The sequence below is a fragment of the Aethina tumida genome, chromosome 1 (assembly GCF_024364675.1).
Source record: "Aethina tumida isolate Nest 87 chromosome 1, icAetTumi1.1, whole genome shotgun sequence".
In the NCBI taxonomy this organism is placed as follows: Eukaryota; Metazoa; Arthropoda; class Insecta; order Coleoptera; family Nitidulidae; genus Aethina; species Aethina tumida.
This window is the reverse complement of record NC_065435.1, coordinates 60,569,098-61,145,813: the sequence shown is the minus strand read 5'-3', so window position 1 is coordinate 61,145,813 and position 576,716 is coordinate 60,569,098. Positions and strand designations below refer to the sequence as shown.

Genomic DNA, 576,716 nt, shown 5'->3' with positions numbered 1-576,716 from the left:
TTCTTATCTGAATTGATTTTTACTGTGGTGACCCTCATGACATACCGAAAGGGAATATAGAAAACAGGGACGGGGGAGTCAATATAACGATTAGACCCGGTGTCCCATGAAGGATTTGGGTTTTGGGAATGGGCAATTGGTCGTCGTTGGTGCCGCCGTTGGGGCGTGGGCCGTGTGATTAAACCGGGGGATTTCCGTTCGACGTCCCAGCTCCGATCACGAATTTTACGCAACTCATCGGTGAAAATGATGTTCCGGACCATATAACGTGGATTTAATGATTACTCTAATGGACCGTAAAATACTCTTAACCCTGTTATCCAGATGAAAGTGTATATGGATGTGTTACATTCCGCCAGACCAGAGTAATTTGCTAATCCAGTTTGTCTTTTTTTATTGACGCTGTTGTTGTTGTTGTTGTTATTGTAGCCGGGGACGTATTTATTTGAAAGTAATGGTTTTAGCATACTTTTATGGACAAATTACGAATTTATTGCTGTATCACGCACAAAATATCAAAGTGGTTCACAATGTAATTGGTTTGTTGCTCATCCACTCTATTTAACAGTGTTTTGTTGTTTTAGTTAACCATAATTGTTTATAGATAAAATGAATGGATTATAAAATTGATACTAATAATCATTTAAATCGATGATTCTCCAATTTTGTGTTAACACGTCTCTCCGTGTGAAGTGCAAAAGTTAAAATTGAATTTAAAATATTTATTAAAATCCATAAAAGCTTTTTTCACTCTCTTTGAATATTGTTTTGGATTGGTTTCATGTGACGATTTCATAAGTTAATAAACGACCCTCATAAATTTACCCCCAGGAGGGCCTCGTAATTTAAGGACGGTGCTGCAATTTATTACAAAATTAAACTTTGTAGATGTGCCAAACTAGGCCAAGAATACATGGGCCGAACAGCGTTTATTCAATTTTCTTTATCCGGAGTAATAATCGGTTTTCAGTTGTACAGAATCTGTCTGGTAAGTAAGAACTCAGATACAATTATATAGACACTTTTTATTATTTCAATTCTTCAGGATCCTCCACGAAATGAACAAATTAAAATTATCCTTACTTTGATATGTTTCATGACACAAACGCTGTGCTATTCGTTACTTGGCACCCAAATCAAAGCTGAGGTGAAGAAATTGACATTGCAAAATTAAAAAATGTTCATTTAATTATTTTTTAGAGTGAACAAATCCACTTAGCAATTTACGAAACAAACTGGGTGTACGGATCCAAAAAAATTAAAAGCAACATCTTGTTTATGATGATGAGGGCGCAATATCCTATACAATTTACAGCTTTAAGTATGTTTGCCATATCTATGGATACTTTTGTTAATGTAAGTAATTGGCATATGGTTAATATTTTTCTTTACAAATACGTTTTAGATACTTAAAGGATCTTTCTCATGGATGACCCTACTTTCGGACCAAAAAACTCAAATTAATTAAAATCCCTAAAGCGAACAAGCTTTTCTTAAAGCAGTTTTTCGTTCATATATTACTGCAAATTTTCCTATTTTTACTATTTACTGTTTAAAACTTGTTACACTACCCGTAGTAGAATCTATTTTATATCCCTATTTTCCAGATGTTCTGTTCATCGTTTTATGTTAATTCTATTATGTATAATCTCTTCGTGTAAACGTTGTAGCGTTTATAAGTTTAGAGGGAGATTATGTTCGGCCCTACATAAGCCAAAACAACTTTTCAGTCTGAATAATAATACCTTATTCAAGGTAAATCCACCTTGTTAATAAATCATCCCTTCTAAGTCAAAAGTTCTATGTATGTACACAACATATGAAAGTTTAATAATAAATAAACTTTGTATTAGGATAATTTAATATAAACAATATTTATATAATTTAAAATATAATATTAGGGAAGGAGAGTTAATAATTCACACTTTTTATTAAATTATTGTATAAAGTACATAGCAAATTGATAAAGATGTTAATTTGTATTAAATTTTATATTGTAATTAAAGTTTTTATAGAATAGCTTAATATATTTATAAGAAAATAATAATTATAATGGAAAGCATAGTGGAAATTGTGAGATTTGAAAATAGTTTTTTTCTAGATAAACGGATATGTAAGACATTTAGCGTGTGATAATTAAACTACCACCTAATTTTTCGTTGGATTATTAGGCTCACAAGATATACATTTCGCATATTATAAAATATGATATTTGTTAATTAAGCACGTCTAAATTAAATATTGCATTTCTATATAAAATAATAGAATATGTATAATATTATAATAATAAATTATTATTAAATAAAAGTTAATATGTATGTTATAAAATTGTTCATAAATTTTTCTTTGTTAGTGAAAAATTACTCCTAAAAGTTTTATAATTCTGTTATTAGAAAAACAATAAAAAATTTTATATAAAAATATTCTAGAGAATATTTATGGATTAATTTACAAAAACATTCTAACAATTTTAATTTATAAAATTGAAAATATATTTTTCTTTAAATCAGCGGGGTCAAAAGTATTCAGACACTCTTTTTAAACCTTCGACATAATTAACCGAATGAATTAGTATTTTTTGCGTTTAATAATAATGTTCTAAACTTAGCCGTTGGACACAATTAACTGAAACCGGGAGGCAATAAGCGACCAACGAAATTATTTTTGAGGGTGTTGGTCCGACCGCTCAAACACGTCGCTTATAATTGCCCTTTTAAGTTGACCTCATATTTAAAACATCAAACAGGTTGTAATTATATTAGAAACACCCTCGAACATTACTTTATATCTTATAACTTAATTAAATTTTGCGTCGTTAATAACTTTTCTGAGGAAATTTAATAGCGATTCGGTAGACGCTCATGAAAATTATGAAAAATCTTCGGCTTTCAATGCTAATAGAAGCTAATTAATATATCTATCACATAGAGAGTGATATGCATGAAATTTAAAGCTCTAAGGTAATATAGTTCATTTTCTTTGACTTAATTTTTATTATATTTTTTTAGTTTAATAGTATGGCGTGACAAGCTAAATTTAAAACGTAAATAAATATGATATAGTTTAATAATTAATTTAAATCTTGTTCATTAGAATTATATGATTGAATAATTCAATATCCTCTTTAAAATTATGTAGTATAAGAGAAGGTCAAACCTTTGGCGCCGTTTCCGGACCTTTTTAATATAATTGGACTAATGAAGCAGCCAGGTTTTTTCACATTTTGCGATTCATAAAGTATTTTAAATTCATTCAGCGGACAGAGTTAGCCAAAAACGAAAGCAATAAAGAACCAAGGTAATTATATTTTAGGGTGTCAGATCAAATGGTAAAAAAAAAACGTATTTTAAAGATGTACTTTCAAAGTAATTTAATAAAATGAAACAGAATATGGAAAAAACAAGAGAATTTTTATTCATTTTAAGGCAATACAATTTTATATAGACAATAATAAATTTTTTTTCCAAGTACACATACATAACTCAACTTTTGAGGTTAGACAAACAAACACATTTCAAGTTGTAAATTTTCATGTGACGGAATGAATTAGCAATAGATTTCACAAAATTTAAAAATTAAGTGAAATAATGTTTTAAAATTTTTGAGAAAATTTCGTATGCACGGCAATATAAAAACACGAGTCGTGGGGTGTCGTCGAAAATCAAATCCAAATGTCTATAAACGCATCACATATAGTTAAACAATCCAACAAAATCATTAAGGCAAACTGCAGATATTTCTAATCGAACTGTGAGATGTCGGTTACGTGAAGCAAGGCTATTTCCGGTGCATAACTATGAAATAATCTTATATATTCAAACAAAACCGTAAAATGTGAATGGAGTTTGTCAAAAATCATATGGATTGAACCCAAAGCATGTGATTTAGTATTATGGAGCTATGAAACCAAGTATAAGATGTTTTTCTCAGATGATGTGGAATAAGAAACGATTTTAAGTACCAAAAACTAACAGTTAAACACGGTGGTCGAGACAGCATGGTATGGGGATGTTTTTCGGCATCTGATACTGGTTTTAAAAGCAATTGTAGTTTGAAAGTTTCAAAAAGATAATGATTCAAATCACACAGGGTTGTAAAAAATTGATTTTTGGATTAAATGGTGAATGTTCTTCCATGATGTCACACAGAGTTCGGACTCAAATCCAATTGAACATCTATGGTAGCATCCAATGAAATGAAAAATAAATGAAAGTTTATTGCGTACTCTCCACTTAGTGTTGGCCATACTTTACATACTCATAAGCAACCGGGGAGTCTTTTTTTCGTTAAAATTATCGGTTTATTCGCAAATTTTTGCGTATGCAAGTTGTTTTACCTCAGACAACAACGAACCGTAAGCAAAGAAATGTCAACAATTCTTACTTCCTCCTTAATAACTGCTGTTCTAAAGGTGTTCTGCACGGAGAGTTGTACAATATTTTTGTTGACATTGCTGATCCTTTTCCTAGGTCTATTTCCCTTAAGAATATTAACTACAGATCCTCTCTGTACAAAGAGTGATAGTTTTGGAAATAATGGACTTATTTAATTCCAATTACCTACAAATGTTAGCTTGCTTAACTTGAATCTTATACTTCTTGTAAACATTTATAATAATTAATAAAAGGTTGTGCTAGTCATTAACACGAGGAATTAAAACAAAAACAGAAAAGGACATAGATAAATGAAATTTTTAGTGGTCCCACATTCGAATGTATTCCAACCACGTCACTTAAAATTATAATTGGCTTTTAAAGTTTAGTCCATATTTAAAATATCATACAGGTGGTAATTATATTGGGTTGCAGGCGAAATTATTTTATATTTTATAGGTTATTTAATTTTTGTGCACGGTTAATAACTTTTCCGATAAGGGTGGTTTAATTGCTCAGCGATAGTTGGACTTTTAGATAATAAACGGTAACTTTTCAATTTTTGTTTTGTACCTGGTTGATGGGGAAAAGTTATGAAATTGCAAAATTCCAATACACTTACCGATAAATAGAATAATAAAATGCATGCATCTCTAAAACACTACAATAAATCAATACTAACCCGAATGAAAATAAACATTTTTTCCAGCTTTCAATTCAGAACGAGTGGCAGTTTTCTAGTGGTATAATTTAATAAACAAGCCTATTTACAATTCAATGTCTAATATGTTGTAAAGATATGACAGTTGGTTTATCAAAAGCATAATATTTAAGTCATACATAAACTATACTGAGCAGATAGGAAACGTGAAAAGGAGAAAACGAAGGGCGTAAAAACATTTCCATTTAAATTATGTAAATCGCGGTGAGAAAAAGAAGTGTCTGTGGGTAGAGAAGATCTTGAAACAATCACATAAAAATTCTGAATTAAATCGCTTCATATTCCAGTGGCATTGCTAGCAGTTATATAAATAATAGTCGTCGGTACATGTGGTGGCATTTGTTACTGTTTCCATTATATAAGATGACAAACCCCAAACATGCATTATAAATTTCCCCAGAGAAGCATTCTGGAATAAATTCACGAATAAAACGATCAAATGTAATATAGTGTAACGTGTTTATATAACAAAATCAACCCACATCTCTTTAGGACGACTCCATACACAAACACAATGTAAAATTATGCGCTTCACCGTGTTTACTCTTCTACATTCTATCCTCCACGCTTATTGTGCCCGATACGAAATTGAAAATTATTGCGCTACGTACGCGCGGACCCTGAATGACCGTCCATTTTATCGTTACGTGTTGCAACACACGTGAAAAATTGATTCTGTCACTACGCAATGAAAATTTTCAAATAAACGTAAACATAATAAATAAATGTGGGGGCGTACCTGTAGCTGACAGGCTTTCAATTAAAAGTTCCAGTTTATCTGAAACTTTTTTAAAATATGCCACTAACTACGGTATATCCTCATTATTTGACATATTTTTATATTTTACATTGAGAGATAACAAGCTGTTAAGGTATCACGTATCACGTTTTCATATTTCCTTTATTTCAATACTTTTCAGAAGAGCTAAATGTGTGTAAAAGAAATAATACACTATGGTCACTATTCTAAATGACCTTCACTTGTCACCAATAACGCCTAACTCTAGATTCAATGCAACAAATAAAAACTATTCGATTAAAAAATAAAAATAATTAGGTAGTGTATATAATAAAATTTGGGTTTTTAAACATCTTCCTATATCAAAAAATGTTAATATATTTAATGTGACTAAAAATATCATTTTTTGAATTGGGTGCTTCAAATCTCATTTTGATATTTCTGACACTTTCTGAAATATCTATAAAAACTGAAAGTTGGTAGATTTCGAATACCTTTATTATTATTATTATTATACAAAAAGGATTTTTTTCTAATATAAGATATTTACTTAACAAATAATAAAAAAATATCAATTTTCATTATTAATACATATATATTATTAAACTTTAAACATTCAAGAGACTTTTTTTATTTTACATATTGTCGACGACTTACTAATACTATATAAAAAGCTTCTTACTGCGCAATAAACATATTTAGTCATAAAATCGTTAAAGTTGAATATTTTTTCATGAAATTTTGTATAAGTCTATTTCAGAGGACGCCCATTCTGTTTTTTTTCAGCTTCTGAATATAATCTAGTAGGCATTGGCTTTTAAAAAATAGGATGACGCTATTTCCTTACTTCTACACATTTCAAAAAAAAAAAATCGTTAAAATCGCTCCATAATTATGGGGATGGCCCGCTTTTAAATGGGTCACTCTGCATAAATAAAAAAATGTTTTTCATAGGAAATTATTATATCTATCAATTATATTTGACAAACTAATTACTAACAGACCTTAACCAATGATAATTTATTTGAAAATTAGTAATTATATTAAAATTTATAAGAATGTGAATATAAAATTCTATTTGTAAAACTTATAAGCTATTTCCTCTGTTTCAAAGACGACAATATTATATTAAGGTGTAATAATTTAATATACTACAAATTACATATTTTTTAAAACAATATAGTTTCCCTAAATATTTCATAGAAAGTTCGTGACAATCAACGTTTAAAAAAAAATGGAGCTCTGGACACTTACGTTAGTTTTTCTCTATTTGGCTCGGAAATGCTCGTAACAGCTAAAGACAACCAATTTGGGACACCCTATACTAAATCTACATTTAAGCAATGTCGGTGTAATTTAACTATACCCTATTTAATGGTCCAAACATCACCCAGAGATTCCTACTGCTAAAATATTTCGTCTTAACCACATTAACCCTAATTTTATGTTTTTCTAAATTATTTTATACTAGCGTTAAATAATTTACAAGTAATTTTTTAATATACACTTTAATTACTTAGGACTACTAGAGTCTACGCTTTACCATGAAGGTAGCCAATTACATCGAAGATCTATTATTTGAACATCCAAGTTTTTACTGATCATTAATCATGGCATGGTTTTTTCAATGTTCATTATGGAATGAGATAGGGCATACACAGCTGCAGTGATCACATAGAAGAGGTTGTAAGAATATAATCATGGGTGAGTTTGATTGTTGCAATAGAAAACAACACGTAATAATGACAATTACTACTTGTTGTTTTCCATTATTATTTGAGATTTACATATCTTAATTTCATTAAACAGTATTTTTAAAATCTGCAGAAATAGCTTTTAGTTAAACTTTTGTTTAGGCTAACACTGTTTACATCTGAAACCGCATTACATTTCCAATGTTACCGAATGAGACCCATTTTAAAAGACAATTCTTTTATCATTTTATATAGAAAATAGTTCATTGACAATAATTAACAAGAAGTGATTAGTATGCTGTTTAATTTACCTATTTTAAAAGAGTTAAGGAAGTTGGATGTTATAAATACCAGTATTTTTTCTTGACTTCTATTATTGTATTTCTGTCAACAGATAATGTTCTACTTTGACTTGAGAAAGTGTTACAATATGACATAAGTATTTTACATGGCAAGTAAGTGTAGTTATTCTAAGTAATAAATATGGGAGGTGGCAAAAACTTAGGTTGTAGCCATTCACGTATACACTTCAACTTAAACAATACCTGTTTTAAACTTATAATTTAATTTATTTACATATTTTTTAATAAAAATAAAATTTTTGTAATATGATCTGTAGGAATTGATTTGGATGCCAGTATCAACCAACCAAGAAATGTTTATTATTTTATCTATTATTGTTATACAACTGATCAGTTTAGTTTTATTCTTTACAAAATTACATTATATTTTTAAAAGGACAAAATTATAGTAATTTTTTACTTTATGTTCTTTCATTGCACTCTGTGAATTTAAGTCGATTATTTACTGACAGTTTTCTCTTGATTATAATTATTTAATTATTGATAGAAGTGAAACTGTACGAAAAATTATGATTCAGCATTACCATGACCAAGTGAAAAAGGAAGAGATGAATAAGAGATTATAGTTAAATAATTCAAATGTTTCTTGTATTATTAAAAATTTAGAGAAATTGGCCAAGTGGTAGCTACAAAAAAAATTGGCTGAGTTTGTCAAAAAACAATCCAATCTTGGAGTCAACTGAAATTAAAGCCAACTTGGAAAAATAAGAATAGTTGAAATTATAAGAAAAAATATTGGTTCTGTTTATGTTAAACCTCCTACAGCGACAAAAGTAACTACAAAGTTTGTTACACAGTGAAACGAAATGGTGTTCAATTTAATTCATATATTGAAGAAATTATGCTATTAATAAAACAAATCAAAAATTGTGACGTATTGATTTAAAGACCAACCTCCAAATATCACACATTTTATAGAATAAGAATAGATGTATATATATATATATATATATATATATATTAATTTGTAAATAATATTTTAATCCCAGCGGCTGAAACAATCTCAAAGAAATAATAATAATAATTAACATTTTGTTTCAATCCAAACAAACAATTTAAACTCTTTTCAGCCAGTAAGAAAAGTCAAAAATTTTCTATTGTGTTATTAATTTTATTCATTCACAATATTCTCAAATTCGTGCTTTTATTCCATGATACAATCATGTACGTTTAACCTCTGGTTACAAAAGTTTGGCTTTCAACTACCAAAATCAAACTTCTTAATTCAGAATTTAAAACAAAGCGTTCATACATTTGCCCCAATTATTTTCGTGCTCAAAACTTTATAATGTAATGTAATGACGTTATACAATGAATCTCTGAAACGACAACAAACTTCTTTATATTTCGATATACTACATTTAAAAGTGGTTACGACAGAATAAAACTTTCCGCCGCAATGAAACAATATTATAATAAAGCGAGGTATTTTTTAATTAACAACCAAATTCCAAGTCCTTTATCCGTAATTATCAACAGAAAGTAACAAAATAAACTCTGAAACTAAAGTTAACTTATCCAACTTTTTGATTTTCATTATTATTTCATACGGGAAACAAAATTATTATTATGTGCTTTATACAATTTTCTTTATACATTTAACAATAATGGTTTGGCTTAATAATTAAAACCAAGTGCTTTGAATTACTTCAACTGTAAATAAATTTTAGAATTTAATTATAAAAAATAAATATATAAAACAATGTTTTATAACTTAATTTACAGAGTGTATAAAATTGTAAAATAAATATTTAAGGAGGATAGGAAAACTTAAGCTAAAACATGGATCAGTCTAGTCTAATTAATATAAACTTCATCAACTAGTGCCATTTCATAATCTGAGTGCTGAACTATCGACGGAACATGTTTTTGATATCCAATTACTTGAATGTCCCGCTTCATTCCCCCGTAGTACACTTATTTATAATTAGGAATTCAGTGGCAACGTTTTCGCTCGTCTTGAAATTTAAAACTGGTAATTAAAAACGCGGACTAAACGCGGAAAATCGCACAAAGCCATAATTTTAATTAAATGCAGAAAGTTTAACTTGTATGCCAGAAACCGCAGCCTGTCACAATGCAAGGTCGATTAATATTTTCGGCGGTAAAAACCAATTATCCTATCAATTTTTCAAGTTTGAAAATACCGACACAGTAAGTGGCCGCCGTTCCGCACATTTATAATAATTAGGTTTCGGTGGGACTCATCGTTCGGATCGGCGGTATAGTTTACAACCTCCTACATTTTTCATAAATGCTCACGGTAAAGTTTTCTGAAGAAAATATGGTAAAATATTCTTTTGTAAACCGTTTCTTTTACTCCGTACATCTGTTTACATATTTATATAAAAGTTTTGTGGCGAAACTTTACTACATATCTTATCAACTTTCAGCGTTATACGTTCATGATTTTATTACGTCGTGCACGCCCCAACGTCGGCCGCGAAATTTTCTGACCCTTGACACTATAAAATACGAAATGTTTCCTAGATAAAGTGAGAAAACTTCTCGCCACAGACTTTTATTTGATAACGCATGCCCCGATACTAAATAACGCTCAATCTCGGATTAAACCTACAACTTTCCTCTGTTTAATTTAAAACAAGTTAAAGACTTAAGCCGCTTAGTGGAGAACGATATATGAAACAAATACCACCATTTTTTTCCATTACACGCTCCTCCCCGTTTTTAATTTTTGATAATTCTATTTGCGACATTTTCTCGCTTGACTTATTTTTTTTTTTTGTAAATCATGATTTAATTACGGTCAAATGTTTAATGCCCGTTTCGAGGTTTTGAATATAATTCGCCTAATGAAACGGCCCGTTTTATACTTTTTGTGTTTTATAAAGTGTTTTAAACACATCCACTGGACATAATTAACTGAAACCGGTGTCACGAACGAAATTATATTTTGGGTTTTAGGTCCGACCGCTCAAACGCGTCTTTTAGGTTTACCTTATATTTTTAATATATTTAAAAGATTTATTAGATACACTACGAAATAACTAATTTTTATTAGGGATTAGATTAATTCCATAAATTCATACGTTCTAAAAATAAAATTCATCCAAAATATTTCAAATGTGAAAAGTTTTAGACGATTTACATTCGTATTAAATTAACTTCTTATACAGCATTTGCCTTTAGAGTAAGTTCTTGTAATTTTTAAAAAACAATGGTACTGTTTTTTGTTATATTATATTATCTACAATATACAATATTTAATATTATTGTTAGCTATGTATTTTGATGGAAAACGCAATTTTGTCTAAATAATCAAGGATTATAAACTAACAAATGATTTCGATTAGTTAAAATAATTAAGAAATAATTAAAATAGCCAGATAGTTTATAAACAACCCAACCCTGTATGTTTCTGTCTCTGTATATGAAAAGTATAATTTTTCATATTATAAAATAATATAATTATTTTTCCTTATGATCTATTTATTAATTTATTAATAATTAGAAGTTCAGGAAAAATATATAGAATCTTGTTACTAAATTAGCTAGAAATTATAATTTGTTAGTTTGTTTATAAACTTTCTATAGAAACTTTCGTATTAGCTACACTATAGTATCTAACCTGTAAAGTCATTTTAGATTTCGTAATTATTTTAACTACAATAGCCTTGATCCTTGACTAGTGTATAAACTAATAGTTTGGTTAATTCATAAACATTAATTAGCTAAACAGGTTTCTCACTAAGAGTATCTGCTATAAGAGGGTCTTCTTGACAAAAATTCTGTGTTCCGATTTTGGTTAAAGAAAGTTGTAAATAAAATTTTCAATATTATTAAAACTAAAAAATCGAAATATTTAGCATTTCTGAATATTTAAAATTCAACAAATTATTATTCTTTTTACATTATACTCCTCTCTGAGATGGTTATTTTTATAAATTTTAACATTTATAAATATTATTTTTAAAAATATTTCGTGTGTTATCTTTTTTGTTTTTAAGTTTAATTGATCAACATAATTCAATGTTTGATTTACTTTTAGTGAACTCTGTTTACTTTTCATATTTTTTGATATTTTTAAAATTACTAAATATGGGACAATTGTTAAAATTATATGACCTTTAACGAAAAACTAATTTAGAATTTTTGAAAAATAAGTCTTCGAATACAAACACTAAATATACTACCCGCAACACCCAGAACGTATTTTCATAAAATTCAGTAGGTACCTATTCAAATAAGAAATGATAAAAATTTGAAGTAGAAATGTGTGTATTCCAATACGATGTTAACAGTTATGGAGTGAAGAGTGCAGAAGAGGTAGAGAAAGAGGTTCCGGAAGACCCAGAGTCGTCTTAGATTATTGACCCTAAGGAACAGGATGAGTTCAACGCTGATGATTGCTGATGAATTTTTTGCCGATGAAGGTACTCCAATTCGTACTCGATCTGTTTACTTTCGTATAAGGTCTTTTGACCTAAAGATTTATCGCCCTTTCTTGGACTTACTTCTACCAACAAACCACCAGGCGCCAACGTAGTAACTGATGTATGGAACGTCAATACTGGAACTGGAATGGAATCATATTATGTTTTGTGATAAATCACGCTTTTGGTTGGGCATGCACGATGGTCATGTTAGTAAGACGGCGACGTGGAGAAAGACAATGACAATGACAGCAATGATCGCTTTGCTGTGAAGAGTCATATTTATAATACTATGGATTTAATGGTAAGGGGTGCTATTGTTTATGATAGCAGATCACCTTCAGTTTTCATTACTGGCAATATGTGGATGATGTTTTGGAGACATATTGTCATGCCCACATAAGAAATAATCTCGGACATTTTTCAGCTAAGGCCCATCCACATATTGCTAGGAATACATTAAACTTCCTAGAAGTCTCCCATGTGAATTTTGTTGCCTCGGATACCCAGATCTTCAGACCTTTCCCTAATCTAACATGTGTGGGATATGATGGGGCGACGCTTAAGACGTCAGATTCAATTCGTGTGAAATGAGGTATCACAAGAAAATGTCAATAAGCTCAGTAGATCGATGCCACGACAAGTCAATGATGCTTTAAGAATTTTGTTTAATTTTTGAATCAATTATTAGTCCGTAATAGATTAATATTTTTCTAAAAAAAATTCCGAATAAAACAATTAAATTTTTTACGAAATTCAAAGGCAAGTCGATTTGGTATGGAATGACCCAGACATAAAATAAAAGGCGAAGTCCTTCATTAAAATCTATATTATTTTAAATGTCAAATTTTCAAAACGTTTTTAATCTAACTTGATTAAAATTTTAATTAACATTCGATTCAAAACTAAATTTTATAAAAGTACGTAGTTCTGAATCAAACAAGCAAACAAATACCTTCACTGAAAAATGCATTACACGTACTACACAATTCCAATGCGATAATTTCATTTTAACAGAAATATATCACACAGACTCGTTATAAACTTTGAACTGTTAACAAATTGTCATAATAAATTAAACACATACTTGGTTAAATCTCATTATTGACAATAATAATTATTATGTTAAAATGTAATATTTATAATGCTTAAAGTGTTCGAAATTTTTAAATAAATAATTTATGGTAATTTCCATTTTAACACGATTATCTCAACAGCAATGACATTCTATACAGACTCACCCGAAACTTTGAACAGTTAATAAATTAAACTCGTAAAACGAGGCACGTATTTATCAGAATTAGCAAATTGGGAATTAGTTATCATTCGGCGCTCTCAGGTAAAACGAGGGCTCAAACTCAGGAGCGGTAATAGATTGAAGGTCCTTGGGAGGCGAATTCATAGCCAAAATAGTGATGAATGAGCGGAGTTTCAGATGGTAATTATTTATTGGAGATCGTTTATAGATTATAATAAAAAAATATAGTTGGTGTACTAACTAGTTAAAATAAATGGAGAATTTAAGTTTAATAAAAATAATAAATATTTACTTATTTCTATTTGCTTTGTATTTCTACAAATATATAATCGCCTATATGCTATGAAATGGTTTAAATCTTGTTCTAGTACACTGATCCAAAAAATTAACGCACGTTGACAATAATAATTAATTATTACTGTTATTTTTGAAAATGGAATATATAAAGGTATTAAAATTCTTCTTACAAATTATCATAATTAATTAATAATATTTATGTGAAAATTAATAAAAGTCGATTTTTATATAAATTAGTTTTGATAAAAACGCTTTTCATTTTCGTTCTTAGGACGATTTGATTCCTTAATCGTCTTCGAAGCATGTGCCAAAAATTTTTACTGGGGTATGGTCCAGAATGCGGGGTGGCTGAACATGAGCAATGTGTTTTCAAGCATTATCCTACATTAGTAAAAATTTTGGCCAGAATAAGAAAAATATGACAATTCATATTCTTCCAGAATGTTTATTTAAATCTTTGTTGACCTCCGCCAAGAATACCCGGGGAATTAAAGAAATTATATTTGAAACTAATATAATGAGCTAAAAGCCACGATTAACATTAATCAATGTGAATTGTTCAATGTGTAGAACAGGACACTTTCACTATCATTGTTTTTCAGAGAAGCTACACGCTCTATCGTTTTAGAACACACAGTATTTAGACTGCAACATTCCATAGACAAAAGTGGTTTATTTTTTTGGTCCAAATGACCAATTTAAAAATGAATGCATATCGCCCACATAACCTGCCTTCCTTTGTCCGCAGACCTCCCATATATGCTAGTCCGAATTGAAATTTAAACACACAAGACCTTAACAAACGTTATAAAGAGAATGTAATTCGAAAAAAGAAATCAAATATTACATTTCCCGATGTAGTAGAATAATATATCTACGTCAATTGTTCCCCAATGGTGTTGTACTTCATTCCGGATGAATTCGTTCGTTCCTTTCGTAAATGATTTGTAAAATTGCAAAGCTGGAAATGTTACAAAAGAACACGTTACTCTTTTTTCCACTGACTGCCGTACGAAACAACTTTATGAAACAAAGTTAAAACCGTGACGTATTACATTTAAACGCCCAATTGGATTTTATTTATATATGCACGTATTATAAATAATAATTTTTCAGATCAAGAACACTTTCAATCACACTGTTCAGCGCATTAGAAAATCAAATTATGTTTGCCGTCTCTGATGTGTAGGTGCTATTAATTAAACTGCTACTGAGTATGGGATTTCTTGTTTTGCTTCGTTTTCAATTTTGCACGTAATTAGTCGTGTAAACAGAAATAACATAACCGAGTAAACATAGTAACACAAAAACGGTGGGAGCACAAACAAATTTACGTATCCTGAAAATTACACATTATATTTACGTTTTACATATTAAAATATTAAAGAAAACATTTTAAAGAGCATTTAATCGTGATAATTTGTGTGTTGTGTGTGTGTGTTTGTTTTTTTTTCTTTTGTAAAGGAAAACCGTAAAAAATGAACATCACAAAACAGTAAAAGCCGTCAGTATCAGAAATTAAAATTAAAATATATGTATGGTGGCATGGTCCGTAGATAACAATACATATTTTAGGATTTTAGAATAAAGCACTCGATTTTTACTTTCCAAATTGCATAATTTGATCACAATTCTATACCTTCTTCTTTAATAACCTTGTAGTGGCAGCCACCCCTTTTTAAAACATTCAATGTGTGGGTGTGTGTGATGCGTTGTTTAAAAGGTTTTTAATTATCTGTACAACAATATAATTGTTTTTTAACTACAGGAAGAGTGTAACATTTATATTGTATTGTGGTAGGACAATTAGAAATTCTCTTAAGCGATGTGTTACAAATGTTACCAAAGAATTATTTTATGGTGGTCGAATGATGAACTAGAAATTTTATTTAAACGTTGCTATTTTGAAAATAAAACCGTTACTTATTTATTACGGAACAGACGGACTTTTCAATTTAAAAATAATTAAATTTATTCAACAAACAATAATTGTGAAATAATACTAACAACAATAAATATATAATAATCTGGAAGTAAGAAGAAATTAAACAATTATTTATTCTGAAAAATATTTTATTGTCGTTTTACTCTCATTTCTTGCTGTTTCCTTTGACAGTCTATTAATTTCCTGTTTAATTGATGTTTAAGCAAGACAAGCAAAACCATGGCTCAGATATGTACACGAACTGATTCCAAAACCAAAATATGTTTCATTACTCCTGAAATATATTGTTAAATATATAATAAAGTATATTAATAAGTTTAACAATAATTGCTTTCTTTAAAATAGTTTTTGTTGTTAATTAGTTGAGTTCTTAATTGAAAACATATAATTTAATTAGTTTAGAATTTTTGGAAAGAAAATAGAGTGTATTATCAGATTGTTAGAAAAGATCTACAATAATGATTATAGCTTTACATGAATATCAGAATGGTATGATATTTATTTTTAAACGAGAACGTTTTCTACTTGCTGAATTAGATACTGAAAGAAGCAATTTACTATTTTGGTTCACGGTTTATTTGAATAAAGTTTTATATTATATACATTTTTATTTAAACTGTATATATTATTTGAGATTAGATATTAGAGTTTTTATGATCTTCTTCAACTATGCTATTTATTTTTTTTTCTATGTTGTACACCTAATTCTCTTTTTACATGAATTTTATTTAATACGATATAAAAGAAAAAAATCTCTTTTCACACGAATTGTTTTGTTTTAACACGATTTTCAATATTCTATGATTTTTTTTGAATCTCATATTATTATATTAATTTTTTTAAGTATAATTTATTTTTTATAATGTATTTAATGAAATAAAATGTAAAAGCACGAAATAATTTTTTTTATTTTGGATGTAAAATATAGTTAGATGTATTTAAAACATTTTTTGTATTCAATTGCTATAATTCGTGCAAATTTGCGTTCAGTTGACAGTACATGTAACATTTTTAATGCAAGAAAGACCTAAGGTCTTTAAACTGCGCCGCATCAACCATTAAAAAGAAACTTCTTGCAATCATTTTCATCAAAAAGTTAAACAAAGAATTGATTATAATAATTATCACCGATCTGGACAAAGGATTGAAGCTGGTAAACCGGGTGGAACACTACTTTAAAAAGTCTTGACCAAGAACCTGTCTGGTAGACTGGAAATGGAATTTTATATACTGATTACTTACCAAAAGAGCAACCTATTAATGCAACTGTCTACTCATCACAATTCAATAATTAAAATCTTATACAAATACGAGCTTCTTTCAATTGAAAAGGCGATTTGTTTCTTCAAGACCACATTATAAAGCTTCAAAATATAAAATAATACATAAAATAGAGTTCAACATCATCCACCATATTATTCAGATACTTCTCAATGTGACTATTATTTATTTTTGTCATTGTTCAATCATTTACATTATCGACAGTTTAATTTTTGAAGAGAAGGTCAAAGTTAAAATTGACATTTTGTTCAATTCCAAGAACGTTTAAAAAGTGAAATATTTTTATTATAATAACATGAAAAATAAAGTGAGCACCTAATTAATATACATCATATCATATGATATCATTAAAAAAAATAATAAAATAGTAAAAATTAATAATTATTTAGATTAGTTTTATAGATTATTACACTCCAATTGTAACTAAGCTGAAGTTTTTTGTCAGTTAGTGGACGTAGTTTCATCTCAAAGGTGAAGCTGTCATTCGTTTGTACTTTTACTTGGAATAATTCAGAGGATGATTGTTGTAGTGCGCCCAAAAACGGATCCATAAATTGCTGGGTAATGCGGTGTTTCTCGTGCGATAATTATATGATAGTATATTCAGGGAGGGGGATTATATGGTTGTTAAATAGCATTATCGCACACCGTTCGCCGAATTTATATGTCTTAGGAGGCACATAGTCGAAAGGACGATAAGCGAAAGAAAATTGACTGTTATCTTAAGTGGGTTATATATGGCAAACAATAAGAAACTTACGTCCCTCGTCCTTTCCGCCCGCTGTCTGCCAATTCCACGGATGTCGCATTTCTTGATAAGGTTCTCTGGAAAATTAACGCATCACTTCCTTCACAGAACCTTTCGTTCTCACCTTTTCCTATCAAATACTTTTCTCAAAATTTAAAGCCGACAAAGATTAACCATTTCGTGATACAAAACATGTACAATCAGCAACAATAATTGAATTTTCGAAATAATTGTGATTAATAATAAATCTTTCCCCCCTTAGTTCAATACGAATATCATTAATATGTTAAAGGAAAATGATAAATTGTACCGCATCTATAAAAATAATAAAGAAAATTATAATGCCTTTAAGAAATTTCGAAAACACCAAATCAATTTATCGCACAAAAATTTTGTCAGGAGCACTGAATCCCTATTGAGGGAAAACCCCACTAAATTTTGGTCTTACTTTAATTCAAAAAAAGGAGCCACACCGCAGGAACTTTCTTCAGTGAGTGGTGAATTCTTTCTGTGAGTACTTTGGTTCGGTTTACAAGAAGTCACGGCCTTGCCATTTAGCTGTTAAAAATGACTTTCCTTACATATCTATATCCATACCAAGTGTCAACGAGGATGACATTGTTAAGGTTTTAAGACTTTGTATAAATACTTTTACTGCTGGAGTTGATGAAGTTTCGAGCTTATTTCTGAAGGATTGTCCAATTGTTTTAGCGTCCCCTTTTTGTACAATGTTTAATTTAATCATCAGAACTCATAACTTTCCCACATTATGGAAAAAAGCATACATATTTCCGGTCTATCGTCCAATTTCATTATTGTATATATATATATATATATATATATATATATATTCGTAAATGATGTTAGATTATATTATCATATTCGGTCCAGTGACTTGTCTTAAGCTACAAGAAGATAGCAGTCGGGTCAAACATGGTGTATTAACAATAGATTGTTATTAAACACGGAAAAATGTGTAGTTGTTCGCTATACCAGGTAACGGTCTGTTGAAGTGTTTCCGTATACTCTTTATGAAATCAATCTACTAAGTGTTACTGTTCGAAATCTAGGTGTGATGTTTGATTCTAAAATGTCTTTCATTCTATTGTTTCAAAAGCATATAGAACGTATGGCTTTATTTTTAAAAATTCTAAGGACTTTGCTAGCTTGAGCATTTTGAAGGTTTTGTTTAACTCTATTCGTTCTAGGCTAGAATATGGAGCTCTAATTTGGAACGCCATTTATTTAAATCAGGAGATCTGTTCAACGAAAGTTTTTGAAATACATTTATTTTTTACAATACACTAGTTATCCGCCTAGGGGCTTTGACAATGAGGTACTGCTCAAGGTCTGCGAAACTTAAGTGTATAGCCATATCTGATATAATTAAGTGTATTTTTGAAAATTTCCACATTTTATTTTAGTTTTCTTAATTATTATATTTTTTTATATGTATTTTGATATTTATGTCATTCTTATATTTCTGTTTCCTGTAAATGGTTTATAACTGTTGGAAATAAACATATTATTGTTATTACGAAGGTTATGCCAAAAATTAAATCTAAACACTGCTTTTTCTTATATATAAATTATTTTTGTATGTTTTTACCATTTACCACCTACAATATTATTACCTACATTAATGTTCCCCCATCCACAATTTTGGGTAAAACTTATAACCGGCATCCTTATTATTTATTGACACAAATCAGCGTGTAATTTATGTCGTAACCTAAAAAATTGGGGTTTGTAAACGATAATTCGTCTGGGAAATGACCCCCATATTTCTAAAAATCATGCCAAACAAATTCATAACATCATTACTTTTTCTTAACCCTTAATAATGACGTATATTTCCAGTGACACAACAATGGCAATTTTTCAGCTGAAATAATTCCGAGATGTTTTTTGCATGAAATTCATAAGCTGCTTAACTTTTCGTTTACGTAGTAATGTTTAGGTTGCGTTACGGGCAGGTCGTTTGCGGATGTTTATGCAACGCAAACATTTTACTGTTTTCGAACGTTTGTTAAATATATTTTTGTTCTCCACATCAACAAATATTTTCGGTAGCAATATAATAATTTGTAAAAGACGTCCCACCATTCCAATTATTACATAATTTCACTGCAAACGACACACTTAATCTTCCTTTTTCTTATTAAATTAATGGTTTTAGGATGAGTAACTTTTACTAACAATTTTATATCATTGACAATATAGATTACACCGTACTAGATGTACGTATGTCTGGACAAAAACTAAATTCAAAGCATGCAAATCCGGAAGAGGGATTATGTTTAACAAGAAAACGGCTTAATGTATGAATAATAAGTGCAATTAATCCTCCTCTTGTTGTCATTCTTCATCGTTTCAATGTAAAGATGGAACTAATTTGGAGTGCCACGTAACAGGGTAGGTGCTAACTGAGAACCACACCTCAGTAATACAAGGGGTAGAATTAAATTAAATCGGATACCAAAACTTCACCTAATTTATGTTTTGTACCTATAAGTTTATCTAATTTGTTAAAATATTTTGATTAGCCACAATATTTATATGAAATTTTGATTATATTGAGAAGAATATTTAATATTCTGATAATATATATATATATATATATATATATATATATATATATATATATATATATATATATATATATATATATATATATATATATATATATATATATATATATATATATATATATATATATATAAATTTCTTATAGGAAAAATATGCTTGCAACAATCAACTTACTAAATTTGGAGGAATTAAAATATGCTGATTCCTATGATGCTTTGTGATCTTCAATTTAAGTAGTAAATGAATTAATAGTAGTAATAAACAATTAATATATTTATATTAATTGTTTATATATTTGTTGAAGAACAAAATGTTTCTTGAATTTACAGATATTCATGTATGTATCAAAGTTCAAATTGACAAATTGTGTTATGTTCAACTTAAAAAGTGAAATATAAAAATGTTATACGTTTCTCCATTTATGTTTTTTATTATTTATATATTGAAGTGTTTTAAACAGAATTCAGTCATATAAAATTATGTTATAAAGCTTCGTGTAGCTTTATTGTTTTTAAGTGAGAAATAAAGTTATAAAACTTCGTATAACTTTATTATTTTTAAGTGAGAAATAAATATTTTATCCCGTTTCCAATTAGCGAATGATTCTGGACAAGAAATCCGAAACAGAATATATATTTCGATGTTGTATGAATCTTGTAGACAAAAATCTGCTGGAAATCGACTAAAAATCCTATATAATTTCAACCAAAATTAGACACTTTGTATGTATGAACGATCCGCGTGGAACAGTCGAGGCATCGACACGAATATTCGCTGGTTATTCGAATGTGCCCTTTGCTGAAAACGATTAAAAACGTAACACGGAACAGATTCGTTAGGATTTTTGTTGCCTTTCTTTTGAGCTACCTCATTTTCCGTTCCGAGTGGGGAAACCGGTTAGAAGGTGGAAGAAAACGTCGCTCCAATTTGTGCCCGTCAAATCTGTTATTCCTTTTATTTTTAATACCTGCGTGTTCCGCATTTTTCCCGCAGCCTTAAAGAACAAAGATTTAAGTAAGTAAATATGTACGAATAAAGCGAAGTCTTGTCGGTACGAATGGCCCAATCTAAATTAAAAGCAGTCAATGAAATTCAAGCGGATCGACGTTGGCAAAGACAGAGAGAAAAATCTTGCAAAATTAACCTTGATCCTTCGCCCAAACAAATACCATTATTTATTCCATTATCAGGGCAGGAAGAAAGTCACTTACCGCGGAATAATTCACTGTCCTTCAGTTATCCAACGGGATAACACCATTTGGAAACTCATGAATTAAACCGTCCCGACTTGATGGAACATCCGTTTCTTTCCGCAGAAGTTTCTCAACCGGTAATTTGAATTTTAAATCCGGTCCGTTTAAACGACTCCGACTGATGCTAATGTCAATTTAATAACGGCTTAAACTGATTCGGTGTACTTATTAACGTGGTTCGGAGATAAAATTACTCGAATGCCCGCAGGAATCAATTATTTAACTGTTCAATTGGATTTTATTAAAATAATTTTCAAACAATTGATTTTATTTGCATGACAACAAAATCTATCTTTTGTCTTATAACAATTATTCAATATATAAAATAACTTCATTTCTTTTTGTTTATATTATTTATTATATTTAAATTATAGAAACGTGGTTTAGGGTTCTATATCTTCTAAAGAAATTCTTATGTTATTTTTTTGCACATATACAAGTCGGAGAGATTTCTCGCATAATGTTATTCCCCATGTTACTGTTTTTTTTTTTGTGTTACTATTGTGTCTACTATGCTACTAGTCAGTAATTTTATTCTTTATTAAATTCGTGTACCAGATATTAAATCCTTTTGAATATTATACAAGATGTTTTTAAAGTAGGTGATTAGAATATTGGAGAGAGGTAGAGTATCTCCAATAATAAAGATAATTCAAATAAAATTCCTTCTGAAGAAAATAGAGGCACAATTTCAAAAATAGTTTTATTTTCATATTTCCCTAACTTTTTGTCCAATCATATTTAATTTTGGTATGCATTATCCTAAAATACATATCTACAATTTAATTTAATAAACTTTTCTCATAATGATACAACATGAGGGGTTCTCTTCTTTTTCTCGCTCTATTTTCCATCATTGAACGTACGTTTAAAACTATTAAGCCTTTCATATTCTTTGTACCATTTAGAAAAAAGCTACTCTTGATAAATTTGATTGTCACACATACAACACCAAATCAAGTAAGTATGGTAATGTACTATTGATTGGTTTACTATGTCTTTCAATGTAGTGCATAAATTTATTCTTTTTTGAGGCGAAAATACTATTCGATCCAGTTCTTGCTCTCCGCTAATTTCATTAAATGCATTTTCAATTATTTGATAATAGTAATTGTTTTATTTTATTGAATAGCAAAGTTCTTTAATTTGGTCCCACACTGTCAAATCTATGGAACAAGGTCTGGTAACATTGAAGGTTAATTTATATGAGTGCATTCCCACGGCCAAACCATTGTTTAGTCTAGGGTATTTTCAAGGAAATATATAATATTTTACTTTAAAATACATAGTGTAAAAAATTTATTATGAATAAATAAATTAATGTAAATATACATTTTCTGACAGTTTGACACAAAAAGTTTTTGTAGACAACAGCTCATTTTATCTATGACGAACAAAAGTACCTTTTTCTGAATTTACAGAGCAAGCCACTGATCTGCAACAAATACCTCCTCTAAATAAAAATTTGATAAACATAAGGATTTAAACATGCTGAATCCAGATTTGCCTCCCTTTTTCAATATCACGTACATTTTTTTATTACGTTTTTTTTATTGGTTCAAATTTTGTATTTTTTCTCGGTTTAATTAACAGTGCTCTATTTAATTCGAAAACATCCTTCAATTCCTTTCGCACATGCAACAAACATAAAGGAAAATTATTGAAATATGAAGTTTTTATTAGAAAAAATTCGATATTCACAGTATACGTGGAATATCTGTGCGGATTTAAAAGTTGTAGCTATGTTAACCGGATTACAAGGTTTTTTTAAGCAAGGGACAGCAATACGTATTAAAAAATTGACTAAGAAGAGAATGTTTGATGCCTGGAGATTCAAGAATATAAACGAAGAACCTTAGAATTCAATAGAAAAAAATTTCTACCAGCACTCTATATAGAGCTAGATTTTATAAAAAATTATGTAAAAGCCATGAAAAAAGATACCGAATGTTGGTCAATATCTTGAAACCAAATTTCCAAAAATCAACGACGCGAAATTGCAAGAGGGGAGGTCCTCAAATACGAAAGCTTATGAAGGATCCAAATTTTATAAGCATGTTGAATGAAGCTGAAAAGGTATATAGAAAATGAAATCTACCAGAAAACCATTTAAAAATTTATTTCTTCGTACAAAGCTTTGAAATGCAACACATCCTTTAAAATATTTTACACTCGTACTTAGATTTCTTCCCTGCAAATGTATTATCAGTATTAGACGAACATCAAGATATAGTACACAGGCACTACAATGGGAATGCTTGCTGATTTGTGTTGGTCGATGCGTCGTGAAACTCCAATAGAAAATATGAAAAAGAAGAAAACTACACAGTGAAATACTATTAATAACTAGTAAATAAATTATTTAATGATCTTTGATGTTTTATAACAGATTTTATATACCTAATATTAGTTATAAAATATATGATTTAAATTTGAATAATCACCGTTATATTTAAAAAAAATTATACTGAGTTTGTAATTTTATATATTATATTTATATTCAGAAATATCTAATTTATGATAAATTATGCATAAAATCAGAAGTAGGTAAGAAAAAAATTGAAATTTGCATACCAGTGTTATATAAGAAATATATTGTTGGTTTTGGTGGTGCTTTAGAATACACGGTGGGAAAAATAAGCATTATTGTGCTAAAATTTAACAAACCCTGCAAAACTAGATAAATATGTGTAAAGGATGTCATTTCAAGCATATCATGTCATTCATATTCGAATCCACCACATTATATAAATATTATATAATTTTTGCCAACGGACTTTAGGGGTGTACATTTCCTTGGGGGGAAATTTAGGAGAAATTTATTTTCACATGTCATTTTGATGAATTCTCTATGAATCCAAGAGACTGACTACATATTCTAGGACACCCTGAATAGTTGCTTATTTAGAAAATATGTAGATAAAAATTGAAAACCGGAGCAATATTCTCAAACAATTCTAAATAAGTATAAAGTATTAGAGAACAGTGTACCATATTCCATATTAGTTTAAAATAATTTCATTTTAGAATTTGATGTGATAATTAAAATCTGCCTATTATATTTTAGTATATTATGCAAATTAACTTACTTTATCCACTTACAGATATATATCGCATTATAATGGAATGGTTTTAATGGAAAACTTGCGAGATTAAATTCTATACGGTCTTGTTATGTCCCCCAAATGATTTACATTTCGCGGAACTTATTTTTCTCATCGGATCAGGATCCGAGTAAATTGAGACTCAATTTATATTCGGTTTCGTCGGATGACGGAAGAACCGTTATGCAAACTAATACGGGCACAATTTTGCGACACGGCTTGTTTACACGAGCCGCGTTGTTGAATTAAACACCTATTTAATGTAAATGCACGTTTGACACCCAAGAATTGCAGCCGAAATCCATTTTACTTTATGCGAAAGTTGCATTACTTCTGTACACAGTTTATCGGTTGTAATGTACACGAATTGAGCGATTTGGTGGCTTTTATTTGAATACAAACGCAACGAAAATTCGCAGTCAAATGATCTAGGTTTCTAATGAAGTATTTATTTATGAATGTAAATTGCATGCAATTCGTCTGCAATATTGTACAAATGTACCAATAAAAATTATTTCAAATAGTGTTTACATTCTAAATACAATGTTTAATTGTCAGTTGTATAATTATGTTGAAATCAAAGCACTATTTATCACATATAAATGCATATTAATTGAATCTGAAGTGTAATTTTTGTATCACGTCAAAAGTTTAAACCAGTACTAGTTATGACTCAATTCAAATCGACTGCTCGATTCTAGTTATGATTTTATATTTTGATAGAATTGAAATATTTGGTTCCGTGATCAATTTAATCAGACACGTTTTTTGTGACTGATTAAATTTTTTCTGGTGACTTTGGACATTTTCTTTTTTGTGTTATAAATCGATTTGATCTATTGTTTTTTTTTTGTTTTTATTTTAACTTATATAATAATTCGTTATAATTTGTTAACATTATTCAACAACGAACAAATGTCTCTAAATATGTCTCTAATTATTTTTTTTATAAATAGCAATGAAAGAGATAAAACTTTTTTTAGGAGACGCTAACATGATCACCACTCAATAAAAAAAGAAAGAAGAAAATTCTGTATCAACTAATAAATACAATTTTTGTTTTAGCAAATCTAAAACCAAGTAAATTTGTGAAAGTTGAATGAAAGAAAAAGATAATTTCTATTAAACTATAATATAAAAAACATATCTAACCACTGATAAAACACAAAATACAAAATTTTCGGATAATGTAAAAGGTGGAACAAAAAAAACTCTTTCTTTTGATATTAAATATATGAATATGATGAAAAATGTTCTCAAAACAAATAACCGATTGTCTTAAATGCACTTTTAAGTTAATAAGAGAATAAATTTTTGTAATTGATCTTAGACACCTTAATTTAAAACTAAAATATTCTCCACTTTACAAGGTTATATTTTTTCTATTCTCCATTATTTGGCCACCCAGTACAATTAAAAAAGTAAAAGTATACGGGATATCCCATTTCAAATAAAAATGTTACAATACACGCCTTGAAAGAAAGTATTATGATTTTAAAGAATCATATATCGAAAAAAAATGTTGCCACATGCAACTTTATTTCATTTGTTTGTGTTGTATTCCATACATTTTAAATAAAGTTGAATCCAATTTTGTTGTTGAATTTTGAAAGAAATCAATGGAAATTCGGTTTATTTTTAGATAATAAAAATTTCATTAGAACATATTTTTCAATAAAAAATGACTCGCGGAATAATATGTCAATAATTTCTCGAATATTTCGCTTCAATTCATAACCCTATTAATAGGTAAAATGTTCACAATACCAACAAACAATATTGCCGAAAAATAAGATAGTGCAAAAGGTCGTTGATACTGACACATACCAAAATATAAAGTTAATTTGGGATTTAATGGCCGTGCGGATTTATTGAGGCATCCTAAGCTAAATAAATTGCAAGATAATCATTTTTTATAGTGCTTTTTGCTCTCCTCACGGCCCCTAAAAAGAATATATGGCACTTGGACAGTGTGGCGTTTTATAATTCATTTAACTTTATTGTCCCCTGAAAGGATACTGGACACTATAAACATTTTAGTGAGATACTTTCATATTAAACTGTAGCAGGGAATATGAATAAAGTGTTTTTAGTCTCGGAATATGATCCCGAATTAATAATTTTATTCGTTAAATGTTAAATTAATTTATCTGATAGTCCTTGTTCACGTGTCATCTTACAAGACAAGATATATGTCATATAGTCTCTTGTATTCTGATAATTGAACACAAATATTGGGTTGGAATATATTAACTTGAATATTTTGAATGTGTAATACCGACGAAACTGTGCAAATAGATTTGCTCGGTGTCATGTTTACACATTTCTCCTATTCAAACATAACGATTCAATCCGTACTAGTTTCAGAAAACTGCAATCTAAGCCATGAGGTAAATTATAACCAATGATGTAAATTTTCTCAAACATCAAGAGTGAAGAGTGAAAAAGTATGTACTTTTTTTACTGACGTATTGTGCCTTTAAATGGCTAAATGAAACGTTAAATGGAAGAGTATAGGCTCCCTGTGGGGTTAAAAACCATCTAACAAGTGAAATGAAAATGATAATATTCCATTAATATTGCACAGTGGAAACAAACAGTCCCATATGAATTGAATATTATTAATGTAATTATTTCCAAGTCGATTCCATCGACGATTTGCCTCAAAGGTTTTAATGTTTATTACCAAAGGAAAAGCTTTTTAATTACTTGCATTAGAGCTTCAATTATGAGCCTCTTAAACGGAGCATCCCGCTCGGGTGCTACTCCAAATTGAAATCGATGAATCTTTTATTAAAAACTTTTTCGTGTCCGTTCCGAATATTTTTTTCTTGCATTCCTTAAGATTATTTTTTGCGTTTTCCATCCGTTTTTGTTTGTTGTCGAACTTCCGGATTAATTGATTTATGGCGGCAATCTTGAGCCGGGGCATGAAATTAACTAACCGCGTTTTTCACAAATGCCTTAATTAAGGAGTTTGAAGATGTTTGAGTTTTTGTCAGTACCTGACAGTGGCGCAAGTTTTGTGTTTAATTAAAAACCAATGTACAATGCAAATTTCGAAGTGATACCAATTTTAAATCAAAGGGAGGCAGTATTTGGAAATCTGTTCATGTTATTAGGAAAGTTTTGAATACGTCGAAGTCAGACGACCATAATTTGGCAAAGTACAAACTACTTCTGTCGTATATAGTTTTGTCTCAAAGGTAATCGGCTGATTCCTGTACAACAGAGCCACACCGCCAACGACTACAAAGCTACCGGAATCCCCTTTATCAATGGGTTAACTTTGCCAAACAGAACTACAACTAACACCACAACCCTGCCACTTTGTTTTTAACTTAAATCTCTGTTATTACGTATTTTATAAGTTAAATTGTTTAAAATTTATTGCCCATTAAATATATTTTTATGGGACTGTCTTTGAAAAAAAAAAATAAATATAGTGCACTTTCTTGTTCAACATATTTTTCTTAAATTAAAATGATAATTATTAATACTTATTGTTTTCAAATTTACTAAATTTAACAATAAAAATTAAATAAAATCAATATCAAAGTCAAATAAAAAATTACCAAAAACTACACTTAGAGATATTACTTTTAGTATGTTGTAGTGAATTTGATTTACATTTAATTTGTGGTCAATGGTCAATTTTTGCTCTAAATTTGGTAAAAATTATCATGATTTTATTTTATTTTTCATGTTAATTATAACAATAAATTTTTAATGTTTACATTTCACGTCTTAATAATTAGATATACAAATGAAAGTAATACTTTTAAATTTTTCTTAAAATTAAAACAGATACCCCAAAAAATTAATTAACTAATTAATTTCAAAGTTAAATAATTTATTAAAAAAATGTCAAATTAATTAGTTAATTATCAATCTCTTTTATTAATGGATTAACTTTGTCAAACATCACAATTCCGTCACTTTGTTTTTAACTTAAATCTCTGTTATCACATATTTTAAAATTGATTCACCATTGTATAAGATTTAAATATTGTGCTTTTTTTAAATCAAAATCATAATTATTAATAATTGTTGTTATCAAATTTATTAAAATTAACAATAAAAATAAAATAAAATCAATATACAAATCAAAAATCAAGAACTAAAAGATACTATTCTTAATGTGTTGTGGTGATTCTGATTATGGTTTTATTTCATTTTTAATGTTAATTTCAACAATAAATTTTTAATGTTTGCCATTGAAATTATTAATTTTTTTGTAGAAAAATCGATTGACAATTGAGTAACAGTTGAGTTTAAGTGAATTCAGGAAACTCAATTCTCTGAATTACTCAATTCTGTGTATCATTAATTATAATAGACCTCATCGAATAATGTAAAAAATAATTTTTTTGACATGACAACATGTTATCATTTTCTATCGTTTGAGATATTATTGACTAAAATCATAATGTAGAAATAAAAACTTAAACGTGTTTTTGAATTCAATATGTAATTCTTTTTGTGCTCTTTATTCCATAACAAAGCACATTATAAACTAAGTAATTTTAAGTTGGCAATGGAGTGTAGTGTAAACTAAAATGTTTAATCAGTTCCCGAATGAAGTTCTCAATACCCAAAATTGGAAACCGTCCCTCTGACTGAGATGCTAGTTTCGTAAATCAGCTTTCCCCCCATCAAAAGTTCAAAGCATCCCATCAAAGTGTCCTTGCCCCCCCAACACCGTTCACAAACTAAACACATTGCATTGTAGTTATTGCAAGTCGCAAAGAACATCCGAAGAGCCGGAGAAAACGACAAGAGATCGGCGCTCCGGTCGTCTCGGCGGCGGCGAGGGCGAACCGATGCAACCGTGTGAGGCGCGAAAGGATCGCGACCGGAGTCAGTAGACCCCGGAACCCGGACTCTGACACGTCCACGCCGTTCGCCGCTCCCGACGACGATCGGGATTTTAGAAAGGCACGCCCACTTAACGTCCCGTGTGTACGCGGATCAGTGAAAAATCGCATCCACGTCCCGTTTCGACGGACGGACAACGTAATTAGCGGTAGTTTGGCGGCCGGATTGCGATTGACACTTGACTAATTGCGACCGGAACGATTGCGGGTGGAATTTCGGAAATTGGGAATGCATGGTTTGATGTAATCGCCGGATTTGCTTATTGAAACGGTCGTGCATATTTTTTTTTATTATCATTTTTTGTGACTTTGTGTGGCCGCCGATTTGAACGGCAAAATGTTTCGCAGGCTTAATTTTAACTTTCTGGGACTGCTGCTTTTAGGTAGGTAAATATAAAATTAACGCGCCTATTTGCGCCGTCCTAAAAATTTAATAACATTTTCCAAATGTGTGTTCTTCATTTAAACACTAGTCCCGTTTAGATAATAACATATATTCCATTGAAATATTATTGTTTATTAAATATACATACATTAATTGAGTTGACTGGATTATTGTATCAACATATTTGTGCATAAATTTATACAAACAAATAAATGTGTTTAATATAATACTGAACCGCACGGAAAAAATTAATCTGGCGAATAAACAATTGTTTATTCTTTATTTTTAAAAAAGGTATGTCTAATATTGTATACAAAAGTTACACAAATATTAATAAACATATATAATGAACAATTAAATTTGAATAGAATCAATACTTGCCCAAAGCTATTAAAATATTTGGTCATTCACCTACATACACTTTTTGTATCAACATAGTAATGAATAAAATATAAATATAAATAAATTTTTGTGTATCTGAAATAATGTTTAACAATTTTGAGTTTTTTTTTTAATTTTTGCCATGTTATTTTAAAGTATTAAAAATAGAACAAAAGATCATTGATGCTTTAAATTTAATATTTAATTTGTCAGAGTACTAAATCATAAAAATATAGTATTAAATATTCATTCATACATGTTGCCTTCAAAATTAAAATAAACTTCCTTTAAAACTAATGTAACCAGTATAATTTCTTAGTAACAATGAATTAGTTTATGCATAAACAATAACAAAAAATATATATAAAAATATGAATTAAGAATGAAAATTAAAAAATCCTGTTACCTTGCAAAACTGTTTATAAATATTAAAAAAGCTTCTACGAAGTCTATTCGTTTTATACCTAATATAATAGAATAAATGACATATATTGTTATTAAAACATCATATAATATCCACTATTTAAATATTATTATTTTAAAATTTAAAAAACATTAAACGAGCTTTCCTATTGAAATATTCTTTCATTTCTTCAAATTGTACTATGCCTCAAGTGACATTTTAAACAATAAATATCAGCAAGTATTAGTAGAAAACCTAACGCACTCCTAACGTATATACATTAGAACAAGCAATAAGTGTCAATTTTGCACTGTATTAAAAATGTGTTCCTCAACTTCACACTGACTGTAGTACACTGATAATAACTCTTGACCTTTTAAATCTTGAGAGTTTTTAAGTGTGCTTCAAATCTTATTAAGATGAAATGGCGTATACTACACCAGGTACCGACCATATAAATTTCCCTATCTCATCAATCTGCTCTTGCCTCAGGCCTTATCCCGTTCTTTGATCTTACCAATACGTTCTAAATAAAGTGATTGATAATGAAATCTGATGAAGGAAAACGTATAACCTTATAAACTCAATTACAGCCTATCAACAAATTTATAATTGAATGCATATCGCAACATATATCGCCGCATATTTACTAATTATATAAACGGCATATAAACGACAAACATAAAGTGGAATTAAAAATGGAAAAATCCTAATAGATTCGCTTGGGATTTCAGTAAGTGTGCAAGAAACACGAGTAACAGCGTGGAAAATTGAGTCCATATTAATCAAGTTACAAAATAGCATCCATCAAATGAACGATGTAATGGATTTCGAAAGGGGAGCGCATCTGTTCTCCAGATAAATCTAATAATCGTGCCAGTTTAATAATAATATTTCTGCTAAGGGGAAATTCCGTACATAGTTTATCTTCTTTTGACAACAATAAATTTTGAATTGTTTATATTACAAGAAAATATTTAAATATTTTAATAATGAACTAAAATCTAAACACAATATGCTGAGTTACTTGACTGTAAATAACTATAACTCAAACACAATACAAGATGATAATGGATAAATTCAGAGCAGTCTAAAACCCAATGACCACAACTGTCCGCCGTTATTATTTTCTTAAAAAAAGATTTTTAATAACAGTATAAAGGCTATTATTGATAAAGTTAAACAAGGCTTTGAAAAAAGGGATTAAGCAAACGACAGACCTCAACGACACATTACAAAATTTATCAGTGTTTTAAACGACGGCAGAAAAAATTAAAAATTCCTTTATAAACAAAAGTAGAATCAGATAATTAAATATATTTTAAATCAAACTATCAAATACGTCAATTCATACATAAATCTGACTATAAAATGACTACGTGTTCAAAAAATGCTTTTAGATTAATACGCTTAAGAAACTTCAAGGTATTTCATAAGTTACATAACCACTGTAGGTTTATACGTAATAAGTGCAATCGATGTTATTGTGTGGCGTCTTATTTACCTTTTGTTATTTACCACAAGAAACAGTCTCATGTCGATCGTGCCACTTTGCAGTGAAACATTTCGGGTCAGGAAAATGTTCGACTCACTACTACATGTTATGTGTATATGTTTTTAGCAATGAAAGAAACGTGAGATCAGTATTACACAATTTCGGTTGGAAGTCAATTGTGGCTGTATAAAATTTTCATCAGGTGTGGTATAAATTGGATTGGTACATTCACTTGTAGGGACATTTAATAGGGTGGACAAAGCTTGCAGCATATTAATGAAAATAAGTAAAATAAGATAAATATGCTGGATATGTGTCATTGAATATATTGTATATCAACATTCATTCATTTCTTATGGAACGTGAATACAATCCACGCACCCCGAGTGTCAAGTATGTAGGAGTTGTTAAAGTCATTCTTGTGTCAAGAGTTCTCAATTATTCTCCCCAACAAGAGTTGTCATACGTCTACTTTACATCTTTAAATGTACCTATTACATTTCATAAATTCCAGTATTAAATAATGACATGATATAACTTACCATATCAGTAAATCTGGTCATAAAATTTAGATTTGTTAAATAAGCAAAAGCCTTAAAAAGTCAAGAAATTATCCTGTAATTCAGCGAATATTGTGAAATATTGTTTGTTACACGTTTATTGCAGCGTAAAAGTCATCGTTACACATTTACATACGTTATAAAACAGAAGTTACTCACGAGATGAAATTCACCTAACTCACGTTACGTTGGTTGTATAGTTCACCCAGCCATGCAAATAGCATATATTTTACAGCTTGTGTTAAAATGTTTCTGCAAACATTAAGGAACGTCCCACCTTTCGTAATCCTGTCAGCAAAGATCCCAAGTGTGAAGTACCTTTAAATTAATAGAGAAATAAACATTACGTACTTACCCCAGAACACAATACCTGACTATGGTCATTGTTTCAGAAAAACACTCTTCTATGACTCTGTTTTAGAGAGAAATTATTTTATAGCAAATACGTATTGCACCGTTGGAATAACTACGTATTAGCTTTCATGTGTGATTTTGACTTGTCTATTAATTTCGAATAAAAAACTTAAAAAAAGATCGTGTGGAATGGATCTCTTTGAATCAATTGCTCTAAATTTTCAAACGGCACATTTGTATGTTCAGTTTCGGAATGCATTATCATGAAGTGGTTATTTTGACATCCGTTGTAATGTTTGAAAGTTTGTCAATAAGTTTTGCATACATCCTGTAAGCTGCATTTACGTATATACAATTCACCGGTAAAGAAATGCTTAAAAAGTGCAATCGAAGTTATTTTGTAGCGTCTTATTTACTCTTTGTTATTTACTGTAAGAAGTAGTCTCATGTCGATCGTGCCACTTTGCAGTGAAACATTTCAGGTCAGGAAAATGCTCGAGTTACTTCTACTCGTATGTGTGTATCTTTTCAGCAATGAAAGAAACGGCAGATCAATATTATAAGACTTCAGTTTGGAGCCAATCTTGTGAGCACATAAAATTTTCATCAAACATTGAATAAATTGTAAAACACACACTAATCAGTTCTATAGAAAAACTAATAAAATATAACGTCATACGATTTTCTGTACGAACAATATAAAGATTTATAATAAAATGTAAACTAATTTTCAATCAATTTCTTGTATTTTCTAATTATTAAATAACCGAGAAAAACTTTTAATAATGAATTGAATGAAAATTAAATAAAAAGTAACTACTCAGGCTGTTAATATTTATTTAGTGACAAAAGTCTACAAATTTATATCGAATTTTCTACACAGATTTATCTGGCTTTACCCTGCAATTATGGGTAATATTAATTTATATTATTGCATTATTATTTATTTGACATATAAAACTGTTCTTTCATTCAACTATGATCATGTTCACTTTTTTGTTGGTTAATAGAAAGAAAATCTAGTTTAAGGGTTGTGAAATTAATTTTATATAAGCCCCCTTGTTAGTTCAGAATCCTGTTTAACAAGCTCAAAAATTCGTTTAGCTAGCTCGTTTAGTTAGTTCCTAAATTGCTCCAACTATTGTTTCATCATTTTAATATTCTGTGTTTCATAAGAAAATAGCAAAGGTTTAATTCTTATTTATAAAATTTGTTTACGAGCCCTTTAAAGTTTACTTTTCTGTGCATTGTTTAACAATGGAATAAATTGAAGGAAAATCTTCTCCTTCAAAAATAATGGTTCGTGACTGCACTGGTTTCTTTAAAAGTACTCGTATAAACGTTGAAAACGATCCACGTGAAGGACGTGATTTTAGAAGATTGTCTATTGATAGAGAGAAATTTTAGTAGACGCTCTAGGCATCTTATTAGACACAGTGAGCTATATTTTAAATAAACTTTTAGTTTTCAAAAATCTCGGTACAAAATGTGTTAACAAAGGAATAAAAACACTTTCAAATACGAATTTATCAGCAACCTACGGACCGAAAAGGTCTAAATCAAAACAATGGCCTAAGAAGTGGTGTGAGCTCCGAATTCAAGTTTTGAAATTGGCTAAGAAAGTATTTGTGTCAATTTTTGTGATGTAAAAGAAATTTTGTTCATGGATTACCTTATCCAAACTGGTAAACCTCTTCTAAAATACGCCGCCATTAACAATCTAAAAACTATAGTTAAAATCGCTAAACTGAGTTACCAATTGTTTGCCAGATTTAGCTCTCTTTGACTTCTTAATCTTCTTACTCTTTCACGGTTTTGAAGTTGAAAATAATAATTTTAATTTCTGATAAAAATTATTTTTAATGTGAGTATTTGGTAATATCCAAACAAATTGACCTGTTGATAATACCGTTATTTTAAATTTTATAAATCGGTTTAGTGTGATGTTTGATGTTCGATAAAATTTAAATTGTAAACAAAAAAAAAAAAAAAATAAAATATATTTACTTTTCAAATGAATGAAGTCGAACTATTTTTCGCTCGATGCAATTTACTGAATACAATTTTAGTTTGTCATTTAATTTCAGTTACAAACACAATTTTAATGCCATTATGGTTTAATCCGTTCGAATATATGAATATATTTCAATAATCTAACATTTGAAATGCCACTTCCAGTTTTATGCCAGCACTCCAAAATAATTTATTTTAACAAAAACCTAATCGAAATTTAACAAACATTAGCGTGTGCAGAAAAAATTACACGGTATGATATTTTAATATCAATTATTGTGACATCTTGCAATTTCGACACGAAGTTCTTTTATTTATTTATTTCAAAAATTAATTCTACAAATAAATACGTACCATCAATAATGGGTTCGCTGTTTTTTAGTCCGTGATATTTAAAAATTTCACACCCGAACAATTTGTCAATCCGGAATTGGTTACATCAAAAAGTATTTCAATTTATTTATTGACGTTTGCTCGATCACAATTTTTTTCTGGCAAATTTACTGGTACGTGTAAAATTGCGCATTCGCCGTTAAATATGCGTTCGAGTAAATTGCCGTCGATTTAGTGCAAAGCAAAATTTTAACCTTCCACGTAATTATGTTTTTAATCGGCGAAAATCATTTTTAGTCGATTAATTTTAATTGGTCCCGTAATCCATTAATTATTTATTTTTATTACGGTCATTTAAAGTAAAAAATTAAGTAACTTCAAAAACAATAAATGGCATGATAAAGGTGCAAACAAAGTTATCTAGGTTACAATACGATAATTTATGTCCATACAAAAGTTTTAAAAATAAATTAGCTTTCCTATTGTCTATTGTAAAATTATACAATGACGGACTTATTTTTGATAACAACTTCTCTTTTGAAACCACGTACTTATCTGTAAGTCTAACAATGTTGTCTAAAAGATTTACCAGTTGTAAGAAAGGGTGAAACTGTAATAACTCTTACCACGATTTCCATAGAACAGATATAAATGTTTGCCAAGCCGCTCACCTTTCGATGGATAAAAAGAGAAAATGGTGTATAAATTTTGTGATACGACACATATGTTTTTAAAGTTTCAAATTATTTTTGGTTTTCATATAAAATTTTACATTTTGAATAGTCCTTTTAATTATCCACTCTTGTCGGTATTTCAAAATTTAAACTAGTACAAAAAATTAAACCCAGGCTTGAAATACAACGACAATAAATTTAACGGCGACACAAAAAAATCCGGGATGAATTTTAAAAAAGTGGGATGAAGCTACATAACATTTTAAAGTGTTAATAAAGCTCCATGGTATTTACGAGCAAAATAACGGTTTCTGTTTTCCTTTGAATCAATTATTCAGTTTTTTTTATGAGAAACATAGTTATTATTTAACATTCAGTTTTTTTACCCTGCCTTATTTAAATTTAAGGATGGAATTACTACTAAAATTTTCATTTATTACTAAAAAATAATGTAAAATTTTTCAATTTAAATTTTCTTTTAAACAACACATAATATGCCAATAATTTAATACAAAATATATATATTTTATTCATTCGTATGTATATATGAATGACCAAATATTTTTGTGTTTTATAAAGTAATTAAATACGAAAGTGTTGTTGATTCAATAGGTTTTCACATACAAAAATTGCTGTGTTAATATTTCAGAAAGTATGGTGTGTTTTCATACAAAAGTTTCCAAACTCAATCAACGATATAACCGGCTACCCTGACCTCATTGTCCCTTATATTATTAGCTAAATAAACTTGTTTTAAATTGAGCCCCTTTTGTAAATTTGTATGGTGCCAAAGGTTATGTTCAGACTATAATCAATTAAATAGAGTTTTTAATTAAACAATTCTGATTTTCATATAAAAGATCCAATTTCAATGTCGTCCACCTTTTGGAATCTAACATTTTTCAAATAAAAAACGTGATTTATTAATTATTTTTTTAGTTAACCCAAATATTGTAGAGTACAGTATCAACATGTAAATTATTGCATAAATATAATTGTAGTTATGGTAAACCTACTATTTTCATAGAGTAATTTAGCAAAATACAGAATTTTAAACAGAAACAAAGGATCGTAAACACAACGTATCCAAGCAAGCATGAACACAGCAACAGTGAATTTAACAAAGATTTAAAAAATGTGACAATGCAAAATTAAAAAATAAAATTAGCTACTTGCTTGAGGAAAAATCTTTTATTTTTTTAATTAATTTGTTTTGTATGACAATTATTAAGTTATAATATAAAATATTTAAACGTTTTGAGCAGTTGTGTGAAGTGAATGCTTTTCAACAGACTAAAACGTTATGCGGAATGAGAGAAACGTTTATAAAGAGGCGGAAGACACACAATGAATGAGGGAAATATCTCAATATCTCAATTTTCCACAACTTAAATAAACTTTTAATGGTATACAAAAATACGGTTTAAATATCGTATTATAATTGATGTACTTAAATGCTCAATTGGCACATCAATGGTTCTTTAAAAATACTTTATACCTTTTAAATTGTAAATAATTCTTAATTTTACCGTAAAAACATCAAGTATTGGTTTATGTTTAATAGTGCATTATTGGTATAATATTTAATAAACTTGGACAAGCGCCACTTTGTTTCTCTCACATTTATTTTAAACCTTGTGAAATAGAAATTTTATTTAAAGTTATTACATTCTATACATATAACATACTGTATTTGTATGTTACGTAGTATACAAATATCAGTCAAGATATATCAAAATATATGTTCTGCAATAAGTGTCGTTTATATAAGTAATTTTAAACATTAAACAATAATTCTATGCATAAAGTTTGTTTAAAATTATTTGGTAATACTATTGGGATAAAAGTAGTGGGGCATAATAACTAATAAATTCGTCGCTTATGGATTTATCTTAAACATAATTTTAATATATTTTTTACTAAAAAATGTCAACTAACTTTTAGCAAAAAGGTTTTAAATTTAAAATAAAACAAATTAATTTTTGAATTTACGAACCGGCAGCGCACAAATAAATAAATTTCGTACCAAGGTATGTAATATATTTGATACCCAGATTAATCATGCAGTTTAAAGTATTTAACAGAATGCAAAACTAAAACGAGAACAAAAACTAATCCCCGACGAACACAACGTCCACAGACATGGAAAACAGCGTCAGTAAATTTAACGGCAATTCAAAAAAAAAAAAATAGGTCCAGGACGACGAGAATTAAAAGAAAGCCGAGATAAAGCAACATAACATTTTTTAAGTGTTAATAAACCCCCCGATATTATTCACGAGCGCGATGAGACTTTGTTTTCTCTAGGGCATCTATGATTCATTCGCGAAACATGCTTTCTGTTTCAGTATTTAACCAAGATTTATGTCCCTACTCTTTCAGCATTTCGAAAATTATATATGGGCGTATTTTAAATTCACTGTATGCAGATATGTGTGTATACGAGGGCTGTAGTCTCAGTGGATCAATTTTGTGTGGGATAAGGTAATTGATTTTTTTATTATTTTTCTTTTATATTCTTTATTTGATCTGATTCTGATTGAAGATATTTCGTATTGATGTTTTAAAACTGAAGATAATTATAGTATAAAAAAGTAAAAATTGTAGAAAATATATAACTAATCAAATCTTCTAAATGCATATTTAAATTAAATTACTAAGAAATACTGATTATTTATTAGTGATACCATCTTAAAATTATTATAGTTTTTTTTAAATTTGCGTTACTTTTACATTTTTAAGCACTATAATTTTAATAAAAAATATGACAATTTTTTTAGGAGTCAGTATTTTCTTAATAAAAATTCTATTTTTCTTTATTTTAAAAAATTCCGGAAAAACATTTGAATAAAATATATATATGGCAAATATTCCCAAGATGAATAATCATATTTCATATTCTCCTAAGAAGACAGTGGTGTTAGGTCTTATAAGTATAACATTATGTACTCGTATATATGATTATTCGTCTTGAGAATATTTACCATATTATTTATTCAAATCTTTTCCTGTATCTTTTAAAATAAGGCAAAGATAATGCATTAAACTGAAAAAGATAAAACTCGATAGCTTAAATATTAATTAAAAAAAGTTTATCTTTTTCAGTGTTTAACGCATTACCATCACTTTATATTAAGACGTAAGGAAAAAGATTTGAATAAAAGATGATAAATATTGTCAAGATAAATAAGTATATATCTTAAAAATATATCTTTTAACTAATAACTATATAATCTAGAATTTAATGAGTTTTATCTTTTTCCATGTTTAATATATCTGGTCAAGACAAATAATTATATATCTTAAACGTATATTTTTCTGTTTTATATTTTTTCAGTGTTTAACGCATTACTACCACTTTATTTTAAGAAATACAGGAAATATGATTTCAATAAAAGATATAGCAAAAATTCACATGATGAATGATCCTACATGTTAAAAATATTGATTGATTCTTTCAAACCAGCAAGTAATGTTAGGCCTTAAAACTTATTTTTTTAAATAAATATTATTTAAGTCATTGAGTTTTATCTTTTTCTATGTTAAATGTATTACTGACATTTTATTTTAAAAAATACCAGAAAAAAATTTATCATTTTATTTCATGGCCAGTTTTGTTAATTATATTTTTCATATATTCTCAATTAGTAGTTCCTAGAACATGGTCGATAACAGTCATCATTTGACCTGGAAAAAAATAATATACATAGATAGTAAACGTTATGAACAATAATAATTAAAAATATCAATTTCATGCGAGTATACGCATAAAAATCATTCCACACATTTGATTTTTCAGTGGTGAATATGACTGGTATGGAAAGCAGAGCAACACAAAAAAAACCTTAACAAAAACAAAAGTATGTGTGCTCGACACAACGAGTGGTATTTGGTTGAAACACTGATTCCGTCATTAAACCAACACGGTTAAATAATGCACAAATATTCCATAAATTCATTTATGGAAGAGTGACACATTTAAGCACCATTTGTACACGCATGGAAAAAGTATTTTACGCTGTTTCCAAATTAAAAATTTTTCAACGCGTTTGAATGGAAATCAATCTGTCATGCGGTTAGTGGTTAAACAGATAAACAAAAACAAAAACGGAAACAGAACAAAAAAAAATAGCGACGGTAATCGGGGGTTACACTTTTGCATGATGCTTGCCCCTTTTGTATGTGCGGTTGTCCGATTTGTCCACTGGAATTGTTTGTTTTCTCTTTCGAAAATTGTTTGCGGTGTAAGTCAAACACGGTCGGATTCAATTTGACGGCACTCGGGAAATGCATTTCGAGCGCGGCTCGAATTTACCTCGCTTTTAAGATGTTCGAGTTCGCTTCCCTTTGTTTTTTTCGTCTTTAGAATAAAATTGTCCAACCTTTCCCTCAATTAAACAAACTTAAGGATGTTTGATAAAGGTCGTAATTGTTGTTTTGCCAAGTCGAAAGTTAGTGGGAGAGTTTCCATAAATCTTGTAACAAGTTTCCCCAATATTAACATAAATTTACATAAAGTCTAATATAAAACTTGATATACAGAACTAAAAAGACCGTTATGATTCAGTTTTACGTTTAAAGTATGATCGTAAATTTTGTAAAGTCACTAAAATCGCCGAGCCGTCTAAATATTAATTTATTATAATATTTTTAATAAACTAGGTTGCGAGGGAGAATCTATATTTATCCAGTTTGATTAAACTTTTAACATTCAAATATTTAGAAAATGTGTAATTTCCATATTATTCGTCTTGTTGCGTTATTATTTTATAAATTGACGGATTTTATGAATTTATATATTTATATAATTTATAAAATTACAGTTCATAATAAAAATAAAAATTTATATTTTAATAAAATTATTTTAGTTGGATTAGAATAAGCTTTTTCACCTGTTATATAATTACAAATTTTGTAATGAAAATATTTCAAAGCCTTTCACAATGTAAAATTAGATTAAATCCGTTTTAACATATAAAACATAAAAAGCAATTATATAAATATTTTATTAACACAGTTTCTTAAGTTGATTGATTTTGACTATTACATTTGACATTTCCAGAGCAGATAGAGGAAAATTGAAAAGTGTTCAGGGGTATTTTTTTAAGACATTGACTGCAGCAAATCACATTTTAATATCTCTGACCGCTTCCGAATTATTGAAAGTGCAATAAGACATCCGTTTAACACTTGTGACAAAAAATATTTACTTAAAATTTCGAAATAATATTTTATGGAAACCATAGTTAAATTACCATCAAAATGTTAAGCAAATTCAATTATGTCTTTTGTTCGATTTGAAATAAAAAAACACATATTATATGGACACTTATTGACCATATTTGAAGTATATAAACTATCTGTCATATGTAAAATAATTTCCATCTATCTTGATAAAAGTGTATATTTAAATATCCACTTTTTTATCAGTTATGGTTGATAACAATAGTACAGCAATATAAATTGTTGATTAGTTAGTTTAGTTAGGTATTTATTAATATTTGAAAGAAATTCAAGGGTTAAAAATAGAGCAACAATAAAATAAAACAACATTATGTACATTTAGCCTTCCTTTATATAGAATCTGGAGTATCTAGAACTTTTTTCAATAATTTCAGTAGCTTTTCAATGTAATCATTCGATATATATTTCTACAGATTTTGAACTTCCGACATTCCGATCAATTTTATCCCAAAGATTTTCAATCGGATTGAGTTCTGGCCTTTATGCTGGCCAAAACATTACATGTACTTCTTGAGAAACAAATCATTTTTAGACGTGTATTTCTGGTTGTTATCGTACTAGAAAGACCACCGTGAACTCATGTTATCTTCGGCAAATGGAAGCATATGATTCGCTTAAATGTTACAATAAACGAAACGATCCATTATCTAGTCTATTTTAACCAGCGGGACCATGCCAAACCCAGAAAAACATCCCCAAACCATGGCGCCTCAGTACATAATCACGACATTAGGTTTAGTACTTGGGATTATATCTTTCACTAATTGGTCTTCTTACTCATGAAATCCCATCAGATTTCAATAATTGGAACCGACTCATCGGAAAACAAAATTGTTTTTCATTGCCCATCTGTCCAGTTCACATGTTCTTTTACAAAAAGAAGTCTCTCTGCTTTCTACTATAGGCACCAGCTTCTTCCTTCCAGGATATTCCTTCTTTTAAAATTGGAAATCGTCCCAGAAATGATGATGATGATAAAATATTGTTTAAATTTAAAACGACTGCTTATTCTGCTTTTCACCATTGCGGAACTTTTCTACAATTTGTTATTTAATTTGTATCGATAAATGGACACCTCTACACATTTTTAGTTTTAAGGAACGATGTCGGACACTAAAATAAATTATAAAATCAAATGTATGGAAACTGTATTGAATGGATATACGGTTTGGTTGTTTTACTTCTGAACTCTGTAAATAAAGATATCCATCCATATATAAATGGAGGTACGAAGTGACACTTAGTAATTATAAAATTAATTTAAATTATAAAGGATAGAAGGATAGTTCTTTTAATAAAATAATTATGCTTTTTAATTTGTTGTTCTACATATGAGCGGTAGTGTATCTTATACTATTTAAAAATATAGTTATATATAGAGAGTTTTCACCGTTTGTCAAAAAATATCACTTTTCCTATCTATCTAGTCTGGGAATACTCAGTAACAGCTAAAAACAAAAAAAAATGAGACGCCCTGAAAATTATTAATTAAAGTTTAATATAAAATCACAATATTATAGCAAGTAACGAACAATCACGAACAGAACTAATTATGTCGTGTTGACAAAGAGAATTAAATGATTTCGCAGCAATATTTAATGTCTCAATATAATGTCGAAGTAGATCAAACAATATAAAATAACGATCGTGATTTTAATTACTTAATTCATCTTGCGTATACATGAAATCCGTGTTTTTGATAGAACGCGTTTCGGGTTTTATTGAAGGTTTCCGTGCATTAATTAGATTTGAAATGATTCTGCAATGAATTCCGCCGGACAGAGCGTCCGAAACAATTATTATGCTCAGTCCAATGATCGTTCCATCAATTCAAAGTTTGCACAAAGCCCGGCCCACAACGACCGATGCATTACATAAAATTTATATTCCGAAAGTCCTTTGAGTGTTTTGATTACGTCGCACAGGTATTCGCCAACTTCTGGCCAATATTCGAATTCGAATTGTGAATTGTAGTTTGGACGTGCAAACCAATCAACAAATTATGCTACGCTGCATGTAAACAGAAAATTATCGAGGCCAATACATCTCAGTTTCTCTTAGATAATTAATAATAATTAAAATGTACTTTTAGTTATGATTATAAAATGTTTTCAGTAATACACACATATTTCAAATGTTAATAAATTTTTAAACAACCCTAATTTTTTTATAATTAAACTGGTAACAGGTTCACAAATTTTATTTCATAATTTATTGTGGCAAATTATCTATAATAATAAATAATCTCACGCATAATTATGTATTTATATTATGATATAATATATAATATTTAATACAAATTAGCTAAGAATAATTATTATATTCTTGTTAATTTGTCATCAACATTTGACCTTTAAATTAACTAATTAACTTATATTTTGAATAACTGCACATACTAATTATAAATTTTACTTTTTTTGTGAAAACGAAAATATTCAAATTTTTTTATGTAATAAAATCTTAAGAATATTAACACCAGATAAATATAATTACATTAACATTTACATCTAAATGGATGTTATTTATTATACGTATTAAACATTATATTAAATAGTTCACATTTTAATTTTGTGAAGAATTTAATAATCATGTGTATTTTTTAAGTTTATAAAAATAAATATTACTTGTTTCTAAAAGCAAGTCAAAATTGGACTTTTACATTTTTAGTTGAAACTAGAGTTTTTTGTAGTTTTTTGTGTTTAGTCGTAAAATCTTTTGATTATCTCGCTCTTGGTAACACTGAATTACAGTTTCTGATTAAATAATTATAATAAGCAAATGGCCGCTAACAAATAATCGATTTAAGTTCCAAGGAAACAATGAAATAGTATCAAGCAAAAATTTGCTACAATTTTGTCCATTGAAGAATAAAAGACTATGTATGTAATTTTTTAGAGAATAAAATCAGTTTTACCATTTGCATAGTAGACATAACAGTAACAGAAAAGTAAAAAAACATTATAGTTACTGGCATCCAATTGAAGTACTACAGCTCATTACTGTACTTACATATACAGATAATAATAACCGATGTTTTATTGCAATAAAAAATATATTTTTTTATAAAAATATGAATACAATATTTTAGATTTTTTTTTGATACAATAAAAACTATTTAAGTAGGTATAATATATATATTAATATAATATATATTATTAAAATTACTTAAATTTTATTATAAATTCTTATACTTTTTAAATTTCCTAATATAATGGAGTTACTAAAATAACATAGTTATCAAACTCATTACAAAATAATAGGTCTTGTTGAAACGGTAAAATAGTTATTTAATTAACCACCACTAAACCGTGGAAGAATTGAAAGTTCTCAAGTATCTAGGTAGTAAAAGATGTTGACATGTAGAGTTTTCTGATAACTTATTTATAACAACCTCCAAAGTATAAAAGTTGGTTTGACCTGCATCTTGTAGTTTATCAATTACGAGCTCGATCCGCTAGTTTATGTTGTTGGAAACTTTTAAGTATGTATGGCGCACTAATGGAAATTGATCTTGAGTTACTCGGCAAGTTCATGCATCCATATAGGACCGTTTTCGGATCGACAGAAAATATTTACAGAGTGTTTAAACATCTGCTAGTTCGTGCTTGTTTTTTTTTTTTTCATTTCACAAAACGGCAATTTTAGTTTGCAGTCCGAGTTCCAACCAATTAAAAAAGTAATTAAATACCACAAAGACACTAGAAAGTTTCGGTTGCGTTTTTTTTTTTTATTTTATTTTTTCCTGAAACATTTCCAGGTGAAGGGAGATTGAACACAAAAACAGGTTCATTACAGGCGGGCTCGACAAAAAAGTTTCCGCTAAAATCAAACTGAATTAAAAGTTCGTTAAAAACGTTTGGCGTTCGAAGTTATTAAACGACGTAATAAAATTAACACCACATTTATTTAAAACGGCGACGAAACTCCGCGCCGCGGCGCACATCAAAGATATAATTACGTTATAATGATGTTATTGTGTAATTTATTTTAATTATTTCCCCAAAATCATTGCAAAATTAAATTACGTCCCTTTTATTAAATTGTAGATTTATTGTTCACTGCTGTGGTTAGGACAAAGTTGCCTTTATAATTTTCAGTTTTGACAGGTTCTGATAAAATCACACCTTTGAGTTTCCGGTAATATTCAATTAAATATTATACAGATTACATGTTATATATTAGATGGCAAACTCAGATCTGTCTTCTTTTTGGCTTGCTTTATATTTATGACGGAACAACTGTAATTCCTAGTTAATTCAGTGACATAAGTAGGTTATTCAAATTACTTAATGATGTATTGTAGTCATACTATTCGAATTGGATGCCAGCACCTATAATGTTTATTCTTTTTTTCTGTTACTAGCGATTTTTTAATTTTTATAATTATTTAATCATTGGACGAAGTGTAACTGTATGAAAAATTATAATTCAGCATTACTAAGTCCTAGAAAAAGAAGAAGAGGTGGCTAAGAGTATACAGCTAAAAAAGTTAATCGTTTCCCGTATTATTAAAAAAAAAAAATTAGAAAAACCAGCCAAGTGTTAAGAATGAAAAAATTTATCTGAGCTCGAAAAACTCGATCGATAACTGAATAATTTGAATGTCAAAACACAATGCAACATTATCGTTAACTGAAATTAAAGCCACCCTAGAGGAAATGGAACTTGCTGAAATTAGTTCAAGAACTCTGAGAAGATGGTTAGTAGATGTAGTAAAAATGTAAAAGTCCATTTTTGCCTAGGGACAAATAGTTTCCAGTGACAAGTTTAAATTTAATTTATAAAAAATATGATGACCCAGTGAAATATGGTGGCAGTTCAATTGTGCTATGGAATGCTTTACTGTTTCTGGCACATAAAACTCATATGCTGATTTATATAACAGGGATATATTAAACAACAATTTCCCTCCGTATATTGAAGAAATAATGCTCTTAATAGATGTGATTCAACATGAAAATTACCCCAAACACAAATCCAATTGTGACGAATTGGTTAAAGGATAAAAGCATCGATGTTTTGTCTTGCCCATCCCAACTTCCAGGCAGCAATCCTATAGAAAATGTGGGGGTCACGGTTATAACCAAATTGAAAATGAAAATTTTACAAATTTAAATCAACTCTTCACAGAAATTCAAGAAGCTTGAAGCTGTCGTATATTCGGAAATTGATAAACAAGCCGGGATGGGCCAAAATTATAAAAGGAAAATTTAATCAAAAAATTAAAATCAAATCAGAAAAATATATGTAACATTTTATTGAATAAGCATATAGTAGTTTTTAATATACAGTATAAAACGAAAATATTGTTTTAACAGTTAAACATGAAATAACTCTTTTATTTAGCTAAAATATTTAACACTTTATCCAATCATCATCATATTTATTTATTTGTTTATTTATTCTATTTGATATTGTCAGTAACATTGCAACACCTAGAATATTTTTTACGTTCTGTGTTGTGTTGGTTAATAACAATAAAAAATAGCTAAATTATTGGTTATTTTACGATGTTGTTAAAAACTATTATTTTCAGATTAACCAAAGTGCCTTGTATAGTTTATAAACAATATGGTCAATTAAAAAAAATGCATTTTCTATCTAACTGATTTTGTTTTATCAAGAAAAGTGAAGGGTAAGCATTTTTCATAAAATTCTGGGCCAAATGTTGTAATTGCTCTCTATAACGTTATTGTTCCGACAATTCTTTGAGTGTTATAGTTGAGTATCAGCTAAATAAATTTTATAATTTCTCATTTTCCAAACCTTTTGAATTTCCTGTGTCCTCATTTCAATGAAAACTAATATCAAAAAAATAGTGACGAATAAATAAAATAAATATTGGAAATTATTGCAAATAAACTGTTTAATCTACCTAATATGTTAAGCGTTGGTTATCATCAAACATTTCATATAGAAAATATTTTTTACAGCTCTTGTATTGTCCATCTATTATTATATTATTCATTAAAATCGAGTTATAAATGAAAAAGATTGGAGATGTTTCCATTAATAAATTGGATCTTCATTAAAAAATGTATAATGACACAAAGTCTGTAGCAGCAATGCCAAAGTACCAAAAAGAAATAAATAAATAAATGAAAAAATATATTATCTAACCATCCATATTAAATTCTTTGTGTCATTATCACGCTTTGTACACGTGATACAAGGTTTCAAAATCATGTGTTCCAATTAGAGCGGTGCAGACGGGACCGTATATTTCAACATTGTCGCCTCGCATATCCGCAAGTGGAGATGCAATTCTCCAGATCCGCACCATCAAATGTATGTCGAATGTTTCACCGAAATTAGTTGTGTCGCCCAACCGTGAATATTTCGTTTTATTGTCCATATAAAATTTATATGTCCTACGTTACCGCTTACAATGCAATCCGGTTTTATTTAACGCCACGGAAAAATTACACATTCGATGTTTCCGATAAAAATCGTCATCAAAGAATGTCTACAGCCATATTCCCTTCAATCGGATGAGCTTGGAGCCAATTAAGATGCGCGTTTTGTGTTCAGAGGTTGTATGATGTAGGTCCTCCATTAGGAAATCGTGTTCTAGGTTGTTGACAACGAATGCGAGATATAATTGCTTTATTAAACCACATCACTGGATTTCCTCCAATTTCTAATTGCAAAATTCCCCAACCCTTTGATGCATCCGAATACAATTTACTGATGGAGAGTATAAAGATGACATTCGAGCCTTAATTATTCGTCGATTAATTTTGCCAAGTCTACAACGTTATAAATGGTTGTTTAAATATCATAAAAATATTTTATGAATTTTTATAATAGTTTATTTTAATTTTGGTTATACACAGTTAAATTTCGAATAGTGCGTTATATGATGAAATATATGATACTCTGAATATAAAAATAGTATTCATTTTTTTTCTGCTTAGAACGAAACTGAGGATAATATTCTGGTAGTTCTTCAACACTGTATGAGGTCACCGCTATCAATATTTTTCTGATTTTTTTAAGAATGTTTTAATTACTATAACTGTATTTTGTGGCATTTAAGAATTAAGGTACTATTTACTCTTCCTGGATGCAAAATATTTACCTTGAAAATTTTAAACTTACCCACGGATAAGTTGTACAAAAATTATTAGGAAAATGTTTGAGTTTTAAATATTTGCCGAGAATTATTGCGGCTTTTGTAAGGATACTTCAAAACTATAAAGTAGAATCACTGAATTTTAAAACAATAATATAATTATTACGTATTCGAGTAATTACAAGGCCAGTTTTAAGTCCGATTGAATTTAAAATTTGATTTAGACCTTATGGTAATTAAAAATTACAAAATTTTCATTTATGTTTTTTAATTAGGTTTTTCCAGTCACTAATAATTCGAATATCGAGTTTCTTATTTTTAAGGCTTAACAGTTCTCGATATGAGGTTAAAAGTAAAAATATCATGATAAGAAAAAAAGGTTGTAGTATTTAAATTTATTCGCCGTCTGTCTGCTGCATATAACCAATATCTGTGCTAGGGATGTTAATACTTGTCTCACAGAATTCGTCAACGGATGTGTCAACGCCGTCAAGTGGGATGCAGATCTGCGAATCCTACCCGATCGATGATCGGTGTAGCGGCCAGTTTGCATTATTTGTTTTCCATTTCATGGTTGAGACTGTGCGGATTATAGTGTTTGGGGTTGAGTTTAATATTATTGGATAGTGACACTATCATGTGGGCCGTTTAATGTGTCCCTGGTGAGATCAATCAGTAATTGATAAGTCAAACGCAGAGGTGTTTCCAATTATTAAAATGAAATGACTTGGTCTACCGTCATTCAAGATGATGAGATGAGATTGGACGAAAGTAGGAAATGGATCATAATGTTATTTCAAGTTGCTCATCTATAACTGTGTTTTATAACTTTACTATTAAAAAATTGATAAGAAAAGAGGTGCCTTTGATTTGACTTCAATGTGTGTAGAATGAACACAAATTAATATTTATGCATAAACTCATCAACACTTGATATACAGTGTGACAAGAACAAACTACAATGCATAGCACCAGGCAATAGGGGACCAAAAAATAATATATAATATAATAATAGTTCCTATAATGTAATGTCCGATCGTATTTTGTTTTCAAGTTACAGGATGTTGAAGTTTCTTATTTATAAATTGAACAGACTTTTATTAAGAAGCTGTTTAAATTGGTCACCTTATTCTTGAATACACGTCTCCAATCTTCGTGTTAATGAAACCTATCAGCAGACTCTACAGTTCTGTTCCATAATTGCTCTTCACTATTTATTTCTACGGCATATACTTCATATTTCAAAAATCCTTAAAATGAAAAATCGAGAGACTTAGGATCGGAACTATGAGCTGGCCATGTTGTAGGTCCTCCACGACCAATCCATCCATTTCCAGTATGACTGGCTGACTGACTATGATCAACTAAAGCATTTAGTTCTTTATCTCGTGGTGCTATGCATTGTAGTTTGTTCAGTATACAAGCATATTTTATTGTTTAACAATCGTTTTCTGCTTTTTCGATGAATTTATTTGTCTAAAATTAATATACTATCCTCCAATGTAAATATAATTGGTAAATTAAAAAAAAAAACTAGTTGATGGACGAGTTAATGATTTCATTGCCTTGGAATATGTTGTTGGGGTTGATTCACTAGATGTGTTTATTATGTTTGGTATTTTAGAGGTCTAAAGGAGTACGGTTCTGTCTCCCTTGACAGCCTGCTGAGGCGCGTGTCCGCCCTCTTTCTAGACGTTTGTCTCAAATGTGTATTTAAGGTGAGATGCAGTTAAGGTTTGTGTAATAAATGTTAGGTGATATTCTGTTTATTATTACTCACTCAAACACTTACTCAAACTTTATATTTTTTCTTTTAATTTTGGGGAAAAAATTATTATTTCAGTTAAAATATTTAAAAAAATGTTTAGAAAAGATGTTCATAACCATTATGATCATGATCTCTATTTAATTTTCTGAACTGCAAATAATTTAATTAGAATTTAATAATTATTTGAATTTGGCGAAGATAGCGTTTCAAAGACAAAGAGAAACAAGAAGAGATTTTACGGCTAAATAAATAAACCGTTTCATGTATTATTAAATTACAATTATATATAAAGGGTGTGATACAAAATGTTAATTTTGTATTAAATAACACAGATTTAATCACGTCCAGGTCATTTCAGAAAAATATATGTAAGACTTTATAGAATAAGAATATAGTAATTTTTATAATATTGTGTAAAACAACAATAGTAAATTAATATTATTTTAACGCTTCACATTAAATAAATGAGTTATGGATAAAATATTTAACATTTTAAAAAGTTGCTCTAATATCAATCACCACTGTAATTGAAACTAATTAGTAAACTACGACAGTATTAAAATTAGAAAAATACAACAGTTACTTAAATAAATCCAATTATTATATCTATAATACAAATTTGGAAATAAGCACATGAATGCTTTAAAGTATTTACAAAATATTTGTAAAATTTATGAATACTTTTTTTTTTAATTATTAAAGCATTAATAAAATTTAAAGTGAGTACTACATTGGTACGTACGTATAACAAGCAGAATGTAGTTTAATCCATAACGAAGCAAAATTATATTCAATAACAGATTAAATTTTATTATATTATAAATTATAATTAACACGTGTAATAAAATATAGTTTCCATAAAGTACGATCATAGAGGAAATAATATCATTATTTTGGCCTAATGCCGGTTTTAATCCCGGTGGATGGAACAGTCGTAAATTATTTCTGAAACAAGATATATTATGGCATCTATTTATTATGCGTCTGTTCATTAGTACGGCAAAACAGATTTATATCCGTTGTCCTGCCGCCATATTTTTAGCCACTGTCAATAGCAATATTAGCAACAACTTTATTAAATATATGCGACCGGCGCCATTGGTTTACCGTTTGTAATCGTAATCTCATGAAAGTTTCCACTGTTATGGAACTTAATTTCAACGGAAACTAAACTGAAAACATAAACGTCATAAAATTGCTGATGAATCGTCTGTTTACTGTACGGTGGCAAATATCCATGTCCAATCCATTCCAGTTATAACTTAATTTCATCTATTTCATTTCGCACTCTATTGACTGTCGTGTTGTTTTAATGTGTGTTGCTTTTGAATGGGTTATTGAAATATGATGACATATTTTAATATTTACGAGAATGGATATACCCACAAAAACTGAATAAAACCTTTAAACTAGCCAAACTATTAATATAATAAAATTAATGCAGATATTTTTATTGATTACCTGTAAATTACTTTTATAACATAATTGCAGTAATTTATTGTCTGAAAGCTTCGCAAAAAAACCCATTAATTCACCTGTTTCAATTTTTTTATTGTCTCGTAAATGACATCGGACGTAAAATTGAATCCACTAATGGATTTTCCTCTGAGTAATTCAATATCTGTATTTAATCCTCGTCTAATACTAAACGACACAAGTGCAAAATGTGCAGCAACATAATTCAAAGTTAACCGTTTTTTATTTCACTTAATTTTCCCTGTCGCAAGTTCTGGGGATTGTAAGTGGGAATTTTCAATATAATTTATCCAGATAAATGCTTTCAACTGGAAATCTTTATATCTATCTGTTATTCTCCGATTACGTGCAGTTGCGAACAGATAATTTAAATTAAAATTTAATAAAAAGTGAGAGATTCCATTGATTCATATATTAATGCCAACTTAAATTGGAATCCACTCGATCTATCAAAATGTTAGATAACTTTTTTAATTAAAAAAATCGTTGAAAAAACTCGAATTTATATTCATATTAAATAACTGAATAAACACTGCGAATGAGTGTTTCTAATTTCAGGTTTCAGTGAAGTTGCATAAAGGTGGTTGCTAAAGCAGGATCATCCCCTGTATGTACACACAGAAGCACGTTTATACAAGCAATTGAAATTAATCAATAAATGGACAGTTTGTTTTGATATAAAAATAATGTCATTTATACAATATTGGATTTTTTAATTAAAACACTTTAGTGGTGCTTGGTTGAATCCAAAAATATCAATTTAGTTTTTACGTAATCCTTCGGATAAACCTATTCAATTGATTTGTTTGTTTTAGTTATTCAAATGTTCAGTTAAATATTTACTATTTTCCTTAATAATGCCCACAAGTAACTTATTATAGCTGTTTCGATTTGCCAAATAATGCAATTAAAATTAAATAATTTTAAAAATACCAAAATTAAAAATAAATAATTTTCTCTCATAAAATATCAATGATAAAACTGAGGTAATCCAAAAAGCCAATTATTAATTTTAAATTTAACTTTTTAACTTGAACTTGTTCAAATATTGTCGTTTATTTTAATTATTTTTTAATAAAATGGACACTTTTTCGTTATTAATAATAATTACGGTGTTTCCTCCATTCTATATATTTATTTACGTAAAACAAAACATTTTGAATTATTTATTTGCTTATTTTAGCAAATATTTATTTATTTTAATATACATATGTTACTGAAACGCATTTATACATGTATCGAAGTTTTTTTTCTTATCAATATAATACATTAATAGTATTCCTAATCCATATTTATTATTTAAAAAACCAAATGAATCTAAAATGCAAATACCTTAATGAAAATGCGATAATAATTAATTTAAATTAAAACTTCGAATTAAATGCATTAATTATAATTTTTTTAGCACCTCATCTATTATTGTAACACCAACGTTTTGAGAGATAAAAATGACACTGCTAATGGATTTTCCACTGACAATGAGTCATTCAATATCTGCGCTTAATCCCTCTCTAATACCGATTGACGCAAATAGAAAAGGTGCAGCAACTTAATTCGTGTTAAATGATTTTCTTATTTTTATTTCGCTTAATTTCCCCTGTCGGAATATCGGGGTATTGTAAGTGGAAATTTTCAATATAATTTATCCAGATAATGCCTTTCAACTGGAAATCTTTATATCCATCCGACGTTCCCGATTTCGTGTAGTTACGAGCGGATAATTTAAATTAAATTTCAGTAAAAAAGGCGGCGATTTTATTGAAAGACGATTTATTTAAAAACGTCAATTTGATATTTATTACTTTCCTTGCATATTATTATTTCTTTTTTATTTATTAATATTGTCCAATCAACATTTATAGGATATTTATGACATATATGTTGTTATATTTAGTATTGATAGTATATTTAGTATTGATCGAACAAATGTCTTTATACAGAATTTTTCGGAGGATTGTCTAGGTATTTTATGTATGGAGGATGTATGGGGCGTAATATATTAATAGGTGTAACATTATGATTATTTGATCACAGATGTGACATGTTGGAGGTTTGGTTCTTTTCATCAGGCTATTGTATTCGTATATTTCGATGGATGAACAATGGCTGAATGTGTCACCTTTACATTTATCATTTGTTTGACTAACCGTGGTTTACTACTCGGTGTTCCCATTGGTGAAGACGTCTGTGATTGTTTGTAAAGTCAACATGTGGGATATTCTGTGGGTAGAAGATGGAAGGTTTGTTGGTTGATGTTATTGAGGCTAGTTGGTCTTATTTTTCATTGTCCATATAAAAAGGAACTGGCATGAAACTTATTAGGCAATTAAGGTTTTGAAGTATATTCATTTGAATGATTATTGGATGAATAATGAGAATTTAATGTTGAAAACAAGAACGAACAAGACCTCTTTAAACTTAGATGTTAAACCGTAAAACGGAGTAATTGTGGATAGGAGCGTCACTAAATTGAAACGTGTTGCACAAATGTCTCCGACTTTATTTATTAGCTTTAAAAATCCGTGTTTTTATATTAAATTCGCAAGTTTGTTCCAACTAAACGGTCCATTACCAGATTTATCAGATATCAAGTAACTGATAAATTAAAATACGCAACGTGTTTCCGACGTTGAACTGTAAAATTCCCGTTTTTTTCCTGAATGGATCGTTTGAATTCGTTGTCACAATGCAGTGCATTAACTTTGATAAACATCAAAGCAAGCGACTCATTTTCATTGATGGATCATTAATAAATGGTTGTTTTCTCTTCTTTTCAAAAAAAAAAAAAGTAGCATTTGACTTTAATCAGGCTCGGCTTTGCCAAAGCCAAGTTCGTTTGGTACCATATGTAGTATACTACAATATAGGCTATTAAACCGAAAAGCCAGTGTGGCCGAAAAATTTATAAGAGATTAATCTGAGCGTTGGTCTGGATAAAATATAATGCCGGCAATTTGCGGAGACGGGAACTGATCTTACGGGGAGCAAATCGTTCCTGGTGGAATAACATGAGTAAGCAATTTGTCTCCCGGTCAAACTTCAACAGTTACAATCCGCTTATCATATTATAAATGAGATGAACAAGGGAAATCGCCAATCACGTCTCCGTCTTCGCTCGTAAAACTAAAACCCTTGACCGCCGATCATTTTATATACCGGGTTCGTAAAATTGTTGCACGATAGCGTTTATTATCTCGTTAATTTATTGTAAACGTGTTTCCGGTTATGTTGTTGCAAAATATTGCGCATCCGCCATTTTTTAAACAACTTTTCGTTTATTTAGAGTGCTTTTTTTATTTGTTGATATTATCACATGTCGGTTTTTTCACAATTTATTTAATATAGAAATAACATCTATGACTTTTTTATTTGAACATATTTAATATTCCAGATTCCATATGCCTAATGACTGCCAAAAATATCACGAAAGTTTTCAGAGGTTACATTTTTTGAGGTTAGAAACATAATAGGCACGTTAAAACATAGCAATGCTCAGAATATATATGGATCAAATATATATATCATTCAATATATTAAAATTCAGATAGTTGCTCCTCTTACCAAGTTAATTAACTACTGCATTGGAGATAGTATATTTCCAGACCTTCGAAAAACTTTTGTTGTGATAAATTTTGAATTTCCTTGTTTTTTGCTCAAACAAAGGCTACTACTATGCTTCATTTTTGGACCTAAGTAAAGCCTTTAATTGCGTATCACGGGAGATTTTGTTGCGTAAATTATTTTACTCTGGTTTTGATCCCAAAAATACTAAGTGTCCAAAGTGTACGTTGCAATAATGAAACTTCTAATGGAATAAACAAATCCAATGGAGTTCCTCAGGGGTCGGTCCTTGGACTCCTACTATTTTTGATTTTTAACGACCTCCCTATGTTCTGTGAGATCGCTTAGAAATGTGGTAAGTTCTAGCCAGCAACGTTTAAATCACGCGAAAGTTTGGTTTAATATGAACAAACTGTATTTAAACGATAGAAAATCGGTCAATGTGCTGTTTATTCTGGATGTTACCTGTCTAAAGATGTTGGATACCTTTGTGAAAAGTTTATTACGACTCGAAACCTTCTTTTAGACATTAATTTAAACTAATAAAACTCATCAAAAATGCAAATCCATTTGTTTTTATTTATTATTTTATATAAGTTTGAAGTTTTATACAATATTCAATGTAAAAGCATTAAAGTATTAAAAACTTTTTATAGGAACGTATTAGTTTACGATATATTACATAAGCTGGCCATAAAATGCTTTTAAATGAGTAAATAAACATCGTTTAAGTACATTCTGTTTTTTCTGATTTTTGAGTATGTATTATTAAGTGTATAATGTTCATTAAAAAAAACGTTGAACTTTACATAATATGCACATCATAAACTTTTTAACATATAGCCCTCAATTGAGATCCAGTATATATTACCATTACCATATAATATCACCCATTTAAGACGAAAAATTTTTATTAAAAGACTAGCAAGATAATAAAAAACACTATACGTGCAATTTTTAGCGCCACTAAAATTGTTTAGATTGTGTTTTTAAAATCTCTATAATAAAATTGTTTATTGTGTGGATGCATTAACAATATTTGTGACTATATAACATTAAAGCAATAATTAATATAAATTTATTTTAGCCACTTAAATAGAAACTTTTTTAATGTACAAAATATTTACTCCGTAGACTAAGGTTAAAAGTACATTTTTAAAAGAGGTTTACTGAATTTTAGTAAGTAAAAGTAGTTGATTTAAAGTTTTCTATTCTATTTAAAAGTTACTATGTGTTTGTAACTTTTAAATAGAAAGGTTTCAAACAAGATATCACGATTTATTCTGCTCCGATATTCAGACAGAACACGTGAACATTTTTTTCGACATGCATATGTATTGTATTGTATTGCTCATAATTATTTTATGATTTTTCTACAGTTTAACAGTACAACTTAAACTTAATATTTAGATATAAATAATACTAAAAAAATCAGAGTAGAAATAAAGATTTAATATTTATTAGATGGATTATACAAAATAAACAATAATAACTGTATCTATAAAATAGTTGTATACATTAATATCCCATTCAAAATACATAATGTGAACACATACATATTCTTAATTTGTTAAATCATTTTATTGGACATGGAAATACTTCGATATCAGAAATTTATAACTAACCAAAATTATACTTAATTATGCAGTAAAAAATGCATTTTTAAAAGCAATTTTAAAAATTTTAGTCAACAGATAATTAAGTTTTCTATGTCGAAAAATTATCATCTGGTTATAATATTACTTTAATACAAATAGTTTGAAAATATATACACGTATCACGATTTATTCTACTTTGAACAATGTAGATACCGAACATAACAACACATTTTTGTTTAAATTTATTTTATTCACTTAATTTTCTCTGTGGACAGGCATAGATATATATGTGGCAATATTCAATTTAATTTATCAAAATAAAGCATTTCATCACTTTTATACAGTTGACAACTAATATTTTAAAGTAAAATTGTATAAAAAGACACAAAGAAATTTTATTGAAAATGTTAACAATTACCATTATAAATCAATAGGTATTTAAAATATTTAAACGTTTTAATATTCAAATATTAGTTGAAATGTTAAAACGATATTTTCATTTATATCAAATTTTGATTTTATAAACCTGTTACGCAAACATCGCCCTAACTAACTGCCATCCAATATTAATTTAAACAACCAATTAAAAATTTGTCTCATAAATATACAAAATAAAACTAGAATCACAAAATGGTGTAGGTAGAAACATCGTGATTCTATCACTAATTATAATTAGTTTACATACTAATTCGGTCGTGCTACTTCCATATTTTATTAAAAGCACACCTGTTAATTTAGTATTCCGGACCGTGGAACAATGGAGAAAACGACAAATATAATATTCTATTTGTAGAAAGATGCAAATATCGGGCCGGAAATTCGTCTAATTAATACTTGAAGCTCATTATCCCGACTACCGGGTCGGAATGTTCCATGAAAGAAACGCCGCAGTTATGTTGGTTGCATCGCTAAATTCAAACGTGTTGCACAAATGCCGGGGACGCTATTCATAAACTCGCCAAATACAATTAGTGCCGTTTGTTTTTTTGTGTCTATGACAAACTTACTTTTTAAAACCAAATTTGAATTTGTCGAGCATGTTCGACACATTCTCTTTAGTTGTGCGTATAGTCACATACCTTTTCCAATTAATTTCCCCTCCTTTCCAACGCAATAAACCGTTTCCGAGTCTTTTCCTAAGTGTAAGAATTTTTCGAAGATTTAACCATCCACCCCCCATCGACTGTATCTATAGATACGCCGGTATGCATGTGCGTAGAGGAATAACCCAGATAGGATCAGATGGGATTGAAAAGACAGAAAGGGTGCGCCCAGCCGCCGATGCGGGGGGTGGTGTTGCTCTCCGTTAAGGGGCTTAAAGAAAAGCGAAAGGTCTGGTACCGGTGCGAAATTGATTCCATCACGGCCTGTTCGCCATTCTGTCGGCACCTCCGCCGCTTCCGGTTAATTAACCTGCGATATTCCGGGAATCCTGCCGGGCTTAATGCATTAAATTCGCCCCGTATAAGTATGAAATAGTCGCGTCGTAAAGACTTAGTTTGTTAATTAAATTGTGAACTTGTGTCTTGTCTGGTCACTTAATTGGATGAAATACATGATAAACATTTCTGAACATTCCCGGTGTAATTTAATTAAATGCAATTTTTTTAGTTTATGATGTGGTGTTTGTTTAACTATTAGAGCTGTTTTTTCATTTACGCAAATGAATTAAAATAAACAAATGATGAAGTACAGTTCCTACCATAGATTAAATTATCTCTAAAAATATGTTTAAAGCTTATTGTGATTCAAGACCTTATTTAATTTTTTTACTTAATTAAAAATCACTATTTTGATTTAAAAATAAAACTAGAACGAATTTATTTTAGGAGATAGATAAACTAAATTAAAATAATTCCAAATCAATTTAATCATTCAAATTGTCATATCACCTATTTTAATAAACATTTAATCAGGACTATCAAATTAATATATAAACATAAGTAATAATTATTATTGTAGTTAAACTAATAGAAGTAAGTAGTAAATTTATTTATTATATTGTTCATTAAAAATCAAATTAAAATTGGGATGCATTTTATAATTAAATGAAAAATTAATTTTTATTCTACGTGTAATATTCAGTTTTTACTTCAAAATTTTCCTTATTTATTCAATTTAAAAAACTGATTTTTAAACATTTTTGAGAATATCAAAATTGTATTCAATTAATTATCATTTACCACTTAAATTTATAATTTAACTGATTAAAACTTTGCGTTTCCTCCAAGCATTACACAAATTTCATGATATTTGGTGTTCATCATGAGTTTATAAACAGTTTTGTGTCAGTGAAATTATAAAAAGTACTCTCCTCTCTGAAACAAAATATACCTGAACAAAACTTTCTAAGATGTCGTCAATCTTATTACATTTTTCCATAATGTTGACACGTGCCAAATTGCACGAATGGATAATCTTATACCTCATATATTTTTATTCCTAATTCAATGCTGGTTAAAAAGGGGTGAGTAGTTTTAGAGTTGCGATATGTACAAAACATCTCACGTATATACAGGGTATCCCAGAATATGTGGGATATTCCTATAATTGGATTTCCTATTGTTAGACCCTCCAGAATGCTCCATCATTAGTCCTTATTTCGTCACTATGAAAATGAGTTATTAGTTAAATAAATTTTCTAGATTGTGTATTGGACTGGCATAGACTAAAGTTTTTAAAAAGCCCTATAAATTCTGATCTAAATCTAATAGAAACACTATTTTGTGTTTGTTTTATTTGTACTTTTTGACTATTTTATTCATTTCTTTGTGAATTCACTTATTTCATTGACTACTCTAATCCCCACCTTAAAAAATATCGACTTAAGTTAACTACAGATTTATGAAAATTTATCGACCTTAACAACTTTCAATGTGACAAATTTTTGTTTTTAGTTATTATTCATTAAATAAACAAATAATCTTGAAAAAACAAATAATATTTTTAAAAATCGTATAAAGATTTGTTAAAAACTGTGCTGCTTATAAAAACTAATTTAGAGGATTCAAATCAAACAATATACTTTCATGCCAAATGTAAATCATCTACATCATTCCCCATTGTCTAAACATACAAATGTTTCTGTATTTATTTGATTTAATATACCATTTCATTAAATACAATGGGAAAATTTTCAATTAAATATCCAAATAGGTAAACAAAGCGAAATGATTTTTTTTTGTTCAAATCAAAGTTCTATAATATTAATTAAAAATATTTTGTTTGTTTTACAAATACAATAGTTAACTAAAGTTAACTTTTATATAAAAATAAAAGAAGCAATTATACAATATTGTATAACAAATAAACAGTTTTTTTTGTTTTAGTTGCAAATATATAAGCTAAAACAATAGAATTTTGATAATTCTGTTTTAAATGTTTTTTATGTCGAGATGTTAATTAACCCTAATTAAAACTAAAAGAAGTAAATTTATTTTTCAGTTAAAATGTCCGGATACCAATAAAATCATTAAGATTTTTAGCGATAAGACACAAAGCAAAGAAAATAAGGAAGAAACACAAAAGAGATAATTTTTATTATCCTTTATCCTCAAATAGTACACTACAACACACCTACACCATTAAAGTCCCAAGTTATTTGCTCTGGAGCCGCCGGAAAGAAATGTTTCGGGTGCAATTTTAATAAGTCCCGATTCAATTCGTTTCGGCTATTGTTGGTAGATTGGATGCACCGGTGTCCTGAAAAGCGTCGCCGTCACATTTATATATCCGGCCGCATTCCGGGGCGCTGCACCTAAACGATTGTCATTTGTCGCCGTGAGACCGAGCGATCCGATCCCGCGGGATTACGTAGTCCCGGTTAATTGGATTAGGAATATTATTCCCGTGGATGCGTCCTGCGAGCCACGCTCCATAAACCATCTCGTTTCCCAGTGCCGTTGCGGACCGCTTTTTGCCAACGTTGTTTTGTTGCTGGGTAGTCGCACAGAGTTGCGGACCCGATCTTGCACTAATTCGGTGCAGTTTCTTCGACCGTGCATCCCGCGTTATGCACTTTTACGGCACCGCATAAAATATATATGACCCTTAATTACCTTACAGGAGAAAAACTGCAACTTGGTTTATGTAACAAAAAGCTGAGCAAGTTGTTAACTTCTCATCTAAAATCCGGGGTTGTGTGAATCATCATAAATTATTTTGGCTTCCTGGTCATTTAAATCCATAACTATTTATTTATATTCATTTATCAAGATAGGGCTATTTACTTTTGATAAAATTAGAAATTATTAGAAAGAAAACTAGAATTTACAATATGTTGTACACAACATATTGTAAAATTCACCTATCTCTCTCAGGACTCAATATTATTGATTAATAGTTTGAGTTACGGATCTTCAGGGTCTAATTACGTTTGGCTTTGGTGCTCAAAAAGAGAAAAAAAGGCGACAAACAAATGTTAATAAGCGGCTGAAAGAGGTCTCCATTCTCACCTCTCTTTTTTATCTTCTGAAGTCAATTTCTTTTGTTTCCTTGCCTCATTTTTTGTACTTGCACCTGCACTTTTATCAGTGCCTATCACAAAATAAACGTAACAATATTAATGAACTGCAAATTTATTATTGCAATATACCAAGCACATATTAAAATAATATTAACGGTGTCTAAATATCATGTTAAATCTTCAATAAAAATCGAAACGTTATAATTTTCTTCAATATTTTTGTTCTCAGACGAGCAATATATTGATTAATTCCAATATTGTAAAAACAAACAAATACAATTAAATACAAATAATGAAATGACAAAGAAGTGAATTCACCAGATAAAAAAGAAGAGAAAAACTTTATTCAATTTTAATTGTAGAACTTGAAGATTTATTAATCGAAATTAATATTGCCAAATAGTTTTTGAAAATTTTAGATAATATGATTCCATATTAAAATAAATTTCCTTTATGAAAAAAAATTTCCTTTATCTACTTCAAAACACTATTAACATAGATTATGAACTGAAAAGTCAATATGGCAATACACCTCATACTGCCTCAATATATTAACGATCCTTCAGTATTATTTCCATCAAGATTATTGTTTCATTACATCACTCAGACGACCAATATATTTATCAATATCAATACCGAAGCAATAATATTGGCGATGTAAGTTTCCAGTTAAAATTCAGATGACAATGTACAAAACTATATCTTAAAATTAGGTTACAATCCAATCATTAAAATTATTACACAAGACAGACACCTAACTGAAGAAGGTAAACTATTATAAAATTTTATTTCAAAAAAATTGTGACTTGTTCGTGGCCGAGACAGTCTTAGTCTCTATTAGTCAAGATTTTCAGTTTACCTTCAAAAGTTTTTCGAAGATCTTTTCGAAAAAATGGGTAAAATTGAAATGCGTCTGTAATTATTAATATCATGGTGGTCACCTTTTTTGTGCAGGGGAATTAAGTAATGAGAAATGAGTTTTTGAAAATTTACATTAATGATTGAATTTTAAAATAAATTTCCTTTCTACTACTTACTTTTAAAAAGTCCACCAGAAAACACTCGTAACAAAGATTATGAACTGAAGATTTAATGAATTTACTCAATATGGCAATGCACCTCACGATGTCTCAATATATTGACGGACCTTAAATATTATATCCATCAAGATTATTGTTTCAATATACCACTCAGACGACCAATATATTTATCAATATCAATGTTACGAAAATATTTTCTCTTAAATGTTTAGGATAACCTGAGTGTACTGAACACGAAAACGTTTGAAACATTCGTAATTGAGTAATTATTGATTAAATTAAGAAACTTTGTCGATAAAAAAATTATTAGTATTTTTGTAAGTGAACAAAAGGTGTTAACCACTGGACAGAGTATCAAGGAAGTATCGATATGGCTATAAGAAGAGTCCACTGAAAATCACATGAACTTTCAATGACAGTTTCCCAGCTAATTTTACATCGAAACGAATTGAGTGCCACTGAATCTATAATTTAATCGTTTTACTAACAAAATATCATAATCTCTATCGGACTTCCATTCGCTGAAGTCGCCAGTTTAAGTTAAAATCATAAATGACAACCATAAAAACGCCGTTAACAAGATGAATGGCCCAAATAAGCGGGAAATTAATATGTTTTTCGTGTTTATTACATATAAATTACGTTAATAAACGTAAGAGAAAAATTCTACATTTTAAAAGTTTCTAAACTAGTGTTACGATTTGAAAGAACGTTAACTAAATAAATGGTTGTAACATTGTAAATGAAAATTTTTATTTTTTTTTTTTTTGGAATATTTATGCACAAATAAATAATATAAAAATTGACGTTTTTTTTTCGAAACTACGAGGATTGATAATTTTAGATATTTAAACGGAGAAGCCACAGACGTGCGAAGTATTCCATTAAATAGAGCGAAATTCTGGCATAAAATTCAGATGTATGCATATTAGGGTAATATATCGAAATGCCTACGGCGTTTGATAAGCCCAAGCGGCGTTTTTATGCGACATCGTAAATAAAATGACTATTGATATAGTTATGAGCCAGACAGGCGTTTTGTAAACATAAAATTTATTCATATTGGATGGTGATGCATTACTTTTGACGTTATTTCGAGCTATGCTAAACTCGGTAGTAAATAACTGCTACATAATCTAGTAATAAATTCAATTGCGTCCTAAGGATTGATGCTACTCCAGACACCGCATTACCAATGTGACTAATGTTCCTTAATATATAGGGCATTCCAAAGGAAACCTTTCGTTTATGATAAAAAATAATGTGGTAATATGTAGTACATATTATAGTAATGCCAGGGACGGATACGAAATATTAAAAATCCATATTTCAACAAAATTTTAGGCCGAATAAAAAACAACAAAAACAATGACAAAATAGATAATAGCAATTAAAAATTTAGAGGATATTTTTTTGAACGTATGCTGTGGCATTCCCCTTGTTTTAAAATTCAATACTGTGGTATTTGGACAAGGTGATGATTTTTTTCTTTTTTGTAAAGTACTAAGGAAATCAATAGTGTATCTTTAAATTCTTATTTCTCTAAATTGCCAAGATCAATTGACTTTTACTATTATTCTAAAACTCAGGAAAGGCTCTTTTATAACGTTCCGTCGTTTGTATACGTAATGTAATGTATTTAAACTAACATAATAAGGACGTAAAAAACTGAATGCAATTAATTTTTATATGTAAATTTTTTTGATTTGTCTCTGATTTCTATTCCAACTTAAGGTACGTCAACTGTAGTATTTGGGTATTTTTAATAGCGTCCTCTATTTACGTATGATAATTAGTGAATGAATAATTCATCAGTGGATTTATGAGAATCAGCATAAAAAAGGCAGCGAGCTCGCAAAACAATATGTAAATCAATCCGACGCTAAATTAAGATAAAAACAAATAAGACAAACATCGAATGAAATGCAAAATAAATTGAATTCCGGGGCGCGAAACAAAGGACAACACAAATGCCAAAATAAGTTTTGACCGTCTAATAAAACGCCGGCAACTTAACACCGCACATATCGAATTGAAGAGGATGGATAAAGAAAAAAAAACTCAAACAGTAAGATAGCACCGGGGAAAAGAACAAAAGGATAGATAAAACGGATCCACCAGATTTGGGGCGGGCGACAAAAAAATTACTACCAGAAACACTAAACGTAATCTCAAACCCAAAATCGGATTTCTTTAAAAGTAAAGCCTTTGTAAAAGCACATACTTTAAAAATTCCGGCACTCGGGCCCGCGCTGCCGCGCTGCAAAATATAATACTTTTTAAAGAGTCGTATCTCATGCCACGGCTTTACGACGCCGCTAAATTTTTTTATTGTCTATTTATTGCTCTAATGAATTTTTATCGCTCGACTTCACAACAATTTTAATGCGACGACGGATCAAAGATGCATTTACCTTCTAATTGAGGCATTTAACATAATTGTAGTACCATTATGTAAGCGATTCTGTGTACCCATTAAACACCATTATAAAAGAGATGAAAAGAGATGGAAACTTATTATTTTGTCAAAACAATAAAAATTTAAAATTTTAACTAAATACTCACTGTTATATAAGAAGTCAGTTTATCAAAAAAAAAATAATAATAATAAAAGTCAAACATGAAGCGAGATAACAATAATATTTGTTACTTATTATCTAACTAAACTATTAGTTAATAAAATTGTAATTTCATGCCATATTAATTAATATACATATGTAGTTTAGGTATTACTAAATTCTGTAACAAATATTTTTAATTTATATTTATTAACTACAAACGAGCAAAAAAAATCTACTAGATATACAGTGTGATCCATTTGAAAGCGGGACACCCTTATAAAATTTATATTTTTCGTCTGATTTTAATAAACTTTTTTTACAATTGTAAAGGATGAAAATATGTACTTGTGGACAAAATGTCACAGTTTTCTTGTGCTAAAATCAAAATCTACTGAATAATTTTTTTAGGTATGAAAATTGAAGAATTCAAGTGAAGCAATATTTTACAGCAAATCTAACTCCAACATTGGATTAAGAACCCTCTGATTTCATAAAAAACTATGATATGAATTCTTCTTATAAATTTATTTTTCATTTAAGTAATCTATAGAATAAATTGTCAAAAATAGCACAAATTATCCTATTTTCCAACAATATTAAAATATTATACTAATATCACTATACTACACTAATACTATTCAAATTTTATTTGCTTCCATCAACCTACCGTTAAATTCAATAATCGTTTTCGTAAGACCATGCTGAATTAACCCAGAACAATTGATCATTTTTTTAAGATTGAATCTATTGTTGAATTATAAAGCTTACTATTTTTGGTTATTTGTGATACAATTTTTTTCATATTAATCGCACACCCCGTATAGTATTTTACCTATCGACCAATAATTTCTGAATAATTTCAAATATATACATACATACATACATACATACATAATTCAATTTATTCCATAAATTACTTGATAGAAGTCGGATTGAAAAATGTTGTAAATTAATATGGGACTCCAATAACATCATTAAATCAAAAGAAATCATTGTCCAATTATTCATTATTTAGTTGCCGGAGGCAAATATACATTGCTTTATTGGAAAGCTACGTAAGTTTATATAAGTAAAATAGTAAAAATTATTATTTGTATTTTCAACCCAACATATTTTTAAAACTAGTTCATTAACATTTTTAACAGAAACTTTTTGTATTTAATTCACCTGAATAAGTTCTGGAAAAATGTTCAAGTATTAATTAATACATTGTGCTTTTGATATGCCCGAATCGAAATATCGAGAGGTGAACCTATATTCTGAAATTAAAAATCTGTATGTGATATTAAAATAAGCATAGCTTTTGTCTGGTTAATATAGTCTAACGTTACGTAAAATTATCGTTTATTATACTGAAGCTTTTACAAGAGGTTCATAAAACATATTCCTTATTGTAGTTACGTTAATGACTTCGATGTTGAAAAAAAGTCCCTTAATGATGTCACTATTATTTTATTTTAACTTCCTTTCTAACTGTGTTAAACATTAATATAAAAATGTTTGCAAATATGAATTCGGTTAATTAATTTTTTTGTCAGTAATAATGATAGGGGTATGGTTACACAACACGAGTTCTACTTACTTCGTTACTTTGTTTCTTCGACTAATTATATACTTATATTTATAAAAAGAGGTTAAGTTATACTATACAGTATGGCCCATTTGAAAGCGGTATACCCTCATAAAATTTGTATTTGTTGTCCAATTTTGACAAACTTTTTTTCAATTGTAGAGCATGAATGTATGTATTTATGGACAAAATCATATCTTTTAGCTTAAAAAACTTTTTAGACATGTAAATTGAAGAAATCACAATAACAAATTTTTTATAGAAAATCTAACTATAGCAATTAAACTACTATTAAAAAAAATATATGCTTATTCATAATTCTGTGGAACCACACCAATACACCGTTCAGTTACATGCATTTATCATATCTTTTTTACAAAAATCGTGGTAAAATTAATGAATTATGTGTGAAAATTACCCCAAACTAATTGGGAAAGGTAACCACATATTTACAACACATTATTTCATACTTTACAATTAAAACAAAAATCATCAAAATCGTACAAAAAATACACATATTATGAGAGTGTCCCGCTTTCAAATAGGCCCCACTGTATTTAGCATTTTGACAGCACCAACTGTATTTACAATATTGTCAGTAGTAACAATGAAATTTTTTCTGTAATATTTCATTTATTAAATTTTTTTCATATTTTTAGTAAAATTATTTTTTATGATTATCACTAAGTGTCGTATACCACAATTGTTTAAGTCGACTACTGCTACTCAGAAAATAACTTGTAGGTATTATTATTACTCAGAGTAAAGTTTAGAACAAGTAGCGATTACTCAATGAGGCGATACTTAGGAGAACGCTAGTCGAAAGCAAAGTTATACCATATATAAATATATTATGATATATTATATTATATGATATCATATTTTAAGTATTTTATTTTATAAAATAAATACAAAGCAGTATGACTTCTACTTAACAATCAAACACTAGGTTTTCTCTTAATTTTCCTTTTTTTAAATAAATAACATTACTTTAATTAATATTATTGGACAATACAAGAACCAAATTGGAAGTATCCAGCTACGGTTCTAAAATTAAAATGTAACGTGTAACACTTAATTAGGGAAGGTGCAATTACTTAATTTAGAACGGCATTCAATCAGAATATTATACAATATTCTCACATCTTAATGTTTGATTTTGTTCACAGCGAATCAGTCGATTTGCCTGCGCATCATCAATATGACGGCACCGACCATACACGACCCGCGCAACCAAATGCATCTCTACTGCAAATTCGACATGGGCGGCGAAGATTTGTACGCCGTTAAATGGTACAAAGACGACCACGAGTTCTTCCGATACGCTCCAACCGGACCACGCATCTACGTGGAATATCCGGTGCCGGGAGTTACGGTCGACACCAAGAAATCGCAATGTACGAGAGAGGCATGTGATTTGACGCTGACTGAACTACACAGGCCCTATAGTTCGGGGGCGTATCGCTGTGAGGTGTCCAGCGAGGCACCGGCTTTCAGACTTGCTTCACAAACGTACAACATCACAGTGGCCGGTCAGTATACAATCAGTACATGTATATTATATTGCGGTTAATTTGAACTTGACTGGCCAGTTCACGAACTAACTGGATAATTTATAAACTAAACAAGCCGTTAGATATTTTGATAGAAAACGTTATTCAAATTAATATTTGATTTTAATTAAAAGTTTAAAGGTTCTTGGTTAATAAAAAAATCTAAACTAACCAATAACTCTTTACGGAGATACGGATCCATAATGGACGCCTTCGGAAATCCTTTGTTTTTAAATAACTTGAAGTACTAGGTGGAATTAAATAATTTCATGGTAACCAAGTAAATCTCCTTAAAATGGGCCATTTAAATTACATTTGGTTTATTTAATTTGCGAGGGACTAGCTCTAACACATTAATGCTATTTTTTGTTGCACCCTGTATGATAAAGGCATAATAATAATAATAATAATATATTTGAATAGAATAAACCTTAAACTAAAAAAGATACTTAAACGAACCGTTCGAGAAAAAAAGGTTTTGGTACAAGATGGTTTTTATCGAATTATTTTGTACGTCATTACAACATGACTTCCCTCTACTCTTATACATTCCCTAGCTCTAAGAATTGAAGATTGCTGGACCCTCCAGAATATCCCAACGTTAATGATTATTTCGTCACAATGAAAATTAATCATTTTTAACAAGTCTTTCCGATTGTCTTTGGATTGGCATACACCAAAGTTTCTAAATAACCTTACAAAAAAAATCTAATGAATTTAGGTCATTTGATCGAGGATTTCCGGGGGCGTCCTTTATGGACCTGTATCTCCGTAAAGAAAGCCATAAGAAAAAAAAATAGGGTAGTTTATATACTATCTAAATATTTTAGACCTTTTTTCAACTACATTAACCGATATCTTTGATGTAATTAGTTTAATAATAAACTTTTCAACAAGTTTACGAACTATGTTCACTCGTTAGCCATAATACATAATACGTCTTCTCACTGGATTGTTTATAAACTAAGCAAATTCATATTCTGGAATTACCATACTTTTGGTAGTCTATAAACCAAGTTACTTTAGTTTAAGTAATCGGCTAGAATTTTGGGCAATTTAGTAGCTAGCGAAAGTATTAGCTGTTTTTTACACCGAGAAAATTGTATTTCCTATTAGCTTCGCTGTGTTTTGCAACTTACTTAATTTAGAAGTTAGTTTTCAGTATTGTTGTTGAGTATATTTATAAACGTTTGGTTAGTTTAGACATTTTGTATGAAGTAAACAAGTTTAGCATTATCTGTAATAAATGCAATATAAATTTTAAATATATGTAGCACTTAATTGTCATTTTTAAAATTATATTATATTATTACCTTTGACTTCTACACATTCCCTCCATCTGTAACCCTGCACTTTGACTACTCAACTGGCACGATATTTAGTCTGGAAACTGAACAGTGTCAATAACCAAATCGAATGATCAAATTGTTCGATTAAATTGAGTTTAATCTGGTCAAAAAAGATCAGATTCTTTTATAAATAGTGACTTTATTTCCCATTCAATTCAAAATTAAACATATACTTTATCTTTACAGAAAGTTTTTTTTTATGTTATTATTCTCAAGTTTGTGGAAAATTCTCATTTTTTAAATTTGAGTCACCTATTCAGTCACAACTAATTCTTTTCCATTTTAGATGTATCTTTTACACTTATTGTTAATTTGATTTTGCTTTTATTTATACATATAAATAAATTTATCATATCACGATAAAGCTCAATTTACTGACGATAAGGAAAATCTGGTGCAATAATTCACAGGACGTAACAAATGCGATAGAGCGGACATAAATAATTTACCACGTCACATTTACGTCAATTATTGGTAATAAATACGCACTACAGGATGCCTATCTGCCACACAGTAATCTGCAGGAATCTTGGAATTGCACAAATACCTATCCTGAGAGTAAATGCGTTATCCATCTGTCCAATGTCCGAGCGCCAATCTGTCATGTCAGTTATAATAAAATCCAGAGTTTCTAGTTTAAAATCCGTTGGAATATGATAAAACTCGCAATTAGATTTTCCGTGATTGAGAAAAGGAAGTGCAAAAGTGCGGAGAGCATATGACACAGATTGATATTACGGAGAGTAAATTACGGCGAATGAAGGAAAAAGGGCAAAAATTCGGTGTGATTAATTTAAGCGAAAAATTCCTCTCGCCGCATCGGTGACATAAGGAGAAAAACGCTTTCGCCTCATGCTAATTTACGATTTTCGGTTTTAATTTCGGTCTGGAGTGAATTTTTTCGGTGAATGCTTTTATGTTTAAAATACGATTATTGCAAACGTAATTTTATATGATCTTTTTAAACTTTGCTCATTCAAGATTAGTGTTTGTGGTGTGCTGAACCGATTCAGCAAATTCATATTTTATAATTTACGTAAATCGCGGTCGACAAAAACGGGAAGCATTTGTGGAGCGCCGCGGGGAATTTTTGTACCAAAACAATGAATCAGGTCCGACATTTCATTGTGACAATTAAACACCATACATGTTTAACGACAACATTTACTAATTAATTATATATAATGTGCAAATTAGAATGGTTAATCAGCTCGTACTCCCAGGATGATTGTTTTAAAACTGACAATTGTACAGATTAATAATGGACCGGAATTAATTGCAGAAAATCAGAGGTCGATGAAACGTGTGCAATCGTTCCCAAAATCTATTTTAATTAGTCAGTGCACTACTAATTTAATAATGGGACTATCCCGTTGGAACTCATCAACGATGGTTGCGATACAAGTTGGATTACATGCACACAAACAATTTTATATTTTTTTTATAATCAATTGATTGTTTGACTATCTTTGTTCTCTTCTTCTCTATTTATTCCACTGCAGTTGCAATCCATGTTGAACTTTTTATTTCAATTTGCGTTTCTAAATTAATTCGTCAGTTCATTTTTCTCATTTGATATATACAACTTCCCTTATTGTTCTATATTAAATATGAATTTAGATAATTATTAATTTCATTCAAACATTGCATATACAAAAAATATGTATCCATTCCTATATATTTGCAGCACTTCCGAAGGATCCACCGACGATCAGCGGCCTCTCAGACAATTACCAAGCCGGAGATTTGATCCAAGCCATCTGCACTTCGGGATTGGGAGATCCGCAGCCTCGTCTAACATGGTACGTCAACAAGCAGGCGGTTCCGTCCAAAACCGTTAAAAACCTCCCCGCAGAAACCGTAACAGATAAGCAAAACGACAAAATCAAGTTGAAGAACTCGGTTCTTCAGTTGCGATTGGCTTTGGACAAGAAACTCACCGGAAAGGAACCGTCATCTAATTTGGAAGTGAAATGTGTTGCCTCTACGGATGGTATTGGCCCAAGTTTAGCTGTTCCTTTGTCCACCGTGCGTAATATAATGGTTGTGGATGAGCATATGTTGGTCAACAATCAAAAACTCCACTGGCCCGACAGTTCATCTCAAAACAATGTAGCCATATGTTTATTTGTTTTTATTTTAGCGATATTTGCTTTATTGTGTTGATTACTCTAAGTGTTTTCTTTCAATTTGTGTGATAATAGAGACTGGGATTTGGTAAGTTAAAGAATAATTTAAGATATATTTAATTATACAGAATCATATCACCAAAGTCTTATATAAGTAGTCCCTTAACCTTAGACCAAAAATGTATATATGTGATAAGTTTGCTGGAAATCAAAAAAATTCCCTCTTGTTTTAAATTTCCTTAATTTGATTTCCAGTTTTTAATGATGACTAATCAGGCATTTTTTCCGAAAGTTTTACTTTCACATTGCACAAGTCCTCCATTACCTATTAATCTTAGATGTTAAGAGATTGGTTTGCTCAAGTTAGTATTTTAAAGCAATATTTTGAAGACGTTTTTACAACTAGACTGATCATCCTATTGTGAATCCTCGTATCACACCAAACGAATTTTTATTATATTCCTTTTAATATAAAAAAAATTACACAACCTAATCAATACAAATGCAATATTCATAAAGTTTTGAATCCCTCAATGCGAAATAAAGTTAATACATCTACATTGCTAATTTGAATGGCAATATATAAAAAATCTATTCAATATTCCTTGTGGTTTCAAAAGCCTGGGTTTATTTGCTCCAAAAGAAATATGGAAAAAACATATTGATATTCAATAATCTGGTTTAAAATCCGGAGTCAACATGGCGTAATAAAATTACGTTTGGTTACGTGAACTTGTGTTCGGCAAAACTAAATTGATGCACTTAAAAATCTAAACTAATTAAATTGTTTAAAATCTAAAATGCTTAATCTCTCTACGAGCGCCATGATGGAATAACAAGGCACGAATCGTACGTATGGCCAGGAAGTTTCTTACTTTTGATTCATAATTTATCCGAGTATGCAGCTACATGAAGAACGTTGTGAGGCTTTCATAAAATATTTACTGACAACTACAAGTAAATAATTTTAAGAATAACTTCTGAATAGCTCCAGCAATATGTATTTAGAATTATAAATACACTGGAGGCTTGGAAGTACACAACCCCTGGAAAAGCAAACTAATCTTTTCCTTTTTTAGTACTGAATAAAAGATATTATACTCGTATAAGTTTTATTGCTTCTGTTTTATGAAATTTATTAAAAATATACGTAAAAATAATGAAGCACTTCAATATTACATTGATCTTAGTGTAAGAACGACCTTACTAATGAATATTGTTTGTTCATTCAAGTTAATCTTAAATTTTAAAATACTTCTGGTTTTATATATTGGAATTTCACAGGAATTGGTAGTGAATTTTGAGCAGTAAATCGTTTTTCCACCTTGGATATTCCATTATCGCGGCTCGATCGATGCAATGTCTTATGTCATTTCACTATGTAAATATGCCGTCTAGAATGTGTACATACATACTTTAAAACCATATTTGGCAATATTCCTAGCCGCCACCAGTATTCTGCTAGTTATTTCATGTAAATGGTAACCGTATAAATCATCTTAATATGTACACATCGGCTTAATGGTCCAAAGTAAAATTAATGGACCCTTCCCGTGACACAGTTAGTAGCTGAGATGCCGGAATAATAAACTGCATCGAGGCTCTGACCGCCACGACGCCGTAATTTTCAGTTTCTTTGTCGTACCATCGTCTCCAAATCAGGAGTTTCAGCGATTTTTTTTGTCGGATTTATTTCGGTCTCTCGGAAAGTAACTCGTTATATATGCGTCAATTACATGGACAGAGAATCCAAAATAAACGTCCGCGTTGTGAACACGGTTTTACTTATTCTTTTGACCATTAATCCAACATATATGTAAGTTCATTATTTTTGCACATAAAGTTGTACAGCACATTTCGCGTCTAATGGAAAAGGTGTTTTTCAGCTCGCTTTCAGCACAAAACGCAATCGCTGATCGCATTAAATGTAATGCGTTCCAAAGACACCGCAGATATAAAATGCTGGAATGTTACATGTGCCAAAATGGATTCCAGAATGAGCTTTGAATTAATGTCAACCGGATCAAAAGACGAACAGAAATTGATTTGTTTTTTTGTGTTGAAGGCGGGTGATGATATTTAAATCGTATATCCATAAAATGTAACTTTAAAAGCGATATATTATGATAAAATCATATATTAGGTCTATATTTGAAGTTTTGTTAACGACGTTTTGGAGATTTATGTACTATTGCTGTGTTAATAAACATATAATTGTCCAGTAATGGTAGTTTAATTTATTAATTATTTATAATATACCATAAGACACTAAAGGTAAGTACCAAGTAATCTCATAATTTTAAAAATACAAAAAAATATATATACAAAAATCAATAATTTTAATTATTTTAATAAAATTAAAATTATGATATATCATAATTAATTTAAAATTATTTCATTATTTGATTCTAATTTATTAACGAATCAATTTTAAACTCCAACATTGTTACACTACAATTTATTACAATAAAAATTTTTAATTTCTTTAAAAATATTTGTTTATTTTCCTCAGCCTTTCTGACAAAATGAAATATTTCAGGAGTGCTCAGTATGATGGTAAAGTATTATGGCCTTTGTCTATAAATAGTATCTATTAATTACTTTAATTTTATCCAAGCAATAATTGAAATATGGTAGACTATACCGCTATTTAACAGTTTATTTATTCATTGTTGGTCATTATCCTCGTTTAATACTTTCGTTCAGGTATGAAAATTTGATGGCAGAAATCACCAAACATTGGATGCTGATAATGCTTATTCTGTAAAACGTAAAATTTTGGTTCCAGCGTTTCAAAATCTGTGATTTTGACCTTTCAAATAAAGAATGTTTATAAAAGTTAAAAAACTCAAAAAATTCTTGAAACAATAAACAGTAAATCTACGAGAGCACTTGGTTTTTGACTATAAAGCTAAAGCTGTTGGAGCTGGAATATGAAGCCCCATCTCATCCAGCATATTCTCCACACCTCGCACCTTTTGATTTCCATATTTCCGCACTCATTAAAAATCAGAAATATTATTTTAAGTCTAGAATAAATATAATGTGCTAAGAAAATCAATTTTGTATACATATACAAACAGGAACAATGAATCTAATCAATTTTAAGATACAGCACGGAGGATCAGAGTAACTACTATGTTGTCAAATTGCATTTTACTAGTTTATCATTAATTTTGTTGTGCCACTTCATGGCCTAGAGATTAAGGGATAAACGATATCCATAACCCTAAAATTGCAGATCACGTTCTTTTAAGCCTCAATAACCGTCCACTAAGACTCTCATTCAACCTACTATATGGTAAAATTTATATGACGCGTTTTGAGGTTTTTATACTCATTCCAAGCCTTAATTTATTGCCATATATCTGTAATAAATCTGAATTATTGTGTAATTAATAATGTGATAAATATTATAGTATTAAACATATTTTTTCCACAAAAAATCACAATTATTGCTACGGGTTTTGGATTCTATTTGAAATAAATTTAAACTACACATAAATATTTTTAATTGCATTTCCAATCGCAAAGTAATTTGTAATTAAAAACCATAAATTTAATTAGCCAAAAGGCTGCTTAAATTTACTTAAGCCTCACAGAGGGAGAAACTCCAAAAGTTTGACTCTAAAATTAAGCTTAATTACAAATATTTGGATAAAGACTGCAATAGAAACATCATTAAAACATGTTATTTGAACGCTTGCGGAAATATTATATTAACCAAAACTCAACAGATAAAAACGTCGCCACCCCTCAAATAAAAATAAAATATTATTTTGTGTACGTGAATATTTATAAATAAATTTTAAGAGGCTTTATATAACGGCAAAGCTTTTATCATGTCTCCTCCCATTTACTTCCGAATATTTTACCGTAAACCACATTTACACTTTTACATCATTACATTCCACGTTTATCCGACAAACAAGGTTTTAACACGTTTTTCGAATGCTCAAATTTTGTGCGTGGTCACGTCTGATACTGAAGCCTTGATTTCATCTAAATCTTATTCTCGACGATCGATATTACACACCATTTTTAAAAATTTAAATATTAACAAAAACTTGTTAGGTTATGTTATTAAATGTAGAATGTTATTTTGGTCAATTTGGTCAAATGAAAATAAATCGTTGACATTATTGCAAGACGTAAAGAGAATAATGTCAGACACACTGTGGTCGGCAAATAATACATTTTTACTTCGTAATCCCGGACGAGTTCTTATTTAATAGTTACAATTAATGTTAGGTTAATGTTGGAGCCTAATTTGAACCCCGTCAATCCGCCATTCCACCTTAAGTAATTTTTTTGTTCTATTTTACGGTACAGTAATTTATTATGTTTATTGGTCGTTGCAGTGACAAACTAAATTGGAAGTTGCTTGAATTCCCGGCGTACGGCATATTCGACAACAATAACGGCACAGAAATGTGGAACTTGTCTATAACATCACTTACCATATATAATGCACATTTTGGCGCTGCATTATACAAGAAAATTACTTTGAAGTTTCACTGAACTTCTCTGATCTGTTTATGTAAAACCATCTCTCGGTAGGTAAATAACTTCGCTACTAGATTGTAATTCGCTTCGAACCGCGGGCTATGAGAATGACTACATTTTTTTTTAGATTGAATAATAATTTTTTTAAATAATATTTATAAATATTATTTGAGAAGCTTCATACAACCGTGAAGTTTTATCAGTATTATTTGCGAATATTTTAGGTAAAACCACATTTATACTTTTACATCATTACATTCCACGTTTATCCGATAAACAAGGTTTTAACACGTTTTTCAGATGTTCAAACTTTGTGCGTGCTCACATACGATACTGAAACCTACATTTTATCTAATTCTCATTCTCATATTGAGAATCTCCGACCACGGATATTACCAATCATTTTTAAGAATGTAAATCACCATATATCAACATATATTAAATTTCGAATGCTTTTTGGTCCATTTAGTTAAATGAAAATGAATTGTTGACATTATTACAAAACATGATGGGGATGGAGAATAATGTCGGACACCGGTGGTCGGCAAATAATATATTTTTTCGTCACCATTCCAGACGAGTTCGTATTTATTAGTTACAATTAATGTCTGTTAGGAAAATTAGGCCTAATTTAAACCTCGTAAACCCACCGTCCTACCTAAAATAAATTTTTTCGTCCTGTTTATTTTATGGTACAGTAATTTATCATGTTTATTGGTCGTTACAGTGACAAATTAAATTGGAAATTGCTTGAATACCAGTGTATAGCATATTCGACAACAATAACGGCACAGACATGTGGAACTTGTCTGTAACATCACTTACCATTTATAATGCACGTTTTGGCGCTGCATTATACAAGAATATTACTTTGATGTTTTACTGAACTTCTCTGATCTGTTTATGTAAAATCATCTCTCGGTAGGTAAATAACTTCGCTGCTAGATTGTAATTCGCTTGAAACCTGGGGCTATGTGAATGTCTGTACGAGATTTTTTAATCGGAGGGTTCGTACATGTTTCATTTCGGGAGAAATTGAAAAAAAAAATATGTTAATTTAGGAAATATTAATATACAGTCAAACCGTTGTAGTTTAAAAAGGACTTGATATTTAAACAAATAAACTACATACAATGGTAGGCCATTTTGTGTAGGTATAGGTATTTTTTGTAAATGATATAGTTTCGATATAAATATGCAGTCGAAGCTAGGGAAATAACACAAAATTTAAAATTAAACGTTTTATAAAATATTTCATAATAAGATATATTTCTTTAAAGGCATTTATTAGCTCGAGTTCGGTTTTCCGGCACTATTTAACAATACACTTAATAGTAACGAAATTATTTTTAGTATGATTTATAGTATTAACTCACTTTCAGTGGGAAGAAAGAAACACATTGCACTCTACAGAAAAGGTAAATAATAATTAACATACAAAATCAAGGCTAAAATTTTAGTGACGTAGCTAAAAGCTTAAGATACATCCGAAAAATGGTTTATAATTTTTTAACAAACAACTAATTCATTTGAAAATAAAATAATAAAACCTTTTATAGACTGGAAGAATCTCTAGAAGAAATCCTTTGCTTTTACTATTCAAAAAAATGTATTAATTATACGACAGACGTCGAGTAAATGAACAAAACTGGTAAGAATATAGTAAAGAATACATTGAGAATAATAAAAAAACATCGATCAAAATCGAATAAGACTAAAGTTTGCATAAAATTATATCAATTAATCTCCAGAATTTTGGCTAAGAGAGCACACACAGTTCGTTTGTCATCTCCAAATAAAGTTTAGACCCTACACAACACTACAAATACTTTGGAACATGTTAGAGGAAATGGTTTCCATGGTACAGTATCATTAGAGAAATGTAATAGCATGTGTCCGAAGTTCCATGTATCCATGTTGAAGTCCTCGATTGGCTTGAGTAAAGTGCGGTCTAAATCCAATTGAAAACTTACAGAATGACATGAGGTCTCTATTTAAACAGCAAAAATTATCAAATTTAGATGAATTGCGGCATAAGTTTACATATTTAACAGAAAGTATTTTGGTTTAGGGGCAAAATTAATAATTATAGAAATAATACCGTGTAATTATTTTAATAAAATATAAAATAGTTCGAAATAGTGTGCATTTTTTCCAACTTGATTTTGTTTATGAAACACTACTTTGAATCGTAAATATGCAAAATATTCTTTTACACAATTTAGAGTAATTTGGTGTGTTGAATACGAAAATTTAATTTTTTCTAATTTAGACCATTCATCTAGTTAACGGTACATTTCTACTTTTAAAATTATGATTGTACTTAAACAACCGCCCAGAGTGAAGGGCAATCTACATCGTAACGAATGAAATTTCATTAGAAAGGTAATTCAATTACGCACAAAAAATAGCTGAGTTACAGTTGATGTAATTTCAAATCAATTTCCAAATTCAAATATGACAATTGAATTAAACGAAGGGTAAATTAGCATAAAAATTAATAACTTTTTTTAAAACAACTACAAATATTACAATTATTAATATTTATTAATATTCATCTATTTATTTTATTTATATTCCATAGGGCATCTTGTTTACTGAATTAAGGTTATTTATAAAGGTATAAGTTGCATATATTAACTAATAACCGGACTCATAACATTATAGAAAATTTAGAATAATATATCTGAAGACACCAACAAAAAAAAACAAATAAGTTAACTATGACAAATTAATTTACGTAATTTAGACTGATTTATATTCAATCATAAATTAGATCTAGTCCTATCACCGGAATATTTAAATAATTTATAATTAAATTGAGTTTATCTTAATGGGCATGGATAGTACCATTGCTATACATATACGTATATAAAATTAAAAGGTAACAAATAGTAAAATGGTTGATACCCTATACCACGAGTATAGTCAACTCATTTCAGGTACATATCCTTAATTGCCAACTCTATAATAAATATAATAATAATAATAGGGTGACTCAAAATTGCTGGTCCAAAGGGAAACGGTGAATTATTTTTGAAATTCCATAACGAATTGTCTGTTCACTGTTTATGCTGCATTGTGCAGGATGTGCCCGAATTTTTGGTGGGTGGGATAAATGATGGGCAAAAACACCTTAATATTCATACATCTGATACAAACATGTAGTGACAAAAATTTGCACTAGTCTGGCAGGAAGTAGAATTAATTAGAAACTCACATCATCTGTCAGTAAACATGTGAAATTTAAATAGCGCACAAAGCACGGAAGCGATCTTTCTTAGCTTAATGGCCGTTTCCCGAGCTTCGTTTTAAGTGGAGTGTTTTATAGTTAGGAGAAACTGTAAGGTTTTTAGAATAAATGAACAAGACTTCCTACTTACAATATACCTCTAAATTAGTTTAGTTTACAAACATGTGCCAAGAGTTAAATCCCCTTTTCCGGCCCCGGAGATTCCACTCGAAGCTATGATACTTCTTGTTGCGAATTACCCGCTACATTAACCCCCTTTTAATTGAAATGGACCAGGCACGTCATAAAAGAAAACGCCAGACTTTATAATTTACTTCACTCCTAAGTGCTTTTTTACTTATATAAATCCCTCAATCAATCGTTCATCAGTTCCAGAAGGAATCTACTGTTTTTTTTTTAATGTGACAGTTACGCTAAAAGAACAACAAAAAAGTTTTGAAATTTTTTCTATTAAACAGCATTTACAACAGTTTTGTATGCAACAAAGGTTCATAACAACGTGCGATGCATTATTTATACCTGCGCTTTAGAGTGTGCCAATATCGAATTGCAGTTCTATTGTGCACCGCACGTGGGTACCGATGTTGAATGGACAATAAAAACACTGTTCAACATATTTTTTTTGAAAATTAATATCGAATTCTTGCTGCATCTATATAGACTATAATCAAATACGCCAATTTCTCAATATTTTTCTTAAATAAACTTAATAACATAATATGTATAACAAATATTTTTTTATTATTATTTACTAGTTCAAATCATCTCTATCCAATATCTACTTAGATTTGTTATAAAATTATTGTTTAAATTGTGATTATAGATATTTCACACAATATATTAAATTCTCCGCAATAATTATTACAAAAAATTATTTAAATTTATTGTAATAATCTAAATAAATAAGTAATTTAAATTTTAAATATTGATGGAATTTCCAATACAGTGTCCAGAATCAGTATCGATCTGCAACATTTTCATGAAAATATTTAGTTTTCGTAAAGGAAAAGAGTTCGTTGCAAATCAGCAACAAAACCCGAGGAAGTTTATACATAAATAAGACCCGCATAGAGTACAAGGCTTGAAAAACTGTTGCAGGAGTATATGATGCAGTGTAGGCAAAATAGAAACTTGAAAATTCAATTGAAATGCAAAACTCCAGCAAAAAAAAAAAATACTTTGTATTTCTAAGATATCGATCGAGATAAGAGTCGGGGCATTATTACACGGAATATCTCTGGCGATGTAATCATACTTTCACAAGTCAATGTTCCTGAGTGAGGTACACATCTTCTTGTTTACAAATTCGCTGAATATAACACAATTCTAATAGAGATATTATTTTTCTTAAATAATTATATTTTAACAAAATACATTCTTATTTATTTATGTATACAGCTATGACCAAAAATGGGCACTCTACGGTACGATTCTTTCGAATTTAGTTTACTAATGGGACTTATTATTTATTTTACTATTAAAAATGTTCATCCGAATGAATCATATAGGACCAATACAGAAATAAACGGAGGTCTGGGAAAACTTTAAATTCTTATTATTTTATTTAAAACACATTAAACTGCTTTTGACTTTCCTCTGTATTAATTTGTACCTACAAAAAATCAAAAGAAATTACCAAATCTACGTCTCACTGGGTAGTGCAAACTATTATAAAACGTGATGATCGTATTTTAATCCATCATTAATTTTTTAAATCGTAGGAAAAGTTCTTCCAACTTAGCTGTTTCCTTGTCTGTTAAAGTTGGTTGATCAACCTCTGCCACAACTGTTAGAAGAAGACTTGGAGGTTTTAAGTCAGAGGGATTTCACAAAGAAATATTGTTGGGACATTACGTAATCTGTTCAGTATAATTTTCAGGAAATCTTAATTTGATATTTACTATATATACAGTTTTAATCAATAATATTTCCAAATGTTTAACTAAATTTTTATGTAATTCTCATAATAACTATAACAAAACATATATAAGATGCCGAATTGGTGAGGAATATCTTCCTGAATATGTTGTGACTACCTTGAAATAAGGAGAATGCAGTATTATGGTAAGAAGCTGGATATTTGCTGATTGATTAATTCAATTATACATTTGAGGAACGATTGAGTAAGCAGCAGTATGTCGATCGACCTTGTAAACCAACTTACATATCCCACTACAACACTACAACAAACACTTGTGCTGATACAAACCTGGAGAAAGCAAAATTCTAGCAAAATAATGCTCCATATCACCCATCAGCAAGAATGGTTTGTTTAATTGAGCATCTACTATGTTCAATATAGAAAAAGAATGGCAGCCAATAATTATTGACCAGGATCAGGCTTTCTAGAAGAATCACTACAGAAATAAAAACGAATAACTTATAAAACTCACAATATAAAAAAATAAATAAAAACAACAAACAAAGTCACTTTGAGACTCATTTCAACCCAAAACACATATTATTGTATTGTTATAATACGGAATTTATAAGATCGTCGTTGAAGCAATTATTTGATGCAATTTTAAAGATAAAAATTTGTAGCTAAGCTATATAAAATATAAAACTACAGTTTATGGCATATTTACCCACGCTAAGCGATGATGGGTAAACGTGTGTTGAATAAAAGTATATTGTGCGACTAGTGAAAGAGGAAGAATATTCAAGAGTCAAGCCGATTTAACCATTCAATAAAAGCAAATTTAAGGTATAACTTAAATAAATACGACAATAAAACTAATGTTTCCAAATTATCTAAACTATCTACCTATCTATATATCTATAGAAAATTATTCCTACTCTTCTAACTTATTTAACTATTTTAACTAGTAGTTCAAATTAAGGGATAGTCATAAAAAAAGTTGTGATAATCTTTTACACAAATAGTGACCTATTTCGTCGTAATCTTGCAATGTGGACATTATGATCATGCAAATTGACAACTTTGAAAATCTTCTATTATTATTATTATTATTATTATTATTATTATTATTATTATTATTATTATTATTATTATTATTGAAAAAAAGCTAAGAACAATTCTTGAATCGAAACACAATATTTGAAACGTCTTTGATAAATTTGAACCGGTACATATAATTCGTTAAAAGAGTCATAAGACCGCTTACGTATCGAATATTAAAATTCACACATAATATATATATTTCCCCTTACCCAGTATAGTGATGACGTCAGACTAGAATTTCACATATTCAGAAGCAGAGGCTTCGTCACACGATCATTTCAACAGATAGCCCCGTTTAAAGGGGGATTTCGGCAAAATCTATGCCGGGGCCGACATCACGATTTATACCGATTATATTTCGGGCTTTATGGGGTTTAAAAGAATTCACTGTAGACCGATAAGGAAAAAAAAGGGTTTTGTGCGACTGCCATGTGCGTAAACAAAAAAAGATACGTCGCACCGGTTACACACACCCTAATTTAATTTTCCGACCTGATAACAATAATGATTAAGCGCCTTCCCAAATCGTATGGCAATAAAAAATATGCATGTTAATTACAGGGATTGTAGTGCTGGGTCAGAGTTGGGATTTTTTTTAATATTTCCAACTTTTCTGATAGGAACAAAAAATTTTTTCTACACAAAATATTAATAATATTTTTGGTATTGTGCGTAAAAAATATTTGACATGAAAATTTGCACATGTCATAAAATAGATTTAACATTTATTCAATTAAAAATGAGTCAAAACTCGTGTTTTAAAACGGATGAAATTTTATATACAAATGTATATATGTTTTTCTGAAAAAAGATGAACTGAAAATAGTTTTAAATTTGTTTATAAAACTGTATATTATAATATGTGTCTCTTTTATAAAGAAAATATTTATTTCTCTACCAATCGTACGAAAATAGATGAACTTTTCAACTTTTTATAAAGAAATGTAGCATTGGCCAAACCATATTTTATAATACAAACAAATTTTATAAGAAAATAAATGAGTGAAAATATAGAATTATTACTCTAATATTGGTATAAAAATATATTTTCTTACATTCAACTGTAAAAATTACTTTCTAATTATAATGAATTATAAAATTTATATATACAAATTTTGACCCAAACACATATTTAGTATTTGATTATAAGATTATATAATTTTAAATAGTTTTAGTTTAACATATACATTATCTACTAAGTAAAAAAATGTAAGACGTAAATCACAATTTCTAAATTGTGCTTTAAATATTATTTAAATATCGTAATTAATAAGTTTTCATCGATTTTCTATGTAAATTGTTACATTCTAAAATACAATTCAAAAAAATATTGAATAAATTGATCAGTAACATTTTTTCAAACTAATAATAAGTTGAACACCGTGATTCATTTATTTAGTGACACACGTTAATCTAATAAGATAAGTTATTTTCTTCATAAAGTACATTATTCCTTATCACGGACGCTGAAGGTCCGTCAATGTCTGTGGAGGGAAACTTGAAGTTTCTTCCCTATAATGTTCCACACATGTTGATGTCCAGGGATATTGGTGGCCATAACAACAAATTTACATTACAGTGTTGGAAACACTCAAATATAACACTTGCTATATGAAGGAAACTGAATTTGAAGGGTCCTAAGGTAAAATAGCAAATAGGTTACACGTATTTCTAGGAGTCAAGTGACATTTATTGAAAATTATTAAATTAACTTCTTTGTTCCTACCACTCCAGAAAAAAACGTAGATTTCATCTTCCTCCACGGTGTCTATTGACACGTACCTATGTTTTGCAACAATTGCAGATAGGATTTCACTTAGATTCATTCGAATTTCCACAAACGAAAATCTTGCTTCTTTTAAGTAAATAATTTATTCTCTATAAAACTCATTTAGATGACTAAAATTTGGATAAATTCATGAAACACATAAAAAGTCAAATATGTACTGAACTGTAGATAGCGAAAAATGTAGCAAAGGAAATCTTCGACAATTAATCAACCAACAAAATCTAATCATTTTTGTTCTTTTGGATCACCAGATCCGTATACACTATTTTTTAAGTTATTGATTATATAATATAAATACGGAAAAATAAGAAATTATAAATGTTTTATGTTAATAAAATAATAGCATACTACTTGAATTAAAAATCGTAAAAAAAATGTTTGCAAAAAAATTCGATTGTAAATGAAAATGGTTATAAAGGCATATTAAAATTACAATATATTGAAAGTAAACGTCTTATCGAGGAATTGAATGAGTAACGCAGCGAATCTGTTAAGATGCGAAGCTGTAAAATTACCAATAACCTAGCAAAATAATTAAAAAACCATTTTAGTTACCAAAACGGTTAAGATACATCCAATTATTTATTAATCCTGTTCTAATTTACGTGCTACATAATTTATTATATACATAAAATAGAAACACATTGCCAGCAGTAATAAAAAGTCTCCCGGGTCACCCTGCGGTCGGTGCGATAAGGCCCGAAGAAAGAGGAGCACCAAACCCGAAAGCCCAGAAGTCGCATGAATAAAGTATGGAACGAGTTCGTTCGCAGGTAATTTTCGGGTGGCGTCCACCGCAGGAAACAGCATGAACGCCGGTAACGCCGGTTACGCCGGTAACTGAGAACACAACGCGGAGGGGGTCCTTTCCACCGTACCGCACGCTCACAACATCTGCCCCGGCTCTTAGGGCCCATAATTCGATTCTCCAATTTCTGTTTGCCATAAGCAGACTTGTGTACAGCCGCTAATTGTTTAATGGATTGGACTGAAGTTTAATACGGCGCTGGGCTATTACCGAAGAGGCGAAAGCACTTTATACATAAGCTAATGTGCCCGACTAATAAACCATTAGAGAACATGACAGCATAATGTCATATTTATGGCTATAATAGCAGACCGGAATTCTCTACAACATACAGTGGTATTTAACTTGGAATTGAATTATTAAAATCCGGCGCGACACTTGAATTCGAATGACGCGCGGGACGGGACCTTCCACCAAGCCGAGTTCGGTTAATTACGTCATATTAAACTTTCCAAGCGGCCAATTCAATTTGCATCTTCGTGTATCATGGAACAACTTGATTTTATTTTGATATAAAGTATTACATTTTTTTATTTTATGCCAATTTACAACAATTGTTAAATTATTTTTCATGGCTATTTTTGTTTGAATCATGTGAACATTATGATTGATTTTCTCATATTCTGCGGATTTATATTTTGTTAGAAAAAAATAGAATTATTCAAGAAATGCATATTTTGATTATTTAATTGTATTTTTTAGATTTTTTGTTATCATTATTTAACTAATTTAGAAATTGCCACATATTTTGATTTCTTTATATTTATTCACCTGAAACTTTTAAAACATTTGACTGGATAAAATCAGAAATTTTTTTGGTAATGATTAAATATAATAACACCTTGTACACTATAATTAGAATTATTAAAGTAAAAAGTATGTATTTATATATATATATATATATATATATATATATATATATATATATATATATATATATATATATATATATAAAAATACATATATATATATATATATATATATATATATAAATACATATATATATATATATATATATATTTTCACTTAAGGTCCTTTGAAATTGTTTAATTATATAATTTCTTCATATATTTTTCACTTGACGGTCCTTTGAAATTGTTAAAACATTTAAAAATAAATAATAAAATAAAATAAGAAAATTTTTGAATATTAAAATATTTATTATTTTTCGGATTATTTATTTTATTTAAATCATTTGGAAATTGTCACAAAAATTAATTTCTTCATATTTTTTTCACTTGAAGGTCGTTTGAAATTGTTAAAATGCTCCACTGTATAAAATCAGGAAACTTTAATTAAATAACATCCTGTAGACAATAAAATAGAGTTAGTATATAGCTATATATTTGCTGTTAATTGGCCACTAACAAAAAATTAATTTATTTTTAAAAATTCTTTTAATATTTTTAAGCTCACTGATGAGTGAGTATTACAGTATTTAAATTAAAAATCATTTTTGGTTTTCTCAGTTACCTCCATAATAAATTCAGAGCCACCAATAAAAATATGTACTTTCATGTTTGTCATTTTTATTTTATTTATTGCAGTTATAATTAGATAATCGGTTTAAGAAATAATAAAGTAAATGTAGTTTAGTAGAATATTATCTAACTTACCTTTTAAGATGTCTCAATTATATTGAATTTCCTCAAATTTTCATAAAATCTTTTCTTAAAATAACATAAATCAATCAAAGGATTTGTGGAATATCACATTACACATTTACAAAGTCAACATTATAAAAAAATAGTGAAAATTGTCGAACAACCGAATAAAAACAGCGAACGCGTTTGCCCTTATCAACATCTGTTAAAAATAAATTTGGTGACAGTCAACCAACAAAAATGCAAAAAAACGGTGGAGCTTATGAACAATTTCTTAAAAATTTTAATATATTTTACAATATAAAATAACAATTAGCTATATTGGTTAATTCAAATTAATTTAATATTGCATTTAAATATTTCAATATTCCAAATAAAATGCAGAATATCGGTTCTTGCTATTCCTGAAAATGATACATAGATTTGACCTATTTAATTTATTTGCACTTAATTGGTACCATATTATACAAACCTATTTTCCAATAGATAGTTATAATTAATTACATTAATTAGTCAAAATTAACTACAAATTATTATTACTTGTATTGTAGTCACATTTATAGAATCGGTTTAAAGGATTACAAGTGTAGTTTATTTCAAATACTACCTAATACTATCCGTATTTATTTAGTTTTCACAAATTCTTGCGTTATAATAATACAAGTCAGTCAAAGAAATCACAGAACATCACATCACACATTTACAAAGAAAATGCAATGAAAAATGACAAAAAATTAACGTGAAAGTCTGGAAACGTAGTATTCCCATTAATATGTTAAAATTTTTTATACTATATTTTCAAACATTAAAAAGGACATTCATTAGTAATTATTAATTATAATGGAAAGAATGAAAACAGAAGAGTGGTTTTGATTAATTTCTGTATATTGAAAATTAAAAATTGAATTATTTCTCATTTCCTGTTGCCCTATTAAAATTTTTTATTAATGGACTTATGTAACAGTGAGTATGTGGTTAAAATTTTTCTGATAAGTTGAAAACTAGAAACTATTTTTAGAGAAGGTGCTTCACTAAATTCATATAAAGATAACAAAGCACTCAATGTTTAAGAAATAATAAATAAACTAAATTAGACTTTTTCGGCTAGTGACTAATTAACGCAAATTATCTACGTAGTCTTGTTTTGTTTTGCGATAAATGCTTTGCTAACTGGATTTTTAATCGTATTTTGTAACTGTGTTTTGAAAACATTTAAATATTTTTATTAATAAAATTAAGAAATCTTTGCTAATGATTTATGATAACATGATGTAATTCTATAAAATTGAATAAATCGAGAAACAAAGGACATGTTTTTGTTCAAGAATTCTTTTTATTAAATCAATTCATTTAATTGAATTTTATAGTTTATCATATCTATAAAATTCATTTTTCATATTTTATGACTTATCTGTGTGTTGGGAATATTTATAATATTTTATATACACTGGGCATCAAAATTAATGCATAATTTCATAAATTAACTGTCGTGTTTTTTTAAGAAGACGAATTTGAATGAAAATATTGATTTTATTAAAATTATTAAAATTAATTTCTAAAAAGTTATAAAATTAAATATTTCTTAAAGGAAATAAAATTAATATAGTGTATTTCCACTTCATTCCAAATTTTACGATTAGTCGAAATTTGGAATGAAGTGGAAATGGTCTTTTAAATTGTTTGGAGCGTTTGTAAGATGTTTCAGTCGTGTACTTGCATCAACATGAAATTATTTCCAACAAATGGTGGAAACTGCCTTTTAGCTACTAGTGTTAACTCACTAACACACTGAGCGTACCCTTCTTCAAATACAATCTTCGTTATTCTCATTTCATGAGAAAATTTGAAAATTTTTTGCAATTATTTAATATAAATATACTTTGTATATCATAAAATCAAAATATTTGGTAAAACGTCTGTAAAAAGTCTTCCAATTCTGCGTATCTGTAAACAAACTCATTTACTAAATTAAAACTTAAAATAACAAAGTTTCTAAAAACAAATCTAACACATTAAACTACAGTTAAGTTGCAATACTGACCTACAAGCGATCATCGCCATGAAAACCAATAATAAAATGCCAGATAAACATCGGCGCCAATAAAATTTTTATGGGGCGACATTAATGATCAAGATATAGTGATTCGCAATTCCATAAATGAATACTTATAGTGGAGAATTCCGCAAATTTAATTACACGATAAAACCTCAATTGATACACTAACCAAGTTTATCACGACTTCTGTTGAACCTATAATCTGCATTTGACATTGATTATTGTGCATTATCAAGTTAACCAGTATTGACTAGCTTTGATTAATAATTAATTCCAATCCATTTTATACTTAGTAATCATTTATAAGGTTTTAGATAAAAGTATGTTTAGAGAAGAATCAAATTAAATAAAAGATTTGAAATATAACATGAGAACTAAATAACATCAAATATATATTTGAAATCTTTCTGCGCATCCACCATAATTTAATGCGCTGTACTGTTCTAATATTATTAACGGTGATATTACATATCACATTATAATAATTTTAAACGGGTGCATTAATAGCAAAAGAGACACGTAAAATTATGTGAATACTTATCCTTACGGTAAATTTAATTATGCAATAAAACATCGATTCACTAACCAAGTTTATCACATCTGTTGAACCCGCATTCGACGTTGATTAAGATGAGCAATTACATAAAAGTTAATACGGTACTGTTCTAGATCCTTATTATAGAAACAAGGGATGGGGGATTGTCTTATATAATTATTTCTTGGGGTTCTGAATTAAAAAAATATAAAGCTAATTAAACATTTTACATGTTATTTATGCATAAAAATACTTAAAAATGCTTTGAAGAAACGATGATTTTTGTTTAAAATAAAATATTTGTTTGAAGTAACGTATATTTTATCGAAAAATGATGATGAATGTTATTACCTTCACCTGAGGACAAAGGAAAAAAGAAACAATGACCTTAAAAAACAAATCCTATAAGTAGTTATAATGGTCATATTTGTTTTAATATTTATACTATAATGAGTCAAATATGAAGTAGATTTAACATCATTTATTTGCAAATACTTAATTTCTCTATGTTTTCTATAAAATTATAATTTATTTCTAATATAACCGCTTAAATAAAATAAAATTTCCAAGTATATTGTTAAAAATGTTTAAAAAAAGTAAACGTCGTTAATTTTGTATCAAAGTTAATTACAATTTGTATTTTAAATATTTTTTTAAAGGTTTTAACTCATCACACATATTATACAATGGATTGTATTGGATGATCTTATCATTATATATTATTATATTTTTGAGCGATGAACAAACTGTCTACCATCACCGAAAATATTAGTTTTTCCAAGTTCTTGGTGTCCAGTTCCGATGCATATGAGCGAAAAGAAGCTTCTAGATTCTTTTTTGAAAGGCAGGATTTTTTGCTGAACGTTATTCTGGCAGCCCTGTCTCCATTAATCGACGCTGAATTGTTCTCTAACTAATTGATTTATCTCCTAAACCTCTTAAAATTTGAGAGGCTGACATCCTTGGATTATTTCTAATAAGCATTTTTATGCGACGATCTAATGCTCTGAAGTTTTTCTGTTTCGCTAACCTCATTTTCGATTGATTGACCAATTACATATTAGACACAACAATAAAAAAAAAACAATAAATATTATAAGTACTGGCATCCAATTTAAGTAGTACAGCTCATATTTTTAATATATATAATTATAGTTACCACTTCAGTATATATTTATAAAATATTTAATTTATTTAAGATTTTTATTTATGTAATTTTCAGAGAATATTCCAATTTCATTTTTTATTTAATTTCATATACATATCAAATGTACCACACACATTAGATATTTTATTGCCTATCTATGAGAAATACATAAGATATTCATTATATATTATGGATATATATAAGATACATCCACTGGACATATATGTGGTGTGTGGATAATTGATCGTAATTTTGTCACAGCAAAAATCGTAAATTTTAATCTTTAGAAATATGTTGTTCAACTGAATTTACTATTGTGCCTGTTAGATAAAATTTAATCTATGAAATTTCATATTCGACGGTTATATGGTTTTTATTGCGTTTTTCTGAACATTACAACTAAAATTTTATTGGTAAATTAAGTTACATAAACGTGAATCAGTTGTATATTTTCGGCTGGCGGAAATAGAACACAGGAATGTAGAGATAACGTGATTTCGCGTAAAAAATTGTCATAAAAACGTGCTAGCATTTTTTACAATGAAATCTACGTGAAATGGCAACATTATTAGAATAAAATTAAACGTGTAACAAAAAGAATATTTCAAATGGAGGAAATAAATTAAATTAGATCGTTACCAACTTTATATCGCCTATATCCTCAATTCCGTCCAAGGGGAAATGTACATATTAACTCTAAAGTGCTCAATACATTTAGTAATGGAGCATTCCAATTAAACTTTCTGAATCGTAAATATGGTTTAAGTTGTTTTTGGAATATACTAAATTATTTAATTTATGTTCAAATACATAGATAATAAATGCTTAGAGGTACTACTATACAAAACTAAATAATGTACAGAATGTTGCATAATGTGATAAGACAGAGACAAACAAATCTTTTCTTATAAAATTTCATTCTTAAATATCATAAAAAAGTTCGTTGATGGAATCTACAGTTTTCTGAAAACTGTAATTTAATACTATGGTGTTCAAATTTTCTAGACTAAGTACTCAAATAACTTTACCCCACTTTTCTCAAAAAGTATCAGTCTATAATACAACGGTAGTTAAAAAGTTTCAATATTAAATTACAATTTTATGATCTTATATCTCGGCTATTATCCAATTGTTGTACTTGAAGTGTTTAAAACATAATATTTTGAAAAAATAATTATTGTGACACATTTATAGAGGCCTCCCTGTATAAATTTATATATTTACCAGAACTTGAAGAATGATAAAAAACATTTAGAAAATAAATTGTATGGAAACGCTTTTATCCGTTTTCATACAAAGTACGATTTCATCGATACCACGTATGTTTGTCTGTTCATTAACTAATGCTAGAAGTTATTATAATTAATGAATATTTTTGGTATCAAATACATTGCTACAAACAATACTGTTTGCTGAAGGTTTTCATTTAATGAATAAACGTTTTTTTACTTTGATTTTATAGATGTACTTGTTTTATAAATAAATGCTTCCATTGGTCCTATGAATATTTTTAGATAGATTAAAATCTGTATTATATAGATATCAATTAATTCAATTAACAAGTAATGAATGTTTTTATTTAAATTATGTCCATTATTTATTTAATCCAATATATTAGTTAATATTTTGTACTAGTCAAATACTAGAATACTTGAAATCACAAAAACTATTGAACTTTATTTATTTAAAATTAACACATAAACGAAATAATATCCTTTCCACCCCCAAATGTCTTAGAATCTTATTTTAATTATGATTTTATTTTATTTTCTTTATAATTTGTAGTGTATACCAAAAGAAGTTTTCTGTGAAAAATTTCTCAACTATTTCGTGTTCTAACCAATGGCTTGTGGCCAATTTTACAAATATGCCTTTGTAATCGAAATACTGACATACGATGTTACATACATTTTTCTACATTTGCTACAATTTCTTTTATATTTTCAGGTGTTGATGACCATAAATAGTAGGAAAGTGCCTGTAATAATGGCAGTAATAGAGCATCAGTATGACGTGACTATGATGCCACTCTTCAAAGTGATGCTCAAATAAAATTTAAATTCTCATCTCCAAGTTCTTGAACAAATTTTCTATATGAAGTCCCTTTATTACTTTAAGTATATTTATAAAAACTTTCTAATATGAAATTTAAAATTATTTTTACTGTAAATTCAAAATGCACTGTGTATAATTTATCTTTAAGATAACCTTAATTTAATAAAATAATCACATTTATAATCAAACCTCCTATAAAAAATGCAACACCCAAAACTTATTAAGATATTTTTATAAAATTTGGTTTACAAGTAGGTACCTATTGAAATAAGAAATTATTATAATTTGAAGTCTATCGGTTGATATTTACGTTTAACATGCCGAGGAAGAAATAATTTTAGCCAATTAAACGAGTTTGACGGAGGTAGAATGGCGAGTCTGCGTGAATCAGGAATTTCATTTCGAGAACGTTTGAACAGAAATGTGAGAATTGGATACGATGTTGGCAGTCATGGAGTGAAGAGGACAGAAGAGGTAGAACAGGAGGTTTCGGAAGACCCAGAGCTACCACGGAGACACAAGACCGTTGTCTTATATTATTGGCCCTAAGGGACGGGATGAATTCAGCTTGGATTATTGCTGATGAATTTTTTGCCGATGAAGGCAATTGGTGTTCGATCTGTTTATCTCCGTATGAGGTCATTTGGTCTACGGAGTTATCGCCCTTTTTTACCTTACCTCTAACAGCCAACCATAGTCGCCAAAGTAGTGACTTGGGTATGGAACGTCAAAGTGGGGATCAGGAATGGAATCACACTGTGTTTAGTCATGAATAACGCCACTGATTGGGTATGCTCGATGGTCATGCATTAGTAAGAGTCATATTCACAATACTATGGGTTTAATTGTATGGGTTGTATAGTTACCTTGATAAATATCTGGACAACATTGTACATGAAAAACTTCTCATATAACATTTTCAAGCTTCCAAATGTTAGAGGGTTAACTTATTTATAATCTAAAATGTAAGGTTGGGATGACATTTCAGAAAAGTGGGGTAAACGAAAATTGACCCATGTAAAACTAAAGTCTTTTAAAAGTTTTTATTTGAAAATATGAATATTTTATCTTAATTGGTCAAAGTCAAAGTTACGTTAACATAATCTGGGGTAACATTAAAATTTTAAATAAAATTCTAATATTTATAATATTTGTGAGGCTCTTATCTAATAATAAATATTTATGTTTGAATATAAATTTTACTGTTGCTCAATATCGAGAAGGAAGAAGCATAGCGGCACCATATAACCTAAATCAACTATATTTATGGTGAAGTAAAAGGATGTCTCTAGATTAAAATTTGAGGACAGGTAGTGTATTCGCGAGTGGTCGTTTGGTCCTGACATTGATTGGAATGGAGAACCGCAGAAACGGTAACACGGAGCGACGCTAAACCAATCATGGACGGGGATATGACCCGGAATATACTTTGGCTAACCCAATTACGCCATTATAAATTAACCCTTGTATAGTATTATCAGTTAAGATGGATAGTTTAGATAGCTGCTACTTGTGAAATAGGTTGCGTCGCTGTTTGTTTTGCCGTATCTCCGAGTGCCGTTGCCCACCGTTTATGACGTTCGTTATCGTCGAATGAAATCGGAAGAGTTGGGTATGTTTAATATGCGCGGTGCGCGGTTAAATAAAACAGTCATTTGTGCCCCCGAGTTCATCGTTCCGGCTTTTATGAAAATGCCATTGTTATACTCTTCTATTAAGTTTAAACAACTATATGCATTATTCACAATGTAACAACATTATAATGCCAAGACGTCATTCCTCACATTGATGGCGAAATGTTAAACCTACAAGTTACAGTTCCGTTTAAGGGTCTCAGCATCCACGTATAAAAGTAAAGTGCCAGCTTTAATTAGTAACCGCAGTATTTTGTTAGCTTTTATAATGAGACATTTCAATCAGTGTCAAATGCAGATTACAGATTTAACGTAAGTCGCAATAAACTCGGTTAGTATGTATGTATATCAATTGAGATTTTATTGCGTAATTAAATTTGCAGCACGCTCTACTCTAACAATAAGTATTCATTTATGAGATTACGAATCCCTAGTTTTAGACTATCAATGTGACTCTATAAAAATGTTATTATTTGTACATCTAGGTCATTCTAATCTTTTATATATTGTACATACTACTATGGGCGAAAAATATTTTTTACCCTGCTTTGAGACTATTATCTAAATTTTTAGTACGAAAAACGATAACTAAAATTCCGTAGTCCAGAAAAAAAAAACAATCCAATCTTATCGTCAACTTGAACGAAATGACTAAATTTAATTTATAAAAAATGATGATTCTGCATATAATAATCATCCTACAGGGACAAAACTACACAAAAGTGGTGCTCTTAATAAATGTGTTTCAAGATGAAAATGACGCAAACACAAATCCAAAATTGTGACGAATTGGCTAAAAAACAAAACATCGATGTTTTGTCTTGCCCGTCCTAATTTCCATACATCAACCCTATAGAAAACATGCGGGATAACGTTTATAACCAAATTCAACATAAACATTTTACTAATTTAAATACACTAATTAGAGCAATTTCACGAGCTTAGACTTGTTATGTATTCGAAAATTTGTCGAGTCTATACCACGGACATTAGCTAAAATTAAACAAAAAGGATAATATAGAAAATGTTAATGATAAATTAAATAAAACAGATTTAATCATTAAAAATCCCTTCCAAAATTAAAATTTATGCATTTTATAGAATAGGAATTTTTATAATGCTGTATAAAACTATAATAATAAATTAATATTATTTTAACATATCACATTAAATAAAAGAGTTATGGCTAGAATATTTAACATTTTAAAAAGTTGCTATAATAATGGCTATTACTTCATGTTATTTAATGCTATGGGAAAAAAATGATTTTTTTTAGATTATTAATTATTGATTTGTATGTTAACTTAGATGATACTTAAATAATATAATAGTATGTTATTTGCCATAATACTCGGAATTTTTGAAAATTTTATTTTAAAACGTACCTGATGAATATTGAAATACCAATCACACAATTTTTCAAATAAATCCACCTTGTTTCGTATATTGGTACTGATTTTGTGTTCAAGAATTTCCGCCCACCATTACTTTGACCTTTTCCGTTAAAAACCAATCCTTAACTAATTTAGAGGTGTGCTTTTAATCGTTGTCGTGTTCGATTGAACCAACGCCGTACGAAGAAAAATAATCACAGATTCTCTTCCAAGTTTAACAGATTAAACTTGGATTCTTCACTCTTTTCCAGTCGTTCACTGTCCACCTAATATGCTCTTGGGCAAATTTTGGTCTGACTGGGATGTTCTTCTTTCGTAGAAGTGGTTTCTTTGCTCGCTCAAAATATAGAATGTTAAGAAATTCCAAGTATTATGGCCAAAACTGTATTTGTCTAAAATGTATCAAATAACACACTGTTTCTTTGAAGTTCAAAATATAAGAAAAAAATTGAACGTATGATAAGAGTCATAACTTTTTCAAACTTACCCTTTTTTAATTCAATTAAAAAATTAAAATTAACTTTTGAATTTATTTACAAATATAAAGTTTCTATAAAAACAATTTAATTTCATAAAATACGAAGAGTATAATAATTTTGCTCTCATTTGGAACCATTCACGTAGTTATCTTTATATTTCAATTTTTCAAATTATGATTGTACTTAAAATAAGGGGTTAAAGAGTTTCCCGATTGATAATATTAGATTAAAAGATAATTCAATTCGGAGTCCAACGGTATTAATTTTGTTAAGACGAAATATTAGTTACAACTGAATTCAATTGTTATATTTTAATCGGAAAATTGATTTGAAATTTACTCAGCTACTTTACATGCGTTTGAAAATTTAGTCCAATCTATCGGGTTATTTCATATACTGATTAAAATCTAGGTATAATGTGTTTTTCCAAATTACCTTGGCACATTCTATATTGAGGAAGCATCTCAAATTAATAGTTCTTATACAAATTTTTTGAATGATCGAACACATAATTTTACTAACTGAAATAATGCATAATTTTTTACGTTTGCAAGAGTAAACAAATGTTAAATAATTGTAAATTATTGTTATTCAGTACCTTGATGATTGACTACTAATTGCGAAATAGGAAAGACAACTGAAAATTTGAAATTATTTTTTATTTGCAAAATTTTACTATAATTTGCTATAAATATATTTTTTCAAATAGAAGTGTATATTAAATATATTACGCATGTATCTTAAATTATACTTCCGTAATAAAAAATTTATTAGAATAAACCAGCCCAAGTTTTAACACATATACAAATAAACTATATATTTATATTAACTAATGCTTACTTTTAATTAACATTTATTTAATCAATATTAAATGCAAATTACGAACTTAGCGGAAGTCGTAATAAACTTTGTTACTGTGCCAATTGAGGTTTTATTGCATAGTTAAATGTGTAGCACACTCCACACTAATTGTAAGTATTCAATTTAAAATTGTTTTACATTTGAAACGATTCTTTAAATACTACAAAAATAAGTTTCCAATTCATTATTTTTCTGTACCTTACTTGAATACTTATTTAAATTCATAAAAATGCATAAAGGTATATGATATCGGCAATAAAAGCTTTGTAATGCTTATAATATTTATGTAAGTATATTGGTGTTGCAATTTTAATATACAAAAGTCTATACACAATGAATAAAGAAATGACTGAAATATAAAATAAAATCCCATATTATCTAATTATTGATAATGTGGGTATGGATGAAATAGTATTTCCCTACTAGCTACAAAGCAATGTTAAAATATAATATAAAAATGTACAAGAATAAAGAACAATAAACTATATATTTATTAAACTTTTTTTTTCAATATTGTTTCTCTTTTTCATCTTGTTTTTTATAATTGTGGATAACACCAAAATTAATATATAACAAAGGAGTTTTAATCCAAAAAGGTTAAATTATATTTCACATCAAAGTTGCAATTTTAAAGGTTAAGTAATATTAATTGACAATTTCACTTAATGGTTTGTTATCTGTATCCATATACACATTTTCAAACCTAATTTATATTATACAACGGAAGTTGTAATAAACTTGTTCATTGTATCAATTGACTAATGAAATTTGTAACATAGTCCGTCCTAATTTATAAGGAAGAGGATTCCGATATCCTGGATCATTAATGTGATTCCATTAAATTTTATCGCCACTGATGTTTATCTATTACAGAATTTTATTATTAGTGCATTTGGGTCAAGATTTCAATCTAAGGAATATTTAATATTTGTGCCATTGTTCTTCAGAAGTTAATACCGTCAATAAATTCAATTATTAAATCAAATTAAACAAAAAAAATAAGAAAAATAATTATTTAATTTAAATCCCACTCAAATTATGCAACAATTATTATGATATTATAACTTGGGGAAATATATACATGTATATATGAAATATCAATTTGAATCAATAACAAATGTAGATTTAATGGAAGTCCTAATAAACTTGTTTAGTGCATCTGTTGTCGACTTAATGAGTAATGAAATTTGTGTACCTACCACACTTAGCTCTCATTTATGAGGCTGAGAATCCCTTTTCCTGGAACTTAATTGAAATACAATAAAACTTTTATCTACTGAGTTTTATTTAACACTGGTTTTCAATGAAATTTTTAAAGTTAATTAATTACATTACAACATAAATTGAGGAAAACTCTGGTGGAGTAGTTAAGTTTGTAACATACAAAAATTTTACCAGTTCGGTGGTTATTTTGAATATTTTACTTCGCTTCAATGGATGTTTCAAAATACAAAAATGAGTCGATTTATCTAACTGATCCATTAGAAATTTATAGAGAACTAAAAGAGATGTGGTTGCAGCTAACATTAACTTTTTTTGAAAGAAATCCAACAAATATTATTACATTTTAAATTCTACGTAAAATTAGGGACCTATTTTATTTTTGAATCGTCTTTTATCTTCATTTACTTTTGAAACATTAATTTATTTATTTCATAAAATTTTCACACATTTAGTGACTAAATAAAATATCTGAATCATCAATAATTGTAATATTGAAAAATACGTTCTTGGTACATACATTAATAAAGCATTTCAAAATATTTGGTATTTCTGTTAATTTTTTTCCTCCAATTTAAATGTACTAACTTTCTTTTTTCAATGAAATATAAAACTTTCGACACATAATTTTATTTTAACATTCCCTATAGCTAAAATGAACATTTTCCGACATCAAAAATGTCAAAAATATGAAAAAACGGTTTATTTATTTATATTTATTTTTTTTATTGTTATTTTTTATTATTAATTTTTATTAATGATTCAGGTCATTCAGAATAGTCAATTTTCACATATAAATTATAAAATTCCATTTAACAAAATAAAATTAATGTCAATTTCATGTGGTAACATGCTACAGGAGCAACCAAAATATCAGGTTAATATATATCTAACAACGAATTAGTTAAGTAAATCACCCTGTATAAGGGAAAACATGATGTTTACAAATTGGAAACAAAAAATGCAACGTTTGTTTAAATGTAAAATTAAATTAAACCGTCTGGGATAAATGATAGCCCATCCAAGTTTGGTACTTGGAGAACTAAGTTTTTGCAGGATGCAAAACTACCCAAACGGGTTAAAATCTCCGACCTATATTTATTCTCCAGCTTCCACCGGTTCCGCATCAGTTCCAAGAACTATCCCGGACAAGAAATTCCAAACCAGCCACAACCAAATCTGTCACATCCGCGACACTGTAAACGATTTCATCGGACACTTCTACTACAATTAATAGGCAAACACAATAACAATTTGTCATTAACAGAAATACGAAAACGTCTAGATCGATTCTGTCCGATGCGCAGCATCATATGAAGATCATGAATTACCAATCTGTATGTATTTATGCAGAATATAATGTATTGCGTGCGTTCGAGTTACTGGAATAATGACGAGGCACTGAATACTAATTTGAAATCTATACAGACCTGTGGATAGATCACTTTGAATTAAGACTTTTACGTCAAGTGGTGCAGAAGACACGCACCATAATTATAATTGCTAAATACAGAATCAATAAATACAAAGGGCGCTCAAACAAGCAAAGCAAATGCTAGGAGACATTTGACGTCAAACAACAGGTACAAATATGTTTACACATCGATATTACACATAAAATGGCAACGATTACGTTATTTAATTTTAATTTAATAATTCCTATTATGAAACAAAAAGAGGAATGACTATATCCTGTCTTGCAGCCATTTGAAGTATCGTTAGATGTTCTCCTTTTACTTAACTTTTCTTTAATAGGTATGTCATTTTAAAGTTTACTTTAATCACTAAACTTCAACGGACATATATGGAACAAAATACCGATTGCTTTCTCTCATTCTGGCCGCTTTCAATCACATGAGCAACGAATTAGTGTCTTACTTATGCAAAAATTCAATCACTGAAGGATTTTTCATTAAAGCAGATGCAATGTCTGGAGGCGGTTATATTTCAAATTTTATTTGTCGAAATTGCATCGGGATTTTAAGTAATTTTTGGACTAAAAAGCGGCACTTTATCATGGCCCAATTGAATTTTTATTTAGTGAGCGCCGTAAATCAGATCGACGGCCGTACATTCTGCTGCTAACTTATAATCAATGACAAATTAAATCAGCTCGTGAAAAATTTACGAGCGCCCCGAAAAAGAATAATACGTCCGCTAATATTGTGCATGTTTCGAGTATCCGTTTATTTATGAACGATAGTTATTTTTCAATTAAGTGCGACACTTATTAACGATCCTAAAGTTTTTATTCATTGCCTCTTCTATTTGTTTTAATTCTCGCGAAATATTTTCCATTTGTTAAATATATTTCAACTGTGATCGAAATTAACTTCAATTTAAAACAAATAAAAGTTTCATTGTAAAAAGCAAAACACCATATGACATTCGATAATAAACCAAACAATTTTTTTAATTGTTTATTGGTGTTTGACACTTGGTGTGTTAGTTCGTTAGCGTAGAGTGGCCATATCGAAATAAAACTGCAAATTTTCAACGAAACACACATACACACACAAAATAACAGCATAAAACAAACAGCGAAACAAGAAACCAATGTGCATGTGCAAATTTATTTTGTCAATTTGTTACGTGTAACATAAATGTTGTTTTTTTTACTGTTCCCTTCTGCTCAAATAAAACTTTAGTTTAATTTACATATAGAATAGTGTTTTATTTAAATTTGTGTTAGGCAATTTGTTACTCGAACTCGTTTAATGAGGAAACGTATATTTTAGTTTCAATTAGTAATCCTAATGTCGCTGTTCTTCGAAGAAAATCTTGTTTCCCAGTTTAATGTATTTAAGACTTAAGCATTAAATATTTCTTACGATTGAAGTGAATTATTCACCACGTGTAAACTTCATAATCCTTGTAATGGTAATCTGTCGTACAGTAGATTTAACAACCTGTAAAAAGTGGAAATCATAGTGACAAAATTATTACCCGGAAAATTACCAAGTGTAATAGTTCACAATTCTTATTAAGTAAAAGTAAAAAGACGTCAATCGAGAAAGCTTAAACAAATATTTTATTCAAAGTATGCACTATCACATGTTACAAATTGTCGTCATCTCTCTGCCAATTTGTGAGTGCCATCAAAGAAAAAATTTTCATCTTTCGAGATAAACAATTGATGAAAATAGAAATAGTAATTGGATGGAGTCAGGTCCAGTGCGTATGGCAGGTATTCTAAGAATTCCCAGGCAAATGTAGAAATGGTGCCCTTTAAAGATTTCGTCGTTAACAAGTTTTCGTCTCCAGTCACGATCTAATGCGATAAACTTTTTCATTCATATCGAGGAAATAAACCTTGTGACATTGTTTCGCGTCTTTTCATCTGTCTCTCGTTCAGCTGATGAGGTACCTACTTTTCTGTCTTCTGAATCTTATCCATGGGATGCAGACGACCACATATTGTTCGACAACCAACGTTTAACCTCTCTGCCATTTGTTGCATACTTAAAATTCAGCATCCTTTTTTCTATTGACCTCGACGTCTTTCCAAGTCTAATATAAGTGATCTGTGTACGTTGCAATGAACACTAAATTACCAACAACACGACAAAAGAAAAATGACTGTAAACAAATTCTCAATTAAGAAATTTTAACCTAGCTAATTACCAGTAACTTTTTATGATTTTGGTTGACATCGGATTTTATCATATAAAAAACTGTCATCTTTATGTTACTACAGGCATACTACTAGTTAGTACTTGTGTAGTCTAACTTTTTCCTTATTAGAGTGATAATCATCTTATAAAAGTTATGATACTAACATTACCTTCGATTTAGCTTGGAATTTTCTAAAATAATTCTTTTGTTATTTTAATTTCATATATTATTCATATGATCGCGGAATTTGTATGACGGCCATATGTATATGCTTCTTGTGTTCTTTTAATCTTGTAAAAAATCTCTTGTTTCCTTCAATATAAATTGAACTGCATTCACATGGTACTTGGTAGTTCGTTGTAAGTACAATCCAACTTTACTCGACTTCACAATTCAACTTCAGAGTTGACTACTTGACCGTTAGACTTCTTTAAGTAAGGGAGTGTGGTGTTTACATTAATAAACACGATGGGTAGACGTGATCTGACATTATGTGGAGAAATGGAATCCCAAACAATTATAACACTTATTTACTTTGGAGAATACCTGACTATTAGGGGTGTTTTGGAAAGGAATCGATCACATTTGCAAATCGGATGAACCTTATGACAACACCAGTAAACAGGTTCTATTCCACTAATAGACGGGAGTGGCAAATGAAATCGTCTTCATAGTTTCCGTGAAACGTTTATAGAGGTGTTTACTGACAACAAATTTTTTCTGCCTTCGCAGAAGCCAATTTACAAGTGTAAAATCCTACAAATACAATTCAATTAAATGATATAGAGTTGAATGAGATATTTGAAGTTTCGCAAATATTGTTCCAATAACATGATGTGGGGATTCGTTTGTTCTCATATCAACCGATAATATGACAATAAAGCAACTTGATAATTGGTCGATGTGAAAGTATTTTCATAACCTGCGGGGGATACACTGAAAGATACGGTGAAATCAGTATTGAAAAGAAGAGGTAAATATTTGTTGTCATTGATCAACGTTTTAAACAACTCGTAAAAAGAGAGTCGTCCTATTATAACGCCGAAAAACTGAAAGTGAATTTGACGTTGATGATTTCAGGATAGGTAAATTGTTTATATTCCATAAATGAAATACTTTTCGATACAATATTTAAAAAATAGGTTTCTAATTACCTAGATTATCTTTTTCAAAATCTACACACTATTTAAAAAATTTATAATGGTCAGCGACTGTGAAGAAGTTAAAAAATAAAACAATTTTCTAAAATAATAACAAACATGTCTCTCTAGAACACGATTTGGTCGAAAAAGAGTATAGAGACAAATCCCTACCTGCTTTCAAAAAACCTGTGCCGATATTTATAATCAACATTATAAAGAAAAGCAAAATATTTATTAATATGCTGAAATCAATAAATTTAGTACAAAATAAATCACATTTTAGATCCTCCTGTAATTTGGAGCAAAAGTAAAATACTAGTGCTGTTAATTAAGTTAATTAATTAAGTAATGTAACATTCATTAAATTAAACAAATAATTTAAGTAATTAAATCATATTTATTTAAACACAAACACATTGAACATACCACTAGTCTTGAGTGATTCAAAATGGCACGATCCTTAGATCACTTGCACTTATAACAAAAATATACTCATTACATGTATGTGGGTCGAAAAATAGGTAAATTAGAAGAGAGAGAAGAAATATTTGTTCCCAATGTGGCCAGGTTGCAGTAGGTATACTATTTTTAAAAAATTGTCACAACACAACATTTTCTTCATCATTGAACATAAATTTATGCCATAGCATAAATTGTGGTCCAATTCTTGGCCTGTTCAGTTGCTTCGTCTGTCATTGATTTCCATAATCAGCTGCTAATATTTGGATGCGCTAAGAGAGCTTTTATGTACAAGAGCCCTGTCCTCAATTTGATGACGGGAAACCCTCTAGTTTTCTGCACATCCATATACTCGAAACCCTTCTTGTCAATGTTCGGGTGAAGAATTTTTGAGGGGAAACGTGTTCTTAGGGAAGTAACCGGATAACTTTCGGGTATGAAGAAGATCAGTTTAAATAATCCACCCTCGCGTTTTAGGGATTTAAGATACGTTCACATCCGGTTAATGCAACTAAAGTACGGTTTACATTCGCTTAACGTAACTTACGGCACACGATTATAACCATAATAAATAAATTAATAAAATTTTATACACGAGAAACAAAAACTTTATACCATTTGCGCAGAGTATACACTGTCTATAATCAATTTATGTATTGTATGTATTAGGAATAAGTTGATGATAAAAAATGTTGTTGTTTAGTTCATATTGTATGTAAAACACATAATGTGAAGAATATCACAATTATGGTAACTTCTAAATTTTATGTAAAACGTATTATTCCTGAATTCCTAAATGAAATCAATCAACGTGAAATAAACAGCAGATTTATTACCAGTGACACCAGGCCGTTCCTTCGCTGATTTCACAGACAACAAAATTAATTATTAAACAAACGAATTTATTAAAAATATTTATATGAATGATAAATTATATTAATAAATATACCTACAATAATGTGATATAATATTTTACAATATAGAATTAAATTTAAACAACATTTACTTCAGACTTCCAAAAGTCGAAGTTCTCAATAGCCCTGTTGATATTTGGATGTGCTAACAGAACTTTAATACATAAGAGCAAAGTTCTTAACTTTATATCTGGTGACCAACTAGATCTCAGAATATCTATGTGGACGAACCCCTGCTTGTCGATATTGGGATGAACAATTTTTGTTACGAATCGTGCTCTTAGAGGGAAAACCAGATAGTTTTCCGGAGTGAAGAAGACCAGTTTGAACAGTCCTCCGTCGTATGGAGAAATTAAGGCAAATTGTTCCTACATATAAAATGAAAAATACATCTTTTTTATTATCGGGTAATTCCGCCTCTGCTTCCTATTATAGCTTGTACCTTACATGGCATATTTCTTCTCAGGTCATCCATATGATTTTGATCCAAAGCGTCCCATGACTCAGCAAGAAGTGACCTCCCAAGCATATTACAGGCGTGTTCTATGCAATTTAGATTAGGCAACAAGGCTAGTAGGACAGACATTCAATTTGGGCATTTTATAAGTGGTTGAGGACGATCCTAGATCTGTACAATCTAGCGTTGTCGTCCAAAAATCGTTTTTCGGGGTACGGGCAGTGTGAAAATAAAACTGACACTAAATTAAACTAAAATTCTGTTAAATACGGTACTAAAATTTATTTTCAATCCTTGTGGCTATTTGTGCCGCTCATGGCTGACTCTTATCGGTCAAGCTCACATTTATATCCTCAGCCGGTACTTCTAGAATACTCAATCCCAGTTGAGTCTCAGTTTCGCACGCCGCACGCAGCGATCACCGGCAGATCAAACAATATCATAATTCTCTTTCCTAACACCAAGCTATTTTCGCTGCACGATAGGCAAGCTGGAGGGGTAGTCGCCTTATGGGTCTCCTGCAATAGAGACCTACATCATTTAAAAGTGACTTAAAACTGTCTTTGGGCTTATATGATGTCCAGTAGTCAAAATCAGGTCTTGCCTGAGAAGTGTGCTGTTCTCCTGATTACTAATCTGTCTTCACTGTCAAATGTAACTCTTTGCCGATATTTTCTAGGGCAATCTCTGACATGTCCAGTCCCCAAAAACCGTTGATAAGGTCTGCACACTATGGATTGGTCAACATTAAATGCTGCGGTCACATCAACTTGACTTGAGCCTCCTTGAAGAATTTCTATACCACGATGTCGGTCAGGTTCTGACAAATGACATCTTAGCACGATTTTAAGAACAGGCATTCTAAAAGTCTAGAGATTTATTGTTTTCCTATTTACATTTTTATTCACAAATAATCAACGTATACAGGACGTACAAAAATGACTTTTATATTTATATTTTAGTCGAAATATGTTAATATGCTAATACTTTTCCGATTACTTTAGTATGTAACAGTAATACATTAAATTTTTTAAATGACATTGATTACTTCCTACTGAATATAAAACATACAATGACGCCGAAGAATTTCGGTCATTGGACTACCACTAGTAAGTCGTAAAAATTGTGTAATGATTTGTAAATTGATTCCAATTCACCTTTAAACACAATTGATCGATTTTTTAAGTTATGTAATTACAATAACTTCTAAATTTAATGTGAAAAAGTATCACTCCTGAATTCCTAAATAAAACCAATCAATGTGAAATAAACAGCAGACATAGTACGAATGACACCATGCCATTCGTTCACTGAATTCACAGACAACAAAACAAAATTAATAATTAAACAAACGAATTTATTAAAAATATTTATATAAATGATAAATTTTATTAATAAACATACGTAAAATAATATGATATAATATTTTAAAATATAGAACTAAATATAAACAACAGTTACTTAAAATATTATACATAAATCTATGCCATAGCATAATTTGTCGTCCAATTCTTAGCCTGTTCGGTTGCTTCTTCTGTCATCGACTTCCAAAAGTCGACGTTCTCAATAGCGTTGTTGATATTTGGATGTGCTAACAGAGCTTTAATGCATAATAGCAAAGTTCTCAACTTTATAACGGAAGACCAACCAAATCTCAGAATGTTCATGTCAACAAACCCCTCCCTGTCTATATTGGGGTGAAAAATTTTTGTTAGGAAACGTGCTCTTGGAGGGGAAGCCGGATAATTATCCGGGATAAAGAAAACTAGTTTGAACAGTCCTCCCTCGTATGGAGATCCAACGGGTCCGGCCATGACTGCATGAAAATGACGACGATATGAATTTACTGGAGTTACGCTAAATCCCGGTGATGGATTATTGTAGAGATCTATGATTTCTTCGAAAATTTTGTGTCTTCCCTCCATTTCTCTGATTGTAGATTTTTAACACAGCACACGAAAATTACTATTAGTTTTAGAAAGCAGTCGACACAAGTTATTCTCAGTTGTCAATATTTGACAAATATTGTTCATTGTGATTTAAGTAACGTTTACATATGCTTAAATGTAACTTAAGGCACACCATTATAACCAGAAAAAGTAAATTAAAATTTTGTACAGATGAAGAGGAAACGTTATATCATTTGCGTACTCTTTTAAATTATACAAATCTCATTGATTAGGTCGTAATGTATGAAAAATACATAATACGATCGAAGAATTTAAGCAATTTGGCTTTCACTTGTAAATTGTAAAATGGTCCACCCACATTAATCAGATTACCGGTGTAATGATTTGCACATTAATTCCAATTCATCTTTAAACACAATTGATGTTCGATTTTTTAAGTTATGTTATTACAATAACTTCTAAATTTAATATGAAAAAGTATCACTCCTGAATTCCTAAATAAAACCAATCAATGTGAAATAAACAGCAGACATAGTACGAGTGACACCATGCCATTCGTTTACTGAATTCACAGACAACAAAACAAAATTAATTATTAAACAGACGAATTTATTAAAAATATTTATATAAATGATAAATTTTACTAATAAACATACGTAAAATAATATGGTATAATATTTTAAAATATAGAACTAAATATAAACAACAGTTACTTAAAATATTATACATAAATCTATGCCATAGCATAATTTGTCGTCCAATTCTTAGCCTGTTCGGTTGCTTCTTCTGTCATCGACTTCCAAAAGTCGACGTTCTCAATAGCGTTGTTGATATTTGGATGTGCTAACAGAGCTTTAATGCATAATAGCAAAGTTCTCAACTTTATAACGGAAGACCAACCAAATCTCAGAATGTTCATGTCAACAAACCCCTCCCTGTCGATATTGGGGTGAAAAATTTTTGTTAGGAAACGTGCTCTTGGAGGGGAAGCCGGATAATTATCCGGGATAAAGAAAACCAGTTTGAACAGTCCTCCCTCGTATGGAGATCCAACGGGTCCGGCCATGACTGCATGAAAATGACGACGATATGAATTTACTGGAGTTACGCTAAATCCCGGTGATGGATTATTGTAGAGATCTATGATTTCTTCGAAAATTTTGTGTCTTCCCTCCATTTCTCTGATTGTAGATTTTTAACACAGCACACGAAAATTACTATTAGTTTTAGAAAGCAGTCGACACAAGTTATTTTCAGTTGTCAATATTTGACAAATATTGTTCATAGTGATTTAAGTAACGTTTACATCTGCTTAAACGTAACTTAAGGCACTCGATTATAACCATAAAAAGTAAATTAAAATTTTGTACAGATGAAGAACAAAAGTTATACCATTTGCTTACTGTATTAAATTATACAAATCTCATTGATTAGGTCGTACTGTATGAAAAACACATAATATGATCGAAGAATTTAGGCAATTGGGCTTCCACTTATAAATTGTAAAATGGTCCACCCACATTAATCAGATTACCGGTGTAATGATTTGCACATTAATTCCAATTCATCTTTACCAACAATTGATGTTCGATTTTTAAGTTATGTAATTAAAATAACTTCTAAACTTTATGTGCAAAATATAATTTCCGAATTCCTAAATAAAGCCAATCAACGTGAAATAAACAGCAGACTTAGTACGAGTGACACCATGCCATACGTTCACTGAATTCACAGACAACGAAACAAAATGAATTGTTAAACAAACGAATTTATTAAAAATATTTATATTAATGATAAATTTTATTAATAAACATACGTAAAATAATGTGGTATAATATTTTAAAATGTAGAAGTAAATGTAAACAACAGTTACTTAAAATATTGTACATAAATCTATGCCATAGCATAATTTGTCGTCCAATTCTTAGCCTGTTCGGTTGCTTCTTCTGTCATCGACTTCCAAAAGTCGACGTTCTCAATAGCGTTGTTGATATTTGGATGTGCTAACAGACCTTTAATGCATAAAAGCAATGTTCTCAACTTTATAACAGACGACCAACTACAACTCAAAATATCCATGTGGACGTATCCCTCCCTGTCGATATTGGGGTGAAAAATTTTTGTTAGGAAACGTGCTCTTGGAGGGGAAACCGGATAATTCTCCGGCACAAAGAGTATCAGGTTGAACAGTCCTCCCTCGTATGGAGACCCAACGGGTCCGGCCATGACTGCATGAAAATGACGACCATATAAATTTACTGGAGATACGCTAAATCCCGGTGATGGATTATTATATAATTCTATGACTTCCTGAAATATTGTCGCCATTTCTCTCAGATTGTAGATTTTTTACACAGCACACGAAAATTACTATTAGTTTTAGAAAGCAGTCGACACAAGTTATTCTTAGTTGTCAATGTTTGACAAATGTTGTTTATAGTGATTTAGTTTACATCTGCTTAAACGTAACTTAAGGCACTCGATTATAACCATAAAAAGTAAATTAAAATTTTGTACAGATAAAGAACAGAAGTTATACCGTTTGCTTACTGTATTAAATTATACAAATCTCATTGATTAGGTCGTACTGTATGAGAAACACATAATATGATCGAAGAATTTAGGCAATTGGGCTTCCACTTATAAATTGTAAAATGGTCCATCCACATTAATCAGATTACCGGTGTAATGATTTGCACATTAATTCCAATTCATCTTCACCAACAATTGATGTTCGATTTTTAAGTTATGTAATCAAAATAATTTCTAAACTTTATGTGCAAAATATAATTTCCGAATTCCTAAATAAAGCCAATCAACGTGAAATAAACAGCAGACTTAGTACGAGTGACACCATGCCATACGTTCACTGAATTCACAGACAACGAAACAAAATGAATTGTTAGACAAACGAATTTATTAAAAATATTTATATAAATGATAAATTTTATTAATAAACATACGTAAAATAATGTGGTATAATATTTTAAAATGTAGAACTAAATGTAAACAACAGTTACTTAAAATATTGTTCATAAATCTATGCCATAGCATAATTTGTCGTCCAATTCTTAGCCTGTTCGGTTGCTTCTTCTGTCATCGACTTCCAAAAGTCGACGTTCTCAATAGCGTTGTTGATATTTGGATGTGCTAACAGACCTTTAATGCATAAAAGCAATGTTCTCAACTTTATAACAGACGACCAACTACAACTCAAAATATCCATGTGGACGTATCCCTCCCTGTCGATATTGGGGTGAAAAATTTTTGTTAGGAAACGTGCTCTTGGAGGGGAAACCGGATAATTCTCCGGCACAAAGAGTATCAGGTTGAACAGTCCTCCCTCGTATGGAGACCCAACGGGTCCGGCCATGACTGCATGAAAGTGACGACCATATAAACTTACTGGAGATACGCTAAATCCCGGTGATGGATTATTATATAATTCTATGACTTCCTGAAATATTGTCGCCATTTCTCTCAGATTGTAGATTTTTTACACAGTACACGAAAATTACTATTAGTTTTAGAAAGCAGTCGACACAAGTTATTCTTAGTTGTCAATGTTTGACAAATGTTGTTTATAGTGATTTAGTTTACATCTGCTTAAACGTAACTTAAGGCACTCGATTATAACCATAAAAAGTAAATTAAAATTTTGTACAGATGAAGAACAAAAGTTATACCATTTGCTTACTGTATTAAATTATACAAATCTCATTGATTAGGTCGTACTGTATGAAAAACACATAATACGATCGAAGAATTTAGGCAATTGGGCTTCCACTTATAAATTGTAAAATGGTCCACCCACATTAATCAGATTACCGGTGTAATGATTTGCACATTAATTCCAATTCATCTTTACCAACAATTGATGTTCGATTTTTAAGTTATGTAATTAAAATAACTTCTAAACTTTATGTGCAAAATATAATTTCCGAATTCCTAAATAAAGCCAATCAACGTGAAATAAACAGCAGACATAGTACGAGTACACCATGCCATTCGTTCACTGAATTCACAGACAACATAACAAAATGAATTGTTAAACAAACGAATTTATTAAAAATTCTTATATAAATGATAAATTTTATTAATAAACATACGTAAAATAATGTGGTATAATATTTTAAAATGTAGAACTAAATGTAAACAACAGTTACTTAAAATATTGTACATAAATCTATGCCATAGCATAATTTGTCGTCCAATTCTTAGCCTGTTCGGTTGCTTCTTCTGTCATCGACTTCCAAAAGTCGACGTTCTCAATAGCGTTGTTGATATTTGGATGTGCTAACAGACCTTTAATGCATAAAAGCAATGTTCTCAACTTTATAACAGACGACCAACTACAACTCAAAATATCCATGTGGACGTATCCCTCCCTGTCGATATTGGGGTGAAAAATTTTTGTTAGGAAACGTGCTCTTGGAGGGGAAACCGGATAATTCTCGGGCACAAAGAGTATCAGGTTGAACAGTCCTCCCTCGTATGGAGACCCAACGGGTCCGGCCATGACTGCATGAAAATGACGACCATATAAACTTACTGGAGATACGCTAAATCCCGGTGATGGATTATTATATAATTCTATGACTTCCTGAAATATTGTCGCCATTTCTCTCAGATTGTAGATTTTTTACACAGCACACGAAAATTACTATTAGTTTTAGAAAGCAGTCGACACAAGTTATTCTTAGTTGTCAATGTTTGACAAATGTTGTTTATAGTGATTTAGTTTACATCTGCTTAAAAGTAACTTAAGGCACTCAATTATAACCATAAAAAGTAAATTAAAATTTTGTACAGATGAAGAACAAAAGTTATACCATTTGCTTACTGTATTAAATTATACAAATCTCATTGATTAGGTCGTACTGTATAAAAAACACATAATACGATCGAAGAATTTAGGCAATTGGGCTTCCACTTATAAATTGTGAAATGGTCCATCCACATTAATCAGATTACCGGTGTAATGATTTGCACATTAATTCCAATTCATCTTTACCAACAATTGATGTTCGATTTTTAAGTTATGTAATCAAAATAATTTCTAAACTTTATGTGCAAAATATAATTTCCGAATTCCTAAATAAAGCCAATCAACGTGAAATAAACAGCAGACTTAGTACGAGTGACACCATGCCATACGTTCACTGAATTCACAGACAACGAAACAAAATGAATTGTTAAACAAACGAATTTATTAAAAATATTTATATTAATGATAAATTTTATTAATAAACATACGTAAAATAATGTGGTATAATATTTTAAAATGTAGAACTAAATGTAAACAACAGTTACTTAAAATATTGTACATAAATCTATGCCATAGCATAATTTGTCGTCCAATTCTTAGCCTGTTCGGTTGCTTCTTCTGTCATCGACTTCCAAAAGTCGACGTTCTCAATAGCGTTGTTGATATTTGGATGTGCTAACAGACCTTTAATGCATAAAAGCAATGTTCTCAACTTTATAACAGACGACCAACTACAACTCAGAATATCCATGTGGACGTATCCCTCCCTGTCGATATTGGGATGAAAAATTTTTGTTAGGAAACGTGCTCTTGGGGGGGAAACCGGATAATTCTCCGGCACAAAGAGTATCAGGTTGAACAGTCCTCCCTCGTATGGAGACCCAACGGGTCCGGCCATGACTGCATGAAAATGACGACCATATAAATTTACTGGAGATACGCTAAATCCCGGTGATGGATTATTATATAATTCTATGACTTCCTGAAATATTGTCGCCATTACTCTCAGATTGTAGATTTTTTACACAGCACACGAAAATTACTATTAGTTTCAGAAAGCAATCGACACAAGTTATTCTTAGTTGTCAATGTTTGACAAATGTTGTTTATAGTGATTTAGTTTACATCTGCTTAAACGTAACTTAAGGCACACGATTATAACCATAAAAAGTAAATTAAAATTTTGTACAGATGAAGAACAAAAGTTATACCATTTGCTTACTGTATTAAATTATACAAATCTCATTGATTAGGTCGTACTGTATGAAAAACACATAATACGATCGAAGAATTTAGGCAATTGGGCTTCCACTTATAAATTGTAAAATGGTCCACCCACATTAATCAGATTACCGGTGTAATGATTTGCACATTAATTCCAATTCATCTTTACAGACAATTGATGTTCAATTTTTAAGTTATGTAATTAAAATAACTTCTAAACTTTATGTGCAAAATATAATTTCCGAATTCCTAAATAAAGCCAATCAACGTGAAATAAACAGCAGACTTAGTACGAGTGACACCATGCCATACGTTCACTGAATTCACAGACAACAAAACAAAATTAATTATTAAACAAACGAATTTATTAAAAATATTTATGTACATGATAAATTTTATTAATAAACATACATAACCTGTCGATATTGAGGTGAAAATTTTTTGTTAGGAAACGTGCTCTTGATGGGGAAACCGGATAATTATCTGGGATAAAGAATACTAGTTTGAAGAATCCTCCCTCATATGGAAACCCAACGGGTCCGGCTATGACTGCATGAAAATGACGACGATATGAATTTACTGGAGTTACGCTAAATCTCAGTGATAGATTATTGTACATTTCTGTTATATCTTCAAATATCTTGTTTCTTCTCGCCATTTCTCTGAGATTGTAAATTTTTAACACAGCACACGAAAATTACTATTACTTTTAGAAAACAGTAGACGCAAGTTATTCTTAACTGTCAATATTTGACAAAGGTACTTATGGTGATTTAAGTAACGTTTACATGCACAATTTTTATTTAGTACGTACTAGTAATACAAGAAGTAATAAGCAATATTATAGTTTAGTTCGTACAAAATGTAAAACACATATGTTAATGTGGTTGAAGAAGTACTAACCCACCACTAGAATGCAAGTAGATACCAATTTATCCATCAAGATGTATTTCATCTATCATGATGGTTTTTTATGTTACGTAATTATAATTTCTAAATTTTGGACTTGGTACAAACGGCAGCTTGCCAACCTTTCGCTGAATTCACAGACAATAAAATTAATTATTAAACATACGAATTTATTTAGTATTATTAAGAATAATGAATTTTCACTAATTACTTATTAACAATTAGTAATATTTATAAATTTTTAGTTATCGAGATTTATCAAATGTATTTGTAGGAGTTGAAAGGCATTCAAAAATTATTTACAATCTGCGACAATTAATTATGTGTAAAAGACGGGTATTATCACAGTTCTACTGAACACATTATTAATTAATCTTCATTCAGAAAAGTTATCTCTTGCTTCAGAAACGATATATACTTATTGCTCTTCCGTGTGTCATAAATTTGACCAAATCAAATAATCACTCGTATTACAGTTTCGTCGCTGATTCCAATAGCATATTTTGGGTTGTTTGTAAATCTGCAATCCTTCAGGTTATTGTAACGTGTTTTTGAATAAGACTTTTATTTGTATCAAATTTTGAACATTGTTAGTCAAATTAATACTGGTAAATTCATTACAGTTTCATTCTGATAATGAGACAAATTTTTTAGTGGTCGAGGATAAATTCAATAATAAAAACCTATTTTTTTAGGTCACATCATATTTGACAAAGAACTCTCATCCTCTAACATTATTAATGGAACATATTTATATGAAAAAGAAAAGTAGTCCCTTAATTTTTACCAATGTCGATCATTACAAGGGAAATTTCGGGGCCAGACACAATAACGCTAAAGTTTCTCACCACATTCAATTTGTTTTTTTCCTCCCGGCACAGTTCATTCTTTAACTTTTATGGTCATTTAGAAAGAACAGACTTGTTCGGTTAGAAACTCCCGAGGCGCTGTTAACCTTTTTTATTAAATTACGAAAAATGAGCGAAGTAGTCAACTGAATATTTTTGATTTTATTATAATACACGTTAATTATAACACAGTAAGTGTTCATTAAACAAGAATTGTGGATAATATCTGAGTTAATTTTAAACTTTTATATTAAATTAAATATATTTATTAATAGGAAAAAATCAATAACGTTATATAAATATTGGGCAATATATAATCAATAATTGTGTTCAAATGTTTGAACATGAAATTATCATTTATAAATTATATGGTTATTGTTTTTATATTAATTAGTTTAATGTTCTGCATTTTCAAAGTATAATTTAAGTCAAATTGTCAAAACGTATTAATATAAATATATAATATCAATAGTTAATAAAACTTAGTAATGGTTAATTATCTTTAAAATATTTTCTATTCTATACGAAATTTATTTACCTACACCAAATGATTTATTTATATTAGTGAACAGTATTTCCAAAACTGAATCAAAGACTAAAAAAATGTAATAAAATAACACCGCAATTAGAAGATTTATTTTATTTCAAATATACAAATTCAAAGGATTTTAATCTTTCACCAGTTATACAAGGTATCACATCTAAAATGTACTGCGTGATATTACAGACTGGGAAAGAACTTTTCGACAAAATCCAACACGTCAAGTCTGCTTGTCAGGGGCAAAAAAACATAGCAAAACCGTCAACCCCCTAAGAGAGGAATGGGGGTCAAATGACCTTCAATAAAATGGGGTTAACCTTGCTACGTACTTTTTGAAAATCGATCCATTCGCTCAGAAAATTATAGGGCATTTTTGAGATAAAATAGAAAGTGCAAGTTGTACGCCATTGTGAGGTGTAGCATTCTCCAAATAATCTATCCAAATATGTAAATATATTGACCATAAACTAGGCTACACAGGAAACGATTTTTCCCACATCAGCATGTTCAAAGCGTGATACAATAAAACACAATAAATTTTATTGTTTACAGGTATAGGCGGACAATCGAAACAAATCCAAAGGAAGCGCGAGCTTTAATAAAAAGGAAACCATAAACTGGCGTGGCATGTTGAGCATTAAAATTTTATTACAAACGGATTCCTGGCCACTCGAAAGTTTACTAAACGCGGCAAAATATTAAGGGATCAAGTGTGTGGAGATGCGAATGGGTAGACGGCGCGGGAGGTTAAGGGGGCGATCTGGGAACAGCCCCGAGATGTTTATATTGCCTGTGTAATATTTTCCCAATTCGTTTCGGCTGATTGAGTGTGCGATCATCGCTTGATAGACGACCACCGACGTTCTTCGTTTGCTTTTTTCCCCGTTCAGCTCCGTCTTTTTCTGCGGACGATGTTAAACCGGACGCCAGCGCAATTTTAATTTTTAAATCAAATACTCCTTTTTTACACCTAATGTGGCAGGGCGATGATCCAATTATTTGCGGATTATGATTTTGTTGTTTGTAAATTTCTCATAAATAATATCAAATGCGCAATGCCTATGTTGATGTCGATCGAGATCTTTTAAAAATGAAATTTTTATAAATTATTAATCAACCCTCGAACTCGTGGAACCCAAAACCAACGAAAAATGAAAATAAAAAACTTTCGAACGTTATTAATATTAAATACTTACTACCATGCACTGAAACATTGAAAGTGGAGTATCGATCTCCGGTTATATTCTTTCAAATAAGAAAGCTATTTTTACGGTAAACTGATTTTCAATAATATTCATGTTTCCGTATTCTCGTGTTATAAATCTAGTCTGGCAAAATTGTTTCAGGCATTTCATAAAACAGAAAGGAAGGACTCATATTAAGTAATAACGCTGGATCACTGAACTGTGTGCAAACTTTGTATTGCAATGCAATATTGTTGTTCCATGCTTAATTCCCCAGATATGCTATTTTTAGTTTGCTTACCTTAAGATTTATTACGTTCACCGACACAAACAAAATTAACAAATAAAGTAAGAGTTTAATATAATATGCATAAGATACATTTATTATTATAAACAGTTACGTTTACATGGTAGATGGTTTGAAATAAATATATCTTATTACTTTCATCTCCTGTCATTTTTATGTACTTTTATCCAGAGAATTAACTTCTTAATGACCTACAAATCAGTTTATTCATGGTTAATGACACGAAATTTATGTGACTGGTAATCAGCCCATTTTTTTTGGTAATGCTTCCAACATAAAGCCAGAACGCAGCTATAAAAATATATGACGCAGAAAAATTAATTACATTTCGTTAAAACATTATAATATCATTAGTTGAAAATTGCTCTACAACCTCTAAGAAAAGATTTGTTAATTTCTATTTAATTATAGTATAATTTGTATAATTTAAAAGATGTTATTGTCTTTCGGATAACTACAGTTACTGTAGAAATAAAGGCAAGACAAAAAACAACTGGCTCAAGTGCCCAGGTCTCAGCGTTTTTCAAACTTTAGTTGCTTTGATATCTCTACTTTCTCTAGAGAATATATTACACTATGTAGTTAATTACCCATTTCACATAAATCCTCTCCCCATTTGGGATATTTCAGAAAGTCCACACACTTTATGAATATTAAGATTCGACTGCAATTGTTGCATCCAAAGCTATCAAAAACAAATATAACATATTTGTGGTTTCACCCGAATATAATCTTTTGTTGATAAAATTTCAATGACTTCTAAATTGCTTAATTATCTTTTTGCAGTCATTTAGTATGAAAATTTCAACCTGGATCTTCTATTTTATATAAAATCAGTCCCTTAGTTTGTCGTGCTAATAACATACATACAACATCTATTGAGCACCTCCTTGTCATTCTTGACATCGTACAACATAATCCTTAAAAAGTGTATATAATTTTTTTTTGAGTCTGTCAATCACTCTCGAAACAATTGATTGATTAATTAACATTCTGTATGAAATACACAACACAAGACTTATTTTATATTATATGTGGAACAAAAATTTGAGTTTAAATATTTTTTTAGGCGATTGGTTTATAAGTGTAATTAAATGTACACACACAGGAAAAGAGTATTTTTGTCAAACTTGAAAACAAATATATGAAATTTAAAAAGTTAATTCACATATTATTAGTTTTTAACATAACATGAAATATAATTTAAATTAACCAAAAATAATTTTAATAAATAGTATGGACTTCAGGACTGTTTAAGCTACTTTATCTCTTCTGGGAATAAGGAAAATCAGGTTAACAATATTATTTTGAGATATTTAAAGCCATTCTGTATGCAAGAGCTCTCTAAATCTAAAGACGGTGAGAATATTGTTCATTTGTGAAGAAATTCTTCTTTGAAGCATCTCAGATGCTCTATGATACCACCCTAAACCATATTGTAACTTCTGTATGTAAAAAGTTCCTGGACATGTCTAAGACGTTCTAAATTTTCAGATCCTGTCCACACTCAATACAGTTTTGAAAACCTTCACATCATTCCAATCTTGTTCCATGATTGCCTCTAGTAAGTGGTAGACATATTATTGTTCTTCTAGAATTCATGCAGTCTGTTTCTTACAGTTGACTAACAACTATATTAAGCTATAACTATCTTACCAATTCAGATGCTGTGAGGAAAGGTTATCTTCAAGGAGTTACTGTTGAATATCAATCCTGAATTGCTGTTGTACTGCGTCCATGACCTAGATGCTGTTCAACCAGATTACCAGTTTCTCTAAAGCTTCTCCATAACCGACTATTGACAATTTGGGTAATACTAAATATCAGAGTTACCTCAATTTGCCTTAACCCACAACTGCTTACTTCATTTCTTCCAAATTTAAATAAAAAAAAATAGTTTTGATACAATAACCACTTAACAGTACCATCAAATGAAATAAATCGAAATTAATAGTAAATGTTTTTTATAAAACGAGGAGTTTTTTACAACATATATTACAGTACAAATAATTTCTTCGTATATTCAAAATATGGCGAATGCGCAACTCTAATTTTATACTTTGATGAATGAGCAATTCGAAATTTTAATACTTTGTATAGTGTAATATTTCTTACATCATCAACCCACACATGTATATGACGCAGATTAATTACATAATCATGTATTGCAAAGTGTTACAACAGTAGTTCTCCAGCACTTCTCTTCACACAAACACCCACTCATCAGATTTATTAATCTCTGTTACAGATTGACTTTCGAACTTCCCCTATATAATATCCACATTCTTGTTATACCGAAAATTGAATCGACAAAACCCATGAATTATGGTTCCATGTGACAAATCGAAACTGTACCAAACATCGAATAATCGATCGTCGAGAAGAATTCGGGAACATGTCACTGCGTGGCAATCTGACAAAGCGGGTCTACCATTCGCATGGACAAATCCACATAAACACAATGGGAACACAGGACATTTAGCGGCAAATCTGTCGTATAAATAGCGGGCCACGAGAACCGTGGTCACGTTGAGCAAAAGGTATTTTGCGGTGAATCGTACATACGTTATGTTGTACGGGCACTGCCGATAATTCGCCCAGATACCGCCATCAAATATGTTCGATTAATTTGTTGATTTAGGACGGATCGGCTTTCTGCTGATCCACCTCTAAATCCCCATCATTCCGTGTAATCTACACTTTTTTTTCACTTCCGAACAGTTTTAGTAAAAATGTATATTTTACTTGTGCCACGTCCTGGAATCAATTAAGTACAACTATCATCAGTTTATTAAGAATATTTATTTATTCACTGAAAATTCAATACTTGTGTTTAATAAAATCGTCTGTAGTGAAATATGACGTGTCAATTTATACAATATAATATCTATCTCAATTTTCTGCATATCAGCTGAGGCTGACTTTTGATATAGAACAGTTTTTGAATGTGTCTGGTATTTGAGAAACGTGGCATCGTCTCCGTAGAGGTGACAGGGTGAATTATTGGCCGGCCAGGTCAAGCCTGATAGGGCGTGTCAGATGCAGACGTCTATTATCCGAAACCGTAACGGACCACCCATTCTCTCTGCCGTGATGCCGTGATGTGATCTAGTAATCCACTTACGTCGCTCTTTTTTTCCCCTCCGCTTTTCCCTTCCCGAAACTGACTAAGAGCATATGGAAACGGGAAACTACAAAGTTTTCCGATATATTGTAAAATCATTGAGTTTACATTGCCTATAAATTTATGTTTGGACCAAAGGATGCTTCAATACTTTTAAACCAATTATTATGTTATTACGCAGTTTAATATCCAACTTTAAAGTTACGCCGAGAGAATTAGTATTTCATCTTGCTTTATGCATATTTCCCAAAAGATATGATAATTACCAATATTGTCTACTCGAGTGTAATTTTAATGATATCCAGTTGCTGAGTATACAGTGATTCTTCATGTGTTTTTGATTAAAAGGTCTATATAACACATTTTTATACCACTTTTTTCCCTTATTATTTGGGCAAACACTGTATATCATTTCCCTGTTTTATTAAATTTTAGAATCAAGCTGTTTTCGAAGATTTATCGACGTCGGTAATATATATTACGACGTGTATAGCTTGTTTTTGGCACAGTATAACGATGGCATCCCTTAATAAGATCTTAAATTAATATCGTCTCTTTATAACTTAAATATAAAAAAAAAATGTATTAATATTCCTTAAACCGGAAAAAAAGCAACAAGGAAAACACAAGCATACTGTCTGCTTTATTCATTATGCTAATATTATAAATTCGCGTGCGAGCTCATGCATAGAACAAATAAAGACGTCGGGCGAGATTAAAACACTAGTATGTTTAAGCTTATTAAATACGCTTATCCGTATCAAGGAGTGTTATTAATAGTAGGAACGTTGTAAAGTGTAACGTTGCTGAAACGCGGGGGTTTATTGTTTACACACGAACGTAAACAAACACGCTTGGCAAAGCGAAAGACCCTAAATATACATTTACACGTATCTCGCGGCCCTCCATTAATTATGCCATCGATCCAAATTTTAATATTAAAAATCAATTTGCCTGTTTTGGAGGTAAATATTTTAAATAGAACCTCATGAACCCGTGAACTTAAATTATTTCTGACTTTGATTTTGATCGATAAAGTGTATTCAAATATAATTTGGTACAATGAGGGATGGTGTTTTGGTATGCTCTGAGTATTGAGCGAATACTTTCCACTCCTTGTCCAAAAATGCTAAAATATGAACATGGGGACCAAAGGATGGAGTTTTCTAAAAGCAAGATTCTTAACGATTGATAAAAAAGTAATAAAGGTTGAATATTGAAAGATCAGTGATGTGCACAGCAGGGTGACGAAACAAAGTAATAATTTATGTTTCTATGACAGCCTAGAAGTATTTGGAATCGTTGAAGACGATAGATCCAGGTACTATTAACAGGCAGGAACAGTGTGCCAATACCCAGAATTTACTGAACTTAAATCATAAATGAAGGAGCTAAGTGGACTGAAGTGGAAGTAAAGAAAATGACATTTATTTAATGAAGATAATTATGAAAAAGAAAAACAAGAGGAAACAAATGAGAAACAGATCTGCTTATAAGTAAGGAAGTAACTCATGGTGTTATAAAGTAATGACAAATAATGGTTTGACAGTATCTGAAATTACAGGAGGAGCCTTTGTTTGATAGAGGAACACTACTCAACAGTTCAAATCTTGATGTTAGTAGATTTCCTCTAGAAAATAAAAATATTATATTTTTTTGACTGATACAAAGAAGGTATGCAGGGTATATAGAATAATAACTACGAAACATCTTAACTATCTAAGAGCAACAGCTACAGTTTCTCAGTCAAAAAAAGGTTAAAATATGATAATGGGTAGAAAAGAATGTCATTCTGAAGATTGGCAAAACAGCAAAGGCTGATTATTGGTGATGTGACTACCATGACTACCTAGATGGATTTAGAATGGTCACTGATGACCTTAAAATTTACTAAACTCAAATCAGTAATGGAGGAAGAACTTGCTGAATTAACTGTCAGTAACTTGTCTAAGAAATTTTTTTAAAACCGCGACCAGTGAAAGATGAAACAAATGAGAAACAAATCTATTTATAAGAAAGGAAGTAACTCATTATGATATGAATTAATGATAAATACCGGTTCGACAGTATCTGAAGTAATTACAAGAGGAGCACGTGTTTGGTAGACGAACAACACTACTAGAAGCCCCTCTACTGGTTGAATAACAATTCGAATGAGTTTGGTAGACTTCAAAAATGAATAAATTTAACAAAATTTTAAAAAATTAACAAAATGAGAAGATGAAACACACTCTATATTATAAATGTAATCAGAATTGTTCAAATGCATACAAAGAAGGATGCTGACTATGGAGCAGCGTAACTATCTAAGAGTACTCCACCAATAGCGCTTTAGTCAAAAAAAGTTAAAATATGAATATGAGGAGCAAAAAAAGTAATATATAATATCTACCGAAACAATCCATCCGCGTATATAGCATCACTAGACCTTTTGACTAAAGGGAGAATGCTGTGAAAGGTGAAAAAGTAATGGAAGTTGTAAATAAGGAAATAACTCATGGTCCTGTTGTGTAATGACAAATAATGGTTCTATAGTATTCAAGGTTTTAGTCGGTAGACGAAAACTACTTGAATTCGACGTCCTCCCTATTACTTGGACAACTGGTAGAATTGGAATTTTCTTCTCACAAAATAGTAAAAAAATTAATCAATAAATAAATTAAGTTAATTGATTAACTTGATTAAAACAGATATCGTAACATGGATCTTAGTTGTATATATTGTTATGTACATTTCGTGCTTAAGAAAATCCAAGAATTAACAGGGCGTCCTGGTCCGCGCAATTAAATAAAAAATTCATTTAGAAACTGGAAGGAAGCAGTTTCCCGTTGCTGGTTTTAAGAGCAAAAAATGTTATATTAGAAACGTGTCATCTTTATACGGCGCTCCGACAAATAATTTAACATCCATTTCATTAAAATTTCAAGATCATTATTCTCATGGGCCCGGGGCTGTGTGGAGTGTCGCGCATCGAGGCCGTGGCGACCGGTAAACGGGTGAATTATTCAGCGACATGCTGCCACTTTTGAAAATTCCACACGCATTACATGGCAATCCCATTCTCTTACATTTTTATGGGCCCATGCAAATATGTCTGATGGCGGACGGCGACCGAACAGAACGGAACGGAGCGCCTGCACTTACTACATCCCAAGACAAATAATATCCACTCTGCACATTTGCCCCGGCTCGTTCTTCCATCGTTCCGTCGCGTTATGTAAAATTCATGGTCCGGCCCACTTCAGCCGCGGTTTTACAAATAATTCCGGTCCTGGCTCTCCGCCTACCACGGACGGGGAATTGGTTTACACTTTTCTGGATGCTTGTTTAAATTTCCATGCGCTAATGTTAAATTTACATTCCGCTATCACTATAACTATATTGGTCTGCTTTCAAAGTTAAGTGCCACTTTTGTTGCTTATAAATTTCATCGAATCCTAAAATGCTTCACAATAATTTTAAAATACTAAAGGCTGGAAGAAGAGAGAAACACGACAACGTTCATTCTAAAGAGGATGGTTAATATCTTATTGTTTCGTATGATTTCTAACGTTCAAACAGGAACATCTATTTCTCCGATTCCAAAGGAATTAAGCTGTGATAAGAATAATAATTCTCTACGTGAAAATAAATGATACAAAGACTTGATTTCTAGGAAGATAGTCATTTATTGCATTACATTCCGGGTAAGGCTTCTAAACTTAACCTGTCATCAAAAATATGTGTACATCAACAATATTTAATTTAAAATCGATAAGCTCGAGACAAAAATGATGTTCACGTAGGTTGGCCGCAGAATTTCCACCTTCGCCCCGCGTTCTCCCATTCTCGCCCACTTCTGTTGTACTTTCAATTACCGGACCCGGTGAATGGTGTCTGTTCTTGAAACAGGAACAGTTTGTTCCATCTGTAATTACTGGCGGAAACGTCATGTCGACTCAGCACTCGCCTTTCCGATACAACGTCCATTTCTTATCCGCCGGTTTATTTAACTTTCTCAGTTGATACGAGATTGGACTGATAAAAAAAATTGACATAACACACGATATAAAATGATTTTCTTCGAAACGGCCATTCAACGAACCGGTCGCAATTAAATGGAATTTTAGTTAAACTTCAGAATTACAGCACAAATGGTTGAACGTGATAAAAATTCGGTTGGGTCAGTGTTCCAGTTTCAATTGATCACCGGAACGTATAGAATTTCTCCGATAAATATGTAAAAGTTGACCGGCACATATAAAAGTCGTCTTTTCAGTTCGAGGCGCTCAAGCAAACTATTGACCTATTACCGGGACGGGACTCACAAAGAGCTCGTCCCAGCCCCGGACCCAGAAAGGTTCCAACAAGAAACGGAACATAAATATCAATAGATAATACTGTAAAATGTGGGGCGTACATATACACGACCCGCAGCCCCTTAAATCATTGCTTTCCGTGGATCTATTACAAATTGCACTTGCTTTTTGTACATCGAGGGAGATATTATTGAATAGTTATTTATGGGCGCTTTAAAACTGGATGTCTTTTACTGATACCGGATCCTGACGACTATGCCCAAATTACATTTTGGTAAATCTAACAAGGCTTTAAGTTCGGGTGGCGTTGTATTTAGGTGTAAAACCAATTTATTAATGTTGTAGTCTAAAAATAGTCATGTAATATTGGGAAAATTGTTAACCAATCTTTCAAAAAGCTAATAAATTATTTGTCCTTTCTATTTTAAACCATTTTACTTCTGACACATTAACAACATTAACAGAAGTTCGAGGTCTGAAATTTAAAAAGTGATCCTGTTGTAAATAAGTTTCTTAATTCTTTTCAAAAGATGGATTACAATGGAACCTCCAATCAAGGACAATTAAAGTTATACGCTTATAAATGTTCAGATTCCCTAAAACTCTTAAACATGGTTTGTGACTGTATACTTTCAACCAACTTTCAATCGTTGCTTCTAAAAGGTATATAATTATCTATTTCAACCTGTACGATTTATCTACATAATAATCTACCCTTTTAAATTTCTTCTCCTAATTATTTGTGTTTTGAAATCTGCTAATATAATTTTTCTATATTATTTTTTCAATTATTTAACACATTTCATTAACCAAATAATTCACTTTCAGAGATTTCTAGAAACGTTGTTAGATGCCAAAGAATAGTTAAATTTGCTTACTAAACTCATTAAACAATTACAAACCCATTTGCAGACTGTTTGCATTTGTGGGTTAGTGTTTGTAACTTAATTGTCGTCACGTGACGTTTACAATTTTTCTAGTAGTTCAACAGCTACAAATTTTGAAAAATAAAATAGCTTCACATTTGCCAGAATCCAATCGTTGAAGATTTATTTCATAGCCAATAGAATCCGTCAGTGATATTACGGTGTTTCCAGTGGAAACCTCTTTAAACACCCTTTTAGCAGTGTAACTTCAGAACATTAACACGGGACACGCCTCAAATGCGATGTTTCAAACCGCAACTAGATGCTGGGACTAATTATTTTAGCGATCCATTAATATAAATATAATTTAATGTTATTATTTTAAACTCTGTCCCACGTGGTTCTCGGAAAGATCTTATGGATTTGTTTTTACACCTGCAGTTATATTTATGCTTACCTTCTTTAGTGATTATTAAAACACTTCTTTTTTATGACCTTTCCTCAGACAACATATAGATCCAGTTAGTCCATTTTAACATAATTTGACTGATTTGAAAAGTTGCCGAAGATTTTCTGAGCTACGCTTTTTTGTACAATCTGTAAGTGTTAAGTGTGTATGTGTTAAATACAGACAAAATTCAGTGTTTACTTCACTTTTGTTGTGTAAAGGAATCTTCTAGGTTAGTTTCAAAGAGAACGAATTAGACTGGTCTACAAATTAAAAAAAAAATACTGAAAAAGGAGGATGATTTTTTAAGTAATTTGGGTGCGTAGAATTCAAATTTACAACTAAAATTGTGCTATCAGGTCTTTTAAACATTTGTTAGCTGTTCTTCCTAAAATTTCGTATGCTTAAATTTTTCAAAAACATCGTAGGTAGTTTTCTTGGAAACAAGAAAAGTCATAACTATATACAAATTGTTACTAAATTATTGAAAAATTATTGTGAATTAGGTGAAAGGATGTCACTCAAAATGCATTTTTTACGTTCACATTTGGACTTTTTCCCACCAAAACCTGGGTGCAATGAGCGATGAACAAGGAGAACGTTCTCATCAAGTTGAAAGTTGAAAGAAATTATCAATAATTTTAGGTAAAAAGTATGCTGGGATTATTGCTGGACATTTGAAATTTCCTTTATTTGTGAATAAGTTTACGATTTCTTATTAAAAACATACAAAAACAATAATATTTTATATTTCGCAAACCTGGCCAGATAAAGAAAAAACCGTTCGAAATTAGCATACCGAATTACCTTACACACAGATTGGTTGCTCCAGTCCAAAACCTTGTATACCAGTGTTATTGGCTTAAAAGAGACTTATTAATCGGAAAAACACTGTTTGGTATTATTGGAGAGAGAGTGATGATCCAAAAAAGTGTGAATTAGTCTGGAATGTTTCCAACATTATCACGGTCAGCAAGATGTCTGGATAATCGACTGAAAACATATGGGGAGCATAGGCAGAAGACTTCAAAATTTAACCCTTGAATTAAATTAAATTATTAAATTAAATCTATTAGTTAATAGACCATGGCTTGCAATAGATCGTGACATCAAAGTTAATTTCATCATCTGTTAAAAAATTATAAAAAATCAATAAATTCTTATCTCTAGATCTATGTGTTCTATTTTCTATGTCATTAAGTATATTTCACAAGGACTCTAGTTTATGTTAAGTTTAAGCAAGGAAGACAGACAGTACAGTAATTGAATAACAACTAAAATTAGTGTTTTTAATATACCTTTGCTTATACAGATTTGCTGATCAATCTGGCAACAGTCGATCATTGAAAAGCCTCAAATGAATAAATATTTTTTTATACGACAGTTGGACTTAAATTACCAGAAAAATGGAATAGAATCTGAAGTATATGAAAATATATAGTGTCATGACTAACCCTGTATAATGCTTGTTGAAAATTTTGTAGACAAAATGCTCTTATTTCATTTGGCACTTTTAAAATAATTGACCGTTGTCCCCGCATAAAAACAGAATTTGCACCTAAGGGTTGCAACTATGAAGAATGTTTAAAACATAAATTTACATATAGGTGTATGTCATTTTGTCCAGGGCATTAAACACACTTCACTTTGAATATACAAGTCAAATATGAAATATTAAGCGGGGGTTCAGCTCATACATTGTCTGTTTGTTACCTTACCTATTTTGTATACAGCTTATGTCTAACCAGATTTTAAAGTGAAAAAGCTCAATTATTTTTATTATGATTTGTTTATTTTAAATAATGAATGTTATTGTTTCTTTAATTATACTCATGTTTAATATAATATAATTTGCATGAGTAGTTCATATTTTAAATAATTTATTTACGCATAATTTTATATAAAAATATTTCTGGATCAAGATCAGGATCTTTTTGTAATCTACATTAATAAATTAGTCTTCACAAACATAGATTACAGTTATCAAATGATTTATTTCCGATAGAACACTCATGGATTATTAATTGAAGCCCCCGACGGCGAAAAAAAGATGTTTAGGCATAAATACCGTTTCTAACACATGTACGTCTGGAATCCGATTTGTTTTTTATGTTGCCGGAATGATTTATCGCGCATCTAGAATCCGGCACGCTCTCATTCAGTGAAAGGGAATAGAGAGCCTGGGCATTTATTGTTTACTATTTATCATAGCCGCAGAAAATGTCAAGATTACTTTGCGTATTTCCAGCCTGGAAACACCCGCTGAAAAATGTGCTATGCGCGACAGGAATAAAATGGGAGGAAAAAGAAGATAGGTGCGGTTCTACCTGCGGTGATTGATCAGCGTATTGGGTCAGCGTTTGAGAGATATAGGATACAGGATGTATTTTTATCAAATAATGATGCACCATTATTTATCTCTGTATGTTTGTTTTGTAATTAATAGTTCTTTCACTCTTTGGAATCGAATCGACTTTGTATAATACGATTTCATATCAGCAAACTTATTAAGCTTGTAAACGTCTATAATATTGATTCTATATCAAAAAAGTATGTAAATGACTGTAAATTTGAGAATAGGCATCACATTGAGAATCCAATATATATCGGTGACATCCACACAATGGGATCCAGGTTAGAAAACTTGTTTCTTATCGTAGAGGCCTCCTGCCGGCTTGCTGAGTCCTTCATCAACGTCGTTGGTTCGTGACGGCGGGGGGCAAAGCAGGGAAGAAAAACGTAAAAAAAGCAGCTGCCCCGGGATGAAGTTTCGTCCCGGTTATCCACGCCAATAAAAACAAAACGAAAAATGGGATATTCCGAGTTTACACCTATCTAAATAGACAGAACGAATCCATAAATCCGACAAGAATGCTGTGCCCCGTAAATTATTTATTAATTGTTTTTTATCTGATATGTTTCTTCACGAACACAAACCCATTAGTGCAAGAAAACAAAGAACTTATTTGAAACACGTGTCACGATTCTCTATCGATTCTATATCACCTCTAATCGACTCAAGCCAGGTTCGAATATCGGGCTGTCATTTACGTTTCTCTTGTTACAAAACGGTGTTCTCGCAATGTCAATAATGTTTTTATTAATTACGACGCACCGATGGACGTGTCTATTAGTATCAACATCGACAAACCAAATTAAAACCGGACTATTTGACAAACACTAACGGCGAAAATATCCAAACATGTCCGTTAAATTATACGGAATTAGTTTTTATAGCTACATCCAAACAAAAAATTGCAGTTGTAATTCATAGGGGATTTGCACGCGTTGACTGTTCTTTGACCAATAATTGTAGCGGTTCTATTTTCCGTGTTCAACTTAACAATTCGGCATTTTGTTTTTGTACAGCATTAAACATGAGTGACTTAAGAACATTTTAACGTGTACCAGGGAGTGAATCTCTGTCGAAACCCCAACATAGTTTATTTAATTAGATCAATAAATGTTCCGCGAAATAAATGCTGAATCGTCCGAGGATTTCGTTCCGTTGTCAATTAAAACAGCTACAAACTTAATAACGATATTATCTTTCGACTGCAAAACGGTCGTGTTTGTGATGCCATCATCGCCGTTGTTTAACTGCTGAGTCCTTATATAAAGCAATCAAAGGAGAAAACTTTGCGGAGTGTCGGTCCTCAGCAGGAAAACTAATTCTTTCTTTTTATTTGTCTTCGCTACTGTATTTTCTTTTTCATCAAACAAGCTTAATGCAAATAGAGGGAGAAAAATTGTGTCAAAGACGACGATTATTTATTAAGAAGTAAAACATTCGCTTCGGGGAAGTTTTCGCTCTTTGTACGACTGTTTTCTAGACAATAAGTAGAATGTGAATAAAATTCTGCTTGCTGTGTTTTACTTAATGCAATTTCTGAGATAGTGGAAAAATTTATTGTTCTATACTACATTTTGAAATTTTAAAATTGTCGCTTCAATTTTTGTTTTAAATATGAAGCTCATTTTGAGATTATATTATGCTATCAACTTAAATGACTACTCAAAATAAAATATTAAAATTATTTTTGGCACAGTTGCTAATTCTGGACATTATTAAAGATAGCAAATAAATCAAATAAAGTTTCAATATACAGTGCCGGTCTTTATTGTAGAAAATGTTTAAAATTAAATATCTTTTATTTAATGGGAACTTTTAAAATAATATTAATTTACTTTTATTATTTTACACAGTATTATAAAAACTACTATTCTTCTTCTATAAAATGTAACTTCTTTTCTGAATTGAACTAGATATAAATATAGCAACTTTAATTATGAAAGGGATTTTTAATGATTAAATATGTGTTATTTAATTTAACATTAACACTTCGTATAGTATCCTTTTTATTTTCTAATTTTGGCCCGCCTCTGAGGCAAACACTCGAGTTGTGTTTGAGGTCGCTTTCATTTATTTAATATACGACAAATTGTTATTTAATATATATCAGGATTTTTCTTGTAGGTTTGCGGACAAACAAACCGTCTTCACACTGCCCTTAAACTAATTTCATCAGATCTCATTTCCTCCAGGTTTGCTTTAATTTCAATTGACGATAAGACTTTATTTTATTTTTGACAATGAATTATCCAGTTTTTCGAACGCAGACAAACTGTTTCAAAGCTACCACTTGGCCAGAAACAATTGACTTACTTAACAGTAAACTATTATAAGCAAAAATCGGTTAGTAAATAATCGATTTAAATTCACAGAGAGTAGTGAAAGACATAAAATAAAAAGTTACTATAATTTTATCCATTAAAAATGTTTGATGTTAATAAAAATTATTTACCTTATATAAATTAACCAGTTGCAATTATTGTAATACGTGTACTCTTATTCGACTATTACTTCCGACTAGAGATGCAAAACAAAGATAGCCCGTAATGTGCTGCCACCACAAAATTAAATAAACCTTCAGTTCTAAAATGTTCGAGGGCAAATTTTTTTGCATGAAACAGGACTGCACTATAGAGATCATAATTATAGCAAATTTACTCGTTGTAAATACATTATGAAATTTATAATAGTAATAAATCCTTAATACATTTTTATTAAATAAAATTATACAAAATTAATTACAATAAAATAATATATATTAAAGATATAATAATGTATTCAGCTATTGGCTTTTTATTAATACTGTTATTAGAGTTTTGTGATTTATTGTCGTATTAATGTAAACCAATAAGATTTTATGATATAAACAAGTATAAATATGATATACGAATACGAATATCAATTTACAATCGATTAATAATTAAAAAAATGATCTCAATGGTAATCTTGTTTCGATTTTGATTGTGTACCATAGTGACCCTAGCTCTGAATTTGCATTTACTACATACTCTTGTCGCCACGAAAGATATCCCCAGAGTGACGAGTAATATAATTCAGTGCATATGACCTTTTTTGTGTAGAAATATAAGTGAAATAAGTGATCAAGGCAATGGGTACGATTCAGTATATATTTGGAATGAGAGATGTTAGTTCAGTTTTGGTGGTTGAAGAAACATCAATTTCAAGCAAAGAAACAAATTAGTCATATTTTAGACGTATGTCAAAGTGTAATTTGTTGTAAAATATTATAGGTAAGTTGTTTTATTAAATTTCTGTTTTTATGTTTCGTTAAAGATTAATTAATTTTTGCTTGTATTTGCCACAATTGATATTTTTTCATATTTTTGTGCCTTTGCATCGGTTTACTGCTTCTAATTTTGGCGCAGTTATAAAGTTAAAACAATGGACATCTTAAGACAATATAGTTAAAACAATTTTAAAAGAAATTATTTTTCTACAGAATCTACGTACGAGAAAAATTTTTATGAAGAATGCAATAAAATTGTAAAGCTTGCTCGTTTATTTTTAATGTTCTTCACGGATACGGAGATTCACCTGATGATATAAAATTTTTAAAAATTATATTGTGTATTTTTATAATTAAATTTTTATATTAAGTTAAGTGTTCTTACAAGATTTTCAAATCTCGATATTCATTAAAACAGGCGATTTTAAAAAAACCTGCTATTTTATTGTACATTCAGGGCCAAAAAAATAAATTTCGCTTTAAAGATGATGACTATATTATTATATTTAAATGATAATTTAATAAAATATAATTTTTTATAATATTTCATTACTTATACAAATTACCCATTCAAATTACCAAGTTTACGTAGTAAAAAGTATTTTGATTTTTATTTGTCAGATAATGAAAATTATATTATATTATACTTAATTGTATTGAATTCTACCGAATAATAAGCAAAAAAGTATCAGGATTTTCAGGTAAAAATGTTGTTATTTAAATAATTTGGAATGAGATAAAAATATATATTTACATCACATAAATTTGAATAATAGTGTTAGCCAATATCATGATAAAAAATGACCCAATTTTGACAACAATGTCATGTAAAAGATCAAACATTTATTAATCCACACCCAAAATTTGTAATAGATTGATTGCGTAGTTTTTGAGTTTTGTTCCAAGTCGTCGACAGCCTTTTTATTAGGAATTTAAAAGGGAGAAAGAAGTTACAGAGTAACCCAAACTGGTTGATTTTGGCAGTTGTTTCAAAACGTTAATTAGCGCATACGACATAAATAAATAATAATTTTAAATACAATGTTAATTTTTTGATGATAATAGAAATTATTTATTGATATAAACTAAATAATAAGTAATTATGCCCTATTGTAATCTTTTTATTGTTATTAATTTCATCTAATACCTTAATTTATTTTTAAATTTAAATATTAGAAAATACATTAAGATAATTTCTTAAAAAAATTAAATTAATAAAAATTATTATTGTTATCAAAATTTTTAGGCAATGATTTATGTTAAAATGGTAATTTTTGGGTTGGTTTTGCGTTTGGTTGTTATGAGTGTTTCGAGATTTTATGGAGAAAAACTGCAATTGGATATCTCAGACAATTTATGAAATATCCATAAAATAGTAATATTAAATATTATTTTTATTAATTTTATTAATAAATATATAAGAATATTAAAAGAATCTGATAATTTCGTAAAAATTATTCTTATCGTTAATATGCTGCTTATATTTTTAGGCAATTATTTATGCCAAATACCCAAATTGAATTATTCTGAAAAATTATAAAAAAAATAAAATTTCGACATTGAAAATAAAAGAATATAAATTATTTTAAAATAATCAACAATTTATACCTTCGCACATCCAAAACGATCAATATACAGATAAGAATCAAAAATATTTTATTTCATTTAAACGTAAAAGTAAATATCACTAATAACTAATAATATAACTGTAATTCAAAAAAAGGTTATTTTTGTTAATTAACATAATCTTTATACACATTATAATATTTTTATTTAATAGAAATTAAATTTATAAAAGTTTAAACATATCCAATTTTTTTTTATGATCAATGCATTAAAAACACCCCTATTTTTTATATAAAACTGTAATACTGTATTTTATTCACATGCAATACTCTCTAATTGTAGCAATTTCAGCTCTATACGCTCTAGTAATTATTGTTTTTAACTCAAAAAATTTTGCGAGTTCGCTTTTTTAAAAACTAGATTAATATAAATTTCACTGTTATTAGGATTACAATTTTCCATTTGAAACTCCATTTCAAATAATGATAAAATATACGGTTAATTTAGCATTGTAAATATTTTTTAGTTTGTCGTAAATAATATTTTGAGTCAGATCATTCTGAAAAGTGCCATGGAACAATGTATATTAAACTAGAGATAAAAATTTAAAATCAAAATTAAAAATGTGTTCGTATAATATGATTGATACTGTTTACGGAAGTGTTGCAATATTGGTAAGTGCTGATGTATAGTGCCGTTAATACCATCAATAAGTTCTGGAACATTGGGGATAATGTTGGTACAAGTTTGTATGCGGAAATATTGGGTTATAAACTAAATTTATCTGAAAGAAACTGCCGTTATTGTGAAACTAGTTTCCTGTTTATCCGGGAACTGGCTTTCCAAAATGGTAACATAAAGGCCCTTAATAAAATTGTAAAGCATTTTATACAAGCTTAATGGCATTAAACATACACTGCTACGCATAATAATTGAACATTTGTGTTTACTCCCTCTTAAATCATGGATAAGTGGATGATTGTACAATATTTTTATTGCCAGCCTGAAATTACGCAACATTTGATGTGTGTTCTTGTGCAACGAACGAAATTACGTTATAAACAAAATTGAAGAAATTTAAGTGAGAGGAAAACACTAACGTTTTATATCAAGCATAATAAATAACTGCAAGCAGTATATTCTTTGACTGCAAGAGAAAAGTTCCATATTCACGTAGTTCTCGGGAGAAAGAAAAAGGATCGCACAAAACATTGCATGAATTTGTATATTAAATTTTATGTTTTGTTTAGCGTAAGGAAAATATATTTAATAACGGTCCGTGGGAACAGATTCTGTAAATATTTGAAGGATCTACATATGAAATAAAAATGTAGTATTTTGCTTCGTCTGTCGGTTAAAACAAATACGCTGTAACATAATGAATCTGAATATGTCTTTAGAACTTTGTAAATATAATTTGTCTTGAGCATCGAATACATAACAAAGTTAAAGTTTTGCCCACTGTTCAGATTACATGAAATTTTCTTAACTTAATTACAACTATATTCTGTGTAATACATGACGATTCATACGATCCCTGTGGCTCCGAACGCGATTTTAATTTACATTTATTACTGTCTCGAGTTACAAATTTATGATTGAGACAAATTTAGTTTGACAAAGACAAAAAGTGGCTAGGAATTAACAAAAAGACTGCTTTAAATTTAATTTGCAATTTACAATAAAAAGGAATTAAAGCATTCCATCCGGCAATGTCGGATTTTAAGTGGTCCCTTGTTATAATGTATAATAAGATTAAACTAAACTGAGTTTATTTTCTTTATTATTTGTGATTGATCGTTTTCCCTTTTAAAAACTTTTGACATTGTACATGTGTTTCCAACTTATTTAATAAGAATTATTGAAGTAAAATTTTATAATTCACTTGACGTTAATATTGAATTTTATCTCGTTTCCTGTTGGATTTTTTTGATAAATCGACTTCTTATACTGCATACTGTGAGTATGTGGTTAAAATTTTTTAATTTTTATTACTTTACTTTATCAAGTAATCTCTAAAATTGAACTATTTCTTTATAATTTATTTGTTATCCTGCTTCATCGATAAATATTAACTTTCTTTATTTCTTTATAGTTTATAATAAGTACTTTTGCAATTTTTTATTATTGATTTTTACTTTAGACTAATTATTTCTAAACTCTAGTATTGAATTAATATTTAGGCCTAGAATACTCATGGAAGAATTTAAACGGCGCCGAATTAGTCTGGACTAAGTAGGTCTATTTTTAAATATAAATATAACAAATTTTATTATATTGATTACTTTATTATCAAAAACTATAACATAATAACTTAACAATTTAATTTAGTACGTCATATTTCCACTCCTTCTTTGTAATAAAGCATTTACTCGACTGTGCATGCCTACTATTAAGTTATCATTCAATTCTTGAAGGATATTATTCCATTCTTCTACTGCAGCCTGTAGTAAGCCTGGAATACTCAAGGAAGAATTTAAATGGCACCGAATTTATCTGGATAAGTAATCCAATATATACTCAATCGGATTTATATCTGGAGAAAGTGGTGGCCTCCCCATTTTTTCAATTTCATGAGTTGCTGGTATGTGACTAAAATGTTTAAATATCCAGAGGCACGAACTATAAAATAGAAATTACACGTAATTCCCACTTTTGACGCTGTTGCAAACCAGTATTATCCGAGTTATGAAAACTGAAATTTTATTACTTAAAATTGAAATTTCATCATTCAATCTAAATGAATTAAGTACCATTGAATACATAATTTAATCAGCATTCTACGGATCAGAACTACCCTTCAATATAAGCACTGGTAGAAACACAAATATGCCGTTGTTGAGATAAATATGTAGTAGTACAACTTATAAATATAAATGTAATAAATATTATTATATCGATTACTTTATTATCAACACTATAAGTTGACAATTTAATTTAGTACCTCGTATTTCCACTCTTTCTTTGTAATAAAGCATTTACACTGGAATACTCAAGGAAGGATTTAAATGGCGCCGAATTAATCTGGATACTAATCCTATATATGATCAATAGATTTTTATTTTAAATTACTCATTTCTTATTACATTTTTTAATTTTTATTACTTTACTTTATCAAAGAATGTTAGTTCATAAGTTTTTTTTTTATATTATAGTATGTGTGAAAAAGGTACAATAATTTACTCTCATATTAAATAAATAATTTATTATAGATTTTCATTTATATTAGTTATTCCTAATCATTTTTTATTATCCTACTTCATTAAGGAAGAAAGTTAATTCATAGGAGTTTTTTACAATTGGTATTACTATAATAATTTAGACTTCAGTATTGAGTTAATATTTTAAAATAGATTTTTATTTGAAACTAGTAACTCGTTAATTTTTTTTTCCTGTCCAATTTCATCAAAGGTCAATAGATAGGAATGGTTTTTGCGAAATAGGAATTACTAGACTTTTAATTGATTATATTTTAATATCCTATTGAATTAAAGAAAAGAAGAATAGAATAGTAATACAAATAAAACTCTTGTTCTTTCCCGATGTAAAATTATACGATATACATGTGTATTTTGAATATTTTTTATTGTTAACAACCGATGACAACCAGAATCGCGGTTATAAAATAAATTTATCTGACTGTTAGCAACTGACACATAACCGAATCCTTTCCATGCTTGCTGGGCGTCGCCACTAGTTTCCGAACCTCGGTATCTCCTCAAAATCATATTACTCGGACTTAACTGTTCCTCACTAAAGTTTTAGTTGTGACGGGGGTTCCCCTCTCTTAGTGGGAATTATTATTCGCATTAAATTAATAATATTCTACTTCAGAGAAGAGTCAAAAGATTAAATAGAGAAGTATTTTATTTTTTAATTTTCGATTTGTTTTTTATTGCTAATGTTCACTCAATGTCTTTATATTTATTTTACTACTCACACTTTCAGTTATTTACAATTGGGTATAGAAATTCCCCAAATTGTAACATATTTTATTGTTCACCGTTCCTATTGATAGCGTTTAAGATTCCAGTTCTATTAAAAACGTGACTAGTTAAATTGCATAGTACCAATTGCACAATTCCGTAAATAAAGTTAAGTGGCAATATAGCAATTCGGAAGGAAACACAAGAAAGAACCGCCGAATCGAAACGGGATCCCAGTTATAAAATAAATTTATCTGGATGTTTGCAAGTAGAAAAGTTAAAGTAACTGATAACATTAACCGAAACCAGTGAGTCGGATAAAAAACAGCGCCGTTCCGGAATTTTTGTTGGGCGATAGCCAGTTCGAGGGAGCAATCATTCTGATAGATAACCGGATCCTTGCCATCCTTGCGGGGCGTTGCCACCCGTTCTAGAGCCTCGATATCTCCTCAAAATCAACTTACTCGGACTTAAATGCCTTTCCTCTAAATGCATCGATTACTGAGACCAACTATGCCATTTCCAGCTTAATATTCACTATATGTTGATGTGTGTACGAATATTTGATCATATTGTAAACAACCACCAAAACTGTTTTAGCTACTTCCTTCAAGCTAAGAAATAAAAACTTGGATTACAACAATATCTCTATTATGTTAAGTTTTAATACTCGTAGTGGAAGACGTAGATGGCAGTAAAAAGTAAAGAAATACCATTTTCGCCACGTTTTAATAAACGTTGTCAAGTGCCACCTCTGTTCCCTGCTCCCTGTTCTGGCGCCACTGCTTTTAAATGATGCCTCAACTTTATAGACAAATAATGAATAATCATTCGTTCCATATAAAACAAATAGTCTCATATTTTTTGTCTTTGCATAATCATTTCCAACTCACTGATAACATTTGAAAGGAATTTTTTATATTGAAAAGAAAAGTACTTTTGCGAGTATAAAGAGTCCATGCCATTAAGAGCACATTGAGCATCTTTTCTAAATTCAATATTTACTTTGGGGTGGGCAAGTTCTCAATTTCGAGCAATTGCATTCGCTAATTTCTTGTTCCAGATTACGTTTCATATGTCTTTCACTGAGGAAATTGCGAAAGTTTAAATGAAAAGATTTCTGAATAAAATTTCCTATGAGACGGTTCTATTGACCTGAAAATTAAAACGTCTCGAGATTTTATAACGTTGATACATGAGGATGTTATTAGTTCCAAGCTTGTTGAAAAGACGAAATTGCACAGCGAATGGGATTATTTCATGTTGAATAAAAGAAAGATAGATATAAAAAAATCAAACTATCGGGTAGTTAGATCTTAAGCACTTTTATTGCAAAGTACATTTCAAATGCACAACATGCTATTAAAAATATTTTATTTTAAATAAATTCTAAATTTAAAATTTGCGAACGATTGTGTAAATTAAAGTCAACGTCGTTTTACTTCTCAGTTTTAACTATAAATAAATATGAAAACATTTTTATACGCAAAATAATTATGGGAGCGGAAATATTGGATAAATGGGTTTAAAAAGGGTGTCAAAGTAAAATATACAAAATCAAAAACCTTCATACAATGTACATTTCTAAACTTTCTGTAGTTTCACACCTAAAGATAAAATAATTCTAGAAACAGAGTTTTATTTAAAAATTTATACTTTATATTTATAACTTTATAATTATCAATCTTTTTTAATAATATACACTCTGTCTATAATAAAAATAGAGAGTTGGACACAATTTCAAAAGTCTCACACGACCCTATAAATGATGAATTTAATTGTTTAAATTTAATTCAAGTAGTATATGTATGACCTTTACCTCTTTTTCTGTAAAATAAATAAAATAAAGTCAGCAACAAAAGCAAACAATTTCATTCTTATCACAATTTAAATTAAACAGTTAAGTTTTTAGTTGCATATCATCAAACCTTTAATAAAGTTCAAAAACACTAAAAATGACAAAATGTCCTTTAACTAATTGAATTCGTCTACGAAAAATATTTCGTAAGGATGGTTGGTCTAGGCAAAGTACTTCAAAAACATTTATCCCAATACGGTTACAATGCCCGTTCAGTGGTGCAATGAAATTACTTTCGTAGAAATTATATACCGAAACAGACTTCCAAGAATAATAACTACCAGACAGGACATAGTCCAAATGGTTACGAGAAATAGGTGGTTAACAACCTCCATAGTCACTATCAGGCTACATATCAACTGATTTCGAATGCAACTATCAGAAGACGTTACTAGTCAATTACAATCTATAAAATCTTTAAGTATGCGTAAGTTATTACTTAGACACAAAACATTATAGTTGAAATGGGGCCATTTTCATCAAAATTGGCTTTTCCCTCAATGATCAAAAGTTCTTTTTTTTGCTCGAAAAAAGAATAAGTTAGAGGATTGTTGACCCTAGAATTATACTGAGGTGCAGACAAGTATGGAAGAAGAACTATTTTGGTATATGGTTGTATCTTCTAGACAAATTGCTCATAAATTTTATAATTCAACCATTGTAGAACCAATACGAAAGTATTCCAATTATGGTCGACAATACACATCAACATGAATCCCAAAAGTCCGATGCGCTCTTAGAAAAGATGAAACTAAAAGTATGAAGTGGCCACCACTTTCCGCGGATATGTTAATTGAGCATGTTTAAATCTGCTAATGAGTGTTCCAAACCTCTTACAGGCTACAGTTGAGGAATTGAGTTTATTGATAATCTAATAAAAGGCATACACAGCATGTAAGTCCTTTATCACAAAATAGGGGTGGAAATACGAAGAACTAAATTAAATTGCTAATTTATATTGTAATCATTTTGGACAATGGACAAAGTTCGTTATTAATGAAGATATTTTACTATTATTTCTTTTAACTTAATTATTCTCTAATTTGTAAATGTTAACACTTAGGAATCCTTTAGAAATTTGTAGTATATATATATATATATATATATATATATATATATATATATATATATATACCTACCAGATATATAAGATGGATTGGATATTTCTTCAGAATGTAGTACAGAATTTCTTGCTGAATCAAACAAGAATACTTACTAGTACTTGGTATGCCAAATTTTATTCGGTAAAAGTAGGAATAGGTTTTCTTATTTATTTCAGTTTTTCACCACACATGAAAGAATTCTGATTGGAATGATTTACAACAGCTACGTTTACTTTACAACTTTAGTACAAAAGCTCAATAACTTGCTGAGCAAAGAAAGGCAGAGATAAATAAATCATCGGCAATTTTAGATATAACTAATGGACTTTAATTTTAGGTACGAAATTTTGAATTTGACCCTAAAAGATATCTTTTCTCTTATTTCTTTACTTATAACTTCTGCAAAACTAAATACAAAAGCCTGTATCTCAAAAACTAGAGCTAGTAGGCGAAATCTGATAGCATTTTTGGAATCAGTACAGCTCATTGTTTTCAGACAATTAAAAAATCTTTTTATTGGTCTGCAATATCCAACGTTAACTTTTGTACGCTAGGAAATTTTTCCTACAAAAACCTCATTAGCAGTATAATTAATCTTATAGAAAAATTATCTTAAAGTCTTTTTTCATGCGTTGTCTGGTTTAATCAATAATAAATTGTGAAGATCGGCATGAATAGGTCAAACACTTTACATACATTTGAAACACTGACAAATACATAAAAGAATGTTTACAATTGCACTTAATAGTCTTTTTAAAAGGATGCTTAGAAAAAGGTATGATTGTTATCAATATCACGTTCCAATTGTTCTCAAATCAAACGTACTGTCCATTGTAGTAAAAGTTGTGGAGGATGTTTCCGAGTTGACTTTTTACCGATCAGTTCTTTGAAGCGTGTTCGATATCAATCAAAGCATCCGACGGGCCCTTATTATAAGCGCATACCTCTTTTGTCGGCCCGATTTTCATAATGATATTTTCGCGATGGAATTTACGAAGCCATTCCGTTTCGTCTATTTTTGAGTGTCATCGGTGCGACCGTTTGTCATACGTGGAGAGTGGATGCGAATTACGGGACCATTCCTTATCTGAATTGGTGCTCGAGGAAAAACGGTTAAGTCAGGACATTGGCGCAAAGATTTATCTGTCCAAAGAATCTCGTAGGCGATTGAAGTGGAGAGCGTCGTGGAGACAAAGATTTTATATGTCCAAATAAGGTTAATGTTCGACAATGTACGCGGCCCGGTTGTGAAGCATTTGACCCCGTGCATAAGCTCCACTTTTTAAATTTTCTTTATGTGACGGGACTCTTTGCAAGAGCGAAATTTACAATTATCCAACGTCCGCGGATGTGTTACAGTACAATCAATTTTATTTTTGCACTCGGAACAGAATTTATTATGAATGTGATATAATTCGGTCGATCAATCAAGTTTTTGCCGGAACGTTTCTAAACCAGACGGTCGTTTTGGAGTTGTCCAGGGAAATAAATTAACATCCCACATTAATATTAATCGCTAATCACGACATAATGTAGGCAATTTTTTATTTCGCAAATCCCCATTTCTACCTTTCGAACCAAATTAAAACAATACATCATACGCCGGCGTGTGCTTACATATTTACCAAATACAAACGATTCACCATCGATCACTCAAAACGGCGCCGTAATAATGAGAAATCTAAATAAAAAAAACGTTAACATGGAAACTTTGATTTATCTTTTCGCTGGTAACGACGCGTCCGCGCGAATTGAGTCGAAAACGGTGCTCTCTTAATTATTAAATCTGCATTCGCATTCGGTCAACCGATTATTATGTCGTTCTCGTAAAATGCCATAAATGTGGTTACAGTTAGCATTTCGAATTGTTATATTTTTCTCTGTAATTTTATGTGCATACCCCAGTAGATTTATCAGTGTTTTTAATTTAAATTTTTAAATACAAATCGATCGCAAATTTATTACCGAAAAAAAATCTTTCCGAGGTAGATGTATCACACTCCATTTTCTGTCATGGTCTAAAATCTTTTTGTAATGTATGAGTCAGCACTCACGGGTGTTTTTTGAGGAAAACTAACGTCACGTTATTTATGACGTTACAAACTGCAAATCGCTGTTTGTTTTCGTCCTATTTTTTCGTTTTAAAAGTATGGAAACTTTCTTTTACATATTTTTAAGGTAAAATTGGGGAGTGATGAACACATAAATCGTATTATTTATTTCTTTTTGTTTTTTCATTTTAACTAGATAATAATAAATTTGTGATTTCAAGTTTATCATGTTACTTGATCGTTTATCGTTGTCCAGAATAACCAAAGCAAATTCTATCTAAATAATATTTTGTCACAAAGGTGAGTTAATCACCTAACGGTGTTTAACACGTTTCTCTCGAAAATAATAACTATAATAATACAGTGGAACTTCGATAACTCGAGCCATGATTTGCCACAAAAAAAGACTTTGAGTTATTAAATAAAATACACACATAGAAAGTTATAAATGTATACATATCATGTAAATATGATTTAAGCTAGATAAATATGTAATACATAATATTATGTAATTTTTTTATTTTAATTCAAAAAAGTCAGTTATCTTTGTTTGACGAAAAGACATTTTCAAAAAAATTAATTTAATCATTTCAGAATAGTTTTGTCAACATTTTCATACTTAGTTCTTATATAAGCATTACCATTCTGGGGGTTGTCTTTAACATATTTAATTGAAAAAACTCTTAGTAAAATGTAGTTCCATTTAGAATTTAAGATGTTGTAATCATGTAAACACCATAAAGTAAATTGTAGGAGTTTCCGGCATTATTCTAGTCTATCGATAATTGGTTGCCGACAGGAAATGCCGACATAAAATAGGTATCATCAAAAAGAAAAAACTTCAAGGAGTTTACCTGAGGCAGGAGAAATTCGACTTATCAAAGGTTGTGCCAAATATTTGGTTCGAGTTATTAAGATATCGAAATCCGAGTTATGAATTATACCTAATTTTCAATATGAGAAGAAAAATGAGTAAATTATACGTCCAATATCGTTTCGATCGGAAGAAAATTATTTGAATATTAGTTATAGAAAATTAAAATTTTATGCATTTTTTGAGAACTTTCAGTCACATTCGTCATTTAACTAATTTAATTTTTTCAACAACAAATAATATCAATATACAAAGATTTATATTTGTATATTGCGTATAAATCGATATTGTATTCAGTTCAGATATTCCAGGATCTGGTAGATTAAGATCGGATACATAATAAAAAATGTTATGATGAAGCGAATATTTAGATTTACTGCTAGATTTCTATGTTTCACATATTTGAACTGTATGAAGAACTTCGATTTGAATTATTATATTTTCTTTAGATCGATATTTCGTCGTGTTAATTTCTAAAGCTTGATATATTCGTTTTATATCAGTATTTCATATGTCATAATCTTTCGTCTTAGAATAAATAAAGTATTAAGTTGTATTGAAAATTTTGGTTAACAACTTTCTATTATTAGTGCATTTATACATTCTAAAATATTCACTTCAAAATAACTTTTTAGTAATGTCAGACATTTCTTCTTCAGGAAAGATTTAAATATTTAATATGCAGACAATTAAAATTAGAGAATTTCCTCCGGGTTGGCTTTAATATCAGTTGACAATAAGATTGGAAACTCAAACTAGACCATTTTCTGTAATTTTTTAATAATACAGGAAACAATTAGTCAATTGTTGAATAATTTTTCTTACAGTTTCACTTCGACAAATTATTATAATTAGCAAGAGACCGCAAATAAATAATCAATTTAAATTTATAGAGAGCACTACTATATATATATATATATATGTCGGAGGGTTCATGTGAAACGCAAGTAGTAGGGGATGGTACTCGAACCGAGGGTGACGGTAGAGGAGACCTGCGAGGGCGGACAGTTAAGCTGTGTAGAAGTCTTGGCTTGGCTTGGCATAACCGTCGGGATCACCGCGTTTCATACGACTCCTAATTGTTTGACTATTAGTTGTAATCCTGTGCCTGTTAGTTCAATTACATTGTAAGGACTATTTGCGTGTTATTTAATATTCGAAATGGCCGATAATCCTGACCGCGCTGCGACATATATATATATATATATATATATATATATATATATACTTATTTAAAAACAAGACTCCCTTATAATACTATTTGTATTTTTTGTACAATTTTAACAAACTTTTTAGTAGGGGAAAATCTTATGGGTTCGCGTCACCGACATGCTTATAGCAGTATATCTGTAGCTATACAGCTGACGTATGGTACTGTGTATATCTTATAAGTGAAATTGAATGGATTTAGAGAAAAGTTCAATGTGTATATACTGTGCATTGTTGAAATAGTGTTTTTGTTTGATTATTATTTGAATGGCCAGTGACATTTTGAAAGCATATGACTCTTCAAAATGTCACGATAATCAAAAAGATCCATTATCCTGTCCATATTAACTAACAGGTCCATGCCAAGTCCAGAAAAACATCTTCAAACCTCCACTAGGCTTCACAGCAGGTCTAGTGTACTTAGGATTATAGCTTTCATTAATTGGTCTTCTCACCCATAAAATGCCTTCAGATTTGAATAATTGGAACCGACTTTCATTGGAAAACAAAATTGTTTTCCATTATTCTTCTGTCCAGTTCACATGTTCACTTGCAAAAAGGTGTCTCGCTGCTCTATTTTTTGCAAAAATGAAGGGCTTCTTTTCTATCACAGAGACCAGCTTCTTTTAGTCTTCGTTTTATAATATTTACCAACTTCGTTTATTTCTTGATTTAGAAGGGATGCGCTGATAAAAGGGTCGCGAACAGCATATATTTTTATGTTTCTATCTACGGCTCTGTTAGTCTTGCGTTTTCTACCACTTTCTACCACAACTCTTACTGGAAATCGTTCTCAAATTGATCGATTTGTTTAAATTTAAATCGACGGTAATTTTACCCTGTAAAGGCAGGACGTTGTAGAATAATACAATCAATTAGAGACACCGTTTTATTGGAAGCTACATGACATACAATGACAGCTTGACGTTTCTTCCCGGTTCCGGTAGGTAACTCTGGTTACATACTCCCCTTTTGGATTCTGAAAACGCCTCGTTCAGGATCCAACACTTAGGCGGTCGAACTCTGAAATTGATAAAGATAACCACAAAAAGTTAGTTATAATAAATATGAACACTGAACTAAACTACAGATTTCCCGAAAATGTGTCATTATTTCTTCACTTACGCACTTTTCTAAAAGCGATTCGATTATCCGGCCTCCCAAGGTAAGACAGAATAAAGGAGCCAAAACTATACAAAATTGCAGAAAAGTAAAAGTAATGTGTTAGTTTTATTGCCTCTCAAGCTACCATCTTACTCCTCTTATTATTTTTATTAGTTAACCAACGGGTTACATCCACATCGTTTTTCCTTTATACGCATTATGTAAATTTTAATTTGGTGGACTAATAAAAATCGGAGACAGTGTTCGTCAGCTGTGCATGATTTATTAAAATTCCTGATGAATATTCGTCTTAATCAATTTGAATGGGCCGATGCCAAAATTACATCCTGCCAGTGCATTACTTAACATCGTCGTCCTTCCCTTTAAGTAAAAATTTTTAATAGTGCCCAGAACGTACTAAATTCCAACTTTAATTTAATAAAGTGCTCATTCTTTCAAAGGTCCCGGCCTTATTACAAATTCCATTTGGAGCATAACTTAAAATAATAAACGTGGCCGCTTTACGGACAATCCTCCGTATATATTTACGGCGCTAGTTAATGTAAGCAATATTATTCATAATCATGTTTGCAAGCCGCTTCTTTCCTTCGCGCTTTGCATTAAGACCAATTATTGGATATATCGTTGGAGCTTGTGTTTCACCCGGCCATCGCTGAGAATGGCCTTTTATTATGTTAAAAGGAAAAAATTACTTCTTTTATTTGCCGCTTGAGAGAAATATGGTAATATCCCCTCGTTCTGTTATTACTTTGCTTCGGGCCCGTTTTTATTTGTGTTTATAGCTATGGGAAATCTGTGAGGACCTAAGCATAATGTTTAAATGAATGCATTAGATTGTCAACTCAATAAAAGGTGAAATAGTATGGATATCGAAAATTGCTTGTTCATGAAATTGTACACCAGGGAAAGGATCCAACTGAAAGAATTAATATAATGTTACTTTAAAACTGGATCAACACAGTAGTAGATGGTACATTGTATATATTGTTGAATAATTAAAAAGTCTAATTTAATTAAACTGTAGGCAGATTAGCACAGAAGGGAAACAGTTATTCATCCCAGTTTATAATATCTAAATACAGATTAGAAAAGGAGAATAAATTATTCATGCTATATTGACAACGAATTCAGTATTTTACAAGTTTACTATTAATGTCAGTTTACTTTGTGGGTCCCGATTAGACATTTATATTCTCAGATGAATAATTAAAAAGTATAATTAATTCAAAGAAACACCAGACAGTCTTCAGTCTTGTTAGAGGGAGGACATTTTTAATTTAATATTCAGTACTATTTATAAGAAATAAAATATTCAACTTGAATTAAGGCCCAGTTTAAAAGTTTCAGTCTAAAGGAGTGAAGTAAACTTAACATATTATATTTTAATGGCTTTAAATTTATAAATTGAGATAATGTTGGAAGACCAACTATATACTACTACGAGTTTTGCTTTCTAACATATTATACAATATACCATGTTATTATTATTATATATTTACCGTATTAGTAAATATTATAGCAGCTTTTTAAAATGTTATATATTTTAACCATAATTCTTTTACTACGCTGACCAATTGAAAATCTCATATTTTTTATCTTTTAACCAACTTTAAACAACTTTTATCATGCAGATACATGAATTTTGGGAAATTATCAGTGGAAAATAGTTCAATTTATCTCTCATGATATATCTACACAAGTTTGAACATAAAATTTTAAACGACCTGTATATTAAATTATTAACTTTGACACTTTAGCCATACGGTATCCTAAAATTTTCGTCATAATATTTATTTTCGTCCGTTAAACTGAAACAAAATACACATCGACATTTCTTGTAATTTTAAAACAATTAGTTTTGCACAGTTATAGTATTTTACCGTTTACGATTACTTTTTCAAATCTTTAAAATGAATCACAGAGCAAATAATAGCAACATTTCAAACGACAATTGTGCGGTGCCTTTTACGAAGAAGGAAAAAGTCAAAATGATATATCAAATTGACTAAATACGACACATTCGGCGAATTCAAAAGTGATTAAACGATTTTACATAACAGGTACCAACGAAGGAAAACCTGGACAAAGTCGAAAAAGAATAACTTCACCACAACTAGATCGATAATTAAGAATCCAATCTAAGAAAAAGCCATGAAACCGTAAGGATAAGAATAAAGGAAGGCAATATAATCTCTTACCTACATTAGAGAGAAGCTAAGTGGAATCATTTATTGTTTAATGATGAGTTTAGGTTTTCTTTAAATAGCGTTGATCGTCGTAGAAGAATATGGAGACAATCAGATACTTTTGGTGGAGGATCGCTAATGGTTTGGGAAGACATTATTTTGTAGGCACATACGGTTCTTGGTTGTCACTGCTGGTGAAAGTTTAAAGGCTTTGCTCCATTTTTTGGTGAAGAGTTTATTTTTATGCATGACAATACTCGACCTCACACTACGAGAATTGTCAGAGACTATTTTGACAAAGTAAATATTTCGTTGAAGAACTGACAGCTTTAAGTCCTGACTTAAATCCGATTGAACATCTATAGACCTTATGGGAAGACAAATAAGAGCACTTCAACCACCAGCAAACACTTTAAACCAAGTAAAGGAAAAGATCATAGAAATTTAGGAGGGCATACGAATATTAATTTTAAGTATGAGGCGACGTTGTCAAAAGATCATTAATACACAATTACTCCATATTAGTGTAAATAAACATAACTTGAAAAATGTTAAAATTTTGTTATATTTATTATTTCTCTAAAGTATTGTATTTTTTTCTTTTTCAATAAATATTCATAGATCTTCTTTAAAACTGAACCATTAATTTATTTTAAAAAAATAATATAAGTAAAGTAACATACTTCGTTTTTGTTAATTTTTAAAAGTATTCCATAATTTTGCGACACAGTGTATGTACGAATCGGTTCGTTTTTCTAATAATTTTTTGTAATCGTCCTATGCCAAAGAAAGGAACCCCAAACTTTTCCTCAACCGTATTTCAAAGTTTTTATAGTGTATCTAGAGTCCAAATTACGACGATTAATGCATTTTTTTTTAATGTACCTTAGAACAAAATTGACCACTACCACGGCCTACCAAGGCAAATCAATGAATGTTTGAATCATAAGTCCAAATCATTAAAACTTTCAGTCTCAAAAGTCTTGTATCACGCCATAATTTGATTTAAAATTAAAATTAATTAAAAATTAATTATTTATTATTATACTAACCTATTATAGTCACATCTCACATCTTTAAAGGGTCCTTAAATCTTTTTGACATTTGCCAAATAGAGAACAATTAAGTTAAAAATAAATAGTAGTACTATTTAAGTCAAAGTAATTTGACCACCAACAAATTTTATTATAAAAAACGACAACAATTCATACCGGGGAAAGTGGTGGCCTACCTTCTCTTATATTGATTTTAAAATAGGTTGAATTATAAGCTTACCAGTCATTGAAGGAGAAATATGTACCAAAGTAATATTCTTCTTCCATACATGATTCCCAATACATGGCACTTCTGCCCACTGCCATCACTTCACTGGCGACAGCGAGTGGTTGCTGTGCACCCTTTTCTCTCCAGGCTTGATTTCGACGGTCATCACTCCTCCTCACCTATCCTCTTTCGTTCAAAAAAAGAACAGTTGACTAATGAGGCATAAGCCAAATTCGATGTATGCGAAATATGAGATCATATTTTAACACTTATAAAATCAATTTTGAATATGTTTGAAAGCATTGCTAAAAGTTCAAAACAGTTGGAGTTATCTAACAATAAAACACGATGTTTGAAATTGAGGTGGACTAACTCGTGGATGATTTATTACAAAGGACTTTTCTAAAGTTAATTAAAGAATTTGCTTGCAACAAAACGAGGCTAAAACAAGTCGTTTAAATCACGTTATTTCACCGTTTTTAAATCACTTACTACTATTATTGTTATCAGCAGTATTTTGGCAGAACACAGGTTATGCCGGGCGCGTCGCTTTATATTAATAAAAAATGTACCTCGTTACGGCGGCTAAAATATTAAAGCGTCATAGCACCTAGCAAAACCGCGAACAAAAATCCTAGTCGGCGTTCTCAACACTTTATTACAGGCGCTTGCATATTTAATTTTGCTTTATTTGCGGCCTCTGTGCTGAGGCCGCCTGTTTAAAATTCCTAGTCTTGCCCACGCTTCGGGCGTTTTAATGGGAAAACGGTCCACACAACATTTATTTTGATGTACTTCAAAGATTTCCAAACTCCTCGCAAGCGGGCATTTTCATAAATACTTGTGCGGCAATTCGAGTGGATAAGTTACAAGAAACCGGCCGTATCTAATTAGGTCCGCTTTATGTGGTCTCGGTGCATTTTTTTTCTTTTGTCGCTCGTCGGTTGAAAAGAGCCAGGCGATCTGCACATTTTAATTTTCAGCGCGAAGAATGTCGACGGCGACGAAACTGAATTAAAACGATCAGCTGCAATGTAATCACATTGTAAACCACAGTTCCGAGTTAAGAAGCTGAGAGTGTCAGGAAACTATAAAATTAAGATGCTGTATTGAAACAAAGGCGGTGTGTGGAGTAGTAATGCAGGCAGACATTTTAAATCGATTGGTTCGTTCTGGTCATACTGATGATACTGTTCCATAAGCGAACAAAATATTTTTTTCTTCCGGCAACATAGGGGCATTTTTGTTTTTAGAGGATAAATCCATTACTTTATTTTATTTATTACCCTTTTTTTTTTGAACTAACTAATTTCATAAAAACAATATTGTTATCTTTTACTGCAACATACCAATAATTTATCATATATTGTTATATAATTTTTTACATAACAATAAATAAAAGAATTTCTAATTTAAATTTTTCAAATGTGATATATTTTTTAATAATTTTTCTTTTCATTAAATTATTGATTGAACACTATTTTGTTTAAATGGCAAGCAACGAAATTTTTTTGTTTCGCTAAGTTGATTCTTTAAAAAAATAATACAACACCCCTTATATTTTTCTATTGTACATAAGATTTTGAGTTTAATATTTTGAGTATATAGTTAAAGCATTATTAAGCTTTTTACTTTAATATTGTGAAAGTCCATAAAAATACTCTTCAACTTTATATTAGATTCGCTGCAATACGATTGGCAATTTGAAACATTGGTCAAACTCAAATTTTTAAATTTCTGAGCAAAATATTTGAGAAAAACAATTAAAAGCAAATAAATTACAAAATCTTTCACTATATACCGGGTAGCCAAATAATGAAGGACATCGCTCATACCTAAGAAACTGATAATTTTAGTTGTACCATATTCAGTATCAAAAGTTAAACAAAACGTAAAAATTTATCTGTGATAAATGTAACAAGTAAACCTTTCAACTGGACATTTTTTGGACTTGTTCTTATGATAACTGATATCTAGGTAATATGTTTCTTGAATTGTTCAACAGACATTAAAGTTTGTGTAACTGATCTTTATAAAAATGGTGTAAAGCTAATTGATATCACTCGCAGGTTGTCTCTTTCAAAGTCTTCTCTTTTCAAGAACCAGTAAATCCAAAAAAAAAAACCATAAAAGTTAAAATTCCAAAGGCGAATGTTTTAATAAGATCTTAAAAAGGTACAAAGAAAGATAACCGTTGTCTACAAACCCTTCATTGTTCATCGAAAAATTGGAATAGACATCTATTCAGTGATGAGTTTCTTATATTTAAAACTAATGGTAATATATTTGTAGGACGTCCTAAAAATGAGAGGCTAAAACTGAAGAACGTTAACATCACTTTAAAACATGATGTCTCCAAGCTTATATTATCTTTCGCCACTAAAATTTCTCTTTCACAACGCTCTAAAACACAATGCAAAATTAATTTAAGGAATGATTAAAAACAATAACAAGACAATGGAAAAGAAAATTCGAGGCAAGAAATTAAAAAATTATCGCACGAAATATTGGGTTTTTTTCATATGTTTAATTAATAAAATTGTTTAAGTTTCTTAATATATAGCTTCAATTAAAATTAAAATTAAATTTTTAAAAAGTAAATTATACAGATGACAAATAAATCCAGTTATGGGCTTTAAGTAACCAACACTTGGCTACAACCCTTTATATAAAAATAATTATTCTCGAGGAACGAATTTCGTCTATTTATATAGTCACTCCAATTAAGACTACAAGGTGTTTCTTAAATGGCGGATTAGCAGAATGTTTAATGAATAAATAAACTTTTGATAGGCCAATTTGTTACAAAATTAAATATAAAAAAGAACATCTTATTCAATATGTTACAAAATTTGTTTGCAAAAAAATTGAATTTGAATTTAAACGAAATTATAGACAATAGAAGTAGGAGTTTGTTTTATTTTCGCATATCAATTTTTGAAGTTGTCATATTACTTTTAAAGAGACCAAAAGGTTCAAGAAGGTGCTTTCAATTATTTTGGCAAAAATTTTAGTGACGCGGCTGAAACGAATCGAAGACGTCCCATCTACCTACCATTATGTTGCCTCGTCAATTCTTTTGCTTTTCTCGAAGTCGAGGAAGGTCCCATGTATTAACAGAAATGGTATATTGGAACAAAGAGGAGAAAATCTTCTCCTGGTAAAATTCTGGGACAGTGTCGGAATCTCACCGACTAAAAACCCCTCTCCGGGCACCGATCCGAAGATCATGACCAAATGGTAGACGTATGAGGAAATTCATATATGGATGAAAAAGGTATGGAAGACATATATGCGGGTCATATATTGGTATGCTGAACCAAAAGGCGAAAGACAGTCAAAGATGCCAGTCAACTGTCGACTGAGTTCGGGAAAACAAGACCAATAAAAGAAAGATTCAGAGAATCTTTCTGAGAGGAATTGGATGACATCGATGGCAAAAGAAGATGCAAAGTTCCCTCATCATGTTAAGAACACTTCGTATCCTGTGAGGTCATATGTTGTTGTCTAATAACTGGACCACACAATATTTCCTCTCTCGCGCCCACCACCATCAGTGAGAAGAACTCTTCTAAGCGGTCTTCTAGACACTAAATCGATTTCGAATGGTTCTAATAAATACTCTTAAACCAGTGGCGACATGGAATAGACGAAATATCAAGGTGACCCATATGTGATGTCCCTTCTTGCATTTTGGGTGATGTAACGGTTTTGCCTGACGATTGTGTACCTTAGTCTACCCTATCCGTACGTAACGCACAATGTACATTATGCGTTTCTCTTTGTCACCTTACAAGACTGTTTATCACACTTTGTTATGTTCCCATCGGTATTGCAACATCGACTTGACGCTTACCACCCTGAATTATACCATGTGCTCTGTTGGTTTGAACTTCACTTAATCGGATGACTCTAGAAAATAAGAAAAACAACTAAAATATTTAAATCACTTACAAATAATAAGAAATTGTTTTAAATTTTTCTATTTTGTGGTAAATACACAAAAAAAATAATTGCCTTGAAACGCTTGCCAAATAAATACGTTTTATATTAAACGAAAAAATTTTCAAAATTCAATATCAATTCAATATTTTAAAACGGACTATTTACTTACAAATTTGGACATTATAAAATTATATACAGTAAACAAAGAGTCACAAAAAGAAATTGGTAAAAGTTGTACCTTGATATCAGCACAGCTGATTTTAATCATAATTAGGAATAAAAAATCGGTGTTTGGTTATATAGTTTTTCAAAATCTTTGTACAGGAAAATAATTTACATTTAAAAAAATAATACAATTTGAGAATTAAAATATCGGTTAACTTTTGAAATATCACTGTAAATGTGTGACCTATTGCATATATTTAAAAAAAATCCTGTGAAAATTCGCTTTTAACGAAATTATGCGTGTTTGAAAAAAAGTGAATGAAAAAAACCGATTTATTCTCTAAAAACAAAATTGCCCCCAAGCTGTCAGAACTTTTTTTAACCGAAAATAATACGTGTCTAACGAACATATTTCGGTTCCATCAAAATATAAAATCAGCATCAATTTGAAATGGAATAGACCAACAACAAGTCTTGAAAATATTTTTTTCAATTGTTTAGTATCAAACATGTCTTCTATTGTAGTTTGTAGAGAATTTCTTACTTAAGTGTTTATTTAATTTTACTAGACTGGCGTCTAGAAAAAAAGAACTACAAACGCTTCACTTTTAACAATTGCTGCCATTTGTCAAGACGAAGTGATTCTTTGAACATCTCAATTCATTCTTCTTGATTATATCCAGCTTTTTTCAATTATCCCGGCTAAAAAACAACGAAAACAGCCATACATTAAAAAAAACCGCTTGTTTTTAGTGGAACTGGGCGAATGGGTTGGCATTTGCCCAAAAGAAAATCATTCTTCATAACATTAAATATGATAACAACTTTTTAATGGATTTTATAACGTTACCACAAAAATTATGGTCCGCTGTAATACGAACGTCCGCAAAAAAATATATAAAATATGACATTCACATTAACACATCATTAACTGCGGCCGGCAAATTATTCGTTCGCCGCGTGTAAACATCGCGGGGGAGAACCCCAATTTACACAAGTTTCCTATAAAAGAGGACCGAAGCCTTTCCACGGTAATTATAATCGCTGTTACATATAAAGTATACGTGAAAATATGCAAATCACGCGAACTTCTGGACCATTATTCTTTAAAGTACGAGTGGAATTTGAGTTTATTACCGAGCAAATTATGACACAAATTTCTGTTGGTTTTCAAAAGCATTTTCTTTATAATTTAATTGTTTGATTGTTTTGGCTTATTAAATTTTCATAAGGTGCAATAGAAACTATTTGAATGTACGCCCTACTATCTTACAGTTATATGAAAAAATATATGCAAAAATGAATGATTAAAACTTAATCAAACTTCTTTTCTCCTATATAATGATCAATTTTAATGCTTCAATATTGATACTAATCTGCTTATAAGAGTAGAAATTCTGTTCTTCTTCTTGTAAATTAATTAAATTTTACCTGTTTTCAAAATACTCTCAAATCTACAACTTCCAAAGTATAGGGTTAAATAACTGCTGATATTTTTTGTGGGGTATATTCTGTTGATATCTGCCCATTTTTTTCCTTAATTGTCTGGATTTTGTTATTATACGGCCATCCAAAGTCGATTGATTTTTCAAAAATCGATATTTTCATATAGCTGTAACTTTTTTCTCTGAACTTCAATTCGCTTCAAATTTTCAGCGAAATTAGTCTATTATGTTCCCAATAAGCTCTGAAAATTTCAACTATGATTTCGAGCTTGGGGATATATCATCATATTCCACAACACAACGTCATGAAATCATGATTGAGTTTGCAGTTCATTATTATTATTATTATGTTTTGAGATGAATATTGAGTAAAATGTAGGTACAGGTTTAATAATGAAAAAAAGGAAGCAAAAAAGGAAGAGGGAAATTTATTTCAAGGTGCAATCATTCAACTTCTTATTGTAGATAAATTATTATTAATTGTTTAAAAAGTGATATAAATTTTTATGTACGTTTAGTTTTATTTATTAACACTATTAAGTTGTATGGAGGAAGCCTTAAGAATATTTTGCGTCAATAGTATATTTGAAATTGATCAATATATTGTTCGTCTGAGTAGTATACTGAAATAATAATATTGGTGGAAATAATATGGAAGAAAATTAAAATGTTTTAGTTTTTATTAAAGAACCTACAGTATATTGAGACGCCGTCATTATTTCCACGTGTGTGAGATATATTGCCATCTTTTGTAATATAATCTCATTGATTCTCAAGAGGTGGAGTTTATTATTATTATTGCGAGTATTTTGAGATATAGAAGTACAAACAATGAAAACCCAAATAATAAGAAGAAAGTAAATTTATTTTAAGATAACAAAGAGAGCAATTAGATTCGACAGATTTATCGGTCTTTGTTTACAGCACCATTGTACCTGTCATGATTGTTGAATATTATTATGTTGTCAATAATATTGATTTAAGAATATTGATATTTAATAATATATTGTTCATCAAAATAATATATTGGAACAGTAATATTCATGGAAATATTATTGTAGAAAATTAAAATGTTTTAGTTTTTATTGAAGACTCTTCAGCATATTGGAACGCCGTCATTCCTTTCGCGTGTGTGGTGTATATTGCCATATTGTAAAATGTAATGTCATTGATTCTCAAGATGTGGTCAAGCTTTGCAATCCATTATTCTTATCACCAATATTTTGAGATGTACATTAATAAAAATACATGTAGAAGTACAAACAATGGAAACCCAAGAAAGAGATACAAACCGAATTCAACAGATAAAGAAGAAGAAACTCAATTTATTTTAAGATAGCAACGAAAACAATTAGATCCGACAGATTTATCGGTCTTTTGTTTACATCATGGTTATAACTGACGTGATTGTTGAATATTATTATGTCTTCAATAATATTGATTTAAGAATATTGATATTTATTAATATATTGTTCATCAAAGTAATATATTAGAACAGTAATATTGATGGAAATAATATTGTAGAAAATTAAAATGTTTTACTTTTTATTGAAGACTCTTCAGGATATTGGAACGCTATCATTACTTTCGCGTGTGTGGTGTATATTGCCATATTGTGAAATGTATATGTCATTAATTCTCAAGACGTGATAAAGTTTGGAGTTCATTATTATTATCACGAGTATTGTGACTTGGACATTAATAAAAATACATATAGAAGTCCAAACAATGGAAACCCAAAAAAGAGGTACAAACCGAATTCACCAGATAAAGAAGAAGAAACTAAATTTATTTTAAGATAGCAACGAGAACAATTAGATCCGACAGATTTATCGGTCTTTTGTTTACATCACGGTTATAACTGACGTGATTGTTGAATATTATTATGTCGTCAATAATATTGATTTAAGAATATTGATATTTATTAATATATTGTTCATCAAAGTAATATATTAGAACAGTAATATTGATGGAAATAATATTGTAGAAAATTAAAATGTTTTACTTTTTATTGAAGACTCTTCAGGATATTGGAACGCCATCATTACTTTCGCGTGTGTGGTGTATATTGCCATATTGTGAAATGTATATGTCATTAATTCTCAAGACGTGATAAAGTTTGGAGTTCATTATTATTATCACGAGTATTTTGAGATGGACATTAATAAAAATACATATGGAAGTCCAAACAATGGAAACCCAAAAAAGAGGTACAAACCGAATTCACCAGATAAAGAATAAGAAACTAAATTTATTTTAAGATAGCAACGAGAACAATTAGATCCGACAGATTTATCGGTCTTTTGTTTACATCACGGTTATAACTGACGTGATTGTTGAATATTATTATGTCTTCAATAATATTGATGTAAGAATATTGATATTTATTAATATATTGTTCATCAAAGTAATATATTAGAACAGTAATATTGATTGAAATAATATTGTAGAAAATTAAAATGTTTTACTTTTTATTGAAGACTCTTCAGGATATTGGAACGCCATCATTACTTTCGCGTGTGTGGTGTATATTGCCATATTATGGAATGTATATGTCATTAATTCTCAAGACGTGATAAAGTTTGGAGTTCATTATACATAAAATACATATAGAAGTCCAAACAATGGAAACCCAAAAAAGAGGTACAAACTGAATTCAGCAGATAAAGGATAAAAAAATAAATTTATTTTAAGTTAACAAAGTGATCAATTAGATCCGATATATGGATCTTTGTTTAATACTGTGTCGCCAATAATATTGCTTTAAGAATGTTGTTCATCTAAGTAATATATTAACAACAAATTAACAATTAACAATAATATAAATGAAAATAATATTGAAGAAAATTAAAACGTTTTAGTTTTTATTGAAGGCCCTTCAGGATATTGGTGGCGCCGTCATTATTTTCACGTGTGGGTTGATTTTCATGATGTGGTCAAGTTTATGCATAATGTTGCAGTTAATGAATTTGATTATTGATGTTTTAAATGTTATGACACTATTACTTTAATATACTAACCAGTATATTACTCGTCTGAATAGTTTATTGAAAGAATGATATTAAAGGAAATTAAAATATTTTGATTGTTATTAGCTGACACTATAGATAAACATTATTGAATCGTGTGTGAATATTAGAATTACACTCTATATTGTGTCAATAATATTGACCGGTCCACCTAGGACGCCTTTTTCGCACTGTTTTTATACTTAAGTATTTTCTATTATTCTCTAATAACAACGATTTATCCCATATATTCGTTTTATCCACATAATTAAAATGCATCATATAATAAAACCCAATAAACAATTTTTTAATTTAAATAATATCAGAATATCAAATAAATTCAGTTGAAATGAATGTCAGCAATTCAAACAAAACATGAACATTTCAAAAACAATTCGTAATTTACTGGAATACTCCTACAATGTATTTAAATGGCAAACCGACATTTTATTGTAATTTTATTGTCCCAAAATTTGATTTTCTCAAACCATTAAAATGACGAACCAAAAGGTGTAACTTTGGGCAGGTCGTCACACCTTAAATTGTCCGTATAATAAATTCGGTCCGTGGCTGGTATCACACATAAAATCAGTAGTATGGAAACTCCATTATTCCAGCTCATATTTCAGCGCTGATGAATGGCTGTTTCCCAGTTTCGGGGGCGATGCAACGTACGGAACGCGAATCGCAGATATGTAAATTGATAAAACCACACCGGGAAAACTACGTGTATGCATATTTAAGATGCATAACGGGGACAGAATCGCACCGGAGACTGATAAAACCGAATTATCTGGGACTTGGGTTTAATACGCTTCCCGTATCCGGCGTATTGATGTCTTCTGCAGCACCGATGAAATCTGCGGGAATAAACGCAATCTCGCTCTCCGGTGGTTGGTCCTCACTCACGGAAACGTCCCGATTTATGGCAGTTTCGCCGTACTTTAAACATGGCAAAATTGGTTGTCTTGCGGTAATTTAGGAGCCTTAAAACGTAGACACTTACTGATGTGCTGCTGCTACTGCCGCTGCCGTCGTTGCCGCCGCTGCTGCTGCTGTCTGCGAAACAGGCTGTGAATTTAAATTTCAAATTTGCGAACTTAAATACACTATATGCAATTAAAGACGTACAGTTTAATGGGTTTGAATAATTATCGAAGTATTTTGTTTTTGGTTGGTATTTTTTAAGACAAGTTTGTAGTAAATTTAATTAAATAAAAAAAAGTATAAATGCAAAGGAAGGAAGTGTGTTCATATCATGCATAAAAGAATATAACAATATTTATTTAGAAACTCTCCAAAACAAATTATGTACCTCAATGTCCTAATTATAAAGGATCTCAATAAATAAATGTAATAAGTTGTAGTCATGTATAGTTTAGATTGTTTTATAAATTTATTTTATATTAAATTAACCAAGGTGTTGTCTCCATTACTTCTTTACTTACATTCTTTAGTCACATTTTGAAAATGTTATATAAGACTTATACATCTTGTATTGAATGGCTAAAGAATGAGCGTCGCTAGTTAGCTCTCAAAAATTAAATATTGTTTTATTAACAATGTGATACTAAAAAAACATAAAATATTTTAGAGGTTTCTAATTTGTCAATTAAAAATGTAATTAAAATATGTAATTCTTTATCTTAATAATATTTATAATATTTTTTTATTAAAATACACATACAAGAAAAGTCTAAAGATATTTTATGAAAATGCAGATAATTATATTTCTTATTGTTATTTATTATTAAGTTGTAATGTATACAAAAACCCATAAACTATTCAAACATTTATTAATTATTTTATTCTACCGGACTGTTAAATGTCTATTGTAACAAAATTATTGCGTTTTAAGATAGAACGATGTCATATAAGCTTAGAAGAAATGAATCAAGCAGTTGATCAGCTTAAAGGCGGCTTAACTCAGTTGAGTTGACTAAGCCGGTTTAGTGTTTCCCAAAAAGTTATTGGTCAGTTGTGGAAATGCTTTAGAGAAACTGATAGTCCGGGTGAACAGCAATTCAAGATCAATTCCATTCAACTGCTCAAAGACAATCTTTCCTTGCAACAGAATTGGTTAGGGAGTTACAGCAAGCACATAATGTATTCGTTAGTCAAAATACTATAAGAAACAGATTTCATGAAACCAATCTACTTTTTAGAAAACCAGCCAGTGAGATGCCCACCTCTTACCAGAAGCAATCACGGAGTAAGATTAGAATTGTGTGAAAATTTTCAAATTGGGTTGAACACACGGCGACAGTTCTATTTACCGAACAATCCCGATTTGTTGTTCATATAAATTCCCGTCAAAGGAAAGTTTGAAGTAATTTAGAACGTCTAGGGACTGGCTTAATGATTTGAGGTGTATCATTATTGACGGTACAAGTGATTTTCTTTTATAAAATGCATTTTTAAAAGTAATATTTAAACATTCTTCAACTAACTGTCATTCCATTTGCTGATACTATTGGTGAAAACTTGGTGACAAATTGAATGACTAACGAAGGAATTGAAGTTTTACAATGCCCTGCTCAATCACCAGAATCTAATGGAACATATGTGGGATATACTTCACTTTAAAGAACTCAGAATGCACTCAAATACCTCAAAATGAAATTTTAAGTAATCATAAATAGTTGTGAGGGCTATACTCTCTAATAAATTATTTTTGGTTATTTTAAATTACTATTTCATGCCAAAAACTAATGATATGTCAATAATCATTTAATATTTCTACATTCAAATAAACAAAATATTTTTACTTTAATTTGGTTTAAATAAATACATATATTATTAAATTTCGTATTTTATTTACATAAAAGTCTGAAACAAAAATATCCTTAGACATTTCTTGTATGTGTAAATATTAAATATATAAGTGATGGTAATGTTAAATATTAAAAAAAATAAAACTGGATTGTTTGAACAGAAGTCGACGTACCAGTACGTTTTTTGCTATATTTATCATGTTTTTTCAAAAATTTAGTAAGTATTTTAACATCAATCGTTAACTATTTTTACCACTTGACTACCAAATTAATTGTTACGTTTTTCTCCTATATTCATTGCTATTCAATGTTTATTTCTAAAGAACTCAAAATTCCTAAAAAAATAAGTACAAGTCAATATTTTGTTCTAAATAAAATACTTTCATTTACCTTCTAGATGTGTTTATAAACAATAAATAAATAATAAAAAAATTATTAATAGTGGTATTGATAATTATTTCTAGATTTTTTGTATTTTCTTAAGGAACGTGTTGGTGAGCCCCATAATGCATTAGAAATTTCTAGTAACAACAAAATTTATCTTTATTATTACCTAAACATCAGTTAAATTTCAATTAAATAGACAAAAACATTTACGTTATTAAATAAACCTGGTTAATATTCATTTATTATGATTATTTAGTTACATTTTGAAAATATTAGACTATACATCTTGTATTGGATGGCCGTCGTTAGTTGGCTCTCAGAAATCAAATACTGTTAATAAATGTGGTACTGAAAAAACTCATAAGAAGTATTTTTGATTTTCCAATATGACTGCTGGAGGCCAGTAACTTATCAAAAAATATCTTTCTAATTTACCAATAAAAGGTGTATATAAAATATTTGTTTTTTTGCCTTAAGGATATTTACGATATTTTTTTATTAAAACACATATACAAAAAAAGTATCGTATTACTGTTTGTGCTTATAAACATTATCAGGGGGGTTTTGAAAATTAGTCAACAACCTACATTGGTATATGGCTACTCCCTACAACTTTTAACATATTTTGACTGGCAAAATTCAATACAAAAAACTATATTTTTAAAAAATTTTACATACTGTTAAATATAATATATGTTCATAATTAATTTTTCATATAATAATTTTCATTCACTTGAAGCTAGAAATCTATACATACACTCGATATTAAAGTCTCAAAATGTATTACCTTCATTACATTTAATAACTGACTCACTAAAACAATTTTAAATTCTTTTTACATGTAGTTATTCGGTTTTAATATAATTAATTATATCCATATTTCTTCACATTCTCATCGTTCATTTGCCAGATTAATATTAACCCCAAAAACGCGTTTGCTGTCAATTCGGTTTGAGATAAACACAGACAGGCATTTCATCCGCATTCGCGTAACCATAAGACGGGAAAAATAAATAACCAAAAACCTTAAATCGTGCGAGAGTGGCATTCAAACACAAATAACGAGCCCAAATCCAGACGATTTTTTCGCACGGCTCATAAAAACGAAATTAATGTTGTATCTGCGCGACACCTAGAGTAATCCCGTAACCGGATAACATTCCGAGTTTCAGTTTTCGGCACGAATCCGCAGCAATAACGGATTATTTTATGTGGAGCATTTTCTCTGGAGTGAATGCATCATCTCGTAAGATCGGCGGTAAACATTTGCCTGGCTCTGATACGACAGAAACGCGAGGTTTTAGCACCGTGCCGAAGATTATATTAAAATTTCGTTACAAGATGTGAGAGCGCGCGACCCCGTGGAAAGCCGGTTAATAATCTCTGTATTTATGCAAATATTTGGACAAATATGCAACCGACATTGCCTTTTAACGAACTTCGGCTTTATGTTTCGAAAACTGGGCAAAAAAGACACGACAATACGATGTGTTATACTACTTTTATAAAATTGTATTTGTGTTACCTCTTTTTATTTCTTGTGTCTTTTGCATTAATTAATTGAATTGGTCCTCTTTTATTTTACATTTAGATTTGTACAAAAAGAATTTATAAAATATATATTTTTACTAATAATTATAGTCAAATAGTGGAACATTAAGGGGGTGTTTATGGTCTAGAAATTTAAAAAAATCCATATTAGCAAAGCTTAACCATTTAAGAATATGTTCTCAAGAAAATTTTTCAAAATTCAATTTATTTTCGAAGATATAACTATTTTTGTGACGCAGCATCCAAACTGACTCGCCCGGAACGAATGTAACAAAAGACGTTAGGCATCGTCCCCGTCTACCTTCGATCAGGAAGGTCCCATATATGAAACAGGAATGACAGATTGAATGAATGTAAGTATAAAATATCACTTTGTGACTTAGACTGCGTCTAACTTTACACGAATCTTTAAACACGTTTTTCTCGAAACTATGTTTTTTTAAATTCTTGTCTTGATTTCTCAAGTTCTACTAAATCGATTTACTTGAAATTTGGTGTAAGTCTTCAAGTCAAGTTTAACACCAATTTTCAATTTTTACTATTTTTAAAAAATTCGAATAAGTAAAATAAATGGTACAAAAATTTTTCATTTTTTTTTTCCAACATATTTTCACTCCAACATAGCAGCATTAATAATTTTTTCATTTTTTCATTTTAGATTACTAGGAAGGTCGTCAGCCTATATCTTTTACAATGTTTAATTTGTTCACTTTAAATATTAATAAATAAATATCTTGTATCTTATTCCACTTGAAAAAGTAATAATGAAACACCACATTACTATATTAAATACAAAGATAATTAATATGATTTACAGTACAGAACGTAATATTTGTCTTGTATAAAAAACCATATATAGTCTCTCTACATTTTTAGATATTGATTTTTAATCGAAAATCCGAGTTTATCAAGTTATTAAAATAGCTCGCATTTGAACTACTGGACCAATCTATATATATATATATATATATATATATATATATATATATACTATCGCTCATATAGAGCAAATTTTCATTTGTCTTGGTAAAAGTGTTAAAAACGTTAAATATCCATATTATTGTCAGTTATGCAGTATGTTTGATAAAAACAATACATCAATATTCAAGGTTCAAAAGTAGATCAACTTTAAAATAAAGCAACCTTACGTACATTTAGCCTTCTTTTATTAGTATCTAGTAGCATATCCATCATTTTTAAAAACTATTCTTCATTGATTTTAGTAGCTTTTCAATATAATCGTTTGAAATTTCTTTCGAGTGATTTTGAACTTCGTATAGTTCTTTCATATTTGACAGTCTTTTTGCAGGGATTTTCCGATCAATTTCTTCTCAAAGGTTTTCTATTGGATTGAGGTCTGGGTTTCGTGCTGGCCAAGGCATGACACGTACACTTTAAGAAGCGAACCATTCTTTAACTAACTTAGACATATGTTTCGGATCATTGTAGTGCTGAAACGTTCACCTTAAACTGATGTTACCTTCGTCAAATGGAAGCATATGATTCTAGAGAATGTCACGATAGACAAAACGATCCATTATCCCTTCTAACTTAATCAGTGGGCCCATGCCAAACCCAGAAAAACATACCAAACCATAACGTCTCCTCCACCATGCTTCACAGTGGATTTAGAGTACTTGGAATTTTACTTTTCATTAATTGGTCCTCTCACCTATGAAATACCATCAGATTTGAATAATTGGAGCCGACCTTCATCGGAATACAAAATTGTTTTCCATTGCTCATCTGTCCAGTTCACATGTCCTTTTGCAAATAGTAGTTTCGCTGCTCTATAGTTTGCAGAAATGAAGGGCTTCTTTGTTGGTTTTCTGCCATAAAGACCAACTCTTTTTAGTCTTCGTTTTATGGTACTCACTAACATACTGAGTTCGTTTATTTTTCGATTTATGTGTCGCGAACAACAACCGTTTTTATTTTCCTGTCCACAGCTCTGTTAGTCTTGCGTTTACTACCACTTTTGGGAACTCCTTCCAGTGTATTCCTTCTGTTAAAATTGGAAATAGTCCTCGAAATGATCGATTTGTTTAAATTTAAATCTACTGCAATTTTACTCTGTTTTTCACCATTTCGGAACGTTCCTACAATTTGTTATTTAATTTGCACCGTTAAATGGACACTTCTAGGCATTTTTAGCTTTAATGAACGATGTCGGACACAAAAATAAATTATAAAATCAATTGTATTGAATATAGGGTTTGGTTGCTTTTCTCGTGCCCGAACTAAAATGTTTAAAAACTACGTAAATAAAGATATCCGTATATAAATTGAGTTACTAAATGTTTAGACACTTATTAATTATAAAATTAATTTAAATTAAAAAGAATTGTTCTTTTAACAAAATGATTATGTTTTTTTTAATTTGTTGCTCACAAATTACATACATACATATAGATATGTGTTGTAGAAGGTTTTTAAAAATGTAAACAAACAGTATACAAACTTGGTTAAATATGATATCCGAAAGATTATGCCCTCGAAGTAGTTTTCCAGTTACAGTTACTTTTGTTAATCCCCCGACGTCCCACAGGTACCATTTAGCAAAGCTGGGTGCCACACTAGGTATGTTGTATAAGCCAGTCAGTGGCGCAAAGCGAAGTCAATTTAGGGAAAAAATGATCGCAGCCGCCAGCGAATGGTTCGTCTTGGCTGGATATATCCGGCATGAGTGTGGAATACGCGATAACCCTATTAAAATAAACACCACGATATATTACTTTTAAAGCTTCGTTCTCATAAAAATATTACGTTGATGTCATAGATTTAAGGTGAGACTCGACGCTGTAAATTTGTCGCGGGGATCTATTTTAACGCCGCGATGCACAAGATCAGACTTTATTACCGCCATGTTAAATAAAATTCTAATGGCTGTTGAAGGATCATGGATCTATTCAATAAAGTTTTAATGAAACAATAAATATAGCGTTGGCTTTTAAATGTGTAATATAAAAGCAATTTTGGAACGGAACTTTAAACGATCACTTTAATAAATAAACCTTCGCTCGCCCAATCCACAAAATAAACCGCGATGTATTATTTAAGTAATATATTAAGAATGCATATAAAATGAACTTAGCAAATGGATAATTTACAAAGTGGCTGACCTACGATGGCCCAGTTTCGCAGTTCGAGTCGGCCACGGACCCTATATTGTATATATGACAACAATTACTGCAAAGAGAATGTTGGTCTGCGGTCCAACCGGAATACGAAGCTAAATAACTCTGAGCAATGTATCAAACTACTTATATGCACTCTCCCGTGCACCACTCGCCACTTTAATGCAACTTCACTTTGAACTTTCGCCGTAATATTCGCTGGATTAGACCGTGTGATTTAGGTACGTTGTTTCCAGTGACGCAATATTAATGACACTATAGGACAGGGGCTAGTTTATTTTAATTTTGTGTATATATTTTTTGTTCTTATTCATTTTTTTACACAATAAATTTTGATGATGTTTTTTTATAATAAACAGCCAAACAAGAATATCTTTTTTAGTTTATGGATATTTATAAGCATTATTTTATTAAATTTAGTCCATTCATTAACTACTTTAAATGTGCCTAAAGCAGTCCCAACTATATATCATACTAAAAAAACATTATTATTATTATTATTATTTATATAAAAAATACAAGAAACAATTTTTTTCAACGTACTAGTGCCCCCAATTTCTACTATTACATCGTGTATGGATACAATTTTAAACAAATTAAAGGTTATTTAACAAAATAATACTAAAAAATCATAGAAGCATATAATTTTTTATATATTTTGTGTATCGACTATTTTATTTTATTTTCTTTGTCAAAAACACATATGAGAATTCTACGCGTAGAAATACACAAATCCAAGATATTAACGCACCCCCTATTATTTATAAAATAAAATATAATCTCAAAGTAAACAGTATCTACTAATTTCAAAACACCCTCGTACATGATTTTTAAATCTGACCGCACCAGAAGAACAGGATAGGACTGTCACTGCTGCGACTCCTGCCCAAAAGGCTTTCAACTTTAAGACAACGGTTTATACCCAGAAGAATATTAGAAAACGTAGTAGGTGTTCAAATAAATATTGAATCACTTTGACAACATCTTAGGGAAGATAATTTATAACCTTGATGCCCGACGTTAACTGTGGGCGCCTAAATAATAGAAAACACGTCAATTGAGTAGAACCTTATTGCTAAGAGTTACATCCTGGAAGAATATGATGTTCTCCTTATATTTGTCCAATTTTTTTACTAATCCATGATGATGCTCGACCACAGACTGCTCAAAATTATCTTGTTTCCCTTAGAATTGGTATTATATATTTGCCAACCCTCAGTCCAGGCCTTAATCCCATCGAACATGCTTGGGAGACTATTAAAGGACCAAACTATTCGAAGAACTTTGAGGACGTGTAGCCTTTCTTTTAAAAATCTGGGATAATCGAACGAAATTCGAATGCTAATTTTGAGTCGGAATAGTCAGTGACACGCTATAGTACGAAATAATTTATTTACATTATTTTAAAGAAATATAGGTGGACAAAGTACTTCGTATATTTTATTATCATTTTTTAACAAATAAAAAACTTATTTTATTGTCATATCATATTAATATTTTGTACCTTTGGGGTTTTTTAACTGCTTCACTTCTCTTGAGCATGGATTCAATCAATTTATCAATTTGCCTCTGTTCTGTTGAATACCAATTTCTCACAAATTCTCAATAGAATTAATCTCAGGACTTTGGGTCGGCCACTTCATTACTTCGATCTTTTCCGTTAAAAACCAATTCTTAACCGATTTTAAGGTGTGTTTTGAATCATTGTTGTGTTGGAAGATATACCTTATAAGCATTTTTTCAAACAAACATGTATTGAACCAACGTTGTACGAAGAAAAACACCCTCATACAACCACAGATCCTCCTCCATGTTTAACAGTTGGCTTTATATGTTTTCTATTCAATCGTTCACCTTTCGGATGTTGAATATGAACAATACCATCACTATTAAATAGATTAAACTTGGATTCGTCACTCCAAGCAATTCTTTTCCAGTCGTTCATTGTCCACCCAATGTGCTCTTGGGTAAATTTTAGTCTGGCTCCGATGTTCTTCTTTCTTAGAAGTAGTTTCTTTGCCAACAACGTTTTGTGCCAGAGTCCAGAAGTCTCCGACGTATAGTAAAAATCCCAAATAGCCCAGATTGGTCCATAACAGCGATGATAAGAATTTGTCGGTCTCAGCAATACGCACATTTTTTTATGGATTATTTTTTGTAATCTGCTTGGAGATTTACCAAGTGCCACTGACTCCCTTGCTTTTTAAAAAAAATCCAGTTTTTTATCCAACCAAAAAATTTAAATATCATACAATTCTTGGTGCGCTATACAAAATATCTAATCATTATAGAATACAATATGTCCGTTATATTTAAAACATAAATAATATTGATATTATCATACAAATTTTCAAAACAGAGAAAATTAAGAAATTCTAGTTATACTGTGTCTAAATATTTCCCAGTTTCAGAAAAAATTAATAATGATCAATTATTATTGTTATGATGGGTTAATTACCCAGAGCTGTGCCTTTCTAATTAAATTAGAATTTAATTACGAAAATAATTTATGAAGCCTCTTAAATTATTGATTATACTTTTGCATTAAACCCTTTAGATTGTCTGATCTCAATTGATACATCACAACAAGTGGGTGGTCATTTGAAAACAAATGGGGTGACAGAAGATGAATGTGCTTAAACCTAAAAAATGTTAAATGCAGTATTTTCTTACAAAATGAAGAATTCAGGATATTTCGTCACGTTTCATTAACTTTTACTTGCATGTATAGAAAATTAAAATGTTATTACCACAGAACATTTTAATTATAGCTTAAAATTAAATGAATACTTAAAAAAAATTAGTTTCTTTTACGTTATTTTCATAACCAGAATGTAAATTAATTAACTCATTTCCGACTAGTGAAACTATAAAAGTAAAATCTTTACACATTCTTAAATATAATCATAAAGGAAAAAAAGTATAATGCTGAATGCATATAAATTGATTAAAACTACTGTCAGGAATCTAAATCTCTTTGCACATGGTAATATAGAAAACCTTTGATGTAATTCATCAAAGCACTATATTGAATTTATGACATAAAAGTGCTGAATCAAATAGCATATAAGTCCTGCTGATGCGTTTAATAGATTTGTAATTCCATCGGGAGAATAAATATGTGTATTTTATTACTAAAACAAAACTCGGTCGTATATTACATAAAATTCGAAGTACTCAGTCAAGTAGAATATTACTCACATTGAGGCGATTGAAATTTATATCAATTAAAGAAGCCGTGGATCAGAACATTAACACAAGCAAAAACAATTAAATACTTAAAAAATAAAAGTATATATGCTGAAAACATTAAAACAGATTAAAGCTGTCATTAGAAATCTGAAATTCTTGGCACGTAGAAATGACAATAAACCTTGGAAGTATCATCTTAAATTTATGACAGAAAAGTGCTGATTCTAATGGAAATTAAGGATTTCTGGGAATTGAGATAATAAATTTGTAATACGGTAATATATCGTTATTATTGAGACGTTATTGTTATACTCGTTTAAATTGGCTACAATTAATGCAAGGAATTTAAGAGGATAATCTAAAGTAATATTATATATATTAGAATCTGAAATGAAATTTAAAATATTATTACCTAATGTATTTTGTAAATAAATATTCTTCGTCAATAATTCACTGTTGTTATTTTAAACAGTTTCAATACATTTAAACATACGAGAGAATTAAAATAAAACATCTTAAAATTAATTATATTATTTAAACATAAAATTACACTGGTGTACAAGGTTTTGGACTGGAGCAACCAAATAGTATTTGTAAGGTAATTTGGTGCGTTGAATTCGTAACTGTTTTTTCTCTATCTGGTCAGGTTTGCGAAATATAAAATATCACTGTTTTCGTAAGGTTTAAATAAAAAAACGTAAACTTATTCACAAATAAAGGAAATTTCAAAAGTGAATGGCAGTATTTGAACATCGTTTGTATTTCTCTGGGTAAGTTCACGAATTAGAGTCCAGCAATAATCTCCTAGCATACTTTTCTCCCAAAATCCTTGATAATTTCTTTCAACTTTCATTAAATCTTGATGAGTACATTCTCCTTGTACGTAGCTCATCTCACACAGGTGAATACAAAAAATGCATTTTGAATGATATCCTAATTCACAATAATTTTTTAATAATTCAGTAACAATTTGTCTATAGTTATAACTTTTCCTGTTTTCAAGAAAAATTTCTACTGCAGATTTATTCTCCAATACACATTATAAAAAATAATCATCATTCAATAACTTCCTGATTTAATTTTAGCATACAAAATTTTAGGAAAAACTGCTAACAAAAATTTCAGAGCCTTGAGAAAGTGTTAGATAATACTCTGTTGTTTATTGCCACCGTGCAAATTTTACGCACCCAAATTACTGACAGTAGAAGTCATTATTATAGCAGTGAACTGTTAAAAAAATATTAATTTACTCTTATTATTTTATATACTAGTATTGTTTTATATGGTATTACACTATATAAAACTACTATATTCTTATTCTATAAAATGTTACATATATTTTTTTGAATTGAGTTAGTCATAAATATAGCAACTTTAATTTTGAACCATCGTATCATAACTACCATATTCCAAATATACGCCAAATCTGTATTTCTTAAAGCTTCTTGAATTTCTGTGATAAGTTCATTTAAGTTTCTAATTTAATCCCCCAGGTTTTCTATTTGGTTGATGTCTGAACATTGGGACGGACAAGACAAAACACCGATACTTTGGTCTTTTAACCAGTCCGTCACAATTTTAAATTTGTGTTTGGGATCATTTTCAAATTGAAACACGTTTTCTAATAGTATCTTTTGTTCAATATATGAAAGCAGGTTTAATATAACTCTATACATAAATCAGTCTAAGGGGTCTACGCCAGAAGAAAACCATCCCCATGACATAATTGAACCGCCACCACATTTTCCTGTGGATATAACAGACTTTTTGTGTTCCTTGATGAATGTTTAACATAAGCAGAACCATTATACTATTACATATATTAAATTTAAACTTGTCACTAAAAACTATTCGTCCCCACATGCGAATATGATCCTAACCAACTCTCAATTGCACATTCACATTTTTAGTAGAGACGAATAATTTTCTTGTAGGATCAAACGAACCCCCATCCACTATCTTCTTATAGTCCTCGAACTAGTTTCAGCAAGTCCTATTTCCTCCAAATTGGCTTTAATTTCAGTTGACAATAAGATTTAATAGTTTATTGACATTCGAATTATCCATTTATCGATTTTCTTTCAAGATTTTCGATCTCAGACAAATTTTTTCGTTGTTACCATTTGGACATTTCTGTAAATTTTTTTTGATAATACACGAAAAGATTGACTTATTTTGTTTTAAACTTTTAGCAATGTCTGCCTATTTCCCTAAGTTTTGGTAACGCTGAATTATAGTTTTTCTTAGCTTGATTAAATAATTATAATAAATAAAAAACCGCTAGTAAATAATCGATTTAAATTCACAGGGAGCAATAAAGTAATTTTGTCTATTGAAAAATAAAAAATCACATTATAGGTATTGGCTCTATTATCCCAAAATGTACATTTAAAATCAATGAAATCTGACCACAAAATCTATTCCTATTTTCTATGTCATTGAGTAAATAATAGAACTATTCTAATAAGATAAATAAAATCTACGACTAACAACCCGAATCTGAGTGAAAAATTGATATAAAAGCACTTTCATTAAATTTACACAACCATAAAAATATCTTAGTTGGAATACGTGACTAACCATCAGGACCATCAAGTGTGTACCGAATAAGTAAAAAATAAGTATGAGAAGGAAGAAACGAACAACCAGCATCCAGTGTACTTTTCGCACAATTAAAGCAATTGATTTAGGGTTTTTGTGCAGCCCGCATTCGAAGGATTCGCGCACCAAATTGCAAACCGATGATCGTTTATCATGTACCACGAAATAAAGGAAACATTCAAGTAATTGACAGCTATCAGCGGTTGAATCCAAGTAACTTTAAGTTGGCGTGATCGTTATTTCATGTTCCCCAAACAAGAAAAATTCGGTGAGTTTTCGTGGTATTCGGCTCATAAACGTATTAATATTATTGGATTAATTTAACAATGGGACAATGGTAAGAAAAAAAAAAAGAAACGGTGACGGCGGAATTCCACAACAATGTGTCAAGAATTAAGGGATATTCCCAGGCAAAATATAAAGTCCCAGCAAGAAAATTAGTGGGCGAGCGAGGAAGACAAAAATAAAGTGGGACCGGAGGACGGACGGAGAGCAGATAGCATGGAATTAAATTTGTCATAACTAGATTTTGTCTGAAAATTGTGCGGAGATGAAAATCTCTATCAACTTTTATTGTCGTAGAATACTGAATGAGTCTTCTGTGAGGCAGTGGATTGCTCCTCGGAGGGATAAAGCAAAATAGCCGAACGGGCACAAAGTACTTTTAGTGCGAGTGTCACTGGCTCAGACCTAACATTTACTTCCCCCTTTTGTTGCCTGCCTCCAACTTTCCACTTTTCAACTCTTATTTATATTTACCGAACTACTCACGCATACATAATGGCTCGCAACCTCATATATACAGGATGATCCAGCCACCATCTAAACTGCAACGCAAACAAAGCGTCGAAGAGCTGGTAGTGCACATTGGAATTGTAACGAAGACATCCGAAAACGTTTATATACCACAAGTATGTTTATCAGCTTTTTCCAGAAAATCTAACTACATTTACTTTCAAAATAGTGGAAGCAATTTTATAAAATATTTTAATATATTTTTGTTTATAATTTCCAATAATTAAGGATATAAATTGATTGCAAAAAGTTAAGCATATTGCCTTATTTTAGAACTAAATAATTATTTATTAAACATTAAAATAGTAATAGTAGAATTGTAATGAAAGAAATAAATATCAATAAGAAATTAAACCAAAGGCAACTTAAATTTTATTTTACAAAATAAATAAACGTCCCAGAATTCTGGAAGGAGTTGTCTTAATTCTCTGACAGTAGAGCACGGGGCTGGTGAGCAATTAATGATCTTTCAAGCATATCCCCGACATGTTCTATGCAATTAAGATCTGGCGATAAGGCTGGTAAGGGCAGACGATCAATTTGAGCATTTTCTAAGTAGCTCTGTACGGTGTAACTTTGTCGTCTAAAATTCGAAAATTTGGTTCCAAATTCTATCGATAATATTCAACAATATTGTCAATAATGTCTGTTGCATAAATTTCATCGGTCACGCTATGGTCGAAGATGTAGAACTCCGTTCTACTTCCTAGAAAAATATTACCCCACACCATTATGGTTCCACATTAGTATACATGAGCTTCCTGCACATAACGCGGATTGATACTTTGACTTGGAGGTCTTAAGACTCGCACTGATCTCTTCATGCCACAATTCTCTTTCCTGACACCAAACTAATCTCGCTGTATGATGGACAGGTTGGAGGGGTAGTCGCCTTATGGTTATCCTGTAACAGAGTTTTGCATCATTCAACCAATTTAAAATTATTTTTGGGATTATTTGACGCCCAGTAGCCAATATCAGATCTTGTCTGAGAAGTGTGCAGTTTCTTATTTGGTGCACTCGTGTTCCTCTGATTGATCATCTGATTTCCCCAACAAATGTAACGTCGTCGACCTTTTCTAGGCAAATCTCGTACATGTCCAGTCCCTAGAAACCGTTGATAGAGTCTGCACACTACGGATTGGTCAACATTAAATGCTGCGGCCCCATCAACTTGTCTTGAGCCTCCCTCCATTCCTACACCACGATGTCGGTCAGCTTCTGATAAATGATGTTTCTGCATGAAGAAAAGGCAGTAAAAACTAATTTTTAATTGTTGTTTTTTGTCTAATTATCAACGTATACAAATATATGGCTAAATTTATATTTTGGTCGAAATATGTCAATATGCTTAACTTTTTTCTATTTTTTATTTTTTTAAAACTCTTATTCAACAAAATAATTACCATTATAAGCAACATTTTTTTCCAACGTCCTACAAGCAAATTAATGTCTCGACAAAAAGATTTTGGAACTAAATGAACCTAAATTTTGACCTTCCTTTGGTAATTAAACCGTTTATTACCTAAAAAAATTACATCTGATTTCATCTATTTTTCTTTCCTTTAGTTCATAAATGGTATTTGGTCCTTGAAGGTTATCCTTACTTTTGAGATGTTCCATAAAAAATAATTCAGTGATTCAGTCCAGATATTGCCGAAAAATAAGAGCATAGTGTTCTGGAGCCATATCATGTCATAGCCTCTTATCGGTAAAATGGATTTGGAAATATCTGACACAGAATTTGAAGAAAAGATATCTTGCTTAATTAAGATTATCATCAAAGAAAGAGGTTTCCTTTGCCCAATAACGACAATTTGGCGATTTAGCTTTGCATTTAACACAGTATCCACTATAAATATTGACATAATGCATTTTATATAAATATTTTTTCTCATGATTATATATTTTTAAAGCTGACTCATGATTCAGAACACAGGCCAGCTGACGGGTTAAAGTAACTTGATTTTCTTCCAGAGCAAGTAACAAATTTCGTGTCATCATCATCAACGTGCCTCTATTTTACTGGTTTTAATGGTACCTTGATTTATTGGTGGCAAACCAAGATGTGTTTCTCCGACACAATCTCAACACACATCCAGGCTTCATCAAAGTTTCCATTTTGCCCTTTGTTTTGTCTAAAAATGCTTGTTTTTGAGTAAATTTTTCATAAACTTCAATGGTCAATTTTTTAACAGTAGACATATGCGTTAATCATATAACCTCTTGGTAGTCTCATCGTTCACATTTCCTTCTATTTTATTTTTGTGTTGTTTTCCCATTTTACATTACTTAATTTAATTCTTTTTCTTCTCTCTTAGATTTTTAGTCTAACGTATGTGCCCCGAACACGAACTTTCTACTCATCTTTCACGTTTAGGCCTAGTCACATGAGTAATGGTACATTTATTTGTATTCCGAATTATGGTTGTACTTAAACTAGAGTCCTGAGTGAATGCAAGTTTCATTCAAATAAGTGTCGATGATAAAAATTCAAATACCCTTTAATTTTTGACGATTTCCAACAATTTTCGGTTTTTGAGTAATCTTGTAACAACAAATAATACAAATATCCAAGCACATGCTATATGTAACATATTTATTTTAATTAACGGTTAACAGTTTTTTGTCACATTTGCCACAGCAGTGACAAATTCTCTATAAATTACAAATGATAAGGACAACTTCGCATAAAGTGCATTGCTTTAAGACAACAAATAACATGAAATATTATTTTCCGTAACCTTCACAATCCCAAAACAATAATAGCAAACAAAAGGCTTATCTCTTAATGCAACGTCATCGAGTGCCGAAGACATATATTCGAATTACGATTAGAATCAGTTTCGTATAACCGTCGGGGAATTTATTAGGCAGTCATCCATTGTGTATAATCTTTCAGCGAGAAACCTGATAGATATCCTAATTTCGGCTGAAATTCGTCGGAGGGCACAGGCACACACACACACACACACACACAACATGTTAAATCCAATGGCGTAGCAACAACACACTAATCCCTTGGGGGCGACTGGCTCGATCAGAGCCCCCAAGGCGGTGCTCAGCCACATAGTATGTACACTGTTCGACATTTCAGATCGAAAATATTATTGGGAATGGATTATTTCGACGGTTACTTCGAGCTTCTGTGAGGCGTTTAAGTTTCAACCGGCAAGTCCAGAGGGCAAATGTATAAATATTGGAAAGGAAAAACCCTTAAGTAAGTCGGTATGTTTGCCAAAACGTTTGGATCAAAAAAAAAAAAACTTACAATTTCATTTTTAATCGAATTGAACTAGATATATAACTTTTTTGGCGTGAATGTGATGATATTACAACATTTGAAATCAAATAGATAAATTTTGTGGTGCTATCTAAAATATTTGAGTAAAAAACTTTTCTCATATTTCGGTATTTATATTTTATTATATTATTTAAAAGTTACTTTAACGTTTCAACACCTAAAAGGAAGCATGGGAAAAACGGGGTAGACGTTGCTAAAATTGAGAGGCTATTAAAGAAATGAAACAAATTATTCCAAGAAATTAATGCATCACAACAATTATTATTTTTTATAAAGGTATAAACTATTTATATATTTAGAAAAAATGTGTTTTCTTTGGAATTAATATCGAAACCAGAAACAAGGATTAGCACACATTATTGACTTTACGAATATTTAAAATATAATATTAGGTCTTAATTATATATAGATACATATAATTTTATATTAGGCTCCATAAATGTCTAGGGATCCAACAAGGACTTGCAAGGACTCATCACTGAGTATTAGTTATGTGTATTAAAATCATATACATATATGTTACAATTATTCAAATTTAAATTTTAAAATATTATAGAAAGGAAGAATTTTAATGTTATAAATTAAGTAATGCGTTCCTAGGAATTAAAGCACCAGAACAATAAAAATTGATATTTTAGATATTTTCACATCTATTTCAAATTATATATTGTCTATACAATTTCGACAAGAAGCTTCACTTTTCACATTTCTTGAGGCGGTTTAGATTGTCTGGTAATCGTCTCCCAAGCATGTCCCAGGTATATTCGATGGGGTTAAGGCCTGAACTGCCGGCTGGAGAGTCCATAATACCAATTCTAACGAAAATAAAATTATTTTACTACAAAATGATTCACATGAATCTAATTAATTTTTCTTAATAATAAAATGGTATACAAAAAAATAATAATTAATATGAATTTAATGTTGTAATTTCTGTGGTTTTTTTTTTCAACTAAAAATTCTTTATAAAAAAAGGTATATAGTATAGATAGATAGATAAGGTATAAAGTATAGATATATATTATATCTTTAAAAGTCTCTTTAATATTATCGACATTTCTTAGAAGACACTTTTCCCACTGAAATAAATGTAACTATATAAAATCAAGCTGCATTTAAGGCTCACCTTTAAGACGGCAAGCTCCCAGTAAACGTTTCATTAATTCAACGACGTCGACTAAAATAAGTCTACATTTTCGAATCCATTAAAACAAATTGAATGGCCCGAAGACGCAAATTTATTCAGCAATAACAAGATAGAAGGTTGAACCGCCATTTCTCCACTCCCATCTCTCCATTTCCATTAATTGTTATAAACAAATACCGAACAATGCACTTAATGTTGATGTGTTTGCATCGCCTCGCCGGGATGAGTCCAATTAATGGAATTGGATGTAATCCGTCCAAGTTATGAGTTACATATAGGTGTATTGAAACTCAACTTACTCCCGTTTCGGAGCCCTTCATTTCATTACGAACTTTCTGCAACTAACACGAACATGCAAATTGGAGTTTCCTTTTCATCGAGTTCTCCACGGTTCAGTGTGTGTGTTTACGGGCCCGTTCATCTCGTTGCCAATTGCTAATCTATATTTCTGACAAATTACTGTTTCATAATGCTGACTCGTTCATTTATGACTATAGGTGTACACAAACCAGAATTTTGATTTAAAATATCTCTGTTAACACTGTTTCAGGTTTAGGAAACATAAATTTCAATAGAAATATTACTCGATAATATTTAGAACGTATTACTTATTTATACGTATTAACTTTAATACACATGAATTCCTTCGTTATTTAATTTAACTTGCTCTGCAAACTCTATTTTGATTAATACGTACTCAGGAAATAACTTAATATTCTTTTAAAACGAATCGATTTTTTTATATGATTTGCTCAACTAACACAATTATCACTACTATTATTATTAAATCAAATGTTCTCTGACTAAATTGCGTCAGAAATATTATAGAGCTGGTCATCGTTGATCCGATAGCCGATAAGCTAACTTCGTTAATCGTTAACACTTGTCCTCCTTAAAAGCCAGCATCTGGTACAAGGTCCTTTAATATAGTATCAGTTTTAATCTAAATCTGGATTATGCAATTGATCGACCTACGTCTGTTGATCTCTTGTGGCTACTTTACTTTTAACTATCTACTTATTAAATATTTTGCCTTTTAGTCATTTTTTCTTCTATTATCTAACTTTTGTCCATTTATTTTTGCCATATTTTAAAAAATTTTTATTTACGTCTGATTTTATTTATTTATTTACTAACAAGAATTATATTATTATATATATTTTTAATCCAAAATGTATGGAATATACAAGGCAGCACATCTAAAACGTACAGCGAGACATTACAAGCTAACAACCAACCACTTAAGCGACAATGTCATCCTTATGGTTACAAACATTTATGTTGAAATTAAAAATGTGAAAAAACGATATTGGCCAGGAGATGTAGCACTATTTCTGCCTTGTCCTAGTGTGGTCAACCTCCAAGTACCATTGTAACAACATTACTTTGATTTTCTTGAATCTGTGTAAGGTACTGGAAAAAGTAATTTACATTTTAAACAAAATGGGAGAAAGATAAATATAAATAATAGTTAAATAGAGAAATATGGTTATTCAACAAAATTAGAGAATAATAAATATAAATAATAGCGAAATATCTAGACCTAGCCTAATTGCTTCGTAGATACAGGACGATGTCATCCCTCTAATTTCTTCAAATGGTATTGATAATTTTTGAATATCAATATTATTGGTATAACTACTAAGTGGTCAATCTAATTCTTTAAAAAAATTACGTACTTTTTATTTTTTAATAAACAAAATTATAGTTACTTTTTACTTTTGGGTTTTTCATTACTCTCTGAGAATTTGAATCGATTATTTACTACCGCTGTTTTTGACCCCGGACCTACAAGAAAAATACTGGTTTCTACTTAAAATATGTCCAATTTTGACTTGCCTATAAATTTAATTTATAGGCAATTAAGCATTGATGTTGTTTTGTCCGTCTCCATCTCCAGACAACAACCCCATAGAGAACATGAAGAGTCAAGTTTATAACCAAATTTAACAAATTATAAACTCACAGCATCACAACAGTTCAAGAAGCTTGCATTTTTTTTGGGGGGGACAAAGAGAGGAAAGTTTAAAAACCCCTCTCCGGGCACCGATCCGAAGATCATGGCCATAGTGTTTACCATGTATGATAAATCATACATGGGGGAAAGGAACGTATATTTGCATATACGGGGTATGCTGAACCAGAAGACGTGGGACTGACAAAGATGTCAGCCCCCTGTTAACTAGGTTTGGAAGAACAAGTCCAATCTGAGGAAGATCTGAGATCTTCATGGGGATGGATTAGACTTGCAGGTGTTGGATCCGTTAGCTCCCCACTACCACTGGCTTGAGGGGCGGTACTGAGCCCCAGGACCACGACAAGGTGGATCCCTCCTGGGGAAGAAGCTTGCAGAAATATAGACTTGTATAGTCAGGAAATGGCTGAGTCTATGTCATGGAGATGGGCCGAAAATATGAAAGAAAAAGAATTATATACATATATTCCATGTTCCTATATTTATGTTCAGCACAAATCAGGAAAATATACGTAACATTTTATAGTAGTAATTTTTATTATTCTGTATAAAATAACAATAGTAAATTAATATTATATTTACAGTTCACATTAAATAAATATTTTTAAATTATTTGATTTTGAAAATGATTTTACATGCCTTCAAAAATTAAACTAATAACACTCACCAAATATCCAAATATATATTATTATGTTATTTATAATAATTATGCCATATTTATATTTTTTTATTAAAAACTAACATCTGGACGGATCTTCTTGGTTGTTTACGACCGCCCTACATCAATATCAGCCTATAGACTTGATCCAGATTTCACCACACCTCCTGTACCGCCAAAATTATCTGCTTCTGGTCTCCATAATGGTTTTAGCGATTCAAAAGTCTTATTTTCATAGCATCTCATACTTTTACTATTGTATTAAATTTTGAGAAGTTTGCTAGCCAAGGTAAAACGTCTATTTCATTCTCGTTGGAACGATCCTCGCAGTATGTGGCGTCTAGCGTGTTCCAACAATGAGTAAAACTATATTGTCGCAATATCAAACTGCGTTCAAAGTGGTTTCCATTAAAAAGTGCTCGATTCTTCCGCCAGTATTAATTCCTTCCCAAAACATCAATGAATCTCCTTACGAGCATGTTATAGTCGCACTTGATTTCCAGGTACTCTGCAGATACGTGTCCTTCCAGAATCTGGGTGATAGCAAAATCTTGACTCGTCAGAAAATACCCTTAAAGGTAATCTCTGAAATAGACCTGCGTCTCGGACACTGTTTCCGGCGGTTTAAGCTGACACAATCACTTAGTGGGTCTGTTATTTTCAGGTGCCTTCGAGCTTTCAAAAGCAAAAAGCGGCCTTGTACCGATGTAGTTATCCTGCTGCGGCCTAGATGTTTTTTTTCTATGTCATTATACTCATTGTAATGTCTGCGCAATCTGCTTATAACACTCACAGATGTGTCCATTTGACGAGCAACTCCACTCTCTATCATCCCAACTAGCTTTATTTGTCACTTATATGGTGCCTTTTCAAAATAATAAAAGTATTTTTATAAAAATTTTATGAATAACAAGATATCAAATTGCACCTTTTAAGGAGTACCGAGACATGCGATAAATAGTAAAAAAATATTATTTTCGCAAGTTTAATTATTTTTTAATTATTCTTTAATTCGATTTTTGTAAGTGATCCCCAGACACTTTGATTGTGTGTATAATAAATACGTAACGTTTCTGTTAATGTTTTCCCAATATATTAAAATATAAATTTGTATATATTTTTAAAAATGTTGATATCTGAGATACAAAATATTTTTAAAATACATATTTTAATAATACAACAAAATGTTTCATGTTAATATTGTTGATATTAACTTAAAAATTAAATAATTAATCAAAATATTAATTTCGTTAACAGCATGTTTCAAACATATTATGGCAAATCAGGTAAATTGTCCTCCAAAAAGAAAAGTTTATTGTATTATTTAACAGAAATTCCCTAAGCGAATGTTAAAAAAATAAAAAGTGACATCAAGTAAAACATCAAAAAATTGAAAATATAATATATTTGGTTCAGTTTAAAATGATGTAAACACAGAACTGCAAATGAAAATAATTTAAAGTCAAATAAAAAAGAAAACGAATGTGATTGAATTAAACGGTGGCGGTGGGGTTACTCCGAGGAGGTGTCGCCGTTTAGAAAGTTCAAAGGGCAATTCATTAGAATGCGGCATTAAGACAAGTGTGGAGAAGTCCCGGGCCGTCTCAATGAAAAAGGGGCGCATTTGTCGGCATCAAATTGCTCGTAAAGTTGCGGATATTACCGCGAAAGAAAGTTCAACAAAAATACGTATAGACATCCATTTTTATATCCGGAAAGAGGAAAGGGGGACGGGAACACGGGCCGCACAACTTCCGTTTCTTGTTTGGGGAGTTTTAGAACCGTGGCGGCGGTCCCCCCGGGAGACATTTTGAATAAGATGTCATTAGTGGAAGGACAACAAACTTAATATCGCAGAGCAATCTTTCCGAAAAGAGGATTTAGCGGCGACGCGCAATACCAAATTTTGCCACTTCTGTCGGGTAATTTTATATACGGGCGGAGTGGAAGGTTATTGCCTGTTTAAAGATTTTTATAAACAGTACAAGGATTCTGTTTACCTGAGTTATACAATGCGCACTACTCACATGGCACAGCAAATATTTGTTTCCTAGATGTTTCAGAGAGATCAAATTTGAGATGAAGTGTGTTTCAGTAACGTTACTTTTTACCTCGGATACGTAAATGAGACATAATAGAGATATCGTTCATACATCTCAATATTATAAATCAGATACAACAAACGTTAAGCATTTTTAAACGACGTTTAAATGCCTCAGAGATATCTCAAGGTTATATTTTATATATATATATATATATATATATATATATATATATATATATATATATATATATATACATACATGGTAATTAAAACACGAGGTTAATTAAGACAAAATTTAATCTTAAATTTAACAGTCAGGCCTAAACCACAAGTACATTTTAATTGGAGACCATAATAAAAATAAAACGTGTAATACAAAATATAAAATATAAAAATATTAAAAGCATTATTAAAATTACAAGTAATTAGCAAATCAGTTTTGTCTCAAATAAATGATATTTAAACAAATTCACTCAAAATATAAAAACTGCAGGTTTGTTTACATGTTTCTACTTTGAAATCTTAAATTATTAATTGTGAAACAGCTTTAATATGCTAATTGTAAGTGAAAATTTTTTACCTTAATGTAATACACACTTAAAACATTTAATAATGTACATGCTTCATATACTCAGTGGCCAAGAAGGAGGTGCTCAAATTTAATATTTATGGTAAAACATTATTAATTATAGCAAGAAGTAAACAATGAAACTTTGGAAATAAAATATCAAAGATTTTAGATTTTTTTTAATAATTTTGTTAAATGACAAATACAAGTCCATCGAGGTTATCTAAACACTCCCCAACACGTCTTGGAATTGATTCAATGAGGTGATCTATTTTCTCTTGAGGTGTAATATCCTAAGCTACCTTAATATGTTAGAACCTTCAATCATATCCCAAAAACATGTTCTATGGGTGAAAGGTCGGAAAATCTGGTTAGCAATAGCATCAGATTCACATGGATCTCTTCAAAAAATTTTAAACTAACCCTAACAACATAGGTCAGAATATTATCTTTCTAAAATATTCCTGAGCTTAATAAAGTAAGGAAAAACATACGGTTCCACTACTTCCTAAAGATAACGTTGCACTGTCATGTAGCAATAACACCCCATAATGCCTATTGTTCAGTGTACTCATCCCTCAACATCAAATTGAGGTTGAAGTGTTTCCCGACGTCGTCAGACTTTTTTTCGCCCGTCATGTCCACCCAAGCAGAATCAGGATTCATCAGAGAAGACGACTTGATGCCGATGTTCAGTGGTCAGAGATAGCACAAGATGTGGCCGATAATGCTGTAGTCCAAATGACCTTATACGGCGGTAAACTGTTCTGACACTTTCAACACGCCTTTGTTCTAACCATTCATCAGCCAAAGATCTAGTTGTCGAAAATCGGTCGTTGAAGGCCATTTTGAACTTCATTTGTGTCCTCTCGAGGTCCGGTGCATACTCTTCTTTGATTTTGGGTATTATCAAACCACTCTTAACAATATCTCATAACAGTAGTTGAATTTCTGTCAGTGCGACTACCGATTTCTCTAAATGAAAAATCCTCCTCCCGTAGGCCAATAATCCGGGCTCTTTCAAATTCACTTCAAAACGAATAACACAATTTATTTGAATTATGGTAACAAAAAAGTTTATATGAAAAAACACTCCCTTCTTGGTGTTGCAATTTCTTTGTCAGTGTGAAGAGTAGAAGTGAAAAAGAGAATAGTAGGTATGCGAAAAGTACATTACGGTCCGTGAAGTACAGCAATAGATGAATAGGAAAAGGTAAAAAATTAAGAACTCTTAAATAAGAGTATTCCAGCATTTAAAAAAAAATATTATTTTTGTTAATCTTGGTTTATTGAAAAATACCGCTTTGAGATATCGTAATAGAAATGACGTTTATAAGTTGGTCAATATTAGAATTTTCAAAAATTCTGAAAATATTTCTCATGCAAGACAATGTGAAAACACGTATAAAGATGGAGCGACTTCAAAAAACAAATCCAAATATCGATAAATGCATTAGACCATAATTGGTTAACAATCCAACAAAATCATAAAAGCAAATTAACTAGAAAATATCCCAAGATTTCAATGTCGATGTTTTGTATGAGCACATAGCTGTAAAAAAACCTTATATATCCAAACGAAACAGTAAAACCCAAATGGGGTTTGCCAGAAATCATATGGGCTGGACCCCACGCATGTGGATCTTTGGATCAGGCAGTAGGCAATATGTAAGGGGGCCAATTGGAACGAGACACGATTGTAAGTACGAACAGTTAAACATCATTGCATGGAGATGTTTTTCGGCATCTGGTACTGGTCCTATAATACAAATTGAAGACAAAGTAAATCGTTTAGTCTATAAAAATATCTTGTCAAATAATATACTGTCCTTTGCTGAAAATAATAATACTGTAGTTTTTTGTAGTTTCAACAAGATAACGATCAAAAAAACACATCAGACTTCTAATAAATTGGTTTTTGAATTAGATGATGAATGTTCTTCCATGACCTTAACAGAGTCCGGACTTAAATCCAATTGAACATCTATCTGGAATTAAAAAACATCATCAACAAAGAGCTTTTTTGGCAACATATATAAGACATTCCTAAGGAAGAGTGTCGCGACCTTGTCGATTCGATGACCAGGCAATGCCGAGAAATTATTAGACAAAATGGTTTTGCTATTAAATAGTAAATAGTATTCCAAATTTATTTCATATATATGATATTATTCCATACACAGGCCCATGACCATTTTTTTATTCGATTGTATTTTAATGGAATTTTAACAGAAAATTAATTTTTAATAAGAAAAAATATACAAATAAATTTAATGAAATGAAGAATTTATTGCATACTATATTTACTATATACGAATATTTTTATATTTAGATCCTCTTCATACTACATTTTGTATTTTATTACTAGATATTTTATAAGATGAAAATAAAATAAAATTCTGTGGACGTCTAATAAATATATTTTGGAACATCTATTATTGATATCTATGCGACATCCTGTGGGTATCAGAAGCTGATGTTATATGGATAATAACGTCATAGTCATGTGTTGTATGTACAAAGCACCATGTGTATACTCTAAGGTACAGGACAACAAAAGTTTAATCATGGAGAAAGTTCAAAATAAGATTTTAAGTATACATGAGATAAACTAAAACATCTTAGATGTGTATTAAAAATATCACATTTTTCTTAGAATCTCTGAAGAATCATACAAATGTCACTAATATGTCTGATACAATGTGATCAATTTGAGACACTTCCCAGATATATCCGAGACCCTCACAGTTGTGAGGATATACGTATAAAATAATTCTCCTGTGGATATGACATTTATTTATTTATAGTGAATTATTGTGCAACCATAAAATTAATCAGAACACGGACGTTATTGAGTTTATAATAATTATTTTGAAATAAAAATAGGGTCGGGTTGTGCTTTTTTGGGATATATATACGGTTATTTTGGGTGATATATCTTTTCCACATAATAAATCCATTTCACACGCTTTGAGTTTTGAAAAAAACAACAACTTTCTTTTTTGATAGATGGCAGTTGCCCACCATCGAAAGCTGTTTGTTTAATACATAAATATTCTGGAGTTTCGGGCACCTTCACTGATTCCACCGAGCCGGTAACGAGGAGAAGGCGTAGTAACAGATAAAAAACATCAAATCTATAAAATTTATTTTGCATATTCTGCACTAGTCTAATTATAGTGTATTATAAAAATAGTGTACAATAAATCAAAAATAAGAAGTAAAAACTATTTGTTATTTTTTTAATTAAAAAAACTTAATTAGTACAAATTTTCGTGTAAGTAGCTAAAATTTAATAAAACGTTAGTTACATTTAAGAAGTCCATCGAATAAATTGCAAAAGAAGTTGGAGCTAAGTCGCTTTATGAAACGGCGACATTATAGGCCATAAAAGCTAACAGGAAATTTGACTGTATAAGAAGAGGAAAATCGAAACATAACATGGAAGATAGTGTAGCATAATAAAACGTTAACATTATAATCTGCTTTACAGTGATTTTGCGACAGACTTTCTCTCTCGCACAAGTCCAGGATCACATTAAGGCCCGGGAACTATGAATTTTCTTTTAAGCAGTCTTACGAAGGGGTGACTCTGTATTGTTGTTCTCGGAATTTATGGCGCATTTGATAATAACGCTGCTTAAGAGACTGGCTAATGAATTGTGCGCTCCTTAATCCGATGCAAAGTTAAACAGCATTATCCCTACGCATGCATATTGACAAAATGTTGTCTATTAGGTTTATATTTATACATAAATTAGATTTACATTGTACCTCATGTAAAATCTAATTTATCTTACTTCCTTACCAAACCAAAATGAAGACATTTAATTGAAAAATAAATTACACAAGATATTAACGCATCATTTTTTAAATAAAAAGTGCTATCAAAGTCATTAGTAAACAGTTGCCATTTATTTCAAAACAAGACTTAAAGAGTGTATAAGTGTTTTTACAAACTGCAATGAATGTGTTCAAGCAGTTTTGTTAGTGGAAGAAAATTGGAGTTCCCGCAGGATAACTGAAAGGTTTGGTGTGTCTCGTACATCATCGAATGTTACAACGGCACTTGGAGACTGGTGACTACATCAGAAAACCACACTTCGTGCTACAACTCCTGTCCAATAACGTTTTTTGAAACTTTCAACTTAAGATAACGGTTTGTAACTACAAGAATGTTGCAGTCGCAGCTATAAAACATAGGTGTTCGAATAAATATTGAATCAATTCGACAACACCTTGGGGAAGATAATTTACAAATCCCTGTTCCCGCTCGAGGCCCGACATTAACTGTAGATCATCATAGAACACGAATTTTATTAATGGATGAGAATGCTTATCCACATGTTTCTCATGTGATTCAAAATTGTCTTGTTTTCGTTGGAAATGGTAGTATGACCTAGCCAACTGGTAGTCCAAGTCTTATCCCCATCGAACATATTTGGGACATGCTTAGAGACGATAACAGATAATACAAACCATCCCAAGGACTAGAAAATGGAGTAGACCTTATTGTCGAAATTTAGGATAATCCAGATCAAAGTGAAATTCAAAAGCTGATTTAAAATATGAAAAAACGGTGTGGCGCTGTAATTCGAAATTTGGATGAAAATATCTAATATACAATAAAATTCATTAATTTATATAAAAATTGACTTTAATTAAGTTTCCATTTTTTATAATTAAATTATATTTACGTTTTCTTATATATATTCCAATTTTGAAAAAAATATTAATGATCAATTATTTTTGTTTTGGAGTGATAATCTAATTTTGGTGCAGTCTATAATTATTAAAGCCAATACGCCAAAAGTCAAGTTTATGTAAAAATTTAAGATGGTTAAAAACACGAACAATTCTATAAACCAAACATTAATAATTTAAAACGAGATCATTCACTCTGTATATAAAACCATAATATAATAATCGATGAAAATCAGGCAATAAATTTAATCACTATTACGAATTCTATCAATATTTATACGAAAAACGCTATATTGTGACAACACAAAAGTTTATGAACAAATTCGAAATTTACATGTATGTTTATTATTTTATCGTTATATTTAATTTGCATACAAATGAGTCAGTTACGTTCGATCCCAAACTTTACATAAACGGAATAAATGCACTGGAATTAAATTGTCTTTCATATAAATATAATTGATTTTGCTTTTGGGTGATCAATAATTTTAATTTAATTATAATTAAATGTAAATATTAATGAAATTGGGTTTGAAACAAAAAAAATCAACCAGGGGCAAGGATTAGCACTTTACATTCTATGATGGAACCACCATCGCTACCAATGAAATTTTAATTCTAAAAATAATATGTAATATAACATTCTTGGCTTTAACGAATATTTAAAATATAAGCATTATTAATCAAATAGGTCTTCTTATGTAGATACATACATTTTTATATTAGGTTTCATATATGTCTGGGGATCCAACAAAGAATATATTAGCAAGGACTTATCATTGAATACTAGTTATGTGTATTAAAATCATATACGTATTTGTTATAATTATTCAAATTTAAATTTTATATCATAGAAAGGAAGAATTTTGATGTAATAAAAGAAATAATGTGATCCAAGAAATCCACGAATCACAACCATAACAATTGATCATTGTTAAAATAATAAAATTTTATTTAATATTGGGTATACCCTTGGAATACCTTTTTCATCTAGATTATTCCCAAGTTTGATAAGAAGATGCTCCACTTCCTATAAGTCCTTGGGATGGTTTGGATGGTCTAGTATTCATCTCCCAAGCACATCCCAGAAATGTTCGATGAGATTATGGCCTAGGCTGTGGGCTGGTCAGGCTATACCAATTCCAACGCAAACAAGGTAATTTTGAACCACACGGTCCAAAGGAGCATACAAATTATTTGTCCAAAAGGTGATGCTCTGCATTAAGGTTGCCTTTATTTCACATACTAAGCAAGATGGTTTTTAATATGTTACATTGGACATATCGACGATAGTGTAACCAGTTTTATTAATTTTCCAGAATTGATATATTCAACAAAATTACTTCTAACAAAGAAAAAACTGAACCTGAAAAAAAAAATTCATGTACAAAGGTGTATATAATAAGTCAAATATTTTTAACTTAATTTAAAAATTTTAAAACATTGATTTTCTAAAATTATTGGTGGTAATTTTTGATTATGAGTAACAGTTAAAATTATTGTTTTGCGCCCTAACTAATTTAAAATATTACAAAATATTCACATTAAATAAGAACATAATTAGTTATTAATTTGTTTATAAGAAGTACACATTATAAATTTTCCTTTATTCCGACCTGTATAAAATTCAAATTAAATTACATTTTTGTATTAAAATTATGGAGTCATTTTGGATAATATAAGAACAGGTAGATATTAGATATAAGCCTTGTGTATAGTAACGACTAGTTTCTGTATGCGGTCATAACACCGAAGAGATCGTAAAAATGTTTTATAATAAACTTGAACAAAAAAACTGATTAAACTCTTTCATTTTTACTAAATGGTTATTAAACTCTGCTGTGTGCACTTTTATTGCCATCCTGGAACGCACAATGAGGAAAATTTCGTTTAACCATCGCAGGCAATTCAATTAACGAAAATAAAATATATGTAGTGACAATTAATTTAAAAAAGCATATAATTATATGTGGTTTAAATTAAGCATTTTCAAATTAATATTTTTTATTTGATTTTTTAATTTATGTTTGATAAAATTTAATAAAATGAAAAAACACAAATATCATATCTTAAATTTTTTAATTGATAATAGTTTTTAATATTAATACAACTAACTATTTATTAATTTTTATTAGTCTAAACACTAAGAACTTCGGCTAAAAAATATAACCTAGTAAAATTCGGTATAAATTATCATCTCATGTACAAGATTATTATAAATATATACATATCAAAGTAAACAGCAAACTGTTTCATTTCATTTCGAAACAGATAGTGTATAATCGTTTTTACAAATGTTTATTTTTTGTCAAAAATATTTTATATCGAATATATTTTGATAATTTTGAATATTCTGCTAAAATTTGTCGTGCTCCTTATATTGATCTAATTTTTTACAAATTCTGTTGCAATTTGTATCATGGTCTGGCCAACCCCTAGTCCAGGCCTTAATCCCATCGAATATATCCGAGACTTGCTTGAAACACGGGGACCAGTGTCGTGGTGTCGAATTTTCAAATAATCTAGATCGAAATAGAAGAGTAAATATCCCATTTGAAATTTTTAATTTTCAATTTTTGGATTTTGGATTAAATTATAACGTATCTTTAGGGTAATTCGAAAGGAAAGATTACAAATAGTTTATTACTTTATATTTCCTATTTGGAGAAATAATTAATATTACTCACTTATTATTGTTGTGGACAAAATGTCAATTTTTTAAATTTAAAATACGGAATTTTGGTATCATTTTTGCAATATGTCTGCCATCTTCTAGTAAAGGGACAAACCTTTATTATTCAACGTAACGAAACCATTTTCTTTTATCAATGTATGCCCTGTCCTCTACGGGAATTCTTATGTATTAAATCAGTTTCCCCACCAATATTGGAAAGAGACAACTGTTTATTAAAGCGGTCAAAATAAAATGTTTACCTCGAATGCATGGTTGCCAGTTGTTTCATCTCTCAGATAACGATTAATCACAATTAATTTGACCCCGCTTATCATACAGCAAATTAATGTTTGGATTCTTAATAAACGTGTAAGTTTAATATTTACAAAGGTTGTACTAAATATGATAGGGCCATTTTCATAAAATCGGTAACACAATTCTGAGTAGTGACGGGACTTGACATTAAACACGACAACGCAGCGGTGTCTGTAGAATCTTGGGATGGCCTCCGGATGGTTCGGAAAACACAAAGCGGAAAGTCGCCAAGCAAAAAGTCTCGTAAAAGCGATCCCGATGCCGCCGCAAACAGTGATGTGATGTTCTCATCGTATCGTACCACATCTGTACACAAACGTAACCTCTGCATAGTTTCATTCCCGATCATATTCCTGTTCAACATTCTTCGTTCGTTGCTTTATCAGTTTTATGTTGTTCTCCGTTTCATTTACTGTAGATCGTCTAAGTATTTTGTGAAACAAAAACGCCTCGATTGTGAAGAGAATGGTGCTGCGCTTGTTCAAGAAGAAGTTGGTGTTGTAGCTGAAATGGCCCAGTCGCACAGAAGTTCAGGCCCCGGCCCAGGTGACCCGCTCCTGGCCAAACAAAAACATCATCACAGAAGAGCCTTCGAGTATATATCCAAGGCGTTGAAGATTGATGAAGAAAATGAAGGTATGAATGATCAAAATCTATTGTGAGATTTTTTTACATATTTGCATTTATTTATACCCAAATGTATTTTATAAACATTAATGTTGGGTACACAATGTGTATGTAAACAAATAAGAAACTTAAAACCTTGTCGAATGACAGTTTATTTTGAGATGAGAGATTCACATTATACTTCCCTTAATATTTTGTATAATGGGCAAATATTGTCACCATGACTTCTGTATAAATGTACATAATTATTGTAAATTAGTTATTATAGAGTATATATATTATGTGTATTTACTACAGAGAATCATGTAATCTAAAAAAGAAGCACAAAATATTAATATTGAAATTATTTTATTTGATACTTTTGAATGTTGTATCCTCATTTTTGAATCTAAATATAATGTTATTTACAAGTGAGAAAAACGTCTATTTATAATCTGTGTGCTCTATATGCAGTTGCTGATATTTGATTATGTAACACTAACTGCAAAATGTACTCTGCAATCCACAGATCTTTCGGTTGTTTTGTAGACAACTAATCATATCAAAGTAAACACAGTCTTGTAATTGTTACACATCAATCAGTTATAATTATGTGTCTGGTGCTACTAGTAAGTTTTATTAAAACAAATTTTACGAGTCAACAAGACACTTTCTGTAACATTAATGTGAAACCGTATTTATGTCAGCAAATAAACCAAAACATTCTAAGTATATCATAAGACTTGATAACTTAAGTAACTATTTGTTACACAGTAATTTAAGTAATGCTGCTTTTGTAATTCAAACAATGTAAATGATTGAATTTCATTTCGTTCGTTTTTGGATGGCAAAAATCCGGTTCAAGGTTAGCAATGACCCGGACTACAACGTCAAAAACAACCATTTGTCGACGGTCTGCTGAATTTAACATTGTCCTAGACACAAATGATGCAGAATGCTTATAAACGAGGCTGTTACAACAGAAAATATAAAGAAACTCTCAAAATTATGGGCAAACGAAAAGTGAGATTGTATAAGCTAGCTAAAGGGTCTCTACTGCAGAAGTGATTGTGGCATCCTTATAACAAATAGGTGTCGAATTTTGACCGAAATTTTTGGTCACTTTTTTTAAGCAATCGAAAAACTGAAGGGACATTGTCCAGAGAAACAAAAAACAATAAAAAAAAATACGCGATCGATGATTTTTCTTCGATTTACAACTGCAGCAAATTTGAAAAATGTAGTTTCAACAAAAACACATTTAAAGATAAAATGATTGATTTCATTGTTATAAATATATAAATATCATATTTAGAGCTTCTGCTGTTCCAGGTCCCTATAATTCACTTTCCTCTTCTTAAAAAAGCTGGGCTGTTGTAGCTCTTCCTCGAGATGATCCATCTTCTTTAGAGGCAGCTCATTGGCCTAAATCGGTTTATTCCGATACCCAAAAGACGCATCGCAGCCACTAAACATCCATCCAGTTTTACACATCATTAAATTGCTAATTGCATTAAAACCAAGAAACTGAATAATGCAATATCCATAAGAAGAATCAATCAAAATATTTTCATCATTATAGTTCAAACAATAACACTGACAGAGCAGCTACTATTTAGAAGGCTGTAACTCAATGTCAGCAATATTAATAGAGAAAAAACGTACAGAATATGAAATATACTTTTTTAGTTTGAGAGCATTAATGTATTAAATTACTTGTTACAATTTATATTCATTCATGAGTATTTGTTTATTGACAAACTTATTATGTACCTCTTCTTTTTTCAGGCCAAAAGGATCTCGCTATCGAATTGTACCGCAAAGGTATCACGGAATTGGAATTGGGTATCGCCGTCCAATGTTGGGGAGGCCGCGGTGAAGTTTGGGAGCGGGCGCAACGCCTGCATGAAAAAATGAAGACAAATCTTGCCATGGCTAAAGATAGACTCCAGTTTCTAGGTTAGCAGTCTTGCACACTTACTGTTGTTCTACATATCTTTTAGACGCTTTACTGTTTGTTTTTATTTTTGTAATTATTTTTAATTTCTTCTTTATAGAAAGCATGGAAAGTTTACAGCGTATGGGTATAGAAAGTGACAAAAAGGAAGTTCCTAATCAAAAATATGGTAGCAATATTCCCAGACCTAAAGCTAGTAGTCCTAAGTCAGGTACCATATGTTTTTCAGTTTATTATTAACCGCAGTATTTCTTTCTATGCCTTGTACAAATGTATAGTCGGCACCACTGGTATTCCCAGTAGTTGAATATGTACGCAACTTTTTTTTTAATCATGAAAAACATACAATGTATACATAATAAAGATATAGGAAGTGACGAATAATGTAGTAGTGCTCAGGTACTAATATCCACTTATTAACAGTTTCTACTAACGCTAATACTAATTTTCCTAAATGTTCACTAAATGGGCAAGCTACTTTTATATCACTTGTAGAATGCATGGAAAGAACACAGCGTAATGAAATAGAAAATGAGAAACAAGATAGTTCCAATTTCAGATGTAACAATTTGAATTTTCTTTCTATATCCAATATGTGTGCAAGTTATTACTTTTATTTTGTTTATAGAAAGCATGGAAAGTGTACACCATAAGGGTATAAAAAACGGCAAAAGAGAAGTTTTCAGTTGCAAATATAGTAGTGTTAACACAGGTACCTTACATCCTTTACTAACAAAAGTCCACTAATCCCTTCTATTCCGTGAACATAGCATCATATACATATACAGTACCAATTCACTATATTTTTGTGTATAAAGTAAGTCATTACGTGCCAAACTAATGCTTATTCGTTGATTAGCCAGCGGTAAGAAGCTGACAGTCGCAACCAAACGTCCGGCTAATAACGTGATGTCTAAGAGCCAGACACTACCACGTTCTATGGGATCGAGAACCACACCTGTTCAGCCAGTTAGACCATTCAACAAGGTGTCGTCCACACCACCAGCAGTAAAAAAACAGCTCTCTGTTCCCGGAAACCAGGGCATCGGTTCTCCCGCCCGCAAGGGACTTGGTGGTTCTGCTAGCGCCACAGGTAATTGAAAATAGTTAAAAAAAATATTAATATATATACATGATTGAGAATACAATATAATTATGTCATTAACAGGACTGACTAAAGGTGGTGTAAACGTGCGAGGAAAATCTCCGAGTCTACGCGGCGTTGACCCGAAGCTAGCGCAGAACATCCTGGACGAAATTGTTGAAGGTGGCCAGGCGATCCAGTGGGACGATATCGTTGGACAAGAATCGGCCAAACAGGCTCTTCAGGAAATGGTCATATTGCCATCATTACGCCCGGAGTTGTTTACCGGATTAAGAACTCCAGCACGCGGTCTTTTGCTGTTTGGGCCACCTGGCAACGGAAAAACGTTACTGGCTCGCGCCGTAGCAACCGAGTGCCAGGTAATTATTATGAACAATGTCTTATTGAATTCGTAATTAATCCATTATTTGCAGGCAACGTTTTTCTCAATTAGTGCAGCCAGTTTGACGTCGAAGTATGTAGGTGACGGCGAAAAAATGGTTCGTGCATTGTTCGCCATCGCCCGGGTGCTTCAACCGTCAATCATCTTTATCGATGAAGTGGACTCTCTGTTGTCCGAACGGACGACAAACGAACACGAGGCTTCTCGCCGTCTTAAGACCGAGTTTCTCGTCGAGTTCGACGGTCTACCCTCCAATCCAGACAGCGAAAGAGTAAGCATGTTCCGTGAAATAAAAAAGCAATTTCTTAAGTCCCTGATCACAGGTTCTGGTAATGGCGGCTACAAATCGTCCCCAGGAATTGGATGAAGCGGCATTACGTAGATTTCCAAAGCGGGTGTACGTAACTCTTCCTGACGTTGACACTAGAGCCGAACTGCTCAAAAAACTGCTAGCTAAACAAGGCTGTAGCCTACAGCCAGCTGAGCTAAAACGACTGGCGAAGTTAACTGAAGGCTACTCGGGCAGCGATCTGACAGCTTTAGCCAAAGACGCAGCCCTTGGTCCCATTAGAGGTAAAACCCGCCAGCAAAAATGCAGTACAGTTTGTTAATATTATATTATTCCAGAATTGCAGCCAGAACAAGTGAAACAAATGGACCCGAATGCCATTCGAGGCATCACCATAAATGACTTTCTTGACTCTCTTAAGTGTATTAGGCGAAGCGTTTCGCCGCAGAGTCTGGTTGCGTACGAGAAATGGTCACTGCAATTTGGTGACGTTTCACTGTAGTCTGAGAAACCACTTTAATCGATATTATCCGGTTGAATTCCCCTAACATTCCGTGACATTTTTATTTGACATCAACCTATTATACTCACTTAAACAGTTCCCGCATTACCATTATAACTGTTAACCGTTCATTTTTTTGTTTATTTTCATTCTTTTGACAACAGTTAAAGTTCGATGCGGAACTGGTCACACTCTACCACTGATCACACAAAGTCATAAAAATTGTTGTAATTGTTTTATCTGTGATAAGTAATTTTAAATGATTAAAATTAGATTATCGTTTAATTATTTTACTATTAGAATATTGACATTTATTTAAATTTTTTAATTTAACAATTAGTGAGCGTCTCATTAGGTTTTGTTGTTTTAATTGTTTAAATTGACCCCCTTTAATCGTTTAAAATTCATTATCTCCTGTTGCTGATCTGCACATAGTATGCCAGTTTGGATTCTATTGATCCATTTGTTGGTAACACAAATGAAGAGTTACTTATGATTTTCCACGACAAACCAAATTAAAGAAGTACAAATTTAATTGTTTAATTGGTCTTGGAACCTGCCATTTCACATAGTAACGATTTATTTAAAAAACTTATAATGGGGTTTAAGATTTATGAACATCTCTAGAGATTAGGTAGAATTTAAATATAGTATTTATTAGAATTGTGATGTTTGTTTATATTTTTTTGTTTTGTAAGCACTTGATAATTTATTAATTTATTTTAAATATTTTGTTATTGTTCTTATATATTTGGACCAACACAAGGCGTCTAAATTCGCTGACTTATTGCTTTTCTAATGTTTGTATTTTAATTGGTACAATAAAACTTTTTTAATTAAATCTGGAATTTATTGTAGAATCCTAATAGTCCAAGAGAACGAAATAAAACAACAAGGTATTAAATGAAATGTATTTAATTATTTATATCATTGACTAAGCAAAGCTGTACATTAAAAAAATACTGTCTAAGACATAATATCAACTCCTTATCCATATATACACATTCCTTCCAACTTTTGTAAACATAAAAATATATCATCCTTAAAACTAATTATTGAATGTATTACTTTGAGTAAACACTAGTCTTATGTAAAATGACAATATTTTTAAATCGTTTCCATTTTATTTCAATTTTAAATACACAATCAAAGCATGTGCCACACATTAATCTCTATATATTATATTTTTTACATATTTATATGTCAACTATGCATTTGTTCAAAATTTGAACTTCAAATAAATCACACTGCATTTGCTATTTGTCAATGAGTTGCTTCTTTTTGTGAATGCTGGTAATCGCAACGAATAACTGCATAGTTTTTGATGGTTTATATAGTTGCCATTTACAAAATTGGAAATTTACACAGAACTGGAACGATACATAGATATGTCGAATTGCAAACATACACATCCGTGTTTTTTTTTCAGAAAATTTACCAGAAAGTTCCCATTGTTCGGGGAAGCTAAGACTAGAATAAAGATTTTTATTTTGTTCGCAATTTATTAGCATAGTGGTTTTTTGTTCATAAAAATTCGTTTCGTGAGAATATCACCGATGACAACTTCCTGGTGTGCACGTAAAAAGTAATTTTAGGAACTTTTTATATGTATGTCGAGTCTGCAAACCACAATGACGTTCATTTTCCATATTTTCATAATTGCTTAACATCAGTTTACATCCCATCGTTCAAAATGGTACTGAATGAGAGAAAAGTGTCCATACTAAAACTGTACAGCGTTAAATAGAAAAATACCAATAAATAAGAGATTCTTTAATCTGCTAATAAATAAAAACTGACTATCCTAAAATATTTTGATTGGTTAATATAATAATCCTCTGCAAATACGTATCGTAAAGGCCACTGGCTATAACTACTTTTCAATGTTCAACAACATATAAATTATTTTTATTATATCCTAGATCATAGTACATATAGATCTGGCCGTGATTCATACAAACTGTATGTATTCCACACCTTCTTATAAAACTACCCTTCATTGTTATTAAAGTGTATGTTAGGTGTGGACGTAAGTAGTAGTATAGTAGATTCACAGCATTTTGAATTTTATCTGGATGGACCAGAATGATCCTTGCAAAAAGTTTTCATTAAATTCATTCTGTCCAACGAAATTGGGCAGAACTTTTTTAAATGCTCGCATCTCATTTTCGGGAAGGAGTTTCCTGGTCATCGTAGAATTCATCTAATTACAATACATATACAGTATAGAATTGTACTTTCTTTTTCAATTTTAGAAGCTTTAAATAGAACTTTTCTCCCAAAATATTATAAATAAAAAATTACTAAAAGTATTTGATTTAAAGTATAATATATGAATGAATTGTGTATATAACATGAAATCAAACATTAAATGGTATTATTATAAGATATTTTAAAAAATCACATGGTACCTTAAATAGTTTTGCTGTATAGTCCCTTACACTGCACTGTTACATACAATACAATGGTAATAATACTCAGAATGACATTAAATGCATAGAAATAAAACTAATTATCATTAAAAAACAGTAATATCGTTTTAATTATATGCATCTAAAAATATAATCAGCATAAAAATTGTTAGTAGAGTGCTACTCTAAAATAAATTTAACATTAAAATCAAATTTAAATTAAAACGTTTGAATTAAAGAGGAACATTACAAAATAACTGTTGGATAAATGCTTGTACAGCACTCTACTAAATCTAAGAACAAACAGAGAGTAAGTTTAAGTTAAGGAAAATTAACAAGAACACAAAAATACGGGGTGTACATAAAATTTGTTGGCACCAAGCTCACTAAAAATACGGTGTTGTATCGGTGTAGTCGTGAGTTCGCTGACGGGACGCGTTGCACATCGACGCGTCACAGTCGCGGCGCCGAATGTTTTTTCTTTTTTTTGTTGTTTTTGTTGTTTTTTTTTTGTTTTTGTTTTAAAGGTGGGGGGCTGAGAGTGTGGTAGGGTCCGATATGATGCGATGACTAGCACTTGTTGACGTCGGGCGGGGTCGGGAGGTACTCGTCGGCCCTCTTGTGGTCGTTTAGCGCCTTAACCGTGAGCTGGTCCTGCGGCAACTCGCTTTTGCGTCGTACCAGCGGCTTGTTGTTGTTACGGGTCTTTTTCACCTACAACACGACGCACACGGTCTCAGACATAGTCGCTATGACGGGGCGCGTGGGACGGACACCATCCAGTTTCATACGTGAAGTTTTATCTCAGCATCAAGAGATCCCTGGAATTTTAAAGTTTTGCAGCACTTACTGTCACAACGACCAGTGGACGGAAAGGAGCAGACCCTTGCAGAGTCGCGTCCTCCGTTATTATAAGAACAACAGTTAACCGTGACAGTTATTTGTTTTCGGTTCTAAAACCTCGAGATTGTTTGATGCTAAGATACACTATAAAACGCAGGCTCGTCAACATATCAATAAAAATAAACACATATGTATCATCTAGAAAGAAAAAACTATCTACTAGAGAGGGCATGCCAACGAATCAGGTTTTATAGCAGGAACAGTTTGAAATGTATAAATTATCGTATCAAATAAAAAAAGAATTCAGAGAAGTCGGAATCCTTTTTCTTCATGTCTCCAACTAAGAACACAAACCACGTCGAAACAAAAAAAATACAAGCATATCAATACTAACACAATCAGAAAGTGACAGTGGAACATAGATAAAGAGTTCTTAAAAAGCAAACAAACAAAAAGATTGGCCATTTAATGTGCAAAAGGTGTGGTACAGTGCCGCACAATGAAAACAACGGTAAATAAACGGAAGGTCATGTATCTTTCGGGGTTGTTATTGGGACGAAAATTTTGGTAAATAGTATTTCAGACTTACTGTTCACACATTAGGACGGCATAAAAATCATTTTCCTCTGTCTACTTCTATTTACGTAATTAGTTAGCCAATATAAATTAGTGCCTGAGAAAGTAAAGAAATATCAAACTAACAGACTTTCTAAATATGCACAACCCCATTGTCAATTATGCCACATGTTCCTGAAAAGTTTGCCAGAAACAGTTAACATAACATACACAGACAAACAACAAAATACACTAATCATTTTGGCCAATTGAAATAAATCAGTGAGTACTGGTACAATTTTGCGGTGCTCGAACAATGTGTGCGAATCAATTCGATGATCAAATGTTTGAATGACAAAACAGAAGGGAGAAACTATTTTAAACTTACGCACGTTTAGACTATCTAATTTTCACCGATTTAACGGTTTAGCTACGACTCGCACGCATTTTTATAAATGCGTGTATTATGACTGTGAATTCTGAAACAGAAACATGTTCACGTCGACAACGGATCATGATTCACAAGGGGGCGAAATTGTCATATAAACATTTGTGGGCCTTATCCACAGTGTTACTGTTTATTAAGACTTGCGTTGCACTGTTAATTTAAACGAGATTATTATTTTAAACCACATTGAGTCGCTTTAAAAATACAAAATAAACTTTTAATAACTACGATTTTTTTTTAGTACAGTGCGGCAATGTTTTATTATACACAACAAAAAAATATCACTGCTGCATAAGTTAATTGAATATTAACTTCGGCTTAGTATTATCATGCAAGCGTTATAAATAAAGTGGATTAAAACAATTGTGTACACATTCTGAATAAAAATCATCTCAATACGGAAAGGTTTTTTATTTATTAGAAATTTATTTATTGATTATCTATCTCTATGAAATTAAATTACCATTGACTAATATATTGGAGGAGTAATTTGCAAATTCATAAAAGTATGTACCTCGTTCGCTTCGTGTTCAAGATTATCTAAGCTAGTAGTAATTTCGTCGTCCTGATCGGGACTAGTGATCATCATGTTGTTGATGGATTGGGGATTGGTCGATCTGATGATCTCGTATTCTGGCCTTCGCGCGGCCAAACTCTCCACTCTCACCCACAGCTCCTGTCTGTGGTGTTGCCTTTCTTTTTCTCTAAACAAAACAAAAAAACACACTTAAGAAAATAACTTCTTTTAATCCGAATAGAATTTAAACATTTACCTTTGTCTCTCTTGCTTGTAGTGCTGGGAACACTCGTCGAACAACTTCTGGTTCATCTCCATGAAAAGCTTGAGAGCGTTGTAGATAAGGCCGTGTATGGTCTTGTTCCAGTGGCTCTTCGAGTTACGGTATAGACTGGGAAACATGATAGGCAGTATGTCTGCTGAATTTTCCGCCACCAAAGACATCACATACTCATTATTCCAATAGTACAGTGCTCGTTCGGCCACCTGAAATTAATTAACTTTATTGTGCGATTCTAAAACCTAAATAAATAAATATTTTGCATAAACTCATATTCAAAAGTTAGAAGTATTAAACTTTTATGAATTAAAATGGGTTTACATAAATTGTACTTGATTGTATATACAAGCAGTGATCATTTTATTAATTTTTAAGAAATACAACCCAAAATGATAAAGAAAAAAATCTTTATATGTGTTTAAAAAAATCAATACAATATGCATTTACAGTAACGTTGGGTAATTGTCGAAATTTGTTCCGATATTCACAGATTTTTACTCATATTTTTGATAAAAATTAATTTGGTATGGTAAAAAGTATTGGATGTTTTATTAAAATTTATAAAAAATTAACAATAACTCAAATATTTCGATATTTTTCGGAGTAATATTTGGTTTCTATCGCTGTTCTGCTATTAACATCTAAATTAAATTGTGTCAAAATTTTCTCCGTGATGTTTTGTCAGGATCTTTGAGGAAGAGCCTTTTTAAAATTTTGTCCACCATTTGGGAGTGGTTTTTCATGGATATCCAGTTTGTGACGATTTTCAACATCACTTTGAGTGTACACAAAATCTTCGAAACAGCACTCTAAGTAACGTTACATTGCGTTCGGCCACTTTGACAAAGTTTAACTACTCTTTTCCTAAATTGAAGTGAAAACTAAACGTATTTAGGGATTATTACGTTGAAAGGGACCGAAAATGTCAAAGTCAAAAAAAGTATCCGATAATAAATCTTAAAAAAATGAGCAACGATGCTCTCTATACCGAAAGCGAATTTGTTGAACACCCTTACAACAGAAATGAAAAAATCCAGGGGATAAAAATCCAATTTTTAAAAATATCCCATACTTTTTCCCATCACTGTATGCATAAATTCAATGATCAAAAATATGAACTGCTTATTTATGTTAATTTTATTACGTAAAAAATTTATTCTTTGTTTTATCTAAGAACTTACCTTTAATTTAAAAATTCTAAAAGTTAAAATAACAAAAAGTCAATAGTAACGCGATTTTTATATACTTTTTCAATATATCTAGCTTTTGAACATGAGTTTATTAAAATAGTTTACATTAAATAAAATAATTATAATCATAACATTTAACAAACAACAAAATTGCTATAATAATGACCACTAATGTATATCGTGATATTTATATCAAAATAAATATAAAAATGCATAATAGATATCGAGTTATCAACAAGGTTTCCAAGATTCTGATAACTGTCGTATTAAATTAATGACTGAAATAAAAGGTCGTGGTACAAAAATCGGGTATGATTTATAAGTAGCAAAATTAAACTTTAAGTACCATCAAACGATTCCGATGATGACTTGTCTCTTTGAATTATAAGACAAAGTAAAAGATAAGATTTTGTTTACATTAGTGACTTAAGCAGTATATTATTAGTATTACTAATTTATTTCTAGTGTTATTAGTAAATTGGCCGACATAAACAGTAATATTTACCTGGAAGTGCGGCGAACTCACGCACTTCGCCAATTGGCGAAACAGCGGCACCATCACCTTCTGGAATTCCGCCGGTTCGATCACGTCGAGGATTTCCTCCATTTCGTTGAGGAACATCACCTCTTTGGGACTGTGCGTCTTGGGCCAGTACTTGAGCAGATGGCGAATAACGTCCTGCGTTAAACTGGGATCTTTTTCGAGAAATTGCACCACGCAGTAGGCCAACTGGGGATGGTAGACAGACAACGATTTGACCTTATGCAACGGCATGAGAACACGCGACAAAAAGGTCTTGTGCTCATCTTTTAGTGGCAACGCAAAACCGTTGATGATCGAGCCGAGAATTTCGAGCAACTCGGCTATACCGTTATGGTGTTCTGTCTCGTAAATGAATCTATAAAATACGTTGTTCATCTGCTTGCGAATGAAGGCGCGCAATCCCAAAAATTTGCCGTAAATTCTGCAAAGCGAAACAAATTAAGTATGTTGTATAAAAACATTTATGACCATGTTTCCAAAAAAAGTGTTAAGTTAAAGTGTCTCACCTGTGCAGTGTGGTTTTAAGTAGATCCCGTTCGCGGGGATCCTCCGAATCAAACAGATCGAGTAGCTGCAACACGAACCGGTGGTCTATGTATTTCTTCGCCACGTTCGGCTGAAAATCTGGAGCTTCAAGCATGCGCAGGAATAGCTCATAGACGAGATGTAGATGGGGCCATGCTGCTTCCAGGGTGGGTTCGTCTTCTTCCGGGTCGAACTCTGCGCCATTTGGATTCGATGACGGTGGCAGCGTACGGAATAGGTTCACGGCAAACTATAAAGAAGATTTAAAATTAATACATATATATTACATATATATTATATTATATATATATATATATATATATATATATATATATATATATATATATATAATATGATGATTGGAAAAGGGATCCACGAATATCTTTAAAAAGTTACATTATAAATGGATATTTCATTTATTTAATACAAAACCTAGAACAAGATGTTTTAAAAATAATTTCATTACGTTTTATGCTATCGCTTGCGTTTTATTAAGGTTTTTTTCTAAAATAAATATTTTACATATCGAGGATTGAAAAATAAATGTTATTGTGTCAACACGACTCATTTATAATTAGTTTAAACGAAGATACAGTCCAACTTAATTTTATTGCTTAATTGAAGCGAATTACTCATAAGAAATGTATAAAAATTGAACTATTGTATTCTAAACTTTAAATTGATTAACAAACAATAATTATAACATCAAACAATTAATCATTAACATTAAGTTAACATCGATTTAATTCATTAAAGGCAAATTATTTAATAATTCACCAGATTCAATATTTACACCGAATATGTTTGTCAATTTAAGGCGAGACTTTACAAATCTTGCAATTAAATACATTTTTATCTGCGAACAAATATATTTTATTGCAACGAAACCTACATTCCAAGATTTTAATTCGTCCTTATCTGTGTTAGTTTGGAAAATATTTAAATAGAAACAGTGCTATTACATTGTTAGATGCAGGATATGAACATAACAACATACATTTATATTCCGTTATATAAAACTATATAAAACAATAAAAAGCTTTTTTTATACATGTTACTTATAAGTGTAACAGTGATATATTTATTATATACATTGTTCTGTTATAATCTAGTTAGAGTCAACGAAAGTTTATTTACAACCATAATTCAAGTTTAAGGATATTTTAAGTTCACTTACAAAATATGTTCTAAGTCCAAAAAACTGCATTGTGGTACTGCATATTTAACTGAGACAAATTAAATACTGTCTATAGTTTATGTTTCTGTCCAAAAGTAGAAACATACTACAAGTAAAACAAAATTACGATAACTTGTCTTTAATTGAACAAGTCCCACCATTAGTTTGGATTGTAAACAAAACTTTAAAGTTTCTTCATCTTCATATTTATAGTGATTTCTTGATTTTTTACATTAAAAAATAAATTAAAGCCTTAAATTTGAAAAACAATAATAACTAAATACTTTTTTACGACGTGATTTAAGTAGGACAATAAATTTAACACTGTTACACTCATAAGTGCGACACCCTATATCAGACAGACCACATATATGACAAACATTTATTGTCTGTAATTTAAATATTGCTCATTCGATTGTGAACAGCAGACTATAAGACGAAAGTTATTTGTGAAATACGATTTTTTATATGCCATTAATTCAACATATGACTTCATACTTTAATCGTTGAAATTAGCACTAGACGATCTGTATGATCTCAAACTATGAAACGAATAATAATTTTAGATTTTCGCAGACCCATATTAACACATGAGAGAATAATTGTGTCATCGTGACAATTACCATGTGAACTGCCTCGGGGTAGATGTTCTCGGTAATGACGCCCTTCTGAGTCTGGACCAGTTCGAGCATCTCCTGGAGCGCGGCCCTCTTGACCTCCTTCCATTTGAGGTCGGAGAGTGGATCCGATGCAAAATCGAACAATACGCAACACTGTCGCAGCTTCTGGACCACCAATTCTTCGCGCTCGTTTGGTGCAGCATCTAAAATGAAAAAAGGTTTTCTATAAAAAATTGTTCTTGAATCGTTCATAAAATTGATATGCCGCTCTCACGTTGCTATTTAGCGTAATTTATACGAGGACTGGTTAATTTTATATATTAATGTTTCACAGACTCGATATTAAGTATCTCGAAATTTTCCAGAAAAATCATATTATTTTATTTAAAGTCATTGAATAAATCATATAAACATATATTTTGCAAAACTTGATATTTTCCCGACATTTTAAAAATAAATACAATATTTTGATTATTATATATCTCAAAATGGCAAGGATATATATTTTGAAATTAATATCTATTAACCCAGAAAAAGTGTGTTGCTAATTTTTGGTTACTAATTTAAAACTAAAAATGAACAGTCTTAAGGTCGTAACTGCTAATTTATTTTATTTATCTTTTTACTAACTAAATTGTATATTCACTAAAATTCCAAAAACTTGTAACATAATAATTACTTCTTAAACAAATTACTTTAAATTATGGTTAAGATACCTTAATAACACTTTTGTCAAATATCATCAGCAATTTTAACTTAGTCATCTATGACAAATACTATTTCCCCAAGGTTCATATACGACAACATTAAATATATCTTCAAATTTACCAGAAATATATGTTAGTTTAACTTAATTTAATAAATCACAAAATTATATTTTTTTGGAAAACTTGATTTCTTCCTACAACATTTTAAAGATAAATTCAATATTTTGATTGCTATTTGAAATAAAGAAATTTTACGTATTATATCAAAATTATAAGGAGATAGAAATTAATATCTATTTACGACAAACAAGTCAGTTGATAATTTTTATTAATTAATTTAAAATAATAAATGAGCACTCTTAATGAGCATAACTAATAATTTATTTTATTTATGTTTTTAAAAAACAAATTGTACATTTACAAGTTCCAAATACTTGTGATATAATTACTAATTTTCAAACAAATTATTTTTAAATCATGATTAAGATAAGTCAATAATATTTTTTTTTTTTCAAATTTCATAAATAATTTTAGCTTAGAATGAAAAATACTATTTCCCATATTTCGTAGAGGAAAACATTATATATTTCCAAATGTACCATAAATATCATTATATCTTAGTTTTAATTTAATAAATTAAAAAATAATATTATTTCAAGAAAACTTGACATTTTAAAAAGATAAATTGAATATGTTGATTTGTATTTAAAATAAGGAAGTTTCACATATAATCTCAAAATAATATCTATTTACATAAAAAAGTATTTGTTAATAATTTTTACATACTAATTTGAAATAATAAATGAGCATACTTATATGTATGTATAATGTATTTTATTTATGTGTTTAAAAACCAAATTGTTCACATAGTTACTAATTTTCAAACAAATTAATTTAAATGGTTAAGATATGTTAATATTTTTGTCAAATTTCATCAATAAATTTAAGTTGTAATTTAAGTTTTTTCCAGAAATATTGTTATATCTTAGTTTAAGGTAATTTAATAAATCTCAAAATTACATTTTTTTGAAAACTTGATTTTTTCCGACATTTTAAAAATAAATTAAAACATTTTGATGATTATTTGAAATAAAGAAGTTTTACAGATTCTTGTAATTGTAAGAAATTATACTTTTTGAAACTAACATCTGTTTACGGTAAAAAGTCATAACTGTTATTTTTCCGACGCTTTAAAGTGATAAATTTAATATGAATTTCATTTAAAATAAAAAATATACATATTATCTCAAAAATTTAAGAAGACGTTCTCTATCTGGTGTAGAAATTGTAGCCAAATAGAGCCAAAATTAACCAATTTAGAACACAGTGCACAATTACTCTCGACCAGAATGCGCCAACCGCAGCCGACCAGATCAAAGCAAGTGCAAAGAAATCACGTTGTCCGTGTCCATCGGATAATGAAATGGATGACAGACAAAAAAACCGCAAGAACTAATCGTTCATTAGGACGGTGTGTGTGTGCCTCATGATGTGACATAATTTTGTTTGTCGCGTGAACGAATACTTGCGGTCGGATCAAGGTTGATTGCGTCTCGGGCCCGCGAACGGGACGGAGACGCCGATGATTCTCGGAGGAGTGCAAACACACTGTTGGACCGGTCGGAACCGCAGTCACCTTGAGACTCGATTTTCCTATCTGTGTTTATTATTATTGTTATTGTTATTATTATTATTATTTATATTGCTATGACGGACACGATCGCCGGATAACTTTGCTGCCGCTTTAGCTGTGAACGTGTCCACCACAGTTAAGCACATTTCGTCAACGTTATGCGCGAATATTGTAAGTGAGTTTGTGCCCAAACGGCGGCGGCAAACAATGCCTTCCATTGACTGGCTTTGTCTCAAAAAGTGTTACATTGACGGAGTTTCACCATTCGCACACGCCCGTACGGACGCGTCGTCCTGTTGATTTGTCACATATTGTCATCCGGTCGTCGAAACAATTGACCGGTCAAGTTTGCGGAGTGCATACTTTACGGTCTCGGTTAATAAATAATGCGAGAGTCGCATCGAGGCGACAAAGAATGGGGGTTAAGCGTTTTACTGTGCTGGCACGCAATTACGGAACAATATGCGGCATGTGCGACCTATTTACCGGAGTAATATAATGTTTGGAGAGAAAAAATATGCGGCGAAGTCCCAAGAACGTAGCGCATATTTATTTTCCCTTCGCGGTTCAAATTCCCACACACACATACACCGACTGAAAAATAGACACATGTGTGTTGGATTCCATACCGTGACAGTAATGTTGAAAATTAAAATTAGTTTTAGATTTGTTGCGACCTAATGTGATCGGCGAATTTTAAAATTTGTGCCAAAAATTAACTAGAAAATATGTCTGATATCTAAATCATTTATGTGTAACATTTCTAATTATAGCAGAAATTTAGTACTTGTATCATTATATCATCACCTAAATGTTGAGTTGAAATAAAAATTACAACTTTAGTGGTAGGCGACATGACTAAATATAACTGATAATTTATGTTATGCTTTTAAAAACTAAAGTTTATAAAATATCATATTTGGTAGCTTTAACATACAGTACCGAGTAAATTTAGAGAAACAATTTTTAACTGTTTAGTAATTGTATTATTTTTACACACGGATGGCTCGTGGTGTCATTTAAGTGTACAGCTAAAGCAGTTTATAATATCAAAATGTAAGACTGGAGTTGAGCAAGCTGACATTTTTAGACAATTGAAATTAAATAGATTCATTATTTTTAAAACCACCCTACTTTTTCTACATAGAAGATTTGTAGTTACTGTACCTAGAGAATGTACACGTAGAAAAATGATCCGCAATACCAAAAAGAAGTGTGAAAAGCAACTAGGGAATGTTGACATCTCTAAACTTACGGTTCATCATGGCCTGAGGGAAAACAACTTGCAAACTTGAAAGCCTGCGAAGAAACTGTTAATTTGCATGAAAAACACACGAGTCCACCTTGAGTTAGCCATCGAACATGTAAAGTAGACCCTTACCAAATGGAATACAGTATGATTTCCTGATGCTTCCATAATACAGGTCGTTTTCGATGGGAGAGACGTCCTGAGAAGTTCGAACCAAACTATACAGTGGGATCAATTATAAATTGTGCTGGAAATATAATAGTTTGGAGATACTTTTCTGGTACTGAACAGTATGCTACCTTATGCAGAAGAAATTATATGGCACTTGCACCATGTTAAGGAACCCAAACAAAGCAAAAATTGTAAAGTAATGGTGACAATGGTTGATAGTTTTAAAATGGACAGCGCAGAATCCAAATCTAAACCCCATTAAGAACCTTTGAGAAATGTTGGATAAAATATTTCGATCAACCCATATAGAAAAAATCAAAAACTATGTAGAATTATATAATACAGTTGTTGCAGAATGGAATTCAATTCCAAAACAATATATCCATAACCTTATTGACTTATGATTAGGTACCTAGAAAGTTATCAAAAACAAGGAATTTGTCACAAAATATTAACTTACTGAAAAAAAAATGAAAATGTTCGTTTATTTAATTTTTTCTTGTCCCCTATACCATAGATCTATTTTCTATAAAATTTATATGTAATGATAAATGAAATTAATAATAAACAGCAGAAAAGCGTTTGACCCGTCTGAAATTAGAGAGAGAGAGACATCACGCATGACAGAGACAATGGAAGTCAATCCCATAGTGGGAGACTTACTGTTGTTGTTCATGTTGCCTCTTTTAGGATTGAGATGGATCAAACTCTTTTCGTATTGTATGTTAAAAATATATGTATGCATTGTATGTCTTATTGTTGGCAGCAAATTACTTATTATTAACAAAAAGTCATAAAAAATGATTTAGTCGACCTAGACGACAATATAAAACATTTGTTATTAATATTTAGCTCTAGATACTTTAATATATCACAAATTATAATTTTTGAAAAGCTAGACTTTTTTCCCGACATGTGAAAGGATTTTTTGTGTATTTCCGTTGAAAAAAATAGTTGTTTATTGAAAGAAAGAAAATAAATCTGGCTTAAGTTAAGTTTTTGTAGATATTTCAGAAACGATCAGGGTTTGCAGTAATGACGTCACTTACGTCAGTTTTTCTCTGATGGAAATACAGACAAAGAAAATCAATTTGAGACTCACTGTACAGTGTTGAACAGCCAAATTATTGAGCATATTTTTAAAAAACCGTTTTTTGAAATGTACAGTTTGACCCACTTTATTTATAACTTAATTTTAATGAATATTTGTTGTTACATTTTTGAAACGAAATTATGTATGTATGTATAAAGTATTAATTTTAATAATCAGTCTAGTGATTGTTAAAATATATTTTAAAAATATAATTGAATAATAAATATAGAGTATAAGAGAAACATGATTTGTATTTGTTCCATAGACTAATTAATATACACCTATTTTGAAGTACACGGAAATGACATCCGCTTTTTTTTCAATTTTACTCATTTTTTGACAATAAAAATTTTTATGACAGACCTCCGGCAGGTGATATAGAAAATAATGTTTACAGCATGCAGGTTTTTTATTGTCTTCGAGTTATTACTCATTAAAATCGAATTGTTAATAAAAACTTTACGGAGGTGTTTCCATTTTAAATGTACCACATTGTATTAAAATACGTATTTAAAATCTTTAATTACATAATTTTAGTTTTACTTACGAACACAATGTAAAAATTACCTGTATTTACTATGAATAATAGATACACTAATAATAAAATTATTTAGAAACATATTTAAACAAAAATGTGAATTTATTTGTTATTGACAGATTTAAATAAATATATCTGAAGTTCGTATGTACACAATTTTGAAGGTTCCAGTGTAACAGTAGGAAAAAAATATGGGACACGAAAAGTACTAGCAACAAAATTTTATCAAAACTAAACTTCCGTACGCAACAGCCGATGTGAAAACTTTGTATCGTATTATGGTGGACGTTTGATTAAGGATAACGAAGCGTGTGGGAAAACGAGAGCAAACCGCCCGTCTGGACGTAGATCAGTGACCTATCCTGCTGGACTCCCCCCGATGTACCTTTAAGCAGGGGCAGATGGCCGAACGCCTGCAATGTGTTGACCGCGTTGCAGTTTTTCGTTTGTGCCGACTGCACCGAAAACGGCACCGATACGCTAACGCTAACGCTAACACCACCACCGCCGCCGCCGCCGCCACCATTATTGTTCTGTGCCGCAGCATTATTGGCTCCGTTCTGCATCGTATGCCTGTCGACGGTAACGTCTCCGTCGTCGACGAATGGATTCGTCGACCTGGGGACGAACGTGGCCCCGCCGTTCGTAGTTTGTCCGTCCATTTTGCCGGCGACGGGACTGGCAAGGGTCGCGGGGTCAGCGGCCGCCGAACAGAGAGAGTCCACACTGGCCGAAGCCACCAGGTCTAGGCCGCTGTGGAACGATGGCGATTTGGGTATGCCCCCCGGCGACGACGTCGTAATCAGGTCGCGGTGGTCCCGAACGCCCGCGACGTGAAACTGCACATGACCCCCTTGAGCTGCCACGGTGCTCGAGTGCACCATATTCGCTCTGCACTGGTCGCATTTAAGTACGGTTTTGTGTACCCCCTCGCCACGCACAATCACACACAGACACGACACGGTACACGACGGAAAGGACGTCGGGTACGGTAAATTGATAAACGCACCACCAGATGATTCCGGTTCGATTCGATTTAGGTGTTTTCGACGTCCGGCCGAGGCATATTGGATCTCTCGGTGTTTGGGGGGGTTGCGACGGTGGATGTCGCCGCCGTATCACGAATATGGATTAATTCGGACGCGACGGATCGTCGGGTTGGGGGGCGGCGTGCGCACGCGTCACCTGTTACCCTTGTTGCCGTTCGCAGGCCTCCTTCACACCGAAACGATGCTCTTTAACCTTTCGCAATGTTTTGGGGGACGCGGCCGTGTAAACAAACTCCAATTTGTTTGGGGAGAGGAGAGGTGTCAAGCGGCGAATCGCCACTACACCGTGCACACCCACCTGAATCTGTAAATTCGATGTCTGGGACAATTCTTTGCTGATAAAACGAACCTGTTTCCTGTCTGGGTTCATTAGTTTCTGCGCACGAATGAAGTATGTACTTCATTTCCAGCCAATTTCAGTTATTAGTTTTAACAAACATAAATTGCACAGAGTGTCCCAAATTGCCTGGTTTTGGCTGATAGGAGTATGACTTAAGTGGCCAGAGCCCATTTTTTATTTATTTTTTAAAACTATGATTGTCGCAAACCGCATTTTGATATAAGTAACTCTTTCTAAAATATCTATGAAAACTAACTTTTGGGTAAATTTCGAAAGCGAGGTTAGTATTCAAATATAATACTTCACAAAATTGATATAGTGATATTTAATAATGCTCTCTATGGAAAATAGTATTTCAAATATGATATTTGAAGTATTTTTAATGTTTCTTAACCAATAAGAATGTTGTGTATCAAAATTCTTTTTTTTTAAAATAAAATAAAACAAGTGAATAATACTTCCCATTTTATGAATGAATAAAAATAATGTCCCAGTTGCTTTACCTTTTAAAAAATTGTTCAATATTAGATAAATAAAGTCTAGTAAATTTCCACTGGAAATAAAATAGGTCTATATATTATCGCAACATTGTAAGGAGATATATTTGTAAGACCTTTACTATATAGAAAAGAGAGAATACTCCGATATTTTAAAGTTAAATTCAATTATAGTTTCCATTTGTAATAAAAAAGTCAGTGTTATGTTACGCTTTTTTAACAATATTATACAATTCTCTGAATAAATAATAATTCTTCTAACGTAAATACATTTGGATTAGTATATTAGTTTTGTACTGACAGACAAATGATCATGAGATAGTTTATTATATAAACGCCATTGATTTTTTGTTTATAAGAAATGATTCGTTATTTAAAATCATAACAATAAATCAATTCAATTATGAATGTTTATTTGAATAAATTTTATTTATATGAATAAGGACCACTTTGGGAATCATGTATAGTTGACTATGCTTATAAAACATTAAAATATCTACTGATTGATACCTTGAAAAACTACGGAAGTACCATATATATAAAGCCAATACTACTTTAAAAGTTTGAATTAATATATGGAATGTGTTTGATGAAAAGTAATATTCTGTATCGTTTATTAGAGGTGGATCAACTGGCGTCACTGATCTGTTGATATTGCTATATTTCCGGTATTGGAGACACACAAAAATTGCAAAGAGAGTCACGTAGAGGAACAGGAATATGAAAGCATACCATATGAAGCCTTCGTTAATCACTAACAATTCAAACTTACTCAACAACTCATTCAAACATTGTGGCATTACCACCTTTTCAACCTCACTAATAAATTATTCAATATCCACGAATATATCATTAAATAATTACTAAAATGAATGAAAAAAATTTCTGTTTCGCATTTATACTAATAAAAAACAATTAAAAATTTTGGAAACTATTCTAATAAAGAAGTAATTACCATTATCATCCATGAATATAATATTATATGATAATCAAAATTAATTTTTTACTGCAACAACTGTGGCATTTGTGTTCCTTATTTATCAGAAAAAATCTACATTTTATATTCAATAAACCAATTAACACCTTTAAAAAAAAATTAAATCGGAAATTAATATTTTTTATTGAAAAAATAAAACTATAATTTAATTATATTTTCATGAGTGATTAATTCATGATTATTAGTGTGGTTAATAAAAATTAAACAACAAATAAGAAACATAAAATAAATATATAAAAACATTAAATGATCATTTAATTTTATTTTTAAATAAATGAATGCTAATTTAAATGCAAGCAATTTAAAATTATTGGCATGTTTTTAAAAATTTGATTTCGTTATTTATACGACAAATAAGGTCAAAAGCAACAATTGTTTTAATAAAATTAATAATTTTAATGACCGTTTATTATTAAAAATATGCAAAATATTGCACCTTACTTAAAACATAATAAATGACTGAATCTAATTGAATAATATTATTAACATTTTATATATTTTGAGTAATATTCATTCCATCCTTAGCAACAGAAGATTAAATATTTGTCGAAATCAAAGAAACAATTTGGAATGACTTGGGGACCCAGAGGATTTGGTCGTTTAGAAAGAAAGTTGCCTAGCCAATGAAATTAATTTCGAACTCCACAAATAAATCCAAAGTTTGTCTCCATCTAAATAAGGGAAACAAATTGAACTTATCCCTTCCATCCAATTATCTCCAATCGCCGGAAGGACCAACCAATAGAACCTAATCCACGTAAACCGTACAGTTCGTGCAGTGGTTTTCCATAAATCAAATAACCGACAATTAGGTAAGAACGTGCGGTAAGGCCATGGGGGAATTTAATATCTATAGTTTAACCCCCGTAACGTAATATCATAAACGAAACGGTCGAAAAATATAACTCACGATGAATTTCGAGTGGGCGAAACTCTTCGCAATTTTTTTTTTGTGTCAAAAGGTCAATCGTCATCAGTCACGACGACATTTTCGCCGCGATCTAATTTAAGTTGCGGTAAACATAAATACGCGCATCCCGAAATAGAACCCTCTTGTTTATGAGATCGTTATGAGACTTTTTCCCAGTGTGTTTTTATTATGGAGCAGTTACGACGAATCTGTTTTGCCAATGCGCCACAAAAACATAATGTAATAATTGTGGATAACGTACCTTTAAGCGATGGTAACATCTCGAGTTCGCGCTTCATCGTGATGTTGAAGCGGGAAGAAGAGTGTCGCTTGTCCTTTTTGGTAATGGGTCCCTGTACAGCCCCGGCGGTCAACTTCAGCTTGTTCAGGGGCGTCGGAGGCGGTGCACTCACTGCACTGTTTGCTTTGGGCTGCAATTAAAAAGTACTTTAGCAACAGATTACATAGATACTAATCGGTTAAGTTTTAGTTGAGGAATTTTGTCTTTTTCAATATTTAGTTTTCTTCTCAATTTTCAAGGAATCCTATTCACTTATATACAGTGTGGCCCATCTAAGATGAAAATGTCCCGTAATTTCGGTATTTGACTTTAATTAATAATCTAATTGTTAAAGTAACCTAATCAGTTTAAGATGTAGTCTAATCGGAAAATTTTAGTAGAATTATAATTTTGTATTTTAACTGGGGTTTTGGGGAGCAATTTTTAAGGATTTTTAGCAACTATACAGAGTGTTCCATTTAAGATAAATTGCCAAAACATTTTTTTTTATTTATTATTTGATTTCAATGAATAAGTGTTTTCCTAGTCACACAGATAGTATATGTATTCTAAACAATTTAAGATGTAGTCTAATTGGATAATTTTGGTGAAAATCATGTGCAATATCTTATCATTTCTTTAAAATCAATTTAGAGACAATTAAAAATCAATTACAATCGTATTACAACTGTGGTTAAAAATTGAGTAATTTTTAAATATTTTTGACATCTACACACTGACCCGTGCAAGAAGGAATTGTCTTAACAATTTTTTTCATGTATTATTTCATTTTGAGGAGTAAAAGTTTTGCTTTGGGTGACACAGATATAGATTCTAACCAATTTAAGTTGTAGTTCAGTTGGAGAATTTTGGTGGGTATTGTGTATCATGTGCATTTTATAATTTCTTTATAATCAATTTGAGAATAAAAAAAATTAAAAATTAATTATTTTACGTATTACAAACGTGGTTAAAAATTGAGCAATTTTTAAGGATTTCTTGCCACTATACAGTCTGACCCACGTACAATGAATATTTCCTTAATTTTTTTTTTTAATTATTATTTGATTTTAATGAACAAAAGTTTTGCTTTTGGCTGTAAATAAAAATATACTTCAGTGACACAGATATTATATAAAATCTAAACAATTTAAGATGTTTGAGAATTTTGGTGAATATCGTATATCATGTGTAATACCATATCATTTATTTAAAATCAAATTCAGAATATTTAAAAATTAATTATAATATTAATTTCGTATTATAACTGTGGTTAAAAATTCAGCAATTTTTAAGGATATGTACTAACTATACAGTGTGGGTCATTTAAGATGAAAATGCACCTATAATTTTTTTATTTATTATTTAATTTTAATGAACATAATTTTTGCTTTTGGGTATAAATAAAAATATATTTTAATGATATAAATATCATATAAATTTTAATCAATTTAAGGTATAGTCTAATTGGACATTTTTGGTGGATGTCGTGTATAATGTGCAAATCTTATTATTTCTTTATAATAAATTTGAAAATTTTTAAACATTAAAAATTAATTAAAATATTAATTTCATATAACAATTTTTAAGAATTTCTGGCAACTATACAGTGTGATCCATGTAAGATGAAAATGCCTCTACAATCTTTTTGTATACATATTACAACTGTGGAAAAAAATCTAACAATTTTTAAGGTTTCTTGAGAACTATACAAGTGGCTTTAAAATGAAAATGTCTTTTTTATATAAAATTTGTTTTGAACCAATTTAAGAATATTTTTTACCTAGTTACACTAGTTTAAAATTTTAAAGGATTTTAAATGGACAACTTCATAAAAAATATCCAAAACTTTTTTTCCCAATGTTTTTATATAAAAATGATGTAATTAAATCTCAACTTCGAGTTATTTATAAAACGTTACGTAATAAAATCAAATACAAGTCTTCATTTCCATTTAAACTTAAATTTTCAATCAGAAACTACACGATAGGGCTTGTTTGATAGTGATTCATCTTACAAGTGTTAGTGTAATCGACATGTGTACCTACTAATATTTGCGTTTCAATGTTTGATGAATAATGCCTAAACGTAACATAATGTACTGGTGTCTATAAACATGAATTAACACCCGAATCACGAATAATAGAAGCTATTGTCGTTGTTGTTGGTCAGAGGAAAACAGTTTCCTCATTAATTAGTGGGCCTATCACACATTTCCACTTCAAATTTTCCATTTTTAGAACAGATTTTCTAAGAATCAGAATTATAAAAATGATGAACTCGATAAGGGGACAGTCTCAAAATAAAAATATTCAAACCACTGTTGTTGTTTCGTCGCGAAAATAGCGAAGATTTCTAGCGAACAATCGTCCTAATTTAAAAACCAATTAGGTCACAAAAATAAACGCCGGCCAAAACTACGAAGATGTTTACAAACAATTTTACAAACGGCCACAACACAAGGTACCGTTTTTTGCGAAAATAATATTGCGCCGATTTCAACGGCGAAGGTCGCACTTCGATCGGACCCAACACTTTTTGTGTTCGGTGCAATGTATTTTTAACCTGCTCTAAAAATACCGACATGTATTTTAAAGATAAGCCGAAACGACGATTGAATATCGGTCGGATGATCAGATATGAATATTTTAGAGAACATCACGATGAACACTGAAAATCGATACGTACCTACACGTGCGTCTACTGCGCAGAAGCAGATCAAAGAAGTCGGAAGAATAAGAGTAACCTTTTTGTTATTACATATTATATAATAAATGTATGTTGCTGATCGTAAGAGCAATTAAATGAAAAGTAGTAACAATGTTTCGAAAGACAATAAGCAAAGCGGTCAGTACGACCACGTTTATGGATGTTTTCTAACAGTAACGGGAGCGCCGAGTGGTTAGTTATGCGATGGCCACTGATTAATATTCAAACAAATCGTATGAGACACTTGGAAAAATTAACTGTAGAATCCACTTCACATTAATGCACAGATTAGAAAACGAATATTAAAACTGTGAAGTCGGACGGTGGATTTAAAGAGATATTGGTCGGATGATCAATGAAATTATCTTTTAAAATTCCGTCATAAATTATGATCGAAGAAGAGAACGGTTAATACGCATCGAAGAAAACACTTTCTAATTAATATTAGCTGCAAGTATATCAAAGATTAACGTGTGGGAGTCGAAAGAAACGGATTCGGTGCCCAAGTACTAATGCCCCATTATCCCATAACGAATCGTACAAGAGTGAAAATAGCACGGATCTAATCTCCATAAATAAACGACGGAATTTTTATGGCGTCGTCAATTCCAGCGGTTTCGATTAAGTCCATCGTTGGTGGCGTAACGTACATCGGACCGCCGTTCCAGCAAAACCTCCCGTACCCACAAGTGACCATGTTGATCAACACACCGATTCATGAATGAATGAAGCTGAAAATCAGTGGTAGCAAAGCAGTTTCATACCGGTTCGACCACTCCGCGTTTGCGCCTCCTAAAGATTCCACTCAATGCCATACTGTCCTCTTCCGTCGGGTACGTCGTCAGTACATGACCACTGCGTCCTGCATCCCGCACACGACACACGCACCACCACCACCCAATTAAACCGAAAAACCGACGCCGGACCGATTCCTATTGGGATTGAATGGCGGGTGGATTTGGCTTAAGTCAATTAGGGTGACGTACGACAACAGTGCGGGGCCCCAAACGTCGGACGACTGTCCGCGACGCGAAAGCGACACCCAAGTGCTGTCTCACATTTCAGCAGGACAAATAAGAAAACGCACTCGGCACACACACACATGCACAAACACTCGCACACAATGAACGACGGACGTACAACAACTCGGCGGCGATTTGCACTGGACCCGATCGCGGAGCGCAATAAATTCGCAACTGGTAAACTTGAAAATAAATATGCACACGTCCGTACGTGCCAGCGGTGTGTACGTGTGGTACAGCTGAGCGAGCGCTGATAGATTCTTGGACCGGTGTCAAAAACTCGTGTGTGTGTGTATGTGTGTGTGTGTGTGTGTGTGTGATCAACACACAACACCCCCAAAAACGAAAATAGACGGGCGGCGCTAAAAACGAAACGCAATGTCGCACACGGCGACACACTCCGTTACGATTTTGCAAATGGTGTGCCACTTTTTTGATAATATCAAAGTGGTGGACTGACCGATCGGGTGAGAGTGAACTATTAGAAATTTATTTGTGATAACACAACCACAACAATAACAACGACAGCAAAAAACAATGTTGGAGCGTGTGTTTGTGTGTGGTGAAGAGGCTGGTGGTGCCGGGCCATTATTAATGTAGTAGAGAAATCACGATTCGGCAGAGACACGCGATTAAGAATTGTCGTCCCATTGGTTTAGAAGGTTTAATGAAAGTTTTAAGAATTTTTAGAGAACTTTTATTGGAAAAGTGCTTTCGTAATAATGGAGTTCGCAGCAGTGGTGGATGAAGTCCGTTTACCCTATAGGGAATGTTTTGTTTAAACAGTTAACTGAAAAACTGTTCGTCTTATCTTGCGCAAAATACACCTTTGGACTGACTTTATAATTGTTTTGAAACCCCCCAAATGGCAATTCAATAACAACGAGAAAATGAAAAAAATATTTTCCTATCGATTTGATTGGCTAGAAATAACATGGAAATTTGTAAAGGAATCCTTAAAAGGGCTTTAACTCAATATTGTTAGTAAATATTGTTGATGATGATATTTTTTACACCACAGACTCCCCTAATATATTATGCTATTAGTACCAATATTTAAACGAACATAAAAGTAATAAAATACTCTGATTACTGAACTGAAATTAATGCACCACCTTGTAGTTAAAAAAAAATCACTCTCAAAAAGTTGTAACGTTTTATGTTTAATATACATATTCTGATAAAATAGTGAAACAGGTTGAACTATCGTCGTTTCGTTAGAACTAAATGATCAATTACATTTTCATTTTAATTTTCGTATGCCTATCTAGAAATTTAACTTGTAATGAGTGTGCTCATACTGATTTGTTAGTGGAAAAAGGTTATTACTGCAAGACACCCTTTTTCCGAATGTTATAATGGCACTTGAGAGACTTGGGGGATCACACTAGAAGACCAAAACAGGGCAGATACTACAACCCCTAGCCAAGATGAGGCTTTCAACATTATGACCACAAGAATGTTATAATGCAATTAAAAAAGTAGAAGGTGTTGTAAATCAATTCGATTATGTTCTAGAGAAGATAATTTACAGCTCTGTGTTCCTGCTCGATGCCACACATGAACCATGGATCATCGCCGGGCCTCGCTAGTCAATTGGGTACAAGCGGATTGATTTTCATTACTGATAAGTTTAGATTTTCCCTGTACACAACATGCGTTAGACAGGTTCATGTGTTTCAATCACTAACTAAGAGATATGTCCAATGTAACTTACTAAATATCACCTTATTTGGCAAAGGCACAATTATGGGTGTGAGGAGGGATCTCATTAACAGCACGTACCGACTTAGTTGTGTTAAATAATGTTGAATGTTACATTTTGGAGATTCTGGAAGCATGTCATACCATATGCTCCTTATATCGACCCAAATTTAGAAATAATGCAGTTCATACACTGGTCCTTATCTTCCTTCCATTTGAATTGGTATTATAAACTAGCCATCCTGCACTTCAGACCTTAACCCCATAAAACAAATTTGTGACATGCTTGGACGACGATGAACCATCACGAGAACTTGTCGAAATTTGGAATAATGTGGATCAAAACAAAATTCGAACGCCGATTTTGAGTATGAACAGATGGACTGAGGCTGCAATTCTAGGTGGAAATAAACAGTATTAAAAAAAAATAAATAATAGTTTTATTAATTCTCCATTATTTATTTAAATTATTTTTTAATATAATTCGTAAGGAAACACATTTTGATGTAAATATACAAACAGTTTAATTTCCCATTTTGAGAAAAAAAGTAATAATGACCGATTATTATTGTTGTGATGTGTTAATGGTTTAAAGCAGTGCATTATAAATTATTCAGATTTATCAAAATTCTGCAAATAAAAATAAACAAATAAAAATTAACAAATAATGCCCATTATTTACGTCTAAAACGACTTTTCTAACATACCAACACATCGAATGTTAAGATAATTGAATTTTTCCGTTTAAATTTGCATTTCAATTAAGAGTATAAAAAACAGTAATAAATCAAATAAAAAACATCGACACAATGGCGATGCATCGGTGTAAATTTTGCCGATGGCAGATGTCAAGGCTCCGATTGTGGAAATTTTTGGCCATCGGCGCCGATGCCGATTGATCCGTCGAACTCAAATTTCTATTAATAATAGAATAGAATGAATATAGTTAATAATTGTCCAAAACATTTGGACCCGTAACATTTATTACAGGTCAATATAAAATTTCAAAAAATTCCTTGTCAAATAGTAACGATTGGTGTAAAATGTTTACTTTGGTCATACGAAGAGTATTCCCCGCGAATTTTTTAATCATACCTCGTATTACCAAAATTAAACAGAAAATTGGATTAATTATAAACAAAAATAATGACGAAGTGACGAGGGAAATTTTTTAACAAAATAAACTAAAACATTATTATAATGAAGGTTTAATGTTACCTGTCCACAAATAATCCTGTATATAAACATGCAACAACTTTCTGTCCCACTTTGATTCACAAAATCGCTTGAAATAATTTATGTTGTGTCATATGTAATAATCAAATTGACTTTTATGACAAATATTTCATTTGTTAAAATATATTTTCACTTAAAAAAAATCAAACAAAGCCTACTTTAGCCATTGTCTACTGGACATTGTCGAAGGATGCATTTCTACTGATCAACTTTGCTAACTCTTCTGTTATTTAGTTTACGATATATTTTAAAAAATATTAAAATCAACCAAATAATACAGTCAAATCGACAGAGAATGATGCTTACACTTTATCCATTCGTAAATCTAAATTGCTGTTTCCAACAAAATCTGGAACTTACTAAAATAGAAATATTATCAACAAAATTACTTTCAATGAATTCAATGAAAAAAACACTTGACTCTGCACCCTATTAATTTGGCTCCAGGAATGTTTGCGACATATTAATTATATTCAATTACCTCGATTTCTATCTAACATAATAATGTTGGGGTATAGGAAATTTTTATCAGAAATTTAATTTGGCAAAGCTACATTATGACAAATTGTAATCAAATTTGAATTTAAGGTCCCAGAAATTGCGCCAAATTTCTCAGAAATTAAGAATTAATTAAAAAAAAAAAAGAAAGAAAAAATATTATATTAATGCTTTGCATTTTGGACAATTTTGTTATATTTTGAAGCCTTTTGAATGTGTCATTCTGAAGACACTGTACACAGAAGACCACTCCAGTTTTTAATAGTTTCTCTTTTAATATGATTATTGTTTAAAAATGCTGAAGAAAGTGGTTAGTAAAAGTATGGTACATTTGGCGTTGCGCAGAATAAAATAATTAAATAAATCATTTAGTAATCTAAAGTTACTTTTATATATTACGTATTTATTAATACATACCATCTAGAAAATTGGAAATCAGACAATGACATGATAACTTTAACAGATTAACTATTGTACATTAACAACTCTATGTCAAAAAAAAATACTTTCCGATACATACCTCTCCTGTTTAAATTATGGAATAATTTTCACAATCAGTTGTGTAGTGATTCTTAAAATTTAACGTTTGCATTTTGTTAGCAGTAAGATTACAACTAATTGTTTGACTAATGAGTTAAGTCACTATCAGAAATTCCCAAATATTTTTCACATTCTATTCCTTAGTTTACTTAAAATGTTATAATAGACCTCGTCCGAAAAATACAGAAAACAATTTGTGCAATACATTGATTTTTTATTACCCAATTTTGAATGAATATTCAATAAAATCAAATCATAAATAAAAAAAATACAAGTGTTTGTCAGTAGTGTAGTTAGATTTTTTATACAAAAATTTGCTGAAATTGATTTCTTCAATTTTCATGCCTGAAAAATAGACTTTAATTCAAAAATTGACATTAATAAAAAAATTTAATTTCAATTAATAAAAAAAGTTTGGCAAAATCGAACAAAAAATACAAATTATATGGAGGTGCTTTCAAATGGATGGGTCACACTTATATACACATAAAATAGAATTGTCCATATAATAATAAAATAAACAAATGGTGCATGTACTCCGTTTTATGGCAACACTTAAAATGAAAAGATAACCATTTAATCTTACTATTAAAATCCTAATTAGAAATAATTTATATTAATAAATTACATAAACATGTACGTATAATTAAATAAATGCCAATCAAAAGATAAAAATATTTCTGTAAAATTAATTTGTTGAATGATAAATATTATACCAAATTCAACAGTTTTTTTTTATAAATTTTTATTTATATTTAATTTATTTATAAATTATAATATATAATAATATAATAGGCAAATAAATCAAAACATGTCCGGTATTAATATAATAAAAGTATTAAAGAAAATGTTCTACACTGGAATAGTTAAAAAGAATTTCAAAGAAAAATTTCACTCATTAATAATACTAAACTGGTAATCCTATAAATAAACAATGATTTATATAAATTCAATATTACTTTCTTTGGTAATTAAAACACTAATATCAGATAAAACGTTTTGGATACTACTGTAATTAAATGATTTAGTAGGACTTTCGTATTTCTAATAAATTTTGCTATCGCAAATGACATTGACGAATCGGTTCAATGTCGTTAACAAAATCAACAAAATTTGGTCTAAAACTAGTATAATTCAAATGAAAATTATGATCTGCATATTACAAATTGTTTTACATTCATGAACTCGTTTGTGTGATAAAAAATAAATAAATATTGCCGAATAACTTGTATTATCAAAATATTTAGTACTGCTCTCAAGAGTAAATTTCAAACAATAGACCGAATATCAATATAGACAGAAAAGATATGATTGATTTAAACACGGTACGTTAAACAAAACTACCTGGGTAAAAGTACTGATTCAAATTCAAGTACTGAATAGTTTAGATTTTCGTATCATGTTATCATAATTCGAGAAACAATAGCAAGATTTTCCAACTGGATTGCTGATTACGCTTGTTTACATAATATTTTTATTTTTGTGCGAGATTATGATTTAGTCCATTATTTATGTACACTGCATTAATCACCTTTAGAGCCAGGGTAGATATCTGGTAAAGTTACAACACAACAATCTCGTGATAACAGGTGGACGAGGACAGGATCTTATGTGACTAATTGAATTTTACCATCAGGACAGTTGACAACTGTTGATGGACTGTTGCTTACAGTGACATAAGCTCTTTGCATAACTGCTGATAAAGCGAACAGTCGAATTAGCCGCAAAGATGATCGAAGAACAACAAAGAGAACGTACTACCCTAACGCATTAACATCAAAATATCGAGACATCGGTGCGAGCGACACACGTTGAGGCAGGCCTTAAAACGCGTTAAAACATCCGTTGCGGGCGGCGATTCCCGTCTTTTCTAAAAATAATTTCGCGGAACGTGCAACGGCGTTCCGGAATGCGGATAATGCGGGCGTGCAATACGTACCTCCTGGGCCTCATTCTCCCCGTTGCGGTTCTTGTTCGGTTCCGGTTTCGTCTTGGCGTCCTGGAAATAACGAAAAAACACGGACATCAGCCACTAACCTATTTGACGTTTGTATGTGATGTATCTCGGACTGTGGCACAAAACATGCCATGTTTTTATGCATCCCGTAATCACCGATCGCCGATACTCACCATTGTCCAGTGGGAACGCCGCTACGTTAGGGTCACGGCTCTTCGACGGATCCACCAAATTCAGCAAAACACCAACAGCCACGGCATCAGTATCACCATTCCTCCGCGGAAAAACAGACAGAGATACACAGAACCGAAAAACACGAACGGCACACGTTGCAACCCGGCGAAATTCGTGTCGCGAAACAACAATAAGATCGATGTGCGACGCAAAATGAACGTCGCGACCAAATTAATTGGGAAACGTATCGCCGGAGTTTATCCGAAATCAACAAATTACACTGGGGTTAAAGACAAACCGAATATTACAGTCCGACGTGCGGGCGACATCTAGCGGTCAACGGCGACCGATTAAACAGAAGTCGGTCACGTGGCCCGCCATGCACGCATCCGCCACGGTTGTCACGTCTACGTTTCCCGCTGGTTCTTGCGGTTTGGTTCCCCAACTCTCCAGTTTTTTCGAAATACTAAAGGAGCGTGCTTAAAGTTTTCCGTTTATTATCTGATTTCTTTAAGTCAAAATCTGAAGACTTTGACTGAAAGAACAGTCAATAAAAGTTTCTAATAAAAAGTGTAGACCTTATCACTATAAGCAAAATAAGTCTAATTGTAAATTTAATATTCAGACGCCCTTAAAACCCACAATGGCACACATTTTAAAAATATATATTTTTATGATATAATTTATACATATCTTTAAAAAAACGATTTATTTTGTTAGATACCCTTTGTTCGTTATAATTGCCTTTAAACGGCGAGCGGCAACGGCTATTTGAAATTAAATCCCCAACCCAGTTCAATTAAAAATCATAATTCATACAAATCCAAATGCAGGTCAAGATTTCATGTCGTTCCATAAGTTTTCAGTTGGATTTTAATCTAGACTTTGTGCTAGCTAGTCGAGAACTTCAACGTGGTTATCTTTTAACCAGTTTTAAACAACTTTGAAAGCATGCTTCGGAATATTATCATTCATAAAAGTCCTTGTAACTGGTTACCTCCATCGTGTTTTAAAATTTTTGTAGTGTATTTACAGTTCAAACTTTTATTTGAATGACAACAAACGTATTGTTTTCTGTCTAGTCCTATTCTAATGGACTTGGATTGATCACTCCAAAATACTCGTCGTCAAAATTCTGGAGAATAATAAAAACTTTAGTCTTGTTCGAATATTCTCATTTGAACCAATAATTTCTATACTGAAATACATCTTTATTAATTCACTCAACATCTGATTGTTCTACTAGACCTTCTGATATTATATGACACAATTAATTATTTTCTTATTTGCCTAGTAGACTAGAAAGGATTTCGTTTACTGATGTGTATTTGTTTTCTTATTGTATTTTCAACTGAATGTGTTGTTTCATATTTGTTAATAACATTGTAAACCATTTTTTGAAAGCACCTGTCCTCTTCTCTGAAGTGCAATGTTTCATTCTTCTCACTGAAAGTGAATTTATTCAATAAAATAATATAAATCTTACTCTTAAGAGTATTGTTAAATAGTGACACAAAACATAAATATATTTGAATGTAATACTTTTCTTCGATCAACTCTGTAAATTTGACTGCTTTTCATTATTTCAAAACATTTTAACAATTTAAGAAATATTTTTTCCGAAATACATTTCAATTAATATTTTTTCGCACATTTTATAATAATTTCTACTTCAAATTTCAGTTCATAATTTTTAATTCTGACCTCATCATTTCAATTCTTATGTCTGTATTTATGTTTTTCTAACTAATTCTAATGAATTCAAATTCAATTTTCTTCAAATAAGATTTCTGAAATTACAGTCATATCGTCTCTTATAAATAAAAATAAATAATTGATATGAACGTGGCCTTCTTGCAAGTTCAATCAAAAATTTATTTTTTCTAAATAATATGCATATTAATAAAAAACACAAAAATACGAAAGCACCATACCGTTGTATACAGCACAGATTACCATTTGGTACTATTCTATACATTATACCGTTAAAGTAGGTACCACAGATATTCCCTTAGTAGTTAACGTTCAAATAACGACTTTTTTATGGCCAATCGAACGAACTTTACAAAGCTATTCTGTAATCGTTATATTGTTATAAAACTAAATAATGTATTTTATTATTTCGTATGTATGCATTTAGAAACGGGATATTATGTTGGCGGAAAAAAATTACTTGTGGCAACATCGCTTTGATGATCATTGGAAGAAGAAAGAGTGCGAAAGTGGACACGATAGAGAGATGTATAAGTGGAACAGGGTCGTATTTAAGATTATCCCATCAGATATTATTCCACGTCTGGGCATATTTGCATGTCTGGCATTTTATAGAGGCGTGACACTTTAGGATGTGCTAGCAGTGTTGACATATGATATAAAATAACTTATTAATTGATTCAGTGTAGAGAGAGTTATTTCACTTATGTCGCCTCAAGGAAAAACGTAAATTAAGTTTCATATATTCACCAATCTCTTTTAGATTCAATAATGTGTTCTCTTTTAATTTTATTACTAAAATGTTTTATTCAGCTTAAACATTAATAAAAATTCATAATTTAAAAGGACTGGTCCAATTGGAAAATTAAATGTGTCAGATAAAAATTTGAATCTCTTAAATGTAACATGAATAATTTGAAATAAAGATGATACTGTTAATCAACTTGTATTAAATAAAGATTTTAATTTCTAGTTATAATATGATTAGTTTGAGATAAATAGATAAATGTAAATATAGCAAGTCAGTAATAAAACACAGATAAATGGAATATTGCGCTTTTATTAACATAATTTGTAGAAATCATAGTTTAATAATTATCTGTTTTTATATCATTTAAACCAAGTTCCTCATTTTCTTCAAAACTCCGTTCGAAGTGATTTATCCGTAGACCTTCGTCTGATTCACCATCATCTCTTAGACTCTGAAACGTAGACAAAACTGATAAATTACTAAATATGTATTACAAAATGTAAAATTTAAACTGAAAAATATTCTCTAAATACATTGGTCAATATTATTACTATTTACTTCTGTATACGAATGTTAGTCAATAAATTGTACATAGAGTTGTTTAAAAAAATAATTTATAATTGTCTATTTAATGATATAATAAAAAAGTAAAAACAGATACTAGTTTAGCTGATTAATATTTAAATAAATTTACCTGTACAAAACTGTTTCCAGCAGGATCTCTAAGCACAATAGTTACAGGCAATCTACAGTTAAGAATGTCCTCAAACTTCTCCATAAATTCTTTAAACTTCTTTTTCGACGCTTCATCTGCGGAGTCGCCGAATAAATGTGAATGTCCCGAGTCGCACAACTGGTCCCTCATTGCCGTCACGATGCCCTCCACCGTACTAAATCGGCCTCCAAGCGCGTGTGGCCCCACATCTAGTTCCAACTGAGGTATTTGGAGGGAGCAAGTTTCAGATTTGAGCACATCTCTAGTTAAATCTTCCTTGTTGCGAACGTCCACTTGGATTTCAAGACCTTTAGGTTCCACCCCGCCTCCACTTTTAACTTCGTTGGTACGATGTCCACAGTAGTCGCATGTTGTGGCCATTATTACCACTTCTTTAAAATGTGGTATGTCTGTTAGATTGTGTTAAAGAATTATTTATGACCACACTTTCTCTAAATTTACTAATGTTATACTTAACAGATTTAAAAATTGAATAATATATTGTTACAATACACACAGCTTAATAAATATTAGTAAAAGGATACTTGTTAATTTCATATTTGTGTGACATGGTGACCCACAACTAGAACAATTAGTTGGAAATTGCAGTACTTCCTCTTGCCAATTTTCCAATGTAAATTCCTCTTTGGTCAAATGAAGTACAGTAGATTTAGATTTATCTTCTTCCCCAGTAACTTCCTCCTCAGTAAAAATTCCCAAATCATGATTTTGTTCTTTAGTCCTAGTAAAATATTGTGTGGTACAAATTGGATCAATTTGAGGTGCATTTGGATTTTGAATAAAGCTGTTACCAGAAATGTCCTCTATGATCTACAATAAAAATTAAATTTGTAATTTCTATTTTATTTTATATATTTAAAACTTACAAGAGTGAATGGCTGTCCTTTAAGATCTTTTAATTTTTGTATAAAATCATCTATTTGCTGTGCTACCTCCGGATGCTGTATTCGTCTAAGAACCTGATCTTGTTCAAGTCCTGCTATGCTTCTGTCTATGATTCCTTCTATTGTTGTTATCTCTAAAACAGTAAAAGTTTGACAATACATCTTTTTAAGATGCTTCAAATTTTACCTCCTTTCTGACTTTTTGCTGGTATTTCAAAATCCAATTCGACAATTTTTACATTACTATAATCACTTTTTACAACCTGTCTGTTTAAATCATTTTGATTTTGCACATTCAACGTGATTTTCACACCTTTGTCAGCTACTGGAGCACCAGATTGAATTTCATTGTTTTCAAAGCCACATTTTTCGCAAGAAAACGACATTAAAACGACCTCCTTGTAAAACGGAATTTTAGTTAGTAGAAGCCTGGTAGTGCCCTAGAATTGTTAAGTTTTGTAAAACATGTTTTAGGGCAAAATAATGGACTTACATTTTCCTGACAATTCATGCACAGTGATTCTACAATGGTAGCTTCGTGGTCAGGATCATCCGCATTTAAATCCCTGAATATTGGCTTGTTACTTCCCATTTTCTGTTAAAACAAGATTTTTTAATTGTTGGCGCACAACGTGACGATAATAAATTTTGAGGTTAGAATACCGAATCTATGATTGTCGCATTAGAGCTACGCTGTTTATATTAATATTAATTTATTTGTAATTGCATAGATAATATCCAATAATTACAACTAAGGGCAGTATAAGGGTAAATATTTATGTAATTTTATAAATTTTAAGTTATATAAAATTAACTTATACCGTATCGTACCATAGAAAACCTATATGGTACTGAGGTGCCACGGTGGAAAAAATCTAATTTTTTTATTAAAAAAAATATTTTTTTGCGATTATAAACAATATATTAACTTTTGATTAACAATGTTACGTAAATATTTAATGTTTCCTTGTACCTTTAGCAACATTATCTTTTTTTAATGTATAAAATTAATAATGGTAATTAGCCGCAGATTGATATCGTTATTTTACGATGCACATAATCAAAATGTTAATATTTACTTAACACCAAAATTGGCAAAAATTCATTAAATTTTTTCAGCATCATACTGTTGTGACTAGAGAAATGGCACACATTACTACTTATTGTTAATTAGGGAATTTATACTTATAATTAAATGCAGTCAAAATATTTTATTTAAAATAATTACACCATACTCTTTATATAAATAATTATTTATTAACTTTGTACCTATATGAAAATAATGCGTAATGTGACTGCACACAGAAATAGCACACATTTAAAAAGATATATTTATTAAATAATTTATAGACAACATTTTATTTAATTTAATAAGTCTAATTTGTCTGAATTTTATGACTTTTGAAATGTTAACCAAGTCTTCCACAAGTTTTCTATTGAATTTATATTCAGATTTGCGATGACCAATTGAGAACCTCAACATGATTGTCTTGTAACTAATTTGGAATAACTTGGAAGCTTGCTTTGGATCATTATCATGCATAAATTCCATGTAACTTGTAAATTATTGTTAGTAAATAGTTCCATTACATCTCTGAAACGGTTCTCACTTTACCAATAATTTTCTGTAATGCTTCTACACCATGACATGGAAAGAAACCCAAACATTTCCTCCATTAGATTTCAAAATTTTTGTAGTTTTTCTAGGGTCCAAACTTTTAATTATTAATTATAGTATTCTTCGCTAAAATTGTGGTGGACGAATTTTTTTAAGCAAACTGGTTTCTCTGAGATACACCCTTGCAAATTTTGTTCATTCAGTCGATGTCTGATTGCTCTACTAGACATCCTGATATTTAATGCCTCAATTAATTCATTTTTTTATTTACGTAGAAGATAAGAAAGTGATTCGTTTAGTGATTCTAGTGATAGTTAAGGCGTTTTCTTGAGCGTATTATTGTCCTTTTTTCTGAAATATAATTCTTCCCACTGAAAATGAGTTGATCATTAAAATAATATAAATCCTACGAAGAATAAATTTTTACTGTTAAGACTATTGTCAAATTAAATTAATCCTTTTATTAAATATAATATAGCTAAATATAAGTAAATATTAAATCTATTTTTCTGAATATGTACTTTTTCAGTAATACTTAATATGAATGACTACTGAAAACTTCGCCTATAATGTAACAACAAATCAGAATTCGTTCAACCAAACTCCCAAATTTTGTTTATAACAAACTCAATATAGTGCACCGTAAATTAAGATTTTTGGTGCGTTACATAATTTGGTGTTAGTTATCATTTTCAATTAGAAAACACGGTTTCAATTTGTAAACGATATCGGTGAACATTTTTTACTTATATTTCACGAGCTCGATAACGTCCTTAACACTTATTATAACTGGTGTGCAAAATCATTACTTTGCAGTACTAATTTTAATTGTCTGTAGACATTTCTATGTCGTTGATCTATGATTCACACAACGTGGGCATTAAAATAATTATAGTTGTAGTATACTCACCTTACACTTTTTGGTTATACATTACCTTATATTTGAGAAGGTTTGTCAATAAAAACTCATACAAAAAGTATATGTTGCATGTGTAGGTGAAAAATTTGAAAAACTGGGTTCGAATGTAATGTAAGAAATGATTTATTTCCAATTGTGATTTCAGTCAGGTACAAAGATGATTTTTAAAAAAATATTTTACATAAAAAACGAGAAATGAGTATGAAAGACAATAGTCTAATATTTATAAAAATGAAAGAATTACATAATAGGATAATAATTGATATGGGTAAAATTAATCGTTTTTTAAGAAAACCAAGTTGTTACGTTGAATGTTAAATCTGAATGACAGATTTTATTTTATATCATTCTTACACATAGGTATAGTCTAATCACATATTTACAAATATTCACATTCAGATGTACTAATCGAAAAACCCAAATACGTTCATTTATTATAGATAGACCCGTAATAGTAATCGCAATATCTTAAATTAATACCACATTCTACAACATAGATTGTCAATACGACTTTTAACAATCCCCACAAAAAGCACGGGGTTTGTCAATAGTCCACTCACAATCCGAAAAACAATCAATGTTGAAGCTTTTATTTTTTTTCAACAAGACGTACAGATAAATGAAATTATTTTAAAATAACTGTACCACATCTGTACACTCTTGTCTTTTCAAATGAATTAACAGTATAAACGAATTAATTAAACTAATAACATTCTAAGATTAATAATTAAATGATCACATATTACGATTTTCGATTTGTACTGTTAATTCAAAGTTTTCACATGCAGAATGGGAATGTGACCTTAAAATCTATTGCTTGCACCATTGATTCGATAAACAAGTTTAAATAATACTTTTTCCGTGGAACCTAAGCACCTAATAGTCTAAAATATATTTCACAAAAATTTGTACAAAAAATACTGCGTCATCTTTATTTACAAACAATAAAATGAAGTATTTACAATTTCAATATCATTTTATATTTGAATAAGGGAAAAAGCATTATTTAATTCCTATTGAAGAAAATTTACATTTTGTTTCATTTACTGACAGGAGTTACTTCCGCGAAACGTAAAAACAATGAAAAGCACAGAGTGTCGGGCATGTTCAAACGTAAATTGTAAATGGCGTTAAATGGCTAAGGCTCTCTTAATATTGACTACGTTTTTCACGGACACTCTGCGTCAAGAGCTGGGACACAAAGAAAATTGACATAAAATGTATTTGAAATCAAAATAATCAATGTAAAAAGTATTCAAAAACCCAATCGACATCGATTTTCGCATGTGTCCACTCGTACAAAAAAACAAGAGAGCGCAAATTTAACCAACGTCGTTTTTAAACTTTTTATTAACAGCCTTTTTTTTAGTTAGTATTGTTTATAAAACATACAAATGTACTCGGCAGTACAACCTTCAAATATTGAATTCCGTATCAGCATTTACCTTTTTCTTTATGACCTGCCTCAAAGTGGGTAGTCATCTTAATTAATAATTATATAGACACATATAAGCTGAAATATAACACACCATTTTTTTTCTTCACTTTTGGCAGATCAATTACTAATAAACAGTAAAAATGTATATTTTTTGCTGTTCACATTGTATCATACCATAAGTGAAACTATCTCTATTTTCGTTTTTTTTTTTGTTGCAGTAGTAGATGCATAAAAAACTGTCTTAAGTTACGATGCAGTAAATGAAATAGGCGGCAAATTACATTATCATGAAAATAACACGTTAAAAAAATAAATTTAATAATTACTCAAAAAAGTTACAAATCGACTTGTGGTGTAAGTACACAGTTTTTACAATAACAATATTTCATTTACAAACAATAAATTATTAAATATACTTCAACAGCCTTTTTTCAATTCTTACATATTAAAGGTATAACTAGAGTTACATAATTACAAAAGGAAAATAAATTATCAAGAAATTAATAAGAACAGAATTTATCTTTATACAATAGTATTTTTTAATTAATAAACTTCGACAATGCCTGTGATTTCTACGTTGATCAAATATTGGAAGTAGTCAGTGTAAATCGAATTGCGGGGTAAAAAATAATAAGTAAAAATGAACTTTTGGACTCCTCGTAATTTCACAATTTTACAATATAAGGATAATCATTTCTAATCAAATGTACATAATTTCTCACCGAAACATAATTACTGGGAAACGTGATTTTAAATGCGTTTTAGTTGTGCAAATTCAACAAATGTAATTGCAAATTGTAAATATAAAAAGAAACGTAAAAAAAGGATTGTAAATGTACAATAACGTAAACATAATTGCGAATACAAAATAATTGTAAAATATAAGATCTAAAGATCAATAGTAGTAGTAGTAGTACATCAAAACACAATATATAAATATAATTCAGCGTTACCAGTAACAGTTCATTTCCATAGCATATGTTGCTAATAAATAAATAAAAAAAAGGTTAAATCGCAACATTGCTGCTCATCCGCATAGATAAGACATACAGAGAGGTGGCAAATGTCAAAAAAAAATAATTACCATTTTCGAAATCCGCCACCGCGCCAAGCATACCGCATGGCTCTCCCGTGTTCTCCACGTCTCACAGAGACTTCACGTAAAAATCTCACAGGCATTGTGGACAAGCGCGGACCTCCGTTTCGACGATGCTGCGGCCGACCTCATCCTCCAACTCTGCACGTGTTCGGTGGCCAATCATCACGTCACCTCCATAATTAGGTTGTTTTTGCGCACGATAGTTTTTGAGGTGTTGGCATTGGCGCCGGCGGACGCTGCTGTTGCCGTTGCGGTTCCAGCCGCTTCCAGCTTGGCGTCCGTCATAGAGTCCGCCTCGTCTGCGGTCATCGGGATCTCCAGAAGGTTGGCACTGAAGACAAACAATGTAAACTATTAGAATTTGGATAATAATTTCAAAATTCCATTTTATTATGTAAATATTGCAATACATAAAGTTACTGTTTTATTTATCAATAGTTCTTTAACAAGTAGCATGTAGTCAGTGACATAATAAGCATATTAGATAATATACAATGAAATCATATAGTTATTGACGTATGTAATGAAACAGGGCATAAAAGGTGTCAGAAGACTCATCACTTACTTACCTATGACTATTAAGCGTAAGGGTATGTGCTGTCGTATGAAGACTGAACGTTCCCGGTCCGGAGGCGTTCGAGTACCCCATTGCGCCAGAATAAGCGTATAATTTATGTTTATTATTTGTTCTACTTGCAGCACTCACTGAAACAAAATCACTTGGTTAGTAGTTTTAGACAACAAGTTGTGTGAGACTTCTTAATAAATATATCTCAATAAATTAAAAGAATGCTTAAAACAAAAACAAGGTGTCCTTAATTCGAAGCCATAATTTGCGATAATTCGTTTAACAAAGTTATCAAAAACGTTCAGGAGTGTTCATACAGACACTTCCTTTTTCAATTTTTTTTATCAAATTCATTAAAAAGTAGTATACGGGGGAAACTATTAACCTTAAAAAAGTTTTAACTTAGAAGACGATACATTATACATGATAGTATTTATTTGGCAGCCATCAATAGTGAACGTTCTCGAAAAATTTTGTAAACATGGAAAACTTGGTTCAATACTTTCATTTGAAAGGTCTCAGTTCAACCAATACCAAACACGAATTGGATTTTAATCCAAGGGAGACTGCTTCTTCATTTATAACAGTAATATGTTGTGGAGGCTGTAAGAGCTGCGAAGAAGACCAGAGTAGAGAATTCACAAAATGATATAAATTAAGTGCTCACTGAAAGTATGTAACCTAACTGAAATGGTAGGCATTTCAAAAAGTGTTGTATATCGAATATTGACGGATCTACTGTAAGTAACATGGTGCCGTGTTTGTTCACAATTAAACAAAAATATCTTGTGAAGTTGTTTCAACCGTGTGTGGCCATATTTCACCGAAATAGAATTTTTCATAACAGAAAATGAAACAATAGATCATTTCACACGTGAGACGAAAAATTACACAAAATAATTGACTAAGAAAGAGGAGAATAGTCTCCCAGGCGAAAAAGAAAAGGGTATTCCATTTAAATCTACATGCAAATATTGATAAGTCACTCTTCTTTTGTCAAACCAAGTCTTGTTACATAAAAAAGGAAAACTTTATGATGTGACTTAAGGACACCATATATTTGTAAAAGTCATGTATTATTTTTCTTTTAAGCAAACAAACTGATCTTCCACAAACAAAACCCATCAACTCACCGTCGAAGCTACCAAAATGTGGAACGAGGCCGTTGGTGTTAGGCGTCAATTCGGGTACGATGATCCTGCTCACGGTATGACCAATGTCCGTCGTTCCCTGTTGCGGGGAATTGCCGGTCGCCCCTCCGTGATTGTTTTTGTTCGGACTACCACTGGACAACGTCTTGTTTTGCGAAATTAACGGCGGTAACACGACCGAATTGGCCGCTGTGATTAGACCGTTCCCCAGCAGTGGCATCACGTTCAGTCTGGATGTGGCATTGTTGCCGTATTCTTTTAACGTAAACGTGGAGCAGCCGGCGGTCGACATGCGTTCAAGCAGCAATTCCGTTTCGGCCACCAAACCGTTTATGGAGGTCGTACTGGTGATGGAGGTCGCACTGGGCGTGGGGGTCAAACTGTAAACGGAGGACGGCGTCGAACCTGAGGGCGGCGTCGAACTACTGGAGGACGACGACGACGAACCGGAGTTGAAAGACGTCAACGAGCAACTATCCGATTGTTGCTGTGCCTGCCTCGTGTCCGTGATGGGCACCTCCATGTCGAGGTTGGCGGTCTCTAACAGGTAAGGATCTGTGAGGAAGGTGGATGTGTCGACCAATGCGCTGGGTGCTTCGCTCTCATCCACCAACGACTGGATCTCCATGGTGAAGGGGTGACAGGCCATGAGGTCGGAAGTATTGTCGACGCTGACCCCCCACGTCGGCATGGATTCCTCGTCTTCGGGCGGCGGTGTTTTCGGTCGAAAATGTAACCTAAAATATTTATTGAAAACAATGCCAATACACTGAGCAAATTTAAAATTTTCATGCTTTGTGATGCCAAAACGAAATTATGAATGCAAATTAATATTTATAATACATCCAATATCTTCAATTAATTTGTTAATTTTATTTATTTATGTGTATACATTAAAATGAAGACATCGATTCCGATATTGGTACATTGTTACAAAGTATTGCTTAATTATTTAGGACACCCACTCTTAAATGTCCAATGTAAGCCTAACCCACTGGGTCTCAACATTTATTAGATAGATATTATACGTATAGGATCGCTGGTAAATCTAGCAATCGATTATTTTAAAATCAACTTACAAAATTAAAAATACATTTCTACAAAACTTATACATTTTTCATTGCTCCAATTGCTTGAAAAATTTAGTTAAATTGTTTATAACAAAACCTATGTCCATCAAGGGTATTTGTAATACTGAGTGACAAATTAAACATTCTTAATTAAAATTCTAAATTAATTATTCTTATTCTTAATTAAAATTAGTTGAGTTTGAGAAGAAATAAAATTAATTGACATAAAGTAAAATTTTCTGAAATTGATTAAATAATTTGGTTATGAAAATCTCCGTGTTTTTCTCATAACTATTTCTTCATAAATCGATTCTTAATTAGAAACAACAAAGCGAAGATAAATAAGGCTTTATTTTTTTAAGACTTACTTTAATCAGAATTAAAGTGTGAAATTTGAAATATGTCAAAAATAGTGAGAGTCGGACATCGAGTAGATTATATGCAATTTACTTAGAATATTCAAAAAATACAAAAATATATAGACTATATTTTAAGACGTTCTTTTATATAATTATAAATTACTACTACTATTTTAAAATTCTGAAATTATCAGGATAATATTTTAGCTGATACATATTATACAACAACTCTTGTTAAAAATGGAATACAAAATATATTGAAAATTATTATACAGAGTGTTTCATAACTTATCTGAAATTTTTTAATCAGATATAAACGTATAACTCAGTTTCTTAAAAAAATCTAATGAAAGACCAACAGAAAACGAGTTACAAAATGTTAAGTTTGTAACAAACCTTACTCTACAAATTTTTCTGCAGTGTTTACTTCTTAATATTTTCAATTATTGTAACCCAAATAATTTTTATCTAGTTTTTTGGTGTTTCAACCGAAATACAAAATGACCTACGTCTCCGGGAACAGCAGCAAGGAGGAACGTTGGAACTAATGTGACGAAATTGGATAAGGCGGACCCAAGTTTGCTTGTAGGTCAATGGAGAAAACTTTTGTAGAGTAAGGGTTGTTACAAACTTTAATATTTTTTATTTCGTTTTCAGTTCGACATTTATTAGAATTTTTTTTAAGAAATCGACTTTGTTTTTTGTGCATATCTGGTTAAAAAATTTCGGCTAAGTTATGAATGATAATGAACCATTTAAAAAGTAGTGAAATATATATATTTGAATTAAACTCTGTTACCTCCTGAAAAAATTCAAGTAATTATTGAAACATGACTTCAATCAGTATATTTAGAGAAAAGGGGAGGAATATCTTAACCACTTGCATTTTTGGTAAAATCAGGGTATAGAAGAATATTTTTATATATTAATACATACATATATCTCTTCTCTTTGTTCATTTTATTATCAACTTTGTTCCTGAAGTCTCAAATTGAGACAACATGGATAGGAAACCATAATTTACATTCTAAAATACACTTCCTTCAGACATTAAGTAAGCAAAGAGAAAAAATAAAAATTGTAAAGACAAACGAATATATCTGATAGGAAAAGACAGTACTTTATTTAACCAGATATTGAAGTAACAATTAAAATATTGTAATTAAACAAGATCCTGCGATTTAAAGAAAATACGAAAGTTTTAACAGTAATGTTTGGTCATAAAAAATTATATAAATATAAATAAAAATAAAACTTATATTTCAAATTACGATAAATCGACTTCAAGGCTTGGAATATTACAAATATTTCTAAAATAAAGTTCTGATTCTTGTGTGTTAAAATCAATGTAAAGCAAATCGTTATAAAACCAGATTACAAAAAGATAACATTTAAGAATAGTAAGACACATTTCTTCAAATTGTAATACTGGAATAATCCCCATACCATTCTTTCCGCACAGATTGTAGAAAATCTACCATATCATCGTGCTCTTCTTTGGTGTGTTGGTGTATGGTCGCTTCGGCCTTTTTGGGCCCAGTATCGGCCGCTTGGGCCATCACCTCGTCCCGCTGCTGCTCTATCACTTTCGTGAATACACTACTCGCGACGCCATTGTCACCGAAACTCGTCCGACTCGCGCCTGCACTAACAAGCAACTCGTTTTTCACATCGACAGGGTGTAGCATATTGTTCACTGGCCCCACACTACTACTGTTCCAAGCGTTAACAACCGACGCGTTGGCAATGTCCGTCGTACGGGAGGACGCCTCCGTTGTCGCCGCCGTCTCCACCGTCTTAGACTCGGGTTCGAGGATCGAGAAGTCCAAGGTGCGCCAGTAGTCATCCAGGCTGGTGGTCACGCGGTCCAGAATGACACGGCCCCCGCGGCCGAGACGGCGACGTGCGAAACCGATGCATCGTCTCCGCGGGTGTAATAACGAGGTCAAAGTGAAGCGATATCGATTGTCCGCCGAACCCCTATCATCCATCGAGCACCATGGCCAATTACCCTGCATCGGCAAAGGCTGTAAAAGAAAACCAGATTGATAAATAAAACTTCCTTTAATTAAAATGTTCCAAGATTTCTTCTGGTCGTGTATGATCAATTGGTTTCGATAAAAACACTTAAACAATGTATGAAAATGAGACAATCATCCCACAATTTATATTGCAATCTACTAACAACATATTTTGTTTAATTTTATAATACAATTGTATCATTATTTGTTAAATAAATCTGAGTTTCGTCAATAAGCAGCAAAACAATACAAAATTGTGTGACCAAATTTCTTAATTTTAAATTTACATTTTTGGCAACCAATTTATCAAATGATAATTTGATAGACAATTCTTAGTTCATTCCTGATAAATGGGCTTCTAAAAGAAATGATTATTTACCAATATACAAATGTATTTTCGACAGCAAATTTAAAAAAATACACATATATTGTTTATATTCAATTTATGAAAATAATATTTACGTAAATCCGTTCAAATAAATTCAAAATAATCCACCACCAAACTGATTTATAACTTATATACTGCATATATATTTGATATGTAAATGTTATATAAAAAGGAACAAAACCGGAAGATTATAAAAATGTTTACCTATATACAGTGTTGATTATATTAAGACTATGAAATAATTATATTTTATACTGTCAAGTTGTTAAAAGTCCTCCCTCTTATAACTTTTGAATGGTATAACCAACAACCTCAAATAAAAACTATGTAAAATGTTATTAATCTAATTTAATTTTAGTCAAATTACTCTGTACCACATGGACACTATTTTTAATTAAACAGAAAGAATTGTCTGGTAATACCTCGTTTGAAAGATACTTTAATTCTATATAAAATGCTGTTTTGTTAACTGAAACTGAGTGAATAGTTAGAGAATTGTGAATGATTCATTTAATGTTTTACATAAACTAAATAATTATTGATACCGTGTTGATTTCGAAAATTCCGATATTTTTGAAAAAATAAGTATTACAGGTCATTTACAACAAAAGACAGTATCTCGTTTACTTCCGTATTGTTGATTATGCTTAAGTTAGGAGAAGGGGACAACACAATTTATAATTTAGCACATATTATAATTGATAAAATATCACCCTTAAATGGTCCAGATTCATTCAACCCGTTCCTGTCCAAGTAGAATTGGAAAAAATGTCGCCTCATTTAAAATATAATTGGTCATATCAATTTCTTATTGTAGATAATTTACATGACTCACCACATAATTCAGCATCTAATTTACTCAGCAAAAATCTTGAAACTAATATCAACAATAGTCAACAAGCACGTCAATGAAAATCTTGATAACAAATGACTACATATGCAAGCCATTAAAATTTTTTCTTATTCTACGAAGTGAATCTGAAAAATGATGGGGTTACAAATGTGTGCAAACAAAGAATATTACCATGTGATAGGAACACAACTTGTTCCTTTTGAAAACGTATGGACCATCCTCCTCGGTTTCCTCGTTCTCGGGCGACAACTGCGACATGAGGGCGTCCTCGTCCGACGACATGGCGTTCACCGCGTCTATTGCTCCCGCTCCCATCGTGCCGCCCATTTGCTGGGACAGCGACTTGTGTTTCGTCCGTTTCTTGTACGGTCGTTTCTCTCTCCGAGGGATCACCTTTTAAAAAACACACAGTAATGTTGAATCAGCAACAATTGCTAGAAACAAACGTACTTCATCCTTGAGTACTGCCTTGGTCGACCAACTGGCTTGGTTCGTGTAGTGGTTGTGGAAAATAGGTGTGAAAGCGGGTCTCGACGATTTGATGGCGGACGCCTCGGCCATGATGGCCCCGTTGAAGTCCTTGGCTTGATATCTTTTTTCGAATACCTCGACCGTGAGATGAACGTATTCGCGCTTGATCTTTTCGCGTCTCTTCACCAACTCCAGAAGCGTAACGGCCCGATAAAGATCGCGTCGTAACTTCAACATCTTTTCGTAAGACGCTTCGTCGTTCTTGCGGTTCTTGCGCGTCTGCATTTTCTCGGTGCGTCGTCGGAACGCAAGGTACGGGTTGTTTGCCGCTGTACCAGCGCGGTGTTCAGTTTTTACCGTTAGTATTAAGGGATGTTGCTGGAAATCGTTATATTTTATTGTTTGTAGTTAATCAGGTATTATATTCAGCAATTCAGTAGTTTCCAATAAGAATGTTCATAAAATTTAAATAAGTTTAAATTTAAAAAGATTCTTGTGCTAAAAGTCTCTACAAATTGTACAGAATCATATTACAATTGTGACTATAAGTATTTTTCAAAATTAAACAATTTGAGCAAATTTACATTACTACAAAACCAAATGCGTTGGTTTCTCACCGTTTTCAAGCGTTTGTTCAACCAATAATCGAATACTGCAATAATGAGATCGTCATCCTCCTTCAAGAGTGCTTTGGCCTCATTGAGCGTAACCACCGTTTGGCCACTGCTCTTTTCCAGCCTATCCATCATCTCTTCGAATTTTAGCGCCGATAGATCCAGTCGCTGCGTTTGCGACTGCAGCCACCGCTCGTCTTCCGAATCCATGTCGTAGTCGGGGATGTCCTGTTCCATTGTGAAGGCTATAAAATTTCAAAATAAATATATTAGTGTCGGTGTTCAACAGTGGTAATAAACAAAATATTGTTTGTTTATTTGAATATCCCTCCAAAAGTAATTCCTTAAAATTATAGGTTAGGTTAGGTCGCTATTGGGATGTGCATTTACGTGAATCAAAGTAGGCTGTGAAATCACAACAAACAGAAAGAGTTCGTATCAGTTGAATGCTCGCATGCGCAGAAAAATGTGCTACGATTATCCAAATAGTAATGGTGGTTTTCAGATTATTTTGCTATTTTAACTAATTTGATAGGCACACGTACAAAACATTCAAACGAGATTCAACTAAAACAAATAATTCTACGAGTTTTATACTGGAATATAGTGAATGTGCAGTTATCCGTTCTTCACTGATCCAAAACTGGCAACAACATGGCGGAAGAAGGTAAGAAAATTTATTAGTATTTTACGAATTTTCCTTGTTTTTAAGAGTGATTTACGTTCTACATAACCAAAACTATGATTAACCATTATTCTACAAATAGTTAGTAACAGCAGATAGCACAGTAAGAATTTGCCTACTCATCCGACTTCAAGAAGCACTTACTTATTCAAATAAGAAATTTAAGCATTTAAAATTTCCTTTAGAAAAAATAAAATTCTTATTTTATAATTTGACAAACACAACCTACAAAGCAGGTGAATGTTATGTTATGAAAAATGTGAATTTTTGTTAACAAAATGAAGAGTATAATGATAAAATTCAAAGTGTTGACGGTCATTTTAATATGAGAATTATGTATGTAAAATATACATAATTTTGTACTAAAATTAAATAATTTTTCTCTATTTTGAGTACATAAAAGAATAATTTCAATAATTCAAGTTAACAAAATGAAAATTTTTGTATAAAAAATATTTTACGAATTATGATAAAATATGGAACGTAATATATTTTTTTAAATATTTCCTTCAGTAAAAATGTAAGCAAACCAGCCAACGAATTGTGTACAAAATAAAATAGGTTAACATAAAATTAACCAATTTGAAAAAATAATTTCCTTTAGCAAAAATTTAAGTAAAGAAGTCAATAAATTGCTCACAAAAAATATCAATATAGATGTATAAATGATAAAATGTGTAGTGTAACAATGAATTTTTGTAAAATATTTACTTTAGCAAAAATGAAAACAAACCTACCATTAAATTGTATACAAAACAAAATAGTTACAAAATTATATATATGTTTTCTCTATTTTAGACATATAATCAACACGGATTTTATGTTATTTTATTTAGAATAAGATTTAAGAATATTTTTACACGATTTTCTGTTTAAAACAAGAAACCATTTCTAGAAAAATATGTTCTTTTATCTATATTATTTAATAATATTATATATGTTAGTAATTTTATTTTTTAATCTTATCGATTTTGTATAAGAGATTAATTGCGTTTGCTCTCGCAATATGACCTCCTTCTTTTTGTTCGCTTTCACGTTTGGGTTTCAGTAGCTTCTACATCAGTAATTTGGGGGGTAAACAAACAAACATTTGGATGCAATAATAATTAACTAACACCAACTCGCTACAGAAGACATAATTGCTACAGGAATTGAACACACACATTAACATAACCTCTAAAATAACATACTTTAAAACCTAGTGACAATAATTTTTCTGTTACATGCATATATTAAACTAACTATACATTATAAGTTTATTAGGGATAATAAATTAATTAAATATGCTGCCTTTTTGAAATATTAAGTTGTTAATATAATAAATACACTTTATATTTCATCGATGTGTATTTTCACCTACACCCTAAATATTGAATCAGAACTATCAGTTGAAAACCAAACTGTTTCTCAATAGTTAACTATATGAAACAATTAAGTGTTAAACAAACCAAGGCTTATTTTAAGAAGAATTGTGGGATTAAAAACAAATAATTGTTATATCGGTTCATATTTGAAACAATCCTAATTGAAAAGTTATATATATCTGTCCAGTCTAATTACAAATATATTTTTGAGGTTAGAAAAATATTTGTAAACAAAAATTAAGTATTAATATTTAGAATAACTACAAAGACTAACTACTAAATTAGTATTATTTTAAGAATATTTTTTATGCCTTGTTTTAGTTATTATATTGTTGTGTTTATTGGGATACTCGAATAAATTAATCAATTTGATTGTTATTATTTATTTATAGTTTTTGCAAAATCTACTGTTGTATGGATATTTACAACGTATTTCTGGCGTAGAGAGAATGTTGATACACGATATGCACATGCCAAGAAACAGCACCAATGTGTGTGTGTGGGTAAAGTTGTCATGTTTTTATGTTTAACTCTTAAAGGGAAATATGCAGAATGTAAAGAAATGAGAAACAGTCCGTTTTAAAAGCTTACGTTGCATGTGTATGAGTTGTCGAGGCTGCTTGTAGTTGGCAGGATAAACTTTGTCGTAGAATTCCTTGTGGGGCATGTCGCAAACCTCCGGTGTTGGAATGATGAGGCCGGCACATATTGCTCTTTGCAGATGGTGTTCCTGTTAATATCCATTGATAATTTGTAGATATATACGTAAAACAGGGCATAATAACAGAGAGGGATGTTTTTGTGAATGTTTACGAAATTCAAATGGGCCAGGACGACTGTGACATTCGTCGTAATGTGCATAGATGGTGTTAAATTGGAAAATCAGTGGTAGATTCGGTTGTTCTGACGTTAAAACAAGCAAATACGCGTGATTACATTTTTATTTGGTAGTTTGCCGGTCGCGCATGGAGCGCGAATCGAAATCAACATGGCGGCTTACTATGCTAACAAATGCCTGGACGTCAGTCAACAGAAACTTACGGATTCTTCCTCTTTTTGCATTCCGGATGGCATCTGAGGAACTGCCCGGTTAATCGCCGAAAAATCGGGAAGATCTGGCAGTTCCTCAGCCATGTAGATGGGCATGGGCTTGCCAGCGTCCAGGGCCCTCGCCCTAAACGAAAGCTTGGACATTTTTGTTGACAGCACGAAACACCCGACAAGGCCAACATAAAACCACGAAAACGCGGCCTCCTCGTCACTCGGACCGTCCGAGACGGGCACTGAACAATTCTTCGTGATCCCTAGTACGTTCCCATCGTTCTTATTTACACGCACTCAGTCACAAATACAGTAAAACAACTTGGAAACTTTGCGTGTTGAGCGTGTATTACAGAAAGCCATCATGGCGGCTCTGCCATGGAGCCATACAAGTTTCAGTATAGCATGCAGTGCGCGGGAACCGAGTACGCAGTGTTGGCCCGGAGCCGCCGGAGGATGCTGTTTGCAACGTCGCGCCGCTTCTTCATTCGTGTCGCAGACGTTGGGGTGTACACACACGTTTCGATATAAATGCGTTACGGTGCGTCGTACCACACTGAAAAATATACTGTTGGGTGCGTCGACGACCGCCAAAATGTTTTACCTAAAATTCCTTTTATTTTTTTATGCGCAGTTTTACTTTCTAGGTAGTTGAAAACCGAAAATTTTTGACGTTATCCCACAAGGTGGGGGGGTATTGCGTGTAGGGAGTTTGGGATGGGTGCGCGAGGATATGACGACATGACCACGTGAATTGTGGGTTCATTCTCGATCTATGAACGAGATGTCCAACTACGCACGGCAGAATTCTGTTTGGTACACGTGTTCAGTTATTACGTGAACACGTTTCGAGCGGCAAATTTATTCCGAACTGCTTAGCGGGAATTCTAAAAATATATTTCATTTAACTTATTTCTATTTTAAAGTTTTATTTTTAAATTGTACGAATGTTCGTTCTTAACAAATTTTATAAAACTTTTGTATGCACATTCGAATACTTATATTTTATACTTAGTATTAAAAATAAATAAACTGTGGTAGACCACTTTTTAAAAATAATAAATATTAATTAATATTTAAATGAACAAGTATTTCAATACTGTAATCCAAGATTCATTTAAATAAACGAATAAATATTTAAATATATTTTTAAAAATTTCGGTCAATGTTCCGAATACTACCAACCAAACTAATATGTTCCCCTAACTCTAGTGTTTCCCGTGGTGTATTAAGGGATGTCATTTTTTGATACGCTAATTTTTCAACGAACAAATTATTTTTTCTTTATTCTTTAAATTTATTTATCGTAAAAATATTTTTATATTCTATATTATACTGTTTAGAAAGTGCCCTTCCCACCTAGATTTTGAAAGAAACAACATGCACGACAAAGACAGTAAAATTTTGCCCTGTAGTGGGAGAGGGGCACTGCGCTCTCATAGTGCGCGAAGGCGCACAATATAAATTAATATTGAATGCTTTTAGTAACTCCTCATATGCGTTTTTGATGTGGATGAAGTACTTAGTTGTTTAAATTTACATTCTACAAAAAAAAAGATATATTTTTAGAGGATATATCAAAAACAAAAATAAGTATTGTAAGAATGAACTGTGCGTGCTAATAGCTGATTCCATCCAATCAGTCCGTCCGTCTCACATATATCTTTCTTTGTTGTTTTTTCAAGTGTGTTAATGTTCTGTTTCAATCTATGAGTAGTTGAATCTAGCGCTTACGATACTGCATATATACATAAAATTGTCAACCTTTTTTTATAAATTATTTATTTACATATAAATAAAACCACATACATGATATAATTAAAATTTATTACAATAAAAACCTATATAACATCAATTACAACTAAAGTTGTCAATTAAATTAATTTAATTTATTGCATTTGCTAAACGAAATTTGACAATAAAAAGAAAAATGTAAATTAAGTTGTGCTTTTTAATATTTTGGCAAAATTTTAGGCACTACGACAATTCATAGAAACATGTGTAAGAATATTTCTATCTAAAGCTAAGCCTTATATTAATGAGTAAAAATCCCACAAGAATACCTTTCCGAAGTAAAAATTAGATCCTTGTACATTATAAATTTTACTCACGGTATATACAGTTCTTGGGAAATATTTGAATATACCTACAGCGGTCAATACCCAAAAAGTTAGAAAAAACTTCAATGAAAACCAATTACGTGTCGGTTACTGATCGCTAATTTAATACAAAAAAAAAGTGGAAGACATCACAACAATTATATCATTAGAGGTGTACAATACATACTTAAGTACATTCACTGGAACATTTCTCAAGTTCTAAACGATTATTTGACAGTCGGCTTATACTGATTTAAGTTGTGAAATTAATTGACTAATTTTTTGGCCAGCAACCACTACCATACTGTCATGTACAAGTAAAAGATGTTTATAATATTATTGTTAAGCAATACTTAAAAATCCTGATTTATTTACATAAGTAAATACACCTTCAAACAATATCACATTCAACAACGGTTGTCTTTTAAACAATAAAACAAAAATAGCCTCTGGTAAACACAGCAAACTCACATTTTCAGATTTCATATAAAAATATAACAATCTTTTACATTTAATGAATTAGAAACAGAGCGTAACATCTAGGCCACGTGTTGAAACCTAAAATAACGACGGTCATAGGCCACAACAATATGCACCATATTTTTTTTTGCTTTTTTAAAAACAACTGGAGATCAGGATACAACATTACTTTACAAACATTTACGTGGTGTTAATTTTGATAAGGTATTATGGACTCTCTACCTTTTCCAACTCCTATCCACCTCACTGTAAACAAATTAACAAAAAATAATTGACTATTCATGAGATTATTTAATCATTTGTTGCAAATTTAACGAGCGAAACTTACCAGGAACATCTAAGAGTTCGTGAATCTTGTTCACGTAGTTTTTGGCGTTATCCGGTAGATCATCAAACGACCTCACATCTTCTGTACTCTTCTGCCAGCCAGGCATGGTAATATATTCAACCTAAAAGTCGCAATAAAATGTTACAAACAATTTCAAACCGCAGTTCAAGGTGAATTAACTCATACCTCAACTTGGGAAAGATCAGATGCGGTCGAGGGGAAATACTCGATCTTCTTGCCGTTAAGCGTGTATCCCACAGCCAACTTCAATTCGGGCAGCGTGTCTAAAATATCTAATTTGGTGAGGCACAGCGCCGTGTAACCGTTAATCATATTGGTGTATTGCAACAGCACCAAATCAAGCCATCCGCAGCGCCTCTTCCTCTTGGTGGTTACGCCGATTTCACCACCCCTTGTCTGCATCAGATCGCCGATTTCGTCTTTAAGCTCGGTGGGGAAGGGGCCATCTCCGACCCTAGTAGTATAGGCCTTCACGACACCGATAACTTCCCCTATCCGCATAGGGGCAATTCCTAGGCCCGTGCACACGCCTCCCACGCTGCAGTTTGATGACGTGACGTACGGATACGTTCCTGGAAAATTAAAGGATATGATAATTACAGGATATACAGATTTGTGTAAATATATAGATCACTATATATAAATTGTATTAAATAAACCGGAATTATAATATCTTCTGATGTCCTCCGGATAATTAAATGGGAGCATCAATTATCAGTGTGGTTTTACAAGGCTAATGTATGCTTTAGCCAGACGCAACAAAAAAAATTTAAATTAACCAAGGTTATCTAAATGTAAAATAAATAATTGGCAGAGAGGAATGTACTCACCGAAGTCAATATCCAGCATGGCAGCATTGGCGCCCTCAACCAAAATCTTCTGACCTTGTTTCAGAGCCTTGTCCAGGAACGAGACGGTGTCGAAAACAAGTGGTCTGACCATTTCGGCGTACTTCTTGTAGCGTTTCAGCTCCTCCTCCACGTCGACCTGGAGATTTGGGAACATTCGTTGGTAAACGTTCGCCAAACCTTGGAATCTCTTCGAAAATTTTTCGAAATCGCCGAGGAGATCGCCAATACGTAAACCGTTTCTGGTCATCTTCGACGAGTAAGTCGGTCCGATACCTTTCTTGGTCGTACCCAATCCCTGACCCTTTTGGTTGTTCTCCTGCTCCTGCAATCCATCGACCTGCTGATGGAAATCGAACACGAGATGGGCCCTATCTGAGATTATCAACTGCTCCTTCCAGTTCTTCAGACCTTTCTTCTCGTTCTTTTCCGCTTCATCGAATAGACCGGGCAAGTGGATGACCACACCATTGCCTGGAATAAATCAATCCGATTAGGTATTGAGATGCCCACAAAAAATCAAGGGCCATTTAATGATCCTTGTGGCCATAAATTAAGCAAACACTTGAATTCCCCCAGATAATACGTGTTTACACAACTGTAATTATCTCGTCCCGCCAAAAAACATGTGCTTAAACAAGCAGATTAGTCTAATGAGCGCATTCATTTATGGCCATTAGATTTTGTAAAAAAGGTAAATACTTGAAACGTCAATAAAGTTTTAATGTTATAATCCATGAGTATCCGATTTTAAAGATTAACATTCAAGGTTTGAACACGCGCGGAATTCCACATGATTTCAATAATAAAAATATTGAATACCGTGTTTATGTGTGTTATGATAAGGAATTATGGTAAAATCGTGGTGTAAGACGCCTTGGGTAAAATCAAAGTATATAATAAAACCTCTAACAACCTGCATAAATATATTTTAAAGATATAAATAATGTATCACGATAATTTTTTGTATATTTACACAAGTAAAGAATCGCTTGTTGGAAACAAATTCTTAATAAGGGATTTTACTGAAGGCTGTAGTGAGCACAGCAGTGCCATTCGACGCACGTACGAATAATAAAAATTCTGCTGCATTTCACTTTGACTTAAAAACAAATTCTACATAAATATTATTATTCTGTAACCTTAATGAATAATTACTTACCAATAACTGCTTTGCAGTTAGGATTGATGATTCCACTTGGTAACAAATGAAAATCGTACTCAACACCATTCGTTACAACGGTATGACCAGCATTGTTGCCTCCCTGAAACGGATGAAATGATTGTTAATCATATGCAAGTTGTGGCTAACTATCATGATTGATAATTCATGAATTATCAAAATTGAGCGGTAAAATTTATTTTGCGAAGTAACGTCATGCCATGGTTATACAATCTGTTGAACAGATTCCAAATCATGTCGTATAAATTAACAATGGAAAACATAACGAGTCTCTATCACGAACAACGTATATTTTCAACATAATCATCGATTTATACTCTATTATAGGCAGAAAATTTAAATTCTTAATAAATTAGAATTATCGAACAAACAAAATTGTACACAAATATAAATTAAATTTGAAATGGGGATGTTAAGCCTTGTACAATTTATGTATTACATAGGAATCTAGATATTCAATATTCAAATAAATATTTTAATGACCGTATGAACTTTGTTGGAAGGTTTCTGTTTGAAATTTTGATGACATTCATTATTTTATGGCACACTGCGTTATGCAAATTAATGTTAATATCGAAAATAGAATTATAAATCTACAATTATTTTGTAACAGAATTCCTGTCGTATTAACAAACTCTTGTAAATATTACAATGACGATTACTACAAGCGAAACCATTTTACTTTAATATTATCGTTTTTAATAGGACACTCTCAATTTATCAGACACGTAGTAAGTTTTTTTTTTGTTAGTTAGTAAGAATTAATTGACCTATGAACCTGTCACGTTCCCGCACACATACGAACGTTAAAAATAAAAAGTTTAGCCAGTGACAAAACTTCAAAAATGGACCACGTGTTTGCATAATTTTACGTAACAGAAACGAAATAATTTAAAATCCCGAAACCAGAAATAAGCGGTGATGTTTATTTTTTCAATCTCGTGTTTCTTGTCAATAGGACTATTGTACCGTAAAAGAGTTCGCCGATACGATATCTCTTCCGTTGGCAGACTGAGCAAGACTCGATTACTCATTACCAGTTATTTATGATATGAACTTGTAATTATTTTATTGACTCTTTTGGCGCGACATGTGCAGAATTTTGCTTGCAACTGGTTCATTCATCGAAGTTTATTGTTTATTAAATTAATTTTTGTGAATTTTACTGATTGATTATTCTACTACTAAATCTTACTCTATTTCCGGTTTAAGGTCACCAGATACTTAAACTAAACGATGGCAATGGTTATTAACTCAATCAATAATAACCTAACATAAATATTACTGTATATATTCTTGGGTGGGTACAAACTTCAGAATGACAATAATGGAATATTCGTCCTGATAATGATAAAACTGTAAAATAAGACCTTGACAATAAATAATAGATACATCAAATTGGGTCTGTTTATCTGTGAAATTCTCGCTGTAAATTTAAAAAATGGATAATAGTATATATTATTTTTAACTAATACAGTAGTGGTCGTTATTATAGCAAATTTTATTTAAATATTTTAAATTTAGTCATAACTCTTTTATTTAATGTGAACTATTTAAATAATACTTGTTGTATTATAGAACATAAAATATTACATATATTTTTCTTAATTCAGCTGAACATAAATATAGCAACATTAATTTTTTCAAAGGGATTTTTAATGATTAAATTTGTTGATTTAATTTAGCATTAACACTTTGTTTTATAATTTTAGTCCATCTTTGTGGTGGCACTATACTCTGAACATACGTCAAGTATATATTTCTTCGATCTACTTAAATTGCTGTGATGATTTAGTTCATTTAAATTTATAAAATTGTCGAATTTGATTATAAACGTGATCCCCCCATATTCTCTATAAGGTTGATGACTGAGGATTTGGGACGGGTAAGACATAACAACGATGATTTGGTCTTTTAACTAATCTATAACAATTTTGGGTTTGTGTTTGGGATCGTTTTCATGTTGAAACACGTCACCTCTTTAATATAGAGTAGAAAAAGCGTTTGACCCGTCTGAATTTAGAGAGAGATATCATGCATGACGGAGACAGTAGAAATCTGTCCCATGGTGGGAGACTTATTGTCTCTATTGCACATGATGTCTCTTTCAGGATTCAGATGGATTAAACTCTTTTTGTACTGTATGGAAACAAATTGTTGCTATATATTCCTGTATATAAATCAGTCTAACGAGGCCTACGCCAAAAGAATTAAATTGAAGCATAGCATAGTTGAATCGCCACCAAGGAGTATTCGTCCTGGTAAATAATTAAACTATAAAATAAAACCTTGACAATAAATAATAGATACACCAAATTGTGTCTGTTTATTTGATGCTGTGAATTAAAAAAATGTGACAATTTATCTAAAATTCCAGTTTGTGCAGTTTTATTAAAGCTTACAATTAAATACCACTCAGTACTGTTTCATGATAATACGTTAATGTACGATACGAATAAAATTATTTTAGTACAAAAATAAACTTAAAAAATAAAGGCTGATGTGAAACGGTTGGCTCTTGGTTGTTGGAGCTTTGACGTCAACTCGATGTTGACTTTCCTTGTTTAGAGAAACCAAACACCCGCAATTAATGTGAATTTGCAAATACGACGTGCTGACAATCAGAACATCGTACGCATATTAAGCATTAATTACAATACATATGTAATCGGCTTAAATATTTAAACTATATAATCCCAATTCAATCTTTTTCAATAAATAATTATTGTGGTTTTCCAGCATGGGATTATTTGGACAAAAAATCATTTTAAGTAATTTAATTTACAATAAAAAAATAAATTTGTAGCTGCAACGTTCCAGTAAATCCCGCAGATATTCAAGAATGGATTTCGACGTAGTGATATACAAAAGAGATGAGATAATTATTCGGGTTAAATTTAAACAGTGTTTGTAATCAGCTTAAATTTGCAAAAACGGACGGGGACGCAAAAATTATAGCTGTTGTTGAAAAAAGTATATTTTTACCCGCTCCCGCCGAAAATCTAACTCTTATTTATATACATTTTTATTTGATATTGGTCCAGCTGTGTTTACAAATAAAAATATTTTGGCCCAGACGTCCAAATTACATAAGGGTGTCGCCTCATTTATTATTATTATTATTATTATTATTATTTTTTATCCCGTGCGGCCGCAGCGGCACATAACATTGAACTGACACTGGGCAGTTGACCGCACACGATCGGAAAAGTGCATCGGTCAGGATTTTCCTCGGTCATATGACGCGTCTAAAAATATTTGTTTGTTTTCTCCCCGGGTCATGTGAGGAGGCACGCGTAAGGATTGTTTTGTTGGTCTCGCACCCACACACATCCACACATCGTCAGCCTCCCGCGACTCCCTTACATAACCCGGACCGTTGTCGCCGAGGGTGGAAACGTACCGTTCAACCCCCTACGTGACACACAACTCACCTGACACCGGCATACGACGTCCACTTCGGTGGCGAGCATGTCGACCACCTTGCCCTTGCCCTCGTCGCCCCATTGCGCCCCCAGCACCACCGTCACCCTGTTAAGGGGCTCGGTGCGGGCGCGTTTACGCGGCGAACCGCCGTTCATCGAGCCCGCGCCGTTCACCGCTTGCACGCCACCGTCACCGTTGCACGCCATGTTCCGCAAGACCACAAACTGAAAAAAGTGCTGCGGCGTTTTGTCAGTTGCCAAGTTGCGGTCGCACGCATGTTTCGCACATGTGCACAATGGTAGGGACGGCGCAAGTGTGAGAGGGTCGGGACGGGTCGCCGGGAAATTTGAACGATTTGAAACAACCATTAAGCAATGGAAGTCTTCATTTTTTTTCTTAAAATGTCATCAGTTCTATATGTAAATGTTGATGGTTCGGTCAAAAACGGAGGAATCAGATCTAATCAGATTTGCCTAGAGCATCAAAATCACGGTTTTGATGTAACGTTATCTATTGATTTTGGTCGATATTATAAATCATTATTGATGACTTGTGGTGTTAAAATATATCAAGTCTGCATCAGCTAAATATTTTGGTACTTTTCTAGTATGGTAGTACGTATATGATAAAAATTAACTTATTCATACAAATTTTCAAAGTAATGAAAACACGTGTCTATATTATTTGAGTGTGTCTGTGTGGGGAAAACTTGCCTAGGAGAAATTTAAAAGCGATTCCAGGAGTTTATGTGGTTAGATTCTGGAAAACTGACTAAAAACGTATCACACGACATGCCAGCTAAGCTTCTCATATGTCTATTGTTAGGCAGTAGAAGGGTAATTCAAATTACTAAGAGGCAAGGCCTCATGTATTGGTCAGCCTTACTCTTCAGAGATTGCCTCCAATACCCCAAACAAGGATGGCACAGAAAACTATCGACGAGATAGTCGCTTTAAATGTTTTGATTTTTGTGCAGCATGAGGTTTCATTTTTATAGAAAGGTTGCGTCAGTACCGATTACCTGTATAACCAGGTAGAAAGTCACTGTGTATCTCTAAGAAAATACATATTTTTTGGTAATTCTTTACGATGAAGCGTCAAACACTATACGTAACGGTTTTCGAATAAATGAATTAGAGAAATAATAGTATATACTATGCTAATTGTAGAAAAACGCAACACACAGAACACATTCAGACATCATAAAATTTGTGTGAGATAGAATAGTAGGCCTGGATGAAGCAGAAATTTCGTGAAATGTGAGTATTGTAATATGATGTTGGTAATCAAGGAGCAAGAGGTTCCGGAAGACCAAGCGTTCCAGCGATATGTGGATGACGTCTTTGAGTCTTATTTTCATCTCTACGTAAGAAGAGCTCTCGGACTAATTTATCAGCAAGATAATGCCCGTCCATATATTGCCAGGAATACTAGAGGCCTCCCATGTGAATTTACTGTCTTGGCCACCCAGATCGTTGTGTGTGGGATATGATGGGGCGACATTTAAGGCCGATTCTTAAAGAACTAAGAGGTCAGATTTAATTTGTGTAGGATGGGATATCCCAAGAAAATGTCGATAATCTCATTAGATCAATGCCACGACGTCTCAATGAGTGCCTCAATCAAAGAGAGGGACTGACGCATTATTAGCTTCTGATAATTTATGCTTTAAGATTGTTGTTTAATTTGTTAATCAAATATTATTTCTAAAAAAATTGGAATAAATCAATTATATGTAGGGGTTGCGTTTTTTCTGCAGACAGTATATTATTAACTTATACAGCAGTGTTCATTATTATAGCAACTTTTCTTCAAATCTTTTATATTTTAGTCACCCTTTTATTTTATGAGAACTGTTAAAATATGTACATGTTGTTTTATAGAATATAACTACTATATTCTTATTCTATAAAATGTTACGTATATTTTACTAAATTGTATTGGACATAAATATAGTAAAAGGGAAAGGGATTTTTAATGATTAAATTATTAATATTCATTCAATATCATATTTCATTAAGCATCAACACTTTGTATAATATCCTTTTTGTATCATAATTTTGGCCCATGTTCGTGACACCATTTTCCGAATAAAGAACAAGTCTATATTCCTTAAAACTATTTCAATTGTTGTGATGATTTAGTTTATTTAAATTTGTATAATTTTTATGTCGAAAGACTGGGACGGGCAAGACAAAACATCGATGATTTGGTCTTTTAACTAACAATTTTGTATTTGGGTTTGGGATCGCTTTCATGTTGAAACACATTTCTTAAGAGTATCATTTCTTTAACGTATGGACGCAAATTGTTGTTTAATATATCCTTGTATATAAATCTAAGGGAGCTTACACCAGAAGAATTAAAGCATCCCCAAAGCTTAACAGAACCGTCACCATGTTGCATTGTGGATATAACAAACTTTTTGTGTAGTTTCACATAGTCCTGGAATTAATTTTAGGTAGTCTCGTTCCCTCAAAATTGGCTTTAATTTAAGTGACGATGAGGTTTGACATTCGTTATCGTTTTTCTTTCAAATTTTTCAAACCCGCACAAATTTTTATTTAGTCAGTTTCTCTAAATTTTTTAATAATAATTGAAACGATTGACTTATTTAGCTGTAAACTCTTAGCTATCTCTTCTTGTTTTGTTCAATCTTGTTAACGCTAAATTATAATTTTACTTAAAGTTTCACTGCAACCAATGATTAAATTAATATAATAAGCAAAAGACTTCTACTAGATAATAGATTTAATTTAATAATAAAACCTCGAAAAACAATAAAGTAAAAAGTTGTTTTATTTTTGTCCATTAAAAAATAAAAAGTATGCATTTTTTAAAGAATAAAATTAGATTGACCAGTTGCACAGTAGACATAACAATAACAGAAAAACCTATAAACATTATAGCTACTGACATCCAGTTTAAGTAGGACAACTCATTTTAAATATATTTTAATAAGTTGTAATTATAACCATTACTATATGGCTATAAAAATATCAAATAATGATTAGGTTGTAGTAGATTAATTGGTTAATTAAGAGAAATTATTGCATGTCATTCTTTAAAATATTGAATTTTAAAATTTAATAATATATGATAAAATAAACACTTACAAAGTTAAAACAGATCCCTCTGATGTATTGCAAAAAAATTGTTAAGTAGCTGATTAATATTTCCTTTAAGTTTTATTAGTGTTTGAATTAAAGTTTAAAGTAATTGAAAGATATTTTAAATATTGACAACTATAAACTTAAAACAAAATTGAAGGCATGTTTTAAAATTATCTTACCATATACAACATCTACTATAAATTTCACAATTGTTTCTGTTTGTATGTTTCAATTTTGTTCTGTTATCTACATTTCGTTTGAAACGTTTCATACACGTGCAGTGTTCACTGGGTTAATAATAATATTCTAGACCATAATTCCTGTTGTAATTTATTTTTATGTAACATAATTCTAGGTAAATTTGTTGATTAATTTACTTTTTTTATTTTAATCCTATATTTTCCAACACCAACAAACGATGTATATAACATCTTTATTTAAACAAAATATATCCAACTAGCATCCATATAGTATTAGATACATGTATCTTTTTATTTATCACTCATTGGTGTTCCTTCAAATTTAAGTCTCATACTCAATAGAATAATGACACTTTTTTCAAGTTAAGGTCATTCATTTAATTGCCATAAATTTATAATTAACTTTATGATACCAAATAAACTTCCGTAGAACTTTTGGTGCCAACTTTTCAATAGGACAGTATATTACACTCATAAATGTGATATTGTCTTGAGTTATTCGAGAAAAGTTAGTCAAATTCTGACATTTCAATTTTTTTACTTAAATAAAACTTTAATTCATAATTCGTTTAACGGAATAAGGTGTGATTATTCCTTAGAAAAGGAATTTGGCAATTTGGAAACATTTGCATTTTAAAAATACAATCCGTCCACCCTGTAAATACAGACGAGAAGCGCAAGTCCGGAAAACTTTTTTTATATTCATTCACCAAATCGAAATACAAATCGGTCTCTCGAACATTTCTCTTGTTGAACTTCACGTGTAACGACGGATAATTTCCATTTCCATTTGCAAGATGTCCGACTCATACTACAGCTACCGATCCGCCAGCATGAGCAAAGGTAAAGTTTCCAGCAGTCGATCGTCATGTAGTAGTAGCAAGACGCTAACATCGAAATCCGGCACGAGCAACAAAATTGTTTCCATGTCTGGCGGAAGTAGTTCCACCAAAGTAAGTTCCAAGAGTTCCAAATCCACACGCAGTAGCTGCAGTACAAAAACATTATGCCCAATATCTGTGAGCTCCCGTGATTGCAAACCGATGAGTTCGATTTGTAAATCCGTCAGTCCTTGTAAAAGTATGAATGCGTTGAGCGTAATTCCAACAGTGAGAAAGTCTTCCACATCACTAAGCCCGATCCCATCGCCGAAAGGGGCACCTTCGCCTTTGGAAAATTTGGCCAATGTAATCGGAAACGTTGCTGGATTAGCGAATGCTGTTGCATCGGTAAGAGTTTTCCCTCTTTGATTTCAAATATTAATTAATTCGGACATTTTTTATTTATTAAGTAAATTCTGTAGAACAGTTTTTGTAACGTATAATTTTTTTTTCTATTTTTATGTTTGTTTTTTTAATGATTTATCATCTAAATTTAATATGTATCAATCAGAAAATTTAGTACAATTAAATTAGATAAAATATTAATTTCATATAGCGTAAAGATTTTTTTTAATTTAAATTTATTATATATTAAAAAATATTTGTTCATGTTTCAGAGTACGGGATCAAAAAGATCAAATAAAACAATAGAAGTGACTGTGAGAGTTAAAGAAAGTAGATACTGTTGATTAAACTTTTATGTATTTTATTCGTTGATCTTTGAAAATGACTTTGTCCTTTTTTGTATTTTTTGATGTTGTATTTATATTCAATGTATTTTAGCAATTTTATAATAAATGAGATTAATACATTTTTAAAAAATTTGTATTTAATTTAAAGACCAACAAACTTTTACTAGCATAATTTTTAGCAGAATAATGAAAATGCAATCGAACTTCGATAACTCGAACATCACTTGTCACGAAAATAGTTAAACTTATCAAAAGTTCATGTTAATAAATAAACTTTAAAATCAGTACAAATGCATATTGCTAACCAATTTCCTTCAAGTTATGAAATTTCGAGTCATCGAAGTTTTGACTATAGTTGCACACCTATTTATAAAATAAGATTTATTAGATAATACAGCCAATTCACAAGTTTCACAAATCAAAACCCTTAAAATTAAAATTTATGTACTTAGTGGTGATGATGTCCAGAACAACAGTGTCCATTTGAATGATTTTTGCCATTTACTGTTGTCAGGGGCATAACTGGGGCAAGTCTCTTATTAACTTTACTTAAAATTTCAAATGAATATATGTCATCTTCATCATCCACTGGTGAAGATTCGTCCAATTCATAACTAAAATAAAATTACAATATTTGCTCTGTAAAATGCAAAAGAATAATGATACTTACTTTAATGCTTTAAAGAATTTTGAATATTGGTTGTTTTTTAACACTGTTAACACAACTTTCCTCATGTTATTCTTGAAAGCCATTAATTCTAGCACTAACATCATGAACTTTCCCAGTCCCCTTCTGAGATATGCAGATTCTAGTTGTAATTCATAGCTGGAAACAAATCCATTCATAACCTAACATAGCTAATGAGAAATGTAAACAATTACCAATATAATACTTCAATTCCTTCATCAATATCAAATCTAAAATGTGAGAATCCTAATAAAGTACCGTCTGTTGCCTTTGCAATTAAATACCAAGCAGCATCATCAGTCAGTTCCTCTAATTTTTTCTGGTCACTCCAACCCCATGAACAAGACTCATATCTAAAATTCACAATTAAAACATTTTAACAACAGGACTACTGCTCTTACTTGTGTTGCATGTTTTTCTTGGTCAAATGGAATGCCCAGTTCTTTGTGGCCTCATCCAAGTCTGGACATCTTTTAACAAACAGTTCAGCCTCAACTCCATTTTTGTTGAATTTGTGAAATGCCGGAAACGGTTCGAAGGGATCCTCCAATTTGTTCGCCTTCTCGACCGTCTGCATAGCCTGACTGATTCTTTGCTGTTCCTCCTTTCTCTGCAAACGTTTTTCTTTGCCTTTGGCCGAACTGGCAGCGGTTTTTCTCTACAAACATACAATTTTAATGCTGATAGAGACCGATTTATGTAACTTACACCCATAGTGAATTGACGGGCGACGAGGTCTATTGAAAATAAGAAAACAGAAAAAGAAGTAAACACACCGAAAAAACTCGCGCTAAATCTGGTGAAAATGCATGTATCAGGGAGACCTCTCTGTGGTAAAGTCAACAAGTGGTTGTCTCATAAGCTCCATCTATTATTTTATGATGCCTTTAGAATTATATTTAGATATAACGTGTAACTTAACAGAAATAATACGCTTCATTTTGCCCTATGATAATTTAAATTTAAGTTTGTTGACAGAATTTAACATTTAACAAAAAATATTTGGAAATACAATTTTTTTTCCGAAGAATAGTGTCAGAGCCATCTGCACAAGAAGTACCGAAGCAACCCAAAAACAATGAATACTTACAGAAAGGTATATATCTGGTATATGCGTCGAATCTATTTCATTTCTTCTTCTTCTTCTGATTGTTTAAATAATTCACAGAATAAACGTATCATTAGATAAAATCGAGACCGGGCAATTTGAGCTTGTTTACGTTGTCAATTTGACGTTAAATACTTGACGTGTCGATTGATAAGAAATTCTTTACGTGTGATAATCACAATCATTGTGTTGCTAACTATGCTAAAAGCAGTAATTTTAATAGGGGGTCCTCAAAAAGGTTCTTTCTGAAAAATTATTATTACAAAATAATTACCCTTAAACTCTTTATAGGCACCCGGTTTCGTCCACTCTCTCTGGATATTCCAAAGCCTTTATTCCCTGTAGCAGGTTTACCAGTAATTCAACATCATATTGAAGCATGCGTGGCTCTAGAGGAAGTGAAGGAAATCCTAATTGTGGGGTTCTATCAGGTTGTGCAGATACAACCATTTGTAAATGAAATGCAACAAAAGTACAACATTACAATTAAATATCTGCAAGAATTCACTGCCTTAGGTACTGCTGGGGGATTGTACCATTTTAGGGACCAAATACGATGTGGCAATCCAGATGCATTTTTTGTTATGAATGGAGATGTTTGTGCTGAATTTCCATTGAGAAAATTATACAATTTTCACAAGGAACATTCGAATAAAGCATTGGTTTGTATGTGTAAGATTGTTGGATGTTTAGACTACAATTGTATTGTGTAGGTGTCCATAATGGGTACTGAAGCAACAAGGCAACAATCTCTACATTATGGTTGTATGGTGTTAAACAAGCAGACAAATGAAGTTACACATTATGTTGAAAAGCCAAGTTCTTATGTGTCCACACTGATCAATTGTGGAATTTATGTGTTTTCATTGGATATATTCCACAATATTGGAGAAGTTTTCAACAACAAACAGCTTGATTATTACAAGTGAGTAACTTTATTCTTATTATTAATTAAAGAATATATTTTATTTATAAGTTTAGTTATGAGTTTTAAATTTGTTGTATAAATGATGAGTAGCTAACAAATACATGTTTTGTGTGGATTAAATTATATATTCTCTTCAAACTCTAATTATTGGTATATTTATTTATAAATGATTTAAATGTAAAATTAATAAACCTGTCTACACATGTAGGAATAGAACTATTTAAAAAATTATATTCTAAAAATCATAATCCATAATTACATACATATATTTATTTCTTTATTAAGGAGCACACCTACAGTGATGGCCTAAAAAAAATTGATTATTGGGACTTTTTAAAGAAAACTACCACATTAAATGTTTTAAAACTTGAAACATACATTTGTGTATACATAATGACTAAACAGTGAAATTTTCAAATGAAGAAATTAATTTCAAGCGAGTTATTCTCTATTTCCCAAATCACTAAAAAAGGCCCTCCACTGAATTTAAAAAAAATATATATGTTATTAAACTAGAAGATGTTGTCTATATCTCTACCCACAATTGTGAAAAATAATTGAAATTTTTCAAAACTCGAATTTTGCCCGAAAATTTGACTGTCAACTTACATTTCTTAAATAATCGAAAAACTGGAGGCTCATTGTACAGAGAAACATACAAAATAAGCAGAAAAAAAATTAAACGATCCGATGAATTCGAGTCTTCCAGTTACGACTGCAGCAAATATGAAAAATGTTGTTTCGAGAATAACGTGGTTGAAGATAAAATGATTGATTTCTTTGTTATGCATAGATAAATATCATATTTAGAGCTAATCTGCTATTCCAGGTCCATATAATTCACATTCCACTTCTTCAATAAGCGCCTGTTATAAGTTCTTTGAGCTTGTTAGCTTAACTTGATTAAAAGTCTCATTTGTTACAAGTTTTACACATTATATCCCGAAGAATAACACTGGCAGGGTCTGTAGTAAACGTGGCTTTCTAACTGTTGAGGGGCTACTTTTTAGACAACTGTAACTCAAAAACTATTTGAGATATTCTATTCAAAATTTAGTATGTTATTTTTGAAGGTGTAGACTAATATTCAAAAAACGTTTTCAATTTTTTAAAATTTCACACTAGGTCTGTCCCTCTGTTAAGGGACAGACCTAGTGTGAAATCAAATTAAATTTACATTGATTCCAACGATTTTACGAAGCCTGGATGTAGATGTCTTTTGTCTACTAAAAATATTCAGAAAAATGGTTCGATCTACTAGTCGTAGTTCGTTACAACCATCATCATGTCGTATATTGGTATTACTAATTTGCCGATAACGATTCCAAAGATTCATATTGGAAAAGGTCCAGTATTCAATGTAGTAATTTCATATTTTGTAAAATTTAAATTATACATATGTATAAAATTAATCATCTGGGACTTGCTTGACACAAGTTTTATCTGGAAATTAAATATACCTGCTAGCCACCTTGATATCACATAAAAGAATGGTTGTTTCACATTATTTGAGGTTCTACTAAAATTCTAGGTGCAATAGTAATGGTAATGGAAACAAGGAAGCTGGACATATCCAGTTGGAACAAGAGATTTTAGCTCCATTGGCTGGAACCGGAAAGATTTTTGCTCTTCAAGTATAATCCCATTAATATATTATTTAACAGATTTATTATAAATTATTTTTTGTATAGGTGAACAGCTGGTGGTCACAGTTAAAAACTGCAGGATCTGCCATTTATGCAAACAGACATTACTTAGAGCTGTACCGACAAAAATATCCGGAAAGACTTGCGGCCGCACAAGGAACAGGAGATCCACCAAAGTATGACTGTACCATTCAACCTGACGTGCACATCGATCCGACCGCGGTTATACATCCTACAGCTGTGGTAAGTAACTCAGTGAGGTCTGTACTTGTGTGCAAGCAAATTGAACATGTGTCCATAACTTTATAGTTGGGTCCAAACGTGAGCATCGGCGCTTCCGTGACGGTGGGTTCGGGAGTGCGCATTCGCGAAAGCATAGTGTTGTCCGGCGCCACCATCGAAGAGCATAGTCTGGTGTTACACAGCATCATCGGCAGGGGCTCGCACGTCGGACGTTGGGCTCGCGTAGAGGGCACCCCTTCAGATCCCGATCCCAACAAACCGTTTGCGAAAATGGAGAATCCACCATTGTTCAACAGCGATGGAAGACTGAACCCCTCTATCACTATTCTTGGTAATACTTATGAAAGAAATACCTCATTGGTGGTTACACTTTTAAATATTAAAGTCATTTATTCTCTAGAAACCCGGTTGTAACGACATTATTATATTCCAGTCTAAAGGTTTCTTTCCAAAAGAATATATATAACAATATATACTGAAACGAATAGAATAAAAATTCTCGAATTCAACTTTTATTCTAATATGGAGACATTTCCTGTAAATTTTTAGAATTTAAATAGACAGGCAAACAAATGGTGTAAAGTAATTTAATTTTTATTTACTACTAATTAAAATTCATTTGAATATACAAACAGATGGTTAATAACTTGTTTTGTAAATTCAGAAATATCCAAAAATGTGATGACTGGTCTCTTTGAGAAATAAATTGTTGAAATTAACTAATATTCACATAAATATGTTTTTGTTTTAGGTTGCTCTGTGAGTGTCCCCTCTGAGACAATCCTTTTAAATTCCATTGTACTGCCCAATAAGGAACTGTCCCGAAGCATAAAGAACGAAATCATACTCTAATATATTGAATATATAGCACAATTTTATATATTTTTATGTGATTTATTTAAACACTTCTTATTTATGCTCAATTACATAATAAAAATGTTAGTGTTAATTAGTTCAATATTATATCCTATATTAGTATTATGTAATTGTCTGTTAAATAAGAACAAAAGCTGATTTTATATTATAATGTTGTAAATAAAAATTTTAAAGTTTTGGTGGCTTATTTTTTTAACCAATAGAAATACGAAACATAACCTCATAAGCTAATGTCAACACGATAACAAATATATTTTATATATTTTATCTAAATCTATTATTAGAAGTAAGTCCATGTCGTTAACTAAACTATCATTTTTAACCCAAATTAGAAATTACAGTAGTGCAATGCGACAATTTAAAGTAGCTTTGTTACAATCGTTAGTGTGCAAAGACCGCAATAGTAATTTGGAAAACGCCTCCAAGCTAATAAAGAAAGCGAAAGACGGTGGTGCGAAACTGGTAGCATTACCAGAATGTTTTAATTCCCCCTATGGTACAAAGTTTTTCAACGAGTATGCCGAAAATGTGCCCAAAGGACCCACCTCTGATATGCTTTCTAAAGCGGCTAAAGAAAACTCGATTTACCTTGTCGGTGGCACCTTTCCAGAAGTGGAAGATAACAAATTCTATAACACCTGCACCGTTTGGAATCCAGAGGGTAAATTAATTGCTAAATATAGAAAAATGCATTTATTTGATATTGACATACCTGGAGGAATCACTTTTAAGGAATCAGATGTTTTGGCTGCTGGCAATGAGGCTGTAACATTCGATGTAGATGGTGTGAAAGTGGGATTGGGTATCTGTTACGATTTGCGATTTGAAGAACTGGCCAAGGTGTACCGTATGCAGGGTTGTGAGATTTTGATTTATCCAGGTGCATTTAATATGACCACTGGACCAATGCATTGGGAGATATTACAAAGAGGACGAGCATTGGACAATCAGCTTTATGTGTTTGCAATTAGCCCTGCTAGGGGTACACAGGGTTATATTGCTTGGGGTCACTCACAGGTAACTGATCCTTGGGGTAAAGTTGTAAAACAAGCAGGTGCTGAGGAAGAAATTGTGTTTGCTGATATCGATTTGGATGAGTGTGATAAAATTAGACAACAAATACCCATATTCCAGCAAAGAAGATCTGATATTTACGATACTGTGAAAAAATAATTGTTAATGTGTACATGTTTCATTGTAAATAGTTGATAAAGAATATTTTTGTATATTTAGCATAATTATGTAATCATTAAAAAAATGTTGTTAATTGAAACATACATGGTGATTAATAATATATCATGGAATAATGAAGAATTTTAATAGACCTGTTAAAGTCGATTTTTTCTGCATTAAAATTTTTATAAATGAACTTGATGGTTCATAAGACTTGACTAAGGTAAGTAGCTTAAGAAAAATATTTTATCAAGCATGTTCACACACAAAGAAATTTGGAAATTTTTATGGTGTCCAAAAATAACAATTAAATTGTTAATGGTTAAGGAAATAAAATCGAAAATACGAATATTCGTATTGTATCGTCAGTTCATTTCTAATACTAAAAATTTAAACAACATTTCTCTAATATTGTATGTTTTTTTATTACAAATAAATTATAACTTTAATATTACACATAATTATTAATATAATCAATGTATGATGTTAATAAAATGAGGTTCTGTTGTTCAAAATTTCAGAAATCTTAAAATAGGTAGTACCCCAATTTTTACATTAAAATTCCAAGAGTAAATGTGTCGACAGTAACTAAAACGGGACAGTAAGACATTTTTATCATTACTGATGTCGATGACAAACAAAATAATTACGAAATATTTAAACAACGTTTTTGCATGACTAAAATTTTATATAATACGTTTTCCTTTTTCAATGATATTCACCTCCTGTATGTATACAAGCTGTCCCCAAAATTTTGCAAAATAATGAAAAAAATAGGAATTTTCGTTTAGAATAGGAAATAAAAGAAAGTTTTAAAATGTTACATATATTTCGTTTTCATATACGATTACAATAAATTACATATAGCATATGATAAAAATTTGTAAAATATTTTATAATTAATAGGTATAAATATTTGTTTTATTTAAAAAGGTTAATACACAATATAAACTATCAATAGTATAAAAGTATAACTATAAAAATTACTGTTCAGAATTTCCCCACATTCTTATGGCAGTCAAAGCAGCGTTAAACTTTTGACACCACTCTATTCTTTCTTCCTTCGTGTCTGCCGACAATAAATGCCTGAAACATAAATTTAGCGTTATCACCGTTTTTTAATAAATAAATTAATGAAATTACTTTATAATTGTTTTGTCTCCCTTTCGCATCACTACCAATGTGTCCTTATCTTGAGGATACGCCATTCTCTCTCTTTCTAAAAGGAATGTGTGCATTCGCGCACAAATATCTCTACTGACCAGTTCAACGTTCCTTGTTACACAAGTTTTTAAATTTATAGAATCAATAGGGGCCTTAAACAGAGTAATAACATTATTATCCCATTACCAACAAGTATCTATACTTACAGTTTTTCTTTCATCATCTGGATATTTCCAGTAACTTAAAGTATGCCCACTTAAGAGACACCATCGTCTATGCCAAGCTCCAAACCCAGAAACGTCTTCAAACATAGTCAAGAAACCCCTATGTTCCACAGAAAGAGCGAGCTCGCAGGAAATCTTCATTTCCACGTTGCCTTCTAAGGGACTCATTGATGGACACTAATGAAAATTATGTAATCCTCTATATAAAAATAGTCGGTAGTTTACTTACGTTGTTCAGCGACCAGTGTCTCTTGCTTACAGCCTGTACTGAGAACACCACATAACCCATCAGAGCAAATGATGAGGACCTAACAGCTTGAGGTCCCGCTGGTGATTCTTTCACTGGCCTTTGTAGTCTTGAATCTTGTTTCTTTTTTGGAGTTATTTTACTGGACTAAAAATTAAAATGTTAGAACAATCAATGGTATAAAAAAGAAGACTAATTACTTTTTTGTTGATATGATATTTCACTTCGTGCGGCAAAAACTCCTCTTGAGCCTGTAAACTGTACACCTCAAAGGTTACAGTGAAGTCACTGTAGATGTTGTTTAATGTTATTGAACCAGGAATGCATAAATCTACGTCCGGATTCTTCTTATCACTCGCTGTTGTCGATACCAACTTAGTTGGTACCACCTGGTCACCACACTTTATCAAGCAAACCACATGGTGACCTTTGCCTCCAGTGGCTGCAAGTGCTGTGACGTATTTTTGTTTTAAAGGCAACACAATTTTGGATATTGTGAGTGTGCCTTTCTCCAGTGGCAAATGTTGAGAATGTTCGCCTTGAGGTCTAATTGTACCCTCCACGCGCATTCTCTGGATTTCATGTAAAGCTGCCTGTCTTCTATGAGCTGTAAATATGAAGAAATGAGTTTCAATTACTCCGAACTATATTTAATATAGCAATAAATCTATCAAATACGTTTGGTCCTTACTTGCTACTAACAGAACACGTTCAGCTTCAACTTGTTCTGTGGATCCAGAGAACTCAGGCGTACAATTGCACAAATTCAAGGCTTGACTAGTTTGGGATATAATCATCTGTTGTTTGTTAACCTCATCTTCAAGTTGTTTTATTTTCTTCTCCAATTCAGCCGACTCGTTATTGATGTTGTCGATTGTGGTCTCAGACAATAGCGGTTGTCTAGTTACTTTTTTCACTGGAGTTTTATTAGTCTGCTAATAAAAGTTATTATTATCATTTGCATGGGTGATCTTCCAATTATTCTTACCTGTGACTGCTGTTTTCTGTAAAAACTTACACTGTGTGTAAGAGGTAAAACATTATCGCCTTCCATAACAAAGGTAGTCGGATTTTCAAGCGACTTACGCGGTGATGGAACCTTCAGTGGCGACTTAAACTGCGACATAGGCGATTTTATGTTATTCGGTGTGAAGTTTTTGTAATTAAATGAATGAGATGGTGCCGCGTACTGAGCCTACAACCAAGCGTTAAGTTAAATGAAGGATTAGATGCTTCATAAAATGAACACATGCAACTGGTTAGTTACATTCACTTACGTTTCCGGATTGCCTGTAGTGTTTTGGAGGAGTAGGTCCATCCGTGCACTCGGATTCTTCCTCGGGAATCTCATCCAAACCTCCATCCAAAACACTGGATATATCACTTGCTGTGCTGTCATCGTATATGGGCTGAAAGATAATCGTAAACATGAATATAAATGTGCTCGTTATAAATGATGTAATAATGTGTAAATGATAAAGATGAGTATGTGATGTAATGTAGTGATACCTACCCTTTTATGAGGTGTCTGATTTTTGCACACGGCCTTCAAAATATCACGCCCGAAACTTGTATTTGGTTCGTCAGAGTCGTATTGTTCGCCGAAACTGCGGAAAAAACACAATAAATACACAAATTGCCACACGACACACACATATTAAAGCAACACTCAATACCCCAAAAATACTGGGACGTATTACGCAAGGACATATCGGAATAAAATTGCAAATTGAAATAGAAATGTTTATTCTATCACAGTTTTAGTTATAGGAGAACAAGTGTAAAATCAGTCTTATTTCTAATCTTTAAAGTCATTATATCAAAAAAATACTTAATCTAATTGTAAGTATAGCATTAAGGAACTTCGTATAAGAAGATTCAAAAAGGTTAAGGATAATTTTCCCACACAGATAATAAATATAATTTTGGCGTACGAGATCAAAAAATAATTTCTAAAATTTCAACATCACTAAATATTTAATAATAAAACAGAATTTTGATTAGAAAATATAAATGCAAATTGTAGCATTTTTAAATGTACCGAATTCATCACATACAATGAGCAAAATAAACGCAATATATTACGGTAGGTAAGGAAGAAAGATCAATTCAGTGAGACGAATAATATATAAATTTCTGATATACATGAACTTGACCAACTATGTGTGTGCAGATATTGTTAACAACATGTGCAAGCGCAGTGGTTAAGTTAAGGTTTGCTTGATCAGATAATATCATACTTTCTTTCTCCTACTTGTAACACTTTGTTGTTCAATTTAGTTTAGAGTTTGTACATTCTGTATAATTAATATGATGAAAATGATTTTAGAATATTAAAAATACCACCATTTTATAACTATACTAATATTAGTTGATATTTTATGTAATCTTGCCCAACAGTTAACATTATAAAGCAATGATTTTGGATTCCTATTTTAAGCCAAGCATAAGCAAAATAAAACCCATTCAGTAAATGTACCGCACCTGCTGTTTGAGGAATCGTCAGACTGAGTCTGGGCTTCCGTCTCTGTAGACGCCTCGATATCGGACAGGTTTGGATAAAGCTTTCCTGCTTTCGGTGGCGAAACCTTAATTCGTTTCACCTCGTCCAATACGGATGTTACCAGATGGCTATCGGAAGACGTACCTTAACGGAAAAATTAGGATTATATCATAATAATAAAAATAAATTTAACACTTACTGGATCGCTTTCCACTGCTTCTTCTACCCTCCACTACTACCACTTCAGGTTTAAGTGGTGGCGGTGGTGGAGGTACTGAAGAAATGACCTTTGTAGATCTATTATTACACAACATGGCAGTGTCTTCTGTAACCTCATCTTCATCTGAATCCGTCTCGGTTTCGGCTGGGGGTGCTGAAGGCTAAAATTATCAGATTATGGATTATTGTTAAATATTAGTCTTAAACAATTTCACTAACCTGTTCAACCTTGTTCTTATTGAACCTATTAAGTAACTGATCAATTTCTTTTTGACGTTGTTCTTTAACGTTGCTGGAAATTTGGGCTTCGGAAATTGTGCTCTTGTTTTCCAACAGTTGAGCCATTTTGCTGGCGATGCCGTCCGACTGATGTACCGTTGCTGACACTGGTGTATTGTGTACGGAAGGTGACGCAGGTGCAGGATATTTAACTTTATTGGTTAAATTCGCTTTATCCTCCGGTTTGCTGCCATTGTTTGCTGTTAAAAAAATAAACTCAAATTAATGCACGGACTAATTGATTTTTCCATTTTTATTACCATGAGTTTTTGGTGTGTTCTTTGCCTCGATAGGCGCAGACATTCCAAACGCCGCCTTGGGCACAAGTGCTGTACCTTTATTCTTTTCAAAGAGAGCCTTCCTCTCCGACACTGACATTAATGCCGGATCTTTGACGGTACTCGGCGGAGTGCTCGCCACCACACCGGACTCGAACATCGCTGCTCTGCCAGCCACGGAGCCGCCTCCTAATTTAACAGGAGTTTTTGGTTTAGGAACTGTTGTTGTCACCTTCGACCCAAAATTTGCTTGTAGTTCGGCGACCTTTGTGCTTGTACCTTTTACTTCAGGTTTATCATTGGTGACAATATTTTTGTCTTCCTCGTTGATTTTATTTTTCTCCGGCTGAGGGACTGGAGCCATTTTTTCCACTTTAGCGGAGCTTGTTTCGTTTTTAGACTGACCATGCTCCTGTGAATCATTATTAAAGGTATATACCAATCGCGAGGTCGAAGCTGTACGCGTAAAACCCTGTGATTCCTAGAAGCACACAATGAGACACGATGAAGCATCTCGAAAATGGCACAAAAGTAGTTGTTAATGGCTGCGAAACGGATCTTTGAAAGTTAGTGTGTTATTGTTAAAAAAAGAAGAGTGAAAACGACTTGTCTTACCAGAAATAAGCATAACACATCAAATGCGTTGTTATTGATGGAAATAATAAAAATATACATAGAATCACAGGTTTTTAGTGTTTCATATCTACCTATTTGTATAACTACACTGCCAAACTTAAGAGTGCAAGGCCCACAAGCTTGTTAATTACTCTTTCCTACTATAATAAGAGCGATTATAAATAATTAAATAAATAATGTTGATGTAATTTGTTGAATTAAATAATGAATTAATTTGGATGAGAATTGTTTCAATATTTATATAAAATAAACACAACTAAAATTTCTGAACAACAGAAATAGCTATTCCACTAATTCAAATAGTATAATTAAAGAAAGTCTATCAAATGCAAACAAATACCAAAGATTAAATCATCCATGCAAAAAACTAATATTTATAACTCACCAATGTGTCTAGCACAGCCTGATCCCATTTTAATTGCTTTGGAGTGACACCCACTACTTGAGTTCCACTGTTGGGTTTAGTTGAGCTGATTGTTGGAGTGGTTGATTTCTGTGGTGATGTTTGCACTTTTGGTGGCTGAGGAGCTTTCCCCTTCACCTTGCCAGTGCTGCTCTGAACTGGGGGTTGTGGAGCTGGTGGTTTCCAGATTTTCTTTGATTGTGGTTCAGAAACTTTTGGTTTCTATGAACAATTAATGTGTTAAGAAGAGAAATACAATTTCAAATGTTCTTTCATAATAGAAGTATACTAAAAATGTGTAAAAAATTGATTCATAAAACAGTGCCCTATTTAAAAATCTGTACTGTTTTATATATTTTTAACATAAAAATTATGGTAAGTAATAATATACTTACTGGATGGCCTAGATCATCCTCCCATTCATTTATGTGACTGGCTAAATCAGCCAATTTTTTTAAACCCCTTTTGCATCTACTATCCTGTTTTTTCGTATTTGAGGCTGAACTGTTCTCCTCCTGTTGATGAAATTTCTCTTCACTCCTGTGTATGGGTGAGGAAATATCTGCATCATCACCACCTGCATATAACTGTCCAAGTGTGTCCAATCTTTTCTTGGCGTCCTTCCGAAGACCAATTCCAGTAGTTACACTACCAGAATCATTGTCTGAGTCCCTCTCCTGAATTTCCACCTCAAGTCTAACATTATCAGAAGATGTGACCTTAATCTCCATATTAATATCACCATTTTGAATGTTTAAAGTTTTAAGCTGAGGGTTGGGTGATCCTGGCATATCTGAGGAGATTCTTGTTTTACTTGTCTGCCTGACAAACTTATTCAAATTGTCGTCCGATCTGTTTTCTTTAAAATTTTCATTTTTATATAATTGTTGTGACAGTTGTGAGTCAGAAGCAGTTTCTTTTTTACCAATCTTTGAAGCTCCCAAAGTACTTTGGGACGATTTTAAATTACTTTCACTGTTGGCTTCCCTTAAGGGAGTAACATTATCTTTGTCTGAATATTCCTTTAACATTTTCTGTCGTTCTCTGGCTCTAGCCAGAATATTCTGAAAAAACGGCATCGTGACAAAACCATTGTGGAAACATCTACTTTTACTTACTTCTGTGAAGGAATCCATGTTAATATTTACGTCCCGTTATGTAAAACACACCACACAATGTTGCAACGTTTAAAATTTCACAAAGTACAACAAACGAAAACAGAACTTTAGATTTTCGTGTGAAAATTTTATCAACCGTAGTTTACTAAACAAACGGTGAACGGTTTGTCAAGTTTAAAATATTGTTGTTACATTTGCCGCTAGGGGGCCACGCAACTTTTTCATTGGTTCGGGGGAAGCATGTGACAATCTAGCTGCCAATCATAATAAACGCAAAAGCGGTTATAAAAATTCAAATTAGTGGCAAACAAGTTTATTCATTCAAGTTCAAATTACATTAGCAATAACAGTTTAATGATAGAAAGCAGATTTGGGTGACTTTATAATATTGTTTTCTTGCAAAAATTTTCTTGAAGCATATTTGGAAACTTCAATTCTGCTCCTTTCACAGTCTTCGTCCATGTAGCTAAGGAAGTTGATGAAGATACGAGTGGATTCCATAACCGCAATAGTTATTAAAATTGTTTCGAGGGCACTTAGGACCATTTTATTTGATATTTACCGAAATTTTGCCTATGAATGAGTGTTTCGCGTTGATTTGTTGACTAATGAATCAACTGTTTCTATAGATACAAAATTCTACAATCAGTACATTTTATTATGGGATAATTGTTTATTTTATTTCTTTGAAGTATAACGACTAGAACTTACGAATTCATACTCCGTTTTTTTACGTCAGCTATGTACCTTGAAATTTAAGCAGTTGAATTTTAAAAATAAGTTCAATTGAAAAGTGAACATAAACTGAAATTTCCGTTTTATCTAAAGTAGCTACTGACGTACAATAAATTTATTAAAAAGTACTATTTTAATTGTTAATTATTTGACAATCAAAGTTAATAAAAGTAATTGATATTTTTATAATATTAGTTATTGTAATAAGCCTATAATCACCATCAAAGTCATTATCATGCCACATGGCACAGTTTATATGAAGGAAATTAACCGTGACTCTTCTTCATAACACTCATGGCTTAAATGGATAAATTTAATATATTTATTAAAAAATTATTAAAATGAGTATGCATTGGGATTCGAATGTGAATATCTTCTAAATTGCGAATTTTATAATATTTATTTATTTATTTACTAGTTTTAAAGTTTAGAAGTAAAAAAGAAATTTTTGTTAAATTCTTCAAACTTTAACCTCCAATATTTTCTAAACGATAAGAGTTATGAAAAAATTATAATATGCTTTTTTTGTAGAGTGTTCAATTTTCTAAAAGAAATGTTATTAGAAATTTTCTGTAGGATCAAATAATGGCGAGATATGGATTGTGCCATATGGAACTGAAGAAAGATTGGTCTCAGTTCTGTGTCGGAAGTTAAAATAAATAGTCGATGCATATACGCACTACTCAAAACGTGATTTCACCCCCTATGCACGATATAGAGAAGGTGTGAGCGAAAGGTGCCGGGCTCGTGTTCGTTTATAACACCTGAGCACGACCGTTTTCTGTAATGCTCGAAAACGCCCTACTATGACGGCACCAGAACTACAAATTAGGCTCCAGCAAGTACACAAAGTTGCAGTTTCGGCTGAATCTGTTCGTCGTTACTTGAAAACAATCGACGTAGTTATCGACCTTTGAGTGTTTAATCTTCTTTGTGGGCACAGGAACATTCTTTGTGGCAAAATGAAAATCGGACAACAGTACTTTTCAATGATGAATCCCAGTTTGGAATTTATCCTGATTCTAGAAGCGTGTGAAAAACCGACCTCATTTTGAACTTTTTAACGGGTAAACCATACGTGGATCAGATACTGACACCAATTGTCTTTCCATATGCAACAGCGATTAAGCCCAACTTCGTTTACATTACATGCTCAATTTAAGGATTGCATGAAATGGAATTTATGAAAAACAATAATGATGAGTGAGAAAACTGTTTTTTAGCGTTTCACTATTATAGAATGGGATTTCCCCACAAGACATAGATAATCTAATCCTGAGCATGCCGGGACGATGCAGAAAAGTTGTCACAAATCGAGGTCATACAAATTATTAAACTCACAGTTTTGTAAATTTTACAATCTAGAAATGATTTTCATACATTTTCACACATTTTTAAAATATTCATTTATTTTATTTTAAATATAATTTTGTTAGCAGCTTTTTTATTTGTTTCAATAATCTGCTACTCAATTTTGGGTATTCATATTCAAACTAAATTAAAATCGAAGTTTAAAATAAAATTACCGTATATAACTGTAAACTATAATACTTACCTTTTCCTATGTAAAAATAAGAGATTCCTAGAATCTCACCAAGTTAAATGATTAAAAACTGATTAACAGAAAATATGTATGGTAATGTTATATTTATATTAATTAAAATAATTAATTAATAGCAAGATTTTAACGATTTGTTGATTTGTCATCACCTAGATCTAGCAAAATTATGATGAATGTATGTATCGATCCCAGAACAGCAATTGTGATCACAATGGGTCAAAGATACCTAGCCATGTCTTCGCTAAATTTTAAATGTTTATCAAAATTGTTATGATATACCGTTTGTGAAATGATATGTTAAAACTGATATTACTAGCTCTCAGTAACTGAAATAGTTGCATTCACATCCTTTGCTCTTCATGTTAACATTTTGGAATTTTACATTTATCTTCTGCTATTTCTCCTACGCCTTTGTTTTTTACTCTTACTTCTACTCCTTGACTTTCTTCTTGAAGATCTTGATCTTGACCTTGACTTTGATCTTGTTTTTGATCTCATTTTGTACTTGTCTGCAGGTTGACCTTGGATATCTACGTTTTCATCTACGCTGCCGACTTTTTTCTTTACTATTTGCTTATCTTCCTTTACTTTTTCATTATTTTCTGCCATTGGTGCCTTCATTATACTGACGTTCATGTCTTCCCAAATTCTCGCTGCAAAATCCATTGCTGTCTCTTCATCCATGTCGGGATTCGCTTCTAAAATTTCGCGTTGAAATTTCAGATATTTTTTAAGGATCTCCTTTGCTGACTTTACATCATGTTGTTTATTTTTATCTGGATCAAGATTCTGGGATGACCCCATTTCTTATGACATAAAATTTAGATTTCCAAGCAGTTTATCTTAATAAAATCTTGTTAATTAAAATTTTGATTACTAATGTCAAAATCTTAAGTAACCAATAGCTACGAAATCATAATAAAATATATACTAGTATATTCAGAGGACATTTAAATTTTTAAAGAAATTTTATTTAGCAACATTTGTGAAAATATTACGAAATATATTTTTCAGTATTATATCTAAAATTTAGTTCAACTCCCGCTCTAGCATTTAATAGGTTTATAAAAGTTTTTAATGAAAATATTAAATAAACTAACTCACTAAATATCACAAACTTTGTTATAATTATTTAGAATAAAATTAAATGATACTTTAACGTTAACGGACTTTCTTCTACGTTAATAATAATAATTTTAAATCCAAATTTTTTAAATAAAAAATGTTTATGATTTACCATGTAAAACTAATCCTTATTATTTTTTTATCTATAATAAATATTTTTCTAATTTCCTCACTAGTTCATTAAGAAAATGTGTATTTACATTTAATATAGTATATAAAACTCTTTCATAAGTTAAGATTTGTCGAGATTACATAAAATTCTCAAATTTATCTATTTTTAGTCATAAATGCTTATATCCTTTACATTTTTTACAAATATTAAAATGCTGACAGCGGATTACGATATTTAAAGTTTATATTTTCATTTTTACACTTTCTGGCAGACCAGAAATGTGAGCAGTCCCGTCTACCTAATTTATTGATCCCGAGTAAAGATCTACTTGTCCCAAAAAATGTAAGAGTTATATAACCATACCATATATGTCAGAATGGTAAATAAAGTCTCACCTCCGCATCAAGACTTCACATCCAGATTTCTGCAAGGAAGTGTGATTGGTCACAAACTTTTTTGCATTTTACATATACAACAAAGAAATAATGAGGCCCCACTATATAGGCTATATTGGGATTATCATATCCAAATTGTAAGTGCTAATGTTGTTCTGAACTGAATGTTGTGAGCTGGTGGTTTGTATGAATACATTAAACCAGCTCTAATAAATTTCTTAATTTTCTTTTATAGTAAAAGTATAATTTTTAAATTATAATTTAATGATAATCATTCAGAATATAATTAAAATCGCATACTATAAGCCTGTAATCACTATGAAGGAAATTTCTTCGAATATTTTTTTATTATGTGACCAGAAATGTAACCAGGAATGGTTTTTGGGACTAAGAATTGTAAAAAGTCGCTCTTTCGCTAAATTTGTGATTCATTAATAAATAATCAACATAATTATATATATTTTTATCATGAGATTAGATTATGAGAAAAATTCGTTTTAGTCAGCTATATAAACTACATTGATAAAGACAAGAAAGTAACATAATTGATTAATTTTAAAAAAGTTGCATCTGCAAAACTACATCGTGAAAGTGAAGAGCAAATATGTAAAACAGCATTTATAACTAAGTAGGATAAACTATAAAACTTACCTTTTCTTAACATAAATAAAAACATACTCTCTCTGAGATTCTCATAGAGAATTCATCAAGTGAGACATTAAAAAAAATTAGAAAAGTATGTATGGTAAAGATATATTTATAATAATATAAAATAATACTAAAGGATATTTAGTGGTAGTAAGGAGACTTTAACGTTTTGTTGATTTTGTTTTCTTGAAAAAAATTCTGTTTTGCGTACTTAGATAACACGGTATTATTATTTCTGTTGTTATCATCAATATCTTGCAAAATTATGATGAATGTATGGATCGATCCCAGAACAGCAATCGTGATCACGACGGCTTCAAATGTACTTAAAGCCATGTCTTCGCCGAATTTTAAATATTTACCAAAAAATGTTATGATATACTATTTTTATAATGATATGTCAAAACTGACATTACTAGCTCTCAGTAAGTGGAGAAGTTGCATTCACATCCTTTGCTTTCCATATTAACATTTTGGAATTTTTCATTTATTTTTTACTTTTCCTCCTACGCTTTTGTTTTTTACTCTTACTTCTACTCTTAGACTTTCCTCTTGACGATCTTGATCTTGATCTGGATTTTGATTTTGATTTTGATCTCATTCTGTGTTTGTCTGAAGGTTCGCCTTGATCATCTTCGTCTTGATCTTGGTAGTCGACCTTCTCGTTTACTTTTTGATTATCTACCTTATTCTCATTACTTTCTTCCGCTTGTGGCTTCATTATGTTGATGTTCATGTCTTCCCAAATTCTCGCTGCAAAATCCATTGCTGTCTCTTCATCCATGTCGGGATTCGCTTCTAAAATTTCGTTTTGAAATTGCAAATACTTCTTAAGGATCTCCTTTGCTGACTTGACATCATGTTGTTTATTTTTATCTGGTTCAGGATTCTGGGATGACCCCATTTCTTATAACTTAAAATTTAGATTTCCGAGCAAATAAATCTTAGTAAAATGTTAATTAAAATTTTGATTACTTAATGTCAAAATGTTAAGTAACCAATAGCTACCAGAATATACAGTATACCCAAAGAAGACATTTAAATTTCAAAGAAATTTTATTCAGTTACATTTGCGAAAATATGTTGAAATATATTTCTCAGTACAATATTTAAAATTTAGTATAACTCTAGCTGTAACATTTAATTTGTTTAAAGAAGTATTTAATGAAAATAAATAAATAAATGAACTCACTAAATATAAATTTTGTTATACTTATTTAGAATAAAATTTATAATATTTTTATTTCCACCTTAAAATAAAACGCTTTAAATGTGAGACGTGGTTATCAGACATTCTTGGAAAATTTATCTCTTTTTAATCATAAATGTATTTTTATTTTACAGATGTTAAAGTCGTGACTTGAAATGAATGCGTTTCCACGCGAAAAAAATCTGTGTTACCGCTTAAAGTGAAAATAGAAATGCTTGTTCGTTTACGCCTTGGAGAGTCGTTTGCATCCATATCACGTTCATTCAATGTCAATGAATTAACTGCACGATCAATAAAAAAATCCGAAGATAAAATAAGATCGTCTGTAGCTTCAACTTATCTCTCAGCTAAAATTGTTCGTAATCCAGCAATAGAAAAGATGGAAGTGGCGTTATCATTATGGATCGAAGACCGCAACCAAAAAAGGGTGCCCTTAAGTGGTCCAATGGCCCGGGAGAAGGCAAAACTTCTTTATGCATATTTTAAAGAACCTGGTGGTAGTTGTGGTGGTGAATGTACAGATGGAGGATTTCAAGCTTCGGAAGGTTGGTTCAATAAATTTAAAGTAAGACAATCACTGCAGAGCATTAAAATCATTGGAGAAGCTGCATCTGCAGACACTGTTGCAGCAAAAAGATATTTAGAAGAATTTACAAATCTAGTAGCTGATGGACGATACAAACCTGAGCAAGTATTTAATGCAGGCGAGACTACACTGTTTTGGAAGAGAAAAACAAAACATTTATTTCTAAAAGCGAACAGGCTGCCCCTGGAAGGAAGGAATAATCCAGGCCTTTAATCTCTATTACATTAGACGAACCTTCAAAATCATATTGGATAATATGGAATGTGATCCTGATATGAATGTTATGGAATGCTGGAAGAAATTTGACGTAGCAAAATGCATCGTAAACATAAAAGAATCACTGGAAGAACTGAAACCATACACATTGAAATCATGCTGGAACAAACTGTGGCCTGCTCTGACTGCGGAAAATGACGAAGAATTTGTTCAAATTCAAACTTTAACTGCAAACATAACCGAAATTGCGAATGGAATAGGGCGACATGGGTTCGAACATGTAGAACCAAGCGACATTCAGAAGTTGCTTGAATCGCAAGATGAAAATTTGTCTGAAACCGACTTGGAGGAAATGTTAAATTCAGAGCCCATTGAAGAATAGGCTTCAACAACCACTGGAAACGTGACCTTTAATTTGAATAACCTTAGTGAAGGTTTAAGAATGGCAAATGAGCTTTGCGATTTCTTTATGAAAATTGATCCGTGTATGGAACGAAGTCTTATTTTTAAGAGGCAAATTACTAATTCTACTGATGAATATCAGTCTGAATTGAAAGAGCTTCTAAAAACTGCCAAGCAAGAAAAAATTACAAAATTCTTTAAGCCATTGCCTAAGTCTGAATATAATAATAATAATTTTGTTCTTTATTTTGTCACCTAGGAACGTATCTCCTATAATCCCACATGAATTACCATACCATATTCACGGTTTCTGTATTTGCGGCTTATTTACGGAACGTATACCCCGCAAATAAAGAGCTTTTACTGTATATTTTATTAAGGCGATATTTTATATCAGTTACATGACAATGATTATTCTTTATTTTTTAACTGATAATAATACCAATTATTATTTTGGAAATAATTGAAAAAAACTTAATATAAAACTTTCAAATTTGTTTGTTTCTTATTATGCATTCATTCAGTAATAATTTAATAATAAATGCGATTAGAGCTTTTTGGAAAAATGACAAGGATAACGTTTTTATAATTTCACTTATATTATTAATTTGAATTTTAATTTAAAAATGTTTAGATAATAAAGATACTTTTTAAAATGTTACATATTTGAACTTTTTAATATAATATGAACTGTTAAAATAATATTAATTTACTATTGTTGTTGTATACAGTATTATAAAAAAAAATTCTGCATTCTTATTTCACAAAATGTTTCATATATTTTTCTAAATTGAGTTGGATATAAATAAACAACTTTAATTATTTATTTATTTGATTCAACATTAACAATTTGTATAAGATCCTATTTTTGGCTAATCTCCGTAGCATAAACTCAACCATTTTCCAAATATACAACAAGTCTATATTCCTTCAAGCTTCTTGAATTGCTGTGAAGAGTTTATTTTAATTTGTAAATTTGAAAATGAATATGATTATAAACCCCACGTCTTCCAGGGTTTTTTTATAGGTCTAACTAATTTCAGAAAGTTCCATTTCCTCCAGGTTGGTTTTAATTTCAGTTGTTTTTTTTTTATATTAGAATTATCCAGTTCTCGTTTTTCGAATCTAGACAGATTTTTTCGTAGCTATATCTTGGCCACTTTGTCTAAATTTTTTAATAATTCGAAAAAACAACTGATTTATTTCGCTAACTCTTCTTGTTTGTCTCAGTTTTGGTAACGCGGAATTATAATTGTTCTTACAGTTTCACTTCAACCAATGATTAAATAATTATAATAAGCAAAAGACTACTAGTAAATAATGGACTTAAAATCACAGAGAGCAATGAAACCACATATAGTAATAAACTGCTGTAATTCTGTTCATTGAAAAATAAAAGCATACAGATTTTTTTAAAGAATAAAATTAGATTGACCAGCTACATGGTAAAGACAACAATAACAGAAAAAACAATAAACATTATAGATCCTGGCAAACAATTCAAGTAGTTCCTACAGCTCATATTTTTAGTATATTTTAATAACTACTGTATATAATTTTTCAAAAAATTAATTGGTAAAGTTGCAGAATCGGTCACTCTAAGGAACATTATCTAGCGCATGCGTCGTGAGGCGCTGATTTCGCGCTTCTTGAATATTTTGAAGTGCAGTGTTGTCGGTTTGCAACGGTCAAAATATTCGAATCATTTTTTATAGTTGAATTATTGTTGTGTTGTTGTGTATGTATTATACTTTTTATTTTTTTGGTAAGTATAGTATTTCTTCTATTTTGATGATTATTGCTCGTTATTAAAATATTATACTTTACAGATTATATTCTCATGGCGTTTTTAAAAACAATATATTATTCCTATTCTTCTGCTAATTACTTTCTTAATTTATTTGTATGCTCATTTAATATATTTTACTTTATAGATCTTTCTCATTTTTAAAATATTTTACTTTTATTCCTTTAGTAAGATTATTTTTAATTTGTTAGCAGTCATATTTTAAGTTATCTTACTTTATAGATTATTTGTGTGCTGCATTTATTATTTTTTTTGTACAATCTTAATTTATTGATACGGGTCGTTAATTAATTAATATATTTTACTATATAGATAATTGTATTGTATTTAATTAAAAATGTTTTTAATGTTTATTATTTTTTAATTTATTCCAATTTATTAATCAATTTATACTATATTTGCATTGAACAATTTTTTTCGAGTTACATAGACCATGACTGTTCCATCGTACCTTCACGAATTCATATGGAGAAATAAATTTAAAAATCATAATATGTTTATGAGCATTTTAAATTGTATCAGGAAGCAATATCCAGTGGAATAGATTTTTTTGTTTTAATTGATTTTGTTTTTTATTATAAAATACATAAATATATCTTTTTTGTTAATTTTATATTAATGTTGTAAATTTACCTAATTATTTAATAAAGAACTTTTAATTAGATAGTTAAACTACCAAAGAAATATAGAGTAAATAAAAAATGAATATACTAATTAATAAAGTGATTTGCCGAATTTTATCTCTTTTCGAATTCAACCACATAAATAATATAAGTCATACATGAAAAACATAATAAATTACATATATATTTTTCTAAAAATCATTTCTCTACATATTTCGTTAAAAATGAAATCTGGCAACTATGCTGTCTAAAATCTCCGAAACAGACGATTTCAAATCCAGTTGACGCATGCGCTACAAATATTCCTTAGAGTGACCGATTCTGCAACTTTACCAATTAATTATAATTTAGTTTAATTTACAATAATAGAAATGTAATCTTTATTAGTAGAAAAAAGAACATAGAAGGACACTATCATTGAGGAAGATAAACCTGACCGAAGGAGGAAGTTTAGTCGCCTTAAAATTAACCCGTTTCTTTAAGGTATTTAAAAAATTATGCGGAACTAAATGATAATTTTCTTTAAACTACTTGATATTTATTGATGTTTTTAATATACTTTACCTCAACAAATAACTGACAATATATTTTATTATATATGTTAGTGGTATCGTGATGAGTATGTGAACTAAAAGCCATATTTGAATATGAGAGCATGCGCACGAGTGACGCTTATATCTACCTAATCAACAGGATTACCGAAAACTGACACATTGCAAATTAGATTACTTATCAATGTAGTGTAATAAAATATAATGCTATTAGCCAATTTTCAAAAATAACACAGCTCATTCTAATTGCACGTTGCAATGTGAGCATGCGTATTGATGCCGTGCACGCGAATTATACGCACTCAACTTTTGGCGCTGTTGTTTGTTTTCAAGTTCTTCATCTGACAGTACATTTACAATATGGCGGCGTCCAGTTTTACAACTTGTTTATTAATCGTCCTATTAATTCGGATAGGCACAGGTAAAAAGTTATTCAACTTGTGACACAGTTCCGTATATGAACGACGACAAACGTAAAAATTTTTTCAGGCGAAGTAAAACCGACACTGCAGTTACGCGAGGGCCCGGACGGCGACGACGACGACGAAGTAAACACGGACCACGACCCCGGCAAACCTCCTCCCAACGATCTGCTGGATAAACAGATCAAATACAATTCGTCCAGTGCACAAAGGCCTCGTTATAAGTGCCACTCGTGTGATGCGCCTAATTGTTCGAATTTGACGGTCTGTAACGATGCCGTCCAATGTTGGAAGTCCCATGTTCGGGAGAGTAAGGGCGAGGAGAGTTTCACCAGAGGTTGTACGACGAGATCGGAACAGTTGCCGTTAATATGTGGCAGCAGGTCAGCAAATACAAAGATAAAACGACATGTTAGTGGCCAGTATCAGGTTCACTGCTGTGAAGGAGACTTCTGCAATGGTGGTGAATTCCCGAAACTTCCTCCCCCTTATGTTGAACACAATCCAGATTCATTCATTTATATTTTTAAAATAGTGGGTGCGATCTTCATCCCAATAATATTGCTGGGGTCGTTGGGAGCTTTGATAATTGCTTTCATGAGGAGGAGACACAAAAAACGTTTGTATAATGAAAGCAGGAGGGATCCTGATGCCTACTGTGCCACAGATGATCTGCTTAGGGCGACTGCTGCAGGTGATAGTACTTTGAGGGAGTATTTAGAACAGTCTATGACATCAGGAAGTGGTTCTGGTTTACCCCTGTTGATTCAAAGGACTATGGCCAAACAAATTAGTCTAGTGGAGTGTATTGGTAAGGGGAGGTATGGTGAAGTGTGGAGAAGCATTTGGCATGGGGAAAATATTGCTGTTAAAATATTTTTTTCAAGAGATGAAGCTAGTTGGACCAGAGAGACAGAAATTTATAGGTATGTTTTGATTTTATTATTTACTATTAACTGTAATTTTTCTACAATAAAAGTATAGAAATATTTAAAAAAACTACATTACTCATAAATTCTACCATGTGTAGTAAAAATACTTTACTCCAAGAAATTAATGCACCAAAATTTTCATATTTTCTTAAAGAAAACGTAAAAACTTTTTATTTCTAAGAAAATGAGAAATTAATAAAACAATTTTTATATAAATTAATGAATTTTATTTAATATTAGGTATTTCCACCTTCTACATTGAATTACTGCCTTACACCAAATGTTTTTCATACTCGTATTCAACATCTGAATTTCATTTTAGTCTAGTTTATCCAAAATTTCAACAAGAAGTCACTCCACTCCCTGAGTTCCTGGGACAGTTTGGATGGTCCCTTAATCATCTCCCAAATGTGTTCCAGATATGTTCAATGCGGTTAACGTCTGCTTTACAAACTGACCAGGTCATAATACCACTTCCTATAGATGAAGATAATTTTTAGCTACATGAGCAGTGTGTGGTTGAGTATTGTCCTTCAATAGTAAAATATTTAGGCCAAAGGTTGTAAATTATCTTCACTGAGAAATTGATGAATTGATTCAACACTGTTTAAACACTTTCTACATTTTCTAAGTGTAACTGCACCACCCTTGTGGTTGCTAACATTCTTAAAGTTGAAAGCCTCAAAAAAGGATTATGGACAGGAGTTGTAGCATCATATTTGCCCTTTCCTAGTTTTCTGGTGTGGTTACCAACCTCCAGGAACTATTGTAACATTGTGAAATTTATGTATCAGACACACCAAACCATAAAAATGAATTAACAGATATTATTTTAAGAATAATAAGGTGGTGCATTAATTTCTTTGATCAGTGTATTATATTTTTTGACAAATGCAAATATGGATCCATAATTATTTTAGTTCTTCACGAATTATATATTTAATATTAAAATGAAAATCACAAAAGTAAAATAAAAAATAAAATAGTGAATACATATAAAAGTAGTTTTAAAGAAATTAATAATCATTATGCATATCATGTAGGACTGTGTGTAAAATAATTACATTGTTTTATGCTAAAGGAACTGGTGATGTTCAATTTAAAGTCAGTAGACCAAGAAAAATACTGGTTTATGTATAGATTAAAAAACATACCGCTCAAGATATTCTGAAAAATATTTCTATTTAAGTACTAATGGCTTACAAAATATATATTTTTTGATGTGTAAGAGATACATAACATGTTTAAGTTACATACTACTTATTTACTTGTTACAAATGATATTTAATGTTTCCCCTAATTTGTTATAATCTGAAATGTACTGCAATATCAGTCCATTAATCACAATGATCATTATATTCACAGACTTTTCCTTTTTTAAAATATAAAGTCAATTAGGCCTGGAAAAAAGTATGGTAAATTTTATAATATTCATAAAAAATGAATATTTTGTGGCGTGACCTTTGCCTTTTGCCACTGCTTGGCATCTTTTAGGCATGGAATCTGCTAGTCTCTGTAATGTGTCAACAGGAAATTGTTGTCACGACTCCTGTATGGGTTTGAAGAAGTTCTTGTTTGCTTTTTATGTCTTTTGTTCGGATGCGACGGTCTAAAACTTCTCAAAGGTGCTCGATAAAATTTAGATCGGGGACCATTTAAGTACAGATAAGTTTTTAATTAGAAACTACTTGACATTAGACGGGATCGTTGTCCATGACAAGTGGGATTTGGAAACTTTGGCCAGACTGAACACCCTGTTTTTCTTTGATAGCAGTATAGTAGTTTTTTAACTGCAACTCGGCTTTTTAGTCCTACATCAATAAGGCGATGCTACTGAGATCTAGATTAAATTGTGTCGAAATTTCCTCCATGATTTGTCTTGATGTTATACGAAGATCTTTGAGACAGATCCTTTTTATAATTTTGTCTATGATGGGACTGGTGGACGTTTCGGTTTGCGACTATTTTTAACACCTTGAATGCGGAATTTACACAAAATTTTCAATACAACACTTTGAGTAATATTTATTTAAAAGTAAATATGTTTATGCATTATTACGTTGAAACAAACCGAAAATGTTAAGAACATAAGTACAACTGACCGTAAAAAAATATTCCATACATTTTTTTCAAGTCAAAAAACGTATCCGATAAAAAGACCAACAAAAAACGATAATAATTTTTACTTTCAACTATTCTGCCACACCCTTTTTATATTTTATCTTTTGACAATTTGAATTTAAAATTATATTGCTGCTTATCACGGCAATATTAATTTACAATATAATGGTCTTTTTCAAGATATTAAATTTGTTTTAACGTTGGTCAAAAATTCTGACAGTCAAATAAATTTCATGTTTTTCTGTATAATACAATTATAAAAATGTTATTATTTTAAATGAGTAATTGAAGGTGTCAATATCAACATTTGAATCTAATTGGAAATACATACGAATTATTTTTCTACTGCATTTGGTATCTACATAATATTATTTTTATTTTTCAGTACAATTTTGCTTCGACACGAAAACATTTTGGGTTACATCGGATCGGACATGACTTCGAGGAACTCCTGCACACAGTTGTGGCTTATCACACACTACCATCCTCTGGGCAGCCTTTACGACCACCTGACCCGCACAACATTAACACACGCCCAGTTGCACAGAATTTGCCTATCTCTCGTCAACGGCCTCGTACATTTACACACCGAAATCTTTGGAACTCAAGTGAGTTATTGAAATTTCCAAAAATATGCAATAATAACACGTTTTTGTAGGGTAAACCTGCCATAGCACACAGAGACATTAAAAGCAAGAACATATTGGTCAAGAACAATGGAACTTGCTGTATAGCGGACTTCGGTCTGGCCGTGACTCATTTCCAATCCACTGACGAGCTGGATATCAGCTCGAATCCCAGAGTGGGTACGAAACGTTACATGGCTCCAGAAATACTGGACGAAACGTATGTGCATAAATGTTTAATTATTGGACACAAAATAATATTGTTTGTTTTAGTATCCGCATGGATTACTTCGAGTCGTTCCGAAGAGCGGATGTGTACGCCCTGGGACTGGTGTTGTGGGAGGTGGCACGACGGACGATAAGCAACGGTATTGCTGAAGATTACAAGCCACCTTTCCACGACGTTGTTCCAAGTGATCCCAGCTTCGAAGACATGAAGAAGGTGGTGTGTGTCGATCAACAACGGCCCAATCTACCCAACCGATGGGCCAGCGATCCCGTAAGTCCTGTGGAACATTTCGATTTGTTACAACATTAATATTTTATGTGTTAGGTCCTAAGTGGGATGGCGAAGTTGATGCGTGAGTGCTGGCACCAAAACCCTAATGTCCGATTACCCGCCCTTAGGATTAAGAAAACGCTGTTGAAATTGGCTCAGGCGGACACCACAATCAACATCGAGGATATTGAGGTGTGCGTGTGATTTCAATGAGGTGGGATAAATAAAAAACCTAAATACAGAGAGAGATAAGAGTGAAATGCCCATGAGGCGAGACAGCTATTTTATTATGAAAATCGAAATTTGTAAAACGATTTTATTATACAAAGAAATCACCACTAGAAGATGGAAACTCGGATTTAACATGCAACAAAGATATCAGCTTGGCAGGTTAACTGTCTATTAAATTTTTTATGACAAAAAGTACAAGCTGAAGATTTATTTTGACATTACTTTATGACGGGAAGGCCATTTTGAATCTGTTGTTTCTAACGAATCTCGTTAAATCAAAATGTTGATCATTTAGGAAAATATTTCGTTTTTTATCACGTGTCTATGAAATTACCGCAGGCAATAGATAAATTTATTATATACTATTTCGTTTAAATCTAAATAGTTAAAAGGATTTCTTCATGGATTACTAGTGATATTATTCAAGTGCCAAATTCAATTGATCTGCATAAAGAATTTAGGGGCAGTATTAAGTTTACTTTAAAGTGCCATTTTTTTAGTGTAACGCGATTTTTTGTGACTGCACTGAAATTATTTTATTTGTATTGCAGAACTGATCAGCATTTATTGAGTTTATTTTTAAGTACAAATAATTTTAGTCCTGTAGTACTTGTTGTTTGTTACAATTGTGATAAAAAGAAATTGAATGTTATGTTTGATGATAGGTAAAAGATAAATCACTGGTTCGTTGATTGGTTAGATTTTTTTGACATTTTAAGAAAAAACATTTGTTGATGACAATCTTAACGTAAAAACCAATCATGGCATGTTGACAACATAACTAATATTTAGATGTGTTAAGTTTAATAGCAATAATTTATTGGTTAAAAAACTGTGGAGCAGTTTACATTAAATTGATATTAAATGATTTGAGTACAGAATAACTATGTTTATTTGGTATTTTTTAGCGAAAAAAATTTTTAAAATGCAGTACAATGTTCGTTGATATTATATTTATTGTGCACAGTTTCTTAAAATTGCTTTAAGTTTATTTAAGTTTGTATATATTCCTACTAATGATAATTTATTATATATTGACAGTAATTTTTGATTTGCCTTATATGTATGTTTACAAGAACTATGTATTAAGTTAATCAAAATACTTTTAAGACTGTAACAACTCGTTTTCCACTAACAGTTGATGCATCAATATTATTAATTTGTTATAAAAATACCTCATACCAAATCTGTATAAATTAGTATAACAGGCTTAAACGTTAATACAGATTCAGTATGTGTTGTTACTTAACTGTGTTAAACTTTTATGTTAAAATGTTATGTATTTATATCTATACATCATATCTGCTTAAAATTGCTAGAGATAAATAATTTGAATGTGGAGCTCTAGCACTTTTAAGTTGTTTTTTAATAAATTAAGAACAAATTCATATCAATTTATTTATCAATTATATAAAATATCCGAAGACACTCATGATCATAATCAGTATTTTTTTGTAGTTTGTCACTTGGTTCATTTGTACATACTTCATGTCATCAGTGTAATTGACAGATACTATGAGCAATATAAAATAGTATTCAGTCATCAGCTTGTTTTATTTAATGCTAATGTCCTTATTGTTATTCTTTCAGCTCAATTCAATAATTTTATATAACAGAAAAATACCTGTTGCTTTTAAATTAACCAATTTAGATGTATTAAGAACCCTACACAACAAATTTATACTTTTTATTTGTGGAATCGTGTAACTATTCCGCTGAAAAAAAAATGTTCATGAAATTGCTCCAGATCGAAATAATTAAATAGCAGATTAATTGATATTGCAATTATATCGAACTCATGAAATGGGGCTAATAACATAATTTTATATGCAAATTGAAGGTAAAAACTTGATAATAACAAGCAATTTTCAAATAAATCCGTTACATGCAACTTCAAAAAATTTTTATTGTGGACCTCATTTACGCACTCTTGTCTTGTCCCAATATGAAGTTACTTATGGATTCTCTCAGAATCTGTAGCTACTTTCTCCCCATTATTTCTGGTATTTCATTTATAGGATACGCCTTTCTGTTATAAGTTTTGCAATAAGTAGTACTAGCCATTAACTACTTCAAAATAATTTTTATATTGAATATTGTTTTCATTAAATCCTGAGGAGTTTTCATAACGTTTTTTCAGGTGTCAGAAAAATTTAGATATTTATTCCATTATTATATTTTTTAATCTAAGAAGTTATCAACTGTTGGACTCTACAGAAGAAAAGAGAGAATCTTTGAGAACATTTGAGATTTTCTTATTATATTAGGTGTTGTTCTACTATATATTTTCAATCCGATGAAGTTCCCTTGATTGTAATGTCCAAAAATAATCCCATTATTTTGATTTATTACAATTTATTTATTACGAATTAAGAAATAATTTGTGAATTATATAAAATTTCTCATCAATAATACAAGTAAAACATTTTTGGATATGAACTATACGTTTTACTTAAAAGTAATATACAACAAAAGTTTTAATCCTCCATCTAAACTCGAGGACACAAGGAATATATCACATTTCTATTGTTCCTGATTTACTGACCCAAATACGTTTCCAATTGTACATATTTATTTAACAAAAATTCCAATGATTATATTTTTGTATTGAGCAGAATAAGAAAAGGAAGGAAAGATAAGGTAATGTTCAAATTATTGTGAAACTATGACAAAGGGTAAGTAAAAATTTAGTGAGGTAAATTCATCGTTAAGTTGAGAATTTTTGATTTTATTCAATTTCCAAAAATAGCTGTAACATTTCCTATTTATAATATGCCAATAAGAAGGACTGATTGAATAATCTTTTAAATTGACAATAGTTGTATATTGTGATTTAAGGCTGATGTTAATTTAAAGAGACAATTAATTCTCTCTAATGGTCGTCAATCCTTTGGTTATTTTTAAGAAAAACAAAGGAGATTAGAAACAGAAGCTTTTCATGGTGACACCTGAGGAAATTTCTGAATTGAAAATAGGCGTTTATTTTAACCAATTAATATAATGGTATTGACTGGAGATACTTGTATTATTAGAATATTAATCATTAAACATTTTTAAGTTAACACAATAATTTACCTATTTTCTGTATTTCAGAACCGTTTAGACATTTTATAATAATTTTGTTTCTACCATATTCAGTACCAAAAATTATGCAATATGTAAAAATTTATATATGCTGAATGCAAATATTTTTTTCAGTAAACCTTTTGCTGCACATTTTTGAAGCAATCATAATTTCTTATTTATAATATCATTTAACAGCACTAAAAATGTTTTCCAAAACATTGTGCAAAACTAGAATAGTTAAAGAACAACAAACTGAAATATTAGAATGTTCAGCTCAGTCATCCGACTTAATCCCCATTGGAAATTTATGAGAGGCGGTGGAAAAGAAGATTCAAGCCAAGAAATTAAAAATCATCATTCTAACTAATCAACATTTGGCTACATAACGCTTTAAATAAAAAAGTTTATTTTCAAGAGCAATTATCAACTATTATAGTTTATCAAATTATGACCAATACTGTATATTAATATATCTAATTATAATTTTTACTGCGCATATTTTCATATCTATTATGAAATTTTTACTGGTTACAATGTAGTAGAACCATATGATGTGTACATTTATTATACTAAACATGTAATCTAATACAATACGGTTATTTTATTACCAAAAATAATTGTATAGTAGGTATTGTCTTTATTAATGTTTAAGTTTAATTAGGCAAATGACAATAGGAAACGACAGCTTCTATTTTAGCATAAAATGGAAATACATTAATAAAACTGTTAATAATATAGATTTTTAAAATTATTTAAATTTAATTTTCTTAAAATAAATTATATTGCAACTGTAAATATAAACAAATATAATATAAATTTAATTATAATATATTTATATTGGAGTTTTAAATGAAAATTAAATGTTTGAAGCATGTAATTGTCAATTTTGACGAACGACATGTTCTCGACGAGTCGGTTTTACAACTCTTCACCGGCTTTCATTGATTCCCACACCCTTTTGGTTGAAAACCCAATAACTACAAAGAATCGAGTCAGTCGGTGCATCTCCATTTCAATACCGTTGCCACGCAACTGCGTCCGTTCGGTTTCTCCTCTCCGGGATTGTCGACGGAAGCGCCGGTAAACATTGTTGCACCCGTCCGATTGTTGCGAACGTCTGTAAACGCTGTTCAGTCTCGTCGCACACGACGCGTCAGTTCGATATCGTCGTTTGTTCTTGTTAGTTCACACAAGTTTTTGCAACCAGTAAAGATGCCGGGCGAAACTGCGGTCGAAAATCAACCAGGGGAGCCCCAACAAATCATATCCAAGAAGGTGGGTGCACACAATTAAAAATCATTAATTATTTTTCATTGGCCACCGTTCCTGCTGCAAAATCACGCTTATCCTGACGGTTCGCAAATTTTATTAGCCCGTCTTGGAATGTGTGATTAAAATTTTAACAGTATATTGGCATATAAATTGGATTTTGATTAACGTCGTGGTAACACGTTTAAAAACCTCCCACATCGAATAGCGATTAATTATAAAATAAAATTTAGTGCATTAATTCCACTTGGAATGGTAAGGCTCAGTTTCCTTCGAATCTTTCCATATGGTTATTTATGCGATACATGTAAAACTAAAAATGCATAAATTTCAATAAATCAGCAGGAGACCCATGGTGGATAATTTCTACTATTCGAATTCGAAAACGGTACAAACCGTTGATCGCAACACAAAATTTAAATTAAACGTCAAGTTTTTCGTTGAAACAAACAGTTTTATCATAATAATCTAGTGGCATAATTTATTTTGACCAGTGGGTCAGAAATTCCAAAATTTGTAAATCTAATTAGACTTTTCCTTATCTTAAAACACAAATCGTAAAGACAATATAAGGCAGGCCCAACTTTATTATTATTTATAATTATTATGACCGAGTATATCGATAAAATAATAATAACTTCTAAATTTATTAATTAAATATGAACTAATAAAACAAGGAATTTGCTTCAACCTGTAAATAATTTATACTTCAAAATTTCTGTTATTTATAGGAAATTTTAATATTTTTGATTCATTGAATATGACCAAGAGGCTTATTCATTGCATGTAACATGGATACAAATTTTATTTCATATCACAATTGATAACAGTTAAATGCAATAACGAAATCTTATAAGTAAATTTACAAAATTATAAACTAGTAATAAATATGCTAGTTTACTAATTCCACGTTAAATAATAAACAATTTATTTTTCATTTGAAAGAAAACGTAATTAAACCTCATCTAATCAAATAATAAATGTCTGTTATCTCTTGTTCTCGAAGACACAAACAATAATCGTGACAATTGCTACTACAGTTTTAATTATCTTTAATACCACACTTAATTGCACCCACTGATTAAATTACATGCAACGATTTGGCGCATCATTTATGGCATACATGTTGGTGGTTAGAGAAACTGACGATTTGCAGAGTGCGTGGTTCACACAATAAACACATAGTACGGCTTCCTTTCGCAAACGACGAACAGACGACTCGCCCAGACAACAAAGACGCTAAATTTAAGTATACGGGAAGCGTCTGGATTGGGGTGCTGACTCACTGGGAGACCATTCCAGTCATTCGTGGGTTTTCGTGGAATTGATTTTTGTTTGTCAGTAAATTTTTTATCTATTACAGATAAGACGTTGCTTTGCATTTTTTTAATGATAAATACATATTTATTAATGTTGGGACATTATTTACCTGTTCAAGGAAACCGAAAATAGTCGAATAACATCATGTGGCCCATTTAAATTTGAACACTCCCCATAGCTTTATATAAGAACAGTTCTACGAATAGACAATAAAAATATAAGTAGTCAAAACTAGGGAATTTTCATTAGGGCATTTTCTGTGAAAAAAAGAAAGAAGTTTCTCCCTTTAAAATATCAAGTATCATAAAATTATTTCAAATTAATAAGTTTTTGACACAGTTTTCTATTGAATTTATTTTTTCTGATAAACTAAACCGTAGAATAAAGTGTCAAAATCTTATTACTAACAAGACCACAAGTTCAATTTTATCTGTTACGCTATATTCACTAATGACACCACTCAGTTATACACTTTTAAACACATTTTAACAAGCACTAATTTGATTGTTAAGGCGTTAAGTCCGTATTTGATATTCTCAAACATTTTTGACACCTTATTCTATGGTCTAGTTAATCAATATAAATAAATTTATGTTAAATTCGTCGGATAACAGATTTTTTTCACAAAAATGTTAATTTCGATTGCAAACAAGTTTTATGCGTTAAGCTTTTCCTTGTTTAGGCTTAGAGCTATTTTCATTAAATTAGTTATCTATAAAAAAAGTTAGAGGGGTGTTCCCATTATAAATGGGCCACGTTGTACTGTAAGTACGTTCATTTCTTCAGTATCTGACCAATGTTACGGACAAAGTGTTACGATGCAAATGTGAAGGTCCGCCGTGATTGGGTCAAAGACGGGGACCAGCCGTTTTGCGGCCGACATGAAATATTTATATTGCCATTTTTGGTGCGGTTACGGCCCGATTTAGCCATGAATCATTCATTGTTTGTATGTGTGAGTGGCGATGGTAGATAGAGATGCAAATTCGCCACCTTACCGTTAATTGCCCATGGGATAATTTTTTTTTAGGGTCCGTACGTCTTCGGGCCTAGGTTTGGTCTAGATTTTTTTGATTGTAGTTTGGGAAACTGGTCACTTAAAAATTCGACTAGGAGCCAGTGAGCAATCGATCGAAATAGCATATTTCTAACGAAGTATAAAATGTCACTCTTTAAATAACAATAATATTAATGTTTACACGTACTTATTTGCAAAATTCCTAACATAACAGATTAGAATCAACACCATAAAACATGAAACCTTGAGTTTAAATCTCATTCTAAATTGATGAACATATATTAACATCTTCAACAAAAGTGTACAAAAACTAGAAGACAGTTAAAACATGTTTTCATTTACTAAATTAAAGATGAACGATGCTAACCTACAAAATAATAAGGCATGTCGTATCATTTCTTGAATTTTGGAACGGTACAAGCCCGTTGCCATAGCATATGTATAGAAAGTATATATTACGACATAATTATGCAGTTTGTTAAACTACAATATAAGATTTAATCCCGGATTTTGACTTGTTTTTGTTCGTTTATATTATCTACACACGTAAATGCATATTTGTCTTTTAAATTTATGATGTTTGTAATTTATAGAGAAAAGTGACGTTAAATTCTTATAAACCCGTGATAAAAGGATAAACCCAACTAAAAAAGAATTATATAACTAGTGCAATAGTATTTATTTCTAACATAAATATGCTATTTCAATTTATCACTTTTATATACACATTATGGTCCATTTAAGATGGATGGAACCTCATAACTTTTTTATTCCATTTTAATGAATAACTCAAGAGGTGGAACATAAAAAAACTCATTCCATGTAAATTGCTTCTTGGCAAACGATGAGATCGTTTCATAATAGTTGGGCAGTATCATTGGTGAACAAACAAAATTGAACTTGTTAATGTTTTATTCAGCAGTTCACTCTATGAGAAACAAATCAATTCATAAGACATTTTAAAAAATTTCAATGCATTTTTAAATTTATTATTAGAACACAAAATTTAGTTATTTATACCCTAATCAATTTTTCCAATTTTTAATTATAAAATATATATTGATCCAAGAACTAACGTACTACCTTTTAAATTTAAAATAAAAAATGATATTAAAGTGAATTGCAAACTGTTTAGAACTTATTATTAACTTTATTTTCGTTTGTTGTCAGTTAGCAACGTTTATCTATAAATTTCACTCGTGATGAGAATGCCCATGCTGCTTTTTTAGTGGAAGAAGGTGGTAGGTGGCCATATCAGAAGAGCAAGACAGGGTAGACATTGTGCTACCTATCCAGGATCGTTTGAGGCTTTCAACAACGGTTTTTTACAAGAATATTACAGTTGTAGAAGATAGAAAAGTAAAAGATGTTCGTTAAGTATTGAATTAATTCGACAAAGTCTTAGGGAAGATAATTTACAATTCTGTTCCTGTTTGAGACCCAACATTAACTCTGGACCATCACAGAGCTCGGCTAAATTTTGCTAAAAAGCATGTCAATTGGGAAGAAGCGTATTGTGGAGTTCTCTTTACGGATGAACCTCTAGGTAACTTAGTAAAATTTACCATATTTGGCGGAGGCGCAATTTTGGTGTGGGGAGGCATTTCATTAACAGTACGTACCGACTTAATTAGAGTTAAATAATGGCAACCTTAACGCTGAACGTTTCAGTTTGTACATTCTGGAAGATTATGTCATGCCATATACTCTTTATATTGTCCCAAATTTTTTTCTAATGCTGGAGAATGTTCGTCCACTTTGCTTTTGTGGTCCAAAATTATTATAACCTCACGAAGCAGATGTGGAACATGCATCGGAGATTAAGGAACAATCCAAACCATCTCCAGAACTTTGGAAAACAAGTTTTATTATTTTTGTTTAGGAATTAAATTATTTTTCTGCTCTCTTTAGGATAATTCAAAAAGAAATACATTTTACAGTAAAAATACAAATAATTTATACCTTTATGTTTCCCATTTTCAGAAAAAATTACTAATGATTAATTATTTATTGATGTGGTGTATTTTTTTCTTGGGGCAGTATATTATAGTAGATCTTGGTCAGATGGTATAGAACTTTTTCGAATGCGTAAAATTTCTTCTTTTCAGCTTTTGTTCATTAAAATATTTCGGAGATTTTTCCATATCAAAAGATCAACGCAACATGTGATATAATTTTTTTTAATCATTTTTTAATGTGGAAGAATAATAGTCCAAAAAATTTTCCTAGTAGTTTAATTCCAAAAGTTTTTTTCTTAATTATCATTAGTTGAACTTTAATTTTTTATTTAAAATACTAACTGCAAGTCAACAATAAATTAGTTCTGGTAATTTAAATGTTAATTATTCTTACCTAAATATCCATTAAACACAAAATTAATTAATTAAATATATGGTAAAAGTTAAAATGACAAGGGAAGAATACAAATTTTATTCTTCTCACGAAATAAATTGACCATTCTATTGTTTGGGAAATCAATAAAGGTAGATAACGCAGATAATTGCCTTCTTGACGGTGTTTATCGTAAATTAGTTCATTATTGGAAGTATTGTTATGGTGGCGGCGTTCACACCGAATTAGGTCCAGTTATCTTAATTGTGTGTGACGCAATTAAATGAACGGTTCGTTTTTAGTTCTCTAACATGCCCAAATCCACAAACATCGGAATAACGATTCCGGGCGGCAAATCTCAACGGGCATATGGTCAAGCCATTTGGATTGCGGAGCGGCATATGGCGGATAAAATTACCAGTATGTGTCAATAAATTATATTATTGGGGTCGTTGATGCATAAATTTAATATGAACTGTACGTGGATGGTGCAGCGATTGCAAGGTGTTCCGAGAGATGTCCGAAAAATCAATTTCAAATGTCGAATTATCTAACATTTTGGACGAGGTTCTGGTGTGTTCGTATGATCACATTTCGGCGTCTTTGTAACCAACATAACAGTGTGCCAAATACCCACCGTATTGGACCATATTGTGGCCGTGGCATCGGCAAACAGTTTCAAAACATTGTGTCGAACCTCACAATGACCGAATCGAAAGAACCAACGTCACGGAAATCCACGCATCGATAGATCTTTTTGTTCGTATTTTACGGTAAACACACAATCCCATACGGAGCATCTGAAGAAATATGTAACGTCGTCGCGGTTTAACGGTCAGCGCTATTAATCCATCATTTACATATATTGAGATTAGTAGGTCCTTGATATCGATCGATTGACGACGGCGCTCGATTATGCGAGACTTCGAGATCTGTGTCGAGTCAGGCATATTAATTGGTAGGATTTTATCGCTGCGTTTTGTTTCGTTGTCCGGTGACGGGTACTTAAGAACAGGTGTTTGGATGCACCGACCAGCTTGCATTCCTTTATGCACATTTATTCAAAGTAACAAATTGTCAATGTTGCAAATTAGCGATTGTAATGGTTCCATTAATCTGATAATATGGAGTCCAACAATGGCGTGTTCAGATATTTTAAAATCCAATTCATCAGATCAGTCCAGATTATATTGGATGAAGTGACAATTGATTCCTTGTTAATTACTACATCTTTACATCATTGTTGTTTATAAACTTGCTATATATTCATATTATGGAAAAAATATTCTTATGTAATTATAACAATAATTAAACAAACCACTAATGAGCACATTAATCTTGTTTGATTTACATTATATTTATCATTTTTCCTTATAATAACTTCAACTTATCATTGGTTATTTTCTAGTTTTGCCAGCTTGCTCTATTTCATAGAATTTATAGATTATAAGAAATAAGTGTAACAGTAAGGCTTCTGAAGCTCTGGCAATATTTTGTGTTAGTGATTTTTCTAATCTTTAAAATTAATTATCATATCAGATCGTTATTAGATCATTAGTATTTATTGTCTTCATCTATTTCATCGAGTTTATGGATTATAAGAAGTAACTGTAATAGTAAAACTTCTGAAGCTCTGAGGTTTTATCTTCATATTTTTTATCACTATCTCTTATCTTGTCCTTCATTTTTTTATTTAGATTATCATGGAAATAATAATAATAATAATAATAATAATAATAATAATAATAATAATAATAATAATAATAAAATTTATGACACCGTTAGTTGCTTCTTAATTGTTTATGTAAAATTATGTTATAAATCATCATTTTGGGAAAAATGACAATTGGTTGCTTGTTTCTAAAATGGATGGTCACAAATTTGGAAGCAGTACATGTCCTATAATGAAGAAAATCTAATATTTTTTTTCTGGAGTTCCTCCTGAAGACACTACAGCCCTTAAAATTTTTCAAAAAATGTTTTTTCTCACATTCATAGTTCAATGAAATAAACTTTTCCATAATGATATAGATTTTTTGATCCCATTTTCTACACCACTAAATATTTTTTAAAACTATTATGCTTTTCATATTATAGAAGAAAAAAGGTACTCTTGAATAATTTTAATTATCACAGCCGTTTTGAGATATTTCTGTTTTAATTTTTCTTCAAACATCGAATTGTAGGTATGTATTTTAACATAGTACATACCAAATTTAAAGACGATTGGACTAAAGGTTAGGAAAATATGATAAATAAACAATGTTTGATATTTAAATTTGAAGAGCAGTATTTTTTTCAGGAGAAACTATTAATAATTATATTTTCTTCATTATTGAACGTGTTCTAACTGCTTTCAATTTTTAATCAACTATTTTAGGAACATCTTGTATAACTATTAGAAAAAAAATATTTTTAATTATAATAATAATTAATTAGCTCACTGACGATTATATGTCACTAAGATCATCTTAATCTTAAAGATATATAATTGTCTGGCCATATTTTAACATTTTTGTGTTAATTTAAAATAATCACAATTCGATAATCATTAGATGATTAGTATTTATGATATGTAGTTTTGCCAATTTCCTCTAATTTACTTTAGTTTTATCATTTTTCTTTACATTACATTTTTTAAGTCCATATTTTGCAATAGTGATTTTATTTCTTTATTTTTGTCTCTCCAATTAATTTAAAATAATTATCACATCTGATCATCATTAGATCATTAGTATTGATGGTCTTCTGGCTTTGCCAATTTCCTTTATTTTATAAAGTTTATAAGAAATAAGTGTAATAATAAGACTTCTGTAACATTATTGTTATTATTATTTTTTAATTGAATGGAAAAAATAAATGGATTTATTTACTTCTCTGTGTTATAGAGTTTGTTTTGGTGAAATGATGTTATAAAACAAAACAGTAGTGTGTATAAATTCAATTTATCATTATTATTATGCTGTTGCTTTACAAGTGTATTATTTTCCTTTTCTTTTATTACTTTTCATATCATCCTGAGAAATCAGTTAACATAAACAATAATATTAGTATTTACAGTCTTTTGGATTCATTAACTTTTTTCTTTCCAGAGTTTTTAGATTAGAAAAAATGAAAATCATAGTAACTACTGAAATTTTAGCTATTTTTACTTCGCTGTCTAGTGGTATGTTTTTGCTGAATGATGTTAATGATATTATTTATCAGATAAATTCATACAGGGGGAAATACAATTGAATTTTTGTTAATTAACACATTTTTTCATTATTATTATTTATAAACCTGTTCTATTGTGTATTTTTAGTATGGAAGAAATATTTTCATTTAATTATAATAATAAATAATCACATTATTGACGTTCTTCAGTATATCTTTACTGTTCGTTCTCTTGTACCTTTTTCACTCTAGTTTACATTAAGCCTCTAGAGAAATATTTAAACATAAAATAATTATGGCAACTCATTATCATTAGTATTTATAATCTTCTGGTTTTCCACAGGTTTTATCAATTGTAAGAAACATGTGTAAGAACATTGACACCCTGATGTTTTTATATTGGTTCACACAATTAAATTTTTTTATTAATTTTTAATATTATTAGGTGAATATTCTAATGTAGGAGGAAAAAATATGAGGCAACCTTATCGTGTTTGGCAACAACAATACGATTATATATTTTAAAATCCAGATTTATAAGATCAGACCAGGTAACATCAGATCAGGATCAGGATACGACAACTGATTCTTTGTTACTTATCATATCTTTTCGTCGTTTTGTCTTGATTATTTCAGTTATGAAATAACAATTGACTTTTATATTTGTTCTCCTTACTTCCGTATTTTTATAAAATTATCCACACAAAATAAAATAATGATCTCATCATCATTATTATTGATAATCTTCTTGGTTTGTGGATTAAGCGAAGTAAGCTATAAATATGTCCATTTCCTCTACTTACACATTGTAAATCAACACTTCTTGTATCAATTATTATCGGATTGAATAAAAGAAGGCGTACCAAACCGGACCAATTCCACGTAATCTCCTGATTATTAACAAAAACCGAACGAAATTACTGTTAGACCAGCAAGTCGTAAACATGGAAATAAATTATTTTCGGTAAAACGAAGTGGAAACGGTATCGGGCAAAATTCCGCGGCACCATCTGGGGAATACGGTTCCAACTCATCTCTCATTAGTTTCGAGGACGCGTTTGTGTGTGTGTGTGCTTCTGCAAGTGTCTGGATATACCGTCGTCGATCTTTGCGATTAGTCCTCCGGTATTCGATTTATCAATAATTCAATAATGCCGCCGGCTTCCACGAACGTAAGTACAGTGGGGTTGGACATTGGGGTGAAAGAATGTCGCTTTAGAGATCGGGATCGTTTTCAGCACGGAACTGCAGTAAATTGTTTCGTGACGGAGTTAATTATTCAGTCGTGAATTTCGCCGGTTGTCATCTGGGTCGCAATTATATTTACATTAATGTGATTTTAATTGTTTCATGTGTGATCTATTTATTGTGCAATTTATAATTTTAATGATTACATTTTTTATGGCATTCGTTTAAACTACCATGGTACACATAAATTTAACTTATTTTTCCTTTTTTAAACAATATAATACATTTTATAATAATATTTATAAAGTTTATGACATTTTCACACATATTCTTTTAAAAACCTTCTTAAATAGAGTCATAAATTAATTTATAAAATAAAGGAGAAATTGAGTTTATTCAGTTTTATTTGGAACACTCGAATTATGCTTTTATTAAAATAACGTTATTTATCGAACAAATATAATATTAACATTATATTTATTAATTTATAAACCCCATTATCAACCATAATTTAATTTAGTAATTTCTAATGATTATTATTATAACTTTAGTAGAAGATATATATGAATGTACAATAACTTATGTACATAAATTTCACGAAAAATGAAGAGTAATTACAATACTTATTGCTAGTTATAAGTGAATACAGAAAGAAATTGCCAAATTGTAGTAAAAGTCTGTTAGTGTAACGATATATACTACTTTGATTATGATAAACAATCAATTTTTTTAGTAAAAATATATTTATTTAAATAAAATGTTTAATTTTAAACAGTAAAATAACATTTATTTAATAAAATTTTTAGTTTTCAGCAGGTAACTTATGATCTGTAAAAAATATCAAAAACTTTTTCGAAGATAAATTATAGGAAATTGAATTCTCTACAAAAACTGTCATATAAAATTTTCCCATAAAATTGATGGTTGCGTCAGAAAATGAGATAAATGTCAAAATTTTAAATCAATCCAACTTTAATGTGAAATAACTTTTGAAAAATTAATTATATCAAAAAACTTTAAGAGACATTTTTTGTAGAGCGTTAAATTTTCTATGAAAATCTGTTTTGATCATTTTGAAATATTATCTCTAACGAGAGTTAAAAAATTTCAAAATCCAAGAGAACACCGTTTTCGTGTTATTTAAACGGAAATTAAAAATTACGATGCGGCACCTCTTAATATTAATATTAAGAGCTGTAACTTTCACAGTATTTTTTTACCATGTCCAACAAGATTTTCGATATAAATAAGAAAAAAAAAATTGTCGATTTTTTTGAAACAGTCTAATATATATGCATATATTACATATAATCTAATATCTACAAAAATTGATATTTGCCATGAAACAACATTGCAATAACTTCTTTGTTTTATTTATTTTTTGTTTTTATAAACGTTAAAAATATAAAAAAACATATTTACTCCTTAAAATACCTAGATAATCTACAATGTTGTTCATTTCTAACCATGACACTCCTATAAAATTTATATTTTTTGTTCGATTTTGGCAAATTGTTTTACAATCGTGAAGCAAGAAAATATGTAACTGTAGACAAAATGTCACATTTCTTTGCCAAAAATCAAAACCTACAAAGTAATTTTTGCAGGCATGAGAAAAGAGAAGAAATCATACTATATCATAATTTTTTAAAGGAAATTCAACTGAATTAAGCACTCCTGAAATGGGTATATACCAAATTTCATAAAAAAATTATATATATATTCTGTGGAAAAATTAAAACTCTAAAATTATTCTTTTTAGGAATTTATTTTTTTTAATTAGGTAGTCTATGGAATAAACTGCCAAATTATCTTATTTTTCAAAAATATTGGAATATTACACTAATAATTATCTATTTATACTAATCCACTGTTCAATTCAATGCATTTATTATATCTTTTTCGTAAATTTGTTATTATCTTTCCCTATTGTTCTGGAGTAATCTCCACACATGATTCATTAATTATATCACGAAAATTTGAGTTTTAAGAACAATACTATAGAGAGTATAGTATAATTTGTTATTTTTGACAATTTATTTCTTAGACTACTTAATTAAAAAAATAAATTCATAAGAAGAATATAAATAAATTTTTCAACAGAATCATGAATGTTGATAAATTGTTAAGAAATTTGATAAATACTCTGTTCAGAGGTGCTTTACAATTGAAAAAAGAAATTAAAATCGGACAAAAAATACAAATTTTATGAAGGTGTCTCGCTTTTTAATGGGCGACACTGTATATAATCTTTTTATTTCATCTTTAAAATGTCGTACAAAATATCTAATTTATAATAATAAGCTAAAATAAAAAATATTTCTAGTAAATTTCAAGATAATTAATATGACTATATATTTTAAGATAATAAAAATCATAATAATTTAATAACACTTTTGTGAAACATATGATAGTATTTCGAAATTTATTATTATATTTAATTAAAGATAATTAAATATATCATAAATTACAGATGTTTAACCATAACTTCTTTTTAAACTTTTCCGGAAAGTAAGAGATTCAATTACAGTTTTATTATTTAAAATAACACAATTGCTGCTTATTCGCCTGTTAGTTATTTTATTTTTTGTCGTACGAACGCACTTTCTAGTGTATAATAAATTAAGCTTAGTGATCTCCGATGTATGATATTAATACTATGTAACCGTATTTTGAGGTCACATAGTCAATAAAATTGTCAATTACAAATTTGAGAAGTGAACGGTTTCTCAGTAATATTAAACCCACATATGGTGGTACATTGTTGATAAAGGCGATCTTACCTGTTGTAAAAATGTAATATGATATTCACTTCAAATTATGAAAGTGGAACCAACTACTTAAATTTTATTGTAATTCGACGAAAGTTTTCCGATTTTAATATTAACATACACATACAACTTAATTAAATTATTAGTTGGTCAAGATGATATGTATTATTATCACCTAGCATTTCTTTAATTCATATTTTTAATTACAGGTAGTCATGTCGACGAGCATGGATCTGGACAGCGTACGCGCCGCTTACGATGACGTCCGATCGGATAACTCGGAGACGCAATGGTAAAATACCCATATAGAAAAATTACTTTAAATTTAACCGTGCGTTTTTTAGGGCCGTGTTCAAGTTTGACGGACCTAGGATAGTCTGTTCCGCGACTGGTTCAGATTTTGAGAAATTCAAAGACCAGTTCGAAGAAAAAGAACGCGCCTTTGGTTACATCCGCATACAAACTGGCGATGAGATGTCCAAACGACAGAAATTCCTGTTCGTTACGTTCGTGGGTTCTGCCGTTAGTGTCATACAGAGAGCCAAAATGTCCACCGATAAATCGGTCATCAAAAACGTCATATCAGTAAGTATAACATATTATATATAAAATTAATTGAAATTTCAATATTTCATAATATTTTGATGTGGTTCTGGAGGAATTATTTATGTAAGAGCTCCTCAGACGATCGTTATTTAAATCATAAAATGTTTGAAGGCAAGGGTAGATTTATTAATTTATGAGCAGAGGATTTGTTTGTATGGTAATTTGTTTATTTCAGAATTTCGCTGTGGAACTACAATTAGAAAATACAACTGAAATCGATTTGAACCACTTCGTCGATGAATTGATAAAAGCTGGTGGTGCAAATTACGGGACTGGCATTAGGGAAATTTAAGAGTGCTTAATTTATTATACATATATATTCTATATGATAATTTTTTACTGTAGATTTATATACACATCGTAATATATGAGTGCGTCAAAGCGACATGTGCAATAATGAAATAAACTGATATTATATTGTTACATTTAGGTATATTGTAAAATCAAAAGTGAATATACGTATATAAAATTTTATTTAATTGTTTTAATAATAAAGTATAATGACAATGTAGAAAAAAGCATTTATGTAAATCTCACAATTGATCACTTAATTGATTCTGGGTTTCTTAGCAATGTTTTCATCTGGTACTTCTGCCTCAGGACATATGGATTGAAGGAGAGAATGGTTGCAGAAATTTCCAAATAATGTTGTTAAAAGTGCAACTCCATAACCAGTAGCTCTTTCTCCCTGTAATAAAAATAATATATTCCTTGTCCATAATATACTTATTTTATACTTAGTAACAGAAAAGAGAAGGAATAAAATCAGAGGTTAGATTTCATTGATTTTAGATTTACAATTTGTAGTAATTCAAAGAAATAAGTGATTAAAATAATAGACAAAAATTTTGAATATATAGGGCGTCGTTTTTTAAATTAATAATGAGTTGGACCTCCAAATAATCAACTTCGTCTTGAGGTACCTCACTTTATGCTACACCTAACTGATGCTGCTAAAGTCTGTGGTGAGAAGACCGAGTTTCTAGTCTGTTTGTGTTCAATCTGTGATAAGATCTTGCTGACCATGGTAACAAATTTGTTTAGGAATATTTGAAACACTCCAAAGTGATCCTTGCAATATGGAGTTGGGCAAAACTAGATTTTGAAGGGTCTTAAGGTAAATCAACAAATGGGATTCCATAATTTGCTGAATGTATCACTGGTCAGTTAAATTATCTCTGATACTGTACTAATTACTATCTTACGCTTATGACACTGCGAATCATAACTCCAGTTGTTTAGTATGTTCCAAAAAAATTGTGATGTCTTCTGACACATATTCGACCATCATACATGGCCAAACAAGACATGAATTCATCATTGGCCACAAATCAAAGCTATCGTTCCTTAGACAACTCTAATCTTTGACAAATATGTTGCAATATAAAAGGAAGTACTGAATACTACTGTGAACTAGTGATTGGCAATTGGACGAGCGGCCACAAAGTGATTTAATAAAGCTAATTTTGTAAGGTGTTCCTCACTTGATGTCTCGTTGAACCTTTCGCACGTTGTTCACGTCCTTCTCCAGGCCTCAAACAAAAATCTTACCCAATTTTAACAGTGAAAGAACTCATAAAAAGTGAAATGAATTCTGAAGTGTGTCTATATTATTTAACATACAAAAATTGTATCACAAATAATCATCAACAAATAACTTTTAAAATCTAATCAAATCATCAAAATTGGATGGCTTTTCTATGTTACTTAGTATATCTCCCCCATTTCTGAAGAAAAAAGTAGAAACTGTTTCAAAGATTTAATAAAACTTACATTATGTACAGGACTGGCCATATCTACATGAATCCACGCGCCTGGATAGTCGAATCCCAGATGGGCGGCGACGAATAGTCCAGCACAGCTGGGCTGCGCATTTCCCCGATCCGCTACCGAATTCTTCATATCGGCGACGGCGGACGAAAATTCGGAAAAGTGCATTTCGGGACAATAGGGGATCGGAAACACCAAATCACCAGACGATTTTCCCGCCAACACACATTTAGTTTCCCAGTCTTCGTTGTTGGTTAGCACGGCTGCGTGGTACTTACCTGTCGCGATACCCTGAACAATTAATCAACCAAATAGTCAAAGATACGAGATGTCATTTGGTTAATTTTACCTGGGCTCCAGTGAGTGTTGCCATATCGAGTATTATGTTGGCCTTTAAGTCCCTGAGGGCGTATGCGACACCGTCGGCGAGAACGAGTCTTCCTTCAGCGTCGGTGTTGTTAATTTCCACGGTTCTGCCCGAGTACAGAACATGAATATCATCGGGTCTGTAACGACAAAGTAAATACCATTTCTTGGCAGCTGAAAATACCCGGTTACCTGGTTGCTTTTGGACCCACTGCGTTTTCGGCCAAACAGAAAACGGCGTGCAAGTTCTGGCTAAAATTCGCTTTAACGGCAGCATAAAAGGCACCTAAAATTCCTGCTGCTCCACCACAGTCTCTCTTCATTCCTGGCATGGCAGTCTATAATCATACATTAAATATCCATTTTTACTCTGTTCCGTAATCTACTGCTAAATAAGTCAGGAGTGTAGTTTACATAAGACTAAGAACAAAAAATAAACTGGGTTGTATATGTTTTGTATTACTATGTACCAACAATAAAAAATATGGAGGAGAAGTTCATACAGTACATATTTTAATGCTTTACATAAGATTAAGAACAAAAAATAAACTGGTTATATATGTTTTGTACTACTATGTATTAACAATCAAAAATATGAGGAATGAAGTTCATACAGTTACTAAGTATATTAGGCATTTCCAAAATTTGTTTGGTGAAAATTTGGTAGAATAGGGTAGATGATGATGATATGATGCAGTATAATAAACTTTTTTCATTCTGATACAGTAGCGTACACTGTAAAACCTAATAGATTAAGGTCTGCTGACTTTGGAGGCTAATTTTTAGAAGCGTCATTCCTGTTGACAAACCATTGATTTGGAAAATTTTCGGAGAGCCACTAATGCATACACCATTGACTTCTGTTCAGGATATCTCCGAAGAATTCTAGAAATTGAATGAAAAGATCTTGGGTTTCTTCATAATGATAAGGATGCAAATGTTGTTCTCTTACAGTTCTTCTGCATCATTCAGGATTGGACCAAAGGTTATGAGGAAAATTTTTAAAAATTGAGGGGAGATTTTCTTCATTATTGGACGTATTTTTATCATTTGAAAGTTTTATTCACACTCTTTTTAATTATGGTATTTATTTTTTTCTACAATGTATTCGAAACATTTTTGGGTTAAAAATGGTGTAACTGAGGGTTATACTTTGCTCAAATTTACTTTATGAGTTCAAAATTTAGCTTAAAACAATAGAATGGATACGTTGCTTTGGCCGGTTTAAAATTGGCAATGAATGCATTGAAGATGAACAATAATGGGGTCGTCCAGAAATATATGCTCCGAAGACATTATGAGTGCATATGTAGAAATAGGTCATAGATTATAAACTGTGATGAATCAACCATAAAGTTGGACAAATGGATTCAACATTAATTAAATGAAGATAACAAACTTAGGCCTTTGACAATTACTCATTCTCTTTTTGCACGCAACGCAAATGAGCTGACTGATGATTCCATTGTTACATGTGGCGAAACATGGGTTGATTGCCACAATTTTCACCGGTACGAATAACCAGTTGGTAAACCCGGTGGAACAGTACAAAAATACAAGCTTTTCATGAACTGTAATAGCTCAGATTTTTTTTCCTGACAATTTGTTAGTAAAACGTTGACAATTAATATTATTTTATTATATATATTAAGTTAAATATTAAAAACGTACATTATTTTTTCCAGTATCTAATATAACGTTAGTAACAATTTATATAAAAAGATACATTATATATAAAAAAGGAGTCATTTTTGTTGAAACTATGTATCGAGAAAATATTTACTTTTTGTTGCTGATTAAGATAAATATTTCGCAACAATTAAAATATATTTAGGCAAGTGAATGATATACATATTTGAAATTTGATAAAGTCCTTAAATGTTATTACCTCAATGTTGCAATAATAATGAAGAATACACTCTAGGGAGATAACAATTATAATTAAGTTATAAATACAACACAGTTTAATAAATAAAATAAATTTGTAATCTAAGATTAGACGAGTAAATTCTTGTATAAACATTCAAACATAAATCTTACACAAACATACTTTTGCAATTGCCAATTTTTGAATGAATTACGCAATTCCCTAAAACAGTCAATTGAATAGTATATTGATAGCCAAGTAAAGATGGAAAATCAGTTTCAGCAAATAAATTAAAACAAAACATATTCAATCACTTAGTTACTGAACTTCTGAGAAAATAGAATACGAATAGATATATCTGTGTCACGAATTACGATTTATATTTTGATGTAAGTTTTCCTTGTTAAACTAAAAAGTTTCAGCTCAGTTGCCAGGATGAAAATGATACGACTAAAACTACAAATTAGTTGGAGAAAATAAATCCAAATATGAGACGAAATCAAATAATGCACCTTACCTTTCCCTTAATACTGAGCCCACCCGTATCATATACAATTCCTTTTCCGACCCAAGCAACGGTCACGTGTGCCGACTCGGGTGTATGACTCAAAACGGCAAGCGCCGGCGGTACCGTGGCCGCCTTTCCTACCCCATAGATACCGCCGAAACCTTTGGCGGCCAGTTCTTCGCCCCTGATAATCGTCGGCACGATACCCAGCGAACCGCCCACCGCCCTGACTTCGTCCAGGAAATGGTCTACGTTCATCTCGTTGCATGGTGTATCAACTATACGTGCTGCCAATCGAATACCCGTGGCCGCATTCTCCAATGCATTGACCTCTTCTTCTGTCAGTTCCGATATTTCACCGTTTTCGCCTAAACAATTGTAATTTTTTTTTGATAATATTTTATGAGTGTACATTGTACACGAGAACAAAAATAAATTGACGAGAACTGTTTACTTACAAGGAGAATTGGTAGAAACAATTAAGAACTCTACATAAACAGTCACGCTTTCGTCACTATTCGCAGACGAGGTTTTCTTCGAGTATTGAGGAAAGGCCCTCGCTACTGCGCAAGCGCTTGCGTACACATCTTTACGTTCACAGACGACCTGGAAAGAATAATAACTGGTTACAGTTTGGGTTTTTGTTTACATTTAATATATCTAGTGAATTTAGTGTTCAATGGTAGAGAAGAACATAATTATCAGAGCTATGAATTTGGATACCAGAAGAGGCACTACTTCTTGTTATAGGAGAATACTTAATATGTAGTTGAGGTCTTTTATACTATGTATAAATTTATATAACTCACCACAACGCTTTCATCGACGCCGACCGTGCAAACCTGAACAAGGCGGGTGAGGGCGTGCGCCCTCGAAGGCGCATTGTGTCTGCTGCACTTGACTGGCAACGCGGCGACGGTAGCCAAATTCAAGTACAATGAGCAACTATCGGTCGGCGATGGGTGCAGGCCGGCCACCGCCACCCGAAATACCTCCTCAGTAACTCGGGGTTCGAGTTTGGCACGGACGTCGTCGAATTTGAGCTGAGACAGATGTTTCGCCTGGCCCACAATCAGCACTGGGTTGCGATGTGGATCCGACTTGGTCAGCCCGCTGCGGAATATCAGTTTGGTGGGCATGACGGGGTTGTGTGAAGACTCGGGACGTTCTTATGCTGAAATAAAGGAAAATAATTTCTACTGAAATTAAATCTTAAATGAATAGATTGAAAGAAATGTCGGCAATGGTCGTTTGAAATTAAATACCACAGTGTTTATAGAGACTTCAGATTCCGAACTTTGCGCTGGCCAATCGGGAACCTCAAGACGATAATCTTTTAACCAATTTTGTACTTTGGACATATGCTATGTTCATACATAAATATCCATGTAATTGGTAAATTATTGTTGGTATTTGCTTTCATTACGTCTCTCATGATATCTGACTTTTTTTAATGATTTTCTGTAATTGTCCTATACTATGACAAGAAAAGCAACCCCAAACCATAATGTTTTCTCCATCGTGTTTTAAAGTTATTGTAATATCTCTAGGGTTCAAACTTTTATTTGTATTGTTTACTATCTGATCCTGTGCAACAGTTCATCATTCTATATTATTTTTCGTCAAAATTCTGCAGGATAATTAATATTTAATATTAATATATAATATTTTTTGTACAAACTTTACTGATATATATTCTTGTTAATTCAGTCAATGTCTAATTGTTCTAAAAGACAAACTGATACTGTGTGATTTAATTAATTAATTGGAATTATAAAAGGATTTTCTTGGTTTATTTCACATTTTCTTATTGTATTTTGAATTAAGTGTGTTGTTTAATAATTGTTCATAATATTGTAAACAATTTTTCCGTTCTTAGCGATGTCAGCAATGTTATTTCTTTGGTCAATCAAATTAAATTAATATATGCGTTTAAATTAATATTTCCGTGGCTTTTAAGATGTGTGACATAAAAGTAAAAAAGAGAAACCTATAGAATATTATTTTATACCGGCTGGACAAAATTTGCATTAAATCCTTATTCAGTATTATAAAAACTACTATATTCTTATTCTATAAGATATTGCATATATTTTTCTGAACTGAGCTGGACGTAAATATAATAACTTTAATTTTAAAAGGGTTTTTAATGATTAAATTTATGTTATTTAATTTAAGATTAACAAGTTGTATAATAACCATTTCGTTTTATAATTTTCAAGATTTTTGAATTGCTGTGACGAGTTCATTTAAATTTGTGAAATTTTTTAATTTGATTATAAACGTAATACCCATGTTTTCTATGGGGTTGATTTCTGGAGATTGGGGTGGATAAGAGAAAACAACGATGTTTTGTTTTTTTAACCAATCACGTCAAAATTGGACTTTTACATTTTTAGTAGAAATCTGAATTTTTCTTGTAGGTCAAACGAATTCGTATCTTCTTACAGTCCTTGAATTAATTTCTTCAAGTCCCATTTCCTCCAGGTTGGCTTTAATGATGTGACCAATGATTAAATAATTAAAATGAGCCAAGTACCGTTAGTAAATAATCAACTACTGTATATATAATCATACTTGATTTTACATTATTTTGAAAATTTTATTTGTAAGGCAAATTGATAAACACAATCTAATGACTTTTAATGTCTTAATGTTAGTTTTAATAAATAGTAGAAATAATAATGTTACAATAATTATTAATCTGTAAAAATCATTCTCTGATAACATAATTGTAATTTAATTTTCTTATCAAAAATAATTAAGAATGCATTAATTAACACGTTGCTAGGGGACAGTAACTAATACGTGTTTAATAAGGGAGTAAGTAAGATATATGTACTGTACAGTGCATTACTGCTGTCACGCTGCTGATAAAAAAGTATTAAAATTAAAAAACAATAATAAAAAGGATTTTACATATTTGGTATTTAAAATTCTTTGTGTGTGGCTTATTATTAATATTATTATTTAATTATACACAATCAATTATATTATTTTTATAATAATATGTTTTATTAATAATTTTTATCAATAATTTAAAAAGTTGTTATTCAAATGTAAATAAATAAGTATATTAAAAAGTTAATATTATACATAACAAGGGGTTTAAAAATGGAATTTATGCACAGACCTTGTGGCTGTAAATAGAATGTTACATAGGATCTAAAATATAATTACTATCTGTTATTTTATAAGTATGCTCGTCGTTTTCAATACAATAATTTTAATACGAAAAAAATATATTTATATAAAATATAATAAAAGTAAAATAATAAGAAAATGTATTGAATTAAAATTCATTAGAATTAACAATCATCTACATTTATCTACCTTAAAGAAAACATAATTTATTTTTATGTATGAAGTTATAAATGACTTGCAATATGGAATAAAAATCGAAATAAAAACATTGAGAAAATACCGATACTGGTTACAGGTTTACAATTTTAATTAAATCAATGAGATACTTAAGATAACATTAATAAAAAAACTTGAAATCGACAGGTGAAATCACCTGATTTATAATTTACATCTACCCTAATTCGGTAATAATACCCGCAAAGCAAGATAACTTTTAAGTAACATTGAATATTCTGTTATGTTTACGATACAAATTGCATTAGGCTCATTTCCCAATGTTCTAATTATAACTTTTATTTACACTTTTTTGTTAATAAATTCATTCCATACAAAGAAAGAAATGTATTAAAAATAACTGGGAACCGGTAATACATATAAATTATAATAAATCATAAAGAAAATATGTGAAACAATTGCAATACTTACATTTTTTAATTAATTCTAAACTGCATAGCCCCTTTTGGCAACGTATTTAACCCCACTTCCACTACAATTCAAAGATGGGCTACGAATGAGGTAGGAAACTTTAGCCCGTGACATGACGATATCTCCACTCGGCCGCCAATATAATCAAAACCAATTATCAATGAAATATAGAATAAAATAATTATAATTTGATAAAAATATTAATTTTCATTATCATTATTATAATTCATAGGGCATATAAGAATTAAGCGTAAGATTTTTATTGAGAAAATGATATAGGAATCTGAAATATATTAATAGTAATGGCATATAAAAGATGGCGCTCAAAAAGTAAAGTCCGGTTTCTCTTCATATCTAAATGATTTATCTTTACCACTTATCTCCTTTATGCAAAAGTCCTAAAATGTAGACAAAAATGTCAAACGGTTGAAAATACACATTGTCATATTACCATATATGATTGCGTTTTATTATATGCTGACAATAACAATAATATTTTTTTAACAGTAATCAAAAATTGTTTTCTTTATTATTTTAGACTGAAGATATATATAAAAGTAAAAACAATTAGAGAAATATAACATTTATTCATATACTTTATAAAATGCACAGCTGCAAGGCCTACGTGAAGCGTGACTATTGTTTAATTTAACTGCTAGGAACCTCATCACCATACCAGTTAACAACATGAGAATCAAACCAGACATATTTTCCTTTCAAATCCGCCTCCAGAGACAGATATAGAGGAGCTCTAGCTCCTTCTTCAATTGTAAGTGGTCCCTTATGACTTGTCATGTCTGTGTCAACATATCCAGGATGGACTGCATTAACGGCGATATTTCTATTGGGTTCTTCCTTATCAAAGGTCCTTTGTTGAATTATTGTCAGAGCAGTGACTCCCACTTTGGAGACAACATAGGCACTTTCACCCCAACCCTCTTCCTTATATTTACCTTCTTTGGCATCACTGAAACAATAAGATTCATACACTATCTAAATATCTTATCTGAATACAACCAATATTTTTGTTGTTCAGTAAATCTTTTTGGTAAACATTTTTGAAGCGACTGAAACCTGTTTTGATAATATCGTCGCACTGAACGTCAGACAGAATTAATATATAAATAATTCCATCTGTAAACATAATTCATTGAGATCTTCCACAGTTAAAATTGAAATACCGGGATGGTTTAACAAGGACTCGCCGACATTTGGCTAAAACAGGTTTACCTACATAAAGACCTGACAAAAAAACCTCAATCCTCACTTAAAAATATATGAAAAAGGTTCACCTTTACCTACAAACATCTTCATAAGCGACTGCAAGATTGGAATATAATTCTCTTTAGTGATGAGTCAAAGTTTCACATGTTTAAAATTAATGGTAATATATCAAAATAAGAGACTAATTCCAAATTATATGGTAGTGAGAAGTTAGTTTGAGCTTGTTAAGGTTTGGGTTCAATTCATAGCATATAAAGGATTATGGAGCTCCATGATCTGACTTAAACCCTGTAGAAAATTTATGGGAGCTGGTGGAAAAGAAGATTCAAGGCAAGAAATCATGATAATTTTTTTCAAGAGAACCAAATTCAAATAATGATGATGATATTTTGCCCAAGTTAATGAAACATATGCCAAAACAGTGGTGTGCAAAGATATACAATCAAACATATTGGATGAAAAATTAAATATTTTATTGCTACATATTAATAAAATTGCTTTTTAAATTGTCACTTCAATTATAATTTTAAAAAATAAATTATATTAAATCAAATAAATGTAGTTATGGGCTTATGAGTAATCAACATCTGGCTATATAACGTTTTATATAAAAAATTAATCTTAAGAGAGAGTTTATATACTGAAACTGAAAGTAGGGCACTGCCATAAAAATTGTAGTTTTTGTCCAATGTTGACAAACTGTTTTTTTCAAATGTGAAACATGAAAATATGTACTTATAGACAAATTGTCATGTTTTTTGGCCCAAAACAAAAATCTACAGTGTAATTTTTTAGACATAGGAATTGAAGAAATTATACTAGTAAATTTTTATCTAAGAATTCATTGTATTAAGCATCTTCTGAAATAGGTATATACCACATTTCATTCACTTTTGAGCAGATAAAATAAAATTTAATAGTATTTATATTTGACTGACAGAATAATTCAGGCTCAGTGGTAGTTCTTTGACTTCTACTACCTGAATTTGGATGTGTGAATGGTCTATTTGAATTTTGAATTAAATATGAATGAATCGAATTTCAACATCACATCAAAACCAAGAAACACAAATATAAACACTGCACTTACTTGATAAACTTTTCCATAAGTTTGTTCAAATTGGGAATTGTTAGTTCAGGATCACTAAATTTGGCCCGTAAATCAGCTGATGGAATTCTTGACAGGTGTCCTGCAGAACTGGACACATTGACAACCTTTGCATTCGGTCTCAGCAAAGGAAACAATGCCTCACAGACTCTCAGAGTGCTGAAATAGTTGACTGATACTGTTTCTTTAGCTTGTACCTCAAATGGTTCAGTGGCATCATGCTGAAACAAAATGATTAATAAACTTCCATATGAGCACAAAGTAATTTACCTTGAATGCAATTGCCGCGTTATTGATTAATAAATCAATGCCGCCATGAGATGATTTAAGGTAATCCTTGAATTGATTGACACTGTCCTGGCTGTTGATGTCGAGCAAATGAAACAGGGGTTTGAAACCCAGTTCATTCAGTTTTTTTACAGCATCTTTTCCTCTGTTTTCATCTCTGGCCGTAAGATAAACTGACCCATCAAATTTTTCGCACAAGCCTTTCACTATAGCGTAGCCAATACCTTTGTTACTGCCAGTAACCTTAAATGGATTGTTTAGAAGTGTTTATCCAATTTTAAGGAGACGATTTAATTTACCACTGCAATTTTCTGTGAGGTCATGTTGAACTGATTGTTTTCCAACACTGTTATGTAACGGTACTTAAAAAATGATGAGATTTGAGGGGAATTTTTGTAAATGCAATGACAACCGGCGTAATTAAATATTAAATGTTCGAGTGGCCGGCGTTGCCAAGTGACGGCTACATATAAGTCATGATTAGACGTAATCTTAGTTGCCTAATATACATTTTATCATTTTTGTCGTAAAATTTTTTGAAGGTGAATTAACTCAAATTGAGGGGTTGTCTTGCAGTTTTGCGCTTTACAATTCTAAATTTGATAGGAAGTATATGTATATATGTACGTATAATTTAAATACTAATATTCGAAAACTTATAAATAACTGTTAATATTTACTAAATTTATTCGATATTACATTTATTTGATGAATATTGTTTCGGAAAATATGAATTTGGGACTGTATGCTTGGAAAATTTATCACCCTTAGTATTTATTTGAAGTTGTACAGCTGTTTGTTACATTAGTGATATTCGTCAACTTGTTTTATCAATCCGCCCACGCATAGCTTTCCAACAGGATACCGGACATCATTTAGCCAACGAAACATTATCGTTTTTAGATGAAACTGGTATAAAAACACTGGTCTGTGAGATCCCTAGATTTATGGGATATCAATGGTCGAGGCTCTTCAGCAATTGCCCTAGAGGTTTTCAACACTTTTTTTGACATGGAAAAACACATACATGCTTTTTTTAATAGTTCATGTATTGTCGGATTGAATAATATTAATTACAAAATCAATTTAAATATGTCCTACCTTTGAGATCTTATTTTTTTTTGATGATTTCCTGACTATTATATTTGAATTCTATACTAAAATTATAATTAAACATATTTCTTTTATAAAAACAAATATTGATCAAAATGGTTGAAATTAACAATGCCAATTTCGTTTCACCAAGATGTAGAATATTTATTTATTATTTATAGAGTTTACATAACGAAAGACATAATTCTATATAAAAACTCTACTTTACACATGCACAGCTTAATTTAAGTTTTTTAATTTAAATATTGTTGAGATGTAATTCTAATAATAAATAAAAATCAATTTTTATTAAAAAATAACGAAGAGTTTATTACGTGTGTTAAAGTGAGGGTAATGAGTGAATAAGTCACAGAGGAAACATTTCTTCAGACACTCTAAGGTCTGTTAGGTGTTTCTGCTTTCCTTTGAAAGGATACTTTGACGTTTATAATTAACCGAAGGAAAACTCTTAGCGCTTTCACTTGGAACAAGTAGAACAATGATTTCATTACAGATAAGTAAACTTACATTTTAAATCGATTTTAGTTGCACTTACACTACTGAGAAATTTAAGTAGATAAGCGAACGTTAAAGAAAAGGACAATGTGTGTAAACGATCTTAAACGAGTAATCAGTTATTTCACAGTTAACGGCGTTAATGAGTTCTACTTATTTAATATAAATTATTCTTAATACTGTGGAATTCCGATTAGGGATTAAGAGTTTATGAACATGTTGCATTATCCTTCCAATTTTGCTACTTCTAAATCTTATTTGTATTAAAAACATTTTAAGATATAAATTAATATTGTGTAAATTTCTAATCCAAAGTCTTGAGCTTATTCATTACGCACACCATCGTGTTATAAGCGACATCACCGTGAGTTGTGCCATTCATACCGGCGCACTTATCCAATTCACTGAGGTCCTTTTTGTCTTCATAAACGCTACTTGTGAATTCTTTAATTTTATTTATCATAATGTGGCCCTGTGCCGTTTGATAGCCCTGCTTCTTGTAACTGCATGCTAAGAACTCTCTATACTTCCTGTCATTTTTGGGAAAAATTGTTGTTTTTAACACAACTTCTATAATTCTTTTGTCAATTCCTACTTCATCAATGCATTCCATAGCCATTTTATGTCTATTTGCCATATCCCGTTCACTACCAAGGAATACGTGTCCAACATCCTGCACCAAAGTGGAAACTCAGTAACACATGTTAAGGATTTTTTGATAGATTAACTTACCTGGGCGTATACGAAACAAACACAAACGACCGTAATTACAGCTACTCTCATTTCGAACGACTGAGTATTGCTCACATTCAAGACGATTTATCGTTGGAAGACAAATGATGGGTTAAGGTCAAGTTTTCAAAATAATTTAATCATTTTTGCCATTTATCTTGTTATAGTAAATGTGTGGTATTTTTAAGTATTTATAAGTCCCTCGTATCACTCGTTTTTTTTAAGTTCATTGTAGAATGAAGCAATATGGTTTATTTTAAAAATCCACACGCTTGCCGCCTAATTCTGATTACACTCTTTATCAATATTTGTAAACATTATGATAGAGTTAAACAATCACAAATCATTTTAATTAAACGAAGTGACACAAATGGACTTTAATTACAAAAAAAAAATAAATAAAATAAAATTAAATTTTTAACAGAGATATTCGATATGGGCACTTTTAAAAATGGAATTAATCTGTTTGGCGCACTCAAACTCCATTAGCTAAATTATTTCAAGTGTCTCCTTGCGTCTATTTACTTTTTTCAGCCGAAAGTAGCGTCTAAATAACAATTTTAATTGTGTAGGGCATAATGATTTTTACATGTTGCCATAAAAAATATGTTGCGATAACACGCTCTAGTCGTATATTTATTTTAAATTGGCAACATAAGGGAATGGAGTTAGGAAAACGGACTACACAAAATTGTTTTTTACGAAGTAATTTCATAGATAGGTCAATAACATAAATTCTTTCGAGGTAATTTCGTTATTCTATATAGTTAATATAAAGGTCATATAAATATTAAAAATTTTATAATAAATTAAGTAATCATGAAAAGAATTACTGAAACTACGCTAATTAAGAATTTATCGTACTAAAATCACATAATTTTATGAAATTTATAAATTTTCATTAAAGTAAATTAGTATTTAATGAAGTTTTGGTTTGTTGCGTGCCATTTGATTCAAATGTCAATATGCAAAGGAATTGTAATAATTTGGTTATAGTTTCAGATTAGATGAAATCTCAACATCCCCCTATTTTAAAATAGAGATAATAAATTTTTATCTCTTTTGTTATTTATCATTAATTATCAATATACAAGATATTATTATAAGACATTTAGAAGTAAATGAAAATAAATTTGTGATTTTGTAATTTTTTAAACAATTTCTTTCTTGTTATATTATATATTATTATTATTATTATAATTATTAATTATAGAAATTGTAGTTTATTTGTTTATGAAATAACTAATTTACAATAGTATATATTATGTAAATGTATATAATTATGTACATGTAATATATAAAAATATGTATATTTTTGTACTTATTTCCATGAAGTAACCGTTTTGTAATAATAAGGGTGTTGCTGTTCCAACTTTTAAACAAGTCAACAAAGATCCAGGAAAGCTGATATAAATGTATTATCGAAGAGCTCAGACAATCGAAAATTATTGGAAGTTGAAATAGTCTGGACAACTCGGAGTCTAGACCTCAGTCCAATTGAATATATCTATGACATAATTGGGAGACAATTAGGAGATCATTCTAACCTACTTAACAACAGCAGCAAAGATTTGAGGCATCTGTCATCCGAAACAAAAGTGGAAATATGTGTACTAATTGCATTAAAAATAAGGTAGTGTATCCTTATTTTAATATTAAAAATTCTGTTTTTTGCAATATTCAAAAATCCAATTTGTTTTCGATCATTTAAGGTTTGTATAATAATTCTTTTTGAACACACAACTAATTTCATTTTTGTTATTTTACAAGTTAAAATAAATTATTCAAAATTATATTACTTGTACGTAATTGTTGCAATTGAAACATTTACACTTAATTTTGATTTTCTTTTATCTCTACAATCAACATTTTTATAGTTATTAGGACCGAATTTAGTTAATAATAGTACTGAGTCGAATTATGTTAGTTATTTACGGATAGCAAAGATTCCTTGGACTCTGTATAATAGATTTATCGATTATCTTGTTGCGTAGTGGATATAGAGAAATTTTGGATTAACATAGAATTGAATTTAATACAATAAATACTATAAATCCTGATATGAAGGGTCCTATAAAAGAAAAACGAGTACATTTAAACTGTTTACTATTATTATATAGTCTTAAATATATTTTTTATTTAAAAACTCATGTTTATAATTAGTTCTGTTATTAACAGTTAAACAGTAAAAAAATAGATAACAAGAGTATTAAATTAAATTTCAATAAATGTTAACGGGTTGAACTTATAATACTTATATAATTAATTGTTTAGTATCTTAAAGAAGTATTCTAACTCTATTTCAACATCTTCCGGTAAGTCTGTACAATGAACAGCATTTTTATACTTGTCAAGGCCGAAGTTAGCTCTTAAAGTAGTTGGGCGAATTTTCTTAGCTACTTCTGGATCATATGGCCCGCAAATATTTCTAAATTCCCCATGGACATCTCGCTTCTCTGCGTTGAAGATTTGCACTGCTACACATGGTCCATCCAAAAAACTCAAAACTAGAGCATTGTAATCGTCTATAACGCCTTTGTAAACCTCCAAAAACTCATTGGCTGTCTTGTTGGTTAAATAAAACATTTCCATGGCGGAGAAAGTAAAGCCGCAGTTCAATATTGAGCTGACGATTTTACCAAGATTGCCACCTTTGATGGTGTGAGGTTTAATAACGCAACACGCAGAACTGTGACAATTTAAACCCGGTTGTTGATGGTACTTTGCGAAAAAGAATTTTGCCTCTCTGGCAGCCATTTGTTGGGATAACGATCCGTGTAAGGCGTTGATGGCTCTGTTCGTACCGTACATTGCTCTGAGAGAATTCGGACTGGTTTTTCGTGCGTCCACAGGACACACAGGCCCCAGGATTTCGTTCAAACGTCCAACTGCGTTTTCCCCGACCAACTCCATGGCTACTATAGGGCCTGATATGAAGTGTTCCATAATGAAAGACGAGTAAGTCTCCTCTTTTAAATAATCGTAAAACTCCATTGCGTCTTTTCTGGTTAAAGTACACAACTTCAAATTTGCTATTCTGAAATTGTTGTCCTCGATAACTTTAATAATCTCCCCGATCATGTCAAATGCATCCGGCTTTACCACAGCCACGGTGTGTTCGTTCGATTTGGAAACGTATCGGGCAGTTCGGTCATCCGCATAATCCACAATCTTAATTTGCCTGCTGTACACTCGAATTTCGTTACCCAGGAACATGTCTTTAAGTCCGACACCGTCCAAAGTTGCACGTCTTAAAAACGTGCGATTTGTTTGCGTATCGATTAATTCCGTCGTGCCATCACAGGGGTAGAAATTGAGAAGTAATTGTTTTTGAAGCGAGTTCGCATCGTACCACATCGTATGGAAGGAGAGTCTGTCGTTGAAGTGGTAGTCTTCCGGGTTGAGTCGATCCATATCTGTAATTAGCGGAATTAATAATTAAATGAGTGAAATCATTGTTCACCCACCGAAAAACGAGTAATAAGTGGAGCTCGTTTGGGGTGAATGTAAATGAACACCTGTTGGATGTGGCCGATATATACATGGGGAGCTCCGGGCGGTTTTATGTATGTTTAAAGCTGCAGTCTGCAGTTTTGAACAACTACAATCGTAAATTATAAAATTATGTAACTTATTGGTTGAAGCCAGATTATAGCTAGCTGCAATATTTTAGTATTAAGTAAGTAAAAGCTGTTTCGTGTAGGGTAACAAGACTCGGAATTAATTCGTTGGTTGTGTACACATAATAATAAAATATGATTTATGCAATGTTTTTTTAAGCGCAGAGAATGCGGTTTATCAGTAAGTATTTGATTTGGGCGGTACATATAAAAGTTTGTATCAGTTGGTTTATTCATGCTTCGTGAATGAACATGTACTGCTCAATCTGTCTGATTGTTGCACTATTTGTACAATGAAGGAAGCATTAACTTACGTAAATTAAATAGATAAAATATATATTTATATGTGTATTTGTGTTCTGACTGAATTAGATATTGACGTTGTTATTAATAACAATATTTTATAATATCGTAAATATTATTGTATACACAAATTCAATAAGTATTAAATATTAAAATAAATACTTGACATTCATCTTGTATATAAAAAATCCCGTTAAAATAATAAATTTATATTTAATAAGTTTTAACATTTCATTGATTAAACTCAAATAAAAATTAGTAATAGCATGAAAAGTAGCACAGAAATATAAATACAAATTTACGTAAATGTAGAATTGTAAAATTTACACTGAATCAAACAAAAATTAAAATTATAATTTTTAATAAATAATTTAATAACAAATTTATATTATATAAATTAAGATTTAATTACACAGTGAGTTCGAAAGTTTTCTGATGATTATTATATGCATATTCAATAATTTAAAAATATACGAAATACTGAAACTGTCTCATGTTTTTTAAAAATTGAATATCTATATCTAAAAATATGAGTTGTACTACTTTGGAATTAGATGCCAGTACCAATAATGTTTATTGTTATTGTTGTGTTTACTATTCAATTGGTTAATTTAACATTATTCTTTAAAATTTGCGTACATACATAATGGACATAATTAAGCAATTTTTTAATTTGTGGTCTTTCATTGCTCTTTTTGAATTTAAATCGATTATTTACTTGCGATTTTCTGCTTTGTAAGAAAAATTATAATTCAGCATCACCAAGACCGTCAGTAACAAGAAGAGATAGCTAAGAGTTTACAACTAAATAAGCCAATCGTTTCCAATATTATTAAAAAATTTAATATAGTTGAACAACTTGAAAAAAAAACCAACAACTGAATAATTGTAATGTCAAAAATCTTCTCGTTAACTGAAATTGAAGCCAACCTGGAGAAATTGAGACATGCTGTGATTAGATCAGGAACTGTGAGAAAATGGTTGGTGGATGAGTGTTCGTTTGACCCTACTAAAAATGGGAAAGTTCAATTTTGACTTAACTTGCTTAAGATCACATCCACTGGTCCACAGGACAGTGGAGACAATTAGTTTTTAGTGATGAGTCTAAATTTAATTTATAAAAAATGATTGTCCTGCTTATATAAACAACAGGGACAAAAAGTTTGTTATACCCACAGTAAAACATGGGGGTAGTTCAATTAAATTATGAGGAAACTTGATGCTCTTTATAAATGTGTTTCAACATGAAAACGATCCCAAACACAAATCCAAAATTGTGACGGATTAATTAAAAGACTAAAGCATTGATGTTTTGTTTTGCATGTCCAAATTTCCAGACATCAAGCTTATAGACAATATGGAGGATCACGTTTATAACCAAATTTGATATAAAAATTTTACAAATTTAAACGAATTAATCACAACAATTCAAAAAGCTTGAAAGAATATAGACTTGCCGTATATTCTGAAAATGGACGTGACTATGCCACGGAGATGGGTAAAAAATATAACACAAAAAAGATATTATATAAAATATTTATGATAAATTAACTAAAGATTTAGTCAATAAAATCCCTTTCAAAATTAAAGCTAAAACTATATTTATGTCCAGCTCAATTCAGAAAAATATATGTAATATATTATATGTATAAAACAATAATAATAAATTAATATTATTTTAATAGTTAAAATTAAATAAAAGAGTTATGTCTAAAATATTTAACATTTTAAAAAGTTGGTGTAATAATGACCACTGCATATACCTTTCATTTGAGATATTATAATACTACCCTTTCTATATAAAAATAATTAATATTGGTCATATGGTACAGAAAAATTTGGCATATTGGTGACAATGGTTTTTATTCGAGGGCAGATATTTTATTCCATTTAGAAGTTATCAAAGGGAGGAGATTTTATGACCTCACTGTATATTTCAAAGCTTGCTTTTAATAAGTGATGTCACAATCTTGATTTAATTATTTGAGTTTTTGCGACTGAAACAATATTACCTGAGGACAAGAAGAAATCACTAGTGAAAATCAAAAAGAAATTAAAGATGGTGATAATTTGTAATAGTCGAGTCTGAAAGTATGTTCATATTTAAGAATATAAAATAAATATTTACGTTAATTTTGATATTTTTTCTGTGTACTACAGTTAAAGAGTTGGAAACAAAATTACCTTATAAACTATCCAAGGAAAAATAATTATTATTGATACACATATGTATATATATGTATGTAAAAAAAATGAATCCGAAAAGTATGCAAATTTATTGAAAAACCATACATTAAAACAATAAATAAATAATTAAAACATTTCAACCAAAGTGAATAAATTATCCCACGTAAAGTTGAGTGGTTTCTTCTTGTCCTTCTCCATGTCGGTCAGCTCCATCCACGCTCTTGGCTGAAGTGTTGAGGAAGGCCCGGTTTCGTCCACGCGGGCCAACCAGAGATGTTCCGATGAGTGGACGCCTTCACGGGAGCGCGCGCCGCGACGCCCGCTCTACGTACATCGGACGCGTATAAATACGCGCGACACTCGCGACGCCTTCCCGCTATCGGCGTTCAGTGTTTCCCCGTCGACCTCGATATCCAAGAACGACCACCACATCTCGCCGACCCGGACCCCGTCGACTCAACACCAACGACACAGGTCAGGAAACACGTATATTTTTACTAGTTTTAAATTTGTTGCATTTTTTGTTCCTTCTCAATTTTTTTAATTCAATTTACAAACAATTAAATTTGAATTCTAAATTTTTGAAATAAACTTTATAAATTTATTAAATAAAAATATATATTTATTACATATATATTCTTAAATTTTGGTGTGTTAATATTAAAAATCCAGACATATATTGCAGATTGATCTGAGATTAATAAATATACATTTCTATTGTAAATAAAAAAATCTAATTTTTTACCGTGAAAAAATTATAAATATTGTTTCACAAATTAAAAGCTAAAACTTATTTTTTATAAACATGACATTTCATTTTAATGAAAAATGACTTTTTCATCAAGTAAAGAAGGCTAAAATAAATAAAATTAATAAGTACAAATATTGGGATAGACAATATAATTAATAATTTAATTTTTATTTTGTATGATATTTACAATATTTTATTAAATATTGTATAATACATTCAATATTTTATTAGATTTTTGATGTTTATTATATATATATTTTAAAAAAATTATTTTCTTAATATTTTTTCTTACTTATATATTTATATTAACTGTAAAAATTTATTAAAAATTTAAGAATTTTTTTTATTTTAAGAAAGATTATGTTAATAATTTTTAAAATATACTAAAAAGTAAATTGTGATCTGTAAAATAAAATCTGAAAGATGGATAGGATTTAAATTAAACATTTCAGTTTTTTATAAAAAATATGTTTTTGATTTTTCTGATATTTTAATATGTTTTACAAATTAACTAAATTAAAGTAACGATAAATATTAAACATTCGAATTTTATGTATATTTTATTTTCGCGAATTTAACGAATGTCCGTTTTTATTTATTTTTTAATGACTGTGTATTTCATTACTATTTATTCGCCATAATCAAGGAATTAAATTTTAATAGCACTATTTATTTAGTTAAATTAAAAGTTTAAAGCAGATCACAGAAATTCGATTGAAAAATAATAATTCATATATTCATGTAATTTAATTTTTAATAAATTATTTATTATTAATAATTTATAACATTTGATATCTTTCAAAATTGTAATTTTAATAATTTTTTGAAATATTATTGTGTGCATTAGGGTGGTCCTTAGCAAGTGTTTTCGTTCTTCTTTGCTCCCAGGGGCTCAAATGGTTCCAAACTGATAAAAGAAATTCTCTGAAAATTTATTATTAACTCTAAGATAGTCCGTCCACATTCCAAACAAAGTTTCTTATGGAAATAATATGAGAAAATTTTGTTTCGTTTTTTAGAATTTTGTTATTCGGGGATAATTAAATTTAAAATAATGGGACACAAATATTTTTATAGTTAATTTTACGTTCTACAAAAAATGTCTTTAAGCTGAAAGTTTAATTTTTTTATAACTATACAAATTGCATACTTTTTCAAAGATATCGGATGAATATCATAAATAATGAAACATGTTATTTTCTGAAAATTAATGATTGTACACTGATAAAAGTAGTAAAATGGAATAAAGTTTAGTGAATAAATATTAAAACGTGAAAACAGAGGTAAGCTCTAATTCGTTAGAAAAATATATTGGTTCTGATATTAACACGACTATAGTTTTTAAAACTCTTCCGTAGTTGCATCAATCAATATTGAACAAAAACAGTAAAAAATAATTTAAATTCGCATTTAACCTCATATAATTACATAAATTAATTTTCAATGAGATAGTTTATAAGAATGTTTAATATATTTTAAAGCACAAATGTTTATTTTATACATATATTTGATAATAATATGGTCAAAAATTATACTTTGAACTCGAATAACTTTTAAACCGATCGACTTAACCAAAAATCATAAGAGACTTTTTTGAAGAGCCTTCAATTTGCTATAAAAATATGTATGTATGTGTATTTTAAATTTAATTGTCTCCGAGTAACAACATTCTAAAGAACGAAATCCATTTTTCCATGTTATTTCCATTAGAAACTTTGGTCGGAATGCGGATAATTTTAGAGTTAACATTAAAAGTTCAAATTTTCAGGGATATTGTGTATTTGGAACCATTTGAATCCCTAGGACCAAAGAAATTCGAAAACACCACTGCTAAGGACCACCCTTGTGTGCACAAATTGTTGAAATAATTCTTATAATATAATCATAATGTGTACTAAAATAAACAAACTCATTTTATATAATTTCAATGTATTATTTACGAATACTTAAAAAAATATTTATTTCATATTAAAAATTATAATTTAAAAACGTTTGTTATTATTACATAATTTATTCCTCACATACATAGTATTCATATGTATATGATAAAATAACAAAAATTTGAGTATGTTCAGCCTTTTACGGGCTTTATAACATCAATTTGTACTAATATAAAAAGTTTATTTTAATAATTAATAAAACTAATACATACTGTGCTACTGTTAAAAAATAATTGAAAACCGCAATTACAACGATTGCAATCATTGAAGTTTGATTGAATGGTAAAATATTTGAAAACACGTGCCATAATATTTTTTAAATTATAAAAAGTCGTATACTCTATAACCAATGTTTATACACATATGTGTATTGTGCCTTCAGGCTCCGAAAATTTCGAATTTTAGATACTATTTTATTTGTATTTTATTTTTGTATTAAATGCATATTGATTTTTATTTATGTTTTATAATAGTTTATTTCATTACTATTTATTCGCCATAATCAAACAATTAAATATTAATGGCGCCATTTATTTTGCCAGATATATTTTTTTTTATATGCAAAAATAAATTTCGCAAATGATGATCGAATTATTCCATTGTGTTTTGTCTGGAATATTTGTTACGTTGTTTTTTTTTTCTCGATTGGAACCAAAACTTTATTCAAATATGGGGCTTACTGTAACAAATGTACCCCAATAACAGTTTCTAGACTTAAGAGTAAAATGTTTTTCAATTTTGTTTTTTATAAACATAAAAACAGGTGGTCTATTAAGAGGCAATAAATATGTTAGTAGCTAATTACTAATTACTTGATCTAATAATCAGTTATTATGCTACATAAACTAAATAAATAAAGCGATAAAAAATGTCGGGACAATAATGGTCTAGCATTTAATTTTATTAGTAAATGTTATCAGATCAATTCAGAATTGTTTAATAAATAATTGATCTTGCATTTATGGCATTTGGAATGATTGGTAAAGTTATCTAATTAGCGTCGATAATTGAGAAATTAGAATTAATAGTGTTAGTAAGGATCGGGCGAAACCCGTCTTGTATTCCTCATGGGTTTATGTGGATCATCAGATGATTAAATATTAAATAACTTTATATTCCAGGATTATTTGTCGTTTAAAATGTTAACACACAGGTGACATGATTTCAATTTTTGAATGACACGTTCCTGGTCTATTTGTTTGTTTTCCGGAATCCCATTATTGTTTAGTAAATTTTGCGTCTCGTTTCTAAAAACCCGATCGCGATTTTGAATATAATTTTTGTGTTCGTCGGTAAACAATAGAACGAGTGTAAACAATTCGAAATTATTTTCGGTGACAAAACGAAACGAAAAAATAAATTTCTATTACATTTTTTTTTCGCAGCCACACTTAATGTTTGCTTGTGTGAAACGTGTATCCTAGGGGGGGACCATCGGAATTGTTTAGAGTATTTACCGGAATTGCCACAATCTGATGCATTTCGATCGTTACTTTTCGAAAATCTAATTAATTAATGTTTGAACAAAACGGAGACTGTTTTTTAAATAAACAAATCAGAGAAATGACTTTAAAATCTGTATTGATATTTTATTACGTTTGTGGCCGATAAGTTTACGAATTAAGTTAGAAGTTTTTGTTTGCATTGACTCGATTATAAATTTTGCGACAGCAATTCGGGAAAATGTAAAATAGGGCTTTCAATATTTCCAATGACTAAATCGAAATTAACATTTTTTTCTTGCTGTTATTATTTATTATTACTTTTTAATTATTCAATTTTGTATCCAATATTTCAAAACAATATAATACTAGACCTTATATATATATATATATATATATATATATATATATATATATATATATATATATATATAATTGAATAATCAATATCCTGTGGGAGTAGTAGCAAAATTAAAAAAACATTTTTAGTCTGACACATAGATTTATCGTATAAATTTGAAGTGATTAATTAAATATTTAAAACCTTTTAATAATATTCTAATTTAAAAACAAGAAATAACAATAAATAAATAGATATATATATATATATATATATATATATATATATAAAACACATTATGTAATTCATAATTCATTTCATTTTCTATAGAAACATAGATATTAACTGTAATATATTATTATATAATATTTTAAAATAATAATAAAGATCCAGAAATAAACATATGCAGAATTTTAAACAGTATTTTATGTTAATAAATATTAAAATATAATTGAAAAACAATTTTTCATTTATAAAATAAAATCTGAAAGACGAGTTGAAATTAAAATATTTCAATTTGTTTATGTAAAATTTATGTTTTTGATTTTTCTGGATCAAATAATATTTTAGTATGTTTTGTAAATTAATTAAATTGACCCGAATTTTAGATATTATTTTATTTGTATTTTATTTTTGCGATATTAAATGCATTGTATATTTTTTCATTGCAGTGGATTTCATTTATTGGTCACAATCAAAGAATTATTTTATTAAAAATTTATTTTGTTAAATTAAATGTTAAAGCAGACCAGAGAAAGTCGATTGAAAAATAATAATTTATAGTATTTTAATACATTAACTAATTACCTTTTAATATATATATATATATATATATATATATATATTAAAAGGTAATATATATATATATATATATATATTTGTCATTTTTTAAAACATAGATTAACTTTGTTTTTGTTAATTATTCAATATTTTATTATATATTATATAATTATTTTATTATTTATATAAACTGTTTTTAGAAAAGATAAGAAAAATAAATAAATCCAACCTAAATTTTAAATATAATTTAAATTAGTGTCATAAAATTAATTAATCACCTTGTTTGATAATTAATCTTAATCTGAAATATAAAATTTGTAGTAATCTTTTTATTTAATAAACTTTTTATTTAATAATTGATAAACGTATTTGTTATTTGTAAGTTTTATACTTTTTAAAAAGTAAATTTTACTATTTAAGAATATGTATTAATTAAATATTTAATATTTTTTTTTATTTTTTTATTACAAATTATAATTTAAAATTTTTATTATTACATATTACTATTTATGTCATACAGATTTTACTTATAAATTCGGAGGAATTAATTATATATTTAAAACTTTTAATTATTAGAACTTAAATTTAATAAATAAAAATACATAAATATATTTATTTAAATAAATATAAATTCAATTTGTTATTTTCCTTTCAAAGACAGATATTAACTATTACATATTATTGTATAATATTTTAAATATTTGTTGAGATATTTAATGTGTATTATAAATATTAATAATAGTACATAAATTTATTAATTCATTTAACGTCATTACTCAATTATTTTTTAATAAAATTGGTTATAGTATCAAGTTATATGCAGTTTATAAATAATTAAATAGGTTAAATAATATAATTAAATTACTAAAAAATAAAAGATGATTAACAAAAGTTAATAGGCACAGTTTTATATATACATAGTCGTAACTACAGGTATTTCGTAAAGAGCTAATTAATTAATACACATATTTATGTATTATTTAACAAAAAATTAATTAAAACTGGATACTTATAATCATTTTATAAATTATAATTAAATTAATATAAATATTAAAGTATTATTTAACATAATTATATATTATTATTCCATTTTGAATTAATTTTTACTCAAAATAAAATATTAAAAATGCATAGGAAGTTTTAGTAATTATAAGTGTAATTATTCTGTTAAACTTTAGAGAAATTGTTGAAGTTTTTTAGTTTAATTTAAATTAGTCAAATATTAAATAATTAGTTTTTGAGTAAAGATTTACATAATACATATTTTAAGGGAGAATTCCGGTATTAATTAACGGAACATTTCGTGTAAAACTCATTCATTTTCACACAAAAAAAAACTTGTTTCTTTTTTTAATATCGCACGAAACACGTTAAAAGTTTAAAAAGTTTATTCAGTCCTGATTAGGTAAACCGACGTCCTCCAAGGGAATGATAAATCTTCGACTAGACTTAACCTGTCGACAAACAAATACGCTAAAGTGCTGAAAATATTTAATAAACTTTACAACATAAACGGTTGGTAGATTAGCCCTGTCTTCACATATTGGTCTTGTGGGGTGGTGGGTGACGTCATAAAACCGACCTCCACCAATTTAATACATGAAAAATCGCAATGGAGTAAATTCATAAACACAATTATGTCATTTCTGGTGTTACGGAAAGACAAATTAATGTACTGTGGGTGTTTAAACTGTGCAAATATTGGAGAAACTTTCTGCAACGTTCTCCCGATGAGTCACAGAATGAATGTTTAATAATGTTTAGATTTCGTGCGTCGCGTTCGAAACAGTTCACGTATAAAACTCAAATTGGGAATTGTGTTAAACTAGCAGCAGATATTAATTAGGATGTTTTCTCGTACTCGTTTAACGAATAATAACGGGCCACTCAGTTATTCTCATATTGTTTAATTGGTGTTTAATTTTTAAAGATGTACGTCTCTAAAAGTTTTCTTATTTGAAAACTCTTTAAAAATCGTCAGTTTCCTAATTATACAGGACCACAAGGTATAACCAAGTATGGTTAAATTCTGTTAAAAATTGGCAAGATATTTTCTGATATAAAGAGTATTTAAGTTTTTCTTAAAAAATGATTGTACTGATAGTGGTCATCTTCTATTAATAAAATTTTATTAAAGAGCCTCTAAAGACAATAAATATTTCCACTAACCTCTGTATTACTAAGACATCATTTAAATTACGTTATTTAATGATTAATATTTATTATTACTTCTTTAATTGCAATCTTGAACATGATTGAATAGATATAGAAAGACGTATCTTAACATCCTTAATAAAAATGGCCCTGAAAAAAAGTGTATTTAACATTTTTGACTATTAATTATTTATCTTGAGAACATTTACAATATTTTTAATTAAAATCTTTTTAATTTTTCTCCTTGACGTTGTAATGTTTTAAAAATAAAATAAATCTCATTAACTGTGGTTTAGCTAGGTTAGAACATCCTCGGATTTTGTCTTGTGATATCTAATTAGAAAGGTATTTTTAACCTGTATTCAGTGCTATTTGCAGAAAATCATTCAGCATTTAAGGAGCTGTGAGCGATTCCTTTGATGCTTTACATAAATTCACAAAAAAAGAAACTATTCAGTGTTAGTAAAAATATAATATTTCTTCTTCAAAGATATTATTAGTCAGTAGTTACTAAACAGAAAACAACTTCACTCCATAATGTTTAAATATAATACATTTATAATAATTTGAAATCGTTAAGTGAAAAAATTACTTTAATGGTGTCCTAGTTTCTGATAATGGTAGATATTTGATTTATTAAGTCATAATCCCCATTATTCTTTAAAGCAAATAAATTTCTGGCTATTTGTTCTGACACGATAACTCAATCTTACTTAAACTACAGTGTGGCTCACTTAAGGTGGAGATATTGCTGTAACTTTTGTTATTTGTAGCTGGACTTTAGTGATTATTTTAAATTAGTGAGATTTTAGTGAGTATTTTAAATTGATTTTGATTTTCGCTCATTAGTTTACACAATTAGAGCTTGATAAAATAATTTAATAAGTGTGTAAGTGTGGAACATGAGAGTAAGAATTTGACTATTAAATATTGTAATTTAGTAAGTCTGTGTCAAAATAACGAATAAAAATACCATTGTTTTAATAAAATGATATTAAATTTCTAGTAGTTACTAATATAACTAAAATCATAGAATAAAAAGTGAAATGATTTTGATTTTGACTCATTAGTTTTTAAAGTAATTTTATAAGTGTGTAACTGTTTTAAGGGAAAAATGTTATAACAGAATTGAACATAACATTAAGAATTAAACTATTAAATATTGTAATATAGTAAGTCTGTATTAAAATAACAAATAAAAATAAAAATATCACTTTTCTAATAAAATGACATTAGATTAACTAATATGACTAAAATCATAGAATAAAATGTGAAAAATTACCTTATAGTATAGTATACCTTATACAAACTTTGACTTTAACTCATTAGTTTCCACAAATAGAGTTTGTTAAAATAAATTAACTGTTTTAAAAGAAAATGGTGTAAAATAATTGAATTTGCGATTAAGAATTAAACTAATTGTAAAAAATTCATATTCTGGGGTATTTTCAACATTATATCTCCTCAGAATGATTGAATTTATTAGAAAAATGGCATTCTGATAGATATTTATTAATTTTCAATATTTTTTGTGACATTTTATAAACATATTTTTAATTTATTTAATGACATATTGTTGTTTTTTCTTAAATGGCATAAGGCAATTTGTGAAGAAATATGATGAAAATATGAATCCTGTCGGAAACTTCATTGGTTAAAAACAAAAGCTTACTGTATAGTTGTTTAATGTTAGATGACATGATACACTGAATATATGTTATATATATGAATATATGGTTATGAATATATGGTTAGATGACTCTATAAACCGGTGTTGACCGATCCGGATATTTTTTGCTTAACATCTCGTATTTCGTGCTCATGATTTAATTATTAAATGGACCCGACCAATCGAAATAAGTCTTATACGTTATATACATTTGACGCACCTTCCACTTTTGTTATGTATTTAGCTGACACTAATAATTTCATTAAAGGATAATCGAGTTTCTCTTCCCCTGGAGATCTAATGCGTCTAATGCTGGTTTGCCCGTACTAATAGAAACGTTAATAATTAATCTCGGACAGGACCTTGTTGAAATATGACCCCACTTTAAAGAAAAAACACAATTCATAGTTCACATAATTAAGATATAGGGGGTCGTGCGCAGTTGTGTATGCCTTGTTGCACTCGTCAACATCCGATACGGAATTCATTTACAAATTGATTGTGAAACTGCGGACGGCATTATCAACGTTAAATTCTGATGGATCACTGAGAGAGTCACATTTTTGTATTTTTTTTTTTTTTTTGGTTTATACAAAATCGTAACATGCGTTCGGATTTCAGGTGCCACTCAATTTTCAGGCAACCAGATCATGCCATTAATATTTATTTTCGAGTCGGACAGGCCAGTTTAAAAAGGGATTGTGTTATTGACGTCCGTTTCAAAAAAATTGATCATTGCCAGTCGTAAACAAGGAACAGCATTAATTACAGTTGTAAGATGAAACAAAAACATATACCTGTTTATTTTTACGTGTCCCCCGGGTCTAATTGGGCGCTAATTCAGCTGAGAAACACTTCTTGAATAATTTATCCCACACAATGCCCGCCGAGTGGATTTGTACACGGAAAATGGGCGAGTATTGAACGTCAAAGAAATATAATTTTCTTCCACATTGTACCGGCAGATATTACTGATTGTTGTAACGTTACCAAGACAACACCCGGGGGAATAACATGAGTACGTCTTTGGATCGTTCAGCCCCACACCCCACCCATATTTTACCTTTTTGATCGTTGTAAATGGGTGGGAAACTGTGGAACGCGAAGGAAAAAGTTAAATCGTGGACATATGTACGATTATTGAAATCAATTTCTGTTATGTTGTTGTTCAAAAGTGTTTCACAATAATATGAATTGCTTTTGAATAACTATAACTTTTTAACTTAATTAAATTGTACGTGTCGTATACAAATAAGTGGTTGACTAAAGAAATTAATATTTTTAAGGAATTTGTCTAAATTCATTGTTTCAAACATTTTGATTTGAAACTTGTGTATTCGAAAATATTTATTACACTTTAACATTAGCAAAAAATAATTAGCTTGTTTGAATTAATGTGAATAGTCATAGTTAATAAAAGATTATTTTTATATGAGTACAAAATATAATATAGAGGTAATATTCAATAAGTAATTCAATCATTTTGTTCATAAATTAGATTTGAATAAATTATAATTTAATTAGTTTCCTACTGATAAAAATGTTTCGTAAAATTTGATCTACATAATTTAATAATTAGGTAAAAATACCATTATTATCCATATTTGAAACATTTTTTAAATTATTTTTTTATGAAAATGAATATTAATTACAACTGATATATCGAAATCACTCATACAGCACATGATATACAATGGATATCCTTTGGTTGACCTTATTATACGTATAACATCCATATCCCTAATAGTAATAAACTACAAGATATAGAAAATGTTCAAATCTAAAATTTCATCATTAATTTACCACAAATGTGCACAAATATTTATAAATATACAGTAGTGTTCATAATTACAGCAACCATGCTATAATGTTTATTGTTTTTTCTGTTATTGTTGTGTCTACAATTCAATTAGTCAATCTATTTTATTTTTCAAATGGAAAAAATTGAAACATTTTCATTTCATTCATTTCTCTGTAAATTAAAATCAATTTATTAATGTCTTTTGCTTCTTAGGATTATTTAATCATTGCTCGAAGTGGAACTGTAAGGAAAAAATTCAGTGTTACCAAAACCGAAATAAACAATAAGATATGGTTAAAAGTTTATGTCTAAATAAGTAAAACGTTTTCCGCATTATTAGAAACTTTGTATAAACTGGCCAAGTGGTAACTACGAAAATTTTTTTGGCTGAGTTCGAAAAACTAGAAAGAAAATTGGTAAATGGAAAATGTCAAAAAAAATGTTCTTAATCTAAATCAATCTTATCGAGAAATGAAATTAAAGCCATCCTGGAGGAAATATGATTGGCTGAAATCAGTTCAAGAACTGTGACAAGAATTATGAGTACTGATTTCTACTAAAATTGGACTGGTGTGGCAGTGGGGACGAATAGTTTTTAGTAACGAGTCTAAATTTAATTTATAAAAATATTATGGTTCTGCTTTAGTTAGATATTCTACTGAGACAAAACTACAGTACTAAAGTTGGTTATACCCATAGTAAAACATGGTGGCTGTTCAATTATGTTATGGGGAGCTTCAGTGCTTTTGGCACATAGGACGCATAGACTGATTTATGTACAGGGATATATCAACACAATAATTTGTTTCCATATTTTGAAGAAATGATGTTCTTAGTAAATATGTTTCAACGTGAAAACGATCCAAAAAGCAAATACAAAATTGTGGCGGATTGGATAAAAGATTAATGCATGCTTATCCGCCCCAATTCCCAGACATTAATCCTAAAGAAAACATAGAGGATCACATTTATAACCAAATTCGACATAAAAATTGTACAAATTTAAATCAACTCGAAGCAATTCAAGAAACTTGAAGAAATATAAAGTATATTTGGAAATTGGTGGAGTCCATGGATGGATCAAAATTATAAAACAAAAAGGATAATATACAAAGTGTGTGTTAAATTAAATAATATAAATTTAATCAAGAAAATTATCTTTCAAAATGAAGGTTGCTATATTTATGTCTAGTTCAATTCAGAAAAATATATGAAACATTTTATAAAATAGAATTACAATACTATTAAAATATCATATAATATATAATATTGGGTATATGATATATGTTATTAAACATATCTTTTAAAATATTAAGTTTTAATTAATAATTCAATTATTCAAAATAAAATAATTATATTCTAAAATTTTTATATTTTTTGAATTGCTTAAAGTCTTGAAATAGAGTTATATTTGTATTTTTTTTTTTAATTTTTTATTAACTAATAAGCCAATGATTGCAAAATTTAATGGAGACAAAAAACATATTAGCTGCGTTCATTTCATTATCGTAAAACAGACCCCAAATTTCCAAACATACAAAAAGCTATAACAGAAAAATCTTACATGATTTCTAAAATGTTTTGATTTATTATTTTCATAATATTACCGTGAAACATACCGATTATTTTTGTTTCAAATGAAATTTATACGCAACGTTCGGATGTAAATTAAATAAGTTTACGCGCTCACGCGAGTTGATCGGTCTTTTAAAATTTAATTTTTTTATTCATGCGTGTGTCCATTAGGGGGAACTTTTTAAATGTGAACTTGTTTACTACATTTGAGTATTTTTTATTTAGGTAATATCAATTTATGCTCGACGTTGCGTACAAATCTTATGTGAAGCAAGCAAGTAATGGAAAACAAATTAATCTGAGTTGACAATTTAATCTCAACTATATGAACAATTATTTCAGTTGAACTTATTGTTGTGATTTGTAATTTTAGGAGAGTTTATGTAAAATAATGGTAATTAATGTTAATGTCAAAATCCTGAGAACATAGTCAAGTCAAATAAATTACTAGTGTTAATTATTTGTCATTAATTGTTCTGTTTATAATTTTTGTTAAATTGATTTTATTATTTTGTGAATATAAATAGGGAATGACAGATGAAAATGCACTTTTCTTAATTAATGGCTCAAAATTTTAGGCATGTTATAAAAAGTTCTTCTTGTAACCAAAAGATTTGGCTGGATATTTTTTTATAATAAAAACGGTTCTCAAAATGGGTGTCCACTAAATTTCATAAAAAATATTAAATTTTATCGGTGACAAATGGCCTTATTTAAATATGGCAAATAAAGATATCATTGGTGTGCATGTCATATTTTTTCTTATTTCTTGATTATTACACTGTGAGTATGTCTTTATTAAGATGAATAAAAATTATAGAACATGTGTTATTAGATAAAAAATGGAAAAAAATATAATAATAAATTAAGTTAAAAGTTTAAATTTTTGTAAATTTATTAAAAACTCTTCACGGAATAAAATATGAAAAATATCTGAGGATATTAGACATTAATTTAATTCATTAGTTTTCCCAATTAATTTGATGCTTGTTAAAAAAAATATCTTTAAAGGAGTATAACTGAGTGATCCCATTAGTGAACATATTATAACAGACAAAGTTGAAGTTCTAAACTAAATTAATTGTGTGAATTATAGCTTTATCGCTATTTGATTATCTGTTAATTGTTTTTCACATTTTTCTCCAACCATTTTATATTGATTAAATACTTTACAAAAAATTCCTGTAATTATCCTGTTTTAATGATGTTAAACCCAATGAAAAATTTATTTTTTTTTAAATAACCTTAACTTTTGCTGTCTATTTTTTGAGGTAAAATTTAATTTTAGATTTTATATAAATATATAAATATTAATTAAGATCAACTTCTGTGAAATTTTATAAAAACATGGAATATATGAAACTGGGCTTCATGTTTGTTGCGACAAATATAATTATTAATTATAAGTGGACTTAATTATTTGAATAATAAAAATTGTAATCATAATTAGTTTAAATTAGTCAGATAATTGACTTTTAATCTTAAATATCTTGTGATAGATAATTTTATCAATTTACTTTCTTAGTATATTACTTTAAAAGGGATAAATTGTTACATAATCAAAATGTATTAGTTCATAAAATCATGATAATCCTATCAATTTTTATGACACCTTTGAGCAGCTTAGTTTATTATTTATTACGATGCACAATGACATAAAACACTCTTCTCAACGTACAATGTATTTCCATAAAATGGTGGATGCGCTTTTAAAAAAATTAAATTTAAGTGAATACAGAACGAAACTTTAACTAAACGATATGAATAATTTAACAAATTAACGTAATCAAATTTGACAAAATAAAACGCACTTTCTCCAACTCCCACATGTGCAATACCATATCGCAATTAAACGACACTGTCGTCGACCGTTTAGTTCAACGCCGTCGTTTTTTTCAATTTTAAAGGGGTGAATAGACTTTCTCGTTAGATGGGATGGTGGCAAAATAATTAATTTAATGGCGGTAATCCAAAGTTATAAGTGCGTTGCATACAGGTTTAATACTTTGGAGGATTCTGCGTCACGATGTGGATTTTAATGGGCTACCATAATGGTGCATTATCATATGTTTTAATAAACCCACGGTGTTGTTCAATGGGGAATTATTACATATATTTTTTTTAAAAACATGTGTTCACCTTTCGACTTGTTTATGTCGATGTGTGTGATGATACTTTATTTCATTTTGTGGCTTTGTCAGTTTTCAGTAGTACATGGGTAGGTTGTAGTTCGAAATTTATTTGATACGGATATTATTAAAATGAGCCTTGATTCGGATTTATTACGGGATTTAGTCGAAAGATGAGTAAATCTGGTGTATAGTTAATGCACAAGTTGGCTCACATCTCAAACTTCTCTCCCTCGGGCAACGAATGGGTATTAATCCACTTCACGTTAAAAAGTAAATATTAACGAGAAAAAAATATATATGTTCTCACTTGATCTCACTCAGCCTAATTTCACCTGCCACTGAACAATTTACATGCTCAATTTATTAACATGGCACAATTGAAAAATCATTTCTGACTAGAGATTTTTATAATATGAATACTCATTTACAATTATCAGATTCCATTTTGATCAGTTTAAAATGATTTTACAAATGGTTGGATTTGGAAACAATCAAAGGATAATTAATTACCTGTCAAATTTGTAACCCATTATTAAATTCTTTTATTTATGTTTTAATAATTGCTAACAAATAGGGTGGTCCATTTAAAATTGAAACATCTTTTCTATTTGTAATTTGATTATAATTAAGGATAGTTTGAAAGAAAAAAAATATGCATGCCATTAAAATTGTTTTCTATACAACACAACAGAGTCATTGTCACTTTAAAAATAATGAATTAAATAATTAGTTTATGACAAAAATAAGTTCTTCATTGAATTTAATTAGTCTTCTTCAAAATACGTATCAAATTTTATACAAAAATATTGTTTTAATTATGTCTGTGACAGAATTAAGAACACATTCTGTCAATAAAATAAAACAAACAAATTAATAAATAAATAAAGTAAAAAATGTCTAACCATGTCACCCATTGATTTAATACAAGGTTTCTCAAACTTATGGTTCCACTTTACAGGCAACGGTGAACCTCTTTATTTTTATTTTATTAAATATAAGTATAAAGGAGTCATAGACATTTATTAATTAATATGGTGAGTGGGCTTGTTTTTTCGCAAATGGAGTCGATTATAGGTGTAATTTTGCTCAATTTTAATCTGAATTATCAGACTCAGGTGTAAAAATCCACACACAATATTCTCTTTGTCTTACTACCCAAAAGTCAAAGGTATATTTTTAATATTAGCTTGAATAGTTTGACCTATGGATATTTTCAACAATGACAGTTATTTCTTAATGCTCAAATCAACATAATTTCTTTCATTTGTGATCATTACGGGGAATGTTTCTTTTCAGTTCATTTAACGGGCTTTGTTCTTAAGCATGCTTTCCATTTTTTTTTTTTTTTTAAAGATCATATATTTGGACCTACACAGTTCATAGAAGCATTTGTTTCATTGAGACTGAGGGAAATAAAATATCTGACATTGAAACCTGATTTTGTATTCAAGTTTGAGCTTAAAGATACTAGCGTTGAAGAAAAAATAGATTTCATGTCGAAGTAAACGGAGTTAATATTCTGCCTCTTGATGACCGTCATTACGTAAATTGTCGCGTACTCTTCGATTTACTGGCGTACTCCAAATGATACTCCATATTCCATTTTGAGAAACCCTGATTTAATGCTTTAATTTAAGTGAATAACTGAGTGGTGTCATTAGTGACATAGTGATGGACAAAATTGAACTCATTAACGTCTTGTTGGAGTAAAACTAATTACTTTTAGTCATTATCAGATTCTGAGACATTTTTGACATTTACTCAATTTATTTGATCAGAAAGAATAAATTCATTACAAATATATAATAATATATTAATAAGAATGATAAATTTAATGGCATTCTTATTTTTTTTAGAAAAAATATTATCAGTTTTTATCATTTTTATTATAAATATCTTCTGTAGGGTGATATAGAAAACAATTTTTAGGTGTTTATCTTTACCACTATAATTCATTAAATTAGGCTTATCAATGAATATATTACAGAAGTGTTTTTATGCCTAATGAGCCACACTGTAAAATATATAATACTACTTTAATCACAGAATTTTAATTTAGTTCTAAAGCTCTCACAACTTAACTAACAGATGGCGGAGTATAAATTGCTTACATGTCTGCGTATATTTAATTATGAACAGGTTTATAACATATGTTAAGTATATTTAATGAATAATTTTAATAAAACATCATTATTAAAATTTTGTATTGATATTGATAATAGTAGATACTATTGGAATCACAAATCAAATTCAATTTTGAGAGATTCAATTTATTACTATGTCTGACAAAAAAATTGTCCAATTTATTGTTTAATTTTTTATTAACCAATAAATTGGTGGACGCAATTTCTATTTCTCATAATTTTCTAGTAATTTTATAACAACTATTGATATTGATTAATACTACCTATTTAAGTTTCTTTACAAACATATATAGGTTACATATACTAATGAAACTAAACCTGAAGATAAAAATGTTGCCACATTGATGTGTGTGTGGTACTGGTACTACTAAAATTGCTGGCAACAAATTGGTGTACCTAAAACGACTACATTGTTAGAGATTTTTTAAGAATACTCTTTATATGTCAATAAGAAAAAGAAACCATCTCATTCAATATTTGTTTGCAACAAATGTAAACAAATGGAATAAAAAACTCATTCGTTTTAAAAACGTTTAAGGATATAAACTAATCGAAACGTTCGCAATTAAAAATTATGACAATGATCCGAACCAATTAATAAAATCGTGGCGAGTTTCACATTTCATCGAAACAATTCAGCAGATTGTGTTTTTGATGTGGTTTCGTTATTAATAAAGATCGCTACAATTACTGCATACAAACATTTCATTAGCATGGCGTAAATAATTAAACGCATTAAATTTTCAAGTACCCCAGTATAAAATATAACGTAAACCATGAATAAAATATTGAATGGAGATAGCATATACGATAAATTTATTGTAAATGTTAGTTATTAAATTGTAACCGGCGGCTATAATATAACTCGTTCAATTTTGAGACAGAAAATTCTTTATGCATTCAATGGCTTTGATATATTTGATTGGCCGCGTTTGTGGCGCATATACAGATGAAGTTTTAAGCAGCATTTCAATAGCACATGCAGATCTTAGGGGGTCAGTTGTCCCAATGGACGAAAATACTATATAAATGTAAATACCGGATATTTCAATGCAGGTCTTGAATTCGAGGCGAGAAATAACTTTTAAAAATAGAAACTGCCTTTTGTGAATTGCTTTATTGAAAACAGATTGACAAGTTAACTAATATACTAATCGAATTCACTTTTTTAATGCATAATAACCCTAATTTATTTATTTATTGTGATTTTTTTTAATTTTCCGGACACACCGTATAAAAATAAATGGTTTTATTTTTCTCCTGCGGCCTGTGTCGCTACAGTCGATGTACGTGTGGACATTTCGAATCGTGCAGAGATTCGATCTCCGTATTTCATTTAGCGAGTTCTCAAGATTGTCGACTGTTAAAAAAACATTGACGGAAAACCTTACGGTAGACACCAAATGATGGTGCAGAAATCAATAAATTACATACCGGATCAGTGGAAATATACCGGGTTTTATGTATAATATACTCAGCATAGTAGCCGTATAGGTAGTTAACAAGAGAACACTCGACATAGAATATCGTATTATAGTTCAAATCAGTTGATTTTGAACTAACATTACAAACGTGGTGCTTTGGATTACACGATTCGCACAAGCTATTCATAACTGGGGAGTTGTGTTAAAAACGCACGGGACTTATTGGCTTCGGAGGTATATTTTTTGATTTTGTTAAGGAAACTGCTCACTAACAAAAATGTGTTGATAAATTTCATAAAATGTCCATTGAATGCAATTTTATGAAATTATCTACAATTTAATTTTATTATTTTAGAAAGTAAAATAAACTCATTTACACGTTTGCAAATGTGACGTACATTTGTCATAGATAAATGCACTAATTTATTTTAGTATTTTGCAGTTTAAAACTGTATACAAATATGTTTTTTTTTTTTTTTGAAGTAATTTAATGAGGCTGATTAATTTGAATATAGTGTAATCCGATAAATGTAAACTAATTGTAAGAAGATTAAACATCATTTTGCTCAAAATTAACATGAATTAATTTGCGAGTTCCTGTGTAATAATTGGTATTTATTGGGTATGGGGGTAGTTTGAAAATATGCACTCTTATCTTCAAATTCAATTCAATTTAAATTTTGTTTATTTTACAATATTCCATTAATTTACTGGCATGCTTTTATTAACAATAATAATACAGTTGAATAATTAATTTATTTTATAGAAAATACAGAAATGGGCATATGTATTTTTCTTGTTTAAGTGAAACGGTAAGTTGACAAGTTTTATTTTATCAATGTTAAAAACTGATTTCTGAATAATTATTTGGGAAACTTCCACATATATTTTTCATTTATATTTCCATTTTATTGAATAAAACTTTAAAATATAGACATTATGCGGGCCAAAAAAATTATTGTCTGTATTAATTATCCTGTGATAAATATTATAAGAGTTATAAATATTATTTTAAAGTTTGTGAAAATTTATTGGTGGAAGATAAAATAGTTCTATCTTCACAAATTAAAATGGTGGTATAGAAATGACACATATTACAACTCATTGTTAATTAGGAAATGAACACCTTTAATTAAATACAACCAAAATATTTTATATTTCACTTAAAATAGTTATGGTTTATTATCTGATCCTATTCTATTGAATGGAATTGGAAACATTATTTTAAAGTACTCTGCTAAAATTCTGAAGGGTGGTTTATATATTTTTGTCTTGTCCGAATGTTCTTTTAGATTTACTGAAACACTTACTTATTCATTCAGTCGACGTTTGATTGTTCTTCAGATATGTTATATATTGTATGCGTCATTATACAATTTTCTATTTGCCTAGAAGACAACAAAGGATTTCGTTTACTTATTCTTCCAATTTATCTACCTGTAAAAGTAGACATTTTTTGGGATCATATTAAATTAGTTAATATTTAGATCTTGATGTTTCATGTTAATTATTATTTTTCTCTTCTTTGGAGTGCAATACCTGTTTCTTTCCACTTAAAGTTATTCAATAAAATAATATAAATTCTACTAAGAATAAATACTGACTATTATATGTATACTTAAACAATGCTTTAAACGGTAAATATATTTGAATGTGTTATTTTTTTGAACAACTATATCAGACTATTAAGTTTGGTAAAGTAATATCCTTTTTAAAATGTGTGATAATAAAAGCAAAAAGAAAAAACGTATAGAATAATGAAATATATTTTTTGTTCTAAATGGACAAAATTTAAATTAGTTTGTTTATAATAAATTGTAGGAAAAAGCTAAATTAGTAGCAGACTTGAAAGTTCACACTATTCAATTTGTTATTTCTTCTGATAAAATAGGAATGTATTAAAATGTTAACATAACATCTCAGACTAACAATCATTTAACGCATTGGTTCACCAAAGAGTCGACTCAGTTATAACTTTTAACACTACTGATTATTAAAACTAATTCGTTAGGACAGTGTATTGAATTCTCAAATATTTTCCATGGTTATTTCATGATCTGGTTATTTCTCAGACTTCCTAAAATGCGATATTTTTAAAGCCTATTTTCAAAGATGTTAAATTCAATGGTAACTTAATCATTTTTTTCGTATTAAATATATATATATATATATATATATATATATATATATATACCTACTACTAAGTTCTGCCTTGTGATCTATAAGACAATTTTTAAGATTGGCAAATTCTTTGCTATTCTATTTCAAATTTCAATTATTATTCAACAAATTCAAGATATAAATAAAAATGTTTGAGACAAACTCAGTTTAAGACTTCACCTATTTTAAACCCATTGTAAAACATTTGTTGTAATTTAAATCTTTCGTATCAACTTGTTTTATTATTATATATTATAATATACTGATGTGTTTTCACAATATGAGGTCACCTTATTTACTTTATCAGTAGGCAATAATCCAGTACACATCTTAATATGTCAAGGAACATAAAACAAAACTAGACCACTACAATTCTTTCACTTTGTGGCATTGTCCATATTATTACGGGAATGTTATATCCAAATGCAAAACGATATAAACTTTATGCGGATGTAAACTTTTGCGTGGGGCGTTAAATTGCGAATAAAACGATGAACCAACACAGATTTTTCCACATTTAAAACTTTGCGGTTTCCATGAACAACTCTTACATCATGAATCGTGCAAAGTTAAAAGACGATGATGAATTTTTTGTTGAATGGAGAATTATGTTACAACGTTTAACTTTAGCAACCATTTTTTATTAAGGCATTTTTACCACGAACATTTTATTGGCCAAGTCAGCTCATTTTTTACACTTTGTTCCATTGTAACAAAACAACAGTTGAATAATGTAATAATAACAAAGCTTAACTAACGATGATTACAAAGGATTATTATGCAAATATTTACGTAACTTTTAATTATTTTTAAATGATTAATAGGATCAAACATATACATTGATTTAATTATAAAACTTTAAAATAATGATTTTTTGTACGATACACACATAAATTTTATTGGTATTTGTTTGCTACTCAATGAAATGAAATCATTACAACAGGATTAAAAATTAATACCATTTGGTTTTTTAATTTTTAATTCTAGTGCAAAATAGGAGTTAACAGCAAACGGGATTGACTTCGGTCTAATCTAAATAACACAATTCGCCTACGACTCGCCAGATTTGCTTTTGAATGGGCCGAATTACCATGTCGTAATTAATAAATTCGAATTAGTATTTATTGGTTTCAAACCCGGCATCCGTTCCCGTCTCCGTATTTCGCTGGAGAACTCACGGGGTCCTTTAGATCCCGTCTGATTTATTCCATAAGTACATAACACTGTAAAGATTAAAAAATCCAGTAACAGTTTATCACATCCCATTCTTATTTGGCATTCATGCCATTTCCGCGTTTTGAATGCGTGAAAAGACATTTTCCCGGATAGTGGTGCTCTTTAATTGCTGCACGTCCAATCTGCACCGCCATTGTACGGTGCATCATACTCGGGCATTTTTTAAACTGTGTCAAGAAACATGAAGTGACGCGTACGATCCGAAACGTCTCGAATAGCGGCAACAAAAATATTGCACTGTTTTCCTGCCACTAACCGATCTAACTGAATGGAAATGAGGAAGTAACGCCGGCCAACTTTGTAATGTAGATGGACGACGAGCAGTTACGAGAATTAATTCAGTCCAACGTAACCTGTCGATATAACATGTAAATTTTAATTGTAAAATAATATTAACACGTTTGCCTACGCGGAGACGATCTAATATTAATGGATTACCGATTTCTTTCGTTTGATTAAACCGTGCAGCCAAATATACATACATTTGACAGGTGGTGAAGACGCACGTATTCGATATATTTTATGTATGAGACTTGAATTGAATAAAATTATGTACGGGTGAAAGACGCCACAATTTTCAGTTGGAAATGCAACAGATCGCGAAATGTGTGGGAGAATTATGTACGTATGAGATAAAAAGTGTATTTTATTATTGCCTATTCTCGAATGGGGTCAATTTAATTTGCGGCACATTTTCATGACTTTTTTTGATTTTATGAACCGTTCTGATATCGTACATGAACTGAACTGTTAAAAAATAACATCCTGAAAATGAATATATAGACTCTTACTTATTATTAATTAATTATACATTATATCTACTAATCACTGAAAATTGTTAATTATTTAATATTTACATTGTCATATAGAAAGGAAAAAAATTAAATATTTTATTACTTAGTTATTAGTTAATTATAAGTCATTATTATAGCAATGTTAAATATTTTGGCCATAACTGTTTTATTTAATGCGGACTGTTAAAATAATATTAATTTTCTATTGTTGTTTTATATTGAATTGAGTTAGACATAGATATAGCAACATTAATTTTGAAAGGGATTGATTAAATTTTATATTAATGATATAGTGATATTAAAATTTATATTAACACCTATTATATATTATATATTTTTTTATAATATAATATCCATTTTTCAAATATACAATAAAATCTCTATTGAATAGCTGTTATGAGTACATTGAAATTTGCAAAAATTTTTTTGTTGAATTTGATTATATACGTGATCTTCACGTATTCTATGTGGTTGATGTGTGATGGGAGATTGGAACGAACAAGACTAAACATCGATGCCTTGGTCTTTTTACCAATTCGTCACAATTTTATATTTGTGTTTTGGGTTGTTGAAACACATTTACTAAGAGCTTCATTTCATTAATATAAGGAATTAAATTAATATTAATATATATCTGTACATAAATCAGTATAGGGGACCTATGTCAAGAGAATTGAAACATCTCCATTGCCTATTTAAACGGCCACCATGTTCCACTGTGGGTATATAAAACATTTTCTTTAGTTTTGTCCCTGTAATATGTTTAACGTAAGCAGAAATATCATTTTTTAAAAATCAAGTTTAGACTCGTCACTAAAAACTTTCACATTTTTAGTAGAATCCAGAGTTGTGATGGTTATGGATTCAAACGAATTATTCATTTTATTTATTATTATCGTTTGTCTAAAGTTTCCCTAAATTTTTTGATAATATGAAAAACGATTGACTTATTTAGACGTAAGTCCTTGACCATCTTTTTTTTTGTTTCCCTCAGTCTTGGTAAGCCTGAATTATAATTTTTCAGATCCTCTTCGTCCAATGATTAAATAATTATAGTAAACAAAAGATCGCTATTAAATAATTGATTTAAATTCACAGAGAGCAATGAAAGGACATAAAGTAAAAAGTTACTATAATTTTGATTGTTTAGAAGTATGTAATTATTTAAAAATAAAATTAGATTGACCAGTATTATGAGATACACTAATAACAGAAAAAACAATAAACATTATAAGTACTGGCATCTAATTCAAATACTACAGCTCATCATTCAGAAGGGCTAAAAAATACCTACTTTATTATCTAGAATAGTATTGAATTTTATGTTCCATATTTGGTGGTCTTTCTGACAGTAATTTATTTTAATGTACATGCATATAAATTTTACAGGGTACCCCGTGGTCAAATTGATTTGTATTAATGTTGTTTTTATTAAATAACTATATTATCTATTTATACTATTATCGTTTTAGTAAAATTTGGAAATAGAACATGGTTTTTTCAACTTGAGAAATTAGATATTGATTTGACAGTAATACACATATTTATGAATATTAACGCATCATAGTCATTTCTGTATTTATAGTGAATAAATATTATCATTTTACCAAATCAAATATATCAAATCAATATTTTTTTTAGTAATATTTGGTAATATGGTTTTACTTCTTACGAATATTATTTAATATTGTTGAACACCATATTCCAGCGATTGTCTTGGAGATATTTGGATATAAAACACCAAATATTTTAAACCTAATTATCTCAAAAACGGTAATTTAAATTGAAATTTGTAAGTTGTCCTTTTTTTCTACTTGTACAATGATCTCTCCTTAATCTAAAACAAAATAGTGATCAAAATCTAATTTCTTAAAATAGCAAACTTCTTTTCATCAAATTTTATATAGTGAAATAATATTATTTTAAACGTATAAAATATAAATAAGCAGGATTATACATAAACTTGTAAGCGGTTAGTTGTAACAACTGCCGACCATCAAGAATCCGTAGCCCGAAAATTAGTTATACATTAATCAAATATTTAAAATAATAATTTCACCGGCGTATTTTATGACCAAAAATAGGATAAAAAATTCGCTACACAGTGGCCCGATATAATAGATGCAAATATATTTATAATACGGAGAGAGAACTAACATAGATAGGGCGTAGGGTAAATATGACCTCAGTTTTTTCATGAGAACTTTCCGAACTAAGGGGGAAATGTTATCTAGATATCATATTATGAGATTAAATTTTTTGTAACAACATTTTCCCGTGGTTTCATTGCATCTGATGTTACTGTCCCATCTGGCACTTTAAAATAAATTTTTGGGTGGAGGTGACGACGTACTTTCCATACTCACAAACAAAATTTTAGTTGAGATATATAGCATTGCCTCTAGTCTTGTATCAAATGGTTATGGGAGGCTGGTTGTCACCGCGAGTCTGTACAATAAATTTTGTATCAATGAACTATCTGTCCTCGTTGTGTCGCCCATCGGAAAATGCGTTACAAAAGTGTCTTTAAATCATATCATAAAATTAAATCATATTTAATTGTATGTATCTAATTCTAAATATAAAATTGATGAAATTATGACAAGGTGCTCAACCGATGTTGATACGTTTTTAAATGTTAGAAATTACCATGAGAAAAATATTTTATTTTATAACAGTTATGTTAGTGTATAAGTTTTTTATGATCTTTTTACACGAAATATAAATATGAAATATTATAACTACGACATCAGTAGTTAAAATTTTAATTGGTGAAACTATTTTAATATACTAGATTTTTTAGCAGCATAGTTACTGATATGTAAAGTGTAAAGTTAAACTAAACTATACATTGAATTCAAAAAGGTTTTTAATCATATAACATAATCGGTGACTTAAACATGCATATATACTGGTTATTAACCATTAAATAAATTTTTAACTGAGGAATAATTAATATTAAGTAATATGAAGTAGATCAAATGTTTTATTGAAATTAACTGACATCATCAAAATTCAATGCATATTAGTTTATTTCGAGTTCAAAATCTGAACAAGCCCCCAACCCAAAAATGAGACTTGTGAAATTTTATCAAATTGGAGATCAAGATTTTTCGGTTTATTCACGAGCATATTTGTTTAAGACTTTGAAATAATCTTGTGATTATCAAGCTAATAATTAGAGAAAAAAGAAAACAATTTCGTTTTATTGTCCGATTTCATTGTATAAGAATATATGTTATCTTCATAACTATCCAATAATAACTTGTACTAAACAGACTACCGTTAATTACTGACAGCTGTTTGAGCACTGCGGGTATTTCAACGTCTTTAGACCGTTTGCGAATGACTATATATTTTTTAAATAAATTGATGTTCAAAAGTTAGAAATATTGAATGGAAAGATATGGAATTATAGGTAGTAAGAATGATAACTATAATTAAAACTACTCAAAATATTTCGTAATGAAAGAATAAAGGTAAACCATATTAGAATTAGTGACTTTTAATTAATGTTTCAGTATTTAGAATCCTCTAGAGTAAAGAGAACAAGCTTAAATCTTAAAAACATTTAATCACGTATTAGTGCTAGATCTGATTAAAAAACATCAAATAAATACAACTAAAATCTTTTAATCGTATTAAAGGTAAAAATACTACGGATGGACTTTTTCTTTCTACCAACATAATAACTTCTATTTTTGTACCCATTAGTAAATCTGCTATCTTTAGAATAAATAATTTAAGGCTGTCCTCCAAAAGTTAAAAATAGGAAAAGTTGTATGAAGAAAAATAGTTAACCAATTTAAATAAATTATAAAAAATGGTGTATAATTTTTCTGTCAACTTCAGAAATAATTATTTGAAAAATCACCAAAAGAATCAGTTAAAATTGTATAACTTTCACAACTAACAATTTTCATGTTCTTTAAATATAATCGCCAGATTTCATTGATTTTTGGTTTAGAGTTTAGGTTTTCTTAAATTAATTTCATGATCTAGGGGTGGTCAATTTATTTCTGAGATACCTCATTAAATGTCTACATGGCGTAAATCCGCTAATATTTGTGAAGGGGAGCTGCATTTTGAAGTCTCTTGTTTATGGTGTTCCATACGTGTTCAGTGAATTTCAGAGATCTTGCCGGCTATACCAACAAATGTATAAAGTAATGTTGGATATATTTCAAAGCTTGTTCGTGTTGGAAATCTAGGAGGAAATAAGAGACCAAATGAACTTCCACAATTTTCTCAATTTATTTATTTTTTGCCAAAATACCTTTAATCAAAATTAAAGGACCGACTATCATATCCAATATCACTTAACATCATAGCTCGAGCTGTTCGATGATTCATACAAATTGTGGATTTCGTCTTTCTCCACGCTGACTTCTGACACGTAAATATCGCAGAGCGTTTAATATCACTCAAACTTTAACGACGGTGTAGTAACGTCAAAAAACACAAAATAGGAATAGCCTAATAGAGCGAATTCTACGATAAACATTATTAACTTCTTTTGTAAACTACATGTTACCAATTGCACGAGTGGTCACAAAAAATTCTCTTGCACGTCGTTCACGACCACGATTTGCGACAACTCTAGATAGGTTTTCCATAAAATTTTAAAAAATAGTGTAGTATTAACTTGAAACGACAAATAAATTTCAAAATCTAATCATTTTTTGTTCCCATATGGACATACAACTTAATATGTAATGAAAAATTAATATTGTTTAATGTATGAGCATGTCACATTAATGTAAGTAACATTCTCTTCAATTCATTTAATTTATTTCATTTTCAAAAATAATAAAAAATGTTCATTTACAGTCCTATCTTTTAAAAAACTACGAAAATTAAATATACAGTGTATATTAGATTGCTACCAAACATTAAATTTAAGGTTTTTCGATGATTTGGAGCAAATATTGTATATGAAGTTTATCAATAAAGAAGTACTGTGTTACAAATAAATTAAATAAATATGAAACAAATAAACTTTGATAGTCTTTTGACATCAATTTTATATAAATCGGACATCAAATAAAATAAATATGTCGCTGTTGGACATGGGACTCACAATGGAACTTATCCTATTTTTTAGTATTATCCAAATAAGATTGATACTAACCAATATTATTGAGGTAACAATAAATTCGACGATCATCATTTTACAGTTCAATTCTACTTTCATTTGTGAAAGAAACTTGTTCCGGCCAGTGAACATAAGGCCCCGTCCCTTCCAATCATTGTTGCTTACAGAAGAGGGTCAAATGTAAGCATCTCAATGGTATTCGTGAACGAAATTCTGCATATGTCTCCCTACTTATCAACTGCAACCTGCCAGTTGCAAGGAAGATGGTTCCCAACCTGAAATATCGGTCTTCATTTGCGTTAGCTTTCCATGGTCTACCACTCCTAGTATATTCAGATAAAATCTTGACTTCTTCAATAATGTAGTAATAGAGGTTTCTTTTTATAGATAAATATAATAAATAATAAAAAACCAACTATAAACTGGCGTCCGAAAAAATCTATGGAATTCATAAGCCTGGCAGATGTCACCTGTTGCTACGAAAATCCGGTTGGTGGCCAGACGTTATGGTCACCCGGATCATCAAGGGTTTGCGTGTTATGTTCCCGAATCGTGATCGTTCTTTCAGCGACAGACAACCAAAAAAGAAGAAAAAAACATGCAAACCGTCAGACGCCGCAAGGCTCAAAGCGGTTCACGTACATTTTGGACGTGCATTTTTAAACTATTGACACGGAATACCCGGAACGAAGCCGCCGGCCGCTTCATATGTTTCATTTATGTCCCGTCCCGTTTTGTTCACTTGGCTTGGTTTTTCCAGATGCACAATTTCGTAATTAATTCGATGCATGCGTCGGTCAGAATAAATTCGGCCGGTTATTCGAGCGACTCCGGTGAAAGGTGATTGATTCTTCAGTTGTCTTTTTTTTTGCGCTGCAGCACTTGCGGGATTAATTGCGTCAGTGGCGAACGCTAATTGCAGGTGCGGAGCATGAACTGACGAGTTGTTTAATAATTTTGTTCGTTCCGTTCGTTTGGGAAGGTTTATGTTGTCAAAATCGACGGTTTCACAGCACAAATGTTGTTTTATTCATAAATATTTTGCGAATGTGACTGATGTTTAAGCACCGGTATATCGGCAATTTACTTTATCCGTTTACAATTTTGACGCAGAAAATTGAATCGGTCAGTGTGGAATTTATGCGCGGGTGTTTTTGGACTTTCAAGAGGTTCACTTTTACACATCGGCTCAATTTTTTTGTCGCTATGTTCTTTGTTGTTACAACTGTTTTCATAAAGCAAAGAGTGTTCAACAAATATTGTGCTAAAGGAAATGGCTGTGGCGAAATGGAATATTTTTCGGTATTTCGGCATATTTCACAGGAAAAACTGTAATAATTAATAAACTAAAAACGGATTATGATTAAAAATTACATTAAATTACTTCTTTTAAAAATGAAGTACGACTTAAACTGAATATGTGAAATAGAAATATCATGTAGAAATGTCATAATTTGTTCCATTTTAAAATTGAAAAATATAAAAATTTACAAAATTTCTGTCAGTTTAAACTGAATGTTGAAATTTAAAAAAGCCTTATCTACAATATAATATTAGTCACAAAAATTTATTAAAAATCTTAGTTATCATAAACGTATATTTGAAATAAATTGTTTTTTATGAAAATTACTTTTTGTAATACGTACCAGTTAGAAATTGAAAAATATTGTCATTTTGTAAACATTTTTAGCAGTTTTTTCAATTATTTTTTATATTTGTTTTAGAATTGTAAAAACAATCATACGTACAATATAATATAAAAATTGTTTTAAATTTTATTTTTTTAAATTGAGTTTAAAAAATTGTCTATTTTGGTCTATTTTTTATAATGATAATATATACCATTTTAAAATTGTAAAATTTTATGAATTTAGTTTTACATAATTTTAAAAATTTTTAGTTGTTATAAATATATATTTGAAATAACTTGTTTTTTTAATTAAAAATCACATTTTTTTATTCAAATATTTATTTTACGAACATTAATTTTCAAAAATTATTTATAGAAAATTATTCTTGTGTATAATATAATGTTATAGTAACAAATATATATAGTTAGTAATAACAAAAATCACTTTAATTAAAATATTAGTCATAAATATATATTTAATATAAATTGATTTAAAGTATATTTTTTATTAAAAAATTCAATATGAAAAAACTGTTTATTTTTTTAGTTCATTTTTTTATAAAAAAATAAAACAAATATGTAAAATATAAAACAATGCTCAAATTTTATAATGTTATTCAAAAATAAATTACAAAACAATTGTTCATTTTTAATTATTTTTTTTTATGTTGAATTAAACTTAATTTATAGAATGAAAATTTCAAATCAATTTAAAATTAAAAAATATAGACATTTTAATTGTACTGGGTATTAATTATTGAAACGCAGAATTATAAAAAAGAATTCAAATGTACAATACAAATTGACCACAAAAACGGTTTTAATAAAAATCTTAGTTGTGTCGGTCATTCAGTTATTTTATACATTATTTAAAATCAAAATTGTAAAAAAATCCTATATAAAATACAACATTAACCACAAAAATTGTTTTAATAAAAATCTTAGGTTCTTATAAATATATTTTGAATGGTGTGTTATACATTTTTTAAGATTACTTAAAATCAGGATTATAAAAAACAATTCTAATGTAATATTAACCACACACTTTAACCATAAGTAACATTTGCTTAAAGTTTTCAGATGGAACATTTGTCATTGGCATTTAGAGTAGGAAAAAATAAGCGGAAAAACCAAACAACGTGTATAGTTTTTTTGGAGTACTATTAATGATAATTAATTGTTGGAAATACAATTGTTGTTGGAAATACAATTTTTTGAAGAAAAAAAAAATATCTCAAAAACATATAAAGATAGAATCGATTCAAATGCGTTGGTTCAGAATTTTACATAGAATTAAAAAAAATCCAATTGTACCGAAGCTGCAAACCGAAATGTCAGATTGGTAATTCCTTCAGTTTCCTTAAATCTCTAATTAATCAGTTAAATGAAATTTGAAGTAAATTTACTGTAAAAATGATATGAATTGACTTTTGTATATATAATTCTAAAAACAATGGTAACGAAATCTACATTCAGCAACAGTCTATGATAAAATTTTAATTAATTACATTTTCGCATAACAGCAGCTCAATTTCTTAAATCTCTTTCAAGTTGAGTTCGTTGGTTTCAAATTTCCGCTTTTAATTCAAGAATCTCTTAATGCAACATTAATTCAGTACTTGTGGAATTTTATTAGTTTGTCATTTTAAAACTGCAAGAGTAGGATAACATTTAGGAAAAGTAAACCTAAAAAATAATAATTTATTGGAGTATTTTAATTTTACTTTAATAAATAACTTTTAGTTTCAATAATCATGTAATAAGTTTTAGAGGAAGTGGAAGTTTTAAAAAGTTGTTGTAGAATAAAATTATCACAAAAATGGAACCAAAGCTTTGGCTTTTTTAACTTTCAATATGAAATTAATGCTGGCGCATGGTGTTTTAAAGAGTTTCGTAAAATGAGATCAACTTCTGTTCTGCTTTCCTATGCACTTATTAATTTATCATATAAATTAAATGCCAGATTCCCTTCGAGAAAAGGTTTTTTAGCGTCATTAAAATAGAAAATTAAGAAAGATTTATTTCTGCAATAATTAATTAATAATTATTTAGATCAACATCATTTGTACAAACATAAACAGTAGCAAAATGAGTTGATTATTTTAGCCCGTTAATTTATAAAGTTATTCATTTGTTTCAGATGTATGCAAAAAAGGCATTGGTACTGCTGTTGTACTTTTTAACTGTCTTCTTAACATTCGCAGTGGCAAAAGGATATTTATCTGATAAACGCGCCCAGGGTAAGTATTAATGCATGCATGAAATAAATTAAAATATACAATTTATATATAACAACAAACGTATATTTTGTTTGAATGAATAAACTTATTTTAATATTCAATTTTCGTAATTATATGTTAATATCGTCGATCTGAGTAACACAATGTTCGTCAAACAATCCGAACATTTTAACAAATTATGTAAATTAAAAACAACTTTCTAATTTAATTAGTCACTCACGTTACTATATCTGAAAAAATGTTGCTTGAAAATGAGCCTCAAATGAGAATCAATTTAAGCACGAGGGCCTCTCGACTTTTAAAAAATTAGAATAACATTTTGTCCGTTTTTAATCATGTTCCAAGTATTCCATCGGGTAATAAATCTATAAGGCCCTTTGTTAAATATCCGTCTTAATTAATATTTGACTAGCACGGAGAAAAAAAAAGCTCACTGAATGTTGTCTTTCAATATCGCCAACTTTTCGCAGCCGAAACTCCATCAAAGCGTATAAAAACGACTATGATGTATTGTATATTATTAATATCGTGCTTAATTTACGTGTTTCAGCAAACTCGTTTCAGACGATGATGAGGTACGGGAGAGCGGGATCGACGAACAACTACTACAAAGACGGAAAGTATGTTAAAGTCAATCCAAGGGCCGATGCATTCCATTTGACTACACGGTAAAGAAAATGTCCCCATTGGTCGTTTGCAATATGACTTAAGTGTTTTGTTCGATCGTTGCAGCTATGGAAAGAGATCCAGCTGGTCACCGAACTCCTCTCTGGTCTATCCCGTCTCTTCTCCGTGTGTCGAGGACGAGGACCTCTCCTGCACCTACACCGGTATTTCGGACTTGTACCGTTGCACCACAAGGTAATTCAAATAGTGTATTGTTATAACACCTTTTTTCTAATTTAGAAGTTTTTCGTGGGACAAAACATCTGTTGAAGGAGTTAGAAAGGATCAGTTAAAAAAATCTATATCTATATCTATAGAGATAAAGTTAATAATATTTTTAAAATTCTTGAATGGTAGATATAAGATGAAATTCTTTAAATTCTTGTCATTTATAAAAAATATATACTATATTATTTTTATAATTTATAGAAACAGTAATTGATAAATCAAAATATTGAAATATTGAGTTAAGTATTTTAATACATTTACAGTGGTGGATAAAAGTAAGGAATATTATTTTATTTGCAATCAGTTGTTCTTGAATCCACTTCAATTTAGAATAGTAGAATATTGTGTAAGTTGTCGAATGCAATGTGACGTGGCAAAAGCAATAAACATTATTCAGAGTATTGTTCAGAAGATTTTGTGTAAATTTCTCACTCAAGGTGATGTTGAAAATCAACGCAAAGCAGGATATCCACGAAAAACCACTCCCAAAATAGACAAAATTATAAAAAGGCTCTTCCCCAAAGATCCTCGCAAAACATCAAGACCAATCGTGGAGGAGTAGAACAGTGCCTTGGCCTTATTGATGCGGGATTAAATGGCCAAGTTGCAGTCAAAAAACGACTGTCATCAAAGAAAAACTGGGCGTCCCGTCTGGTATTTGTAAAATCCCACTTGCCATGGCCACACTGTCCTTTGTGAGATGGCAACTGGCAAGGACATACTGGAAAACTTCTTCAAACCATACAGGAGCAGTTCTAAGAAATTCCTGTTTACACATTGCAGAAACAGATAGATTATATGTCTAAAAGGTGCCAAGAAGCAAATTTTTACGCAACAAAATGTTTAAATATTTTGAGTCATTGTTAATTTTTTATAAATATTCCATATTTATTTCCAGATCAAACTAATTTTTTATTAACAAAAAGTAAAAACCTATAAATATAATGATCGTTATGATTAATGGACCGATCTTGCAGTAAATTAGATTTGTTCAGATTTCTAACAGATTAGGAAAAACATTAAGTAACATTTGTAACAATTTCCAGCACTATACATGTAATATATTATACAATAAAAAAAATATTTATACTCGCAATTATTGAAAATCTATAACTTAAACTAGGACTTATAAATACAAATAATATAATAACTATTTTTTAATTTAAACATTTAAACAAATAATTTTTATAAATTTATTACATTTTTGAATGACTTGACTGATATCTTTTTGCCTCACATTTTCTGAAGAACGTAAATTCGAAAAATTAGCACCGAAACTTCCATAACTATTTTAAAATTCCAGAACAAAAAAAAAAAAAAAAACGTATAGAAAAGTACATGTCAAACAAACAAAGGTGTGCCATTAAACAAGCTCTCAGCATGATGTTTTCGAGGACCGTGTGACTTATGGATGGGTAAGACGTACAATTCCGTCACATGGGATTATTTACAATCCAGGACATCCACGAAAAACCACTCCCAAAATAAACAAAATTATAAAAAGGCTCTTCCCCAAAGATCCTCGCAAAACATCAAGACAAATCATGGAGGAAATTTCAACACAATTTAATCTAGATCTTAGTAGCAGAACAGTGCCTTGCCTTATTGATGTGGTATTAAACGGCCAAGTTGTAGTTAAAAAACGACTGCTATCAAAGAAAAACACGGCGTCCCGTCTGGTATTTGTAAAATTCCACTTGCCATGGCCACACTATCCTTTGTGAGATGGCAACTGGCAAGGACATACTGGAAAACTTCTTCAAACCATACAGGAGCAGTTCTAAGAAATTCCTGTTTACACATTGCAGAAACAGATAGATTATATGCCTAAAAGGTGCCAAGAAGCAAATTTTTACGCAACAAAATGTTTAAATATTTTGAGTCATTGTTAATTTTTTAAAAATATTCCATATTTATTTCCAGATCAAACTAATTTTTTATTAACAAAAAGTAAAAACCTATAAATATAATGATCGTTATGATTAATGAACCGATCTTGCAGTAAATTAGATTTGTTCAGATTTCCAACAGATTAGGAAAAACATTAAGTAACATTTGTAACAATTTCCAGCACTATACATGTAATATATTATACAATAAAAAAAATATTTATACTCGCAATTATTGAAAATCTATAACTTAAACTAGGACTTATAAATACAAATAATATAATAACTATTTTTTAATTTAAACATTTAAACAAATAATTTTTATAAATTTATTACATTTTTGAATGACTTGACTGATATCTTTTTGCCTCACATTTTCTGAAGAACGTAAATTCGAAAAATTAGCACCGAAACTTCCATAACTATTTTAAAATTCCAGAACAAAAAAAAAAAAAAAAAACGTATAGAAAAGTACATGTCAAACAAACAAAGGTGTGCCATTAAACAAGCTCTCAGCATGATGTTTTCGAGGACCGTGTGACTTATGGATGGGTAAGACGTACAATTCCGTCACATGGGATTATTTACAATTGCTTTTCTTTCGCGTTCGCTGTTTCAATGCGTTTAATTATTGATAGATTGTTCGCTTGAGGGCCTGGGATACATACGTGGAACGTGTTTGAACCTGTATCAATCATTTATAATGTACTCGGTGGTTTTGGAATCCGCGCTCCCTGCGAAATGTGTTTTGGTTTAAAGAGTTAGCTTTTTCGATTTGCCTTTAAATGTATTAGTCATTAGAGGTACGCCTTGCCTTCCATTCTCTCGTTAGTGAAATCAAAAGAATGAAAATAAAATGGAATACATTTTCATTTTTAACGATTAAGTAGATGGTTGCCTGTTGTAGTTTCATAATGCATTCGGTCCGTTCACAGCTTTAATAACCGCTCATTAATGTATCCCTTTGATGCAACGGCGTAAATCCTTCAGTCAGACGAGACGAAATTTTCGCAAGTTTCCTCCCTAATGAAAATCTCTATATTACTAGAATATTTTTAATAATGTTTTATTACCTGGCTTTATGAACAATTTGGCTTTCAACATGACGTCATCCTTTTAATTTTTAAAATAGATGCTTTAAATTCGAAAAAATAAATAAAGTTTTATTATTCCATTTCTTACTATTATAGATTCTCATTAAGTGGATGACAAAATATAGATATTGACTTCATTCTCAAAAAATTGAAACATTTAATAAATTACAATAAATAAACAATATAAAACTATAGAACCTTTTTATTTTACGATCTTTCATTGCTCGCTGTGAATTTAAATCGATTATTTACTAGCGGTCTTTTGTTTATTATATTTATTTAATCATTTGTTAAAGTAAAATTGTAATTCAGCCTTACTAAAATCGAGATAAACAAGAAGAGATGACTATAAGTTTACAGCTGAATAAGTTAATCGTTATTAAAAAATTTAGTGGAAGTAACCAAAGTGGTAACTATGAACAAATTTGTCTGAGTTCTAAAAAGTAAATAACACCAATTTAATAATTAAAAATTCCCTTCAAAATTAAAGTTGCTATATTTAAATTCAGCTCAATCCAGAAAAATATATGTATCCTTTTTATGAATGAAACAACGATAATAAATTAATATTATTTGAATAGTTCACATCAATTGTCTTTTAATGTTGCTACATTTATATTCAAAATTTTTTGAATAAGAATATAGTAGTTTTTATAATACTGTATAAAACAATAATAGCAAATTAATATTGTTATAACAATTCACATTTAATAAAAGAGTCTTGTCTAAATTTTACAGTTGCTATAATAATGACCAGTATTTCATATTGTGTTTCTAATGACAATACATCTTCTGATCAATTAAACTAATTAAAACATGGGAAAAAAATCTGAGAGTATCATATACTTACCTAATAGTGTTTATAAAAATTTTATTAAAAGTGTACAACTGAATGTATTTGTCCATTAGTGAAAAGAATGTAACAGACAAAATTGAACTTATTGACACTAAAAATTGATAAATAAAAAATTAATTATGAAATCTAATGCATTAAGTGATTATCTGATATTAAAATACACATTTTACACTTTACTTCATCGTTTACACAATCAGAATAAATAAATCATTAGAGAAATATGAATTTTAATTGTGCCACATATCTATTAATTTATTATTTTCATACTTAAGTACTTTCCATTTTATTATCATTTTCATCATGAACTCCGGCTACTAATTAAGAAAAACGTCATAGAGAGTTAAGTGTTTACACTGTGTGTCTTTTGAATTGGATAATTTGAATTATTTAAAAAAATCAGGTATTATATTATGTTAAATATATTATCAAAATGAGTTTTAATACAATTTAATTTCTTGCATAGTTTAAACTAAATTACATCAATAACAGAACTTTTAAACATGTAATAAAACTAATACCACCAAATCTTTGGAAAATTAACAAAAAAACAATATTATTAGTACATTTTTCTAATTAATACTTAATCAGGACTTGCTCTACGAATAGATTCCACTCCTTTTGGAATTCTCAAAAATTTATAAGTCTCGCACGATTAGGTCAGGAAATGTCGTCCACCACAAAAACTAAATCTGGTTCAAATACTTGAGCCAATGTATTATTCAAATTATCCATTTCAAAATTGAAGCACTGTATTTAAAAAAGTACATTCGTTCATTACTTATCAATTAAAAAGTATATTTTATCGTATGCAAGTAATTCCACACATTCTTGAGAGGTTCAGGTCTCTTATGATGTCAGTTGTTGTTGATCAAACCGTTGAGGAATTGTTAAGTCTGCTTCAAAGTCATTGTCGTTTTCATCTGTCTTTTCTGTACAACCGTGCAGCACAGATGACGGATGGAATAGTTATTTCTTTAGAGAAATATCATTTTGTTGACCTGTGTTATTCAATGAAAAAACGAATTATAAGTAAATAAAAATGTTACAAAGGAGTATGCATACTCCCTTCTACTAAAGTATTATTTACAAATATTTTAATTTTTCGACAAATTTTAGTTTTAATTAGTTAATATGTTTACTCTATATTTTGATAATTTATAATAAATAAAGTAGGGGATGTAAACACTTTTCGTAATCTTTTAAAGGAAGTGTGTGAGTTAGATTATTAAAATATTAGTTTTAGAATATCGATACTTTCAAAATACAGGTATCTCCCATTCATTTTCACATAATTTTAAATGGGATATTCAATCATTGGAAAATGCAATTTTAAAATGTAAAATGTCGAAACGCAGTAACGTAATATGTTGAGAATTGGCAGTTGATGTATGAAATCGCATGAACGTCAACGAAAATAAGAACAAATTAATATTTTGTGACACACCATATTTCGAGGTTCATATTTTTTATTTATATTTATATGAACATTGATTTTCTCGTGGTAATAATAAGAAATGATGAGGTAATAAAGAATAGGAATAACGCGTTAAATGATGCAGTTAATTAGTATTGGACACGTGATAATTCGACAATGTGTCTACGAAATAAAATCCGTGACGACAACAGATGTTTCAAATGTTTTGGTGGTGGTAATTTTATTGAAATTAATTGATTTTATTTTGCTTCAGGAAAGATTCCACGGCCGGCAATGAAGAGATCTAAGCAGTTCAGATAAACGCAAACTTGTGAATAGTTTGATAAATATTATTGTATTAATGTAAAACTTATTTATCTATCTTCTACTTCTAAAAGTATTAAACCGGTGTCCCGTCTTAGGGCTGGGGACGAGACACTATCTTCTTTAACTATTCTATATTTTATTATAAAAATTATGTAAAAGCAATGTGCAATAAATATTTATGTTCCCAATTGTATTTATTTATTTACCCTTTACATTGTCATAACTTAAGAATCATCACTTTATTTTATAAATTTACAACAATCAAATTAGTTTTTTCCTTAAAGCGTTACATTATATTTATTACTTAAAATAATACTGAAAAATTTTACATTGTAAGACCTAAAACAGTTAATTTATACCAGTTTAGTGAACTCGACTGTCGACTTGTTTTCTCGACTTGATAAATATTGACTCAGTTAATAAATATAAAAACTTAATAAAATTTTATATTAAACACAAATTAAAATTTGAGACTCATCTAAAAATCAAATATGTATAAATTATTTTCGTCTCAATCAATTCACAAGTAAACGACTCGGAAAATCAATTTGCCTGATGCATTTGGCTGAACATTCGTTTCTCCCTTATCATACAGGGGTTAAATTATTAAGATAAAAGGACCCTAAAGGAACAAAATAAAATGAACAATTTTAGTGTTTTTAATATTATCAAATAAAACATAAAAATAAGAATTGCTGATAAAAAATGTTCTCTTTCTTTCTAAATTTAAAATATATTTATTATATAGCAATAACAAAAATATAAACATATGATTATATAAAATGAAGACTGGAAGTTTAAATAAAAGTTGCACGCTTGAAAAAATTTACTCCACAAATAAAGTTATGTTCAGCAACAACAAATACATACATTAAACATTGTATGTAAGACTTCTTTCAATTTTCGAATAAATTTGTTTTTGAATTCGTTTGTGTACATTAATATTGTTATTAAAATAGACACAACATATTTAACCCTGACAATTGTTATCAAAATAGACTTGTAGACAAACATTGATGCAAACCGGTAAATAACTAGTTTATAGCTTAACTAGTTTTGATTTAAAATTAATAACCAATTTATGTAATTAAATTAAAAATTTTGTTTGTTAATCAATTTAATTTTCTTTTTGATATTAATTATTAGACATTTGAAGAACTGAAATATAGAATATATACAATAATAATATACTTCTTAAGAATATTTACATTATCTCTTTAATTTTAATAAATTATGTTCAGATTTCCAAAAATTAATTAATTAATCAGTTTTTTATTTGTTTCTTATACAGTGCTGTTTAAGCCATAATCTTATTGTTTATATCACTACTTGATATGTCTTAGTCATACATAATAATAATCTATCAGTTTCGGTGGTCTTCGAAGGAACTTGTCTCTTCCTGCTTAATTTAGAGAAGTTCTTTTTTGTTTTTAATGGAATCCTCTATTAAATACACCACTAGGAATTGTGACTTATCAAATTGTTCTTTTATCTTGATAACTTTAGGCCACATACATTTTCTACAGCACGTATCAAATAACAGAAACTCACACTTTTTACTACAACTACTTAATTATATATAATAATGTAATTCATCAGTTTCTGCAGTCTCCAAAGGATCTTTCGTAACTCTTCCTTCATAATTTGGAGAAGTTATTTCTATCACCACTAGGTATATGGAGAATAAAAAGTGAATTTAGTTTAACTCATTTAAAAAAAAAAACACTTTTTTGAAATCCAATAAATAACAAGTTCAAATATTTAATTAATTTAATTAATTATAATTTTTGTTTATTAATTAACCAATTTTCATATTGATATTAATTATTAAACATTTTGTGAAAATATGAGGAACTACATAAATGAAACGATAGAAATAATATGTTTATAATTTGGGAAATTACTATTATGTATATTAGATAATTTCTAAATATTTACTTAACTATTACATTTCAACATCAATATTAAAAAACATGTTCAGATTTTCAAAAATTTATTTCAGTACATTCTCTAATATTGTAAAATAATTAGATTTTTCAATATTTTTTATACTTATACTTTCTTCAGGACTTCATGGTATAACCTATTACTTCGATCACTGTATCTCTTGGAATCTCTTAATTCAAACATAATAAATTATAATTTGTCAGTTTCATCATTCTTCTTGTTACTCTTCCTGTATAATTTAAGGAAGCTCTTTTTTGTTTTTCAAGTTCATGTTACATCTTCTAAAATTTATTTCCACCAGGAATTTCGACAATTCCTTATTAACAAAATTAGACCAATCAATCTAAACGAGATGTTCAGAATTAGCAAAGTGGCTCCTAGTTAGTTACTTACCTGTAGTTAACTTATCCCATGTAAAAATAACACTAAATTTGAGTTTATTATTACATTAAATACACAATTTTATAACAATAAATTTATATTCTAATTCTCTTCAGTTATGTTCATATAATATATTGTTGGATTTGTTTTTCTATTCCACATAATAAACAATTGTATACATATCATTGATATATAAAATTATAATTATTAATAATTTTGTTGAAATGATAAATATACTCTAGAAAAAGAGTTCCATCCGTTCAGTCCAATAATTGTCCTTTTACTGTTTCAAATGTCATTTCGTTAACTGATGAAAACTTTCGGACAATCAGGGCATGACACCTTGGAGATATGCCATCGTTTGTCACTGTACGAATGTATGATTGATAGCCACGCTCTTTTAAGAACTCAATTCTGTCTAGAAGAATCGCGTTCTCGCACAGGCTTTGTATTGACGCCTGCAGTGCCGCCAACACTTTGACTGCAATACAATCGCCTTTGTGTTGCGACCATTTTTTTAGCAGTTTTCCTTTGAATTCGGAATCGCTGGTAAAAAAATATGACACGTCCTCACGCACTAATTTGTGACTGCACTGTAGGTTGTTCACGTAAGCTTTGAACCGTTCCTCTTCTGTTGCACCACTATTGGACATGGAAAGCCCAGATTTTCGTTTCAGCCGACGGACTTCGCATTTCTCTGAAAATATGAGTGAATTTAGCATAAACAAAATATCACAAGTGATACAATATCTGGAATTTTATAGTTGAATAATGGCCATTAATATTTGTTACACTTTTCCAAATTTGATTATTAAGTAATCAATGATTAATTTTATTAATATGTATGTATCAGTTAAAGAGTGATTTTGAAACTTGATAAGCTGAAAAGCTGTTTATTGTTACAATTAAACAACTAAAAAAATAAATACCCACCACATAAATTTGGAATTTTTAATGTAAAATATTACTCTAGAAAACATGATTTTCGCCTTCAACATCCACTGGAGAGAAAATTAAAAGTATTTTTTATGAACAAATATATCCACATAAGTGATGTAGTACCCTACATTTTTGTTACTGAATACAAAAGGACAAAATTAAGGCCTTAAATAACTCCGTCGAAGAAAAATAACTATTGAATATTATAACTATGTCATCTTTGATAGTCGTTCTCAAAAAGATTGTTACATCAATCTTGTATCAAGTCGAATGAAGATTTTTTGTTTAATTTTGTACAACCCTATTAAATAGAAACAAATCATAATAGAATTAAAATTATAACACATTCATTACACTCATTAAACTTAACCAATTATAAATTCATACATTATAATGTATTCTGAAACAATAAATTTGTGTTTCATCTCAATCAAGTAAAATTAAAATAAATTAGATTTCCAACATAATAAACACAAGCATTACGCAACTCGAGACCAGAGATTTGGAAATGTCATGTTATGTATTAATGTTAGATAAACAAGAATGAATATACAGAGCATTCGCTCAAATTGTTAACAAATGGCAGTCGTTTTTATTATGAGTACTAGGGGAAGATGTTATACTTCATAAAAATTATGTTTCTAACAAAACCGTGATCTTTCTAGATTATGATAATTATTTTTGTATCAGAGTTGTTCCATTTTTAAAGAACATAAATAGACTCTGTAGATTTTAAGAATTATCCATAGTTTTCGGTAATATTTTGCATTAAAAGTAAAACTCAGTAGTACTTTTCCAATTTAACTCAAATATTAATTAATTTTTAATTGAACTAAATATTAAATTATTAAAATCCGTTTATTAAGAATCTAGGAGGACACATAGAATATATTTATGTTTATATGTATTATTTACAAATATTAAGTTGGTAATTGATTTAATTTTTTTTTTCAACTTATTTTTGCATTACCTTAATTAGTTTTATAGTTTTCAAAATAATATTATTATAATATAAATTCAAGGATAACAATTCAATTGTTTAAAGACTTTTATATATATATAATATAAATTTGTATTTTGATATAAATTATTGTAGTGGCAACAATGGCCATAATGTCAAAAGTCTTTCAAAGTTAGAGCAGTAGAACTGCATGCCAAATATTTTAAGAAGGTATGTATTAACAATTCTTTTTAATTAATATATTGTATTATGTATATAGCAGCATATCGTATTTATTTCAATAGTACTAAGATTTATTAAATTTAATTTGTTATTCAGTATTTATACAGAACATTTTTAATACACTGATATACAAGCCAATTATATTAATTTTTTCAATTTCAAAATTTTCTTATTTATGCCTATAAGAATCATTTTGAAATATTGACACACTATAAGTGGGTCGGGTAAAAATACCCGTCTCGAGAACTGTTGATTGCTAGCTGGTCGGGTAATTTTTACATTTTTGAATGTACTTACTTTAAAAGCGGGGTGAGATAATTTTACTCTATTGGTTTACATACGGAACTGAAAGAATTATCTCTTATTTTTTGTTATAATTCAACAACTTAGTTTGGATCATTTTGCTACCCGCCTATAGTGTGTTAATAAAACTGGCAAAAACCAACGTTCATCACATTGCTAATCAATTCCCATAACATTATGTCATGCTATTAATACATTGACAAACAGTTGTACTTATTTGAAGAGTAAGAGAAATAATCATAGTAAATAAAAACAGGGATTCTCCAATAACTATAATCCTGTGTCAACCTATTGATGTGTACCTATGGGTGTAGTAGTTGTTACCAAATAATAGTACTGTACCACGCAATCAAATAAAATGGACAGCATTTTCATGAAAAATGGTAAATTGTTCTGTCGGAATCTAACCCAGTGTTATTTATGGATTTTCGATCTTTGCTGATAACATCGAATGCAGTCGTTAAAATTAAAAACGTTGATGTTATTTCGTTGTTTGTTTTTTATATTTTATAAAGAAGTGTTGAAATGTCTTTTACCTAGTTGCAGTTATATTTTAATCAATTTAATTTACTATACATGACAGATAACAGAGTAATCTGCCGATTTACTTAATGAGGTGCTAATTCTACAGAGTAAAATACTACTTCTCATTTATTTTCTAGATTCATAACAGCAGTATTGTGTGAATTATGGAGTCTAATACAAATTATCAACACGGGAGCATGTTTAAATTGAAGTACTTGGTGGCACTGGCCGGATTTATTTGCCTATTAATTTTGAATTACATTTGGTCTCAAGACATAGTACCGAATAAAACAGGGGACCACTTGAAGCGTGTAAAAAATTTATCAGATTGGAATAAAGTGTTCAACAGAAAAGGAGCTTTAAAGCCTGTCAAGTACATTTTGTACTGGACGAAAATGTTTGACAGAGACGATTGGTACCTGGGTGAAGGCGATATTTTCAAAAATTGTCCTGTAAGTAACTGTTTTATTACCCATAAGAAAAATATGATGGATGTAGATAAGTTTGATGCGATTCTTTTTCATGGAGCCGAATACAACAAAAGGAAAAATGGGGTTCCGACAAAAAGGAACGCAAAACAGATTTACGTTTATGGAAATATGGAAGCGCCTTCTAACACTATTATGCGGGACTCTTTCAATGACTTCTATAATTGGACCATGACATACAGGTAAATTATTGATTAATTTATTAATTAAATAATTAATTTATTTTTTCAAAAAAATATTACGAAATCTTGATCACTTGACCAAAGCCTAACAAAAAATTAATTTTTTTTTTTACTTAAAAAATAGTACCTACATTGATTCCAATGGCAGAAGAGAGATTATTTAAAACATCAAATTATATCCAATCAAGTCAGTTACGGAATCTTTATCGCACCGAAAAGTGTAAAAATTAATCGAAAGCGTCTTAAAACCAATTGAATAAATTGTTCACAGAACAAGTAATTGTATTTCAGAGGTGAAATGATTTTCACCTTTTAACCGCGTTCATAATTTAAGTTATTTGATCTTTGGAAACTTACGTTGTTGAGTTGTTCAGAAAATCACTTAACCTCTGAAAATGCAACGTTAATCCCAAAAGTAACCCGACAAGACAAAGACAACACAAAATGATTGTAAAATAATAGAAAGAAAATAATTTCAGGGATAATAGGAAGCAATTTGAAAACAGATGTGTGAATATTGTCTCGAATGTCGATGCTAAATGCGGATCTTTTAATAATCTATCCCAAAATAGTTTTGCCCGAAGATGGATCTTTGTTTTCTTTGAAGTCAATTATACGCTGCCAGTCTATTGGATGGACTCACGTTCTAACACTGATTTATTGCTTTCCCTCTTTTGAATATTCAAATATTTTAATGAGTATGCTACGATGAACTTTTTGACATCCACCAAAAACCATTTTGTTTATTTTTTTAACGATTTCTAGGGTGGTCGCCTCATTTGATACACCACTGCTACGACTGGTCACCACGCAACATTTTACATTTATTCCATTTTTCAAATTCTTTGAGACCGTTCACTTGATGGTTGATTAACATGAAATGAGTATTATTTCCCTCTTCTAACTTAATAATTTTCAATTAACTTCTGCCATTTTATTTATCATTTATGCAAGCCTGGTACTTTTGGAATTTACTTAATTATTTATTGCCGATTTATAAACCTTATACATTGTTTACTGGAGTCCTAACATAATTAAAACTGTGGTTTTCTTTAACGAGTATTTGTCATATATTAAATATAAATTATTTATAAAAAATCACCAGAAATTAACAAATACAATTATTTCGTAAATATAAAATATTTGTACTGAAAATTAATTAAATTATCTATGAATTATGATTGTTTATTATATTATTATATTAATTTTTACATACATTAAATATAAATTATTTACAAAAAAAATCACTAGAAATAAACAAATAAAATTATTTTATAAATTAAAATATTTGTAATATTAAAAATTAATTAAATTATGTTTATTATATTTAACTTATTTTATTATTATCATATATTTTTTGTACATATTAATATTTTGGGGAAGGTTAAAAATTAGATATTTAAAATAATACTTAGTGATTATGAGTTGATTTATAAACCTTCTCAATTAATTATTGGAGTCTCCTCGTAATGACAACGGAAACCTCAAAAATAGAACGATATGTGTGGTATTTGTTGTTTTAACCAATGTGATAATGAACTGTGATATTTCTATATCATACAAAGTGTGATCCACTAATACAGGTTTTTATCGGTATTTAAATTTATTTAAATTACTGCATAATTTATAGGCTTTGTATATATTTTCTGTTTTCAAAATTTATAATTTTTGCAATCCTTTTTCCTCATTAACTCTTTTGAATAATATTTATTGGTTAAGAAATACGCAGAGTAAGTAGTGGTAATACTCCCAATAAAATGTCCATACTCTATTTTGATTAGTACTTTTTCGTAATGAAAATATAATCAATAAAACTTTTCAATTATTAAAATATTGTATTAATTTTAATATATTTATTAATTTTTCTTATTTTCTTTTCTAGATTAGATTCAGACATCGTCCGTAGTTACGGTTATATTGTAAACAAGCCGACAAATTATATTCCTCCAAAGCCTGAAGAAATAAAAAGAAGACCCAAGAAGATTGCCTGGTTCGTATCGAATTTTAAAACCGCCAGTAAACGAGAACAATTATACCAACAACTTAATAAACTAATCCCGGTGCATGTCTACGTCAAATGTGGCATTCAACAATGTCCAAGACCCATTGAACACGTTTGTTACGATATGTTGGAAAAACAGTTTAAGTTTCATTTGTCCTTGGAAAACTCACTTTGCAAAGACTACGTAACCGAAAAATTGTATAAAATGCTTGGAAAAAATATCATTCCTATAGTTTATGGGGGTGCAAATTATACTAAACTTGCGCCCCCGCAATCGGTCATTAACGTTGAAGATTTTGATAGCATAGAAAACCTGGTGAAATACATAGAATATTTGGATAAAAATGTGGAAGAATATTTGAAATATTTTGAATGGAAAAAGTCTTGGCAAGTTAAGAATTCAAATCCAATATGCGAGCTTTGTAAAAAATTAAATGAACCGTTAGTTACCAAAAGTTACGCAGATATAAAAAAGTGGTGGCGTGGAGAAAATGGAAAATTGTGCAAAAATTTTCCTAACATATTGAATATCGTTTAATATTTGATGTCTAAATTACCAGTTTTTGTTTTTGTTTTGTCAGTTGGCGTAGTAAGATAATTTGCATTACATGAATTCTTATCTTCATAAAAATATTGTCATAAATTATGTACATAGGTGTAGTTAACACTGAAACAATGAAAGAGCAACGTATATTTCTAGTGCTGTTGATTTTCACTGTGTCGTTCTTGTTAACTTATTACATAAACTTAATTAATTACTTACGGACTTCTGGACATGGACATGAAAATAACGTTAAGTATATACTGTATTGGACTCAAATGTTTAGCAGAAAGGACTTCTACCTTGGATTTGGTAGGGACATTTTCCAAAATTGTTCAGTAAAAAATTGTTTCACGACTAACAACAGGACGCTTTTACCTGTTGAAAATTTTGATGCAATCCTTTTTCATGGGGTTGAATATAATATCGAAAAACATGGAAGACCACACAAGAGGAATAATCATCAGGTGTATGTTTACAGCAATAAAGAATCACCTGTGTACACGTGGATTCACAGTGAATTTAAGGACTTCTTCAATTGGACAATGACATATAGGTATTGAATACTGTTTCAAACTTTATTTGTTGTTAGTTTTCAATATTTCAGGAAAGATTCAGACATAATTCATAACTATGGAGGTTTTTTGAAAACGACAAGAAAATATACGTTACCCACGAAGAACGATGTAATTAACAGAACCAGAAAAATTGCTTGGTTTGTTTCGCGTTGCGACGCGCAAAGTAAAAGACAAAAACTAGTTACAGAAATGCAAAAATATATGGAAATTGACATATTTGGTAAATGTGGCAATCTGAGTTGTCCTCGAAGTAAAAGTGACGACTGTTATAAACTATTAGACAAAGACTATAAGTTTTATCTGTCATTTGAAAATTCATATTGTAAAGAATACACAACAGAAAAACTGTTCAACATATTAGAAAGAAATATTGTGCCTATAGTATACGGACATAACAATTACTTAGAGATCGCACCACCGCGTTCTGTAATTGATGTGTGTGATTATAAAAATGTGTCGTCTCTGATGCAGTATTTGAAATACCTGGATGAAAATGTTGAGGAATATTTGAAGTACTTTGAGTGGAAGAAAAATTTTGAAGTGCAGAAACCGTCTCCCCTGTGTGAATTGTGCAAAAAATTAAACGAACCCTCAGTCCAAAAAGTGTATGGTAATATCAACGAATGGTGGAGGGGTGTCAAAAATAATATGTGTGAACAATTGCCTGAAATAGTACGCTCATTGTAACTATTCATTAGATACTATCAAAAAAAAAAAACATTTAAAAAATCGTCATTAAACTTATTTATATTTATCTTTTATAATGAAACAATTTATTAGTAATGCAATGAAATAAAAATTTTACTCTAAATATTTAGATGTTTTTATCTTGCTTGACCTGTAGAGCATACAGAATACATTAAGGATTCCTTATTTTACTAATTTGTTAGTTTATTCCATACTACCTTAATAGTTTGTTCGTATGTTTTATTGAAAAACAAAACTCAAATGATGGACGTGGTTGAAAATCATCCAAAACTGAATAAATTTTCATTGGCTCTACTCAGGTCCTTTTTTTTTGAACGAAACGAAATGTACTTTTGGACGTTGTACTTTGATAACTTTTCTAATGAAATAGCACAATCATTTTTGATGTCAGTTCATTTCATTTTACTTATTTAATTTCACTTTTTCAACAACAAGTAATTCATATTATGTTTCTAATTGTTAGTTTATTTAAATACAAACATTTCAACCCCTGGTAGACCAGGCCAAAATGATAAACTAGAAAACGCAAAATTTACACAATTTTAATGTTCACGCACATGAATTATCCTAATAAAAAGAAATAGGAAATTCTAAAATTGACATTTGTGAGTTATCTAAAAGTGGACAGAAAATAGTTCAATTCATAACTGTATCTATTAAATTTAAATAAAGTTCGAAAAATTTGTTTAAAAATGTTTTGAATTTTTTTTAATACTGTTATTAATTCAGCTGTCTAAAAACAAATTAGTTAATGTGATAATAGATTAAGAAACACTATTTCGGGTTAGATAAATGTTAATGAAAAAATTTTAGTGATCCTCAAATCGTATCATTTAATTTTTCCTAGAAAATCTAGACATAAAAAACGATGACAAGGTGAAAAATTGCACCAAGTCATAGCTGAAGTAGAAATAGCCACTTATACGACTACTACCTACAAAACTTGAAACCTTTGATCAATCTTAAAAGGGCTTCTTTTTAATAAATTAAATTAAAATTCATCTCACTTGAAAATTTAATTAAAAGTACAAATAGAAATACACAAATTACCATTAAGACAAAATTAAATTATAATTTGTGCTAAGAAGAGAGACAGATTCTTCTAAAATTTGCACACTAGTATTTTGAATCCACTGTAAAAAAGTTCATTTTAACGTACCAATGTTGGTTAATAATCGTTTGTGCTGCACTTTTTCGCAACAGTATCGTTTGTGGTTATTTACTATGAAAATGTGATTCCTGAAAAGTACACGAATAGAGAATCTCCTATCAATAATGTTGACGTTGACAACTTTAAAAACTTATTTAATTGGATGATGACGTACAGATATTATAAAAGTGAAACAAATTGTAGGTTTTGGATATTTCAGGAGAGATTCTGAGCTAATATTTAATTATAATGGTTTTATTAAAATGTCAAATATATATATATATATATATATATATATATATATATACGATACCTACGGCTGATGATATAACTAAAAACAAAAAAACAAAAAAATTGCTTGGTTTGTCACATTACAATATACAAAGTAAAAGAGACGATCTAGCAAAGTAAATGCATATTCGGGAGATACAATAAAATAGACAAGGACTACAAATTTTATCTGTCATTTGAAAATTCGATCTGTAAGTGAGTAAGAGAAGTTATACAATATATTGGCAAAAAATATTATACCTATAGTATACGGAAATAACAATTATTCAGAAGTTGCAACGCTGCACTCGGAATCTTAAGAAGAAATAGTTTATTCATGGAAAGTATGAAACTGCGACAATTGTTTCTGCTGCTGCTTTTTATGACAGTACCATTTGTAATAATTTATTATGTAAATTTATGTAATTACTTTCGGGTTTCTGAATTGAAAGTATATAAAAATGAAAGTAAAGTGAAACACATACTTTTTTGGACCAAAGCTTGGGATAATGAAGACTTTTACCTTGGACTGGGAAGTGAGCCTTTTAAACGTTGCCCCATTAACAATTGCTTTACAACAAGCGACAAGAAATTTATGCCAGTGGAAGACTTTGATGCAGTCCTTTTTCATGGGGCCGAATATACTCTTGAAAAATATGGAAAACCACAAAAAAGGAAACATAATCAGGTTTACGTTTCTACGAATAGAGAATCTCCTATCAATACTGTTGACGACGATTTTAAGAACTTCTTTAATTGGACGATGACATACAGGTAAGATGAATAATATTTTAATGTGAAACAAATTATATGTATTTATTAATATTTCAGGAGAGATTCTGATATAATATATAGCTATGGAAGTTTTATTAAAATGTCAAATACTTATAGGATGCCTAAGGCGGATGATGTAACTCAAAAATCCAAAAAAATTGCTTGGTTTGTGTCACATTGCAATGTACAAAGTAAAAGAGACGATCTAGCAAAGGAAATGCAAAAATACATGGAAATAGACATATTCGGGAGTTGTGGCAATTTAATTTGTCCAAAAGAATTAAGTGAAGAGTGCTACAATAAAATAGACAAGGAATACAAATTTTATCTGTCATTTGAAAATTCCTTCTGTAAGGATTATGTAACAGAGAAGTTATACAATATATTGGCAAAAAATATTATACCCATAGTATATGGAAATAACAATTATTCAGAAGTCGCACCGCCGCACTCGGTAATTGATGTGAGAAACTTCAAAAACGTATCATCTCTGATGGAGTATGTGAAATATTTGGATGAAAATGTTGATGAATACTTAAAGTACTTTGAATGGAAAAAGAGTTTTATATTGAACAGGCAATCTCCCGTGTGTGAATTGTGTAAGAAACTGAACGAACCAATAAATCAGAAAGTATATAGTGATTTGAAATTGTGGTGGCATGGTGATAAAAATAATAAAATCTGTGAACAATTACCAGAAATAGTACGATTTTTGAAAAATTAGTTTGTTGAAATGTAATAGTTATTAATAAAATAATAAAAGAAAGTGAAACAACACAGACCTCCAAGTATATTACTATCACAGTTTTATATGAATTAAACTTTTGCAAACTACACATTTTAATTACGCAACTTTACGTAAATTATGTTTTATTGTATGTTTCAATTTCCTTTTTAATGAAGTAGTAATCATTTTGATTGGTTTAGACGCCACTTTGTTAATTTACTTTTTTCAAGAACATAAACATTTCAATTCCTGATATACCAGGATCAGATACACAATAAATATATCTTATTTTTAGCGAAATATTATCAAAGATAAAATGTACACAGTCTACCTCAAAAATTAGGTGGTAACCTCAGACAAGCGTAATGGGTAAACAAATCGTAATTTTTATTTAATATCATTCGAAGTACACTCCTTCCTTATTTATATATCGTTGGAATTGTCTGCAAAACGATTCAAAACAAAGTTGGAAGTCATTCTTTGGGACCCCTGTCACTGAACTTTGGATCTCTTCTATGAACTCGTAATTCTTCCTATTCATGACCAATTTTAGTTTAGAGAATAGCCAGAAGTATGCTGTTGTTAAATCTTTGAAATATGGCGGATGTTCCAACAACACTCTTTTTGGCCAAAAACTTCTTCACTATTCTGCCCTTGTCATACAATCCTCGTCCCGATATTCTGGTTTAACACGAGTAATTCTTTTCAGCCATGGGTCCATATAATAATGATTCATGACAGTTTGACCTTAAGAGGTGAATTCGATTTTAGAATTCTAGATTTTCGATGAGGAAGTAACAAAAGTTGATTTCGGGGAAATGGAATTGTGAAAAAGTCATAAACACTAGAAATTTAGTGAGTGATTAAATGTTTATTTATCTATTTAGTTCAGTTTTCATATTCTGGGTGACCCTCAGCTGATGAAATTTATAGCATCAGTCAACTTAAATATGCTCAATCATACTCAATATTATCTCAATCTAGCTCATCGTTAATTCTGTACTGATATGATAAGCTGAAAAACACAAAATTTCTACTATTTATGTAGATAAATAACCAACGTATTGAAAAAAAAAATAGTTTAATACAAAAGTATCTAATTTATGTTAATTATTTTTTTTATTTGTTTATAATAAAACAAATAATTTCTCTTAGTTATCACATTTGATTAGATAAGCTTTATTCATCGAAAGTATGAAGAAACTGCGACACTTGTTTCTGTTGCTGCTTTTTGTTACAGTGTTGTTTGTAGTTATTTATTATGTAAATTTATATAATTTCTTCCCGGTTTTTGTATTAAAAGAAGATGAAAATGAAAGTAAAGTGATCATTCGTATTCATCAACACAATGTCAAATCACTATATACTTTTTGATTTATTGGTTCGTTCAATTTCTTGCACAATTCACATATGGCGGATTGTTGCTTCAAAATATAATTCCTTTTCCATTCAAAGTACTTTAAGCATTCATTAACATTTTCATCCAAATATTTTACATACTCCATCAGAGATGATACATTTTTGAATTTTCTTACATCAATTACCGAGTGCGGCGGTGCGACTTTTGAATAATTATTATTTCCATATACTATGGGTATAATATTTTTTGCCAATATATTGTATCTTCTCTGTTACATACTCCTTACAGAAAGTATTTTCAAATGACATAAAATTTGTAGTCCTTGTCTATTTTATTGTAGCACTCTTTACTTAGTTCTTTTGGACAAGTTAAATTGCCACAACTACCGAATATGTGACCCAAACCAAGCAATTTTTTTTGGATTTTTTAGTTATATCATCCGCCTTAGACATTTTAATAAAACCTCCATATCTATATATTATACCAGAATCTCTCCTGAAATATTAATAAATACATATAATTTGTTTCACATAAAATATTATTCATCTTACATGTATGTATTCAACGTTGGTGATAAAAATAGTGAATTCTGTGAACAATTACCTGAAATAGTGCGATCTTTGAAAAAGTTAATGAGATTATCGACATGTTCTTGTGGTATCACACCCCAGGCGAACTGAAACTGAAACTGAAATTCGTATCGCCCCATCATATCCAACACATGTTCGATTGGGGAAATGTCTGAAGATACTAAGGCTAAGGCAGTAAATTCACATGAGGGGTTTCTAGAAAGTTTAATGTATTCCTGGCAATATGTAAACGGGTATTATCTTACTGAAAAATTAGTCCGAGATCTCTTCTTATGTAGGGAAGAAAATAAGGCTGCACATATTGCTGGGATGTCATATTGCCATTAATGGAAACTAAAAGTGACCTGATACCATAAGCAATAGCAGTGTTGACGTTCCATACACCAGTCACTATGTTGGCATCTATGGATTGCTGTTAGAGGTAAGACTAAAAAAAGGGCGATAACTCCGTAGGCCAAAAATGGTTTTTAGTTTACATACATTTTCACACATTTGTAAATTATTCGTTTTTTTTTAAATAAACTTTTGTTAGCAGCTTTTTTATTTGTTTCAATACTCAATTTTGTGTATTCATATTCAAGCTAAATTAAGATCGAAATTTAAAATAAAATTATCGTATACATTTAAATTATCGCTAGACATTGCGGTGGTGTGTATCTTAATACGTTCTAGGTGTTTTTTTACAGAGAATATATTTCAGTTTTATCTCCCATGGGTGACTTTGCTTACCATTATCGTTAAAACTTTATATTGTTCTGTTTATGTATTTTTGAAAACGTTTCAAGGAACATTCGTCCAAAAGAAATTTTTTGCTGTTCATGTGCCTGAAACGGTCACAGAAATTCTTTAAAAATTCATTCTTTTTACAGTGTCAAATTCACAATTAGTTTTTATCAGATCTATTATGAATCAACATGCGAGTAATCGAGTGAATAATACATAAATTGTATGAAATAAACCATAAAAATTTGATGAATACTATAACTATATCTTACTACATACTACTACATCTCCTATTTCAGGATGTGCAAATCACCTACCTTCTACAGCAAGTTTTTGAAGAATTGCGCGGTAAAGCATATCTCGAGATTGTTGATTTAACTCTTCCTGCGTCATTTTGTTGTATGCCGTGGCAGTTTGCTGACAGGCTAATCTTAAAAACGGTGTCCTGATAAAACTTGCTGCATTGAATTCATTAAATAGCTCTTTTAGAATATTACTAGCGGGGAAATGTTCGAAATATTCGAGATTATTTTTCTTCTGTTTAAGTTTCAGTCTGTGGTAACAGCAAGGCATTATAATAAGAGAATTTACCCTGTCCAACTTAGAGAAAAGATCCAGGACAGTAATACTGAGATCAGCACATGCATGTAATCCGACCATGCAGACATTGGATGCCGCCTCCCCAAAATTTTCTCTGATGGAATTATCTAACGTTGCTAAACTAGATTCACTGATGTAATGTTCTCGGAAAATTACATCATTTTTGGACATTTTATGGAATTTCTCTTGATTTTTATACGCCAGATGTATATATTTAGTTGAACAATCAATTCCTAAAACTTTATATTGGTATTTTTCGTTCAACAAATGAGACAGATAGCCTAATCCGCATCCAACATCCAAAATACATTTCGTAAAATTTTGTTCCTGGCATATATTGTGAATTAGTGGTGCGAAATGTAGAATTTCATGAATTTTCTTTTTGCTTAGGCTGCAATTATGCACAAAATTGTAATCACATTCTTTTGAAATACTACTGATATGTGTGGGTTGCAGAGACTGTATCTGTTTCAACAGCAGAAGGAGAGAATTAGGAACTTTATGCTGAAATATTTAATTATATACTGAGCTATTCTGAAAGAAAAATTTGAATAAATTCCTACCTTAAATTTGCTGTCTACAATATGTTTAATATCAGAGGGAAATTTTGAGAAATGTTGTTGCCAGTCTATTGGGATGTGTTTTAAAACGTCTTGCGCCAATATATGTGTATTGGGAAAGTTGTAAATCCATTGATGTACTTGAAGAAATGCCAAAACATCTTTAAAGTATTGTGTTGAGGATGAGTAGGTTGGAGGAAGAGACATCGCTGTAAAATTATAAGAAAACTTTAATTATTATTTTATTATTTTTATTAAATTGTTAATTAATATAAAAGCTATATAAATTACAGTGAAGTTTTTAAAATGTCATTGATAAGTCATACTAATAAATTCTGCGTAGTCACATCTACATTAACAATAATCCATTTATTCAGGTGTATTTGTTTTTAAAATTCTTTTTTACACCAAAACTATATCTTTTAAAATGGTATATCAAAAAACAATTTATTACTATTTTTTTAATATTATTAATAAATTAGTATCATCATAACCAATTTAAATGTAGTAAATATGTGGTCAGAGAAATAGCAGAAAACTTCAAATTGAACATTTTGTAAATACATTTCATAGAAAGATCAAATTCAAATTTTATCCAGTTAGTAGTATACAAAATATATTCCAACCTCCTATACGTTTTTTGTCACGCAGAAAGAAATATTCTACTCCAAAAGGCAAATAATAATTAATATGAATCATCAAAGTTTAAATAAATATTGCTAATATCTCTAAAAACTTCAGATGTTAAAAAATGGTTTACAATACTCATTGGCAAAAGAAACAACATACTCCAATGAAAATACAATAACATCCTAACAAAAAAAAAAACATTTTTTTATTGATAGACTCTGTAAACGATATCCTTTCTTGTCCTCTAAGTAAATAAAAAATGAATTATTGGGTCATACAATATTAGTGAGCCTAGTAGAATAGGCGTCGACTGAATGAACAAAACTTCCAAGGATATATTTCAATAAAGAAACCATTGGTACCAAAAAGGAATATTCGAATAAGACTAAACGTTTGCACAAAAATGTATGGATTATACTCCAGAATTTTGGAGTATTGAACTGTACTTTGGAGTGATGAAACTATGTTTAATACAATAAGGTCAGATGGTAAAAAATACGTTCATCGTACTTCTTTGGAGGATTTTGGATCCCAGATACACTATAAAAATTTGGAAATATGGTATAGGACTATTACAAAAAATTATTAGTAAAATGGACCGTTTCATGTATAGAGACATCATGAGATATGTAACGGAACTATTTACTAATAATAAATTTACCAGTTACGTGGATTTTTATGCATGATACGTAGTATGCATCCAAAGTAGATTAAAAAATAATCATTTTAAGAAACGGCCTGTAGTCTCTATTAAAATACAAAAAATCATCAAATTTAGATGAATTGTGAATTATTAATTAAGGATTAATAAGAGTCATTAAGTTTAATTTGTAACCACCATCGACGATGCATAAATAAATCTATCCCTCACCGTTTATAAGTTGCATAAATTATGTAACAATATACACTGCTCCAAATTAACACACCACCTATAATTTTATAAATAAATTTTTCTATATGAGTGAATAGTACTTCGTGTTAACTTTGAAACACCCTCTTATATGACTTTTAAAAAGTGTGTAAACGTTTTTACAAGATGTTCAATTTTCTTGTTATTTGAAGTACACAGATTTTGATAAATTAGTACAATAAATTAAACTATCGCTACGCGCCGTTTCTTTGTCATTTTCGATAATTGTCAATATGCAACGGTAATCTAGAAATAGATTGGAAGACGGATGGAGTTACCGCAGAATAGCCGAAAGGTTTGGTGTATCCCTTACATTCATTTCCTCCATGTTAAAACAGTACATGAAGATTGGTGACCATGAGGAGACCAAGTCAGGGTAGTTAGTGTTAAACTTCTGCTCAAGATCATTTTTTGGGACTTTCAACTTTGAGACAACGGTTTGTGTCTACAAGAAGTTTCGACAACGACTTAGGGAAGAAAATTGCAACCCCGTGTTGCTACTCGAGGTCGCAGCCTAACGGTCGATCATCGGAGACACCGGCTAAATTTTACTTTACAGTTGGGTAGAAATGGATTGGCGAGTATTTAAATACCACTTCCTTTGGTGTGGGGCAGCATTTCTTTAACAGCCCGTACCGACTTGGTGGTAATAAATAATGGGAATCTTAATGCTGAGCATTACATTTTGAACATTTTAGGAGAACATATCGTCCAACATGTCCCTTTTGTAGGTCCAAATTTTTTACTAATGCAGAATAATGCGCGACCACATACAATCCATGTTGTTCGAAATCTTGCTGAATTTGGGATTAATGCTATGGAATAGCCAGCTCGCAGTCCAGATCTTAACCCAGTAGAACATATCTGAGACATTCTTAAGAGACGTTTAAGCGACCATGCTAAACATCTGAATATCTTAGAGAATGTGGAACTCGTGGTAATGAGGTGAAAATATCTCAAATTTTTATTTTTTACACATATCAAATTTTGTTAATTTTTCATTTTTTAGAAAAACAATATTTCTTAATATTTTTTGTAACAATTATAAGTAAAAACCAATATACAAAGAATGTATACGTTTATTTTTCCAGTTTTCAGAAAATATTAATAATAATCAGTTATTATTGGTATGATGCGTTAATTTCTTGGAGCAAAGTATATTTTTTAAATGTGTGCTATTTGTGTGACCAGCCATTTATTTTAATTTTAGTAGAAATTATTTTGATTTAACTATAAAATGAATAATCGTAGAAAAAATATAGTGTAAATATTTTAAACAAAATATTTTGTTTACGTTTAATTAGAGATGTGCCTTTCCTAATTAACATTAGGATAGTAATGTGTGATATTTCTGTAGCCACCAATATATGAACAAATATGTATAAAATGGGATAAATAAAACACATTATAACTGTAACATATATATATTACTGAACAATAAATATAACTGAAGCGAGAAAGGATGTGAAGCAATTTATCACACGGTATCAATCACAGTCCAAAGTTCTCCGGCCCTTTTGCTAAGATCCATCTTCTCATTCTTTTGTCCTAATATCACTTTACCCGTCTTCAGTATATTATCATCTCCTAAATACTTCTCCGCCACTTCTTTCAATCCCGTAGCATCCACAGTCATAACTTCTGCCCGATGTCTCTGCAGTACGTCCGGCGTCAATCTGCGCATGAATTCTTCGCAGCCCTTTTTACTGGGCGGTACCGGAGCGTCGATAGCTTGAAAAACGCCTAGTTTAGCCTCCAGAACCTCTTGGTCCGTTACTTTACAAATATTTGTACGCAACCAATCGTTAGATCTATCGAACACATCCAACGTTTCCAGGTTTCTTGGATCTCTGTAACTGTAGAAGGCGAATACACCATCCATTGTTACTCTGGCACCGCCACCGTACGCGCCTTGTTTTTCTCTTAGTTCACCATGCAGATATCTGGATGTTAAAAGTCGAGCCAAGACACGCAGTTTGGCATAATCCGGACTTGAATATGGAGACGTCAATATAGCTTTGCTACAATAATTTACAGGAACGTTGAGGACATGATGTTGACAGTGAACAGAGTCAGTTGGCGCCCAAACTTTGCCAGTTATGTACGAATTTTCGATGGATAGAGTGTCGTTTATAGCAGGCAAGTTGCGCAGGAACTCCTGATACCCTTTAACGATGGTGCTTTCGCTTTCCGGTGAGATGTTCAACGCCACTCTGTAAAAATAAAAATAAATACAGTCTTGATTCATAAATTACATGTTATACTTAATTTTGAGTGTGTTTCGTAAACCGTGACAATTTTAATCAAAAACAAAAGCATCATGTAAGATGCAACTTCTAGCTACAAGATTTTTTTTAAATAAATATATTTAGTTATTGAAGTTTTAATTATTAGTCAAGGTGATAAATTTATGAAAAAATTCCTCACCTCATTTTATTTTTATCGAATAAGACTTTAGCTATAGTCACAATCTCAGCCAAGATCGCCTTGTAGTTGGACGTGTGCAATAACCTCTTCATATAAGTAATGTGCTGTAATCCGTTGAGTAATTCTGCTTGATACGCAGACCCGGAAACTAAGCCCGACGCCGCTTGCATCGCATATACATGTCCCATATCCGCTAATCCTTGCGTTAGCTGACTCATATATAACTGTGTAAGCATTTGGAATCTAGATACATCTTTTAGATCAGAAATTGAAAAAAGCTGTTCCCACAAACGCCACATGTCTAACACATTATTCTCCAAACAGTAACTCGAAAGCAAAATGCCAGGTTCGTATGAGTGTAGGTGATAAAGACTTTCACCAATATGAACAGCAAAACTAAGTCCCGAAGTCTTACGATTTACTAAACTGTCGAATTCTCTATAATCCAGTTTGTCAGTGCCTAATTTTCCAATAACATAGCAAAATAGAGGTAAAAGCATTTGTTGTTCTTGCGTAAGAGCTACAGTATTCATCAGTGCCCGGAAGTAAACGATGCCATTAGAGCTAACTTTGTTGATCTGAGTTGGTACATGGTGCAGCGTTGTGTGTTCCATTGGGATCCTCTCGACGTCACTAGAAATATCAGCCATTGTTAACGTCGGCAATAAATTCGTGTCGATTGGTTTTGACTGTTGCTCTTGTAGTTTCAAACATTTTTCGTAAATCAACGTCTTTTCCTCTTCTTTTAAAGTTTTGGTCTTTGACTGAATTAAACTCATCTCTAGTTCTTCAGATTTTTTTTCAAAATTTTGATCCGGTGACATGCTCAAGATCAGTTTATGCTTGTTGTCTTTAAAGTATTGTCGCACTACGCACTGTAAGTATTGCGGATCTTTGTCTATTTCGGTTTTCAACCTATTAATCAAATCATTCACTTGTAAAGATTGAATTATTGATCCGGTGTGATTCCACAATGCAGATATGCTAAACAGTAGTCCCAAACCGAAATTGTTTGTCTCGTGTTTTATAGAGAGCTCGTATCTATGTAAAACAGACTCTATTTGTTTCTCATCGAATCCCTTATTTACAACCTCATCAATGGTGTCATCATAAATTTTCACAACTTTGTCGAAATCATCTTTGGTTAAACCTTGAAGACCCACCGTGAAAATGCAATCTCTGGGTTGGTTGTCGAAGCCGGTTGACGAAGTGAAACCGCCGGAGAAATTCGGTTCAATCATGGACTTGTAAAACGGAGAATTTGGTCCCTTGATCAGGAGTTCAGTAACGAATTGCATCAGGAATGTTGTGTAGATATCTGTATTGTCGGAGAGGAGCAGTGATATGGATAACGTGTTCTGTTTTTCGAACGGTTCACGCATGTTTTCGAATCGCCCCAGGATATGCTCACGTTTGGCGTTGGACCATCTCTTTTGTCTGGGTACTTCGGTGTGTTTGGGTTCTTGATATTCGTATTTATTGAGGTAATTGTCATTTATGTATTGTAGTGTGGTGGACAATGGGAAGTTGCCGTAGGAGTAGAATCGGGCGTTGCTGGGATGATAGTGGTCTTTGTGGAATTGTTTTAAATCGTCCCAGGTCAGATCCGGTATTTTTTGAGGATCTCCGCCCGAAATCACGCCGTACGTGTGATCAGGAAGTATTAGGTTTTGGAGTTTCTGCCCGAAAATGTTCTCGTTTTCAGAGAAAACGCCTTTCATCTCATTGTAAACAATTCCCTTGATTATCAGCTGGGATTTCGCATCTTTCAAATCTTTATTCTCTAAACGCCAGCCTTCCTGCATGAAATCGTACTCGCTTAGATTTGGTTTGAACACCGCATCCAAATAAATCTTCTGCAAATTTCTGTAGTCGGACTCGTTCTGCGTACTGAACGGATACATTGTATAATCGGAACCGGTCATAGCATTCATAAACGTCGCCAAAGACCTGTTCAACATTTTGAAAAATGGATCCCTAACTGGGAATTGTTCGGAACCGCACAGTACTGTGTGCTCAAGTATGTGCGGCAAACCAGAGCTGTTCATTGGCGTCGTTCTAAAATTTATCGAGAACACGTTGTTCGAGTCGTTGCGGTATACGTGTAAATACTGTGATTTGACGGCGGTGTGTTCGAGGAAGACGGCGGTGAGGGCAAATTCCGGAACAGATTTGATCTCTTTCACTTCGAAACCGTGTACGGTTTGTCCGACGGCGAAGCCCTTTATGTCCGAAATGTTAAAGAGGCCATTGCTTTTCAAAGTTTCCAGGTCGGTGCGGGTGCGGAGAGAGGTTTTTAGGGGCGAACGTGCCCTCACAAATCTGGCTACATTGCGGTAGAACATTATTGCTGTGGCGCTTGCTGAAAAATCATGATGTATAAAATTTATTGTTTTTATGGCTTTACAACAAGAGAAAATAGTATTTTATGATGAAAAAATTTGTTATAATACCTCTCTGTTATTGTTTTTTATGTCACATAATATTTTTTATAAATATAACTAAGACTTTTAAAAGCTTATAAAATCAATGTAAAAATTTGTGACAGTAAAAATCACTCTTGTTGACACTTGTCAAAAATATTTTCTCACGTTGTCAAAGGTACATTAATACTCGTTTGCACTGTTATACACATAAGTCTTGCTCAAGTACAATTTGAAAGTTAAGAACATATTAAATAAATTTTCATTTGCACAGATCAAATCTAAAATTAATAAAATTAAGATTATAATATTTTCATCGAATCAAATATATTTGTATATATCGAATTGACCCCGTCCTAATTACGCTAAGTGGTATCTACCCTTTGAAACTGTATAATCCATAATTTATTTATCCGGTAAACTATCCTTCTTCCTAAGAAGTTTGTTTTTACTATTACGTATCGAAAAAAGTAATTTACGCCATTAAAATATTGTAACTTTCTTTAAAATATCTTTTATTGAACAAAATAATCAACATTTCAATAATTATATAATATATAATAATAATAATTATGAAAAAAATTGGGCAATGACAGCAATAAATAATAGTTCCATCTGAAAATCTTTGGAGTATATGGAAGATGAAGTAGAATTCCCCATTTGAATCACTAATGTGTCATATATAGTCTTGCGTTGTCATTATGAAGAAGAACGTCTTTTCTATTTACTATTTTATTATTTTTATTTTTCGTCAATACATAAAATTTTACGTCTGACACTGAGCAGCCCAGCGTAATTATTGTAATTAATTCATTTTTTGTCACATATAACAATGACACAATTCCGAAGGTTTTGGTAAACCGAAAGGGGTCAGTAGATTTTCTTTTTCATTATCTCCATTTGCATTTGCAAAATCCCACTTGTTATGGTCTCAGAAAAAATGGAACACCTTAGGAGTGACGAAAGTAAATTTAATTTGTTTGGGTCGGATGGTAGAACATTTCTGAGGCGGTCAGTGGGGCAACGATACCAGTTTAAACTGGTGACGGAAGCATTATCGTTTGAGGATGTTTTTCTCGGTTTAAAGTTGATTGATTGATTCAAGTGGAGGGACATCTCCAAAATACAAAATTTTTCCATTTGCCGAAAAAGAGAGGTCACTTTGTTGGATATTTCAACAAGACAATGATTTCAAAGACACGTCTAAAATTATTAAAGAGTGGTTTGCAATGAAATACTTAACTGTGATTGAACTAATAATTTATAAAATAACATATAAAAGAATACACTGTTAACACATTTTTTAATTCAATTTAATTACTATTTATCGTATTTCTCGGTACCCGTTAAATGGTGGAATTAGTAAATCTTGTGTTATTAACCCATTATTCATCAATTTTTTATAAAAATTTTATTATCATGGAAAAGCAAGAAAGTGACAAACATAAATTAAAAGCAATTAGGTTGAGAGGGTGGACCATCACATGGTGAAATGACTCGTTTCATAAACTCATCTCTGTGTTAAACTGATTGTGGAGACGTTACAATGAGTATAATGACGTAAAAGAAAGACATCCAGGCCGCAATAGGATAACTACCTCGGTACAAGATCGATTTTTGCTTCTGCAAGCTCGGTGATATCCTGAAATAACTGCTCCAGAACTAAAACAAGAGTTTCTTAGGACCCATGATGTGATTATGTCAGCTCAAACCATCAGAAACCGTGTCCGAGATTAAGGTCTATTTCAGACGTGACCTTAAGGGTACCCCGATTTTCATAAGAACTTCTTAATTGGGGTCCTGATGATTTGAGCCGTATTCTTTTTTATGATGAGTGAAGATTTTGAAATTCTGGAATATGTATCTGGAGAGAACCTAGCACGGCTATAACATGCTCGCGAGGTGTTGAATATTGGAGGAGGTTCATTGATATTTTGGAAAGGAATTAATACTGGAAGAAGAACCTAGCTCTTTTTAACGGAAACCACTTTGAATGCAGTTCGATATCACGATAACATAGTTTTATCCATTGTGTTACCTTATTTAACCAATATGGACCCAAATTCCATTTTCCAGCAAAATAACGCTAAGCCACATACTGAGAGGATCGTTCGAGAAGCATTCGAATAGAATGACACAAGCGTTTTGCCATGGGCGACAAACTCCTCAGAACTTAATCCAATAGAAAAATTATGGAATGCTATGAAAAGACTTTTGAATCCAACCTTTATGGAGACCTACAGCAGCTAATTCTGGCGGTACAGGAGGTATGGCAAAATCTGGACTAAAACCTACTCGATATAAGGTGGTCGTAAACAATCGTCCGGTTATTAGTTTTTTATTAAAAAAAATAAATATGTCATAATTATTATAAATAAAAATATTAAATGTTTGGTGGGTATTATTATTTTAATTTCTGAAGGGGTAGTAACATAATTTGTTTTTATTAATTTATTACATTTTCACATTAGTTTTATTTGGTTTTATTGCAACAATTTAAACATATTTATGTGGTTATAATAATCATTATGATCTTATGAGCAGTGAATAAGATTTGTTCAGATTTCAAACAAATTAAGGAAAACATAGTAAATAAATATTCCATACTTTTTTCCATCACTGTACCATATGTAACAATTTATGGGATACGAATATAGTAGTTTTGTATATTAATAATAGTATATTAATATTATATTAACAGTTCACATTAAATAGAAGTTATATTTAAGATTTTAAAAAGTTGTTATAATAATGACCACTACTGTAAACAGTAGCTATTTGTTTTCTAAGATTAAGATTATATTGATTAGATTTATTTAAAATTAGATATTAAATTTGATTATTTTATAATAGTGTAACAAGTTCTTCTTCATTAACTAAAGACTAAAGCTAAGGGGCATTTTTTCCATAACTCAAAATTCCCTCAATTGTTCTTTTAATTTATTTTTATGGTCAAAACCATAATAGTAAAACCAACTGAAATATTACTACTTGTTATTATAACCACTATAGAAATAGTGGTAACTTATTTTCACCATAAATATAATTTCAAATTAACAATTAACCTAAAATAGTACCAACCACTAAACAATAAAAACATTTTTAAAAACTAGTTAAGTGCGGTAAAATAAGAACTGATCTTATGTATGACTTTATTGATATTTAATTTACAATGCAAATACCAACCACACTATAGATAGTACTTAAGACATCAACTCCGCTCAGTGTGTACGGTGCAAACGGTAGTAAATAATAGAATAGAAAAAAAAACAATTAATAAAATCGGTACTTCTTACCTTGTTTAAATGGAAATAAATAGCGGCCTCACCGCCTGAACATAACCCCAACACACATAACGCAACGTTACGCAACTAAGACAACCGGTCAGAAGTTCTCCTGGCCGGCAACTTCCACGGTGGTGTAATTTGCCACTTGCACGTAATACGCCTTGTAAATCACGTCCTTCTCAATTCTGCTCTAGAGTGAACAACACCGCATGAACCAAGACACCGAATTAGGTTAGGTTTGAGGTTAACTTACCGCCGGTCCCGATTTCGGTATTTCGAAGCAAGAGAAACACTCCACAATCACACCCTGACCGTCCTGTGTTAATCGGAGATCGCACTTTTTACACTGTACCTCGGGCAGGGCGATGCTGGTGGTGCTGAAGATCAGTTCGTTCTCCGGGGCGTAGAGCGTGTCCGAGCACTTGGTGTACGGGTTCTGGAATCACGGTCGATTTAGACTGTTCAGTTTGTGCTGGCAGACGGCCGAATAGTATTATGTGAGGGCAATGTAAAAATTGTAAAATGTAAATAAAATTTTTAAAACTCAAATTTTGACATTCGGCGCTGCCAATGGCATGTGCAGTGCATATCACACTACGATAACCACAGATGCGCACACTACCAATTAAGCGTGTAATTAAATCATTAACAATCGAAAGTTTTAATTTGTGATCTGACATGATTTCAGTATAATATTACTTAATATTTTATAAAAAGAATATTTAAATAAAGATTAATTAAATGAGTGATAAAAACAATCAAATGGCAAAGGTATAAATGCAATTCTTTACAAATTATGTTTCGATTTATTTTTATTATTTGCCAACTTTTTTATTTAAAACTCAATTTAAATAAAATATGATTTAAAAGATAAACAAAGAACATGAATAGTGTCAAAAAATTGTTCACATCATACGTCTTTAATAATAAAATAAAAAAATATTTTATGGTCAAGAAATGAGAAATATTTATTGGGATACTATTTATCAAAAAAGTACACCATTGAATTCGCATTCTCAAACACTTCATTTATTATTATTATTATTATCTGTAATAGCATTTTAAACATCATCCAACATCTATTGAAGTATTTGCACATCTTTTGAAATGGGTGACCTCTGCCGGGTAAAATAGAAAACAATTTTGTACCATCAAAGAGTTCTTTCTTGTTAATCATTTGAAATTAATAAAAACTAAATTATAAATATTATTATTAAAATGTATAAAAAATATGAGCAGTGCTTTTCGAATTGGGTACCACTACTTATAATGTTTATTGTTTTTTTTTTGTTATTGTGTCTACTATGTAACTAGTCAATCTAATTTTATTCTTAAAAATCTTAACTTTTTACTTTATGGACTTTTATTCCCGTGAATTTACATCGATTATTTAGTAATGATTTTTTACTTATTACAATTATTTAATTATTGGTCGAAGTGAAACTGTAAGAAAAATTATAATTTAACTTCACCAAGATAGAGAGAAACAAGAGATGATTATAATAGAGTTTACAGCTAAATAAGTTAATCGTTACCCGTATTAATAAAAAATTTAAAGAAACCGGCCCAGTGGAAGCTACTAAAAAAATTTTCTGAGTTTGTCACTTTTATTGAATCACAGAACAGTGAAGACGACTGGAGTCTAAATTTAGTTTACAAAAAATAATGGTTCTGCTTATGTTAAATATCCTACAGAGGAAAAACTACAAAAAAGTTGGTTGTACTCATAGCTAAATATGGTTGCGGTTCAATTATACTACGGGGATATTCCAATTCTTCTGTCATAGACCCCTTAGACTGATGTATGATGTACTAGAATGTACTGAAAAACAAATTGTTTCCATATTTTTGAAAAATGAAGATCTTAATCAATGCGTTTCAACATGAAAAGGATACCAAACTTTTGTTTTCCCCGTTCCAGTCTCCAGAAAACATGAGCTCACGTTTATAAAATTCGATATAAAATTTTACAAATTTAAATAAACTCACAGTAATTCAAGAAACTTGAAGTAATATAGCCTTGTCGTATATTCGGAAATCGGTAGAGTTTCTGTCATGGAGGAACGCCAAAATTATAAAACAAAAAAGATATTATACAAAGTGTGTTAAATTAAATAATACAGTCAATTAAAATTCCATTCAAAATTAAAGTTGCCATATTTATAGATATATAATTCATCAAAAATATATGTAATGTAATAAAAATGTATAATATTAAATTTCGTATTTTATTTACATAATGGTCTGAAACAAAATTAAATGGTTTACAAAAGTATCTTTAGGCTTTTATTGTATGTGTGTGTCTGAGAACGAATGAGGCAAATTTGCTTTTGATAGACGAGGTGGAGCTGATTGCTTTATAAGCATAACCATTCAGGAGTAACAGAGATTCATGTAAATCAGATTTCAGCCATCTCAAAATAATTATTTATGTAAAACTTACGAAAAAACCTTCTTGTTTGAGATTTATTGGACATTTTCCTACTAGCTGATCCTCGTCGTCCTCATCATCACTACAAATTGCTAAATTTGTGCTTGAGTCCTTCATGTTACAATCTGTCACTGTTTCGTCTCCATAAGGGTGGCTCAATTCGGTATACGTTTCTGAAATTGTACAATTTACATAATAATATCTATGAATTAAATATTTACCTTTTTTTTCTTGAGACCAAACTGGTATATATATGTAAATTGATAATACGAAAAGGTACACTAAAAATTTATACATGATGCAAAAATGATAAAAAAAATCTGAAGTATGTCAAAATAAATAATGAACCATTATTTTAATATTTTATTTCAATTCCAACAATGGTCTAAACTATATACATTAATTTAAAATTTACGAATATGGATAAAAAGTTTCCGGACTAACCTGGAGATGATGACGGTAGGTCAGACTTTTTGCTAGCAGTCTATAACACAATAATTGACTAGTTTGCCTACCAATCATTAGGTCAATAAGGTGATAATGATAAAATCAGAAAAGAGTGAGGTCATCAAATACTCCTATTTGAAAGACTTAACACCTCTTCAAATCAAAGAAAAAACATATTTAATATTGAGAGACACATTTTCGTCATGTTCCCACCATTTCTATTGAAAATATTCATAAAATCTTGGTAGGGTACACAAAATTAAAGTTGAGTGAGATAATTGAGGCTACCGGGATGCCAACTGATCGCATACAGAATATTTTTTATTTCTATTTGTGCTTGACGAAGCTTTGTTAGGTGGGTACCCTGACTGCTAACGCCCAATAAAAAATTGCACCGAAGAAGTGGTTGAATTTGGCTTTCTGTAAGAGAAATCTCAACGAATTTTTTAGTAGATTTCTGGCTTTGGATAGAAATTGGATTCATCGATTTGATGAATTTCATTTCTGATAGCAATAAATTTCCAAAATTTAGTACATAAAGGTCAAAAATTTTAAAACCTAATCAATATTGATAGCATGCAATCGGGATTTTCAAAATTTAATATGTTTGATTCTCGCCCAGAAATTTTGAAAATTGTGATCGAATATAATAGAACGTTTAGAAACCTGATACAATCTGATCGGTGTATTTGAGATTTGATCGAATCTAGTGAATGAAAGTTTAAAAACCTTTCTCCGGGCACCGATCCGAAGATTATAACCATATGTGTTTACCATGTATGATAAATCATACATGGGGGAAAAGAACGTATATTTGCATATACGGGGTATGCTGAACCAGAAGACGGTACTGACAAAGATGCCAGCTCCCTGTCAACTGGGTTCGGAAGAACAAGTCCAATCTGAGGAAGATCCGAGATCTTCCTGGGGATGGATTTCCAGGTGTTGGATCCGTTAGCTCCCCACTGCCACTGGTTTGTGGAGCGGTACTGAGCCCCAGGACCACGACAAGGTGGATCCATTCTGGGGATTATAAAAATATATTATATTATTCTATATGGAAAATATTTTGAAAAGTAAAACAAAAACTAAATTTTAATCACCACATCCTTGTAATTTCATTTATAAAATGTTGGTCAACACTTTTCGGCCTACTTAAAAATAAAATAAACATTTGTTAAATTATTTGTTTAAATAAAAGTGTATCCTTGGAAATAAAAATATTACCATATAATCAACTTGTCAAAATCTAATCGCATTTGAACCGATTTGGCCATGGACAATACGGCGGAAGAAATCATTGTTAACGGTATGCCCGATATGATGGGCCATATACATAACGTAATAAATGCCATAGAAGCTACATGTGACGTAGCCTCTCCAGCTTCAATCACTTCAGGAGCTTCCAACATGACTATGGTGCAGATAATTAATAAAACCAAGCCATTGATGATACGCTTAGGAGACCACTGCTCATATGTAAGTCATTGGATGTTAAATAAAATTGCTAATAGTCTACGAACAGGAGAAGGTGACGGGGATGACGACTCTTACGTAACATTTGAGATTATTCATGGTATACTTGACCAAGTCAAGTTATTGCAGAAGAATACTACCAAGTTCATCAACTGGTGCCCCAAGTACTATGCAGGAAGAGGACATTTAGTAGCCAGAGCAGTAAGAAGTCCACATATTAATGATTATGTTACGGCCGTTCAGGTATATGACGCGAATGAAAAGACAGGTTTACAGGGAGCCCTAGTCGACGTCATGAATGAATGCAACATTGTGCAGAGTCTTCTAGTTGAACATTTGGATATTATAAAGAGACCAACTGAATATTTTGAATAATTTAAATATGAATATTTAATGCAACATTGGAATATATGAGGGATGTGTTTAATAAAGTGACAAGAAAGTATATTACTCTTTTATTTCATTATAAACAAACCAACGAACCCAAATATCTTTTGTCTTAGGTAAGTAATAACCAACCAGCAATATAAATTTGTTCATATGTTTATACAAAAAAATGTTATTTTATAATTTAAGTCTTAAATTATTAAAATTCTATCAAATAATTTTATAAGGAGTGTTAAGTAATAACCATAGCATCATAAATTTGTTTACATGTTTAAACAAAAAAAAACTAATTTGTAATTTAAGTTAAGTAATAACCATAGCAACATAAATTTGTTTATATGTTTGAACAAAAAACTTATTTTGTAGTTTTTAAATTATTAAAATTCTTTCAAATAATTTCATGAGTGTTAAGTAATAACCATATCAACATAAATTTGTTTACATGTTTAAACCAAAAAAAAAACTAATTTTGTAATTTAAGTTAAGTAATAACCACAGCAATATAAATTTTGTTTATATGTTTAAACAAAAAACTTATTTTGTAAAGTTTTTAAATTATTAAAATTCTATCAAATAATTTTATAAGGATCTTTTGGATATCATTTAAATTTTATATGTATATTTTTCAATTACATGCAATCTATATTTATTTTTCACCTACATTTGTGAAGGTAATGAATTAAAATAAACGATCCAATAAATCTTATATTTAAAAATATATAAATCTGATATATAACAAATATGATGGAATTAAATATAACATAATATAATACTCGATTTTACAAAATATATTTCAAACAAAAAACTGTAAAAAATATTGATCTAGGTTAGAATCACGTTGAGTATAAACTAAGTTTGCCAATATGACAAAATTACATAAATCGTTTGGTTTATTTCGATTTAGTTCTTCAAAGGATCAAGGCTTTCCAGCGAGAAGTCGTCATTGCCGAAGCTAATTCCACGACTAAAACCATTCTGAAAATAAATATACGATGTAATTAGAAATGTCAACGAGTGACAGCAGTATATTTTACCTTCATTTCTAGTATCCTCTTATCAAGTAAACCAATGGCATTTTCAATGTCTTGAGGTGTAGCACCAGCATTACCAAAATCTCCCATTTCAAAGGGATCCACAATCTTTCCACTCGTTATACTAAAAATAGAAATATATATTTACAAATCATTTACACGGACATAATTTCTCTTTACCTATTAGATGAAGAAGTAAAATTGGGCTGCGCAGGTGCGAAAGGCCCGGTTCCGAACAAATCCTGACTACCCATCGTTGCGAACTCATGATTATTATTGTTTGTGATGTTTACGTTTGTCCTTTTGGCAGCCTTCGGAGGCGGCGCGATCAATGGTGGACTGGACGCGGTGCCGTTCGAATTTGGATAATATTGAACTGCCGAACCGTGATTATTGGTCTCGAAAGATCGAGGATCGAAGTCATCGTCCTGCTCGATCTCGTTTAAGAGAAGACCTTCTAATTTAGTACCCACGGTGGGCGTGTTCTCAAACGCCCTTGGAGGAATCGGAGGCGCTGCAAAAATATTTTAGACACAATAAAAATAGGCAATATAATTGACGAACATACCACTTCCATTGGTGTTTTCTGTGATGCTGTTCAAGTCCAAGAGCTGATGGACGCCGTTTCCATTACTCTGAGTGGTGTTAGTGGTAGTTTCATTTCCATTGTTTTGCACCTGGTTCTGAGACATCGGCAATTCTATCACATTCTTAACGTCATGCTTCCTCAGATATTGTTCCAGTTCATATTTGATACTGCTGAACTGCGAGATCTCCAATAATCGTTGTTTGTAGATGTTGTTCTCTTGTTCCAAACGCTTAATCTTCTGCTGGGTGAGCATGGCTCTCCTTTGAGACTCCAAATCTTTGCCTGATGTTTCTAGGAAGCGCTTGTAGGCCAGTTCGAAGGCTTGGCCGATTGTTAGCGTTATCTCCTCAGCCAGTTTGTCCGAAATGAACACAAAGCATTCATGGGTATCTTCAGCTTCATTATCAACTACAAAATAGTTTATTATAATAATTATCATTATTGAAATATTGGAGAATTATATATATATATATATATATATATATATATATATATATATATATATATATATATATTTGCAAGGAATAAATGGCTAAAGAATAATAAAAATGAAATTCAAGGTTAAGAAGGTATTATACTAATTTTCTATATTTTGCATTTTGAAAAAATGTTTTATATTATTATGTAATATTTTACTTAATGTAATACATAATTTTGAAGAAATTTTTATTGACTAACTAGATAATGTTGAATTTAACATATACTTTGTATAATATCCTTTTTGCTTTAGAATTTCAACACATCTCCGAAGCATAGTCTCAACCAATTTCCGAATATATGATATGTGATGATATATTTTTACAAATTTCTTTCTTGAATAACTGTGAAGAGTTCCTTTAAATTTATATAACTTTTATGTAGAATTTGAATATCAACGTGGTTCCACATATTTTCTGTAGGGTTGATATCTGGAGATTGCATCAGTCAAGGCGAAACATTGATGATTTAATCTTTTAAGCAATTCGTCACAATTTTGTGTAATATTCTTTTATAAATAAATTAAATGTAGACTCCTGAAGAAATAGAAATCAAATTCTTAGTAGACACCAGGGTTTTCCTTACAGATCCCTAGTCAGCCATCTATCAACTAATTTTGTTCTTATACTTCTACAACTAAATTTTAGCAGTCCATTTTCACTAGCTTGGCTTTAATTGGAGTTGACGATAAGAATAGATTGTTTTTTGACCATCGACGTTGTGGAAAAAAACAATAATTATATATATAAAAGATATATATATATATATATATATATATATATATATATATATCTTTTAAAAATGGATTGAATTATTTTTTACCTCGTTTCCTGTTGCTCTATTATTAAAATTTTTCATAGAAGTTGTAAAACACCTTCAATATTACAGTAAAAAAATATCAATACTTGAAGCTTTAATGTCCAAGTGGCCAATGCCCCAAATTCAGTGAAACTTTATTAGTGGCTTGAGATAAACTTTTGGGTTCAAATTAAAATTTTGATTGCGTCATAAGAAAATAAGGTAGAATTTCTATTTTTTCTATAAATTTGTTAATATAATTTAAAAAAAATTACTATTATACTTTCTTTTTGGAATTTAACAATTTTTCATAAAACAAGAAGGACAAGTCTAGTCTAATCAACCACGAACAATTTTGAATATTTTACGTAAACGACTTGAAAAATACTTTACTTAATAATTATTTTCAATTTAAAATACACCTCTAAGTTCGTTCGTTCTTAATACTCTCAACTTTCTATGTGATTCTTCACCACTAATTCTTTACCTTGGTTCGGCTGTTTGGCGATGAACGAAAAGAATTTTTTTTCGCCCTTGTCGTCCGCACAATATGATATCCTGTGTAACGGAAACTGGTGTAAAATGGTGTGCGTTCGGGGCTCTTGAATTGCGACTCCATCTATGCTTATAGTCAGCTCGACTTTCCTAGTTTTCGCGCCTGTTTCGCTCTTCCTTAGTTGTTGCGTGAACCTCAACTTTCTGATGCCTTCCTTCACCACTTCTATACCTAAAAGTACATTTCACAATTGTTAACAATTATGATTACCTTGTGTTCTTGTAATTTCAAGGCTCTCGATAAAAGCAGAGATAATAAAGGGGGACTGCATTGCTAAACAATATTAGTACATATGCAAATAACATTTGGCCAACCACATAAACTGACTTAATATGGTATTGTATCACAAGTTTATTTGCATTTGTTCATTTTGTTTGATTTAGTAATTACCTTTTGGATGGTCCACCACCGTGTTGCCCAGAAATTTCACTAAATACGCTATATGACCCTTCTGGAGTGCGTCAGGTGGATGGATCCATTTTCTCTCCCCGTTTGTGTTGTTGTTATTGTTGCTGTTCTTGGTCCCGTTCAGTTTAATTTGTGTGTTCTGTGCCCATTTTTTTAATGTAGACATTCTGAAAGCAAAAACCGTCCGTTAACAAACAACGATTGGATAAATTTAAATAATAATTTTATTGGATGTATTCAATTGAATACGACCTGTGCCGTTTAAGGGCATAAAAGGATTTAAAATGGCCGGAAACCGTTTTCTTGATTGATATTAATGTTTATTTCCGTGGAATTTATTACGTTAGCAATCGTTCTTCTGGTCGGAGGCACGTTTTGAAACACGCCCGCGACTTCTGGATGCACAATTTAAAAATTCAATTTCCGGATGGATTTATAAGAACCATTGACCACGTCTATGTGGTCCATTAAAAACAGCGAATATTGCAATCGTGCACAGTCTAATGCACCGTTTTACCAATGTTAATGCAATTCGGATGCTTTTCCACGGTTTCTTAGACACACAATCACCATTGTCTTTGCAACGTTATCCATATCGCAATTTTTTTACAGGACGCTTATGCTTGAGAATAAAATTCGCAATTTTATACACCAAACACGTCACCATTGTCTCGTGTTTAATTAACTCCAGTTTCTCAACATTGTTTCCTCGAATCGTAAATGTTTAATAAATAAACGGAGGCGACCAGCTGTGATACTGTGGTACTGGTGAAAAGTACGCCCGCCTGTTCATTCACCGGGCGAGCAGTCACAGTCAGGTTTGTTTGTGTGATTTACAATCGCGCAGGGTAAATAACATATTTTATTTAAATAACGAGCTGTTAATGATATCCGGCTACCCACCAATATTATCATACATTGCGACCATTGTTTGATAAACTTTTTTATGTGGGTAGGCACAAAACGAAGCGGGATATTGAAACAAATTCATTATGTACTTATGCATTGATAATTCATTTATAGCTGAATTAGCATTAAATAAAAATGGTTTTGAATCGTATGTCACTGAAATTTGTTCTCACAAGCAATATCATTCAACTGAAAAAAAAAAAATTCCTGGTTCCATTTCTTACTTGCAGAATTTAAAAAATATTTATAATTTATTATTTAAAAAAAAATTGCAACATTAAATTTCTTAAAATTCATTGTTTTATGACAAGCAGTTTATTAAAACTAAAATATGTTTTCTAATGTAATTCACATTAATTTTGTTATTTTTTTTTATTTTCCTAAATTGAACATAAAATTGTGATTAAAATGACTATACCAAGTCCTATATCTAATGCACACCTCTAATTAAATGAAATTCAAAATATAACCAACTTTGAGCTTCGTATCATTAACGTTCATAAAAATTCATGCAATTAGTCAATTATTGTTAACAAAATGATTCCAAATTATTACATCTCTCATGATGTCTCTATATATTTTGTAATGGTCCCATACCGTGCGAAGGAAAGGAAGCCCAAATCAAAACTTTTCTTCTACCGTGTTTCAAAGTTTATGTAATGTATCTGAGATCCACACTTTTCTTAAGAAGACGAAGAATGTATTTTTTACAATTTGTCTATTGTTCATTCAGTCGATCTACTAGAAACACAGGTTGTATGTCCAATAGTTCATTTTTTAGAGGACAAGAAGGATGTCGTTGACTGATTTTTTTAATTTGTCTCTCAATAGTTATTTTTTATTAAGACATTTTCTTATTGTATCTTCAATTGAGTGTATTGTTTTATATTTGTTAATAAACATTCTAAACGATTTTTCGGAAGCATCATAAGTTTTTAGCTGTATCAACAATATTTAGATCTTGATGTTTCAAGGTTATTATTATTTTTCTCTTGTTTAGAAAGCAATAGTTTTTTCTTCTCTCTGAACATGAATTTATTTAATAAAATAATATAAAACTCACGAAGAATAAATTCTATTAAACTTTTAAGAGTAGTGTTAAATTCATATTGCGCTATTTCTTTGCACAACCAATATATGCGTTTAATGTAATATTTCTGACGTTTATAAGATATGTAACAAGAAAAGTAAAAAAGTATAAAAAAGAATATTGAAATATATTTTTTACACTGACTGGATAAAATTTGAATTACATCCGTTTATGAAATATGTTATGAAAATGAAGTAATTTAATTAATTTTAAAAATTTTAAATATTGTTCTATTTCTCTGGACACCACTGTAAATGTTAATCAAAAAACTTTCTAACTTTTTTTTATTAGGTTTTCTAACATTGGAAATTGGAATTTTTGAAATCTTAAATCACTGTATAAAGTATAAAATAGCATGTCTTTTTATAATTTCTTAACAAATTACTTGAGAATAACCAAGGAAAATTAGACAAACTTAATAACCTTTAATAACTTTTTGATTTGAATTGTGAGAACGATTATATTTTTATATTGTCAAATAAATTAAATAACCTTTCTATTTTCTATTGTATATAACACTGTTAACACCGTTATCCATCAACTTATAATAGACCACAAATGTATAACACCCCGTATTGTGTTTAGAATAGAGTAGAATTTTCTCTAAATATTTTAATATACTTTTTTTAATATCCGGTTAACGTGTCAATTTTAAAGAACTACAACTTGGAAAAAAAATTGACTACACACAAAACGTAAATTAATTTTACCTAATTTGTTGTTAATTTCAAAAATATATAAACAATTTTTGACAGTAGTATATTCGATAGATATTATAAAATATTTTTGCCAAAATTGATGGAAAAAATGTCTTTAAAAGCAGAATGTACCAAATTTGTTGAAAGATAAATATACATATTGAACAAAGACAACATATTTCGATTCCAAAAAGTTTGTTGTTAACGTTTTGTACGGACAATATTGGTTGTACACATCCTCACATACCAAGCTCAAACGTTTTGCACAACAATATTGACAAACACAACGTGAACTTTGTACCGAAAACACATTGGAATTTCCCCACGACAATTTTAGATTCATTTTCGGATTAGCATAAGCTGCATCAAGGTCGGGATTCTGTGAAAACGCGACAGGAAAAAATGGTTACAACGAAGCAATTTCCATTCAATGTTAGCGCGGCGCATTATCGGGTTATATAACTATTTATGTCATAGTAAAGGTTGCAAGCGGTGAGCAAAAACATTCTATGGCATCACCCGGCCGGCAACCTTGAAATTGAGTGAACAAACGTATGGGTACGGGCAACTGAAAGAAACAACCTGGTATTGAACGATGGATCATTGCTTTCTATTTGTTTGTTGGTTGGTATTAATTCTTTACAATTTTGCGAATTGGGTGTGGGAGAAACCGGGGGGAAAACGATTGGAATACGTCAGTCGGTGTTCTGTGGTCAGTAAAGTTTGTCAACAATAACTGGTTTTGTCAAACGAATATTTTATTGAATTTTTAATACTATACTTAATTAAAACAGTTTAAACAAATGACGAGCTGGATTTTTCTGGTATTTAATAGACGACAAACTTTTAGAAAGAATTCAAAATTTCCTAATCATTTCTTCATCAGCCGTTGTCACAATTTAAAACCGGTTTCTTTATTAGTACTAATTGTTATTTTTAATAAAATTCTAGAATTTTTAACTAAAAATGTCTATTGTTTATTAGATTTCTGATTTACACTACTAGTTTTACAATACAATACCTATCCCGATACATCTTTTTTTATAAATATGGTATATATTAAAATTCAAAATCCCTGGTGGTACTTTTCTTTTGACACTAATATACAGGCGTCCCACAACTGAAGAGGTAATATTTATACACTATATTTTGGTGCAAAAATATTGCAATTTGACCAAATTTTTCTCTTATAATGGAAACTTACTTCTCTAATTTTGGAGATTTTATACAGGTCTTCTTAGATTAATATTCAAAATAATAATCATTAAATATTTAAATTGGTGGTACTTTCCTCTGCTATTCTCAATTATATAAGGGGTTCTATAGCTAAGGGGTGATAGTTAAATACTGTATTTATGAGGTAAAAGTACTGCAATTTAAACAAAATTGAATTCCTCAACAACATTATTACATGTCATAAAATGAACTAAAGTCTATTCACATAAGGTTCGGTATGAAGTGAACAATAGTAACAGGGCCATATTAAAATATATTCAAATAATATTTTTAGACAAATATTAAAAAATATTCTTTAGAATTCAATAATAACAAATTAAATAAATTTGAAACCCTGGCAATATTTAAGCATGAGAATGTAAAACAATCCATTCGAACAGTAAGAAACATGTTATTTAGTATAGCAAAATTTTTGTTAGAAAGCTAAATTAATGAAAATATTACATTAATGTACCAAACCAAATAAACAAAACATGTAAATTTATCAAAAATGTCACACAAAAAGATATTTATTATTTATTTATAGTCAAACAATATTTTTATAAGAAATTAAGTTATGCGAAAAAGTAAAAAAAGTGTCAACGAAGAACCTGTCCCATTTATTCTACAAAAAATATTGATTAATATTTTATTTCGTCTACTCAGGTCAGATTTAGACAAAAGTTATCTAAAACAAAACGGAATGTAAATTTTTACACCTGGCTATTTATATTCCACCGTTTATTTTCTTTTGAATAAAAAGTTTGATTAAATAACAACATTGCATCATAAATAGAGTAAAACACAAAGTATTATTTTTGTTATTTTTGCCAGTGCCGGAAAAAAGGTGCCTCCTATATTGAAGTCATAAGTAGTTAACTTATTATACGTTAACAGTACATTAAAAAGTAATGATACTCTTTAATTTTCAGCACCCGTTGTTCATTTTTAATAGGTCAAGTATTTGCATTACTTAAATGTCATAAGTCATTTAGTTACACGACGTGTCTATTAATTCCGTTTAATTCTACAATAATTGTTTCCAAAGAATCAAAGCAGTTTTGCCTATCAGCAAAAAAATCATTTAGGATACAAGTCAATACCAAATATTAAACGTTTATTTTGTTCATCTTATTCAGACGACCTGAAATGCATTAAAAACAGCATTTAAATTTAAATTAATTGTACAAGGTTCCTTCGATTCTCGGTAAATCGCTTGGTGCATCGTAAAACCCGTCAGCATAACAATGTCGGTTTTCCCGTACCGCTTATAAAATTATCATTCAAGACAATGCGAGATCCGCATCTCAGAGAAATGTGCATTTTAAAAGCGTCGTCAAGTCTGTTGACCCCTTCACAAACTCCCTTTCTACAAACGAAACACGTTCCGCAGTTACAATTTCGATGCGAAAAACGAATGTTACACGGCGAACAAATGCAGCAAAAAGAAAGAAAAAAAAATGAAGTCGACTTGCGGCTTTACACGTTTCTTTGTGCATTATTCAGAGGCAGACGACGTTTGTGCCGGGTGATTGTCGCCGTACCGGACGTTGTACGAAAATTGAGTTACAGTCAATAAAGCACGTGTAAACGCATAAACAGTTCGTTCCCCTCGGCAAATTGACGTGAGATTTTTCCAAACAAATCGCTTACCTGGAAATTTATCAGCTGGCACCTTGTGGACGGTAGTTGTTGGATCTGAAAATCAAAACAAACGGATTAACAACAATCGCATATTATTCAGCTCGACGACTAACGATTTGTGTAAATTGTTTTCGGTTACGCAATTCCGGTGTGATTTCCAACGCTCCTAAAAAGTAAAAGCTGCACCTGTTTGCCGTACTTTGTAACCGGCGATTAGTTTAACATAATAATGTGGACATATGAACTGCGGATTCTTGCTGGATTATAAATAGAAACGCAGCAGGTAGTAACCCCCTCGTATCACAAATAAAGGGTAAACTGGCTTGTGTGGCGTAACTTAAATTATACTAATCACGCATATTTTGACAAAATTTTTTATTAATTTCGAAAACGTTAATGGGTTTTTAAAATTATCTTGCGTCTCTGGAATAATTAACAAAAATATAATATTTTCATAAATTGCATAAAATTGCAGATATTTGTCTAGAAAAGCAATTTTTTTGAATTATTTAAATTATAGTGGAAATAAAGATGAACATTTTAAACCAGTGTACCACTTCATAACTATAATAATTTGGAAACTATGAAAAATTGAATGTAAAAATACAATTGTTTATTTTATGTCTTTTTAGTATTTTCTTTAATTTTCAACTCAATTATCACAGAAATGGAAAAAAATATTTCAATATTAAAAATTATAGAGGGCTTTTTTACAAACATTTTGAGCCCACAGACACATATTATATTTGTCTAGAAAAGCAATTTTTTTTTGAATTATTTAAATTATAGTGGAAATAAAGATGAACATTTTAAACCATTGTACCACTTCATAACTATAGTAATTTGGAAACTATGAAAAATTGAATGTAAAAATACAATTGTTTATTTTATGTCTTTTTAGTATTTTCTTTAATTTTCAATTCAATTATCACAAAAATGGAAAAAAATATATTTCAATATTACTTTCATAATATTATTTTACCAAACATTTTGAGCCCATAGACACATATACAGTTATTTATTTTGAATTTATATTGTATGAATATCAACATTCTTCAAACATTAAAACTGAAATATCTCATAAACTTATACGTACTTTTTACTAAATTTTCATTATTGGAAGTGTTCTACCTGCATGACCACCTATTTTGGAAAGTTGAGAGCAATGACAGATCATATAGTATAAAAATAATTTTATCTATTGAAAAATAAAAAGGTATGAACTTTTAATAAAAATAAAATTAAATTGACCAGTTGCAGAGTAGATAACAACAATAATACAAAGAACATAAACTTAGGGATTTAAGTATTTAATGTTCCTTAATTTTATAGAAAGATTCGATTCGAAAAAACAGTTGGAATTTGAAATGCAATACAACAAATTAGTTTTTTATTAGGTAGAGACTTGAAAAGGATTTAACAACACTCGTTAACTTGCTCATTTTTTAATGGTCAAACTGGATTATACAATATTCTAATCTTGCTTACTGATATAGTAATTTTAATGACAAGTAAAAGAGGAAACCTACCTTTCAGACCAGTAAATTAAAAAAGTAGAAAATGATACGTATAAAAAATTAAATGCGTATTTGATTTAGTTTCTATATCATAAAGTAACGAAAATATACGAAAAGCAGAATAAAAAATAATTTAAATAAAATGGTTATTTTATGTCTGTTTAGTATTTTCTTTAATTTTGAACTCAATTATCACAGAAATGGAAAAAAAATATATATATTTCAATATTAAAAGTGTAGAGGGCTTTTTTACAAACATTTTGAGTCCATAGACACATATATAGTTGTTTATTTTGAATTTATATTATATGAAAATCAACATTCTTCAAATATTAAAACTGAAATATCTCATAAACTTATACGTATGTACTTTTTACTAAATTTTCATTATTGGAGGTGTTCTACCTGCATGACCACCTATTTTAGAAACTTGAGAGCAATGGCAGATCATATAGTATAAAATTAATTTTATCTCTTGAAAAATAAAAAAAGTATGAATTTTTAATAAAAATAAAATTATATTGACCAGTTGCAGAGTAGATAACAACAATAATACAAAGAACATAAACTTACGGATTTAAGTATTTAATGTTCCTTAATTTTATAGAAAGATTCGATTCGAAAGAAACAGTTGGAATTTGAAATGCAATACAACAAATTAGTTTTTTATTAGGTCGAGACTTGAGAAGGATTTAACAACACTCGTTAACTTGCTCATTTTTTAATGGTCAAACTGGATTATACAATAATCTAATCTTGCTTACTGATATAGTAATTTTAATGACAAGTAAAGGAGGAAACCTACCTTTCAGACCAGTAAATTAAAAAAGTAGAAATTGATACGTATAAAAAATTAAATGCGTATTTGATTTAGTTTCTATATCATAAAGTAAGGAAAATATACGAAAATCAGAATAAAAAATAATTTAAATAAAATGGTTGTATTTACCGTGCGTACTAGAAGCATATCTGTGAGCTCAAAATGTTCCTAAAAGAGCCCTTATACAATAAAGTAAAGAAAGCATTTGCTTTTATCTGTTACTTATGCTTAAAAGTTAGAAAACATAGAAAAAGAAGAAAATACTTTTTTCATATTCGATTTTTTATAACTACCCTAGTTATGGACCCATTGATTTAACATGTTCATCTATCTTTCCTCTAGAATTAGAGAAAAAAACTAAAATACCATAAAAAATACCGTTAATGTGTCACCAAGTACTTCAATTATCAAAAATGTGACTTTTTGGATGTGTTCCGAAAACGTGGACTAACTCACAAAACCCATTAACATTTTCGAATACAACGTAAAATTTTACTACAGCAAGGTTCATTTTCACGTGGTGCGTTATTACGTGCTACCAGACAATTAACAACTCCAATTAGAATCAATTAACAGGAGACACTTTTGACAAAACTTTCCACCAGATTATATTTGGTGATGAAAGCGAACGCATTGTTTGCCAGCTTATGAAACAAAAAAAAAAAAACGCTTCATAATTCAATTTGAAATCCTATCGACAACAAATCATGCATACTTAAAACTTTCTTTCGTTTTGGTGAAAATAGGCGGTTTTTATGCCTGGGACGTGTACGTATGAAATTTTAATGCACAGGCGGCGGCCGAGGCCGCAAAAACCGTAGCACTTTCCTTTTTTAAATAGACTGTGCGAGAACTGGCAATAAATTGCATGAAATAATTAACTGTGATTGGCGGTAATTAGACATTCCGGTAATTTTATGTCCCTGCGCCATTAGTTCGGTTAGTGGATCACTCGAGGCGGATGTTTTCTAGCCGGAAAAATACGGAAATCTACTCGATGCGATATTAAATAAACGCACCTGCAAAATTGTGTACGTGCAATAAATTTATTTCTATAAAATATGTTATGGATTGCGGCTCATTTAAAATGGAAACGCCGCAGTAACTCTGTTTTATTTAAAACTAGACATTAATGACTTATTGGCAATGGAGAAACAACTCTACGCATGTCGTTAAAATTTTATTTATTTTATTTATCATCTGACGGAAGTTTACTAAACATGTTGATGATTTTGCCTTTAGAATATCGGAATATATCGTGCTTTATGTTAAAATGTTTAATATTTTACCCATAATTCTCTTATTTAATGTGAACTGTTATGATATTTATTTACTATTGTTGCATTATTATAATATATATTACAAAAAATACTACTATATTCTTAATCTATATAATGTTTGTGTTGAATATAAATACCGGATGTTAACTAATCTTCTAGGACACTCGGTATAGGATCTGTAATAGGTAAATGGTATGAAGGAGGAAAGTTTTTGTATATTTTTTACTTTTCGGTCATTTCCGGTTTTACTGGATATGGATCCGTTTTCGAATTTTTAAAGGAATACCCTGTACATTTTTACGTTTTTATATGTCTGTGACATTAAAAAGTCCTGACTAAAAACTACTCGACCCTTCTGTTCTGTGAAGAATATAATCGTAAGCAAGTCAAAAACGGAATTTCACAGTTTTAGCAAAAACCTGAGTGTTTCTTGTTAGGTCTGTAGTCAATCAAATCCCAATCCAGTAACAATATACTAACAGTTCTTGAATCAATTTTACCAAGGTTGGCTTTAATCTCAGTAGACGATAAGATTGGATTCCTTTCGTCATTGAAATTATCCAGTTATCGAGTTTTTCGAACTCAGACAAATTTTTCCATAGCCACATGGCTAGTTTCTCTAAATTTTTTAATAATACGGAAAATGATTAACTTATTCAGCCGTAAACTCTCAGTTATCTCTTCTCTTTTGGATTTGGTAATGCTGAATTATGATATTTCTTAGAGCTTTTTACACAAAACAATAACAGAAAAAAAATAAACAGGTACTGTAGGTACTGGCAGTACAGCTGATATTTTAATGTATTTGCTATAATTATGGCCATTTTCAATTAATTAATATTTTTATTCAAATACTTTTTCAAAAACAGTAGACATGTCTAAATGAGGTTGGAGGCAATCAATGTGTTATCCATGGTTTTCCTGAGCCACTATTCATTCAAATCGTTACCTTAAAGACTTTTCCACTTAAATAGGCCTTACAATATACAAAGTTGGGTATATGGGCCAGACTGTATGTTCAAAATACAATTTGAATTTTGCAATTATATCAGTATAAAATGGTTTTTGCCTCTATATGATTAAACACACAAAGTATATTTTAAGTAACAGTAGGTGCTATGTTATACTTTTATTACCACCTATTACCAAATACTTATAAATTAAAATTGTAACCCAGAAAAAATAAGTTCTTAATACAGTTATCATTCCGGGTCGTAATATATATATATATATATATATATATATATATATATATATAGATTAACGACTCATTGTTAACCGTAGTGATGAAGACCGAGTTTATCTACACAATTGGTCACCGCGATTGGAGTGGACAGAGTAAGCCGAAAGCAAATCGGACCGTGGGCCATAGTTCTTTGTCTGTCTGATGGCAGCACGTGGTACCGTACCAACGTCGGACTGGCACGGTGCCGCGATACGAACGCAAAACAGTAATTGTTGCAGTACGTGGTGGGATAGGCCACAGACCCGGCATTGGATTTCCTGACAGCAGGAACTGCCATTACATTAACCAGCGATAAAACTGTATATTAAATGCATCAATTCATTTCTGTTTGGTCACAGTCTGTCACACATTTTTCATGAAGAATTCACAAGAATATAGGTTTGTCGTAACTTTCAATTTTAAATTCAAAATCTTTATTTATAGCTCGTCCACTAATCAATTTTCTTGAAATATCTTTTTCACACTCTTAGTTCCATATTAATTACTATCCTATATTTTCTGATTCAATGTTACTTAAACAATGCATGAAAACGGCTTACTTTCATAATTCCTGCTTCATTATGAACAAAGCGATTACCGGTTTTGTATAATGTACACCCAAAAATGATTCACTTTTAGTACTAAATAAAGCTTTTTATTAATCATCATAATCATAAATGGGTGAGGAACATATTTTAAATTCCAGTGTAAATACCAATCTGGTGATAAGCTTACACACAGTAGTAAGTCTTCAATTTAGAAGAGTTCTATTTATAGGATGAGGATGAAATGGACGTGTCGTAACTACAGTCATTAATCATGAAATAGGTATCTTAAAACAAATATTACAAGTAGTTACAATTGAGATGGATCCTCATAATATTTTTGTTATTAATGACATATTTTATGAAAAAAAATTATATTATACAGGGTGTTTCGCAACATTTTCGCGAATTTTTTTTTTTTTTTAATTTACAAGGTGTTTCACACTTATCAAAAAATTTTAACAACATACTCACTGTTATATGATACATCGACTACTTATGCAACAGTGAGTATGTGGTTAAAATTTGTCGGATAACCACCCTGTATAGAAGGTTACAAAAAACGGTGAAGATATTTTAATATGTATTAAACTGAATAGTATAGCAAAATATCTAAAAAACAAGATAAGAAAATTATTATTTTTAAAAAATGTTAAAATTAATAAGAAAAACCCAAATTTCTAAATTAATTTATAAATAACTTATCTGAGGTAAAGTATTTAATAAATTTTTAACTTGTCACTCACGTTTTTGACATGTTTTAATTAGCACTAAAGTGATTGTAAAAACTAATGCCTTATTACTATAATATTCTTAGAAATCCTTAACAATTTACGATATTCAATTGAGTAGTTCAAAAGAAAAAAAAATCACTAACACAATGTTTTTCATAATCCATCTTTTCGAGATGTTATCAATCAAAATTGAGTTCAAATAAAAAATGTTTCGTGGGTGTTTCCAATTTAGTTGAATATGTTTAAATTGACTATGGTTTTCTCAACCTCTTTTTTATATTTTTAAACCTAAGTCAGCGAAATTATTCTGGTTACGAAGCAGTTGTCTAATATATAAAAAACTAAGGGCAAATGAGCAAGTCATAAAAAAACTGTGCCAACTAAACACGAACACACTAGCTTGTTTACACGGATCTTCTGACCGAGAATTCTTTTTCCGTTTCGAAAAACGAACAAACCGCCAATTGAGAGGTTTTTTTTTCGTAACGAAATTGCGCGTTGAACAAGTGAAAGTTTAATTATTTGTTCTATAAATACATCGAGCTTTGTGGCTTATTTTAATTTTACGTGTTTTCTACATGACGTTTTTTGTCTATGAGATTATCAGTTAACCGTGTGCTAATGACCAATGTTCCAAATAGTAAGTAATTAGGTTATTAATGGGGAAATTTCGATGGCTACAGTTACGCCAAAGGCTGTAAGAGAGAAATTCCGTCATTTGCAACTAATTCAGCAAGCAAAAAAATTAGAAATATGTCGAAAATTAAATTAAAAGCACAAATTTAAAATATTTTTTAGTTAGTGCACCCTTTAGTGCAAATTCGCTTTGAATATAAAAATTATCTTAATGCACCAAAGATGCTGTTAATCACGGATTCGGATAGTTTCGTCTATATAAAAGGTAATGAATGTGTTGAAGATGAACAACGTCAAGGTTGTCCTGAAACGAAGAAATTAAGCAACGTCTCGTGGAATATATTTGGAAATAGACCAGTCATGAAATTGTGACGAATGCACTATTAGAAACAGGCTTCATGAAATAAATAAATTTCATTAAAAAGCTGTACAAATGGAAACTACATAAAACAAGTGAATATAACAAAGTCTGACAGTTGGCCATTCTCTCATTGCACGTAAGACAAATGAGCCTTTCATTGATCCTACTGTATATTTTACATTTGAAGGAAGGCATATTGGTGGACCACCACCAGCTAAACGAATACTATAACTTTCTACTGCTGGACCATGTAAAACTTCATAACAAGGCAAGACCACATGTTAGACTCAAAGGAAGCTTTAAAATGTTGAGAAGTTTCATTTTATTAACCATAAAGTTCATCATTGTTCAATTTTTTACAATTATTTGCTTAAAACTGAGCTTAATCTTATCTCTATTGTATTTTATTTACTTGTTTGTTTATTGTATATAATTAAATATTTTAACTTTTTTATTTCAATTATTAAAAAAAGAATTAATATTTATTTATATATTATCAAACTATTTAAATTAAATATAACTCTCTTTTTTTAATTTTCATTTAATTATTTTATTTTTTTAATTCAAATTAAATATTTAATTTTTTTTAAATTTTAAATTAAATATTTCATATCTTTTAGTTTATACTAAATATTTTTTTGTTGTTTTAATTTCAAATTAAATACAAATAATAGCTTGAATTTACTTGCAGAACATTGATACAAAATTGCTAATTATAATGGTGATTATTTTATTGAATAAAAGTTATTTTAAAGGAAGTTGTTATTTTAAAATTAAACGTTAAAATTTTTAGTTTATTTGCCATTTCAAAAATATCTCACACGTCAAATTGATATTATTTGTTTCTGTTGTATGCTATATCATGGTAATAAATATTTTATGTGTTTTTAGTTTAAATTGATTGTTATAAAATTAGTTTTATGTTCAATAAATCACAATATTTGATATATTATAGATTCTGGGAACCTTTTAACACTTGCACATAGTTTCCAAGAAACTTGCTATTAGTCGAAAAATTAATAGAAAAATGACCCATATTGTTGTACGTAAATAAAAAAACACTTTAATCACTTATCCAACGAGTGATACACAATACTGGGTGAGTTTGACCTTGTTGACGGTGTAATGTTTATTTTCACCGCACATTGTTTTACTAAGTTATGTTTTGTTACTCGATATTTTCTATATATATATAATTAGTGTTATGCATAGACATCTCACAAAACTATTTCGTACACAAAATTCCAAACCCATTATTAACGTATAAACGTTGAATTCCGGACAGTCTATCAATAAATTTGTAAATCGGCATACCTCAAGGGTGTGGTTGTTGCGTTAGACACTGTGACTTTTCTCCAAAATCATGAGACTGAATTACTTATCAAAAATTCACTTGTCAAGATTATTCGTGTCACATTTCCGGTGTACAGTCTGTACCACATAGTAAAAAGTGTACTACGCCTTTGTACGTGGACTGAATTGAAAATTATTTGATTCATATGTTACTCAATTGCATACGTCGTAATCTTCTATTGCTTGCACAACCGTACTTCGAAAAAGTGATTATGTTCCGGTACATTAATTCGCGAATCGAATAATTTTGAACACAAGGCACAGAAATCAATCAATATTCGGTGTTGCATTTAAAATAAAAAATTAGGTGTCTTATTATGAAATGTTAAAAACAATAATAAGTTGCAAATAAAAATTGATTTTATGAATAAAAAATAAATAAAAATGTTAAACAATATGACGCGTTATTTTAAATTTGAAAGAGAAATTATTTTAGTTTAACCTATAAGTAAAATGTATGAAAAATCATTAGATATTTAATTACTTGTTAATAACAATACATTTTTATGACGCTATAATAAGTAAAAGCTTTTATATTTAAGAATGGCATTGAAAGAAAAGTTTTATATTAAATCACGTGAAAGATTACAAACAATTTATAATTTATTATATAGTGTGTTGACCCATTTAAAATGGAAACACCATTTTTATTTATTACATTACACACATATTTTAACGAATACTAGCTAAAAAGATAGACCATAAAAATTCTATGCATATCATAAAAACTGTTTAATAAATCACTCGACAGATATATCTGCTAAATGATTTCTAATTGTGAACATTTATTTCGCTGTAATTATTTTTTATAAAAGTCAAGTAATCTGTGTCAAAAATAAAAATCACATTCTTTTAGTGAATTTATTTATTTAACATGGAAAATTTCTGAAAATATTATAGTCACATAACAACACATTAGGTTGTCACAGTTTTTTACTTCTGAATTAATTCAAAAATGAAATTAACCAAAGCTTTTATTTTTTTTGTATTCCTTGTAGAATTTTTTGAAAACAATAGCATTTCCAAGGTTGTGAGACTGATACAAGACAAGATACAAGTTTTTTTTATTAACCCACAAAAAAGTTGAAAACCTACAAAATAAATCAATTAAAATACGAATAAAAATGACATTAAAATTCAACATAAGTTACCTTAATCACAATACTTTTCATGAAGCTGCCCACATACAGGGTCGCTGATAAGCTTAATAGTGATACGTTATTTTAAAAGCCTTTAATTAAATCAAAATAAGTTTTATAAAAAAAAGTTGTAGGATTTAATCTAAATCGATCTAAACGATGAATAATCAGATTTTCGATTCGATCTCTATAATAATTCTCGAAGACCAGTAGCAACATTTTTTTTTTGGCTACAGATAAAAATTTAAAAAGTACTAAATAGTTTTTAATGCAGATAAAAGTTATTTTCAATAAATAATAAAATAATTTTATAAAATTTATATAATAAAATTGACATTGTTAAGTTCTAAGTCTTCGCTGAATGGACTTATTTCCTAAATATTATTTTAATTAAAGAATTGAAGAGTTCAGTTTGAGTCTCAATATTTCAAAAAAACATATTTTTAAATTCATCAGTCGATGTCGACTAATCTTGCTTAGTAAAAAATGCTATAACAATTGTTTCATCCGAAGTCTACTAAAACATCTTTTTACAATCAAAAATGTGTGAAATCGTTCACACAATCAGTGATTGTTATAACATTTTTAAAAAGGTATTTATTTATTCAGTGGTGGTGTTTGGCATTAGTGAAAATTGAAAAACCGAATATAGCCGACATAATTTAACAATTTAGACTAGCAATAAGAACTAAAATTATTGAGAACTATTAGTTATAGCAGTCTTTGATAGGGCAATGCAAAAAAAGTATTGTTTTTAAAAATAAACAAATTAATTATAGAAAATTGAGCTATTTATTTTCTGTTAATTTTAACATTTATTAATTATTGTAACTTTGATATTATATTTTTTAAACGCAATAAACATTGACATACGAGTTTTTTAAGTCTTAAGTTATATTTTAATTAGAACAGAGGAATGATTGTTCAATTTGTTTTCAATATTTCGAAAAAACATATTTAGTTAATCACAAATCAAATTAATTTTCTTTTTAGGTGGTTACACAATTATTTATATACAGTGTGGCCCATTTGAAAGTGGAAGACCCTCATACAGTTTGTACTGTATCCGGTTTTAAACCTTTTTTCAATTCTAAAGCATAAAAATATCTACAGACGAAATATCACGTTTTTTACCCTAAACTAAAACTTATAGGGTAATTTTTAGCATAAGAAATGAAGAAAACTTACTAGCATTTTTTATAGAAAGTCTAACTTTACCATTGGATTAAGCAACTCCTGAAATGGGCATATACCAAATTAGTACTCTATGGAAAAATATTTTAGATTATAATAGATATTTAACACATTCATTTTTACAATCAGTAGGTATTAAAACATGTTTAAAAATGTAGGCCTTAGAGAATTGAATGCAATAGACATAATTTAACGACTTAAATTATTGTGGGAACTAAGTAAGGTAGCATTACTTACTATACGAGATTTCTATGTATTTTTCTCATTTTAACAAAAGAAACATGGTAAAATTTGGTTGGATTTTCTTTGGTTTCTTTCAAGGTAGGTATCATATTCAGCTGAACATCTGTTTTGAAGGAACCTTCAATGGAGACTTTCTTTGTTTCAAAAAAAAAAGCTTTTGGTATGATAATACAGTAAACAACTATTATTAATTAAAATAATAATATTAAATAAGGTTCGCAGATCAGTAATTACTGATCGCGGCTCCTCCTATTTTTGGCTATAAAAAATCGAAAAAACAAGATTTTTTCATATTTTTTTTTTAAATACTCTACACTTTGGCATATTAAAGAATGTGTTTTGATCGAGTAAAGATTTCTTAGAGAAAAATTAATTTTAAATTTGAACAAATATTGATACGTTTATAAACAATTTTTCTTATACTATATGCCTGATTTTAAAAAAGGTCATCAAAAATAGCACATTTTCAAACAAAACTTTTTTTGAAGATTTAGCAATTTCTGTCATAAAAAATTAAAAAATCAATATTCTTTCATATATTTTTTTGAATGTTTTATTTTTAAGTGATATTTTTAAACTTGTATTGATCAATTGAAAAAAATCAAAATTAGTTTTAAATTTAAACAGTACTGATTTTTGGGGTTTTGCCTTGAATTTTTTTTCATAAAGTTCATCAAAAATAGATTATATATATATATATATATATATATATATATATATATACGTCTTCATGACGACTGAAAATAAATATTATATATAAAATATTGATTTTTTGATTTTTTATGATATAAAACATAAAACTTCAATTTAAATGTAAATTGTTACATTTTCAAAAATTTCCTAAAAAATTGAAACATTTTTTGGAAAAAAGTAGGCATATAAATAAAAATTTTTTCATAAAAATTTCAAGTAAAACCGCAAAAGTCCAAATTTAAAATTAATTTTTGTCTAAGAAATATTCATTTTTTTTTACTCGATCGATTTTAATGCGCCGAAGAGTACAATATTTTGAAAAAAAAAATGGTCGAAAGCTCAATTTTTTAGAGCCGAAAATAGGCGGAGCCGTGATTCCAAACAATTATCCGCAGATCTACAACAATTGCTAAGCCGATATTACTCTGGTGTCATTTATTTCCAAACAATAAATATTTAATTATTTCGTGCATCTGCCAAGAAACAATCATTAAGCTTAAACTGTGGTACTGAGGTGAACGAACTGACATCAAACAATTTCGTATGTGCATGTCACTTGGTCGACGACGTCGACGCGAATGTCTTTATTCCAACATCCAAATAAGAGGCCGTCTGAAAATTGTACATATAAACAGTGTGGCCATTCAGCAAACCGGGTTTCTCGGGTCTAAGACGATTTTGGAGTGCTCGTTTTCGTTCATCATGTTCGGTTTCCGAATCGAAACGCGACTGCCGTGGATACGCATGCTGTTTTTAGTATCATTTTTTTCCAATTTTATATTTACCTGCAAAGCGTTTTAAATAAGATTTGCGGTCGGCATTAATTGGCGACCTTGCATTATTAGAATAAAATTTTGGAGTCGGTGTGAATATAGTACATTTTTGTTTCAATATAATTATATTATAAATTAATAATATAACTACAATTATAAAATAAACAGTGATAATAATGTAATAAACAATCAATATTTATTTATGGTTAATGTAATTGTAAAAATATATTATATAATTATTAAAATAATCTTATACAATAAAATAATTCTGAGAGAAATACTATGATTTTGATTTCAAACACAAATGTGTTAATTAACTACCCGTTTTGTTAATATTAATATTGTTCACCGTACAAATTGTTCATTAAATTATAAATTATTTAATACAAATGTATATTTAATATAACTATTAAAAATAATTATATAGTAGAAACATTATTGCAGTTATCATATTATTCGGTTTTAGGATTATAAAAAAGGACAAACATTTATTTTATATCTAAAGTTTGGAAAATAATATTCAACTATAAAATTACTGATAAATCTGGTAACATTGGTACTTTTTAGAATAAATTTGGTATAGATTTTATTAATTCCACAGCACGACTCGTTCAATAATAATCATAATAACAATTTAGTTCAGAAACCGAAAACCAAAAGAGAAATTTTTTTTTATATTTGAAGAACTTCAAATTATTTACTGAATTATTAAGTTTGTTTAATTGAACTGATTTCAAATGTTAATATTAAAAAAATATGTTGATTAAAAATAAATGTTGTATTTAATTTAAATATTAAACGAAAACTTTAAATTAATTTGAACCATACAATATAATTAAATATAATTATTTGACTGTTTTAATAAAGAATCATTTTATAACTTTTATTATAGTGGAAATGGAATACATAAAGATAAAATTATAATATTTATATTTTATTTTACTGATGGAATATTCTCCGTATAGCCCATAATTTAGCAAGCTTTTAAACACTTGTTTTGAAAGTACTATGTTGGGGTAAGATGGCAAAGTGCTTTGAAAATTGGTTCACATAAAAAATTGTGTCAGTCTTCATGGAGAATATTTTGAAAACCAAGAAACAATTAAATTTTGTTCATATACGTGTATCTCGAAACTGATCGAACATCCAAATGTATCTTCTGGCAGTCTTAACTATCATATTTGTCCAATATGTACTATCGCGTTCGGCAGTGCACGGTAATACAGAATGTGACCGTTTACGGCCTGACGTCGTTGAAGTGGCAGACCATTTACGAACGCGATAGTACATATTGGACAAATATGATAGTTAAGACTGCCAGAAGATACATTTGGATGTTCGATCAGTTTCGAGATTAATTTAAAAACAATATATTATTCCTATTCTTCTGCTAATTACTTTCTTAATTTATTTGTATGCTCATTTAATATATTTTACTTTATAGATCTTTCTCATTTTTAAAATATTTTACTTTTATTCCTTTAGTAAGATTATTTTTAATTTGTTAGCAGTCATATTTTAAGTTATCTTACTTTATAGATTATTTGTGTGCTGCATTTATTATTTTTTTTTGTACAATCTTAATTTATTGATACGGGTCGTTAATTAATTAATATATTTTACTATATAGATAATTGTATTGTATGTAATTTATTAATCAATTTATACTATATTTGCATTGAACAATTTTTTTCGAGTTACGTAGACCATGACTGTTCCTCGGAAGATCTGTTTCCATCGTACCTTCACGAATTCATATGGAGAAATAAATTTAAAAATCATAATATGTTTATGAGCATTTTAAATTGTATTAGGGAGCAATATCCAGTGGAATAGATTTATTTGTTTTAATTGATTTTGTTTTTTATTATAAAATATATAAATATATCTTTTTTGTTAATTTTATATTAATGTTGTAAATTTACCTAATTTACCTTTGAAAATTTACCTAATTATTTAATAAAGAACTTTTAATTAGATAGTTAAACTACCAAATTAATATAGAGTAAATAAAAAATGAATATACTAATTAATAAAGTGATTTGCCGAATTTTATCTCTTCGAATTCAACCACATAAATAATATAAGTCATACATGAAAAACATAATAAATTACATATATATTTTTCTAAAAATCATTTCTCTACATATTTCGTTAAAAATGAAATCTGGCAACTATGCTGTCTAAAATCTCCGAAACAGACGATTTCAAATCCAGTTGACGCATGCGCTACAAATATTCCTTAGAGTGACCGATTCTGCCACTTTACCCATAGTTTTTATTAAGAACAATTCAAACAATTCGTCACAGTCTGATAGGCCTGATTAATAAAGGGATTACATTACGAAACTGCTTTTAACAACGACTGTGAATATCACGAATTATATATTAAATCAAATTATATATCAACAACAATGTTGAAGATTCGCATCGAATTCCATATATTCAAGTTTGTGTAACGTTATAAGAAACAGGCAAAACTCTTGTTTACTTCGCTGCTAATGTATTATAAACATGTGGGTCCAAGCAGTTCCGTTCCGATTCAGAAACCGAACCGTGCCGAGTCCAAAGGTGCCGAACGTGTCTCACGAAAATATCAAGTTCAGAGGGGTACGGTTTGCTGAATGGCCACACTGCATATAAAGACAAAATCCCCGCAAAAGGCTCACATCACAATCGAGAGCTCGTCATTCACACGAGAGATCCGTCAAGGTTACATAACTCCATAAAACATTTGCCGTTTATTTAATGCGAAAGCTTAAATAACACCGATCCTAACGATGTTATGTAAAATTAAATTCAATGCATTCATTGGTGCGACCGGTTTCGTCGAAAAACCTGTTATTTTTTTTTCATTATTACTTAGCCGTCATCAAGGTTCGCCAGCTGATTATATCCCGGTCGATTGTTTTGCAGGCGATTTTTACGAATCCGCCCGTTTCCGCACCAACAACAAATTAAACGAACAAAAAATCCGATCCAGGATGTATGTTAATATGTGTGTGTGAAAAGTTACGGTCGTGAAACAATGCATACACATTAATTGTGAGATTGTTATGGCGAAGCATACGAAGTAACAAAATGTGAAACTGTTTCGTAATCTGTTATGAAAAATGGAAAAGTTAGTATGTATTATTTAATAATGCAGACAATATTACAACTAAGGAGAATTGAGAATGCAATATGTGCAGTTACCAGGGCAAAATTTAAATGACTTGGAAGACTCGTTTAAAAATTTATTTTATAATACAAAAACTAAAAGCGGTTAGTTAATCATAAAAACACAGTAAACTTTAAAAACCTTATAGAAACAGTATATTAAATAAATTCTATTGTTTATATTTTTATAGCCTAAAGTGAAGGTTTGGCTTACGGTTATAAATTAAAAACATTTTTATGCTTGTTTGGCAATTAAATTAAGGATATTAAATGCAACAATTATTTGTTAATATTAGAATTTATGGATGTAAATAACAAATGCAATAATTGTTAAATGCATAATTTATTTAAATTAGAAAAATATATATTTTTGGCATTATGGAAGATATAATTCCTTAAAATTTTATTAAATTTCAGTATTGTGTTTTATTTTATTAATAATCTCAAAAGCTTATGTGAAATTTTAAAAACTTTATACCTTGTTTTTTAAATAAATTCTTCACATTCCTTGTAACATAAATTGAAAACTTGGTTCAGTCCTCACGTCCAAAGGGGCAAAATATATTCAAGTCAAAAACATAATGATTGATTGATTTCGTAAATTTAAAAAAAAATAGTGCATTACAATATTCAGACAAATATAAATATTTTAAATATTAAATCACATTCAAAAGACAATGACCAAAAACATTAATTTCATATGAGTGTTTTAATTTATTAACAATCTCAGTAGCTTATGTAAAATCCTAGAAATATTATAAATTGTTTTTTAAATAAATTCAGTTAGTCACGTTTTCTATAACATAAACTGTATGTTTGGTTTATGGAAAGTCCTCACGTTCAAAGAGGTAAAATATTCAAGTCAAAAACATTATTATTGATTGATTTTGTAATAAATAGAACCAAATATTTTCTAGCACAATAATTATTTAAAAATTGGTGCATTACTCTTGAAAATATTTAGAGAACTATAATTATTTTAAATATCGTATCACATTCAAAACATTCAACTTAATCAAAGAAGTAAATTTTATAAAAGTGGTAGTTTTATTAAAGAAAGCCTATATGAAATTTTAAAAACATGATACGGTTATTCAAATTTTTATAACCTATACTGAAGGTTTAATTTATGGAAAGTTTTCACGTGCAAGGAGACAAAATATATTCAAGTTAAAAACATAATTTACATAAACATTATTTATTGATTTCATGATTGATGGAACCAAATATTTTCTAATACAAAAATTTTTAAATTAAAATTAGTTTAAAGTGACTAATTTTAGAAAAAAAAAAACATTCAAAGGTGTAAATGTATTGTTTTTAAATATTATATCAAATTCAAAAGGAAAAAAACTCTTTTATTTAAAGATAAAATTAATATTATACATTAATCTTAATGTGATTTTAATATAATGGTATTATGATATTTTCTATTGTATTTTAATGTCAATATGTATTTACAACCATAATTATATAAATATAAGAACTATGTGAAGACAATACTCTAAGCAAAAACGTTTAATTTTATAGATATTCACAAAAGCTTACATTAAAACCTATGCATAATGTCTATTAAATAAATTTCTGTCATTCATATTTTTATAGCCTAAGCTGAAAGTTACTTCACATCTAAAGAGGCCAAAAAACATTCAAGTTAAATTATCATAAACACAGTAACACTGACAAGAAACTAATAGAGAAAAAGTTTTTCTTTCTAGTGTAACACTGGCAAGAAACTAATTGAGAAAAAGTTTTTCTTTCTAGTGTTAAGTACCTATTAATTCATTAAATTAACTCAAAAATCTTATGTCGGTATCTACTATTTTGGGTTATTTTGAGAGTAATACTGGAAAAAAAACTCTTTCAAGTGCTAAGTTCCCATTAATTTATTATTAAATTAACTTAATCTAATGTTAGTATCTACTATTTAAGGTAATTTTGAAGAAAATTGGCTAAAAATAAATAAAATAATGGACTTCTGTCCACTGTTTTATAGCAATCTAATGCCATTATCTACTATTTACTGTAATTTTGAAGAAAATTGATATAGCAACGATTAAATTTAGTTTTTTTTAATTACTTTATGTACGTTCAGTCGGTTAACACAATATTGATTAAATGAAAATATTTGCTACTACAATTTTTAAATCTTAAGTCATTTATATCAGAGTACAATTAAAAGATAATTATAATTATCATAGGTATTATTCAGGGAACTACAATTGTAACTGATAATTTTAAAAATATTTAATCACATTCAAAATGAACAAAAGCCTTTTATTTGATGATAAGTTAAAAGGTTTTTTTTACAGTCACAATTGTATAAATGGAAGTTGTCTCTAATACTAATAATTTGAAGATATTAAATAATTGAATAACTAAATAAATAAAAATGGAATCGCTTCAGTCTGAAAAAGAAAATAACGTATGCAGCGAGAACAAATACAATACAATTTATTGACCTTTGTCCAACAACAGCATAATAATTTAATTTGAAAAATTAACTTCATACACTTAACTCTATCGAAATTTAAATGTATAGTGTCCATTCAAACAACAAGGAATGTGTTCAACGTTTATTTTATTTTTCTATTAATAGTTTCAACAGAAACACAATAAAAGAATTTAAACAACCACATTATATAAACTTTAAAAATATTAGCCAAATTATAATTTTAAATCACGCAAAAAAAAACAAGGATTTCCCAAACTATAAAAAACCAACATCGTGATGTGATATTGCTCGACTCAAGCCTGCAATTGTACAACGCATTACGCATTTTTCCAATTTGCAATTCACAAGAGCTACATTGTTCATTGTTCTTCGCCGATTTGAAACGTTGAAACAGAAAAAAAAACCATCTCGTATAGAACAAAGACGGTTAAAATTCAAAATATTATCCGCCTGAAAATGTTCTAGGTCGCCGAACCGCTTGCAAATATATCCTTTCTAAAGCGGAGACAATGGGTCTAGTTTTGACGTAAAACTGCACTTAGAAAGTCAAAATACCTTCAATTACCCACGATCGGTTTTCACTTCGCGGCCGCGACGTTTTCCCGTTGGTTTTTAAACGTGTTGTAAAATTAAATTTTCGAAACGTATTTACTACGACTGTAGGCCCGAGAGCCGAGTGATAGGGTACTTACATTGTTTGAACGATCAGGTCGGTTTGTATCCGGTGCAGCACACGCCGAAAACTGTTACAGCGGGACAACGGATAAGTAAAGTAAAAAAAAAAAACAGAATTGTTGTACGGTTTTGCCGAGAGTGGAGTAAACGCGACTTACCGCCACCAGCAGCGGTCGGAGACTGAAAAAACAAGCACCTTTAGAACAGGTTCCTAACTGTGCTGCCACCTGCCCGGTTCTGCACAAAAACACCTGAGCGAGGCGCTGTTACCATCGACTGAAGAAGTGCCCACGTCCATAGACAGACCAACGACTCGGATTACTTCCAAACGTTTGGTCGTTCCTGTTGATTGACAGTGTTGTCGCCTTCAGTTTTGAGGGTTGTAATATTTTAAACTATTTTGCACTTAAAAATTTACGAACGTAAAAAATGAGAAAATACATTGTTAAAATAAAGCAGAAGTAAATTAATATAATATGATATAAAACTGAAATTGTTCAGTACGAAGTACGTAGTATGAATTTTAAATTTAGCATAGTAAATATAGTTTAAATTTAATAAAAAATAAAAAATTAAATTTTGTTCCTTCTATTTAAAACTGAGTTCAATGTATGCCACCATGATCTCTAAAGACACAAATCAATGGTTAAAAAGAGAATGTGATTGCATTGAATTTAAAATTCGAATGATCAGATTCATACTTTCATGTAGATTTAGTCCGCAAGACAAAGTTTTCAAATCACCAAAACCCCTTTTATAGTAGATATCTGCACTACCCTTTGAAAATATAAGACATGGCCTTTAAGCTGAAAATAGACATTTATTTAATTAAAAAAAAATTTTTTGTATTACTTGTTGACACCATATCATAATAAAAAAGAGATGCACCTTTCCACAACTGAATTCACCAGACAGAGACAATCCAGTAGTTTTTGAAACTGAAAAGACAGTAATGTTCGCGAATTTCGTTTGTATCGCTATTTGAAGTTATCTCATAGGCCAGAGGCACGCATCAGGTCCCTCACCATTGAAACAATAGCCCGACCCCAAAGCGCACGCGCAAATGTTGGAATCAAATAGAAATAATCGAGATTTATTTATGTAGCTAATTGGTGCGAAGAGGAACATTTAAAAGTGCCTCTGGAGAATTTTCACACAAAATAATCATTGAAATTTAATATAAAACTGTTATTGCTTTTTTAATTGTCCGTTTTCAACATATTACCATTTTATTTTGAATTAAATATTTAGTTATATTCTATTTTAAAGAATCAAAATATAAGAAATGTGTCTTTTAATATTAATGTCATGTGAATAAAATTATTTTCAAAAGTCTCCTCATTTCAGAAGCCGCCACTGGCTACCACAATTGGCCAATGACAAAAATAAATAATATCCATCATATAGATAAATATCTGAACTATATGGTGGATACACAAACCTGCTCTCTCAGAATTTTAAACAATTATTTACTAGCACTTTTTTGGTAACTACAATTATTTAATCATTGGTCGAATTAAAACTGTTAGAAAAAGTGTAATTCATCCTTACCAAGATCTAGAAACTGGCCAACTGGTAGCTACGATTCGAAAAAAGACAATCAATCATTCGAATATCAAAAAACAATCCAATTTTATCGTCAATTGAAATTAAAGAAAACCTGGAGGAAATACAATTTGCCCAAATTAGTTCAAGGACTGTAAGAATATAGTAATTAGAATAATAATGTATTCTTTATAGTTGTATTTTCCTTTATCAATAATTTTTGCTTGAGTCGCACACCATAATTGTTGTTGTTTGTATATAAGTTTAACTAAAGTCTTTGCTTGTAAAAAAGTCCTATGACTCTGTATACAGTTTTTCAATTTCACAACTACGTAGTAGTAATTAATAATAAATAAATACATGCTATACAACATATAAACAATTAATGGTGGCAAAATATATTTTAAATTGAGGTAGTGATAAAACAATAATTATGTCAAAATATTAACTGTCAAGTTATAATCCAAATTTGTGCAAAAAATTTTAAATTCATCAAACGAAATGGTATATAAAGCAAACTTGATACCTATTGAAGACATCACTGGCAACCAAGATCTTATTGCATCAGATTACATAAATGTAAGAGTCTTGACAGAAGATGATAAGCATACATTCTACGGCATAAACAAGAATGCAAAATTTGCTAATATATTGGAAGCTTTTTGCTTATATACATCTATGAATGTCGCAAATGTATTCTTTAAATTTGATGGAGAACATATTCAAGAGAATAGCACCCCATTAAGTCTCGATTTAGAAGACGGAGATACCATTGAAGTTTGGATAAGAATTAATGTTTGATGGACTTTTTACAGTTATAATTTACATTAGTATACAATATTCTATTATATTTTTATTTTATAATGCTGTATTTTCTAGAGATATTGTTATGTTATTGGAATTAGAAGTATATGTATAATATGTAGTATAAAATATATTGTAGTTATACCTTCAGAAATATATTTTATTTAATTTTTATATTAAAATTATTTTTCCTTAGAAATGCAGATGCAACTCTTAATTAGATTCCAAACTAGATTTTTGTTTGATGGGAAAAAAGATGTACTTCATGTTCCATTGTCATTGGTATTGTAACATCGGAATGTAGAATATAGAATACAAATATTTAAAAGGTACAGAGTCACCAGGACTGACCGGGAAGCGGGAGAACTATGAGTATGATAAATTTAAATGTTCACTATTATTTAATGGAGTATAGTTGTTCATAGCTGAAGACCGAGGTACTCCACCAGCTGGTGATACCAGTGTTTAGTTTCATCTTGTTCTACAAACCTGAAAATTTACTTGCATTGGACAAAGTATTCTGCCTGATGAGTTTTGGTAATTCATGCTCTTCTATTTTTCCTTCCTGAGGACTCGAACCGTCTAAATTAATCTTAGTTCATTTGCTGGACATGGTTCAGAGCCAAACTGGGATTCATTTCCTGGTTAACGCTTTATGATTGCGGCGACGGTGGTAATTCGTTGCATACCCAACTTATTATCTTGTATAGATAAGGTTCGCGGGAAAACTTTTTTTACCTCATAAAAGATTTTGAACATCATCTAAGAATGATCCATTAGAATCGATGCTTTAATAGCTAAGTAATGATTTGATGAGCTTAGACCAGATGTTAGTTGTGCTGCTTTTCAACACGTGCAATATATTCGTTTCAAGTTATGCAGTCTTTATGAATAGAAGCATCTATTTGAGACTTTAGTTTTTGAATACGCGACTTTTGAAGAACTAACAACAGTTAAGTGTACCTTCATCATATAGTATGAGAAATTAAAAAACGAAGTGGAAATAGTATTTCATGTATTCATAATTTTTAATTGGAACTGAAGACATATGGCCATAGTGGCCATAATTTTAGTATTCTATTAAAATGTAGTAAAAATATGAGTTGTATTACTTCAATTAGATAAAAGTATATGTAATGCCTATAATTGTCTCCACTATGCAGCTGGTGAATTTAATTTTATTCTTTAAAAAACTGTATTTTTTATTTTATAATATTCCAATGCCCGTGTCGATTCAATCGATTATTTATCAGTCTTTTGCTTATTATAATTATTTAATAATGGATTGTAGACAAATAACATGTGCTTATTCCTTATAATAAGACCAAGAGAAACAAGTAGACATTGATAAGAGTTTACATCTAAATAAGTCAATTGTTTCCTATATTAATAATAAATAGAGAAACAGTGAGTTTAAAAATTTTGAACAAAGACGATAAATGGATAATTCGATGGCAAAAAACAATTTATTCTTATCATCTGAATTTAGTTTTTAGAATAGAGTATAAACGAACAATAGTAAATTAATATTAATATAACAGTTCACATTAAATAAAATTGTTTGGCCATAATAGTTAAAATTTTAAAAAGCTGTTATAAGATTCAACATGGAAGATATGAACACAATTCTAGTTATTAATATAATTAATTGCTTAAATTAGTTATATCATAATAAATATATATTAGCATATTTTGGAAACTAAAATATTTTGTCTTATATTCTATTAATAATACATTTTTTATTAGATTGTTCATATCTTAATGTTTAAAATAAACATTTATTCTTCATATAAATCGAGTATCTATATACCAATTAATAATATTGAAATTTTCTTTAATACAATACGGCTCACAGATCAAGATAAATCAACATAAAACACTACAGTGATAATTTTTCAGTTATAAGAGAAGAAAATATTTGGTTTTAGAATACAGTATAAAACAATATTAGTAAATTAATAATACAGTTTAGTAAATAAAATAGACATGGTTATGATATTTTCTATAATAGTTTTCTTTCATAATATTGTCTATAATTTTATAAAACAATGAAATGTTTTAATACTTTAAATAAATGTATTTAAAGTATTTAAAAAATAAAATTATGATTTTCTTGGTCACAATATCTTTATTGAGTTAAACATTGTTAACAATCTGATAACGTTAAAATATTGCTTTCAGAATAAAATTGCTAAAACTACACCACAGACAAGAAGCTTGATTTTAATTTATCGAAGATAGAACGAGCGATCGCATAACTATCGAGGCGCCTTGAACTATTTATTTATTGCGTTTTAAGTTAATCTGTGCATAACATAAAAATTTAATGGTACAAGGCAATGATAATATAAGATCACTTATGACTAGATCGGGTTAAAACAATATAAATATAAATAAATAAAGAAAAAATATAAATATACACTCTAATATGTTGTACTTAAGGTTGACTATTGAAGGTTGTATGGGAGAAGGGCAAATTCGAGAACCAGTCTCCCGTGGTATGGATTAAAATTAATTGGATTTTGTATGACTAGAAGCAAGTTGGGGTAGAGATATCACTTCAGCAATGGGTGTCCCCAGGACTTCCTCGCATACCGCGCCAATATCCTTGTCCATCATTAACGATGATATTTGATCTTCATTGAGCATATCAACACTGAAAGATATTATTTTAGTGTGTATAGAGTTCATTAAATTTATTCAATTATACCTTGATAAACTATCAGTATCTGAATTATCATCCTCAACAGCTAGATATGTGAGTGTTTTCTCCAAAGGACTGGGCAACTTTTTAGCACCGGATTTTGATTTTTCTTCGGTAATTCCAACTTTCGGTTCACTATTTCTTCTCTCCGTTAGTGAACCAATATTTAGCATCATCATACCGTGCGAAAATATTTCCTTTACCTTTTCGCTCGTTGGACCCAACAAATTATCCAGGCTCTGTCTTCTACCTTAAATTAAAATCACATAATTTTTTAAAAAACATTCTTAATAAATAAGATTTAATTTTAAGAGATTACAATTAAATAACAAAATTATGAATTATATATATATTTACATTTACAGGTGATTTTTTTAGTCTATTTATTCTTTATATTTATGTCTATTGTTAATTATTGCTTCTTGTAAATAGTTACCTAATGTTATATAAACAATTGAAAGTACTATTGTCAAAATATTGACTGTCATTATCAGTCGTATTTAAAATCTTTGCAAAAAACTTATTCAAGCATACGATATGGCTTTTAAAGCAAACTTGAACTATTGTGTACCAATTGCAAATATGCATAGCAACCAAGGACCAGCTGGAAACGATTTCATAAATGTGAGAGTCTTAACACAAGATAATAAGCCTGCATACTTCAGAATAAACAAAAATGCCAAGTTTGGCAATATAATAGAAGCATTCTGCCAACATACATCTATGAATCTCGCAGAAATATGCTTCAAGTTTGATGGCGAACATATTAAGGACAATAGCACTCCATCAAGTCTCGACATGGAAGACGGAGATACTATTGAACTTTGGATGAAAATTAATAACTAATGTAGTTTCTAGAATTATTATGTATTTTAGTATAGTTCTTTTTTCATTATATCCTTATATTTGCATATAGTTGTAGGTACTTGAGAATTTGATGGTATAAAAATAAATAAATAAAGTTACTATAGAAATGTATTTTTTATGTTTATAATAAAGAATATGTTAATAAAAGTTTTTTTTAATACAATGAACTTATAGTAAAAGGTCAACCCTTAATTGGATTCCAGACTTAATCTGTAGAATCTAAGTTTCATCTGAAAAAAGATGAATTTTAAGTTCCATTGTCATTGCATCGAAATGTACAATACAGAAGGAGGTTATAAAAATTATTTAAATGGTATAGTATCATTAACACAAATTTAGAAGATACTCACTATTGTTAAACGCTATGTCGTCGTTCTTAGCTGAGGACCGAGAGATCCAGTTGGTGATGGTAGTGTCCAGTTTCATTTTGTTCTTCAAAGCTGAAAATTCGCTTGGATTCGGCAAAGTTTTCTGTCTGATGATTTTCGGTTTTTCATGATCTTCCATTCTCTCTTCCTCGGGACTCGAGTTGTCAAGGTTAATCTCAGTCCATTCACTGGATTGGCTCAGAGCCAAACTGGGATTCATTTTCTCGTTATCGCTTTGTGATAGCGGCGACGATGGCGATGCATTGCATGCCAAATTTATACTCTTGTAGCCCTCAACGTCATCCAGTTTGCACGTTATTGGACTGGATGCATCGCCAAGCTTCGCGGGAAGACTTTTGTACTCGTCCAAGAGATCTTGAGCATCATCTAAGAACGATTCATTGGAGTCGATGCTACGCTGCTTCGATGAGCTTAGACCTGATGCCAGTAGTGATGCTTTTCGGCGCGTGCGATGTATTTCGTCAGAGATCTGTTCCAAATTTCGCAATGCTTCTGAATATGTTAGTTTGGAAGCTCCCACTTGAGATTCTAGTTTTTGAATGCGCGACTTTTGAAGTTCTAATAGCTGGTAAAAGTGTGCCTTCATCTCATAGTACGGCCTGTTAACATTAAGAAATGAGATGAAATTTCTAGTTATTATTATTAACTATGTAGTTATAACATAATGAATACATTAGTATGCCTTTTTACTATAATACAATTTTTCTTTTATGAATTTTCAAGTAATTTACTTATTTATGAAATACCAAACTCATATGTTGTTGATTAAAATAATACTTGTATGAAAGATATAATAGAAGCAAAAGTGAAATATACGAATAGAAAGTTTTGTGAAATGTAGATTTTTTATTTTATAAGCAATATAAAATATCAAAGCAATCATCAAGATACCCAAACATAAGTTTGGGTATCTTGATGAATGTTCCAGATATTTAAAATAGTTGCCTAGGTAATGTTTAAAACAAAAATCGCATACTGCGTTATATAGATTAATTCAAATGTTATTGATTACTATATCAACCGTTTAAACAAGTCAAAATAAATCGGCATAATAAACAGTAATATTCATCAGTCGCTCCAAACATCCAATCGTCACCACAAGTGCGAAAGTTATACGATGCAGCCAAGTGATTACATGGTGCTCAAACTCCTAGCTCCAAATAATTATGTTGCCAAATACAAAATAAAGAAGTGCGGAAGATTTTACAAAATATTGAACGACTTCTGTAAGCGTGCAGGTCTGGATAAGAATCAATCCCTCTTCAGATTTGATGGCCACATTGTTACACATAACACGACCCCGCAAGACATTGGTATTGAGGATGGAGAAACGATTACCATTTTCGTCAGGAACATTGGAGGTTAACTCTACATTTTTGAATCATATTATTTTTGTATTTAGAAATAGCTTTTATTACTTATTTACATGATCAACTGCTGTGAAATTTTTTGTATTTTTATATGCATATCAGTTAAATAAAAGCATTTCTTAAAATTTAATTGTTTTTATTAAATTAAATTGATGTAAAGGTTGAGGCTTTCGTGACCGTTGTTTCCATATCTATAGTTGTTCGGGTTTATTTATTCATTACTATACAAACTATTTAACCAAGTCAAAATAAATCATCATAATAAACACTAATAATTGTATTAGTCGTTCCAGAGTAAAACTGCAATACTAATACGTTGCAATCAACTGATTACATACTGATCAAACTCGTAGCTCCAAATAATTATACTGTTAAGTTATATATATATATATATATATATATATATATATATATATATAGACAGATAAAGAAGCGCGGAAGATTTTACAAAATATTGGTCGCCTTCTAGTTTAGTTTATTTATTCTTTATATTTATGTTTAATTTATTATTAATTATTGCTGTTCGTAAATAGTTACCTAATGTTACATAAACAATTGAAGGTACTATTGTCAAAATATTGACTGTCATTATCAGTCGTATTTAAAATCTTTGCAAAAAACTTATTCAAGCATACGATATGGCTTTTAAAGCAAACTTGAACTATTGTGTACCAATTGCAAATATGCATAGCAACCAAGGACCAGCTGGAAACGATTTCATAAATGTGAGAGTCTTAACACAAGATAATAAGCCTGCATACTTCAGAATAAACAAAAATGCCAAGTTTGGCAATATAATAGAAGCATTCTGCCAACATACATCTACGAATCTCGCAGAAATATGCTTCAAGTTTGATGGCGAACATATTAAGGACAATAGCACTCCATCAAGTCTCGACATGGAAGACGGAGATACTATTGAACTTTGGATGAAAATTAATAACTAATGTAGTTTCTAGAATTATGTATTTTAGTATAGTTCTTTTTTCATTATATCCTTATATTTGCATATAGTTGTAGGTACTTAGAATTTGATGGTATAAAAATAAATAAATAAAATTACTATATAAATGTATTTTTTTATGTTTATAATAAAGAATATGTTAATAAAAGTTTTATTTTAATACAATGACCTTATAGTAAAAGGTGAACCCTTAATTGGATTCCAGATTTAATCTGTAAAATCTAAGTTTAATCTGAAAAAAGATGAATTTTAAGTTCCATTGCCATTGCATCGACTTCTGTAAACGTGCCGGTCTGGATAAGGATCAATCCCTCTTCAGATACAATTGACATATAATTTTACATAACACGACCCTGCAAGACATTGGTATTGAGGATGGAGATACGAATAACTTTGTCGTCAGGAACTTTGTAGGTTAATTCTACATTTTTGAATCATATTATTTTTCTATTTAGAAATAGCTTTATTACTCATTTACATGATCACATGCTGTGAAAATGTTTGCATTAATTAAATGCATATCAGTTAAATAAGGGCATTTATTAAAATTTAATTGTTTTTATTAAATTAAATTGATGATTTTTTATTTTATAAGCAATATAAAATATCAAAGTAATCATCAAGATACACAAACATAAGTCTAGGTATCTATATGAATGTTCCAGATATTTAAAATGGTTGTCTAGGTAACGTTTAAAACAAAAATCGCATACTGCGTTATATACATTAATTCAAATGTTATTCATTACTATATCAACCGTTTAAACAAGTCAAAATAAATCGGCATAATAAACAGTAATAATTTATCATTCGTTCCAGAGTATCACTGTAAAACTCATACGATGCAGCCAAGTGATTACGTAGTGTTCAGACTCCTAGCTCCAAATAATTGTACTGCCAAGTACAGAATAAAGAAGCGCGGAAGATTTTACAAAGTATTGGACGACTTCTGTAAGCGTGCAGGTCTGGATAAGAATAAATGCCTCTTCCGATATAATGGAAATATAGTTTCACGTAACACGACCTCGCAAGACATTGGTATTGAAGATGGGGATACGGTTAGCATTTCCGTCAGTAACTTTGAAGGTTAATTCTACATTTCTGAATCATATATTTTTCTGTTTAGAACTAGCTTTTTTATTACTCATTTACATAATCACATGCTGTGAAAATTTTTACATTTTTTATATGTATATCAGTTAAATAAAGTCATTTATTAAAATTTAATTGTGCTTATTAAAATTAAATTTATTTTGATACATTAAAAACTGTATAAAAAAATTTACAAAGTGGTTGGCTAGGAAACGTTTAAAATAAATAAAATTATTCCCCATGAAAATTAATAAATTTTAAATGTCATTTATTACTATACCAACTATTTTAACAAATCAAATTAAATCAACCTAATAGAACATAGATAATGTCAGTTAGTGGAGACTGCAACTGGAAGATTTTACAAAATAGCAATCCACAAGATACTGGTGTTAACAGAGGGCACATTTTATTACTGGTTTATGTTTTTATATTTTACCTTCACATACTAATTAAATAAAAATAAACAAAGGTATTTTATTAAAATCAAATTGTGCTTATTAAATAAGTGTAAATATCTACATAAATGAAATAAAAAATTACTTACACAAACATTAATTCATGCTGTGACAAAAGGTTACTCATTTTCATAAAGGACCGTCGAATGGAAAAACTAAACATAAAAAAAATAATAAGTAAAAAACCAACTAAGCCACACAAAAATTCAAGATTGACTTTTGAAGGTGTTCAGTTATAACATTCAAAAGACAATTTTGGATTAGGGTGCCACAATATTTGATACCATACCGGCTCTTTGTAATTGCCCTCTTCAACTCCTTTTGTAAACTTTGAACTTTAGTATTGGCTGCCTCATGTTTAATACAAGCTATCCTGTGCTCACTTTCAGCTATCCCTCTGTCAGTTTCTGCATCATTCACCCTTTGTGTAGCATGGTTCAGCATCTCCTGCCAAGCTGGATCTAAAGTTCTCCCACCTAATCCCTGTTCAGCCAAGTAAACCATTTCTCTGGCGGCACTATGAGCACTATTGGCCCTTTCAAATTTCATAGCAGCCACCTGCGTCTGTTTTAATGCCTCGTTTGAGGCGAACCTTGCTTCATAATAGGGTCTGGCCCTTTCGACACACATTCCCAGTTTTGCTCTCAAAGCTTCCACTCTAGATGTGCTGTCACATAACAATTGTCTGAACGTGTTTCTAGCCTCATCTAGTTCCACTTCTAGCTTATTGATTTCGTCAGTAGCACTGTTTAGTCGTTCTAATTCTATGTGTACTCTGGGATCCACTGAATCACTATACTCGGCTCCATTTTCACACATATTAATACGGGTTTATTGTCAATGTCGGGCCTAAAAGAAATTTGTAGAAACGAAATCGGCTTAGTACATTTTTATTAAACTTTAATTAATTTGGTACTTAAAAATAAACATAAAATTGAGGTTGACAGAAATGTCATGCAAAGATTATTCAAGTGTCAGATGGTTGCAGCGTTGCCAGTTTATTATAGAATAACAATATAATTTTTAAAAATTTTTTCTTTTCTAAATATTAACAATGAGAAATAATAATTTTATTAGATAATATTTAAAACGGAACAAAAAATCGATCAGAATAAATAAATTGAACGATACATAGAAAACTGTACCTACTGTTGTCACATTCATGTAGATGTCACTGATTGAAGGCAAATTTCACAGAAAAATAACCAAAATTTACTGCAAATATTTTTATTAATAAAATAATATTATTATTGTTTTTTAACCACAAAAAATATATATGGAAATATTAAATTTTCCTTTGAATCTTTAATTCGCAATGTGGTTATAGAGAAAGATAACGGTTTTTCTATTGAATAAAGAAGATCCACTTTGAGTAAAATAAACTAAAAATAATAAATAAAAATGTTTTAAATACAATGTACAATGACAAAACATCAAATTTTTGGTCTTTTAACCAATCTATCATAATTTTGGACTTGTGTTTGGAATCGTTTTAATGTTCAAACACATTTATTAAGAGAATTATTTCTTCAATATGTGGAAGCAAATTGTTGTTTAATATACCCCTGTACATAATTCAGTATAAGAGCGCCTGCGCCAAAAGAATTGAAGCGTCTCCATGTTTCACTGTGAATATAACTTTTTATGTAGTTTTGTCCCTGTAGGATACATATCAAATAAAAAAGAAATATTCCAATAATTCAACATATGTCATATCTGGTGGATGGGGAGAACTTTCTTTGAAGCTTCCTTCGAGTCTGTAATTAAACATGTCTTGTGTTGTCATGAATAAACATAATGCCTTTTTATATAATATAGAAATTAATTGAAACAAATTATGAATTATAAATCTGCCTAATATTTTTGTAGATATTTATCATTTGTTATAGAATCTAGTAAGTTTAATTTACTAGAATTAAATTTCACAAAACAACAATTTGGTAAATTTTGTAACTAAAAAGTAACTGATTGATTCAAGTTTGTCTTTGAGGAAGTTTTTCATGAATATCGAGTAGTAGACTCCATTCATCGTTTAGTCTCTTGATATGCAGTTAATGTGTAACACTCTATGCAGTCCACCATGAAATCACCAACATTTTTCTTGGGTTAAGACATTTAAATACCAGGTTTACCAGCTTTAACCCATTGTCCAGACCATTTTTCATATCATGACTTGTGTGGAGTCCGTGGGACCAATTTTAATGAAATTCGCTGCATTAAATAATAAATAAATAAATAAATAAATAAATAAATAAATAAATAAATAAATAAATAAAAGTAAATAGATAAATAGATAAAAAATAAATAATTAAATTGTATTAACTACAATTTAAGAATAAAATAAATTGCAAAACTAACTACAAAGAATCAAAACTTTAATAAGTAATACGCTTAATTCTTGGTATCTTGTGTATCATTAGAAGTAACATATTGATTTTGGTTATGATGTATCTCAATAATTAAAATACCAGTTTCTTTCGACTAGATTTAAACTAAATTTAGTCTTCAAGGATTGCTAGAGGACATAAGTAGTCACCATGAACACCGGATAATACCTTGATGGTCTTCTTACTAGTTTGCTCCTCAAGTAAGTTTACCTAACGCCAATTAACACCGACGAAAAATTATTAGGTCCAATGCAATTTAAAGAATAATTAAAAAAGTGTAAGCAAAAAATTACATGCATTATTTGTCACTGTTGAATGATAAAATCAGATGTAAAAGAACAAGCGGTGAAAGAGATAAAAAACTTTCGATGTGCCTCCATATATACTGACTGTATTGATCAAAGCAACTCTGTTAGACTACCATCAATCAGTACCATCTTCACAGCAATCATAAACTAATAATAAGTAATATTGAACATGTTTTTGGGCGTGTTCAGTTTGGTGTTTTTTAAGTTTGGCCTTGACAATAACAGTGGATTTGAAGATGGGGACTCGCGAGCGCGAGTTCTAGGCCACACTTTTACTTTACTTTCTTCGTCGCGCGAACTGCCACCATGACGGTCAGTGGCACCAACGAAAAAGTTTCTTTAAATAATAACCCTCGTGGCGTCATGTTGTTTTTTTTGTTTTAACTTTTCATTAATAATAAGTGTTTTTCGCCAAAAATCAATAATAAATAGAAGTTTAAATTTGTACTTTCACATTACATTATTCTGTGGCTTATTGTCTGAGGATTAAATGGAATGAAGTACTTCACGTACCCCCGACAAATGAGAAAGTTCAGATTTTTGTTGTTATAGTATATAAAAATGCGATGTTTACTTATGTTATTTTATTCTTAGGTCGTTCCGAATTATAAACAAGTCATTAATCAGAAAAGATGATAAGTTGTTCCTTTATGGTTTTCTTTATGTTAACGATTATTATTCATATAAATGGGTAGTATTATAAAAGAAATAAGGGACAAATATTTGATCTATATTTAATTAATTTTAGTATGTAGATTATTATTTATTTATTTATTATTTGTATTCAATTTAGAAAATATATCTAATGTTTATATTAGTTTTCTTCTTATTATCGTTTTAAAGAAAGTTATAAACATTTCAATTAATCAGAAATTTGAAAGTGGTGTAATAATATTGAAAAAATGAAAACTGCTTTAATGAGTATGCAAGTTAAAATTATTTCATTTATATATGGTATATTCAAGATTATAGTAAAATATAGTAAATATTTCTATTGAAATATTATATTTTTAACTACAGAGGCGGGGCAAAAATAATGAAATAGAAAAACATGTTTGTTTTTTATTTAAACAATAGAATCTGTTCATCAATAGTCACAAAATATCTGGTATTGTTTATTAACTGACCATTAGAAAGTGATTGTGACTGTAACATCGGACCTTGTCTTCATACAAAAAAAACAATGTTTGTCACATAATAAGTCGAGAGAGACACGAAACAGGCTGTGTGGTGAAATTGAGCGTGTTGTAAGTGAAAACCACACACACATGTAACACCGCCTGTATGTGGGTGATGTCTGACTCGTCTCCCAATTAATCTCCACACTTTCTTACGTTCTAAGGTTAAATGTTAATTCTTGCATTTCCTTATAACCTTTTGCCACTAATTTGCATTCGTAAAATGGAGACTTACAATTTTTGGGGTGTGTACAATTTCATTTTGTACGGTAATCTCGCATAAAAAAGAAGCAAGAAAATGGAAAGTACATCATTCTGATCGCCTCAGTATAAATTATTATAATAATAGAAACTCTTTCACTATCTCGTTCATTGATGTAAGGAAGGCAAAAACAAATTGTTCCGTTGTCTAAAAAAGTCAATTAAAACGTATTTGGTAGCCGAATTCGAAGGTAGGCGCTGACCGACGTGAAAATAAATCACTTAATTATTTAAATTTTCGATGATTAGCGGTAGAAAGTCACTGCAATTGTCTTAGTTTTTGGTAACAGTTAATCTTGCAAATTGAATCACTTATGTTAATTTCTATCTGTATCGTTTTTTTATATAAAAATCCTATTTTTTGTGCTACCTACTTTAGAAAGATCTTTTATTAGTTGTTCACCGCGTTGTTTTAGATTAATAGTAAAGACAATGTTTTGCTAAGAATATATATTTTGTAACTGCAGTGTATATAATATTTTGTGTAATTCAAAAATATGTTTTTTTTTCTTGAAACTTTGGATAGTTGTGGTAATTGAGCCAATTTACTAAAATGTGAAGGAGTCCAATTCTTCTGAAACTTAAGAATTATTAACCAAAGTATAAACTTTTTTTCATGTAATTACAGAGTAAACTTTCAGTAGAAAAAGTTATTTATCTTGCACAAAATATTTAATCACTTTCATACATCGATCTGTGAACAATTTCTTAACGCTTAATTCTTGGTATCTTGTGTATCATTAGAAGTAACATATTGATTTTGGTTATGATGTATCTCAATAATTAAAATACCAGTTTCTTTCGACTAGATTTAAACTAAATTTAGTCGAAAGAATTTCAAGGATTGCTAGAGGACATAAGTAGTCACCATGAACACCGGATAATACCTTGATCGACCTGTGAACAATTTTCTCGTTTTATATTTTTTATTGATAAAACTTTGGGCGTATTAAAATAATTGAATGGAATCTTTTCCTAAGATGAGGATGAGTTGTCAAAAGATTGAATTCTTAATCGAGTTGATGATGATTAAACGAAAGTGGTTAAGTGAATCCGGTGAAAGAGTTGAGCAATCTCCGTGAAACTTTTTTGTTAATTTATGCCATAACCTAGCCTATGTGACGTTTTTCGATGAATATATCACGTTTGCTTTCTAAACTGGCGCCCAAAGCGTTTACTCTTTTGATTAGATCAATTCTCAATTATTTATCACTCTTCAACACTAATAACCGTTTTTTTTACTTGTATAAGGCATTTTCTTTTTCAATGTTCGTGTGCACTTTGGAAAAAAGTTTCACTGTTGGAAGTTTGTTTATTCATGAAATTATTTCACTTGCACTTTCTTAGTTTCGTCTGGTTAAAAGATTTAATGCATGACGTGCCGCGTCCCACTTTTGCTAATTTTTATGTAAATTGATAGATTCGTTCGGTTTTAAACCAAATAATTGCTATTGTTCGTCCAACAATGGTCACGATAGATTAGTTGTTTTTTTTTGGACAACGTTTGAATACCTACATTTAGTTGCAAACCCAAATAATTTACACAATTAGTCACAATACATTCAAACGTCACATTTTTGAAGTAAAAGTAAGTTAAAAATGATTTAGAATTGAATAGATTTGTTAAGATTGAAGTGAAAATTAATATTATGGTACTCTTTAAGATCAGGGATATAAATTAAGTAACATTATCACAAAAAATGTCGTTTGTTTTATTTCAATATATATTTTCGACTATATATATATTATTTAAATTTTAATAAAACAAAATTTCCCGGACTGTCTGTGACGTTATCAGTGTTCACTGTGCCTCTTATTTGTATTGTTTCGTGTGATTAACAATATATAAATTATATTTAACAGGTTTATGAGAGTGAAATTTGAAAAGGGAACAGACTTGGGTCAAATAACTTTTATCGCATTGCGTAACTTCATTCTTTGGAAATTTTATAACAATTTTTGTTCTACATGAGCACTGATGACATCAACAGTTTTATGTACGTCATCTATTTTGCTTTAGAAATTTGTTGGGAAGTTGTGTGCTAGAGAAAAAAATCCAACAACTGGATTAGATGAATATTTTTCAAACAAAAATATTGTGTTTATGACCTCATTTTTAGTAAAAATTAAATACTACTGATTTAAAATATCTGTAGTGTATATGTAAAAAGTTAAATGATTGCTCTTTACTTGATTTTTTGTTGCAAACTTTCTATTTAATTATAATAATTTAATAATGTTCTTTTACTAATTGTTAATATGTTATATATATATATATATTGTTGCATATTTGCATGTGTACACATATGTATTTTAGTTAAATATCTTCTAAAGGTATGTAACAAATAAATCTGTAGAAAATTTAACTGTTGAATTTTGAATTTATTTAAAGAGTGGCTCTTTTGAAAATTTGTTAAAAAACCTATAAAGATCCAATTTCTGGAAATATACAAATTTTATCGTGAGAATTGAAAAGCAAACAAAAAAGAAAGCTGCTCTTTTCTACAAATAAACGAATTAGAAAATATTCACGATCTCAATGAAATATCATTGTTTCATTCCATGCGATTTTTAAGGATGCGCTCTCAAAAATGGTTTAATTGTTCCAACAAACAATGGACATCGACAACAACCGGTTAATCTGCCAGTTTTACTGGGTTAAACGCTTAACTTGTTGTATAACAATTCTCTTTGTTGATTTTTATCATTTATATTGGTTTTTTGCTTAAGTAAATTCCGTGTCACTTTTAAGGAAATGTGCGTTTTCTCTTAAAAAAATACGTAAGTATGTATATATGATTAGATGTCAATTTATAATACAGGACAATCAACTACAGCTAATTATAAATAATTATAACGTGATAGACGAAAAACCAATTATCGGATCACTGTTGATCGTTTTTCAGTTTCACCGTCTGGAAAAAAGCGCAGAATGTCAATTACTTTATGAAATAATTACAGGTTGACGCTGTCTCGTTTTCAATTAAAAATCTGAATGTGTAACCAACTCGACTGTATTCAAGATTTGGTGCGTGATTTCAGCTTTTCCTTTTTGATGTATGTCCAGTCGACAAAGACAATAATCAAAGGTAAAAAGTAGAGATTCATGTCCCCCAAAGGTTTCATATCTAAAGCGATGTTTTGTGATGTCATGAAACGAAATTACCGCTTTTATAAAAGAAAGGATGTTAATTTACAATATGACTTTCATTTGATGATACTATCTAACGAAACACACAATCGTACATTTTATAACTCGTGAAGGTCACTATGTTCAAGGTCATTCGGTAAATAATACTCCATCGACTGGTTCTTTTTTATTCCTCGATGTGCAACGAAAGTTTTGTGGCCGGAGGCGATCGTTATTCAGTACTGAGACCAGGAAGTGTTCATGTCAATTAAAGCACATTCAGAACGATGGTACTATTTCTGAATTTATTCAAGAGAGAAATTAACGATGGTTACTGACTGAAGCTTCTTGAGTTTTTGTTGTATTTAAGGATTTTTTTATCACAATAACATTAAAAAGGATGAAAAACTGAAATAAATCAATTAAAATATGAAGAAATGACATTAAAAGGTCATCAGGTTACTTGATCATAATTGTTTTCATCAATCTAACATACAAGGTCATTTTATAAAAAAGTTGTGTGATTTAACTAAATCACCTGGAATCATTATTATAAAGGATTAGCCACAAACGTGAGATGAAATGTTTGCTAAAGTTTACGCATATCTGTACTGTAGAGGTAATAGTAGGAAGTCCAATTCAGTTATTATCAAGAAAAAGCCAAAAATATAAATTTTTGCACTTTAACTACATTGTATAATACTTTCATAAATGTTGACATACCAGTTTATGAAATAAAGGATTTGCAAAGGGTTGTGTGCTATATAAGGTAAAATAAAGGAATAGAGAGGTTATAAAAAAATAATAAATTTCATACAATAAACAAATTAAGAAATTTATTAGGAGAATGTATTTTAAACAATCTCAATTTACACAAAAACAAAGAATATTTTAAATGGCTTTGTTTTTAAAAAAATATTCTATTCACTATCATCTGGTTCATTGTCTTCTTTTTGAAATACCGGAATATTTTTATAGAAATCATTTTAGAAGTTTAATTAGGTAAGTATGCTTTATTTGAAATATCCTTTAGCTTTTTGTACTGAACTGGCAATTTTTGAGGCAAATTTTGCTTATTTCTTACTGATGTTGCAATATTCAAAGATTTAAAATTTGCATTGAGAAAGCTTTTTTTTTTTGTAAAAAACTGTAGTTGGTGAAGTCTATTGTTATTATTAAACATTACTTACCGTTTAAAAATCAAATACAATAGAAATAAATGATATGATGGTGGAGGTGAATTGTAATAAAGACCGTCGTGACAATAACTTGATTGATTGCTTGGATCAATAAACCTTATACCTGTGAAGATGTCACTAGAGTATTCAGGTAGCATTGCCAGGACGGCCTTTTATTTTAATATATTATTGAAGAACAAATTTATTAATTTATTATTGTTATACTGGTTTTAGATGAAATTAATAAAAATCCAATTTTATGAGGTTTGAGGAAATCCAAGGTGTTTAATCTAAAAGACCAGTAACGATGACAAACAAAGAAAATTTTTTCAACATTTTAGGTTATTTTATTACATTACAATTAAATTATTTTATTTTCTCTTGATTATAAAATCTATTATAACTTTTATATTTGTTTTTAATAATAAAATTAATTTTAGAATATGATTTTTTGAGCCTATTTGGAAGTAATGTAATATATTTTTTTATTTCAGAATTGAAGTCTTACTTTATTTTAAAACTGGAGAATATATATATATATATATATATATATATATATATATATATATATATATATATATATATATATATATATATATATGTATATATATATATGTGTGTGTGTGTGTTCAATTTGTAATTCAATTTAAAAAAAAAATGTTTATTTGTGTCAATACCATCCTCTGAAGGATATAATATATATATATATATATATATATATATATATAATTCAGAAGTGGCTTTATGTATTTCTGAAAGATTGAGGAACAAATTTTCATTTCTAATTAATTAAAAGCAGTTGAGTTAGTTCTTGAAATCATAGTTATGAAGTTTGAAAAAACAGAGACCCTTTTATATAGATGAAGATCTTTAAAACCAGGAACAATAAATATGAAAATTTTTATGGATATAGTTGAAAATTCAAAGTTATCAAATCGTATATCAGAAATTGAAGTCAATTTTTAAGCGTTAATAAATTAGAAAATTATCTTTTCTCTTAATTATTAATATTTATTAATAATTATTACTTTAATTTACTTTTTAATAATAAAATTAATTAATAATCTTGTTAATTTTAAATGCTTTTAAACCTAAAATCTTATTTCAATTGAAATTGTAGAGCGACTGTTCAATTTGTCGTTTAAAAAACTAAAATTTACCAAGTGTAAAAATGGGTAGGAATCTGTATTACCCAATGAAAGTTTTTTTTCTAAGATTTCAAATTTAATAAGGTCTACATAAGATACTCTATATTCATGTATTCAAGGATGCCGTGACAATGAATTGAATCAATACAAACCACTCGAGTTGGATATACGTTACCAATACGGTCTCCATTCCTAAAAACCATTCATACAATTTAGAAATGGAGTTATCTATATCTGAAATATTGGAGATTCCACTCTTTATTTCTAATTAAAATCAGTTGAAAAATGTAATAATAAGGGGATTTAATGTTGTTGTAGACCGGGAAGACTAGTAAAAATAACAGATGCTGAAAATTCTTTCAACATTTTTTTGGATATATTTAGTTGAAAATTTCAAAGTTTATGACAAATAACACTTTGTTAATAGATGGCCAGTTTTTAAAATTATAATTATGAGGTTTCAAAAACTAAGGGTCGTTTAATATTAATGAAGATCTAGAAGACCAATAACAATAACAGATTCTGAAAATTCTTTCAACATTTTTTTGGATATATTTTTATGTATTTGAAAATTTAAAAATTTTATTATTTCATATTTTCTTTTTAATAATTAAATTAATATCAGAATAGAGTTTTTAGCCTCAGTTGGTTGTAATATTACGCAAATTTTTTAAACCTAACTTACTTACAATTGAAGTGTAGTAACTGATCAATTTTTTCTTTACATTTTCAAAAAAAGAAAAATAAAACATAAAAATAAAAAAATATTTCTTAATCAGAAAGTCAACAAAGAAGTTACAAAAGTGTTTTTAGACAATAGACAGTTTAACCCATTTAAGATGAAGATGTATTATAAAATCGACTAATTTAAAAATTGGTGCCAATTTAAATGGTACACTTGAGACCAAAGTTTACAATTACAATTTAGATTTATCGTAAATGAAAAATATATTTTTTAGAACTTGCCTAGCGACAATTTCGAAGCACGGTGCGCAACACTTGGAAAATTAATATTGCGCTCATTTTTCGGGCTTGCACAACGGTTCGGAATTGGATTTCGTAATGTGGTGACACGAGCTACAACAATGAATAAGGGAAAATCATTTTTGCATATCCGCACCGCTAATTGAATTTGTTATTGTTCGGGACATTGCAAAACAACTCTTCTTTATGTGATACGAATTGTCGCCACATTTAGACATTCACCATATATTAATATTATTGTTTATTTCGCCATTAATTCCGATCATAAATTTTTACGCAAAGTAAAAGTATACATATACATATGTATTTTACAGTTGAGATTTTATGTGTTCTTTTATTTTATTTTTTAAATAAATTTCCATGATACAATTTAAATACCGCTTGTATTTGCGTTGCCATTGGCTTTCGCTAATGTTCCTTGCGATTGTTGCACCGTAATTTAGTTTAAATTACAACAAATTCTCTAGGGAATCGTAGTGTACCGGCTCGTCTTATAAACTATTGCGTTTATTTAATTATAACATTTTCTAGGTGATTTCTGTGGCGGATAAGATCCATCGCTTCGTGAACAATACATCACTAATAATTGTCTTAAAAAATACATTTTTTTATGTTGCCAATTAATTCGATTGCGCATATCGATTATTTTACTCAATATATAATGAATTAATTTCAATATTTATTGTACAAGGATCATTAACTGTGTGATTAGTGAAATCTAACGTAGTAAATACCTTATTAAAACCCACTTTATCATTAAACTCATTTAGAACAACTATAATCATTGTATATCTACTTATAAATTATAACAAAATTATTTTGTAGGAAATCTTTGTCAATCGCAATGTTTCACCTTGTCCTCGTAAAACTGGTGCCAAATTGATATCATTACTACTTGCAAAACAAAATAAGTATTACATATATTTGAATAAAACAATTGTAAATATATATTAAGAAAGTTTGTTAAAATCACTGGTATGACGAACGTTGCAACAGTTATCTATTTGGAAATATCGATGTATTCTCTAAATAAAATAGAAATTTAATAATTTGTCTTATTATGTAACATCAATAAACTTAAAAATGTAACAATATTTTCTGAAAACAAGCTATCGGTTTCATTGTATTAATGTTCCAAAGACCAATAAAGTAAACAAAAGTATATTTTATATAACCAATTGAAAATGTAAAAGTTTAACATCCATTTCGTAAACAGCATAGATTTTATTGTTTGATCCAATTTAAAATGTGTTGCGAAATACCTATTTATTTCTAATCATGTTTTACAATGCGGATCTCGAAACAAGGAAGGCGGATATCGATATCTATTGATCGCTATATGAATTGCGAAAATCAACTTCCTAGCGTTAAATGGGTAAAGAATTCAATAAAATCTTAATTAAATTTAAGGAGTGGCGACGAAATTTATGTCAACTAAACTTTGTTTTATTCAATCAAAAATTTTAGATACGTGACACAAAATGTACTGTACATTATTTTTGTTTAACATCAAGTGTTCATCATTTCTGCGGAGTGTTCATTATAATTAATTAAAATCTGATGTGTTGTTTTGGTCTCTAATAGCTTAATTGATTAATATTAATTAAAATTTATGTTTTGTGTCAGTTTAGCACTTTTCAATTCAATTTCGAAACCGGTGATTTCATCGATCTTGAACGAACTGAACGATTTACACGCCTGTTATTCTTTAAAATTATACAATTGAAATTAACTTTAGAAATTACTTATTAGTAATTAAATACAAAATCGTTTTGAAATTATTAAAATATGTCTATTACCATAACATATGGTCAATTAAGTACCACTTTCACTGCACACATCGCCGTATCATTACAAACGAAATTGAAATCGTTGTTTTTTCGCGTTGTCAGAAAAAAAAATTGGATCCATTGTGCAACGGTGAAACAAGAGGGATTTAAGTTAAACGGGGCATTATGACTCGGTATTTATGTTTATTACTTAGAAAGTAATAAGATCACGAATAACCAATAAACACGAAAGTGTAACAATACTCCTATATTGTTCTCAATAAATAAATTACCAAGTAAACATCGATATTTGCTGAGATTTTATATCCGCATAGTTGATGGCGGTGAGTCATCCGGAGCTGGATATTCTTCGTTAAGACTTGTTTTCAAAGAGCCGTGAAAGTTCTCATATTTATCTACATGGATTTTCTCGCGACAAGTTACCCAATTTGTGTGAATAACGTTGTTATGTTGCATTCGGTATTCCCAAATTTATTAATTACTTTTGCAAATTCAAATGACTAATTCATATCGCAATCGTTTAACCCAAAATTATCAACTCGTGTTGAAACGTTAGAGATATTAAACTTTTATGAATTAGGATGGGTACAGATTTCATTCCATTTTATTCATTTTTACGAAGTTTATTACATGAAAAACAAAAAGGCAAAGAAATAAACTTAATACGTTTTTAAAGAAATACACTACGCCGCAATATTATGGAATACTTTTAAAAAATACCAAAAATTAAAAATACAATCTATGACTATTTATTGAAAAAGAAAAAATTCAATGCTATTAGAGGAATAATTAAATATAATAAAATTTTAATATTTTCAAGTTAAGTTTATTTATACTAACATGGAGTATTCCCACCTCGTGCGTTAATGACTTTTTGACAATGTCGCTTTACACTTAAAATTAAGGTTCTTATGACATCCTGATCAAAGCCCTTTCAAATTTCTATGATCTTTTCCTTTAATTTGTTTGGTGGTGGCTGTGGTACTCTTATTTGCCTTTCTATATGCCCTCCTAGATGTTCAATCGGATTTAAGACCGGACTTCTAGCGGAGCTTTTTTTTATCATAATTGGTTGGTTGAAGTTAGACTGTAAGAAAAATAAGTAATTCGGCATTACCAAAACGAAAAGAAACAAGAAGAGATGACTTAAAGGAAAATCGATAATTGAATAACTTGAATGTCAAAAAACAATCCAATCTCATCGTCAACTGGAATTAAAGCAACCTGGAAGAAATGTGCTTTGCTGGCATTATTTCAAGGACTGTGAGAAGATGGCTAGTGGATGGGGGTTCATTTGAACTCTGTCGAAATTTAATTTATAAATAATTGGTGGTTCTGTTTATGTTAAACATCATACAGGAACAAAACCACACAAAAAGTTTGTTATGCCCACAGTGAAACATGGTGGCAGTTGAATATGCTGTGGGGATGTGTCAATTCTTCAAGCGTAGGCCCCATTAGAGTTAACAAATTTGAATGAAGAAATAATGTTCTCAATAATAGTATTTCTACTTACTTTACTAAAATAAATCTAAAATTATGACATATTGTTTTTTTTTACATTTTATAGAATAAGATTATAGTAGTTTTTATAATACTGTATAAAACAACAATAGTAAATTAATATTATTTTAACACATTAAATAAAATAGTTATAGTTAAAATATTTAATATTTTAAAAAATTACCAAACTACCAAATTTTGAAGCTAATATTGACAAAAATTCAATTTCTGTTGACGACAGTGCTCTTATTTATCGTTCAGAAATTATGCACGAATGGCGAAACTCCTCTAGAGCTTCAAGCTATAATTTCATTGACTGAGCCAATATATGTTACCCCAAGAAAAATTGAATAATCCCATAGAAGGCATACAAAGGAGGTGTCAAGTAGTCATCGATACTCCCAGAGGACAAATAACATGCTAAGTATGTATATAAATAAATTTATTTATTTTTTATACTTTTACTTTTAATTAAAAAATTTTAAAAGATGAAATAACAAAAAGTCAATGACAACGCGATTTTTACTTACTCTTTTGAATTTTTCTCAGTTGGCATACTTTAAACAATTGATGTTTAATATAATTAATGATGTTCTTGTAACCATAGTTTTTATTTGTCAAATTTTTGAAAGTCAAATAACGTAAAATTAATGAAAGGTTTTACCGCAAATGCTTCGATCTAAATTACTGAAAACATTTTGAAATTGCCAGTATTAACTCGCGATGGAGGTGTTTCGTAAAGAGGACTTGGATGCCAAGAACAATAAAACTTTGGAAAAAGTAATGGAAAATTATAGTAATTATTTAAAATTTCAGCGAGACCTGAGAAAAGCCAACCCGAAATATAGTGTTAACACTATAAGTAAACGTGGGGCGCAGCTTTGGCAATACTTAAATGCTCCAGATAAAGCATTACGGGACGAGAGATCTCAAAGCAATAAGAAAAAACAACATAAGGAGACAGTCAAGGCAGGTGTCAATTCTGTCAAAAATAGTGACAAGTTTAAGACGGCGCTCAAACGACGAGCAAAGTCCCCTAAATATGCGACGAAACGAAAAAGACCTAGACTTGAAGTCTGTGTGAGTACTAGCTTGGAACCTGAACCAATGAGTAGCCAGGTAACACAAAGACCTCAATTATTAAAGGAATTAGCGACTGAAACGAAAGCATCGAAATCTCCAATGAGAAGGAAAATAGCGAAGAGACGAACTGTGTCCCAAAAAAAGGCGAATGCGAATGTAACTCTGGACAACGAAGCTCGAGAAAGATCAGTGTTGGCGAAGAAAACAGCACAATTATTGAAAGATTTGAACAATGAAGCGATTGAAGGCCAGTTGAAAAAGCCAAATAAACTGAATACCCCATATTCAAAAGCTGCTCTTCCAGAAGAATATGGTTCACTTCGCATGTCGGAGTTCAAAAGTCTGAATGCAACTTACTCTAAATCACCTAACCATTCGATGGTTGGAAAATCGCCAAAGAGAACGAATAAATCGAAAGTAAAAAGAAAAATTAGCTCAAACTTCAGCTCAGATGAAGAGTACGAACCAAAGATTAAGAGTCGAAGAGAACAAAGTAAACCGGCGAAGTCCTCAAAAACCAAAAAAGTGACAAGAAGACAAGCGGGAAATAAATCTACATTAAAAAGGATAAGATCAGTCGTCACATGTGGTATTGAATCCCAAGAAGCTCGTAAGGCATTGCCAAAGAAGCGAAAACCCCAGAAATCAATGAGCACCAGATCTTCAAAAAGACACAACAAATCTAAATTAAAAAAGGTATCATCAAATATAAGCCACAATAAAGTATATGAAGCATTTGATAAGTCATCTATTAGAAGTCGCATGGCACAACTGGTAAAACAATTTCTTGTTGAACATAAATCTACAGACAAACTGGAGAGTGGCAAAAAATCTAAAAAAAAGCTTAAACCTAAATTAAAGAAATTGATACCAATAACACCAAAATCTAGTAAAACTGAAGAACACGAACTGGAGAGTTTAATGCACAAGAATCGAAGTACTCAGGTTTTTATGGATTCAAATACTGAAAATAATTACCCATCGCCATCAAACGTAATTAACCGAATCAATTCAGCGCAGCAAAGTAGAGCGAGTAGCATTAAAACAGATGACAGTTTCAATTTATTGTTCAATCCGGCACATAAGCCACCGATGAAGAGCAAAAGTGCGGTTCTGTACAATGAATTGACTGGGAAAAATAAACCTCGCTACAAAAAGAGCAGACAATGGATAAATCAATCTAATCTAATGGAAGTGAGAGCAAATATCAATTCAATACGAACAACTCCAGCTACTGATTAGATAAACGTGCAAACGCTGATTAAATATAATAAATGTTGTATTTGATTCCACATTCCACGCTATTCATGGCATATTTTAATATCATACAATTCATCTAGATATTCAATAATATTATGAACATTTTTTATTTTTCGTTAACCAAACGATGTAATTAAAATTTTGGCAAAATAAAGTACAAATTTTGATTATATTTGTATTTTTATTTTTCGTAATGTTAAGTAAATATCAGACTTTTATGGACAAAAGGAAAGTGGCTACTATGTTCACTAAAAGAGCGAGTACGAACAAGTATGAGCGAGTGGGATGATCACTCAAGAATCATCTGATCATCAGACTCTCACTATCAGACCATTAATACTCAGCTAATTTTATATGTATGTGAATATAAATCCAACAGAAAACCAAAATAAGAAAAGTCTTCATAAATAAGTGGTATGATGAAACATCACGTTCTGGTATGTTTCTTTCCTTTGTATTCGAATTTTGACCACCGTGCGTTGATTGCCACAGTCCGTTTTGCATGCGACATTTTGGAAGACGTCCGCTAGCCAGCAAGTGAAAGTGGTAAGTAAACGCTGGCTCTCCGTTTCTGTCTATGTGTGTGTGTGTGTGTGTGAAAGTTAAACTCTCTACCACGGCCGCCTAAGATTGCCCTCAGTCGGCTCTCGAAACCGATCGTGAGTGCGCACACCAGTGATCGTGGTCCGTTCTTCTTTCTTGTTCGCGTCCAAGAACAATAGGCCAAACCGTAATGACTTTTGTGTGACAGTTGTGGTCCGTTCTTTGTATATAGTCTTGTGATATTAGATTTGTAGATTGAGTTCGTGCGGGGGTGGAATTAAATGGAACACTGCCAGAATGAACAAGATACACTCAGGAGTACTAGCTTTGGTCTTGGGCATTTTTTTCATACATGCGGCCGACCCGCCATTCGAAAAGAACACCGGTAGTTTTCTGGAGTACACTAGCGCGAAATACTTACCATTCACCAGTACCGGATATCAAACCGACTCGACCCTCTTGGCACCGAGAATCGATTCACAACCCGATCTACAATTGAGTACGTCCAAATCTAGTCAAGTTGAGAACACTGAGAATTTACAGCAATTCCACAACTATCTCATAAAGATACACAACGAGACCAAGTCCAACGGCGACACTACGGAAACTCCAGAAGAGAAAAACTATGATGTAATTAACAAGTTCTTGAATAAAAAAGAGAAAACTCAATACGAGAAATTGCTGGAAAAAGATTTCATAAGACCGTTGCTTACGCTTTACCAGAAGCAAATACATCAGGAGCCGGACTTTATTGCTGGCAATTTTAGTGACTCATCTAGAATATCCAAGGAAGATTACGTCGATGATTTCAAAGTCCTTTCCAAAGATGAACTGGACATGTTAATACATGGCGGAGAGACCTACCAACACAATGAGGAACAAAACGTCAATCAAAACTTTGACCAAAAAGTTAGACGTGATGATAACATCGAAGAGAACAATGACAATGAACATATTGGTGAAATCCTCCCGCCAGATTACAAAGAGGAACCAAAAAAAGAGAATATTCATAGATTTTCTCCTGTGAGAAGAAGACTCACTCTCTACAACCCTTACAGGCAACGAAAGTCATATGATTACGAAGACGGTTTCAAGCCTGGTGGTCCTTTCTTAGATAATGTAGATTTACCTAGATTAAGGAAACCAGTCACCTTCCCAGGAGAAAGATTTCGGCCGGAATACGAACCTTCGGCTTCCTCGGGAGATGGATTCGATCCAACAGGCGAAGAACCTAGATCGGTTTTCTCCAGACCTCCAAGACTGAGTTTGCCACCAAACGAAGTGCCAGGCTTCAGAATGCCGAGACGGTTTAGAGGTTATCCTAGTTTTTCGGACGGTTTTCCCACTGGAAGGGATCAATTTTTTGATCCGGCCAGATACCAGTCCGGCTGGAGTGGGTCAAGGAGACCCCGAGTAATCTTCCCCACAGATTTAGTGGCTTTCAGAGACCCGGTTCAGACCCAAGAAGAGTCAGATTGGTTACAGGGAGATAACAGTTTGCAAGATCTGCAAGACACCGACACTAGAGATAGAGGTTAGTTGGCAATCTTATTTAGATTTTGCACTCTGTTACATATTTTTACACACAAAAAACTCAAATTATTGATGTAAATATTTATTTGAATGCTGGCACTATTTACCTAGTTTCATTGAATTCTTTATGTTATTTAATTAATGCAAATGTATATTCTTCTCTCTTTAGTCTTTTTAGATTTCTAAAGATTTTTTATTACGTCAATTTTGAATTTATATTTTAATATTTGTTCGTTTTTTTTTTGTTTTCTTAAGATGGTTCTGATTCAAGAATCTTTCGATTCTTTATATGGGAATAATGTCTATGGCTATTATTATAAAAATTAGTTTCTTTTATATTTAATGATGAGCTAAATTTGCATTACAGCAAATAAAATAAAAATGAATAATTTGTCCAAAGCTGTTTTGGAAATCTGGACAAAAGCCATCATTAAAGTCTTTTTAATTTAATTTTATTAATATATATTTTAAAAACAGACACTAAGTTATTTGTAAGATTTCTGGATACTTTTGATTTTTATATTTTCACTTTCTCATCTTTGGCACATAGATTTCTGACTTATTGAAAATGACGTATTATTAAATTTGTTCAATCTATTTTCAATAGATTTAAAGATTTCCAGTATTGTTAATTAAGAAAGCTATGAAAATGTATATAATTTAAGAAAAGCATTAACACTAATATGCAATATTTCAAGTTCTATAAATTTTGAAAGTAAATTTTTGCTTGTCCATTGCGCCTCGTTGAATTTCACCGGTACTTTAATGAAAATCACCATAAAAAATGTCCAATAAAATTTATATTTAATGCTAATTAATGAAAGTGCGTTTTCTAAATATTGGTGAATTACATGCGTATATTGGAAAGTTCAGTAATTCATTAAACGACTTACAACAATGATGAATTTTTATTAAAATTCGGCAAAACAAAGAATTTCATTAATTAAGAAAAAATAAAAACATCAAGCAAAAAATATTAGTAGTTTTCTCAATTAAATTCAACTTAACTAGATCATGGAATTATGAATTTTATTCAGGAAGTTATTAAAAATACATAAATTTGTTGGCTACATGCAATTATTTAAATAAATAGGAAATATCGATTATTTTTATAATATAATGACTTCCTGACCTCTTTACCACATGAATAACTGTTATATATTTGTTCAAAATAAAATACACTCAAATATTTGCGTGGCGAAAGTAATTTTTCCAAAATCACATTTATCATAACACTTTACTAATTAGTGATGGTCTGTTGAGTGGCTGAAATGCAGCGTCTTGTGTTATCCGTACGTGAATAACTACTTCGCGAATTACAGAACAAACAGACTACAAAAATCACATCTCATTTACAAAGAAATTGCTGTCGCAGGAGAAAACATATAATATTTTAGCTAAATAAATAATGCTTGAAGTTAAATGCAATATAATTCAGTCAGCACGGGAACTTTCTATAAGGAAACTTATGTTTGTTGTTATTTAAAATGCGATTTTTACTAAATAATATTTTACAATAATTTATGCGTATTAAAAACGAGAACAGTCAAGATTACACAGTTAATAATCGAAAACAACCCAGTGAATTAACTGTAATGTGTAATTGTTCCAAACGAATTTAATACAATGTAGCATGAAAATGGATATTAATATTAATAATATCGTTTACGAGTAATTAAGTTGTGAAAAACAATACAATTTATGTGGGATTGCATTTTATAATTGTGCTGCTCTAAAATTTACAACGCCATTGTCCTAAGAATTCAGGTCAGGTTCGTCGTCTTACCGATCACCGGAGTCTCCATATAACCAGGATGTTTTTACGGAATAATTAAGTACCTAATGACTAATATATAATTATGTTCAATAGTAAAAGTAAATAGTTAATGGACTGGTTAAAATTATTCGGTGATTTCAATAATTTAACAATAACTTTCTGCAATTATTTGTAATTAATATATTAGCACACATATGAATGTTTAGAATTATAAACGTTCATTAAGTTATATTAATGTATTTTTGTTTATTTATGTACTTAACTTGTCTGGAATTACCGTTGGTTTAAAACACTATTTCATCGCTTAAACTGCAACGGTCATATGTTCTTATCGAGATACGAGATCTCTACCAGTTTGTTCACTTTTCGGTGGTACCGTTAGTTCCGCTTCTCATACTATTCACTTTCACTTGTTCTTACGTTTTTCTTTGTTACCGCTGATTTACATATCAAAAATGCGTGCGACACATATGTTTGGTGCGTGTGCGTGTTCTTCGTCGCGTCTGTCTGGTAATTTTTGGAATGTTGATAAATTCACATAATATCTCGTAAACATTTAAATTTTTTATTTATATTTATATCACATATTCTTATATTCAAAATAATACTACAGAAGAAATAAATAAATACAATATAAAAATATTTATTATATAATTGTATAAATATCATAAATTACAAATATTCTTTTAATATTTGGCTTAAAAAATTAATACATTAATTAAAAGTAAGAGAGTATAAATGGCAATAAATTAATTGAAATTGAATGAATATTGAACTTTCCAATAAATTTCATTGAATAGAGAAAACTATAGAACTAATAAAATTAAATTATTCTAACCAATTCATTATTAAAAAATATGTTTAATATTAATATTTTATTACATTATTATAATATAAAAGCATTTCACATTTGTAGATCTTAAGTTATTTAAACAATAACAATATATAAATATTTTATTTTTCTCTGAATTTTGATGAATAATAGTTTAAAAGATAGACGATTTTTTTTTTGTTAGACTACTATATCATTTTAAAGAGATAGTTTTCCATTGAATTCAGCATTATTCAAAAAAGCATAATAAATTTTATAAAAAAATGGTGTATTGTGTCTGAAAACATCAGATACTTCAGCTTCAGTTTTCACAAAAAGTTGAATGCTTATTAGAATATTTTTAAAAGTGTATAACTCAGTCATGCATTGTGTGAACTGTCAAAATGGAAATGGTACTTTTTTTGGGCACTAAGATTTAAACTAATCGTCAGAACTAATGCACTAATTCTCTACCTGAAATTTTGAGATATTTTTGACACTCATTTAGAAAAATGAAATTTTTTAATTCTTCCAGACTATATAATATTTTAGTCTAATTATAATTTTCTGACTAGAAAAAATGTCAAAATGTATTTCTGTCGGGTTTTTTATTCCTCACCTTTCAGCTATTATTCATTAGAGACGAATTATAAATAAAAAAGGTACGGAGGTGGTACTGTCTTCAACTGGCCACACAATACTTGGTTCTGATGTTTTGAAGTTTTAAAAGAGTGTTTCAAAAGACTATATTATATATCAAATCTAAGTATGAAAAGAATTTACACAATACAATTAAAATGATGATTAATAATGAATAAGGATGTAATATTTCAAAATCTTGAGACTTAATATTTGTCTTTTAACATTCTTATCATACATATCCGCTTCAATCATCAAATAAGCAATCATCCATCATTATCATGCTAACACTACAAATACGACACAGACAGGCAGTAAACAAGACAGACAGACAAATCCGTAATGTAAGTACAAACAAACAGACAGACTAGACAAGACAAAACAGATATTTGGTGTGACACAATAACCTGAGGTGTGGTTTCTCGTTCAAAACCAAATTGCAGGCACGCAGGAGTACTGCGCGAGTGGCGCGACCTGCGAGTTCTTTTTGTCATGTTGGCTGAGCGGCGGATTGCTGGAGATGCCCTGCGAGGGCCTGCTGAGGGGCTGTTGCGCACGTGGCGAGAGCAAAACTGGAGTGAGCGGTGGTCCGGCGATCGGCACCATCGAGGCGCCCCGCGAGACCGCCAAGAGCCCCGCGGGACTGCTGGATGCCCAGATCAGTACGTACCACAATATGCATGGGATGGGTGTGCCGAGTGCCGATCGCTTGGCGACCCGACTATTCCGGATAACCGACTCTTTTTTGCATGGCAATTGCATGGCATGGACACATTCTTCTGCATCTTAGAGCCTCCACGTACCCTGCGACATTTGTGCATGTCGATGGGGTTTCTTTATATTCAAAGGCTACATGTACATATTACGTATTGACAATTGAACGATTTCATCTGTACATAAATAATAACACATAATAACAGATTCTTACTCGAGTAGTTATTGGACATGACTTTATCACAGATATTCGCACGTTAAATCAATTAACTTTGGAGAAAGTTGAAGGAACATTTTTGAGAATGTTTAATGTACAAACAATGGTTCATAAAACATTTTCATCGTGTTCCTAGAAAATGTCAAATATAAAAATAAACTTTGGATATGTGAACACTAATCAACCATAAGTTTGGTTTTCTTATTTACTGATTTACATGTACTATGTAGGACAATCAATTGAAATAAATTATTATTTTAATTAATGGACATATTCATAAACAATCTCGAAACACGTCAATTTTAGATTAGAAATTACTCTTGCAACAAAAAATTACATCGCTACATTCATCCTTTCCGATTAGTAGTTGCAGTTGCAACACCTGTTTAAATGGGAAGTAAGGGCTTGTGGTACATCCTATAAAAGTCTAATATTAAATAACTTCTAATTATTTTTATTGTTGTAAATTTATTAAAAATTGTTTTTAAATTTATAGCAAAAATTAACATTGAAAATTAATTAAAATCGTATTGTTTTCAAATTTATTGCAAAAACTCAAAAATAAAATAAATATAATCATAACAAAAAATAATCGACATTAATTTGTGCATTGTATTTAAGATTGTGATTATGATTATGTGATTATAAACAATAATTGTGATTTTATTTTATTTTTTTTTCATGTAAATTTTGGAATAAATTTGGGAAGAATAACAATTTTGAAAGAAGAGTTCTGAAAAGACTTTTTAAAAGATGTATAGCAAGTCCTTATATTTCCCATTTAAAAATATAGGGGTTGTAACTACCACTCAAAGGGTGTTCAATGTAACGATGATATAATTTAATTTATTTAATTACTAATATTTTATTAATATATTTTATAAATATGATCAATAATTAAGATTATTAATTTATTTCATTTGGCTGTTCCATATTATACACAATAAATAATCGAAATAGCAATATTTTCCCTTGAAACCTAATACTATTAAATCTCCGAGGTGTTAAATAATTAACTTTTGATTAGAGTTTTGTGTTGACACATAAATGATTTCTCAATTAAGGTAAAGTCGGTCAATATAATTCGGCTCTACTTTAGGTACTTTATAATAAACTAAAATAAATATGGATTATTTAAGTAGTAACTAGTTTAATTAAGTAGTTCATCTAGTTCTAAATATTTATATAAAAATAATTAACATGGTCATTTTTTTCCAAGCTGCAAGAGTACCTAAAAAATTAAAGTTAATAAACTTCAACATTTGGGTCATCCTCAGTTTTTTCTTCGATCAATTAGTGCATTAAATGCCTCTAATTGACTTGAAATAATTACTGCACTTGGACATACATATTATTATTTAATGGCGGTTTTACATTTTCCTATTTATAAAATTGGCAAAAATTTTCATTTGAGTAATAAATTGGTTTTAGAATAAATTCTGGTTTACGTCGATTTGGCATTTTAGTAATTTTTTAAAACATCTTTAACTTAACCAATTTTATGCTTTATAAACTGTATTTAACTTTGAAAGTTGCCAATATGTAAACTACTAATGATAATTTGAATCTATTTCAAAATTGCCATAAAATAAAGGCAATAAAATAAAAACTTTTTGGCCTTTTTATGAAAGAACATAAATCTCTCATCAAGATTTGTTTTGTATTTATTGTTAAATTTTCTTTTAAATTGCTAAATATTTCTGAATACAAGAAATATTTTTGGATTTTTCTTATTGTTTGAATAATAAAAAAAAAAACTTATTTATTTTAAAATTTATTTTTAAATAGTAAAAGTAAGACACCTTAAATTAAATTTTTCACCTTAATTAATTACAATATGTAGATTATAAATTAGTTTTTTTTATGTTTCATATCTTCTATCTAAAACTTTTTACTTTTACATCATTTTATATCTAATTTCTATACTATATTTTCTGTTTCCTCTTATATGTACTTATAGAAAAACTTTTTAATTTCATACTAAAATAAAAGACAGACTTATATTGACTCTGAATATACCATACAGGACACAGAAATATGTAATAAGCTTAAAAATGTATACTTCACTTTTGTAGTAGTAAAAGTGCCAAAGCTATTAAACACAACTACGGTATTAAAATTTTATATGTTGGAAAATAATGGTAAAACTGAATATCGGTTGAACTATCTAATTTTTTAAGACTACTCACATAAACAGAAAATATAATAAAACCGGATATTCTAAACAATATTGTTACGAGTACAGTTAACGGAAGAATAAATGTGACATTTTGAACATGTTATGATGTTCTTGAAAAGAGTGTGTAACATTCAAACATCTCGTGTGGTATTTCCAAATGTCAAGATTGGGAAAGGAGCCGAGTGACATAATGCAAATTCGAATTTAAATAATGTAACCGTGAAAACCATGTGTTTGAAATATTGCGATTATGCAATTCGAAATGCTTTCACTCAAATTTACCGGACGTTTTAATACGGATGCATTATGTTCTTAAGTAATTCATCGCGGAAATAATGACCATTTGTTGATTGTTGCCGGTATCGCTTTTGTTGCGGAGATGCAACAATAATCGTCAAACACGTAACGCGTTACAAATAACTGGTTGCGTCGGGGGTTCCCCGTATTATGTACGGCCGACGCGAATGAAAAAATTAACATTATCTTGGATTGAAAGAAAGAAAAAAAGCGTTTTATAATATTTTCGCAGTGTTATTAGACTGTGCGAACAGAAACCGTAATTTATTAACGATTCAATACGAGACTCGCTCGTACGTAAGTACAACGTTGATGTTCAGTTCGCAAGAAATCTTCTCCGTCTGCCTTTCTACGGTAATCGCGTGGCGCGCGATTCGCGACGATCTCTTGAAAAGTAAAACTTTCTTTTTACTTTCGTTTATGGGTCAGGTTTTTTTTCGCTTTGCTCCAGTCGACGATCATTTATTCAACGCGCGTTAGAGAGTAAATCGAAACGTGCCAGCATAATTAGAACTATTACAATTAATGCGTTATATAGTCGCTTTGTATTCATTAGCGTGCGCCAAACTTACATTTTCATTTTGGCGTATTGTGAAATTCACTGGGATTTGTGTAATAAAGCTGATTGGCTTTTCGTGTACGTTTTTTAATTCAATTAAAATCTGATTTGGGATTTCAAACGTGTATACATTTTAATGAATTTTTTATGTTCAAATTTATTTCCAAATTGTAATACAACACAAATAAGAAGATACTTTAATTATTTACAGAACAAACACCAAATAAAGTTTAAAAATAAAAAAATAAATAAATAAAATGGGTCAGTTATTAAGAAATAAATTATTCCATATATATACTTTTTGTATAAATATTAAAATAAAAAAATACTTAAAAAAATGAAATAATCAATAACACTGAAGAAGAATAAAACTCATTTACTGTTACTGAAAGAAATTTGAAATACTGTGCCAAACTAACAAACTTTTTATTTTCCTATCGAGAAAAAATATTAATGTGATATTAAATAATTTTAAATATAATGTTTGGTTTCTATTTATCTTATTTAAAGATTCATCTTCATTTACTTATTGAATTTAAATATTGTTATAATTGAATAGGAGATTAGAATTCACGTCATAAAAAAAGACTTTTAAATAATATAATTAGCTGACTAACACACAATATTAAAGAAAATGGGATAATTAAAATTTATTTATTGATATTAATAAATTATATTTCAAATATAAAATTAAATATTTTCAGTTCAATGAAATTCATTCAACAACAGTAAAAAATAAAATTTGAGTTATTATTATCGAAAATTAACTTCTTATTACATATTTTATATTCATTTATTACTAGAAAAACTAATTTTAATGAAATCTTATTTTAATAAGTTTCTTATCTTATTTTAATACTTTAATATTGAAAATATTTTAATTTTAATATTTTTAATAATTAATTAAATAGTATTTATGGCTTTGTTAAAAAATTGATCCCAATTACATATATTATTATTTTAATCTAAGTCTTTACAAAAGATTTTAGGTAACACGTTTTTTAAATAATACAATTAAATTTACTTCTCATAATGTTATAAATATAAAATTAAATTAAAAATTTAAAAAATAGTAAATTTCTTATATATTTCATATTAATTTACTATTAGAAAAAACTTTCTTATCCAATAAGGGAAAATAATATTTTTCAGTTTAAAATATTCTAATATTGATAATATTTTTCTTTTTTTTTATTATTATAATAAACAATTAATTAAAAAAATACTATGTACCATATTATTTAATTTAATCAAAGTAGTTAATTTCTTATATATTTCATATTAATTTACTATTAGAAAAAACTTTCTCATCCAATAAGGGAAAATAATATTTTTCAGTTGAAAATATTCTAATATTGATAATATTTTTCTTTTTATTTATTATTATAATAAACAATTAATTAAAAAAATACTATGTACCATATTATTTAATTTAATCAAAGTAGTTAATTTCTTATATATTTCATATTAATTTACTATTAGAAAAAACTTTCTTATCCAATAAGGGAAAATAATATTTTTCAGTTTAAAATATTCTAATATTGATAATATTTTTCTTTTTATTTATTATTATAATAAACAATTAATTAAAAAAATTACTATGTACCATATTATTTAATTTGAGAATTCAAATCCTCAGAAAAGATTTTGTGTAAAATGATATAGATATTTTTAAATAATATAATTTGTTTGATTTACTTCTAAAATATTAACGAAAGTGTTGTACATACAATTTATTTCTTCATATTAAAACTAATGTTTCAAATTTTTATTTTTTTCAATTAAATTCAATTTATTAAATTTATTTTTTTCAATTAAATAATAATATTATATATATATATATATATATATATATATATATATATATATATATATTAAATTATTATTATTTATTTTTAATTTTTTTAGGTTATGTTTATTGTATTTTTTTAATATATTTTAAAACAATTTTATATTTAATATTTTTTGTTTAGTATGTTATCATTTATCAAAACTTTTTCAAATTCCCTAATGTATAAATATTTGTTATTGAAACTGGTGTAAAAATGTATTATATCGGTGTCCGGACCTCCACGGTTCAATAAATAAAATGAAAAATTATCTTGTAACTTTCAGGTTGTGGAATATCAACTTCGAGGCAACAAGCACAAAGACGGATCGTGGGCGGCGAAGAGGCAGGCTTCGGCACATTTCCTTGGCAAGCGTACATCAGAATTGGATCATCTAGGTAATTAAACCGTTTTGCATTTAATTTAAAAGGACCAACGGAATAACTTTCCTCTATGGTCCGTTGCATTGTCCATCCATTTATTGCATTAAGAACGAAATTAAAGTTAAAGTGCTTTCACCGTTGCGTAGAATTAGCTTTGTATGTGACTCGCGAACGTTTAAAAAAAATTAACGTTTATAATTGCTCATTATGCATATAATCGATTTCTTAATTAAATTTGTCATTAATGTGATTGCATATAATCAAATCGGTTAATTATAATGTTTAATTTATTACTAAGCCAGTAGCTCAATTAGTTGTGGTAATTAATCAAAAATGGATGCATGTATTAAGAAAGTTTGTGAAAAGCTTTTGAAAACTTTACTTCAGTTTTCGACATCATTTAAGGGAACCAACGGAAAAACTTTTCTCCATGGTCCGTTGACTTGTCTGGCCATTGTTTTTAGAACTAAATAAACCACGCTTTATGCTTTCACCGTTGATAAATTAACTTTGTATACGACCGAAGACCTTCATGAATAAAGCGTAAAAACAAAGACGAGACGTCTCACTTAATTACTTAGATGTGAGTGTCAGAAATATAAATATATTTACTGTTTTATTTTCTGTTCTTGTTCACACAGACACTAAAATTTATCTAGAGAAACATATTTGATCTACAAATTAGTATTTTCAATTTCTGAAAACCGCAATTAATTTCAGTCAGATTAAGATAATTTGATGACAGTTACGTGCATGCATAGATTCAATAGAAAGTTCGATTAGTCCACATTGGAAATTTTGATTTAATTACAATTCGCGACATTGTAAACTTGAGACAGTGATTTATTATAACGAGCGTTGGATCAATCGACGCTGGCACGTAACACGCAATTTCCGAACGAAGTCGCGTGCATAAAGTCAAACGAAATAATGGGTTATTAAGGCCAGTTTTGCCAACTTTCGATGCGTTCAATAAACTAATAGAAACAGAAAGTGAATCACAAATTGGTACATACAACAAACGTGTGTATGATTAAATTGAATAATGACGAAATTAATGTGCGGCGCGATGAGTACGGCCCTGGTCACGCGCTAATTCATCGACTTTTACTTTCTTTATATCGCCGCGGTGGTCATTCGAACGCTAATATCTTCGGAACTGGTTTCGCTTATTGAAGAAAGTAAGAGTAAAAGTAATTATGTTTTTTGGACGGTGCCTCGTGATGAATTCAGTGCCATATTTGGCGGTCACGTGGTTATTAATGATTGTTTTGGTCAGGATGCGAAGGACACTCTAGCAAAGTTTCTCCGGAACTGCCGCCGGTTTTCTTTCGTTTGTTTGTCTGTGTGTTGTGATGATACGGCGTCAAGGTGCTGGCGCATTCACCATTTTTTCCACTTTTTCATGTGTGTTCACACAGAAACAGTCTGACCCATTTAAGCTGAGAACACCATCGTAATTTTATATCTATTACTAGATTTTAATGAGAATTATCTCAAAATATAGATAATGGATAATTTTATGTGCGACGAATTTTTTTTTATACGATCCAACTTAAAGTCTTCATTCATCGTTAACTCTTTGTTGAATCCAACGTTTATCAGAATGAGTACTAATAAATCTATGGTAGTGTTAAAATTAATATTTTCTGATATAGTAGTAGTAGAACAAAATATCACGAATATTTATCAACTTCAAATAGAGATTTAACTTATTAATTCTTAAAAACCGTTTAATTCTCATTGCCACCGACACCACAATTCGAATTTGTCTAATTTTCACTAATGTAAGTCATTATGTAGGATATAAAAATATGTAAATTTAATGGAGAAATTAGAAACTGATTTATAAATATGCCCTAATCAACTTCTTACATTATTTGACATAAAAATGCACATCTTGGTTGGATGAGATAAGAATGAAATATTGTTCACTGAAATCGACTTAATAAAGTTACGAAAGTGTTTCCATCGTAAATGAGTAAATTCAAATATTTCTCAAGTTTATTTTCTAGTATTTTAAGACTATATAGAGAAAACGTGATTTAAATATTCAGAGCTAATTTTTTTTAAAACGTACATTGTCGTAAACAATGAAACAATTCAAACACAATTGAAAATACTTTAAAATGTCAAAAATATAGCTTTCTAAAACTAATATATAATATATATTAGAATTTTTTAAATTCAATATTTCGAAATTATTAGAAAAATCATTTTATCTTAGCTAAAGATAAATTAATATCACAAACTAGATCTTTAGACTAATTTAATTATTATTTGCATTTGAAATAAAATAATTGCACATATTATCTCGCAATTTTAAAGAAATTATATTATTTTAACTAGCTAAAAAGGACCCTTTATACGGTTTGTCAAAAAACGTAAATAAAAGACTTATTATTAAACAGTTAAAGATAAGGAAATTGGAACACCCTGTATATATAAAATATTGATAAACACAGGAAATATTTTTTTAAACTATTTTATTAATTTTTTATTTAATTAGACATATTTAATAATATGTAAATAATATAATATTAAAAAATGTTCAAACTCAAGCATAAAATACGAATTTTTGACAGATTTTCAACAATATTTTATTTATTTCTTTGCAATATTTATATAAAAAATATAATATATATTAAATATTTAATTTATATTTAAAAAAGATTCAGATAAATTAAAAAAAAAATACTTTATAAATTTTCAAGAAAAAATAGTTTATAGATAGAATGAATATAAAATTTTAAGCGTATTTTCTTAGTATATAGAAAATTGTCAATAGTATAAAAAATAAATAAATTCGATTGACTATTTTATTTTACTATTGCTAAATATTTTCCAATTTTATTGATCAAATAATCCAATCAATGCAAAGAATCTTTTAATTTTCTAAAAGTAAAAATTCCTCTTAACTATTTAAATGTCTTAAACAACATAATACAGGAGTTGTGTGTGAATGAACATCAAGCTTAAAAACATTTTTAATTGCTCTGTACAACAAGTAATGTTGAAAGAATGTTGAAACCGATTTTTTTCCCACAATATAACATTAGTTAATCCAATTTAATACAAATTAATATTTTTGTTTCAGTTTAAATTTACTTACTTAGTTACATTTCACTAATTAACTGGGTGGAAAACGGTTAAGAAAGAAACTTAAATCAGTGCTGTATTTTTCAACTGTAGAATAATTAACAATAAAACTAGTAAAAAGGGAAAACGAATTTAAAAAATTAAATCATAAAAATTGTGCGAATAAAATTATTTAATATTTGCACAACGTTTCGTTTGTTGAACTGCTGACATGAAAATAATTAACGCATTTCAGTTCACCTTGCTTCGTTTTGTAAAACCTGTTGTGTGTTTTCGACATGAACGGGCAATAGATTTCGACAGAACTTCATTACCATCTTCACCTCCCAAGTCAAATACCGTTAGGATAGACACTGCACTCGTATTACGAAATCTTAGGCAAAGGCCAATAAACTCGTAATCGCCATGGCTTTTGTGCATCAACGTTCATTAACTTTATTTTTTTTTTAATTACTGCCCATCCGACAATTATTAAATTAAGTCGCCCGGGCGTCCTCCGCATGGTAATTAACATACACAGGAAGAACAGACTTGATCATTAAACACTTCAAACAAAAATTAGATTACGAACTTAAGAAAAATTTAATTAACTGGATAACGTTATGTAATTACAATGATTCTGTTCCTTGTTGCGTAATGTTGAATCATCAGTTGTTTAAAGAACATTTCCTCGTCTATTTGTTGGATAATTCTATTATAATTATTTAATTTTTTAAAGCATTATTTTATAGACTGAGTATTTTTAAAAAGTTGAATCGTATATACATTAGTGGTCATAATTATAGCAAATATGAGATGTACGACTTTAATTGTATACCAAATTTTTACTTTAAGGACTTTCTTTGCTCTTTTTGAAATTAAATCGATTACTTACTAGCGGTCTTTTGCTTGTAATAATTATTTAATCATTAGTCGAAGTGAAACTGTAAGAAAACTGAATTCGAAACCCTTGAAAGAAAATCGATAACTGGATAATCTTAATGTCAAAAAAACAATCCAATCTTAACGTCATCTAAAATTAAAGGCAACCTGGAGGAAATGGGAAATTAGTTTAAGGATTGTGAAAAGATGGGTAGTGGATGAGGGTTCGTTTGACTCTAGAAATAAGAAAAACTCTGATTTCCACTAAAAATGTTCAATTTTGACTTGATTAGAATCATATTCACTGGACCACATAACTCGTAGTAGTAGTTTATAAAAAATGATAGTTCTCCTTATGTTAAACATCTTACAGGGGCAGAACTGTACAAAAAGTTTGTTATACACACGGAGGAACATGGTACCGGTTCAATTATGCTATGAGGATGTGTCTTGCGATGGCCCTTTTGAATTGATTTACAGCGATATATTCAACAATAATTTGATTCCATTAATTGAAGAAAAAATGCTCTTAATAAATGTGTTTTAACATGAAAACGATTCCAAATCTCTAGACATCAACTCTGTAGATAGCTTGGGGGATCAAGTTTATCATTAATTCGACATAAAATTTTCATAAATTTACACAACTCAAGAAACTATATTCGGAAAATGATCGAGTCTATGCCAAAACTATAAAACAAAAAGGATATTATACAAAGTATTAATGTTAAATTAAAAGTATTAATGTTAATTAAACACAGATTTAATCATTAAAAATCCCTTTAAAAAATAAAATTACTATATTTATGTCCAGCTCAATATATGTAACATTTTATAGGATAAGAAGTATATTAGTTTTTATAATACTGTATAAAACAACAAAAGTAAATTAATATGTTCATGTTAAATAAAAAAGTTATGGCTAATACATTTAACATTTTAAAAAGTTGCTATAATAATGTCCACTACTGTACGTTCTGTTAAAACTGAATACTTTTTTAACAACAGTAAATTGTCTCTATTTATTAATAATTATAATACATACATGTAAACCTTTTTTATAAAATAGTATAAACAAAATTGAGATTTATATAATTTATTATTGTTGCATTTTTTATTACTGTTAATGAATTAATTATTATTAATTAAACAATAATTATTAAAAATTGACAAATAAGGTAAAAAAGATGGTAATGACGCTTATGTTAAATATAGAATAAACTTTAGACAATTAGGTATTAAAACTATTTTAAACAACATAGTAATAATGTTGTATTAAATTTATTTAAATTAATTTTAAAAATAATTATAATAATTAAACAAACTGTTAAATATTTCCAAGAAATTAATAAAAAATAACTATAAATATATATATATATATATATATATATATATATACTATAAATTACCCCTCCTTTTAATATTTTTCAAAAAAAAAAAAAAAAAATACGTTACTATTGATCGTTCAAAATGATTTATTTGATTTTATACGTAATTAGTGTTATTGTATATGTAATAAATTTATTAAATTTATTCCTGTTAGTTATGCAACTGTGTTACCTTACAGGTGCGGCGGATCGCTGGTGAGCAGGCGGCACGTGGTGACGGCGGGCCATTGCGTGGCGAGGGCCACCCCCAGACAGGTGCACGTCACCCTCGGAGATTACGTCATCAACTCCGCAGTGGAACCGTTGCCCGCCTACACCTTCGGCGTGGCCCAGATACAGGTCTGACTCTGAATCCGAAACCGTCTTCACATTCGAATTCCTTCCTATCCTACTGCCATTGTCATTGTCCACACGAAACGAATTACGTTGTTTCGCAAACACCCCGGTCTATTTTACTAACAGAATTAACGTCGCTTTTTTTCCAACCTCCCACACCGAAAATTCTATTTATGGCTTAATTTCGTCGGAAATTTTAACGGAGAAAGTATTTAATGGATTTATATTCCGGAGTAAATACAAATGAAAAATTATGTTTATGTTTTACATTTTAAATGTGGTGTTGTAACTAATTCTGGTTCAGTGAAATGTTTTAATTAAAAATAACGATGACTAAAATGAAATTTATATTGGAACTTTCAGTCTGGAAATCACGGATTTTTTGTATACATCAGTTAATGGAGGCAATGTGTATTTTATTTGTAAATTAAATTGAAAATTTAATTAAAATTTCAATTGACATTTTAGTAATGAAAGAAAAATTAATAATTGAAGTTTTATTATATGATTTGTGGGCACACATTTAACCAACATAAATCAATCACATAAATTTCAAAAAACCTTTACTTACATATTTTTATTTAAAAGTAATAATTATACAAAACTGGAGAACACATTTATTTCTTTATATTTATGTATATTACTCATTTTAATATTTAATATATTATTAATACAAGACACTTATAAAATGAGACAATGAAAGAAAAATGAATATTAAAAATTTAATAAGCATATAAATGAAGTAATTATAAAATGGGCAAATAATGAAAAATGTGGGATGAAGCGAATATCAAAGAAAATATGTTCAGAGATAGACATCCTCAATTTTCCCTTCTCCAGGTTTTTAATATAAGAAAATAATCGTCTTTTGGCAGTTTATAAAATCCCTATATACATATCTCCTTTTATTTCCTCTGTACTTTGAATTGCTTGCGATCTAATAAAGTTTTTTATTCGGACTTTATCTCGGAATTCACTGCATTAATATACTACTTCATGTGAAAATTCATCTTTGACAATATTTTAATCTAAAAGTTATTCGACATCCCTTTGAAGCGTAATACATCGGCGACGTCTGTGACTTCACGTATCCCATCAATTAATCTAAAACATACATGAACATGGAAAATATGAAATTAATTAAAAACTTGTTTTCGTGCACGCTTTGAGCAGTCAAAATTTTTTTATTTATTTATAAAAAAAAGTTGATGTTGTTTGTCGGGTGTTGAAAAACACTTTTAATTTAAGGCTATTATTCAGCACCAATCACGAGCTGAATGTTTCATGTTTGTTCAACGTCTAAAAACCATCACATATGTAACCTGATTTATAATTTTCACGGCGTTCAATTTCGTTTCGTTCGTTTTGTTTTCCTTTTGTCCAATCAAACATGGAAAAAAATTACAAAACAAACGTTCACATCAACGGGACAACATATGTATGCATAATTTATCAATTTCTCCACACCGATTTCAATAAACATTGTTCGTCTTCCGATCGGATCAGGAAACGCGTTCTTTACTCGGCACTGTCGGGTCGGCAGTAAGTCAATGGAAGAAAATGAAAGTGATTGATTAAAACATCTAAAAATTATGGTGCTCATCCAACTTTCTTCTCTTCAATATTTATGTACGATTTGCTTTTTTTGCGCAGGGACCTTGCTTTCACTTTTCCAAATTACGACACACCGAGTTTTCGATAATGATACAGCTGGAATTGAAATTAAATTGCATCGTTGTATGCATGTGATGGCTCTTTAACGGGTGATTATGTTGTTTTGAATAAAAAAGCACGAGTAAGCAACTAGATAAAATTTGTGTTAAGGAAATGGTTTTACAAATTTTCCACTTGCAATGTTCACAAAAATTGCACCTACTTAAAATAAAAATATACGGAAAAGTTGGCTATACAAATAGGTCAATAATAATTAAATGTACAATACATAACACTGGTTTACAAAAAAAATATATACAAACATTCTTTACATATTTTTAAGGTAATTCTAATTTGTTGAGCACGAAAGCCAGTTCATTCTTTTTGCATTTAGTTTATTCACTAGATAATGACCAAATTAGTCTCTTTCAATTATGATTTTACTTAATAAGCTGTTCAAAACTGCAGGTCAAGATGAATAAATACTTCGTAGAAATTATGCATTCAACAGTACCTATTCATTTCGATGGAAAGAAAAGTAACTGAGTTCAAATTTTAATCATTTTCAGTCACTTTCGCCACTTAAGTAATGTTTTTCAACGATAGATAATTTCAATTTCCCAAGTTTTACATTTGTCGTATTTTACTTTCCCTGATATTCCCAGATCGGACAAGAAATAAAAATGTTATAATGGAGAAAATAAAGGTATATTTAAATTTATTGATATATTTCCATATTTCATCCATTTGAACTGTGAATAAAGCTTTGAATTGAACTTTTACGTTTATATTGGTTAAATTTTCTCCTATAAAAACTAGTAATAGTGCACCTTTATTTGCTGGTCCTTCGAGCTTTGATATCTTTTTTCTATTTCAGCCATGTATTGATGATAAATTTCACTTTATTCAGCGCTTTAACATCCAAACTTTCTATGAAAAAAAAAAAAAAAAACAGATGACTGAAAAGAAAATGCATCTTAATTGTATAATTTGAATCTGGGAATCGTAATTAAATGTTTTGGTTTAGAATATTTGGTAACTAATTGAAACATTTCTTTATAACGTAATTGAGACGTTTGTCCTAAAAACTTTTTAACGATTTTTAAATGTCAATTTCTATTAAACTTTTTAATGATATTTAAATCTACTTCATATACTTTATAGGAATGAGAATTATTGAAATTTAAGAGGAAACTTGTACACTGTCTTCTTGTTCTTCCTACCAGAATGTTTCCTTTTTTATTAGATGTTGTTCTAAAAATGGATATTGAAATTACAGTCGAACTTCGATAACTCGAACCATTTTCCACACAAAAATTCGAGTTACATGTCTCCGAGTTATTAAATAAAATACATACACAGAAAGTTATAAATATGTATTTATCATATAAGTATGATTTAAACTATATATTACAAAAGATACTGTTACATTACATTACTTAATAATATTTTAAAACCTACAAAATAGTTTCCGGCATTATTCTAATCAATCGATAATTGGTTTTAGAATTGTTGCCGACAGGGAATGCCGTTCGGAAATAAGACAGATATCATCGGAAAGAAAAAACCTCGAGGCATTTACCTGGGACAGGAGAAATATTTAATGCCAGTAATCAAGATATTCAAGTAATCGAAGTTTGTGTCAAGTAAAAATTATACATAATTTTTATCTTAGATTCCATTGCCAACGACTTTACTTCGAGTTATCAAAAATTCGATTTATCGTTCGACTGTATTTATTGTCGAAAAAAATTACGTAAGTGACTATAAGTCGACTTAGTCATCAGACTCCATTAATTTTGGACATTGCTTTAAAGAACAAGTAAACCAAAAATCTTGAATTTGTCAATATACGAGTGAATTCAGTTGAAATAAAAATACTTTTCTTATTGATGGTTTTATTGTTCAGCACCCGAATTAACCCAATAATATTTAAAACAAAATTTCTATATTTTATAGACCAATGTAATATAATATAATAAAGTTTGTTTATTGTTAAACAATTTCTAGGAATTCGATATTTATTTATTATTTGTGATTTTCGAAACGTTCATGTGTAAAATGTATACATATATTTTCGATTTCAGGTCCACCCGTTCTTTAAATTCACCCCCCAGGCGGATCGCTTCGACGTGGCCGTGCTCCGATTGGATCGCACAGCTCACAACCTGCCGCACATAACTCCCATATGTCTACCGCCCCGCGGCGAAAGTTTCCTCGGCGAGGTCGGCACCGCGGCCGGTTGGGGTGCCCTCAGTCCCGGTTCGCGGCTTCGTCCCCAGACGCTGCAGGCCGTCCAGGTACCGATCATCGACAACAGGGTATGCGAACGCTGGCACCGCTCCAAGGGTATCGGGGTGACGATTTACGACGAGATGATGTGCGCCGGTTACAAGAACGGCGGCAGGGACAGTTGTCAGGGTGACTCCGGTGGTCCGTTGATGTTGCAGAAGTCCGGCAGGTGGTTCTTGATCGGCATCGTGTCGGCGGGGTATTCTTGCGCGCAGCCCGGTCAACCGGGTATTTATCACAGGGTGGCGCACACCGTCGATTGGATCACCAGGGCCATTGGCTCGTAGTGAACGCAAAATTTATCAAAAAGGCAAACCCAATTACTCTATGTGATGGAAATTAACGAGGCTAATCTTGGCAAAATTAATGTCGTCTCATTAATTCGTAAAATTATAATATTCCTTTTATGAAAGCTTTGTGTTACAAAACCTGTTTTAACAGTAATTGTTTGAAGGACCTTAATTTTATTATCATCTTGTAAGAGAGGACATTTCAATAATTTTCAAATTAATGTCGTCATTGCTTATTTCATTTTCTTCACTCACGTATGCATTTTATCCTTAAACTTTTGCACTTTCTCTACCTATATTTATTTTTGTCGAACTATCTGGTATTTTGTAACTTACATTTATACTTTCATTCTTGACTATTTAATATTTTGTAACTTATGTCTACACTTTCTTTGTAACGTTTTCCCTACATCTCGAACTAATATACCATAAAATCATTGATTTGTTCTAAATAATTGTATCAGTTTTAACTCATTACTTACATCTGTAAGTGTAGGTGTTTTCATAGTTCAATCTTCCTAGTATTTTATAATTTATTATTACATACTTCCTCATCTACTTCCTTAAAAACATCTCTTGGAGCTACTTAATTTAGTACCTAACTTTCTAGACTTTTACCTATAATTCACATTTCTTCCTTTAAAAATTTTTAACACATCTTTAAAAGTAGTTACGTCTTCTATAAACCATTTTTTATGTTTCTTTAGGTCTTAATACTTTCTTTACATTAAATTAATACCTTGTAGCAATAAGTAGCATTTAATTTACTTAATTTATTTCATTTATTTCTTTATTCTTTTTGACATTCTTAGTTCAGAAGTTTAGATGATTTCTGTTAACTCAATTCATCTTTGCTTATCAATTATTTACAATTCTTCATATGCTGTTCTTATTACCTACAATATTCTTTTATCATGCTGAGCTTAAATATAATTTTGAACCTAAAATATTACCAATTTTTCATTTTGATTTTTTCTCTTATTGTGTTCTAACTCTTACAAGGGTCATGCAAAAAATATTTAATATATTGACACATATTGTAGTTGAGGTTACCATTTGGTGTGTAAAAATGTACATTCCACCGTTTGTTTTTATTTTTTTCTTATTTATATACCATGTATATCTTTCCTTAATAATCTATTACCCCAATCTAACAAACTTTAACCTCTTTCCTTTTTCATGTTTATCTTCCTATACTGACTCTGTATTATATTTTGTTTTATTTATTTTTTATTTGTATATTTGTTGAAGTCATCAAGAACTGAATCGACTTAATTAATAATTTATAAACAATTATTTATATAAAAGGCAAAACAACACTGTATAGTTTAATATGCAAGTGTCTACAAAAAAATGTGTGTAGAAAGTGCTCCGGTGTTGAAGTTTTAATCATAGAATTTTCCATGTGATGCAAGATCTAGAAAGATAATAAATTAATTATTAAATTATTTTTTATATAGTATATTTAGCGAACAAATGAGGATGTTTTTTGTTGTATTTATAAAAAAAATAAAGTTTTATTTTGTCATGTTTTGTTTCATTTTGGTTTAGTTATCGAATTTGTTATATTGAATAATATTTGACAATGGTTAATAAATAAAACAATTCATGAACGCATTCTTCATATTTTTTCATAAATATGTTTTTGTTATACTACCACCCAGCTGGCACAATGATAACAATACCAAGTCAACGTGCCTGAATTCGTAAAATATTTATGTTTAAATGTATTATAAATAAAATAATAGATTTTGTATATAATATTGTCATGATAAACTTTTTACGGTAATTAACATTCAGCATGACTTCCCAAGCTCTTTTGGCCGTACTTTTGGTAACTTTGCAGGTAGTGCTCTTTATTTTATTAGCATCAATAAATGTTAATAAACGTTTTACTTTTAGATAACAGCAGGTATATGTTCATGTGGAGGAGATGAGTATCAATTAAGTCATTTCCACCACTCTTCCTCAAAGCAGGAGGAATGCAAAACCCACCATGAAGTTTCTATGCATTACCATGTTCCTTCATCGAGGGCCGTCAAATCTTTAAATGTACCCACCTATGCTACTTTCGAACAACCTTCTGTTCCCGTGAGTGTAAGTAATTTAATTCATTCAATTTTATTAAGATTGAAGTTTTAGTTGATTCTCAGTTGTATCAAATTATTATTTCATGTATTGGATTAACTACAAGTTGGAAACATTTCAATTTTTAGATTCCAATTACCCAACCCAAAATGGTTTATTCAGTACCTTCCCAACCACAAATCCAACAACAAATATACCAACAACAGGAACAGTCCGAAAATCTTCAAGAACAATTGCAATACCAATACGTACCGAAGAAGCCTTGCGTTTCAGTACAAGCGACACCGCAAAGACCATCTTACGCTTGCAACAAAAATGTTCCAGTACCAAACCAACAACAGCTACTACAACAACAACTGCAACAACAGTTGAAGCAACAAATGATGCAGATGGTCCAGAGCGCCGTCCCTGCACCTTGTCCGTCCTATAAGTCGAAAGCACAATATTTACATCAGCAGGAACATCAACAGCAGGAGTCGTGTCAAACGCAGGTTTACTACGGTTAATAATTAAATTTCCATTTATTTTTGTTGTTGTTGTATACATATATTAATTTATTGTAAATGTAAATAATAAATAAATTAACCAGTGTTATTTATTTGGTTTCATTTAAAAACGTCATGTTTGTTGCACGTGCAATTGAATAAGTATTAAATCAAATACCGTTTTAAAATTCGGTAATTTTTGCAAAACCGCTTACTTTCTAATTTTATGAATTAAGAAACGTTATTACTAACTATAAGCTGGATTTCGCAAGATATTAAATAGTGCAGCAATTTGTGCAATTAATTTACGTCATGGAACGAGGTCAAGTAACTTAAATCACAAGACAATTGTTTATACAAATATTCAAGGTAAAGGTCAATGATGTGGGCAATATATGCTGAATGTTCATATGTTAATCATGCATTAAATGCACTTATTAGGAGTTAACAACATGATAAAGTAATTAAAAATTCAAATTTAATTAGTTTTGCCGTAAACTAAACAAATTACCTTACATTAATATTATTAATAATATTTTATAGTTCGTATTAAACAATTGTTTAATTACAATTGAAATTTGTTTTGGTTTTATCTGGATATGTCAAATCAATATATCATATTAACACACTATAGGCGGGTAGCAAAATAGTCCAAACTAACTTGTTGAATGACAACAAAAAATAAGAGATAATTCTTTCAGTTCCGTATGTAAACCAATAGAGTAAAATCATCTCACCCCGCTTTTAAAGTAAGTACTTTCAAAAAGGTAAAAATTACCCGGCCCGCTAACAATTAACAATTCTCGAGTGTTAATATATAAAATTACTTTTAAAGTTCTAAATCATATATAAAGGATTAAAAATTTTATTCCGAGTAATATTAATTGGAATTTTTCTGGGTTTTATCTTGATAATTTAAATAAGTATTTATTAATATATGATTATATATACAATACATTGACAAAATATTATTTTTATATAATTTTTTAACTTTTAATTGGAAACTTCATAGTTTTATCTGGATACGATAAATCAATATTTATTAACGTTTTTAACCTGGGTAGCTATATTATTTTTATATAATTTTTTTATTACTAATTGAAAATTTTTTGGTTTTATCTTGATACGGTAAATCAGTATTAATTAATATATAACTAAATACAGTTAATATTGAATTAAAGTTCTAATTTATATATAAATTATTAAAATTTTTTTAGTGGACAATCTATTATTTTTATATATTTTTTTAACAATAATTGGAATATGTAAATAAATACGATAGTTATTACTGATATATTATTAAATTACTTTTAAAGTTTTAAATTTATACATAAATTGTATAATTTATTAACATGTAATTAAGGACAAAAATTATTATTAATTTAATATTAAATTACATTTAAAGTTCTAAATTATATGTATGTTAAATTGTTAAAAAAATAAAAATAATAATTAACAATAACATAATTGTAAATTTTCTTTCTTTTATTTAAATAAGTTAAACCAGTACTTAATATTAATTATTATTAGGATTATTAATATACATTACAAATTACAATTAAAGTTTATAATAATATATAAAATATTTTGTTTTGGGTAACTGTATTATTTTTATATAAGTTATTAACATCAATTGAAATTTTTAAAATTTTATCTGGATAAGTAGTTATTAATATGCAATTAAAACAAAAATAATTATTTTAAAAATTAAATTACATTAAAGTTTTAAATTATACGTAAATTTTTAAAAATATTTTGTTCTAGGTAATTGTAATATTTTTATATATGCTGTTGATATTAAATGAAAAAAATTCTTGGTCTCATCTGGGTAAATTAATATTTATTAATATTTAATTAAATATTGAATTACAGTATTATTAATATAAAATTAAATTACATTATTGTATATGTTATAAGTTATATAAATTATTAAAATTTTTGTTTTGTTTAATATTATTTTTATATATATATTTTAATATTTTGAGAAATGTAGTAGAAAAATATATTAACTTATAATTACTTTTTGTTATTACTCTTTCAAACCTGAATGACTATCAAATTTGTTATTCTGAGTTAATGGAAATGCAACAACGTACCATTTTACATTACAATATTTTCATAAAAAGTTAAGATATACCAAAAGGTAAAAAAGTTTTTAAAGTAGTAAAATTCATTTTCTTAAGTAAAAACAACCCTTTAATAAATTATAAATGAATAATGTTTAGGTTATTGTTGTAATCAAGTCAAGTTTGATTAAATTGCAATAATTTTGGGCAATGAATACAGTATTTAACTATGACCCGTTAGTTGTATAGTTTATACGAAATCTTTGTTAAAAATATTCAGTGAATAAAAGGAACTAAAGACATTTCATTTAAATGGTTTCAAAATCACCGTTCATCTGCACCAGTATTAATGTCGTGCCATCAATGCAATCGACACATGCCCAAAAATTCAATAAAAAATTCGACAGTACAGTTAAATCGCTCACAGCAATAACAATAATTTTCTGGTCGCAATTGAAATAAACAATCCAGAACAGGTTTTCGAACAGTTGTACCAATAAAATAAGAATTTCGAATTCGGACCGTTACCCACGAAAATATTCCTCTCATACTTTTAATCTTGTTCATTTAACCAAATTTTGCAGTCATTTCGTCCATCTCTGTCGCGGCCGTCCGGACAGACATGCGTCGTCCTCCTCGCGCAAACAATGTGGGTCACTTTTACAACCGTTACCATCGTTACCACCATTCTGGTACTGTTACCGGGCGCCTCAGCACCAAGTAAACATAAACAATTTTCAATCCACCGCGAGATGCATCCGCGTCAATAAACGAAAAAAAAAAGTTAAACATGGTGCAGTTTCGGTGATGGTAGATGGTATGTGGATGGGTTAAAATGTGCGATGCGTGCGATTTTCCTGCTGTATCTGGTTTGGTGCGGCGTCGCGACGTTATGCGCCGCCATGAGGACGTCGCCGATGGATGGATGGAGCAGGAAGACATCACGAGATGACGGCGACGACTTGAACGCGCTCAGGAAAGGTGTCAGTGTTACAGGTCCGTGTGTTTCACTCGTTTTCTTTATTTTCACCCGATAGTACTATATGGGTAAACTTGTTAATCAACAGCGTAATGAGATATCGTTTATTTTTTAATTATAATATTAATTGTTTATCGATGCAGTAAATAAAACGGTTTAACACTACTGAATTTGCAGCACTCTATTAATGAATTGTTTTTTTTTTCTATACAAATTCGGATTATTGTTCTTAAACCTTTTTGAAATAAGGAACCAATTAATTAAAATGGATTCCTAAGAGTAAAATAATTTTCTCTTATTGATGATGTTTATAACTCATTAACTAAATTATTTGAGCACAAATTGATTAATTATTTTAAATAATAAAAATATAAAAAATAAGGATAAATATATTTTTTATAGGTATACAAAATTAATAATAAAACATCTATATTTCGAAAAAAATTTCTATAATAATATAATTAGATTAATGAGATTTCTTTTAAGTAAAAGACATTTTTTTAATTATTCAAAGGGTTATAATTATAATATGACCTAGTGATAAAGATAAAAATTGCAGTTAAAATCTCTATTTGTTTATTTAAATTCTCTGTATTAAATTACAGTTATCTATACATTATTATATTAGATTCATTTATATAAACGTCTAACTGCACATTGACACACAAAATCGATGACACCGGAAATAAATACTCACATATAAATTTTTAAAATGGCAAATCGAATTTAAATTAATTGAATCTGTGATGCCAATTCATTAACAAGAAACTTCTAATTTAGCCTTAATGTACATAATAAAACGAGAAGAAAACATATTTAATATATTCAGAATAGTAAAAAAACAAATAATATTAACAAAAATTAAATTTTTCTAATTGTCTCTTTAACAAAGTAGTCCAAATTTCTTTTATTCTTGCTTCCCAAACCATTATTAAGAGTTACTGTCTTGATGAGTTTCTCTTACGCCTCACACTCCTTTCACTATTCCTTTTCCTCGATCTACCTCTCTGCGTCTTCGCTCTATCCGGTGATTTATTTCTTTTCATGGTGTTGTGATATCTGTTAGGGCATATCTGTGTATGGGCGTCGTATTTCAGTTTCTTAAGTTTTTTTACTTTATTACTGGCTGTTACTTCATCACGTTTGCCATTCCCTGTATTGCTATTGTTCACTGACAGCTCTTTGATTTTTGGTGTGAGATTGAACGTAACCTTCTTAGGATTTAATAGATTTCGACTTCTAAGGAATTTTACGACTACTTTCCACATTTTCGCTGCGTATCTCTTCATTGCATCCACACTCATTTCCGGTTGCGCATTTTTGAGACATTCTTTCAACATCAGATATTTTGAGAGAGCCGCCCTTGCTTCTATAAATGTACAGAGACACTTGATGGAATCTTGTTTTTTTCTTACCGACATGTTTTACATTTTTGTGACTAAAATTTAGCTCTATTTAGAAATTTGTCAAGAAACTTAATGTCAAACATATCGAATGACCAATTCTTATGTCATTTGTAACAATATAAACATACACAGTATGTTTCAAGGTTTGTGGAAGTATTGTGTATTTTTGTTACATTTTATTTATCTCATTATTATTATTTTTTTATTTAGGAAGGGTTTTTGTCACGATGTTTGGGTATCCTTCGAGATGTGAGAGTAAAGGATCGTCCCATTCTTGTACATTATCCTTTGCCTGTTGGCTAGTCGGTGGCTCGAGTCAGTCAGGATGCGGCGCTAGTCCTTGGATAGTGGCCTGTTGTGTCACGTCCAAAAAACCACATGGCCACTTAAAGAATAACCCCATCTCAGGAAACAACGAATTAGAAATCAAAGGACCACCTCAACAACAACTCGAGTAACAAATATAACTTTACAATTTTTTTTATATGTAACTTAATTGTATTTGTTCGTAGATTAAGAGAGGAAGTTCCAGTTCCAGTGATACAGAAAAGAATTGATGATGTTGATGAAGAATGTGGTATATCGTCAGACAGGGTGTTTAGTAAAAGGATTATAGGTGGGAAAGAAGCGGCTTTTGGGCAGTATCCATGGCAAGCATTTATCAAATTAGGAAAATTTCAATGTGGAGGTGTTTTAGGTATGATTAAAATTTAATAAATTAATGATAATTTTAATAAATTTAAACTTTATAATTTAGTTTCTAGAAAATACGTTGCTACTGCTGCTCATTGTATAATAACTTCAAGACTTCGTGATATTTTAGTTTACTTAGGCGAATTAGATACTCAAGATACGGGAAAAGTGGAAGAACTGGCACCTGCTGAATTACATAGGGTAAACTGTCTACAATCTGAACTTCTGAACCTTTGACAAATAATAACAATAACATTGATTTATTTTTAGGTCAAGAAAAGAATTGTTCATCCGAATTTTAGATATCGTCTTACTCAACCAGATAGATACGATATTGCGCTACTGGAGTTAGTGACGGAAGCTGGGCACACCTTTCATATTTCACCGATATGTTTGCCGGATGAGGATATGAAATTGATTGGAAGGAAAGCGGTAGTTGCTGGTTGGGGAAAAATACAGCCCTCGAACGAGTTGCTGGGGACAAATGTCCTTAGGAGTGCTACAGTTCCAATATTGGGTAATTTAGGAAAATACTTTGCAGTTTAGGTGTGATATTTATATGGAAGTGAAATACTATGAGGAAGAACTAAACGAAACATAACAAAGAAATTGATACAAAACTATTATTTGTAAAATATTTAGTTATTTTACTTTAATTTTCCTATCAGAAAAGAATGTATATTTACAAAATATGTACAATACTTTACAACAATTAAGAAATATTTTAGTTAGAAAAAATCAGAAGAAGGGTATTAAACAAAATTACTTTATCATAAAATTAGACAAACAGAAAATAGAGGAAAAGTTTCTATTTTCATAAATTTTAGTTTTAAATACTTAATTGAAAAAACACATAATCAATATTATCCACATTAAAGAATGGATTGTACTGAATTTTCTAGAAAATGTTCCGCCTGAAAAAATATACAATCTAAGCCTTGTTCAAACTTTTCTAGCAAATTGTTGGTGCCATTGTATTGTAATAATGAATTATTTGTAATCATATCAGGTACTTTTAAAATTAAAAAAGTAAAGCTTGAACATAAACTGCTCATTACCAATATGAAATGTTAAAATTTAAAATGTCCATTATACAGTGAATTAATTAAAATTGATTTGAACTTGTGTGATGGAAGCGGTCATCCGTTATAGATTTTTGATATCACTCACTGAAACGACATTTTCATGTTTCAGACATCAGGGAGTGCATGGCCTGGCACAAGATTAAGCAAATATCGGTCGAGTTGCACGAGGAGATGCTGTGCGCCGGCCACGAGAACGGCCAACAGGACGCGTGTCTGGGGGATTCCGGCGGACCGTTGATCATCCTGGAGGCAGGTCGTTGGGTCCTTGCGGGAATTACCAGTGCCGGTTTCGGATGCGGAGAGCCCCACCAACCCGGAATTTACCATAGGGTACCCGTCACTACTAAGTGGATCCGATCCGTTATTAAACGAGTGTCTTAGACAAATGTGTAAGCAATTTTAAATGGCAGCATTTATTTTAACTTATTCTTATACCTATAAAACTAACAGTAGGCTTTTACATTATGTGTTTCATATCGTTTGCTATAGATGAATGAATCGGTTAGGTAAATTTGTTCCTAGTAGAAACAATGCTGAGTGATATTTTATTATGTTCTCATGTATATCTGATAGTAAAAATAGCTTTAATAATTTATTTTTAAATAAATAAACACTGTTATTTATATGTTTTGAGCATCATTTGGGATGGGAGAATTTTCTCCCATCACAAAAATATTATATATATTTATAAAATTCTGCTGGAAATTGGCTTGGGGCCAATATAATAATATATATATATATATATATATATATATATATATATATATATATATATATATATATTATAATTATTAGGTTATACACCCTGCGTCAACTTTAAACTACATAATACATTACTTTGTATAAATGATATTTTATAATAAAAACAAGTCACTCATATAAAATAAATATAAATATGCACATATATACAACTTTATAGTATATTCAGAGAATCAGGAGGATAGATTTTGAAGTGTATATGATATGGTTGCTTCTGGTAACTTTCAGAAGTGGGTTCATAATTTTGCGTATGTGTATTAGAAATGATTATATCATAAGCCGTTGAAGAATTCTAAAGGTTACCACGCTATGAAAAATCTTAAACCGAAACATTCTTCTGGATACATCTATATAAATAGTAACTCCAGTGCACAAGAGTATACTCCCATGATGAATAAATTCTATAGGATAAAATATTTAATGTCCTATATATGAAAAATATTTTTTAAAATGTTAGTTCGATCTTGAGGAAGTTATATTTCGAGCTCAAAACATTATTCATATTAGTGGCGTGAAAGTTTTTCTATAAAGGAAAATTACTTGATGAAGATGAGCAATAGTAGGGTAAATTGAAGCATACATATTTCTGCACCCATCTGCATGTAATTTCGATCAGACGCCAGAACCGAGAGCAACCTTAGAAAATAACTCAATCACTTCAATGTGATTTTTTATTATTTTAATAAAACGAGTAAGAATAACATATGTTAAATTTATTTCAAATATCACTATTTAACTATTTGTGGAACAATATCTAATGCTAATATCATTGATTGATTTGATGTTTTATTAATTATATGATAAGATGAATAATAATCATCAATTATTTTGAAGCATCCAATACTTTAAATATTCATATTTTTATGAGACTTTGTTCTGTACAATTCGTTTGTGTAATTCATGTACTATGTATGTGTGTAATCCTTTAGTACATACCTACCAAGAGGACTTAAATTACTCACTCAAGGATTAACCAGATGATTAATGATGTTCTTATCTTAAGTTACAACTTACTCTCAGTAAAAACTTTTTACTGAAAAGGAATGGATTCTAGTAGGGAGAAGAATATGTTGATGTGCGTAAAAAACAGCATGAAATCTACAAGATGAGATTTTCCTCACAATCAGATTGAAACTTTCGAGGGAGCATTAATCGTCATTACTGTTATGCGGGAAGAGAAAAAGCTCTATAACATAAATCTTGCTGTTCACAAAATAAGTAACGTTATTTTTTAATGTTTGAATAAAGTTAACTATTTTTATGTATTTCTTGTTGAAAAAAGTTGAAATCAAATATTTTAGACACAAATTATAGTTATAATTAGATTTATACAAGACATCTATTCCTTCCACAATCTTTTCCATTTATTTTAAATTAAATTAAAAGTAAAAACCAGTTGCATAATTGAAACTATTTATAATAATTAATGCTGTTAAATTGGGATAAAGTGATTAAATCAATTACAGCAAGGTATTTTATTTCAATTCAAAGAAAATTGAGCACATAATTAACCAAAAATTTTTTTACATGAGCTCACACCTTTTCAGCACTCTTTTAATCCTCTTAGTAATGTAAACTCAATCCACTGCATTTCACAGTTTCCAATTACAGAGTAAAGTTCATTTAAATTAGTGTAGTTTCCATTTCTTAATTTACTCTTGACGTCATGCCATAAGTTTTTTATAAGATTTAAATGAGGTGATTGTGAGTTATACCAGTAATTTTTTCACCATAATTTCCTGTCAAGATTGTTTACACCTCTTTATCATGCTCTGTAAAGGCGTAGTTTCGATGAAATAAGTTTCAAAGCGGGTGTGGAGAGTATCCTTTTTGCTATCCATTTTCACTAGACTAGTTCCAGATGTAAGATACATCCCCAAATTAACATGTTTCCACACTCGTGTTTGTCTGTGGGTTGAATATATTTTTAGTTGAACTTTCGTTTTCTAGGATGTCTAAAATATAATATTCCACCACTTCCAAGTATACTGTTTTTCAACTCATCAGCTACAGACCAATGCACAAGCTCGTTGGTAAAAGTCCAACCTTTGTCCCGTTGTGTGAGAGCAACGGTTTCTTTGTCGTTTGTCGGGTAGGTAAATTAATATTAGGTAATCCTCTTACCGTTTTGGATTATCCTTTTTCCAACAGCATCCAATTATCACAACAAGATAAGTATGGATTATTTTTTGATATTCTGAATAGTCAACAGTCCAGTTGTTTTTACCGTGCGACTAGGTTCAATTTTAAACTCATCAAATTAAACATTTCAATAATTTATTGCATCTTAATTTAAATAAATTTAACCTACAGAGCTTTTAAATATATGCTTTATGAATGTACAGTTGTTGCCATATTTTTATAGCAAAATAATTAAATAATTTTTTTATACAGGATGTTTCATAAATTACCCGAAATTTTATAACCAGATATACACTCTAATCTAATAAAAGTCCAACAAAAAACGAGATAAAAAATGTTAAAGTTTTAACAAACCTTGTTTTTCTATTTTTATTATGCAGTGTTTACTTCATAATATTTTCAATTATTGTAGACCAAACAATTTTTATCTGGCTTTTTGTTGTTGCAACTACTGCTGCAAGTATACCGTATATAAGTACAAAATATGGGTGAATTTCCTGAACGGATCACAACGGTTGCCTATAATTTGCGTCTCCGGGAGAGGCAGCAAGGGGGAAATTTGGAAATTGTGCGACGAAATTGGAGCCTGTTTTTTTTAGAACAGAGAGGGGAAATCTTAAAAACCCCTCTCCGGGTACCGATCCTAAGATCATGACCAAATATGTCAGACACATGAAAATTCATGTAGGACAAGACATATATGCGATGCATACATGAGTGCGACAAAACTGGAGCCCGTTTTCTTGCAGGTCAATGGAAAAACTTTGAACAGCTTTTGTAGAGTAAGGTTTGTTACAAACATTAACATTTTTTATCTCGTTTTTTGTTTGATTTTTATTAGATTTTTTTTTAAGAAATCGACTCATATTTAGTACGTAGTGCATATCTGGTTAAAAAATTTCGGATAAGTTACGAAACACACTGTATATACACTTCATTTTTTAAAATGAAAAAATAAGCACAAATTCAATTTATAGAAATATTTATTTTAAGCTCTTTTATATATGTATATATAACGTTTATATTTATCTAATAAACAATGCCATTAAAAACTTAAAAGTTTACTGTAGTATAATCAGTGTTACTTTTTTGAATCACAATAAATTACCTTTCTCTTAATTTTTGACTTAGGGAAATGATAGCAGATACGTAAAGAGGATAAAATTTTTAATGCAAGAAATGTTATACTAGACAGATTTTTTAAATATGTACACTATATTTTTTTGAAATAAAAAAGTGCATAAAAATAGCCGTAATTTATAATTGTATATATAATATTTATACCCAATCTACTATGTCATTAAAAACATTAAGCCTACTAGAATATAATCAGTGTTATTAATAACTTTTATTTTAATCACGATAAAATACCTTTCACTTAATTTTCCATTTATGGAAATTGATAGTATAAGCACACCTGAATTGTTGAGCTAGTAATATAATATCTAAGTAAAAAAGTTAAAACTTAAAAATTAGAATATAGGATAATATTGTATGGATAATCCTTTGATATTTTTCTAATCGTCCATTTAGTTGCTTTTATCGTCCATGAAGTAGAGGTTCAATTTTAAACTAAAAGTGCATTTTAATAATTTATTGCCATTGGGCGACCTATCCTAATTTAAATAAATTTAACCCACCCAGTTTTTAAACAGATGCTTGCCGTTGCTATATTTTTTACAGTATATAGCAGGGGTGGCCAAGCTCCTGAGTGTTTCAAATGTTTCGCGAGCCGCAATTAAATAAGTATTTAGGTAGGTCAAAAAATATTAAAAAAAATTGTTTACAGAAATTATTGAAAACATAAATAAATATGTGTATTGAATTTAAATATTAAAAATTATTGATAATTCTTGAATGAAAAAGGAACTCGGATACATTTATCGAGAGCCACAAATAATCCTTCAAAGTACCGCAGGTTGGCCACCTCTGGTATATAGTATTAACCTGATTGATTTTTTTAATACATATATTTTTTAAAATTGCACCCTAATCTAATAAATAAAAAATACCATTAATGCATTAAATCTACTAGATTTAAATCAGTGTCATTAATAACTTTTAAATTAAATGTTAGTAAAGTACTTTTCTCATAATTTTCCACATAGGAAAATTAATAGTATAAGCATATGTAAATTGTTGAGCTCGTCGCATCATATCTAAAATAGCAAAAGGCAAAAACTAGAAGTACTCGACAAAGGAAACGCAACGGCCACGTCAGGAGGCGCTTCCGGTGTCGCGGTACTATTCTATTCGTCGGCTTTCGGCTTTCTCTTGACATTCCACTTGGTGACTTAGACCTTTCTTCTAGAAAGTGTGTCACAGCGCTAACCTTAACCCGCACCAGGCTCGGCTGTGGCCCGCACCGCGTCAATCCGTCGTACCAAGAGTCACGGTCAGGAAACGTAATACATATCTTAAATATTATTATATATTATATGTATAATTATTAAAATATTAATTTATATTACATCAGTAATCTAACAGAAGTTAAGTTATTTTTAATTTAATTAAAAAAGAAGTTTTTAAGAAGTCAAAATAAAATTATAATTAACTTATTTTAATTTTTAATTCAAAGTGAATAATTAAATAATTATACATTTAATAACAACTAATTAAAAAAAAGTAAACTTGAAAATAATGAAATTGTTTCTAATATTGTTTTATGGTTATTATTTTTAATAAACGACAACAAAAGTAGTTAAAAATAACAATTACCATCATGCATAATAATATTAAAGTTTTAAATTAAATAAATAAAACTGATTTTATACTCATACCATTTTATGTTCGAAAAATAAAATTATAAATATAAATCCACATTAAATATAAATAAGAAAAATTGGATCATCTTCGCAGACAACAGACAGTTAATAAATCCCTGAGAGTAATCAGTTAAGTGAAATAATGGAAACAATTAAACATCTATTAATTAAAACGAAAGTTAATTCGCAAGTTGCTATTGTGTCCGCGAAAACAATAAATCGAACGAAGAAAAAATGTAATAAGAAAAATCCGAAAAGATTACAATCTCATTATGGAAAGTTGAATGGCTCTTGTTATTTTCATTCGTGAATTAAGAACAGTAGGTTAAAATAAAAGAAGTGAATTACGCTTTCCTGAATGCTGTAAAAACTTCGTTTGTCCATGCCGCACCACCCTGTATATAATGTAACTGGAACGCTCTGCATTAACTACCAATTACTAAACATTAAGTATATTCAAATCCGTTTTCGCAATAACGAAATACCATTAGTGGCGTTCTCCTTAACGATTTTTTTTTCGTGCAATTAGTACCAAGATCACTCTCACTTTGTTTACAAGTAAAAGTAAAAGAATCGATTATGTTTCACCTCCATAATCTCTAATAACAAACACTTTCAATTACAAGTTTCCACGTCCACCCGACAAAAATTTCCAGCACCTGACCATTTGGAAAGTCTCCACCAACACACTCCAGCACACATGCGTGTATTTACAATAGAGCCTAACTTGCCCAACAGGTGGAAAATCTGAATTGGCCGCGAACACGTTAATTATGAATCTAAAGAGAAGAGAAAAAGATGCCGCATTAATTAGACGTTTCCATAACTGGGCTAATTGTAAGCCTTCAATATGTTGGCAATTAGACGAACAAGAGAACCTTCAGTTCCTTCACCGGCATGCGTTATTTGATATACTGACATATATTAGAGATGAGTTCCCATGTTTACATATTTTTTAACTTTCCCTAGTTAAAATACTTCCTTGTATGTTGTACAAGGTTTTGATGGATGAAGATCCTAAAAAATTTAAATTACCATAATTAGATGTCTGTAAATTAAATGATTGCAGTTTATCAGATTTAATGAGGATTTGTGAAAAAGGAACAATAAATTATTTTAGCTGCATTACACTAGGTTACAGTAAAAATTTAGAAACTTTTACAAAAATTTAGGATAATTCAGGTGCTGAACATGAACATCATTTTCAGTTTTTTTTGTTCATTCGGACATATACTTAGATAGAGACAAATTTGTGTTTTTTGGTATATCATGTTATCTAATGCAGCTCTATCAAAAGAAAAATAGTTGAAGGGTCAAATTTCATGGAATTTTTGACGATTTTCAGTCACTTTCGCTTTTTGAATAATCTTTCCAACAACAAATAATTCATATATTCTAAGTTTTACATTTTTAGTCGATTGTAAACAATTTTTAAAGTTTTGATAGTCCAAGATGGGACACATAATGAAAATATCTCTTTTCTAACGAAATATTTTCTGTATTTAGCTATCCATTATCTCTGGGCTAGAAATGTTAAGAATGTTAATTTAAGAAGACAAATTTGCCATTGTTCAGGCCCAGGTAAATTGCCCGAATGAAAAAGTGAATATGGTTATATTCAATTATCCTAAAATGATTTGTATTTATATTCATATTTGACAAAAAAAAAAGAAATAGAGGAGAATACGGGGTCAAATGATATCTGCTTCATCTATCAATAAATTGCCTCAGATATGACCAATATATTATACGAAAAATCTTACATCAAAATTAAGTCAATTCTTTAACTAAGACTCCATTAATTTAACATTTTTATATTAATTATTGATAAAAAGTCACCTTAAATTATCAATTTTTAAAACGAAAATCTCGAAAAAATCTTGCTATACAAGTTTATTACATTTTACTAGCTCTGAAACAATTAATTTATAAATTTAAAATAATAAATGAGAATTAAGTAAAAAATACAGCGAAATAAATCACAGTTATATTTAATTGTGTGGCTGGTGAAAGATAGATAAATAAAATGTTTTTTTACCAAATTTAATTTTAAAATATGAAATTTTTAATTTTGAAATACTCGTATCAACAGAATATTCCATTCTGCAATATCCATTATAAAAATTTCATATGTTTTTCTACTTTTTCATTTTATAAATTGATTTGTTTATGAAGTTGACATTGCCTGATTTCTATTGACTCTAAAATTACTGTTTACATTATTGAATAAAAATAGGAAAAATCTGTTACAATTTTTTATTATGAAAAGTGATGACCCATTTGCACAACATTAAATTAAATAACAGAGCTTAAATCCAACAAATTATAGTGGCAATAGATTGTTAGAGCTTAGAAAGTTTAAAAATTCTATATTTTAAATGTTGTAAACAGTGTTATTTAATATATTCTAATTATTTAATTTAAAAAAAAATATTTTGCCAACGAATTTTATTGATAGTTCTTGGATCAAAAGACAACTACTTAATCTAATAATAAATTTCCAAGAATTGTTTATATTTTTATTTCCATATTATGTGAATGTAATAATGGGTATAATATGACGAATATATTAAAATCTATCTAAAAATCTTGGAAGAAAATTAAGTCAATTCTTTTACTAAGACTCCATTAATTCAACATTTTTATATTAATTATTGATAAAAAGTCACCTTAAATTATCAATTTTTAAAACGAATTATCTCTCTCGAAAAAATCTTGCTATACAATTTTATTACACTTTACTAATTCTGTAAAAAATAAAATTAGTAATTTAGAAATTTAAAATCATTAAAATAATAAATAAGAATTAAATAAATAATACAAGGAAATAAATTACAGTTTTAATTAATTGCGTGGCTAGTGATAAAATGTTATTTACCATTTAATTTTAAATTATGAAATGTTTAATTTTCATATACTCGTATTCACACAATATTCCATTCTGCAATATCCATTACAAACGTTTACCATATTTTTAACTTTTTTATTTTGTAAATTGCTTTATTGATGGGGTTGGTATTGCGTGATTCTCACTGACTATAAAATTATTGTTTGCATAGTTCGACAAAAATGGAAAATAAAATCTGTTACAATTTTTTATTATGAAAAGTAATGACCCATTATTTTCATTATTAATATGGATGACACTATATTAAGTAACAGAGCTTCAAATGGAATTTAAATTAAACAAATTACAGCAGCAATAAATTGTAAGACATATTATTAAAAAAATATATAACATTACACACTAATTTTTATTACTTTTTATTATATATTATGAACTCTTGGAGAAAATGACTTGCCTTAAATTAATTAAATTTTACAAATTAATTACCGTTTTTTGAATTACAAAATCCTCTTTTTAAATTCAACAAGAAGTCAGCTTAAATTTCCAATTAATTTGGTGAGACGAGTTTTCCTTGTTGAAAAATTCCTATAATGTTACAAGAGTAATTGTATATACTTACTTACACTCAAATAAGCCTGTAAAATATACTGTATTTAATTCTTTCCCGGTGAGTTTTAAAGTTGAAATAACTGAAAAATAAATAAATAAAATTTAAGTAACTAAAAATAGAGAATTAAATTGGTCGATAAAATATATATGTCGTTTTAAAACACTAAATTTAGCATTTTCAGATACTCGCATTAAAAATGTTTCATTCTGTAATATCCATTTATGTAGTTGAAATTGTTTGATTCTATTGACTCTAAAATAATTATTTCCATAGTCGGACAAAAATACAAAATAAAATCTGTTAAAATTGAATGAAAACTTTTTATTTATTATTAATACTCTACGTTACACTATATTAAATAATAGAGTTTTAAACAGAACATACATCAAGTAAATTACACTAGTAATAAATTGTTAAACATGTATTATTAACATTATTTTAGTAGTTTGTCAACAATGTGCAAATAACTTAAAAATTATGTAGTAATACCCTAATTCACATTATTTTTATTAAGATATTCTAATAAAAATATTGAAGTAAAACGATTAATTTAACAATTAATTTAACTTTTTAACTGAAATTTGTTTTTTCCCATTAACTCTAAAATTAATACTTATATATGTAAACAGAAGAAAATCTGTTACAACTTTTATTATTAAAAACGATAACCTATTATTTTCATTATTACTATCATAACACTATATTAAATAACAGAGCTTCAGAAGCTTACATCAACCAAATTATAGTAGTAACAAATTGTTTGACATGTTATTAAAAATATATAATATAGAATTATATTTTATTTTAATAATTGGTCAAAACGATGTACAAATACCTCAAATTTGATGAAACATCTTAATTTGCATTTATTTATTAAATAAATTAATTCAATATTTTGGCGAGACGGGTTGCTTTTGAAAAAATAAAAATGTTATAAAGCTATTTTATGTAAAATAGCTTTATAATAACTACGAATATATTTTAATTATAATTACTTTCTTTATAAATTCGAAATAATAAATAATAATTACGTAAATATATATTATATGACAGTTTTAAATGGAACTAACAGCAAGAAAATGACTATAGTGATAAATAATTAGGCGTATTACTAAAAAAATTTAATGTAGAATTTATACTTTTATTTCAGTAATTGTTTAACATAATGTGTAAATACTTCAAATTTAATTAAAGACCTTAATTCACATTATTTTTATTAAGTTATTGTACGAAATATCTTGGAGGAAATTTTCCGGGTTATCGTTGTTGAAAAAAATCATGTTATATAGCTTTCTTGTATAATATATTATGAACATATTTTAATTATAATTATGTTTTACTTAATTTATAAACTCGAAATAATTAAAAAAATATATAAGAATGAATTAAGAAATATTAAATAAGAAGTTTTTGACTGATTTTACATGAAGCAAATTACAGTAAATTATTATTACTTATTATTAATTAAATCTTGTAGCAAAATAATCTGCCAAAAATTAATTCAAATTTTTTACAAAAAAAATCCATAAATTAAAAATTTTTATAAACAAAAAATATTTTAATTATAATTATTATTACTTAATTTTTAAATTCGAAATTATTTAAATAATAATAATAATAATTAGTTAAAAAAATATTTAATAACAACTTTATAATAAATTATTATAGATATTAAAAATAATAGAATTTTTCTTTTATTTTAGTAGTTGGTCAACACAACGCAAAACTTGAAAACAAATTTGATGCACCACCCTAAATTTTGTTATTTTTTATTAAGAATGAAGAAGAATTATACTGAAAATCATGGAGCAACATGATTCGCCAAAAATTAATTCTTCTTAAGTTAACATTTTTAGAAATTTAAATTTTAATTGTGACGAGTTATCGCAATTGGTATAAGGTTTTTCTATATAATATTCTTTAATTACTATATTATTTTATTATTTATATATTTTTTACCTAATTAATAAGTATGAAATAATTTAAAAAATATATAAAAATGAGGTAAAGAATATTAAATAACAGAGCTTTAAACGGAACTTACATCAAGCATATTACAGTAGCAATGAATTATTAAACATATTATTAAAAAACTATAATATAGAATTACACTTTAATTTTAGCAGTTGGTCAACACAATGTGCAAATACATCAAATTTGATGCAACTCCCTAATTTACATTATTTTTTATTAATATCCTGACTCGAAGGCCAGAACAGTTAATAACCACCAAAACGCAAGCAATATCCTTTGTAACCATTCGAATTGTGTTAAAATATTTGATTGCTAAATAATACAGTTAATCTCTCCACAATTCCAAAACACCTTGCGTAGCTTCTGCCTAATAATTAGATTATATAATGGGAACGATGTTAATATTGCACATTTCAGGAAGCAAAAAACCGTTTCGCAAAACAAAAGCGGAGTCAAATTAGTTTTAAATTGTTGTCATTACATCGGGACTTTCGCAAAGTCGATTTGCATTCCGACCATTTGGATAATGAACTTTTAAATGTAATCGGCCAACACTTCATGAAATATCGTTTGTTCGTAAATTTGAAATGAAACTAATTGTGAATGGGAGGAATGAAAGTGCAAATTGAATTTGCATTTAATAAACGACAAAAACGAAATCAGATCAATTGGTTGACAATAAAAATTTTTCAATCTGTGAAATCTGCTTTCTCTTAGTTATTATTTGAATATGTCATATTATTTCAGTCTTATTTTAAAGTAGCACCTTCTGCTACTGGTCCTTCCCGATAATGTTCATACATTGTTACGTAATCGATATTGACAGACTGGCTACCATTAACGTTAATATAAATTTCTAAATACAATAGAAACTGCTTACATAAAGTTTAGTCAGCCACTCAGAAGAGCAAATCGTACAGGCTACAGGGTACACCAGTTAATTTATTATTACTTAAGAACCCGAGAAAAAGTGCTAATTATAAGCATTTTTCCTTGGGCATTTTTTCTTTTTTTTTTTAAATTCAGTTCCATCTAATTGTAGTAATGAGCCTCGAGTTATCACTTGAAAAAGTAAGTAGGTTACAGTGTAAATGCAAATTGAATGATTTTTTTCTGGCCGCAGATATCTTATTGCGGGCTTCTGTTAGAAATTTTAATTTGTTGGGTCTGAGATTTATTTTGTTGAAGATTAGCATAATAATAATAAATTTTCGAAATAGAAAGTATCTCCGAGCATATCTTGTCCAAGTCTATTCAGACAGTGAGTTCTTTTCTCTATCAGTTTATTGGGACTTATTTACACATTTATTGAATAATGAGTTGAGATGAAAACTTAATGAGCAAATTAAAGCAAGTTTTGCTTTGCATCTTCATAGTAACATTTTCTGCTTCTAAATTAGGAGAAAATTAATCTATATTTCTACGTAGTAGTTTTGAATCTAGTAATTTTTTAACAATTTTTACATAATTATCAATTCTTTTTTCCGAAAAAATAATGAAACTTAAATAATAACAAGATGATTTTCATTTTTAATGCTTTATAAAGACAGTTTCGGAAAAACGGTGATAGGACATTGAAATGTAGAGTTACTGACATATAATCCCTTCAGGTTTCTATTAGAACAAAATTTATATGTAGAAGACATAACGTAAGTCTATTTGCTTCGATAAGCTCTGGATTAGCGACATTCATGAACTTCGAACTCTTTGCTTACAGGCTAAACCGAACGTAAATAATATTCTGAACATGTTTCTTAAGATTACTATATCCCTCATAAGATTATTTCATTTAATTTCAATTACAGCACAATATAAGGAAAAAATACGAAAAGTACTTTTTAAGTAAAAAGTTTATCCTGTGTTGTTAAAAAGTTCGTAAAAGTGCATTCTACATAATCAAGTAAAAGAAGATAAAGAAAGCAAGTTTTGATCTGCCTTTGTGATATTTACACATACATGTAATGGTTTAAAATGTTCGTCTATCTTGTCTCTACATTTTAAAAAATCTGACTGCCACAAATAATTGTTTTTACAAACAAATTACTCTTAACTAACATAAAAAATCCAACATTTTCGGATTCTATATAAAATTTTGCTGTATTAAAATATATTTTAAAGTTATGCGCTTTTTCGTGTAATGTTATTTTCAAGTTACAGTTTACGAAAACAAAAACATAAAAGATGGAAGATTTTAGATGAATTTATTATAACACATTTTGAAAATAGAAAGTAACTCGTCTGGCTGTAGTTAACATTACGCAGAATTCATTATCTAGTCTATAGAACTGATTTTGATTAAGAAAAAAAAATGTATAAAATTTAATGGGTACATGGATTTGAAGGTGTCTGGTGATGGCAGGTAGGGTTATTAACGATGTTCTTAATAAGAAAGTTGTAGTTCACATAACTTGATGTATTAAAATTTAATGAGTAGACTCTAATAAAGTGAAACTTCAGGATTAAATTAGAATATACCGGCTTTGGAGCGACGCACAGTGTAAAAATACAAGTTTCTGTAGTATTTATTTGGGCAGATTAGGCAATTAAAGTAAAGTTTAATTAATTTAAATAATCTGTAATGTCTTTACTTTGTTAAGAAAAATGCGTAACACTTAACTACTTTGTAACTCACACCAAATAGTACTAATATTTGAATTTTAAAATAATAATTAATTTGACAATTTATGGACCAGGTATTCTTCTTTTTTTGGGTCTGTATGTAAAAGTATTTATAATCGATATAAAAATTGTTAGATTATTAACATTCTTACAATATTTCTATTACTCACAGACCAATATTCCAAAAAATTAATAATTTTAAATAAATAATAATTATATTATTAATACTCTAGAATAATTTTAATTATTTGGTTTAAAAGCTTTCTTTCATAATAAAATGTAAAATTTTGATAGTTGTTCTTATATAATTCGATAATTTGATAATTTTTAATTGTCACTAAATTCTATTATTCGAATTTTTGGAAAATTTTTTCTCTTGATATTAAGATCTACATGATTTTTGTTCAGCCAACTGAAGTTTATTTTAAGAGATTCTTCTAGAAGGATATAATAAAAAATATGGTAAATGTTTGTTAAATGCACCTTTAAATAACAAATTACAAAAAAGATTTGATTTTTCAAAGTTGTTAGGTCCTCGAGCGTCAAAAACTCAAAAATATTTTATAAAAATTATAAACTTTGATTAAAACTATACAGAAAGTGAATACTAACTATTAACTACTACTTTCAGACCAACATCCCAAACAATCAAGAATTCTAAGACAATAATAATCTTAATACATTTATAATTTTCATGTTTTAGATTATATTTATATATAAAGTGTATAAACAATTTTTAGTTATCAGAATTTTTAAGTAGAAACAAAATTTATTGAATGAATTATTTGAATTAATATTTAGAAAACGTCTGCAAGTGGTCTCTCATCCAAATTTGACTGAATTTTTAATGTAAATAATTAAGTGTATTTTTATTAATTTTAACATCACTATTTACTATATTTTTCTTTTGTAGAAACATTTATAATAAAAAAATCTATATATATATATATATATATATATATATATATATATATATATATTAGTGTCAAACTGAGATGTTAAAAGTAATAAAAAAATACTTAATTACTTAATTATTTACATTAAAAATTAATGTGATGTAAAAAATTTGAAATATGTACGGTACACTTTAGTGTTTTATTAGACAGTCAGACAAATTGTCGTTTTCCCCACTGTGCCAATTTAGAGAAACGAAATGAAAAACGGCAGCGCCACGTTTTGAGATAGCCACCGGTCTAAAAATCCGTGGTTTAAAATTTCTCTCGACGCCGCTCAGCCTCATCCGTTTTTACTCTCAGTTTGATTCATGCTGGTCGCATGAATGGACTTGGTCGTTATAATCGGCCGCCAAATTATCACGAACTGATCACCGGTGAGCGCGTCGCGACGTTGCTTGCGTCTCAGCAGAGTTGGCGCGCGAAACAAGTGAAAACGGCACAAAACGGGCACGGTCTAGTTGGCTGAGAAAAATGGATTTCAATTGTTTCAGGCAATTTGTGATGTGTTTCGTGTTTGTGGTGTGTATTGAGTGTTTGGAGAACGAGATCAAAGGTATTATTGTCTGTTGCTTTTATGGATTCGAGAAATGCTCGAGTTTTGACGTTGATAGAATCGTGTTTTATTATTATTTTTTTTTTTTGCTCTTGCTTTTCGAAGATTTCACGGCCTCACGCCGAATAATTCTCCCATGGGGAACGAAACTATTGTGCAACCAATTATTAAATGCATACGTTTTCTCACCATTGTTTTTATTAAAGTGGGATAAGAAACATGTATGAGACTTCTGCGATATAAATTACAATAAATATAAACATAATTTTCCAAAAGAAGAAAATTTTAAATAAATTTACCTAATTTATTAGTAACAATTGATTTCATTTAGTTGATAATAAATATGAACCTCATAAATTATTCTAAATATGCGTTTATTTATTATGAAGGTAATTTTAAATTGACAATTTAATGAAATTAATAAATAGTAATCTCGATTACATTATCGTTTAATTGATAAATTAAATTAACTATAATAGGTTTGTAACATATTATCAAATTTAATTCGGTATCCAGCAATATAAATTAAAATAAATAAAAATATATTCTTCTAACGAATTATTAACAATTTTGCTAGTTTAGGATAATCAAAAAATTTAATAAATAAAATTAGCAATTAATTGATAATAAAAAGTTAGTTAATATGAACCATATAATTTTTTTCTAAATTTGTCTATATTTGTTACGAATAATTTTTAATAAAGAAATGAATATAATATCTATTATATTGTATGAATAAAAAAATGTGCATTTCTTCTAAAAATATATATAAATATGCCGAAAAACAAATTTATATTTTAAACTATAGAAAAACTGAAATTTTGAATATACAATTGTTAAATTAAATATAATTATTAAGTTAAAATTTTTGTGATTTAATATTATTTATAATTGAAAAAGAGATTTAAGATGGTTTATTATTTTATAAAGGACTTGATTTAAAATAATATTGCTTTAATATACTTAGATAATAAAGTAAGAAAGAAAGGAAAATGAAAGGAAAGTAATTATAATTATCTATAAAAGGAAAGCAGAATTTTATGAGTCTAAAAATTTAATAATATTGAACGAAATTCAGGGAATATCTTATTCAATTATTTATAAATTTTGTGTGTTATAAATAATATAGAATTAATGTTCTAAAGTTTAATAATTGTAATATTAATAAATCACGTAATTTGTAATAAATTATAATGTTACAATATTGGTTGTAATAATTATTTTTATATTTGATTCTTGGATTTTTAAAATGTATTTTTTGTCAAAATCTAACAAAATATTTAATTGAATAAAAGGGATATCTAGAAAGTCACAAAGTCAGTACAAAATGTTCATGTGGAATTTAAACGTATCTGGGTGAAGGTCGGCGAGAAGAAATTTAAGGTCCATGAACCCTCCGACGTTTACTTTCCTTAAGTTTACACATCACACATACAAGTGTTTAACCACGTCGCTTTTTCCCGTTTCCTATTTACTCGCGTCATCACTCGAAACACGACACCGCAATTTCGGTGATACGGAATATAAAATTTGTTTTATCGATTGAGAATATTGGATAGTAGGACTTTCCATTAAAAACTGGAACCTATTACAGTCAATTAGCGCATAATTTATGGTTTCTACGGTTTCGGACTAATTAATTCGCAAATTAATATTAAGATAGGATAATGAGTAGAAAATATCGCAAAATTTGATAAACGTTATAAATAAAATGCAACATTTTCTTCGATTTTTAAATAGCACAACAGCAACTGTAGAATGTGCATATTGTAAAAGTGAAAATAATGCAAAATTTGCGAAAACAAAAAACTTATTATAAAAGCACGTTTACTTTTCATTCTGGTTGGATAACATGGTTAATTCGCGAATTACGACGGCTAACAATAAAAAGGCGAACTCGTTAATTTTCCTTTGCGTATTGTTCAGTCCGAACTAATAATAAAAGTTCGTCGGCGATTGTTCCGTTCTAGAGAGTTAATTCAGATAAGAACCGTTATAAAATGCCGATTGCATCCGCTTCGAACTTTTACTTTCCTGGTAAAAAGCAATGGGCGACAGGTGGGACAATTTCTTGTCGAATATATGCGGATTTTTTTTTAATGTCACGGCAGTAGATTCGGTTTACTTATTGTTTAAATTATTCGCTCGTATCCTGTCATTGTTTTCGGTAATCTGGAAATGCGTGGACATGATCCAATTTGCAAAGGAAGCGCTTCAAATTAAAAAAAAAAATACCTAATTTTGACTTCAGGAAAACAATATGTGAAAGTTTATGCTTTTATGCCTATTCATTTTTATTTATTTAATTATTTTTCAGATTCCGATCTGGATTATGACCAAAAATTGTATTATCCTCCTCCAAGGATGCGCTTCTTCGACGAGCTGGGTTGTAAGTATCAAAATGGGTGTAAATAAAAATTCTGTTTTATTTATTAAAAAAGCTTACCCTTGTTGGAAATATATACTTGGGCATCGAGGGTTGAAAGTTTTAAAATATTCCTTCTACAATTTCCTTTAAAATTGAAATTTCATTAGAAAATTTAATAAAAATGTTTTCATTAAAATACTAAATTACATAATAAAATTTTGGCATATATATATACAGTAGTAACTTAATATATTAAACATATGAGTATTACTCTAAGTAGATGGCAATACGTATAATGTTTATAGTTCTTTATTAGAGAATTTAATTTCATTGTTTAAAAAATAGTACACTTTTTTATTTCCCAATGGATAACTTTTTATTGTATGGGCATTCATTGCTCTCTGTAAATTTAAATCATCGGTCGAAGTGAAATTGTAAAAAAAAAATATAATTCAGCGTTATCAAGTCCGAAGGAAACAAGAAGAGATGGCTAAGAGTTTATAACTAAATACGACAATCGTTTCCCATATTAATCAGACATTTATAGAAGCTGGCCAACTGGTAACTACGAAAAAAAAAATTTTCTGACATCAAAAAATACAAAAAAAAAAAAATCGATAACTGAATAATTAGAATATCAAAAAACAATCTAATTTTATTGCCAACTGAGAGTCAATGGGACTTGCTGAAAGTAGTGCAAGGATTATTAGAAGATAGTTAGTAGATGGGAATACCTTTTATCTCAGACCTACAAGAAAAACCCTAATTTCTAATAAAAATACAAACTACACACACACAGTGAAACGTGGATATTCAATATGCTATGGACCTGCTTTGATTCTTCTGGCGTAGCACCTTTTAACTATTAAACAACAATTTTCTTCCATATGTTGAAAAAATGTTGCTCTTAATAAATGTATTTTAAAAAATACTCCCAAAAACAAATCCAAAATTGTGATGGATTGGTTAAAAGATCATCGACGTATTGTATTCCCCTTCCTCATCTCCAAGCATCAACCCTATAGAAATCATGTGAGATCACCACCAAATTCGACACACAAATTTTACAGCAATTCAAGTAGCTTAGAGGAATATAGACTTGTCGTATATCTGAAAAATGGTCGAGTCTATGTCACAGAAAAGGAAGATATATATATTATATAACAAAAAAGATATACAATGTGTTAATTTTAAATTAAGTAACATAGATTTAATCATTAAAAATGCATTTCAAAATTAAAGTCGATACGTTTATGTAGTAAATATATAACATTTTATAGAATAAGAATATGGTAGTTTTTATAATACTGTATAAAATAACAATAGTAAATTAATAATTTTAACAGTAATAATAATATGATTTTAACAGTTTTCATTAAAAAAACAATTATAGCTAAAATATGTAACATTTTAAAAAGTTTCTATAATAATGACTACTACTGTACATAATTGTTGATATTTTAAATTATCTTTAACTAGTAATTTTCCATGTTAAGTATCCAATATTTAATACTGTCGTTTATGAAAGATGTGGAGAATAGTATTTCTCATTTGGGACATGTTACAAATATCATATATGATATTTGACAAAAGTATTATTAAATTTCTGCATTTATGAAAAGGCTTTTTAAATGGTAAAGGAGATGTATGTTTTAATTATTTTAATATTTTCTGTATTATTATTTTAATTATCAAAACTAATCAAAAGTATTTTATTATACACCTATTTTATTTTGCATTATATGGAAATTTAACTTTCTTTAAAATTTAAACAAGAGAACCTTTTTTTCTTTAAATTGTGCAGTATCAGTGGGAAATTTAAAAATATGTTCTGGACATCTGCGGACACTTATGTTAGTTCTTATTTATCTAGTTTAGAATTACTCATAACACTCAAGACGAACCAATTTAGGACATCCCGTACGCATTATTTTCAAAATATATCATAATTTGTTACTTTATAATATATAATCTATATCCCGTTAGGATTTTAATAAAGTTGACAAACTTCGAAGAAAGTTGTACAACATTAATTTATTAATATTGCAACTGAAAAATGTAGTGAACGAAATTAATTAGTATTCCTTATTAAAAACGTTAAAGTAACGATTGTGTTTATGGATGGACACACGTAGTTTCTGTTTCGCAATTTAAGCGTGACAAATAAGAAAAATTTGAGGACACCAATTAAAATATGTATCACGTATGACCATACGGTTTGCTCGAGTTTCTCTTAAAGCCGCATCCTTCCACACGCACCGTGGTTCATCGTTAATTCACACGCGTGTTTTCGAAAAACACCTCGCTGCCCGCGGCCATTAATTTTGATTGCACACAAATCCAAATATTTTTATGTAAAATGTGTGCCGTGCCACTTAACACATTTCGTACGTTCACCAACCAAATTTATGCGTTCGGTAATGGTAATCAGTTTTCTGTGATGCGACGGATCGAAACAATAATTTCGAACAGTCGCAAAATTTAAATAATCCTTTGTTGTATCGAACAAAGGCGGAAAAAATGCTTCGGACCATGGTGCGTTACAGTGAAAGCAACGGGTTGTTTGTTTGGTTAATTCGTCCTCTTTCACTTTTACTCGTGCGCCAGTTAAACGGCAGAAAGCCACGAGCGAACGACATCGATAATTGCCACCCGATCGGATCGTCATCCTGATTGTCTAATCGTCCGGTGACACAAAACGTTCCGAGAACGTTACGTAAAACCGATGGGGATCGCCTTTTTGAGACGTCACTTTACATCCGTGTGACAAACGAAAAAAGGATCGTTGGCAACTTTCTTCGGTCTTATGAAACACGAAACCGTTTGAGCGGTAGAAATTTCGATGATAGGGTTATACGGGTTTGCCATTGACGTGAATTGTGGTCGGGAATTTTTGGGACTTGCACAAATCGGACGTGCAATCCGTCTGATTGTGTTTTCGGTCGACCTGAATTGGTAAATTGTTTGACACTTTTCCGGAAACACAGAGACAAATATGAAAAGCACGTCGTCCCATTGTTTTCGTTGGCAAAGTGTGTCAACTTTTATTACGACTATTATTACGAGATGGGCCATTGTTGTACGAACAAACGTAGATATGATTTGCTCAGTTGTCGTTACGCACACAGATGATTATGGCGACGAAATGTGGCCTCAATTGACTCAAAAATGAGTGTTTTCCTTTAGATAATGTATTAAATAAGCTTTTGCAGTTAAGCACCGTTATGTTTCACTCATCATTAGCGTTTCTCAATGAGGTAGATGCTTGCCAGTATGTAAGACTCAAAAGCATCTATGGAATCAAAGAACCAAAAGATTCTAAGGTCTAAATAACTGAACTTGAAGGTTTACTAATGTTTTATTTTGCCTAGATTCAAAACAAAATGACAATTTGCAAGTAACAAAAATTAGTTAGTAGAACAATTCTGAAATAGAAACAAACCATACTTTGAAGACCTTAACAATTAGCTCAGTGAAGGGATTACCAGCCCATAATCCAATTAATAACTTTGGATTAAATTCTTATTAGCGAAATTCAAAACAATTTTTTTTGAGAAATCTGTAGTTTCATGTTTTCATGATAATCATTGCCATGATACCATTTAGTCAATTTAATAACAATACATAAATTTATTACTACCACTACTACGATTATTGAAATATGTGGAATCTAAATACTTTAAAACGAATTATATCTAAGGATATGAAAAATTTAAATGTACTGAAAGCATAAGAGAACTTAAGAATTGAAATGATATAAAGAATTTCATAATTTAAACAACTAAAAAAACAATATATAAGCATTTATACACAAAAAGAATGAAAAGATCTAATGTCTCTACACCTGAATTTGAAGGTTTATAAATGTTTTATTTTGTCTACATTCAAAGAATAATGATACTTATGTTGAAGGGTAATAGCATTTTTCAGATATCAAAAATAAATTAGTTGAACAGTTCCAAAACGGGAACAAACTCACAAAGTAATGGTGACTCAACCTTAATTAGGGGACTACCAGTTTATGTTCCAAATTGAGGAACATAATGATTTTGGTTTGTCTTCTTATTAGAAGAATTCATATTACAAAACAATTATCTTTTATAAGACTACCTGAAAATAAAACATATTTTGACAAATCTGTAGTTTCATGCTTGTACATTGATTGATAATTGATAGAAAATACATAAATTTCAATAAGAGTACTGTTGTAGCTTTCTTAAGATGTTGAGAGATCCTGATAATCATTGCCTTCATATTATCTAGTAATTTTCGTGACAATACACAAATTTATAACTACAAACTACTATTATTATTGTAATATGAATAATCTAAATGCTTTAAAATAAATTAATTTTAAGGATATGAAAATTTTAAATAAATCTAAGCATAAAAAAACTGATCTAAACAACTGAAAAACAAAATCTAGGAAATATAAAGAATTTAAATACACAAAAGAATCTACAAACAAAAAGAATGTAAAAATGTATCTCTACAATTGAATTTGAAGCTTTATAAATATTTTACCAAAAATAAATTATTGGAGCAGTTCTAAAACAGAGATAAACTTACGAAGCAATGATGATCCAAGCTTAATGAGGGGACTGCAGCTCATATTCCAACCTGAGGAATTAAATTCATATTATAAAACAATTATCTTTTATAAGAAAATAAAAGATATTTTGAGAATCTCTTGTTTCATGTTTGTACATTTTTGATCATGGATGGGATTCATCTATTTCAATAAGAGTACTGTTGTAGCTTTCTTGAGATGATGGTATATCCTGATAATCATCACCTTCACTAGATGGTACTAGTGATTTTGAGGAGATTACAATTAAATATACGATTATTAATATAATTTCTACCATCACTACTATTATTGTAATGTGAAGAATCTAAATACTTTAAATCTCGTTTAATTCTAAGAATTAGAATTAAGTATTCTTGACTTTTTATTAGAGGAATTACATATTATTATAAAACAATTATCTTTTATAAGGCTATCTGAAAATAAAACACATTTAAGAAAACTGTTATTCCATATTTATACAAATGAAAGATTTTAATGAATCTTAACAATGTAATTAACCCAATGAAAGATTTTTTTAAACGATAAGTCTTAACATATAAAAAATCTCAAGAATGTATGGTATGTTCATTCTAAAGAAATAATAATTAATATAAAAAAGATTACAAATTCTGTAATAGTTCATTATATTTTAAATTTAACGTTAGTTTTTATATTAACGACAAGTGAATTTCGGATATTTTGAATGATGAAATAGTAAAATTTGTACACAAAAGTGCCTTGTTTTGATCGAGCATCCTGACCAATTTAAATATCTAGATAACATCAGACCCATTAGGTAGTCTCATTCACACAGAACAATGGCCGTGCCTTATCTCGTTATAGTACAATTAAAAACCGATGCAAAAGCACTTGGTCCCATCTTTCAGCTTTCACTCGTAAGTCATCCGCGTCGCGTGCCCCATCCAAGTACTTCGTACACCACGTTGCGTACTCACTCGTCTTAGCACCGTCGACCATTTCTACAGCTCGACGTCCGCGGTTTCCGATGTTGGAAAGTCGTCGGCAAATTCGGTGGATTTAGTGTAGTACATGCCGATTAGTCGATCCGCGCCGGCAGCCAAGACGGTATCATGTCGGCGGTACGTGTAGGTGGTGATGTGTTGGTGACTGTGGTGATGGTACTGGTGGTGCTGCACGCGGACGGGGTGCGGACGTTGCCGAACGAACGTCAGGCGCAGGAGCTGCTGATTTTGGATACGTTGGGACGTAGGGCCGGGAGCATGGCTAATGCGGAACACAGCACCCTCATGGATATGTTGGGGAGAAGTACGGGGTTTTATTTACTTTGAGATTTTATTATTATGAAGACAGCAACATCAATACGAATGTTTAATGTTCTATATTTATATTAATTATATTATTTTATACAGACGAAATGTGGAGGTATTTTTGAAGAAATCTTTAAAGGGAGGGAAAAATTAAAGTAATAGTGATATCGTAGAAGCAATTCAATACTATACAAATTTATTAATGTTAAATTAAAAAGAAAATTAGGTGTCAAATCAAGAGCTCCTTAACTAACACTGTCTTAAATTTTCAAATTATTGCATAATTTATTCTTATTTTCAATCAAACATCAAATTTAAATTATGGAAACTAATTGAAATATTATATTATATTTCACCATATATTACTAATATAGTGGTTATAGGATGATTCCTATTTATAAAGTAAGTTATATTTATATAACAACATAAACTATACAAATTTATATTATATTTTTAAAATCTATTAAATAAAATAGCAAATTAAACATCACAAAGAATATTATTAATGTTTTTCAAATTCATTCAGATTAAGATCTCTAGTTAATTGCTTTATAATTTTCTCATATTAAAGTAACGTCAAATCTTAAAAATAATTTATCTATTACCTTTAAAGCAACAGACTATAATTAAAGTAATCAATACATATAAATTTCATCGATAGGCATAAAAAATGCTTAGAGAGAATCAACAAACATAACAAATCAAGTGGACAAATTCTAAAACTTATATAATTCATATAATATAATAATTATTTTGACAGACAAGTAAAATAATTTATTAATAACGGAATAATTATTATTTATATTAATAATTAAATTAATAATAAATCTTGTTTATTATTATAAAACTTACTACGATATTTAAAGATATTAAATGAAATTTCAGTCTCCCATTTTGTATAATGTGAAACAGTATTTTAGTTAAAAAATTTCATCTGAATATAATAAAATACTGAAAATAAGATTATTATATAAATAAAAAACTAAAAATCTGATAATTACGTTTATATTTATACTGGCTAAGGAATTATTATCTATTTTTTATAATATTTAACAATACAATATAAGTAAAAAGTCAAAAGTTTGTTTTTGAATCTACACATACACTTTTAATTAGTAGTAGACATAATCTCGTTTCATTTAGAATTTAGTTTAATAGTATTTTAAAAAATGTATTTTACTATATAAAAATTGATATAATATTTATATTTAAAAATGTGATAATGTGATAATTTATATTTTAACGAACTGATACGAAGGAATAATTAAATTAATATATAGTATAAACAATATAAACAAATTTATTATTTTCAGTTACAAATATACTTTGTGTATGTGCTATATAACATTTTCATTACATTAAAAATTCTTTTGTTAATTAAAACAATTAAACTGAGACTTTAATTCGCTGTAAAGTTTTACTTATTGTTAAACAAGCTTCATTCCCAACTATTTTTATGTGAAAGCTTAAAATTCTATTACACATTAATAAACTTTTATAAAGTTAACTGTACCTTCATCCTAATTTATGTAAATTGTTTTACTCACCAGTTTTCAATAGAAAACTTTTTTAATTATCTTATTGTCGGAAGTCAAGACCCGGCGCATTCGCCACATTTTGAACAATATAATCCAAATTTTGTTACAGTGAAAACGCATAAATTTTATATTATCCTTATAATGAAATTGTGTTTTAAAATTTATAGCGTGTAAGTAATTACCCGGTAGTAAAGGTAGTGCAGTCATAAAGTGGGACAGTAAATTAAAAATGCACATGCAAAGCATCTGATATACGGTTACTTCGTCTTGCTTCATTTCAATTTTAGTACTGAACTTTAGTGGACCATTAACGATTTTATTAAAACAAAATGTAAATTTATGAATGTCTGTTATTGTTTTCTGTGTTGTTTCAGTGATCCCTCAGTCGTGCCGTTACAAGGGGGTGAAGTACGAATGCGGTTTGAGCATCAGCTGCGTTTTAGGGGGCGGCCGCCCTTTGGATCTGTGCTCGGGCGGTATGATTTGGGCGTGCTGCGTCGACAGGGACACCGTTCACACACCTACGCACCAACCAGACGTAGGTGTCCTCAATAATGCTAGTAAGTCAAAATAAATGCATTCGAAAACTTGTTTATATTATATTATATATTATATAATATTCACCGGTAACATAAAATCAAGGAAAAATTATTGGTTAGTATAAATGATTGAAAGGATGAAGTGCGGAGCGTTAGTCAAGTTTGATAAAATAAATTTTAACTTACTAACTTTTACGTCGCTATAAAAAGGCACCAAATGGTATTAGATCCACTTGAAAAGTTTTTACGTTCCTTTCTTTTTACGCAATTAAATTGCATTACTTTAGAGTCAAACATGTCATGCTGGTCTTGTTTTTTGTCTAAGGCCGAAACAATTCACGTTTAGTTTTTATCGTGTTTTCTTTGCCGATCTGAAAGCCCCTAAAGAGAAAATGCTAGTAAAGGGCTTCAGACAAAGACATGAAGTTTAATAGAATCAGATAAACACTTATTTGGGTCCTAAGTTTTTTCACATTTTACTATTTCTCTAAATTATATATGGCAGACTTTTGTCTATGTAGAAAAGATATCTGATTCTACACTCTTATACTTCTTATGTAAAATTATTCTGAAAGTTATTTAATACGATGACGAGTGATTTCATACACTGAAATGAATTTCAAGATAACACACATTAAATTTAAAAATATATAATTATTCCTTTTCTTATTTATTGTTATTCGCTATATTAAATATCAAATGTTATAATTTATTTAGAATTATTTTATTTGTCAAATAATAAAAAGAAAAATATTTAATATAAAAATTACGAAAATTTTATTAGAGTATTAATTAATATTTTTAATGGAATTAGAGTACGAAAATTAATTCATAGAGAACATTAAATATTTAATTTGTCATTACTTAAAATATAAATATTTTCAGTATTATTTACAATTTCATATATATAATTTGGGGTAGCTAAGTTTCGACTAATTGTAAAAATAAAAAAATTGGTATATGATTATAAAATGATTAAAATTAATTAAAATTATTTTTTCTGAATAATTGTGCATAATAATAAATTTAATGAAATAATAAATATTATAATAAATTATTATTCACCCTAAAAGTTTACATTGTTGCCGTTGATTATAGACTAACAGAGGGCCAAAAAAAATTCTTTTTGTGTTCTTGTAATAATTATTCCTTTCAGGATGAAACTAAAAAAGAATATACAGGTAATTAACCAATTCGGATAATTTTTCTATAAAACCATTTACATACTTTATATAAATAAAGAAAAATTGTCTGAATGGCTTCACTCCACCACCTGCATACTAATTAATTAAATCATAGCCAGGATATTGACTAATAAACATTAATTGATAACCTGTCGAACTAACACAAATCAGACACATATCATCTAGTTGGATATTATCCTCCGGACCCGTATGTTCCCGTTACGAACAGCGTTGATCGTCCGCAGTACAAGCCACACTTCAAGCCTCACGACTCAAGACCATTCCACGACTACGAGGACGATTACCATGAGGACGACGAGCCCTACACATCACAACACGAACCACCAAATTATAGTGGTAACCTTACTAACATTTGTCCACTACCACCACTGGAGAATCAATCAAAATTTAACTCTCCAGAGCTTAAAACACACTTGGATCCGCTTAATTAGAAACCTATTTTAGAACGTAGGGGCTTTAGTAGAAGATTTATGTGTTATTTTAAATATACTTTTCCTTAGAACTTTTAAAGAACCGGGAGCATGTTAGATAGATTTTTCACCAACAAGATCACTTAAATTTGTAGTTTATGGTATGGGAAAACTTTAGACGTTAAGGGTTTCTACCTGTTTTAACTCGACTATAAATTTAAGTATCCTTATTTTTAAAAACATCCTCTATTCTCTCTTAAATTTTAATAAAATTCAAATAAATTTATGAAAACAGGAAAAAGAAAAATCCATTTAATCTAAAAATAAATTTTATTGCATCCAAATGTATAGTCAATAAGATTCGCTATAAAACACGACATTTTTATTCTCCTTAATGCCGTTTCCCTCACCTACACACTGAACTCTTGCACTCGAACGCATTTCCAGCGCACCGGCACCGCCAACACTACCAGGAATCGACCATATCCCACCTCCAGCACATCGTTTCTGCCCACTCACCCCCTTTTGTATCACTGAAACTTATCCCCGATTTTTCTTCCAGGCTGCGGCGAACTGTATACAAGGAGCAATCGGATAGTTGGCGGCCACTCGACCGGATTTGGATCCCATCCATGGCAAGTCGCTCTGATTAAAACCGGATTCTTGAGCAAGAAACTGGCCTGTGGGGGTGCACTTCTGAACGAGCGATGGATTATAACAGCGGCTCACTGTGTGGCCACGTAAGCGTTTTAATTTACTCTCTTGAATGAGCCCTTTTAAGTGGGGGCTAAAGCGTATTCATTTGGAGAAGAATGCAAATACTCGCTTTGTTTGGATTTTTCATTTCGACGATAGCGAACTAACGAATTTATTTTTAGAACGGCCAACGGTAATATAAGGGTGAGATTAGGAGAGTGGGACGTGAGGGATCAGGACGAGAAACTACCTCACGAAGAGTACACGGTGGAGAGGAAGGAAGTACATCCTTCCTATTCACCTTCCGATTTCAAAAACGACGTTGCACTCGTAAAATTGGATAGAAATGTCAAGTTTAAGCAACACATCATTCCCGTGTGTCTGCCATCACCGACGGTAAGACTGTTGCCACTCAAAATGTTACCATATTCTCATTCATTTTGTCGCAATTATTCTGATGTTGGTTTTGGCGTGTTGCTCATTAAAGTGTGTAATTTTCTTATCGTTTAAGCTCAAATTACCAGGGAAGGTAGCTACCGTAGCAGGCTGGGGTAGGACGAGACACGGACAAGCGACAGTACCTTCAGTTCTGCAAGAAGTTGATGTGGAAGTTATACCAAATGAAAGATGCCAAAGATGGTTTAGGGCAGCTGGAAGAAGAGAGACTATACACGACGTATTTATCTGTGCTGGCTACAAAGAGGTAAAGAGATAAACTTATTATTGATTACTGTTTTGTATATTCAACTTTTGGTACAAAACAGTTTCAAAGTACAAAAACTTGAAAAATAGCCAGTTGTTAAAATCATATTTTATTAAATAAATATTATTGTCGATCACATGCGAGTTCAGAAAAATACTATAAGGGTTCTCTACTTGCATCCCTTACATCTTGATTTATTTATTATTGTTTATAATATGTATTTGTCTTTATCAAAATTACTCAAAAAATGAGAGGGGTTTAAAAACTTTTATTTATTTATTAAACAAGTTTTTTATATATATTAGGACAGTAATAGTTATTAAATTGATATTATAAATTTTAACGATTATCGTTTCATCGCTACCAAAATGAATATTATTATTAAATTATTAATATTAGTTAATTGGCGTAGATATGTATAAAATAATCATATTAATATTTTTTCGATAATATATAAAAATTAATTTAAATACAAAATAAAACTTTTGACAAAATTATTTTAAATTGGTTTATTTTTAATTAAAGAAAAAATAAGTAGTTCAATTAATTTACAGTTTTCAATATGACCCGCATTTAAAACACATTGTAATGTGGGGGATATAGCTCAGTGGTAGAGCGTTCGCTTTGCATGTGAAAGGCCCCGGGTTCGATCCCCGGTATCTCCAGTTTTTTTTTTTACTTTATGTATTTATAATCGTGTAATCCGGGCTGCCTATCAAATTAAATATTATTTATATATTATTAATATTATCTCAATACGTGGACTTTCGTATAACAACAAATTCAAATAATATTGATTAAAAAAAGTTTCCAAAAACGCCTATGAATCCTATAAAAAGAATTTAAGTTAATGTTTAAACATGTATGAACACATATTTTTTTTTAAATAAAATTTAGACAAACATTCAAGCTTAATTTAATAAGACCACTTATATTAATAATAGTTATTATCATATATCAATACAATACAACCTTAAAGTTAAACAATACTTACCTTCCTGCTTAATAACTATGCACTAAACAAAGACATAAAAATTATATTGTTATTGTTAGTTCCACTAAAATATGTTAATACTTAAACACATAGATTTCTGTTGTTTGTATAATTTTACACATAATAGTTCTCAAGCAAAATGAAACAATTATTTTTTTCTTTTTAATTCTAATTTGACGTGATCATCATGTTTAAAATTTAATACTGAATTTAATAAATGAACATTATGAGTATGATAGTTGTAAAAATGTCGTCAAAATATGTCACAAAAGAGTTTTTTGTAATTATTCTTTTAGTTTTCCATAAATTGATATTCTTGTACAAGTAGTTTTTAAAGTGTATAATTTCTGTAATAAAAATGATTAGTAATATTTAAATAGATGTTTTATTTAAAACTATTTCAATAGAGTGATAACAAATACATATTTTTCTTAATGAGAATGTATTCACATGTACATAACAAATTTTGTAACCATTTAATTTGTAACTTTAATTAACTTTAGGAAAAGTAAATTTATGGCTAGTAAACAGCATTATTTATTCACTATTTTTAGGGTGGAAGAGACTCGTGCCAGGGCGACTCCGGCGGACCGCTCACTCTGACTGTAGACGGCAGACGAACTTTGATAGGGCTGGTTTCGTGGGGCATAGGCTGCGGCAGAGAACATTTGCCCGGTGTCTACACGAACATTCAAAAATTTGTGCCTTGGATCGACAAAGTAATGTCCTAGATGCCTGTCAACGAAGTGCCAGTGTGATGGAAAGTCAGAATGTAGTCGGTTAGGAGTCTGGGAGTTAATCAATGGGAGTAGCGGATGCTGCCCACTACTTCTGTGTAAAATATGTATTATTAATGTATAAAATCAGATCTACATTAATGGTTTTGTCTAATGATCAAGTGGCCTTAATATGACGGTGCTTTATACAATTAAAAGTAAACAAAAATTTTAAAATAATCTAATTTATGTATTTATTAATAACAATAAGTAATTTATCGAAATTTCACTCACTTTCATTTCGTTCGACATGTACACTTTCTTATGCATATTTGTTGCGTCAACATGTGGGCGAAACGAAAAAATCAATATCATAACTTTCTCATTTCTAATAAGGGTCAAATTGTTGTCTAATGATAAGGCGCGAATTCCTAATTAATATCCTTTTATTAAGGTGATGTACCATTTATTTTGTTATTACTAGTTTTAAGTATTTAACACCCTGTGATTGTTGTTTCGGCAGGGAATAGTGAGGCGTGCTAAGATGTAAATCTGTATCAGATACTTAGGTTTTTGTATTATAATAGTTATTCATAAATGTATTTGTAAAAAAAATAAAAGATGTGTTATTCCTATTCAACCAAGTTTTATTTATAAAACACAATTTAACATTGTCATGTATAATAGTATAACAACTTCTGTTTTTCAAATTCTTTAAATAAAATAAAGAGGAAAAAACCAATATACCGTGTTTAGGAAAAAATTTAAAAATTAAATATTCCTAAATCAGACAAGCTGTCACATAGTGGGTAGATTATTATTACATGGAATGGAGGACAGATTCTTATTTCACAAATAACATGTACACCAGTTATTTCCAAGAAGGCATCCTTTCTCCTTTTTAATATTGGTTATAAGTGGAGCGACTATATTAAGACTCGATAATTTCTCATGTAAATAAACATTTTTATATAAAGCGTTATATGACCAAATACAGATTACTTAGAGCCCATAACTGCATTTACTTACCTAGTATAAATTTTTGGGTGGACATAATTGAAACGAGAAATTAAGAAGTTTTTATTAATTAATATGTAACAATAAAAAACTCAATATTCCATCCAATATCATTCATTTTGGTATAGATTCCATTAGCTTGTCATCAAATAATATTTTATTAAAAAATTTGAATCTCTTGAAAATGATCATCATAATTTTGTCTCTAATCTTCTTTTTCACCACCTTTCATAAATTTTCTATAGTGTTTGAGACAGATGATTGAGCTGGTAATTCTAAAACTTAAATTTTTTGTCCTTTAACAATTCCTTAACCAGTTTTAAAGAGTGTTTTGGCTCCTTATCGTGTTGGAAGAGAAATTTTTAGACATATTCCTCTCTTCGAAAGGTAACCTATCGAGTTGAAATATGTTATTGTCCTTTTTTTATCCAGAATCACTTCAATGCGATTAATTGGACCCATTACCCCTAACACCTTGCTACCATCATGTTTTAAAATGGCATACTTTAGATTTAGTCTTTTTAGAACGTCTTACAAATATGTTAGTATCTGTTATATAACCAATGGAGGTGGTCTTCGAACATTTCTAGGTGAAAGTTGGGGTTTTTTGACAGGTCTTCGTGCAAATAAACCTGCTTCTGCCAGACGAATGGTCCTTGGTCAAACATTCAGCTTCAATAGTAGAAGAACTCAAAAAAGAATTGGATTTACACATGGAAATTATTTTTTACTGTTTTTTTATGCGCCCCACCTCGTTTGCGATTCACAACTCTGCCACCATTTGAAAAGAGTTGATTGGCTGTTGACAAAACAATTTTCGAACTAGACGACTCTGCGAGGGACATCAATTTGCTTTACACCACTTTTATAAAGATTAATAACACGAACTTTAATGTCTGTTAAAAAATTCATTACACGTGGAATCTTAAGTGTTTAGTTTAACAAAGAAAAATAAATTTATAGTGCTGTTAAACGATATTAAGTTTTTAGTGCTAAAGGATATTATAAGAAGTTTCGTTCGCTTCAGAAATGTTTAACCAAAAAGTTTTCTGTTCAGAAAATAATAATAATAATGGTTGTATTCAGTATTCAGCATTTTGCATAGTTTTTGGTACTCAATAAGGTATAAATAAATTAATTAAGTGTCTAGATGTTTTTGTACAATAAAAGTCGGTTATATTATGTTCACTGCTGTATTTATAAGTAGGAGTAATTTAGTTAAATTTTTAACATTGTCCATAATATTTATTACTACAGTTTTAAGGAAAAAAATTTTACAACAAATTTTTTATATGCAAAGAATCTAAGGTACACTATAACATTTATTATTTATAACAAGCAGGTTTAAGAATGCAAATTTATAAGTAAAAGTATAAAAATTGAACATGTACGGCGCACTATGCACCATTAATACGTTCCTAATAAGGTGGTCAATTTCCTTTCGAGGACAAAGTACTACAGCCTATGCGGGATGGTGTAAATTTTGCAATCGTTTATCCACAACATCCTAGACCTCTTCAACCGATGAATAATAGAAATGACTTAGTGGACAGATGAACGTATATGTATACAGTCAGTTATCGATTCTCAGATGAGAGGTTTAACACAATGTCAGAACGGCATAAATATATAAAACGGTTCGTATTCAAATAGGGGTTTTATGTTCTGCAAATGGTAAATTTGCAATCGCCCTTGAAAAAGTGGGGCAATCCGATATAAGCCAAAAAAACAGCAGCGATCTTCGCGAGTTGTTGTTCTTAATTAGGGTCCATTTGCTCATTATGCACGACCTACCTGGAACCATCCTTCACCAAAACCCACAGCAGACTCATTCAATCAAATTCGCCAAATTGATGCAGATTTGTGTTATTTCAAACATCAAGGTAACATACAAACTTCATGGAAATGTAAGCTGATGATAACTTATCACCCCGTAATACAAAAAACAGTGAACTGATACGTCACAAAAGTTGACAATTTTTTGTCTCAACCAACCCAACAAGTACACAAATATTATTGAAATAAACGAATTATTACTGGGTGTTCTCATTTCCATACCCCTTGGCATACAGTAAATTTTACCAACTTTTTATTAATGACACTTTTATTTTGCATTTTTATGAACTTAAATAAACATTAAATTTCGCAAGATACAGCATAATACTGAAAACTCACAGTTAAGTATTTAAACAGTCATTTCAGATAAAAATTAATTAAACTTCTTGATAAGTAACTTTTTTAATTAAGGAAACTGGTAGTGTAAATCTTCGAAAATGTGCGAAAACAGCAAAGCGGTTTAGTTTTAAAGCATTTTAAATGTTATGCATTTTTTCTTTTAATCTTGATAAAATACTTGTGATCGAGTTTTTTCAAAAAAAAAAAATACTGTTAACTCGCGATTATGTTAATTAAAAACAGTCAATTTTCAACATTTATTGAAATGCGCCGTTAAGTGATGCTCAAAATAAAATTTAAGTGACTGTTTAACATAAAGTGGTGCTTTACTTTCTTTTTAGTCTCAATTAAAGCGAACCATTTATGACAGGTGCTTGTTGTTGAAGCATTACAAGGCGTCTAATTGCATTTGCCGTTGTCGCAAAATGCTATGAATTAAGATGATTTAGATTTTACTTTAATCTGGGTTATAACGGATACGGCCCATTGTTGTATTTCGAATATTATTAGATTTTTAACAGATCGAATTAGAATAGGTATACGAACTTGAATATGGGTCTGCATTGAATTGGTACCAGATGATTAATGCTGGTACATTCAGAAATGAGATGTTCAAATTTTTTAAAGACATTTTTATCATTTCTATGATTGGTCAGAATCGAATATTTGAATACAAAACTTTCAATAGTTAATTAAAATGCTTAAGTTTTATTTTTTTCTGTATTTTCATTTTTATTCTTTTGCTTTGGGACTTATATATATGCTTGAAGCGATTTTTTAAGTTATTCAATAATAATTAAAATTCTACTGCTGATAATTATAATAGCTGGTACCTGTCATACATTTTGAAAAGATTAAAGTCATCTTTAATATAATAATTTTGAATAAATTTAAACATCTAAACAGAAACATTATTTTACCAACATTAATTTATAATTTTTTATTAATTAATTAATTTTATTTCTACCATTATTTTACTATTTTTAGTTATGTTTTCATTTTTGGTAATAAAATTATAATAACAAATTGTGCCAATTGTATTTTAAAATTAATTTTAAAATGAGTAATTTTTTAATTTTTAATTTTGTAGATGTTTTCAATAATAACAATAATTCATTTTTTTTAGTCACCGCAATTGAGTACTATAATTTAGTTATATAAAACGTATTTATAATGTGGACATTCCTATTATGAAATATAATCAGTTATATTCTTCACTGGTGAATATGATGAAGCTCAAAAATTCTTAATTTATCTCCTATGTGTATTCTTGATTGCGTGTTAGTGTTTCATCATCAACTCCTCCTTCAAAACGTTTGAGTATTGTATTATGTTAATATTAGTACTGAGTGCTAAAAATGAGACATTAAGATTCATATTTCATGAATCACAACTTACAATTAGCATTGCCATTGTAATTAGTTATGTAGATTGTATTGTATATGGTGCCTATCAATTCACATAAGGCCAGAAAACACTGGAAGCATTTTAAGTGAAGCTTGAATGGAACCACCGGGAACGCGTACCCGTTGACCTATCTAAACCAAACACTTGTTGTCCCGTCCCAGGTTCTGAACGAGGTTAAGGGTGGCGCTTGTCCCCGATACGTCGGTCCGCACGTCGATAATTTACACCGACCCAACACCTGAATTCCCATTATTCTTTTATAACTCGATCACCAAAGCGAAGTGGTAACGGTACCTCCCCTCTCGGGGGCCAGTACCTGCATCAACGTTGAAGCGGCGCGGAGCCGCGGCACACGAGGTCCCTGACCCCGTGGAGTCTTCGCAATGGCAGAAGTGTTCCTCGCCCAGTACCAGCCCGACCCTGGACAGGTGAATACTGTGAAGAAGATGTCCACGCTCTGAGAGACACTCACGCGACAGACACACTTCCAATTGACCAAATTGCGGCGATTTTTTTTTTCGGGTGCGCGGGTACATGATACTGACTGATTCCATGGGAAGATGTTATAGTGCGGTTGTGCTGCGATAACGTTTACATTTTTATTTATTTATTTATTTATTTATTTATTGTTAATTTATTATTTTATATATTTTCCCCCCAAGTACTTCTAGTCTTGTCAAGGTGAGTGTTCAACAAGTTTTATCTTATCTTACTTTCAATGGTTTTCAATGGTTTTGGTGAATGAAGAGTCCAGTCAAAAGTATTATTGGATTTTATTACTAATGTTACTAATCAGTTACTTTGGTATTTTTACTGGTACTCTATTGTTTTTTTTTTTCGTTGTAATCTTGTTTAAATTTATTTTATTTAAATCAAAGTAATTGTTTTTAACATTGAAATTTAAATCCTATAATAGTTTTTGGACACTTTTTATATTTATTTTTATTTATAACTTATTATTTTCCAATAGCTATGTTTTGTTATTCTTTGGGTATTTTAATTAAATTATTTGATTAATCTTAAAATTATAAAATCATTCAATCATATTTTTTTGTAATATTTTTATTAATTGGATTTTTATTTTTTTATATTGTTTTTCTTATAATAAAACTATAATATATATAATAAAAGAAATTTATTTTAAAATTTGAAAATGTTTGTGTATTTTAGGCATTATAAGGATACAACTCAAACACACAATTAAATTAATTGAGATTGAAACAAATTTATTTATTTTTTATAATAAAATAATTAAATAAAAATATATATTTAAATATTTAGATAAACCAGTTTTAAAGTAACATTAAAAAAAGCTTTAATTTTTTTTAGAAAATCATTGAATGATTACTTTTATTACTTTTTAAATTTAATTTCATATTAAACTTTATTTGTTTAACTTCAACATTAAAGACCATTTTGGATATCAAAAATTTGGGTCTGTTTATTTGAATTTAAAAATTTTTAAAACTGGCCAGATAAAACTTGGTTGTCCGTTACCGGTTAAAAATGCGTCCAAAACCCAACAACATCGCAACTAATTACGAGATTAAAAAACATTTTAAGGTACTAACAGTACCGGCAGTGGCAGCTGCGGTTTGGACCGCACCATTATTCCAGAGAAACTAACGGACTGCCGGATAAAATAAACAGTCCGGTGGATGTGTGTTATTATAAAATTCACGAAAACCTGTTACTAAGTTTGAATATCTTCGATGTTACTCATGCATAAAATCTGGGTCAAGACGGATTCCGACTCTCGGGTTTGTTTTACCTGTACTGTGACTCAAATTGGTAATGCGGACGTCCGGGTGTTTGATTTATTTTCCGGCCGGAGATTAGAAAATGACCGCAACGGACGCCGGTCGTATAAGGAAGGAATTGCGCCAATTGGGAATTGGCATAATTAATTTTAACCCATTAGACTCGGGTTGCCGTGGACCGTCAACGATCGGTTCAATAGATGCTGAATGAAATCATGTTACATAATCTTTGTGTGTTACGGCATCTCTAAATATTCTTCAAAACATTAGTATTCATGTCATATGTTAACTAAGTTTACCATTTAACTTTTTTTATTAAATTCAACGTAAAATTAATTTAGAATGGAGTTTTAAGTCCCTCCTCCCTTAACGTAATTGATATATATTTAAATTAATTAAACATTTATGATAACAACCTTTGTAAATGAGATTTAAACAAAATGAAGCCATTACTAAATTTACTAAAAAGTGACCACGCGGAAGGACAGCATCAACAAATTGTCCTAAAATCATGTTAACAAACTCGTAAGAAAACTATAGAAACGTCACCAACAAATAATCTTAGTCAGAATTAGTATGTCACTCGAAATTGACTCACACTTGAAAAAATGGACGTCCAATATCTGATATATGTAATATATTAACCTCCATAAACCTACTCATAGGTTGTCCCAAATGTTTAAAGCAACGGGGACAACAGAAAATCAAACACTAAGATAATAGTTACAGTTGAATATTTCGAAAATTTGTTGAATTATTTAACAGACGTAAAAATGTAGAAATTATTATAATCAATTATTTTTTAAATTAATACGTTTTATTATGTTCAATAATAGATCAGTAAATAATAAAATAATTAAATTAAGAAAAAAGGTGTTCATTAATTTTAAAGCCATTTCATGTATCAAAACAAAAGTAAAATAACATTTCTCTTCTCTTCCTCGAATAAATTTGGATTTTATTTATACAATTAAATAATAATAAATGTTGTAACTAGAAATTAATAGTATCGTAGACTTAATTTATAATTTTTAACTATATGTGACAACTTGATATTATGCCTAATTATGTGCTAACTAAGTTTATAATTTAATAAAACAATAATTATTATTAAATTTATCGCAAAATTAATCTAGAAAGACTTTCAAAGCTCTCTCTCAAAGTATTTATACTTAACATAATTAAAATATACATTAAAAGTTTATAATAATGTAAAAAAATTATAAAACTACATGTCTACATGAAAGAGACAATGTTTTTAATTTTCTAAATAAAATAATGTCGTACCTGAACCGGCGACAAACCAGATAAAGAGCTATTTATGGACATTAAAACCCAAATAAAAAATTTCCGAAAAATGACAGTTATAGGACAACACCATTAAAAAATTAAAACTCTCCAAAATCCATGTTAACAGATTTAGAAGAGAACCACAAAAATGTTTCCAACAAATAATTTTAATCAGGCTTAATATAAGTCATTCGAAATGAATCACACTTCCAAAATGCAATATAATATTCTACACATTAAAACAATAAACATAAAATATACAATTTATTATAATCAATTATTGTTTTGCTAATGACCCCTAGTGGTCGATGCACTGAATATATAATTAAAAAATAATGCGAAGCACAGAATAATTAAATTGGTGGGAAATTTATATGAAACACTTTCTCAAAAATAAAGTAATACATTTTATTTCAACATGCCAAAAACATGTGTTTTTATTTTTATTAGTAAATTTAAATAATTTAACTTAATAATAATAAATTTTGTGTCTAATAAATAATAGCCCAGGATTAATTTTTAATTTTTAATGATTACAGTGCGACAGCTTGATAGCACGTCTAATATATCACAAATAGTAAAAACGTAAAACATCTGTCGTTCAGAAACGGTATTTCACTCCCATACTAATTATGAATAAATTTCAAATTACACACATAATTGCCAACGTTATGAGGTCCTTAGTTTTTAAACTATGCACAACGAAAAATTATTATTGTTGTCGCTTGACGAAAGCAAAAGCGTCCAGAAGATTCTTAACCCACTTCCTGGCCGTTTAGCGGCTGCCCTAGAACAAAAACAATTAAAACGCAATCACGATTTTTGAAATGAAATTATTAAATGATTTCACTGGATGATTTATAATTTCGGCCGGTTGAAAATGGAATTTGTTTGTTCCTTATAGAGACGTCTCGCGGAACGACAAAGCTTAAATAAGCGAGTCACGTCCGTCGGACGACCTCAATCAATACTGTGAACTATGTCGTCCAGTGAAATTGTCATTTTTCTTTTATGAATGCCATTAATTTTAAGCCAGGCTGTGAAGAAGTAATTTTCCTTGTTATTAGGTAATATTTAATTTGCAATACGTTTTCAGTTTCGTTTACTTCTCACAAAAATCCTCCGGATTAAAAATTTGATTTTTGGAATCATCGATTTATTACATAAGGATTATTCAGTAAAAAAATTGACAACCACTTTCACGTACGGTGGAGTACCGGAATCCTATTTTCTTTTCTGTTGAAAGTGGATGAATCACTTTAAACAAAAATGACAAATCAATTAATGAATTAGGGCGTTGTATAACATATTCAAAATTATTTGATGGACAGTTATGTTAAAATCTGAAGTAGAAATAAGATATAACGTGAAGAGTTATTAGTAGTTACAGTACTATAAGTAAGCAGCTAATAATTCAACAAATTTAAAATAATTATGTAGTGTTCCATTTGATAGTTTATAGGCTAGTTGGATATCTTATAAACTATCCAAATATCTGCTTATATTTATTGAAAATTTTCTCTCAGTTAAAAGATCTACAAAAATTGGTTGCTTTGTAAAACTATCAAAAATTTATTGCTAATTTACAAACAACAAAAAAGTTCTAGTTTATAAACTATCCACAGTAGCTGGATTAAGAGTGAACTTAATCTTCCTAATAATAAATAAATGTAAACTAACTTATCCTCTCTGGTTAACTTAGTTAAAAGTTAAGCTTAATAAACTTTCTTTCTAAGTATAACAAAATATTATTAATACAGATAAGTACTCAAAAAAAGAACAAAAATCATTTCTTTTTTAAAACATTAATAATAATTATAATAATGTCCAAAAGTCATTTTCAAAATTGTTGCTTTTGGTTAACTTCTAATAACAAATTTCACAACACTTTTCTAAAACCAGACGATTGGTTAGTTTATGTAATGTCCAGGGAGTTGGTTATTATTTATTACTAGTAATATACTTCATTCTATTACTCATAATACTTTTCAAATTAACCAAAAACTCCAGTTAATGTGAGTACTTTTTGTGGTTTGTACTTCAGCGATGAATCTTTTAGTTCATAAACTAGCTAGTATACAAACTAATCAATTTTCGTAGATATTTTATTTGTAAGATAATTTTCTATCAAAATAATCAGACATGTGGATGGTTTATGTATTAACTAACGAGTTTAAAAACTAACCAAGTAAACCCTTAAAACATATACATATTTATAAAACTCAAAAGACAAAATAAATTTAACTCGAAAAATTATCTGATATGAATATACATTATTTTATGGCTTTATTTATGAAAAAAAAGTACCAAATGAATTATAAATCATTCCTATACAACCAGTAAAATTAATGTTAAATTAAATTTATTTAAATTTTTCATTATATATAAATATATATATTATAACAATTTGTGTTTTTTATTAATAAATTATTTGTAATTATAGCGTTAAATTAGTTTCAACAGTTAAAAATAAATTTTGAATGTTCAACTTGAAGAGCCTTGGCATTGGTATTGTTCTTCAATAATTAATTAAGTATATAATTGTAAGATAATACTAAATTAATATAAAAATAGCATATAACTAGAAGTTCAATAAAAATTAATTACGTAGACAATACTAGTGGAATTAAAAAATAAAATAAAAATTAAATCAACCAACATTTATTATGAGCAGTGAGAGTAAGTACTGCAAATAAATTAGGCACACCTACAAGCAACTGCACAAATAATGAAGTTAAGAGAGTAAAAGTAAATGCAATTGTTAAGTTAAAGTAGACAAAACTAAAATATTTTATTAACATATTTTAATTAAATATAAATAATAAATAGATAATTATAAAGTGGATAGCATGAAACAAAATTATTAGCAATTTTTTCAATTTCTTTTTTACTGTGCTTATCTGAGAAATAATTACCAAAAAAATTGCAAAAACGAATAATAATGGCTACAAAAAAACAGTAATCAATTAAGAACGGATTATTTTAATCTTAATAAGCAATTTTAATAAGCAATCTTAGTGCTATTCCCATACAAGCAGGATTTTACTTTGTTGCTATACAAAATCCTCTTGAAGGCCATTAACACTAAATAAATTATTCTTGTACACGGGACCACCAATCTCATTATCCACATTCGATTCAGAAATTATTAAAGACCGACCGAACAATAACTTGTAAAATATACATTATTTACTATCTTAGGTAGAATATTCTTATCGTTGCAGTGTCGTAGAAGAGTTACTGCGAAGTAATTTTTGTCTGCTGATAATAAAATCGTTACGTTAATCAAGAATTTGTGAATCGTCGATAGTTCACGGTGTCTGTCATTAGGGAGCGACATTTGTGCTCGGAACTCGAACAGTCGTTCGATGAGCGTACTACAATTATTGTGATGACAAATCAATCAACTTAAAAATAGCTTTTCCATATCTAAATTCACTCGAAACAGTCATTTAAATGTACACCTTTAATTAATGAGTACTTAAACCAGCATTATATATATATATGTATAGAAATGTCTATTTTGGGAGCATTGTCCGGCTGTAAAAATTCGCGTGTAAATACCCCGTTTTTAGGCTGTAAACGACTACGTTTTAACAAAATTCACGGAATCATTCCGCTGTTTCGAAACAGAAGCGTCGGATACAGTTACGTTGCCAGAAATTAAAGACGTTCGAGCGGAAGCGTTAAATTTTAGTTATTGGCGATCATCTAGTAATACACACATTCTTTCTGTACAACCTTAACTGTACAATCCAGAAGAAATATTCATTCCAGTTTCGCAAAACATTTATTGGTACGTTCGCGTTTCTCACGAACCTTATTGTTCTATCTCATCATTTATCACCAACCATATTATAATTATTTTCATCAGCCAACGGAGAGCGAATACATTTTATTGTTTCCAAAGTTTTGTTTCCATTAATGTTTTATTTTTGTACAGTTACTTGTTTGTATGGTGATTAGTTTGCGTTTCATTTATGTGCGACTGAATACAAAATTACAGCCCAAAGTTTTGCATATTATAACAGTGTATTAGATTAGTTGGCACCATGAATTATTCTATTGTGTTTAAGATAACGTGAACGATTATACGATTCTTTGATGTTGTTATTAGCACAATTAAATACAAATCTGTCTTGTACGGTGTGAAATTTGTCCGTTATTTTGTTAACTTAACTAAACTGTTCAAATTGTGACCTAAATATAATTTTGCGGTGTCTATTAGTGGTTCCTAATGTGATTATTATTAGTATTATTTGAAATAAGATTATTATCATTATATTATTTTTTAAACATATAATTTGAAGATACCAAGCAAGAGGAGCACTTATAGTTTCACATTTACTTTACATCTTGTGCCATATTTACAGCAGTACTTATAAAAACTCGCTAAACTTTTTAGAAACAATTTATTGCCCATCTGACTCTCATCGAAGTTGTCCCAAACATGTTTCGACCGATATTATTAAATAAGTTATGCCGTGGTTTCCAACCATATCCATGACATCAGTTCATAAATATCTAAAACTAATCAATTTATTTAAGTATTTATCTCAAGAAGACTTTTTTATACACAGTAATAAATAACATGGATATACATACGTAATACAATAAAAAATCCAATCAATTACACTTTTTGGACGTACAATAGGTTTCTATTTTTGGTCTTTGTCTGCTTGACTGTTAGGGATAATTAAGAATATCATCCCATCTTGCTGATTCTGAGTGATTTCCTTTCGCATACCGTTGAGTATGTATCTTTTTCCTTTCCAATCTAGTCCTTTATGGTTGGTGGTTTATGCTTCATGACAAGCGTTCGTTAATGTTTTAATTTAACCTGATGTGTTTTGAAAGTCTTCGCACATCTGTTGGTCAAGTTAATAAGCGTGCTGTTCTTACCAATATGGTAATTTATTTGTTTCGATCTTAAGATCTTAAATCTACATCAACAGAGGATCAGTTAGAAAAACATTTGAAGTAACTCATTGAGGGTTAGCTACACTATCCTTTACCACTTTCGTGACTATACGTTCTCAATCTTTGATAAACGTATCTAAAATTACGGATGATAATGTAATTTCTTGTTTACAGACAAGTTAAAATTTAACTAAAACGAAATAGACTAAATTAACAAGCTATTTTGATATTAATTCAATTAAATCAAACCAATTGGTGACATATTAGTATCGTAACATTATTTTTTACTTGGCAGTGCCCGAGTACCTAAAGTCTGTTGTATACCTACCAAAAGCAAAAAAGAAAACGCCATATATTAATAATTTAAAACCTTGATATATGAGTAATAAATACTGATTAATATACTTTGTAAGGTTAGAACATTGACCGTTGAACAGCTGAGATTAGTGAAGAAATGAAGAAGTGTAGAAGCGGCCAGTAATTGTGCAAAAGGTGTAATTAGGCGTGATGTTCGTAGCACTGTCAGTGACCTTCCTATGGATCAATGGCTTCTTCTTGCACAATCATTAAACAAGAAGCCATGCTAACATCTGTCTGGGATTTGCTTAGTTCTTTTGCGACGGTTTCACTTTTTTTAATGCTCAAACATGTTTTTGATCAACCAATTCTTATATATTTTTTTGTTATTGTTTCAGATGTTGACGTTTGTTACTTTAGCAACATTCCTATTGGAGATGTGTTCTTCATCGCCTGTGTATAACATGCAACCAGCCTACATTACTGCCAATATAGGTAAGATTTCAATTATCATTTAAATCATGTTGTGGTACATGCGTGTATAAAATAAAAATTGCTATTAAATTTTTGCTCTTAACAACGTATCAGAGTACTATTTATATATTTACTTAGTTCTAGTTTATTTACGTGCGTCTAACTAGAATATTACAGTCCAAAATTAAGTAATTAATTAACTTTAAAACATACGGTGGCACTGGATCTTCTTCCGAGTTATGGTTAATTAAACTTGCTAAAAATGTCTAGTAAACAAGCAAGAAATGGTCTTCATTATATGTATGTTCAATATGCCAGGACCAGGCATTTAAAATAATTATTTTTATAACATCTAATTAATTCACGGACAATCCTTCTGCAATATGAGTTAATTTACTTAACCAGAATGAGCACAGAAAAATTACGGTTACCTATATTCTGCCTAAGATCACATCAACGTGTATCTAAATTATGCATATCCCCAGAAAATTGGAGGTTGGTCTGAATAGGGTAAATAAAAGATTAAGAGCTGGGCATAATTTATGACATTTGAATAATATTAATATTTAATTTTATTCTTATTTTCACTGATGCTTCTCATATTATGTCTTTTAGACGTTGAAAGAATATATTTAAGCGTAACAGGATGACAATTTTTGTTTTTTTATTACCTCCCATAGCCGAACTGAAGCTGTGTCTGGTGTTCCTGCTCATTAAAACCACCAAATTAATAATAATATATATTTATATATCTATGTTTGTTCGAGTTTAGTTTTGTTTTGTCAAAGACACACGAACCAAATCAGACCTCTGAAGATGATGGTCACTCGTACTAGCGAAACGTCAGGAAATAATTCCAACAAACGTTGACCTATAAACTCGAGTAAACATTTGATGTCCTGAATGTGTTGAAATGATATATCTTTAAAAATGTGTTGGCTACTTGTCAGGTACATTATATTATATATTTTAATTATTTCAAATTCTTTTATTATAATAATTTATATAACATTCATTTTTTTCATTAATTAATGTATAAAAATTCGGTAACCCATTTTAGACAGTCATTTTTATAAACATGTGACTGTAGTGTAATCAAACCGAAATTAGTTGTTAAGGTAACTCGTAAACGAATCAGTATTAGATAATAGTTTGTTCTGGTTGAACACAGCAAAATTTAGAGAAAAATTTTAATAAACACCGGTCCGATTCCGAGCAGTCAGGATGCATTTCCTGAGACAAATCCATTCGTCTTGCATGCGAGATTGGTCAAGAACGAAGTCTGCTCCACCTTCAATGGCACGTCCTCGGAATTCGGAATCCGGTAAAAAAGATAACGATAATTCTACGACATCAACAATCGCTTCGCCCGAAGGTATTCAAAGAATGCTTGTTGAACACTCCGGCAAAGATTGGCTGCAACAGATGAATAAAGAAGCCGAGTACCACTACATGAGGAAGCTGACGGAAATCCAACCGACCACCACGAACGGCAACTGTAAGTTCAAGCTGTTCGATCTGCTCTATAAAAAGGAAGAAGTGAGAAACTACACCGCCAACAAGTTAAGGAGAGATTCTTCGGCGGCATTAGAAAATATGAAGAAACATAAGCGACCAACGATGATGAAGGAGCTTTCGGAAGGTGTTCGTTTTGAGAGAGAATTTTGTTGCGAAAAGCATGCAAGACGTCTCAGGAAATGGTGAGACTATAATATATCATACTCATCAGCATAATCCCACGTGCATAATGTATGTTTTTAAGAATATCTCCATATTAAATTCGTTTGTATTTTTTTATATAATACGTTTATTTGAATAAGCAAATTAGTTGTGAACAAGGTAAGTAAAATGAAATATATTAAAAATCAGTTTCCTCTATCTATCTCTCTATTATTTTCCCGGTAATTTCATTAACACGTAACTTATAACATAACCTAAATTTTTTGAAACTTTTGGTTCCAATTGATTCAATAGTTTTATTTAAACAGTACCAGTTAATTCCTTGTCAAACTTAAAATTCTCGTGATCATGTCAGTAGCATCAACATTACTTTAATATTTCTAAGCTCTTCGTGTTTTAGGAAAACTTTTACGAGATGGAATGACAGCATATGTCAAACAGTACTCAATTTTATTTCTTTAGTTCTTTTGCTGTCTTTTATTATTAGGTCCCAATTAGAGTTGTTATATTATTTTTAGAAAGTTTCTTTTATTCAAAATAAAATAATTCTATTTACCTATTGCTCAATGTTTGTCTCAATGAATGACATACCATTTGTCAACTATTTTTGATGTGATTTGTTGTCTGTGTTAAAAATATTAAATACGCACTACTTTTACTTTTTTCAAATCAATTTTTGAATATTCATAAGCACAAGATATTTTTCTTGCTAAAAATTCTGAGTTGATTAATATGACATTTTATGTCATGTTCAATTTCCTCTTTACACGACTTTTTAGAATTAAAATCCTGGCAAGTGTTCCATCAATTTGTCTTACCAAAACATTCTCCCGGATTTTGTTTTTCATGTAGGTAAATTCCGGTCATAAAGTACATTAAAAAGACATTTTATTGGATTTCTTGTCAAAATTACATTTACTACATTGTTAATTTGATTTTAACTAGTAACATGCCAACTCTTATTATTGTCAACCACTTTTGGATTTTTGCCAACAATTTATCGAGGATAAAACTAAATAACAGCTCCAAACGGAAAAGTGGTTTCTGTGGATGAGACTCGAAGATTTATGGAGAGTTCGTCAAACTCATTTAAGTAAGGTAATTAAATTTATATTGAGGTTTGTGACACTTCCACAAACTAGTTTTGTATAAAAATTCAATTATCTTTTTTAAAAAAAACTTATTCGGAAGAAAAGATATGTATAATAATATTTCTAGTTACTAAGGTTACAAACAGTTTTGACAGAGTAAACAATTGACATTACGCGGGAGAACAAATTGTGTAATAATGTCGAACGTCAAAGTAAATAAACTGATCTTGAAAAATTCAATTATATGTTACGTAATAAGAAATATATTATATTTGTGTGTATATGTAAGTTAAATTTCATAAATTATGAACAAACAGATTGTAAGAAATCTTAAACAATTTTAAAATAAAATAAAAAAGTATGTGGTGCAAAAGAGCAGATAAATGTAGAGTTTAAATTAAATAAACTACTAATTAGCCATAACAGAACCACAGAGAGATTATCACTGGCGATGTTAGTCTGACAAACGCAAACTTCCTGTGCCTAATACAATATTCATACTGTCTTCGATATTAATATTTTATGGAAGGAACCGTGCTTTGTTCGTAAGTCGTGACAAAAATTTTATCTCGCATCTTAACTCCACAGCTTGCATAATCTAATAAGAATTTCACAAGTGAAACAAACCGATTCCTCTAGCTCAAAACGCACAGCCAAAGCACATTTTCTATTGGACCGTATGACAGAAAAAAAAAACAGTCGATGGCCGACCATTGAATGCCGACCGGCCACACAAAGAAATGTTGCTTTAATTGTAGCACTCTAACTCTAATTTGCTGCGGTCTCGCACAAAGAACGGGCTCCAATCTAAACTGGATCTCGCCTTTATTTTATTATTGGTCTCGGGACCTTCTCAATGGATTCTGAAACCGCGTACAATATTTAAGAGCACAAATACGAACGATTCTAAAATATATAGTATATTTTTTAACATTATAATATTATGCTAATTTGGTACATTAATATTGTATCACAAATTTTTATTAAATATTGCATTGCATGTTATGTGGAACAAAGTTTTCTCATGAACATTATTTTTATGTACAAGGTTGAGTCTACTGCAGCATAATTAAGATAATTAAGTGCGGCTAAACTTTGATGTGTAATTCCTTGTATACTTGGGGAACAAAATGTTTGTACACAGGCAAAGTTAGTTCTTAAAGTATTTAATTTAAACCACAAGAGTAGTTATACAATTTTTAAACCTGTTTAAACTTAAAATTAAGAAAAATACCCTGAATGGAAATTTAAAAGTTTCTCTAGAGCTAAACTAGTTTATCTATGGCCATTTATAATTAACCAAAATATGACAGAAAAAAGTGTCAAAAAGGAAATATTATGAAAGTAACAATATAATTTTGTTTTCAAAATCTGTAAATGTAAACACAGTACTACAATTTGTAGTATTTTCCACATATTCGGTAATATTTGACCTAAATTTGCTACTTTTTTATAAACCAATAACAGACCGCATTACCTCATTATTTTTTATATTTTGGGATGCCCCGATGGCGTAAACCCACCTACCAAATGTAACAATACGTTCTATTATCATAAAATTTTATGATGGCTGCTTGCAAACTGCTTGCTGAAATGATTTCATGATTACCTCCTAAAAATAGGTTATCACAAGCTATATAGCTTCAACTTCAACGTGCTTCAATAAACGACAGTCTAAAATGCAAAATATATTTTGAATATATATATATATATATATATATATATATATATATATATATATATATATATATATATATATATGTATATATTATTTTTTTACAATAATTTCCGAGTCAGTTTACGGAAGGGAGAACCACTTTTCTACATTTTGCACACAAATATCAGATTGACGACGGCACGAACAAAGAACAAATGCAAGCGTCGACGCAGAGAAAATCCAATCTATTTTGTTTGAGGAAAATGCAATTACATTTTGTCGTTCATATTGAAATTACGCTGGAAAATCTAATTTCCACGCTTTGTCTTCATTTTTTCTATCTGATGCCGACTTTAAGAAAACGTTACCGTTCATAGTTAATCATGAATAATTTATCCGGTTTCTTTTCCATTTTTTCTATTGTTTGCAAAAAAATCCTTTGAAGGTTTTAGGAATTTTCCTACGGGCTCTCATAAATAACTTGAAGAACGATTATATACCACGATGGCACGAAGAATGGCTCCTCTTAATGCTCATTACGAAGACTTACGAACACAATCAAAACTGGCAGAGCAGAAATGCTCACGATAAACGCCAGATCACCGACAGATATAAAACACCAGACTTGCATTGTTTATATTCGCTAATTATACTTATAATTGCCAATTACAACGACCTCGCATTTGATTTCTATCCATTTAAGCTCTTCGTCTTATCGTTTCATCTGCCGAAGGCACGTTTTTTCTAATTATAATTAAAGACAGGAAATATTTCTATATTTAAGTGATTTTACTGTGATAGGAATCGAATTGGTTATTATTTTTATCTAAAACCAGCGTCTAACCAGAAAGCAAATAAAAAGAATGAAAAATAACGTAGAGATATGTTTTTATTATCAACGGTGAATGAACGAGAAAGATAATACAACAAGTTTATTTAAGATTGTTATTGTATTTTCTGAAGAAATTTTAAGTCAAAAAATTCTTATTCGGAATATTCCTCACTTTTTATTGATTGTTTAATATTTTTTCATAAAAATTAACATTATTACAACACACAATTCAGTTTTAAAACGCCAGGGAACTGAGAATTGATGCCTGGGTCAGTTTAACGGCGTTCTCTATGAATATTAATAAATGCATTAACATTAAACAAAAGTAAACAAAATATTACGTCTTTCTTTAAGACTTTATTTTTGTAGTTCACATATATTTCATCCCATTTATACTATTATATAGATGATTGACCATTTCTAGGACAAATTGTTTTACACATTCACATGTAACTAATCGGAAACGGCATTATAGAATGCGGCCTATAAAACACACCGACAGACGGTAATTGTATTTTTCCTGTTCATTAAGTTCGTACCTCGTTTTTGCCACACAAAAAAAAATTATCCCACATAATGCAATATTTAGATACCGTGGCAAATATATTATTTGAAATTGCTTTTTTTAATAATAATTTTTTTAATAATAGAAACAATTTGCAGTTTTATCTCAGGATTGTATTGGATCAACAGCAACGTTGTTATCCAAATCACGTAGGGGTGTAAAATAAATTAGCCCCATTGTCCAATATTCGGTACGAGGAAATTGTTTGTGTTCTTACAGTTTGGAAGCGAGATAAAAGGGCGGGAATTGATCGAGTTGACGTTAAAATTGCACGGAAATAAATTACATCACAGGTCAGATGGTCCGAAATGTTTTATGAAACGGTATTTCAGATTTCAGTACACGTTTCATTGACTGACACTTCTAGATTTTACAAGGATTGAGCTATCATTAACTTTTCGTTCGTGTGTGGCCTGATCTAGAGAAATTTTCTCCATTTCGATGTGTGGAAAGGGGATTTTGTTATTATGTCATCTAGTAAATTGGGGTGATACATTTAACAAGTTCGGAAAGGATTTTTTTTATTTTTTCGTGGGTGTAATTGTTTGGGAAAGTAAAAGAATGAGGATGTAGATCGAGGTCTTACATTTTAGGAACAGTGAGTCAGTCAGTATAATTTGACAAATGAGAAAGTTTAAATTCGTAGGTATCACAATTTTATATGCTTATTAATCTATTATTGTATTTTTTTACATTAAGTAAGTTTAACTTTATTCTAAGGATATACTGGCAGAAATAGGCTGTAGAAAAACAATTTTCCCAAGAATAGTATTTAATACATTTTCATTGAAATACTTCAACTTCCTGACATTAGTTGAAATTAATAAATTTAAAATAAATCGATGAAAAACAAACTTTATAATGAGCATGAAACGTATTGCTAATTAACTTAACCGTATTTAATTATAGTTATAATTTATAGAAATAAGAAACCTCCTTTTTAATTATGTTTGTACCATTTTGCAACCATTTAAAAAAGTCGTTAACGATCGTTTATTTCACACAATTGACCACAATCGTGTAAAAAACCTGAAAACCAAAATAAAATATTCATTCTACTAATACATAATGAGTCTTGATACACAAAGCGACAAAGTACCGTTCGAAAAGAAAAAAGAAAGTGGATTGAAATACAAAACAACTTTAATACAGTAATCGTAATAAGGCGAATAAAATTTATTAAAACGATAATATCTAGATCATCACAATATGGATATTGACGAGAAATTTCGCACGGCATGTCTTCGTTTTGTGTGAGTATCTTAAAATTGCAAATCTCTTCTTAATCGGTCCAATAATGCTTGGAATTCCACATCGACCCACTTCATCCAATGATTTAACACCAATTACGGTTATTAGACAAACTCGTATTATACAATATTTTCTTCTAATGCCCTAAGGTGCATGTTGATGTTATATAATGTGCTCATAAAATCTCTCAAAGTATGTCACAGAGTTCCGTTACGACGGTCATCACAAAATCCGATGACTAAACAACAGTCAATTGAAATTTTTCAAAAGAATTTTATACGCGACATTAGCTCTTAACAATGCCGCAAAAAAAAACGAGATTATAATCTGTTTAGCACAATTAGCGTCTTTTATAAACGGGCATAATCTGATTCAGTGCCTCAAAAATTTCTCGAGTAACTAAACTAGTTTGTCCGTATAGGATAAGATATTGTAATTTTTCGCAAAAAAAGTAAAACGCGTTTGTGACAGTCGTCAGTAGGTCAGTGTTACCATTGCGGGGTATAACCCATAGGAAGAATGCTCGTCTCGTTTTCTTCACTAAAAATGACTCACAGTGGGTGTGGGTTAGCGGTATTGTGCACATAAATACACACACATAGACATACTTATACATACGATAAATTGACTTAAGTGTTGTGTGTGTGTGTGTCGAGTTGGTCACCTCGACCTTACATTTGAATATCAGGATCAAGGCAGCGTTTGTTATTGTTTTGTTATGACACAGTTATTGTCCATTCTGGTCGCGTGGCAGCTTTACATCTCTTCGGAAATTTTAATGCAGTGTTATGCCATTTTTGATTTCATGGCACTGTTCTTTTATGCATTACTTAGTTATTGTTCTATTGTGTTTAAATGCTTTTAAACCAATCCATCTTTTCAATTTTTTAACGTGCTTTACAATTTCAAAAGTACGACAAGCCCCTTTCCTTGTAAAAATGCAAAACAAGAAGCATGTTTATGCAAGCCACGGCCAGAGACAATGATAACCACTTTTTGGCCGTGAACTTGAAACTTGAGACGAGTTGTTATCGGAAATTTAAAGCTGGAACATTGAAACTTTTCCAATTAAATTTAAGTATATTGAGATTTAAACTTATTACATTTCAGTTCGGAACGCACGGAAATATTTTCAGGCTGCGAATTATCTTTTCCGATCCCGAGACATTTGTCTCGGTAAAGAAAAATAATCTTTTTCAGCTTTAATAGTCATTAAAGTTTCCTGGATAATTCGTCGACACATTTCGTCACAAATCCTCAGCTTCCAAGTCGTATTAACTATTTAGATCCGTGAAGATTCAGTTTTATGTAGGTATAGGCATAACGGTGAGACAACACGCATTCCTCACAAATACGACCAGCGTTGGGACTGTCTCTTTCTGAGCCTTGACGTCATTGGTCCCGTTACCTTGGCCCACTGGAAGTACAACTTTTTACAAATTGTCCGCTTCTCTTTTATTTGGTTATACGGTTTTTTGGGAGGGGAAAACGGAAAACCAATTTTAAATTCAATTTGGTTTTATGGAGTATTACTTTTGTAATTAACCTCAAAATATGTTCTCGTATTGTGTGACAGAACTAAATATGCATAAGAGAGACAGAAATTTACAAGAATTTTGTTGTTTTTTAGGTGCCACGACGGGGAGGAACATCAGAAACCTGCCGTGCATATCCAGAAAGAACAACCAAAGTGGAGTCTGCATGTTCGCCATAGATTGTCTAAAAGCCAATGGCACTCACCTGGGCACCTGCATAGACAGGTTCTACTTTGGTTCCTGTTGTCACATTGAACCCAGTCATGATATTATCGAGAACACCATCGAGTCCGATATTATCCCCTCTCGGGTGCCCCCTAACAGATTGAGCAGTACAACGACTACATCTCTAACTACTTTGAGTACTATTATGCCCACCAGTGGGGATATAGTGAATATTATTAGTAATTTAGGGGTCAATAAGAATGTAAGTGAATCGAGTGTTACAACTATTCAGAGTATTTCGAATACGACGGTTACAACGACTGATCAGCCTATGACAACAACAATGAAACCCAAATTAACAACGAATGAGCCGAGAACAACAACTGAGAAAACGACCGTTCCCACTGTAGCCCCAGTCACTCAGGTTATAGAAAAATTACAAACATTCCAATCCGTTAATGGTAGTCCATCCACTGAAACGACAATCAAGCTAACAACAACTGCCCCAACGAAACCAACCACCAAAGCTCCTATAAAAACCACACAGAAACCTGTAAGACCAAGCAAACCAGTAAATGTTTCGAAACCTATTACTACTACTAAGCCTAGTAGTAGTGTTAAACCGATCAGCACCACAAAACCTGTTAGCACTACTAAACCTGTTAGTACCACAAAGCCTGTGAGCGCTGCAAAGCCTGTCAACGCCTCCAAACCTGTTACCAAACCAACAGCAAGGCCGAAACCAACGACGACCACAAAACCTGTGAAGATAACAAAGCCCACAAAAACTACAGCCAAACCGAACATCACAACTACGAGAAAGCCTGTTACCCAGAAGCCCACAGTGCCAGCTAAAGTCACAACGAAACCCACAACAAAGAAACCTGTAGTTACAACGAAACCCACGAGGAAGGTGGTAACGAAAGTTCCACAATCAACTGTGCCAACCACAATAAAAACGACAACGAAAACTACAACGAGAGTAACAACGACGACTCCAAAGACTGCTGCGCCAACAACAAAGCCCAAAATAACGCAAGCTCCCACAACAATTTCCACAACTCAATCCAATGATGTTCACACAAAATTGAATATCTCTTCGATTTTAGAGTCGGTGAATGGTAATCCCGCCACGAACGAGATAGAATCTGTTAAACCCGTTGCAGCGGCAACAACGACAACGGAAAAATCAACAACCAAACCCTCGTTGGTCACCTGGACGGTAAACGATGACAAAAAGAATTTCACCACGGCACCGGTGGAGAGTGTTGCCAGCAATTCAACAACACTACGTGAGTATTTTTTATTACGTTCAATCATAACGCAATAATAAAAATGCGTGAAACGGTAAAACCGATTAATTAGATAGCGATTAGACGTTCGGAGTTCCTGTTATTTGGCGCCGGACCTCAATTGCAACGCACTTTTTTGATCCACTTACCTAATGAAATTAATGAACGCAATGAATCCGCAATTCGTTTAACGAGCGCTTTTTTATTGAACAATGTAATTTAATCCTATGTAGGTCGCAGAAACGGCTTAACGTTGGTAAATTAAGAACCGATGGAATCTGTTCGGTGAAAAATGTAATTGTATCCGGAAAATAATGACATTTGGTTCAATTCGAATTTATTTTTTGTTATAGAAGTCAAATAAATGAGGTAAATGTTATAACATTCATCAATACTGATGTTTCCTTACAATATCAGATCTACCTCATATTGATGATAAATTTTATGCTTAAATATTTAAATACTTTAGTCATTCAAAATCACATAAAGTATCCTTATTAATTTTGACCATTTAGTAGACCTTATTTAAAAAGAAAAAAGAATTAATTATTCTTGTTTTTAAATTATTGTAACCTTAATTACTCAATTAATTGATTTGTTTCACTATTTGCAGCTGAAGACTGGGTGCCAATAACCACCCCGGATGGATGGGTACTTTTGCCCAGCGTTTCTCCTGTAACAAACAGTCCCCCTCCAGCTGAAACGTCCTCCGTAATGCCGACCATGATCACCACAACACCCAAAAGTACGGATTCCGTTCCGCCATCAACCACACCTTCGACCCAACCATCTCCCGCCGCTTCCACAATCGAGGCGACGAAGCCGTCAATAACCTACATCCCCCTGCAAACGTCCACAACAGATTTGCCCCTTGCGACCTTCTTCACAACTGCGACAACGAACGTAACCTCCACGGAGAGGATGCCGGAGACGACTTCGACGATGGGTTCAGTAACGCAGAACGTGGGTACAACGTCCTTGCCGGAAATCAGACCGGTCAACATGAGCGATTTCACAGACGGTGAGTTTTAACTGTAAAACTGTCGCAACCGCGCCAGCAAAAAGGAAAATCGTATTCGACAAGAAACGTGGAAACCAGTGTAGTTAGCGTGAATGCCCTTTACTGTAGTCTGACCAGACAGTCATTTTAATTAACTGAATTATAAGTCACCTGAAACGTTTTGTTGGGGTTCATTTCTAGTACCACCAGAACCACACTGGTTAATTACTGTTATGAAGCGTGGTTATGGAATATGAACAACACCTGAAGTATGAAATTTACAATTTATACCCTAACTAAAATAGTTGTTAACTTAAATCCAATAATACCAGATATGTTATGTAATTTGGATACCAAATGAAGTAAAACATAGTTTTCGTTTCGTTTGTGCTATCCGACACATCGTTTTCTTCTTACACGGAAAGAGTATAAGTGTAACAAACTCACTGCTGAGATACTTGAGCGTACTTAGTCCTCGAGCTTTCTAAATATAGACAGTCATTAAAACGTCTGCCGAGAGTAAAATTTTCTGTGGATTCATTGGGCATGAAGGCCGTCTCTGCTTCATCTTGGTGGTTTCGGGCTGTTTGCTCTGGGATTTTGTCGCACGACGAAAACCAAAGATGTCACATGCACAAACACAATTTAAATTTAATATAAATATTTTATTCCAGAAAATCGATGAATTGTTTATTTGAATAATAGAACTAGGAGTAGTACAAATCTAATATCATTTTAATAATAATATCTATTAATTGTTAAATTAATTATTACTTTATGTATTAATTATAAATTAAAAATTATAATTATTATTGTACGTTGTCAGTATTTAGAATAATTGATTAAATTCCTTTAAACGAATTTCTTCTCTATTTCCATACTATTCAGCAAATATATAAAAATAATTATTTAAATGAATACTAATTAAACAAAATAAAACTAATAATTTACTGGAAACTTTAAATATTTAAAAGAAGAAAACCAAAGACATCACTTGGCCAAGAAAATATGAGAACAGATAATTAAATTTTAATATAAATATTTTATTCCTGAAAATCAATAAATTGCTTATTTGAAGAATAGAACTAGGAGTAGTACAAATTTAATATCATTTTAATGATGATAACTGTTAAAAATAATTATTATATTTTGAATTAATTTTAAATGAAAACTTTTCTGTTGAACATTGTCATTAATTATAATAATTGATAAAATTCTTTTAATTGAGTATCTTATTACTATACTATTCAGCAAATAACATATATAAAAATAATTATTTAAATAAACACAAATTGGACAAAATTAAATTAATAATTTACTGGAAACTCTAAATATTCAAATATATTATGTATGCTTGTTAGATTTAAATTTATTTATTATATAATAAAAATTTTTCTTAGTACACAAAATAATTTAAAAAATCCTATGCTTTACGTTTCTGATGTTGATTTCGAACTATTTGCTCTGAGACTCTGTCTACCTAAACCTAAAACCAAAGACATCACTTCGCTAAGAAAATATAAAAACATAATTTAATTTTAATATAAATATTTTATTCCAAAAAATTGATGATTTGCTTATTTGAAGAATAGTACTAGAAGTAGTACAAATCTAATATCATTTTAATAGTGATAACTAAATGGTTAAATTAATAATTATATTGTGAATTAATTTTAAATTAAAATTTAGACTGATACTTTCTATTGCACATTGTTTTTAATTACAATAATTGATAAAATTCCTTTAAATAAATACAAATTATCCAACATTATACTAATAATTTAATGTCAACTTTAAATATTCAAATTTTATATGTATGGTTGTTAATAATATATAAATAAATAATAATAAGCTTAATTAAGTAAAGAACATTTTAAATTAATTTGTTTTAAATTTTTTTTACTACATAAAAGATTTTAAAACTCCTATACTACATCTTTCTGGTGTTTCTGGTGTTGTTTCGTGCTGTTTGCTTGGGGATGTTGTTGAACGATGAAAACCAAAGACATCACTTGTCCCAGAAAATATAAAAACTCAATTTAATTTAAATGTTTTATTCAAAAAAATTGATAAACTACTTATTTGAAAAATAAAACTTGAAGCAGTACTAATCTAATATCATTTTAATGATGCTATTATGCTTGTTAATAATTTATGAATAATAAAAATTAATTAAAGAATATTTTAAATTTATTTATTTTATAATAAAATTGATCTTTGTACACAAAAGATTTTAAATACTCTTATAGTTCATCTTTCTATCGCACTAAGAAAACCAAAGATGTCACATGGCAAGAAAATATAAAAACACATAATTTAAATTTAATATAAATATGTTATTCTAGAAAATCGTTGAATTGTTTATTTTAAGAATAGAACTAGAAGTAGTACAAATCTAATATCATTTTAATGATGATAACTAAATGATTAAATTAATTATTATATTATGAAGTAATAAAAAATTAAACTGATACTTTCTATTGTACTTTGTCATTAATTACAATCATTAATAAAATTTCTTTAAATGCGTCTCTTATCTATTACTAAACTTTCAGCAAATATACAGAAATAAGTATTTAAATTTTATATTTATGCTTGTTAATAACATAAAAATAAATAAAAATAAGCTTAATTAATAAAGAAATTTTTAAATTTATTTATTGTATAGTAAAAATTTATTATAATCTTAGTACACAAAAGATGTTAAAAACAAAATGTGATTTGCTGCGTACATCGTAGTCACTTTTGTGATCATTGTAATTGTGTACAATTAATTTTATATAAAGTACCCTCAATAATAAAAGAACAATAGAACTATATTGTTTTGAAAAATTAAAAAAGTTGCTTGTACAAATAAATACATAACATTTCTTCTCATCCTATAATAATTCGTTAATTTCTTATTAAACAAGCGCAACAGCTGAATACGATTGTCTTGCACTCGGTACTTCTCGTAGTGCTAATTGCCCAAAAGAAACGGTACGATTTCAATGCAGTGGATTAGTGTTTGTGGACCCTGCATCGCATTATTTATTTCTTTATCCATCAAGCACCGTAATCTGACGGTAAAAACCCATTAGCGATGGACACACGAAAAATCAGTCTCGCGGATGGTTCTTGAACTTTTTCAAGGTAAATATTCGATCATTGGCTGGTCTATAACATAACCTCGGAACACGAAAAATAAAACAATACCCACCCAGAACGAGTTTGCACTTAGATCCTTGCGTCCACTCCGGTACTCTTTTGTGCGATTTTCTCCATGTTGATGTTAATGTGTGTTATTTTTGTGTCAGGATGTTCGGGATGAGTGATGTGATCTGTGAACTTTTTCACAAGAGTTTGGTTCTTTGTTCGTTTATGGTAACGTGAACATTATTCGTTCGCAAAGCGTTTTAACTACATTACATACATTCTCCGTAACGACAATGTGTCTTACAATACTTCTAAACTAGTTTTATTAAATTACGTTGCAAAACACGAGTCACTTTGAAGAAAGGCGAGAAAATTTATCGTCTATGCAAATTATTTTAATAAAAGCACAACCTAATCAGCAGTTCCTATGTTTTAACGAAATGTTAAACGCGATACTAATTAACACTTTATCTTTATTGGATGTTCGTAATTGATAATAAATAATTAAATAGTTCCTTTTTTGAAAGACTTTAAATTGTTTTTTTATCGATCATTTATAGTAACTTCTTTGTGTGTTGTGCCAACAACGCTCTTCTCTTAATGGTGTTTTAAAGATTGTTTACATTCTTTCAGCTTATTTTTCGTTGCAAGGCATGCTATTAGTTACGTTTACCGTAGCGATAAATGTGCCATGAAAACAAACTTCGAAGCCCCGTAACTTTGTTATCAGGGATTTTACTGAAAAGTCCTTAGAATCTTTTCCATATAAATTAAAAATGTAGTTTATATAAATACGTTCAAGTTTGTGTACTTGGAGCACGTAAAAACACTTCCCCTAGGTGTAAGGGATGTTTTCATGTTCGGTGTTTGATTAAATGATGATATAAATAAATAATTTAGTTTTTAGTCCTGCTCTCTTGAAATCATACAACAATTTTAAAGTTTAGATGGACCGTTGTGTCTGAAGACTGTGTGCACATTATTACAGAAATTAATTAAGTGAAAAAAGATATCCATTTTCTGGATTTAAACTGCACCGTTGGAATTCCTGTTACTTCTAATTTAATAAAATAGTAGAATGTTAACTTTGGTAATTAGTATCTTGCAGCACACGGGCAATATTTTTAAATTTTCAAAACATAATAACAGCGGAAACTGGAACGAACGAAATGCAGGTTATTACGCTAACCCTAAACAACACCTTTGTCACCCTTAAATTACACATTCCCTCCTCAGAGACCACCTTTAACAGTCTCTCCTTGAAACTTAATCTCTTGCAGCACCAACATGAATAAACTCAAATTAACTTAACACGTGACGTTTCACCGTCGATGCACGAATACGATTTTCCCGGACGTTGTTTCATAAAAACATTGAAAATGATGATGTTAAACGTGAGTTCTGCTCTTCTGTTGGCAACAGTGTGCGGTAGACGGATGTATCCAGAAGCCAGGATTGTCGGTGGTGAGAAATCATCGTTTGGGAAGTGGCCATGGCAAGTGTCGTTGCGTCAATGGAGAACCTCCACTTACCTCCATAAGTGCGGAGCTGCGCTCCTTAATGAGAACTGGGCCATCACTGCTGCGCATTGTGTCGACACGTAAGTTAAAGTACTACCATTAGTTGATTCAAATTATAATTAAGAATCACTTTTCCTCCAATGTTACATGTGGTTTGGATGTGATAAATAATAATAAGTTGTTGTGTATTGTACAAAGATATCCCTCTCTAAGTGTAGATGAATTTTTAATATATTTTGGAAGAGGCTTCTTGAACTTGAAATTTTCTTTTATTTATTAACAACACCAGGAGCGTGAAGGTTTGCGAGATTCGTTTTTCAATTTTTCTACCTATTAATAAATTAAGCTCCATCGGGAATTTGGCATGCCTTTTGCATTAGTAATGTGCAATTCACCACGTCAATAATAAATTACTTGTAACCAAATGTACCGATACGACACGTGAATTTTGTGCAGCTTTCGACAGCGTACACTTGAACTAATTGCAGTATCGATTGAACAATGCTAACCCAGTAACCTACTTCGTGTGGGCGCATTGAGTAAAACTCGCGCTCAGCAAAGGATTTGAATTTGAGATCTTTTTCTACATTATACTCAATAGATTAAAGAATTTTTGTTTCATTTTTTAGCGTACCACCGAGCGATTTACTCTTGAGATTGGGAGAGCATGATCTTTCGACTGAAAGCGAACCCTATTTGCATCAGGAGAGGAGGGTGCAAATTGTCGCATCGCATCCACAATTCGATCCCAGGACGTTCGAATATGATTTGGCGTTGCTGCGGTTCTACGAGCCAGTCACATTCCAACCTAACATCCTTCCGGTTTGTGTTCCACAAACTGATGAGAACTTTGTCGGAAGGACTGCTTACGTGACAGGTTGGGGGAGGTTATACGAAGGTAAATAATGGAAAGGAATGTTGTTTAAGAAAAAATAATTTTAGGTAAATTTTGAAATTAACACATAACTGAAGGTAACAAGTATCTTTATATTCGTTTAGTTTATTCAATTTTAATTGAAAAGAAACAATTTTTTTCTTTGAATTCAAGAAAATATGGTCATTTTTGTCATGTAGGCAAATTTAAGTGCCAACTCATGTTTTCCATTAAAAAAGTAAAATTGAGTGTAAAATGTGAAATATGTCTAAAAGAGCCAACGATATAAAATATGATACATGCAGATTTTTATTTTCAGAACAAATCCTCCTTCAATTCTTCTCTTAGTATAAGAACTCCTTGTCTGTTACACGAGAACCTTTCAAATTGCATTTACCAACTCTTACAGCATAAATGTTGCAAGTTTCACATAAATTATTTAGAGCGAGCTTACACGAATCCGTTTGAAGATTCGAGGTAAATTTCCATGTGTATATTGCCGCAACTTATGCAAATTCACACATCTGCACATTCGAGGGAAATTGTTTATTCGAGCAATAACTTTGTTTATGGTTATCCGCGAATAACATATTTAAATGTATACGTGGCACCGTTATTAATAATTTATTATTATTTGTAAAATACGACATTAAAAGTGCAATTTAAAGGCCAGCTCAAACGGTTTTTGATTAAGTATTCATGTCACGTAGTTTCATCTTCTAAAGATTTCCCTGGAGGTTATGTAATATTTATTTTCTGATAGGGTATATTTAAATAACTTGAAAATGTGGAGTAATTTTATGTTGGCTGTTCAATTACTTGTTATTCACTTTTTTGAGCAAATAAAACTATTAAAAATTGAAAGACAGTCAATATAATGAGTAATTTTGTTTATTCAAATGAAAAATACGATACAAAATGAGTTATAAACGTATGTGATCTGTCAATGATTAGTACCATGTTCGATATCTTCTTGCTGGTCACCTGAATACAATTTTATATTGAAGTACTTCAGGATGGGAATATTTTACTTGTGCAATTTAGTATTACTCTTCTTGGGTGGCTTATTTCGTTTAAGACTACTCTTCCTGGGTAAACTTTTAAGTGATTTTGTTTTGGAGCTCGGACCAGGTCTAACATCAAGCTTGCTTACTTGCTTCGTACGATTCAACATTGTGCTACAACTACTTTTTGCCTGCTTTTCCAAAAGGTGGTCATCTTTCATGTCTCCAATGTTTATGTCCAACTTAAATGGATTATCTTTACTGTTCAATTCCCTCCAAACTTTTTCTACAAAATCTTTTATGTCCGCAATATTTTGTTCCGGATTTTCTTGTATCAGCTCATGTTGTAATTGGTCATATTTGTCCTTCGTTTTCACTGATGTATTATTCTCTTTTTTGACTGTACCACTCCTTTTAGAAGGCTCCATTGCTCCGAACTTAAATTTAGAGTCAAATTTTGTGATATTACACATCTGTCATGTTCAACAGTAGTTGTTATTGTCAAATCGTTTATAGTTACAAATTAAAATTGTGTGTAATAATGGTATTTTCTTTACACTATGTATAGAGTCAAAGATGCTTCCTTTTTAAAAGGCAAAGAAAATAATAATAATAAACTATTCATAGAAGATTGTGTATCGAATTTGCTAATTGTATTTTAATTTTTCTAGACGGTCCCCTTCCTAGTGTCTTGCAAGAAGTCTCCGTTCCGGTGATCAACAACTCCGTGTGCGAGTCGATGTACAGGTCGGCCGGCTACATCGAGCACATCCCACACATTTTCATCTGCGCGGGCTGGCGGCGGGGAGGCTTCGACTCTTGCGAGGGTGATTCCGGGGGTCCCATGGTGATCCAGCGGGAGGACAAGAGGTTCTTGCTGGCGGGCATCATTTCGTGGGGAATCGGGTGCGCGGAACCCAACCAACCGGGCGTTTACACGAGGATCAGTGAGTTCCGGGACTGGATTAACCAGATCTTGCAGTTTTAGATGGAACAGAAAGTGCATTTCAACTAGATGCGGTTGATGGAACGAGGGAACGGTGGCAGTCCGCTATTAATATGATAAACTCATTTTCAAGTCGAGTTTCTCCCTAGACTGTATTTTTGATTTGTAAACACGGTCAAAGGAATATTACTAGTTATTGCCGTGTCTGTGGATGATCTACAACGAAAGACTTCGATTGTTATTTAGTTATTAAGTACCAAAAATTCTGCTAAAACTAATTATCTCAAAAAACACTACTTTTAATGTGATCTACAAATACTATATATTTATCAATTCCTTAGGTATTTAATACATAATTTAAGAATAATAAATTGTATATTTTTTATAAAAATCATAAAATGTATTGTATATTAGAAACAAGTGATAGTATTAATTTAACTTATGGACCATTGTATAAATAGACACATATTTTTAGACATATAATTATTTATTATAATTATTGATAGGTAAAGTTAAAGTATACATTGTACTTTACCTTTTTCTGTTGACAGCGCTAAGATATAGAACGAATGAATTGTTATTTATATTTATGTATGTATATACAGGTGCGTGTACTTACATTTTGTAAAAAATAAATATTTATTTTAAATTTTGTGTATGAAATTTTACTCATGTGAATTTAATTATTATATAAATAATTGAAAAACTGCACCTAATAACTACAATTTTAAAAATTTAATTTAAATGTTTATTCCAAAGACAATTCAATAATTAACATATTATAAAAACGATATTTTTTATAAAGTATTCTTAACTTATAATTCCTTTTTCTTAATACATAAAATTGATTCAAAAATTAAATATTTTAGTAGCATAACCAAGAATCTAGGAGCTTTTTCATAAACATTACTTAATACTTTATGACATCAGAAATAGTAATGGTGACTTTTTTATTTGACACCATTATATTTCCTTTATTATTCGTCAAAAAATTTCAATAGGATTCAAGGTTTATATAAATACGAAATACGGTCCCGAAAAATCTTTTTGTCAAAAAAGAAAAATGATTACAATCCATTTACATTGGACCATGGTAATTGCTGACGAAAAGAAAGAAGTCTTTGGTTCTTGTGCTTTTTGCAGCTGAATAGTTTCTTTAACTTGTCGGCTAACCGTCTATGAAGGAGGAAACAGTTTCTGGGCAAACTGTTACAGCTGAATCAAATGGATATTAACATAACCATTTTAACCCTTTATTGTGATCAGCATTGTTTTTTCAGGAGCTTCTCCACTATAACGATAGTCTACATCTTCTCCTTGCAACTACTTTTTTTCTTAATTTGAAGATGACTAGTTTGCTCAGAAACTTGACCAAGAGATTGGACAGCGTCTTTTTTTATATTATTTCTGTACCATTTATTACGGTTTCAGGATGTATAGAATTTTTTGATGATTATTCTGAAGTTTATATAATTAGTTATAAATATTGAATCTTTTAATTCTAAATAAAGATAACAAGAAATTAATTAAAAATTAAATATAAATAAAAAAATAGATTACAATTATTTTCAAGTTTATTACCGTTTTCATATTACATTTAAGGCAGAGAATTATTTAATGATTCTTTAAAGAGGAAGAAATAATGCTGTGCTCGAGATACTTCAATACTCTAATATTTCCAATTAGTAATTTGACTTATATGATTAATAAGGGAAATGTACTTGTTCATCAAGGATACTATCAATTCTACTTATCTCTAAAATGTTATAACATGAGCCACTAGGAAGCACGTGCAGCTAACTATTTATGTTAATGCGTTTCCAGAAATTAATTAAAGAGACCGATATAACTGTATAAAATGATTATTAAAAATAATATGAAATGTTAAAGTAATTTTTACATTAAAAGATTTTGGATTGCAAATTTTATTCAGATTATAAATCATGGTAATGAGCACTTTCTGGGTGCGCCACTCCCTCAAAAATGATGTATGCTTTATTATTACTAGCAAAATTGTTCCACTTTTCTACATATTGAACATAACTATACCTAAATTTACATGATTAATGAATTATCTGATTATTATCACATTTCTGGGTGAAGCTTTTTCAAACACAACTCGATGGAATTAATCCAAAAAAGATTTTAAATAGAAATATGGACAAAACAAGTCATAATTTCAAATTTGAAATATTAAAATTTAGTAACATAAAAGAACTAATGATATTTTTACAAAGTTAAAAAAAGTGGTACAATGATACAGATAATTCATACCCCAAAAAGTATTTTGTTCAGGTCAGTAATTTTCGATCGCATACTAAGAACTCATAACGGAGATAATAGAACGTTGGGTACAAAAGTACTTTTCAGATATTTTTCTAAACGCTGAATATTTTAGAGATTATTCAAGAATATTTAAATACTAAATTATTACATTAAAGCATCCTTCTACCAAGATATAATTCAACCCCACAATGAAACATTTATATTACACTATAAAAGAATAATGTCATCATAAAATGTGCGATGTGAACAAAGACCAAGCTGAATATCACATCCTGAAATGACTTTGGTGTTACGTCAGGATATATTGATTTATTTTTTCTATTGTCTGTTTCTAAAATATTAGATAGAAAACGTTTAATCTGAATTTCAGATACTTAATGTAATCGTTTTATTAAATTAACGGAAAAGAACTCACAGCTAAACAGGACGGAACTTTGGACCCCTATAATTAATAATTAGGAGATCAATCAGTAATAATTCCATCAGCATATTTCTTGAAACTTGTATCGTTTGACATATTTTGAATCATTTTAAAATGTAAATTATCATGTTTCCTTGCAATTTGGTTTCTGAATCTGAAAACAAATAATTTATGATTTGTGTCCAATGGATTGTAGGATTAATTAATTTTTAATTTAGAACACCTATGTTGAACTTTCCAAAAGTATTTATAAATCTCAAGACAGTTCTTTTATAACGGCTACCTAAATGATCAGAAAAATGTGTTAGCAAACAAACAACTTTCTACAGATGGACATTAAGCAAAAATAGCTGTGACTTCAGTCTGTTTATACCCTATATCTTTCACAATTATATTCACATTATTATTGCACAGTCGGTAAATCAAACGAAAATGATTTAAACAGTTTGTTGAGAACATTTAATATTTTCACTCTACGTAAATACAATGAGGTCGTAAAAATAACTTTTGATTGGAACAAGATATTGACATCAAATAAAAAACATATAAAATATTGTTAATTTAACTATATTTTGCCATAAAATTAATGTGTGTCAAATTGATCATTAAGATATCTCTTTTGAAAGGTATTTTTATTGTCTATTTAATGCTATTTTGCTGGCAAAAATCGGGTGAGTAGTTATTATCATTATGAATGTTTTGTTTAATATGTTTAATCTATTTAATTACTAAATATAGATATTACAGATCAAAAGTCGCTTCAATAATTCATTTACCTCTGAATTGTTGGCTTTGCATATAATAGATATCACAGACTTACTATATGAATAGAGAAAAGTAGAACAAACTTTAAAATGAAACATTTTGTGACATATTTCATAAAAACATTTAATTCATAACTTGTCCAGTAGTTATAAAACATATTTTTCAATATTCTATAGGTTTTTGACTTTTTTTTCTTAAACATCTTAAAAAGGACGTATAAGGATATATTATTGTAAACGTCTGATTTGGTTGGTTGGTTTACAATGTTATTAACAAATATAAAACAACCCACTCATTTAAAAATATAATTAAAATTGAAAGAATCTGTAAATATGAATAGGCAAGTAAAAAATGAATTAATTGAAACATATAATATCAGTGTGTCTAGTATAATAATCAGATGTCGATTAAACGAACAAAACTAGCAAAGATGTATTTCAGTAAAAAAATCATTGATATCAAAAAAAATTTTCGAAAAAGACTAAAGTTTGCGCAAGAAGAATTTGCAAAGAATTCTTTGGAGTAATAAATCCTAGTTCATTAGAATAAGATCAAATGATAAATAATACGACTGTCGTCCTCCACATGAAAGTTTGGGCCCCAGACACACTACAGAACCTTGAAATACGATGGAGGAAATGTTATAGTTTGGGGATTATCTGGGCATGGTACAGAAAATTATGGATCGTTTCATCTTTAGAGACATCATGGGAGATATAATAGAGGCATTTGCCAAGGATAATTTAGCAGTTACATGAATTTTTATGCATGATAATGGTGCGCAGCATCGGCCAAAGTTGTTCAAATTTTTTTGAAAGATTAAAATACCAAAAACATAACATTTAATTTCAAACCACGATTGATGGTATCTCAGCTTTGCTGATTATAGGCGGTTAAAACGATCAAAGAATACCCAACAAACAAATAATTAACAATTATTTTTAGAATTATCTATAAGTTATTGATTAAATATGTATTTTTTAAATGTCACATTGCGCATTTATTAATTATTTATTTGAAATCAGCACACAATAAATAATTGTAGAAAGAATATAGTGTAATTATTTTAAGTAATATATAATATCTTTTGTTTACATTTAATTAGAGGTGTGAATTTCCTAATTAACATTAAATAGTAACGTGCGCTACTTTTGTGCCACCACTGATATTCGGCAAAAAAAAAAGATTTAATATATAAACAGTGCTATGTGTGACCCTTTAAAAGCGATATAATTTGGATATTACTTCACTTAATTTTGCAATATTTAATTTTATAAATGCATATTACATATTAATACCAGAGTCCAGAGTTAATGAGTTCATGAACTAAAACCAGTATCTAAATTGTCATAAATACCTGAGATTATAATTAGTTTATTAATTCTGTCAATCAGTTCAGTGCTTCTTAAAATATATTTAAAAATGAGTTGTCATTAGTTAACATAGTGTAATTGACAAAATTGTTGGCACAAAGAATTAAACTTTTCACTAATGAATCAGAGACAATAAATTGAAAAGAAGAATTTGGTTATTAATTTTACTACGAATTTGTTAGTGATATTAATTTTTCTTTACTTTTTATTAAAATATAAGTATTTTGTAGTAGACCTCAAATGGATGATATAAAAAACATGCACAGAGTTAGTTCATTATTTTCCTCTATCTTGTGAGCTACAAATCGAGTTACAAATAAAAAAGTTACGGTTGTATTTCCAATATAAATGGGCCACAGCGCAGATAAACAGAATCAAAACGCCTACATTAAACATGAAATCCTGCATATAAAATATTTATAAAATTTGAACAGTGTCCATTGTGTATTTTTTTAATAATAAAATGAGTCGTAAAATATACTTTTACTTCCTTTCGGACGTGTGTTTGCTGAAATCTCGAATTAAGCCATAACCTTGTTAACAATTTTGCTCCCAGTTTCCCAGGTCTAATTGTCCTACATATTCAATAAACATTCCGCAGAAAAAAATGAAATAAAAACTCACGTAGCCGGACAATTTGTTTTGAACGTGCGAGAAAAACTTTCACGCCATTTTTCATAAAATTTTAAACGCCATTGTTAATAATAATTGTCGCTTGACCCAGAATTTTAATAAAATAATGCGAATATGCAAATATCGTCTTAATTTAATCGCCGTTTTTGTTTAGTGAGAACAGCTTTTGAGCGCATGTGAAACATCCGAGACCCGCACAAAGAGGGCATTCAAAATTGTTCGACGATTAATGGATAAACTGGAGTAACATAAAGATCGGTTTGTGCTCATCCATTGAACCGTACCGGGTGAAACTGCACCGATTTCAGTTTAATAAAAGCCGAATTCGATCACGAGTAAGAGTAACCCACTTTTGGCGCTCAAAGTGCGGTTTCAAAAAATTTTCATTTCATTAAAACCGACAAATGCGGATAAAGAACTTCAGTAAATGGCGTTAATTAAAAAGTAAAATTTAATTGGAGAACGTCAAATGAGCGAGTGTACGTGTAATGTGTGCGTACGAAACACGGACAATTTGGAAAAAGTGGATTAATGCAATCCGTATTTGGGTCATATTTTATCTCTGCATTGATATTTTTCGTTTGGATTTTCACAAAGGAATGTCGACGGTCGATTACGATTTAATTATAATTAACACATCCGATACCTGTGTCCATTTTGCAGATGCTATTATTTTAAAAACAGAAGTAAACAGGCTCATCAATTTATATATAAATGCTAATTGTTATCTGATCTGACAAAAAAATTTATAACCATGCGAGTGTTTAAGAGTTTATTGTTCATTTTAACTGTCGTTTTGTCCTAGTTACCTGATACTTATTAACAGTGCTTGTGCTTTCCACCAAATTCCTATACGTTTAAGACGTGTTAAGCGGATATTAAAATAATAGATGAATTTAATATGGTTTAAGTGCATTTTTTATTTTGCGCATAGAAATAACACGAACTAGGTTGACGCATTAAAACACCTTAAACTGGCAAAACTGGTTTGTTCTCTTTTGACTCGAGAAGCGTCGAATATTTGGCTAAAATACTTAATTTAATTAATTAGCAATTTGATCTCCTTAATCATAACGTAAATAATATTATTTGTATATAAAATTATATATTTTAATTCAGTTCAATGATTTACTTATTATTATTAAATCTGAACCTTTAATTAATTTAATTAAATTGGAAACGTAACAAGCCTAAAAATGAATATAATGAATATTCATATTATTCTAACATAAAAGTTATAGCTGTAAACTAAAAAAATTAAGTCTTAAAAAGACCTCCTTCCCATGGTAACTATTGTAAACATAACCAACAATTCAGTAATAACCGAATACTAAAACTGATGTGTAAATATTGACCTGTAAAACCTATTTTTATAGAAATATCGAATTATTTGGTAATTGAACATTGAACAAGCTTATTTAATAATGTAAATGAATTGTTCATAATGTTGTAACTATTCAGCCAATTTTAGCCAGGAAAATAGCTATGAATAAATTATTTAAAAAATAGTAGAATAGTGCACCATCATTTTGGCCCATGTCAACTTTATAGCAATATTTAGTTAAATTTTACGTTTTTTATTCAAGGTCCAAGGAATATTTGTTTATTTAAACCATGTTAAAGTAAAAAATATTTGTTAAATTTATTTACATATAATTAATTTTTAGCATAACATGAGATGTAATTTCATTTTGAGAATTGGTATATCATCTATGATTGTTTATAACTGCTCTTTGTCTGTTGTACCTAGACCAAATAAGGTGATTAATATCATTTGATATATTCGATATGCAAGAGCTCTCTAAATCTAAAGTTTATTATAAATATTACTCATTTGTGGAAAAATTCTTCTTTGAAGCATGTGTCACACATACTCTACTTTGATTTAAGTGTAGTGACTGTGTAAGCCATAGCAAAATATCAATTCCTTCGTTAGTCATCCAGTTTGTGACAACACACGTTTTATGTGGACGAACATTGTCGTGCGTAAGACGGAATTTCACCAATAGCAAATGGAAGGACAATTGAATAAATATTGCTATTAAATATTGCTATGCTCTCAAAAATCAATTTGAAAAAATAAACTCAGCACTAACACTCCACAGCATTATAGTGTCACCTTTATATCTAAAAGCTTCTGTCGTTCATTTAATTTCAACCTAATTTTGAAAATCTTCATATCCAATCTTGCCCCGCAATTGCCTCTAGTAAGGGGTGGAAATCTCAAAAAAGCTATAATATGTGTGTTATAACTCCGTTACCAACTTCGGTGCTGTAAAAAAAGTTGTCTTCGAGCAGTTAATGTCAAATATCCATCCTGAATTGCTGTCGTATAGAGTCCATGACCTAGATGTTGTTCAGCTGGACTATCAGTTTCTCTAAAGCGCCTCCACAACCGGCTAATGACACTTTGGGATACGCTAAACCTCTCAGCTACCTGAATTTGCATTAACCTTGAAGCTATCCCAGTGGTTGATCTGAAATGACGTTGTTCCATCGCAAAATATAATAATTTTGATACAATAGATATTTAACAGTCCAGTAGAACAAAATAAGTCGAAATGTAAATATTTTTTTATACAATATATATATACAATATATATATATATATATATATATATATATATACAATATATATATATATATATATATATATATATATATAGAATAAAATTAGAAATAGATTAATATTAATAATATTAGAAATAATAAGAAAAATTAAAATATTGCAAAAATGCAAAAATATTTAATATTTGCAAGAAAAAGTTAATTTAACTAATTTAAATAGGTTTATTTATATGAAATATAAAGATATTTTACATAAATAAACCCATTTAAATTACTTAACTTTTCCTGTGTGTAAATATAGAATATAGAGATTATTAGAAAAAATGTAAGAGGAATTAATTAGTAAGTTGGTATTTAAAATACATATACTTGCACATAAACTTTTCAGGTTCTATCAACCAAATAAAACTTACGAACAAGTATTATGAGTAAAATACATTAAAAATATTATTTTCTAATTTGTAATTTGATTAGATACTTTAATAAATGTAAATTATTTTATGTTATAAAGATAACAAATGCTTAAATATTTTTTGGAATATATAGTGAATTGTTAATGAAAATTATAAGCGGTCTTGAAAAATATAAATATTTATAAATACAAATTATTCTATACAAAATGTAAAATGTAAATTTCTATAGAATTATGCATTTATTTGTAACAATATTTGTAATATGTAAATATATAAAAAATGTATACATAAATAAATGTGTGTTGATAAAATTTACTTTAAATCTATATTTCATTAATTAATAATTAATCATCGATTTCTAAAATAACATTTTGTCATATTTAAGTTGTTTTATACATGGGCGGTCTTAAAACTATTTATGTGACTCATATGAGATTTTATCGACAAAGAGAGATTTTAAAACTGTTATTCAAATATATGAATTAATCAAATATAGATGGAAATTATGTCAAAAATTAAGAAATGGAACAAGTTTTGCGACATTTTCCTAGATTTTCGTATTATGCGTTTTGTAAAAAGTGAGGTTTAATTAATTAAGTTCTAGTCTGCTGATTATAAAATTTTTTGATCTAAATTAATTTCCTGTTCACTTTATTTACAACGTACTTTAATCAGATTATCTATCGGTTTGCGTGGTATTTATAAATCTATAGAAAATTAGATTCAGTGTGAATTGAGTTGAGACAAAAGGTGATTCTTCGAATAATAAAAGCTATCGTCTGAGATCATGCTTACTTCTTCGCATGTTAATTTATCAACAAAATTTAATTATTTTCTTTTTGCAATCAGATACATTTTGAAGCATGGTTTTCATAAAATAAAATTGATACAAAATATTCTCTAATGTTTTATAAACTTAAGTTGTATATGTGTGACGTGACGACTGAGAAAAGATAAATATTTTTGTGAACTAGTTGGCTCAATTTAAACAATTTATTTAATTTAAATAATTTTAATATAATGATTTTAACAAATACGTTTGTAACAGGGAAGCATATTCTGTGCCCAAAACTGATTTAATTAATACTAAACTAAATAAGTTTTCACACCAGTCCTTTCGATAAACAATGAATAGACAGTAGTGAAAACTCCTTTATACAAAAGGTACAATACAGAAATCTAGCAACATTTCAAAAACTGTTATAATTTCTTAACTTCGGACAACATTGTCGGATTGAGTGCTGAATAACAAAAGAGTCTGAAATGTCATGGTTGCAATTTTTTTTAAATATTATAGTATTATGGGCTACTGCAATCACAAGGAACGTTTGAACCAGTTTTCGGGTATATGTCTTGGTGTACAGCATTCTACAATAAAGTATTTTATACATTTTCACATGCCATAATGCCCACTCAAGTAGGTTTATGATAGCCCAAGTGACTTTTTTAATGGGCTATAATACGTGTGAAATGGAATATTACTTGCAAAACTTATTCTGCCTGACACTTAATAATTCCGATGGTAAATTTATAAAATTGCTAGTTCCAACAAAACCTCTCCCCCATATTTTAATCTTAGCCGCACAATGTTATCCGGGATCAGAGAAAGTCGGCGAAATATTAGTCTATAATATTAATGACTTACTAAAATCAAATTAATTAGTACAGATGAACTATTGAATATTGCCATATGGTGAATTAAAAGCAAATAAAAATTATTGTCCAAGAAGAAAGTCATGCCTACATATCTTCTTTAAAATTATGTTAAATTGTTTTAATGCGCCCATTCAACACACAAACAGTTGGTTTTGTGCTAAAGCAGTAAGATTATTATTAGTTTTTATGCCACGTATTAGTAAAAAGTGAATGTACTGTTATTGTTGCATATTTTTGAATTCTACAATTTCCTTTTGTGTAGATGCGGTATTATTTATATGTTCACATCATAACTTTGTTATTTGAAATTTAAGTAAAAGTTTTCTTTATGCGACATATGTTGGCACAATTTGTAGTTTGAAAGTGCCAATGTACTTAGTGACACACATAGAAAATTGATTATTATTTTTATATGTTGTGAAGACGACACGAAAACGACAAATCGCGGTTTGTGTCCGGATAAAAATCTCACCTAACAAACAATTGCGGTTGCTCGAAAATAAAACCATTCGTGATTAATCACGAAAATTGGTGCCTGTTCTAAATACTTTGTTTTGTTAACAGTTGTATCGTTAATATGCAATTTTGGATGATTTTATTTAGAATTATAGAACATATTGCATACAGTATTAATTAATTGAATGTTTCCTGTTACTTTATTTCAATTAATAATTATAAAAATATGTTTTAAGAAGATGGCATAAATAATATAATTATTATAGAATTCACGTCACACTAAACTAACATCTGGCTAATTATTCGTCAGTTGTTGTAAAATAATTGTTAATCATTATTTTTAAGTATTTAAATTGTCATTAAAATTAAATATATTTAATTTTAATATGTACTAATATGGGAGGCACCACAGAAAGCAGTATAACCACAGTCATATGGATTCACACTTAATTTGTGAAATTTGCAGACAGAAAGTGTCAGTGAAATAACATAAAATGAAAAACATAATAGACATATTAAAAGATGTATCTCAAGCTAAGAAATGTCCAAGATTTGAAATTAAAAAGGTTTATTAAAACTCAAAAATATTTCAAATTATACTTAACAATGATAAATATATTTATAATAGACATTTACTCTGTCATTGTCTCTTCAAGTCATCAAATAAGAAAGAGCGAGTCAATTTTGGTGAGGAAGAAAGCATGCTAAGTTGAAATTGTTTAAGTCAAACACATATTGGGATTTAATACGGGGAGGTGTATAGGTATAAATACCCTTGTCATCCCCAAATCAGTACCTACATTAATATTTTTTAGAACAATTATTTAATTAAAATAGATATTTATAGATACATGCATGTTCAATGGAAATTGAATGAGAAAACAGTACATGCATTATTCATATTATCTTTTCGAAATAAGATTCCATCCATATAGGAAGTATCAGTGAAATAATGTAAAATTATATATAAATAATATAATAGAAGTAAATACAGGTTTTTAAGTGTTCAATTATTCAAGATAAGAAACGTACTGAAAAATTGAATTTATACTTAACAATAATAAAATTATTTATAATAGGCATTTACTCTGGCATTGTCTCCTAATGTCATCAAATAAATAAGAGCGAGACATCTTTGCTGAAGGAGAAAACATACTAAGCTGAAAATGTATCACATTTTTATAACAAATATTTGATTACAATAACTGTTGTAAATTGAACAGAAATAACTATTTCCAGACACATGCAAATGGAATTTAATACAGAAAACTATACAAGCATTAATCATATTGTATTTTCGCAATAAATATTTATGGAAGTTCATCACGAAAGCAGTATAACCCCATGCATAAAAATTTGAACTTAATTTATTAAATTTGCAGATATCAGTGAAATAATGTCAAGTTATATGTGAATAATTTAATAAAAATAAATACAGATTTTTAAGTATTAAATTATGTATCATAAGCTAAGTGTCCAATAATTGAAATTGAAACGGTTCACTAAAACTAATATTTGAATTTTTATTTAACAATAATAAATATATTCATAATAGACATTGTATCTTAAAGTCATCAAATAAGGAGTGATTTAACTTTATTGAGGGAAAAGGTTTTTTAAAGTGAATATGTTTTAAGTCAATCACATATTGAGATCTAATGTAGGTGAGTGTAGAGATAAATATTCTTGTCCAAATCAGTGCCTCCATTAATAATTTTAAAACAATTATTTAATTAAAATAGTTATTTGCATATTCAATGGAATTTAAATCAGAAAACTATACAAACATTGTATATATTGTCTTTTAGAAATAATTTGTCAGAAAAGGCAGTATAACTACATGCATATGAACTCAAACTTAATTAAGTAAATTTCATACATTTGAATTAATTATTTACAGATTTTTGTAGAAAAGAATATATTACAAGCTAAGAAGACTCCAAAATTACGAAGGTTTGCTGTATACTTAACAATAATAAATACATTTATAATAGATATTTACTCTACGCATTGTCTCTTAAAGTCATAAAATAAAAAAGGACGAGTCAACTTTGCTGAGGAAGAAATCATGCCATGTCGACAATGTGTAAGCACAATTTAATACAGGTAAGTGTAATGCTATAAATACCCTTATCAAGTCGGTGCCTACATTAGTATTTTTAAAAAAATTATTTGATTAGAATAGTCATTTGCAGGCTCAATGGATTTAAATCAGAAAATTGCATCTTTTCGAAATAAAAAATTATGAAAGTGAATGAATGAAATAATATAAAATCACATATGAAAGACTACAAATAAAGTAAATACAAATTTGTAAGTATTAAATGATGTGTCACAACTTAAAAATTGTATCAAGTGTTAAATTAAAAAAAATTATTAAAGCGCAAAAATACATTGTATTTATATTTAACAATAGTAAATATAATAGATATTTACTCTGACATTGTCTCTCAAAACCATCAAAACAGCGAGTCAACTTTGCTGAAGGAGAAAGCATGCTAAGTTGAAAATGTTTAAGTTAATCCCATATTAGGATTTAATACAAGAAAGTGTAGAGGCATAAATACCCTTGTCGGTCACCAAATAATGTATACAATATTTTTAGAACAATTATATATATATATATATATATATATATATATATATATATATATATATATATATATATATATATATATATATATATATATAATACAAAATTAAAATTTAAATTAAAAAAAATATATATATTAAAACTAAAAAGAACTTATTAACAATTATTATTTTACAATAATGAATTTTTATTCTGACACGTAAAATCATCAATTAACAAAGAGCTTCAACTTTGCAAAGAGGGAGGTTGAAAATATTTAAGCCAATCAGACACTGGGATTTAATAAAGGAAAGTGTAAAGCTATAAATACCCTTGTCATCCCCAAATCAACGGTTACATTATTATTTTTGGAACTATTATTTAGTTGGAATAGTGTTTGCGTGTCTTCATATTGTTTTTCAGTGAAATAATATAAAATACACAAGAAAATATTGCCACTGTTTCCAGTTTAAAAGTTCTACAGCAATATATTAAAATTCATATACAAAATAAACCCGTTTCTTTCATAATTAATACAGGAGTATTATGGCTAACGAGGTGAAACGAATTTAGAAGAAGCTTCTCTGCATCTCTTGTATATTTTTTGTACTTTGAATTAATTAGATACATGATAAATAGATATATAAAATTTATTCATTCTACAAACTGAAGTACAAATTAGCACTAATAGGCATAAACAAATACAGTTAAACGGTGTAGAACATGTCAAAATTAGAATTACACGCTCAATTCACAATAATTTAAATACAGTTTACATGACAATACAACAAACAACAACTGATTACTAACAAACGTTGATATTAACAATTTTTTGCATTGGTACTGGAAATATTTTCAGTTTTGGTTTTTATTTATATTTTTATATATCAAATAATAACAGATGAACAGTTAGTTATTCTGAAATATAGTTCATACGTGTGACTCAAGGAGTAATCATATTTTACACCTGTTCAACTGGATATGGATATGGCAATCCTCAAATGACAAAAATGTATGTTAATATTGATTTATTTTGAACCGTATTAACATAATAATCTTCTTTGAAAATAGGAAAGTAAGATTTAAATGTTCATTAATTAAATTCCGGATGTTAATAAATTTTAGATTTTCCCAAAGAAAATTCAAAATAAATTTATTGTGCATAGCAAATTCCTTTAGGAATTTAATCGGATCGGCTTTGACATCTTGTTGTAAAAATGCATCTTCATTCAAATAAAGGTGGAAGCTTGGCCAACCAGCCCCGCAGATGTCGTCGTCACCCGAAAACCCTTGCAGGACGCGAGACTTTTCGTAAATGCACCACCCGACAAACCCCAAGCGACACGTACTTAACGTCCGGAATCTCTGTCCAATTGCAAAAATGATGGAATCCGCGAGCGAAAGCTGCGACCGATTGGCGCGTTTTCTTCGGCTCATCGCCGCGACGTGCAACAGGTGTACCGATGATCGGTACCACCGGCTACGGGTCTCTAGAGAGGGGGCCTAAGGTAGTTAGCGAAGACCGCTACACAAATGGCCCACTGACCCACATAGGGTGTTCCGATGGCCGACTGAAGCCGCCACAAGGTACCTCAGTCTGTGCCGGCTCTCCGTCACCACGAGATTTACTGCTGCTCCACACCAGGAACACACACACACGCGACCAACAGAATCCGACCACGAATTTCGATTTGGCACCATCAACGCTCGGCGCCAAATCTCTGCGTCCAACGAGTGTGTTATCTGGATACCATGGTAATTGCTAGTGGTGGACTGGTGCGTATATGAGACTTTCAAGTTCGAGTGCTTCTTTTCAATTCACGTACTCGGTTAATCGCTGATCTATAATATGAAGTTCAAGTTCTTGTGTTTGTGTCTTTTAAACTTTGCCATCGCGGTGGACGTGGAAAACGCTGGCACCAATGACAGAGGTAAGATTGGATCGAGTTATGTTTATGGGTAACCGGTTGCCCACTTAAAATAGTTTTATAAATGTACTAATATTCAGAGCTTTAAAAATTTTTGAACATAGATCAATATATTTTGAACCGACTCAAAGTTATAACATTTAATTTTCGTGTCAATTTTTTAGAAACAAAACGTAGCATTGCCATTTTTGTTTGGGACTTACGAACATAGTAAAATATTATCTTACAAAAACGTTATATGTACTATATTTTAGAGGAAGGAATAGTATTTAATTGGTTGATTTAATAGATCAATCATAAAGGAAACCATGTATCGAATTATTGGTTATTTTGTAAGGTGACTTGGACATATTATCAAATAATTTAAATTTTGAACTTCTAAAACAGTTTCTGTTTTAATATTTTGATAGTTTCTGAATATGCTAAGTATTTTTAAATTTAACCCAAAATTATTAGATAAATAATTACTAATTGCTTATACAAGACTAAAACCGTAAGGGTTGTTAACATTCAATTAAGATATTTTAAAGAGTGTCATTACTCTTGCACGCTCTAGCATTAGCTGGCACTGAAAACGTGTTAATCAGTATTACGAAGAAAGCATAAACGCAGCGATTCTGGCTTACGGAAATCCTGTTCAATTAGTTTATATAACACAAAATATTAAATAGTGGTCCGTCGTTGGATATGTGCGCGGCATAAATTATTTAATACCAATGGTTTATAATATGTGGGTCGCCAATAAAAGCAGCGGATAAGTGGGAAAAAATCGCTAATCCGGTAACGAGAATCTCATCTGTATTTTTTAAAAATAATTAATGGTGTTTTCCTCATGATACTTGGACATGAAAGTAGAAATGCGGTCCGATCGGTTTTTAGATTAACCGGTAAAATGGCAATCGAATGGAGAGCTCGAGAAATTCATTAAAAGCGTATTAATTGCAACGGTGTCAGTCTATGTGTGTCTCTCTGAATTCATAAATTGCCGGTGCAAAATTAAAAAGTGAAAATGGCCATTTCTATCGGTCATTTAACATCGGCACGGCGTTTCGGGATCGCGATCTCATCATGTGTCACCGGGAAGTTGGTTAATTTCAGACGTGACAAAATTTGATAGTAAAAGTAAGGAACCTACTGAACTTGTTCTAATTCCCAGACAGTTTTGAAAAATGGCTTTACGCGCGTTGAGATAAAAGTGAGAATATCGCGATTCATCTACCTGAGGCGTAACTGGGTCATAACTTTGTAACTGTATCGTGTTGATGGTTATGAAGAATTGTGTTTTGCACCTATATAAATTATAACTTGCCAATCTACAATGTTGCTATTATACAAACGGTATTGACCCATTACAATATTCTTAGAAACCTAATCTGGGATAACTGATCGGTTTAAATTGTTGTTCTATGTCCAGTTTATGGCGTTGACTCTATAATCCCTTGTAAAATACTTCCGGGTGGCACGAGGCAGGTATTTAGCTCTATGAATAGACAGGTAGAATTAAAATTGTTTACTTTTGCTTCCTGTCTTTCAATTGGTATGCACTTATGACTGTTATGTATAATTTGTCTTTACTTGTTTGTTATTTTAACTATTTTCAAGTGTGTTAAGGAACTTTTTCATCGGCATCACAGTTTAATTGTTTGCGAGTTTGCAATTTCATTTTTTTAGGAAATAGGAATATATTCTTAGTCACAAAATAGTATTGTGCATTGTAAACATTAAAGTCAATTACTTTGAAACATCTAATATTATCTCAGACCCTTCTTATAACATCATTTAGGTTTAATAATTATTTGGAATTTTAATATTAAAAATTAACAATAACAAGATAAAACATTAGATGAAGATGAAGAAAAATAAATGAGAAATATTTTATTTTATTTAATTTTGAATCAGACATTAAATTCTACATTTAGGTACATATATTATTTTGTTATTAATTTTTTCACAAGCTTTCAGCAGAAATGAATAAATCTTTTCTGAAACACCAAAATGTAACGCTTTAATTTAAAACACGAGCTTATATAAATTTTACTTGTACAAAAGAAGCGTTACACATAAATTTCTACATTCAGGATGCATACATAATTCATCACAAATTGAACGTTGTTAATATAGGACACATGTAAAGAGGCGTTAAAAATGTTGAATAAAAAAATCTAAAATAAATAAAGCAGAACAGTGTCAGACTTCAGTGAAAACCGCTTTGCTAGTTTCGAAACATTCCCTGCATATCAATATCGCTGGTGCATTGTTAATGTGCCACCATACATTAAACTAATCGAAAGGGCTTTCTCTTCGGGTTTGTTGAACCACGTATCCAAGATAGTCCATAATCAATGTGGACGCCTCCTTCTCAGAATTCGTGTATCACACGAGCTTTTGGACATATTTTATTTTTTTGAAACTAGATTATACATATTCATGTTGTGTTGTTTTGTGACGGTAGGCGATTTAAATTTCACGTTGTCGTGTCTAGACGAAACGAGTTCTGACAGTGGCAAATTACTTAACGACTAAATAGAGGAATAACGTAGAAGAGCGGGCATATATCACACACTTCATGCCTACGAGCGTTTCTGGGCTTATTATTATTGTAATTTACGATGAAACCACTACTACTACTGCTACTACTACTACTGAAAGTAAGACGACTTTGTGTGTCAACCATTAAAAAGCGCACTTCACATAATTACAAGGTTGAGCTATTAAGGAAAGTTCGGCGCTCGAATTGAAACCGCATCCCAATTTTTAAATGGTACCCACTTGAAATTGATCCCCCCGTGTTTTTGTGAACGACACGGAACCATGGGAAATAATAAATCAAGAAAAATATTACGAGTGTCGCGTGAAGGACGCACGTCAAGATTGTTGGGCGATAACTGACCCGATGGCACACTTTGACCATGAATTAACCATGCTAACGGTGGTCCTCTTTCTTTACGTATCATTTATATCACGGTGTTGCCAAATTCAATCACAATGACACTCTGCAAATTGTTCGTGTTAATTTTAACGTTGAGAGGGTATGGGCTTATTTGTAACGGGGACGCGTGTACGTGTGCTAAAATATTTGTTTAATATTTCATTTTCGTTTTAACTAATATCATTCTGAATTTGCGATTATTCTCGTTAGTTTCATTAATGCATGATCTAAATTTTTACCCTCTATTACATATACAAGCTACTTTTCAAAAAATTTAAAAAAAATCTATAATTTAATAATATTAAAAGTAAGAATCAATTTTTATTTTAGATCTAATTTAAAAGTTGTTTTAAATTATTATTATTTTAATCAACAGAACCTCATTAAAAAGCAAAATGTGTATATTTGAAAAGGATGTCAAATAAAATATATTTTTTTAATTTAATTTTTAATAATTAATATTATTTGAATAATATATTTCAATCAAAAATAAAATAAGAATATTATCAAAAATAATTAAATAAATAAAATAATAATAATAAAATTAAATATAAAATTTTGAATTTTGCGAAGATAAAACTAGAATAATATCCTTTTATTTGAAAACATCATTTCAATTTACAAAAATAAAATTAGAATATTATCAAAAAGAGCTTTTTAGATTATAAGTTTTTTAACCTCGTTTTATTAAATAATTTATTTCATTGCCAAAAAAATAAAGTTGAAATGTTATCAAAAATATCTATTTGTATATTTATTTTGAAAAAACATTATCATTATTTATTTTTATTCAAATAAAATTAGAATATAAACAAAAGAAAAGAAAAAAATATGAAATTGAAAAATTGAAATAATCATTTCGTTGCCTCAAAAATAAAATTAAAATATTATCAAAAATAAAAATATAAATAAATAAATAAATAAATAGAAGACATGTTTTTATCGACGCCTTTTTTAATATTTTTTATTGAAATTTGCAAAAATAAAATGAGATTATTATGAAAAATAAAAAAAAAATATATATGTTTGTGTCGATGTAAAAATATTTAATAGGTTTTTTAATATATTTTTATTAAAAAAGACATTTACAAAAATAAAATTAAAATATAAATAATCATATAAGATTATAAAACCTAATAATTAGAAAACATGTTTGCATCAAGATCAAGTTTTTTCATTTTTTTTTATTTAAAAAAGACATTTCAATTTTTAGACATAAAATAAGAATATTATCATAAACAAAAAAAGATAATAAATTTTTTAGTTTCATTTCATTGAACAAGTTATTTTATTGTAACAAAAATAAAATTAAAATATTATTAAAAATAAAAATAATAATATATAGATGACATGTTTCTATTAACGTTTTATTTTTTTCAGTTTAAAAAAGCCACTTCTGTTTACAAAGTAAAACGAGAACGAGAAAAATTAAAAAAGTAGAAGTCATGTTTTTGTTGATGTCAATATATGTAATAATTTTTTTAATTACTTTTTATTTAAAAAAACAATTTCAATTAACAAAAATAAACATAAAAGATGATGATAAACATGAAAGATGTGTTTGTACCGATGCCAAAATATCTAATAAGTTTTTTTAATTTCGTTTAACAAGTTACACGTAAATAAGTTATTATAAAAAAAGACATATTTGTGTCGATCTTAAAATATCTAATGAACTTTTCAATGTCTTTTTATTTAAGAAAGCAATTTAAGTTTCAAAATTAAAATGAACAAATTGTTAAAAAAAAAAGAAATAGATATGACCACATTCAGCATAAATCTTCTAACTTTTTTATACGAAACACATCAAAACATCCGTGTTGCTATTTAGGAAAGTTTACTTCTATTCGTGCTTTCCATTTTTAGCTTTTTTTGCCTGTAACAAAACATTCGTTATAAAGAACAATCTCTTTCAAATTTCCTTGAAATACTGGAGTAAATAAAAAGCGCTTGAAACAAGATGAAAATAAGCTTTCTCTTAAGTAGAAGATAACAAAGTGAAGGTATGTATATCGTGCATCTAAATTGCAGCAAACTATTAAATCGGTCTCGGTAATCGAACAATGGTATCACGTTGATCTTGTAGCCACATTAAATGCAAATATGTTCATTGAGATTCATCTAATGTAAAAGGTCTTGAGTAGAAGCCCAAGAAGATTTCAGATGTCACGCTTTTGTGAAGATTACACACATGTTTATTATGCACCATGCACTTTAGTCCAATAAGGAAAGTCTATGGGCCATGCTTGCTGTGATCGCTATCAACTTTGTTCACTTAAAAGTTATCAAAACAATACGCGATTAATATGTCCGACACAATGTACAATTAACACACTGAACTAAAATCCCAAATCGCCATGGAAACGAAATATTTCCGTATGGACGTAATCCGTCCGAACATTACGCATTCCGATATTCGTTGTTGACCTGTCGCCGTGTGTGTCGAATTAATTAGCTTAAATTTTTCGGACGGAGTTTTACCGTTACGACGAGCGCAACCGATGATTTATATTTCTGATTTCATCTTTGTTTTAATTTTATTTATTTTTTTTTTTCGTCGTACACACGAAACGGTGTTAATGCGAAAAAGCGAAATTCTATGGTGGCCGAATGGTGTCAGTCAATTTTGGGCAGTCCCCGGTCCATTGTGTGCCGCCGCGGCGTTCCGTTTTTTCGGATCACCCACGGATGAGCCGCGGAGATCGGGAGATTAGAATTAATAGGTAAACGACCTTGAGGCATTCACGGGTTATAACGTGTCAGTGTGTGTTTACTATGATATCCAGAAAACAAATGTAGTCGCCGTGGTCAAGCGCACGACCTTCACCCAGAACTTGGAACAATAACCCAACGATGTATTGGTAAACGTCTGATGGAACCCACGTACTCACCAAAAGACCATTTTCTCTCCGTGAAGACCGTCACAACGACGAATCTAAAGGAGATCACGATGTCGTAATTGAAAATATTTAAAGACCCGCAGTGCATAGCCACGGATCTAATTGGGTGTCTAGTCGTTGAATTTTACATGGACATTTTAGAACGCCAGTTTTACGGTCTGAATAGTTTTCACTTCGGCACCTCGAATCTTTCCTCGTACTGATCCACTTTTGGCATCGAAATATTTCTGTCATTACGCAATTATCTGTAATTGCGTCATTATTCTGTGGATGTTTTTCTATCACAATTATCTGTGATACAGTCGGGTATAATGAGTAACTAGTTACAAAACTAGATGGTTATTGGGTTAGATGAAAACCTGGGTTCAGGACTTTCACCGTTACCAAAACATTGAAGAAACAACTTTTTAATTAGGATAAAATTTTAGATGACATGAAGTCACCTTTTCATTTGTAAATGGAATTTTAATTGGTAGAAGCAAAAACAGAATTTAAGAGAAATATGGAAAATATATATTTTTTAATTATGTTTTAAATTAAAGACAAACAAATATTTTAATTCATTTTCAACTTATCTAATTTGTACAAGCCACTTTTCAAAATTTATTAAAGAAAAAAACAAAAATTTAGGTGATGTATAATTTAAAAATAATAAAGAGAACAAATATTTATTTTAGAACAATGTATGTATATTTGATACTGTTTTAAAACATTTTTTATTATTTTGGTCATTTTGATCACGAGAACCTTGTAAAAAAGTATATTTAAAAAGGATGTCAAAAAAATAAGTTTTTTAATTTCGTTTCAAAATAAAGTAAAACAAAAATAAAATATAATTCCTAATTTCCTTCTATTTGAGTAATTTTTATTGTGTACTTATTTTATTGTTACATAAAGTTAAAATATTATCAAAAATAAAAAAATACGTTTATGTCTTCTGTTTATTTTTGTCTCTTAACTTTTCAATTCATTTTTGTTTAAAAAAGAACAAATAAAATGACAATATAATATATTTCAAATAATTCAAATAGTTTTTGTCCTGGTTATTATATTCAAAAAAATGTATATTAAAAATTAACCACCCTTTATAAATTTAACAATTACATAGTTAAACAATAAAAAAACAAAGAGTTTAATTTTGCTGATGGTTATTTATTTTGGGATGAGAAAAAGTAGAGCAACTATTTAAAGTTTTATTACTACAAATAATTTGTAATTAATATTTTAATTAATTCTATACTAATATATTGTAAAATTCCTATTATTATGAATAACTTCCAAACACTTTTTTTTCATGGAAAGCAACAGATGGTCAATAATATTTGAGTCCATATTTCACACATGAAGAGAAACATTAATTCCAAGTTGTGTCTCAAGTAGACCTTTTATTTTGTTGGGAGTCAAAGGATCTTTTGTGGAGTGGAGTAAAATTTTTCTTGAAACCTATTGGTTATTCTTGATCTTCCAATTTTATTTTTTCCTTCCACATTACCAAAATTTGAAAATTGTTGTAAAACACGCGTTGCAATCAATCTATATTGATTTTTCTCTCATCGGATCGAAAGAACTATATAATCCGTAATTTTAATTCGGGAAATAATTTCTTTCCACGAGGCATTATATTAACTCAGTTTACTTTGGTATATATTGTAAAATTAACAATTATTGTGGATTTTGTGGGGATTAGTAACATTTAGTAAAAAGTTGCTCTACTTTTTGCCAGCTGAATATTTAGTTTAACTAATTTATCGTATTTTTTGTGTTTGAGACTGTCAATTTATATTTGAATAAATATATAATTACATAATGAAATGGTGTATTTAATTCAATATTATTTTTCAATTGATGTATGTGGTATATAAAAATATAACAATTACACAGTCAGAATATTTATATTTGAAAGAAGTAATAATTTATATAAAAATGTACAATATTATAATAATTATAATTATAATGATATTATAATAATTATATAAAGTTTTAAAATATTTGACACCCCTAATTTTTTAAATAATACAATTAAAAATGATGTTTTTCAAAATATAAAACAAATACAGAGTCGTAATTAATTAAATTATATTTTTCTCAGTATAAATGTTTTTTCTAGTACCACCACAATTTATTCAGACACTAATTAATTTTAGTAACTTAACACCACTAGTAAAGTTGATGTGGTATGTGACAGAAAATATTTTAGTCCAGCTTAGTAAAATAACTTTGTTGTTTAATATTAAAAAATGTTTTGGACATTATTCTTCTTTGATGTGGAAATGTAGTATGGCTTGTGGATAAATTTGCGGGGCCAAGTCATACTTCAACTCATTTTACCTTTAATTGCTAGTTAGTAAGTTACTTGATACGGGTTTAAACTAGGTATTTCGGCTATCTTAATAACTATGCTTTTAAATTTTTTTCAAGAGGTGGAATATATTATTAGAAGAGGAATGCAGTAATTATTTATTTCTTAAATGTAGTAGTTTTCTGTACTTTTCATTAAATCTTATTATTAGTATACGAATTGGAATTTATATACGAATTGGAATTGGAATTTCTACTAATTATATTTCATGTTTTTATTAATGTCACAGTTATAATATTTTCAAAATAGGTAAGCAGAAAACCTTTTATTTGAATATAAATCACAGATTCAGTTTTGATTCAGCCGTACGAAAAACAGTTGAAACAAATACAACAAGACGTTCTAACATATAATCAAAGATAGTTGCAGCATTACATTACACGGGAAACGATGTACCAATACAATTTTAATTGCGTGCAATCTCGCTAAGAGAATAAATACAAAAGTACGGACATTTGCAAATATTATACGGCTGACGAACGGTAAAATCCATGTGCAGTGTGTTCGATTTACTCGATTTGGTCTTCCGTTTAACTTCGACAGCTCAAATAACTGTTTCAAATTAGTTTATAAAAGGCAAACGCACGAGTATAGGCCACTTCGTAGCCATTAAAGCAAATATACAATTTCGGAGAATGAACGATTTAATATTAAAATGTATGCTTTTGGAATAATTAATCCCAATAATTATTTACATTTTTTTTCTGCTGCCACTTTAATTAATCAAAGAAAAAAATGGGTACAAAGATGGAGGTTACAAGTTTAATAATTTAAAGGTGTACGCAAACTTTTAAATGTACCACTCAATTAAAAAAAGGTGGTCAACAAAGAATCTTGCAGGAAAATATGCGGTGTCTGAGTCCGATGAAGTCCAGTTATTCGATTGAAAACGAGAGTCCTAGCGTTTCTCCGCATCTCATATCGCACAATTTTCTTGCTCTTTATGTACAGTTCGCCGTTAGAACGACGACCGTTTTACGTACGATTGCCCAGGCTTTATTGGACGGATTATTGAACTGAATGGGTCATAAATTTGTTAGTCGTCCAATATCATCAATCAAGCCATTCAGTGGGTCGAAACCGTTGTCAGATGTTATGATCATCTATGAAAATTTGACAAATTAAGTATTCTCTAGTACCATATATGAATATGCGGCGGTTATATTTGGGACACTTCCAATTAAAATATTCAACTGATTGTCGAGAATATTTGATATTGTTTAAATTATGGTGAGTGCTTATTTTTTTCTTTTATAGTTTTACCGTTTAGTTTAATTAAGTGGTGCATTGTATTTTATATTAAATTATATTTGAATGTACTGTTTTCAATAGTTATTTTAATCAATTTGATAGAAAAAGCAGTTAGAGTCCAAATTAATGATTAATAATTATTTTTCAGTATTAAAACATGTGAAACAACAACACGAGTAATTATATTTAAACGGTTTCATTTACATTATACTAAATAAATTTGTAAATTTAATGGCAAATTACATTTTATTGTAAATGGAAAAGAAGTTTGCCATAACATATTGTAAAATCATAATTTAACTTTTACTCATGCATAGCAAGTGAAACAATTCGTGTATGCAAAGCAAAGATTATGATAAGTTTAAAAATTTATCATAACCTTTTTAATTTTTTCTGTTGTAATCGCTTAAAACATTCCCATCAAAAACCTAATATTTGTTTAAGAATTAATTCAAATTTTATTTCAAATTTATTATAACTGTTTAAGATTTTAAAAATCCTGGAATGACAAACAAATATTTTGTTAATTTTAAATTTGATTTTTTTTATTTTCTGTAAAAATTATCCTCTATACAGAATTTCTAAATAGTAAAATAAATTTGTTTCGAATAATTATAAATTCCCATCAAAAATTTAATATTTTTTAAGAATTATTTCTAATTGTATTATAAATTTATTGCAACTTGATTAAGATTTTACAAAAATTAGAAAGGTTGAACATAATTTTGGAAAAAAATATTTTGTTAATTTTAAATCTATTTTTTTTATTTTCTTTGGAATCATCTTTCTACAATTTTTACATCAAAAAATAAATTTGTTTATAAATGACTTAATATTTTTTTAAGAATTATTTCTAATTGTATTTTAAATTTATTACAACTTATTTAAGATTTTGTAAATTTAAGAACTTAAAACATTATTTCGGGAAAAAATATTTTGTTAATTTTCAATCTGAATTTTTTTATTTTCTGTTGAAATAATCTTCTGTACAGAATTTCTACATCAGAAAATTTGTTTATAAATACCCTTTAATAAATTCCCATCCAAAACCTAATATTTTTTAATTGTTTTTTTTTTTAATTTATTATAATTATAATTATAAAGATTTTGTAAACTTAGGAACACAAAAAAATAAATAATTTTTTTAATAATTTTAAGTCTCAATTTTTTTATTTTCTGTTGCAATCATCTTCTATGCAGAGTTTCTACATCAGATAAACTTGAACTTTTTCTTTCTTTCTAAAAGTCCCACAAAAAATTCACATCAAAAACCTAGTATTTATTTTACTCGACTAAATGATAATTATTTAAATTTAAATATAGAACGAAACGGCAATTCATGGCAAATATTTACTTTTTCTTGTATGTAATACTCTGTTGATTGATAGAAATAACGGCATACTGTAGAGTTCCACAGTTGTGTTAAAATAAAAACATGAATATTTGTTTTTAATTATTATAATTAGACGTTAATTACTAATAGGAAATTAGTAAAAGTTGTGATACATCATTTAAATACAGCACAAGAGAAGTTGATTCACGTAGAGAGAAACGGAGGATTTCTTCCAAAAATAAAAAGTGAAAAGGTATAAAAATGTGTTGTAATTTTAGTAAATTTAGTAAAGGAGTAGATTAGTTGAACTATTTTGCGGTGGACCTATGTCGAACAATTTAAATATAGCTAAAGATTTATCATCCCATTAACTTTCCTCGCACAAATTTAACCTTACATGGTCGACGCTTTCTACAATTTTTCTAGCAGAAGACCTCTTCACCACAAGTGTTTGTCTTCCAATATGGCACATGTAACGAGAACAATGTTAAGCAAATCGTTCGTGGTCGCGGGTCAGCACATCTGAAACCTTTTCAACTACGTCCCAGACAAAAACACAATCATAATCGTCGACATTGGCATCACTACTTACTTTCCAAGCAAACCAGATAAGATGCAATCACGTAGTAGGCCATGTCGAGTGTTGAATGGCCGATTGGTTTGGAATCTGGCACACAGGAAAGGGAAGTTTCTTCTTGTTTTGCCAATTCGATTGTTGGTTCGATTTAATAAAATATGAAGAAGAAAAAAACCGTTCCCCGGGTGTGGGAAGTGTGCACAGCGGGGCAACGTCGCGGTTTGCACCTGACCTTTATGAGCCACGATGCAATGCTCATGCAAGGAAACTAAATTATCGTTAACGAGGTTATTAGTTCTCAACGTGTACGTTTTTAAATTGCCAAATCATTTTACGCCTTTCCATTAACAACTTAAACGGCGCAAAACTATTGTAATAATAAGTAAATTGAGCAATTCGTCAATCCAATAAAAGACGATTCATTTAATTTTCAAACTACCATCCCGCTTCCCACCCCGATTTATTAGAGTTTTCCGCCCTCGTGTAAACAGATTGTGCAGCCTTTTCACGATCGATTTTCAAAACTTTGAAGCACTTCCAACTACTTCAGATTATGGCACGTAGTTACGCTTTGAGTAATCCGCCCGCTAATTGTTTTAGAGGAATGTCGAGTCGCTTCGGGCCACGTTCTCTCTATTCATTCACTCAAAGTGTATAAGCAAGTCTATTGTGTTAACATACAGTACACATATACAAACAATTGTCAGTATTAAATTTACTCTTCGATGAGTAACAGACGACAATAAACCGGTGTACCTGTTTACCAAAATTAATATTGGATTCAGCCAAATGTTAACTAATTTGTTGACAATTACAATTGTTGTGGATACTACTAAACAAAGTAACAGAAGATTAAATGTCTTAGGGTAACTTGTATGTTTAACCTTTTGTGTCAGGATACTTGAGTTTATATTAAAGTCGTTGTGGTGGATCGATATCCTTCTTTACAAATTGTTCGTTTGTTCGATTCATGTATACGCCGGAAGGTTGTTTTGTCAATTTTAGTTGATAAAATAATCAGAATGTTCAGGCAAATAAATATTCTATTACTTTGTCTTTTATGAATAATGTATGCAACGATATTGGATGTACTGTATCGAGTAAACTGAAGACTAAAAATTATCAATTTTCTAAGTAAGTAATACTGACACCATTGTATATTTTTAGACTTACAATTTGAGAAAAAAAGCAACGAAAAAAGATCAAATATTTGAAGTTTTCTGTATGATGAAACCATATATACGCCGGAAGGTTGTTTTGTCAATTTTAGTTGATAAAATAATCAGAATGTTCAGGCAAAAAAATATTCTATTTCTTTGTCTTCTATGAATAATGTATGCGACGATGTTGAATGTACTGTATCGAGTAAACTAAAGACCAAAAATTATCAATTTGCTAAGTAAGCAATACTAACACCATTGTATAATTTTAGACTTACAATTTGAGAAAAAGAGCAACGAAAAAAGATCAAATATATGAAATTTTCTGTATGATGAAACCTTTTGTGTAGAAACTTTTTGAAATTAAAATTTAGATATGTAAATTAAAAGGGCTTAATTAAGATAATTAAATATTTGCTCCCTCGTTTCATATTAAAAAAAAAAAACAAACGAAGGTACATTCTCGTAGCACATGCACGCTTAATTAAAAACTCAATGAAATACCCGATGCAAATAAACACGCCGAATAAAATCCAATCTGAAAAGTATTCGTGTTGCAATCTTGACCTAGAAACCATAAAGAACGAAAAATCGATTCATCGAAAGGATTCCAGAAGCTCGAAGCTTAAATGCACCGCAAATGAGATTCCCGTACGTGTGCGGAGATTATTCCAACTTTTAAATAAAACAGTATTATAATGGACCGCTAATTACTAAAGCTTAGCAAAAACACGATTTCCAACACGTTTGCTTCACTGAACCTGAGCATTTTAACTAGGAAACGGATCAATAAAACAAATTCGAGTATAACCCGATTAAATTATTTTAATCCGCTGAAACTTTCAAACAATTGAAACGTGACGAAACGAAAGTGATGGAAATTATTGGACTCGATTAATTCTTTTTTAAACTGTTTTATTTACTGACAAGGTCATTATCAGGCTTTCCATAATCCTGAACCCATTCTTTATCGCTCGATATTTCTTTCACTCCATTTCAGTACCCCATTGTGCACCTGTTACCTGTTACGCTCCCTCCTGACACGGCACGGTAATGGAGTGTTTTTCATATACAAACGCCCACACGGCAATGTGTAACACGTGCTATTTTATTACGGGTCCCAATTTAATTTTGGCGCTGCGATGGAAATGATGATTTATTGACGCGGGTGACAATTAACACGGGGACGTGAATTGTGTTCTAGGCAATGCTTAATATGTTAGTCATGTTAATGTATTATTAATTTTCCGTAGCTTCAACGTAAACTCCGAGTTCCTCCTGACGGTTTCCATTAAGGATTTTGCGTCGGTTTCTTTGGACCTGTGCGATTAATCATTCATATTTGTTGTTAAATATTCATTATTTAAACGTAACTTATTTGCGGATCGGATGCAATTTGTTTCCGCGTTTTACTGTTCTACACAATTTTATTTTCGCGACTCGACGGAATATCAACTTTCAAGATTTGTGGGGGAACTTTTTTGCGAGCCTGAAATTTTTCTCTGAGAATTATGTAAAACATGTCCGATACCAGGTGCAGAATAATATCTGCCACACTTTCATTTTCTTACAGGTTCATAAATATTTCCTGGAAAATTCAGACATGTCTTTAACATGTTCCTGTTTTTATTTTACAAAACGTACAAAAATCTACTCGTTTTTACTCTCCTATCGAATAACTAAAACGACATTTTATTTTCTGAAATATGCTACAACAACCGTTGAGAAATAATATATTATGTATTGTACAATTGTGTTCAAATAGTTGCCTTGACATATTATCATGCTACAGGATTTATATATGAATTTAGATCTAACCTAAACATTTTTCTTTCGTTGTTATTTATATAAATCATAATAAATAATAGAATATTGTGAGCACATTGTTAGCTCTAAGTTATTTATAAAAGTTTGTTTTTCATATAGACATAAAATGTAGATAAATATTTTATTATTCATAAACTAGAAACTGTTTCCTCACAAATTGCTAAATGTTCCCCATGCTAATTCCTTGATTTAATTTCTATGACAACTACATATTGTCTTCTCTAAAGTAGAGCATGGAATTAATATTATTAATATACTTTGGTTATTTTAAAAAGAACTTGAACTTAATTGAATTTTTAAAATTCCTCCTCTCCGAACGAAAATGTTTTTATTCTAAACGTTATTCTAGAAAATCTAAAATACGAGGAAGCCTTTAATATCCAGAAAGGACAACCTCGCATCCCGGATTACATCTTTCTCCGTAGAAAGTAAAATATCCTCAGTAACACACTTTTATCTCATTTTTACAATCGTTGGTCAGTGAAATTTTGCGGTTTTACGGCGAACAGAATGACTCGTATTTTGCCTCATAAAATTCACATGAGAATAATGCAAAGGAAATTTTAACTAGCAACAATCGACCTACTAATAATAAAGTTATTCTGTCACAGTGACTCAGTCGAATGCCATGTGTTGCCGGTGTTAATGGATGAGATAAAACACTTTCTACTCATGATCATTTTATGAACGGTGTAATGGCACAGGTTTATTATTTTTATAATAGTAGAACATTTATTGTGTGCGGGACGTTTCAATTAAACAAATATAAATTAAAATCTAATTTTCCCATTAAATTATTACGTTGTTAACCTATTTTATCTACAATCTTATTATTTTTTTTCAGAATCCCGTAAACTATTCGGAGGCTACAGGATAACACCACGTTTTTGCAAACCCACCAGGAAACCCACCGTTCAGTTGGATGGTCCCAGCATCTGTATGTTTAACCATGAATGCTCGCAGCGTGATGGTCAAGTGGTTGGAGCTTGTATGGATGGCTTCCTGTTTGGAGCTTGTTGTCAATTGCCATCGGGAGCAACGGGAGAATTGGTGGATAGTGATATGATTGTGTCGAATATTGATAACAAATTATCCACAACCGAAGCTCCCATGAAAACTTCCCCCATGGACATTACTTCCAACGGGCTTTCACAAATAGCTGAGACTTTGTTGGGTCCTGCAATTTTACCTACTGCTGGTGATAATGCAGTGGTGCAGGTATCTGGTGATTCCTCCTTCTTTTCCACAACAGGAATTACCCATCCACATGCACCTGATACCATGTTGGTAAATCAACAAGACAATGAGATACAACCAATTATGTTCAGACCCACAACACAGTTGCCTATAGATAAGAAAACTACCGAGAGAATGGATGAAATAAACAGCTTTACTAACAGACCCACAAACTTTGAAGTGTCCATATCGAATGGACCACTTGTGTACAGTACGCCAAAACCTGTGTTCACTTACAAACCAAACAAACCTATGTTTGTGCATAAACCGAACAAACCGGATGACAAGTATGTTTTAGTACCGACGATAACACACGACTCTAAAAAGCCCAACGGCACTGAATTCGATTCAGTAGTTAACATTATGGAATTGTTGAACAAGACCACACTGATGCCGCAATATGGTATGGCAAGTAGCACCAAAAAACCACCATCCACCTCGTATGTGTTTAGTTCGACACCCAGTCGTAGACCTGGTTATACACCTAGCACCCAAAAACCACCGTCTACTAGTTATGTTTTTAGCACAACAATACCTCCACGTAGACCAGATACAACCACTACAGCACGCACAAGGCCAACTACCAGAAAAACCAACAAACCCAACAAGAACAAGAGACCTAATCAAAGCACTAAAAAGCCTTATGTCCCGAGCTCCACACTGAAACCAATGTATCATTCCACTTATGCGAATTCTCCTACCGCATTCTACACAACCAAAAAGCCCCCATCTACGTCGTATGTCTACAGTGCAACCCCCACGAAGCGTCCTCCTTCAGTAGTGGATACCCACGTGGCAGGCCCTGGATTTACTGTAACCGCAACCCCCGCTTCTTCATCTACCTCTGGTCAGTTCTCCAGTTATCCTAGTCCAGCCCCAACAGTCATCGTTCTGAGCCCGTTGCCTCCATCCGACGACGAGTACAATGAGGATATAGTTACATCTAAACCAATACAAAAAGTACCTGTTAATTATCAACCCTCTACTTATCAACCATCTACGTATCAACCCTCTACTTACCAACCTTCAACTTACCCTTCATCAAGACCCACTTCTATGCCCCACAGGAAACCAGTAAACTCGGTCATTGTTAACAATCATGTAACACAAAATATTTATGCCACAAGCGAACGGCCCCAGCCCACAATTTTAATCACCCCTAAGCCCAATTCGTCAACCAACAAGCCCACAACTGATTTCACAGCACCGATAGAGGTAGAAACGTCGGCTGATGATTTGATAAATTTCCCTCCCGTAAGAAACCCTAATTTAAACATGTCCAATCCCTCAATAGGTGATGAGGACATAACAACACCAGCCTTCATCGAAGACGAGGAGTTAAATAATAAAATGGAATCATTCGTTAATAAGATCATTCAGGGACTGCAGGAGCCCTTCGAGGGTTTGAAAGATGTGGTGTACAATAAGAATAAGACGGCCGTCGTATCCTCTTCCAACACTACAAAGAAACCGTTGAAGAAACAAGGAACAACTACCAAGAAACCAACAAAAGTTGCCAGTTCTACGACTAAAAGGCCAACTAGGAAACCTGTAAGTGTCACTACCAAAAAACCACAAACCACGACGAAAAAACCGCAAAGAACGACAAAAAAGCCAGTAACAACAACACAGTCTTTTATTGAAGAGGAAGTAGTAAGTCCCAGCGAGGATGAGGAAGAGTATAGACATCGTAAGTACACAATTATATATGTATATTTATTCATTTTTTTGCTCTTAAGGGGTATAAAATCAGTAGTGGAAATTAAATTTTCCAGAGATAATTTAGTTTCCACTACCTGCATAATTAAAAGCAACATCAAAGTTCTAATTCGGTTTTACTCACAAATTTTACGTAATTAAGTTTAAATAAAACAGCGTTGTTTTAGTAAAAACTTTATTTGTGTGTTAAACGAATAGTTATTTCAGTCTTAATTAACCCTGTGGATATAAAGAGTGATAAATTTGCATTCACTTCCTACCCCAGGAAATAGCTAGATATGACTTCTATGTATAAAATTTAAAATAAAAATATATTAAAAATAATATATATACAAAGATGTTAACTGAATAAAAATATTTTTTCTGTAGAATGTGGTATTCGTCCTCTGATGAAAACAGGAAGGATAGTAGGAGGAAAAGGAGCGACCTTCGGCGAATTCCCTTGGCAAGTCCTGGTACGAGAGTCGACATGGTTGGGCTTGTTCACGAAAAACAAATGCGGGGGAGTCCTTATAAGCAACAAGTACGTAATGACTGCTGCCCATTGTCAGCCAGGTTTCCTTGCTTCCCTCGTGGCTGTCTTTGGTGAGTTCGACATCTCTGGCGAATTGGAGAGCAGGAGGTCGATTAGCAGGAATGTGAAACGTGTCATTGTGCATAGGCAGTACGATGCAGCTACCTTTGAAAATGATTTGGCTCTTTTGGAGCTAGAACATCCAGTCAAATTCGACAGCCACATAGGTAAGTTTGAGCATCCATATTTTCAACAAAAGGAACAAACTCTGAATATATTATTGGAATTAAATAATGTTAATACATTTAAAATATCTTATAACAGTATTTCCTCTTTAATTTGCTGTTTTCTTTTGTATTGAAATCGTGGCTTGGAAAAATAAGTTGTAAGTCGAAGGTCAGAAGGAGAAAGCAAACAGTTAAATTGGAATTCATTTTAATACCATTATGATAAATTCGCAAATAAAACGATTACATGACTTTCACGATTCGTGTCCTACAATACAAAACAAACATCATCAAACAACACATTTCTTTTCAGTTTAATCATCCAATTACATTTCTAATGTAAAATAATGGCAATAATCTTTTGCTGCTTTTTGTAAAAGTAATTTAACAAGTCAAATAGCCAAATTACCACAAACTACGTCCGTTTCTGGGCGAATTGAACCGCCTGTAGGTCAAGTGACAAGAAAAACGGCAATTTAAAGTGGAACAATGGTTGAAAAGTGAACTTAATATTCCAAATGTGTGTGGCACAAGCGACATAAACATTTATTTAAATTGCCGCGTTACCTACAACCGTCACAAGAAAATACGGGAACTGTTCGCATGAATAAATATCACTGAAATGGCCTATAAATTATTCATTCATCATATTTTATGTATTTTATGGGACTTTTATATGATGTTGCACATAAGAAAAATATGAGAAAAGTTTCGCGAACCTGCGTCAATTAATGATTACAGTAATGAAAAGTCATTTGACCGTTTAAACACACTGTGACATGGATTTGTGCTAAGACCATATCGTGGGACTGTCATACTGGAAAGTAGGTGTTCACAGGTTTCTATTTACCGTGACCATTAAACAATCCCCAAGGCGTTAATTGCACCTTTATAATATCAACACGATTATAAACCTATAAATTATTGTTTTTATCTGTGGATTTGTAAATAATCTGCCTCTTATTCCGCTATTTAAGCGAGCGGAGCCTGAGAGTTGTTTGCATTTGCGGGAGATGAATCTTGATAATTGAAAATGTAGCTCATTAACCAATGTCATGAACAGGTGAATGTTATCGATGAACAGTTAATTTTCTTAGCTAACTATTTGCTCTACAATGTTGTATGATGAGGAACAGCGAAATTTCATTTGTTTGTTTTATTTCTAAATATGATGATTATATTATATTCTTTTTAAAGAATTTACAAAAACGTAGGATAGGTAGGATAGTCGTTGAAATTATTTGTAATTTGAATAATATTAACATTAAGAAACATATAAAATTAAGCTTTAAAGATAATACTACTATTTAACTCCTTAACTTTTTTATTGACCATATCATTATATCATTTTGTATACAATTAAAAAATATATTAACCAAAGATTTATGTAAAGATAAAAAGGTACCCAAATAATAATTGCAGCCTCTCATTAAATCTTTGATTCCAAGATCAGAAAAATCCCATACACACATAATAGAAATTTCATCAGTCAGTCAAATTAATTTTTATTCTACATTTCTAAAGTTCTATTTAAACATTTTCATTTCACATTACAATTGCAATAATAATTTTTTTAACAGTATAGAAATATAAATACGTAATACAATATAATTATTAAACTTTATTAATGTAAATATGTATGTGAATTATAAAAATATTACTTTAATAAAATGTTAATTTTTTAAAGTTACAAATGGTAATTGGGAATTATATTGAATTACAAATTATTAAACACAAGGGATTGGGTTAAACGTTAATAATACTTTTGTCAATTATCATATTTGTTAGTTTCAACACAGTTGAAATATATATATATATATATGTATATATATATATATATATATATATCATATCTCCAATATTTTAAATTCAATTATGATTGGAAACGGAAATAAAAAAGAATTAGACGTATTATTTCGAAATTTTAAGGAGATATAATTTACCTTTGATTCTTATATTACGTGAAAAATGTCTTCAGAAAGTTGTCATTCGTCAAAGTTAAATAAATGTTAATTTATATATATATATATATATATATATATATATATATATATATATATATATATATATATATATATAAATTTAGAGACTTAAGTCAATTTTTCTCCACCTGACATGAAAACACTCATAACAGCCAAATCACCCAATATGGAATACCCTGTATATTTGCATCCTCACTAGTTTAAAACAGTAATTAATGAAAATTAATGAAAGTTTTCACTGCAAACTGACAATGGTATTTTGTTGGAATGAAATACGAAGAAAGTAAAATAGACAAAATAAAAATAGACAAAATAAAAATAGACAAAATAAAAATAGACAAAACAAAGTGGAACTAAGAAACCCGACACAGAGAAAGGTGGAGTAGCCGCTGAACTTGGCCAGTTTACTCTTTCCTTATATCGATTGTACAAACTGAAACTACAATAAATTTGCTTGTCGAATTGTATCAATAGAGAGAGAGTCTCGTCCTAAATTACTCACGACCGTTTACTTTATTTCTCACGGCGACGTTTTAACGGTCGTAAATTTCGTCGGTACGTTGAACGCTCAATGATGAAGAGTACAAAAAGGATAAAAATGATGCGCCATCGACGACTTTCTAACGCGGGAACAATCAAATCGCATTTTCCGGAGTCATAACGCCAATAATTAGTGAGGTTAGTTATGCTACCCCGTCAAATCTTCCGTCACATTTCGCCCCCTTTTGCCGGTTTCTGTTTCTTGGTCGTGAGGTCGAATATACCTCCCTGATCGTTTATTGAATTACACATCGGGGTATACAATCATCCGAATTTATTCGTTCAGGCTGCTCCTTGTAATTCGCAATGGGGAATGCGTACCGGTAAATTTATTATTTAACGCCTGAATAAATGCACGGTGGTTGGGACCACATAGAACCAAGATTAATCGTCCGACCATTTCGCCAGTTTAGGATTAAACCGCTGAAGATGGTTTGCCGTCACAACTAATCTTACATGTGACCCGTCGAATATATATTCATTAGGATGCGTCAAAAAGAAAAATGAGTTTTGCACACACGTATTGTCTAACTACGTAATTGGTAAACACAGCTTTATTAAGAAAAAGCAATTTTAAACAGCAAGTCCTTATGCTGCGACCTACTAAAAATCTGAATTTTATTAATTATCAATTTTATCTTCTTAATTATAATCTAAATAATATTATTTTTGTATATATTTCTATATATTAATTCAGTTCAATGATTTATTTGTAGTTATTGAAATCGAATTATGATTAATAAAAACAAAGGTATAGAATATTTAATTAAATTTGGAATCTAACAAACCTACATGGATCAATGGTGGATTAGAATCTTCCCCTCATAACTATTATAAGCACAACTAACAATTCAGAAGCAATTGAAATACTCACTTCTGCTGTGTCATGTTAAAACTTGAATCTTATTAATTATAAATTTTATGTCGTTAATTATAATGCAATAATAATAATTTTTGTGTATGAATTTCTACATGTTTATTCAGTTCCATAACTTATTTATTGCTATTGATTTTGATTAATAAAAACTAAAATATAGAATATTTAATGAAATTAAAAATTTAACAGGCCTAAATAACTCGATGAGTTATATTTATTTCCATATTAAAATGGTGAATTAAAACCCAAATAATATAAAGTACAAAATATTACAGGGAGGTAGTAAAAAACCTTCTCCAGATAGTTATTATAAGCACAACCAACAATTCAAAAGTAATCGAGATACAAAATTGTCTTCTGTTGTGCAAATGTTGACTTTTAGTACTTATTTACTGTAGGTTATAGAATTTTTGATAGTAAACGCTGAATAATTTTTTACACACATTAGTGAATCGTTCATAACTCTTTAACTTCTCAACCGATTTCAAAGAGCAAAATAGCATTAAATAAATAATAAAAATACCCTTCGAATGAGGTTCCACAAGACCACCCTTTCCAATAATGAAAAGATAGTTAATGTGGTATCTTGGCACATGTCAATTTTATGGCAAAAATTTTATTAGATTTTTTACTACAAGACTGTGTAATGCATCAGTTTTTGTGATATAATACACTATTGATACCTTAACAATCGAATATAAATTCATCTTATTTCCAAAATTTATTTAAAAAACGTAGTTTGCTTAAAAAATTCGCTCATACAATATTATTTTTGGAGCTTTAAAAGTATATAAATATTTAACTTATTTAATAGATATTGTTTTCTATTTAACGTGTCTCATTTTTAAGTTAATAATAGATTTATTATTTGAAAATTTCATTCTATAAAATTTTGAAATAATTATAATTTTATTGAAAACAAATATTTGAAAATGTCGTTGAAATTTTATTTTTAAATTATAAATTTCTCGTCGATTGTATAAAATATTTGAAATATTGGATAGTTCAAATGGCTTAAAATACTCTAAATATAATTTAACTTAAAAGTATAATATAGAAGAAAAGAAAAATATATTTTTTATATATTATACGTGGTATTTAATTATTTTATAGATATATAAAACCAGCCATCACCCTAATAATAATTAAATATTTAATATACATAAAAATTGTTTAGAATAATTTTATATGACAGTAACTCTGTACAGGTAACTAATAAATAAATTTTACGATGAAATTACAAAAACATGCATACAATAGATCATTGTTTCCGCAGCATAATCTACTTTTACATCAATTTATTTAATAAGCGTCTAACGTTGCAGTAATCCATAATAAAATGTCTTTATATTACCTTATTACTTGGTTCCATGGTTCTTATTCAATACGGCATGATAAATATATGGCCGCTCTCCTCGTTTTCGTTTTTAAATCGCAGAACAAAATTATGTAAATTGATCAAATTCCCTTGAAATTTCCTTTTTATACATTCACCCAATATACCTTAACCCAATATATATGATAATAACATTATCTCGTCATTTTATAAACGCTAATTGAGAAATATTTCTCTCGTTTCAGTTCCAATTTGTTTGCCGCGTGACAACGAGGACTTCACCGGCAGAATGGCGACAGTCACCGGCTGGGGACGTTTAAAATACGGCGGCGGTGTACCGTCGGTGTTGCAGGAGGTTCAGGTGCCCATCATGGAGAACAACGTGTGTCAGGAGATGTTTAGGACTGCGGGCCACTCGAAAGTCATCCTGGAATCGTTCCTGTGCGCCGGATACGCTAACGGACAAAAAGATTCGTGCGAGGTAAATATTCCTCTTTTTTCATTCAGTAACTTCGGAAGTAACCAATCAATTGATTGATTGGTTTATTTATTTCATAATACAACGTATTGCACAATTATTATGATTGATTAGGAAAACTTGATGTGTGCGTTTCATTTAATTAATTAATAATTTCTATGTTACAGGGGGATTCGGGTGGACCACTGGTGCTGCAGAGGCCTGATGGTCGGTACCAACTCGCCGGCACAGTGTCCCACGGTATCAAATGTGCAGCACCGTACCTACCAGGAGTTTACATGAGAACAACGTATTACAAACCCTGGATCACATCGATCACAGGAATCTATTAGATAATTTCTCCAGCTTAGATTGCATTTATAAAGCGTTGTAAATAATTTATAAACATTTATAAAACACGCTGTTTAATTATTTATAAACAGAGAATTGTTCGGTGCACGTTCGGTGCCATAATGTGATCTAAGCTTTATGTGCGGCTTATAAAAAAATTAGGAAACAAAGTGACCACATTTTTTTATTATCATTGTATATAGACGTTGGTTGATTTTGTTTTTATGAATTTATACATTCGGAATAACTAAAAAAATGCGACGAGCTCATGTGATCAACTGTTTTACCTGACAAATTAATTTATTTTAAATTATATTTGTTGTTATTGTATGTTTGTAATTATGTATGTATTTATATTTATTTAATTTATAATATATTATTTAAGTAATAAAACAATCTATATATCAAGATTTTTGTTTTATTCCATCTGAACAACGTAACAATTTATATATAGAATTGAAACTTGAGACTATTATTTTATAAATAAAAGAACAATTTTAAGAACAATATACAAATTTAATAAGGATTTTGAAGAGAATAATATATAAAATATATAAATAATATAATAATATAAAAATACATATTTTTTAAACAACATAAATATATCTTCTGCATAGTCATTTTAAGAATTTTTTTGTAACCTATTAAAACATAAGGAAAGTAGGTCGCCTAATATAAATTTTTTTAATTTATCACTGCTGTCAAAATTTAAACAACTTTATAAACTTTATAATCATAAAATATTTTACTTATTTAAATAAATTTTCTTGTGTAAACTTTGCTTTATGGTGAGCTTTATGCTGTTCTTAAAATATATTTTAATAAATATATGATAAACGTCTAACCTTAACATAAATACATAATTAGAACTCCGGATTATTTTTCATAAAATATAAATTTCCGAGAAATCGGCAAATATAAGAAACCAGTTGTGCTGTTCATAAGAGTAAAACTGCAACTTTTTATTTATAACTTGATTTCATCAACAAATGGATGATTAAAAACTCACTCACAAAAATTATTTTTCGCACTTTTTATGAAAAACATTTTTAATTTTGCATATTTCAAAATAAAAAATAAATTTAAAATCATGTCTAATAAATTTATTTGAACAATTAAAGGAACTAAAGGAATTACATGTTCAAAAGAATACTTTTATGAAGTAAAATGGGTGGTCTATTTTAATTGTACTTGATTGTATACATGGGCAGTGATTAATTTTCATGATATTAAACACAAAAAGAATACAATGTGCATTTAGCTTATAATTGGTTATAGCAGTGTTTGCACAGATATTTGCCGAAATATGTTCGGATATTTTTGCCTGAATTAAGATGAGAGAATTAAAGTAATTGGAATGTTGGAATCTGTAGTTAATCAGATCGAAATCTCACGAAGACTTAATATTGCACAAAGTGTTATTTCTCGCTTGTGTACTCGATTTTATCAAACTGGAGTGTTGAACACCAAGGAAAACTACCGCAAATGAAAACCGATACTGAGAGCGATTGAGAGCCAATAGGGACTCTTGAGCGTCCTCCTCGCACCTGGCCGGTCAGGAGGAACACGTATCGCTCCAGATGCGGTACAGGAGACGCTTGGCAAATATAGGTTTACGTTAACTATTGCGATGCTTCTATTTGACCCACGACCATAAGCAACAACGAATCGAATGGGCAATCGAGTTCGCATCTAGTCGATGGTATAAGGAGTAAAATAATATTAATTTACTATGGCAATTTCATACAGTAGTATAAAAAATAATAATATTCTTATTCTATAAAACATTAACTATGAAAGGGATTTCTAATGGTTATGTGTTATTTATTTTAACATTAACACTTCATTTTAAATATCATTTTAAATATCAGTGACAACATTCTAACAATTAGTTTAATATTTTTGTAGATATTTAAAATATGGTATATTTAAATATCTAAAATTAAGTCTTCAGTGAGCAGTCAATTTGTGAGTCTCGTTGGCATTAAGAATTAAACTAATATGTGTCCAAAAAATCTCCGAAATCTTGTTATAAAATGAAAAGTCTTATTTATTCTTCTAACCCGATTTCATCGACTTCAAATTACTCCCCATCCGATGCAAATCACTTATTCCACCTTCTTCGATTCGGCTCTTATATCCTCAATCGAGTCAAAATGATGTTTTGATTTTTGTTGCATTTTTGAGAAAAAACTCATGTAAACTCAGTGCAGTGTGAAATGGCGTATTATCGAGGTGCAAAAATCAAAATATGTATTTCCACAAATATGGCCTCTTTTGACGAATAGCTTTACGAAAACGACGCATAACGCTTAAATAATATTCCTTGTTGACAGTTTGACTCGGCGGAAAGAATTCATTATACACGGTAATGGATTCCAGGTATTTTTTCCACACAGTAATATATTCTAAGATACTTCTGACACTTTATTCTATAGTTTAATTGATCAGATGTAGTACGGTATATATTCATTTTGAAGGTTGTAAAATAATCAATTTTTTTCATTATTTGACTAATTACTGTTGAAAAAACAGTTTGTCTGGTGATGCGGAAATTATGCATAGATTTGTCTAGAATCTTTTGAGCAGGAGTCCTTTTATCTTAAATGGGTCACACTCTATGTAATCTATTACTAACTGAAATAGTTTTTTAATAAAATACTGGAAAAAAACCGCATATTTATTTCACCAATTTAACCTGCCTCAATACGATTAAGTGAGATAATTAGCATATGCCTAAAAACTGATTCAAAGGTAAATTATACTTACAATAATTAAGTCATTAATTTCCTCAACGATAATGGCGAATCTTTTCAACCGTTGTCATGCGACTAATTACTCAATCACCATCACATTAGTGAATACCAAGTGAAATTCATTGGTCCGACGAATTTCCTCTCGGTTCGGACGGATATGATAGGAAATTAATACCAACTACCGTCGCAAACGGAAATTGCAAATCTGTTCATTTTCACGTGCCACTCGAATTTTCACGAAGCCGCTTGACGGTTTCATAGGCCGAAACCAACGGTTAAACAATTTTAAAGTTCAGGGTCACTATTGATCCACCACCAATTTATTTGTGATAACAATAAAAAAAACATTCGACTTTGTTTACTTACTCTTAATTTGATTGAACATTTGTGCACAACACAAATATGTTATTTGAAGTAAACGTTCCACGTGTTTGTGGGTTCTGATGGTTTTATTTAAGATTAATTTACACTGACTGTTTAAATTGGAAGTTGCGGTATTGGAAAGGATTAAGCTTTGAGTCTTAGAAACTCATGCAAAGTGGAAAGACAAAGATCCGACAGCAATTCGACCGTTCATAAGATAATTAGAAACTTGTGCTTGATTCAACTGCTAACTAACAATATTTGGT

The 576,716-nt window shown here is 30.0% G+C and overlaps 38 protein-coding genes and 1 non-coding gene across 60 annotated transcripts; 19 read left to right on the top strand and 20 right to left on the bottom strand.

Annotated features, from left to right (window-relative positions):
* Positions 1–67,792: 67,792 nt before the first annotated feature.
* Positions 67,793–73,812, top strand: LOC109597013 (uncharacterized). The gene is made up of 2 exons (XM_020012638.2): positions 67,793–68,123; positions 71,181–73,812. Exons 1-2 carry the CDS (start codon positions 67,793–67,795, stop codon positions 71,657–71,659), a joined length of 810 nt encoding a protein of 269 aa, XP_019868197.2. The 3' UTR covers positions 71,660–73,812.
* A 27,068-nt stretch (positions 73,813–100,880) lies between these two features.
* LOC109598052 (alpha-(1,3)-fucosyltransferase C-like) lies at positions 100,881–366,655 on the top strand. Of its 4 annotated transcripts, XR_007547041.1 has the most exons (4): positions 361,185–361,211; positions 362,189–362,721; positions 364,604–365,820; positions 365,872–366,655. XR_007547041.1 is itself a non-coding variant. In XM_049961456.1 (3 exons), the coding sequence occupies exons 2-3, from the start codon at positions 365,369–365,371 to the stop codon at positions 366,527–366,529; spliced, it is 1,110 nt and encodes a 369-aa protein (XP_049817413.1). In that variant the 5' UTR covers positions 100,881–100,890; positions 365,284–365,368; the 3' UTR covers positions 366,530–366,655. The 4 variants fall into 4 exon arrangements, 3 of the variants coding, with proteins under 3 accessions (XP_049817413.1, XP_019869401.1, XP_049817412.1); XM_049961456.1 differs by lacking the exons at positions 361,185–361,211; positions 362,189–362,721 and adding an exon at positions 100,881–100,890 and having other exon boundaries at positions 365,284–365,820; XM_020013842.2 differs by lacking the exons at positions 361,185–361,211; positions 362,189–362,721 and adding an exon at positions 131,116–131,125 and having other exon boundaries at positions 365,284–365,820.
* LOC126266476 (uncharacterized) lies at positions 105,998–106,441 on the bottom strand. The gene has a single exon (XM_049970539.1). The coding sequence runs from the start codon at positions 106,439–106,441 to the stop codon at positions 105,998–106,000; it is 444 nt and encodes a 147-aa protein (XP_049826496.1).
* LOC109597847 (uncharacterized) lies at positions 107,160–107,603 on the bottom strand. The gene has a single exon (XM_020013627.2). The coding sequence runs from the start codon at positions 107,601–107,603 to the stop codon at positions 107,160–107,162; it is 444 nt and encodes a 147-aa protein (XP_019869186.1).
* On the bottom strand, positions 108,320–108,652 carry LOC126264133 (uncharacterized). The gene has a single exon (XM_020013615.2). The coding sequence runs from the start codon at positions 108,650–108,652 to the stop codon at positions 108,320–108,322; it is 333 nt and encodes a 110-aa protein (XP_019869174.2).
* LOC109597798 (uncharacterized) lies at positions 109,467–109,799 on the bottom strand. Its single transcript, XM_020013573.2, has one exon. It carries the CDS (start codon positions 109,797–109,799, stop codon positions 109,467–109,469), a length of 333 nt encoding a protein of 110 aa, XP_019869132.2.
* LOC109597835 (uncharacterized) lies at positions 110,613–110,945 on the bottom strand. The gene has a single exon (XM_049970522.1). It carries the CDS (start codon positions 110,943–110,945, stop codon positions 110,613–110,615), a length of 333 nt encoding a protein of 110 aa, XP_049826479.1.
* On the bottom strand, positions 111,760–112,092 carry LOC126266474 (uncharacterized). The gene has a single exon (XM_049970521.1). It carries the CDS (start codon positions 112,090–112,092, stop codon positions 111,760–111,762), a length of 333 nt encoding a protein of 110 aa, XP_049826478.1.
* Positions 188,198–193,775, top strand: LOC109597166 (spastin). Of its 2 annotated transcripts, XM_020012808.2 has the most exons (8): positions 188,199–188,729; positions 190,488–190,658; positions 190,757–190,867; positions 191,516–191,749; positions 191,825–192,120; positions 192,175–192,414; positions 192,467–192,716; positions 192,771–193,775. In XM_020012808.2, exons 1-8 carry the CDS (start codon positions 188,291–188,293, stop codon positions 192,932–192,934), a joined length of 1,905 nt encoding a protein of 634 aa, XP_019868367.2. In that variant the 5' UTR covers positions 188,199–188,290; the 3' UTR covers positions 192,935–193,775. The 2 variants fall into 2 exon arrangements, with proteins under 2 accessions (XP_049817411.1, XP_019868367.2); XM_049961454.1 differs by lacking the exon at positions 190,757–190,867 and having other exon boundaries at positions 188,198–188,729.
* Positions 193,832–221,669, bottom strand: LOC109597973 (serine/threonine-protein phosphatase 2A 56 kDa regulatory subunit gamma isoform). 6 transcript variants are annotated; one of them, XR_007547040.1, is made up of 10 exons: positions 221,348–221,669; positions 221,157–221,216; positions 211,491–211,659; positions 202,048–202,247; positions 200,229–200,497; positions 199,684–200,143; positions 197,965–198,194; positions 197,706–197,895; positions 197,136–197,222; positions 195,918–196,059 (listed from the first exon to the last, which is right to left on the bottom strand). XR_007547040.1 is itself a non-coding variant. In XM_020013770.2 (9 exons), exons 1-9 carry the CDS (start codon positions 221,348–221,350, stop codon positions 195,916–195,918), a joined length of 1,725 nt encoding a protein of 574 aa, XP_019869329.2. In that variant the 5' UTR covers positions 221,351–221,669; the 3' UTR covers positions 193,832–195,915. The 6 variants fall into 6 exon arrangements, 3 of the variants coding, with proteins under 3 accessions (XP_019869329.2, XP_019869337.2, XP_019869346.2); XR_007547038.1 differs by lacking the exon at positions 197,136–197,222 and adding an exon at positions 196,778–196,861 and having other exon boundaries at positions 195,919–196,059; XR_007547039.1 differs by having other exon boundaries at positions 195,920–196,059; positions 197,132–197,222.
* On the bottom strand, positions 224,104–226,084 carry LOC109597456 (zinc finger protein ZPR1). The gene is made up of 6 exons (XM_020013145.2): positions 225,926–226,084; positions 225,620–225,872; positions 225,415–225,566; positions 225,073–225,358; positions 224,507–224,937; positions 224,104–224,263 (listed from the first exon to the last, which is right to left on the bottom strand). The coding sequence occupies exons 1-6, from the start codon at positions 226,022–226,024 to the stop codon at positions 224,150–224,152; spliced, it is 1,335 nt and encodes a 444-aa protein (XP_019868704.1). The 5' UTR covers positions 226,025–226,084; the 3' UTR covers positions 224,104–224,149.
* On the bottom strand, positions 228,080–241,494 carry LOC109598087 (enhancer of polycomb homolog 1). The gene is made up of 9 exons (XM_049961453.1): positions 241,092–241,494; positions 240,642–240,780; positions 238,005–238,246; positions 237,367–237,765; positions 237,088–237,309; positions 235,101–235,681; positions 232,208–232,962; positions 231,076–231,211; positions 228,080–230,837 (listed from the first exon to the last, which is right to left on the bottom strand). Exons 1-9 carry the CDS (start codon positions 241,242–241,244, stop codon positions 230,669–230,671), a joined length of 2,796 nt encoding a protein of 931 aa, XP_049817410.1. The 5' UTR covers positions 241,245–241,494; the 3' UTR covers positions 228,080–230,668.
* LOC109597234 (adenylosuccinate synthetase) lies at positions 242,902–249,728 on the bottom strand. Its single transcript, XM_020012882.2, has 6 exons — positions 249,485–249,728; positions 246,030–246,132; positions 244,850–245,341; positions 244,185–244,591; positions 243,999–244,119; positions 242,902–243,916 (listed from the first exon to the last, which is right to left on the bottom strand). Exons 1-6 carry the CDS (start codon positions 249,680–249,682, stop codon positions 243,861–243,863), a joined length of 1,377 nt encoding a protein of 458 aa, XP_019868441.1. The 5' UTR covers positions 249,683–249,728; the 3' UTR covers positions 242,902–243,860.
* Positions 253,518–254,492, top strand: LOC109597420 (uncharacterized). The gene is made up of 2 exons (XM_020013100.2): positions 253,518–254,018; positions 254,288–254,492. Exons 1-2 carry the CDS (start codon positions 253,587–253,589, stop codon positions 254,357–254,359), a joined length of 504 nt encoding a protein of 167 aa, XP_019868659.1. The 5' UTR covers positions 253,518–253,586; the 3' UTR covers positions 254,360–254,492.
* LOC109597411 (N-alpha-acetyltransferase 40) lies at positions 254,478–255,959 on the bottom strand. Its single transcript, XM_020013087.2, has 5 exons — positions 255,759–255,959; positions 255,452–255,708; positions 255,245–255,403; positions 255,033–255,188; positions 254,478–254,976 (listed from the first exon to the last, which is right to left on the bottom strand). Exons 1-5 carry the CDS (start codon positions 255,762–255,764, stop codon positions 254,811–254,813), a joined length of 744 nt encoding a protein of 247 aa, XP_019868646.1. The 5' UTR covers positions 255,765–255,959; the 3' UTR covers positions 254,478–254,810.
* On the top strand, positions 256,235–260,028 carry LOC109597401 (mannose-1-phosphate guanyltransferase alpha-A). Its single transcript, XM_020013075.2, has 7 exons — positions 256,235–256,396; positions 256,450–256,820; positions 256,872–257,083; positions 258,618–258,720; positions 258,778–258,975; positions 259,042–259,306; positions 259,727–260,028. Exons 1-7 carry the CDS (start codon positions 256,357–256,359, stop codon positions 259,825–259,827), a joined length of 1,290 nt encoding a protein of 429 aa, XP_019868634.2. The 5' UTR covers positions 256,235–256,356; the 3' UTR covers positions 259,828–260,028.
* On the top strand, positions 260,070–261,151 carry LOC109597502 (omega-amidase NIT2). Of its 2 annotated transcripts, none has more exons than XM_020013206.2 (2): positions 260,070–260,137; positions 260,184–261,151. In XM_020013206.2, exon 2 carries the CDS (start codon positions 260,200–260,202, stop codon positions 261,022–261,024), a length of 825 nt encoding a protein of 274 aa, XP_019868765.1. In that variant the 5' UTR covers positions 260,070–260,137; positions 260,184–260,199; the 3' UTR covers positions 261,025–261,151. The 2 variants fall into 2 exon arrangements, with proteins under 2 accessions (XP_019868765.1, XP_019868773.1); XM_020013214.2 differs by having other exon boundaries at positions 260,084–260,137; positions 260,193–261,151.
* LOC109598353 (anillin) lies at positions 261,836–268,251 on the bottom strand. 3 transcript variants are annotated; one of them, XM_049961447.1, is made up of 16 exons: positions 268,096–268,251; positions 267,373–268,041; positions 266,960–267,199; positions 265,921–266,419; positions 265,601–265,860; positions 265,362–265,542; positions 265,144–265,306; positions 264,173–264,266; positions 263,937–264,068; positions 263,648–263,854; positions 263,351–263,594; positions 262,860–263,266; positions 262,642–262,806; positions 262,395–262,589; positions 262,168–262,340; positions 261,836–262,110 (listed from the first exon to the last, which is right to left on the bottom strand). In XM_049961447.1, the coding sequence occupies exons 1-16, from the start codon at positions 268,111–268,113 to the stop codon at positions 262,008–262,010; spliced, it is 3,750 nt and encodes a 1,249-aa protein (XP_049817404.1). In that variant the 5' UTR covers positions 268,114–268,251; the 3' UTR covers positions 261,836–262,007. The 3 variants fall into 3 exon arrangements, with proteins under 3 accessions (XP_049817404.1, XP_049817405.1, XP_049817406.1); XM_049961448.1 differs by having other exon boundaries at positions 263,351–263,591; XM_049961449.1 differs by having other exon boundaries at positions 265,921–266,350.
* LOC126266473 (arginine/serine-rich coiled-coil protein 2-like) lies at positions 273,159–273,575 on the bottom strand. The gene has a single exon (XM_049970514.1). The coding sequence runs from the start codon at positions 273,573–273,575 to the stop codon at positions 273,159–273,161; it is 417 nt and encodes a 138-aa protein (XP_049826471.1).
* On the top strand, positions 278,354–284,440 carry LOC109598143 (activin receptor type-1). Its single transcript, XM_020013987.2, has 6 exons — positions 278,354–278,487; positions 278,556–279,414; positions 281,927–282,149; positions 282,200–282,387; positions 282,441–282,666; positions 282,721–284,440. The coding sequence occupies exons 1-6, from the start codon at positions 278,427–278,429 to the stop codon at positions 282,868–282,870; spliced, it is 1,707 nt and encodes a 568-aa protein (XP_019869546.1). The 5' UTR covers positions 278,354–278,426; the 3' UTR covers positions 282,871–284,440.
* On the top strand, positions 287,051–300,096 carry LOC109598134 (coactosin-like protein). Of its 2 annotated transcripts, none has more exons than XM_020013975.2 (4): positions 287,051–287,238; positions 299,226–299,308; positions 299,361–299,601; positions 299,798–300,096. In XM_020013975.2, exons 1-4 carry the CDS (start codon positions 287,176–287,178, stop codon positions 299,912–299,914), a joined length of 504 nt encoding a protein of 167 aa, XP_019869534.1. In that variant the 5' UTR covers positions 287,051–287,175; the 3' UTR covers positions 299,915–300,096. The 2 variants fall into 2 exon arrangements, with proteins under 2 accessions (XP_019869534.1, XP_049817415.1); XM_049961458.1 differs by lacking the exon at positions 287,051–287,238 and adding an exon at positions 296,141–296,229.
* LOC109598123 (probable aminopeptidase NPEPL1) lies at positions 300,079–308,067 on the bottom strand. Its single transcript, XM_020013965.2, has 8 exons — positions 307,923–308,067; positions 304,943–305,307; positions 304,592–304,739; positions 304,143–304,501; positions 301,951–302,096; positions 301,742–301,898; positions 301,396–301,683; positions 300,079–300,310 (listed from the first exon to the last, which is right to left on the bottom strand). The coding sequence occupies exons 2-8, from the start codon at positions 305,270–305,272 to the stop codon at positions 300,170–300,172; spliced, it is 1,569 nt and encodes a 522-aa protein (XP_019869524.2). The 5' UTR covers positions 305,273–305,307; positions 307,923–308,067; the 3' UTR covers positions 300,079–300,169.
* On the bottom strand, positions 308,490–310,999 carry LOC109597522 (carbonyl reductase [NADPH] 3). The gene is made up of 4 exons (XM_020013234.2): positions 310,842–310,999; positions 310,525–310,785; positions 310,237–310,475; positions 308,490–308,889 (listed from the first exon to the last, which is right to left on the bottom strand). Exons 1-4 carry the CDS (start codon positions 310,863–310,865, stop codon positions 308,571–308,573), a joined length of 843 nt encoding a protein of 280 aa, XP_019868793.1. The 5' UTR covers positions 310,866–310,999; the 3' UTR covers positions 308,490–308,570.
* On the bottom strand, positions 311,938–313,004 carry LOC109597642 (uncharacterized). Its single transcript, XM_020013388.2, has 2 exons — positions 312,883–313,004; positions 311,938–312,823 (listed from the first exon to the last, which is right to left on the bottom strand). The coding sequence occupies exons 1-2, from the start codon at positions 312,931–312,933 to the stop codon at positions 312,455–312,457; spliced, it is 420 nt and encodes a 139-aa protein (XP_019868947.2). The 5' UTR covers positions 312,934–313,004; the 3' UTR covers positions 311,938–312,454.
* LOC109597021 (nucleoside diphosphate kinase 7-like) lies at positions 315,145–316,296 on the bottom strand. The gene has a single exon (XM_049970508.1). The coding sequence runs from the start codon at positions 316,294–316,296 to the stop codon at positions 315,145–315,147; it is 1,152 nt and encodes a 383-aa protein (XP_049826465.1).
* Positions 319,352–356,961, top strand: LOC109597855 (RYamide neuropeptides-like). The gene is made up of 5 exons (XM_020013638.2): positions 319,352–319,466; positions 350,200–350,299; positions 350,850–350,967; positions 351,032–351,160; positions 356,721–356,961. The coding sequence occupies exons 2-5, from the start codon at positions 350,200–350,202 to the stop codon at positions 356,752–356,754; spliced, it is 381 nt and encodes a 126-aa protein (XP_019869197.1). The 5' UTR covers positions 319,352–319,466; the 3' UTR covers positions 356,755–356,961.
* A 1,390-nt stretch (positions 366,656–368,045) lies between the features above and the next one.
* LOC126264281 (alpha-(1,3)-fucosyltransferase C-like) lies at positions 368,046–369,484 on the top strand. Its single transcript, XM_049961457.1, has 2 exons — positions 368,046–368,744; positions 368,802–369,484. The coding sequence occupies exons 1-2, from the start codon at positions 368,308–368,310 to the stop codon at positions 369,466–369,468; spliced, it is 1,104 nt and encodes a 367-aa protein (XP_049817414.1). The 5' UTR covers positions 368,046–368,307; the 3' UTR covers positions 369,469–369,484.
* A 6,765-nt stretch (positions 369,485–376,249) lies between these two features.
* LOC109598019 (presequence protease, mitochondrial) lies at positions 376,250–385,720 on the bottom strand. Of its 4 annotated transcripts, XM_049961451.1 has the most exons (6): positions 385,634–385,720; positions 385,425–385,585; positions 383,235–383,417; positions 382,991–383,171; positions 377,272–379,633; positions 376,250–377,057 (listed from the first exon to the last, which is right to left on the bottom strand). In XM_049961451.1, exons 5-6 carry the CDS (start codon positions 379,614–379,616, stop codon positions 376,322–376,324), a joined length of 3,081 nt encoding a protein of 1,026 aa, XP_049817408.1. In that variant the 5' UTR covers positions 379,617–379,633; positions 382,991–383,171; positions 383,235–383,417; positions 385,425–385,585; positions 385,634–385,720; the 3' UTR covers positions 376,250–376,321. The 4 variants fall into 4 exon arrangements, with proteins under 4 accessions (XP_049817408.1, XP_049817407.1, XP_019869392.2 ...); XM_049961450.1 differs by lacking the exons at positions 385,425–385,585; positions 385,634–385,720 and having other exon boundaries at positions 383,235–383,538; XM_020013833.2 differs by lacking the exons at positions 385,425–385,585; positions 385,634–385,720 and having other exon boundaries at positions 382,991–383,166; positions 383,235–383,538.
* A 1,344-nt stretch (positions 385,721–387,064) lies between these two features.
* LOC109597027 (uncharacterized) lies at positions 387,065–387,780 on the top strand. The gene is made up of 2 exons (XM_049970576.1): positions 387,065–387,338; positions 387,465–387,780. Exons 1-2 carry the CDS (start codon positions 387,135–387,137, stop codon positions 387,708–387,710), a joined length of 450 nt encoding a protein of 149 aa, XP_049826533.1. The 5' UTR covers positions 387,065–387,134; the 3' UTR covers positions 387,711–387,780.
* Positions 387,781–388,414: 634 nt separating this feature from the next.
* Positions 388,415–416,126, bottom strand: LOC109597242 (PTB domain-containing adapter protein ced-6). Its single transcript, XM_020012892.2, has 8 exons — positions 415,957–416,126; positions 397,147–397,191; positions 391,564–391,748; positions 391,105–391,344; positions 389,322–389,750; positions 388,934–389,267; positions 388,757–388,877; positions 388,415–388,697 (listed from the first exon to the last, which is right to left on the bottom strand). Exons 3-8 carry the CDS (start codon positions 391,745–391,747, stop codon positions 388,623–388,625), a joined length of 1,383 nt encoding a protein of 460 aa, XP_019868451.2. The 5' UTR covers position 391,748; positions 397,147–397,191; positions 415,957–416,126; the 3' UTR covers positions 388,415–388,622.
* A 4,270-nt stretch (positions 416,127–420,396) lies between these two features.
* LOC109597188 (SH3 domain-binding protein 5) lies at positions 420,397–427,088 on the bottom strand. 3 transcript variants are annotated; one of them, XM_049961600.1, is made up of 6 exons: positions 427,032–427,078; positions 426,422–426,981; positions 426,222–426,287; positions 422,210–422,847; positions 420,999–421,242; positions 420,397–420,944 (listed from the first exon to the last, which is right to left on the bottom strand). In XM_049961600.1, exons 2-6 carry the CDS (start codon positions 426,949–426,951, stop codon positions 420,800–420,802), a joined length of 1,623 nt encoding a protein of 540 aa, XP_049817557.1. In that variant the 5' UTR covers positions 426,952–426,981; positions 427,032–427,078; the 3' UTR covers positions 420,397–420,799. The 3 variants fall into 3 exon arrangements, with proteins under 3 accessions (XP_049817557.1, XP_019868387.1, XP_019868395.1); XM_020012828.2 differs by having other exon boundaries at positions 426,422–427,088; XM_020012836.2 differs by lacking the exon at positions 426,222–426,287 and having other exon boundaries at positions 426,422–427,088.
* A 13,634-nt stretch (positions 427,089–440,722) lies between these two features.
* Positions 440,723–442,324, top strand: LOC126266470 (uncharacterized). The gene has a single exon (XM_049970502.1). The coding sequence runs from the start codon at positions 440,723–440,725 to the stop codon at positions 442,322–442,324; it is 1,602 nt and encodes a 533-aa protein (XP_049826459.1).
* Positions 442,325–443,019: 695 nt separating this feature from the next.
* LOC109598063 (uncharacterized) lies at positions 443,020–464,431 on the top strand. Of its 2 annotated transcripts, XM_020013874.2 has the most exons (5): positions 443,020–444,419; positions 448,089–448,307; positions 453,727–453,838; positions 459,351–459,510; positions 463,248–464,431. In XM_020013874.2, exons 1-5 carry the CDS (start codon positions 443,183–443,185, stop codon positions 463,737–463,739), a joined length of 2,220 nt encoding a protein of 739 aa, XP_019869433.2. In that variant the 5' UTR covers positions 443,020–443,182; the 3' UTR covers positions 463,740–464,431. The 2 variants fall into 2 exon arrangements, with proteins under 2 accessions (XP_019869433.2, XP_019869442.2); XM_020013883.2 differs by lacking the exon at positions 448,089–448,307.
* Positions 464,432–465,543: 1,112 nt separating this feature from the next.
* On the top strand, positions 465,544–466,413 carry LOC109597038 (bromodomain-containing protein DDB_G0280777-like). Its single transcript, XM_020012674.2, has 3 exons — positions 465,544–465,588; positions 465,645–465,839; positions 465,959–466,413. Exons 1-3 carry the CDS (start codon positions 465,544–465,546, stop codon positions 466,334–466,336), a joined length of 618 nt encoding a protein of 205 aa, XP_019868233.2. The 3' UTR covers positions 466,337–466,413.
* Positions 466,414–469,056: 2,643 nt separating this feature from the next.
* On the top strand, positions 469,057–473,169 carry LOC109597048 (serine protease 27). Its single transcript, XM_020012684.2, has 6 exons — positions 469,057–469,377; positions 470,977–471,220; positions 471,279–471,463; positions 471,524–471,660; positions 471,730–471,976; positions 472,654–473,169. The coding sequence occupies exons 1-6, from the start codon at positions 469,224–469,226 to the stop codon at positions 472,923–472,925; spliced, it is 1,239 nt and encodes a 412-aa protein (XP_019868243.1). The 5' UTR covers positions 469,057–469,223; the 3' UTR covers positions 472,926–473,169.
* A 14,347-nt stretch (positions 473,170–487,516) lies between these two features.
* Positions 487,517–503,384, top strand: LOC109597918 (serine proteinase stubble). 3 transcript variants are annotated; one of them, XM_049961602.1, is made up of 8 exons: positions 487,517–487,770; positions 490,088–490,159; positions 497,910–498,095; positions 499,430–499,612; positions 500,252–500,429; positions 500,568–500,781; positions 500,897–501,088; positions 502,637–503,384. In XM_049961602.1, exons 1-8 carry the CDS (start codon positions 487,689–487,691, stop codon positions 502,811–502,813), a joined length of 1,284 nt encoding a protein of 427 aa, XP_049817559.1. In that variant the 5' UTR covers positions 487,517–487,688; the 3' UTR covers positions 502,814–503,384. The 3 variants fall into 3 exon arrangements, with proteins under 3 accessions (XP_049817559.1, XP_019869270.1, XP_019869262.1); XM_020013711.2 differs by lacking the exon at positions 499,430–499,612; XM_020013703.2 differs by lacking the exons at positions 487,517–487,770; positions 490,088–490,159; positions 499,430–499,612 and adding an exon at positions 495,590–495,995.
* Positions 501,682–501,753, top strand: Trnaa-ugc (transfer RNA alanine (anticodon UGC)). Its single transcript has one exon. It is a non-coding gene; the product is annotated as a tRNA-Ala (tRNA).
* A 12,706-nt stretch (positions 503,385–516,090) lies between the features above and the next one.
* On the top strand, positions 516,091–535,339 carry LOC109597057 (serine proteinase stubble). Its single transcript, XM_049961599.1, has 6 exons — positions 516,091–516,159; positions 524,845–526,206; positions 526,820–527,227; positions 531,764–531,941; positions 532,491–532,759; positions 534,411–535,339. The coding sequence occupies exons 1-6, from the start codon at positions 516,102–516,104 to the stop codon at positions 534,725–534,727; spliced, it is 2,592 nt and encodes an 863-aa protein (XP_049817556.1). The 5' UTR covers positions 516,091–516,101; the 3' UTR covers positions 534,728–535,339.
* Positions 535,340–549,457: 14,118 nt separating this feature from the next.
* LOC109597907 (serine protease filzig) lies at positions 549,458–573,610 on the top strand. The gene is made up of 5 exons (XM_020013694.2): positions 549,458–549,759; positions 564,937–567,018; positions 567,417–567,788; positions 572,769–573,004; positions 573,169–573,610. Exons 1-5 carry the CDS (start codon positions 549,678–549,680, stop codon positions 573,331–573,333), a joined length of 2,937 nt encoding a protein of 978 aa, XP_019869253.2. The 5' UTR covers positions 549,458–549,677; the 3' UTR covers positions 573,334–573,610.
* Positions 573,611–576,716: the final 3,106 nt, after the last annotated feature.

What these genes read in the sequence shown, in the direction of transcription:
- LOC109597038 (XM_020012674.2), top strand. Translation starts at nt 465,544, where the DNA reads ATGACTTCCCAAGCTCTTTTGGCCGTACTTTTGGTAACTTTGCAG. An exon ending in TACTTTTGGTAACTTTGCAG is followed by an intron (nt 465,589 to 465,644) that starts GTAGTGCTCTTT and finishes TTTTACTTTTAG; the next exon opens with ATAACAGCAGGTATATGTTC. An exon ending in AACCTTCTGTTCCCGTGAGT is followed by an intron (nt 465,840 to 465,958) that starts GTAAGTAATTTA and finishes TTCAATTTTTAG; the next exon opens with ATTCCAATTACCCAACCCAA.
- LOC109598353 (XM_049961447.1), bottom strand. An exon ending in CAGATGATGAAAGAAAAACT is followed by an intron (nt 262,341 to 262,394) that starts GTAAGTATAGAT and finishes ACTCTGTTTAAG; the next exon opens with GCCCCTATTGATTCTATAAA. An exon ending in GGAGACAAAACAATTATAAA is followed by an intron (nt 262,111 to 262,167) that starts GTAATTTCATTA and finishes TTTATGTTTCAG; the next exon opens with GCATTTATTGTCGGCAGACA.
- LOC109597420 (XM_020013100.2), top strand. Translation starts at nt 253,587, where the DNA reads ATGTCCGACTCATACTACAGCTACCGATCCGCCAGCATGAGCAAAGGT. An exon ending in TAGCGAATGCTGTTGCATCG is followed by an intron (nt 254,019 to 254,287) that starts GTAAGAGTTTTC and finishes TTCATGTTTCAG; the next exon opens with AGTACGGGATCAAAAAGATC.
- LOC109597907 (XM_020013694.2), top strand. Translation starts at nt 549,678, where the DNA reads ATGAAGTTCAAGTTCTTGTGTTTGTGTCTTTTAAACTTTGCCATCGCG. An exon ending in CGCTGGCACCAATGACAGAG is followed by an intron (nt 549,760 to 564,936) that starts GTAAGATTGGAT and finishes ATTTTTTTTCAG; the next exon opens with AATCCCGTAAACTATTCGGA. An exon ending in CAAATTCGACAGCCACATAG is followed by an intron (nt 567,789 to 572,768) that starts GTAAGTTTGAGC and finishes CTCTCGTTTCAG; the next exon opens with TTCCAATTTGTTTGCCGCGT.
- LOC109597798 (XM_020013573.2), bottom strand. Translation starts at nt 109,799, where the DNA reads ATGGCCGGACCCGTTGGGTCTCCATACGAGGGAGGACTGTTCAACCTG.
- LOC109597188 (XM_020012828.2), bottom strand. Translation starts at nt 426,951, where the DNA reads ATGTGTGAAAATGGAGCCGAGTATAGTGATTCAGTGGATCCCAGAGTA. An exon ending in CAGCATGAATTAATGTTTGT is followed by an intron (nt 422,848 to 426,221) that starts GTAAGTAATTTT and finishes TAATGTTAACAG; the next exon opens with GCCGTACTATGAGATGAAGG. An exon ending in CGACATAGCGTTTAACAATA is followed by an intron (nt 421,243 to 422,209) that starts GTGAGTATCTTC and finishes TTTTAATTTAAG; the next exon opens with GTAGAAGACAGAGCCTGGAT.
- LOC109597013 (XM_020012638.2), top strand. Translation starts at nt 67,793, where the DNA reads ATGACGGCACCGACCATACACGACCCGCGCAACCAAATGCATCTCTAC. An exon ending in GTACAACATCACAGTGGCCG is followed by an intron (nt 68,124 to 71,180) that starts GTCAGTATACAA and finishes ATATATTTGCAG; the next exon opens with CACTTCCGAAGGATCCACCG.
- LOC109597057 (XM_049961599.1), top strand. Translation starts at nt 516,102, where the DNA reads ATGTGTTCTTCATCGCCTGTGTATAACATGCAACCAGCCTACATTACT. An exon ending in GCTGCGCATTGTGTCGACAC is followed by an intron (nt 531,942 to 532,490) that starts GTAAGTTAAAGT and finishes TTCATTTTTTAG; the next exon opens with CGTACCACCGAGCGATTTAC. An exon ending in TTGGGGGAGGTTATACGAAG is followed by an intron (nt 532,760 to 534,410) that starts GTAAATAATGGA and finishes TAATTTTTCTAG; the next exon opens with ACGGTCCCCTTCCTAGTGTC.
- LOC109598019 (XM_049961451.1), bottom strand. Translation starts at nt 379,616, where the DNA reads ATGTTCTACCGCAATGTAGCCAGATTTGTGAGGGCACGTTCGCCCCTA. An exon ending in TTCGATAAAAATAAAATGAG is followed by an intron (nt 377,058 to 377,271) that starts GTGAGGAATTTT and finishes TTATTTTTACAG; the next exon opens with AGTGGCGTTGAACATCTCAC.
- LOC109597835 (XM_049970522.1), bottom strand. Translation starts at nt 110,945, where the DNA reads ATGGCCGGACCCGTTGGGTCTCCATACGAGGGAGGACTGTTCAACCTG.
- LOC126264133 (XM_020013615.2), bottom strand. Translation starts at nt 108,652, where the DNA reads ATGGCCGGACCCGTTGGGTCTCCATACGAGGGAGGACTGTTCAACCTG.
- LOC109597166 (XM_020012808.2), top strand. Translation starts at nt 188,291, where the DNA reads ATGGTTCGGAAAACACAAAGCGGAAAGTCGCCAAGCAAAAAGTCTCGT. An exon ending in AGATAGACTCCAGTTTCTAG is followed by an intron (nt 190,659 to 190,756) that starts GTTAGCAGTCTT and finishes TCTTCTTTATAG; the next exon opens with AAAGCATGGAAAGTTTACAG. An exon ending in AGCTAGTAGTCCTAAGTCAG is followed by an intron (nt 190,868 to 191,515) that starts GTACCATATGTT and finishes TTCGTTGATTAG; the next exon opens with CCAGCGGTAAGAAGCTGACA.
- LOC109597502 (XM_020013206.2), top strand. Translation starts at nt 260,200, where the DNA reads ATGCGACAATTTAAAGTAGCTTTGTTACAATCGTTAGTGTGCAAAGAC.
- LOC109598143 (XM_020013987.2), top strand. Translation starts at nt 278,427, where the DNA reads ATGGCGGCGTCCAGTTTTACAACTTGTTTATTAATCGTCCTATTAATT. An exon ending in AGAGAGACAGAAATTTATAG is followed by an intron (nt 279,415 to 281,926) that starts GTATGTTTTGAT and finishes TTTATTTTTCAG; the next exon opens with TACAATTTTGCTTCGACACG. An exon ending in CCAGAAATACTGGACGAAAC is followed by an intron (nt 282,388 to 282,440) that starts GTATGTGCATAA and finishes TGTTTGTTTTAG; the next exon opens with TATCCGCATGGATTACTTCG.
- LOC109597048 (XM_020012684.2), top strand. Translation starts at nt 469,224, where the DNA reads ATGCGTGCGATTTTCCTGCTGTATCTGGTTTGGTGCGGCGTCGCGACG. An exon ending in CACCTGCTGAATTACATAGG is followed by an intron (nt 471,661 to 471,729) that starts GTAAACTGTCTA and finishes ATTTATTTTTAG; the next exon opens with GTCAAGAAAAGAATTGTTCA. An exon ending in TGCTACAGTTCCAATATTGG is followed by an intron (nt 471,977 to 472,653) that starts GTAATTTAGGAA and finishes TTCATGTTTCAG; the next exon opens with ACATCAGGGAGTGCATGGCC.
- LOC109598134 (XM_020013975.2), top strand. Translation starts at nt 287,176, where the DNA reads ATGCCGGGCGAAACTGCGGTCGAAAATCAACCAGGGGAGCCCCAACAA. An exon ending in GATAACTCGGAGACGCAATG is followed by an intron (nt 299,309 to 299,360) that starts GTAAAATACCCA and finishes TGCGTTTTTTAG; the next exon opens with GGCCGTGTTCAAGTTTGACG. An exon ending in TCATCAAAAACGTCATATCA is followed by an intron (nt 299,602 to 299,797) that starts GTAAGTATAACA and finishes TGTTTATTTCAG; the next exon opens with AATTTCGCTGTGGAACTACA.
- LOC109597918 (XM_049961602.1), top strand. Translation starts at nt 487,689, where the DNA reads ATGGATTTCAATTGTTTCAGGCAATTTGTGATGTGTTTCGTGTTTGTG. An exon ending in TTTGGAGAACGAGATCAAAG is followed by an intron (nt 487,771 to 490,087) that starts GTATTATTGTCT and finishes ATTATTTTTCAG; the next exon opens with ATTCCGATCTGGATTATGAC. An exon ending in CTTCTTCGACGAGCTGGGTT is followed by an intron (nt 490,160 to 497,909) that starts GTAAGTATCAAA and finishes GTGTTGTTTCAG; the next exon opens with TGATCCCTCAGTCGTGCCGT.
- LOC126266474 (XM_049970521.1), bottom strand. Translation starts at nt 112,092, where the DNA reads ATGGCCGGACCCGTTGGGTCTCCATACGAGGGAGGACTGTTCAACCTG.
- LOC126266473 (XM_049970514.1), bottom strand. Translation starts at nt 273,575, where the DNA reads ATGGGGTCATCCCAGAATCCTGAACCAGATAAAAATAAACAACATGAT.
- LOC109598087 (XM_049961453.1), bottom strand. Translation starts at nt 241,244, where the DNA reads ATGTCCAAGCTTTCGTTTAGGGCGAGGGCCCTGGACGCTGGCAAGCCC. An exon ending in ACAACTCATACACATGCAAC is followed by an intron (nt 238,247 to 240,641) that starts GTAAGCTTTTAA and finishes GAAATTTTATAG; the next exon opens with CCTTCACAATGGAACAGGAC. An exon ending in AGTTGTGTTCCTATCACATG is followed by an intron (nt 235,682 to 237,087) that starts GTAATATTCTTT and finishes TTTCTTTTACAG; the next exon opens with CCTTTGCCGATGCAGGGTAA.
- LOC109598052 (XM_049961455.1), top strand. Translation starts at nt 362,216, where the DNA reads ATGGAGTCTAATACAAATTATCAACACGGGAGCATGTTTAAATTGAAG. An exon ending in AATTGGACCATGACATACAG is followed by an intron (nt 362,722 to 364,603) that starts GTAAATTATTGA and finishes TTTCTTTTCTAG; the next exon opens with ATTAGATTCAGACATCGTCC.
- LOC109597456 (XM_020013145.2), bottom strand. Translation starts at nt 226,024, where the DNA reads ATGGGAAGTAACAAGCCAATATTCAGGGATTTAAATGCGGATGATCCT. An exon ending in GCATGAATTGTCAGGAAAAT is followed by an intron (nt 225,873 to 225,925) that starts GTAAGTCCATTA and finishes TAACAATTCTAG; the next exon opens with GGCACTACCAGGCTTCTACT. An exon ending in AAGGACAGCCATTCACTCTT is followed by an intron (nt 225,359 to 225,414) that starts GTAAGTTTTAAA and finishes TTTTTATTGTAG; the next exon opens with ATCATAGAGGACATTTCTGG.
- LOC126266470 (XM_049970502.1), top strand. Translation starts at nt 440,723, where the DNA reads ATGGAGGTGTTTCGTAAAGAGGACTTGGATGCCAAGAACAATAAAACT.
- LOC109597642 (XM_020013388.2), bottom strand. Translation starts at nt 312,933, where the DNA reads ATGAGAGTAGCTGTAATTACGGTCGTTTGTGTTTGTTTCGTATACGCC. An exon ending in TTTGTTTCGTATACGCCCAG is followed by an intron (nt 312,824 to 312,882) that starts GTAAGTTAATCT and finishes ACTTTGGTGCAG; the next exon opens with GATGTTGGACACGTATTCCT.
- LOC109597411 (XM_020013087.2), bottom strand. An exon ending in GGAATTGAAGTATTATATTG is followed by an intron (nt 255,189 to 255,244) that starts GTAATTGTTTAC and finishes ATTTGTTTCCAG; the next exon opens with CTATGAATTACAACTAGAAT. An exon ending in AAATTCTTTAAAGCATTAAA is followed by an intron (nt 254,977 to 255,032) that starts GTAAGTATCATT and finishes ATTTTATTTTAG; the next exon opens with TTATGAATTGGACGAATCTT.
- LOC109598063 (XM_020013874.2), top strand. Translation starts at nt 443,183, where the DNA reads ATGAACAAGATACACTCAGGAGTACTAGCTTTGGTCTTGGGCATTTTT. An exon ending in CACCGACACTAGAGATAGAG is followed by an intron (nt 444,420 to 448,088) that starts GTTAGTTGGCAA and finishes ACCAAATTGCAG; the next exon opens with GCACGCAGGAGTACTGCGCG. An exon ending in TCGGCGTGGCCCAGATACAG is followed by an intron (nt 459,511 to 463,247) that starts GTCTGACTCTGA and finishes TTTCGATTTCAG; the next exon opens with GTCCACCCGTTCTTTAAATT.
- LOC109597522 (XM_020013234.2), bottom strand. Translation starts at nt 310,865, where the DNA reads ATGACCTCACAGAAAATTGCAGTG. An exon ending in CCTCACAGAAAATTGCAGTG is followed by an intron (nt 310,786 to 310,841) that starts GTAAATTAAATC and finishes AATCCATTTAAG; the next exon opens with GTTACTGGCAGTAACAAAGG. An exon ending in ACGCGGCAATTGCATTCAAG is followed by an intron (nt 310,476 to 310,524) that starts GTAAATTACTTT and finishes ATTTTGTTTCAG; the next exon opens with CATGATGCCACTGAACCATT.
- LOC126266476 (XM_049970539.1), bottom strand. Translation starts at nt 106,441, where the DNA reads ATGGAGGGAAGACACAAAATTTTCGAAGAAATCATAGATCTCTACAAT.
- LOC126264281 (XM_049961457.1), top strand. Translation starts at nt 368,308, where the DNA reads ATGGAAAGTATGAAACTGCGACAATTGTTTCTGCTGCTGCTTTTTATG. An exon ending in AATTGGACGATGACATACAG is followed by an intron (nt 368,745 to 368,801) that starts GTAAGATGAATA and finishes TTAATATTTCAG; the next exon opens with GAGAGATTCTGATATAATAT.
- LOC109597021 (XM_049970508.1), bottom strand. Translation starts at nt 316,296, where the DNA reads ATGGATCGACTCAACCCGGAAGACTACCACTTCAACGACAGACTCTCC.
- LOC109597847 (XM_020013627.2), bottom strand. Translation starts at nt 107,603, where the DNA reads ATGGAGGGAAGACACAAAATTTTCGAAGAAATCATAGATCTCTACAAT.
- LOC109597027 (XM_049970576.1), top strand. Translation starts at nt 387,135, where the DNA reads ATGGACAATACGGCGGAAGAAATCATTGTTAACGGTATGCCCGATATG. An exon ending in TAGGAGACCACTGCTCATAT is followed by an intron (nt 387,339 to 387,464) that starts GTAAGTCATTGG and finishes AAGTTATTGCAG; the next exon opens with AAGAATACTACCAAGTTCAT.
- LOC109597234 (XM_020012882.2), bottom strand. Translation starts at nt 249,682, where the DNA reads ATGGCGTGCAACGGTGACGGTGGCGTGCAAGCGGTGAACGGCGCGGGC. An exon ending in CATGCTGGATATTGACTTCG is followed by an intron (nt 244,592 to 244,849) that starts GTGAGTACATTC and finishes TTAATTTTCCAG; the next exon opens with GAACGTATCCGTACGTCACG. An exon ending in CTGATCTTTCCCAAGTTGAG is followed by an intron (nt 244,120 to 244,184) that starts GTATGAGTTAAT and finishes TGCGACTTTTAG; the next exon opens with GTTGAATATATTACCATGCC.
- LOC109597401 (XM_020013075.2), top strand. Translation starts at nt 256,357, where the DNA reads ATGCTAAAAGCAGTAATTTTAATAGGGGGTCCTCAAAAAG. An exon ending in AATAGGGGGTCCTCAAAAAG is followed by an intron (nt 256,397 to 256,449) that starts GTTCTTTCTGAA and finishes AACTCTTTATAG; the next exon opens with GCACCCGGTTTCGTCCACTC. An exon ending in TTATACATCCTACAGCTGTG is followed by an intron (nt 258,976 to 259,041) that starts GTAAGTAACTCA and finishes ATAACTTTATAG; the next exon opens with TTGGGTCCAAACGTGAGCAT.
- LOC109597242 (XM_020012892.2), bottom strand. Translation starts at nt 391,747, where the DNA reads ATGTCTACATTAAAAAAATGGGCACAGAACACACAAATTAAACTGAAC. An exon ending in CGCCAAACAGCCGAACCAAG is followed by an intron (nt 389,751 to 391,104) that starts GTAAAGAATTAG and finishes ACTATTTTGTAG; the next exon opens with TTGATAATGAAGCTGAAGAT. An exon ending in AGAAAACACCAATGGAAGTG is followed by an intron (nt 389,268 to 389,321) that starts GTATGTTCGTCA and finishes ATATTTTTGCAG; the next exon opens with CGCCTCCGATTCCTCCAAGG.
- LOC109598123 (XM_020013965.2), bottom strand. Translation starts at nt 305,272, where the DNA reads ATGCCCACCAAACTGATATTCCGCAGCGGGCTGACCAAGTCGGATCCA. An exon ending in GGCTCAGTATTAAGGGAAAG is followed by an intron (nt 302,097 to 304,142) that starts GTAAGGTGCATT and finishes GTATGATTATAG; the next exon opens with ACTGCCATGCCAGGAATGAA. An exon ending in TGGCCAGTCCTGTACATAAT is followed by an intron (nt 300,311 to 301,395) that starts GTAAGTTTTATT and finishes TTTTTATTACAG; the next exon opens with GGAGAAAGAGCTACTGGTTA.
- LOC109597855 (XM_020013638.2), top strand. Translation starts at nt 350,200, where the DNA reads ATGTATGCAAAAAAGGCATTGGTACTGCTGTTGTACTTTTTAACTGTC. An exon ending in ATCTGATAAACGCGCCCAGG is followed by an intron (nt 350,300 to 350,849) that starts GTAAGTATTAAT and finishes TACGTGTTTCAG; the next exon opens with CAAACTCGTTTCAGACGATG. An exon ending in GCATTCCATTTGACTACACG is followed by an intron (nt 350,968 to 351,031) that starts GTAAAGAAAATG and finishes CGATCGTTGCAG; the next exon opens with CTATGGAAAGAGATCCAGCT.
- LOC109597973 (XM_020013770.2), bottom strand. An exon ending in TACAAGCAAGAGAGACAAAG is followed by an intron (nt 197,896 to 197,964) that starts GTAAATGTTTAA and finishes TGTTTTGTTTAG; the next exon opens with AGAAAAAGAAAGGCAACACC. An exon ending in TTGAACACGAAGCGAACGAG is followed by an intron (nt 196,060 to 197,705) that starts GTACATACTTTT and finishes GTCGTGTTGTAG; the next exon opens with GTGAAAAAGACCCGTAACAA.